Genomic DNA, 576,716 nt, shown 5'->3' on the forward strand with positions numbered 1-576,716 from the left:
GTCATCTGCATATCTGAGGTGATTGATATTTCTCCCGGCAATCTTGATGCCAGCTTGTGCTTCTTCCAGTCCAGCGTTTCTCATGATGTACTCTGCATATAAGTTAAATAAGCAGGGTGACAATATACAGCCTTGACGTATTCCTTTTCCTATTTGGAACCAGTCTGTTGTTCCATGTTCCACAGTTCTAACTGTTGCTTCCTGACCTGCATACAAACTTCTCAAGAGGCAGATCAGGTGGTCTGGTATTCCCATCTTTTCAGAATTTTGCAGAGTTTATTGTGATCCACACAGTCAAAGGCTTTGCCATAGTCAATAAAGCAGAAATAGATGTTTTTCTGGAACTCTCTTGCTTTTTCCATGATCCAGCGGATGTTGGCAATTTCATCTCTGGTTCCTCTGCCCTTTCTAAAACCAGCTTGCACATCAGGAAGTTCATGGTTCACATATTGCTGAAGCCTGGCTTGGAGAATTTTGAGCATTACTTTATTAGCGTGTGAGATGAGTGCAATTGTGTGGTAGTTTGAGCATTCTTTGGCATTGCCTTTCTTTGGGATTGGAATGAAAACTGACCTTTTCCAGTCCTGTGGCCACTGCTGAGTTTTCCAAATGTGCTGGCATATTGAGTGCAGCACTTTCACAGCATCATCTTTCAGGATTTAGAATAGCTCAACTGGAATCCTATCACCTCCACTAGCATTGTTCGTAGTGATGCTTTCTAAGGCCCACTTGACTTCACATTCCAGGATGTCTGGCTCTAGGTGAGTGATCACACCATCGTGATTATCTGGGTCATGAAGATCTTTTTTGTACAGTTTTTCTGTGTATTCATGCCATCTCTTCTTAATATCTTCTGCTTCTGTTAGGTCCATACCATTTCTGTCCTTTATCGAGCCCATCTTTGCATGAAATGTTCCCTTGGTATCTCTGATTTTCTTGAAGAGATCTCTAGTCTTTCCCATTCTGATGTTTTCCTCTATTTCTTTGCATTGATCGCTGAAGAAGGCTTTCTTATCTTTTCTTGCTATTCTTTGGAACTCTGCATTCAGATGCTTGTATCTTTCCTTTGCTCCTTTGCTTTTCGCTTCTCTTCTTTTCACAGCTATTTGTAAGGCCTCCCCAGACAGCCATTTTTCTTTTTTGCATTTCTTTTCCATGGGGATGGTCTTGATCCCTGTCTCCTGTACAATGTCACGAACCTCAGTCCATAGTTCATCAGGCACTCTATCTATCAGATCTAGGCCCTTAAATCTATTTCTCACTTCCACTGTATAATCATAAGGGATTTGATTTAGGTCATACCTGAATGGTCTAGTGGTTTTCCCTACTTTCTTTAATTTAAGTCTGAATTTGGCAATATGGAGTTCATGATCTGAGCCACAGTCAGCTCCTGGTCTTGTTTTTGCTGACTGTATAGAGCTTCTCCATCTTTGATTGCAAAGAATATAATCAATCTGATTTCGGTGTTGACCATCTGGTGATGTCCATGTATAGAGTCTTCTCTTGTGTTGTTGGAAGAGGGTGTTTGTTATGACCAGTGCATTTTCTTGGCAAAACTCTATTAGTGTTTGCCCTGCTTCATTCCGTATTCCAAGGCCAAATTTGCCTGTTACTCCAGGTGTTTCTTGACATCCTACTTTTGCATTCCAGTCCCCTATAATGAAAAGGACATGTTTTTTGGGTGTTAGTTCTAAAAGGTCTTGTAGGTCTTCATAGAACCGTTCAACTTCAGCTTCTTCAGCATTACTGGTTGGGGCATAGACTTGGATTACTGTGATATTGAATGGTTTGCCTTGGAAATGAACAGAGATCATTCTGTCATTTTTGAGATTGCATCCGAGTACTGCATTACGGACTCTTTTGTTGACCATGATGGCTACTGCATTTCTTCAGAGGGATTCCTGCCCACAGTAGTAGATATAATGGTCATCTGAGTTAAATTCACCCATTCCAGTCCATTTCAGTTTGCTGATTCCTAGAATGTCAACATTCACTCTTGCCATCTCTTGTTTGACCACTTCCAATTTGCCTTGATTCATGGACCTGACATTCCAGGTTCCTATGCAATATTGCTCTTTACAGCATTGGACCTTGCTTCTATTACCAGTCACATCCACAGCTGGGTATTCTTTTTGCTTTGGCTCCATCCCTTCATTCTTTCTGGAATTATTTCTCCACTGATCTCCAGTAGCATATTGGGCACCTACTGACCTGGGGAGTTCCTCTTTCAGTATTTTATCATTTTTGCCTTTTCACACTGTTCATGGGGTTCTCAAGGCAAGAATACTGAAGTGGCTTGCCATTCCCTTCTCCAGTGGACCACATTCTGTCAGACCTCTCCACCATGACCCGCCCATCTTGGGTGGCCCCACGGGCATGGCTTAGTTTCATTGAGTTAGGCAAGGCTGTGGTCCTAGTGTGATTAGATTGACTAGTTTTCTGTGAGTATGGTTTCAGTGTGTCTGCCCTCTGATGCCCTCTTGCAACACCTACCATCTTACTTGGGTTTCTGTTACCTTGGGCATGGGGTATGTCTTCACGGCTGCTCCAGTATTAACTATTACTAGCAGTATTAACTACTGCTAGTAATAGTTATTTGTCATGAATAACTAATGATTTTAACATACATTACAATTGATTGCAGCAAAATGGCATCTCAATGCATTACAGTTGAAAAATGTATGTTTTTTAGATCCTTTCAAATCTGATATTCTAGGATTTCAGGAGATAATCATTCAATCTTGCATTTTCAATGTAATCATAACATAAGCAGAAACTGTAATACATGATATTGCACTGTAACTGAAAAGTATTAGGTAGCTTCCATTTTCTGTGTTGAGAGGCCCTGCAGCTTGCTACTCTTAAAATGATTTTAAGAATAGTATTTTAGAAGTAAGCCAGAAAGAAAAACACCAATACAGTATACTAATGCATATATATGGAATTTAGAAAGATGGTAACAATAACCCTGTATACGAGACAGTAAAAGAGACACTGATGTATAGAACAGTATTTTGGACTCTGTGGGAGAGGGAGACGGTGAGACGATTTGGGAGAATGGCATTGAAATATGTAAAATATCATATATGAAACGAGTTGCCAGTCCAGGTTCAATGCACGATACTGGATGCTTGGGGCTGGTGCACTGGGATGACCCAGAGGGATGGTATGGGGAGGGAGGAGGGAGGAGGGTTCAGGATGGGGAACACGTGTATGCCTGTGGCGGATTCATTTCGATATATGGCAGAACCAATACAATGTTGTAAAGTTTAAAAATAAAATTAAAAAAAAAAAGAAAATACTTTAAACTAAAACTTTTTATTATAACTCTGCTATTTAAACTCCAATGAGAATCCACGTCTTTTGCCTAATGTTTAATTAATTATACATTTCTAAGAATGAAAAGTTTTATTTTTTTTCAAATCAGTTTAAGCCCTAATAAGCATGATAATCTTTCCCATAGAAAACTCTGACCTAGAATGTGAGAAATTTGGTTTGAGGGGTGTTGCTTTTTTTTTTTTTGGTTTTGGTTTTTCCTTTGAAAGAAAATGTTAGCCAATCAATACCGTCCAACTCTTTGTGATCCCATGGACTGTAGCCCACCAGGCTCCTCTGTCCGTGGCATTTCCCAGGCAAGAATGCTGGAATGTGTAGGCATTCCCTTCTCCAAGGGATCTTCCTGACCAAGGGATTGAGTGCAGGTCTCCTGCATTGCAGCAGATTCTTCACTGTCTGAGATTTTTTCTATTAGCCTTCCATTTAGACACTTATATTACCAAAGACTGCTGATGAGGCTTTTAGGTTAAAATCGTAATTTTTCAAAGAAGATTGAGAGCAATTTCAGACATAAATAAAGTTTCTGACATTATCTTGAAGTCTGTGAAGTGGATTGTACTATTACTCTTGGTCATGTGACTTGCTCTAGCCAGTTGTTTGTGAGTAGATGTGACACATGCTAACTTTTAAAATTTTTCTTTAATATCTTCTTTCATTAGTCTTGAACTGCCTGCCATGAGCAAAGCATGTTCCAAGTAGTGTCTCAGAATGAGAAAAAATGTAGAGCAGACCTGAAATTGACCTTTACCCTGGAGCAATACTGCAGCTAACTTGCAGCTATAAATGTGAAAGAAGAGTAAAACGTAAATATTTCTTGTTCTAAATTACAGAGATTTTTGAAATTGTTATATAACATAACCTCACAGAGCACCTAAAGTGAATTTTAACCAACAGGTTAGTGGTTCAAAGACTAAATGCACTCTGGAACAATATGTAAACTTCTGTTTAATAAAATGAAATGATAGAGATCTACAAAACAGCCAGATATCTGATAGACATTCAAATAAAATTTATATTAAAAAGAAAGTCTACTTATAAAATCTACAGATTTCCTTGCAAAATATTTGCATATTGATTTTAAGCATTTCTGCTTACTCTTATTTATCTTAAGAAACTATCCCTCCAAAAAAGTTTGGATAATAAACTTTAAGATAAAGCATAGGCTTTGTTTTTGGCAATATTATGGACTAGGTATCTCATTGATTAACTGGCAATAAAGAAATTAGTAGGTCAAAGAAATTAAGTGAAGGCAGAAACTTAGAGAGGTGAGCAGATCCTAAAGCATGCTTTTACCATTTGGACATTGCCAAGCCCAGTTTACATGAGATTTTCTTTATCTAATAAGAGACAAAAGCCATGACCTGTCCTATGGGCACACACATACAGAGAGAGAGAGAAGTGTTCCAAGAATTATTTATTCAGTTTAAAGATGTACTAGAAATAAACTTCCCCCATAATAGCATATACACCCATCCCCAAGTCTACACAGAAAATTTACTGTCTTAAACAGAAACAGATTTAAAACAACTTCAACTACTGAAATTACCAAACACAGACTATAAAATATATAAAGTATATTGTTGCTGTTGTCCAGTAGCTCAGTCGTGTCCGACTCTGCAACCCCATGGACTGCAGCACGCCATGCTTTCCTGTCCTTCACTATCTCCCGCAGCTTGCCCAAGTTCATGTCCATTGAATTGGTGATGCCATCCAGTCATCTCATTCTCTGTCATCCCCTTCTCCTCCTGCTTTCAGTCTTTCCCAGAATTGGGGTCTTTTCCAGTGAGTCAGCTATTTGCATCAGGTGACCAAAGTATTGGAGTTTCAGCCTCAGCGTCAGTCTTTCCAGTGAATATTCAGGACCGATTTCCTTTAGGATTGATTGGTTGGATCTCCTTGCAATCCAAGGGACTCTCAAGAGTCTTCTCCCAACACCACAGTTCAAAAGCATCAATTCTTTGCACTCAGCTTTCTTTATGGTCCAACTCTCAGATCCATATATGACCACTGGGAAAAACCATAGCTTTGACTAGATGGACCTTTGTTGGAAAAGTAATGTCTCTGCTTTTCAATACACTGTCTAGGTTAGTCATAGCTTTTGTTCCAAGGAGCAAGCATCTTTTAATTTCATGGCTGCAGTCACCATCTTCAGTGATTTTGGAGCCCAGAAAAATAGTCTCTCCCTATTTCCATTGTTTTCCCATCTGTTTGCCATGAAGTGATGGGACTGGATGCCATGATTTGTTTTTTGAATATTGAGTTTTAAGCCAGTTTTTTCATTCTCTTCTTTCACCTTCATCAAGAGGCTCTTTAGTTCCTCTTTGCTTTCTGCCTTAAGGGCAGTATCAGCTACATATCTGAGGTTACTGATATTTCTTCTGACAGTCTTGATTCCAGCTTGTCCTTCATCCAGCCCAGCATTTCTCATGATGTACTCTACATATAAAACATGAATAAAAAATAAAAACAAGCTTGAAAATATGTACAGAGAATAAGAAACTATAAAAAAAGACTGCAGATATTTGAAAAAAATTGACAAGTTTAATTGTCAGTGGGCAAGTTTACTAGTCTATTTGACAGAGCAGAAGTATGATCAGGGAACTAGGAGACAGAGATGATGAAGTTATCCCAAATGCAACAGAAAAATATAAAAGAGATGTTAATTGATATGGAAGACATTATGAGAAAATCTAAACTAATTTGAATTATAGCTCCAGAAGAATAGGAAAGAGAAAATTGTGCAGAGGCAATATTTGGCAAGATAATGGATGAGAATTTCCAGAACTGATGAAAGACTCCAACCCACATCCTAAAAAAGTCTCTCAAATCCCAAGTGATTTAAAGAATAATAAATCCATGTTTAGATACATTATAGTGACACTGTAGAACACCAAAAACAGAAAAGAAAGCCATAAAAGTAGCAGAGGAAAAAAAATACAGATTATCCTCAAAAGTGTCTGATAACTGACTTTTCATCAGTAACAATAGAGACCAAAAGGCAGTGGAATAATATCCTCCATGGGCTAAAAGAACATGACTGTCAGTCTACAATTCAATAACCAGTGGAAAGATCTTTCAAGAATGCCACAAGAATAAAGGCATTTTCAGGCAAGCAAGAGCAGAGTTTGCTGATAATAGATTCCCACCAACAGAAAGTCTAAAGAAGAAATATCTTTCTTCAGACAAAAATGAAATGATCCCAAATGGGAGGTCTGAGAGTTGAGACTGAAAGACATTTGAAAGTGGCACATATTTGCATAAATATAAAAACTATTGATTATGCAAAACAGTAAGAACTGTTAAAATTATTTTAATATTTTAAATGAAAAATAATCATCCATATGCCTAACAGCAGGATAAGTCCAATCAAATTCTCACTTTACAGTTACTATTCAATAGACCTCATTGGACCAAGTATGTCACCCATTTGTATTATTATTTCCACCTAGAATATGCCTTAAAAAGCAAAATCACTAAACATTTCCATTTTTTGCTCTTTTCTCACCCATATAGGCAAAATTATATTAATATTTTATTGGCATTCTCATTTTAAATAACTGTACTGGTGCTGCATTTTAAGTGTTTTTCTTCATAATGACATTCTTAGTTCAAATTTGCATAATGTACCAATGAAGATGATTCACTAATAATCAGGCTAAGAAATTAGCATATATTTAGGAGATCATGATTTGGAATAATAAAAAACAGAATTATTACTGTTTTTCACATAACTGAAGCATTAGTGATTCCCACCACAGAAGTCTAAAAATGAAAGTTCATCATAATGAATTATGTAATTACATATTCACAGGTTAATGACAATTAAATCTTGTTGAAAAGCTCTGCCTACTCTTTCCACCCACATTGCCTATTCAAAGTTAGGTGCATGATGTGACTTTTAATACATCTCTGGAAATAGTTAAAAATTTATGCTCAGGTGTTAGGGTTGACTCCTGAGTTTTAATTCAGCTCAGAGGGCACTCTAAGCGCCAAATAAATTTTTAAAAAACGAACCCATCTCTTTCTGATGACTACCCGACTACATATTACAAGTTTTAAATATATTTTTTATTCCAATTTTAGGAGAGTGTATAATAATGTAAAGATGGGAAACATAGGCCACACAATCCGTTAAGGTCCTAAAATTGTGGCAGCTATAATGCAAAGATGGTACAGGAATTATACTTCATTTTTTTCACCAAAACTTTACTCTCTTTCCCTCAGCCCCCATGATATTATTCAAAATATACTTTCTTCTATAATACTTTCTTAATAAAAGTGTAATTTCACTGCAGAATGCTGAAATGACTTTTATTTCTTTGTATCTTTTAACATATAAAAGATTACATATTACTACTATAGATTATTCCAGTTAACTTTGTTCAGCTTGTATGTACATATCTACAAACTTTCTGAGAGGTTACAAGTAATTCAGTTTGTTTAAACCAGAGTACTTTAATTCTTCGATTCAATAAGTTATCAGTTTTACCAGAACTGAGGCCCATTCTCTTTCAAAAAAATATCTATCAAGAATCTATATTACTCCACCTCTTTCCTGAAATGAATGAGAAGAGAGCAAGACGCCTCACCCTATAAACTAACAGTGTTTCAAAACTGTCCTTTCTGCTGTCCGCTGGAATGAAGGTGCCATATTCCAGCATTATCAGGTAGCAGCCATCTACCCACCCTCCCAACAAGGACAGATCCTACTGACCTAGATGACTTCCACCAGATTCTCTAGGTAGGTAGTGTCTCTCCTACCCATCTAGAACACTGGAACCCAGAGGTGACAAAATGGAGAAAAAAAGCACCTACCCTATATTCCAGTAACATCTGTCCGGTGCATTCCTGTCAGGATCATCCCTTTGTTCTAGGTCTTGTTGATACTCCTCTCTACTTGTTTTCAGTCAGCTCCTTTGGGAACTTTACTTTTGTCTAGTGTTCTTACATGCACAGCTAAATGAGGCTCCCAGTCCCATTCCCGCAGTCATTTCCTTTAACCACAAGCCTCGGTAACCCCCGCTTAGAAATGAGCTGGAGTTGACACAGCCCCATTTAAGACTTTGTCTTTGAATGTCAGCTCCTTTCCAGAGATGGCTGAAGACTGCACCCCTAGCGGGCCTTCATTGTTGATTACTTCCCACTGTTTTTTGCTATCAGCCAATAGTCTTGGACCTGACATCATTTGCATTCTAACTCTGCCCTCCTTTCTTATATTGTTACAAAAATAGTACCCTATATAAACACAAGGATCTAATCTAAGAACAGGGAAAATTCTGGGAGATAATGACTTTTATTCACAAATGAAGGCAAGGAAAAGAAAGGCACTGTCACGGGTTAAAAGAGATGCATCAGACACACCAACCAAATGCAACGTATGGACCTCTGAGTCAAACAAATCACTTCCATAAGAAGACATTAATGGGATATTCCCGGGTGGCTCAGTGGTAAAGAATCTGCCTGCCAAGCAGGAGACCAGGGAAGATTCCCCTGGAGGAGGAGATGGCAACCCACTCCAGTATTCTTGCCTGGGAAGTTCCACGGACAGAGGAGCCTGGCGGGCTACAGTCCATGGGGTCACAAAGAGTTGGACATGACTTAGCGACTAAACAAAAACAACAGGGAAATTTTAATACTGACTTCATGTTCACTTCAGTTCAGTTCAGTCACTCAGTCGTATCTGACTCTTTGTGACCCCATGGACTGCCACACACCAGGCTTCCCTGTCCATCAGCAACTCCTGGAGCTTGCTCAAACTCATGTCTATCGAGTTGGTGATGCCATCCAACCATCTCATCCTCTGTCATGACTTGATGATACATGATATTAAAGAATTATGGTTTTAAGTGTGATAATCTATTTTTAAAATATCTCATTTCTTTTTTGTTTATTTATTTGGCTGTACTTGGTCTTAGCTGGAGCACATGAGGTCTTTGTTGCAGCATGTAAAATCTTTAGTGTGGGATCTACTCTTAGCATGTGGGATCTAATTAGCATGTGGGATCTACTTACCCAGCCAGGGATCAAACCTGGTCCCCTACATTGGGAGTATGGAGTTTTAGACACTGGACCACCAGGGAAGTCCCAAAATGTCTCATTTATTAAACATACTCTCAACTATAACTGTGCCCCCTGCTTTAAAAAAAAAAAAAAAAAAACCTTTAAAACATGTAAGCTTCTTTTATCTACCTATAGGTGAGGCTAATGGGAATGTACTCTACAACTATTACTTATTTTCTACCCTTAACAAAATATAATAATTGTTTCCTCTTTATCATGTCTATAATTTTTCTGAGTAAAAGTATTCAAATCAAAAGCAACTCACACTACCTATTATTTGCTCCAAACCTCTGTTAAACTACTGTGAAAAGCCTAACATTATATAACCTGTGGCAAATAGATCTGATTGAGCATGTTAACATCTTTAAATTTATATAAGACAGTCTACAAATAAAGATTACTCTAGAGATGCTAACAAGCAGTTGTACTGATCTCCTTGGCACTCACATGATTTAGCCACAAATAGAATTTGAACAGATTCCAAATGCACAACTGTCAAATTCATAAAAAGTAGCCCAAAATGTCAAGTAAGAGCTTAGGCTTTGCTTTGAATAGCACTGACATCTGAAAAGAAAATCAGAAGTATTCTGTTAATGTTTTATTTCTTTAATGCTAATATTTGACAAGAACTAAGTACTTTTATTTCATGCATAGAAATCCCATTAGGTTACTAGTGATAATTTAGAAACTGTTTTAAGTTAGTATGACTATTAGGTCCCAAAAAATCCCAAAAATCACTTCAATCAATGTTACAAAGTTTATTAATATAAATTTGACTCACCAAAGTAGTGTAGTGTAAAGGAGTTGAGCTCCAACTCTAAAATCAGACAGATCTCTATTCTAATCCTAACCATGTCATTTATAAGCTATGTGACCTCACCAGAGCTCTTTTCCTCATCTGTAAAGTGGATATTTTAAAAGCCTATTTTACAGTGTTGTTATAGGAGTCATAGAACTCAAGAAAAAGAAACTCTTACCATTACAATCTTTTGGAAATACCACAATCTATACAATGTTACTAGCTGTATTTTCACTCAACTCAATTGATGGAAAATAATACAGAGACTAAATACTCCACCAACTTTCCTTTGATACCAAACTTTTGCATCAACTGGCCTAATTCTAAGAATTACAAATGATACATAGATAAGCATAACTTCAGGCCATGGCAGCAGGTTTATTTCAGAATCTGGACAATCCTCATTTCAAATATAAGGATCTCACATGTAACGTAATAATGAAAGACATCTCTTCAGCAACCAGGTGATTGACTCAATTTCAGAGTTGTGTTCTCCGTTCAAGTAAGATTTCCCACCAGCTCTCTTACCATACATGGAGTCAACACTCTAAACCAGTCACCTCTTGCCAAACTCATTTCTTAAGTACAGTGAGTCATAGTAAAACAAAATGTATCCCTAAGCACAATGCATACATCTCTTTATTTTTTTTAATTTTGCCTTCCCATTTGCTTAGCAACCCAGAATATGATTTTTCATAGTTGTAAAACTGACTTTTTGACCTCCTTCTCTAAAAGATATTAAATGTAAAGACTTGATGGGTTCAAGGTTTACATTTTGGAATACTTGTAGATGATGTAGTATATTTTTATATAGTATCTTTCATGATATTTGATGACAATTATTGACACTTAAACTGATAACTGAATTAACGATATGGCAGGCTTATCCTTACTTTATGAACTTGTGACTAAGAAGCAATTTGTATGACATTACTTTGATACTACAGAGATGTCTATTTCCTCTTCAAACATGAAGCTTATCCTTTAACACTCATTTAAAACCCTCATGTGAGCCAATAATTTCAATAACTGTAAAATAATTCTAATTTAATTATTTCTGCCTTATTCTGACATTCCTCAGTAAACTTCATTACTTGGAACACTTTGGTTATCCTGAAATATGGTTCCTATAGGAAAGGAAAAATAATAATTCTTTGCTTTCAGTTACTATTTTCAAAGTAAGGATATTTTGGGGACTAATGAGCAAAACTGAATTGGGGTTTTAGATAAGATGAAAATGTATTGATCTGGAAAGGTGGAGATTTTTAATTTTAAAAAAGTGGCTAAGTTACAAAACTGTACATTAAGTATGATAAAACCACTTCAATTAAAAATACATATTTATATAATATGTCTATGCATGTATAGGGATAAATAAAGATATACAATAAACTGTTAACAGTGGTAAACATCTGGGTAGGGAATATGGTTGTTTTCATTTTCTTGGGTTGGCCAGAAGTTTTGTTAGTTTTTATCCATAAGATGGCTCTAGTAGCACTCAGTCGTTTTTAACTTCATTCAAAACAATTTTGTTAGCTTGTATTGTGACAGCTGTCATATCAGCAGGCATTTTTTAAAAAACATCAAAATTGGTGGCTAAAAAGCACAAAACTACACAAAAGTGTTGTCATTGTTCTTCACTCAGTTGTGTCCAACTCTTTGTGACCCCATGGACTGCAGCATGCCAGGCTTCCCTGTCCTTCACTATCTCCCAGAGCTTGCTCAAACTCATGTCCATTGAATTGGTGATGCCGTCCAACTCAATGACTTTTTGTGTAGCCGTTTTAATATGAAAGATGAAAGAAAAAAAGCAACATTTTCAGCATGGGGAAACAGTGGAAACAGTATCAGACTTTATTTTTGGGGGCTCCAAAATCGCTGTAGATGGTGATTGCAGCCATGAAATTAAAAGATGCTTACTCCTTGGAAGGAAAGTTATGACCAGCCTAGATAGCATATTGAAAAACAGAGGCATTACTTTGCCAACAAAGGTCCGTCTAGTCAAGGCTATGGTTTTTCCTGTGGGCGTGTATGGATGTGAGAGTTGGACTATAAAGAAAGCTGAGTGCCAAAGAATTGATGCTTTTGAACTGTGGTGTTGGAGAAGACTCTTGGGAGTCCCTTGGACTGCAAGGAGATCCAACCAGTCCATCCTAAAGGAGATCAGTCCTGGGTGTTCATTGGAAGAACTGATGCTAAAGCTGAAACTCCAATACTTCGGCCAACTCATGTGACGAATTGACTCATTGGAAAAGACCCTGATGCTGGGAGAGATTGGGGGCAGGAGAACAAGGGGACGGCAGAAGATGGCTGGATGGCATCACCGACTCGATGGACATGAGTTTGAGTGAACTCCGGGAGTTGGTGATGGACAGGGAGGCCTGGCGTGCTGTGATTCATGGGGTCGTAAAGAGTCAGACACGACTGAGTGACTGAACTGAACTGATGCTTTATTATTTCAAGAAAGGTAAAACACAAAAAAAGATTTGTGTGAGGTATGCAGATGGTACTATGACTGATTGAATGTCTCACAAGTGATTTGCAGGGCTTCTGTGATGGCTTGGTGGTAAAGAGTCTGCCTACTAATGCAGGAGACGCGGGTTCGATCCCTGATCTGGGAGGATCCCACATGCTGTACAACAATTGAGCCTGTGTGCCACTGTTACTGAGGCTGTGTCCTGCAGCTCGGGAGCCACAACTACTGAAGACTGCGCGCCCTGGAGCCTGTGTTCCACAAGAGAGAAGCCTGCACACCACAACTAGAGAGTGGCCCCTACTTGGTGCACCTAGAGAAAGGACCCAGCAGAGCCATAAATAAGCAAACAAAATATTTTTTAAAAGTGGTTAGTAAAGTTTCATGCTGGAGTCTTCTCACTGGATGATGCTCCATAGTCAGGTAGACCAGTTGAAGTTAATAGTTGTCAAATCAAGACATTAATTGAGAACAATCAGCATTACACCACATGAGAGAGAGCTGACATGCTCAAAATATCCAAATCAAGTGCTGAAAATCATTTGCACTAGTTTGATTGTGTTCATCACTTTGATGTTTGGGTTCCACATAGGTCAAGTGAAAAAAACTTTCTTGACTATTTCTGCGTGCTATTCTCTACTTAAATGTAACAAAAATGTTCTGTTTTCAAAACAAATTGTGATGAGCAATGAAAGTGAGTAAATACTGTACAGTAATGTGGAATGGAAGCAATCCTGGGGCAAGCAAAATGAACCACCACCAAGCACACTGAAGTCCAGTCTTCATCTGGAAAAGGGGATGTTGTATATATGGTGGGACTGGAGCTCTGTTATAAGCTCCTTCTGGAAAATCAAATGATTACTTCCAACAAGTACTGCTCCCAATTAGAACCACAGAAAGCAGCACTTAGCAGGAAGCATCTGGAATTAGTCAAAAGGGAATGCATGATTTTCCTTCAGGATAGCTCAAGATGACATGTTTCTTTGATGACCAGGCAAAAACCGTTATAGCTTGACTGGGAAGTTCTGATTCATTGGCTGTGTGCACCAGACATTGCACCTTCAGATGTCCATTTATTTCTTTATAAAATTCTCTTAATGGAAAAAATTTCAATTCCCTGGAAGATTGTCAAAGGCACCTGGAACAGTTCTTTGCTTGAAAAGATAAACAGTTTTGGGAAGATGAAAGTTGAAGTTGCCTGAAAAATGGCAGAAGGCAGTGGGACAAAGGGCTTCCCTGTTAGCTCAACTGGTAAAGAATCCACCTGCAACGCAGAAGACCCCAGCTCAATCCCTGGGTTAGGAGGATCTCCTGGAGAAGGGATAGGCTACCCACTGCAGTATTCTTGGGCTTCCCTGGTGGCTCAGATGGTAAAGAATCTGTCTGCAATGCAGGAGACCTGGGTTTGATCCCTGGGTTGGGAAGATCCCCTGGAGGAGGGGATGGCAACCCACTCCAGTATTCATGCCTGGAGAGTGCCCATGGACAGAGGAGCCTGGTGGGCTACAATCCATGGGGTCTCAAAGAGTCAGACATGACTGAGCAACTAGGCACAGCACAGCACAGTGAAACAAAACCGTGAATATGCTGTTCAATAAAGTTCCTGGTAAAAGTGACAAATGTGTCTTTTATTTTTAAATAAAAATTTAAATTTACATTATTTTTAATTAAAAAAAATGAAGGAACTTTTTAGACAGCCCAATAGATCCAACATTCTACTTTGCAGGTACTACCTTTATAATGACAAAAGCTTATTTAAAAAAAAAAATCACTATTTCCTATTGGGCCCACATACAGCTTTTGGACAATCATCAACACAAGTCTGTGCTTTCCAGCTTGGGAGGTTGCCAGGGCACCAGCCCAGCTGGTTATTTCTTCAGAGCCTCTCCTTGCCTGCGGATTTCCTCAGCCTGTGCCTCTTACCTGTGGCTCAGAAGGGCGACATTAGCACCAGGCCAGCACAGACATTTCACCTTAGCAGTCATCACTAATTAACAACTTCTTTGTCTCTTGTTTGCCTTTGGGCAGAAATTCTATTTCTCCCTTTAGATTTGTTAATGTTTGTTTCATTTGTTTAGGTGCTCCCTTACCTGGCTCTTAAAATAGTAATACGGTTCTTTTTGAACTTTAGTGAAGAGTAACTTCCATTTTTATTTCTGCCACCTTCTGTATGTAAGTTGAAAGAGCATTTTATTTAATTAGTGATTTGGGGAGATGAAAATAAAATCCACTGCATTCTTGCCATATTTTTCAAATCTACCTTTCCACAACAGATTATGTTTGGATCAGCTTCTCATTCTCAAACTCGTGTGAATCAAGCCCATGCTTACTTTCTAGATGGAGGTCTGGTGTCTCAGATGGTAAAGAATCTGCCTGCAATGCCAGAGACCTGGGTTTGATCCCTGGGTCAGGAGGACCCCCTGAGAAGGAATTGGTAACACACTCCAGGATTCTTGCCTGGAGAATTTCATGGACAGAGGAGCCTAGTGGGCTACATGGGATCTCAAAGAATCAGACATGACTGAGTGATTAACACTTTCTGAGGCCTACACTTTCTTCTTTCCACTGTTGACCACACTGAGTGTGAAGTGGTGACTCTGCCTGTTAATCTGTCCTGCAAACTGAAAATTTCCGTTGGTATGTCATCTCCCATTTGGACTTAAGGAGGAGTATGGAAAATCTTGGTCATGACTGTACACTGAACTCATATTGTCCAAGCAGCTTTATCAGTAGAAGGTGTATTCTTTTGTTTTGTTTTGTTTTGTTTTTCCCTCTCTCTGGCTCCCTATCAACTGGTTCTGAATTCAGAAGAAAGTTAAGACATGTAAGCACCTATCACTGCCTAACCCCCATTATTGACAGGACAAGTCTATCCAAAAATGGCTGTTTAATAAGAACTTTGGTCTTGGAAAATAAAATCTTACCAGCCTGACAATAAGGGAATAAAGGATCCCAGGAAAGAACAATAGCAATTATCAGAGGATCAGTAAAATAGGAATTTGTTCTTTATTCGTGAATTCCTACTGTGTGTTAAGCAATGTTCTAAGTGGAAGTTTAAAGAGTTAGAATACTTTAAACACAAGTTCCCTGGTACTCTGACTGTTCTGAGTTTTGAATTGTGATAATGATCACCAGCCAAGCAATGTTTTTTATTCAAAGACAATGTGATTCACTCAACATAACAATCATAACATTTGGGTGCTAATTACTTATCAATCAAGAGATTCCCATAAAATATCCAATTGAATCATCAAAACAAATCTGTGAGACAGAACAGAATAGTCTAGGTTACACTTCAGTTGAAAAACAAGTCAGTGGTTTAACTGAACACAGATTTATTTCTTGTTCCAAAAAATTGGCTTTGGCTGCAGACAACTGTTCTCCACATGGTGACATAATAATTCAGGCTCTTTCAACCTTGTGGGATCACCATCTTAACATGAATCTCCTTCTGTGATTGCCCCAGTAGGGGAAGAAAGACTGGGGCTTTCATACAGGCCTTTCATGCCCTCATTCTAAAATAGACACACATCAGTTCCACAATATTTCATTGGCCAGACTGAGTCACATGGCCCCATCCAATTGCAGGATACACAGTCAATCCACTGAGTACCCAGAGGGAAAGAGAACGGAATACTAACTAACACTAGCAATGAATACCATTAATGGTGGTGGTGGTTTAGTCACTAAGTCGGGTCCAACTCTTGCAACCCCATGGCCTGTAGTCTGGGGTTGTAGTCTTGCAACCCTTCTGTCTGTGGGATTCTCCAGGCAAGAATACTGGAGTGGGTTTCCATTTCCTTCTCCAAGGGATCTTCCCAACCCAGGAATCGAACCCTGGTCTCCTGCATTGCAGGCAGATTTCTTTACCAACTGAGCTACAAGGAGAGCCCATTAAGAGCTATTATTAATAGGTTTAATAGCATTGATGGTATTAATAGAGGATACTCTGATTCTAGAGCTTGTGCCTAAACTCTATCCTATATAACCTCCCGATATCACACAGGAAGCCTGGCAGAACCTAGCCAGCACTGTAGTATATTTCATTCAATTCACTTAAATGCAGTTCAATTCGAATCAGCATGCATTTACTGAATGCTATCTTTGTGTCAGGCATTGCAGTTCCATATGGAGAAGGTTTAGATTATTTGACCATATAGATCTATTCCTATAGGTATAAACAAATAGAACAACTGTGATGGTTAATTTTATATGTCAACTTGACTGGGCCACAGTGCCCAGATATTTTATCAAACTTAACTCTGGATGTTTCTGTGAAGATATTTCTGAATGAGATTCACATTTAAACTGGTGGGCTTTAAGGAAAGCAGATTTCCCTCCATAATGTGGGTGGGCCTCATTTGATCAGTTGAGAGCCTTAATAGAGCAAAAACCAACCTCCTCCAAGTGACAAGGAATTCTGCCAGTAGACTACTTTTAGATTTGAACTGCAATTTCTCTCTGAGTCTTCACAATTGCTTGAACCGATTCCTTAAAATAAATCTCTCTCTCTGTATATATATATATATATATATAAAACAAGATCCTATGCAAGCTCTATTTTGATTTCAGATAAAAAAGCAGAATCCTAGAATAACATACAGAAATAAGTCAATATTTATTATATTTTCTTTTTTTATATGTTACCTTTTCTTTTTCTTTTTTTGGCCATGCTGCATGGCTTTTGGGATCTTAGTTCCCTGACTAGGGATTGAACCTGGACCCTGGTAGTGAAAATGTCAAGTCCTAACCATTAGACAACCAGGGAATTTCCTATATTTTCTGTAATACAAGAAATTAAAAAAAAAAAACCACCTCTATTATAAAATACACAGATTTTTGCAAAAATCTTACCAGACTGAAAAAACAGCCAAAACAATCTGCCACATATAGGCCTTAGAATGTGGTTTTATAGTCTGTCTTCTTAGGGGAATGTTCTAATTATCTTCACAAATTCAGTGTTGTGAGAATGTGTGGCTAGGTGTTAACTATCACTTTAGAATAAATTCACTTCTACATTGCTGAGATGCTAACAGTCTACAATTATAATTTGTTCTCTGTACAAGATATTGTTTCTGAAGAATTTAGTTGCCCCCTGCTGGTCACACAAATTTTAGATTTCCTAAAAATATGTATTTCTCAGTAAATTGCATATGATGACAAACTTCTAAAGAGATACATTGAACTTTTCATCTAATGAATTCACCACAGGTTTCCAGTGCTCAATTGAGATAAGTTAACCCTTAGTTCTCTTAAGCATGATCCTCTTCTTTCTTTCATGTCATATTTCATGTCTCTTTAAATCCTTTTTGGAACCAAATGGGAATAACATCAAATTGAGAGGGATTAAAAAGCACTTGTTTCAGAATCTTACAAGCTGTGTTTTTATTCTATCTCTGCTACTGTCTCTCTGGCTAATCTTAGACAAGATACTTTAATTTCTTGATTCTTACTTCATCTGCAATTTGAAGTATAACTGACATGTCGTAAACAACATATATTTAAAGTATAATTCGGTAAGTTTTGACCTATGTGTACAGCCATGACAGCATCATCTTGATCACGATAGAGGGCATATCTGTTGCTCCCCAAAGTGTTTTCACGCCTCTTTCCTTCCTCCTTCCTTCCGCCCCTCCCATCCTTCTCCTGTCCTCAAGGACTGATGTGTTTTCCGTCACTATAGTCTAATGACTGCATTGTTTCCGAGGAAAACAGAAATGTTAGGCTCAATCGTTTAAGTGACTGAAGGGAAATGTGTAAACACTTAAATTCTTTTAAACTTGAGACTTCCTGTTTGAACCCTTAGAGAGAAGTGTGATACAGGGGCTAGGGCCCTTAACTTCAGAGCAAGCAGACATGAGCTTGAGTCTCAGCTCTGTCATTCACTAGCTGTTATGACCTTGGGCAAATTACTCAATATCCTGACGTTCACAGTTTCCCCACATTTAGAGGAAGGCATAATAATACCATCTGTCCTCAAAAAGATGTTGTGAAATTGCATGCACAGCAGTTAGCTCAGTACCGGGCCTGTTCATACAATATACTCAACCAACTAAAGACAGTCACCTACCTTTAGACATTTCAGAGTCCTAACTCACATTTTAGGAAAAGGAAATGAGAACTCTGACCATGCAGACAGGGCAATCTTAAGGCAACAATTTTAGAAGTTTTATGTGAAGATTACGATAATTCACTGTGCTACACATGGTGTCCGTATGACTGTGACTCAAGTCCTTTTGATGAGCACCGCACTGGCTTTTCTTCCTCATAACTCTTTCCCCGAGTGTCATGTGTCCTTCTGTTACCATTATTCTATCCCCAAACATAGGACCTGACGATCACTGATTTGACAAATGACTTGGCCGGAGTAGAGTGAATGGTTGTCGTGTCAGATGACAGGCGCTGAAAACAGAGATAACTGAAGAAAATAAGTTATTTTTTGGTGACAAATGTTCTTTAATAGCTTTCTTCTCTATTTTTAAATACTTCTCTCATTCTTCTTGAGCCATTACACTTTACCAGGCTTACTTGATAAAGCTCTCTCTCTCTACAACAGAAACTATAGTTCCACTTGCTAGCCCAGCCCAGGGTAAGTTCTGGCTTTATGGAGGAAGTATCCTACAAAACTCTTCCATGGTTTCTTTTTTTTTTTCCATTTTAAAAATGTATTTATTTTTGGCTGTGCTGGATCTTCATTGCTGAGTGGGGGCTCCCCTCTAGCTGCAGTGTGCAGGCTTGTCATTGCAGGGGCTCCTCTGGTTGGGGAGCCTGACAGGCTCTAGGGCAGCATGTGGGCTCCGTAGTTGTGGCTCCCAGGCTCTAGAGCACAGGCTCAGTGTAGTCGTGGTACATGGACTTAGTTGCTCTGAGGTATGTGGGATCTCGGACCAGGGATTGAACCTGTGTCTGCTGCATTGGCAGGTGGATTCTTTACCACTGAGCCACCAGGGAAGCCCGTCCCATACTTTCTTTCATGAAGTCTTCAGTTCAGTTCAGTCACTCAGTTGTGTCTGACTCTTTGCAACCCCATGAATCACAGCACACCAGGCCTCACTGTCCATCACCAACTCCTGGAGTTCACTCAAACTCATGTCCATTGAGTCGGTGATGCCATTCAGCCACCTCATCCTCTGTTGTCCCCTTCTCCTCCTGCCCCCAATCCCTCCCAGCATCAGAGTCTTTTCCAATGAGTCAATTCGTTGCATGAGGTGGCCAAAGTACTGGAGTTTCAGCTTCAGCATCAGTCCTTCCAATGAACACCCAGGACTGATCTCCTTTAGGAGGGACTGGTTGGATCTCCTTGCAGTCCAAGGGAGTCTCAAGAGTCTTCTCTAACACCACAGTTCAATAGCATCAATTCTTCCACGCTCAGCTTTCTTCACAGTCCAACTCTCACATCCATTACATGACCACTGAAAAAACCATAGCCTTGACTAGACAGACCTTTGTTGGCAAAATAATGTCTCTGCTTTTCAATATGCTGTCTAGGTTGGTCATAACTTTCCTTCCAAGGAGTGTCTTTTTAATTTCATGGCTGCGATCACTGTCTGCAGTGATTTTGGAGCCCCCCAAAATAAAGTCTGACACTGTTTCCCCATCTATTTCCCATGAAGTGATGGGACCAGATGCCATGATTTTAGTTTTCTGAATGTTGAACTTTAAGCCAGCTTCATGAAACAGTGTCATGAAGTCTTAGCATTGCTTTATTAAAGATAGTCTGGAGAAATTATATGGGGTGGAGGGACGTGTCTCCTGCTTACAGTTCTTCCTATTTTGCAATGTACTACCCGGTGGCTCAGATGGTAAAGCATCTGTCTACAATGTGGGAGACCCAGGTTTGATCCCTGGGTTGGAAAGATCCACTGGAGAAGGAAATGGCAATTCACTCCAGTACTGTTGCCTGGAAAATCCCTTGGACAGAGGAGCCTGGTAGGCTACAGTCCATGGGGTCGCAGAGTCGGATACGACTGAGCAACTTCATTTCATTTATTTTTACCTATATAAGTTTATTCATTCCTTCTTCCTTAACCTGGCTTCCTTCCAAGAATTAGAGTCTATGACTATAACTTATGTGCAGGTAGTTGATTTTGGGCAGAGACCTCAATGAATAAGAGTGAAAAAACTGGAAAACTAAATCATGGAAGGAGGGAAAACCAGTTCAAAACTAGATGACCAATCGAGACATTTCTGCAGGCAATCAGGGTTCAGTTTTCTAGATCTCCAAATAGTACTCTAGAATTCATGTAGAACTGTCTGCCTGAGTGAAGGGGAGGGCAGCATTTATCTACTAGTTTCCAGCTTGCACTGTCCAGTGTGGCAGAGAGACCCTAAGGTCTATTGATCCCTGCCTTCTGGTATTAGTGCCCTTCTTTAAGCTCCTATCCCTGTATGTAGGTGGAGCCTGTGAATTGCTTCCAGCCAATTTTTGTCATTGTTCAGTCACCAAGTCCTGACCAATTCATTTGTGACCCCATGGACTGCAGCAAACCAGGCTTCCCTGTCCCTCACCATCTCCTGGAGTTTGCCCAAGTTCATGTCCACTGAATTGGTGATGTCACCCAGCCATCTCATCCCCTTTCACCCTCTTCTCCTTCTGCCTTAAATCTTTCCCAGCATCAGGGCTTTTCCAATGAGTCAGCTCTTCACATCAAGTGGCCAAAGTACTGGAACTTCAGCTTCAGCACAGTTCTTCCAAAGAGTACTCAGGTTTGATTTCCTTTAAGATTGACTGGTTTGATCTCCCTGTTTGGTTATAGGGTATTAAGTCACTTCACTTCAGTCGTGTCCGACTCTGTACGACCCATAGACGGCAGCCCACCAGACTCCCCCATCCCTGGGATTCTCCAGGCAAGAACACTAGAGTGGGTTGCCATTTCCTTCTCCAATGCATGAAAGTAAAAAGTGAAAGTGAAGTCGCTCAGTCGTGTCTGACTCTTAGCGACCCCATGGACTGCAGCCTACCAGGCTCCTCCATCCATGGGATTTTCCAGGCAAGAGTACTGAAGTGGGGTGCCATTGCCTTCTTCCTCCCACAATTACATTACGTGACAGATGCGATGGGATACATCACTCCCATTATTGTGTTACATTAGGAAAGAATTGATCTCATGGGCAGAATTGCTCTTTCTCACATTGCTGCCACTTTGAAGACACAAGTTGCTATGTTTTGAACTGCGTATGGAGAGAACCGCATGGCAAGGAACCCAGGTGGCCTGTGTAAGTGGTTGACAGCCTCCGGCTGACAGCCAGCAAAACCTCTGAAACGCACAGTCCAGCAACGGCAAGGAAATGAATTCTGCCAACAACCTAGAGTGTGGAAATGGGTTCTTCTTCACTTGGGCTTCCACATGGAAACACAACCTAATCAAATGTTCAACGTGAGACCCCAAAGTGGAGACTCCAAGCAAGCTGTGCCTGAACTCTTGACCCACAGAAACAAGAGATAATATGTGTTGTTTTAAACTGATAAGTTTATGGGGTTCGTTACATAGAAACAGAAAGCGAATACAGATTTTAGTACCTAGTAGTGGGATGCTAATGTAACAAACACCTAAAAATGTGTCTGTGGTTTTGCAACTAAGTGATGAGTGGAAACCGGAAGGATGTTGAAGAGCATGATAGAGAAATTTAATCACCATGACTGGGGTCACCGTGACTATCAGGAGAAATAGGGACACTGAGGGTACTTGTGAAGATCTCCGAGGCAAGTGAGGAGCCTGGGATTGGAAACCAGAGGAAGGAGAACGCTTGCACTGTAGCGACAGAACACTTAGTGAGACTTTCTCCTGCAGTTATGTTGAAAGCGAAACTTGTAAGTGGTGAATTTTGTTATATATAGTTAAGGTGATTTCAAAGCAAAGTCCTAGACGCGACACTGTTTTTGGTGCATACAGCAAAATGCAAAATGTCAGAAAGAGAGAATGTAGCAGAAATATTATTAAATAAAAAAGGATCAGGACTTGATGATTCTGAAAATCTTCATCTACCCCAGGTGGTTAAAAAATATTAATCCTAGGAAGTGGCTTCTGAACGTTGTCAGGAAATCCTGCTCTAGAGAAAGATACCCAGTAAGTAACTCTGCAACCTTTTGTTAAAACTTCAAAGAGACCAAAAGGTCACTGGTTTTCAGTCACACCAAAGACCATTTTAAGAGACAAAGGGTGTCTCAGATCCTCTCTTCCCAGATGGCGCTACTGGTAAAGAACCCACCTGCCAATGCAGGAGATGCAAGAGACGTGGGTTCGATCCCTGGGTCGGGAAGATCCCCTGGAGCAGGTAATGGCAACCCATTCCAGTATTCTTGCCTGGAGAATTCCATGGACACAGGAGCCTGACAGGCTACAGTCCACAGGGCCACAAAGAGTTGAATATGACACCGAAATCAGATTGATTATATTCTTTGCAGCCAAAGATGGAGAAGCTCTATACAGTCAACAAAAACAAGACTGGGAGCTGACTGTGGCTCAGATCATGAACTCCTTACTGCCAAATTCAGACTTAAATTGAAGAAAGTAGGGAAAACCACTAGACCATTCAGGTATGACCTAAATCAAATCCCTTATGATTATACAGTGGAAGTGAGAAATAGATTTAACGGCCTAGATCTGATAGATAGAGTGCCTGATGAACTATGGACGGAGGTTCGTGACATTGTACAGGAGACAGGGATCAAGACCATCCCCATGGAAAAGAAATGCAAAAAAGCAAAATGGCTGTCTGGGGAGGCCTTATAAATAGCTGTGAAAAGAAGAGAAGGGAAAAGCAAAGGAGAAAAGGAAAGATATAAGCATCTGAACGCAGAGTTCCAAAGAATAGCAAGAAGAGATAAGAAAGCCTTCCTCAGCAATCAATGCAAAGAAATAGAGGAAAACATCAGAATGGGAAAGACTAGAGATCTCATCAAGAAAATTAGAGATACCAAGAGAACATTTCATGCAAAGATGGGCTCAATAAAGGACAGAAATGGTATGGACCTAACAGAAGCAGAAGATATTAAGAAGAGGTGGCAAGAATACACAGAAGAACTGTACAAAAAGAGATCTTCATGACCAAGATAATCACGATGGTGTGATCACTCACCTAGAGCCAGACATCCTGGAATGTGAAGTCAAGTGGGCCTTAGAAAGCATCGCTATGAACAAAGCTAGTGGAGGTGATGGAATTCCAGTTGAGCTATTTCAAATCCTAAAAGATGATGCTGTGAAAGTGCTGCACTCAATATGCCAGCACATTTGGAAAACTCAGCAGTGGCCACAGGACTGGAAAAGGTCAGTTTTCATTCCAATCCCAAAGAAAGGCAATGCCAAAGAATGCTCAAACTACCACACAATTGCACTCATCTCACATGCTAGTAAAGTAATGCTCAAAATTCTCCAAGCCAGGCTTCAGCAATACGTGAACCATGAACTTCCAGATGTTCAAGCTGGTTTTCGAAAAGGCAGAGGAACCAGAGACCAAATTGCCAACATCCACTGGATCATCGAAAAAGCAAGAGAGTTCCAGAAAAACATCTATTTCTGCTTTACTGACTATGCCAAAGCCTTTGACTGTGTGGATCACAATAAACTGTGGAACATTCTGAAAGAGATGGGCATACCAGACCACCTGACCTGCCTTTTGAGAAACTTATATGCAGGTCAGGAAGCAACAGTTTGAACTGGACATGGAACAACAGACTGGTTCCAAATAGGAAAAGGAGTACGTCAAGGCTGTATATTGTCACCATGCTTATTTAACTTATATGGAGAGTAATTTATATGGAGAGTACATCATAAGAAACGCTGGGCTGGAAGAAGCACAAGCTGGCATCAAGATTGCCGGGAGAAATATCAATCACCTCAGATATGCAGATGACACCACCCTTATGGCAGAAAGTGAAGAGGAACTAAAAAGCCTCTTGATGAAAGTGAAAGTGGAGAGTGAAAAAGTGGGCTTAAAGCTCAACATTCAGAAAACGAAGATCATGGCATCTGGTCCCATCACTTCATGGAAAATAGATGGGAAAACAGTGGAAACGGTGTCAGACTTTAATTTTTTGAGCTCCAAGATCACTGCAGATGGTGACTGCAGCCATGAAATTAAAAGACGCTTACTCCTTGGAAGAAAAGTTATGACCAACCTAGATAGCATATTGAAAAGCAGAGACATTACTTTACCAACAAAGGTCCATCTAGTCAAGGCTATGGTTTTTCCAGTGGTCATGTATGGATGTGAGAGTTGGACTGTGAAGAAAGCTGAGCACCAAAGAATTGATGCTTTTGAACTGTGGTGTTGGAGAAGACTCTTGAGAGTCCATTGGACTGCAAGGAGATCCAACCAGTCCATTCTGAAGGAGATCATCCCTGGGATTTCTTTGGAAGGAATGATGCTAAAGCTGAAACTCCAGTACTTTGGCCACCTCATGTGAAGAGTTGACTCATTGGAAAAGACTCTGATGCTGGGAGGGATTGGGGGCAGGAGGAGAAGGGGACGACAGAGGATGAGATGGCTGGATGGCATCACTGACTCCTTGGATGTGAGTCTGAGTGAACTCCGGGAGTTGGTGATGGACAGGGAGGCCTGGCGTGCTGCGATTCATGGGGTCGCAAAGAGTCGGACACGACTGAGTGACTGAACTGAACTGAAGCAGCTTAGCATGCACACAGATCCTCTCACTCGAAGAGCCTCTAAGAAGTTCAAAGGTACTGTTCCTCAGCATTAGGCTCTCAGCAGTAGCCACAGGTAGAGACTGAGTTATTCTGAAGCAGTCTATGCATTGTGTGGTTTCTGTCTCAAAGAGTGCACTCCACACCAACTTGGAATGAGAAGGACAAGGAGATAAAAAACAAAAGGATCCTCTAAATTTTACTGACAGGACGTAGACTGATGAATCTGCTCATCCTCATCCATGAACACACGCTCCCTTCCAGGAAGAAGAGAGGATGACTTCGAGGGCTGAACCAAGACCCCAGGGGGTTCCGCCAAGAACCATGAAAGACTATTTTCAAGCCAAAGAACCTAATCAAGGAAACTCCCAACATTCACCTAGCTGTATTTCAAAATTCCAATGGACCAGGGACTCTTTTTAGCCTTTCATTTTTTCCCCTTTATAAACTAGAATGCCTGTCAGTAATATTATTAATACATCTGTCCCAGCATTGAATGTTGGGCTTGTTGGAAGCAGATAACTGATTTCTTTAGTTTCATTCTAAAGTGCACAGAAGAAGAGGAATTGTACTCAGGAACTATCACTTTTTCTGAGTCTACTCAAAACTGGCAGCCTTCCAAGCCACCCAAGTATCACATATGATGGCTCATGGCACCTTTTTCTTAGTGATAAAATGCTTTTCTTCTCCTTCTCCCCTCCAGTGTTCCATTGGCTGAACCTAATCAGAAACCAATTGCTAAGGAATTCTGGGAAATACCATTTAACCTGGGTGTGTCCTGTGATTCAGAGTAGAGCTGGGGAAGGGCTGGGAGTGATAGATCTGAGAGCAAATAGGCTAATGACCATTAAAGAATCTAAACACCTAGAAATTTGCTACAATTCAGCCCTAATTTGGTTTCTCATGAAAGGTTCAGTTCAATTCAGTTTAGTTGCTCAGTCATGTCTGACTCTTTGTGACCCCATGAATTGCAGCACGCCAGGCCTCCCTGTCACCAACTCCCGGAATTCACATTCACTCAGACTCATGTCCATTGAGTCAGTGATGCCACGCAGCCATCTCATCCTCTGTCGTCCCCTTCTCCTCCTGCCCCCAATCCCTCCCAGCATCAGAGTCTTTTCCAATGAGTCAACTCTTCACATGAGGTGGCCAAAGTACTGGAGTTTCAGCTTCAGCATCCTTCCTTCCAAAGAAATCCCAGGGCTGATCTCCTTCAGAATGGACTGGTTGGATCTCCTTGCAGTCCAAGGGACTCTCAAGAGTCTTCTCCAACACCACAGTTCAAAAGCATCAATTCTTCAGTGCTCAGCTTTCTTCACAGTCCAACTCTCACATCCATACATGACCACTGGAAAAACCATAGCCTTGACTAGACGGACCTTTGTTAGCAAATTAATGTCTCTGCTCTCTCCTTTTCATTTCTATCCTGTTTTGTCAGTATCTTTTTACCTCTTAGGTCATTTGCTTTTCCTTTGTTAACTTGTCTGATTGAGAGGACCATTGTCTACCCTCAAGACAAATAATTAGACCATTTTTCTTTTTCATTACAGAATTTACCTATAACAGTAATATAGCCCTCTACTTTTTAATGTCAAACCGTCTCTTCCATTTATGTTTTCCATTTTCCTTGTCCTTCAACTCTCTCACTATACTTTAGTCATGCACAACTCGTTTACGGAACTAAAAACCATTGAATCAATGCACAGATTTTCATTCATCAAGTTGAAGCAGTCCCTAAAATCTAATCCAGCTTATGTCAGGGAAACTCTTACAGTCAGGAGACTAAATTTGGGGCTATTTATGAGCTCTCATTTCTAAAATCTTCTAAACATTATTTGATCTCTTCCTGGGCACCTTCCCTACCACCAAGATCTTAAAACTACAGTTCCTCTCCATTTTCTATATCTATCCCATATTTTACCAGTTTCTGCTCTTCTAAATCAAAATAAGCACACCAGTTCCTTGCATCCTACACTCTCCAGTCCTAATCTAGTGAATGATATAGATTATGAGTTTAGATCACCTGATCACCTAACTATAGTGAACATAGTCATCGTTATGACTATGGTCATGACTATACTCATGGTTTTGTTAACTGGAAAGGATATTGTTAAGAAAAACAAACATATGACCTCAGCACTCAAATCCACACACTGCAACTAGACTGAGGATTCTAGTGCTGTTAAGCCCGTGCTCTAGTCTGTCTTCTAGAGGTTATCTTGGGATGGGGGCATCAGAATTCTAACCACATAAAGCTAAAGTTTAGATCAGACATCAATAAACCAGAGGATGCAATTAATTAATCCTAATTTTGACTCTCAAATTTTCTGCTACTTCAACTCAAGATAGATTTGAACAATTTCTGGATCGAGGAAATATAGCCACTTTCGTAGAGGAGAAACTTTCATTCTGCTTCCCAGTAGACCGAAGAAGGTTGGCCTGCGTGGGGCTGTTGAGGACTGCAGTTCTTACGTGTTTAGTCTCAAAGCCCATTTACGCTTTTAAAAAGTATGGAGAATTCCAAAGGACTTTTGTTTATATGGATGATGTCTGTGGATATTTGCCATATTAAAAATTAAAACTAGTGATTTTTAAAAGGTTATTGATTCCTTTAAAAATTAACAATAAGCCCATTATGTTTTAAGATAAATAACATATATTTCATGAAAATTAACTGTATTTTCCAAAATAATTTAGTGAGAAAAGAAGTACAAGTTTTACATACTTGTAAATCTCTTTAATGTCTGGCTTAGTAGAAGACAGTTCAATTCTTATATATCCACTTCTGTATTCTGTATGTTCTGATAATGGTGTTTTGGTTGCAATAAATGAGCCTCGCACACATATGTAATCAAAAAAGGAAGAGGCATTTGAATAGCTTTTTAAAAAGCTAATTGTGAATATAATTCTTTGCTTTCATACCACCAAAACCTTAACAGTGATAGTTTCCTAGGTTATCAGCAATGTAGAATCTGAAATTGTATGAATGAATGTTTGTATATTGTAACATTAATATATATTTGTGTATTATGGTGTGTCTTGAACTTTGAATGGATCTTTTAGTCCTACATTATTTTGTAATGTCATGCATTGGTCGTTTGGAAAATAGTTGTTCATTGAGTTATGCATATCTTCCAAATGTTGACACATTTCATTTTGAAATATCGAAAACTCACATTCATTAATGATATAACCACTCATCAGGACAATGAGACTCACAGGGATGGATATAAGTTTTCCAAAACTCTGAATTTTTCTTGAAAGCTCAAATTTTATTCATAACAAAAAATGCTGAAAGTTGTTTTCATTGAAGTTATAGACTTACTTTGTTAAATTTTGAGACAATGTCTGCCAAATACCCAAGTCTGAATACTATAGTTTGTCTGTCTCATTCTTTCAAGTAAAAATGATGTTCCATATTAAAAGTGGCTTGTTCAGCTCACAACTTGATTACATAAATCCTTTTCCTTGAGACAACCATTGTTCTTTGGTATGGAGCAGGAATGCTTTATGCATTCTGCCTCACATAACTTTTGAAAGACATGCAATCAAGGATTCAGATTTAACAAAGTTAATAATTTTTACTATTTTATCAAGCATATTCTTAAATTATTTTTTTCTCCTGTGAGTACAGTCATTCCTTGGTATCTGTGGGGGTGGTTCCAGGACGCCCTGCAGCTGCTAAAATTTGAGGGTGCTCGAGTCTCTTATATTAAATGGCATAGTATTTGCATATAACCGATGGAATATCTTCCTGTATATTTTAAATCATCTCTGGATTACTTATAACATCTAACACAGTGTAAATACTATGTAAATGGTTGTTGGAGCAGCAAATTCAAGCTTTGCTTTTTGGAACTTTTCAAAAGAAAAACCTTTAAAAATTTCAGTCCATGGTTGATTGAATCTGTGGGAATACAGAGCGGCTGATGACTGTATATGGCAATGAATAACACAGTAACTACTAACAGCTTGGTATCGCTGCTTTGATTTCTGTTAAGGCACTAAGCCTTTTAGCCAGCACTGCCTTTGTAACATGGTACAAATATCAACATAGTAAGGGGGGCAAATAACGTCTTAGTACTATTGTGAAAATAGTTTTGACGTTGCATAGTCTCCTAGGGACTCCATGGGGTCTGCAGGTCACGTTTTGAGAGCCACCAGTCAAAAACAAATATAAATTCTAAGTGGTAGCAATTCATTTTTTTGCAAATTTTGCCCCTCTGAGTCAAGTCTGTGCTGTTATAAACAATCCTGGCCTAACTGTTCTCTCATTGATCTTTTCTGCTTGCTAATAAGCATGACCCATCATATTCTGTTCTTGGTTCCAACTCAGTTCCCCATTTCTAACCCTCCATTCTTCTTGCCAAAGTAAAGATTTCTTGCCTCCGTTTTTATCTACCTAATCAAATCCCACACTAATATTCTAATGATTTCCATTTCAATTATTTTGATCTTGTTCCAGTAATCAACCTAGCCCTTCCGGGTAGAATTTTATTCATTCATTTATTTCACTTATACATTTATTGATTAATTTATTTAATCAATGAATCAAGTAAGTTCATTCACTTTAAAATGAATTTTCTGAAAACCTACTATTTCATTTGTTAGAGAGATGGCGTTTGGTTTTGTCTTTAAAGGGAGAGATGATTTGAAGAAATGAAAGTTTAGGTTTCTCAAAGTATGTATAAGAAATAATAATAGATTTATGGAGGTAAAAAAAAAAAAACCCTCCTCCTTGTTTGGGGAAAGGCAAGGAGGAGGATGCAGAAAGTAGAGTTATTAAGACAAGGCCAGAAAGTTAGTATATGGCCATCTTGTGAAGGTATTGGATACCTGGAGTTCATCTGGTAAGCAATGGCGAGCTACCAGGGGTGTTTCAATAGAGGCAGAGGTAATGGGTGAAACAGGATCAGTCATTATTTGCCTAAGATTGTTTGGCAGCTATAGATGAATTTAGTGGAGAAAAGAGACTTGAGACAAGAAAAACAGGTTGGAGGCCTGAGCTAGGGTGGTGGCCCTAGAAATGGAGATGAGTGGAGATGGATTTTGAGAAGAATGAGGAAGTAAGTTCAGTAGGTGGTGGGGAGGGAGAAATGGTTTTCAAAAATGACTCGCATTTCAAGCATGGGAGAAGGTGATGCTCTTCAAAGAAATCAGGAAGTCAAAAAAAGAAAGGGTTTGTGTCAGGCAAGATGATAAATTCAGTTCTTTACCTGTGAGGAACTTAATTTTATAGCACTTACAAGAACTGGAACCTGACAAATATTAGAAGATTATGGTTATGCTAGACCGGCTTTATAATCGTCTGTTTGCAATATAAATGTAAAGGGGAAAATGAAAAATGCAGTCAGTACTTTAGTTATCTGTAGTTTCTCATTAGACAAATATAGCAGGAATCTATAGCTTTTCTGTGGTCCATATATCACAAAGATATCACTCATAGAATTATATATATTTATCAAATGATTTGCAAATGCTATTTATTATGCTAAATTGAATGTCAATTAATCCTTGCAACAGCTCTTAGACATTACTATCTGGATTTTCATAAGAAAAGGTACAAAGAGATTAAACAACTTCTCCAAGTTCAAACAGGAAGTGATGGAATGAACTTGAAACCAGGTTCTGTGCAGTTTTCAAGTCCTTGTTTCTTCTCCTCTGTATAGCTAAAGTATTTATGTGCCTTTCCTCCATTTTCCTTTTCACAGAATAAAAAGGGAATTGTGCCTTTTAACATGGACCATTGGTTGCTATGATATGATTGTATCCAGAGATTCCTTAACACCACCTTAGATCTGTGGTAAAGAATCCGCCTGCCAATACAGGAGACACAAGAGACGTGGGTTGAATCCTTGGGTCAGGAAGATCCTCTGGAGGAGGGCAAAGCAACCCACTCCAGTAACCTTGCCTGGAGAATCCCATGGACAGAGGAGTCTGGCAGGCTACAGTCCATAGGATCACAGAGTCAGACACGACTGAGTGTGCGTGTGCAAACACACACGCACACTCACAAGACCTGTCTTAGGAAAATATCCTGCTCAGGGGGCTCTCCCTTTTTATTTTATTTCCAGCTTTATTGAGATATGATTGACATACATCACTGAATAAGTTTAAGGTATACAGCAAATGGTACATATATTGTGGTACAATATATTATACATATTATGGTAATGTTTAGCTAGAATCCATTATCTCATACAGATAAAAGAAAAAAAAAACAAAAAATATTTTTCCTTGTAATAACGTTTAAAATTTACTCTCAACAACTTTCCTATACGTCACACAGCAGTGTTAACTATAGCTATGATGCTGTACCTTACATCCCTAGTACTTATATCTTGTAAGTGGAAGACACCACCCTTACGGCAGAAAGTGAAGAAGAACTGAAGAGCCTCTTGATGAAAGTGAAAGGGGAGAGTGAAAAAATTGGCTTAAAACTCAACATTAAAAAAACTAAGATCATGGCATCTGGTCCCATCAGTTCATGGCAAATAGATGGGGAAACAATGGAAACAGTGACAGACTTTTATTTTTGGGGGGGCTTCAAAATCACTGCAGATGGTGACTGCACCCATGAAATTAAGACGCTTGCTCCTTGGAAGGAAAGTTATGACCAACCTAGACAGCATATTAAAAAGCAGAGACATTACTTTGCAAACAAAGGACCATCTAGTCAAAGCTATGGTTTTTCCAGTAGTCGTGTACCGATGTGAGAGTTGGACTACAAAGAAAGCTGAGTGCAGAAGAATTGATGCTTTTGAACTGTGGTGTTGGAGAAGACTCTTGAGAGTCCCTTGGACTGCAAGGAGATCCAACCAATCAATCCTAAAGGAAATCAGTCCTGAATATTCATTGGAAGGACTGATGCTGAAGCTGAAATTCCATTACTTTGGCCACCTGATGTGAAGAACTGACTCATTGGAAAAGACCCTGATGCTGGGAAGGATTGAAGGCAGGAGGAGAAGTGGATGACAAAGGATAAGATGGTTGGATGGTGTCACTGACTCGATGGACATGAGTTTGAGCAAACTTAGGGAGCTGGTGATGGAGAGGGAAGCCTGGCATGCTACAGTCCATGGGGTCACAAAGAATTGGACTCGACTGAGCGACTGAACTGAATTGAACTGATATGTTACTTCTATATTCCTAATTTATCCTTCCCTTCCATCTTTCCCCTTTGGTTACCATAAGTTCCTTTCCTATGTCTCTGAGTCTCTGTTTTATAAATGAGGTTAATTTGTCACCAGTTTTTTTTTAGATTCCACATATAAGTAATAGCATATGGTATCTGTATTTGCCTGACTTACTTCACTTATGACAATCCCTAGGTCCATCCATGTTGCTGCACATGGCATCATTTCATTCTTTTAGTGGCTGAGAAGTATTCCACTGTATACATATACACCATCTCTTCTTTATCCATTCATCAGTAGATGGACATTTAGGTTGTAGAAATTTGTATCTTTTGACCATCTTCCTCCAATTCTGCCTTCCCTGACACCCTCCCACTTCTGATAACCACAAATCTAATCTCTTTTTCTTCGAGTTTAGTGTTTTGTTTTTCAAGATTCTGCATTTGAGTGAGATCATATAGTATTTGTCTCTCTCTGCCTGAGTTATTTCGCTTAGAATAATGCCCTCAAGGTGGATCCATGTTGTTATAGATGGCAGGCTTCCTTCATTTTTATGGCTGAATGATATTCTATTCTATGTATATACTGAATTTCTTTATCCATGCATTTGTGGACAGACATTTAGGTTTTTCCCATGTCTTGGCTGTTATAAATAATGCTGCTATGAACATGGGGATGCAGATACTCTCTTCAAGTTAGTATTTTTGCTTCCTTTGGATATATTCCTGAAGTGGATTTGGCTGGATCATATAGTAGTTCTATTTTTAAGTTTTGAGGATCCTCTATATTGTCTTCCCTGTGGCTGTACGGTTTACATTCTCACCAATAGTACCCAAGGGCTCCCCTTTCTCCACATCCTCACCGGAATTTTTCCTCTTATCCTTTGGATGAGGCTACTTTAACAGGCATAGGTGATATCACACTGTAGCTTTAATTTGCATTTCCCTAATGATGGGATGTTGAGCCTCTTTTCATGCACCTGTTGGCCTTTCATATATCTTTTCTTGAAAAATGTCTATTCAAGTCTTTTGCCCATCTTGTAACTGGATTACTTGGGTTTTTTCATTTAGGTTTTTTTGTTTTGGGGGAATTTTTTGGCTATTGAGTTGTGTAAGTTCTTCATATATTTTGGGTAATAACCCCTTATCAGATATCTGTTCACAAATATTTTTTTTCCCATTCCATGGTTGTCTTTTTACTTTGCTGATTATTTCTTTTGCTCTGAATAAGTTTTTTAGTTTTATGTAGCCCAACTTGTTTATTTTTGCTTAGGTGACATATCAAAATATTATTGCCAAAACCCATGTCAAGGAATTTTTTTCCCTCTGTTTTCTTCTAGGAGTTCTATGGTTCAGGTCTTACATTTAAGTCATTAATTCATTTTGAGTTAATTTTTGTGAGTGGTGTAAGATAGGAGCCTATTTTCACTATTTTATATGTGAATATCCAACTTTCCCAGCACTATTTATCAAAGAGACTGCCTTTTCTCCATTGAGTGGCTCTCTTTCAATGGCAACTAATTTCCCCTCCAACTACTTTTGACTACTTTAATGGGCAACTACTTTCCCCATTGCAATGATAATTCCTGTCCTTACTTAAGACTGAGACAGCTATTAAGTAACAAAATTAATTTAATTTAAAAAACCACAATATAAGAACAGATATAACAATTTAAAATGTAGCTATGGTAAATACTGTCATTAAAAAATGATAAAGAGCTAGGTAAGTTCCTCTGAAACCACTATTATTTAAAAAAAATTTTATTGGGATATAGTTGATTTATAATGTGTTGGTTTCAAGTGTGCAGCAAAGTAAATCAGTTATATATATATATATATATATATATATATATCCACTTGCTTTAAGATTCTTTTCCCATATGGGTTATTTCAGAGTATTGACTAGAGTTCCCTGTGCCATACAGTAGGTCCCTATTAATTATTTTATATATGCATGTGTGCTAAGTCTCTTCAGTCGTGTCTGACTCTTTGTGACCCTATGGACTGTAGTCCACCAGGCTCCTCTGTCCATGGGATTCTCCAGGCAAGAATACTGGAGTGGGTTGCCATGCCCCCCTCGAGGGGATCTTTCCAACTCAGGGATCAAACTTGTATCTTTTAAGTCTCCTGCATTGGCTTGTGAGTTCTTCACGACTAGAGCCACTGGGGAAGCCCATCTTATACATAGCAGTGTGTGTATGCCGGGCTTCCCCAGTGGCTCTAGTGGTAAAGAACCTGCCAGCCAGTGCAGGAGACTCAAAAGAACATGGGTTTGATCCCTGGGTTGGGAAGGTCCCCTGGAGGACGGCATGGCAACCCACTTCAGTATTCTTGTCTGGAGAATCCCATGGACAGAGTAACGTGGCAGGCTACAGTCCATAGAGTCACAAAGAGTTGGACACAGCTGAAGCAATATAGCACAGATGCATATTCAGTATTGGTATCCAAACTTTTCCATTCCCCCACTTTCCCCCCAGTTGCTATAAGTTTGTTTTTTACATCTGTGACTCTATTTCTGTTCTGTAAATAAGTTCAATTGTACCATTTTTTAAGATTCCACATATAAGCATATATATATATATATATATATATATATATATATGAGGACTGGAAAAGGTCAGTTTTCATTCCAATCCCAAAGAAAGGCAATGCCAAAGAATGCTCAAACTACCACACAATTGCACTCATCTCACACGCTAGTAAAGTAATGCTTAAAATTCTCCAAGCCAGGCTTCAGCAGTACGTGAACTGTGAACTTCCAGATATTCAAGATGGTTTTAGAAAAGGCAGAGGAACCAGAGATCAAATGACCAACATCTGCTGGATCATCGAAAAAGCAAGAGAGTTCCAGAAAAACATCTATTTCTGCCTTATTGACTATGCCAAAGCCTTTGACTGTGTGGATCACAATAAACTGTGGAACATTCTGAAAGAGATGGGAATAACAGACCACCTGACCTGCCTCTTGAGAAACCTGTATGCCCGTCAGGAAGCAACAATTAGAACTGAACATGGAACAACAGACTGGTTCCAAATAGGAAAAGGAGTACGTCAAGGCTGTATATTGTCGCCCTGCTTCTTTAACTTATATGCAGAGTACATCATTAGAAATGCTGGGCTGGAGGAAGCACAAGCTGGAATTGAGATTGCCAGGAGAAATATCAATAACCTCAGATATGCAGATGACACCACCCTTATGGCAGAAAGTGAAGAAGAACTAAAGAGCCTCTTGATAAAAGTGAAAGAGGGGAGTGAAAAAGTTGGCTTAAAGCTCAACATTCAGAAAACTAAGATCATGGCATCCAGTCCCATCACTTCATGGCAAATAGATGGGGAAACAGCGGCTGACTTTATTTTTCTGGGCTCCAAAGTCACTGCAGATGATGATTGCAGCCATGAAATTAAAAGACACTTACTCTTTGGAAGGAAAGTTATGACCAACCTAGACAGCATATTAAAAAGCAGAGACATTACTTTGTCAACAAAGGTCCGTCTAGTCAAGGCTATGGTTTTTCCAGTGGTCATATATGGATGTGAAAGTTGGACTATAAAGAAAGCTGAGCACCGAAGAATTGATGCTTTTGAACTGTGATGTTGGAGAAGACTCTTGAGAGTCCCTTGGACTGCAAGGAGATCAAACCAGTTCATCCTAAAGGAGATCAGTCCTGGGTGTTCATTGGAAGGACTGATGCTAAAGCTGAAACTCCAATATTTTGGCCACCTGATGCGCAGAGTTGACTCATTGGAAAGGACCCTGATGCTGGGAAAGATTGAGGGCAGGAGGAGAAGGGGACGACAGGGGATGAGATGGTTGGATGGCATCACTGACTCGATGGACGTGGGTTTGGGTGAACTCCAGGAGTTGATGATGGACCGGGAGGCCTGGAGTGCTGTGATTCATGGGTCGCAAAGAGTCAGACATGACCAAGCAACTGAACTGAACTGAACATATAAACAACTTCATATGATATTTGTCTGTCTGACTTACTTCAATCATTATGACAATCCATAGGTCCATCCATGTAGCTGCAAATCGTATTATTTCATTTTTTATGACCGAGTAATATTCCATTTTCTATATATGCCACATCTTTTTATCTGTTCCTCTGTCAGTGGACATGTAGGTTGCTTCCATGTATTGGCTATTGTAAATAGTGATGCAATGAACACTGGGGTGCATGTATCTTTTTGAATTATGTGAAACCACTTTAAATTTAGACAAATAACAGAGAATGACCTTAATAGCAAATCAGAGCATTCATGTATGCAGGTCTTCCTCTACATAGGAAAAATAGAGGATGATGAGTCTTGGAAATTAACGTTATGGTTGGATGTTCTCCCAGAGTGTGATGAGCAGAGAACCAAGAAAGGCACACCTATGCTACATCTGTTACACTGAAAATTGTGGCACTTGGTCAGTACTCAGTGAAGGTAGGTCCCTTTCTGCAAAGTATTTCCACGTCTCATTTTTTCACCCTATATATTGAAAAGAAAATCCCAAGGAATAAACTGTTATTGTACTGCTACATAAGAATCTTTACTCACTGAACCTGACTAGATGATTCTGTAGCTTGGTCTCTGCATCCTGAATATTCTGAGTTTGCACTCTCTCTGTGGAAATTGATCACGTATTCCTCTGGCCATTGAGCTGTGATAGGAAAGATTTTCCTGCCTGGAGTCCAAACTGAGCATGCGTCTGGCATAAACAAAGACCCATGACACTTTTTGTTTGTTGGTTGGTTTTGGCCATGCCAAATAGCTTATGGGATCTTAGTTCCCTGATCAGGGATTGAACCCATGCCCCTGTATGGAAGTGCCGAGTCCTAACCACAGGACTGCCAGGGAAGTGCGCCATGACACTGTCTGTGTAATGTCATTGGACTGACACTACTGACTGTTGATCCCTGTGTCCCCAGGGCTCAGTGGTGACATTTTGTACTACAAAGACACATGTGTGTGTGCATGCTAAGTTGCTTCAGTTGTGTCCAGATCTTTGTGACCCCAAGGACTTTGCTTGCCAGGCTCCCCTGTCTGTGGGATTCTTCAGGTAAAAGTACTGAAGTGGGTTGCCTTGCCCTCCTCCAGGGGATCTTCGTAACCCAGGGATCGAACCCAGGTCTCCGACATTGCAGGCAGATTCTTTACCAGCTGAGCCACAGGAAGCCCCAAAATATCTATTCCAGTGCTGAATTTGAGAGAATTTCAAAGAAAGTCTCATGGAAAGTCTCAGCTATGAGGTGTGGTTTCGAGAACCGACCTCTTTGTGTAAGCGAAAAGTGGTTAGAAGGGACATGAAGAAAGCAAAAGCATGACGTAACCATGTCACACAAAGGAGATAGGTCTCCAACAAACAGCATGTTGAGAAAGTGAAAGGAAATAGGGTTAATTAGATCTTCAAAGTTCAGATGACAGAGGATGCTGACCAGAAAGATTATAAATTTTAACTACAAACTATTCAAGAAACATTTGTTTCTTAAGAAGGAAAGAAACTATTGACAAGTAAAACTAATATAACTTTGCCTAAGACATGTTTTTCTGCCTTTACTTCAGGTTCCTTCATTTTGTGAAAAGGGGAGGAAAGCAAAATAAATATTTTTAAAGAACAAAACAAAAGAACCCAAAATAGAATGGCATTCTGGGTAAGCCAGAATACCTGCAACACAAATTTAAATAGATCCAGTATTTAATATCATTCCTAATATCTATATTAGAAATGTTCATTCAATAAACATTTATGAATTCCCTACCATATGCCAGACACTGAGGATACAATATTTACAAGACAGATATGACCTCTAACCTCATGGAACTTGCAGGCATTAAAAACATGATTGCATTTATTTTTACCTTTATAACTTTGTAAAAACTAAACAGATAACTCTTGAGATTTTTTTTGCTGGGTGTTGGAGATACAAAGATTGACATCCACAAGGAAGTGAAAGGTAAATCTACCTGGCTGTGACCATATTACATTAGTAAAACTTTCCCAGTTGTCACCCTTAATATCCAATACTGCTGTCTCCTTTGCCCTTTGAGTTGGAGATCAAATCATCATCTCAATCCACCTGCACCAATTACAAAGTACAGACACTTACCATTGAACACTAACGGAGGAACCTGTGACTTCTCCCACTGAGCGAAATTTCTCTGCCTTATCGAACCTCCGCTGACATGAAACAGGCCTCATCATTTCTGTTTCAGAAAGCAGAGAGCTGCCTTCTCTTTTATCTGTGAGTTTATAGAACCCATAAGATCTGAAAATCCTATTTTAGAATATGGCATGGTGAAGAACTGAACATAAAGTACCTGATCCAATAGCTCTCTGTCTAGGACTTGTCTTTATGTGTTAAGAAGAGATTTATTTTTAAAAATGAGCCCCCTTATGGTTTAAGCTTCTTTAAGGCAATGTAGAGACAAAGGTAAGCTGATCACCCTGCCCTCAGGAAACATCAGAGGGACTGCTGCTTAGTCATCAGACAAACACAAAAGACATTCAGGTAACTAAGATCATAGCATCTGGTCCCATCACTTCGTGGCAAATAAATGGGGAAACAGTGGAAACAGTGACAGACTATTTTTGGGGGCTCCAAAATCACTGCAGATGGTGACTGCAGCCATGCAATTAAAAGATGCTTGTTCCTTGGAAGAAAAGTTATGACCAACCTTGACAGCATATTAAAAAGCAGAGACATTACTTAGCCAACAAAGGTCCGTCTAATCAAAGCTATGGTTTTTCCAGTAGTCATGTGAGAGTTGGACTATAAAGAAAGCTGAGTGCCAAAGAACTGATGCTTTTGAACTGTGGTGTTGGAGAAGACTCTTGAGAGTCCCTTGGACTGCAAGGAGATCCAACCAGTCTATCCTAAAGGAAATCAGCCTTGAATATTCATCGAAAGGATTGATGCTGAAGCTGAAACTCCATTATTTTGGTCACTTGATGGAAAGAGCTGACTCACTGGAAAAGACCCTGATGCTGGGAAAGATTGAAGGCAGGAGAAGAAGGGGATGACAGAGGATGAGATGGTTGGATGGCCTCACTGACTCAATGGACATGGGTTTGAGTAAGCTCTGGGAGTTGGTGATGGACAGCGAGGCCTGGAGTGCTGCAGTCCATGCGGTTGCAAAGAGTCAGACACGACTGAGGGACTGAACTGAACTATCCCTCTCAAGTCCACCCCTCTAGAAATAGATCAGGACATTCTCAAAGCACATGTTCCTCCACTGATGTGTACTGAGAACTTTTCGATTTCTGCCAATTTTGGAGCTATATAATGATTAATTGTACCGATTAGCTGACAATCATCACATCAGGAAATCCAACTGCCAGTATTGGTAATGAGACAGCAAAAATTTGAGATACATTGTTTTTATGTCATTTTGGTCATAAATAACCTAAGAAATTCACTCCGGTCTCCTCCAACTAAAAGTATAAAATTCAAATATTATTTCCTAAAAGATTCCATGGACACCCAAATTTAGAAATGTGTGTTTAAATAAAATAAAAAATTTTAAAACAAATGTTCCATGGATTGCTTTTATTAAAAATTGGTGGAATCAAGAGATAAAAGTGATCCATGCATGATGTGCCTATAAACTGGCTTTCTGAAAGCAAAAACAAAGAGGAAATTCTGATTTGAAGTCTTTGTTGACTTCTTTAGTATAAACACTCCCACCATGGCCAATTTCAAGCTACCAGTCTGAAATCACAGAACATACAGTTGGGGAGAGATGTGCCCAGTCAGCATGCCCAGTCAGCTCTCAAGAGCCTGGATAAGCCAGCTCCAGAAATCAACGGTTGTCACCTGAGGGAAAAAATAAATATTCATGTCTGACTCTTTGCGACCCCATGGACTGGAGCCCACCAGGATCCTCTGTCCATGGGAATCTCAGACAAGAATACTGGAGTGGGTTGCCGTTCCCTCCTCCAGGGGATCTTCATGCCCCAGGGATTAAACCTGGGTCTCTTGCATTGCAGGCAGATTCTTTACCATCTGAGCAATCAGGAAAGCCCCAAATATTAATTTACTTTCTGTCAAACAGCCCAAAGACTACATCGTTTCTGGTGTAGTTCCTAGAATATCCAATTTGGAGAATTATTCTTAATGTTGGTTTTAATACTTTATGAAACTAAACATTCCTTTTATAAATCTTTTCAGTGCTTCACACTTTGATGTGATTTAGGTTTAAATATGGCAACCAATTTTCCATAATGAGAAATATAAAGATGTGAATGTTTATTAGTAAGACAATGACATTAAAAAGATTTGTGCTACTTGTCAGTAAAAACGTTTCTATTCCTTCGGTTGAAGTAAATTTATAGCCCTCTCCGTGACTGTCCACCAGATGGCAGACATTTTGCAGCCACTTTGCAAAAAAGGCATATTTGCATTTCTGCAAGGCCAAACTATACTTTTTGAAGATGTTAAAGGAAATAACGAGCACATTTGATTAAGCAACAACACATGCGGGAGCACATTTGCAATTTGGATTGTTCTCTTAATTTTCCCCTTCCAGTCCACACCTCTCTCTGGGGTTCCAGAGGGTATTATCCAACCAATTGTTCCTGGCATTTTCATTCATGGAAGTATGTGAATTTGAACATGGCTAAACTGAACTTTTGGGAGACTTCCTATTGGTCCCTGGTGGGCCGCTGGCTAAGACTCCACGCTGCCAATGCAGGGGGTCCGGGTTCCACCCGTGGTCAGGGAACTAGACCCCACATGCCTCAGCTGAGTTCACACGCGGCCAGTAAAGACTGTGCATGCCACAACTGAGACTCAGCACTGCTGATAAATTATTTCATTAACATTAGAAAAACCCTGAACTTTTTGATCTTTTCCTCTCTTCCAATTCTGCTTTTCTTTCAGCCTTTTCTTCCAGCTGCTCATCCCAGAAACCTAGAAATTATCCTTGATAATTTCACTCTTGTTACCTTCCACATCTAAGTGTTAGTTGCTCAGTTGTGTCTGACTCTTTGAGACCCCATGGACTGTAGCCCCACAGGTTCCTCTGGCCATGGGATTCTCCAGGCAAGAATACTGCAGTGGGTTGCCATTCCCTTCTCCAGGGGATCTTCCCAACCCAGGTCTCCTGCATTGCAGGCAGGTTCTTTACGGTCTGAGCCACCACAGAAGCCTCTGGCATCAAATCCTCTTGATTCTCATCTATCATCTTTCCTGGAGATGACTGCCACAGCCTCCTAATTCATCTTCCTTCTTATATCCTCCACACAACAGAAGCAGCATTGTTTTAAATATGTAAATCTGAGAACTTGTTATCCTCCTTTTTAAATCCTTCAATGGCTTCTGTCAACTTAAAATTTTTTTCTTTCGCTATTGACTTTTTTCCTTTAAAGTGATTTATTTTTTTACTTACTGTGGTAAAGTCTCAGAAAGGACTAGTAAATGTGAGCAGGTAAAAGTCACAATAATGAATTACAATGTCCCCCTGGATACAGCTACTTGGTTTGGGGCGTACTGCAAGTGATCTCCACAGAAAATAAACTGTTGCTTCACTGTCCTTGGACTCACCATCCACATGCCACGCATTACAGGAAAATTATCTGCTTGTCTACCTCAGGAAAATGAAAGGCAGATCTTAAGATCTCTTGAAAGAAATTGTGATAGGAACTTTGATATGATGGTTAGATCTGAAGACAAGAATATTAAGTGCTTCTGACTAGAAGAGGTTGAGATAGACCTGCTTCAGCCCCGCGGGGAGGGCTCTTCAATGTTTTGGCTATCTGCAGCTGTGTAACACACCGCCTCAGCTGCATAGCGTGGAGCAGTGGTCTGTACCTAATTATTATCTCTTACAGTGTTGGGGCTGACGGGACTTCAACCCCCTAGTCTCTCGGCGGGGTTGAAGTCAGACAGCTGTGGCTGGGGTCATTCTGAGGCTTCCTCATCCACGTGTGTGTGGGAGGATGTGGGCTGTTGGCGGGGACCTTAGCGGGGCTTTTGCCTGGAACACGTACACATGGCCTCTCTATGTGGCCTGGGCTTCCTCAAAACCACTGATGCGAGAACACAAAAGTCCTGCCACTTTGGCCCAACCGACTTGGACAGCTACGGCTTCCTAGGTGATGCTGGTGGTAAAGAACCTGCCTGCCAATGCAGGAGACAGAAGAGACGCGGGTTTGATCCCTGGGTCAGGAAGATCCGTTGGAACGGGGCATGACAACCCACTCCAGGATTCTTGCCTGGAGAATTCCATGGACAGAGGAGCCTGGTGGGCTGTAGTCTATAGGCCGACACAGAGTCAGACACGACTGAAGCGACTTAGTCTGCACACACACGGGGCAGCTATGGAGAGTCATCCTAGCTCCAGAGCTCCCTGGGGCATTGACCAAGGCTGTCATTGAGGCTGAATCACAATTTGACTTCTCCTTCATCCACTCCAGCTTCCTTCCTTCCCCTTCTCTTCCCTTCCATGGGTGTTAATACACAGGCACTCCTTAATAAATGTCATGCACATGTCCTCAGTTTGAGTCAGTTCCTGGGGAACCCAGCTTGCAACAACATGGGGCCGTAAACTCAGGAGGGAAGTCTAGCTAGAGAGAGCTAAATGAGCTGTAACCAATGAGCACAGCCAGTGTTGGTGCCAGAACTTTCAACTGGGTGCCTTGTGAGCAGTGTTCTCTTCTGTGTGTGTATATGTGTTTACATGGGGAGGGGTGGAAGAAACGAATTCACTTTGGGGACTTATTTTGAAGTTGCTTATATACAAGTGTACTACGACTTAGATTGTATATTTATCTTTAGGGTTTATCTGGGAGCTGATGGAGGTGTGGGGATGAGAAGAAAGTTCCCTGCATGCACTTAGACATCCCCTCACCTCAGCTCCTCTTAGGATTGCCATCCGAGGTTGGCTGAAAGAGTTGAGACATTCTCCCGAAAGTCTTGTGAAGAACTGCGGCCCTTGGCATTGGTGCTGGTGTTCTGTGGCCAGAGATGAACAAGAGACTCATCATGGGGCAGATCTAGGGCCTGCTAGAGGCACAGGAATCACTGCATTCCCTGCCTGGACTAGCATCGTCCAGTAGAAGGATTCACTTGATCACTTTAAGAAGTTTGTTGTTCTACAAACAAAATGCTGGAGAGGGTTTGGGAGAAAGGGAACCCTCCTACACTGTTGGTGGGAATGTACATTGGTGTAGCCACTATGGAGAAGAGCTTGGGAATACCTTAAAAAACTAAAAATAGAGCTACCATATGATCCTGCAATCCCATTCTTGGGCATATATCTGGAGAAAATCGTAATTCTAAAGGATACATGCACCCCGACGTTCATCGCAGCATGATTTACAATAGCCAGGACATGGAAGCAACATAAATATCCGTCTACAGAGGAATGAATAGTGAACACGGTGATGGCATATTACTTAGCCATTAAAAGGAGTGAAATATGACATTTGCAGAGACAGGGGTGGACCTAGAACGTTTTGCAAAGCAGAAATAGAGTCACAGATGTGGAAGACAAACTCAGGCTTACCAAGGGGGGAAGGTGGGGCAAGATTAATTGGGAGATTGGGACTGACACAAACACCCTGCTAGGTAACTAGTGAGAAACTATCGTACAGCACAGGGAGCTCCACTCAGCGCTCCGTGGTGCACATATGGAGATACATATGCGTGTATACATGTGCTGCGCTTCGTCTCTCAGTCACGTCCAGCTCTTTGTGACCCCACGGACTGTAGCCTGCCAGGCATTCTCCAGGCAAGAATACTGGAGTGGGTTGCCATGCCCGCCTCCAGGGGATCTTCCCAACCCAGGGATCCAACCCAGGTTTCCCACATTGCAGGCAGATTCTTTACCATCTGAGCCCCTAGGGAAGCCTGTATATATACAAATGTATATGTATAACTGACCACTTTGCTGCGCAACTAACAGAACATTGTAAAGCAACTATAGTCCTATAAAAATTAATAATAATTGTAAAAGAAACTTCTTGGAGACTGGGAATCTACCAAAACTCAGAGCATCAAAACCCATTATCTCCCAAGTATTAGCATGGCTTACTCTTTCTTTTTCTTTTAGGTTATTGCCAAATATCACCTTTCAAAGAGGCTTCCTTGACCATTAATTTTATTTAAACTAGCACCTCTATAATTCTCTCCCTCTATACTGCTTTTATTTTCATCATGTTGCTTCCAACCACCAGACACAATTTTCTGTATTTACTTGTTTATTGACTATCTGTCTCATGAGAATCTAGTTCTAGAAGGGGAACAAATTGGTCTATTTTTTTTTTTTTATTACTGTCTACTGAGAACCATGCAATAGCAACAACTTAACAGATATTTGTTGATTGAAAGATATTTGTTGATCAAAGATTTCAACTGTCTTAAATTCTAGAGAAGGAGTTGTAGATGGTGAATATCTTCTGCCCCGTGGTTTGGAGAACAGATGAAATTGGAGACTTGAAGGGAAAGTGGAGACCCAGGATGGAGAGCCTCTTCTGCTTTCTGCCTGCTGCTGGGGAACCTGGTTCCAGTCAGCTGTCAAGGTCCTGCCACGTCGTTGCCCTTGGGTTCTGTGAGACAGTCTCGTTCCTCATAACACATTCCGTTCTTCCTCCTCTGTTTCAGCTGGGTCTGTATCAACTGCCACCAAAGATTCTAACAAACAAACTTTGAGAAAGTACGTTTTAGCTTTGCCTTTTTCTCTCAAACTGCCCCTGACATTTTTCAGAAAAGCAAAGAGAAAGAGATGTTCTTTCTTCTCTTATAAAGAATTAGGCGCATGTTACTGATAAGCACTTCAGTAACATGAAGGTCAGGGTTAGGGTTTTGTTTGTGTTGGCTTGGTCTCTGCCACTCCACGAGGGCATGCAGGATCTTAGTTCCCAAACTGGGATTGAACCCGTGTCCTCAGCAATGCAAATGTGGCATTCTAACTCCTGGACCACCAGAGAATTCCCAAGGTATTTCTGATAAAGGCTTGAATCTAGGATGTTCACAAAAGTACCAGCCTTACTTTCTTTTCAGTTTGGAGATACCTGTAAAAACATATAATCTTGTGTTGTGTTCTGCTACTATAAAACTGTCTCTGCAAGATATTTATACAAAGGAATCTTTTTTAAATTTATTTTAATTGGAGGCTAATTACAATACTGTAGTGGTTTTGCCATACACTGACACGAATCAGCGATGGATGTACATGTGTTCCCCATCCTGAACCCCCCTCCCACCTCCCTCCCCATCCCATCCTTCTGGATCATCCCAGTGCACCAGCCCTGAGCGCCCTGTCTCATGCATTGAACCTGGACTGGCGATCTATTTCACATATGATAATATACATGTTTCAATGCTATTCTCTCAAATCATCCCACCCTTGCCTTCTCCCACAGATTCCAAAAGACTTCTTTACATCTGTGTCTCTTTTGCTGTCTTGCATATAAGGTCATCGTTACCATCTTTCTAAATTCCATATATATGCATTAGTAAACTGTATTGGTGTTTTTCTTTCTGGCTTACTTCACTCTGTATAATAGGCTCCAGTTTCATCCACCTCATTAGGACTGATTCAAATGCATTCTTTTTCAAAGGAATCTTTTAAAGACAGACAGACTTGCAGAAAGATTGCTTTTGTGTCCTCTGAAGTTTCCCTGCAACCTCCAACAGTCTGCAGTTCTAATTGGTTATCTTAATAATTTGCTTCCCTAGTAATTATTTTAAAACTGATATCTCTACTTTTTAAAAGGCAATGAGATATTTATGAGGTTTCTCTGTCAAGCCAGGAGAAGAGTTTTAGAACGTCCTTTTTCCTCCCTTTGTGCACAAATGAACAGCACATCTGTTACTCTTTTCTCACTCAAACAAAAAGGTGAGTGCTTCTGTCTCATTATCTGGGACTAGTCAGGGCTTCAACTACTTCCAGTTTCAAACTCATTCTTATCACTAACATCCAGTTTATTTTAATGTTGGGAAAAATATTTGAATCCCGTGGGTCTTTATTTCCCAAACAATATTAAAAGATGAGTGTTTTCATTCCTGGAGTATAAAATTACTTCTTATCAGGATCCTAGGGGTCGAGCATGACTGCTACTTAAAGAAAAAAATAATTTGATTTTTGAGGTCTCTTTGGGAAGCAGGAAACACTCTGTAGAATCCGTTTGTGGGGAAAGCAAACTCACTTTTGGTTGCACATCCAAATATCTTACCTGGTGTGCTTGAATGGTGTCTCCTGGGTTTTAAACATCTGCTTGGTTCTAGGTTGTTTGTACAGGCCTGGGCACCAAAAAGCGAGGAAGGAGACTAACACGTTGCTGGTGAATTGCAACCTTGCATCTTTGATGAAATTGGGCCAGGGTCTCCCTTAAACTAAAGATGCCTGCTGCTGCTGCTGCTGCTAAGTCACTTCAGTCGTGTCCAACTCTGTGCAACCCCATAGACGGCAGCCCACCAGGCTCCCCTGTCCCTGGGATTCTCCAGGCAAAGATGCCTAGGATTTCTCAAATGTGTGGGGTTTTTTGCCATGTTTGTGCAAAAAAAAAAAAAGGAGTTTTATAATCTCTGTTTTTTATGCTCTTGGTCAATACTGATTCACCTACCTAATCACATTATGCCAGGCAATTAAGGCACAAAACATTGATATATATTATATATAATATACATATAAACATTGTAATATGTAATATATATACTATATATAAAAACACTGTAATATGTAACATATTACATATGTTATATACATATGGGGAAATATTGGGATATATATTATATCACAAAGGTAATCTGATTCACAGGCTCTGATTTCTTCATTTGCTTCTAATCCTTACAGAGCACTCTCTTCACTTTTCCCAATTTGCTAAGAAGTGATATTTCTTTCCTTAATTGCTTTTCTAAATTAACTTTTGGGTTCTGAATGCAGTTTATTTAATAACAGCTTGTAGTTCAGTTCAGTTCAGTTGCTCAGTTGTGTCTGACTCTTTGTGACCCCATGGACTGCAGCATCCCAGGCCTCCCTGTCTATCACCAACTCCCAGAGCTTACTCAAACTCATGTCCATCATGTCGGTGATGCCATCCAACCATTTCATCCTCTGCTGTCCCCTTCTCCTTCTGCCTTCAATCTTTCCCAGTATCAGGGTCTTTTCAAATGAGTCAGTTCACATCAGGTGGCCAAAATATTGGAGTTTCAGCTTCAGCATCAGTCCTTCCAGTTAATATTCAGGGCTGATTTCCTTTAGGATGGACTGGTTGGATCTCTTTGATGTCCAAGGGACTCTCAAGAGTCTTCTCCAACACCACAGTTCAAAAACATCGGTTCTTCGATGCTCAGCTTTCTTTATAGTCCAACTTTCACATCCATACGTGACTACTGGAAAAACCATAGCTTTGACTAGATGGAATTTTGTCAGCAAAGTAATGTCTCTGCTTTTTAATATGCTGCCTAGGTTTGTCATAGCTTTTCTTCCAAGGAGCAAGCGTCTTTTAATTTCATGGGTGCAGTCACCATCTGCAGTGATTTTGGAGCCCCCCAAAATAAAGTCTGTCTCTGCTTCCACTGTTTCCCCATCTATTTGCCATGAGGTGATGCGAATGGATGCCATTTTCTTAGTTTTCTGAATGTTGAGTTTTAAGCCAACTTTTTCACTCTCCTCTTTCACTTTCATCAAGAGGCTCTTTAGTTCTTCTTTGCTTTCTGCCATAAGGTTGGTGTCATCTGCATATCTGAGGTTATTATTTCTCCCAGCAATCTTGAGTCCAGCTTGTGCTTCTTCTGGTCTGGCATTTCTCGTGACGTACTCTCCATATAAGTTAAATAAGCAGGGTGACAATATACAGCCTTGACATACTCCTTGCCTGATTTGGAACCAGTCTGTTGTTCCATGTCCAGTTCTAACTGTTGCTTCTTGATCTGCATACAGATTTCTCAGGAGGCAGGTCAGGTGGTCTGGTATTCTCATCTCGTGAAGAATTTTTCACAGTTTGTTGTGATCCACACAGTCAAAGGCTTTGGCATAGTCAATAAAGCAGAAGTAGATGTTTTTCTGGAACTCTCCTGGTTTTTCAATGATCCAACAGATGTTGGCAATTTATCTCTGGTTCCTCTGCCTTTTCTAAATCCAGCTGGAACATCTGGAAGTTCACAGCTTATGTATTGTTGAAGCCTGGCTTGGAGAATTTTGAGCATTATTTTTCTAGTTTGTGAGATGAGTGCAATTGTGTGGTAGTTTGAACATTCTTTGGCATTGCCTTTCTTTGGGATTGCAAACTGACCTTTTTCAGTCCTGTGGCCACTACTGAGTTTTCCAAATTTGCTGGCACATTGAGTGCAACATTTTCAGAGCATCATCTTTTGGGATCTGAAATAGCTCAACTGGAATTCCATCACCTCCACTATGTAGTTTGTAGTGATGCTTCCTAAGGCCCACTTGACTTCACATTCCAGGATGTCTGGCTCTAGGTGAGTGATCACACCATTGTGATTATCTGGGTCCTGAAGATCTTTTTTGTATAGCTCTTCTGTGTATTCTTGCCACCTCTACTTAATATCTTCTGCTTCTGTTATGTTCATACCATTTCTGTCCTTTATTGAGCTCATGTTTGCATGAAATGTTTTCTTGGTATCTCTTTTTCTTGAAGAGATCTCTAGTCTTTTTCATTCTATTGTTTTCCTCTATTTCTTTGCATTGATCACTGAGGAAGTCTATCTTATCTCTTCTTGCTATTCTTTGGAACTCTGTGTTCAAATGCATATATCTTTCCTTTTCTCCTTTGCCTTTCACATCTTGTCTTTTCTCAGCTATTTGTAAGCCTTCCTCAGACAGCCATTTTGGTTTTTTGCATTTCTTTCTCTTGGGGATGGTCTTGATCACTGCCTCATGTACAGTGTCACGAACATCCATCCATAGTTCTTCAGGCACTCTGTCTATCAGATTTAATCCCTTGAATCTATTTGTCACTCCCACTGTATAATCGTAAGTGATTTGCTTTAGATCATACCTGAATGGTCCAGTGGTTTTCCCTACTTTCTTCAATTTAAGTCTGAATTTGGCAATTAGGAGTTCATGATATGAGCCACAGGCAGCTCCTGGTCTTGTTTTTGCTGACTGTATAGAGCTTCTCCATCTTTGGCTGCAAAGATTATAATCAATCTGATTTCGGTATTGACCATCTGGTCATGTCCATGTGTAGAGTCTTCTCTTGTGTTGGTGGAAGACAATGTTTGCTATGACCAATGCGTTCTCTTGGCAAGACTCTGTTAGCCTTTGACCTGCTTCATTTTGTATTCCAAGGTCAAATTAGTATTCCAAGGCCAAATGACAGCTTGTAGCTTCCTATATATTTATATGCCATCAGCAGTTAGGTACCCATTTATTGAAGCTTCTCTTAACCAGTGCCTCATTTAGGCATGAAGTCTCTGGACAATTCCCTTGGGGTTTTTTTTTCCCTCCTTTAAAAAAAATGTTTTCCAATTATTGGATTCTCAAGGCCACATAGCTAGTAGATGAGAAAGCCAAAGTTCAAACCAGGCATTCTCTTTCTTGGCCTGGAACCTCAGTCAGTATAGCGTTTTTATAGAAGAGTGGACAGGGAATGAGCATGAGGCAAAACACTGCGGACAGGGCAGAGGCTCCAGTGCGCTTGTTCTCAACACCAGTCCAGGGCTCCTCATGGAGCAGGCGGGGTACTGTTCCCACCGCGTCTAAACTATACTGCTCACTGCAGGACAGGCCAATAACTGAGATATGAGTTCTTGGGGCAAGGAATACCGACTTCATTCCAAAAGCCCAGCTAACCAAGAAGATGGTGGGCTCATGCCCCAAAGAACCATCTTGCCAGCGTCAGAATTCAGACTCCTTTTATACTAAAAGGGGAGGAAGTAAAGTCAAACACTTCCTGGTTCCCATCAGCCTCCAGAGGGGATGTGTTAATTTCTTCCTCCCTACAGTCATTCACGAGTGGGCCTGTTAAAGATGTTTCCTGTGAGCTAAACAAAGGTATTTTAGCTTAATGCTCATTACCTGGGAGGCAGAGTTCCCAGAGATTGGCCATTATGTATAACTTAAGCTTATAGGCAACATCTCTCTAGTGATTAACTTGTAATAGAATACAAAATATTCTTCCCTATTACAGTACCATAGTCACATCAATTTATACCATAGTTAAATCTTCAAACTTTATTTTTGTACACCTTTGGGTCCTCATGAAAATGGAATTTTTGGGTAACATATTTTTCCAAAGTTCCCAAAGTAGTGCATACAGGTTGGTATCCTTCTCCCAAGCTGGGAAACACACCCGTGAGCATGTGCACAAAATCCATATGTTGAAGCCCTGATCCTCAGAATGATGGAGCTGGAGATGGGCCTCTAGGAAGTCATTAGGTTAGATGAGGTCACAAGATGGGGTTCTCATGACTGAATGAGTGTCCTTATAAGAAGGGGCCAGAGAGCAGGCTACTAGCCTCTGCATATGAGGGCACAGCAAGAAGCCAACCAGCTGAAAACCATCAAGGGGGCCCTATCCAGACACCAAATCCACTAGCACCTTGAACTTGAACTTCCTGGTCTCTACAACTGTGAGAAATAAATGTCTGTTATTTAAGCCATCTCACCTATGGTATTTTAACTCCCAGATAGACTGAGACAATAAGAAAATTGAGTATTTAGATTTAGAAATGCATTTTCCCACAGAAAAATGGATTTAAATAGTAATTCACTTCTGAGGGGAGGCCACTAACTGAATTCATAATGGAGTGGAAAGAGCAAGTATTTTTAAATGAAATGACAATGTTTTAAAAAACTGTGGCAATTTTTTTTTTCCAATGAAACAGGAAAAATAGGCATTAGTCTGTGGGTCAGGAGCCGTGGGTTCAGTCTTCTGCTCTTTGTGGTCTGGCTGTGTGAATTTAACCAGGTCATTTTACCCCTCCAGCCTTCAATTTCTTCATTTGTAAAATTAAAGAGTGAAAGAGGTTACAGTAAAAAGCATACTTTAAAAAGTGTCCTTCCCATTCCTATACCCACTTGAAGGAACTGAAGGAAGCTAATTAGAGAAGGAAACTCTACTACACTGTGGCTATGAAAGGCCCTAACCTCATACACAATCTCTGAAGAACATTATCCACAAACAGCATCACTATAAGTCAATTAGCAGAGAAGCCGGGTTCTGATGTTCCTGGAAAAATGCAACCTATGGAGATAAAATGGAGGCACCTCTAATTCTACCCGACTTCCCTGGTTGCTCAGACGGTAAAGTGTCTGCCTACAATGCGGGAGACCCAGGTTCAATCCCTGGGTTGGGAAAGTCTCTTGGAGAAGGAAATGGCAACCCACTCCAGTATTCTTGCCTGGAGAATCCCATGGATGGAGGAACCTGGTAGGCCACAGTCTATGGGGTCGCAAAGAGTCGGACACGACGGAGCGACTTCACTCTCACTTAATTTTACCCAGTTTACAGAAATGAGAGCTTCAGAGGATGAGGTGGGTTTCAGGAAAGAGAGCAAACCTCTTGCTTTGAGTCATTTCCTTACTAAAGGTCTCCAGGAAGTAATGGCATGTCCAGAAATTCTATTTAGGATAGGTTAGAGGCTGCATACTGGTTAGAAGATAAGCCTTAAAACTGATTTTATAAAGCTGCTGCTGCTGCTAAGTTGCTTCAGTCGTGTCCGACTCTGTGCGACCCCAGAGACGGCAGCCCACCAGGCTCCCCCATCCCTGGGATTCTCCAGGCAAGAACACTGGAGTGGGTTGCCATTTCCTTCTCCAATGCACGAACGTGAAAAGTGAAAGTGAAGTCGCTCAGTCATGTCCGACTCTTAGTGACCCCATGGACTGCAGCCTACCAGGCTCCTCGGTCCATGGGATTTTCCAGGCAAGAGTACTGGAGTGGGGTGCCATTGCCTTCTCCGGATTTTATAAAGCACAGTATATCAATCAGACTGAGGAAATGTCAAAGGTCACCATTAAAGAATTTGGGATGAGGACACTGATGAAATTATGGGGTGAGCAATTCCCCAGGTAACCTTCGGCTCTGCCATTGCTGAAAATAATGGGATAGAAGGAGGAATGCTTGAATAAAGGAGACATTTCTTGTTATTTTTTCTTCTAAGAAACTACTTGGAGAATAGTATAGGGAAAGTGCTGAAGACTCAAGCTCAGAGCAGCTGATAGCTATGCCATCCTTCCTGTCTCACTTGGTGTCCCTCGAGTGCCCAGAGTGGGGAATTGGGACCACGGAAGCCTCAAAGTTAATGTACATCATGGTTAATTCCCGTCTAGTGGCTGGACGGAGAGTTTTGCAGGTTTTGGCAGGGCCCAGTAACATAATTCTTACTGGTACACTGAGGCCAGAGTTCCGGCTCTGTCAGGGTTACCCCTTTGGCAACTGGCGTGAGCAACTGCCCAGATACTATTCTCTTTCTGTGGCTGAGCAGTGGATGGAAATTGGTTTAACCTTGTTTCTTGTGAGACCTCTGACAGCTAGCTGAAACTTCGGTGATTCTGACAAAACCACAGCTCTGGCTGAAAACCAAGATGAAAACCCACTGGAGCTATCCAATGAGAACACAACCTACTCTGGGAAAGGGGGGTACAAGGACACCCTCGGGGACACAGGTCTACCTGGAGAGTTATATTGAGCATTGAGCAAAAAACAAATCCTTCTGACAAGAATTGCAGCTGATTAAGAACTACTGGGGAAAAGCAGAGTCTGAACTGAGAACCACCTATACCACCGCCCTGAGATTGTTGGATAACTAATGCCATAGCCAATGCGGCTGATCCAGAGAGTGATCTTTCATCTGAAAATGGAGACTACTTCCATAAGGTGATGACCAAAAACAAACTATAGATGATTCCCAAGGAGCTTCCCAGAAGGCATTAGATATGAACATGGAATCAGATCAGATCAGATCAGTCGCTCAGTCGTGTTCAACTCTTTGCGACCCCATGAATCGCAGCACACCAGGCCTCCCTGTCCATCACCAACTCCCAGAGTTCACTCAAACTCACGTCCATCGAGTCAGTGATGCCATCCAGCCATCTCATCCTCTCTCTAACCCCTTCTCCTCTTGCCCTCAATCCCTCCCAGCATCAGAGTCTTTTCCAATGAGTCAACTCTTCACATGAGGTGGCCAAAGTACTGGAGTTTCAGCTTTAGCATCATTCCTTCCAAAGAACACCCAGGACTGATCTCCTTCAGAATGGACTGGTTGGATCTCCTTGCAGTCCAAGGGACTCTCAACAGTCTTCTCCAACACCACAGTTCAGAAGCATCAATTCTTCGGCGCTCAGCCTTTTTCACAGTCCAACTCTCACATCCATACATGACCACAGGAAAAACCATAGCCTTGACTAGACAAATCTTTGTTGGCAAAGTAATGTCTCTGCTTTTGAATATGCTATCTAGGTTGGTCATAATTTTCCTTCCAAGGAGTAAGTGTCTTTTAATTTCATGGCTGCAGTCACCATCTGCAGTGATTTTGGAGCCCAGAAAAATAAAGTCTGACACTGTTTCCACTGTTTCCCCATCATTTCCCATGAAGTGATGGGACCGGATGCCATGATCTTTGTTTTCTGAATGTTGAGCTTTAAGCCAACTTTTTCACTCTCCACTTTCACTTTCATCAAGAGGCTTTTTAGTTCCTCTTCACTTTCTGCCATAAGGGTGGTATCATCTGCATATCTGAGGTTATTGATATTTCTCCCTGCAATCTTGATTCCAGCTTGTGTTTCTTCCAGTCCAGCGTTTCTCATGATGTACTCTGCATATAAGTTAAAGAAGCAGGGTGACAATATACAGCCTTGACGTATGCCTTTTCCTACTTGGAACTGGTCTGTTGTTCCACGTCCAGTTCTAACTGTTACTTCCTGACCTGCATACAAATTTCTCAAGAGGCAGGTCAGGTGGTCTGGTATTCCCATCTCTTTCAGAATTTTCCACAGTTTATTGTGATCCACACAGTCAAAGGCTTTGGCATAGTCAATAAAGCAGAAATGCAACCTACTCACTCAATCGACCTTGGGATGGCTCTTAGCTCTTCTGTAGTTTACTGTGAAATCCTGAGTAACCCAGAGTTCGCCTGCATACTGGCTGAAACCACTTTTGGTGAAGCCATGATGGAATCTGACGTACTGAATGAAGACTCAGACAAAAACACCCTCATCACACAACAGCTTAGAGACAATCTAACACTATGGACCTCAGACAATGCAGGAGAAGAATGTGAAGTGCAGAGGGGACAGAAAGCTAAATGGATACAGTGTCATCTTTTTTTCCTTCAAGAAAACTTGTTACACATCTCCATTGCTCATTCCACTTGGATTCTCTACAGCAAAGAAACCCATTCAGTATATGGAACTACTGAAATTTTACGATGTATGGACTACACTTCTTAGAGTAAGTATTTTACTTACATGGATCAATCTCATGACCATCTCTTCTTTAGATGTAAATGATATGCATTAAGTGTTGTATGGAATAAAATGGGCATTTTAAAACTAGGAATAAGTGGAATGTAAGACAGACTTTCACTGACTCCCAGAACCACTCCCAGAAGGAGAAATGATTCTGAGTCAGGCAGTTCTCTGCTCTGGTCAACAGGTGGCAGCAGAGTAGCTTGGATGCCAACTGAAACAAAGGGTGGAAATCGATACTCAGGATAAAGGCAGGCTTTGGGTGAATGTGTGGGGAGACAGTGTGACTGGTGGTTTATATTTGAAAACCTCTTAACTCTAAACTGTTCATTGGTTGAAGCGAAGAACATTTCCAGGTACAACTAAAAGTTGGTTTCCTCCCTGTAAAGTGGATATAAAAGTGGTATCTGAGCTTCCCTGGTGGCACAGTGGTAAAGAATCTGCCTGCCAGCGCGGGAGATGTGGGTTCCATCCCTGGTTTGGGAAGATCCCACATGCTGCAGAGCAACTAAGCGCATGCCCCACAACTCCGGAGCCTGTGCTCTAGAGCTGCGGAGCCTCAGCCACCGAAGCTCTCACTTCCTAGCGCCTTTGCTCCACAAGAGAAGCCACCACAGTGAGAAGACCGCTTGCTGAAGCAAAGACCCAGCATAGCCAAAATAAATAAAATTACTTTTGAAAAAGTGATGCCTACTCCATAGCATTGTTGTGAGCAGAGACGAGCTGATCGTGTAAACATAACCATGCAGACGACCGAGTGAATGCTCCATAGATGTCAGTCACTGGGACTGCACAGCCACCGTGCTGCTGCTGCCGCCGCTAAGTCGCTCCAGTCGTGTCCGACTCTGTGCGACCCCATAGACGGCAGCCCACCAGGCTCCCCCGTCCCTGGGATTCTCCAGGCAAGAACACCGGAGTGGGGTGCCATTGCCTTCTCCGCAGTCACCATGAGGCACGTGTAATATCAGCAAGTATTAGTGGATACACAATCGGACAGGGTGCTCACAAGCCCGATACTCCTAACTCAGAGACGAGTGCCAAAATACCCATAGTGCCGTTTGGTAAGGGAATAACCATGTATACTAGTAATGGAACTCTACAAGTGCGTAGCCTCGGGAGTTCATTGAAATGGCATCTCTCTGGGTATCATTAGAGCTCATATGTACGTCGCTGAGTCTTTCCAGAGAGGTGTATAAGTATTACAAACCCAGACAAACTTATCTGGATTTGTTCCTCAGATAAGAATTGTGCAGTCCCTACCGTGTTCAGTTCTGCCCACACACAGGTGTGTGGCTCTATGAACACAATTCTAGCCTCACCCACAATGCCACTTAGAGAAAGGAGCTGGAATTAGTCTTGCTGTTTTAAGCTAGATATTCAGGGGACCAAAGGAGAACTCTGGAGTACTTGCTCAACCATTGAGTTGCAGTTCCCCTTCTTAACTTTGACTCTATGAGTTCAGATCTTAGGAGAGGGCTTCTTCCTGGCTTCCTGACTTTTATAACAATTTTTCCTAAGAATATAACTCAGTCACGGACCCCAGCTATTACCTTAACAATCTGCCTATACATTTCTCCCCTCTTATCTTGATACCCAAACTATGCCACTGCTCCTCAGATGTGAATGAGATTCTGCTTCGAACCCCTGGAACAACTATAGATCCCTCTGGAAAAACTCCCGCTGCCCCTCTGACAAATACCGCCATAGTCAGAAAGTGAAAGTGAAAGTGAAGTTGCTCAGTCGTGTCCAACTCTTTACGACCCCATGGCCTATAGCCTACCAGGCTCCTCTGTCCATGGGATTCTCTAGGCAAGAATACTGGAGTGGGTTGCCATTTCCTTCTCCAATAGTCAGAAAGGTGGTAACAATAGTAACATCCATTCTTTGATGTGGACCCCAGCACGGGTTAACCCTGGATTCCCCACACCACTTCAGACCCTGTTATTGGGACTACTGACAGGCCAGCAAAATCTGGCCAAGCTGCCAGGTTAGCCCTCCCTTTCCTTGCCCATTTCCATCTTCCTTCCCTCTCGGCTCAGAAAGCCTTATTCAATGTGGACAGGAAGAGAAGGTTGGCATGGGGTAAGAGAGAAGCAGACATGATAAAGAAGAGGAGGAATAAGAATACTTTCAGCTCTGAGATGTTAATGCTACAAGTAGGAAATGGGAAAGAAACAAAATGATCTTGAAATTTTAACCTGAGGGGGAAAACGTAATTTCATAGAGGCAGTATGGAAATAAAATGGGATTTAGCTGTGCTTTAGTCCTGCCTCTTCCACCTACAGGTTAAGTGACTTTGTGCAGGCTCTCGAGTCTCAGTTTCCTCATGCATAAATTGGGGTCATAAAAAGTTTATTGTGTAGTGTTGTGAAGATTAAATGAGATAAGCCATGCAAAAATGCTCTGTTTTGGGGTCATTGCTCTACTGCCAATGGTAATTCCTAGATTAGAAGTTGAAAAGTAAGCCCTGTGGGCTGGATTTGGCTTAGAGATGTTTCGTTTAACTTTGTATCGGGAGTCTCCGAGACTACCCCCAAGTTCAATGATTCAGCATATAGTCATACTCATGGCTATGACTTCTCACGGCAAAGGATACAAAGCCAGATCAGCAAGTTTTGAAGGGTCCTCTCCACGGAGTCACACAGGACATGCTCAACTGCCCCAGCAGTAAATGGTGACAACACATGAGAAATGCTGCCAGCCAAGAAGATTCTCCGAGATTTAGCGCCCAAGGTTTTACCGGCGGCTAGTCATGTGGGCAGGCTTTGCCAGGCACATACGAAAATCCCATACTCCCAGAAGGAAGGCAGGTGCTGGGCACAAGCCATATTGTTTGCAAAAACAGTTTAGCCCAGTGAGTCATTATTACCGGTTCTAGGAAAGCTGGGAGCAAAATTCAAGTTCCTAGATGCCAGCCAAGGGTCAGCTATGTAGGTAGGAGGCCTTTCTAAGAAAAAGCAGTCAGGCCTGATACGTTAACTCATTTTTTTCACACAAGCCTGAGCAGTGTTTGCCCATGTAGTACTGTTTCTTTCTCTATTTCTCTCTCGTCCTTCTTCCCTCCCTTCCTTCTTTCCTCTTTCCTTCCTTCCTTCCCTTCATTGCCATCCTTCAGAACTTAAGAAGTTTTACCCAGGATTTCCAACTTCTTGTGAAAAATCAGATATGTGGTAACAATAGATCCATAGGCCCACATGGCAATGATTGATACTCCCCTTTAAATAAGGCTTAAATTAACCCTGGTCTTCACCACTGCCTGTGGTTTTCCCCACAGTTGTGTGCCAATTGCCTCTTAATGTCATGCTTCTGTGACTCTGGCCATGGGCTGCTTAAACCAGGAGTGGCCAGCCGACCAGAGTACAAGTGAAGGAAGCAGTCACGTGGAACATCAGTGAGTCGAGTTCATGAATTCCTGCTGTTGATGTCCTCAGAAATGTCTTAAATCCAGGACTCCTCCCTGGCGCTTCCTATTATAACAATTCCTTATGGGTATTCTTGAATTGACATGACAACACTTTTATTGTTATATACAATAACAATTTTATTGTTCACCCTTTTATGTCAGTTAACTTCAATCAGTTTTTGTTCCTATCCACTTGAAGATTACCAACTAGAATAATGATAATATATCAACAAATAAAACATTATATGTATTCTACTTTATCAATGTTAAGTTATTATCATCCCTGCCAAGACTTGTTAGAGTGAATTAACATATATCAACAGAACGGCAAACCTTGTTCAAAGGAAAGAGATGCAATGAATACTCAAGAAGGTCTACACATGAATGCATCCACTTATTTACTAACTTAACAAATGTTTGCTGAATACCTACCATGTGTACAAGATAATGTTAGGCATAAAAATTTATTTTTACATTCTAGGACCTAGAAAAGTACCTGGTATGGAGTCTGGATTTTAAGAAATATCTCCTGACTTAATAAATAAAGTTCACCTAGGAGATCAAGAAACCCAAGGCTAGAGATAATGAAATTAATTTTGTTCAGTATGAAAAGCGGAAACTGAAAACAGTATTTTTATAGGAGTATGCTGCATACCATCTAACCAGATAAATGTTCTAGAACCTGCTTTTTGAGTTCTAGCTATCACACTGGCACAGAGACTAGCAACAGAGGAGGACCTGAAACTATTCCAAGGTTCCATTTTATTAAAAGCAGAGAATTTGAAAATTTCTTTGCTTATCTCCATGATAATTTCATTCCTTAGAAGACAGAGGTAGCAATTAGGGGGACTAGATATTCTAGATATGACTTTTACTAATAAGGAAAAACTGGTATGTAAAAGCTATAAGAATATCAAGAAAAAATATCAAGAGCTCATATCTTATCAGAGCTGGACACTGGGAGTGGAGTTTGAGTTGTAAGTTTTTAGTTGTAAGTGGTGGGAATCCAATTCCAATTGGCTCAGGCACAGTTGGATCCAGGTTTTCAAATGAAGTCACCAGGAATCAGTATTTCCCTGTTGGTGTTATTTGTTTTCCTGGGTTCTGACTTCATTCTCAAGACAGGGTCACCTCTCGCAGTGGCAAGATGATCTCTAATAACTCTGAGCTTATGTCCTATGAGGCAATCAACCTCATTAGAAAAGAACATCTTTTCCCCAGTAGTTTCCAAGAAGTCTTGAATTTGAGCGTCACTGGAAAAGCTTGTGCTCTGGGCCCATCCCTACATCAATTATGTGACCTGAATGGGGGCTGGGAATAGGTACATCCTAGGAATGTGTTAGGTCTGAAGCTGAGGAGGTAAAGTTGGCACAAATCAAAACTGCAAAGGAATGGTTCCATGAAGGAAAAGTAAGGGTCCCTGCTAAGAATCGAAGGTGTTAGGGATTCATTCATTCATTCATTCAACAAAAATATTTACTGAGTGCCTACTCCGGGAGTTGGTGATGGACAGGGAGGCCTGGCATGCTGCAATCCATGGGGTCGAAAAGAGTTGGAGATGACTGAGCAGTAACTGAACTGGACTGAATGTATGTATGCCTATTTTATATTCAGGTATATATAACAGTGAATAATATAGAAGAAGTTCCTGCTCTATAGGACATTACATTCCAGTTGGGGTGAGGGAGAGAAACAACAAACAGCTGCATTATTAAACTATGTTGCGGGACTTGGTGGCGGTCCAGTGCCTAAGACTCTGAGCCCCCAGTGCAAAGGGCCTGGTTTGAACCCTGGTCAGGGGACTGGGTCACGCATGCTGCAGCTGGGAGTTCACACGCCACAGTTAGAAGGTTCCACATGCCGCAACGAAGACCCGGCACAACCAAGACCCAGCACAACCAATAAATAAGTGTTTAAACAAAAAACCACGCCATAGTCCAGGTGATTATGTGTGCTACGAAGAAAAATAGCACAGTACATGTAAGAGGAACGGAGATTGCTGGCAAGAAGGGTGCTGCAAGTTTATGCAGGGTTATCACTGAGAAGGGGACATGTGAGCCACAGCAGACAAGACAATGAACTCTCTGAATATCTGGGTGAAAGGGAAAGAAAAGAGCAGTGCGTGTGTGAGTGAGCCAGGGGAGAGCAGATGAGGTCAAAGACTGTAAAATGTCTCGTAGGCTACTGATTCTGATTTTACTCTGAGTTGAGAAGCTACTGGAGTGCTTGAGCAGGTTGGTGACATGCTCTAGTTGACATTTTAAAATGTAGATCAAAGGGAGAAAGCAGGAGATGAGGTAAGAGATTAGTGTAATAATCCAGATTAGAGATACTAATGGTTTAGACCAAGATGATAGCAGTGGACCTGGTTAAACGAGATCAGATACTGGGAATATTTTCAAGGCAGTGGATTTGGGGCGGGGTGGGAGGGAAGTGAGGGAAAGTATCAAGGATAACTGAGATTTTTGAGCAGGGTGATTGGAAGCCTGGAGTTGTCATTAACTGAGATGCAGAAAACTGTGGAAGCAACAGGTCTCGGGGAACAGGAGTTCCACTGAAGACATATTAAATGTGAGGCACTTTCAGGATTCAAACTGGAGGTGTTGACAGGCAGTAGAATGTATGAGCATGGGATTCGAGTGAGAGTCCCTGGCTACAGAGTTATTAGTATATAGGTGGTCCCTGTCCTATTCGTCACTCAGTTGTGTCCGATTCTTTGCAACCCCATGGACTGTGGCCCACCAGGCTCCTCTGTCCATGGGATTCTCCAGGCAGTTATGTCCGATTCTTTGCAACCCCATGGACTGTGGCCCACGAGGCTCCTCTGTCCATGGGATTCTCCAGGCAAGAATACTGGAGTGGGTAGCCATTCCCTTCTCCAGGGGATCTTCGCACCCCAGGGATCGAACCTCTCCTGCATTGCAGGCAGATTCTTTACCAGCTGAGCCACCAGGGAAGCTCAAATATGTATTTACTTGGCGGCATTAGATCTTAGTAGCGTCCCACAGGATCTTTTGTTGCAGTGCGGGCTTAGTCGCTCCATAGCATGTGGGACCTTAATTCCCTGACTAGGGATCAAATCTGTGTCCCCTGCATTGCAAAGCGGGTTCTTAACCACTGGGCTACCAGGCAAGTTCCTGTAGGTGGTATTTAATACCATAACACTGGATAAGACCACTGAAGGAGAGTGTGGAAGATCAACAGTTCCAAGAGCGAGGTACTTCAGTGTTTAGACATTAGGGTAATGATAAGAAATTAGCCAAGGAGACTGGAGGCTGAGAAGCAGCAGCCAATCTTGATAAGGGCTGAAGAGAATGAGAAATCCTGGAAGCAAAGGGAATCCAATGCTTCAAGGAGAAAGAGATCACTCTGTCAAATGAAGGGAGGTCAAGTGAAAATGACTGACCTTTGGATTTAACTCTACGGAGGCCTTGACTTGAGCAGTTTAAATGGTGTAAGGTGAAAAAAAAAACAAAACCCTATTGGAGTCTCTTCAAAAGAGAATGAGAAGAAAGGCATTTGGAGACTATAAATGTTAAAAACAATAAATGTTAAAAACAAATACAACACAGTATTTCCACGTGTTTTGCCATAAGAAGGAGCAGAGAAATGGGGTAGTAACTAGAAGAGGGATATCAAGAGAAGCTTTTTTTTTTTTTTTTTAATATTTATTTACTTATTTTGCTGTTTCAAGTCTTAGTTGCAGCATGGAAGACCCTCAGTCTTCACTGGAGCATGCAAACTCCTACCTGTGGCAGGAGTCTATCTAGGACCCTGACCAGGGGTCAAACCCAGGCCCCCTACATTGGAAGCAGAGTCTTAGCCACCAGACCACCAGGGAAATCCCGGTTTCTTGTCTTTTTTATTTATTGATAGAATGATTCAATGGGGAGAGGAAACTGGTGATGTAGTAGGGTGAAGGCAGAATTTATGGAGAAATGTTCTTGAGGAGACTTGCAAAAACAGCAGATGTCCACTACCAAAACATATGGGAGACTTTAGAAAAACAGATTTCTAAAAGCCCAGAGTAAAGATAACTGGTTTTCCGACCAACATCATTTAAAATGGACAGCAGATTAAAAAGAACAAGAACAGCTGAGGGAGGGTGGGAGTCTGATGAGGCGGCATGATTCTGGCTTGAATCTCAGTTTTGATCCCCACTGGCATTCAGATATGCCACATGTGTAGTGTCAGGGCCAGGGGTCTCCTGGCAGAGAATTCATTCTAAACGGGGAGAATGGAGGGCTCTTAAGTTTGGACCAGTAACTGGCCAGATGGGAGGGAAGACCAGGACCACACGGTGTCTGTGTCTCTGAACTAGCCTCTGGTTCATACACCAGAGAGGAAGACAAGAAACGAGAGCTCTGCTTCAATAAATTATGTAAGATACCAGGATCACAAGACAGTCCTATTCTGCTTCTCGTCCTCTGTTGATGCTAACATACCAGGGAGAAAAACTCTGTTCCCGCTTTGGTCCACAAGGCCTCGGAGCTTTCAGAACTCTAAAAACTTCCCCGCCCCCAACTGTAACATTCTATAAGCAGCCCTGATGGCTGAGGCAACAACAGAGGCCTCATCGCTCGGTAACAGTGGGAACCAGCTTTAAGAGCAGGAGAGACTTTAATAGTTGGCAGCTTCAGAAGACAGTATCCTCAAGGTGGATTGCCCCTGCAGGAGGGGCGGTGGTCAGGCACCAGCAAGCCCCTTCATGGGAAGCAGCGGCTTTGGCAGCAAGTGCCACGGATGGGGGCCAGGGTAGGAGAGGATCGTGGCAGACACGGCTGGGAACTGACATGACTTGCTCATAAGCACCGTCTGATCATCCATGAGCTTCCTGAAGGCACCTGGATGAGGCTTTGAGAATAGCTACTACTACTACTACTACTACTACTACCACCACTACTACTACTAAGTCGCTTCAGTCGTGTCCGACTCTGTGTGACCCCACAGTCGGCAGCCCACCAGGCTCCGCTGTCCCTGGGATTCTCCAGGCAAGAACACTGGAGTGGGTTGCCATTTCCTTCTCCAATCCATGAAAGTGAAGTCGCTCAGTTGTGTCTGGCTCTTCGAGACCCCATGGACTGCAGCAGATGTCCCAAATAGAGGTGTGGGTGAAAGTCAGAAACAGTCCTGCTTATTATTGTAATATAGTTTCACTTTTTCCATAGGTTGGTGTGCCTAGGGAAACACAGGTTATAAGAAATCACAATCACAAATAAAGCTGATGAGGAAGAAAATATTTTTAAAAATGCATTGGTCAAACAGAGAGGGCTCTGTTGAGATATATGCTGATGATATAAAGGGGTGTGCCTAACTATCACACATATGAAGGGAAAAGCTCAAGAAGGAAAAAGTATAGAACCATCTGAAGTTGAGGATAATAAAAACAATTCAGTGAAAGAAAAAAACATTATGTTTGGAGCAAGAAAATGATGTAATGCTGACAGATGGCAGAGAAAATCTAACTACTTGATTGCTGCTTTATTTCTTCTTCTTTTTTTTTTTTTCAATAAAGGAACTGGCTCTCAAAGTGGGAGGTGGGCAACATAACTAAGCATGATCTGATTGCATGGAATGACTATGAGAGAGCCACCTCATTATTCCTGCTTTTCTGTATTTTCTGAAAATTTTACAACGAGCATTATTTTTTTTTTTTACTTAATATTGAAGTAAAATATTTACTTAAGTAATTTAAAGTAATTTAAATTACATAATTTGCTTAAGCAATTTAAGTAATTAAAAAAAGATTCTTAACATTTTATTGAAAAACAAGGAAATAAAACAAGGCTTAGGTAAAAGACTTACAGATCAAATCAAAGCTTTAGATAACGCCAGGTCCCCGATTCCTTAGCTCCTGGAAAAGCACAGATGTGATAATAGGGCAAGAGATGCTGGTCCTCAAGCAGTGGTGGAGAACAAACAAAGTTGCCAAAAGATTATATCTACTGACTTTTGGTTTGTAAAGCAGCTGTGTGTGTGTGATTCTACCGCTATGTCAGTTACAGGCCAGGCGTTGAACTAGAGCAGGGCTGGCAAACCATGGCTTGCAGGTCAGTTTCAGCTCACTGCTTGTTTTTGTGCTAAGAATTGCCAATTTAATGGTTTGAAAGAAATCAAAAGAAGTTTTCACATCATGTAAAATTTATGTGAAAATCATTCAGTGTCCATAAATCAAGTTTGATTAGAACACATCCACGCCCATTTGTTTCTATATTGTCTATGGCTGTTTTATGCAACAGTGGCAGGGTCGGGTAGCTGTGACAGAGGCTTACGACCTAGAAAGCCTAAAATAATTATTATTTAGTCTTTTACAAAAAAAAAAAAAAAGAAAATCACCAATTCCTAGGCGAGATGCATACCTGATGTTACCTCTAACCCGTGGTTCTGTGAATGTCTGTATTTCATTTCTCTCCAGATCCTGCCCAGGGAGGGGGGCTGGGTAACCACACTTATCTCCATGATAAAATGGGAGCTTAGAGCAACTGCACAAGTCACTTAAAAGCTACAATCCAGGTCTTCTGGCTTTCAGTGCAGTGTTCAGGACGTAATAAAATAGTTGACGCTTATTACATTCTTAATTTGTGCCAGGAACTGCTCTACATACCTTACCCATATTAACTTATCTGAGTTTCATGATGACGCTGTGAAATATGTTCTATTATTATTACTCCCATTTTACTGATGAGAAAACGGAGGCACAGAGTGATCTAGTCACTTGCTGAAGACCACAGAGTGTACGGGAGGAGGTGGAGCCAGGGTCTAGGCTAGAACAGCTGGTTTTAGAGCCAGAGGGCTGAACCACGACTCTTCATCCTTCTGGGCCATCCGACACTGTCCCATTTTATTACTCTGAACCAACAGCAAACCTGCATGCTGGTGAAAATGCAGTGATACACTGTCTATAGAGGTATATAGAAGTACACTGTTTAACTAAGAGACAAAAGGTTTACAGTATTCTGAGTGGGAGTTCCTCGGAGCAAAGGGATTTGTACTAGAGCCTTAAACTGTTTGTTCCTTTTTTGCCTATTGTCTTATATTGCAGGTTACAAATACAGGAAGTGGATTTACAGGTTGTATTATCTGATTTGAACTAAGTAATCCTCTCAAAATAAGAGGATTGCCTGAAAGAATCCATACAAAGAAACTGTGTAGTGAGCCATTTATACTAATAGAAACATGGGCATATTTTGCAGGTCCATTACGTGTAAAGTGAGAGGGAATCCTTTGTGAGCCAAAGTGAAATAAAGCAGTTGAAAATCCGAGCAGATCTAACACAGGTAGTCTTATTGCTCTCTTTAGAAACATAATTAATAGTATACAAGATGTTTTACAGTCAAAACAGGTGGTGGCCACTAACCCACACACACAAGGTCAAGTTGAACCCTTGGACAGTGACCTGGATCACGGAGTTCAGTAAGCATTGATACTAGGAACATTCAGTTAGGTGTTTGGGCCTGTTCATATGATACATAACAATTTCTATCATACTCTTTGTTTTGCAAGTGTAACAGAACGTGGCCTTTCGGTGTTGGAAGCAACCCCCCAGAAGTTATTTACAATCATTCTAAACCAGTGTTTCATGGAGTATGGCCGGAGGACTAGCACCTTAACATCACCTGGGAACAAGTTAGGAGGGCAGATTCTCAGACCCCACCCCAGATTTACCAAGAGAGAAGCTTTTGTGGGGCCCAACAATCTATGCTTAAACAAGTTGTCCAGATGACTTTGTTTATAACGTGAGAACCATGTATTGTGTATACCTAGGACATTTAAATTAGAAATAGCTGGGAAGTCTTTCTCAATACTCAAAGCTAATGAGAATTGAAGACAGGCCACTTAAAGTGAATCTACTTAAATCACAGTTTTACAGTCCTGGTGTTCAAAGTAAGGTCCAGACACTAACCATATCAGCATTCATGGGAGATTGTTAGAAACGCAGAGTCCGGGGCCCCTTCTCTGATCTAACCAAATCATAATTTGTAATTTAACAAGATTTTCACGTGATCCCTATGCGCAGTAATATTTGTGAAACTGTGTTACAGGAAATAGTTCTTTTTTAACATTTCATTGAGAATTAACTTTTAAAATACTGATATTTTTGGCTTTTCTTTTGGACAAAAATTGAACGACTGTATTATACAACCTTCTTCCCCACTTTACATCTGAAATTTGTGGTAGTATCAAAACTTCTGTAACAAAAATAATTTGAGGGCTTTTTTATTTTCCAAAGGCTTTTTTCAATCTTTGATGATCATTCTCCTTTGAAGGGCTTATCATCATCCTTGCTTATTTTCTCTCAGTACGTGCACATCAATCGAGTCTAACGCCCCCCTTTTCCTTGGTTTTTACGTGACCCAGCAGTTTTCCAACACTATGGTCACTGACTTTATGAAACATACCTTGTTTTTAAAAGCTCCACAGACCACTTTGATTCAGTTTCCATGACGTTTGCGGATGTTTACATCCAACACTCAGGGAAAAGCTGCCTACAAGCTCTTTGACAGGATGGGTGGGGATGGGAGTGAGTGCTGAGGATGTTTGGGTGGGCATGGACTTTATAGGCAGCCAGCTCATTAGCTAACTATATCCATATCATGGTAACTATTGCTATTTTGGGTAACATTGTACCTGGAATGCTGTGACAATGAAAAGTCAAACAACAATGACCCAAGCATATTATCTCTGGGCAGTGAAAGTCCAAGTAATTTTTATATTTCTTTTGTGGTTGTCTATATTTTCTAAACTTTCTGGAATGAATGCATATTATTTTTGTTACCAGAAAAAATCTTGTTATTTAATATTTTAAACTGAGGTATAATTTACATTCAGTAAAATGCACAGAGATCTTAAGCATTCAGTTTGAATTGCTGAGTAAAACTGTATACTCCCATGTAACCACCAATCCAAACAACATAGGTAGGACTTATTTCCATCACCCAAAAGGTTCCTTTGTGCCCTTTTAAACCAGAAATTACCCTAATATATCACTCCTCCTGTAACACACACACCACCCCAAGACAGTCTAACCTCTAGTGTGGTTACAGTGTGGTACCCTGGAACAGCACGCTATGTCCAGATTTTAGTAAATACACATTTTTGTTGGGCTCAAGCATAGAGCTTAAGCATACAGAGGGAGTCACTGCTGCATTCTGCATTTCTTTCCATAAACTCCCCTTTGTGTGTCTCTAATTCATACTTTTAGTAGAAAATGAGAAAAAATGTTTTCCTTCCATAATTTCCTCTCCCACACAGTCATTCTCTTTTCTTTTTTCCTTCCTGCCTTGAAACAGCTATGTAACTGCCCTGCAGAAGATTCCATTAAGATGAAAGCTTCGTCCTTGCCAAGGCAGAATTAAATAAAGCCTGCTTGCCAGCAACTGGGACAGGAAAAGGTGTATCCCCTCCCCTGTCCCCCACATTGGACCCCACCCATACCCACACCTGCCTCTCAAACATCTCTTTCTTATTGCTCTGGTTTATGGTAGCAATAAAAAACAGTAAAAGTAATGCAGATTAAAAGATGATAAGGTTTAAAACACATAAAGGACTTTCATGAAGATTATCTTATTTTGTTCAGTTCTTCTGCAATACCCCTTGAGTTCTGTGGGGAAATACCAGTATTTGTTAATTATTTCCTTTGTTCATTCCCACAACACACGTTTACATATGTAGATACCACGTGCCAGGGGAAATACTAGGAACTAAGGAACAGTGGCAAAAAAGGAAGAGTCTCTCACAATGTTTATTATGCACTGGGGGAAATGGATGAGCACGTAGGCAGTTATGACTCAGGGTGCAACAATCTGTGCAGGAGCATTTTTACCCCAGGTTAATTATAACACTGCAAAGGTGGAAACAACCTGTGTGTGTGTGTAAATATGTGGGTGCACGCATGGGCACGTGTGTACTCAGTTGTGTTCGACTCTTTGCAACCCCACGGACTGTAGCTCACCAGGCTCCTTTCTCCATGCTGTTTTCCAGGCAAGAATACTGGAGTGGGTTGCCATTTCCTACTCCAGGGGACTAAGATGTCAAATTACCGTGCAGCTGCTTAGTGGAATGTTTTGTGGCCATTAAGAGCTATTTTTTGGAAGATATATTTGAGGATATATATTAATAGGCATGTGTTACTTTTATAGGGTTTACCTGGTGGCTCAGATAGTAAAGAATCTGCCTCTAATGCAGGAGACCCAGGTTCAATCCCTGGGTCGGGAAGATCCCCTGGAGAAATGAATGGCAACCCACTCCAGTACTCTTGCCGGGAGAATCCCATGGACAGAGGAAGGAGCCTGGCAGGCTATGGTCCATGTGGTCACAAAGAGTAGGACATGACTGAAGTGGGTAATGCACACACACGTGTTATTTTTATAATCAGACTTTTTACATTGTAAGCTAAAAAACACAAGATTGTTACAAGTATGCTAGCGTACTAGCCAGCACCTAGGGATGGTAATATTTATCTACAACTGTACTTTGTGTCTGCAGCCATGAAATTAAAAGACGCTTACTCCTTGGAAGGAAAGTTATGACCAACCTAGATAGCATATTCAAAAGCAGAGACATTACTTTGTCAATAAAGGTCCGTCTAGTCAAGGCTATGGTTTTTCCAGGGGTCATGTATGGATGTGAGAGAGAAAACTTAGCACTGAAGAACTGATGCTTTTGAACTGTGGTGTTGGAGAAGACTCTTGAGAGTCCCTTGGACTGCAAGGAGATCCAAGCAGTTCCTCTTAAAGGAAATCAGTCCTGAATGTTCATTGAAAGGACAGATGCTGAAGCTAAAACTCCAATACTTTGGCCACCTGATGCAAAGAACTGACTCCTTGGAAAAGACCCTGATGCTGGGAAAGATTGAAGGCGGGAGGAGAAGGGGACGACAGAGGATGAGATGGTTGGATGGCATCACCGACTCAATGGACATGAGTCTGGGTGAACTCCAGGAGTTGGTGATGGACAGGGAGGCCTGGTGTGCTGCGGTCCATGGGGTTGCAAAGAGTTGGACACGATTAAGCAACTGCAGTAATACCTTGATACTCTGAAATAGCAAGATAATACAATTTCCTTTCTTTCTTTCTTTCCTTATTAGCTTTTATACACTGGTTTCTGTTGGGGCCCTCCATTTCCTGGGCTTCTGTCTCCACATGGAAGACTCTGTTCACCTCCCCTGCTGTCTGTCCTGCCTCACGTCCTCCCCAGGGAGAAGTGACACACGTGGCTAGTGAGCAGCCCACCAGAGCCCCGTCCTCTTCCTCCTGGGTGCGCCTACACCTAAGGCACGGCGTATGCAGCTCTGCTTCCCTATCTGTGAATGTATTGGCCAGAGCCTGCCAGTGCTTGAGGCCAGTGATGGAGGGGCTAAGTCTGCCGAACTCATGGGTGAAATATTGGGACACCCACCCTCCAAGCTTCACTCCACCTTCTGTGTGACAGAATCTGTTAATGCCCCTTCCCCCGAGCCCCTGCCACTCTGAGCTCACCTGCTGCGGCTGTGGTGACAACTCCCATCCTGTAGGGACAACTCCTGCATCTCTTCACTTCTCCGTGGGCACTGTTAGTTGAATCACCAGAAGCAAAAGTGCAGAGAGGTTGACACCATCTTCAGCTAGTGGGACAAGCCTTCCTGTTCTCCGATGGGATAATTCAAAGATGGGTTCCACATGGTTGCTCAGAAGGTTCCCCAAGGGAATTGGCACCATTTCTTCCCTGGCTCTTTTCCTTTCTTTCTTTCTTTCCCCTGCATCCTTACTTTACTTTCTAGAAACACTTCCCCACAAACTTCTTGGACCCAAATCTTGTCTCTCAGAAGAGAAGGTGGTATTTCAACCCTCATCTGTCTGACGTTTTGTTTAAATTTTTGTTTATTTGGCTGTGCTGGGTCTTCACTGCTGCACACAGGCTTTTCTCTAGTTGAGGTGAGAGGGGCTCCTCCCTAGTTGGGGTGCAGGAGCCTGTCATTGCGGTGGCTTCTCTTGTGGAGCACATGCTCTGGAGCACAGGCTCAGGAATTGTGGTGAATGGGCTTAGTTGCCCCACAGCACGTAGAATCTTCCCAGACCAGGAATCCAACCCACATCCCCTGCATGGGCAGGCGGATTCTTAACCACTGGACCACCAGGGAAGTCCCATCTGACTCGTGCTTCCATGGCTCAACCTCCAGTTATGAAAGGTAAGGGTTTAATCCTGTCTCCTCACCCTCCCTTCCCCATTCACACATATATGCTTTTCCAGTTCTGTCTCAAATATAGTTCTATAACCTGTGTTACAGTAATTACTCTTTGTTACTAATAATGTAACTAACCTTAGCTAATCACATCATTATGGCCGTAAATAGAAATCTAATCTGTTTCGCATGCATCCCACACAGATTGTGTCAGGAAAACCCCTCTGACACAGTCAGCACAGCTGACAACCTGCCAGTCTCAGTTTTCCTTGGTGGTGCTGCTTCTGCCACCAGCTCCACTCTAGACTAGTTTCTGTCTGACCAGAATTAAATTTCAATTTTCTCCGGTCTGCTAAGTCAATTACCTCTCCAACACATGATTTCTAGCAAGTGAAAGACTTCCTTCCATCCAGTTTTCAGATGGACATTACTCCCGACTATCTCCTTAGTAATGTCATAATGCCTCTGTGGGGTGTGGTGGTTGATAGAATACTTTCACGAATGTCTTCCCATGTAATCCTTCCATCACTTCGGTGAAACAGAGGTCGTTACTTTCATTGTGCAGATTCATTTAACACAGGGTCTGATGAATGCCAAGCCCTGACAAGCCACCTTCACAAATAACTCATTTGTGTGTGCGTGCATGCACATGTCCAGCTCTTTGTGACCTCACGGACTGTAGCCCACCAGGCTCCTCTGTCCATGGAATTCTCCAGGCAAGTATACTGAAGTGGGTTGCCATTCCCTTCTCCAGGGAATCTTCCTGACCCAGGGATCAAACCTGTGTCTCCTGCGTTGGCATGTGGATTCTTTACCACTAGCACCAACTTGAGTCCTCAAAACAACTCTAGATAAGAAGAACGATTACCATCACCATTTCACAGATGGAAAAATTGAGGCACTGGGATTTACTCAAGTTCATTTAACTAGTATAGAGTAGAGCTAGGAATCAATACAATCTGATGATCTTAAAATATTTTATGATGCAGATGAAAATGTTAAATAACAGACTAAAAAAGTAATTTCTAGAGTCAGCTAGTTGACAAAGGTGTCAGAGCAAAGCCTTGATCCCAAGTTTTTTTTTAATTCCATGTCTAAAATGTTCTTCAAATTATGACACAAGGTGGGTGTTACCACTGCAGCTCATAGCAGACCAGGAGCATGAGCTGCGGGGAATCCTGCTCTCTCAGCATGGCTGTGACTGGTGCATTTGTAAGTAAATCTTCAATTCCATCTGCAACTGTTTACTTAGGTTGGATTTTTAGCAGCTATATTTACTGGATTAAAAATATATGAGGTCCATGTTGATATATGGCAGGAACCAACACAATATTGTAAGTATCCTTCAATTAAAAATAAATAAATTAAGAAAAAAGAATATATGAGGAAATAACCTTTTTTAAGAATTTTAAACAGTTTGCTGAATAATTTGCCAGAAAGATTTAAACTCATCTGTGGAATAGGAAACCACACCACTACAACAATTGATGCTCTCTCTCCTTCTCGATTTTAAATCACAGATGGAAAATCAAAGCTTACCTCTCACAAATTTTGAAAAAATTAGATAGAACACTTTTTGACTATTAGCCATTAGTACTTCTTGTTTTAAAAAATATCTTTCAGTTTCTAAAAGTAAGAAATTAAAAGTAAATCAGAACAAATACCAAAATGCTTCCCCGGCTCACAAAAAAGGCTTTCTTCTCCTTTGTGTTTATCTAAAGACCTCTAAGGCTTTGCAAACTGAAGTCAAAATGATGCAGTGAAATATAAAAACACAAAAATCCTCCAATTCAACCAACCTAAGACTTCCCCTTTGTCTTCTAGCAGATTCCAGTGTTTATAGTCTTTATTTCTCTTAAAGAATAAATTCCCACAAAATGTTTCTTACTGTAATAATTACTACAAGTATCCTATATATTTTCTGGACTTCTGACTCCTATTTGGCTATTAGGCAAAGCCCAGTGTTTACTGATGAAAATATTCTTTGGCAAAGCAGCCCCAGGCAGCTTAAACAAAAGGGAGCAAGTGTTTGACTTGAACTAATAAAAATTATCTGAGTAACTTCTGGCAGTTCCATAAGTCGCTATTGTTGAATCGTGAAGTCCTGAGCAGAAGATCAAGAAACAGCTGGAGGCACTAAAAGGATTTTTCTAGAAGGAGGGTCCTTAGGCAGAATGTTGTCCATGGTGAATGCCACTTTTTATAAACGGTGAGCAGTCTGAGTCAGGTTACTAGGATGCCAATCCCCCCTTTCCCCGCCGCAGTGACCCAGCCCGTGGTCTTCCTCCTCTCAGGGATCCACGTGGATGTGCACTGCAGGGGGGTACTAGGTGTCACCAAGACAGAGTCCCAGTTCAGCCCATCACCCCAGCAGCTTCAGCCAGACTCGCAAATGCAGCAGATGTGGCTGCATTTATGAAACCAACCCCCAGGAAAGACTTTTTTTCTTGATAAAAATAACTTTTCTTGCACTAACCAGCACATGGAGGGTGCTAAGGGAATATTAACAGCATTTTCTGAAAGGAATTCAAGACATGGAGAGCTTAAAAAAAAAAAGTAGCTTTGGGGCACATTTTTATAGCTGGATAGAAGGCTTCAATGCAGAGCTATAAACCAAGTATTTCAGCAGTATTTGCCAGTGGCCTGCCTGGCTTATGACCGACAAAGTTCCCTGGTAATTGAAAACAGAGAACTTGAGCTCTGGAATCTGACAGACATGGATTGACTTCCAGTTCCAACACTCTTTGGTAAATTGTTCAATCCCTCTTTTAGTTTGCTCATTCATATCAAATGGGGACCAGAGATATTAATACCTCACAGAGTTTTTGTTAAACAAAACGAGAGAATAAAATGTTTAACATACTGCCTGGCAAGCAGTAGGCTCAGTAAGTATTTGGTGCAGTTATCTTGGCCAAATCCAATTCATTATGTCTATCAGTCTATATCCTTGTATGAAGGTTGCTGTATGGTTACTAAAAAATATAGTCTTTTTAAAAATTGAAGTAGTTGATTTACATCATTGTGTTAGTTTCACATCTACAGCAAAGTGATTCACTTATATAGATGTGCTGTGCTAAGGTGCTTCAGTCGTGTCCCGCTCTTTGCGACCCTGTGGACTGTAGCCCACCAGCCTCCTCTGTCTGTGGGATTTTCTCAGCAAGAATACTGGAATGGGTTGCCATGTCCTTTTCCAGGGGATCTTCCTGACCCAGGGATCGAACTCAGTCTCCTGCACTGAAGGTGGGTTCTTTACCACTAGCACCATCTGGGAAGCCCAGATATATGGATATTTATTATATATTTTCAGGTTGCTTTCCATTATAGGTTATAAAAAAATGTTGGATATAGATTCCTATTGTTGCTGTTTAGTTGCTAAGTCATGTCTGACTCTTTTGATCCCATGGACTGCAGCATATCAGGCTTCCCTATCCTTCATTATTTCCTGGAGTTTGCTCAAATTCATGTCCACTGAGTCAGTGGTGCTATCTAACCATCTCATCTTCTGCCAGCCTCTTCTCCTTTTGCCTTCAATCTTTTCCAGATCAGGATCTTTTCCAATGAGTCGGCTCTTCACATCAGGTGGCCGAAGTACTGGAACTTCAGCTTCAGCATCAGTTCTTCCAATGAATATTCAGGGTTGATTTCCTTTAGGATTGACTGGTTGGATCTCCTTGCAGTCCAAGGGACTCTCAAGAGTCTTCTCCAGCACCACAGTTCAAAAGCATCAATTCCTCTGCACCCAGCCTTCTTTAGGGTCCAACTCTCACATCGGTACATGACTACTGGAAAAAGCATAGCTTTGACTATATGGACCTTTGTAGGCATAGATCCCTGTGCTATACAGTAAATCCTTGTTGCTTATCTATTTTATATACAGTAATGTGTCTCTGTTAATCCCATACTCCCAATTTATCCCTCCACCACCCTCCTTTCCCCATAAGTCAGCCATAAGAAAAGAATGGAATAATGCCATTTGAAGCAATCTGGATGGACCTAGAGATTATCATACTAAGTTAAGTAAGCCAGACAGAGAAAGACAAATATCATATGAATTCACTTATATGTGTAATCTAAAAAATAATACAAATGAATCTGTTTACAAAACAGAAACAGACCCACAGACATAGAAAACTATAGTCTTTTAAATACCAAGAGAGACACGGGCATGACTCAGATGAGCTCCTGAGAGAAATGACAGAAATGAATATTTTTTGCTTGTTTTTTTGAACATAGCAAGTCATAAATCTCAGCTTGTGAATCATCACTCTGTTGTCTGCCAGAGGACAGAGAAACCCAGCTTAGCAAGAATCAAAGTGACAGTCTACAAAGCTCTCCTGAGAGTGGGTGGTTCTTATTTCTTCCCCGGAGTGCATTGCCAGTGTCCAATCATGAAGAAAAAGTCCTCAGAGTTTAAAAATATAATAATATTAATGATTAAAAGAAGTGGGCAACAGCATCAGAAGTGGGTTCTGAGTCAAACTACAGGGATGAATTCCCCAAAATCCTGTTCTGTCATTTCATTATTTGAAAAATTTACCTTTTTGCACTCTTTTCTAGTCTTCCTTGCTGTGCCCCTCAGATGGAGGTGAGAGAACAAGGAATACACGGCAGGAGGGCATATATGCTAATAAAACTTCATACGCTTTGCTGCATCACAAGCTTGTTTTGTTGGTTGTATTTCAATATAATTGGCTTCTTTGTAATCCTATATGTTATGGTTTGTGCATTTAAAAATACTGTTCTCAGAAAGCATTCATAAGCTTCACTGGACCACCAAAGACCATAAAGTGTTTAGAAACTGGCCTAATTCCTCGTTTATGAGTCAGGTCTTCCAACATTAGAAAATAGCTGTTTCCCCGAGCTTTCCCTTTTCTAGACTCACAGTTCCTAGTATCCAGTTTCAGGACAAGTCCTCAGGAAGTTGCAGCCTGGGAGGTGAGAGCCTCCCACTGGAGAGATGGAGCAGGCCGTGTGAGACCAGAGAGCAGAGTCTGCTTCCCGTGCGGGCAGCAGACCATGGGGAGTAGAGAAGGCTGACAGGAAACGGCTGGTATGTCAAGAAAGCATGCCACAGGTCTGGGTGTGTGTGGAGGGTGAAGGTGGCAGTAAACAAAGCTGCGGAGGTGCCCCAGCTAGTGGACATCGCTCAGAGGGGAACGGAAGTGACATTCGTCAAGCATCGTGCTGGCCAGCTTACGGGCATCACTGGCTTTATTTTCACAGCAAGCCAGTATGGTGGACATTAACATGACTGGGGAAAGTCAGTTAGCTGGTGAGCATGTTTTGGGGTACAGTGGGAGGAGTTCAGATGTTTGGGGGTGGGAGTGGGGCTGGCAAGAGCCAAGCAAGACCTTAATTCTAAAGTGACTTGAGGAATTAGGCAAGGTGCCAAGAAGCACGGGAGCACAGCAAACAGCCAGAAACCACTGATCAGAACTGGTACGGCAGCACTGAATTGTATACATTACCACGTGGGAAGCTGCTATATCGCACAGGGAGGTCAGCCCGGGGCTCTGTGACAACCTGGAAGGGGGTTTGGGGGTGGTGGTGGGAGGGATACTCAAGAGGTAGGGGATATACTATACTTGGCTTCCCAGATGGCACTAGTGGTAAAGAACCCACCTGCCAATGCAGGAGACATAAGAGACTCAGGTTCAATCCCTGGGTCAGGAGGACCCTCCGGAAGAGGGCATGGCAATCCACTCCAGTATTCTGGCCTGGAGAATCCCATGGACAGAGGAGACTGGTGGACTACCGTCCATAGGGTCGCAAAGAGTCGGACACAACTGAATCAACATAGCATGTACGCAGGATGTACGACTGATTCACATTAATGTACGGCAGAAACCAACACGACAGTGTACAGCAATTATCCTCCAAATGAAGAAAAAAAAGGAAAAACAGCTGGGCCTCCAAACAGTACTTGGCTTTCCAGAGCAAAGAGAAGCGCACACTGACCCTTACATCTGCGTCTCTGTGCCTTTGCTCACGCTCTTCCTTCCGGCTGATTTCTACCAGACCCTCCTCCACGACACTCAGACTCCAGCCTCTGCATCCTTAAGTAGACCATATCCCTGCCAGCTGATCATCTGTCTTCAGTGACTCATTTGACTTATAACACTCTTCCTTGCCTTTCATTTAGTTATTTTCCCCTCTCAACCTGCTATAACTTAATAAAAAAGTAAAGCATTCTTCTTCAACTGAGATTGTCAATGTACCTTCAAGATCACAGTTAAATGACTAATGAGAGTGCCAATGAGTATATTTCTAAATCAGTTGCTATTCAAGAAAAATGCCATACTGATATTTTAAGTAGTCAATAAAGTTCTGGAAAAGATGAATGTTTTCATCATGTACTTTTCCCTCAAGTATTTTGAAACCCATTTGTGCAAAGCTATTGTTTTAAAAAACTTAATATCGGCTATCCTGTATGCAAAATACTTATTGGATAAACATTAATGAGTCTGAAAGGGTATATAAAAGATAGGATTCATCTTTGGTGTATGGATGCAAACACCAAATAAATAGTGACAATTCATTTCAATTCAAGAAGCATCTACTGAACAAATGCTATTAACAGAAGGTACTCACTAGGGGAGATAAGTCAGGTATGTGCTCTGCCTTTGAAATGCTTTTCATTTAATGGCAGAGACAAGCATGATGCATAATGTCTTGTCCACAGAAATGCTTACGGAAGCTTAGTGTTAAATGGTAATGCCTTCTTTCTAACTAGAAATGTTTTCTCCAAGCCAGGCTTCAACAGTACATGAACCATGAACTTCCAAATGTTCCAGCTGGATTTAGAAAAGGCAGAGGAACCAGAGATCAAATTGCCAACATCTGCTGGATCATTGAAAAAGCAAGAGAGTTCCAGAAAAAGATCTATTTCTGCTTTATTGACTACACCAAAGTCTTTGACTGTGTGGATCACAACAAACTGGAAAATTCTTCAAGAGATGGGAATACCAGACCACCTGACCTGCCTCCTGAGAAATCTGTATGCACGTCAAGAAGTAGCAGTTAGAACTGGACAAGAAACAACAGACTGGTCCCAAATCAGGAAAGGAGTACGTCAAGGCTGTATATTGTCACCCTGCTTATTTAACTTATATACAGAGTACATCATGAGAAACGCTGGGCTGGATGAAGCACAAGCTGGAATCAAGATTGCCAGGAGAAATATCAATAACCTCAGATATACAGATGACACCACATTTATGGCAGAAAGCGAAGAACTAACGAGCCTCTTGATGAAAGTGAAAGTGGAAAGTGAAAATGCTAAGTCACTTCAGTCGTGTCCGACTCTGTGGGACCCCATAGACAGCAGCCCATCAAGCTCCCCCATCCCTGGGATTCTCCAGGCAAGAACACTGGAATGGGTTGCCATTTCCTTCTCCAATGCATGAAAGTGAAAAGTGAAAGTGAAGTTGCTCAGTCGTGTCCGACTCTTAGCGACCCCATGGACTGCAGCCTACCACGTTCCTCCATCCGTGGGATTTTCCAGGCAAGAGTACTGGAGTGGGGTGCCATTGCCTTCTCTGGAAAGTGAAGAAGTTGGGTTAAAACTCAACATTCAGAAAACTAAGATCATGGCATCCGGTCCCATCACTTCATGGCAAATAAATGGGGAAATAGTGGAAACTGTAGCTGATTTTATTTTTTGGGGCTCCAAAATCACTGTAGATGGTGATTGCAGCCATGAAATTAAAAGACACTTACTCCTTGGAAGAAAATTTATGACCAACCTAGGCAGCATATTAAAAAGCAGAGACATTACTTTGCCAACAAAGGTTTGTCTAGTCAAAGCTATGGTTTTTCCAGTAGTCACATATGGTTGTGAGAGTTGGACCATAAAGGAAGTTGAGCACCAAAGAATTGATGCTTTTGAACTGTGGTGTTGGAGAAAACTCTTGAGAATCCCTTGGACTGCAAGGAGATCCAACCAGTTCCTCCTAAAGGAAATCAGTCCTGAATATTCATTGGAAGGGCTGATGCTGAAGCTGAAACTCCAATACTTTGGCCACCTAATGCAAAGAATTGACTCATTTGAAAAGACTCTGATGCTGGGAAAGATCGAAGGCAGGAGGAGAAGGGGACAATGGAGGATGAGATGGTTGGATGCCCTCACAAACTCAATGGACATGAGTTTGAGTAAGCTCCGGGAGTTGGTGATTGGCAGGGAAGCCTGGTGTGCTGCCGTCCATGGGGTCGCAAAGAGTAGGACACAACTGAGCGACTGAGCTGAACTGAACTGAAAACCATTCATGGCATCTAATATAAACATAAACATTTACTATAAAATATTTCTAATACATTTCAGATGGTCATTGCTGAACTCAAATATTTTCCTTAAATTTTCAAGATGGTAGGCCTTGATTAGATACCATATAGTGTATGTCTAATTCTTTTTGTAAATTACTAATTGATTTGTTTATTCAATCTGAAAGGTTTTATTATTAACAATCTCTTGAATTCTACCTTTAGAAACAGTGTGAGCGTTATAAGTCAGGTTGGTTCTCTAAGCGTTAGTTGGATTGTAAATGGTATTCTGGGCCAAATAATGTCCAAGGCGTCTAACAGCTCTAACATTTCTGTACTTCATTGGCACTTATCAAGAGAGGCCCACTCTGCTTATGTAGCCCATCATGCAGGTTCACAATGGTCATTCAGTTCTATAATGGTTGCAATATCCATGTAAGGAAAATGCCATGATGCTTTAGATAGAACCCTACTATAACATGACTTGATGTTTGGAAAAGTATGTGTGTATGTATTTGTCATTGGTTGAACCAAAGTCTGAAAAATGTCCACATATTAATAAGATAAATGTTCTCTAAAGATTGTTAGTTGATTATGCAGGTGTACCAAAAAGACTTTTCTTGAATTAATTAATTCTCCTGCCTATATTAGCATATGAACTTTCAACCACACAAATGAAAATTGCTCATGTGTATTTTTCCACATGAGAGATGGAAAGAGATCCTTAATACTGAGGCAGCCATAGCTTTTATCATCAGCATTTTTTTATTGGATTATAATTGCTTTATGATGTTGTGTTAATTTCTGCCAGAATATTTTAAAATACATTCTTCAAATGTAAGTTATGAATAGTTTGAAAAGTGATGGTTCTTTCTTAAGAAGCAGTTCCTTTGAATTAAAATATTGTGTGCATTGGAATAAAATGGGATTTAAACTGCACACTTGAAGAGATTTCTTGGCAGAGCTTTACAAGTGTGAAACAGTGTGCAATAGCATTAGCTCTTATCGTGACGATTCTGTAAGATAAGAAGACTCTTCAGGATGCTTTCTTTTTTAAAAAATTACAAGCTCATCGCTGTTGATGTCAGCAGTTTCAGTTCAGTGCCTTATGTTTTGGCTTCCCAGGTGGCTCAGTGGTGAAGACTCCGCCTGCCAGTGCAGGAGCTGCTGGAGACATGGGTTCAGTTCCTGAGTTGGAAAGATCCCCTGGAGGAGGAAATGGCAACTCACTCCAGTATTTTTGTTTGGAAAATTCCATGGACGGACAAGCCTCGTGGGCTACAGTCTGTGGGACTGCAAAAGAGTTGGACACTACTGAGTGACTAAGTATGCATGCACACCCTATGCTTTGGTCACACCTTAACCTTTCTTGCAATGAAAGTGAGTCCTAGAGGAACACACAGGCAAAGCCTGGTTAGATGTGTAATAGTGAGTAGGGAGCAAGAAGACTCTGCGAAGCCCACTGGGCAGGAAATGCCAGGGAACTGCAGCCTTCCTCACTGACATCCCAAGTTCACATAAGACTGTATTGCTTCTTATCCAAGACAGTCCTGATCCCTAGGACAAGACACCTACAACTGCCAGGTGCTTAAGGGCGAATGCCTGTGCCTCTTAAAAAGGGGTGTTTGAAGCTGCAAAACATGTAAGTGCAATGATGACAAGAAAGTGTAATTTACTGAGGTGCAAATATGCCCCGGGCTCCCTGGACGGCTCAGAGGGGAAAGAATCTGCCCACGGTGCAGGAGACACAGGAGACACAGGTTCTGTCCCTGGGTCAGAAAGATCCCCTGGAGAAGGAAATGGCAACCCACTCCAGTATTCTTACCTGAAAAATCCCATGGACAGAGGAACCTTGTGGGATATAGTCCGAAGGGTCGAAAAGAGTCAGACACGATTGGGTGATTAAACAGAAATATGCCATAGGCATTATAAAAATCTTAACAAGCTAGAATATCCAACAGAATGATTCTTTATGGCTTGCACATTAAATTTTTTTATTTTACTTTTTAAATTGTTTTGTTATTGTTGCACTGCACAGCATGTGGGATCTCAGTTTTCTGATGAGGAGTCAAACTGAGCTCCCTGCAGTGAAAGCTCAGAGTCTTCACCACTGGACCACCAGGGAAGTCCCCCAAACTTGCACACTTTTGTACCATTTTGCCCTTCATTGTTTTCCCCCAGAAAACACTCACCAGAGGAAAGAACAACAACAAAAAATGAATTTTTGTTCAAATGATATTAACACTCAATCATCATTAGTGGAAACAACAGCTCTAAAATATCAGCATGATATTAGATAGTCCAAAGGTACTTGCAAATGCAGTGTGAATATCAGACTCTCTCAAAATTTGGAGTCCTAGTGATAACTACATTTATTGTCAATTGAAGTAGATAAAAAATAGCCCCAGAAATCCCCCCTTTGTAGGTCAGTGTTCACTGCTGAGTCTGGTGTAATTATGTAGACCAAATGAGCTACAGCTTGAGCTAATAACACCCTACGGAGTACTAGAGAGCTGTAATTATACAACAACATAATGCATGCTTGGCAAGATCTGCAGTACTGGGGAGCCTACTGTCAAAGAGCATCTGGCAAAGTTAAAAGTCCAACTTAGGGGTGAAATTGGTCTAGACTGAACTAATTCATGGCATTGTAGCTCAAGCAGAATAAGTTATATGCCTATTAGACAAACCCTATGATAATGAAAACATCTAGAAACAGTGCAAAGTCATCTAATCACATGACTTTAAAACAGAGCATTTCCAAGACTGAACATTCACTACGTACCATGCACCATGCTGGGTACAGGAGATTTAGAACAAAACAGGAGGAGGGAGAATTCCTGACTGCTAATTGTTCATAGTTAGGACATAGGGAGAACTTGTGTTTTCACAGAGAGATGTACAAAGTATAACGAATTAACAATGTCATTGACAGCTCTGCTGTCTTTAGTGATGACCTACATTAAATCACTACTCTGTTGTTTCATTACGTTTCCTTTGAATCTCATGTTCTTCCTGTAATTTTAATAGAATTACACAGGATAGCCTTCATACAGACCTTTTTGTTATGATTTTCTCCTTCCTTGCTAAGTCATTATATTTTACCTTGAGTCTTGTCTACTGTACAAAGGGCAGCTAGGCTAATCCCATTGTTACAAATTTGTCCTTCCAAATGTCCCATGTAACAGATACAGAGAAGTCTGTTCCCTTTAATACTATTAATCTTAGTGTTTCTTCTGTATGCCTTACCTCTGAAATCCATCTAGCTTACAAAAAGCTTTATGTAGAAATCTATTTGGTGGTATTTAAAGTACATATAGTTGTATATTGCCAAACACCATACTTTTATTCTGATAGAAATTACTCAAGTGATTTCTTGGACTTTTTAGGTGGCAAAGAAATTTTCATTCCAATTGATTTGATCATTTTCAGGAACTTGTTTCTAAAGACATGTAGATTTTTTGTGAATCGTTTGGGAAATTTCCAGGTTCTACAGCCACGTGTTTGCATGGAAACCTTGTCTAACTTTTCTACACTGGACCATAATTTTATTTTGTGCCTATTGTTCAGTTCAGGGAGTGGTGTGTATGTTCTGATGCAACTAATCTCTTGAAGCTCTTATTAAGCAACAAACTTGGATCATCAGGTAAAAGTGATCACTTTTGACTTAGCCGCTTTTGATAGGTCATCATTTAGGAAACTATTCAAGAGATTTTTTTTCTTCTTCTAATTCACGCACTTAAATGTTCTCACTGTGAGTATTAGTGAGACTGTTAAGAGGTTATTAAGTATGACTATTCAAAGGAAACCCCAGAATATTGACTACTGTACTGCTTGCTGAGATAAAGCAGTACAAGTGGTCCTACCCTTCTGTAACATAACACATTCATGAAAGTCATAATTATATGACTAAAAGGACTGAGCATATGAATTAGGAAGCCAACAATAATTGTAGATATTTATTAGGCAGAACTGAATAAGCTGACTGTTGAAATGCAAAGCAGATTTGCCTGTGCCCTTAAACTAGACCAGCCAATTATTATAGTGTGATCCACAAGCATTCTCTTCACTGTTCCTTTTGCTATTGGGAGCTCACTGGATTATTGACTTTTCCCTATCTACTTATATAAAAGAAAGTACACAATTTCTTTTTTATCCTTTTTTCCTTTCTTCCTTCTTCCCTTCCACCTTCCCTTCCCCTTGTTTTTTTCTTTTCTTCAGATAAGAATCCCAACTGAATCAACAGAAAGGTTTAGAACTAATGAGAGAATTCAGCAAAAATGCCAGATACAACAAGATCCACTCACAAAAATCAATAGTATTCTTCAGCATCAGCAATTGTCAGCTAAAAATAGAACAGAGTCTGTGATGTCATTCATAATGGTGATCAACACTATAAACTGAATTTAACCAAATAAACAATGTACAAGATCTTCAAGATGTTTCAAGGGTACAAAAGCCTAAATAAGTGGAGTGCTATATCACGCTCATGGAAAGGATAGCAACAATGTAAGGATGTCAGTTCTCTAAAATTAGTCAGTAAATTCAACCTCAATTAAAATTTTAGTATGACTTTAAAAAGTGAATTCAACATACTTATTCTAACATGTATAAGATGACTAAATATATTATGAATAATTAAAGCAATTTTGAAAAAGGGCAATGAAAGGGGTGACCTCAGAGAAAGAACTGATAAAGTTTTAATAGATTAGGGAAGTGTCATTTTAGGGAAAAAAATAATGCTGGATTCTTAGCCTATAACAGCATTTCTCAACCAGTGTTTTCATTACTGTCCTCCAAATAAAACTTTTTAGGTATATTTTCCCCCTGATTTTCCTCCATTACCAATACAATTTTAATATCATGGATACAGAATATATCTGTTTATGATCCTTGAAGGGCTATGCGTGTGCATGTGTGGTAAGTCACTTCAGTTGTGCACAACTCTTTTCGACCCTATGGACCGTAGCCTGCCAGGATCCTCTGTCCATGGGATTCTCCAGGCAAGGATACTGGAATGGGTTGCCACTCCAGGAAGATCCTCCTTCAAGGATCTTCCCGACCCAGGGATCAAACCTGTGTTTCGTTTGTCTCCTGCATTGACAGGCGAGTTCTTTACTACTAGCGCCACCTGTGAAGGGCTATAAACAATTACAATATCTAAGTTTTTTTTTTTTACCCTCTAAGAACAAACTTCACTTTCTTGGGAGTGCCATTACCCCCATTAAGAATGCATGTTTATGCCATATACAAGGGGGAAATCCAGTTGGATTAAAGTATTAAATGGAAAATCTAAAAAGCTAATGGAAAAGGAAAAAAGAAACATGTATATTATTTTTCTTGCTTTGGAGTGTGGAAGAACTTCTTAAACCAACATTCAAAAACACAAACTCTAAGATAAAAAATAAATGGATGAAAAAGACATTACATTTAAGAACTTCTCTTTATCAAAAAATGTAATAGGTGAAGTTCATATACAGATCACAGATTGGAATTGATATTTGAAACAAGTAGAGGAATGGCCAAGATGCTGGAGTAGGAAAACAATGAGCTCCCCTCTTCTCATGGGCAAACAAAAACTACAACTCTTTACACAGCAACTATTGATTAAAATTACAGATGTTCTTCCCAAAGAGTGAGGGATCTTAGCCCCACACTGGGCTCCCCATTCTGGAGGTCCTGCACCAGGAAGATGAGCTCCCAGAACGTTTGGATTTGAAGGTCAATGGGGCTTCATTTGGGAGAACCAAAGGGCTATTGGCTAGGACTTTCCACTACAATCAGATAAATTAAAGAAATAAAAGGAATTCACATTGCAAAGGAAGCGGTAAAACTATCACTGTTTGCAGATGACATGATACTATACATAGAAAATCTTAAAGAAACCAACCACCAAAATGTACCAGAACTCATCAATGAATTCGGTAAACTTGCAGAATACAAAAGCAATATACAGAAATCTGTTGTGTTTCTATGTATTAACGATTAACTACCAAAAGAGAAATTAAGAAAACAATCTCATTTACAACTGCACCAAAAAGAATAAAATATTTAGAAATAAATCTAACTAAGGAGATAAAGAGCTGCACTCAGAAAACTATAAGGTATTGATGAAAGAAGTTGAAAGGGCACCAACAGAAGGAAAGATGGACTGTGCTCATGGATTGGAAAAATTAATATTTTTAAAATGACTACTCAAGGCAATCTACAGATTCAGTGTAATCCCTATTAAATATCAATGATATTTTTCAAACACAAATGACCCTGAATAACCAAAACAATCTTGAGAAAGGAAAACAAAGTGGAGTATCACATTCCCTGATTTCAAACTTACCTCAAAGCTACAGTAATCAAACCAGTATGGATCCATCACAAAAACAGGCACATATGTCAGTAGAGCAGCACAGAGAGCCCAGAAATGAATCCACTCTTATATGGGCAATTAATCTACAACAGAAGAAGCAAGAATATACAATGGGGAAAATACAACCTCCTCAATGAAGTATGTTGGGAAAACTGGACAGCTACATGCAAAAGAATCAAACTGGCCTACTTTCTTAGACCACGAACAAAGATAAGCCAAGAATGATTTAAAGACTTAAATGTGAGACCTGAAACCACAAAACTTAGAGAAGAAAACATAGGCAGTAAACTCTTTGACATCTGTCTGAGTAATTGTTTTTGATATGTCTCAGGCAACAGAGACAAAAGCAAAATAAACAAATGGGACTACACCAAACTAAAAAGCTTTCATGGAGTGAACTATCAACAAGGCAAGAAGGCCACATACTGAATGGCTGAAGGATGTGTTCTGCTTGGATAGTGGGATGGGCCCCTAAAAAGGGAATAAGGGTGGGAATCAAGGATGAAGGAAGGAGATTAAACAAAACTAAGAAAGGGCCCTTGCTAAGAAATTGATGATGGGAACCTCCCACGAGTATCTAAACTTTCTCCACCATAAATCCAAAATCCCAAACCCAGTATAGATTGTACCACATTCCAGCAAACAACCCGAAATGGTCTGAGACATGTGAACCCTATTTCCAACCAAGTTGTGACCAGCCTTTCCTGAGCCTAATTTCCAACCTGAATTCTGAGTTCTGTATTATTTCACAAAGTCACAGACATATCCTAGGATATGCATTGCTTATATATTCTAATGGGTCTTACGATGGCAAGAGAAATGAAGGTGGACTCAAGGATGAAGAAGAAAAATAAAGCAAAACCCAATGAGAGGGAACCCTTGCCCAGACTGAAGATGGCAGTATGCCATGAGTAAATGAATTCTCTTTACCTTAGGTTCAAAACCAAAAATTATAGATTTGATCATACTCCAGCAAATGACTTGTAGTGGTCTGAGACTTGTGAACTCTGATTTCAACTGCAACTTAAATTGTTTTCATTCTTTTTTTTTTAAATCCTTGAGCTCTGTTGTCTATTTCCTATGCCACCACTTCCCTTAGAACTAGTTATTTTGACTTTCTGTTCTCTCTGAAGGACTTTATATCAAACTTGTCCCTTATTTTCAAAAATGTCTTATTATCTCAGAATAGGATCATCCTAGTCTTTCAGGGACCAACAGCCAGCCCTGATTCAGGGAACTTGGCTAGCACTGTGGCCAGGCTGTTCAGGACCTCCAGGCAGTACCACTTCATGTACAGAAAGCTTCTTGGGTAAGCAGGCGTCTCAGCACTCATCAGGGGTACAAAGTCTCTCCTGGATGTTGTGAGCAACTCGCTGGCTAAGACAGTGGTGGTGGTAGGTGGCGGGCAGCAACTGTAATGTAGGAGATGGAGGGTGAAGGAGCTGGGGGAGAAGGATAAACAGAGAGGAGAGAAGGAGGTGAGTATGAAAGAACCCAAAGTTTGCTTCTCATCACAGTTTATCAGATTCAGCCTTCAATATGTTAATTTCAGAGTACATGTGTGTTGGGGTAGGAAGGAGCCACACTTGAGTGACCTCAGGGCATCAGGACAGGAAATAGAGAATCTGACTAGCTCTCTTGGAGTTAGATATCCATCCAAGTGGTAGGCGTGTGGGCTATAGAATGTTGAGAGGGAAGGTTCTTCCCTCACCTCACAATTACAAACAAAGGAAAAGATTTAAAACACTAGAAATGTATAGTTTATACAAGAGATCCTGCCAATTTCACATACCAGCTACTGACAATATGGTTATTTATTGTTTGATTTTAAGCTTGTTCCTACCATTCTGTGCCAAGAGCTGCAAGATCTGATCAGTAAAAGGAGGAATAAATATTTTTATGTATACCACACAACAACAAAGTGATATCCTCATATGCTCAAAGATTTGAATAATACAGAAATTTATTTCTCTCTCACATAAGAGTTCAGGCATGAGCAGTTCAGAGATATTATGATGACTGTACTGTCAGATCCCAGCTGTCTTTTAGTTGGTTTTTCTACCATATCTAGATAGTGAGCTTTAAGAGAGACGGTTCATAATCATCACCATCTCTCTGATCCAAGAGACAGAGCAAGACACAGGATATGGAGGAAAGAAGGAAGATTCTCTCCTTCCCTTTCCTGGCACAAATTGGGAATCACATCCAACACTTAGCTCACATCCCAGTGGCCAAAACTTTATCACATGATCACACACCTAGCTGCAAGGGAATCTGGGAAATGTAGTTTTTATGGGGTTAATCTAGGCCAACCTAAGATTTTTCTTACTCTCAAAGTAAAGAAAAACACATGTTTAGTGACAACTGCCAGTCTTAGCCATGGTAGAATATTCATAAAAAGTTCGACCTGAGATTTTCTTTTGTCAAGGGGAAGGCAATGACAAGAGCTTACTCTTTCAATGATGAAAACCAGGTAATGCTGGTGGTAAAGGATCTGCCTGCCAATGCAGGGGATGCAGGAGATGTGGGTTTGATCCCTGGGTCAGGAAGATCCCCTTGAGAAGGAAATGGCAACCCACTCCAGTATCCTTGCCAGGAGAATCCCATGGATGGAGGAGCCTGGCAGGCTACAGTTTATAGGGTCGCAAAGAATTGGACATGACTGACGGGGCACACACACACGCAAACACTCACACACATATGAAGAATTCAGTTCAAATAATACAAATGTCTGACATTAAGAATTCAGTTCAAATAATACAAATGTCTGACATTATTAAGGATCCCTGTCCTTGAGGAACTTAGAGCCTCACTCAGGGACATTAGAATACACATCAATCATTTAGATCTAAAATAAAATTTTAAATTAAGTATACCCAAAGTGCCATGGGTAGACAAGCATGGAGAATTTATCCAGATATGAGCTCTTTGAAAGATGCCCACGCTGAATGCCAAAGATGAACCAAGTCTCAAAGGAATAAACATATAAAGAGCTATAGAAATCAAATGTTACAAGAAATTTTCCACAAGAATTGTTTGTAAATGAATAACTGCAGTCTGCTTTCTTCAATGGAGTGATAAGCTCACCAGCTGTCCTGTTATGCTCTGTGCCATGTTCAGCCTCCCAAGGCTGCAGAACATTTCGGTTTTGCTGCTCCTGTATCACAGCCTTTCAGGAGCTGAGCCGGCTAACATGGGTCTCCTCTGCCTTTTACAATCGGAACAGTTGAGTGTGTGTTGGCTCGGCTACTCAACAAGTAAAACCTCAGGCAGGACAAGAATTGACTGCCGCCCTGGTTTCACTGGTGACCACTCTCGCCTGCTAATACAGGATCTCAGTGTTCTGAGATCTGTAAGGGTCCTCCCTGGCCCAAGTACTGACGAAGATCTCCAGGTGTCTCTCCCACCTGTTCCTCAAAACAAGGCTGGTCAGTCAACTAGAGTAAAGGTCATCTTGTTTCCACCCTCTTACCCCAACCCTTCTCCACCAAGTATGTCCATGTCCTTCCCTAAACAGAACTGATCTGCAAGATGCTGTGGTCACTTCTGCTGCTTGGGCCTGCTAGGCATTCCAGTCAGGGAAGGCCTGGCTGTGCCAGAGTGTGGAATTTTGTCTTTCTTCTTTTAAGAGCCTCCCAACACAGTGCCCTTGTCTCGCCGGTTTTCGTGAACGAGCCATTTTCACTGAGTTTCTCTGTGCCGGTCACCCCCAGCCGCTGTGTGGAGTGAGTCTGCGGGGCCTGGGGGATCTGCTAGCAAAGGCACCACGTCCTACTCACCACGTGCCCTTGCCCTCCCACCGCTCTGATGTCTATTCCCTTTCCTCGGGGATTGTTTCTCTCCAGAGGACTCTGTCACTCCTGCAGATTCCTGCAGCCCCGCCCCTAAGGTTCACCTGAGGAGCGCTGAGAGCTGAGTCCCACCGGGCTTCAAGAGCGGGACAGCTTCCAGCAGCACGGTAAGGACAGGTGAGGCCCGTGTTATACTACACGCCTCACTTCCGGACACTACCCCTGAGCCGCAACTCCTCCCCGCAACCCAGCTGTAAATAAAAGTCTCATTAGAAACCCCGAGCCCATCAGCTTGCTGTTTGAGCAGAGAACAGTCACGGAGAAGAGGAACTCTTCTCAGAGCAATACGATGTAAAAAATATTTCCCGATGGGTTCTCCCTTTTCCATAATATGGTTGCCTTCCCCGTAGACAGCCCCTTTGCCATCCCAATCATTCTAATTTGTGTGTGTGTGTGTGTCTGTGTGGTGTGTAAAAGTGATTTGGAAAGAGAGAAGCATGTAATATGTACACAGCTTGTGGAGGCCAACTAAGGGAAATAGAAAGCCTTTCCCGTATCGGGTGAGAAGAAAAGAGGAAGCAAAGATCATACCCGTGAATGGGCGTGTCCAGGCCCAATGAGAAAACAAAGAGCCGGCCTAGAGGAGCCCACGAAGGCTAGGGAGGCAAGAAATAAGCATATTTCAAACTCCTTTTTTCTAAAACACTAATGGGCCTTTTGGGTGAGTGGCACTGACTTAGTCAGCTCTCCACTTCCATGACTACCTGTTGTCCTTGTAGCCAAAGCTGTAGGTATCTGGCTCTTGACAACAGCCTGCCCTTCTATATTTGGTATTAATCGGAACAATGTAGAAATTAGAGTAATCTGCATTGGTTTAACAGTATGAATTCATAACTTTCACCGGTGGCATAGTTCATGCTGGCAAAGAAAAATTACTTGACTCACTTGGGTGATTTGAAAAGTGAGTTATCGGGAAAGCATAAGCACTGACTCCCAAGGGGGGCCCATTAGCATTGTCCCAAATGGCAACAGTTGCCAGAAGTAAATTGCAAACAGTGACTTTGCAATCAGCTGTGAGCTCTCAGAGCCCAGCGTCTGCGGGCATTTAAACAGGAGCACTTCTGCCACATATTCTTTCCAAGGAGATATTCCAGGATTTATTCAGCCAGTCAGGACAAGCACCCTTAGCTATAAAAGAAGTAAATAATGATTTAAACAGTTTGTCTTATTGCTGGTGAGAAAAAAAGCATTGTATTAGTGAATTCAGCATCTGGAGCTAAATACATGATTCCCTTCACGCAAGAGTGTTGACTAAAAATGATGCACGACTTGAGAGTTTCAAGTTAAGTTTTCTTTGGGACAAAATGATGGCTGCAGCCCGGGAGACAGCACCTCAGAAAGCTCTGGGAGACTGCTCCAAAGAGGCACTGGGTGGAGGTGAATATGTAAGGTTTTGGTGAAGGGGGAGTTCAATGCAATCAAGCACTCATTTTACAAAAGGTTTTCTGCTAGTCACAAGGATCTGATGTCATCATGAAGAGATACAGTGCTTTTCTAAATATGAAGAGATGCAAAGATTGAGATCATGAAATCAGTTCCTGAAAACATCTATCTAAAGACCTGTCCCACCAGGTTCCCTGGGGCTCAGAGTGCCTCACTCCACCCTGATCTCCCTCAGGGGGTGCTAAGGTCAACAGCTGCAGCAGAACAGGGGTCACTCTCCGCAGAGGCAGATGGCAAATGCCCTTGGTGGTGGGTCAGTCCCTGGCAAATGCTCTTGTGTGTGTGCTAAGTAGATTTAGTCGTGACTCTTTGCGACCATATGCACTGTAACCCGACAGGCTCCTCTGCCCGTGGGATTGTCCAGGCAAGAATCCTGGAGTGGGTTGCCATGCCCTCCTCCAGGGGATCTTCCTGACCCAGGGATCGAACCCGTATCTCTTCTGTCTCCTGCATTGGCAGGCATGCTCTTTACCACCAGCACACCTGGAAAGCCCCGCAAATGCTCTTGGCGAGTGCCCATTTGTAGTTGGCAAAAGAATAAAAGCAAATTTACCTGTTTTGAAGCTTTGCTTCCCCACCTCCCTCCCTCACGCCTGAGGATTAAGAAGGACTGTACAGGATGCTTTACCAGAATCTGAATCTTTTAAATCAGCACAAGAGATAATGGTCTTTGACTTTCATCAATGATCTATATTCCTCAAATAGAATTAGAATGGCTTCCCATATAGAAAAATGTTGACTGGACGCAAACGTTATTATCTGGGTATTGGATTCAGTGATACCAAGGGCTTTCCTCTGTCGACAAAGGTTCCTTCTTCCCAGGTTAGTGTTTCATCCTTTTACTAACATAAATGTAATTATACAATGCCTCTGAAGCACTGTTGGGTTTTCTGGTGGGTTTGACACTTTAGTCTTTTTCTTGATTTGTTTAAGCCAGTGACCATTTCTTTCGTGGTATCATTTCTTTCACAAACACTTTCCTTTTGTACCCATTAGTAAGCAGAGACTGAGCTTCTCTGGTAGCTCAGTGGTAAAGAACATGCTTGCCAAGGTAGGAGACACGGATTCTATCCCTGGGTCGATTCCCTTGGACTCCTTTTTTTCCCCTTATGTTGAAATGGCTTCTTTCAACACTTTTTCATCACAGTGTAGAAAGTGACTTTGGGCCTCCTAATCACGGGTGAAAACACATCCCTTCGGTAGGATGTGCTCGGGAGACACAACCGCAGCGTTCACTGCACACTCTGCTGCCTTCTGCCTCTTCCCGCCACTCCCCCAGGCAAGTCAGTGCAGAGTCCATCATCCATCCCTGTCTTCGCGTTGATTTTGTGACTGGAGAGCTGGTATAATTCACTCTGATTCGAGTTTGGCTTTGTTTGGAAAACATAATTTTTCCCCAAAGCGCTTGAGCTATTTTGAATTGCTGTAGTGGGGAGGGAAAAAAAGTGCTCCAAAAGAGATTACTAATTAATGTGCATGCTGTGGACAAAACTATACCTGGATCCGCAAAACGTCTGACTTCATGTTCAGCTGCTAATGGATTTCTGATATTCCTTTCACTGTGACTGCTCGAGTCCTGATCATCATACTTGAAATCCGTTTCTTTCACTCGTCTCCTTATCTGTGTTGATTCACCTAAGTGAATAGGCTATTTCCCCCCAGAGTCCTCTTTATGCTCCCTTTCAGGGGTTTCTCAGTTCCCGCCAAAGAGCTTGGATTCCAGTCATTCATGCTTCCCCTGGGCCTTTGTTGGCCCTAGAAACTGAGTTTCCCTACCCGTCTTCTTTCTCCCTCTCCATTCTTTCCTGATTCCTTTTTCCTTTTGGTCTCTCCTGCTCTCCTCTATCTCTGGGAGTTGTAGGCTGTTGCTGCTTCCACGGTCTCTTGTCCCTGCACCTTCACTCGCCTCCAGTTGCACAAGTGAGACCTGGGTAGCATTCTTCTAGCTGAGTGAGACTTCATAGCCAGCACAGGCAGTGAGGCTACAGAGTGCTTGGACCTGAAGACTGTAATTCCTATATGTATATGTATGTGTGTGTGTGTGTACAAATATATATATGTACATATACATATATAATGTTGGGAGACCTGGGTTCAATCCCTGGATCTGGAAGATCCCCTGGAGGAGGGCATGGCAACCCACTCCAGTATTCTTGAGAATCCCCATGGATAGAGGTGCCTGGCGGCTACAGTCCATGGGGTCACAAAGAGTCGGACACGACTGAGCAACTACGCGCAACACAGCATATATATACACCTTTTTGTTTTGCCACACTTGTTGCACATGTGCTCGTAGTTCCATGACCAGGGATGGAACCTGCATAAAAGGAGTCTTAACCACTGGACTGCAAGCCAAGTCTAGCCCTGTGATTCTGAATCTCTTAAGAAATGATAAGGAGTCCAAGCTATGCTCCCCCAAACCAGATCCAATATTTTTGTCAGAAAAAAAAATTCTTCCATCTCTTTAGCTTTCTTGGGCAAAGTATAATTTTCAAAAATTTAAAAATTCATCTTCCATACATAGAATAGACATGTGTCAAAGATTTATTCAAATCATTAACAAAAGAATCACTAAGATGGTAATGCTGATTTAAAGAACATTTGAGTAAATGAGTATTTAAAAACATTAGAGAAAACAATTTTGGAATAAGATTTGTTAGAATAGATATAAAACTGGTTAATAGCCTACAAGGCAATAAAACCATAAATGTGAGATAATCCTTCCTCTAGATGGAAATCGTTTACACCTCTCCTAGAGGGAAAAAAAAAAGCTAAAGGTTTAGATGCAATTTCCCAGAATCTGGGATTTTAATCAATACTAGATGGTGAATCAAAAGTGTATTCCCTTAGAGGCTTAAATAATCCTTGGGTGGCCTGTTAAAGGTTAGCAATGAAAAGACATGCTGCCTTTCCTATGCCTTATTTCTAAGTTTTGGATTTTTTTTTCTTAATGCCTCATTTTAAAAATTTTAAAGTAGCCCAGGTGCAGGGATTAAGCATCCTAGGCTATGTAACTCAACTGCAGATGATAACTAATTTCTTGACACATCTGCTCTAAGGCTGTGACCTACTTCCTAAGAATATAACCTACTTCATAAGAATGCCGGTCGTGGTTAAGGTATCCTTCCAAGTATAGTGGAGCAGTGCCAGAATGACACAGATGTGATCCCAATGGCATATCAACATGTTCCCTTTAAATCTTGTTGGAAAGGAGACACTTGTGGAGATTGTACTCAGCTGGAACAAATGTCACCACTGAGCCCGGCCCCAAGTAAAGATGAGAGCATTTGTTGAGTTTGGAGAAGTTGGGAGAGCCGGATCACCTAGGTCCTTAGTCGCCATAGTAGGGCGTTTGGATTTTGTTCAAAGTGCAGCTGGAAACCGAGGAAAGGTCTGAGGCAGGAGGAGGAGAGTGTAGTTAAGTCTTGAGTTTTTAAAGGCTTGTTCATGTGGTTTTCCTTACGTTCTGCAGCTTATTCATCATAGAATCCCAAATGCAGCCCAGTGTCATGTATGCAAAGGATTACATTAGATTGCTTCAACTGGGAGACTAAGTTAAAGGATAAGGTTAAGCTGTAGGTTCAAACGCCATGGAGGTCAGTTATTTGGGGGCTGTTTCAGGGTCACAGATGGCTACTTTGTAATCATGACAGTTGTAGTAACACCATGTATTTGTTTTGCAAATGCCTTTTACCAGAGTGAAGTCTGGATAATTCTGTTCATAATCCAGTATAAATCTGTCATCACTGCTAGAGATTAATTGCAAAGAAATACGCACTGTGGTTCATCAGTAACATCACTGTTACATAAAAGAAGATAACATATGTTTAGGGAATTTTACTGCCAGTAAGTATGAAGCTTAAAAGATGATCATATTGAGAACTATCAATGGAATATTCTGTTTATATAAAGCAGACCAATCTGGTTTTTTTTTTTTTTTTTGAAAGGAATACTTCCAGGAAATAACTACTCCTCCAGGAAAGTGTGGGCATAGAGTTTTGGTTAAAAACATGACCCTGGAGCCAAAAACACACCTGACTTTTACTCCCAACATTGCCACTCATTAACTGGGCTCTCTTGGGTGAGGTATTTCCTCAATTCTGATTTTTGGAAAATAATACCCATGTCTGTAGCTGTTGTGAGGATCGAATGAAATTCTGTCTTTCCTTGAGTCTTCTCAGCATCGAAACTCTTTCTGTCACAGATGTTCCTGCTTATGAGTTTGGGGCGGGACAAAGATGGCCCTATAAGTGACGGAAGTGCTCAGAACTTGGTACCCTGGGTTTCCTTGCAGCAAGAGCATAAGCATCAACCTTGGGCTTCCTCACTCAGCTGTAGTTCAGGTTTGGTGCTGGAGTGAACGGCATGGGCGGGAAGGGGCTGGGAGATCTCTCTAGAGGCACCGCAGCAGTGGCCGTGGTTGCAGCGGTGGCCACCAAGTCAGGGTTTTGATCCGGCAGTGACTGTGTAGGCACACCGGCTGCAGGAAACCTGGCTCCAGCGTGGAAGTGGCGTCAGTGCAAACCCAACCATCCAGTGCTTTGGCACAGTGACCGCAGTTCCTCATCAGCCCACTTCTGTGGTATGACTCCTAGAAATTTATCCAAAAACCAGATTCTCCAAGTTTTCAGGCAATTCTATGAGCAACTAATAACGCTTGATTAAACTCTTTTGTAGTATAATCCATCCAGAGTTAGCTCCAGTTCCTGGCTACCTAGAACTGTGGTTGGTTTACATTCTACACCTATCCCCACAGCACGGTGACTAGCAGAGAGTACACAGCAGACAGGGCTGTTTGTAGCAGTTAGGGGCTTCCCTGGTGGCTCAGGTGGTAAAGAATCTGCGCATAATGTGGAGACCCGGGTTCAATCCCTGTGTCAGGAAGATCCCCCTGGAGAAAGGAATGGCAACCTGCTCCAGAATTCTCACCTGGAGAATTCCATGGACAGAGGAGCCTGGCAGGCTACAGTTAATGGGGTCACAAAGAGTCGGACACGGCTGAGTAACCCAGTTTCACTTTCTCATCAGCAGTGTGCTATGTTATAATGAAGTTTTAGTGATTTTGCTCCACATTTAAGAGCTGTATTTAATATTGCCTTTATTGGTATATCTTTTTGAAATGGTCTATATTCTGAATTGCATCTTGATGAATCTAACACTCTTTACTAGACTCTAAGCTTCTTGAAGGCAGAGATTGTCTTGTTCAGAACTGGATTATTTTCTGCCACAGTGCTTAACACAGGCAAACTCTCAGTAAATATTTGTGGAGGAGGTACCTCATGAGCTTATCGATAAAACAGAGGTACCATCGCAGGGTTCTCAGGATATTCATCTCAGGGTACTGACGCTGAAGCTGAAACTCCAATACTTCGGCCACCTAATGCGAAGAGATGACTCATTGGAAAAGACCCTGATGCTAGGAAAGACTGAAGGCAGAAGGAGAAGGGGATGACAGAGGATGAGAGGGTTGGATGGCATCACTGACTCAATGGACATGATTTTGAGCAAACTTCAGGAGATGGTGAAGGACAAAGAGGCCTGGCGTGCTGCGGTTCATGGGGCTACAAAGAGTTGAACACAACTGAGCCACTGAACAACAACAACGATCTCACAGATTGGACAGATCTCTAGGTGGCATTATCTCAGTGAGACAGTTTAATTTAGGATTGGTTCTCAACTCCAGGAACTCAAAATTGCACTTAGCTGATATTGATTATGCTCTTGGATGTAGACTCAAACTAAACAAACTCATAAGAGACTGATGTGTAAACCATATTTATTTCCACTAAGAAATAGAACTGAATTTCTGCTCACGTATTCATTTAATGCATTTTAAGCATTTACTGTGTGTCAGGTATCGCTCTATCTTTGTATAAACAGTGAATAAAACAGACAAGAGGGTTTCCCTGGTGGTCTAGTGGTTAAGAATCCACCTGCCAATGCAGGGGACCCAGGTTCAATCTCTGGTCTGTGAGGATCCCACATGCTGTGGAGCAACTAAGCCTGGGAACCACACCTGTTGACACCCAAGCACCCTAGAGCCTGTGCTCTGCAACAAGAGAAGCCACAGCCATGAGAGGCCCGTGACCACAGCCAGAGAGGAGCCCCTGCTCGCTGGAACTAGAGAACGTTCTCAAGCAGCAACCAAGACCCAGCACAGATAAAAACAAATAAAATTTCTTAAAAAAAAAAAATGCCATTCTCCCATATCATCCCACCCTCGCCCTCTCCCACAGAGTCCAAAAGACTGTTCAATACATCTGTGTCTCTTTTGCTGTCTTGCATACAGAGTTATCATTACCTTCTTTCTAACTTGCATATATATGCATTAGTATACTGTATTGGTGTTTTTCTTTCTCTCTGTATAATAGGCTCCAGTTTCATCCACCTCATTAGAACTGAATCAAATGTATTCTTTTTAATGGCTGAGTAATACTCCATTGTGTATATGTACCACAGCTTTCTTATCCATTCATCTGCTGATGGGCATCTAGGTTGCTTCCATGTCCTGGCTATTATAAACAGTGCTGCGATACGAATCGCCAGTCCAGGTTTGGTGCATCATGAGACAGGGTGCTTGGGGCTGGTGCACTGGGATGACCCAGAGGGATGGGATGAGGAGGGAGAGGGGTTCAGGATGGGGAACACATGTACACTCATGGTGGATTCAAGTCAACGTATGGCAAAACCAATACAATACTGTAAAGTAAAATAAATAAATTAAATTAAAAAAACAGACAAGATTATTACTATCATGCAATTTGCACAATTATGTCCACAAATAAATACATAGTTGTGGATAGTGGTAACTGTTATAAAGAAAAACATAGGCTACATGGACGAAAATTGTTAGGAAGGAGTGTATGCTGTTTTAAACTGGATAAAGGGAAGGAGTCCCTCAGGATGGGACATTTCAACAGAAACCTAAATGAGGTGGGGGGAGAAAATGCCAGAAATAGGAGGTATTATATTTAAAGACTCTCAGACAGAGATAATCTTGGGAGTGTGTTAGGCAGCCTCTGAGATGGTTCTCAATGATCTGCAGCTAGTGGTATTCACAGCTTTATGAAATTCCCTGGGCTGAACGTGTAACTAGATTCTAACAAGCAGAATGTCACAGAGGTGATGGAACATCACTGCCAATACTAGATTGCAAGGAACAGCGGTTTTTTCTGGCTCTCGTCGTCTCACTATGCAGAAAAGAATGAATATGAGAGGCCTAAGCCCTGGGACGGGGGAGCCTGGTGGGCTGCTGTCTATGGGGTCGCACAGAGTTGGACACTACTGAAGTGACTTAGCAGCAGCAGCAAGACAACTATCCCTAGAAAGGCCAGCTTGTGAGACTGGCCCTTGGCTGGCATCTGGGCACTTGGCTGGTAAACAGTTCCCCCCGAGGATGTAAATCTTTCCTTAATTGATAAGGGGTGCTCCCTACACCTAGACTGTTTTTGTAAATAAAATGCTTATGCTGAACTGCTGCCTTCCTCCTGGGAGACTGGGATTTTAGTAGACACGGAGAAGGAAATGGCAGCCCACTCCAGTACTCTTGCCTGGAAAATCCCATGGACGGCGGAGCCTGGTAGGCTACCGTCCATGGGGTCGTAAAGAGTCGGACACGACTGAGCGACTTCACTTTGACTTTTACTTTCAAGCAGAAGGTGCTTGTGTGACCAGGCCCGTAAAATCTCTGGGTGCTGGATCTTTAGTGGGCTTCTCCAGAAGCAGAAACATTGCACACACACCCTGCTGCATGGTCTTTGCTGAGAGATGAGGGGAGCCGTGGGGCCCCCTGTGAGAGGGTGAGCGCATCAGGCAGCCTACATATGGATTCCCCAGAGTCTGTGCCTTTTCCCTTTATGACCTGGCTGTGTGTCCTCAGAATCTTGGTGTCAGTGCAACCACAGGCACGCCTCATTTCATTGCACTTTGTCTCATTGTGCTTCACTCCACTGCACTTTGCACATAATGCAGGTTTTAAAAACCAATTGAAGGTTTGTAGCCAACCCGTGTCGAGTGAGTCCACTGGTGCCTTTCTCCCAATAGCACTTGCTCGCCTCGTGTCCCTGTGTCACAGTTTGGTAATCTTGCAACGTTTCAAAACTTTTCATTATCATTATTATGTTTGTTATGGTCATCTGTGATCAGAGGTCTTTGATGTTACTGTTGTAATTGTTTTGGGGATGCCAAAAACCATGCCCATGTAAGATGGCAAATTTAACCAATAAATGCTGTGTATATTCAGACTGCTCCACCAGCCGCTGTTCCTCCGTCTCTCTCCCCGTCTGCAGGCCTCCCTATTCCATGAGACACAACAGTATTGAAATTAGGACAATAATGACTCCACAACAGCCTCTAAATGTTCAAGTGAAAGGAAGTGGTGTACACATCTCTTCACTTTAAATCAAAAGCTAGAAATGATTAAACTTAGTGAGGAAGGCACAGTCAAAGCCAAGATAGGCTGAAAGCTAGGCTTCTTGCACCAAACAGTTAGGCGAGTTGTGAATGCAAAGGAAAAGTTCCTGAAAGAAGTTAAAACTGCTGCTCCAGTGAACTTACAAATGATAAGAAAATGGAACAGTCTTATCGCTGATAGGAAGAAAGCTTTAGTGGTCTGGATAAAAAAAGTCCAAACAGCCACACATCCCCTTAAGCCAAAGCCTACTTCAGAGTAAGGTCCTAACTCTCTTCAGTTCTGTGAAGGCTGAGAGGGGTAAGGAAGCTACAAAAGAAAAGCCTGAAGCCAGTAGAGGTTGATTCTTGAGGTTTGAGGAAAGACACCATCTCCGTAACACAGAAGTACAAGGCAAAGCAAGTGCTTATGTAGAAGCTGCAGCAAGTCCTCCAGAAGATCGAGCTAAGATCATTCATGAAGGTGGTTATACTAAACAATATATTTAAATGTGGACAAAACAGTCTTACACCAGAGGATGATGCCATCTAGGTTCTCACAGGTAGAGAGAAGTCAGTGACTAACACCCCAGCATCAAAGGACAGACTCAGGCTCGTGCAGCCAGAGACTTCAAATTGAAGCCAGTGCTTATTTCAGTTCACTTCAGTTCAGTCGCTCAGTCATGTCTGACTCTTTGCCACTCCATGAATCGCAGCACGCCAGGCCTCCCTGTCCATCACTAACTCCCGGAGTTCACTCAAACTCACGTCCATCAGGTCGGTGATGCCATCCAGCCATCTCATGCTCTGTCGTCCCCTTCTCCTCCTGTCCCCAATCCCTCCCAGCATCAGAGTCTTTTCCAATGAGTCAACTCTTCGCATGAGGTGGCCAAAGTATTGGAGTTTCAGCTTTAGCATCAGTCCTTCCAATGAACACCCAGGATTGATCTCCTTCGGGATGGACTGGTTGGACCTCCTTGCAGTCCAAGGGACGCTCAAGAGTCTTCTCCAACACCACAGTTCAAAAGCATCAATTCTTCGGCGCTCAACTTTCTTCATAGTGCAACTCTCACATCCATACATGGCTACTGGAAAAACCATAGCCTTGACTAGATGGACCTTTGTTAGCAAAGTAATGTCTCTGCTTTTGAATATGCTATCTAGGTTGGTCATAACTTTCTTTCCAAGGAGTAAGCGTCTTTTAATTTCCTGGCAGCAATCACCATCTGCAGTGATTTTGGAGCCCCCAAAAATAAAGTCTGACACTGTTTCCACTGTTTCTCCATCTATTTCCCATGAAGTGATGGGACCAGATATGCCAGCAAATTGGGAAAACTCAGCAGGGGCCACAGGACTGGAAAAGGTCAGTTTTCATTCCAATCCCAAAGAAAGGCAATGCCAAAGAATGCTCAAACTACTGCACAATTGCTCTCATCTCACACACTAGTAAAGTAATGCTCAAAATTCTCCAAGCCAGGCTTCAGCAATACATGAACCATGAGATCAAATTGCCAACATCTGCTGGATCATTGAAAAAACAAGAGAGTTCCAGAAAAACATCTATTTCTGCTTTCTTGACTATGCCAAAGCCTTTGAAACTGTGGAAAATTCTGAAAGAGATGGGAATACCAGACCACCTGACCTGCCTCTTGAGAAACCTATATGCAGGTTAGAACTGGACATGGAACAACAGACTGGTTCCAAATAGCAAAAGGAGTACGTCAAGGCTGTATATTGTCACCCTGCTTCTTTAACTTATATGCAGAGTACATCATGAGAAACGCTGGACTGGAAGAAACACAAGCTGGACTCAAGATTGCAGGGAGAAATATCAAAAACCTCAGATATGCAGATGACACCACCCTTATGGCAGAAAGTGAAGAGGAACTAAAAAGCCTCTTGATGAAAGTGAAAGAGGAGAGTGAAAAAGTTGGCTTAAAGCTCAACATTCAGAAAGTGGTCATTTACCATTCCCCAAATCCTAGGCCCCAAAGAATTATGCTAAGAGCACTGTGCTTGTGCTCTGTAAAGGCAACAACAAAGCTGGATGATAGCATCTGTTTACAACATGATTTACTGAATACTTTAAGTCTACTCTTGAGAGCTAGTGCTCAAAAAAAAAAAGATTCCTTTCAAAATATTATGGCTTATTGACAATGCACACAAGAGCTGCAAAGGAGATAGTGAGATTACTGTTGAAAGTGAAAGTCTCTCAATTCTTTCTGACTGTTTGTGACCCCATGGACTATACAGTCCATGGAATTCTCCAGGCCAGAGTACTGGAGTGAGTAGCCTTTGCCTTCTCCAGGGGATCTTCCCAACCCAAGGATCTCCCGCATTGCAGGTGGATTCTTTACCCTCTGAGCCACCAGGGAACCCCAGACTACAGTATAGCGTAAACATAGCTTTTATATGCACTGGGAAACCAAAAGGTCAGTGTGACTCACTTGATTGTGATATACACTTCATTGTGGTGAGCCAAGTCCACAGCATCTCCGAAGTATGCCTGTAGGTGGTGAGTCTCATGAGTGCTTTGAGCTTATCCCTGAATGTGGTGGTGGTCTTGCGGATCCCCAGCACCCTCACACCAATGAAGAAAGCTGCCACAAGCTGTCCTATGGAGTTCCTTGTGACAAGGAGCTGAGGGAGGCCCCTGGCCTATAGCCAGTGAGGAGGAGCTGAGACTTTTGGTCCTGCAGCCTGTAAGAAACAGAGGTCCACCCGAGTGAGCCTGGAGCAAACCCTCCCTGAGCTGAGCCTTCATTTCCTTGACCAGGGGATCTTCATGACCCAGGGATTGAACCAGCAGCTCCTGCATTGCAGACGAATTCTTTACTGCTGAGCCACCAGGGAAGCATATGAGTCGAGTCTTCAGATGAAAATCCTGTCATGGCCAACACCTTGACTGCAGCCTTGTGAAAGACCTTGAACCAGAGGCACAACCTAAGCTGTATTTGGGTTCCTGGCCTACTGAAACTGTCAGATAATAAATGTTTGTTGGGAATCCCCTGGTGGTCCAGTGGTTAGGATTTGGTGCTTTCAACACTGGGTCCCAGGTTCAATCCTTGGTTGGGGAACTAAGAATTTGCAGGCTGTGCAGAACAGCCACAAAATAAGAAAATTTGCTGTTTTTAGCCTTCAGGTTTTGGGGCTTCCCTGGTGCCTCAGACAGTGAAGAATCTTCCAGCAATGCAGGAAATCCAGGTTCAATCCCTGGGTTGGGAAGATTCCCTGGAAAAAGGAATGGCTACCCACTTCAGTATTCTTGCCTGGACAATTCCATGGACAGAGGAGCCTGGTGGGCTATAGTCCATGGGGTTGCAAAGAGTCATACACAACTGAGCAACTACGCACATGCACATGCACGCATGCAATAGATAACTAGTACATCCAGTACGGCTGGAATACAGGGAGCGGGGAGAGTGTGGTAGGTGATGGCCTCAGAGAAGTAGGGAGGCCTCGGACCACACAGGGCATTCTGGTCCATGGTGAGGATTTAGGGTTTTATTCCATTAGAGGATTTGGAGCAGGGAAATCTGATCAGCACATTGTGTTCTGCCTGCCAGTGCTTTCCCACCTTGGCTGCATTTTGGAATCATCAAGGTGCTTTTCAGAAAAACCTATGCTGAGCCCCTAAAGGAGATCAGTCCTGGGTGTTCACTGGAAGGACTGATGTTGAAGCTGAAGCTCCAGTACTTTGGCCACCTGATGCGAAGAACTGACTCATTTGTAAAGACCCTGATGTTGGGAAAGATTGAGGGCAAGAGGAGAAGGGGATGACAGAGGATGAGATGGCTGGATGGCATCACCGACTCAATGGACATGGGTTTGGATCGACTCAGAAGTTGGTGATGGACAGGGAGGCTTGGTGTGCTGGTGTTCATGGGGTTGCAAAGAATCGGACACGACTGCGTGACTGGACTGAACTGAACTGATGCTGAGCCCCACCCTCAGAGATTCTGGCTCAGTGGGCCTCAGGAGAGCCTCCAGTATCATTATTTTTAAAAGCTCTGGAGGTAATTCTGATGGACAGCTTGTGCTGAGAACCAGGTATGCTTTAGGGCAGCAAACCTATGTGGGAAGCCAGAGAGGATCACTTGCTAAGTAGGGAGTCAGAACAAAGAGAGTGAGTTACACATTTTTTTTTTTAAGTCTTTATTGATTTTGTTACAATATTGCTTCTGTTGTTTATGTTCTGGTTTTTTGGCCAGGAGGCACATGGGACTTAGCTTCCTGACCAGGGATGGAACCTGCACACCCTGCATTGCAAGGGGAAGTCTTCACAGCTGGACTGCCAGGGAATTCTCACCTATTTCTAACGTCTAATTATTGATCCATATTAGGCAGAGCTGGTGTGTCTAGAATAACACTCTCACTGCTCAGTGCTGGAGAAGTGGCCACAATTGCTCAGCCCTTTAATTGTCCCTTCCTATGAGAGCTGTCATCCATCTGTTCTGTTCACACGAAGCACATTATGGATTAGGCTTCAGGTTCAAAGAGACCAATTCAACATAGCAAAAGTAAATTGACACGACAAAGAGTTGTTTTGTCTTTCTGTTGAAGACAAATGAAGACAAAAGAAGACAAATGAAGTTTTCATGCTACCTGGCTCCATTCTAAAAAGAATGGATCTAATAATGGATCTGTATTATATGACTCTATAATTGATGTGTATATAAGAGAACACATTAGGAGACATGTCAAGATGATCCGCTAAACCGTGGCTTCTGAAAACTCATCCCCCATAGTGAGAAGCCCAAACATTAACGTGCCAAGTCAAACAAGACAAAAAATCACTTTCACGGAGCTATAGCAATTTTGGATTTTTATGTTTATTGTAGTTTCTGTCAGTTATCCTTTATATTGGGACTTCCCAGGTGGCGCTAGTGGTAAAGAACCTGCCTGCCAATGCAGGAGACTTGACACATGGGTTCAATCCCTGGGTCAGGAAGATCCCCTGGAGAAGGAAATGGCAACTCACTCCAGTATTCTTGTCTGGGAAATCCCAAGGACAGACAAACCTGGCGGGCTGCAGTCCACAGGGTCACAAAGAGTTGCACACGACTGCAGCAACTCAGCACACATCCTTTATATTCTTGGCTAAAGAATCTTAAGTTCTGATCAGTACAATAACAATCTTGATGAAAATATAATTAAAATTTTAAATGAAATTTTATTTAATTGAAATGTAAAACCTTGATTTATAATGTTTCATAGTAAAAACCTATGGCAAGGATTCCCTGGTAGCTCAATGGTAAAGAATTCGCCCGCCAATGCAGGGGACACTGGTTCGATCCCTGATCCAGGAAGGTCTACATGCCGTGGAGCAACTAAGCCTGCGGGTCACAACTATTGAGCCTGCACTCCAGAGCCTGGGAGCCACAGCTACTGACCCCGTGTTCTTCAACTGAACCCACACGCGTAGCTCCTGGAGTCCACACACCTGAGTCCGGGCTCTGCAACAGGAGAAGCCCAGAAAAGGCCACGCAGCAATGAAGACCTCACACAGCCAACAATAATAAACTCTTAGGCTTTTTGAGGTAGGGATGAAGATAATTATGTTTGCTTCTCTCCCCTGTTTGTTGGGGGCCTGAACAGAAAGGAGGTTCACTTGGGGGAAAGTGCTGACAACGTTTGTAGGACCAGAAAGAATGTTCTTACACACACGTTAAAAAGAAAAAAAGATGACAAGTTCAAAAGCATTAAATCCCAAACCATTTGTTCATTCAGTCAATTCATTCAACATTGAGTGTACTGTATTAATATGCCAGCACTGTTCTTGGTGCTAGGCTATAGCAGTGAAAAGTTCACACAGGGTTCTTCATTACAGACCTTTCTTTGCACGGAGTGTGTGTGTGTGTGTGTATGTGTGATAATAAAAGTCAGGTGGTAATAAATGCCATTATGATAATTAAACAAGATGGTGTGACTGCGAGGTGGGACTGGAAGGGTAGGGGACGGCCACTGTTGGCTGAGTGGCCTGTCAGATATCAGACTTACTCCAGAAAGCAACTGTTTGACCCAGAGAGCCTTAATTTTTTTTTCTTTTTTAACTAATTGCCAAAGAGCAGGGGCCAAAATGTTGTGTGGAATGGATCCAAGGCATTTAGAAATAGCATATATTTATTTATTCTCTTTATGTATTTTATTAAACTTTCCTATTGAATTACTGTGTGACTTCTCCCCTGACTGGACCCAGATGGACACAAAATGAGATGTTGATACCTATGGAAAAAAGATACAAAACTCACTTGCACAACTACAGTGAGAAGATCGATCCCAAACTGGTTAATGGCTGTCATCAATTTAAGAGTATTTAAAATTAGCCATTGTTCAACAAAATGTAAATGCCTTGAGAAGCTTATAGCTCATACATGAAAGAAACTTGATTGAGGTTTTCCCAAATTTGACAGCAGTCGTAAAAATTTATACATATAATTTACAAATTAGTGTATAAATATCACTAATGCTGCTGCTGCTGCTGCTGCTAAGTCGCTTCAGTCGTGTCCGACTCTGTGCGACCCCCATAGACGGCAGCCCACCAGGCTCCCCCGTCCTTGGGATTCTCCAGGCAAGAACACTGGAGTGGGTTGCCATTTCCTTCTCCAATGCATGAAAGTGAAAAGTGAAAGTGAAGTTGCTCAGTCATGTCTGACTCCTAGCAACCCCATGCACTGCACTAATAAAGAATTATAAAACTGAAAGAAACTTTTATTTATTTATTTTTAAATTTTATTTTATTTAACTTTACAATATTGTATTGGTTTTGCCATATTAAATATGAATCTGCCACAGGTATACCTGTGTTCCCCATCCTGAACCCTCCTTCCTCCCCATACCATCCCTCTGGGTCGTCCCAGTGCACCAGCCCCAAGCATCCAGTATCGTGCATCCAATCTGGACTGGCGACTCGTTTCATATATGATATTATACATGTTTCAATGCCATTCTCCCAAATCTTCCCACCCTCTCCCTCTCCCACAGAGTCCAAAAGACTGTTCTATACATCAGTGTCTCTTTTGCTATCTCATATACAGGGTTATTGTTACCATCTTTCTAAATTCCATATATATGCGTTAGTATATGGTATTGGTGTTTTTCTTTCTGGCTTACTTCACTCTGTATAATAGGCTCCAGTTTCATCCACCTCATTAGAACTGATTCAAATGTATTCTTTTTAATGGCTGAGTAATTCTCCATTGTGTATATGTACCACCGCTTTCTTATCCATTCGTCTGCTGATGGACATCTAGGTTGCTTCCATGTCCTGGCTATTATAAACAGTGCTGCGATGAACATTGGGGTACACGTGTCTCTTTCCCTTCTGGTTTCCTCAGTGTGTATGCCCAGCAGTGGGATTGCTGGGTCATAAGGCAGTTCTATTTCCAGTTTTTTAAGGACTCTCCACACTGTTCTCCATAGTGGCTGTACTAGTTTGCATTCCCACCAACAGTGTAAGAGAGTTCCCTTTTCTCCACACCCTCTCCAGCATTTATTATTTGTAGACTTTTGGATCGCAGCCATTCTGACTGGTGTGAAATGGTACCTCATAGTGGTTTTGATTTGCATTTCTCTGATAATGAGTGATGTTGAGCATCTTTTCATGTGTTTGTTAGCCATCTGTATGTCTTCTTTGGAGAACTGTCTATTTAGTTCTTTGGCCCATTTTTTGATTGGGTCATTTATTTTTCTGGAGTTGAGCTGTAGGAGTTGCTTGTATATTTTTGAGATTAGTTGTCTGTCGCTTCATTTGCTATTATTTTCTCCCATTCTGAAGGCTGCCTTTTCACCTTGCTTATAGTTTCCTTTGTTGTGCAGAAGCTTTTAATTTTAATTAGGTCCCATTTGTTTATTTTTGCTTTTATTTCCAATATTCTGGGAGGTGGGTCATAGAGGATCCTGCTGTGGTGTATGAAAGAAACTTTTAAAACTATAATAAAAATAAACTTTGCTCAACTATGTTTGGAGAAAGATCAAATTACTTCTCAATTCTCTCCAATTGAAAAAGTATGAAATATTATATGAAGAGATGATTAAATAGTGTGTAGTCAAAAAAGACAGAATAATAGGTGCATCAAGCAGATAATCAAAATTAGTAAGAATATTATATCCTTTGTATTTTATAATATTTGTAGTATTTTTCAGCTTTCTAAAAGTTTATAATGTGTTGTGGTATCCTTCTCATTGTAAGTAGGTATTTGCTAACATTTTATTCATAATTGTGTATTCTCTTGCTTAAAGAAGACCCCCAGTTGTATAAGGTTGTTCACAAGCCTACACGAGCTCCATCTTGCCCACTGCCCCCGCCGTCTGTGTGCTCAGAGGATGCTTATTCCCACTCCCTTGAGAAATTTTATTGATAAGGTGATTTGCATCTATGAATAAATAGTATGGAACAGAAGGAAAAAGCTGACCTCTAGTCTTGTTTTTTGAGGATAACTGCTTTACAGCGTTGCGTTAGTCTCTGCTAACAACACAGTGAGTCAGCTCTGTGTCCACACGTATGCCCTCCCCCTTGAGCCGCCCGCCCCCGATCCTGCCTATGACCGCTGGTGCTGATGAATTTTAGTTCCCAGATTCTAAGATCCTAAAGACTTCCTCCCTGTGAAAGTGTCCTCACCAAATGTGAAAGAGGAAAGTCAGGTAAATTCTGCCACATGTTGGGCAGTCCAGCTTTTGTGCACAAATGTTAAGCGCAGAAGGGGCTAAGCTGGTGCTGGGCTTTATGTGCAGTGTGATTCCATGCTGGGGTGACTGTACACCTCACACCCCTACAAAGGTCAGAACAAACATTTTCAAAGTATCAGAATCCTGATTTTTCTGATGCCTGAAATTCGAGACATTGAAAGACGTCATCATCAAAGAGACAAAGCTTTTATTTCTGCAATGAAGATTAAAGCAACAGGTAAGAACATGCAGATTACTCTCAGGGAATGTAGCCTATAGTTCGAAAATGACAAATAACTACAACTGTATTCTTTTCTTTACAGCTTTTTAACTTTGCTGAGAAATAAATGCTAAATACAGTAGTGTACATGTAAAGTCTACAGTGTAACGATTTGATGTACATATGCATTGTGGAGCAGTTACCAAGATCAAGGTAAGTAACACATCTGTCACCTCATGTAGTTAAAGTAATTAAGAGTGTGTGTGTGTGTGTGTGTGTGCATGTGTGTGGTGAAATGATTAAAATCTACTCTCAGTAACTTTCAAGTATACAGAACCATATTAAATGACTACAGTCATCATGCAGGACCTTCTTTTCATAACAAAAATTTTTTGAACTGTCACCTCAATTCCTACTCCCTGCAGCCCTGGCAAACACCATCCTAATTCTATGTTTCTATGAAATCAGTTTTTGATTGAGGGGAGAAAAAGGAAGGATCGGGGAGTCTCTTTTCTATGTAAACAGGGGCAGTGAGCACATTGGCGCTGATCCATTTCTTCATCCAAGTTCTGCCTGAAGTCTGGTTGGAGAAGCCTGCTAAAGCACAGGGAACATTTTTAATAAGAAAAGAATGCATATATGTATTCATTATGAATAGAAATAGCCATAAATATGCAAAGGGAGAAAGAAATCCATTAGGAAATACTTATTGCCAATCCTCTAAGGAACATGAGATGGAAAATTCTAATGAGCTTACCATAAAACTTCCCTGGCTCAGAGACGTGACTTTTCTGAGTTCCTTCATATTTCACTGTATCTCTGGTAAAGGTAAGAAGATCTCTTTACTCTTTGTTCCTTATTTCTATTTGCAAGGAAGTAAACTGGTTGCATTTTCTTTTGAGAGATTGCAGTGTTTTGTTTTTTTATTGTCATTCTTGAGAAAAGACATGTAACTTGTCCCTTTTATATTTGACAACTGTTTTCTTGTGGAGAACAGATACTTATGGAGAAAGCGTCTAGTCCTGAGATAGCAAATAAATCTCTCATTTCTGTAATTATGGAAATATTCCACGCTACAATATTCATATCTTCTACTGTCACTGTACTTTCTGAGACAAAGTTTTGTATAAGTAATAAAGACAGAGGGCCAATCCTTCAATAATAAAGTTTTATCTGACTGTGAGTATCATTTTATGGCTGAAAAGCCTTGCAGTAATCATCCAGTTTAAGCTCAGAGATTGAGGACCATGAAAGTCTAAATATTTATCCATTGGTAGCAAAACTGAAACTAGAACTAAATTAATTGATTCCTAGCCCAGGGTTTTTTTTTTTTTTTTTTTCACCACACCAAGTGACTTCATGTATTTGCCTCATTGTTTAAAAGACCATGATTGTTGCTGCTCTTGTTGTTGGGTTGGTAAGTCACGTCCGACTCTTTGTGACCCCATGGACTGTAGGGTGCCAGTCTCCTGAGTCCTCCACTATCTCCCACTTGCTCAGATTCATGTCCATTGAGGTGCTGATCCAATCTAACCATTTCATCCTCTGCTGCCCCTTCTCCTTTTGCCTTCAATTCTTCCCAATCTCAAGGTGTCACAAGGGGCCTGCAGATGGCGACTCATTGCAGGCAGACAGAAGTTTGAGTTTTGTGTCTTGGGTTAGTACAACATAGTCCAAAAAGATGATATTAACTATCCAACGTCCCATTTTCATCTTTTCAGTTCAGTTCAGTTCAGTCGCTCACTCTTGTCCAATTCTTTGTGACCCCATGAATCGCAGCACGCCAGGCCTCCCTGTCCATCACCAACTCCTGGAGTTCACTCAGACTCACGTCCATCGAGTCAGTGATGCCATCCAGCCATCTCGTCCTCTGTCGTCCCCTTCTCCTCTTGCCCCCAATCCCTCCCAGCATCAGAGTCTTTTCCAATGAGTCAACTCTTTGCATGAGGTGGCCAAAGTACTGGAGTTTCAGCTTTAGCATCATTCCTTCCAAAGAAATCCCAGGGCTGATCTCCTTCAGAATGGACTGGTTGGATCTCCTGGCAGTCCAAGGGACTCTCAAGAGTCTTCTCCAACACCACAGTTCAAAAGCATCAATTCTTCGGCACTAAGCTTTCTTCACAGTCCAACTCTCACATCCATACATGATCACAGGAAAAACCATTATAGCCTTGACTAGACAAACCTTTGTTGGCAAAGTAATGTTTCTGCTTTTGAATACGCTATCTAGGTTGGTCATAATTTTCCTTCCAAGGAGTAAGCGTCTTTTAATTTCATGGCTGCAGTCACCATCTGCAGTGATTTTGGAGCCCAGAAAAATAAAGTCTGACACTGTTTCCACTGTTTCCCCATCTATTTCCCATGAAGTGATGGGACCAGATGCCATGATCTTCGTTTTCTGAATGTTGAGCTTTAAGCCAACTTTTTCACTCTCCACTTTCACTTTCATCAAGAGGCTTTTGAGTTCCTCTTCACTTTCTGCCATAAGGGTGGTGTCATCTGCATATCTGAGGTTATTGATATTTCTCCCAGCAATCTTGATTCCAGCTTGTGTTTATTCCAGCCCAGTGTTTCTCATGATGTACTCTGCATATAAGGTAAATAAGCAGGGTGACAATATACAGCCTTGACGTACTCCTTTTCCTATTTGGAACCAGTCTTTTGTTCCATGTCCAGTTCTAACTGTTGCTTCCTGACCTGCATACAGATTTCTCAAGAGGCAGGTCAGGTGGTCTGGTATTCCCATCTCTTTCAGAATTTTCCACAGTTTATTGTGATCCAAACATCAAAGGCTTTGGCATAGTCAATAAAGCAGAAATAGATGTTTTTCTGGAATTCTCTTGCTTTTTCCATGATCCAGCGGATCTTGGCAATTTGATCTCTGGTTCCTCTGCCTTTTCTAAAACCAGCTTGAACATCAGGAAGTTCACGATTCACATATTGCTGAAGCCTGGCTTGGAGAATTTTGAGCATTACTTTACTAGCATGTGAGATGAGTGCAACTGTGCGGTAGTTTGAGCATTCTTTGGCATTGCCTTTCTTTGGGATTGGAATGAAAACTGACCTTTTCCAGTCCTGTGGCCACTGCTGAGTTTTCCCAATTTGCTGGCATATTGAGTGCAGCACTTTCACAGCATCATCTTTTAGGATTTGAAATAGCTCAACTGGAATTCCATCACCTCCACTAGCTTTGTTCGTAGTGATGCTTTCTAAGGCCCACTTGACATCACATTCCAGGATGTCTGGCTCTAGGTCAGTGATCACACCATCATGATTATCTGGGTCGTGAAGATCTTTTTTATACAGTTCTGTGTATTCTTGCCACCTCTTCTTGACATCTTCTGCTTCTGTTAGGTCCATACCATTTCTGTCCTTTATCGAGCCCATCTTTGCATGAAATGTTCCCTTGGTATCTCTAATTTTCTTGAAGAGATCTCTAGTCTTTCCCATTCTGTTGTTTTCCTCTATTTCTTTGCATTGATCGCTGAGGAAGGCTTTCTTATCTCTTCTTGCTATTCTTTGGAACTCTGCATTCAGATGCTTATATCTTTCCTTTTCTCCTTTGCTTTTCAATTCTCTTCTTTTCACAGCTGTTTGGTCCACTGGAGAAGGGAATGGCAAACCACTTCAGTATTCTTGCCTTGAGAACCCCATGAACAGTATGAAAAGGCAAAATGATAGGACACTGAAAGATGAACTCCCCAGGTCAGTAGGTGCCCAATATGCTACTGGAGATCAGTGGAGAAGTAACTCCATAAAGAATAAAGGGATGGAGCCAAAGCAAAAACAATACCCAGCTGTGGATATGACTGGTGATAGAAGCAAGGTCCGATGCTGTAAAGAGCAATATTGCATAGGAACCTGCAATGTCAGGTCCATGAATCAAGGCAAATTGGAAGTGGTCAAACAAGGGATGGCAAGAGTGTATGTCGACATTCTAGGAATCAGCAAACTAAAATGGACTGGAATGGGTGAATTTAACTCAGATGACCATTATATCTACTACTGCAGACAGGAATCCCTCAGAAGAAATGGAGTAGCCATCATGGTCAACAAAAGAGTCCAAAATGCAGTACCTGGATGCAATCTCAAAAACGACAGAATGATCTCTGTTCGTTTCCAAGGCAAACCATTCAATATCACAGTAATCCAAGTCTATGCCCCAACCAGTTATGCTGAAGAAGCTGAAATTGAACGGTTCTATGAAGACCTACAAGACCTTTTAGAACTAACACCCAAAAAAGATGTCCTTTTCATTATAGGGGACTGGAATGCAAAAGTAGGAAGTCAAGAAACACCTGGAGTAACAGGCAAATTTGGCCTTGGAATACGGAATGAAGCAGGGCAAAGACTATTAGAGTTTTGCCAAGAAAATGCACTGGTCATAGCAAACACCCTCTTCTAACAACACAAGAGAAGACTCTATACATGGACATCACCAGATGGTCAACACCAAAATCAGAATGATTACATTTTTTGCAGTCAAAGATGGAGAAGCTCTATACAGTCAGCAAAAACAAGACCAGGAGCTGACTGTGGCTCAGATCATGAACTCCGTATTACCAAATTCAGACTTAAATTGAAGAAAGTAGGGAAAACCACTAGACCATTCAGGTATGACCTAAATCAAATCCCTTATGCTTATACAGTGGAAGTGAGAAATAGATTTAAGGGCCTAGATCTGATAGACAGAGTGCCTGATGAACTATGGACTGAGGTTCGTGACATTGTACAGGAGACAGGGATCAAGACCATCCCCATGGACAAGAAATTTCATCTTTTACTCAACCATTTAATGTGCCAAAAGTATTTTTTGCGGTCTTCATTATCTTCAGTCAACTCCCAGGTTTCCTTTTCATTTGTTTTTCTTTTAGTTTTTAAAATCTTACACCTAGAACTGGAAAGCAGGATTAGCATGGAAGGCAGAGTGTTATAGAAACAATAAAAACTGCAGACCAAAAGCACTGACTTTAGACTGTCTCCAGAGGATGGTTTGTATTTGCATCAACAATGTCCACCTTTTTTTTCTTTTCTTTTTTTTGTTTACTGGGGAGAGGTTGAGTTTTGCAAAGTCCTTCATCTTGAGCATGTTCAGCAACGATTTGATTGACTACAGTAAGTGGCGGTGGAAGATGCTAAAAGGCCTTCTCTCCCACATGCAAGTACCCAGTGGATAAATGTATAGGTTGTGTTCTGCTCAAGGGCATCAGGCCTGGCAGGTTGCAAATGAAAGTGAAAGTGAGAGTCACCAGTTACATCTGTCTCTTTGTGAGCCCATGGACTATTCACTGCACGGAATTATCCAGGCCAGAATATTGGAGTGGGTTGCCTTTCCCTTCTCCATGGGATCTTCCCAACCCAGGGATCGAACCCAGGTCTCCCACATTGCAGGAGGATTCCTTACCAGCTGAGCCACCAGGGAAGCCCTGGCACATGGAGGCCGACACCAAATCTGTGCCCTTGTCATCAAGCTCTATGCCCTGGAGGGACTGCAGTGGCTGAGAGAAGAGACAGCAAAGTTTCTCCAAGGTTCAGTGTTAGACTTCATTTTAGTATCGTCCTGATTCTGTAGGCTCCTGTGTAAAAGTGAATGGTTCCAGGACCAGATTGCCACAGACAAAACATTGAAGAAACCAAGAAACATACTGAATCACATTATGTATCCCCCTGCAAACTTAATCCCCAACCATGTCTCGTTTATATTCACTCTTTTTTTTTTTTTGCCATACCATGTGGCATGCAGAGTCTTAGTTCCCCTACTTGGGATAGAACCCATGCCCCCTGCATTAGGAACATGGAGTCTTAATCACTGGACTACCAAAGAAGCCCCTTTTTATATTCATTATTTATTTGTTTAAATTAAATATCAAAGAGTTAATATAAGGCAATAATCACATTTGTATAATGAGGAAAGATCTTTCAGTCAAAACTTAGGTCTTAATTATGGAAATCATATGAGTAAAATATTATTAATGTAATGAGTGTGGGGAAACCTTTGATTCTGGTTCATATTTTATGTGACACCAAAGAAATCATGCTAAAAAGAAGAGAGAAGAAATGCTCTAAATGTAGTCAGTCCTTCAGCTGCTGGTCAAATATCTTGCATCACCAGAGAACCCATACCCAGTTAATTGTGTAGGTATGCAATAAATACAGAAATATGATAATTTAGTGGAATGAGAGATTGCCCATTTGGATTCAAGATCTTTTAGGAGATTTTTGGATTAGGAAAAATATCCCTAATGCTTTTCTAATTGCATTTTGATTTTACCCAGCAACATACCACTCAGCGGTGATTGGTTGAAACACTGAAGATTTTGTTTTTCCTAATGCCTGTTGCTCTGAAGCATAAACCCTTGCCTTTTCTTATGTTGTTTTCTATGGCTGGAACTCTTTCCCCATCTCTACAACCTAAAATCTCAATTGTCATTTCCTTTAACCAGCTGTCTTTGACTTTCCTAAAATGAGTTAATCAGTGTCTGTAATCCTACCTTCACACTTTATTCATGACTATACTTTAGCTCTTGGCAATGTAAAAATTAACAAACAGAAATCTCAATTATAGTAGATTTCAGAGTGCAGAAGAGGGAGCTCCCATCACCTATGGTGACAGCAGAGCCCAACAGGAGAAGAAACACTTCCTCTTCTTGCCTGGTGAGAGATCAGCCAATGAGAAATGGTCACAACTCAGTCAAGGAAAAGCCACCGCACTTCTAAGTGTAAATTCCTCCAATGGACTGTTTCCTGTAGCTCACCTGACTTCCTGACTTCCTTTTCCTGTTTACAAAGGAGTCCTTCTCTCTGTGCTAGAGGGGATTTGCATACGGCTCACCATGACTGCAGATGCCCAAATTGCAATTGTTTATTGATCCTGAAAAAACTCATTTTTGCTGGAGAAATAAGTGGCAGTCTATTTTGTTTTAGATCAAAGCACTGTAGCAGTTTGTTTATGACTTGCTACCTATGAGATTATGAATTTTCATTGTTGTTGGATGAATAATGCTTTGGCAGTGCTAAGAGAAAATATTTTCATGTAGTTTGATGTTTTCAGAAACGTTGGTAGCTAAAATAAAAAATAAAAGAGTAAATTAGTATATTTTTGGTTGTGCTGATACTATATGAAAACACTATAGAGAAAAATATTAGTGTGGGGAGGGGCAGTCTGTAGGACTGAGCTTTTAACCTGTGAATGATGCCATCTCCAGGTATACAGTGTCAGAACTGAGCTGAATTACAGGACACCAGGCTGATGTTTGAGAATTGCTTGGTGGTGCTGGGAATACCCCAGGCATTGGAATGTGAGGCAGAATCTTTTGTGAAAATCAAAGTTACAACATGTGTTACAACAGGGAAATGTGTGGAAATTAGAGAAGATAAAGGGACATTGTTGAAAACTGAAGCAAAATCTAATGAGATTTTATAAGGATATCATCATTAGGACTTAGTACCTAATATTCTTCATTTTGAACTGTAGTATTCGAAAAGACTCTTGAGAGTCCCTTGGACTGCAAGGAGATCAAACCAGTCAATCGTAAAGACAATCAACCTTGAATACTCATTGGAAGGACTGATGCTGAAACTCCAATACTTCGGCCACCTGATGTGAAGAGCTGACTCATTAGAGAAGACCCTGATGCTGGGAAAGATTGAAGGCAGGAGAAGGGGACAACAGAGGACGAGATGGTTGGATGGCATCACTGACTTGAAGGACATGAGTTTGAGCAGGCTCTGGGAGTTGGTGATAAACAGGGAAGATCTGGTGTGCTGCAGGCCATGGGGTTGCAAACAGTCAGATACAACTGAGCGACTGAACTGAATATTCTTAATTAATATGTAAATTGTCATAGTGAAAATGGCATTACTGTATATTTGCCCACATCAGGGCACACAATTTTAGGGATCAATAAATTAGATAAACTTAACAAGATTAATGGGCTTCCCTGGTGGCTCTGACAGTAAAGAATCCGCCTGCAATGCAGGAGACCGGGGTTTGATCCCTGAGTTGGGAAGATCCTCTAGAGAAGGGAATGGCTACCCACTCCAGTATTCTTGACTGGAGAGCTCCATGGACAGAGGAGCCTGGCAGGCTACAGCCATGGGGTCGCAAAGACTCAGGCATGACTGAGTGATTAACACTTTCAACAAAATTCTAAATGTTTTATCAATTAAGGTTTAAAGGCGACTTTACAACATGAAAGCTTTACAACTTTCTGCAAGATGTAATGCACTATTACAGTACCAAAAAAAAAAAAAAGAAAGTAATGGGACAACATCATCAAAGAAGAACAATTTATTTTAAAAGCTTGAAGAAATAAACATAGCACTTCTCTGTAAGCAAAGTGAATATGAAGGAAAAGTCACATGGTCTATTTGACCTAGATGTAACTTTTACATGAGAAAAAAAGCACAGTTATCTGCAAACTAAACTTCTAGTTTCCTTTTGAGAATAAATTGAGAGAAATCATGTCGTAGATAAGACCAATCGTGACAGGCAGGCTGGCTGGGCATTTAGCTAGACAACATTTCTCAGTCTCTTTTGCACTTAGATGTAGCTGGGTGACTGAGTTCTAGCCGATAACTGAGTTGAGGTGAGGTATACCTCCAGGACTGGCCCATAAGACCTTCTCATGTCCTTTTCCCTTCTTCTGGTTTGATGGAGGTGAACACGGCAGCCTCGGAAGACGTGAGTTGAAGATGAAGGAGCCACAGGATGGGCTAGCAATTAGAGGAGAACCGTCTGTCATCGGGAACACTTATTCTGGACTTCCGTATGCGAGAAATAAATGTCCGTTGTGTTTGAGCTACTGTACATTTTGAGGTTTGCTATGGCAGCTAGTGTTACCTTAGCCACTATAACAGGGGTCTGTAAATTATTTCTTAGTGATGTTGGCACACTTAAACCTAGGTTAACCTAATGCCCCACCCACAAAAACCACTGCCATATGCTGCCTTGATGTTGCCCTCCAATACAATCCATCCCCAGTATGGATACAGGCCTCTGGGAAGAGTGTAACTGAATAGGGTACGTAATACCATGAGCCCTTACACCTCAATTCCTTATCTATTAAATGAGCATCATAAGCCTGACCCTGTGGGCTTCCCAAGTGGCACAGTTGGTAAGGAATCCGCCTGCCAAAGCAGGAGACACAGGGGACACGGGTTCGATCCCTGGGTCAGGAAGATCCTCTGGTGTAGGAAATGGCAACCCATCCCAGTACTCTTGCCTAGGAAATCCCATGGACAGAGGAGCCTGGTGGGCTGCAGTCCACGGGGTTGCAAAGAATTGGATGTGCTGAGCGCATGTGTGCACAACTCACCGGGACGCTGTCCTAGGCAGAGTAAACATTCCACTGGGGACAGAGGCATTCAGACACCAGGAAGTTGATCTCTTCTAGAATCAAGATGCTTCACCAGACATAACCCTTACCTCAGAGACTGTTGTGAAGATTAAGAGGTGGTATATGAGAATTTCTCAGCAGTGTTAATATTTAACGTTAGCTCTTATTAAGATCCTGTGGGGGAAATGTTTTTGTACCTGTGTGTTTTCCCCCTTTTCTTTTTGTATTTCTCCTTTCGGATTCTCCTCTTTTTAGATTCCACAGCAGAGTCTCTGAATTATCTCTCATGGAACTCCATGTGTTAGTGCCAAACACTGGGTGTGTGTGAGTCCATCCTCTCGTGCTAGTCCAAGAGACATCTCCCAAGCTCTCTAGGCCTTCCTCCAATCCCAGCAAAACGAACAGTCTTGATTCAGCTGAAGCACCAAGTTCCACTGGCACTCAGGTCCACAGCTCCAGAAATGAATATGGAATGATTTGGGGCTCAATCCCTGGGTCAGGGAGATCCTGGGAGAAGGGAATGGCAACCTGCTCCAGTGATGTTGCCTAGAGAATTCCATGGACAGAGGAGCCTGGCGGGCTGTAGTCCATGGGGTTGCAAAGAGTCAGATGTAACTGACTGATGAACACTTTCATTTGCAACCTAGTGGTGGTTACTGCGGCTTTGGTAAGTAGGCGGTATAGGATACCAGATTTTGGATGTCTTGCTGTCTCTACCTGGAAGACTACCATTCATAAATATCCAATTTCATCCTCAGTGACCTCAACCTCACGGAGTTAGGCAAATATATTATTTTAGTTAAAAAAAAATAGCTACTACCAACTGAATATTCAGAGAAGGCAATGGCACCCCACTCCGGTACTCTTGCCTAGAAAATCCCATGGATGGAGGAGCCTGGTGGGCTGCAGTCCCTGGGGTCGCTAAGAGTCGGACACGACTGAGCGAATTCACTTTCCCTTTTCACTTTCATGCATTGGAGAAGGAATGGCAACCCACTCCAGTGTTCTTGCCTGGAGAATCCCAGGGATGGGGGAGCCTGGTGGGCTGCCGTCTATGGGATCGCACAGAGTCGGACACGACTGAAGTGACTTAGCACCAACTGAATATTAGCTGTGACCCACATACTGTTATAACAATTTTGAGATTTTCTTTACTGCTTGAGATAAATGGGAGTGTTTCCCAGCATTCTTGGTCTACATCACTGCTATTGATCCAGGTGTTTAGGTCAAAATCCTGAAGGCATCCTAGATTCCTTACTTTTATTATACCTTATATCCATCAGCAAATCCTATAAGCTCTACTTACAAAATATATAATTTCACTGTTTTCTTACTTTTTCATGGTCACCACTCTAGTCTAAGGCTGTGTATATATCTCTTAGCTAAGCTACTGCTGCTGCCAAGTCGCTTCAGTCGTGTCCGACTCTGTGCGACCCCAGGGACTGCAGCCTACCAGGCTTCTCTGTCCCTGGGATTCTCCAGTCAAGAACACTGGAGTGGGTTGTCATTTCCTTCTCCAATGCATGAAAGTGGAAAGTGAAAGTGAAATCACTCAGTCGTGTCCGACTCTTAGCGACCCCATGGACTGCAGCCTACCAGGCTCCTCCATCCATGGGATTTTCTGGGCAACAGTACTGGAGTGGGGTGCCATTGCCTTCTCCTACCTAAGCTACTGCTATAACCCTTAACAGTGCTTCTTCTATTTGCCCCCTAGAGTGCATGTTTACAAATGCACAGGGTAGCACAGGGTTGTTGTTGCTGGGCCTGGGCTTTTTCCAATTGTGGCGAGCAGGCGAGGGTCACTCTTAGCTGTTCTGCACGGGCTCCCCAGTGCAGTGGCTTCTGGTGTCGCAGGACACAGGCTCTGGACACGAGGGCTCAGTAGTTGCAGAAACATAGGTGGGCTTAGGCTCTCAGTGGCATGTGAAATCTTCCCGTGTAGGGACGGAACCCGTGTCCCCTGCATTGGCAGAGGGATTCCTACCCACTGTACCACCAAGGAAGTCCCCCAGTCTCTTTCGAATTAAATAATGAGCGTCTGTTTCCTGTGACTGGTACATTTCTTGGTGTGTGTACAAGCTCAGTCATTATTGACTCTTTGCCACCCTATGGACTGTAGCCCGCCAGGCTCCCCTGTCCTTGGGATTCTCCAGGCAAGAATATTGGAGTGGGTTGCCGTGCCCTCCTTCCCGGCATCTCTTATGTCTCCTGCATTGGCAGGCAGGTTCTTTACCACTGCACCAACCTGGGAAGCCTGGTACACTTCTAATCACACTTAATATCAATCTTAACAAGGTCCTTGTAAAACTTAACAAAGTCCTTAACAAGGCCCACAAGCCTGGATGATCTGAGCTGCTGCGACCTTCGCTGACTCTTCTGAGGTCACACAGCATTTGTGCACTGAGCTCTTCCTTGAACTCACTGAGCTTGCCCCTACGTCTGGCTTTTGTGTCTGCCGTTCTTATTTCCCTAGATCTGTGGCACGGCTCATTCACTTTTATCCATGTCCCTACTCCAATACTGCTTCTTCAGAGAGGTCTTCTCTGACTGCCTACCTAAATTAGTACTCTCTGTCACTCTGATTCCTTTATTTTCCCTTATCTGTCTTCATTATACTTAATATCTATCATTTTAATATACATTTGGTTAAAGCACGTCATTGCAAAATAAACTCTCTGTTTTGTTAATTCTCTATCCTCAGACAGTCAGACATGTCTCAGCACATAGCAGGTGCTTCATATGTACTTTTTCAATGGATCCCCATTTGAAATACAATTTCAGATACAATTTGAAACCTTATTGTCTGTCTCTGGGAGTCACTCTAGCCTGGTGGGATGATTCCAGCTCTGTCGTCAGAGACGTCTGGGCTCAAATACTGAACTTACCTTTTACTGCTCAATCTGATACCTTGTCCATAAAATCAAAACAAACAAACAAAAAAAACCCCACAAAATCTTCCTTGCCAAAGTTAGTGACCATTGGAGATAATACATATAAAGAACCTGGCACAAGTAATAAAACATAACCAAACTACAACCAAACCACCACAGGAAAGCAAGAATCTATCTCTTCCCCATCTTGGACTGCGAGGAGATCAAACCAGTCAATCCTAAAGGAAATCAGCCCTGAATATTCACTGGAAGGACTGATGCTGAAGCTGAAGCTCCAGTACTTTGGCCACCTTATGCACTCAAAACAGCTTTATAAAGATAAGACATTTGTATTTAGACTGAGAAGCTTCACTATTGTCTTCTCTGATAATGAAGGCAAATTAGTCAAAACAGCTTTGTTTTGGGAGCTTACTATTCTGATGCTTTGTGCTAACTTTAGTTAGTGTCTTCCATAAATAATATTGACTTGCTAATACTTGATACTTTCTAGGGTGCAGGGCAATAGGCATTTTATATATACTGATGGAAGTATTAATATAAATGGAAACAATCTTCTTGGGAGCTGCTTGGCTTTAGAGAGTTCTTGAAAAGTTCATATTTTGATTTCAGTAATTCTACTTACAGGAACATATTCAAGGGAAATAATCAAGCTTTGTGTGATTAAGTCTTGTCTGCTGCTGCTGCTAAGTCGCTTCAGTCATGTCCAACTCTGTGTGACCCCATAGACGGCAGCCCATCAGGCTCCCCTGTCCCTGGGATTCTATAGTGATACAAATAACTTCTCTCTGGTCGGCCGAAAACCATATTCTTCCCAACTACCCAACCTCCCCAACCCTCCCATTCCTATCAGTTCAGTTCAGCCTCTCAGTCGTATCCAACTCTTTGTGACCGCATGGACTGCAGCATGCCAGGCTTCCCTGTCCATCACCAACTCCCGGAGCTTACTCAAACTCATGTCCATTCAGTCCGTGATGCCGTCCAACCATCTCGTCCTCTGTCATCCCCTTCTCCTGCCTTCAATCTTTCCCAGCATCAGGTCTTTTTCAAGGAGTCAGTTCTTCGCATCAGGTGGCCAAAGTATTGGAGTTTCAGCTTCAACATCAGTCCTTCCAATGAATATTCAGGGCTGATTTCCTTTAGGACTGACTGGTTTGATCTCCTTGCAGTCCAAGGGTCTCTCAAGAGTCTTCTCCAACACCACAGTTCAAAAGCATCAGTTCTTCAGTGCTCAGCTTTCTTTATAGTCCAACTCTCATATCCACACATGACTACTGGAAAAACCATAGCTTTGATATCCCTATGGATAAAGCAAATTTTGCAGTCTTTTGTTAAATTCACTTCAATATTCTTTTACTTTGTAAAAATTTGTGTTTCTCTGACTTCAAATTGGTTGTAACTTTTTAATAATTTCCTCATTAAAAATATATAATAATCTTTGACATCTCATCACTTTGTATCTATGAGAGTCTTGACTTTACCTTTTTTTTTGAAAATGATTCTTAACTACATAAACTTTTGAAAGATGGAAGTTCTATATTTTCTAGTTTCACTTTCTCACTTTCAAATTATCCATTTAAATCTATCTTCTGCACTGCACCGCAAACCAATATACACATATCTTGCACTCATCAATCCTATATTGAAACCATTCTAAAAAAGATCAATCAGAGTGAATGCTTTTCAGTCTCATCTTGCTGCAATTTGCTGCATCGATAGTGTTAAATCCAAGTGATATTTACTCATGGGACAGACAAAGGCTCTATCTCATGGCCTTATTTATGCAACCCAAATTCTTCCAGCCATATAAGTTCCTGACTATGGTTTCAGTATTTTATGGAATTCTTTCTTTCTTCTCTTTTTAAATCCTGGAGGATAAAGCCAGAATGAAACAGTGCAGATGTCTGTACAACCACAAGGGTCCCTGTTTCTTTGCCTATAAAAGTGCCTTATCCTGCTAGGGAGAACTGCCCCAGCTATGCAGGTATCAACCCTAAAAGCTTTATACTTCTGAAAAATAATGTAGTTTTCCCCCCATAATCTCTTACAATTTTGTAAAAAATTCTGTTAGTTTTAATGCCCTTTTTTTCAGACAAAACAGTGCTTCCCTGGTGGTTCAAATAGTAAAGAATCTGCTCACAATGTGGGAGACCTGGGTTTGATCGGGAAGATCCCCTGGAGAAGGGAATAGCTACCTGCTCCAGTATTCTTGCCTGGTGAATTCCAAGGACAGAGGAGCCTGGCGGTCTATGATCCATGGAGTCACAGAGTCAGACACGATTGAGCAACATTTGTTTTTAGATGAAATATCCCAGAGCTTAGTATTCAGATTTATTCACTATCTATATTCACTCAGTGTAAACAGATAAGGTAGGGGCCCCTGAAGAAAAACAATCAGACATAGATTTCTTGATATAAGAGAAACCATTTTTGGCCTAAACCATTTTGTGATCTAAGCCTGCCACAATGTTTGCCCTTAAACAGATCTCAATAATGATCTTCAGGGAATAAAAGAAAAAAAAAACTACCACATGACAAGTAAGAATAGCAAAGATAAAAAATCAGTTGTAAGCAAGCTCCCAGTTTGGTTTCAGGAGTAAAGATTAGCCTGAAGCACTTTCTTTAGCTGATCTGCAGGAGTTAACCCTTCTCAGGAATTCAACCACCACCCTCAACAGGAACCTAACAGGAACCTGATGAACTTTTCTGACCTTCCTGGCTTCAATCAGCTAAAGCTCTGTTGACCTTTGCCCCAAATTAATGCTGAATTCTTCTCTGCTCAAGCCCCCTCATAAATATGCATGTTCAATTCAGTTCAGTTGCTCAGTCGCTCACTCTTTGTGATCCCATGGACTGCAGTACACCAGGCTTCCCTGTCCATCACCAACTCTTGGAGCCTACTCAAACTCATCTCCATTGAGTTGGTGATGCCATCCAACCATCTAATCCTCTGTTGGCCCCTTCTCCTCTAACCTTAAACCTTTGACAGCATCAGGGTCTTTTCCCTGAAGAAGTCGGTTCTTCGCATCAGGTGGCCAAAGTATTGGAGTTTTAGCTTCAGCATCAGTTCTTCCAATGAATATTCAGGACTGATTTCCTTTAGGATGCACTGGTTGAATCTCCTTGCAGTCGAAGGGACTCTCAAGACTCTTTTCCAACACTACAGTTTAAGAGCATCAATTCTTCAGTGCTCAGCTTTCTTTATAGTCCAACTCTCACATCCATACACAACTACTGGACTAGATGGACCTTTGTTGGCAAAGTAATGTCTCTACTTTTTAATATTCTGTCTAGTTTCATCATGACTCTTTTTCCAAGGAGTGTCTTTTAATTTCATGGCTGCAGTCACTATCTGCACTGATTTTGGAGCCCCAAAATTAAAGTCTGTCACTGTTTCCACTGTTTCCCCATCTATTTCCCACGAAGTGATGGGACCAGATGCCATGATCTTAGTTTTCTGAATGTTGAGTTTTAAGCCAACTTTTTCACTCTCCCTTTTCACTTTCATCAAGAGGCTCTTTAGTTCTTCTTCGCTTTCTGCCATAAGGCTAGTGTCATCTGTATATCTGAGGTTATTAATATTTCTCCCGGCAATCTTGATTCCAGCTTTTGCTTCATCCAGTCCAGCATTTCTCATTGCTCAGGTCAAAACTAGAGTCATCTTCATCTCCACTCTCACACCTTTCTCCTACATTCAACCCATCAGCAAATCTTGTTGGCTCGAACCTCAAAGTGTGTCAAGACTCACACCACACCTCACTACTGCCACTGCCATCACCCTGTTTCAAGCGTCCACTGTCTCTTGCCTCTAGCCAGCTAATCTCTTCACTTTTGTACTTTCCTCCTACATCTATTCTCAACACAGCAGTGAGGACAATCCTTAGTAAAAAAACAAGTCAGATTATGGGATCCCTTTGCTCAAAACCCTGTGAGGACTGTCCATCTCTTTCAGAGTTAAAGTCAGAGCCCTTAGGCTTTCAGGCTGCACGTAATCTGCCCTGATCTCCCAGTAGAATCTGAACCTCCCCTCTCACTTCCTCTTCTGATCTCTCCTGCCTCCTTCTTTGCCACTTACTACAATACTAAGCGTACTCTCACTTAGAAGTGTTTGCACTCCTGATCTCTCTGTCTGGAAGCTCTTGTGTTCAGGCATCTGCCCGGGTTGCTCTCTACCTTCTTTCAGGCCTTTGTTCAGATACCATTTCTCAATGAAACCTTCCTTGACCTTCATTTCTCACTGAAACCGTCCTTGTAATTATGTAAATTACAACTGGCCCCAAGCCCTACTTTCTGGCCTGCTCTGTCTTATCCTTTGCTTTTCATTTCTTCATAGTACTTATTAACATCACCGGACATTCCATGTACTTTACTATTTACTTTCTATCTCCCCAGGGAAGGCTATTTACAACACAAAGTTGGCTATGCTTCTCTCACTGAAAGGCAGCATAACCTTATGTTTATGATTCCAGGTTCTAGAGTCAGACTGCCTAGACTGAGCACTGGTTCTATCACTCAATATTCTGTGCCTCTCCTTGTTGTTATTGCTTTAGTTGTGTCCAGCTCTTTTGTGACCCCCATGGACTGTAGCTTGCCAGACTCCTCTGTCCATGGGGTTTTCCAGGCAAGAATACTGGAGTGGGCTGTCATTTCCTTCTCCAGGAGATCTTCCTGACCCAGGTATAGAACCCATGACTCCTGCATTGCAGGTGGGTTCTTTAGCACTGAGCCACCAGGGAAGCCTCCCCTTGCTCACCTATAAAATGAGGATAGTAAAAGTACTTTTCTCACAGCCTTGTAATAAGGTTGAAATAGGACAATTGCATATAGAGTGCTTAGAACAGTGCCTGGCACAGGGAAAATGTACAAATGATAATTAATAATAAAATTAATGATTCAGTTCAGTTCAGTTGCTCAGTCGTGTCTGACTCTTTGCGACCCCATGAATCGCAGCACGCCAGGCCTCCCTGTCCATCACCAACTCTGGGAGTTCACTTAGACTCACGTCCATCGAGTCAGTGATGCCATCCAGCCATCTCATCCTCTGTCATCCCCTTCTCCTCCTGCCCCCAATCCCTCCCAGCATCAGAGTCTTTTCCAATGAGTCAACTCTTCGCATGAGGTGGCCAAAGTACTGGAGTTTCAGCTTTAGCATCATTCCTTCCAAAGAAATCCCAGGGCTGATCTCCTTCAGAATGGACTGGTTGGATCTCCTTGCAGTCCAAAGGTTAGTGGTAAATAATGATAAACCTTGCCTTGGTTCCAGGGCATGAAGGATAGGGCAGATATTTGGCAGTGTTTCCTTTTTGTTTCCCTTTTTATTCTTTTTAAATGGCTGGTATTAATTTGGTAATTAGGATGGATAAGTGCGTATTGACTCAATAGCTTCACCCACCCGTAATACTTGGTCTAGAGAATATTCAAGTAGAAACTTGGCTTCCCTTGCTCCTCGGGGCAAATGACAGAACACAGCTAACAGCAGCACCTGAGTTTTATACATTCACAATCGAGGCAATGAGAGATGGACTTAACTCTTTGGGGTCTCCAGTTCATTGGCCCATTAGCCCAACACAGGCCAGATGTCCACCCTCAGTCTAATCAATTATTGCGTAGACATGGAGCCTTGAAGCCATAAAGGCATGGAGTCATCATGGGGCAGCTCCTACTGACATAATACGGATGAAGTGGGCAGAAGCAATTTCTGAAATAAAGGAATGAGGAGAAGGAAATGTCACAGGTATCCATGCAATGGTACGATATTATGGTGGAAAATGTTTGAAGTTTTCCAGTGTTTATCAGCTTTCATTCAAAATTGGGAAGATGTACCCATAACAGTTTTGTATATTTCAGCTTCTTCAAAGATACCCCTTATCTTGAGTATTCTAATTTCTTGAATGTTTTGCAGGTCAAATCCTGCTCTTAGAGAAAGATATACAATTGAGTCAATAAGTTGGGTTTTTTGTTTATTTTTTGTCTTTATTCCTTTCTTCTGTATTTAGATTAGACAAAAACTGAAGCTACATCAGTAATTGTATGATTTGGAAGCTGATGTTTCTATATATTTTTGCTAATTAATGAACTTTAAAAATCTGAATTTTTGGTAAATGTAAATTAAGATTTACTATTATCTTTATGAGTCCATGCATTTGGTGTCCAAGCCAGCCGGGCAAGTGTTGCACAAGTATTGCAATTAAACAAAAACAAAACAGTCAAACTACTCTCTCCCCTCTCAGAAATTTTATAGACAATAAGCTATATTATTATATATATTATATATTTCACCTTGCTCAACATGAGCTTGTGTGTTCCTCCATAAAGACTACCAGACTGGGAGTTATCAGTCTCAAGATCTAGAAGCTACACTCTGTGACACTAGACAAGTTCCAATTGCTCTGGCTTCAGAGCTTTGTTTGTAAAATAAATTGATTGGAGTAAGTCTAAGGGTCCTCCTGACTTCAAAAATCTCATTTTGCTAATGGTAGGTCTCAGAGCATGTGGGTAAACACTTATTTACAGGACTAACACTCTAAAAGCAAGAGAGTAAAAATAGGAAAGAATCTTGAACTCTAAGATACAAACTGAACTCAGTTTGTAACTCAGTTACCAAAGCAGAACTCAGTTCATTTGAAGTTGCTGCAGTTGGGAGGACAGTGCCTTAGCAGAATCCAGAGAGAGGCATCAGAGAAAGATTATACAGGATCTGGAAGGTCTGGACGGCTGCCCAGGCGGCTCAGGGGGAAAGAACCCGCCTACCATACCGCAAACACTGAGGAGCGGGTTTAATCTGGGCGTTGGGAAAATCCTTTGGAGGGGAAAATGGCAACCCACTCCAGTATTTTTGCCTGGGAAGTCCCATGGACAGAGGAGCTGCAAATAGACACGACTGAGCATAAGCACGCACGGGGCTCTGGGCTCAAGGGTATTATGGCTGGTGTTTCAAAGTGGGCGGCAGATTGAGACTGGGAAACTTCATGAAATAAAACTTTAGGATTGGTGGGCACAGTGAGGTGAGATGAGTCTTCCTAAATAAACGATGGTTTGATGAGGGAGACTGTTGTCTCAGATAAACTGATTTGCAGTGATTTCCTGCAGCAAACAGTGGAGTTGTTTATTGACTTATGGTTTTATCTTCTCTGAGCAAAGCTTCCTGGAACAAATATCTGTCATGTTGACACAGGTGGTCTTGGTTTTTAGACCTTCCAGTTATATCATACTGATGCAGGTGGCCACAGCTCTCATGAACTTTAAGTTGATGAACAAAGTAGCTGGTAACAGAGAAATGTTTGATGAAAACTCTACTCCTGGCTCTTGAGTTTCATATTCATGTATTCAACTTCCTCCTTGAAAGTTCTTCTTGAATGTATTATATAGTTCTCAAATTCCTATAAAATAAATAAATTGCAAAGAGAACTCTCCTTGATATTCTCCATTTCAAGAAATGGCATCACTACTTACACAGCTAGGTCAAAACCCCAGGAGCCTCTTTTGTTCTCATACCTCCCACATAAGTCTTGTTGGTTGGACTCTGGAACTCCAGAATATGTACCAAATTCAACCACTTAATATCTTCAGTGTTAAAACTCTAATTCAAGCCATCATTATCTCTTGCCCAGGCACAGATTCACTACATAAAATGTCATGCCAGTCCTTCCTTTTACAAGAAATATGCATGTTTTTTCCCGTGTCAGGGCCCTTGTACTCGTCTCTCCTGTGTAGACCACTGTTCCTCCAGATCTTCCCACAGCTCCTTCTCATTGATGAGATCCTTATCGTGAGAGCCTTTATTTCCTTAGAGATGACTTTTCTGAATCACCCTAACTACAGTTGTCCTCTCCCTGCCTGTTCACATTGCCATATTTTAATTATTTATTTTATTTGCCATATCCTTCTCCAGGGGAGCTTCCCGGGATTGAGCCCAGGTCTCCCGCATTGTAGGCAGATGCTTTACCATCTGAGCCACCAGGGAAGTCTATTTTATAGTAGTTAGCAATTCCTGAAACTTTATTTTTCTACATTTTGTTTCCTATTTCTTGTCTGTCTCTATCCACTGAACATAAACTCCATCAGAGTAGAGATCCTACCTCCTAGATCCCAGGCCCTGTATGCCCACTACCTTGAATAGAACTTGGCATATAATAGAGTCTCAAGAAATAATTTTAAAAGATTCAAGAAAACATTTCCAGCAAAAAAACAGATGAATAAATGGAAGTATGTATTAATATATTAATTATTTTAAAAGTGATAATCATTTAGTGATAATATAGTCAAAGATGCTAAGAATGTAATTGCTCTGCATTAATGGTGTAACATATTTTGTTTGTCTCATCACTTAAATTATGTTTATCTCCACCTTTCATTTAGTGAATCCCAATGTTAAGCAATGATATTTGTTTCGTGATAGAACTGAGTACTATCTGATTCATAATTGGTATTTTTACTGGACTACTTAAACAGGCAAGAAAAGGAGAATGGTTAGTGATGAGAGATTCAGAGAACATCTGAATGGCTAACTAAGTAGCTCAGAGCTAAAATCAAAATCACTAGGGAAGCTTGACTTAAAAATTAAAAACCTCCCTGACTTAATAGTACTCATGTGTTTCTTTATGTAGTAGCTAAATGTTAAAACAACTTTCTGGGGTTTTGCAAATATATTTAAAATGGTATTTCTTTATATAATAAATAGCAAAGTTCATTAAAAATAAAATATACTAATTTTTAAATACACTCTACTCATGAAACATAAGGAAAGCTGGTTTTCACTTGATGGAGAGGGGGTAGGTTTAAGGCAATACTCTGGGAAGTAACCCCGGCTATGGTCTAATGTTACTGAGTTACATGAGTCAAGAAACCATTGTATTGTAGTATGAGGAAGCAAATGTTAGTGAAAGCTTAGGAAACAATAATAAAGATGTGTCTGAAAGAGCTGATGGAGGATTCTGGAAACTTGTCTACTTCATAGAAGCTTCCATAGATTGTGAGCATATGTTTTAAGCCACAGAATCAGGCCAGAAACTCCTTAACAAATATGAATTGAGCATCTACTCTCTACCTGGCACTGAGCTGGTGATGAAAACATAAAAATTAAGGGCGTGGTTCAGTTCAGTTGAGGGGAAAGCTATATTCCTTGCCTTTCAAGTTTGTGTGTGTGTGTGTTCAGTCACTAAGTTGTGTCAGACTCTGTGGCCCCATGGACTGCGGCCTGCCAGGCTCCTCTGTCCATGGGATTTCCCAGGAAAGACTACTGGAGCAGACTGCCAAAATTTCCTTCTCCAGGGGATCTTCCCGACCCAAGAATCTATCCCACATCTCCTGCATTGTCCAGTGGGTTCTTTACCACTGAGCCACCTGGGAAGTCCCCTTCAAATTCTTATTAAGTGACCTATAGAGATGAAGATATAAATGGGGTCCAAGTCATAAGGCTCTTGTCCCAACCTCAGAGGTTTGCACTCTATTCTGAAGACAACGAAAAGCTGTTGAAAGATTTAAGTGGCAGAGTGGTACAACTAGCTTTCCATTTTACAAAGAATAATAGATCTGTCAAAATTTTGGAGGATGTTTGTGGTTAGGAGGTTGGTAGTGGAGGTTAGGGAGAGGGCAATGGCAACCCACTCCAGTACACTTCCCTGGAAAATCCCATGGATGGAGGAGCCTGGTAGGCTGCAGTCTACAGGGTCGCTAAGAGTCGGACACGACTAAGCAACTTCACTTTCACTTTTCACTTTCATGCATTGGAGAAGGAAATGGCAACCCACTCCAGTATTCTTGCCTGGAGACTCCCAGGGGCGGGGGAGCCTGGTGGGCTGCTATCTATGGGGTCGCACAGAGTCAGACACGACTGAAGCGACTTAGCAGCAACAGCAGCAGCAGTGGAGGTTAGAGGCAAAGAAATGGAGAAACCCTTTAAAAGGCTGCAGCAGCAAACCAACCAAAGAGTTAAAGGTGGCCAGAACTAAGATAGCTGCACTAGAGATGGAGACACACAGGCCAAAATACTACTAAGGATATGGAATTAATGGTGTTACCCGTCGCCAAAGGGTTGGTGACTTCTCAGTGGGTCCTTTGCCTGGAGTTGCAAACATCAAGTAAAAAAAGCAAAAACCAGTTTCAGAATGGCAGAGCAGAAACTTCATTCCTTTATCAGGGAATGAAGAAGGGAGAGTTCATACTAGAAAAACACTTCTTCCCCAAGATGAGAGGAATAAGGGACTTCTAAGAGATAGTGGGAGGCAGACAAGTTATCAGCGTTCTAGAAAAGGGGCGGAGAGTTCCAGGGGCAGAGGAAGTCCACTGGGGTGCGTGCAGCCTTCCATGCTTCTCTGCACGTGGCAGCATCTGCGCCTAGCGGGGTATACGAATCCTCGCCTTTGGCAGAGATCTTAGCATAGTGATGAAGCAAAGGTAGATTTCAGCACCTTCGGGGCTCATTTGTACAGGTGTTTCTGTGGTCAAGTCAGAACCAGTTCAGGTTAGTTGACCACAGCATATCTCTTAAGGAACAGCTGTGAAACATCTTCGACAACTACCAGGAGCCTTGGAAACACATAAAGAGATAAATCAATCCAGATCCTTTAGCTCTCAAGGGCTGGTATGGATGACAGAGTAACTCAGTGAATGGTTTCATAAAAGAAAGTGCAGAATTACAAAAAGGGAGGAGTCAGGGTTGAGACTGGTTTGACAAAGAGAAAATGAAAAGCTTGTCAAAAATATTTGTTTTATTTTTATTTTTTTGAAGTTTTATATCATGTATGTTTATGTAATCTTTATTCCAAACAAGCATTTTAAAGAAATCTCAATTGTATTCCCCCCCCCGCCAAATTTACTACTGTAAATTGTGTTTGAGATTAGGAGTCAGCAAACAGTGAGAAGGGAACTTTTCTTAATTACAAGCTTCCTTATCATTCTACTTAAGATTTTGGAGTAAATTAATTAACATTTTTACAAAAATACTGGTAAAGCTACCTGTATTTTATGTATATACACCAAGTAAACTCTGTGTGGTTGGCAAATACTTAATTCTCAAATTTAAAAAAAAATAAATTTATTTATTTTAATTGGAGGCTAATTACTTTACAATATTGTATTGGTTTTGCCACACATCAGCATGAATCCACCACGGGTGTACACGTGTTCCCCATCCTGAACCCCCTTCCCACCTCCCTCCCTGTACCATCCCTCTGGGTCATCCCAGTGCACCAGCCCCAAGCACCCTGTATCCTGCATCGAACCTGGAATGGTGATTCATTTCATAAATGATATTATACATGTTTCAATGCCATTCTCCCAAATCATTAACTCTCAAATTTTTAAAAAATGCTCTGAAAAAAAAAAATGCTCTGAATGTGAGTCATAGGTAGTAGTGATGAGGGTATGCACACTGGTTTACACAGACAAACTCTAAATTATTCATATTAGAAATGTTCTATTCATATTAGAAATCTTTTCAAATTATCATATTCTAAGACATGATATGTCTCAGATGACCATTATATCTACTACTGTGGGCAGGAATCCCTTAGGAGAAATGGAGTAGCCATCATGGTCAACAAAACAGTCCAAAATGCAGTATTTGGATGCAATCTCAAAAACGACAGAATGATCTCTGTTCATTTCCAGGGCAAACCATTCAATATCACCGTAATCCAAGCATATGTCCGAACCAGTAACGCTGAAGAAGCTGAAGTTAAACAGTTCTATGAAGACTGGAAGAAACACAAGCTGGAATCAAGATTGCTGGGAGAAATATCAATCACCTCAGATATGCAGATGACACCACCCTTATGGCAGAAAGTGAAGAGGAACTCAAAAGCCTCTTGATGAAAGTGAAAGTGGAGAGTGAAAAAGTTGGCTTAAAGCTCAACATTCAGAAAACGAAGATCATGGCATCCGGTCCCACCACTTCATGGGAAATAGATGGGGAAACAATGGAAACAGTGTCAGACTTTATTTTTCTGGGCTCCAAATCACTCCAGATGGTGACTGCAGCCATGAAATTAAAAGATGCTTACTCCTTGGAAGGAATGTTATGACCAACCTAGATAGCATATTCAAAAGCAGAGACATTACTTTGCCAACAAAGGTTGGTCTAGTCAAGGCTATGGTTTTTCCTGTGGTCTTGTATGGATGTGAGAGTTGGACTGTGAAGAAGGCTGAGCGCTGAAGAATTGATGCTTTTGAACTGTGGTGTTGGAGAAGACTCTTGAGAGTCCCTTGGACTGCAAGGAGATCCAACCAGTCCATTCTGAAGGAGATCAGCCCTGGGTGTTCTTTGGAAGAAATGATGCTAAAGCTGAAACTGCAGTACTTTGCCCACCTCATGTGAAGAGTTGACTTACTGGAAAAGACTCTGATGCTGGGAGGAATTGGGGACAGGAGGAGAAGGGGACAACAGGGGATGAGATGGCTGGATGGCATCACTGACTCCTTGGATGTGAGTCTGAGTGAACTCCGGGAGTTGGTAATGGACAGGGAGGCCTGGCGTGCTGCGATTCATGGGGCCGCAGAGTCGGACACGACTGAGCGACTGATCTGATCTGATCTGATGAAGACCTACAAGACCTTTTAGAACTAACACCCAAAAAAGATGTCTTTTCATTATAGGGGACTGGAATGCAAAAGTAGGAAGTCAAGAAGCACCTGGAGTAACAGGCAAATTTGGCCTTGGAGTATGGAATGAAGCAGGGCAAAGACTAATAGAGTTTTGCCAAGAAAATGCACTGGATATAGCAAACACCCTCCGCCAACAACACAAGAGAAGACTCTACACATGGACATCATCAGATGGTTAACACTGAAATCAGATTGATTATATTCTTTGCAGCCAAAGATGGAGAAGCTCTATACAGTCAGCAAAAACAAGACCGGGAGCTGTGTCCTAATTGCAAAATTCAGACTTAAATTGAAGAAAGTAGGGAAAACCACTAGATCATTCAGGTATGACCTAAATAAAATCCCTTATGATTATACAGTGGAAGTGAGAAATAGATTTAAGGTACTAGATATGATAGATAGAGTGCCTGATGAACTATGGACGGAGGTTCGTGACATTGTACAGGAGACAGGGATCAAGAACATCTCCAAGAAAAAGAAATGCAAAAAAAGCAAAATGGCTGCCTGAGGAGGCCTTACAAATAGCTGTGGAAAGAAGAGAAGTGAAAAGCAAAGGAGAAAAGGAAATATATAAGCATCTGAATGCAGAGTTCCAAAGAATAGCAAGGAGAGATAAGAAAGCCTTCCTCAGCCATCAATGCAAAGAAATAGAGGAAAACAACAGAATGGGAAAGACTAGAGATCTCTTCAAGAAAATTAGAGATACCAAGGGAAAAACATTTCATGCAAAGATGGGCTCGATAAAGGACAGAAATGGTATGGACCTAACACAAGCAGAAGATATTAAGACGAGGTGGCAAGAATACACAGAAGAACTGTACAAAAAGATCTTCACCACCCAGATAATCACGATGGTGTGACCACTCACCCAGAGCCAGACATCCTGGAATGTGAAGTCAAGTGGGCCTTAGAAAGCATCACTACGAACAAAGCTAGTGGAGGTGATGGAATTCCAGTTGAGCTATTTCAAATTCTAAAAGATGATGCTGTGAAAGTGCTGCACTCAATATGCCAGCAAATTTGGAAAACTCAGCAGTGGCCACAGGACTGGAAAAGGTCAGTTTTCATTTCAATCCCAAAGAAAGGCAATGCCAAAGAATGCTCAAACTACCGCACAATTGCACTCATCTCACATGCTAGTAAAGTAATGCTCAAAATCCTCCAAGCCAGCCTTTAGTAATACGTGAACTGTGAACTTCCAGATGTTCAAGCTGGTTTTCGAACAGGCAGAGGAACCAGAGATCAAATTACCAACATCCGCTGGATCATAGAAAAAGCAAGAGAGTTCCAGAAAAGCATCTATTTCTGCTTTATTGACTATGCCAAAGCCTTTGATTGTGTGGATCACAATAAACTGTGGAAAATTCTGAAAGAGATGGGAATACCAGACCACCTCATCTGCCTCTTGAGAAATCTGTATGCAGGTCAGGAAACAACAGTTAGAACTGGACATGGAACAACATACTGGTTCCAAATAGGAAAAGGAGTATGTCAAGGCTGTATATTGTCACCCTGCTTGCTTAACTTATATGCAGAGTACATCATGAGAAATGCTGGGCTGGATGAAGCACAAGCTGGAATCAAGATTGCCGGGAGAAATATCAGTAACCTCAGATATGCAGTTGACACCACCCTTATGGCAGAAAGTGAAGAGGAACTAAAAAGCCTCTTGATGGAAGTGAAAGTGGAGAGTGAAAAAGTTGGCTTAAAGCTCAACATTTCAGAAAACTAAGATCATGGCATCCAGTCCCACCACTTCATGGGAAATAGATGGGGAAACAGTGGAAACAGTGTCAGACTTTATTTTTTTGGGCTCCACAATCACTGCAGATGGTGACTGAAGCCATGAAATTAAAAGATGCTTACTCCTTGGAAGGAACGTTATGACCAACCTAGATAGCATATTCAAAAGCAGAGACATTACTTTGCCAACAAAGGTCCATCTAGTCAAGGCTATGGTTTTTCCAGTGGTCATGTATGGAGGTTAGTTGGACTGTGAAGAGAGCTGAGCACCGAAGAATTGATGCTTCTGAACTGCGGTGTTGGAGAAAACTCTTGAGAGTCCCTTGGACTGCAAGGAGATCCAACCAGTCCATCATCCTAAAGGAGATCAGTCCTGGGTGTTCATTGGAAGGACTGTTGCTAAAGCTGAAACTCCAATACTTTGGCCACCTCATGTAAAGAGCTGACTCATTGGAAAAGACCCTGATGCTGGGAGGGATTGGGGGCAGGAGGAGAAGGGGACGACAGAGGATAAGTTGGCTGGATGGCATTACCGACTCGATGGACATGAATTTGAGTAAACTCTGGGTGTTGGTGATGGACAGGGAGACCTGGCATCCTGTGATTATGGGGTTGCATAGAGTCGGACATGACTGAGTGACTGAACTGAACTGAAGACATGATAACTCAAAATAAACTTGGGGTTGAATCTATTTACATTTTAAGAATATTTTTTAACGTGTGAATTTTGCCAACTGGTATTTTGTAATGCAAGTAATTTAGAAGTCTTTGCTCATTAAAAAGTTTTTTTAAATAAGTGTGCACTGATATAAATGTTCACTATGTTATTAGTGCATAGAAAATACACTGGGTCAGTGCGAGGTGAAGCTCATAAACCTGGAAATAGGGTTTCAGTTAATCATATACTTACAATATCTATAGGAAATGAATGCACTTATGGATATGCAAAATCATAGAAGACAGATTTATTGACTGGGGAATCCTGTTTAGGGTCGAACTGATTGCATCAATATTTTCAAAAGATGGGAATTAATAAACAGACAAAAAGATGACAATAAAGGCAAGCCAGGTCCCAGGACTTAGGTTGCCTCATTCTGTGGCGAGTCAGAGCCTACACACAGCACTCAACTGTGAGCAGCTCCAACTATTTCTCCCGGGAGAAACTTACAGAGGGCAATCCCTCCACTGTGACAAGGTTTCAAGACCAAACTCCATTTGCAAATAAGTACACTGTTGTCACTTCAATTTCACTGTTATTCAAGTTGCTTTGGGGGTTCTGAATCAGACTGAGGGAGGCTGAAAGGCTCTGAAGCCATCTTTAGTACCCCACTGTACAGTTGCGTGTCTCAGGATATCTTGGAAGCCCTGAGGATTTAGAGGAAGATGCCTTTATTTCCAGGACATTTGTATCAGTTATTGGCATAGTGTGTGTGCGTGTGTCCAACTCTGTGCAACCCTATGGACTGTAGCCCGCCAGGCTCCTCTGTCCATGGGATTCTCCAGGCAAGAATACTGGAGAGGGCTGCCACGCTGTCTTCCAAGGGATCTTTCTGACCCAGGGGTCAATCCCAGGTCTCATATTTTGTGCATTGGCACTCAGGTTCTTTACCACTAGTGCCACCTGGGAAGCCCTAATGGCGTGGTACTTTTATAAAATTATTCAATCTTTCTTTACTTTGGTTTGCTTATCTGTAAATGAATATAATAATATCTTGATCTTAGTTTAGTTATTTGGATCAAGATTGAATATGTAAAAATGCCTAGGATACAGCAAGCAATAACTAAAAGCTGGTACAGCTAAATGCATTAAATACGTTAAATCATTTTGTCACCCTCCCTCCTAAATTTCTTTACTACTTTATTAGTTTTCTATGCTGTTATAATAAATTACCACAAATTTACTGAGTTAAAACAACACAAATTTACTATATCACAGTTATGGAGGTCAGAAATCCAAGATAGACCTCACTGGGCTAAAATCAAGGTGTTGACAGAGCTGAATTCCTTCTAAAGCTCTAAGGGAAGATTGGTTTTTTTTTTGCCCCCCAGCTTCTAGATACTATTCTTGGTTTGTGGCCTCCACTAGCAATTATTTCACTTGTACCTTTGCTTCTATCATTATATCTTCTCTGCTGTGATACTTCTTTCTTCCTCTCTCTTTTAAAGACCCTTGTGATTACATTGTGCCTACTGGATAATCCCAGATAATCTTATAATCATCCCATCTTAAGATCCTTCATTTAATCACATGTGCAAACTCCCTTTTGGCATGTATAATAATATATTCACAGGCGTATTAGTAAGAGCCAACAGAAGATATATATCTACATATCTTGGCAACTCCTTATCATAAGGTATATAGCTCTATCTAACTTATATGCAGAGTACATCATGAGAAACACTGGGCTGGAAGAAGCACAAACTGGAATCAAGATTCCCGGGAGAAATATCAATAACCTCAGATATGCAGATGACACCACCCTTATGGCAGAAAGTGAAGAGGAACTCAAAAGCCTCTTGATGAAAGTGAAAGTGGAGAGTGAAAAAGTTGGCTTAAAGCTCAACATTCAGAAAACGAGGATCATGGCATCTGGTCCCAGCACTTCATGGGAAATAGATGGGGAAACAGTGGAAACAGTGTCAGACTTTATTTTTCTGGGCTCCAAAATCACTGCAGATGGTGACTGCAGCCATGAAATTAAAAGACGCTTCCTCCGTGGAAGGAAAAGTTATGACCAACCTAGATAGCATATTCAAAAGCAGAGACATTACTTTGCCAACAAAGGTTCGTCTAGTCAAGGCTATAGTTTTTCCTGTGGTCTTGTATGGATGTGAGAGTTGGACTGTGAAAAAGGCTGAGCGCCGAAGAATTGATGCTTTTGAACTGTGGTGTTGGAGAAGACTCTTGAGAGTCCCTTGGACTGCAAGAAGATCCAACCAGTCCATTCTGAAGGAGATCAGCCCTGGGATTTCTTTGGAAGGAATGATGCTAAAGCTGAAACTCTAGTACTTTGGCCACCTCATGCGAAGAGTTGACTCATTGGAAAAGACTCTGATGCTGGGAGGGATTGGGGGCAAGAGGAGAAGGGGACGACAGAGGACGAGATGGCTGGATGGCATCACTGACTCAATGGACGTGAGTCTCGGTGAACTCCGGGAGTTGGTGTTGGACAGGGAGGCCTGGCGTGCTGCGATTCATGGGGTAGCAAAGAGTCGGACATGACTGAGCGACTGATCTGATCTGATCTGACCTATCTTTCTATCTATGCATCTAGATATGTAGGTATATATCTTCTGTTGGCTCTTACTAATACGCCTGTGAATATATTATTATACATGCCAAAAGGGAGTTTGCACATGTGATTAAATGAAGGGTCTTAAGATGGGATGATTATAAGATTATCTGGGATTATCCAGTAGGCACAATGTAATCACAAGGGTCTTTAAAAGAGAGAGGAAGAAAGAAGTGTCACAGCAGAGAGGATATAATGACAGAAGCAAAGGTACAAGTGATATAATTGCTAGCTGGAGGCCATGTGTCCAAAACATGGACATCACCAGATGGCCAACACCGAAATCAGATTGATCATATTCTTTGCAGCCAAAGATGGAGAAACTCTATACAGTCAGCAAAAACAAGACCAGGAGCTGACTGTGGCTCTGATCATTAACTCCTTATTGCCAAATTCAGACTTAAATTGAAGAAAGTAGGGAAAACCACTAGACCATTCAGGTATGACCTAAATCCAATCCCTTATGATTATACAGTGGAAGTGAGAAATAGATTTAAGGGATTAGATCTGATAGAGTGCCTGATGAACTATGGACAGAGGTTTGTGACATTGTACAGGAGACAGGGATCAAGATCATCTCCGAGAAAAAGAGAAGCAAAAAGGCAAAATGGCTGTCTGAGGAGGCCTTACAAATAGCTGTGAAAAGAAGAGAAGCAAAAAGAAAGGAGAAAGGAAAGATATACCCATTTGAATGGAGAGTTCCAAAGAATAGCAAGGAGAGATAAGAAAGCCTTCTTCAGTGATCAGTGCAAAGAAATAGAGGAAAACAACAGAATGGGAAAGACTAGACATCTCTTCAAGAAAATTAGAGATACTGAGGGAATATTTCATGCAAAGGTGGGATCAATAAAGGACAGAAATGGTATGGACCTGACAGAAGCAGAAGATATTCAGAAGAGGTGGCAAGAATACACAGAAGAACTGTACAAAAAAGATCTTCACAACCCAGATAATCACGATGGTGTGATCACTGACCTAGAGCCAGACATCCTGGAATGTGAAGTCAAGTGGGCCTAAGGAAGCATCACTACGAACAAAGCTAGTGGAGGTGATGGAATTCCAGTTGAGCTATTTCAAATCCTGAAAGATGATGCTGTGAAAGTGCTGCACTCAATATGCCAGCAAATTTGGAAAACTCAGCAATGGCCACAGGACTGGAAAAGGTCAGTTTTCATTCCAATCCCCAAAAAAGGCAATGCCAAAGAATGCTCAATTGCACTCATCTCACATGCTAGTAAATTAATGCTCAAAATTCTCCAAGCCAGTCTTCAACAATATGTGAACCATGAACTTTCAGATGTTCAAGCTGGTTTTAGAAAAGGCAGAGGAACCAGTGGTCAAATTGCCAACACCCGTTGGATCATCAAAAAAGGAAGAGAGTTCCAGAAAAACATCTACTTCTGCTTTATTGACTATGCCAAAGCATTTGACTGTGTGGATCACAACAAACTATGGAAAATTCTGAAAGAGATAGAAATACCAGACCACCTGACCTGCCTCTTGAGAAACCTGTATACAGGTCAAGAAGCAAAAGTTAGAACTGGACATGGAACAACAGACTGGTTCCAGATAAGAAAAGGAGTACGTCAAGGCTGTATATTGTCACCCTGCTTATTTAACGTATATGGAGAGTACATCGTAAGAAACACTGGGCTGGATGAAGCACAAGCTGGAATCAAGACTGCCGGGAGAAATATCAATAATCTCAGATATGGAGATGATACCACCCTTATGGCAGAAAGCAAAGAAGAACTAAAGAGCCTCTTGATGAAAGTGAAAGAGGAGAGTGCAAAAGTTGGCTTAAAGCTCAACATTCAGAAAACTAAGATCATGGCATCCAGTCCCATCACTTCATGGCAAATAGATGGGGAAACAGTGTAAACAGTGGCTGACTTTATTTTTGGAGCCTCCAAAATCACTGCAGATGGTGACTGCAGCCAGGAAATTACAAGACGCTTACTCCTTGGAAGGAAAGCTATGACCAATCTAGATAGCCTATTAAAAAGCAGAGACATTACTTTGCCAACAAAGGTCCATCTAGTCAAGGCTATGGTTTTTCCTGTGGTCATGTATGGATGTGAGAGTTGGACTGTGAAGAAAGCTGAGCACTGAAGAATTGATGCTTTTGAACTGTGGTATTGGAGAAGACTCTTGAGAGTCCCTTGGACTGCAAGGAGATCCAACTAGTCCATCCTAAAGGAGATCAGTCCTGAACATTCATTGGAAGGACTGATGTTAAAGCTGAAACTCCAATACGTTGACTACCTGATGCAAAGAACTGACTCATTTGAAAAGACAGTGATGCTGGGAAAGACTGAAGGTGGGAGGAGAAAGGGACGATAGAGGATGAGATGGTTGAATTGCATCACCGACTCAATGGACATGAGTTTGAGCAAACTCCGGGAGTTGGTAATGGATAGGGAGGCCTGGAGTGCTGTAGTCCATGGGGTTGCAAATAGTCGGACACGACTGAGAGACTGAACTGTACTGAAGAATGTAATCTTTATATTTGCATTGTGTGCATGCATGTCCAACTCTGTGATGCTATGGACTGTAGCCCACCAGGCTCCTCTCTCCATGAGATTCCCCAGGGAAGAATAGTGGAGTTGGTTGCCATGCCCTCCTGCAGGGATCTTCCTGATCCAGGGATCAAACCCATGTCTCTTAAGTCTCATCATTGGCAGGTGGGTTCTTTACCACTAGTGCCACCAGGGAAGGCCTGAGACTGAGTGACGGAGCTGAACTGAAGGAGTTGCCTTACTTATGTATGTTGGCATGTCCAAAATCTGCAGTATGGGCTGACAGGCTCAAGACCCAGGAGAGAGGATGGTGCTCATAAATCTAAAGGCAGTCTGTTGGAGAATTTTCTCTTGTTCAGGGAGGCTAGTCTTTTTGTTCTATTCAGGCCTTCAGCTGATTGGATGAGACCCACCCACATTTGGAAGGCAGTCTGTGTTCATACATGTAAACATTAATCGCATTCAAAAACACTCTCCAATTTGACACATAAAATCAACCATCACAACAGGTTTCAGGGATTAGGATTTGGACATTTTGGTGCATGGCAATTATTCTGCCTACCAGAAGCGTCTCTCTTGATATCCACATTCTGACCTCTGTGCTAACTACTTAATCTCTGAAAACAAGCTATCCCAGTTTCTGCTTATAAGGAACTCACATTTGCAGAAGAGGACACATAAATTGATAAGTACAATACAATAGAGTAGGTGTAATGATACAGCTCTGCACAGTATGTCATGGTAATACAGAAGAGAGGCATGCAGTTCAGCTTGGGGGTGGGAAGCGCAGGTGGAGAAGGTGGGGGTAACAAAGAAAGCTTTCTAAAAGGGACGATGTTTAAGCTGAATTGTTAAAAACATGTGGGAGTTTAAAAAGGGAAAAGGCATTGCAGGCAGAGGAGTCAACCTGAGCACAGAGAAATCACTATTCCACTGATTCTATACTCAACTAGTAACTTTCTCATTTTAATTTATAATAACTTGAAATTTTTTTTTTCTGTAAGGGAAGAACATGTTGGCTGGAGAACTCAAGGCCCCAGTTCTCCTGGAAATAATATTTCTAAGTGTAAATGAATACAATGGCATTTAGTTGTATATACACATCTTTGCGGTATGGTGGGCACCATTGGATCTGGCCTTTGTTTCCTCCCAACAAATCGATTTTAGTTCAGAGATGTGGTGGCAGTATACTCAGGGAAGGTGAGGCCCTCCTTAGTCCCAGGGGACAATTCGTAAGTGTTCTAACTCAGTGGGAATATCCATTCCTTTTTGTTGTGAGGTGGCTCAGACGGTAAAGCGTCTGTCTACAATGCGGGAGACCGCAGTTCGATCCCTGGGTTGAGAAGATCTCCTGGAGAAGGAAATGGCAATCCACTCCAGTACTATTGCCTGGAAAATCCCATGGACAGCGGAGCCTGGTAGGCTACACACTCCATGGGGTGGCAAAGAGTCAGACACGACTGAGCGACTTCATTTTCACTTTCACTTCTGTTGTGATTCGTTTAAGGAAGTCATGTGACACAGTTGTGGCCACTGAGGGACAAAAGAGAAAAGAGAAGTTAGGTGGGGGCACTTCTGGAAAAGATTTTCCTTCCTCACAGAAGGAGATATATATGGGAGAAGCTCTTAGCTCTTCTATCTGGCTTGCTTTTTGACTTTGTTGTTTGAGACTGTGATGTTTGGAGCTGAGGCAGCTATTTTGTTACCATGGAGAACACATTATGACATACCAAACATCCCAACAGAAAGCTGAAGAGAGCCTGGAACCTAAGTGACATCACTGAGCAGCTGGACTAACGGCGCTGGATAGAGGCCAGATAAGACTGCATGCTGGGTGCCTTTTAGACGTTATCTTGCAGGATAATCAAACTGCATTATCTACATTAATGCCTTCTACATTATTTATGAAGGAATATTTGTCTTTTTAGCTTTTCATAGTCTAATGGGCCAGACTCCAGGAGAATGTAAGGAAATGAAGGAGAAGTCCATCCTGAGAGAAGATTTATTTATTTCAAACATTTTCTAAGGCCTTTCTTTAAAAGACTAGGTTTGGTACTTATCAATCAAGAGAAATCACCTCACCTAACATTCTATCTGCCTTTCTCCTCCAATTTTTGGAACTCTCTTGTTCTGATCATTTCTTAGATATTAAGGAAACTTTTGCTTGTAGAATTTTTGTACGTGACCATTATATTAGAAAGATTTCAACTGTATATAAAATTGCTGTTTTTAAAGACATACAGAGATGTTTAAATTTAGAAACAATATGGCTCATTCTTCCTTTTGATCATAAATTTTGATTTATATTTCTTCACAACAAATTACATCTTCTGTGAGATTCTCTAAAAAGTATGCGGTTTATACACACATCTTTACACTCATGAATTTCACTGGTGTGAGTTAACAAATTGACAAATATATAATGAATAAAAGAACTAGAGAATATATTTCGAACTAAAAGGAGTATTCCATTCAGCACCTCTTGTTATTTTTAAACCGTGTTTTACTACCGTTAAAGTACAGTAAGTGGGCTGGGCTGTTGTTGTGCATCCTTGCATTACATATTGGTTTACAGCACATGGAAGTAGCAATTATTCTCACTGCTGTGAAGTGCTTGTGCTCTGCTCACTCAACGTGTAAACATTTCAAATTACAGTACATTAAGATGTCAATGACAAAAGGGAACATTCTAAAAATAAACTGATTTTTAAGCATTTTATAAAATGACTAACTCTTTCTTTGCCAGGGAGCACATACTCTACAATTTCTTCAGATGCTTCTTAGAAACTCCCGTGAAACAAAGAGACACACCTCTAATTAGTCTTTATTGGTGGGTTAGTTTCAAGAAATAACTCCCTGATTCTTTGGCATTCATTATTGTAGAATTAGACTTGCTTTTCAGACAAGGATAAAACTTGGATAACAAGGATAAATGAATGTATACGTTCTTGATTTTCCTGACAACCTTTTCATTTCCATTTCTGGTTAAAGCCAGACATTGATCTTATATCTTTAAGCAGAAACTTAGTGATTCTCAGTTCTCATTCACAGTATAAAGTAAATGTTCAAAAAACCCCACTTCTGTGTGTCCATAGTGCTACTTTCCCATGGCTTTGCCCCCATGATAGCAAATTTTCTCTGAAGTGCCTGTGTATGAGTAAAACATTTCACTACCATTTTTAGAATCTTCTGAAGCCTAATAGATTTGACAAAACACTCCCTTTTCTGGATGGCTTATGAAAATATCGTTTAAGGCAAACCTGATCCCTGGTGAGCTCAATGTTTTGGATTACCTTACTCAGAGAAGAGCTTTAGGAATTTGTTCTTTCAACAAATATTTATTGAGTGTCTGTGATGGGATGGATACTACAGCTACATCAATGACCAAGACTAAGCGGGTTTTCTGCTTTGCATTTCAGCCTGGAGGGGAGGGGATGGGGAAGAGGCATGTGTAAGGGAAAGCAAACGACTTGTGTTAACTAAGGCCTCTCTGTGCCAGCTCATGTACTGATTACTATCCATGTCTGCTCACGCACAGTTTCCTCACGGAAACTCTATGCAGAACGGATTTTTATAATCATCCACATTTCACCGATGACACCCTGGGACTTAGAGGAATTTCTAACTTGCTCAAGACTGGACAGCTTATTTATAAGCAGCAGAGCTAGGAATGCAACCCCAGCTTCCCCGAATTCAAACTCTTCCACTCAAACACTAGGCCAAAATGACTCTCTATAACCTCAAGGTGATATCTGCCAATAAAAGAAAACAGACTTGTTTTTTCTTACTTGAAAATAAGATGTTTCCTTCATATTTGAGTCGAAGTACTTTCTGTATGCACGTGGCAACCTGACTGGATATCTTTGGGCTTAAGTGTTATTCTGTCTCACTGTTAGCAAGTGGGTTGTCATCTTAAAATAAGCCAACCAGAGAGGCCTCTGGTACACAGATTAGATACATGCATATATATAAAATTATACACACACACAGATTTAGTGTGTGTGCCTAACTGGTGGCCTAGATGGTAAAGAATCTGCCTAAAATGTGGGAGACCCAGGTTCAATCCCTGGGTCGGGAAGATCCCCTGGAGAAGGAAATGGCAACCCACTCCAGTATTCTTACCTGGAGAATCCCGTGGACAGAGCAGCCTGGCGGGCTACTGTTCATAGGGTTGCCAAGAGTCAGACACAACTGAGTGCCTAACTGCTGCTGCTGCTGCTGCTGCTAAGTCGCTTCAGTCGTGTCCAACTCTGTGCAACCCCATAGACAGAAGCCCACCAGGCCCCACCGTCCCTGGGATTCTCCAGGCAAGAACACTGGAGTGGGTTGCCATTTCCTCCTCCAATGCATGAAAGTGAAAAGTGAAAGTGAAGTCGCCCAGTCGTGTCCGATTCTTAGCGACCCCATGGACTGCAGCCTATCAGGCTCCTCCATCCATGGGATTTTTCCAGGCAAGAGTACTGGAGTGGGTTGCCATTGCCTTCTCCTAAGTGAAAAAGTTGGCTTAAAGCTCAACATTCAGAAAACGAAGATCATAGCATCCGGTCCCACCACTTCATGGGAAATAGATGGGGAAACAGTGGAAACAGTGTCAGACTTTATTTTTCTGGGCTCCAAAATCACTGCAGATGGTGACTGCAGCCAGGAAATTACAAGACGCTTAGTCCTTGGAAGGAAAGTTATGACCAATCTAGATAGCATATTCAAAAGCAGAGACATTACTTTGCCAACAAAGGTTCGTCAAGTCAAGGCTATGGTTTTTCCTGTGGTCATGTATGGATGTGAGAGTTGGACTGTGAAGAAGGCTGAGCGCCAAAGAATTGATGCTTTTGAACTGTGGTGTTGGAGAAGACTCTTGAGAGTCCCTTGGACTGCAAGGAGATCCAACCAGTCCATTCTGAAGGAGATCAGCCCTGGGATTTCTTTGGAAGGAATGATGCTAAAGCTGAAACTCTAGTACTTTGGCCACCCCATGCGAAGAGTTGACTCATTGGAAAAGACTCTGATGCTGGGAGGGATTGGGGGCAGGAGGAGAAGGGGACGACAGAGGATGAGATGGCTGGATGGCATCACTGACTCGATGGATGTGAGTTTGAGTGAACTCCAGGAGTTGGTGATGGACAGGGAGGCCTGGCGTGCTGTGATTCATGGGGTCGCAAAGAGTCGGACATGACTGAGCGACGGATCTGATCTGATCTGAAGTGCCTAACACACACATACATAATTATATATATAATGGAAAATGTCAACAGTATGTGTAAACAAAAGGAGAAGTTTTGAAAAGATATGAAAACAAACAAAAAATCAAATGAAATGCTAGAAGTGAAAAATCTGATGTAAATTACAAAGAATTTATTTCACAGGCTAAAAGGCAACCTGGACACAGTGGAGAAAATAGTCACTGAACTTGAAGACATTTAGGTCACTAGACATCACTCAAATTAAAACACAAATAGAAAAGAGAGATTAAAATAAAAAAAGATTACAACAACTAAGTCCTTTGAAACAATACCAATTATCTAAAACATATAATTGGAGCCCAAGAAAGAGAGATGAGAGAGTAGAATAATTTCTAATAAATTTTCCAAAAAATTTTAAAGACATCAACTCACAGAACCAAGAAACTCAGTAAACTATAAGCAACATAAATACAAAGAAAACACATATATGAATATTATAGTCTAACTACAGTATCTTTAAAGTGCTTAAAGAGAAAAAGTCACCCAAATGATTTTTTAAAGAGAAATACAAAGTAAAGACATTTTTAGATAGAAGATGAGAGAATTTGCTGACAACTGATCTAAACTACAAGAAATAGTAAAATAAATCTTTGGTCTAATTGGAAATGATATCGGATAAAAGCCAGACCAGCAGGAAAGCTTATTATATTTTTAAAATTTTTTCTTACTTTATATATGTATATATAAAATGTATACTTCATAGATAGATAGACACAAATTATAGTAACTTGCAAAAACTGCCAAGAAAATCTTATGGAAAATAGGGTCCCATTTCCAAGGACAAGAAATAGCCACACAGTAAATTTATAGAATGGGCTTCCCTCGTGGTTCAGTGGTTAAAAAATCCGCCTACCAGTGCAGGAGATCTGTGTTCAATCCTGAGTCAAGAAGATCTTCTGGAGAAGGAAATGGCAGCCCACTCCAGTTTGCCTGGAACCTTGTCTGGAAAATCCATGGATGGAAGAGCGTGGCAGGCTACAGTCCATGAAGTTACAAAAGAGTCAAATGCAACTTAGCGTCTAAACAACAATGACAATTACAGAATGCTTACAGAATGCTAGGAAGAGTGGTATGGAGTCATTACGAATGCAACTTGGGTGTTAGCGGGAGCGCCCTCACCCTAGAATCCTGAATTCCACAAAGGGTTGACTCAAACCCTCCATTTCCATGCCTTACATTCTTCTATTCTCTGCATGTTAGCGTCTGTCTCTTTAGCTCTGCTGTGACAATGACTCAAGCTGGGTCACTGCCCATGCTTCTGTTCCCCTCCCATTCCAAAATTACCTTGTACAAAAGGCCGTATCCAGTAACAGAAATTTTACTCGAGATAGGAGCCTGCATATCCCACTTCAAAAAACTGAAAACTTAGACCATTCCTGCTCTGAAATGCTCCTTGTGTATCGTGCTGCCAAGGTTTTCTCACTGGCTTGCTCACCCAGGTACCACTCAGCCTTCCACCATCACATAAGCTTCTCTCTTTGTCCTGACACCTCTCTCATCCTTTTCTATTTTCTTTTCTGTTCCCTCTCAAGAGCTGAATCAAAATTTTCTCATGTTCTCATGCAGAGAAGCTTAACCACTTTTCTCATTGCTTTGACTCCTGTCCAATCTCACATTCATCCCGGAACAGCTTTGTTGCATAACTGCAGGGGCCTCACTTACTTTGTCGTCCATGTAAATGGGTTTGTGCAGTGCACGGCGGAGCAGCAGTATGTGGCAGCCCGACCTTCACTTTATTAAGGTAGTTTCTTAACCAAAGGCTGTTCTGGTGTCAGCTGTTTCACTAATAATCTCCCACCTACATTACATAAAAGACCTACAAAATTTTTTTAGAAAATTGAACAAGTGGAAAGCTATGCTATACATTGGATGGAAAGTCTAATGTAAAAATGTCCAAGTGTCATGAGCTCTAATTAAGATATCAACAGGTTCTTCCTTTTTTGAAATATGACAATAATGTTTATACCTTGGAATAACTGAACAGGAGAGAATAGCAAAACAATTAATCTTTTGGAAACAATGAGAACAAACATTAGACCCTATAACGATTCACTAACATGTGTAACTGTCATCTGTATAGCCACCAAATTAGCCAGTTTCCCATCTAGATAACTGGTTACTTTTGTGGACATCATAGCTCACTTGGTAAAGAATCTGCCTGCAATGCAGGAGACCCCGGTTCAACGCCTGGGTCAGGAAGTTCCCCTGGAGAAGGAATAGGCTACCCAGTCCAGTATTCTTGGGCTTCCCTTGTGGCTCAGCCGGTAAAGAATCTCGCAATGCGGGGGACCTGGGTTCAATCCCTGGGTTGGGAAGATTCCTCAATCTAGAGAAGGGAAAGTCTACCCACTCCAGTATTCTGGTCTGGAGAATTCCATGGACTGTAGACTACATGGGGTCCCAAAGAGTTGGACACAACTGAGTGACTTTCACTCACTTAACTTTGTGGACATCCAAAGCGTCTCTTTTCCCTTCTTTCAATAATGTCTTCCCCTTCTTCAGCTACCGGTCATCACTGCCCAACTATGTATCCCATATGGTTTTGTGAAGCTGCCAATCATAGGACCCTACTCCCTGGCCTAACGGTGGACACGCAACACAGGCAGGACCAAGCAGAGTATAATATCTTCTTGACCATGATGGTTGGTCCGGGGATAGGTAAGTGAGTCAAGCCACTCGTAATTTTCCCTGGAAATATTCAAAATGAAGCTGAAAAAATATCTTCTCTTTTGGGAACGATAACTGGGATGATACAAGCCCCAAACTGCTGGCAGATGGGTTTTTCTGCCAGTGGAAAATAGCCCATCTGTTATAGCAGAGAATGAAGCCAAGTAGAAGTAAGTAAACATGAGACGGAGTGAACAAGAAAGAAAATCCTGATGGTACTGAGTCCCCGTTTGAATTTTCGAAGCTCCAGAACCTATCTGGTTCCTGAAGGTCTTCTGTCAAATCTCAACATTTTCCTAGTATATTTATAATAATATAGACATAGCTATAGAGATATAACTGTGGGGAATATTTGGCCTTTCTCTGCCCACCTCTCTCCTGGTTACCCTACCCAGTAGAGGAAAGGAAGAGATACCACCCCGATTAGTTAGGACCCCAGACACATTGAGGGTTATGACTTATTATTGGGTGATTTCACTCTTAGTGATGGTGATTATTGTGGGGATGGCATGGTGGTGACAAGAGGGCTCATCTTTGTAATAACAGCACTGCTCCTGGGTGTGCCAAAAGTGCCTGGATGTCCTGAAGTTATCCTAGTTATGATTTTCCTCTGCAGGTGAGGTGGGGCTCAGTGTCTAGGAAAGGAGATGGTAGAGAACTCATAGCTGGTATGGAATAATAGAATCTGAGCAGACAAACTGCACGAGTTATTTTACACAAACTCTAAGGGAGTTTTTACCAAGGGTGGAACTCTCCTTTCCTGGGAACACTGGGACTTCTTATTGGGGGAGAATCTGGGCATTCTATCTTAGCTTTAAGCTGAATTCAATTGCATACTTCTCTGGGTTATCATTGAACTCAGGTGACGTGTGTGTGCTCAGTTGTGCCCAAGTCTTTGTAACCCCAAGGACTGTAGCCCACCAGGCTCCTCTGTCCATGGAATTTTCCAGGCAAGACTATTGGAGTGGGTTGCCATTTCCTACTCTAGGGATCTTCCTGACCCAGAGATCTCTTGCATGCGTCTCCTGCATTGGCAAGCAGATTCTTTCCCACGGCACCATCTGGAAGGCCTGTCTCCTAGGTTATGCAAGGATAAGACCTCCCAAGTATGCCACTCTGTTGACAGCGTGCAAGGTTCCCATTCTAAGTCTTCCTGGCTTTCTGCCAGCCTCGCATGCATGTCACCTGATCTTCCTCCCCTCTCCCTAGGGAGCTTATGCCACTCTCTTGCGAGTCTTTCTTCTGTCTTGGATATTTATTCATTGATTTATCTACTTATTCAAACCTATATTTAATAAGTACCTACTATGTGTCAATTATTGTTCCAGTTCTTCCCAGGTGCTTTTAGGTTGGTAGGAAGACAGACATGGAAACACTTCAATACATAATTGTTAAACCCAGCCCCATTTAGCAAGGCCATGATCTGGCTGGCCTAGCAACCTTGTTTCAGTACCTTAGTGTTTCTTATCTTTTCTTTCCCGTGCTATTTACCAAGTTCCCTCCCAGGGGTGTCATCAGTTCAGTTTAGTCGCTCAGTTGTGTCCGACTCTTTGCGACCCCGTGAACTGCAGCACGCCAGGCCTCCCTGTCCATCACCAACTCCTGGAGTCCACCTAAACCCATGTCCATTGAGTCAGTGATGCCATCCAACCATCTCATCCTCTGTCGTCCCCTTCTCCTCCTGCCTTCAATCTTTCCCAGCATCAGGGTCTTTTCCAATGAGTCAGCTCTTTACATCAGGTGGCCAAAGTACTGGAGTCTCAGCTTCAACATCAGTCCTTCCAATGAACACCCAGGACTGATCTCCTTTAGGATGGACTGGCTGGATCTCCTTGCAGTCCAAGGGACTCTCAAGAGTCTTCTCCAACACCACAGTTCAAAACCATCAATTCTTCGGTGCTCAGCCTTCTTTATAGTCCAACTCTCACCTCCATACATGACTACTGGAAAAACCATAGCCTTGACTAGACAGACCTTTGTTGGCAAAGTAATGTCTCTGCTTTTTAATATGCTATCTAGGTTGGTCATAACTTTCCTTCCAAGGAGTAAGCGTCTTTTAATTTCATGGCTGCAATCACCATCTGCAGTGATTTTGGAGCCCCCCAAAATAAAGTCAGCCACTGTTTTCACTGTTTCCCCATCTATTTTCCATGAAGTGATGGGACCAGATGCCATGATCTTCATTTTCTGAATGTTGAGGTTGAAGCCAACTTTTTCACTCTCCACTTTCACTTTCATCAAGAGGCTCTTTAGTTCTTCTTCGCTTTCTGACACAAGGGTGGTGTCATCTGCATATCTGAGGTTATTGATATTTCTCCCTGCAATCTTGATTCCAGCTTGTGCTTCTTCCAGCCCAGCATTTCTCATGATGTACTCTGCATATAAGTTAAATAAGCAGGGTGACAATGTACATCCTTGACATACTCCTTTCCTGATTTGGGACCAGTCTGTTGTTCCATGTCCAGTTCTAACTGTTGCTTCCTGACCTGCATACAGGTTGCTCAAGAGGCAGGTCAGGTGGTCTGGTATTTCCATGTCTTTCAGAATTTTCCACAGTTTATTGTGATCCACACAGTCAAAGGCTTTGGCATAGTCAATAAAGGGGTGTCATGGGGATACTTAATTCAGTCTTCTAGTCAGAGGCAAATTCTAGTAACTCAAACACTTCTCGTATCTCTGCTTACAAAGCAAAGGAAGAACAACTGTCCCCAGCTATAACATAGTGCCTTCCTCTACAGACACACCAGAACACCAGAACCCCGGCCATAATTCCAGAGAACCTGGCTTTCTCTAGGGCAAGGATAGGAAGTTGGGAGAATTCGGCAATGCTGATCTTGTGTTCACTCTGGTTTTAGAAAAGGCAGAGAAACCAGAGATTAAATTGGCAACATCTGCTGGATCATCGAATAGCAAGAGAGTTCCAGAAAAACATCTATTTCTGCTTTATTGACTATGTCAAAGCCTTTGACTGTGTGGATCACAATAAACTGTGGAAAATTCTGAAAGACATGGGAATACCAGACCATCTGACCTCCCTCTTGAGAAATCTGTATGCAGGTCAAGAAGCAACAGTTAGACCTGGACATGGAACAACAGACTGGTTCCAAATAGGAAGAGGAGTACATCAAGGCTGTATATTGTCACCCTGCTATTTAACTTATATGCAGAGTACATCATGAGAAATGCTGGGCTGGAAGAAGCACAAGCTGGAATCAAGATTGCCAGGAGAAATATCAATAACCTCAGATATGCAGATGACACCACCCTTGTGTCAGAAAGCTAAGAAGAACTAAAGAGCCTCTTGATGAAAGTGAAAGGGGAGAGTGAAAAAGTTGGCTTAAAGCTCAACATTCAGAAAACTAAGATCATGGCATTCAGTACCATCACTTCATGGCAAATAGATGCGGAAACAGAGGAAACAGTGGCTGACTTTATCTTGGGGGGCTCCAAAAGCACGCAGATGGTGATTACAGCCATGAAATTAAAAGATGCTTACTCTTTGGAAGGAAAGTTATGACCAACCTAGATAGCACATTCAAAAGCAGAGACATTACTTTGCCTACAAAGGTCCATCTAGTCGGGGCTATGATTTTTCCAGCAGTCATGTACGGAGGTGAGAGTTGGACTATAAAGAAGGCTGAGCACCGAAGAATTGATGGTTTTGAACTGTGGTGTTGGAGAAGACTCTTGAGAGTCCCTTGGACTGCAAGGAGATCCAACCAGTCCATCCTAAAGGTTGGGTGTTCATTGGAAGGACTGACGTTGAAGCTGAAACTCCAATACTTTGGCCACCTGGTGCAAAGAGCTGACTCATTGGAAAAGACCCTGATGCTGGGAAAGATTGAAGGCAGGAGGAGAAGGGGACGACAGAGGATGAGATGGTTGGATGGCATCACTGACTCAATGGACCTGAGTTTGAGTAAACTCCAGGAGCTGGTGATGGACAGGGAGGCCTTAAATGTTGTGGTCCATGGGGTCGCAAAGAGTCGGACACGACTGAGTGACTGAACTGAATTGAACTGATCTTGCAAAATAATTTTTACTGCCCTATCAGAGATAGCAATAGCAGGGCAATAGGAAGACATGTGACCTTGAAGATAAACGACACCAGTGACTTCACTGCTGGTTGTTGAAAGTATAATTCCATGCGTAAAGTTGCTCTCATAAAATTGAATTCAGCAGTTCATTTATATTAGTACTATTAAATCTTTGGGTTTCCCTGGTGGCTTGGTGGTAGAGAATCCTCCTGCCAATGTAGGAGACATCAGATTAACCCCTGGGTCAGGAAGGTCCCCTGGAGAAGGAAATGGTAACCCATTCCAGTATTATTGCCTGGGAAATCCCATGGACAGAGTAGTTTGGCGGGCTACAGTCTACAGGGTAGCAAAAGAGTAAGACATGACTTAGCAACAAAACACATATAATCTATGTAGATTAAAAAATGCCTAATCTTTAAATTTAAGTTTCATACACTTTTATTTATTTACTTTCCTCTCATACTTAAATTGATTATCATCCTAAAATATCACATGCTCTGACAGTGGCAAAGAGGCATGATTTAATTAGTGTTTAATTTTATAGCACAGTTTAATTGTATTTTCACAGTTTAATCCATTCTTTTATGGATTTTGCAGTAATGAAAAATTGTGGCCGAATTTAAATATATATATTTTATTGTAAAAGTAATATATGCTTGTTGTACAAACAGAAAAAGTCGAGAAATAAAAAGAAATCATCCTATTCTTTGTTCTCCAGTCCCACTTCCCGGAAGTTACACTGTTTGATATGTGTTGTTCCAGGTGTTTAAGCATGTACAGTTGTTCCCCACAAATGAGCTTATGCCTGTACACACATACTCTTATACTTAGCTTTTTCCTAACAATCTGTCCATGTCACACACATATTTCATAGTATGGATGCACTGTAATGCATTTAACTAATAATGTTTATCTACTGAAATACAATTAAAATACAATTTCACTATTACAACCACTGCTACAAGTAACTCTGTAATATATATTCTTGCATACTTATGTATCTATAAGGCTGCTGCTACTGCTAAGTCGCTTCAGTTGTGTCCAACTCTGTGTGACCCCATAGATGGCAGCCCACCAGGCTCCCCCGTCCCTGGGATTCTTCAGGCAAGAACACTGGAGTGGGTTGCCATCTCCTTCTCCAATGCATGAAAGTGAAAAGTGAAAGTGAAGTCGCTCAGTAAGTGTCCGACTCTTCACGACCCCATGGACTGCATCCTACCAGGCTCCTCGGTACCTGGGATTTTCCAGAAGAGAATTCCTGGGTTTATGTAAAAGAAAGTTGAGGGATTAACCATTTTCAAGCATCAGTGAGTTCAGGGCTTACTCTAGAAGGCTATTGGAGAAGGAAATGGCAACTCACTCCAGTATTCTTGCCTGGGAAATCCCATGGACAGAGGAACCTGGTGAGCGACAGTCCATGGGGTTGCAAAGAGTGAGACACGAATAAGCAGCTGTTGCTGCTGCTGCTGCTGCTAAGTTGCTTCAGTCGTGTCCGACTCTATGCGACCCCATAGACAGCAGCCCACCAGGCTCCCCTGTCCCTGGGGTTCTCCAGGCAAGAACACTGGAGTGGGTTGCCATTTCCTTCTCCAATGCAGGAAAGTGAAAAGTGAAATTGAAGTTGCTCAGTCGTGTCCGACTCCTAGCGACCCCGTGGACTGCAGCCTACCAGTCTCCTCTGTCCATGGGATTTTCCAGGCAAGAGTACTGGAGTGGGGTGCCATTGCCTTCTCCAGAATAAGCAGCTAAGCAACAACAACTAGAGGGCTATGCCTTAGCCTCCAATTCTCGGCTGCTGTTCTCTGCTTAGGTTCCTCCTCAGGTGGGCTCTCCCTGAGTATAAAGTAGAAGAGATGACGGCAGCAGTATTGGGCTTTACTAGAAAGCACCTAACAGAGGCCAGGTGACTTCCTAATACTGAGAATATAAAGATGTTTACGATATCATCCCTATTCTTTTATTTCATTCAATAAAAATTTATTATTAAGGTCATTTCCAGAGAATTCACCTTTATCCCCTTTACTTAAACTAATTCATTTTCTTGGAGGATTTTTGTTCTCTACTACATAGAACCATTACAGTACATTCCAGAATATATTTAACTTTTTATGTTTTCACAGAGGCATATTTCCCAGTTTATTTCATTTGCACTTGCCCAAGAATGCATGTTTTCAAGCTGGATTTAGAAAAGGCAGAGGAACCAGAGGTCAAATTGCCAACATCTGTTGGATCATCGAAAAAGAAGAGTTCCAGAAAAACATCTACTTCTGCTTTATGCCAAAGCCTTTGACTGTCTGGATCACAACAAACTGTGGAAAATTCTGAAAGATATGGGAATACCAGACCACCTGACCTGCCTCTTGAGAAATCTGTATGCAGGTCAAGAAGCAACAGTTAGACTTGGACATGGAACAACAGACTGGTTCCAAATAGGAAAAGGAGTACGTCAAGGCTGTATATTGTCACCCTGCTATTTAACTTATATGCAGAGTATACATCATGAGAAATGCTGGGCTGGAAGAAGCATAAGCTGGAATCAAGATTGCCAGGAGAAATATCAATAACCTCAGATATGCAGATGACACCACCCTTATGGCAGAAAGTGAAAAGGAACTAAAAAGCCTCTTGATGAAAGTGAAAGAGGAGAGTGAAAAAGTTGGCTTAAACCTCAACATTCAGAAAACTAAGATCATGGCATCTGCTCCCATCACTTCATGGAAAATAGATGGGGAAACAGTGGAAACAGTGTCAGACTTTATTTTTTGGGGCTCCAAATCACTGGGGTGATTGCAGCCAGGAAATTAAAAGCCACTTACTCCTTGGAAGGAAAGTTATGACCAATCTAGATAGCATATTCAAAAGCAGAGACATTACTTTGCCAACAAAGGTTCGTCTAGTCAAGGCTATGGTTTTTCCTGTGGTCATGTATGGATGTGAGAGTTGGACTGTGAAGAAGGCTGAGCGCCGAAGAATTGATGCTTTTGAACTGTGGTGCTGGAGAAGACTCTTGAGAGTCCCTTGGACTGCAAGGAGATCCAATCGGTCCATTCTAAAGGAGACCAGCCCTGGGATTTCTTTGGAAGGAATGATGCTAAAGCTGAAACTCCAATACTTTGGCCAACATATGTGAAGAGTTGACTCATTGGAAAAGACTCTGATGCTGGGAGGGATTGAGGGCAGGAGGAAAAGGGGACGACAGAGGATGAGATGGCTGGATGGCATCACCGACTCGATGGACATGAGTTTAAGTAAACTTCGGGAGTTGGTGATGGACAGGGAGGCCTGGCGTGCTGCGATTCATGGGGTCGCAAAGAGTCAGACACGACCAAGTGACTGAACTGAACTGAACTGAATCCTAATTGGCTGTTAATTCAATGTGCATTTTTTTCATATTTAAATACTTTTACTTTTTTAGAGCAATTTTAGGTTCACAGCAAAATGAAGGAGAAGGTACAGAGATTTCCCGTAAATCTCCTGTGCTCATACATTATAGCTTCCCTCAATACCACCATCCCTCTTTAGGGTGGTGTACTTCTTACAACTGATGAACCTACATTGACATACATCACCACCCAAAGTCCACAGTTTACATTGCAGTTCATTCTTGGTAGTGTAGTCTATGGGTTTGGACAAATGTTAATGACATGTATGCACTGTGATAGTATCAGAGAGTATTTTCAATGCCGTAAAAATTCTCGGTGCTTTGCCTGTATTTTTCTCACCTGTAGCCATCTCCCAACCCTGAACAACCACTGATCTTCTTATTGTCTCCATAGTTTTGCCTTTTTTAGAATGTCATATAGTTAGAATCTTATAATATGTAGCCTTTTAAAATTAGCTTCTTTCACTTAGTAATATGCATGTAAGTTTCCTTAATGTCTTTTAATGGCTTGTTAGCTCTTTTTAGCACTGAATAGTATTCCATTGTCTGTATGTATATAAGTTTTCCATTTCCTACTGCAGGACATTTTGGTTGCTTCTAAGTTTTGGCAATTATGAATAGTTTCTGTAAACATCCATATGAAGGCTTTTATGCGTAGACATAAATTTTCAACTCCTTTGGATAACTACCAGCAAGCATGATTGCTGGATCTTATGGTAATGGCATGATTCATATTGGAAAAAACTGCCAAACTATTTTCCAAAGTGACTGTACCATTTTGTATTCCCACCAGCAAGGTATGAGAGTGCCTACTCCTCCACATCACCGCTGGCATTAGGTGATGTCAGTGTTCACTATTTTGACCATTCTAATAAGTATGTAGTGAAATCTCATTGTTGTTTTAATTTGCATTTCCCTAATGACATATGAGGCAATGGCACCCCACTCCAGTACTCTTGCTGGAAAATCCCATGGACAGAGGAGCCTGGTAGGCTGCAGTCCATGGGGTCACGAAGTGTTGGACACGACTGAGCAACTTCACTTTCACTTTTCACTTTCATGCATTGGAGAAGGAAATGGCAACCCACTCCAGTGTTCTTGCCTGGAGAATCCCAGGAACAGGGGAGCCTGGTGGGCTGCCGTCTCTGGGGTCGCACAGAGTTGGACACGACTGAAGTGTCTTAGCAGCAGCAGCAGCAATGACATATGATGTGGAGCAGCTTTTCATAAGTATATTTGTCATCTGTATATCTTCTTGGGTAATGTGTCTATTCAGATCTGTGGCCTATTTTTAAATCATGTTATTTGTTTTCTTGTTGAATGTTAAGAGTTCTTTGTTTAATTTGGGTAATAGTCTTTTAACAGATGTGTCTGTTGCAAATATTTTTTCCTAGTCTGATGCTGGTATTCTCATGTTTATGACATTACTTTTCACAGAGCAGAAGTTTTTTAATTTTATTAAGTTTGGTTTATCCATTATTTCTTTAATGTATCATCGTTTGGTGATGTATTTAAAAAGTCATCACCATAAGAAAGGTCATCTAAGTTTTCTCTGTGCTATCTTCTAGAAGTTTTTATAGTTTCCATTTAGATCTGTCATCCATTTTCAGTTAAATTTTGTGAAGACGATAAGGTCTATGTCTAGATTCACTATTATTTTTGTGCACATGGATGTCCAGTTGTTCCAGTACCATTTGTTGAAAACAGTATTTTTGCTCTGTCATAATGCCTTTGCTCATTTGTCAGATAAATCGACTATATACTTCTGGCTCTGTTTCTGGGCTTTCTGTTTTGTTCCATTGATCTACTGGTCTAGCCTTTCACCAATAACATTGTCTTGATGACTATAGCTTTATAGTTAGTCTTAAATTGGGTAGTGTCATTCTTGACCTTTGTACTTTTCTTTCAATGTTGTATTGACTATTTTATCTTTTGTCTCTCCATATATACTTCAGAATCATTTTGTCAACATCCACAAAATAACTGATGCTGAAGCTGAAGCTCCAATACTTTTTTCACCTGATGCAGTAAGTTGATTCATTGGAAAAGATCCTGATGCTGGGAAAGATTGAAGGCAGGAGGAAAGGGGGGTGACAGAGGCCAAGATGGTTGGATGGCATCACTGACTCAACGGACATGAGTTTGAGCAAAGTCTGGGAGATAGTGAAGTCCAAGGAAGCCTGGAGTGTTGCAGTCCATGGGGTGACAAAGAGTCGGATGCAACTTAGCGACTGAATATCAACGCAAATAACTTGCTGGGATTTCAATTGGGATTGCATTGGATTTATATATCAATTTGGGAAAAACAATATTGAGTCTTCCTACCTATGAGCATGAAATCTCTCTCCATTTATTTAGTTCTTTAATTTTGTTCTTCAGAGGGTTGCCGTTTTCCTAACATAGGACTTGCACATATTTGTTGTGTTTATGCCTTGTTATTTCATGCTTGTAAACTGCACTGTGTTTTGAATTTCAAATTCTACTTGTTTCACTGCAGGTATCAGATCAGATCAGATCAGTCACTCAGTCGTGTCCGACTCTTTGCGACCCCATGAATCGCAGCACGCCAGCCTTCCCTGTCCATCACCAACTCCTGGAGTTCACTCAGACTCACGTCCATTGAGTCAGTGATGCCATCCAGCCATCTCATCCTCTGTCGTCCCTTCTCCTCTTGCCCCCAATCCCTCCCAGCATCAGGGTCTTTTCCAATGAATCAACTCTTCGCATGAGGTGGCCAAAGTGCTGGAGTTTCAGCTTTAGCATCATTCCTTCCAAAGAAATCCCAGGGCTGATCTCCTTCAGAACGTACTGGTTGGATCTCCTTGCAGTCCAAGGGACTCTCAAGAGTCTTCTCCAACACCACAATTCAAAAGCATCAATTCTTCGGCACTCAGCCTTCTTCACAGTCCAACTCTCACATCCATACATGACCACAGGAAAAACCATAGCCTTGACTAGACGAACTTTTGTTGGCAAAGTAATGTCTCTGCTTTTGAATATGCTATCTAGGTTGGTCATAACTTTCCTTCCAAGGAGTAAGCGTTTTTTAATTTCATGGCTGCAGTCACCATCTGCAGTGATTTTGGAGCCCAGAAAAATAAAGTCTGACACTGGAAGGCAACTGATTTATGTGTATTAATCTTGTGTCCTGCAATCTTGTTATAATCTGTTATTAGCTCCAGGGGGTTTCTTTTTGTAAAATCTCTGACAATCATGCCATCTGCAAACAAAGACAGTTTAATTTCTTCCTTCCCAAGCTGTACACATTTTAGTCCATTTTCTTGTTCTATGGAATTAGCCAGTATCTCCAATATAGTGTTTCAAAGGAGCAATAAGAGGGAATATCTTTCCCTTATTTCTGATTTTAGTGTGAAAGCTTCTAGTTTCTCACCACTAAGTATGATGTTAGCTATATCATACATTTTTTTAGTTTTTAAAATCAAGTTGAGGAAGTTCTCCCTATATTGCTAATTTACTGAGAGTTTTTATGATGAATGGGTATTGGATTTTGTCAAGTGCCTCTTCTTCATTTATTGATATGATCTTATTTCTCTTTTTTAGCCTTTTGATGTGATGGATTATGTTAATTGATTTCCATTGAATCACCTGAGTGGCTGGGATAATTCCAATTTGGTTGTAGGCCATACTTCTTTTTATATATTGTTGGATTCAATTTGCTAGTATTTTGTTTAGAATTTTGGCATTAGCATTCATGAGAGAAATTGCTCTGAATCCTTCTGTTCTTGTGTTAATAACATCTTTGTCTTATCCTGATATTAGAGGAATGCTAGTGAATTAGCACTAGAATGAATTAGGAAGTATTCTTTCTGCTTCTGTCCTCTAAAAAAGATTGTAGAGAATCAGTGTAATTTTCTCCTTAAATGTTAGGTCAAGGTACACTTTTAAAGTACAGTTTGAAACCCTAAAGACTCCACCAGAAAATTACTAGAGCTAATCAATGAATATAGTAAAGTTGCAGGATATAAAATCAATACACAGAAATCCTTTGCATTCCTATACACTAACAATGAGAAAATAGGAAGAGAAATTAAGGAAACAATTCCATTCACCATTGCAATGAAAAGAATAAAATACTTAGGAATATATCTACCTAAAGAAATGACCTATATATAGAAAAATATAAAACACTGGTGAAAGAAATCAAAGAGGACACAAATAGACGGAGAAATATACCACGTTCATGGATCAGAAGAATCAATATAGTGAAAATGAGTATACTACCCAAAGCAATCTAGATTCAGTGCAATCCTTATCAAGCTGCCAATGGTATTTTTCAGAGAACTAGAACAAATAATTTCACAATTTGTATGGAAATAGAAAAAACCTCAAATAGCCAAAGCAATCTTGAGAAAGAAGAATGGAACTGGAGGAATCAACCTGCCTGACTTTAGGCTCTACTACAAAGACACAGTCATCAAGACAGTATGGTACTGGCACAAAGACAGAAATATAGATCAGTGGAACAAAATAGAAAGCCCAGAGATAAATCCACACACCTATGAACACCTTATCTTTGACAAAGGAGGCAAGAATATACAATGGAGAAAGGACAATCTCTTTAACAAGTGGTGCTGGGAAAACTGGTCAACCATTTGTAAAAGAATGAAACTAGAACACTTTCTAACACCATACACAAAAATAAACTCAAAATGGATTAAAGATCAAAACGTAAGACTAGAAACTATAAAACTCCTAGAGGAAAACATAGGCAAAACACTCTCCAACATAAACCACGGCAGGATCCTTTATGACCTACCTCCCAAAATATTGGAAATAAAAGCGAAAATAAACAAATGGGACCTAATTAAAATTAAAAGCTTCTGCACAACAAAGGAAACTATAAGCAAGGTGAAAAGACAGCCTTCAGAATGGGAGAAAAGAATAGCAAATGAAGCAATGGACAAAGAATTAATCTCAAAAATATACAAGCAACTCCTGCAGCTCAACTCCAGAAAAATAAGTGACCCAGTCAAAAAGTGGGCCAAAGAACTAAACAGACATTTCTCCAAAGAAGACATACAGATGGCTAACAAACACATGAAAAGATGCTCAACATCACTCATTATCAGATAAATGCAAATCAAAACCACAATGAGGTACCATTTCACACTAGTCAGAATGACTGCTATCCAAAAGTCTACAAGCAATAAATGCTGGAGAGGGTGTGGAGAAAAGGGAACTCTCTTACACTGTTGGTGGGAATGCAAACTAGTACAGCCACTATGGAGAACAGTGTGGAGATTCCTTAAAAAACTGGAAATAGAACTGCCACATGACCCAGCAATCCCACTGCTGGGCATACAAACCGAGGAAACTAGAATTGAAAGAGACACGTGTACCCCAATGTTCATCGCAGCACTGTTTTATAATACCCAGGACCTGGAAGCAACCTAGATTTCCATCAGCAGACAAATGGATAAGAAAACTGTGGTACGTATACACAATGTGATATTACTCAGCCATTAAAAAGAATACATTTGAATCAGTTCTAATGAGGTGGATGAAACTGGCGCCTATTATCCAGAGTGAAGTAAGCCAGAATGAAAAACACCAATACAGTATACTAACACATACATATGGAATTTAGAAAGATAGTAATGATAACCTTGTATGTGAGACAGCAAAAGAGACACATATGTATGAACAGTCTTTTGGACTCTGTGGGAGGGTAAGGGGGGGATGATGTGGGAGAATGGCATTGAAACATGTAAATTATCACATGTGAAATGAATTACCAGTCCAGGTTCGATGCATAAGACAGGGTGCTCTCGGCTGGTGCACTGGGATGATCCAGAAGGATGGGATGGGGAGGGAGGTGGGAGGGGGGTTCAGGATGGGGAACACATGTACACCAATGGCGGATTCATGTCAATGTATGGCAAAACCAATACAATATTGTAAAGTTAAAAAAAAAAAAGTACAGTTTGCATTTGGAAATTATGTGGTAGCTTATGGTAAAACAGCTTGAATCCTAAGCATTGTGTCTGGAATTATCACAGTGGGGAAAGGAAATGTTGGATCACATAGAAACCCACCCTTGCTTTGTTTCAGAGCACTCCTTTGATGATTCTATTGATAAAACATTTACTGAAAACCTACTACATGACAGCAAGCATTGCTCTGGGTGCTTGATAATTAATTAGTTAATTACACACGAACATTTATACACATATATACATATACGTCGGAGAAGGCAATGGCAACCCACTCCAGTGTTCTTGCCTGGAGAATCCCAGGAACGGGGGAGCCTGGTGGGCTGCCGTCTATGGGGTCGCACAGAGTTGTACACCACTGAAGAGACTTAGCAGCAGCAGCAGCAGCAGCATACATATATGTGAATAAATAAGTATCCATTTGTTTAAAATTAAAATTCTTTGTTTTGACATAATTTCAGATCTTACCAGATTTGCTGTGGTAAGTGAATACAGAATTGCTGCTGCTGCTGCTGCCGCTGCTAAGTCGCTTCAGTGGTGTACGACTCTGTGCGACCCCATAGACGGCAGCCCACCAGGCTCCCCCGTTTCTGGGATTCTCCAGGCAAGAACACTGGAGTGGGTTGCCATTGCCTTCTCCAATGCATGAAAGTGAAAAGTGAAAGTGAAGTTGCTCAGTTTTGTCTGACCCTCAGCGACCCCATGGACTGCAGCCTTCCAGGCTTTTCCATCCATGGGATTTTCCAGGCAAGAGTCCTGGAGTGGGGTGCCATTGCGTTCTCCGACAGAATTGCTATATATCCTTTACCCAGATTCTTCAAACATTAACATTTTATTATTTTCTCTTTGAGACTTTGTCATAACGTTCCATTATACTTAAATACTTCAGCATAAATTGCCTAAAAACAAGAGCATTCTTTCATATAATCATAAGGCAATGATTAAAATCAGGAAGGTGGATTGATACAAAAGTACTGTCTACTATACAGATCGTATTCAAATTTTGCCAGTTGTTCCAATAGCAACATACGTTGTCTGCTATAGCAACATAAGATTCTGGGTCATATATTGCATTCAATTTTTATTTAACTCAGACTAATTTCGCACTCTTCCTTTGTCCTTCATGACAGTGACATTTTTAAGGAGTACAGGCCATATATTGTAGAATGTCCCTCACTTTGGGTTTGTCAGATGTTTCTGCTTCATGATTAGATTCAGGATATGACTTTTGGTAGGAATATCACAGAAGTGACATTGGCTTCTTCTCAGTGCATCATTTCAGGAGACACATAATACCAATTTATCCCATGTTCCTATTTTTAAAGTACTTAGCATCTAGGACTTGTGACAGCACACAGAGAAATAATTCTGGTATAGTCTGATCATCACAATAAGTCAGATGTACATGTATGTAGACATATTCATTCATTCTTCATATTTTCTTGGCTTACCATTTTGCTCCAGCCATTTATGCTGGAGCCAACTATGGTTGGCCATGGTCTGTGTCAACTGCCTGGGACATCTCTTGCTACTGCTGTAGAAATTCTGTGCCACCGCCACCTGGGATGCCTCCAGAAGCCCACCCAGCTGTTTCAGCACAGGTACAGACTGCGAGGTGGAAGGAGTTGACACTGAACGGTAGAGCCAGAGAATCAACCATCAACTCCTCCATGTCAGACACTGCTGACAATTCTGAGGGACAATTTACACAGCTCTCCAAAGGCTCTCATCAGGACAAAGCTCCAGGTACCCAGAGTGATGACCAGCTCAAAACCTATGCTCGTAGACAACAGAAAGACTTGGAGGCTGGGGGGTGGGGTGGGGGAAGGAGAGGGTTGGACGCACTGAGAGAGTGGCACTTACATATATACAGTACCATGTGCAAAATCACAGGTAGAAAGTCAAGCACTTGTTTATGAACTAAGGATGGCCCTTGAACAGTGTGAAGACAATGGCAGTTATAAGACCTGTAGATTGACTTATTTTTGTTAAGGACTCATGAAGACTTTCTTCCCAGGCGGCACAGTGGTAAAGAATCTGCCTGCCAGTGCAAGAGACTCAAGAGTCATGGGTTTGATCCCTGGGTTGGGAAGGTCCCCTGGAGAAGGAAATGGCAACCAGCTCCAGTATTCCTGCCTGGAAAATTCCATGGACAGAGGAGCCAAGCGGGCTACGTGAGCACACATGCATGGCAGGGCATGAAGACTTAAAGAAAGGATAGACCCATGTTACCAGCACTTAACTCCAGGCAGACTATGAAAATCAGAAAGCCTCTAAGGCAGTACTTAAAGGGATGCTTATTTTTTGTATCCACAAAGCAAACTGTGCTGATAATCAGATCCAGGACTGAGCTGGAAGGTCACAGAGCTACACAGAAGACTGAATATACTGTCTTGACAAGTCTTCTATGCTAAAGGCAGGGCCCTAGAAGGGGAAAAAGCAGAATCCTGACACTTCCAACAGTAGCATTTAGGTGAACAAGCCTGAGAAATTGTCAAAATGTCTTGTGAAGTCTGTGTTGGTACAAGTAGCTTCCTCTGCTTTGCTTAAGAATAGCCTCCCTTTTCTGGAGACCTTACAGTAAACCTGTATGAAGTACCAGACACAGAAACAAAGATCTGTAAGACCTGGTTAATATTTATTTACCTGAAGGAACGGAGGAGTGAATCCTCAAAGTGCCAGACCAGGGAAGGCAAAGAAGGACAGCAGAAAACTCACTGAGGTTGAAAACCATCTGGACGTGGAAGGACGTTTCATGACGTGGCAGGACACATGAGCTAAGTAATATATTGCTAGGATGGCTCCTTAGACCTTGGATAGGGTGAAGACGTACAGGAAATGAAGCACAGACTCTAGAAGTGCCTTGACTGCCTTGAGGAAGGTGTCCGAAGGCTCAGAGAGGTTAGAATGTAAGAAAAATTTATAATATTATACCTAAGAACACACCATCTGACCATGTTCTCTGTAAGAGCCTGGTGGGTGCACCCATCTCCAAGGCAGTAAGAAAGTCGGTGATGAGGGTACCATTGACATCTCCAAGAAGCCCAGTGGCAGTTATCCATTACAGGTGACAGAGAAGAGATGCTGCTATGGGACTGGGTTCCTTAACATTATTTGGATTGATAGGAATCCAAAACAGTGGAGGCCAGATGGTAGCACTTAACCTACAGAAGGAAAGTGGACATAATTGTGATAATGGGCTGCAAGGCCAGAATGACAACCAGAATATTTTCATCCACAGAGCTCAGTAATAATGACTAATAGACCCTGCTGCTGCTGCTGCTGCTAAGTCGCTGCAGTCGTGTCTGACTCTGTGCAACCCCACAGACGGCAGCCCACCAGGCTCCGCTGTCCCTGGGATTCTCCAGGCAAGAACACTGGAGTGGGTTGCCATTTCCTTCTCCAATGCATGAAAGTGAAAAGTGAAAGTGAAGTCGCTAAGTCGTGTCCGACTCTTAGCGACCCCATGGACTGCAGCCTACCAGGTTCCTCCATCCATGGGATTTTCCAGGCAAGAGTACTGGAGTGGGTTGCCATTGCCTTCTCTGTAATAGACCATAGTGAGTCTCAAAGCAAGTTAAATGAACATCCACTAGGGTGTTACTTGATCTGTATGTGTAGTCACAAAAAAAGTCAACAGCTGGTTAACATTTCCTACTGTTGGGGATCTTCCCAGCCCAGGAATGGAACCTGTGTCTCCTGCATTGGCAGGCAGATTCTCTACTGCTGAGCTGCCAAGGAAGCCCATATACTTACTGAGAATTATTTTAATTTTATTTTAACCCAGGATAAACTAGATGACTTCTCAAAGTTCTTTAAAGGTTAAAGTTATTAGTCAAGAACTAGAGTCATCATTTATCATAATCAGGATTTTTCTTTTTTTTCCAACCTGGGCTCCATAGACTATGCTGAGAAAGTCCTGAACTCTCTAATATTTATGCAAAATTGTGTGTATGTATGTTTGGAAATCTGTAGTTCCCACTGTCTTCTCATAATTGACTAATCTAATGGCAAGTATCCCAAAAGTTGAATTTGAGATCAATCTCAGGGGATGAAATTAGGAAAAAAGTCTTGCAATGAATGAGGTAACCAATCGTAGAAAGAACCCAAACTCACCACTAAGGGGTGGAGGTGTCAGGGAACTCTCAGGTTCAGAAATCTGAGAATAGTCTCCAGAACAGCAGTTCCCAATCTTTTTGGTGCCAGGGTCCAGTTTCGTGGAAGACAATTTTTGTACCGACCAGGGTCAGGGGGATGATTCAAACACATGACATTTATTGTGCCCTTTAACTTCTATTATTACATCAGCTCCACCTCAGATCATCAGGCATTAGATTAGAGACTGGGGACCCCTGCTCTAGTACCTAATTATATTAGTGGATTAAAAGCTGAGTGAGGATGGAGGAAAACTTTCAGCTGTGGGGGATTTTTGAAATGTCCAGATGGTCAGTTAAAACTGCACTACAGATTTTCTCCCTTAATACCTGTTTAAAAAAAAAAAAAAGGTCTAGAAAATTCACCAATTTAGCAATCAAAAAATGAAAGTGACATATCCTAAAGTTAAAAAGAAAGAAATAAAAAAAAGACAGGGACACAAAGGAGCATAATACTCTAAAACAAAGCAGAGAAGAATGAGTGAGGTTACTTCTTAACTGTGCCCTTTCATCCACCTACCTAACTCAAGCTACACTGATAAAGACAGCAAATATCTGAGATTCACACTAATTGGCAGAGAAACCAACCTAGTTTGGTTTCGTGTTTCATTTTGTGACTGTTGTACATTACTAGAAATAGCTGCAAGAAAGTCTGGTGAGGTAGAGAAAGTGAACCATGGAGCTGAGGTTTACAGTGAAAGTGAAAGTTCTGGGACTTTAAGATGGGGGGACAATCTGAAGTCTCAGGGCATTTCCTTATGGGAAAGAGATCAGAGATATGAGCTAGAATAAACTTTCAGCAAAGATAACATAACCCAGGTTTTCTCATGCAGGCTGTATCTGCCTCAACAGGGCTTTTGTCTCCACCACCATTTCCTCAAGGAAAGGAAAAGTAAACAGAAGAAGAAATACTCTGTCCTCAAACAGAAACTAAGAGTAGAAATGAAACTGGACTCAGATATGTAGGGAAGAACGTAAACACGACAGAAACAGGATTCAAACCCAGGTGGTCTGACTAGCCTGGGAAATCTGGATAGAAGAACGTTTCCTAAGCAGTATAAATCAGCTGAACCAACTTTAGTTGGTTCTTAGGTATAAATAAGTCAATGAGAGAGGAGCCCCTGGTTGCTGATCTAATATCTTGCAAGCGTGCATGCATGTGTACTAAGTTTCTTCAGTTGTGTCTGACTCTTTAGTGACCGTATGGACTGGAGCCCGCCAGGCTCCTCTGTCCATGGGATTCTCCAGGCAAGAATACTGGAGTGGGTTGCCATGCCCTCCTCCAGGGCATCTTTGCTACCCAGGGATCAAACCTGCCTCTCCTGCAGCTCCTGCACTGCAGGCAGGTTCTTTACCGCTGAGCCACCCTGGCAGCCTGATCTGATACCGTAGGGGACGTAAACTAATCAGGATACATCTGTGCAGTGATGGGACAGGAGCTTGGGGAAGAGGTCAGGGGCAGCACTGCCATGGACCATTATGAAAGCAGCCCGGTCACAGTCTAGGCCTGTAAGTTACCACGCATCCAGACTGTCCTAGTGAAAGTCCTCGTGTGTGTGTGTGTGTGTGTGTGTGTGTGTGTTAGTTGTTCAGTTGCGTCCGATGTTTTGGGACCCCATGGACTGTAGCTCACCAGGCTCCTCTGTCCATGGAATTCCCCAGGCAAGAATACTGGAGTGGGTTGTCATTTCCTTCTCCAAGGGATCTCCCAGATCCAGGGATCAAACTCACATCTCCTGTGTTGCAGGCAGATTCTTTACCATCTGAGCCACCAGGGAAGCCCTCATGTAAGTTTTCTCTTTTAATATCCTCCTGAACAGGAAACCTGGCAGAGGTCCAGCATAGTGAATGAGAGCACTGAGCTAACTGGGACCTGGGACTCTCGATCAGACTGCTTGCATTTGTACCTGGACAAAAGTCTCGAGCAGCAGAATACAGAGAAACCATAAGGGACTAAAATTAACTACGCGTGCAGCTAGGGCAATTGTCAAAAATAAGACACAAACAGGCCATAAACCAACTGCCATTTTGGTGGTGTGGGGAGCAGAGTATTTCGTATCACCCTTACACACAGTACCACCAAGGGGGTGAGCAGACCACCTAAATCCCCTGTCCCCCAGCCCATCCCACCAATCAGCCCAACACTTATTCCATTTAAGAAACCAGCCTGACCTCCTGGGAGAGCAAGCAAGGGCACTTGTTACTTGAATTCACTTCCTCCTGATGTGGGTCCCAATAAAGCTTTGCCTGAAGCCTGGCCTCTTATCAATTTCTATTGATTAAAGGGTCCAAGGACTCTGGTCAGTAACCGCACCTCATCCCCAAGTTAAACACATGTCAAATTCCACATACTCCCTTTAGTTCTCTAATTCGATCTTATCTACACTAATGGGACAAGAGGAAAACTGAATTGTTGTGGCAAGAATTATTTCTGTCCATGTTAAAATGTGTCTGAAAGCAGTTTGGAGCACCAAAAGCAGAACCCTAATTCTGTTTAACTCTGCATAATAAGTGTAGGAATCAGAACCAAAATTCTTGGTTTGGGCCAGGACCAAAACAATGAAAATCAGCTCAGACCAAAATGAGAAAAAGCAACTGTGCAGGGAGAACAGACACTGATAAAACCAGCCACAAAGTTAACAGAGATCCTATTTTTACCCCCAACCATGCAGCGTCTGTAAAATGCCATATTCACCCGGCTCCGAGAGATACTTTTCTCTTGCCAATGATGCCCAGACATACTTTGCTTTTTTCTTTTATTACTAGACTACCCAATTACTGAGCCGCCCTCTCCCACTGACAGCATCCAATCCCGGGTTACCCCTCTTTCCCAAATCCCGCCTCAGAAACAGCGTCCAATCCAGAACCGATCCCGCTCACCCAGACCCTACAGACCTCCTCTGGCGGGAACCTAAACCTCACAGAAGATGCTTTCTCCTACCTTTCTGAGCGGTATCCAAGCTTCCTCTGGAGTGCCCTCCCTCCTGATTACAAATAAATCTGATACTGTCGGATTGCAGGCTTCTTCCTGATTTGGCTTTAACACAAAACAGGTTAGTATCAGGATCCCTACGAAATAATGCTTCTTGCTATATCGTTCTCTGAGCAGTTTAGATTTTCGATTTTTAATAGCTAATAAATACTTTTCTATAACAGTGCCATCAGCACATTTCTAAAACCCAATCCCCGCTACCCACCATGGAGCCCTAATATCCGTTTAAAAATGCCTTTAGTCATTTTCTCTGGTTCGCATTTCAGCGAATTCAGTTTAAATAACTTCAGTTCTGAATTCCTGGATTACATTAAAATGTAGCAGATGGGGACGTGCGGGTTTTGAGGGCGTTCATTTTAAATGTGGTTATTCGTGATTCAAGACCGGTGACGGCAGTTTGGGATCATTTTAAAAAGGCTTCTTCAGGAAGAAATCCCAAGCTTTATCCGTGTTTTCCGGGGTGTCCCCCCCGGAAGCACCCCTGCGGGACGATCTTTTTGAGGGCGGAGGAAGGGGTGCGTCTTTCTTTTTCCAGGAGCGATGCACATCTGGATTCAAGCCTGAGCGTCCCAAAGCTAGTACCTGGAGCGGGGTGATGGCTGCACCCCAGGTCGCTGAGGACGGGTCCCGGGGGTCTCGGATCGGGACAGCGGGATTTGCTGGCGTGGGCTATCCCGACTGCCAGGGCCCCCGAGTCCCGGCTGCGCGGCTCCGGAGCCCTGCCCTCGTGGCTGCGCCGCCTCAAGATTTCCCACGTGAAGGACCGGGTTACCGGCTTGCGGGGCGGCCGAATCCCCCTGGGAGCCAGAGGCTCACAGCTGCAGGAGGCCAGGGCCCGCCCCCGCGCGGCGGCGCCCACGCCCAGAGCCTCAGGCCCGCCGGCCCCGGCGCAGTGCAGCAGAGCGCGCTCTCGCGCGGGCCGGCCCGACACGCGCGCACGCGCGCAGGGACCCGCGCGCTCCTAGGGGGCGGGGGCAGAGGGGGCGGCACGGGGGGAAAGGGAGGAGGAGGCGGCGACCGCGTCGCCTCCGGCGGGGCTCGCGCTCGCCCTCGCGCTCGCCCTCCGCCTCGCCCGAGCCCCGCGAGGGTGAAACGCTTTCTCCCGGCATGCAGCGGGAGGAGGGATTTAACACCAAGATGGCGGACGGCCCGGATGAGTACGAGAGCGAAGCGGGCTGCGTGCCCCTTCTCCATCCAGAGGTGAGGAACGGCTCCGAGCGCAGTCCTCGGCCCACGGTCCCCCCGGCCCTTCGCCCCCGGACGCGCGGCTGGGCCGTGGCCTGCGTGTGTGGGGTAGTGGAGCGTGCCGAAGTTGGGGAGGGCGGGCAGGCAGATCCAGGCCCGAGCGGGCTGTGAGCGGATAACGGAGGAGGAGATAGCGGGGCGGGCCCGGCCGGGGCGTGCTCTGGGACGCCGTCCCTGGCTGTGCCTGGAGGGCAGAGGTGGAGGTGTTGACGGGTCTCCTCTGTCGCTGCGCTGCTTGCCGGTCCGGTGGAGACGGGGGCCTGGTACTGGTTTGGAACCGCAGCTTGAGCTCCCTAGTTCTGCTCAAGCTTCCCCGCGGGGGTGGGGAGAGAAGGAAGCGCGTTTGGTTTTGATTTCTTCAGTTTCCCTTCACCAGAGTGAACGACCGTGTCTATTCTTCCCATTTGGCTCTCTGGAGGTGTGTAGAGTACAAACACAGTTTCTTGGCCAAAGTGATGTCCTTCCTGTTATGCCATAGGCAGCACCTCGGGGCACCTTGTTTTGGATGTCCGTATTTTAGCGTTTATCCTTAAACGATTAAAAAGAGAGGTCGAAACTTTTGGGAATGGACCCACGCTCACAGTAGCTTGTCAAAGTATCTTGTTTTTTCGGGGAGCAGGAGCCAGAAGAGGATAGTGCAACACGTTTTCCCATCACATGAGTATCTTCCCTGTAAGTAAACAGTGCTCCGCTCCAGGATAAGTAGCATTCTGTACGTGTTTATGTCTTAGTTTATAACTGAGGTAGTGCTCATTCAGGCCTGGAAGCGATTCTTGATGCATTCCGGTTTTAAATGATCCACAGTGATGTGCGGAGGGCAGCGGCAAAGCTTCCTGAAAAACTCGTATAGTTTTTATGAGCTTAAGGGATGAAGACAATCTCTGTGTTGTGGTAGGCTGAACAAACATGGAAGCCTCTAACTGGTTATCATGCATTAGAATGATTCTGTTTATTTCTGCAGTTGAGATTATACCCTGTTTATTGTTTGTTGTTTAGCGGTTAAGTCCGGTACAAACTTTTTTGCAACCCCTTGTACTGTAGACCTCCAGGCTCCTCTGATCATGGGATTCTTCAGGCAAGAATACTGGAGTGGGTTGCCATTCCGTTCTCCAGGGGATCTTCCCCTACCCAGAGATCCGACCCACCTCTCCTGCATTGGCAGGTGGATTCTTTATCACTGAGCCAGGAGGGAAGCCCATAGCATGCTTATATTACTTAGTAAAATATAAATACAAGCACTTACCCATGTTATATACTAATACTCATCACCTTCTCATTTGTCACTTTGACTTAATCAAAAACAGTGGGACAGTTCCTTAGGCATATACCTGGGCCACTCAGTGAAAAGGCTATTCTGTTCTAACAAACAGAGATGTACAATAAAACTAAACGTTCTTTTTTTACCAAATGGTAAAAAAAAATTCTCAGAATTGGCATTGGAGACATCTCTCTTTTAGTTCACGCTTCCGGCCCTAAAATTATATCAAGAAATAGACAAAGTTTTCAGAAGATGCGCTGAAAATGTTGCTAAGGAATATTTCTCATCACCTATTCCTGTGAAAGTATTTTTAAATACATAAATACTGATTCTGTGTGTTTTAACATAACTCTTCTCTCTTCATAAACTTTTGCTTTGTGAAGTAGTTCATTGTTTGGTACTTTAGGAATAATTTCAACAGGCGACAAATCCAGAGATTGCTTGGTGTAATGGAATGGCCTGTAGGCTTGAAATTCAGAGACCAGGCTTCAGGTTACCATTTAATTGACTCTTAACTAGAACATCAACTTCCTCATCAGTGAAAGTTGAAATACATGACAGTTACCATTCCTTTTTACTTGGCAAACACGGGGTTCGCTTAGTTTAGGTATTTTGAGTCTCAAGCTCATAACTCTTAATACCAGAGCTATGGTCCTTCTGCATTTTTCCTGTGGTTAGTTTTGCATTCACACCTGGTATGCGAAGAGCCGACACATTGGAAAAGATGCTGATGCTGGGAAAGATTGAAGGCAAAAGAAGAAGGGGGCAACAGAGGATGAGGTGGTTGAATGGCATCACCCACTCAACGGACATGAGTCTGAGCAAACTCCGGGAGATAGTGAAGGACAGGGAAGCTTGGCATGCTGCAGTTCATGGGGTTATAAAGAGTTGGATGTGACTTAAGGACTAAGCAATAGACCTGGGATATTTCTGCGTGTGTTCTTGGGCAAGCTACTTCTCTAAGTTTTAGGTTCATGATTTTTAATAATGGGATGAAGTAATAATTTTAATAAGCTATAATAAGGATTAAGTGAGAGTGTGTCCTTTTTTGTTGGTAAAGTAAGCAGTGTCTTCATTCTTCCTTGGAAAGAAACTGAGCAAACCTTTATTTGCTTTGGTGAGAAATAGGATAATAGTACCTTTAGCTTGCCTAACACAGACTTTTGGCTAGACAAACTTGGGTTCCAATTCTGGATTTGTAGTAATGAGCCAAGTGACCTGAGACAGGTTCTTAACCTCTTAAAGCCTCAGTTTGTTCATCAGAAAATGGAAATGCTGCCTAGTTCATTTGGCCTTAAGGGATCAGGCTTTGTTGAGCTTTGTTGAGCTTTAAGAACTGGCACATTGTAGGTGCTCAGCTAATGTTTCTCCTTTTTCCAACCAGAAGGAGAGTGGTGTTATATATTTATTTGATTTTGATAAATCGTTTAGAAACTTGTTTGGGTTTTAATTTAATGGAATAGGATCTTGCAGGAACAAGTTTATTTTACTTTTTATGTTCAAATTTAGCACTGTGTCACAAAAATTGTTTCTCACTATTTGTTGAATAGATCATTTGTGAGGTAAAGACAGTATTCCTTAAATCTGTTAATATGCAGACTGCTCACTGTTAAAACCTTTCTTAGGGGATTATGTAAGTAGATGAACAATGAACCCTCCTTTTTAGAAGTATTTGCTGTGAGAGAACCTTACTTTTCAGTTAATTAAATAATCCATTCATTTAGTAAGTCATTTAATTATTTGTTTATCTTGAGGCTTCGGGATATTCGTGATAAAGTCAATGTGAAACAGTATAGGATACTGGTTAAAAGCCAAGACTAGTGACAAATGGAAAATCTAGATTCTGCCTCTTACTGTTGTCATGGTCAAATTACATTTTATGCTTTTATGAAATTAGGTTCATAGTACCTACCGCTTAGAGTCCTTGTGAGTGAGAAGTAGAATGATGTTTATAAAGCAGTCATCGCAGATCTAGGCACGTAGACTGCCAACCAAATCTAAAGGGCCTTGGGCCTGGACGTAAAGTGAGTACTGATGCTGTTGACTTTTGTTTTCTGATGAGATAGACTTTTATTTTAATGGAAAAAATTAGAGGCTATTTGGAAAAAGATAAACTGATTATCAGGGGATTAGGGTGCTAATCCCAGCTCTTCTACTTTAGGCTAGTAGACATTTAAATTATATTTTGTTTCTTTGCTTTTAAGATAAAGAGGCTAGACTAGATCCTGTCTTCAGATTTCGTCAAACTTTAATGTTCTGATGTATGTTGTGATTTTTCAAGGTTGATAGGCTTGATCATCTCTCTGCGAGATGCATAGCACTGTGCTAGCTTTTATGGGTGAAAATGTAATGAATAGCTTCTGCTGTCCAGAAGTTAATAACCTAGTTGGGAAGATAGCCGAAACCAACTAACTGCTGAAAGAGGAAGTGTAGCCAGTTAGTAAGTTTGGATTCCCGTTATCTAAACTGGTTAACTTAAGCGGAGAGATGGATACCATACGTTGGTCTGTAGATCCAGCTGACTTGCTGTCTGTCACCAGCCTTCCATTTCACTTGCTAATACGTCCTCAGTAAGCCATCCCTGCTCTCTCATATGATGAGGCCATGATACTCCCTTCAGGCAGAGCATTATCATAAGGGCTCTCTGTTTCAGCAAGAGCTGACTTAGAGCTTTGAACTCGATTGCCTAGATTACGTAGAACTTTCATCTCTTGATTGCTTCCTTTTGTTTTCTTTCTCAATTTCAAAACTTCTGTTACTGCCTTTTCTCTAGTGTCTCGTTGTTTTTAATGCTGAATTTTCTTGCTTCACATTACATTTGTGTATATTCATGTCTCATTTTTTCTTTGTTTAGAGTATTAAACTGAAGTACTGAAAATTGGTTTTCTTTTTCTAATGGGTTACTGGCACATTCTTTCCCTTCAAAACAGGTCTTTCTGTCAGTCTTTAGGATCTGATCCCTTTTTTTATTCAGCAAAAATTCAGCTATAGGCCATATACTTGTAATTTAGATTTAAAAATACTATACCTTAAGCATAGTAACCACTGAGTCAATATACATAAAATGAAAATGCAACTGATCGGTGACCTCATAAACTGTGGCAAAGCCAAAATTGAAAATTACTGATCTGTAGAACAAAAAAATTGCAGTTGATTGTGAGAAGTGCCATCTTACTGTTTTGATCACTGTTTTTATTTAATTTGTGAGACTTATCCCAAAAATTTTTATTAAGAGTGGACTGACTGTTCAGTAGGTAAGTATAGGAGTGTATAGGTTGCAAGTGCTTCAGTTCAAATCCTAGTTTTCCACTTGCTACCCATGTGACTCTGGGCAAGTTCCAGAGTACTGTGTTCCAGTTTCCCAGACTAAAATGGGGACATAATAGCTGCTGTGAAGATTAAATGAGAAAACGTATATAAAGTTCTATGTCTGGCACTTGGTAACACAATGCATGTTAGCTGTTAATGTTGTGATAAGTTAGTAAAGATAAAGAAAATTGGTTGTCTGGGGTTTGAAGAGAGGATGGGCAGGCAGCTTTTTATTATAAACGTTTCTTTGCACTATTTAATTTTCTTAAGGGCTTCCCATTCTCTCATAGTTCAGTTGGTAAAGAATCTGCCTGCAATACAGGGGTCCCGGGTTTGCCTTGAGTTGGGAAGATCCCCTGGAGAAGGAAATAGCAACCCATTCCAATATTCTTGCCTGGAGAATCCCATGGACAGAGGAGCCTGACAGGCTGCAGTCCATGGGCTCAAAAAGAGTTGGACATGACTTAGCAACTAAACCAACACCAAGGGCTTCCCAGGTGGCTCAATAGTAAAGAATCCACCTTCCAAGCAGGAGACATGGGCTTCAATCCCTGGGTTGGGAAGATCCCCTGTAAAAGGAAATGGCAGCCCACTCCAGTATTCTTGGTGGGAAATCCCATGGACAGAGGAGTGTGGTGGGCTATAGTCCATGGGGTCACAAAAGAGCTGGACATGACTTAGTGACAAAACAACAACAATTTTCTTAAAGATGTGTGCTTTGATCTAAGAGGGTTTATTGAAAAGCTAAGTATGGTCTTCATGCTTTGATAGACCACAGAGTAAGTCATTATAAAATAACAAAAGATCAATTGGCGGCCTTCAGGCCCCTCTGGATAGATGAAGGTGCACCTGTGAGTGTGTATTTTGTTAAAATTTTAAATGCATTGTGGACCTCCTTTCCTCTAGAGAGTATCTTGAAGGGTGTCTTAGGGTTGGTTAGTCAGTTAAGGTGTCTTGATGTAGACTTTAACAGATGTAGTCTTTAACAGAACTCCCAACAGGCACGTAATCCTTAAAGATGTTATTTCAATATCAAGGTTATGTGAAATTCTCTTTCAAAGCATCATCTATTTCTAATATTATTTTATAATTAGATTCTGTTACAGATAGATAATTTAAGAATAAAATATCCAATAGTTTAAACTGTGGAATTTAAAAAATTGATTGAAGACAGTATTGTATTTACAAAATTTGCACGTAAAATTCTCACCCAGTGCAATAATTATACATTTGTAGGATGATATCTTCTGTTAAATTCTCCTTAAAATAGAGCTGCTGCTGCTAAGTCGCTTTAGTCGTGTCCGAGTCTGTGCGACCCCACAGACGGCAGCCCACCAGGCTCCCCCGTCCCTGGAATTCTCCAGGCAAGAACACTGGAGTGGGTTGCCATTTCCTTCTCCAATGCATGAAAGTGAAAAGTGAAAGTGAAGTCGCTCAGTTGTGTCCGACTCTTAGCGACCCCATGGACTGCAGCCCTCCAGGCTCCTCCGTCCATAGGATTTTCCAGACAAGAGTACTGGAGTGGGGTGATATTGCCTTCTCCTAAAATAGAGCTATAGGCAGCTAATTTGAAAGTAGAGTGAAACTTGAACTTTCTGTGAGATATTATGAAAAACTTAATTTCCTGAATTATAGAGGGTTAACAAAATATTTTTTGTTTTTGTCTCAGTTGTTGATTTGCCAAATGAATTACTTTGACTTTTTAGGGTTAATACATATTAAATATGATAGAATCTTTCTTTGATAAATCAGAATATTATAGTGTCTTAGGCCCGTTTTTCTGATTATCGACAATTATTATCGAGGAGATGGAAACAGTAGGGCTGAGTATACCTGAAGGGTTTTTTTGTATATATATCAGATAACTTATGTTTTTTTCTCAGTTGTTTTATACTAGGAACAGTCAACTGAGAAATATTAACTAATGTTTGAGAAGTTACTGTACCCTCGTTCAGGTTTTTAGAACAACTTTCTAATTATGAATATCTATTAATTTATGAAAGATTTAATGAAGGATGAACAAAATCAGTGACCAGAACTATTCTCATTCTTGTTAAAATAAATGAATGGATGAATGAATGATTGAATGAACAAACCGTTCTGTGACTGAAGAAGTTGCTTGTCGTGTTAGTTAGAATCCTTGGACTGCAAATGTCACCAGCCTTTTAAAAATCTCCTTGGGCAAAAAACGGAATTTCCTCGTTCACATAGCCCACACTTGGGATGCCAGCAGTGCAGCTGAGCTCAAGGATAACTGGAACCTGAGCCGAGAATGACACCAAGACAGTCTTCTCTCTCATCTCATCCCTGCCTTTCAGCTTCATTTTCTCCTTATGCAGAGTAGGTTCTGTATTCTCTGCAGTGGGGACATGGATGCCAGCATTATATCTAAAATCTCAGCTAACCATTAGAGAGGGACTGCATGTCTTCCTCATTCCACACTGGAAAGTGGAATCAGGTCATCCTGATTTAGTTTATGTGCCCACTCCTATGACCATGGGAGAGAGCGTAAACTTGGCCAAGGTTTCTTGCTTGGAATCAGGGGAGGAACAGTTTCCATAAAGAAGGAATGCTCCAGGGAAACTTTCTGTGCTCTGTACTCTTAATGTGAAGAACTGTTTATTTGCTTTGTTCCAGTCTTCTAGTTTTTTACGTACTTTGGGACTCTGTAATTACACTGCACTCATTGTTAACAGTAAATGTTCTAGTTGAGCTACTGAATAGCATTCTGCATGAATAATCCAGACTACGGTTGGGAAACATTCTCTGTAAAGGCCAGATAGAAAGTATTTTCAAGTTTGTGGACTATGTAGTCTCTGGAGCAGCGACTCAGCTCAGTGGTGATTGTATGGAAGCAGTTGTAGGCAATATGGGATTGAATGACTGTGCTGTGTTTCAATAAAACTTTATATATAAACTTAGGTGCTGGGCCAGATTTGAATTATAGGCTCTATTTGCCAGCCCTAGATCTAGATAATGTGTAAGAACTCCAAGACATTTATGTTAAAATATATATTTCAGTGCATTAAATCCCATTCACTGCTGGTATGCAGTAACTTCATCTCCCATCAGCCTGGGAGATGGGTTGGGTAACATAAGAATGTGTGTGTCTGTGTGTGTGTGTCTCTGTGTGTGTGTGTATTAGAACCTTAGGGAGGACTTTGTTAGAATACACATGCTTCCATATACACTTTTCAAAGTTTCTAATTTAGTATTTGGGTTTGTGGTACGTATGTTTTGAAAAACTTTCAGAGGTGATACTATAAACAGTCCTATACTTTATCCTCCCCTCTCTGACACACACTTGATATGTGGGGAAAGTTTTATTACTTGTTTTTCTTTTTTTGTGCAAGAAGGAAGAAGGATGCTAACTTGAGATTTAAGGTATAAGGCATTGTATTGTGTGCTTTTCATGTTATTTCCTCAGTCTTCTGATAATCACAAGTGTAATTGCTAACAGTTATCAAATTATAACTATGAGCTAGCCACTGCCCTAAGCAGTTTTGCATATATGTTCATTCATTTAATTCCCACACCTTTTTAAATACATCTTTTACAAAGGAGAGGATTGATGCATAGAGAGGGTACTTGCTGGTAAGTAGCAGAACTGAATTTGAATTCAGGGCTTCCCTGGTGGCTCAGAGGTTAAAGTGTCTGCCTGCAATGTGGGAGGCCTGAGTTCTATCCCTGGGTCGGGAAGATCCCCTGGAGAAGGAAATGGCAACTCACTCCAGTATTCTTGCCTGGAGAATCCCATGGACGGAGGAGCCTGGTGGGCTACAGTCCATGGGGTCACAAAGAGTTGGACAGGACTGAGCAACTTCACTTTCACTTTTCACTTTCACTTTCAAGCTGCTTAAATCCAGTTGCCCCTTTAGTTTTGTGCAGCAGCCTGTGATAGTGATGATACAGAATTGATTGAATAGCTGGCTGTGATGGCAAATGTCCTCGATATTATAAAAAATATTTTTAATAGATTGATTTTTAGAATAGTTTGAGGTTCGCAGCAACATTGAGCAGAAAGTACAGAGAATTCCCATATACCAGGTGTCAACAACTTGCACTGGAGGTGGCATGCTTGTTAGCCATGGAACATGCATTGACCCTTCGTTATCATCCAGTCTGTACTTTACTTCCGGTTCTCTTCTGGGTTTTAATACGGGTTTTGACAAATGAATAATGACCTGTATCTACTATTACAGTATCACACAGAATAGTTCCATTGCCCTGAAAATGCTCTGTATTCTGTCTCCTCATCCCTCTCTCTCTGCTAACTCTGGCAACCTCTGATCTTTTTGCTGTCTCCATAGTTATCCCTTTATCATAATGTCATGTACAGTTGACCCTTGAACACATGGGCTTGAACTGTGTGAGTCTACTTCCGCATGGATTTTTTTTTCAGTATTAAATATTACAGTACCATGTGCATCTTGTGTGTGAATCACAAGCTGGAATCAAGATCTCTGGGAGAAATATCAACCTCAGATATGCAGATAATGCTACCCTAATGGCAAAAAGCAAAGAGGGATTAAAGAGCTTCTTGATGAAGGTGGAAGAGAAGAGTGAAAAAGCTGGCTTAAAACTCAACATTCACAGACTTAAGATCATGGCATCGGGTGCCTTCACTTCATGGCAAATACATGGGGAAACAGTGGTAGATATTATTTTCTTGGTCTCCAAAATCACTGCAGATGGTGACCACATCTATGATGTTAAAAGACGCTTGCTCCTTGGAAGAAAAACTATGACAAAACTAGACAGTGTATTAAAAAGCAGAGACATTACTTTGCTGACAAAGGTCCGTCTAGTAAAAACTGTGGTTTTTCCAGTAGTCATATAAGGATGTGAGAGTTGGGCCATAAAGAAGGTTGAGCACCGAAGAATTGATGCTTTTGAACTGTGGTGCTGGAGAAGACTCTTGAGAGTCCCTTGGACAGCAAGGAGATCAAACCAGTCAATCCTAAAGGAAATCAATCCTGAATATTAATTGGAACGACTGATGCTGAAGCTGAAGCTCCAATACTTTGGCCCTCTCATCGAATAGCCAAGCCATTGGAAAAGACCCTGATGCTAGAAAAGATTGAGGGCAGGAGAAGAGGGTTAACAGAATTGAGATGGTTGGATGGCATCGTCAACTCAATGGACATGAGTTTGAGCAAAGTCCAGGAGATGGTGATAGACACGTATGTCCATACTGCTTGGTATGTTGCAGTCCATTGGGTGGCAGAGTCAGACATGATTTAATGACTGAACAACGAACAACAATGTGCATCTTACAGTTAGCAGCATCTTTGATTCTGAGGAATCCTACCTCCAAAGTTTAGAATAGCAGTTGGCACAGAGTTAGCTGTTACTGTTCTACAGTCTTCCCTTTCTTTCTGCTGTTCAAGATTATGAGAGAGAGAATTGTTCAGCGTTGTTGAATCTGTTTCTACCTTGGAGGTTTTATCTCCCTTCACTGTGATTATAAATATGCATTAATCTTCATTCATAATTCTGTAATTTTTATAATCATGAATAAAATGTAGACATTATTTTCTAAGGAAGTTTTGCTTTCGATTTAACACTTGATATGATACTTGTTATTTCCTTACTTGTCTCCTTTTTTCCTGAGGATAATTGAATGTTGTTGTCTAGTTGCTAAGTCCAACTCTGCAACCCCATGGACTGTAGCCCACCCGGCTCCTTTGACTATAGGATTTCCCAGGCAAGAGTACTGAAGTGGGTTGCCGTTTCCTCCTCCGGGGGATCTTCCTGACTCTGTACCCGTGACTCTTACATCTCCTGCATCAGCAGATGGATTCTTTACCACTGTGCTACCTGGGAAACCCTACTGGTATCATACAGTGTTATAAAATTTACACTTTTTCTGAATACACTTTTGCCATAGTTTCATCTTAGCACATAATGATCTTTCCCATTATAAAATGTCTAGATCTGCCTTATCCAGTCTGGTAGCCACCAGTGGCTTGTGGCTATTTAAACTGATTAAAATAAAAATTTGAGTTTGTCAGTTATATTAGTCACATTTTCAGTGTTTTATTAGCCACGTGTGGCTAGTGACCAGTATTATAGATAGCACAGAAATATAGAATATATCAGTAATTGCAGAAAGTTATATGGGACAACACTGGTCTGTATGGTTTTTGTTTTAATTTATATCTTTTAAAGCTATTTTTTTAACCACATAGCTATTTTTATTGAGACATATTGTATTTATAAATTACACATTTTAAATGTTTTAAGTTAATGATTTTCTTTGAATTAAAAAATTTTTATATGGACATAATTACAGATTCACATGTCATTGGAAGAAAAAATGCAGAGAGATTCTGTGTACCATTTTATATAGCTTTTTCAAATGGTAACACCTTGCAAAATTATAATACCACATCCGAGAAATTGATATTGAATCAGTGAAGTTACAGGATATTTTTATCACCAGAAAGATCTTTCATATTGCCTTTGTATACCCATACCAATCTATTCTCCCATGTCTATAATTTTGTAATTTTAAGAATTTTTAAAAATGAAATCACGTGTGTATTCCTGTGAGACTGGCTTTTTTCATTAGATTAACAGTTTGGGGATTCATGCAGGTTTTAGCATGTATCAGTAGTTCATTCCTTCCTGTTACTGGGTGGTATGTGGATATACATCCGCATTGTTTCCAGTTTGGGGTTATTATAAGTAAAGCTGCTTTAAGTATTTGTGTAAAGATCCTGTGTAAACGTTAAGTTTTTCATTTCTCTAGGATAAATACCTAAGAGTACTGTTACTGGGCCATATGATAGTTGTATGTTAAAATTTTTAAAAAACGGTCAGACTGTTTTCTGGAGTGGCTGTACATTCCAACCAACTTAGTGGTGTGTGAGTAATCTGATCTCTCTGCCTCCTTTCCAGCATTTGGTGTGGTCACTTTTTAATTTTAGCCCATTTTAATAGGTATGTGATGGTAAGGCATTATGTTATTAATTTACATTTCCCTAGCAGCTAATGGTGCTGACTTTGTTTTCATGTGCTTATTTGCCATCTATATCTTCCTGGGTTAAATATTTCTTTGTATCTGTGTTAGTTTGCTAGAGCCACCATGATAAAACATCACATATGAAACGTCTTAAATAATGGAAATTTATTTTCTCATTTATTTAGTTCTGGAAACAAGGAATCCAAGAACAAGGTTGGCAGGTGTGGTTTCTTCTGAGGTGTCACTCTGCTTAGCAGATGGCAGCCCTCTTGCTGTGTCCTCAGCGTGTCTGTTTCTGAGTGTGTACCTATCTCTGGTGTTGGCATGTCCACATTTTATCCCTGGAGTAGAAAATACCCATTCCAGTATCCTCCCTGGAGAGTCTCATGGGCAGAGGAGCCTGGCATGCCCATGGGATCATGGACAGAGGAGCCTACAGTCCATGGTGTCACCAAGAGTCGGGTATGACTGAGCGACTGACAGGACGCCAGTCACGCTGGACTAGGGCCCACCTTGATGACGTCATTTTAACTTGACCAGTTAGGGCTTCAGCGGATGGATTTGTGGGGGGACACTGCTGCTGCTAAGTCACTTCAGTCGTGTCCGACTCTGTGCGACCCCATAGACGGCAGCCCACCAGGCTCCCCCGTCCCTGGGATTCTCCAGGCAAGAACACTGGAGTGGGTTGCCATTTCCTTCTCCAATGCATGAAAGTGAAAGTGAAGTCGCTCAGTCGTGTCTGACTCTTATGACCCCATGGACTGCAGCCTTCCAGGCTCCTCCATCCATGGGGTTTTCCAGGCAAGAGTACTGGAGTGGGGTGCCATTTCTCCTATATATATTTAAATTTTGATTAATTTCAGTTTATAAATTTTTCCTTTTATGGATTGTGCTTTTGATGTTAAGTTTAAGTTCTCTTTGCCTAGCAGTAGATCCAAGAGGTTTTTTTGTTGTTGTTGTTCAAACAGTTTATGGTTTTACTTGTAACATTTATGTTTAAGTTCAGGATCAATTTTGAGGTTTTTTTTTTTGTATGAAATGTGAAAATTAAGTTGAACATTCCACCCCCCCCCATAAATGTCCAGCTGCTCTAGCACCATTTGTTGAAAAGCTTATCATCCCTCCATTGAATCAGGAGAGCATATTTGTATGTTTTCATTTCTGGGTTCTGGATTCTGTTTCATTGATCTATGTATCTGTCTCTCACCTAGTACTACACGGTCTTGATTGCTGGAGCTATGTACAAAGTCTTGAACAGACTGCTTCTTTGTACAATTCCTTTTTTTATTTTTGAAATTATTTTAGCTGTTTTAGTTGCCTTTCCATATAAATTTTGTATATGCACTCAGTTGTGTCCGACTCACTGTGACCCCATAGACTGTAGCCCGCCAGGCTCCTCTGTCCATGGGATTTTCCTGGCAAGAATACCAGAGTGGGTTGCCATTTCCTCCTCCAGGGGATCTTCCCAACTCAGAGACTCCTGTGTCTCCACTTTACCACTGAGCCACCTGGGAAGCCCTGCATATGAGTTTTATTAATAGAATAGTGTTATATATACATACAGAACATCTTGCTGGGATTTTGATAGGACTTGCTTTAAGTTTATCTCTCCGTGTGGGGGAAATTGACATCTTAACCGTTTGTAGTCTTCCAGTCCGTAAATATGGTATGTCTGCCTATTTATTTAGATCTTCTTTGATTTCTTTCATCAGTGTTCTGTGTTTTTTAGTATAGAAGTACTGCATATGTTTGTTTATGGTAATTTCTATCCTCTCGTGCCCACTTACGGCATCTCTCCAGCAGTTCTCTATTCATACTTCTACCTCATCAGTTTTTGACTCTACCAGATCATTTCTACTAGCAGTCATTTCTCCCATCCTAAAAAAATCTGAAAACCCAAACTGTGTTTTCCTTTGATTCCTCTTCTTTTCTGCCTACTGCCCTACTTCTTTGCTCTTCCTTGTATCAAAACTCCAAAGATTTGCCTGTGCTTGCTGTTCCTCGTTTCTTTCCTTCCATCTTTTCCTTAATCAGTTGTGGTCTGGTGTGTGCCCCTACCCTGTTAAAGTAACAGGAAATCTATATTGCTACATCCAGTGGTTGACTTGGTGACTTTTCAGCAGGATCGATATTCTAGATAAATTTTTTTCAGTTTGCTTCAGGGAAATGCAGATGAAAACAAGATAAAATTTAGTACCCATCAGATTCCTCCAAAATTAACCTGGTCAGTCTAAGTATAGTATAGTCATATGGTAATTCTATTCTTAATTTTTTGAGGAATCTCCATACTATTTTCCATAAGTGACTGTTTCCGTTTACAGTCCCACCAACAGTGTACGAGGGTCTCCTTTTTTCACATCGTCTTTGACATTTATTATATCTTGTCTTTTTAATAGTAGTCATTCTAAGAGGAAATGTAAAGGGAAGAGTATAAAATATATGAATACTGTGATTACAGACTACCTAAAGATATATAAATATTTGGGCAAATAAAGATTATATAGCACTGTCAAAGGAAATTTACAAAATTAGGTTACATTAAAAGCTAACACATTTTAAAAACACATGAAAGTGAAAGAAAGTGAAAGTTGCTCGGTTGTGTCTGACTCTTTGCAACCCCATGGACTATATAGTCTATGAATTCTCAAGGCCAGAACACTGGAGTGGGTAGCCTTTTCCCCTTCTCCAGGGGATCTTCCCATCCCGGGGATTGAACCCAGGTCTCCCACATTGCAGGCGATTCTTTACCAGCTGAGCCAACAAGGAAAGCCCAAGAATACTGGAGTGGGTAGCATATCCCTTCTCCAGCAGATCTTCTTGACCCAGGAATTGAACCAGGGTCTCCTGCATTGTAGGCGGATTCTTTACCAGCTGAGCTATGAGGAAAGCCCTAAAACAAAACACATACTCGTCAAGGTCATCAAGAATAAGTAAAGTTTGAGAAATTGTCATACCCAAGAACAGCCTAGGGAACTGTGACAACTTTAATGTGACACCCTAGATGGAATCCTGGAACAGAAAAAGGACATTACCTAAAAATTAAGACAATCTGAATACAGTATGAAAAGTGAAAGTGAAGTCGCTCAGTCTTGTCCTACTCTTTGCGACCCCATGGACAGGTTCCTCTGTCCATGAGATTTTCCAGGCAAGAGTGCTGGAGTGGATTGCCATTTCCTTCTCCAGGGGATCTTCCCAACCCAGGGGTCTCCCACATTGCAGGCAGACGCTTTACTGTCTGAGCCACCAGGGAAGCCCTGATATAAATAAAGTATCAGTTCAGTTCACTCAGTCGTGTCTGACTCTTTGCAACGCCATGAATTGCAGCATGCCAGGCCTCCCTGTCCATCACCAACTCCCGGAGTTCACCCAGACTCAAGTCCATCGAGTCAGTGATGCCATCCAGCCATCTCATCCTCTGTCGTCCCTTTCTCCTCCTGCCCCCAATCCCTCCCAGCATCAGAGTCTTTTCCAATGAGTCAACTCTTCACATGAGGTGGCCAAAGTACTGGAGTTTCAGCTTTAGCATCATTCCTTCCAAAGAAATCCCAGGACTGATCTCCTTCAGAATGGACTGGTTGGATCTCCTTGCAGTCCAAAGGACTCTCAAGAGTCTTCTCCAACACCACAGTTCAAAAGCATCAATTCTTGGGCGCTCAGCCTTCTTCACAGTCCAACTCTCACATCCATACATGACCACAGGAAAAGCCATAGCCTTGACTAGACAAATCTTTGTTGGCAAAGTAATGTCTCTGCTTTTGAATATGCTATCTAGGTTGGTCATAACTTTCCTTCCAAGGAGTAAGCGTCTTTTAATTTCATGGCTGCAGTCACCCTCTGCAGTGATTTTGGAGCCCCAAAAAATAAAGTCTGACACTGTTTCCACTGTTTCCCCATCTATTTCCCATGAAGTGATGGGACCGGATGCCATGATGTTCGTTTTCTGAATGTTGAGCTTTAAGCCAACTTTTTCACTCTCCACTTTCACTTTCATCAAGAGGCTTTTTAGTTCCTCTTCACTTTCCTCAGTTAATGGTAATGTTGATTGAATTAAAACAATTGTACCATAGTAATGTTAGATGTTAATAATAGTGGAAACTGGGTGTGTGGAATAAATATGGGGACTCTTCATTGGTTTTGTAAATCTTAAACTATCCTAAATAAAAATCCTAAAAATAAAATTATTTATTTTTTTTAAGAGAGGGAGAAAAATACACATATAGGCATTTGTTTATCAAATGTCTGTGGAAGGGAAAAAATATGCCAGATTTATGTATATTGTTATATACACGTGTATACATATTGATTAATGCTAGAAGGAAATGAAGTGAAAATCAGCTTTTTATAGAAGCTGATAAATATTCTCCTCATGTAAAATCTGTTGGAAGCAAACAAAGTGAGTTTGAGACAGTGGTGGTTCTGCAGCATAAAGAGAACTTATGCCTCAAGTTGGTCTGTTTTCAAAATGAAAGTCGTTTTATCTTAACCGGGCATCTGGGGCCACAGCGGAGCACAGTATGTAAGAGGCCTCTAACTGAAAAATTGATGTGAGATCTTTCCATTGTACTACCAAATCATTTTTGTCCAGTCTTCCCTTAAAGAGGGTACGTCAAATGGATTAGTGAGAAATTCCATCTTGAGTGGCACTGTTAACTAGATATATTTTAAAAAGAAAGTTATTTTATAATTTTGTGGTGGCTATTACTTTTCTTTATCCTTCATTGCTCACTTGTTTGTATGTTTTATGCTTGTGCTGTCCTTTCATTATTTATTCTTTAGAAAAAAATCCTCATGATATTCCTAGAATTTCGTTCATCACTACCTAGGTTCTAAGAAGGTCTCACATTTGGCTCATCAGTTTTGGTTAGGACTTAAAAATAAGTCAATTGTGCATAGAGATGTTCTTTCCTTGCTTCTTCTTGTCAGTAACCCTTGGTATTGTTCTATACATTTTATAGAATTAAATTTGAGCAGCTCAAAATTATATAATTAAGTATAATTAGCTTCTTGGTTCAGAGTTCACCCTGTCACAGTGACACCTGACAGCAGGCGTTTGCGCCGTGTAGCTCGTCAGCGTGCGGTGGCGCCCTGACACGAGCGCGGGGTGGCGCCCTGCTGGTTTTCTAACGCACCCGTGTGTATGAGTTAATGCCCCAAAGGCAGACAGGGAACACACACGTATGCGCTCTAGGAGTTCACTGAATTGATTCTGTGCTCCAGTTCTCTCTCTCTCTCCCTCTTAGTTTGGAAATACATTGATAGTAATTGAGAATTATAGTGTCTTCTCATACCTGTATTTGCCATTGTGTTTTGCCCTCTTTGAATTATCTTCATATTCTTTGCCCATTTTTCAAAGTGTTGTTACTCATGCTTTTCTCAGAGCTTTTTTTTAAACATTAGAACTATTATTACTGATATTCTTATATTTAAAATTTTAATCTGATGGAAGTTATCTAATGTAAGAACTGAGATGGGAATCTTAGAGGAGGAGTCCTTAGGCAGATTGAGGCCTGGTCCTGAGATCTGATTGCCTCTTATCTAGGAATCCTGGAAAGTTGATCTGCAGCTTACCTGGTCTTGCATTGATCACTCAGGAAAGTCCTCGAGCTCTTTTGAACAAGTTATTGCTTGGACCTGGTAAGCAGCAAGCACGTGGTTTTATGTCCAGGATGGGAGCATCCAGAAGGGCACAGAGACGCCCTGAGTACAGGAGGGCACGTGACCTCCTGTTCACTTGGAGAATGCTGTAGCCATCTCCCCGTGTGTTCTCAGGGAATACGTTGCTGACCTTGGAAGCTTCCCCCTGGGAGCATGCTGCTCTGAATTCTGCTTGGTGTGGCACTGCCTTTTCAGACAAGTTTCAGCATCATCTGCCATTAAAGAAACTATATCCTTGGCTGTATTTGTTGGCGTTTTTCTGTCACACACACGACCATTTTGTGTTGGAGCTTGTTGAATTTCTTTTTAAAAAATCCTAAATGGCTGGTTTGTCTGCTTATACCATTTACTCAGTCAGGTATTCTAAGGGATCCCAGGTGGCGCAGTAGTAAAGAATCTGCCTGTCGTTGCAGGAGACACAAGAGACATGGATTTGGTCCCTAGGTTGGGAAGATCCCCTCGAGAAGGAAATAGCAACCCCCTCCAGTATTCTTGCCCAGAAAATTCCATGAACAGAGGAGCCTAATGGGATCACAAAGAGCTGGACATGACTGAGCATGCGTGCACAACCATTTGCTGAATAACATGCCTTTCCCTCTTGATCCCAGTTCTCCTTCTCCTAACTGCCCTGTTACTGCAGCACTCCTAGATTTTCATTGGCTTGCTTTCTATCTCTTGTAATTAATGATAGGACAAGTCCCTGCCCTTACTGTTCTTTCTGAGCATTCCTGAACTTACTCTGTGCATGTTTGTTCTTTCAGATACACTCTGCCATAGAACCAATTCTGGGAGCACCTTTTCTTATAGAGCACTTATAAAAACATCTGTATTTGGTGGGTGATAAAGTACTGTGCCATAGAGGATTCTTTGGTCAGTGCTGCCTCCCTCTTTGTTTTAAATGAATTTAATAGGAGAAGGCAATGGTAAGCCACTCCAGTACTCTTGCCTAGAAAATCCCATGGATGGAGGGCTGCATTCCATGGGGTCGTTACGAGTCGGTCACAACTGAGCGACTTCTCTTTCACTTTTCACTTTCACGCAATGGAGAAGGAAATGGCAACCCACTCCAGTGTTCTTGCCTGGAGAATCCCAGGGACGGCAGAGCCTGGTGGGCTGCTGTCTGTGGGGTCCCATAGAGTCAGACATGACTGAAGCGACTTAGCAGCAGCAGCATTTTTAAAAAATTAACTAGATTGCACACACTTAATTAGTTTGTTAGCTATCCACCCAGGCATGTGGATAAACACATGTTATGGAGTCTGTTGTACAATGTCACGAACCTCCATCCATAGTTCTTCAGGTGTTCTATCAGATCTGATCCCTTGAATCTGTTTGTCACTTCCACTGTATAATCATAAGGGATTTGATTTAGGTCGTATCTGAATGGTCTGGTGGTTTTCCCTACTTTCTTCAATTTAAGTCTGAATTTGGCAATAAGAAGTTCATGATATGAGCCACAGTCAGCTCCTGGTCTTGTTTTTGCTGACTGAATAGAGCTTCTCCATCTTTGGCTGCAAAGAATATAATCAATCTGATTTCGGTGTTGACCATCTGGTGATGTTCATGTGTAGAGTTTTCTCTTGTGTTGTTGGAAGAGGGTGTTTGCTATGACCAGTGCGTTCTCTTGGCAAAGCTCTATTAGCCTTTGCCCTGCTTCATTCTATACTCCAAGGCCAAATTTGCCTGTTACTCCAGGTGTTTCTTGACTTCCTGCTTTTGCCTTCCAGTCCCCTATAATGAAAAGGACATCTTTTTTGGGTGTTACTTCTAGAAGATCTTGTAGGTCTTCATAGAACCATTCAGTTTCAGCTTCTTCAGCATTACTAGTTGGGGCATAGACTTGGATTGCTGTGATATTGAATGGTTTGCCTTGGAAATGAACAGAGATCATTCTGTCATTTTTGAGATTGCATCCAAGTACTGCATTTTGGACTCTTTTGTTGACTGTGAAGAACTGAACATGGAACAACAGACTGGTTCCAGATTGGGAAAGGAGTACATCAAGGCTGTATATTGTCACCATGCTTATTTAACTTATATGCAGAGTACATCATGCAGAATGCCAGGCTGGATGAAGCACAAGCTGGAATCAAGATTGCCAGGAGAAATATCAATAACCTCAGATATGCAGATGACACCACCCTTGTGTCAGAAAGAGAGAGCCTCTTTATGAAAGTGAAAGAGGAGAGTGAAAAAGTTGGCATAAAACTCAACATTCAGAAAACTAAGATCATGGCATCTGGTCCCATCACTTCATGGCAAATCGTGGGGAAACAGTGGAAACAGTGTCAGACATTATTTTTTTGGGCTCCAAAATCACTGCAGATGGTGACTGCAGGCATAGAATTAAAAGATGCTTGCTCCTTGGAAGAAAAGCTGTGACCAACCTAGACAGCATATTAAAAAGCAGAGACATTACTTTGTCAACAAAGGTACATCTAGTCAAAGCTATGGTTTTTCCAGTAGTCATGTATGGAGGTGAGAGTTGGACTATAAAGAAAGCTGAGCACCAAAGAATTGATGCTTTTGAACTGTGATGTTGGAAAATACTCTTGAGAGTCCCTTGGACAGCAAGGAGATCAAACCAGTCAATCCTAAAGGAAAATCAGTCCTGAATATTCATTGGAAGGACTGATGTTGAAGCTGGAACTCCAATACTTTGGCCACCTGATGTGTAGAACTGACTCCTTGGAAAAGACCCTAATCCTGGGAAAGACAGAAGGCAGAAGGAGAAGGGGTGACAGAAGAAGAGATGGTTGGATGGCATCACCGACTCAATGGACATGAGTTTGAGTAAGCTCTGGGAGTTGGTGATGGACAGGGAAGTCTGGCGTGCTGCAGTCCATGGAGTTGCAAAGAGTCGAACATGACTGAGCGACTGAACTAAACTGAACAGATGGAGCCTACTGGGGCTTCCCACGTGGCTCGATGATAAAGAATTCACTTGCCGCTGCAGGATACTCCGGTTCAGTCCCTGGGTCGGGAAGATCCCTTGGAGAAGGAAATGGCAACCCATTCCAGTATTCTTGCCTGGATAATCCCATGGACAGAGAAGCCTGGTGGATTATAATCCATGGGGTTGCAGAGAGTCAGAATCAGCTGAGCATGCACACATGGAGTCCCGTCATCTTGATGTGCAAGCCAGTGTTTGCCTGTGCCTGCATATGAGTTTGGGTTTTATCTTACGGATTTCTCTTAGCAGCAGTGTATGGCAGCTGAGCTCGTCACAGTTCTCATTCCTGTCACCTATTTCAGCAGCAAGTTTTGGAGATGCTTTCTGTCTTGCCAGTTCTGTTCAGCAATCCTAGGACTATAAAAACCTTTGTGTGTTAATTTAAGACTCTTTTTAGTGTCTGTAATTGCCTTATTCCAATATATAAAATAATTTCATTGTGTGTTACCTTAGAAGGGATCTTGGAGGACTTCTGATCTAGTAGTTTTTCAAGTTTTTTTTAAAGCAGCTGAATCTTTTTTTTTTTTTAATTAAAGACATACTATGTAAATTCCCATATATCTAAAAAGAGGCTAAATAATAAAGTGCTTTGTTTAAGAAGGGAGTGAGTTGAGTGGAGCTGAAACCATCATGCTCTTTGGTGCCCTGTTGTGGTCCTTGAGGCACCTCAGAGAAACTCTCAGCTCATCTTACTCGTCTTCCTCTTTCTGCTAATAAGGGACCTGAATCCTGCTGTAGTTATTTGCCTTGCTGGGTTGTAGCCTAGATAAGAGAGTGGCAGACTTTCGATTCAGTACTCTCCCAGTCAAGGACTTTTTATGTTATACTGTGCTGCTTCTAACGGAATAACTGTATTCTTAAAAGTTGTGATGACCTACATATGTATTTTGAAATCAGTATTACTTTCCTTGGCAGAGAAACCAATTAAATTGTCTCTCGGTTTTCATTCAAATCAAGGAAAAATTATAAGATTTTAGTGTTATTAACAATTTGTATGTTGAAAATTTATCAGATGTATAATAGCAAATTTATAATTAAAAATTAATATTATCTATACACTTATAGGTGATATTTGTTTACATTAGCATATTATTTTTATTTTATATTTTTAAAGTTTAAAAATCACAGCTGTTGCTCCTAGACCTAGTGATAGTGGTGTTTATCTTGATAGAGAACGTTGTCATGTCAGATTGGCAGGGTACTAGTTCCAGAAATGAATCAGCTTCCAGTGTGATTTAAAATGAGACAAATAATTTAAATTCTATATTATTACTTTTTTTTTTTTTTTTTAAGTAAAACAGGTTGGAGAGTTGCTTAAACACCATTTCTTCTACCTTTTTAGTGGGAATAACTCGACCTCTTAAGAATTACTCTAGCCGCCGCCGCTGCTGCTAAGTTGCTTCAGTCGTGTCTGACTCTGTGCGACCCCTTAGACGGCAGCCCACGAGGCTCCCCTGTTGCTGGGATTCTCCAGGCAAGAACACTGGAGTGGGTTGCCATTTTGAAAAGTGAAAGTGAAGTTGCTCAGTCATGTCCGACTCCTGGTGACCCCATTGACTGCAGCCTACCAGGCTCCTCTGTCCATGGGATTTTCCAGGCAACAGTACTGGAGTGGGGTGCCATTGCCTTCTCCAAGAATTACTCTAGGGATATATGTAAAACCATCTTTCAAAAAATCTTATTTCCTTTACTGAATAGTAGGAAATTAAAAATCAGATAATTATCATAAAACAAATACTGGTTACAGGTTTAACTTTTAAATGTTACTGGAAAAAAGTCTGATTTCTAGTATATTGGAATATCCCATTTGGCACTGTCAGTAGGATAAAATGGATAGAAGACAAACTGAGAATACAGTTTGCTGCTGCTGCTGCTGCTGCTGCTAAGTCACTTCAGTCGTGTCCGACTCTGTGCGATCCCATAGATGGCGGCCCACCAGGCTTCCCTGTCCCTGGGATTCTCCAGGCAAGAACACTGGAGTGGGTTGCCATTTCCTTCTCCAATGTGTGAAAGTGAAAAGTGAAAGTGAAGTCTCTCAGTTGTGTCTAACTCTTAGCGACCCCATGGACTGCAGCCCACCAGACTCCTCTATCCATGGGATTTTCCAGGCAAGAGTACTGGAGTGGGGTGCCATTGCCTTCTCCAGAGAATACAGTTTAATCATATATAATAGCAGGTCTCTGGGATTTTTATAAAAATGAAATTAAAATCACATGAAAGTATTATAGTAGTAAGCCTTAAAAAGACATTTATTTAATGAATATTTGTTATTTGCCTGTAAAAGAACATGTTTGTCCTTAGTAAGAAAAAGAACAGCAGTTTGCCCTAGCAGATTTTCATGTTGACATAGGTTTTAAAGTTATATTATTACTTTTTGGTCCTTATGTTGTGTTTATTTAGGTTTTAGCTTAGCTCTTGCTTCTAATCTTTGCCTCTGCGTCTTATCTACTTTGTCCTTCCACTTTGGTTTGTAAAGGCCTTGAGAGCAAGAGACCATATTGGGTATTTGCATCTTGGTTTGCAATACTGATCCAAGCCACAGTGGTTTGTTGTTGCTCAGTTGCTAAGTTGTGTCCCACTCTTTGTGACCTTAAGTGACTGTAAGCGACACAACTTAGTGACTGAACAGTGAACTGTATAGCATGCCAGGCTCCTCTGTCCTCCACTACCTCCTGGAGTTTGCTCAGGTTCATGTCCATTCAGTTGGTGATGCTATCTAACCCATCTTATCCACTGCCACCCCCTTTTCCTTTTGCCTTCAATCTTTCCAGCTTCGGGGGCTTTTCCAGTGAGTTGGCTCTCCATATCAAGTGGCCAAAGTATTGGAGCTTCAGCTTCACCAACAGTCCTTCCAATGAGTATTCAGGGTTGATTTCCTTTAGGATTGACTGGTTCTATCTCCTTGCAGTCTAAGTGACTCTCAAAAGTCTTTCCCAGCACCACAGTTTGAAAGCATCAGTTCGGCACTCAGCCTTCTTAGTGGTCCAAGACTCATATCCCTATATGACTCCTGGAAGAACCATAGCTTTGCCTATAGCAACCTCTGTCGGCAAAGTGGTGTCTCTGCTTTTTAATATGCTGTCTAGGTTTGTCATAGCTTTCCTTCCAGGCAGCAGGCGTCTTTTAATTTCATGGCTGCAATCTCCGTGTGCAGTGATTTTGGAGCCCAAGAAAATAAAATGCTACCAGTTTTCCCCTATCTGTTTGCCATGAAATGATGGGAAAGGATGGCTTGATCTTAGATTTTTGCATGTTGAGTTTCAAGCCAGCTTTTTCACACTCTTCTTTCACCCTCATCAGGAGGCTCTTTAGTTCCTCTTTGCTTTCTGACATTAGAGTGGTATCATCTGCATATTTGAGATTGTTGATATTTCTCCTGGCAAGTCTTGATTCCAGCTTGTGATTCATCTAGCTTGTAATGCATCTTGATGTTCTTGGTTCACATACTGCTGAAGTTTAGCTTGAAGGATTTTGAGCATAACCTTGCTAGCCTGTGCAATGACTGCAATTGTATGGTAGTTTGAATGTTCTTTGGCATTTCCCTTCCTTGGAATTGGAATGAAAACTGATCTTTTCCAGTCCTGTGGCCACAGCTGGTTTTTCCAAATTTGGTGACCAATTTGAGCACAGCACTTTAACAGCAGAAGCCCGTGGACAGTGTGAGAGAGCCACAGTGGAGCCTGGTACAGAGGAACAGCAGTGAGCAATACTACTAGTAATGTCTATATTTAAAATTTTGATGTTTGGGTAGTCTTTTTTGGGGAGGGGTTTGATTTTTAAAAGATAATTCATTTTGATTTTTAAGATTTTGATTATGGAATTTTTTGAAACCCACTTAAACTTTGCACTGGCCTTACCCTGTCCTGGCTTGTGGGTCCCAGTACATTGTAGAGGGTTTTGTTTATTGCAGGCTTTCGGTACATGTTTTGTTGAATATATTGTTCTATTCTGCTTGTAAACTATGGCCAGGTTTTACTTTTCTTCAGATGTCTTACAGTCCTGTAGAAAAGTCAGATTCAAAAGTTTAAAAAGTTATTTTCCCTATGGTAGGGGAGAATAATATAAAAATATTTAGAAAAAAGGAAGATCAGTGTTACTGATCTGAGAAGTGTCTTTCTCTTGTGCCACTGAATATAGAGTATTGAGAAGTTGAGAACTGGAATTCAGTGGAGAAATTTAATAGAAAAGTTTTAAAAAAATTAAACTGGGTAAGTCATGTATTGGTTAGCTCCACCAATTATTCAGACTGTTGCTTACACCCAGCATCGTGTACCTGCTTCTGTTCACATTTAACCAATTGTACTTTAATGGAGTCCAAGAACAATCTCTCAAAAAAAAATCAGTTAATAAACTATATGCAGTATGTATGTTGTGGATCTTGGCTTAAGACTGGTGTCTATCTTCTTTCTTCTGCAAATATGTATTTGTGATTGTTATGGTTGTGTTTTAATATTGGCGATAGCATTTTCGTAAGCAACTAAGCTTGCTTTGTTGAAAGGTTATATTAAGCAGAATTTATTTTTGTGAAACTTTTAAATTTTTTGTTGTTGAAAATATTCAGCAGTATTGTTGGTAGTCTTCTAAATGTATGGTCCAGACAAATCAATTTTGGAATTTTTCATAAGTTGAATGGCTAAAGTGAGCTGAAGATAATAGCCTTTTTTCCTCCAGTGAACTACCATTAAATTTGTATCACTAAATTTCAGTGGCCAAGAAAAAATGAATTATTCTAAGGATTTAATTCTTTCCAAATATCTTGTTATACTTTATCTTTTCATTTGCATGTGTGTGTACCTATAAGAGAAAAATATCAGAATCATAGAGATTTGAATGGATGATAGTAGAGCCAAACATGCTCAGTTTTTGTTTTCATGTAGAAGTAATTGGATCTTAGTGCTATATACTGAAGAAATTGACTATGCATGGCGAATTTGGCATTTTAAATGGAAAGTTGCACATAGTATATAAGCTTTAAATGGATATATTGATAATATTCTATAAGGCTGTTTAAATTTTTATTTAAAAATTAGTTTCTTTAAGGGTGTTGACATTTGTAGGATTACTTAAGCGAATTTATAGGTGGTGCAGTGGTAAAGAATCTGCCTGTCAAAGCAGGAGGTGCAGGAGACAAAGGGTTCAATCCCTGGAACAGAAGGATCCCTGGAGTAGGAAATGGCAACCTACTCCAGTATTCTTGCCTGGAAAATCCCATGGAAAGAGGAACCTAATGGTCTACAGTCTATGGGGTCACAAAGAGTCAGACACGACTGAGTAACTAAGCACTCACAGAGTACTCCCATTTTTCTTTATTCACCTAATAGATGCTTAACAAGCTCTCAGTGTGAAGGAATATAAGAAAAGGTGATATCTGAGATTAATAAAATAATGTCCTGGGTTTCTTTTTTAGGACCTTAGTTTTTATTTGGCAGGTGATGAAAGTTTTGATGTAGAACTAGAGGTTGTTCTGGAATAATAGAAAAATTGGTCAGAGAGAATGAGAGTTGATTTGATGAAGTAGAGTTCTGTGGAGCTAAAGATAAATTTCAGTGACTAATTTGTCACTAATTTAAAGTCTTACAGCTGTTTATTTTGAGAGTTTGTGTAAGGGGTATATCTGTTTGAACATGCTTTTTCTCCAGAGGATGGACTTTAGCATAAGGTTAATATTTTAAATAATGAACATTCTTCAAACAGCACAGAAGCAATAGTAAAATACTGAAATATTTTCTGTACTTTTCTCATTTCTTCTGTGTAATTTTTTTTTTCTTTAACAGGAAATCAAACCTCAGAGCCATTATAACCATGGATATGGTGAACCCCTGGGACGGAAAACTCATATTGATGACTATAGCACATGGGACATAGTTAAGGCTACACAGTAAGTTTTTTGTTGGAGTTGTCTTTTTCTTTGACATCTGTTTTTACGTCATCAACTGGGTGAGGTCCAGTTGATAAGCCTTTCAAGTAGACTCTTCCAGGGAACCACCCTAAGTAATGACTCCTCTTTGGGAATGAGGCTTTGAAAGAACTCCTTTCCTGTTCTGCTCACTATGATACCAGTACCAGGAATATAACATTCTTTTCAAGGCTGCTGGGAGCAGAGGATGGGACTGTGGTATTTTTTAAAAGATTTTTGTTTATTTATTATTTCTAGCCTTGGCAGGTCTTTGTTGCTGGGTGAGGGCTTTCTCTAGTTGCGACAGTGGGGGGGTCCTCTCTGGCTGTGACAGTGGGGGGTCCTCTCTGGCTGTGGCAGGTGGGGGTTCCTCTCTGGTTGCGACAGTAGGGGGTCCTCTCTAGCTGTGGCAGGAGGGGGGTTCTCTCTGGTTGCGATAGTGGGGGGTCCTCTCTAGCTGTAACAGGTGGGGGGTCCTCTCTGGCTGTGACAGTAGGGGGTCCTCTCTAGCTGTGGCAGGTGGGGGTCCTCTCTGGCTGTGGCAGTGGGGGGTTCTCCCTAGCTGTGACAGGTGGGGGGTCCTCTCTGGCTGTGAAGTGGGGGGTTCTCTCTGGTTGCAATAGTGGGGGGTCCTCTCTAGCTGTAACAGGTGGGGGGGTCCTCTCTGGCTGTGACAGTGGGGGGTCCTCTCTGGCTGTGGCAGGTGGGGGTCCTCTCTGGTTGCGACAGTAGGGGGTCCTCTCTAGCTGTGGCAGGTGGGGGGTCCTCTCTGGCTGTGGCAGTGGGGGTTTCTCCCTAGCTGTGACAGGTGGGGGGTTCTCCCTAGCTGTGACAGGTGGGGGGGGTCCTCTCTGGCTGTGAAGTGGGGGGTCCTCTCTGGTTGCGACAGTAGGGGGTCCTCTCTAGCTGTGACAGGTGGGGGGTTCTCCCTAGCTGTGACAGGTGGGGGGTCCTCTCTGGCTGTGAAGTGGGGGGTCCTCTCTGGTTGCAATAGTGGGGGGTCCTCTCTGGCTGTGGCAGTGGGGGGTCCTCTCTGGCTGGGGTGCTCCGGCTTCTCATCACAGTGGCTCCTCCTGTTGTGGCGCGTGGGCTCTAGAGCCTGCATGAAGCCTTCAGTAGTCGTGGGCCATGGGCGTCGTTGCCCTGTAGCACGTGGAATCTTCCCAGACCAGGGACTGAACCCATGTCCCCTGCATTGGCAGGCTGTTTCTTACCATTGGACCACTGGGGAAATGTGGGAGTGTGGTATTTTAAAATACCACAAAATCCTCTGTTCTTCCTGAAAGTCTTCCTGTTTTTCTTGACCAAAGATACCTTCGGTAGCTGAAAGTCTTGTTAACTTTTTTCCCCTAGATTCTGAAAAATCTGATGATGTTTAGTTGCTGAGTCGTTTTGGTAGCCCACCAGGCTCCTCTGTCCACAGGATTTTTCAGGCAAAAATACTGAAGTGGGTTGCCATCTCCTTCTCCAGGGGATCTTCCCGACCCAGGGATTGAGCCTGCATCCTCTGCATTGCAGGGGCATTCTTTACCAGTGAGAGGAACTTTTCAGAAAAGCCCAAAAACGTGGATACTGCCGGTTGTTTCATCCTTTCACGGAGGCACCCTTTCTGAAGTTCTTAGTCCACTGGTACCCTGCTTTACGCTGCGCACACAGTCAGAACCAAAGCACACCCTGCCAGCTCTCTTCACCAAGCCAATTGTACTGCTCTACGTGAATTCTTCCTTTTCAAACCTTGCTTCTATTAATATATCCTTTCTCTCCTTTGTCATTAATCTCACTCTCTAATGCATGATTTCCATCAGCAAATATACTCCAGCATCTTTCATCTTAAGAAAAAAAAACACCTTTCTTTATTCCTCAAATACCCTCTAACTATGTCTGCGGTCTATGATTTCTACCTTTTAAAACATTTATTTAAAGTTTGAAATGTTTCAATTCCCCAGGTAAATATAGAGAAGAATATAACTGTCAGATGAAGCAGATGCTAACATTTTGCTGTAATTGGTGCAGGTTGCTCAGCATCCTTTTTCCCTTATCTCCCCAAGGAAACTTCTCTTGAAATTACTATGAATCATCCTCATGAACATTCCTCTGTGCGTGTGTGTGTGTGATTCCTCTGCGCGTGTGTGTCTTCAGTTGCTCAGTCATAGTTTACTTAACTGGGCACATGTAATAAACAGTTTTCCGAAAAAGAACAGAGAACTGAAGGTGCTGCTGTCATCTCTTGTGAATTGTGGAACTCCTGGTCTTTGCTTAGGTTGACTGACTTTGTGCATGCATGCGTGTGTGTGTGTGTGTGTGTGTGTGTGTGTGTGTGTGTGTGTGTACATATGCAGTACGGAGCCAGTGTAGGTATGCATTAAAGCAGTGAAGACTGCTAAACGTTCGTGAAGTGTACTTGCTTCCTCTGTGAACTGTGATGCGCATGTAGCCTCACCGTTTGCTGCGAATGGTCCATTACTGTGTCGCCTCCCCCAGCCTCACCCTGGGGTGTGCCTTGCCCATTTTGGAGGCCATTCTGATTAATATGGTCGAAGCTCATTTAAAGTTGTTTTTGTGTCGCATATTTCCAAGGATCCAGTATTTTGTTTTGGATAAAGTTAATGGTTTTTGAGCCTCCATGATGGATTCTTGGTGATTTGTTGTATTATTCTTTGCATTTTTGCTTATGCATAAAAATGTCCATGTTCTAGCATTTTGAGAAATATATATGCAGCCACACAGTGACCTACACAGAAAGAGAGGAAAAGGTTAAGCTCTGTGCACACATCTTTCTTCTTTATTAAATTAACTTCTTTTCTTGAGCTCTTCAGTAAACTTTCTCTTATGTCTCATTGACTTAAACTCACAAGACCCTTCCTCACCCACCCTACTTCCCACCTCCACACTTCCTTTTTTACTTGCCTTTAGGAATACCAAAGCTAAATTTCTAAATAAAGTATCTTAAAGTTGTAAGACATCCTTTTCTTTTTTTGATGTTGTTCTAAATCAATGATAAACTCTTTGTTATTGCTTGTTTATGACAATATTTTAACATAATTGTATGTGTTTTTAACAAGCTGCCTTGTGTTTTGTGGACTAGTGGTGATACTAGTGAAAACAAACAACTGATAGATATTTTTATTTATAGTGCCCTGCTCTCTCCTACTGGATGAGTTACTGCGTTAGAGAAGAGAAATTTAAAGTTATAAAATGGGTTAGTAAAAGCTGTTGGAATATTGATATTTCTAAAGTAACACTTTATATTGAGAAAGCCTTTTTAGTTTCCAGGTATCAAAATGGAGCATCAGTTTCTTCTAGAAATGTTATTTTCAGCTTTAAATCTCTTGTCAAATAGTAGTAACAATCATGTTTTCCTTCTTTTTAAGATATGGAATATATGAACGCTGCCGAGAATTGGTGGAAGCAGGTTATGATGTAAGGCAACCAGACAAAGAAAATGTTACACTCCTTCATTGGGCTGCCATCAATAACAGAATAGATTTAGTCAAGTAAGTATTCTTTATTTTTAAGTAATTAGTTGTTACTACAAAATTATTGAGAATAATTATAAAATATATAATTTCTAAAATTCATAGCTTTTAAAATGTAATTTCTGTATACTTTTTTTTTTCCCAAGAAAAAATTGTTTTTAATGTATGTTGAATGTTTATGTGATGGATATTTTGCTTAGTGCTTTTCCATGTATATTTTAAATCTTAATTCTTGAAATAACCTATGTGAAAAATAACAATTTTTACTACTGTCCTAATGATTTGGAAACTGATGCATAAAGAGGTTAAATATACTACCAAGTGACATTTGGCTGTTAAAGGTTGGCGTCTGAACTTTTAACTCAGGCAGTCTAACCTGTAGCTCACATTCTAAATATGAATTCTATGGAAAGAGGGAAAGGGAAAACAGGAGTTACAAAGATAGTAAGTAATAACCAAACTTCATATCAGCATAAATGAAGAATACCTTATATACTCAGTATACATTATTTTATTACTTTATTTTTCTGCTTATTCAGTAATAAAAGTTAGATAAGCAGGAGTCAGAATGATAACAAAGTCTTAGTAAATCTGGCTTAATAGTCTCTGGCAATTTGGGCCTAAGATCTTTAGATAGAGACATGAATCTGAAATGAACTACTTGCAGATGTGCCTTTGAAGTACAACATGCAGACTCTAGAGATAAATATGATGTTAATATCAAGTAAAAGAATTTTCCCTTAGAGTACTAAAAAAAGATTAAGCAAGTAATAATTAAAGCATTGAACTCGGTGAATCACTTTCTTCTGGAGAGCATGTTTCCATCTTATTTGTTCTTTTCCCCCTTCTTAAACCTCTAACTTTTCCTCTGCCTGCATGGGGTCTCTTGATGTCTAAATTCTGTTATTGATTGTCAGAAAATGTTTTTATTTCATCTTCATTTGTGAAGGATATTTTCAGATGGCATAGAAATTTAGATTGGCCATTTTTGTTTTATTTTTGTTGTTGACTTATTGAGAGTATCATTCCACTGTTTTCTGGCTTCTGTTACTACTGATAAATCAGTCTAAGTATTATACTTTTAAAGGCTTTGCTTTTTTTTTTCTTTCTTTTTTTCTGACTGCTTGTAAGTTTTTTTCTTTCTGGTTTTCTGCAATTTCATGATGACATTTCTAAGTGTGCATTTCTTTTATTTACTCTGAGATGGCAAGAAAGTCTTGATTCTGTGGATTGATGTCTTCATCAGTTCTGGGAAATCTCAGCCATTATTTCTTCAAATAGGGCTTCCCAGGTGGCACTAGTGGTAAAGAACCCACTTGCAAGTGCAAGAGGCACAAGAGACACGGGTTCAATCCCTGGGTCAGGAAGATCCTCTGGAGGAGGAAATGGCAACCCACTCCAGTATTCTTGCCTGGAGAATTCCATGGACAGAGAAGCCTGGTGGGCTGCAGTCCATATGGTTGCGAGGAGTTGGAACATGACTGATGTGACTTAGCATGTACGCATTTCTTCAGATACTGCTTCTGCCCCGTTCTCTTTTTGGCTCTTTCTGGAACGCCAATTAAATGTATGTCTGGCCTTTTCATCATATACAGTGTCTCTTACCCTGTCTTCTATGTGCACCATCCTTTTTTCTCTGCTTCGTTCTGAAAACTTCTGACTTACCTTCCAGTTCTTTTGTACCCTATGTGTTTTCTGCTGTTAGATCTATTCAGTGAGTTCCTAATTTTGATTTTTAGTTCTAGAATTTCAATTTTCTTTTAGCTTTATTATTTGATTCTTTTGTTGCTGAAATTTTCCATCTTGTCTTACATACTTAAATATATAGTTATTATATAATCTGTCTGAGAAGACAGCATTGGGAGCATGTGGGTCTGTATCTGTTGTATTATTCTTTTGTGTTCCTGTTTTATCTTTGAATGTATACTAGATATTATGTTTGAAAACTTAGTTGTTGAATAGTTTGAGGCCTAAGGTGAGAAGATACCATTTGTTTTTATTAAGCCCAACTTTAAGGCTTTAGCTTTTCTGGAGCACTCAGGTGGCTGACGACTATGCTAGAGCAAGGTTTAATTCTGGTTCTTAACTGCTCCTACAGTTAAGCTTTTGGGGTCCCAGCCCTTCTTTTGCTTTGTCTGCTGAGGTTGCCTCTGGGCCAACTCTCCTGCTTCAGCAAATTGTCTCTAGGGCAGTTTTAACCTTCTCCTGAATCTTAATCTCCTGATGAAGGTGAATGCTCTTAATCTTCTTAAGTTTTATTTTTAGGAAATATTTCTTGTATTTTGTTGAGCTTTTTAAAGTTTTCTTTAATTGAGTTGGTTCAAATTACCTAGCCTTCTGTAGGCTCTGTATTTCTTTTTAATTACTGTTATTTTGATCACAATCAGTTCAGTTCAGTCACTCAGTCGTGTCCGACTCTTTGCAACCCCATGAACTGCAGCACGCCAGGCCTCCCTGTCCATCACCAAGTCCCGGAGTCCACCCAAACCCATGTCCATTGAGTCAGTGATGCCATCCAACCATCTCATCCTCTGTCGCCCCCTTCTCCTCCTGCCCTCAATCTTTCCCAGCATCAGGGTCTTTTCACATGAGTCAGCTCTTTGCATGAGGTGGCCAAAGTATTAGAGTTTTAGCTTCAACATCAGTCCTTCCAATAAACACCCAAGAATGATCTCCTTTAGGATGGACTGGTTGGATCTCCTTGCAGTCCAAGGGACTCTCAAGAGTCTTCTCCAACACCACAATTCAGAAGCATCAATTCTTCAGCTCTCAGCTTTCTTTATAGTCTCACTCTCACATCCATACATGGCTACTGGAAAAACCATAGCCTTGACTAGACGGACCTTTGTTGGCAAAGTAATGTCTCTGCTTTTTAATACGTTGTCTAGGTTGGTCGTAACTTTCTTTCCAAGGAGTAAGCGTGTTTTAATTTCATGGCTGCATCACCATCTACAGGGATTTTGGAGCCCAGAAAAATAAAGTCAGCCACTGTTTCCACTGTTTCCCCATCTTATTTGCCAAGAAGTGATGGGACCGGATGCCATGATCTTAGTTAAGCAATTAAAAAAATTAAATAGTACTTAAAGTCTTACAATGAAAACAGCAGCCCCTCCCTACCTTTTAGTTCTATACCCCCGAGGTAACTATTTTCAATACTTTAGATGTTTCTTTCATTATTGTATTTTATATTTTTATGTTGTTACTTTTATGTAGAAAGTTATCTTCTTTACACAAATGATAGCAAATGCTTTTCAGCTTTCTTCATTTAATTTTTGTTTCTTGAAGATTTTTCATATCAGTACAACTAGAGCTACATCATTCTTTTTAAAAAGCTGCATAATATTCAATTGTATGGACTTTATTTAATGGTTTACCTATTGGTGAACATTTAGATTGATTTTAGTGTTTTTACTATTTCATACAGTGTTGTGATTAATACCCTCTTCACATAGCATTTTCTTATGTTTGTGTATATCTGTAGAATTCTTATGAGAAGGAAACTTGGGAGGATGAATTTTATTAAATATTGCCAAATTTTGTGCTGTTTCTTGGCTTATCAGTTATTTTATTTTGACTTTCTGTTTGGGGATAGCCAGATGTCCTAGAACACCTCACTGCTAATACTTCTTCCTCTATCTGCTGTTACAGTTTTAGTTAAATTACTGTGTAAAGTTTAAACTGTTGTGCATATGTACATTCCCACTGATAAGCCCAGAAGTGTTCAGTGATCCATTTTTGTTCTTGTAGAATTTTTATTTTTGTCTGAAGTAATAGTTGCTTTTTTCCCCTCATTTGTTTAACTTTCTGTATATCATAACTGATTGTTCCATACTGTTAAATAGAACTGTAAAAACCATCTGTGTGTACAAACAGTATCAGATAATTTATTGGTTCCTTTTTTGGTGGAGTGGAGAGGATGAAGTCATTTCTGAATTTCTCCATCTTTCTGTTCTAGCAAAGACTGTTTGCTCTTGAGAGCTGCATACAGCCATCGTCTCAAGACGCACCTTTGCATGCATTCTGCTCTTGAGAGCTGCATACAGCCATTGTCCCGAGATGCACCTTCGCATGCATTCTGCTCTTGAGAGCTGCATACAGCCATTGTCCCGAGATTCACCTTCGCATGCATTCTGCTCTGGAGAGCTGCATACAGCCATTGTCTTGAGACATCTTTGCATGCATTCTGCGAAATCCCTTTGCTCCATTGTTGGTCTCAGTTTCCTGCATCTCACATGCTTCTATCTGTTGGTTTACTCTCTGCTCTTAGTAGATAACTAAACTTTCTGATAACTTTCTGAGAGAAGGAGAGTGCTTGGGAGGAAAATGTTTTGAAGTTACTATCTCTCATGCCCTTAAACCTTATTGGTTGGTTGGCTGAGCATAGACTTCTAGATTGAACTTTTTTCCTCAGAATTTTAAAGCATTTCTTGATTATGTTTTTGCTTCAAGTGTTGCAGTTGAGATATGTTTGATCTTCTGTTGATCAAAAAGTCACATTTGTCTTGTGTAAAAATAGATAAGAAACTCTAAAATGAGAAATGCAGACATAAAGTCTTGATGTTGTCTGGGTTATGGATTGTTCACCACTTATGGACAAGTGAGGTTACAGAATAAAGTCAGTAATTGTAGAGTGGGTTAATAATTATAGTGTCTGTGTATATTATATCTTCAGAGGGGTAAACTTAATTTCTTACAATACATAGTCTAGCAAGTTACTTTCCTAAAATAAACATAATTGTGAGTAAATACCATTTTCAATAGCAAGTAGTATTTATAGCCTCAAGATTTTTACTTTTGAGTGTAGAGATACACCCTACTTTAAAGCTAAAGCATATTACTATTTCATGGATACTAGCAGAAGATACCGGAGAAGGCAGTGGCAACCCACTCCAGTACTCTTGCCTGGAAAATCCCTTGGATGGAGGAGCCTGGAAGGCTGCAGTCCACGGGGTCGCTGAGGGTCGGACACGACTGAGCAACTTCACTTTCACTTTTCACTTTCATGCATTGGAGAAGGAAATGGCAACCCACTCCAGTGTTCTTGCCTTGAGAATCCCAGGGATGGGGGAGCCTGGTGGGCTGCTGTCTATGGGGTCTCACAGAGTCAGACACGACTGAAGTGACTTAGGAGCAGCAGCAGCAGAAGATACATGATTCTGGTAGAGACAAAGGCCTTTGTTATTCAGAGTGCAGCAAATAGCATGACCATCTTATTTACATAGCTCCCTCTTGCTCCCTAGGTTCTATAGGAGCAGCTTGATATGGTCCAGGTGGATGTAGCACACACAGTGGATATTCATTGCCTTTTTTTTTAAAGCAGTATTTAAGATTTATTTTGCTTTATAACAACAAAGTATATTTATTTCTTCTTTACTCAGAAAATAGAAATATGAAACATTGACACTAATTCAAAATTGCATCTCTTTCAGATATTCCAGTTTAATCATTGATCATACATTGACTTTGTAGATCATATATAGATGTAATGTTTTCAGTTTGGAAAGTCTAGGCATGACTACAGGGTCTGTAACAAAACAAATGAAATGCAACTAAATATGACAAAAAAGACAAACATAAGCCAGCTATTAGAAAGCTTGAGTCAGGATATTAGAAAAATATTCTAATAACTTTATTTTTAAGATATAATTGTATTTATTTATTTAAAAGTATTTGTTTTTAATTGAAGGATAATTACAGTATTGTGTTGGTTTCTGCCATGTATCAACATGAATCAGCCATAGGTATACATATGTCCCCTCCCTCTTGAACCTCCATCCCACCTCACACCCCGTCCCACCTGTCTAGATTGTCAGAGTACCACGTTGAGTTCCCCAAGTCATACGGCAAATTCCCACTGGCTCTCTATTTCACATATGGTAGTGTTCATGTTTCTATGCTGCTCTCTTTGTCCCAATCTCTTCCTCCCCTCCTTGTCCCACCCTCTTCCTCCCCTCCTGGGTCCACAAGTCTGTTCTCTCTGTGTGTCCATTGCTGCCCTGCAGATAGGTTCATCAGTACAATATTTCTAGATCCGCTATGTATGCATTAATGTATGATGTTTGTTTTTCTCCTCTGACTGACTTCACTATGTATAATAGACTCTCAGTTCATCCACCTCATTAGCACTGACTCAAATGTGTTCCTTTTATGGCTGAGTAATATTCCATTGTATATGTGTACCACAGCTTCTTTATCCATTCATCTGTCAGTGGACATCTAGGTTGCTTCCATGTCCTAGTTATTGTAAATAGTGCTGCAATGAGCATTGGGGTACATGTGTCTTTTTCAGTTACGGTTTTCTCAGGGTATATGCCCAGTGATGGGATTGTTGGGTCATGTGGTAGTTTTGGAGAAGGAAATGGCAACCCACTGCAGTACTCTTGCCTGGAGAATCCCATGGAAGGAGGAACGTGGTAGGCTACAGTCCATGGGGTCACAAAGAGTCGGACACGACTGAGCGACTTCACTTTCACTTTTCACTTTTCATGGTAGTTTTATTCCTGGTTTTTTTTAAAGAAACATCGTACTGTCCTCCATAGTGGCTATATCAATGTACATTTTCATAGTCAGTGCAAGAAGGTTCCCTTTTCTCCACACTCCCTCCAGCATTTATTGTTTGCAGATTTTTTGATGATGGCCATTCTGATTGATAGGTGATACCTCATTATAGTTTTGATTTTCATTTCTCTAATAATGAGCAGTGTTGTACATCTTTTCATGTGTTTATTAGCCATTTGTATTTCTTCTTTGGAGAAATGTCTGTTTAGGTCTTTTCCCCACTTTTTGATTGGAATGTTTGCTTTTCTGGTATTGAATTGCATGAGCTGCTTGTATATTGTGGAAATTAATCCTTTGTCAGTTGTTTCAGTTGCTATTTTCTCCCATTCTGAGGGTTTTTTTTTTTTTTTCCCACCTTGTTTACACTTTACTTTGCTGTGCAAAAGCTTTTAAGTTTAATTAAACTATACTTGTTTATTTCTGTTTTTATATCCATTACTCTAGGTGGGTCATAGAGGAACTTGTTTTGATTTACGTCATCACGTGTTCTGCCTCTGTTTTCCTCTAAGAGTTCTATAGTTTCTGGCCTTACATTTAGATCTTTAATCCATTTTGAGTTTATCTTTGTGTGTGCTGTTAGGAACTGCTCTGATTTCATTCTTTTACAGGTAGCTGTCCAGTTTTCCGATCGCCACTCACTGAAGATAGTTTTCTCCATTGTATATTCTTGCCTCCTTTGTCAAAGATAAGGTGCCTGTAGTTGCATAGATTATCTCTGGGCTTTCTGTTTTGTTCCATTGGTCTATATTTCTATTTTTGTGCCAGTACCATACTATTTTGTTGACTGTAGCTTTGTAGTGTAGTCTGCAGTCAGAACAGTTGATTCCTCCAGCTCTGTTCTTCTTTTACAAGATGCTCTGGCTATTTGGGGTCTTTTGTGTTTCCATACGAACTGTGAAATTTTTGGTTCTAGTTCTGTGAAAAATGTCTTTAGTAATTTGATAGGGATCTCATTGAATTTGTAGATTGCTTTTGGTAGTATAATCATTTTCACAATATTGATTCTTTCAACCCAGGAACATGGAATATCTCTCCATCTGTTTATGTTGTCTTTGATTTCTTTAATCAGGTAGGTTTATGCATAGGGTTTTTTGTTGTTGTTGTTGTTGCAGTGGTAGATGGGATTGATTCCTTGATTTTTCTTTCTGATTTTTAGTTGTTAATGTATAGGAATGCTAGTGATTTCTGTGTATTGATTTTGTATCATGTGACTGTACTAGAGCAGATTAGCTCTATTAGTTTTCTGATAGTATCTTTAGGGTTTTCTGTGTATAGTATCATGTCATCTGCAAACAGTGAGAGTTCTACTTCTTTTCCAATGGATTCCTTTTATTTCTTTTCTTTTCTGATGGCCATGGCTAGGACTTCCAAAACTATGTTGAATAATAGTGGCAAGAGTGGGCACCCTTTTTGTTCCTTATCTTAGATGAAATGCTTTCAGTTTTTTACCATTGAAAATGTTTGTTGTGGGTTTATCATTTATGTATGGCCTTTATTATGTTGAGGCAGGTTCCCTCTATGGCCGTTTTTTTAAGAGAAAGTTTTTATCATAAATGGGCACTGAATTTTGTCAAAAGCTTTTTCTGCATCTATTGGGATTATCATATGGTTTTTGTCCTTCAGTTTATTGATATGGTGTATCACATTGATTGATTTGTGTATATTGAATCCTTGCATCCCTTGGATAAACCAAGCTTGGTCATGGTGTATGATCTTTTTAATGTGTTGATGGATTCTGTTTGCTAGAATTTCACCGAAGATTTTTACATTTGTGTTCATCAGTGATATTGGCCTGTAATTTTCTTTGTTTGTCATATCTTTATCTGTTTTGGTATCAGGGTGATGGTGGCCTTGTAGAATAAATTTGGAAGTGTTCCTGCCTCTGCAGTTTTTTGGAAGAGCTTGAGAAGTATAGGCATTAGGTTTTCTCTAAATGTTTGATAGAATTTGGCTTTGAAACCATCTGGCCCTAGGTTTTTCCAGAGATTTTTTACCATAGTTTTGATTATGATTTCCTTGTAATTAGCTTGTTCATAGTTTCAGTTCCTTCCTGGTTCAGTCTTGGAAGATTGACCTTTTCTAAGAATCTGTGCATTTCTTCTAGGTTGTCCATTTTATTGGCATATAGTTGCTCTTACGATCTTTTGTATTTCTGCATTGTCTGTTGTAACCTCTCCTTTTTCATTGCTAATTTTGTTGATTTGATTCTTCTCCCTTTTTTTCTTGATGAGTATGGCTAATGGTTTGTCAATTTTGTTTATCTTCTCAAAGAACCAGCTTTCAGTGTTTTTGGTTTTTACTATTGTTTCCTTCACTTCTTACTCATTTATTTCTGCTCTGATTTTTGTGGTTTCTTTCCTTCTGCTACCTTTACGGATTTTTGTTCTTCCTTTTCTAGTTGTTTTAGCTGTAAAATGAGGTTGTCTATTTGGTATTTTTGTTTCCTGAGGTGGGATTGTATTGCTGTGAACTTACCTCTTAGACCTGCTTTTGCTGCGTCCCATAGGTTTTGAGTTGTGTTTTCGTTGTCATTTGTTTCTAGGAATTTTTTGATTGCCCTTTTTATTTCTTCAGTAATCTGTTGGGTATTTAGAAACATATTGTTTAACCTCCATGCGTTTGTGTTTTTTAAAGTTTTTTTCCCTGTCATTGATATTTAGTCACATAGCGTTGTGGTCAGAGAAGATGCTTGGTACAATTCAGTTGTCTTAAATTTACTTAGGTTTGACTTGTGACCCAAGATGTGGTTTATCCTAGAGAATGTTCCACGTTCGCTTGAGAAGAAAGTGGTATTCTTCTGCATTTGGATGGAATGTCCTGAAGATATCAGTAAGGTCTCTCTGGTCTAGTGTGTCATTTAAGAGTTGTGTTTCCTTATTAATTTGCTGTTTTGATGATCTGTCCATTGGTATAAGTGGGTGTTACAGTCTCCAACTATCACTGTATTACTGTCAGTTTCCCCTTTTGTGTCTGTTAGTGTTTGCCTTGCATATTGAGGTGCTCCAGTGCTGTGTGTGTAAATATTTACAATTGTTATGTCTTCTTCTTGGATCCATCCCTTGATCATAATGTAGTGTCCTTCATTGTCTCTTGCTATATTCTTTATTTGTCTATTTTGTCAGATATGAGGATTGCTGCTCTGGCTTTCTTTTGATTTCCATTTGCATGGAATATCTTTTTCTATCCTCTTACTTTCAGCCTGTATTATCTCTGGCTCTGAAGTGGGTCTCTTCAAAGCAGCATATATATGGATCTTGTTTTTGTATCCATTCAGCCAGTCTGTGTCTTTTGGTTCAAGCATTTAATCCATTTACATTCAAAGTAATTATTGATATATATGTCCCTTTTGACCTTTTCTTGTTTTTGATTTGTTTTTGTAGGTCTTTTCCTTCTCTTGTGTTTCCTGCCTACAGAAGTTCCTTTAACATTTGCTGTAAAGCTGGTTTGGTGGTGCTAGATCCTCAGCTCTTGCTTTTGTGTAAAGCCTTTGACTTCTCCATCAGTTTTGAATGAGATCCTTGCCTACAGTAATCAGTTGTAGATTTTTCCATTTCAGTACTTGAAATATATCCTGCCATTCCCTTGACCTGCGGGGTTTCTGCAAAGATCAGCTGTTAATCCTATAAATATGATTAACAGCTTTCCTTTGTGTATTACTTTGTGTATTTCCTTTGTGTGTTACTTTTCCCTTGCCGCTTTTAGATTTCTTTCTTTGTACTTAATCTTTGTTAGATTGATTAGTATGTGTCTTGGCATGTTTCTCTTTGGGTTTATCCTGTTTTGGGAGGACTCTGCTTCTTGGATTTGATCGGCTGTTTTCTTTTCCATGTTAGGGAGGATTTTAACTGTAATCTCTTCAATTTTCTCAGATCCTTTCTTTTTCCCTTTTTCTTCTGGGACACCTATAATTTGAATGTTGGTGTGTTTAATATTATCACACAGGTTTCTGAGACTATCCTCAATTCTTTTCATTCTTTTTTCTTTATTCTGCTTTTCAGTAGTTATTTCCAATATTCTGCCTTCCAGCTCATTTATCTGTTCTTCTGCCTGGTGCTCTGCTGTTGATTCCTTTTAGAATGTTTTTAATTGCATTAATTCTTTTGTTTCTTTCTGTTTATTCTTTATTTCCTCTAGGTCTTTGTTAAATGTGTTAATTGATTCTTGGATTTTCTCCATTCTGTTTTCGAAGTTTTGGACCATCTTGACTATCATTACTCTGAATTCTTTTTCAGGTAGTTTGCCTATTTCCTCTTCGTTGTTTGGTATTGTAAGTTTTTAACTTGTTGCTTCACTTGTGCAATATTTCTCTGTCTTTTAATTTTTTTCTAACTTACTGTGTTTGAGGTCTCCTTTTCTCAGGCTTTAGGGTCGTATTCCTTGTTCTTTTTGGTTTCTGCCCACGGCGGGTTAGGTTGGTCCAGTTGTTTGTGTAGGCTACAGGTTGGGAAGACTTGTCTCTGCGTTCTGGTTGGAGGAGGTGAGCTTTTTTCCCTCTGATGAGCAGGGCTGTGTGAGGAGGTATGTTTTAGGGTGTCTGTGGGAGGCCTGTCTGCTGATGATTGAGTTTGTGTTTTTGTCTTGTTTGTTGTTTGGGTGAGGTGTCTTGTGCAGGGTGCTGCCGGACCTTGGATACGGGTAGAGACTTTTGTGGGAGTTCTCACAAATTAACACTCTTGGGGCTAGGAGTTCTCTGGCAGTCTAGGGTCTTGGACTCAGAGGTCCCATTCCAGAGGCTCAGGCCTGATCTCTGGTTGGGGAACCCAGATTCCACAAGTTGTTTGTTATGGCATGAAAGGGGATTAAAACAAAAGACAAAACAAGAAACAAAGGAAAACCCCCAGACAAATGGGAAATACAAAATCAGACAAATAAAAGCAAAGACAAAGGAACATACACATACACACACATAAAATTAAAACAGCCCAAGGAAAAGGAAGTAGAAGAGAGTAACCCGGTGACAAAAGGAAATAAAAAATGACATCGACCAGTTACAAACAAAACTAAAACACAAGCCAAAAAACAAGACCAAAGCAGAATGCCAACTGGGGAATAAAGCAGTGAAAACAAAGCAGACTAACAAACATGGTGAAATAGAGGAAGGAGGACAAGAAAAAACCCACAGAACCAGGAAAGGCCAATGAGTAGGTTCAGCTCAGTTCAGTTGCTCAGTTGTGTCTGACTCTTTGCAACCCCATGAACTGCAGTACACCAGGCTTCCTGGTCCATCACCAACTCCCAGAGTTTACCCAAGCTCATGTCCATTGAGTCAGTGATGTCATCCAGCCATCTCATCCTCTGTCATCCCTTTCTCCTCCTGCCCCCAATCCATCCCAGCATCAGAGTCTTTTCAGATGAGTTCATTCTTCCCATCAGGTGGGCAAAGTATTGGAATTTCAGCTTCAGCATTAGTCCTTCCAGTGAATATTCAGGACTGATTTCCTTTAGGATGGATTGGTTGGATCTCCTTGCAGTCCAGGGGACCCTCAAGAGTCTTCTCCAGCATCACAGTTCAAAACCATCAATTCTTCAGCACTCAGCCATCTTTATAGTCCAACTCTCACATCCATACATGACCACTGGAAAAACCATAGCTTTGACTAGATGGACCTTTGTTGGCAAAATAATGTCTCTTCTTTTTAATATGCTGTCTAGGTTGGTCATAACTTTTCTTCCAGGGAGCAGACATCTTTTAATTTCATGGCTGCAATCACCATTTGCAGTGATTTTGGAGCCCAAAAAAATAAAGTCTGACACTGTTTCCACTGTTTGCCCATCTTATTTCCCATGAAGTGATGGGACCATATACCACGATCTTAGTTTTCTCAGTGTTGAGTGTTAAGCCAACTTTTTCACTCTCCTCTTTCACTTTCATCAAGAACCTCTTTAGTTCTTCACTTTCTGCCATATGGGTGGTGTCATCTGCATATCTGAGGTTCTTGATATTTCTCCTGGCAATCTTGATTCCAGCTTGTGCTTCATCCAGCCCAATGTTTCTCATGATGTACTCTGCTGCTGCTGCTGCTAAGTTGCTTCAGTTGTGTCCGACTCTGTGCAACCCCATGGACTGCAGCCTACCAGGCTTCTCTGTCCATGGGATTCTCCAGGCAAGAACAGTGGAGTGGGTTGCCATTTCCTTCTCCATTGCATGAAAGTGGAAAGTGAAAGTGAAGTTGCTCAGTCGTGTCTGACTCTTTGCAACCCCATGGACTGCAGCCTTCCAGGCTCCTCCATCCATGGGATTTTCCAGGCAAGAGTACTGGAGTGGGGTGCCATTGCCTTCTCCCGATGTACTCTGCATATAAATTAAATAAGCAGGGTGCCTATATACAGCCTTGATGTACTCCTTTCCCAATTTGGGACCAGTCTGTTGTTCCGTGTCCATTTCTAACTCTTGCTTCCTGACCTGCATAGAGATTTCTCAGGAGGCAGGTCAAGTGGTCTGGTATTCCCATCTCTTGAAGAATTTTCCACACTTTGTGCTGATCCACATAGTCAGAGGTTTTGGCATAATGATGTTTTTCTGGAACTCTCTGTCCAGCGGATATTGGCAATTTGCTCCCTGGTTCCTCTGCCTTTTCTAAATCCAGCTTGATCTGAAAGTTCACAGTTTACATACTGTTGAAGCCTGACTGGAGAATTTTGAGCATTACTTTGCTAGTGTGTGAGATGAGTGCAACTGTGCGGTAGTTTGAGCATTCTTTGGCATTGCCTTTCTTTGGGATTGGAATGAAAACTGACCTTTTCCAGTCCTGTGGCCACTGCTGAGTTTTCCAAATTTGCTGGCATCTTTGTGCAGCACTTTCACAGCATCATCTTTTAGAATTTGAAATAGCTCAACTGGAATTCCATCATCTCCACTAGCTTTGTTCACAGTGATGTTTCCTAAGGCCCATTTGACTTTGCATTCCAGGATGTCTGGCTCTAGGTGAGTGATCACACCATTGTGGTTATCTGGGTTGTGAAGATCTTTTTTGTATAGTTCTTCAGTGTATTCTTGCCACCTCTACTTCTGCTTCTGTTAGGTCCATACCATATCTGTTCTTTATTGAGCCCATCTTTGTATGAAATGTTCCCTTGGTATCTCTAATTTTCCAGAAGAGATCTCTAGTCTTTCCCGTTCTATTCTTTTCCTCTATTTCTTTGCATTGATCACTGAGGAAGGCTATCTCTCCTTGCTGTTCTTTGGAACTCTGCATTCAAATGGGTATATCTTTCCTTTTCTCCTTTGCCTTTTGCTTCTCTTCCTTTCACAGCTTTTGTAAAACCTCCTTGGGCAACCATTTTGCCTTTTTGCATTTCTTTTTCTTGGGGATGGTCTTGATCACTGCCTCCTGTATAGTGTCACAAACCTCTGTCCATAGTTCATCTGATAGGCAGTCTGTCTATCAGATCTAATCCCTTGAATCTATTTGTCCCTTCCAGTGTATCATCGTAAGGGATTTGATTTAGGTCATACCTGAATGGTCTAGTGGTTTTCCCTACTGTCTTCAATTACGTCTGAATTTGGCAATAAGTTCATGATCCGAGGCATAGTATAGGTAGAAGCATATAAAGGAAATAAAAGTAGGATTAAAATAAAAAAGTTCTCAAAAGCTTAAAGAGATTTAATAATAAATCAACAGTCATAGCAACAGAGAAGAAAAATCCAGAACCAACTTCAGAATGCATCAAAATATAAGAATGATAGTGTTTTCTCTCACATCTCAGCTGTCAGCGTTCTTGCCTTGCTGTAAGTCCCACAGTCCACCTCCACCTCCTTAGGTTGGTTTTCAAAACTAGGCTGGTCGCTGTGCCTGCTGTGGGGACAGCTCAGACTCTCATTTGGCCCTACTCCTGCGTGTTTGGCCTCCAGTGTCCGCAGCTGCCAGAGCTAGGTTGTTTTATTTTGTGGGAACTCTCATTATCGTTTTATATGTTCCATAGATGCAGAGTCTGCCTTGTTGATTGTGTGGATTTAATCTGTAGTTTGTACAGCTGGTGGAAATGTTTCTGTTACTCTTCCTTAGCTACACTGCCTCTGGAGTTCAATTGTGCCTTTAGCTCACTTCTGCGTGTGGTCATCCACAGGCGTTTGCTCCTGAGACTGCCCTTTGGGACTTGGGTCTGCCTCAGAGAGGACTGGTGTGGAGGTGGTGCAGCTGCTTGGATTGCAGCGCCAGGCATGCAGGGGAGCTGGCGGCCATGGGCACAGGAGATATGGCACTGTTAGGGATTTTTCTAGCCTCTGGCAGCTCTGCCCCTGTGAGGATTGAGTGTGGAGCTGGTGCAGCTGCTTGGATTGTGGGAACCCTGGCAGTGCCAAGTAGGCAGGGACACTGGTGTCCTCAGGCACAGGAGCGGTGGCACTTTCTGGTGGTGGTGGTGGTGGTAGTGACTCAGTCATGTCTGACTCTTCGTGACCCCCGTGGACTGCAGCCCGCCAGGCTCCTCTGTCCATGGAATTCTCCAGGCAAGAATACTGGAGTGGGTTGCCATGCCCTTCTCTAGGGGATCATCCCAGCCCAGAGACTGAACCCAGGTCTCCTGCACTGCGGGAAGATTCTTTACCATCTGAGTCACCAGGAAGGCCCTAATAATCTTTTTTTGTAGCTTCTGGCAGCTGTTGTTCAAAGAGTTTCACTGGCTCGTCCTTCTCTGTTGCTTGGCACAGCTGGCGCTCAAAAGACCCCCCTAGCTGGGATCCTTCTCTGTTGCTTGGCACAGCTGGTGCTCAAAAGACCCCACCCCCTGGCTGGGATCCTTTTGTTTGCTCCACAGATCAGGCACTCAGAGGTCTACCCGCTCTGGGGGTCTTTCACTATTGGCCAGCTGCCAGCACAGGCGTGTAGGAAAAGAGAGGCTACAATTTTGGCCCCACACCCTGCGCATGACTTAGCAGTATTGCCTTGCCTCCACGGCTGTGATCTCCATCATGCCCCTTCCAGCTGTCTCAGTGCAGTCCACAGCAGACCTCACCCTAGGATTGCTCTCCAGTCCGAACACTTCAGTCTCAGCTGCCACCCATTCCAGGAGACTTGCATCCGTGTCTGGGGTATGCAGGGCTGTGGCAAGGATTGTCTGTGTGGTCCTTACTCCATTCAGTGTCACAGACCAGCTGCTGCACTCTCCCATCAGCCTCAAATGCCTCCCTTCTGTCTGAAACAGTTGGTCTGATGTGGGGAGTCTGCCCCCTGCTTCAGTTCCCCACCCCTTGGATGGAGGTCCAGTCCTGCGCACTCTCCCTTTTTTCCCTTCCTTCCTCCATCTTACTGAATGTGTGTGAAAGGAGTCTATTCCCTCCAGTGGGCAGGGACTCCTGTCTCCTCTCAGCTGGTATTCTGTGAGACCCTGGCATCTGAAGATGTTTTCCTGGTGCACCTGTGGAGAGAGATGCACTCCTGCGTCCGCCTGCTCCTCCACCATCTTCTCTCTCATCCCCCCTTTTTCCCCCTAGTGTTTTTATTTTTAATTTAGAGACTAACACAGAAAGCATGGCTTTGTCAGCAACAGTGTGACTACCAAGAATTTAGATGCTCCCTTTTGGAAACAACTTCAAATACAAATATCATTTTGTTCAAATGTTTGCAGCACATAAGGGACTTGTATCTGGAACACACACAGAATTTTCACAACTCGTGAATAAGAGACAACCCCATTTAAAAATGGGCCAATGATTTTGAAGGTATTTCTCAAAAGAAAATTTATAAAAGGTCAGTAAACTCAGGAAAAGTTATGCAGCATCATTAGTTACCAAAGAAATGTAAAACTAAAACCATGGTGAGTACCACTTCACACCCACTAAGAGGAGTATAATGAAGAAGATGGACAATAAGCCTCAGCAGGAATGTAAAAAAAACTGGAATCTCAAACATGGCTGATGAGAATGTAAAGGGGGCAGTCAGTTAGGAAAAAAAGAACTTTAGAGCAATTATTTTACTTTATATGTATGCAGGAAAACTGAAAAGCTATGTCCACATAAAGTTTTTAAGCAAATGTTCATAACAGTGTTCTCCATAATAGGCAAAAAGTAGAAGCACCGCAAATGTTAATCAGTGAATGGCGGATAAACAGAATGTGTGGTCTGTCCACATGATGGAATATTATTCATCTGTGAGTAAAGCACTGACACATGCTACAATGTGGATAAACCTTGAGAACATGCTCAGTGAAATAAGCCAAACACAAAAGCTCATTAGTGTACGATTCTGTTAATAAAAATCCAGAATAAGCAAATAAAAGAACTGAAAGTGGACTGGTGACTGCCAGGGGCTGGGGATGGGGAGGAGGGTAGAGAGAGATGCTCACGGGTTTCTTTCAAGATGATGGGAATTTTCTGGAACTGAATAGAGCTGATGGTTAAGTACTAAACATCAGTGAACGGATTGTAGAAATAAAAGATGAACTGCTCCTCCCATTAGTCACTGGCTTCTTCATTCATCAGGATTGCAAAGAACGTCAGGATCCACACCGAGCAAGTCAGGAGTCAGTGGGCTGTGCTATGGGGTCACGCCTCAGGCCCGCTGTGGGAGCAGGTCCTAGCAGTTAGGGCAGCTGGGGACACAGCAGGTGAAGCGACTTAGGTGCCATCTCCATGTGATTCAGTGTGAGAACAATAGGTTCCTCCTCAAACTCTCAGGGCAGCAAACTGGCACCAAATTGTACAATCTCTCTTATTTTAACTCTGGGAGATAGTAAAGGACAGGAAAGCCTGGTGCCCTGAAGTCTGTGGCATGGCCAAGACTCAGATACAACTTAGTGACTGAACAAAGAACAACAGTCTCTTAACTTGAGAATCAATCTAAAGCAGTTACAAAAGTGACCTTCTAGAAGTGAGCCAAACTTTGCATGAACTGGCTGAAACAAGCCAGGTGACTCTGGTTTGGATGAAAGGTGATATGCGGTAACAGATTCTGTAGAACCTTCCTCTTCTCTGTCTGTAAAGCTCACCTGAGATGGCTGTGACAGTGATGTGGAAGAACAGGGAGAGACCGCTCCTCACCAGGCTCCTGAGCATATCAGTAATCAGCTGTACGGGAAATATAAGGAAATAAAAGTTGGTATTCTTCTAAATTGTTCGAATAAGTACTTGGGTATGAAGCTGTACAGCATGTACTGGGAGAGTAGCCTGTTGTCTGGGTACTTCTGCAGGATGTCGGCCTCCGCGCTTGGCGGGGGACTGCCGGTGGCCCACGTGAACAGTCCAGCTGTCTACCCAGTGTCCCCCCCCCCCCGCCCCCCACTGCAGCATCTACGCACGAGTGTCCGCACCAGGCTGCAGTCCGTGGCTCCTTGGCTGCGCCCACTTGATCAGTGCCCCCAAGCCTGGCTAGGCGTGCCCCAGTGTGGCCGCGGGCCCCACCTGGTTACGGTCTAGGAGTGCCGGGCGGTGCCTGTGGGGCTGACCGCTCGGCAGCCAGGGCATGCGCACCAGCGTTGGGCTGCTGGCTGGTAATGTGCTGGCCCGTGGATCCCACCACTGCTCTGCTTGCCGCGCGGTCTCCAGTCTGCTCCGCTCCCTCCTCTTGTCATTGCTTTCATAGTATGGAGGAAGCAAGGTTGCTCTTTGTTCCAGAGGGAGACATTACCTCATCCTCAAGGTTGCTTGATGCACGCACAGCTCTGAGAAATGTCTTATGTGAAGAGTGGTTAGGACCTTGCAGTCTTCTCATATACCCAGCAAGACATAGGGGAGCACCAGAGACCTATGGAGAAGTGTCTTATGTTCCGTCAGGATGTGTTAAAGAAACGTACCGCAAGCAAAGTAATTGGGTCACTTTCATGATGATAAGATTAAAGTAAGTATAATTTGGAATGGAGGAGACCTTCACCTAACCTGGATTTCTCATATTTCTAATGTTTTCACGTGGAAGTCTTTGAACTGTTCCTTAAACTTTATCCTGATAGAATGAACTAGAAAGGTATAGTGCAGGTTTTTGGCTTTAGCAGTCTCCTGTTACCTCAAGATTCTTCATTAACAAGAGATGGTAATGCTTGCAGTCTCTGATTTCAGTTTGATTTCAAGTCAAGGTGTTACTAGTGAGTATGGGGCTTTGTTAAAAAAACATGCAGCTTATATTATAAATTCTGTGTGTGTGGCTTACTCTTCTCTGGCAACATGTAAGTTGTTATTCTTTATCCTCCACTTTGTGAAAGTTTACATCATTGTACATTGATATGGTCCTTTTATAGCTGTTGTACTTTGGGGAGATTTTTTAGTTTATCTTCTAATCCTTCTTTTGAATTTCTAATTTTATCTATTGTGTTTTCAATTTGGAGCATTCTTTGTTGATCTCTACCTCTCACCCCACTTTAAAAAAATGTTTTGTTCTTAAGTCATGAGTATTATATATTTTTTTTGGAGGATATTAATTATTTGTTGCTCAGTTGCTCAGTCATGTCCAGCTCTTTGCGACCCCATGGACTGCAGCACAGCATGCTTCCCTATTCTTCACCATCTCCTGGAGCTTGCTCAGATTCATGTCCATCGAGTCAGTGATGCCATCCAATCATTTTGTCCTCTGTGATCCCCTTCTCCTCCTGCCTTCAGTCTTTCCCAGCATCAGTCTCTTTTTTAAGGTTTTCTTCTCTGTATATTATTTATTTGGAGCTTCTGTTATTTTGGTCTCCTTCCATATTTGAAGTTTTCTTCAATTATCTGATCATGTTTGACCATTCATACTTAGGAGAGACATAACAAAAGTGATTAGAAGTTGTGGAACTTACAGAGTTCACAACAGGAACCTCCCAAATGTCCCTTCAGCACGGAAACTTTCATTGCTACATTTTCAGTGTCTCCTGTGTTTCTGTGATGTAATTCCTTGAGTCCCTAAACTTCTCTGGTGAAGATGCACTGAATACACCTTTTGGCAAATACTGAATGGTTGAATGTTAAAATCAGCAGGAGCATGAGAAGTTTAAGGACACTAGAATCAGTCTAATTTTAATAAGAGTTTCAGTTATCACTGTAATATTATTGAAAATTTGAAGTCACATTTTAAGAATACATCGCACAAAGAAAACTAGTATAGTCTTGTTGGCTGCTTGATTGCTTCCATGTCACTAAAATGCCTATGTGTGTGTCTGTGTTAGTTGCTCAGTCGTGTCCCACTCTTTGCAGCTCCGTGGACTGTAGCCTGCCAGGCTCCTCTGTCCATGGAATTCTCTAGACAAGAATACTGGAGTGGGTTGCCATTTCCTCCTCCAGGGGATTTTCCTGACCTAGGGATCAGATCTGGGTCTTTTGCATTGCAGACAGATTCTTTACTGTCTGAGCCACCAGGAAAGCCCAGAATGTCTGCTGCTGCTGCTAAGTTGCTTCAGTCGTGTCTGACTCTGTGCGACCCCATGGACTGCAGCCCACCAGGCTCCTCTGTCCATGGGATTCTCCAGGCTAGAGCACTGAAGTGAAGTGCCATTGCCTTCTCTGCAAAATGCTTGTGGTGATGCTAAATAAATACTTTCAGTGAGAATATAAGTTGGAAAACAATAATTTTTCAGCAACTTATATTGACTTTGAACCACTGTTTCTGTTTACAGTCCAGCTTCTTACCTCTTCCTTTTGTTGTAACTCTTACCTTTAATCCGTTAACCTTTCTAGGGTTTAAAACATATTCTGGCTTGCTTCTCATTGGTGTTTCTGAAGACATTTGGGTTTTAGCTCTTTGCTTTTCCTCTTTCAGATATCTGTTGCTGTCTCTTATTCACTGATACTCTCTTCTCATACGTAGGGATCATTAGTACCTGCAAGTACATAATAACCTTCTTATAGTATTGCAAGGAGGCTTAGGTTTAACAGTAAGAATTATAAGATTTCAGAATTTTGGAGCTTTGAACAAAGATCTTCAAGCTACAAAGAATAACATATTATAAAAATATGATGTTTTTCTTCCAGAAGTTTACACAATGAAAAAGATGATAGAAGTTATTAGCATGCAGAAAAAAAGTTCCCCTATCGTTGTGAAAAAAAAGTTGTACTCTAGAACTTTGGAAATGACTCTTTGCCATAGTCCTAGCATGAATTTGAAGTGTGAGTAAAAATACCTCTCAGGGATACGGCTATATTAGCTATAGAGAAGGCAATAAAATTACTTTTAAAAAACCACTCTAGTTGGAATTTTTAAGAAAATATTTCCTGTCAAAGCAGTTCTTTGGCAGTGCTGTACTTCTTTTTGGGCTCAAAAAAAAAAACAAACCATTTTTAATTATTACATTGAAGTCTGCTGAATATCTCAAGAAAGTTTAGTAGTATTCGAATATTTGTGTTCAGACTGTCTGATATTTTGGACTGAAAATATGTTAGTCTGGAAATACTTTTAAGTTACTTCAAGCTATTCTATAGGATAGAGTGGAATTGGGCACATCATTGCATAATGCCTTAAAAGCACCAACTTAAGTATACAAAGAAGAATATTTCTGAATCAAGCTCATAAGTATGAATGTATTAAATGTGTAGAACTATGAGCATTAAGAGTGAATGCATTAGTGGCCTAGAGCAGTAATTGCTTAGAACAGCTTAAAGAACCTCAGTAATATACATACGTCAAATACTTGCCATCAAATGCCTTGAAATCATTTGTATTCAAGATTCATTGCATTAATCAGTTTGAAAGCAAGCATTATATAAACAGCTAGGTCCTGTTCTTTTCAGAGAATATCAAGATGTTATGACATTTAATTTAGTAAGCAATGAGGTTGCTCTTTTTAAAGCAACATAACTTTAAAAGCATCACACACAAAAAAAAGCATCATGAAAAACCTGTGTTACACTTTACAGTTTAGAAAGCTCCTTCACGTACACTGTTTGATTTAACCCACAGCAGTCTTGTCAGGAAGGTAAAACGGAGCTTTTGCTCGTGGTAGGTTAAGTGTCCGGCCTGCTCTACAGCTGTTCTGATTCCCAGAATTCTACCTGATCCTACCAGGATCCAAATCTTGTGGCTGTCGGACTGCTTTCTTTTTTATATGATGGTAGTTTGGCTTTGCTATTCTTTTTTATAATTAAAAACACTGTTTTCCTTTTACTTCTGGAACAAACAAGACAGATATGTTTCATATAAAATTCTTCTAATATATTTTAAAAACTCACAGAAGACTGTTTATTGTCAGAGGCATAAACTAGCATGAGATCTAAAATAAAGAATTATTTATTTATTTTTTGCATAATTTCTTAAAATTGAACATGGAAATTGTCTTAATTATTTAAAATTTTGTCTTATAGATACTATATTTCGAAAGGTGCTATTGTGGATCAACTTGGAGGAGACCTAAATTCAACTCCATTGCACTGGGCCACAAGGTTTAAATTTACTTCTGGATTTTTTTCCTCTTTTAGCAGTCTATAACTAAGCAACTTTTTAAAAGAATGATATGCTGAAATGAATGGGAGAACTTGTTATGCTGATAGTTAGTGTCAATGATGTACTCATTTACTGCTGTCCAGGGCTACTTGTATTGAAAGCAGTTTATTGTCCGAAGTGTCCTTTAGGAATTAACCATGCTGATATTAATCCAGTTAATTTTAAGATGGGGTTAAACTTTGGCATACTTTTGCAGTTTATATATGTTTACAGTCAAAGAAGTGTCTAGTTCATGGGACAATTAAGGTCATATTGGAATAGGATTAATAGAATATAGTGACTATTTAAAGAAGTTTAAATAGTTTTAAGCTAAAAAGTAAACTAAAAAAGTTTAAATATTTAAAGAAGTTATCAGTATAAATTTTCAGAGACTTTTATACCAGTTAAGACTTAAGAACATAAAATCCTAAATGTGTCTTGACATATTTGTTTTAAAATAACATAAAATAAGGTTTTTCTAATCTTTTCTACCATTACCCTATTTTTTTTTAAAGATCTTTCCAGAGTTTCTTGTTTGAAATAGCTTTATATATTTAAGTGTTTATTCTTTTACGTTTTAGACAAGGCCATCTATCTATGGTTGTGCAACTGATGAAATATGGTGCAGACCCTTCGTTAATTGATGGAGAAGGATGTAGCTGTATTCATTTGGCTGCTCAGTTTGGACATACCTCAATTGTTGCTTATCTCATAGCAAAAGGACAGGTAAAAAAAATCACAGTGGGGTAGATTTTAATCAAACTTTCTTCATGGTTTGAATACCTAAGATCATTGGTGTTAAGAAGTGTAACAGTCTAGTGATGTTAAAATAGTACTTTCTGATGAATGAAGAGAGTAAATAAATGAGCTGTTTATTGTAGTTAACATAAAAATACAAAAAACAGTTATGATCCAGGTAATGATTTGTTAAGTTGGGTTTTTTATTTCCAGTAGTGATAGACATGAATTCCAGAAAGTAAGGGAGACAATTTAGGTTGTCTATTTTCCCCGCTTAATTACACCCTTTGAATATATTATCTGAATTCATTTAAACTGTTCTGAACATATTACTGGTTGTTTTCTATATTAAGTCCCTCTCAAGGGGGATACGTTCCTCACTCATTTTCTGTTTCGGATCTATAAAATACTGCTTCTTACACGTCCGAAGAATTCTCATGATTTAAGTGGTTCTTTCTAGTTACTCCTGAATATGTAGTGACTGTAATCATTTTAAATATTATCAATTTATGTGTACCATGATTTTCTAATAGCAAATGTATTTTGTTAAAAGTTATATCACTTAATTTTTCTTTCATGAGATATTTTTTTAGTTGTACTTAAACATTAGTTTTATAGCTAAGGATCTTATCATAAAAGTAAGATAAGTGATTTTAATTCAGTGTTGTTAAAATATATTTGTTATTTTAATGCAAAACAGTAGATTCAGGATTTGAACGTATTTATTTTATGACTCCTCTGAGGTATTTGCTGTTGACGTGCCAGTCAGTGATGGTTGTGTGTTGTACACTGTTGTTAAGAAAAGGAGGCTGAGGCTGGGTAATTGTTGAAAGGGGGAGTTTTATCATCTGTTGCTGTGTTAAAGACTACCCCCTAAATCTGATGGTTTTAGAACAGCACCCACCATTATATTTCACAGTTCTCTGGGTTAACTGGGCTTGGCTGGGTGGTTCTTCTTGTGATGATGGCAGGGGGGACTTATATAGGGGCTCTGCTGAGCTGGAGAATGGCTCACTTGCATACCTTGTATCTTGATAGGAATGGCCAGAAGGCTGGGCTCACTTGGGATTCCAGACAGCGAGGCCTCTTTCTTTCTCTCCATGCAGTCCCAGAATTTCTCCTGCACAATACCCCTCCATGCGCTCTCTCGAGCAGGGAAACTTGGTGGTGCAGAGCTCCCCAGAGAGCAAAAGCAGAAGCTGTCTGACTTTTTAAAGGTTTTGAACCAGCATGACAACATTTCTGCTCCATTCTGTCAATTAAACCAAGTTACAGGGCCAACCTATGTTCATTGTGGGAACACAGGTTTGCACACCCGAAGAGGAGGTTTATTGGAAGCTGCCTTTGGAGACCAGCTACCAGGAGGGATCACCTTTGTCCTTACAGTTCCTTCTAGACTGGGGATAAAAGCAGTAGATGGCGCTGTTGCACACGCCATTGTCTTTAGTGGCCTTCTCTATTACAGACAAAGTTTACAAGACATGTTCACCTTTTTCCTTCCAGTTTTTAAGTGGGTAGGAATAGTGGAGTAAAGTTTTGACTCTTTTTGTTAATCTATTGATTTTTGAGTTGTAATCATTTTAACTCTGGCATTGTATGAAGGCTATAAAATTCTTAAAGGGTAGAGTTTTTTGTCACAGTGCCTTTTGTGCAGTAAATGCATGATGATGTTAATGAATGTCTGACAGATAATTCGTTTTCTTTTTCATGAGTAATTTTTTTTTTCCTGCTTACAAAAGTAACATACTTACTGTAAAGTATTCAAACATAATAAAAAAGTATGGCTTAAAGAATGAAATCTCACCTTCCTTTACTTCCTCACCCCCATTGAGATCTCTTCCTCTAATGGTTTACTATATATTTTTCCAGAATTTGTCAATGTATATGCTAAAATATTATAGGAAGAAAACCCCTCTAATGCACATTCCATTGTACTTTAAATGGGTTCCAAAGTCCTTCTCTGGCCTGTTGAGCTACGTGTGGTCAGCCCTGGAAGCCTGTGATCCCATCTTTTGTCGTCTCTCCTCACACACTACTTTTACCATACCTGTCTTGCAGTTCGCTGAACAGCTTTGATGAGTTTTGTTATAAGGCCTTTGTGCCTGCTCTTCTTCTGCTTGGTATTTCTTTTCTCAGTCACACAGTTCGCTCTCCTTTTCCCTCTCACTTTAATCAGGTGTTTGCTCAATTTTGGTTAGTTCTGATTAGTTCCCAATTATAAGCAGTAATAAAATTATTGTATTTCTAATTCCTTCTTATTCTTCTCCGTCTAATTTTGTCATTAGTCAGTGATATTGTTTTTCTTAATGTTAACTTTGTTCTGATAAATATAACTTATATTTCTGTTACTTGATTTTTCAGCTCTAAATAATATTCTTTGACTTATAGCTATTGTAGGGTAGACACTCATTATACTTTCTTTTCAGCCTTTTCCCACCCCCACCCCCCCATTTTTTATTAATTGTGCCAAATTTACATTCTTAGAACATATAACATTTCCATTCAGTTTGTCATTCTATTCATCACAATTGTTTCATGTTAGTTATACTGTTAAATATATTCAGTGCTCACTACCAATTCTTTTGAATGATTTTCAGGGGAAAATGCTAAGTAATGGAGCCCTGTTGATCATGGAATTCCCATAACCTTTTGATCTGGGCTTGTTAATTCTTCCTAATAGAGAATACTCATACGTCCAGGCTGAACTTGGAAAAGAAGTACCAAGTTTTAAATCCTGACCCAAAGAGAGAAAAGGTTGATTTTCATTTTTCTTTTAGTACTCTAGAGGTGTGGCATAGTTTTACATTTTTTATTTATTAACATTTTTAATACTGTCACTTTTTAAAAATGATAATGCAGAGACTTAGGACTAAGAAGATACTTAAACATAAGGATTTACATGTTTGTTTTAATTGGACATCAAATTTAGTTGAGCTTTCTTAAAACCAGGGCAGTAAAGGAAGTAAATCAGTGACAGTACTTGACTCTCATGTAAGAAGCAAGGGAGTTTGTCATTTCTTCAGATAAGTTTTTTTTTTTAAGATTTTTATTGGAAAAAAAAAGCCATGTATAATGTAAATATTGAGTGAGGTTACATGAAATATTCCCAGCAACACCTAGAATAAATTTAGAAATGGATTTGTAGTGATAAGGCACAACATTTAACTATAGTTTTCATGAGACAGACTAAAACTAGTGATGTCCAAGGAGGATACGTTATCACTTGTCAAGATAGTGGTTCTCGGCTTTTTTTCTCTTTACCTCAATATATTTGGACATTTGAGACATACTCCCATCAGTAAGAGTGGCTTACAGAGAACGGTACATAGAGTTATGAAGTGTTTCACAGTGCACTCACTGTAGCTGTGCTCTCTCCGCTGGGTGGTAGATTAGATAACATATGTTGGATAACAGCTGCGGGTTTGATGGAGTCCAGGAATGGGAGATGGGGATGGGACGAAGAGGAAACAGTTTTTATTGAATGTCTGTTATGTTCCAGGCTATAGGATTAGATTGGCTTACACGCATCATTCCATTAAATCATCACAGGGATCTTATGAAGCCATTATTTGTATTCACATTTGTGGATGGGGAAGCTGAGGTTCAGAGAATTAAAGTAATTTTGCCAATTTTACAGTTATTAAGTGGTGGAGCTAGGAATTCAAAATCATGTCTGTCTTGTTCTAACGCCCATGCCTTTCCCAAGCTTAGAAGAGTAGATAGGTAAACTTGTCTTTTCATTTAACAGATGGTTTTTGATTATTCTCCGTGCCCAGAAAAGTAGATACAAAGATGACTTTAAAACAATTTTGATCTTTAAAGAAGTCCTGTTCTAGTTAATGAGACAGATGCCTCAGGTACATAGCAGAATCAAGTCAAATTGATTGCTGGAGTGGGTCAAGAGAATTTTAGGGAAATGAAACGAATAGAATCCCTGATACATTAGCATGTCTTGAAAGAAGATTTAGATAACTTGAGAAGAGTTTGGGTTGAATAGGTTGTAGTTTTAATTCTAATTTGCTAAAAAGAAAAAAAGAACTAAGCAAAAGGGAGAAAAAAGAGTGCCAAGGAAAGCAAAAAGCTGGGTAGGAGAGGAAAAGTAATCATGGTTTCTACATAACTTTGTTGGGAATAGTATTCATATGTATTTATAATAATGTAAGTATCAAATATTTATAGAACCTGAATTACTATCTCTTCAGAGGAAGGAATAGGAAAGGTACATGTCTGTGATGGGGCAGTGAGAAGAAAGAGAGAATATGCCATTTTACATATTGAGGTTATGTAAAATATGGATATTGAGGATAATGCCTAAGACTGAAAAATCAAAAGGTGCCAATTCAGGTTTTTTATTTTAAGTATGTGGGAGTAAAAAGCACAACAAATAATGAGTTTTAAAAAAATGAAAATGGTAGGGAGTAAGACAGTGGATTGCTTTATTACCTTGCTTTTTTACCACAGACTTTGTAGAGTTAGTTAATTCTAAAAATATTTATGCATAGTGACATAGTGATAAAAAGCATTTTAAAACAAAGAACAAATTCAATAAATTTTAGTAGATTCAGAACATTTGACTCTTTTAAAATTTATTGAATTTATTCTTTGTTTTAAAATGGCTAGAAATAAACATGGCACCCCACTCCAGTACTCTTGCCTGGAAAACCCCATGGACGGAGGAGCCTGGTAGGCTGCAGTCCATGGGGTCCTTAAGAGTCAGACACGACTGAGCGACTTCACTTTCACTTTTCACTTTCATGCTTTGGAGAAGGAAATAGCAACCCACTCCAATGTTCTTGCCTGGAGAATCCCAGGGACGGTGGAGCCTGATGGGCTGCCGTCTATGGGGTCGCACAGAGTCGGACACGACTGAAGCGACTTAGCAGCAGCAGCAGAAATAAACAGGGTTTTATTATTCTCTCGTATCATGAATTAATATAAATAAGTTTTTCAGAGACATAAGTCATTTATTTAATCTATCCATTGTGGGTGAAAGATCAAGAGTAGGTCAGATCTTTAAAAGGCTGAGTGAAGCATCTTAAAAGAGAAAACTATAATTAGAAGTTAATTAAATATTAAGTATATGTTTATATTTATAAATAAGTAACTTATACAGATATTTATATCCATATTAATTTGAATGTTTAATAATAATAAATATTGAATAGTTTTATTTTAAAGTTAAAGAAAAAGTTTCATAAATCAACCTTGATTGACTGGTGTTATCATGTTGGCTTCTTTTGTGATGTGTAAATTATGTTTTTCTAAGTACATTTGGTAGGGACTTAGAAATTTTTACTGTCTGACTTTTTACTCTATCAGGATGTAGATATGATGGATCAGAATGGGATGACACCTTTAATGTGGGCAGCTTATAGAACACATAGGTATGTAACCATTATAAAATACTTATTCAGATCATCAGCATGATAAAATGTAAAACAAGTGATGAGAAAAAGCAATTAATGTTATACTTATTAATATTTAAAATTCTTACAATGAATACATAGTATATAACACAGATTATCTTTTTGGGTATTTTGAGTCTTTATGTTTACCTTTATGTTGGTAATTGTAGTATCCTTAAGGTAGTCTTAAGCAGTTTCCAAGAATGGAAGATGCTACCTTCTTATTAAAAGTATAACTCATTTTTTATATGACTTGCATATTGGCAAGTTTAACATTAATAAGTTGCCTTAAATCATTTTTGGAACAATCTAGATTTAAATTTAAAATTTTAATTGTTTAAGTATTTAAATATTAATGACATTAACTCCATGATGTAGAATATAAATATCAGGACCAAGTGTGCTCTCTCTTGGGACTAGTTTACGTTCTGTGATGTAGAACATACTTAATTCTTCATGTTAAAAATGTCTCATTACTCATTATAAAGTTGTTGAAAATAGGTTAGAATAGAAGCGTTCCAAGATGGAATATAACCAGTCAGTTTAGTGTTTGTAATGATTTCTATAATTGAAATTAGGGTTGTTGTTGTTGTTGTGTTTTTTTTTCCTTTTCAGTGTGGATCCAACTAGATTGCTTTTAACATTCAATGTTTCAGTTAACCTTGGTGACAAGTATCACAAAAACACTGCTCTGCACTGGGCAGTGCTAGCAGGGAATACCACAGTCATTAGTCTTCTTCTGGAAGCTGGAGCTAATGTTGATGCCCAGAATATCAAGGTAAAAACAGCCTTTATTGATTGTGCTTTGTGAAATGTGATTACCAACATTGGAATTCTTCAATAGAACTTAGGTGTTTTAATAGACTGTCAGAGGTGGAAGAAACTTACTTACCCTTAACCCTTTGCTTCCATGCAAGAATTTGTTTTGAAAAACTAATTTATTTATTTTCGTCTTTTAGTATTGAAGTATTTTTCATACTTTGCTGACCTTTTCATTAGTGAATTCTTACTGACTTTTATCTCTTTATAGCTGAATAGATAGTTTTCTGGTTTCTTTAAGAAGATTATTGCACTAAGATCCCACATGTGGCACCACGCAACCTAAATAAATAAATAAATAATATCATTGCAGAGAATCACAGGTTTTTATCCCAAGTATGCATAATAACTTTCAGTAATTTCTTGACTTGGTTATTAATTGTCTTATTTTTATAAAGGTCAAGACCTTTAAATTTGATAATCACCTTTATGATATTTATAGGAGAATTTCTCTCCCCTAAATGCTGGAGTGATCCAAGAAAAATGAACCCAAAAAGTATACAAAATGTTAACATTTACACTCTGAGCATTTTAGAAATTTATAGACATTTTTATGAATACCTACAAGACAATCTATTGATAATCTTAAATTTTGGTTAACCATTTTCAGTGTTAAAGCTTGTCTTTTAGCAACAGACTTTTTATGTGAAATGACTTCAAAATTTTAAACATCTTTTAATAATGTGCCTTCTTAAATAACTTTGTACTCATTAACAAATGTTGTTTAATTTTGACTATAAGCCATAGTATTTTCTTAGTCATGCCTCTTAAATTTCTGAGGAATATATGCTATTTAAATATGAAAGGAATTTGAACTGCATAATAATCTAAAATGGCAATCAAAAAGTTGGTTATCTCCTGCTGGATCAGGGCATCTTTTTATGTAGCAGTGAACAGTTCTTTCTCTGTTTGATTACTCTGAAAAGATTAAACTACTAAAATAAAATAGCTTAGACTAATTTATTTATGATTACAACCAATTTTTAGAAATGAGTCTCTGAAAGTACTTATTTAAAAGTTAATATCAAATATCTTATTGGAAGCGCTAAGAAATTGAGAAAAGCATGTATTTTCTTTTACCTTTTTTCAATTTCAAGTCTTTTTGTCTCTACCCAAAGTGATCAGAATGGTCTAGTTACCTGCTGGTAAATTTATGGAAGGAGGACAGTCAACTTACCCTCATGTCTGACGTGTGATGAGCACTCTTCTAAGTTTTGTTGACCGAATGAAGATTCTTGTCTTGAGCTTCCCCCCTAGGCTGGTTTTCATGACTGTGCTGGCATACCTCTCTGCCACTTGTGAAATCATAGAGAGAAATTTTTGCTTTTCGAAACATTTTAAAGTAGGAAGTTCTGAAAAGTTCGTAACATCGTAATCAGTAAATTAGGCTGATCTCAAGGCCTGTAGAAAAAGAAAGGAGGAGTTTGACTAAACCTAACCAGTATCCCTATGAGAAAAAATTAACGAGATGACCTTATGTTTTATGATCTGAATTGCTTTAGAGTGTTATTTTTCTTCTCTTAGCTACTGGATAGCCATTCCTAAAGATTTCCAGTATTTAGTGTTATATTTTAACCAGTTTCACTATGGCAAATAGTGTATGTCCATAGACTTTGCCAAGAATCATATAGGTATGTTGAAATTACAGTAGTACCAAAGAGTTATGACAAAGTGACGGCACAGCTTTATAATTTGAAACTAGTAGTATGTATTTTCAGAGTGTTTAAAATTATCTTTTCTTAGCCATATAAAAGTTTAGATAACTTCCCTTCGGTCATGAACTTTTAGTATTTGAGATGTGGTTTGTAAGTTTAATGTCTTTTCATCTTGTACTCAAAATTAACCATTGTATAAACTTTTGATAAGCTTTTGGCTTCCCAGGCAGCTCAGTGATTAAGAATCTGACCGCCAGTGCAGGAGACTGGTGGGCTACCATCCATGGGGTCACAAAGAGTCAGACATGACTGAGTGACTAACACTTTCACTTTCATACAATTCCCAGGTGTAGAACATAATGATTTGACATTTGTACACCTTGCAAAATGACCAACATGTCCAGTAAACATCTATCACCATCACAGCTGCAAATTTCTTTTTTCCTGTGATGTAAACCCCTCAAGATTTGGGCTTCCCAGATGGACATAGTGGTAAAGAACCTGCCTGTCAGTGCAGTGTGCCTAAGAGACACAGGTTTGATCCCTGGATCAAGAAGATCCCTTGGCAGTGAGGGAGGGCTTGGCAACCCACTCCAATATTCTTGCCTAGAGAATCCCATGGACAGAGGAGCCTGGTTTGCTACAGTCCAAAGGGTTGCAAAGAGTCTGGACACAACTAAAGTGACTTAGCACGCAGATGATGCAAACCCTCAAGATATTTACTCTTAGCAACTTCTGAATATGCACTAGGGCATTGTTAACTGTGGGCTTCGCTAGTGGCTCAGTTGTAAACAACCTGCCTACCAATGCAGGAGATGCGACTTCCATCCCTGGGTTGGGAAGATCCCTCTGGAGGAGGAAATGGCAACCCCCCCCAGAATTCTTGCCTGGAAAATCCCACGGACAGAGGAGCCTGGCAAGATGCAGTCCATGCAGCTGCAAAAGAGTTGGACTTGATTTAGCAGCTAAATAACAACAACAATTATTAACTATGGTGTCATGCATTATAGCCTCGTGACTTCTTTTTTTTTTTTTTAGAACTGGCAGTTTATACCTTTGACTCCCTTCGCTAATCTCCCCAACTTCCCACACTGTCTATCTCTGGCATTCAGCAGTCTGTTCTCTGTATCTATGAGCTTGCGTTTTGTTGATGTTTTGTTTTTAGATTCCACATGTAAGTGGTATCATAAGGTATTTGTCTTTTTCTGACTTATTTGAAGTGACACTGTTTTTAAAGGAAATAAAATCTAAGGAGTTGCTTCAGTTGCTCAGGGAGCATTTATACTTTCAGAGTAAAAGCAATCTTTTTAACCACACTGGTGAAAAAGTAGATTTTTGTTTAAAACTGTAATTTTAATGTGATTAAAAGGGTGAAATAAGTATCAAATACTTTTTCTACTAGAATCTGGCATTCCTATTATGTTGAAGTCTAGTCACCTGCTAGTGGAGCGCGTTCATTCATCCAACAAATGTTTGTTCAATGCTGGGCAGTCAGTGCTTAAGATAGACAAAGTCCCTATTCTCTCAGAAAATTACACTGTATTAAGGAAATGGACGATAAGTAAATTAACAGACACACACACAGAGGCAAATGTGGTCATGATGAGGGCTAAGGGGGCTGTGTCAGGTGAGAGTGATTTGTGAATGCCTCTGAGACACGTGATCAGTTAGATATATGAGAAAGTACGTTTCATGTAGAGGAACCTACAAGTGTGAGGCCCAAGGCCAGGAATAAGCTGGTCATGTTAGAGGTGTAGAAATGACAGCTTTGACCAAGCAAGAGTGGCTGAGAGAGATAGGTACCAGGCCATGATAAAGTACTTTAACTGTATTCGCAGTCATGAGAAGTAGTTGGAAAGATTTTTGTAGAATTGTTATGTAATCTTTGTGTTTAAAATATTTCTTAAAGATTATTTTGTTATTTGGAGAATATATTGAAGAATTAAGAAAATGAAAGGGGATGTATTAAGATCAGTTTGGTTCTTGTAATAAATCAGGCAAGTGATAATGTTACTTTTGCCTGAGATTGAAGTGATGGAGAAAAATGAATGGTTTTGGAAATGATAATTTAGAGCAGAAAAGAAAAGGTAGATTAAAAATGAAGGTGAAAGAAAAAACATCAATGATTCAGTTTTGGCTTGAATAACTGAGTGTCCTGTGATACATGTTGAAATTGTGAAAATGGAAGGAAATAAGCTTTTTTTGGGGCAATAGAACTTGGTTCTGCTTTAGTCATATATAATTTGAGATGGTACCTTTTAGCTATGTGGAATGTCACATAGCTATGTGAAAAATTTGTTAAATAAAAAACCAACCTAGATTATTTGTCCTGGAATTTGACAGATTAAGTTGATTTATAGCTGTTTATTTTTCCTTTTTTCATTTTAAGCCTTGAGAAAGTCTGGTTGATAAACATGAATTGTACCAAGATGGAGCCTGTAAATCTGGATATGGTTTTACTAGCTAATAAAGTTACATTCTTCAAAGAATATGAAAAATTATACTTTATGTTATAGTATTTAACTATTGATTGACTCTATTTCTTCTAAAATAGCTATTTCCTAAATAAAATAAAGCATAAGTTTCTTAGGAATCTGTCTTTATATCCTTGTAAATTAGTTATTTCACTGTTTCAGTTCTTTTAATATATAAACAAATGATTCTTTTATCAAAATAATAACTTATTTTGGAGATATTATTAAATGATAGGTAACTTTAAAATGACTAATTTTATCCTTAGAAGGATTAGGAATGACCATCTACCCTCAATTAGAGGTTCTTAATCTGGGGCCCACCAGTGGATTTTGGTTAAGGGGTAGGTCCATGAGCTCTAAAATTGTTAATGAATAAAATATCAGCATTTTTCTGGCGAGGAAGTTGCCAGACTTTCATCAGACATGCCTTAAAAGAGTTTAAAAACCATGTCCCTAATTAATGGTTACAAAGAATAAATCTTCTGAGGTAGTAACAATAGTGGGAGAAAGTGATTTGGGATACTTAAAGAAACATGACCTATGCAGTAATCCCTTTTCATGGTAGCATCTCATTTGTGGATTTAAAAATATGTTTCACCTCCTTACACATGTTTTTGGTTGATAAATTCAGATGAATTGAGTTTGGGGAGGGTAATTAATCTTGAGTGCTGCCTATATATTTATATTTTTTTCTTTCTAAAATTATCAAAGGACATAATTTTTAGCTTGTGCAAAATGTAAAATTCCTGAGCTTTGTTAATTAATCTATTGAAAGACTTTTGTATGGTTTCTTGAAAAGAGCTAAGAAACTATTTTCAGAAAATAGTTTTCATTACCTCTTAGGTACCCGACCTTGATGGTCTCCAAAGGAGAACTTTCCTTAGTTTTAATAATGAAATTCAACCTCACTTAGGCAAAAAGTGATCTTCCACCTTCCATAGTGTTTATCTCACCAAAACCCCTGAAGAATATCTTTTATTACTAGTTAGTTACATACTCTAATACTCCATGATGCTTGTTACTGCTCTTGTTACTATCACTTGCTATTTTGGCTAACACATGGAGTGTTCAAATATAGACTTGACTTGGAACCTTGGTTTTAGTAGAAGTTTTTAAATTAATTGCTTGTTTGTTTTGCCAGCTGAATAAAAGAACTGTACAAAAGTAGTCAGATGACTAGAGGAGTAGTTGAAAGATTTCTTAAAGCTCCCTCCATCTTTTTATCTAGGCAATCCTTAGGTGTCACATGGCCCTCTAGTGGAAGGGGTGCTCAGCTGGACCGAGGCAACTGCAGGATATTCTCTGGGAGTTGTTACCCAAGGGATTGCTTTTATTCAGGTAATCTTTCAGTTTGGATTAATTAGCTGGTTCTGACAACCTAGGTGATAGAATTTTGGAATAGGTAAGGAGACATTTTAAAGTAAATATCCCTGTTTGTGGAAGATTCACCTAAGTTAGCCCATTTCTTATTAAATACTATTGATCTTTTTATTAAAGGATTGGTTAGCCTTTTTGTTTTTATTGTTGTGTTGTTATTGCTGTTGCTCTTGGTGGTAGTGGTGTGTTTATTTTGTTGTTTGATTCTTTATTTTTCAGTGTTTTTTTTTTTAAATTGAATAAACTATATTCCATATTTGATTAATAATTATCCCTCTTAAGTAAGGCACCCAGGCCTCCTTATTTCTTTATTTTCATCCAGTTTTTAAAAATAAAATTTCAGTATTATTTCCCCCATTTTTAAAGCAATTTTGAATATTCATCCTTAATTCTTGAAATTTTGGCAAACAAAATTATTTTTTCTTTTTAAGGAAGTAGATAAAAGTGGAGACTATGAAATAGAATAAAAATGTAGGTATATAACTACCAAAAGGAGAAATATGATTTTTAATTAATAAAGGCCTAAAGAAGCATAAATTTAGAATTGGGGACACTCATTTCTTGTTTCTTACTTCCTTTAAAACATTTTAGTTTTGGTCATTTATACTTCCTGGCGTTCTTTTTCTTGCAATTAAAGGAAGCTGCAAGTCTCTAACATGAGATTAACTTTTTTGTTACTGCCCTAGTTCTCTTTGGAAGTTTCTGGATGGGTGAATGAATTTAACATGATCAAGAATACCAATATAATAGTAGTAGAAGTGGAAGTTTTCTCTTTTTCTTCTCTCTTCTCTTCTTTAGACTTCTTTCATCACTAAAATTAAACAGAGAGATTTCTGGCAGTTTGTTATTACAGCAGGATGGTTTGTAGCAATAACTATTACTAATGAAACCCTTAAAGAATTTAGAATAACTGCATAAACTTAGTGATAGCCTCTGATCCAGCAGGTGCTAAAATACCTACTTTTTGATTACTCTCTAAAATAAGTTAAAATGCAAGCCAGAAATAGTCTATAGAATAGGATGTGTAAATATATTTTCTGACTGTACCTTAAGTGGAAAAACATAAATATATCATTTAGAGTCTTTAGTAATTGACTTTGCCAGATGTAAAAAGAATGTTAATGAATTAATAGTGCTGTCCGTTTATCTTTGTGGAAGTGCTTTAATTTTAGCTAGTAGCTAAAATATTCTACTTTTTCTTTGTTTTCTTTTTTTTTAATGTGAATTTCTTCTGCTTATATCATCAGGGCGAATCAGCACTTGATTTGGCAAAGCAGAGAAAAAATGTGTGGATGATCAACCATTTGCAAGAGGCACGGCAGGCAAAGGGATATGACAATCCATCTTTCCTTAGAAAGCTGAAAGCTGATAAGGTAAATCCATGATTGAAGATTTTCAACAGATAGTCTTTTTAAGTAAAATTCATAAGCATATTTTCTTAGCATGTGTATAGGCTTTAGTTTTGGCATTGGCCAGTGTAGTTTTAAAATATTATTTCACCCAGCTGAATAAAGGTAGACACCGAAGTTTAAGAAGGATGGGTGCACGTGAAATTGTTTAGATGCCTGTTCAGTACTAACAAACTTTAATTCAGCGAGCTTTTGTTAAGTTTTTATAGAGAGATAATAAAACTTTTCCTTTTAAGTGTATTTGTTAGTATAATAATAAATTGTGAAAAATTTTAGTCCTTATATATTTTGAAACTACTTACGTCTCTATAGTTAATTTAAGCTTTCCATTCTTTTGTAGTATGTTGTAACTTTCATTGAGAGAGAGAAACTTACTATTCAGTTCTCTATAGAAAGCTCATTTTAAATCTTCCATAAAATCTTCAGTTTTAAGCTGTTTGATTTTTGCCTTAGTTGCCTAATTGTATGATTTCAAAACTAAGAACATTTTCCCCAAAAGAAGGATCTGTATTCCTTAAAAATTTATTTCCTTATAAGAAAAAATTAGCTGACTGATAGTTTTTTTGGTATATCTAAATAAATGATGAGATATTTGATAACTTGTCAGTAATCACAATTTGAATGGCATGGCACCCCACTCCAGTACTCTTGCCTGGAGAATCCCATGGACAGAGGAGCCTGGTAGGCTGCAGTCCATGGGGTCGTGAAGAGTCGGACATGACTGAGCTACTTCACTTTCACTTTTCACTTTCATGCATTCGAGAAGGAATTGGCAACCCACTCCAGTGTTCTTGCCTGGAGAATCCCAGGGACGGCGGAGCCTGGTGGGCTGCCGTCTGTGGGGTCACACAGAGTCGGACACGACTGAAGCGACTTAACAGCAGCAGCAGCAAGCCTTGGGTATCATATATGTCTTATTCAGGCGGTTCTAATGGTAATACTTTTTATATAAAGTTAACACTGATCTATTTGTTACCAAAACAAAATAAGTTTGGGGTAAAGGGAAACAGATTTGAAAGCATGCCTCATTGATACATAGGATTTAGACTTCCTTGATGTCCTAATGAGCTGAAAAGTCCATTGGTCCATTACTTAGACATCAGAAGAATTAGATTTGTAGTTTATAAACTTGGCCATTTTCAGCCCCATATTTGAGGCCAATGAGCAGTTTTTGCATGTCATACCATCTTTTCATTTTACTATTTAGGTATGATATTAAAATAGTTAATTATTTATTGAGTGGGCTCAAAAGTTTCTTCTGGTTTTTCCATACAGTGTTATAGAAAAACCACAACAAACTTTTTGGCCACCCCAATACTTTGATGTTGCTCTGTCCTCTAGGATTTAGAGCAGTTTTGCTCAACAGGGTAAAAAGTGGCTAATTTCTCATAATAACTAGGCCACTAATAAAAATGTCTTTTGTTACTCTGGAACATCTCATTATGTTTATGCTTTCATTTGCTTAGTTAAGTTTTAGATGTTTATAAAATTATTTATTACAGCAGTAATGAACTATATATCACTGTTACAGAAACTGAATACAGTTTCTTTTAAGAAGAGAGCTGAATACAGTTTCTTTTAAGAAGAAACTGAATACAGTTTCTTTTAAGAAGAGAGCTGCATTAAAAAGTTCTGCACAATTTTATTAACATTTGCATATATTATTGTGATCAGTTCAGAAGTTGTATATTCCTGGTTTTTTTGTTTTAGCTTTTTGCATTAGTAGCTTTAAAAATATTATGTAATCTAAAGCAATCACTAGATAAAAATTCATGATTTCATGAACTGGGGCTTTGTGAAATTAAATATTTGCATTTGTATAGACTATTCTCTTTCCATCTCACATTAGAAAAATTTAAATTATGAACATGACTTGATTTGCTAGTCTGTGAAGTATGTTCTGTATTTAAAACTAAACAAGAAAACGCCCAAGACTCAATAGCTTTTTACTAAAAATAAGTCAGCCCAAAAGGAAAAAAATTATTTTTGGACACTGATAGTAGACAGATATGAAAGGAATCTTGATGAGTTATAAGGAAATCTCTCAATTAGTGTTTCTCAACATTTAAAAACCCAGGATCCCTTCTGTTAGCAGTGAAAATCTCACAAGTATTACTCTCTAATGTTTTTTATTAATTATGTGAAAATAAATCTGGGAAGATGGAGTAGATGTAGTTTTCCCTATTCCTTCCTTCCAAGTACAACTAAAAAACCTGGATATTATGTACAAAACAAATATAGGAAGACTGAGGATGGAGAGAAGAAGCCAGAGAGTTAGGGAGCTAAGGATCCAAAGGGTAACGTGGTGGTGAGTTCCCTCCTTTTTCTTTTTTTGCTTCATATTTTCCAGAAGAGAAACTGACAAAGCCAACAACCCAGGATCATGAATGGGTACAGACAAAAACAGCTCCCCCAAAGGCTTGCCCTTAAGCCAGAGACCACAAAAGAGACAGCGTATTTGGCAAGGTAGAAATTTTTAGAAAATAAATTTCTGCTACAGCCAGAAACAACAGAAAAAGCTGTGGACCCACCCTGACTCATACCAGCAAAGACCCAGCTTTCCAACCTTACCACGCTATAATGATGGGCCCCAGCTTCTCTCCTGGGGTGGTGTCAGGGAAGGTCGAGTAGAGAGCCGGGATTTTTGTCCCCACTGGCTGTCAGTGAGGTCCCATCCCCTGCTGTGTTAGTGGCGATCACATAGGAAACAGGAATGAGGCACTCCCAGCCAGGGAGGGCACCCATGGAGGGGGACCGGGGACTTGGGAGCCCCACCTCTGCCCATAAATACTAAGGAAACCCCTCCTCAGTGTCAGTGAAGGCCCGCTCGGCATCCTGGACTTCACCTCACCTGCCAGTAATGAGAAGGTGTCCCCCTGCCTGCATCAGAGGAATCCACACGAAAGGCTTAAATACGACCCAGTGTCTCATAATACCCCAAACGTCTAGGTTTCAAACAGAAGTTGTTCATCAACACAAGAATCAAGATCTGACTGAATGAAAAGAGAATCATTAGATGCCAATGTAATATCGAAGATGTTAGAATTATGTGACAAAAGATTTTAAAACAATCATCATAAAAAGCCTTCGGTGAATATTTATGAACATACTTGAAACAAGTGAAAAATAGAGGCTTAGTGAAGAAATAGAGATATAGAAATAGACTGTAAATAAGAACCAAATGGAAATTGTAAAACTGAAAATTAAAATAATCAAAAATATTTTAAAAAGTCAGTGGATGAGTTCAACAGCAGAAGAGAAGAGAGAAGAATCAATGACCTTGAAGACAACAAAAGGAGATAAACTGATGAAAACAAACTAAAGAGAACCTTAGGGGCCTGTGTTTATAACAGTATATCTGACACTGATATGATTGGAGTTCCAGAAGAAAAGAGGGTGGGGCTGAAAACGTGCTCAAAGATACAATGGCCAAAAAGTCCCCAAATTTGGCAAAAGACAGACTTGTAGGTTAACAAGTAGAACAAACCCTGAACAGAGTAAACTCAATAAAATCCAAACCAAATGTATCATAGTGAAACTTCTGGAAAGTAAAGACCAAGAAATAAAAATCTTAAACACCCCTTAGCAGTAGGGATAAAACCAGTAACAGTGGATTTCTATTCAGACGCTGTACAGGCAGGAGCAGCTGCTGCACTTTCCAAATGCTGGATGGAAAGAATTATCAATTCAGAATCCTATGTCCAGTGAAAATATGTTTCAGGAGTGAAGGAGAAGAACACATTTTTAGATAAAAGAAAAGTCAGAATTTGTAGACCTCAGTCCTGCCCTGAAAGTGGCTAAGAGACATTCTTTAGAGAGACGGGAAGTGATAAAAGAAAGGCTCTTGGAACATAATATCAAGTAAGCAAAATTACAGGTAAATACAGTAGACTTTCCTTATTCTGCATCTTCCAAACTATGTTTGACAGTTGAAACAAACATCGCATTATTTTGCCGTGGATCTAAATGCATGTAGAGAACTGATTTGAGACAACCTATATTGTAAACGGGTGAGGACAGAGGAATAATAACGGAGGTAAGGTTGCCACACTTCACTTAGATTGGTGAAATGATGACACCAGTATACTGTGATAAGTTATATTTATATTGTACTTAGAATAGCCACTAAAAAAGCTATTCAAAGAGATACAAATTCTGAAAAGCTTTTATAGATAGTTATGAAAAGTTTTTCAGTAACTCACAAGAAGGTAGGAGAAAGAAAATGGAAACAAAAACAGAACAAATAGAAAACAAAACCGGAGAAGGCAATGGCACCCCACTCCAGTACTCTTGCCTGGAAAATCCCATGGGCGGAGGAGCCTGGTGGGCTGCAGTCCATGGGGTCGCTAAGAGTCGGACACAACTGAGCGACTTCACTTTCACTTTTCACTTTCATGCATTGGAGAAGGAAATGGCAACCCACTCCAGTGTTCTTGCCTGGAGAATCCCAGGGACGGGGGAGCTTGTTGGGCTGCCGTCTATGGGGTCGCACAGAGTCGGACACGACTGAAGCGACTTAACAGCAGCAGCATCCTAACATATCAGTAGTTAGAGTAACTGTTTGTTTGCTAAGTTGCTTCAGTCACATCAGGCTGTCTGTGACCCTCTGGACTGTAGCTCTCCTCCGCCCATGGGGTTCTCCGGGCAAGAATCCTGGAGTGGGTTGTCATGTCCTCCTCCAGGAGATATTCCTGACCCAGGGATCGAACCCTTATCTCTTAAGTCTCCTGTATTGGTTCTTTACTCCTAGCGCCACCCGGAAAGCCCAGAATAGCTATACATGGTCTAAATATACCAATTAAAAGATATCAGCAGTGTGGATTATCCATGACTCAACTATATGCTGTCTGTGGAAACTCACTTCACCTACAAGAATATTGGAAAGTTGCTTATATAGGCAAGTAGCAGAATAGAAATGACGTATGATTCCAAAAGCAGGCAAAGACAGTACACAAAGGAAAATTCCAGGCATATCTCATTTTATTGCGTTTCACAGATATTTCTTCTTTTTTTTTTAACAAGTGAAGTTTTGTGGCAAGCTGCATCAAGTAAGTCTTGTTGGTGCCAGTTTCAACAGCATTTGCTTATTTCATGTCACATTTTGGTAATTCTTGCAGTATTTCAAACCCTCCACCAGCAAAAAGATTATGACTTGATGAAGGCTCAGGTGATGGTTAGCACTTTTTAGCAATTTTTTAGCAATATTTTAAAATTAAAAGATATGCTTTTTTTTAGACATAAGGGTATTAATAGACTACAGTATAGTGTAAACATAACTTTTTAAAATTGAAATATAGTTGATGTCCAATATTATGTCAGTTTCAGATGTACTGCATAGTGATTTGACATTTGTATACATTATGAAATGATCACATTAAGTCACATTTATATATATAGGATATATCCTATATATAGGATATATATATAGGATCACATTTGTTCCTATATAAATGTGTTATAATATTATTGACTGTATACTTTATGCTGTGTATTACATCTCATGGCTTATTTATTTTATAACTGGAGATTTGTACCTCTTAATCTCTTTGAGCTGCAGCCCCTTCCCCTCTGGTATCTCTGAGTCTGTTTTTGTTTTGTTTGTATTTTTAGATTCCCCATGTAAGTGAGACCACGTGGTGGTAATATTTGTCTTTCTCTGATTTATTCCACCTAGCATAATACCTCTCAGTCCATCCATGTTATCACAAATAGCAAGACTTCATTCTCTTTAATGGCTGAGTAATATTCCATTATATATGTAGATCACGTCTTCTGTATCCATTCATACATCAATGGGCACTTAAGTTGCTTTTATATCATGGCTACAGTGAATAATACTGCAGTGAACACTGAGGTGTAAATATGTTTTCTGTTTAGTCCTTGGGTTTTCTTTGGGTAGATACCCAGAAGTAATATTTCTGGGATGTGCGGTAGTTCTGGTTTTAACTTTTTGCAGACCCTCCATAGTGCCTGTACCGATTTACAGTTACACCAGTAGTTGGCAAGGATTTCCTTTTCTCCCACTCCTCACCTGCATTTGTGCTTTTCTCGTCTTTTTGATGATACCCACTCTTACAGGTCTGAGGTGGCATCCTGTTTGGGTTTGGTTTGCATCTCTCCGGTGAGTGGCCGGCGTGCCCGTTTCTGTGAGCGCTGCACTGTTGTGGTGGTTGTACCTTCGCAGTATAGTATGAAAGCAAGGAAGGTGATGTTCTGGCTTTGTTCTTCTTTCTCAAGATTGCTTTGGCTATTCAGGTCATTTGTGTTTCCATACAAATTGTAGAATTGCTTGTTTTAGTTCTGTGAAAAGTGCCTTGGTATTTTGATAAGGAACACATTGAAACTGTAAATTGCCTTGGGTAATATGGTCATTTACAATTTTAGTTCTTCCAGTCTGTGAGAATGGTATGTTTCTCCATTTGTTGTGCCATCTTCAGTTTCTTTTATCAATGTCTTAACAGTTTTCAGAGTACAAATCTTTTACCTCTTTGGTTAGATTTATTACTAGGTATTGTATTCTTTTTGATGTACTTGTAGATGGGATTGTTTTCTTAATTTCTCTTTCTCATGGTTTGTTATTAGTATGTAAACCAACAGAGTTTAGTTTTAATTTTATATCTTGTAACTAAATTCACTTATTAGATCTAATAGATTTTTGGTGATGTCTTATATATAGTGTCATGTTATCTGCAAACATTGACAGTTTTACTTCTTCCTTTCCAATCTGGATTCTTTTTTTCTTGTCTCACTGCTGTGGCTAGGACTTCTAATACTGTGTTCAATAAAAGTAGAAGAGTGTGCATCTTTGTGTTCCTGATCTTAGAGGAAATGCTTTCAACTTTTTACTATTGAGTATGATGTTACCTGTGGGTTTGTCATATATAGCCTTTTTTATATTGAGATATGTTTCCTCTATACCCACTTCTGTTGAGATTTTTATCGTAAATGTTGAATTTTGTTAAAAACTTTTTATGTATCTACTGAGATAATCATATGATTTTTATTCTTCAGTTTGTTATTGTAGTGTATCATGCTGATTGGTTGGCTGTTTGGGTGGCCCCAGGTGGTGGTAGGGGCAGTGCTTGGGGTGTGCTGCCCGGATGGAGGGTGGGGCCAGGTTCTGGGGACCAATAGGCTAGAGGGAAGATTCTAAAACGCTGCTTTCCAACCCTAGTGTTAGTGAAAGTGAAAGTTGCTCAGTTGTGTCTGACTCTTTGTGACCTCTTGGACTATACAGTCCATGGAATTCTCCAGGCGAGAATACTATAGTAGGTAGCCTTTCCCTTCTCCAGGGCATCTTCCCAGCCCAGGGATTGAACCCAGGTCTCCCGCATTGCAGGTGGATTCTTTACCAGCTGAGCCACCAGGGAAACCTAGTGTTATTAGGGTAAAAGAAGTTCCCCAAAATAGCTGCCGCCAATTTTTGTATATGTAGGGGTCTTTTATTTGCTTTCTGCCACTCCAGAGGACTCTTCAAGCTCAGCTAGTACATCTGTTCCAGGCTTCTAACGATTGCCTCTTTGTGCTAGTACTTCGGAGCATCTGAATTTTGCCAGTGTCCTTTAAAACAGAATCTCTGTTTCCTGTGGACCTCCAGCTCTCCTGAAATGGATCCTGCTGGTTTTCAAAGCCAGATGTGTGGAAGCTTTTCTTCCTAGTGTAGGAGGGGACCCCTTGGCTGGGGAGCCCCACATAGGGCTTAAACCACTTCTTCCTTGGGGAAGACCTCTAGGATTGTGATTCTCCTTCCATTTGTAAGTCCACTGATCCTGGAGATGTGAGCTCGGATTATACTGTGTTCACCCCTTCCTGCCATCTCATTGTGGTTCCACCTTTATTTCTTTAGTTATGGTAAATCTTTTCTGCTAGTCTTCAGGTTATTTTCCTAGAGAGTTGATCTGTAAATGGTGATAAAGTACTTGTATGCTGAAAAATTTTAAATGCCAATGAAAGAAATCAAGGATGATCTAAGTAAGTGGGGAGACTTATTGTATTCATGAATTGGAAGATTCAATGTAGTAAATATATCAGTTGTTCTCGAATCCTGGCTTTTTTTTTTTTTTTTTTGGTGTAACCAAAACTTACTTGGAAAGGCAGTAGACTTAGAATACCTAAAACAATTCTGAAAAAGAAGAATCACTGCCTGCAGTTTTAACACCTGCTATATAGCTTCAGTTGTCAAGACTCGGTAGTCTTGTTGCTGGAGGAATAAAATAATCAGTGAAACAGAATAGAGAGCCTAGAATTAGAACCATGAACAGTGCCCGCAGATGTTTGACAGATGTGTAAAAACGATTCAGTGGAGGAAATATAGCCTTTATAACAATTCATATTGGAACATCTGGACATGCATAGGCAAAAAAATAAACCTCTACTCAGACCTCATACGGTATTAATAAATTAACTCAAAACTGTTGAAGACTTAAATGTAAAATGTAAAACCTAAAAATCTAGGGCTACACAGAGATTTGACATAAAACATGATCTGTAAAGGTAAAAATTGATCATTCAGATTTGAATCAAAATTAAAACTTATGTTCTGTGAAAGACCTTGTTATTAAAATGAAAATGAAGACTACAGACTGGGATAAAGAATTTACAAGCCACATATCCAGCAAAGGGACTAGTTTCCAAGATATATTAAGAGCTTTCAAAACTCAAAAGTGTAAAATCAAATAATCCAATTAGAACACAGTTTAAAGAAGAGACATTTTTACCAAAAAAGGTATAAAGTGACAGGCACATGAAAAAATATTCCAACATCATTTTAGTCATTTGGGAAATTCAAATGGAAACTGCAGTGACTTACTGTTATGTACCTATCTGAATAACTGCAGTAAAAAGTTACAGCACCACCAGATGCTGCTGAGGATGCTGAGAGACTCAGACATTGCTGGCAGACATGTAAAGCAGTACAGCACCCTGGAGAGCAGGTCAGAACACGCAGTACCATACAACCCAGAAATCACTCTTAAGCGCTTATCCCAGAAAAATGAAAACTGACGTTCACGCAAAGATTTGTATGTGAATGTTCATAGCATTCATACTCATATATTCATAATATTCATTCATATGTTCATAATAGACCCCAAATGGAAACAACCCCAAAGTCCTTCGGTGGGTGAATGATTAAACGAACTAACACATTCATTCTGTGAAATATTCCTCAGCAATAAAAAGGAATGAACTAAATGGTATGTGCAGTAACCCAATGAGTACCCAGAAAATTATGATGAATGAAAAGCCAATCCTGTAATATTACGTACTGTATAATTCCATTTATATAAAATTCTTGAAATGACAAAATTATGGAAATGTAAAACAGATTAGTGATTGGCAGGGGTTTATATGGGGATGAAGGGTAAGGGATGAGGGAAGTTGCTTTAAAGGATGGAAATATTCCTTGTAGTGAGGAAAATATTCTACATCTTAATTCTGTCAGTGTCAGTATCCTGGTTGTGATATTATAATACTGTTTTGCAAGATGGGAACTCTGGATAGTGAATACTTGGGATCTGCCTGCATTTTTTATTAAAACTGCCTGACCCACATCTCACATCATACTTAGTGATGAAAAGCTGAAAGTATTTCTTTTAAGATTGGAATGCCCACTCTTGCCAATTTTAATTCAACATTTTATTCCTGGACACAGCAGTTTAGAGAAGAAAAAGAAATTAAAAGAATCCAAATTGGAAAAGAAGTAAAGCTGCTACTGTTTGTAGGTGACATTATGCTATATGTGGAAAATCCTAAAGAGTCGGGCACGACTGAAGCGACTTAGCAGCAGCAGCAGCTAGTGGAAAACTGCTAGCGCTCATCAGTGAATTTGATAAGGTTACTGGATGCAAATCTAATATATAGAAATCTGTTGCATTTCTATACACTATCAATGAAATATCAAAATGGGAAATTAAGGAAACAATCTCATTTACCATTGCATCAAAAAGAATAAAGTACCTAGGAATAAACCTATCTAAGGAGATAAAACACCTGTACTCTTAAAAAAACTATAAGCTACTAATAAGAGAAATTGAAGATGACCCAAACAGATGGAAAGGTATATGATGTTCTTGAATTGAAAGAATCGGTATTGTTAAAATGACCATACTACCCAAGGCAACCTGCAGATTCAGCACAATCAACTATCAAATTACCAATGGCATTTTTCTTTGACCCAGAATAAAAAATTTTACAGTTTCTTTGGAAACACAAAAGACCTGGAATAGCCAAAACAATCTTGAGAAAGGAAAGGGGGAACTGGGAGAATCATGCTCCCTGACTTCAGACTATACTACAAAGCTATGGTAATCAAAACAGTATAGTACTGTACATGTACAGTCCAGATGTACATGGACCAGTGGAATAGGACAGAAAGCCCAGCAAGAAACCCATGCAGTTAGGGTCAGTTATCTACAACAGAGGAGGCAGAAATATACAACGAAAGAAAGACAGGCCCTTTGAGAAGTGGGTGCTGGGAAAACTAGACAGCTTCATGTGAAAGAATGAAATTAGAACTTTCTCTAACACCATGTATAAAAATAAGCTCAAAATAGATTAAAGACCTAAACGTAGAACTGGATACTGTGACGCTCCTAGAAGAAAACATAAGCAGAACACTCTTTGACATAAATCATGGTAATATTTTTCAGATCCATCTCTAAAGAGTAATGGAAATAAAAACAAAAAGAAACAAATGGGGCCTAATTAAACTTAAAAGTTTTTGCAAAGGAAAGCATAAACAAAACACAACCTGTGGGATGGGAGAAAATATTTGTAAATGATGCAAGGGATTAATTTCTAAAATAAAAAGCTCATAATAAATAGCTTAATATATTAAAAAAAAAACCCAATCAAAAAAATGGGTGAAAGACCTAAATAGACATTCCTCCAAAGAAGACATCCAGGTGGCCGTGAAAAGGTGCTATTTATCACTTATTATTAGAGAAATGCAGATCAAAACTACAGTGAGGTGCCACTTCACACCAGTCAGTATATATTTGCATGTTCCCAGATTGGCAGCAGAGCACCCTGTCGCCTAATCCCACTCCCACCTGTGTTCCTCTTTCTCCTGTGTGCTCAGTCATGTCCGGTTCTTTGTGACCCCATGGAACCTGTAGCCCACCAGGTTCTTCTGTCCATGGAATTTTCCAGGCAAGAATATGAAACAGGTTGCCATTTTCTCCTCCAAGGGATCTTCCCAACCCAGGGATTGAACCCATCTCTCTTACATCTCCTGCATTGGCAGGTGGATTCTTTGCCACCACTAGTCCCACCCGGGAAGCCCACTAATCAGAATGGGCATCATTAAAATGTCTACAAATAATATATGCTGGAGAGGGTGTGGAGAAAAGGGAACTCTCCTATGCTTTTGGTGGGAATGTAAATTGGTACAGTCACTATGGGGAACAGTGTGGAGGTTCCTAAAAAAACTGAAAATAGTTGCCATATGATCCAGCAATCCCACTCCTGGGCATATATCCAGATAAAACTCTATTTCAAAAAGATACATACACCCCAGTTTTCATAGCAGCACTATTTATAATAGCCAAGGCATGGAAGCAGCCTAAATAAGATAAGAACGGTATATATACACAGTAGAATATTACTCAGCCATAAAAAATGAACTAATGCCATTTGCTGCAACATGGATGAACCTAGAAACCACATTAAGTCAGAGAAAGACAAATATACAAGATCACTTATGTGTGGGATCTTAAAAAGTAATATAAATGCACATCTTTACCAAATAGAAATACACTCACAGACATAGAAAAGAAACTTACGTACTGTGACCAGAAAGGATAATAGCGGGTGGGGGGAGGTAAATTAGTTATTATATATATATTATATATAGTTATATAAATACACACTACTCTGTATAAAGTAGATAAACAACAAATGCCTACTCTATAGCACAGGGAAATATGTTCAGTGTCTTGTAATAATCTACAATGGTAAAGAATCTGAAAAAAAATATATATAAATATTCCTTTATATGTGTGACTGAAATTACTTTGCTGTGCCCCTGAAGCTAATGCAACACTGTAAATTAACTGTACATCAGTTTTTAAACCATATTAAAAATTGCAATTATTTAAAAATAAAAAGTGTAATTAAAGAACTGGATTGAATCTGGGTGGTAGAGTCACTTCAAAATCCCTTCAGATTTACTATATAATTGAAAAATTCTGTAATCAAATATAAAATAAAATTTTCTGTAGCTATAAAAGCAGCATATCACTGTTACATCTTTACAGTATTGTAATATGTGTATTAAATGGCAGCTTGAAAAACATCCAGGAATCAAACATGTAGGTTTTTCACCAGGTGAAATGAGCTGATGTTCATGCAAAAGATTATATGTAAATGTTATGATGGCTTCATTTACAGTCAGAAACTGGGGACCAGCATAGTCTCTCAGGTGGGGAGTGGATAGCCAGGCTGTGTTAAAGTCTGTAATGGAATACTGCTCAGCATTCAAAAGGAACTTACTACTGATACACGAAACAAATGGATGAATGTCAGATGCATTACCTAAGTGAAAGAAACCAGACTCAAAAGACTGCATTCAGTATGATCCCTTTTATGTGACATGCGTGCAAAGGAAAAAGTCAAAGGACAGATATCAGACTATGGGTGACCAGGGCTGCGCCTCGTGGCACAAGCTGTTGTGGGGCTTGCTGGGGCTGTGCTGTGTCTCGATATTCATGCTTGTTACGCAACTGTATGTTCATCAAAACTCACAGAAGTAGACACAGAAAAGGCTGAATTTCACTGTATATAAATTGTCTTAATTTTTAATAAGGACAAACATGTGCCCATTGCTGGGGTGAAACAAATGTCTTGACTAAAAACAAACCAGATTAAAGATAGTTTTAGAAAATACTTTTTCAAATGCCACGCGTTCACCTTCTGTCGCACCTTTATGCACCCTTACTCATATACTCTTCCCAATTATATGTTCTCTAATGTCTTGATACAAAATTCACACATAATAGAGATAAAAAAGAAATTGAAAGGATGACATTTCACAACAGCATAAAATTAAACTCTGAAGTTGATATGTTTACTTATTAGTCTAAGTTAAAATTACACAATTAGTTCACTATATGAATTACAGTGACTGAATTGGGGAAAATAGTCATTTATATGAAAAAAGTGTTTATTTCATTGAGGCCAATGGTATGAAAGGGGTGCTAAAAAAATCTTGGCCTTCAGAAAGGTAAATATTCGATGAGGAGAATAATATTTACACTCTGAGCTTTGTTAGATCACAACTGTAGTATCTAATTTTGTCTTCTAACATAACTCACTCATCTCACACGCTAGTAAAGTAATGCTCAAAATTCTCCAAGCCAGGCATCAGCAGTATGTGAACCATGAACTTCCAGATGTTCAAACTGGTTTTATAAAAGGCAGAGGAACCAGAGATCAAATTGCCAATATCCGCTGGATCATGGAAAAAGCAAGAGAGTTCCAGAAAAACATCTATTTCTGCTTTATTGACTATGCCAAAGCCTTTGACTGTGTGGATCACAATAACCTGTGGACAATTCTGAAAGAGATGGGAATACCAGACCACCTGACCTGGCTCTTGAGAAACCTGTATGCAGGTCAGGAAGCAAGAGTTAGAACTGGGCATGGAACAACAGACTGGTTCCAAATAGGAAAAGGAGTACATCAAGGCTGTATATTGTCACCCTGCTTATTTAACTTATATGCAGAGTACATCACGAGAAATGCTGGGCTGGATGAAGCACAAGCTGGAATCAAGATTGCCAGGAGAAATATCAATAACCTCAGATATGCAGATGACACCACCCTTATGGCAGAAAGTGAAGAGGAACTAAAAAGCGTCTTGATGAAAGTGAAAGAGGAGAGTGAAAAAGTTGGCTTAATGCTCAACATTCAGAAAACGAAGATCATGGCTTCTGGGTCCATCACTTCCTGGCAAATAGATGGGGAAACAGTGTCAGACTTTATTTTTCTGGGCTCCAAAATCACTGCAGATGGTGATTGCAGCCTTGAAATTAAAAGATGCTTACTCCTTGGAAGGAAAGTTATGACCAACCTAGACAGCATATTGAAAAGCAGAGATATTACTTTGCCAACAAAGGTCGTCTAGTCAAGGCTATGGTTTTTCCAGTGGTCACGTATGGATGTGAAAGTTGGACTGTCAAGAAAGCTGAGTGCCAAAGAATCGATGCTTTTGAACTGTGGTGTTGGAGAAGACTCTTGAGAGTGCCTTGGATTGCAAGGAGATCCAACCAGTCCCTCCTAAAGGAGATCATTCCTGGGTGTTCATTGGAAGGACTGATGCTGAAGCTGAAACTCCAGTACTTTGGCCACCTCATGGGAAGAGTTGACTCATTTGAAAAGACTCTGATGCTGGGAGTGATTGGGGGCAAAAGGAGAAGTGGACGACAGAAGATGAGATGGCTGGATGACATCACCGACTCGATGGACATGAGTCTGAGTGAATTCCGGGAGTTAGTGATGGACAGGGAGGCCTGGTGTGCTGTGATTCACGGGGTCGCAAAGAGTCGGACACGACCTAGTGACTGAACTGAACTGAACGTAACTCGAAAGACTTAATAGCTGCCTACAAGTCTGTGAAGGGCTGTTACGTAGGAGAGGCAATAGACTGTGTGTTGCTCCAAAGATATGGTTGTAATAGCTGTTAGAAGGAAGCAGACAGGTTTTATACTTACGAGTATTTCTAACAGACCAGTACAAATATAAAATGGTACTACAGCTGAAGTTTTAAGCCCTGTACTTTGATATGTGTTCAGAGGCACATCATCTCCATTCTATGATCTCTGGGACTCTGTAAATAAAATTGATTTTATTCTTTTACTTTGGTATTTTAATATACTATTTACATGTATCATTCAAAGTATCTTCTCCAGGTTAAACATACTGTTTTCCTTATCTGATACAGCTGTTGGACCTTCAGTCATTCTGGTTGCCCTTGTCTCCTTAGATGTCAATGCACTTGTTAAAATCGGGTAGGATTATCATAAACTGTTTTTTAGCCCATCCATGTGTTAGCAGGTGGGTATCTGACTGTATAAACCCACTCTTATAACTTCTGTTCTCATTTTCCACAACTTCAACCAAGTACTTTTAAATTGTTTATTTAATACCTCTTTCTAGAAGACAGACTAGCACCTTGAATACTTTCCGCACATAGTAGGTGTATTTGATAATCTCACCCCTGCTTTGTGTTTTCACAAAGGTGACAGTGATTCACACTGAGGTTACTTGAAACATGAAAAACTTTGTGTTTTTTTTTTGTTTGTTTTCTGTCCAGGAATTTCGGCAGAAAGTAATGCTGGGAACGCCTTTCCTAGTTATTTGGCTGGTTGGGTTTATAGCAGACCTAAATATTGATTCTTGGCTCATTAAAGGGCTAATGTATGGTGGTGTTTGGGCTACAGTACAGTTTCTTTCAAAGTAAGTGTGTTGTTTTTAACTGTATTTTTAACCAGAAAGGTAAAAATCATAATTTGCACCTGGCTATTAATGTTATATTAATAATATAAAATGTATATTTAGAACACTGCCTTCATGTAACATGTTTGATCTTAATGTTAAAGAATTTTTGGCAAATTTATATCTGACATCTTTAACGTTTTTAACATTGTTGTGAAAAATGACTGTAAAGGTACTTTTAGTGACTAAGTCTAACATTTTTAAGGCTAAAGTACAGTTTTAAAACATTTCAGTAGACATGAATGCGAGTTCGCTGAACTCTGCATGTAATATATTGCTTATTTCTGGATAAGTATAATGCCTGAGCTTACCTTTCCATAGAAATTAAATTTTCTTTGGTCATAGGCAGTATGCAAGAAAGAGGTGTAGTTGTAGCACAGGGGACATCTAAGCGTATGAAGAGTCTAAGCCTATGAAGTGGGCTCAGTTATTTTTTAAGATTTTCTCCTTTGTTCTCTAAACATTGTGTTTGTTCTGTTTGCTTCTTTTCCTTAGATCCTATCGCCCTAAAATTGCCCATCCAGCAAACTAGGAAGTTATTTATGATCCAGAATTTCCCACCTAATTTCCATTCCTTTAGTACTTTGTCTTTACCAGAATTTCACAAGAGAGTTCTGAAAATAATTCACAGAGATGAGAGTGAATGGTAGTGCACCAGTGTGGTAACTCTCAGGAAGAAACTTAATCTTATTTTAGTGTTTACTTTCACCAAGAGGTGTAAGTAAGAATTCACCAATTCTGCCTTCTTAGCAAGTACATGGATGGCTGATCCTGCTTAGTGTTTAATAAAATTTATCAGCGTTTATTTTTTCCTGAATTCTAAATGCTGTAAATAATGACCTTTAATTCCTCCAAACTAGCTTGTTCATTCTCTTTGAAAAGATGTGCTGAAAGCTTAGTGGGAATGTGAGGTGAGGAGAAATAATGATGCAGTGAAAAACTCAGGGATTGCTTTGGGCTTCCCTGGTGGCTCAGATGGTAAAGCATCTGCCTACAATGTGAGAACCCAGGTTCCATCCCCGGGTTGGGAACATCCCCTGGAGAAGGAAATGGCAACCCACTGCACTACTCACCCCACTCCAGTACTCTTGCCTGGAAGATCCCATGGACGGAGGAGCGTTGTAGGCTCCTCCATGGGGTTGCAAAGAGTCGGACACAACTGAGCGACTTCACTTCACTTTGCACTCATTTGTTAAAATTATAACATGCCTTTGGTGAGTAGTAAGTTGGATGATAGAGTTGCTATATATGCTAAAGTGGGTTTTTTATTTAAAAGAATAGGAATACAATGAAATTCTAAAGTTGGAAAGTATATAGAATAAAATTCTAATTCTTGATGAATTAAAAGTAGCTTCAGACTTGAGTCATTTAGCTGTGCCTTCATGTGTTACTGATCACCATGGAAAACAGCCTTCGTATTTAAGCATCCTGAATTTCTGGGTTTTGTTAAAAGTTTACTATGCGGAATAGATGTAATTTTCATTTAAATAAATAAATAGTCATTTCTACAATGAAATATAGAGTTCACATTTTATAAAACTTGTGTTTTACAGATCCTTTTTTGATCATTCAATGCATAGTGCATTGCCCCTTGGAATATATTTGGCAACCAAATTTTGGATGTATGTGACGTGGTTCTTCTGGTTTTGGAATGATATCCTTTGGTCATAAAGGTCTTATCTAAAACAATTTTTGTTTGTTATTTAAACAAATGTTTAATAATTTAACATAGCTGAGCTACTCACTATATACTAGAATAAAACAGTTTTATTAGAAAAATAAGTATGAACTAATGTATTTTTAAATGTTTCATATTTAATAAATTGCTTTTCAAAGCTGCTTTTAATAACATCAGTAGTAGTAATAATATCAATAGTAGTGACCATTAATTGAGTTTTTTAAGGGCATTTTCCTAAATACTGTGTGTTCCATTTACTACACATCCTATTACGTTTATATTGTTGTCTCAGTTTTATAGATGAGAAAACTTAGGTTTAAACAGGTTAATCTGTTGTTTTTTCCCAAGATCACACAGCTAGTCTCTAGTAAAGTAGAGTAGAAACACATATTTGTCTGATTCTCTAACACATTCTGCACCTTTGTCCTGAGTTGTGATTTTCATGTTTTAGTGTCATTTTCTCTGCATATTTTCTTACTGTCACACTTATTACTGTTCTGCCATGATAGATAGCAGTTAATTTTCTCTTTTGCTTATGAAAAGCCTTTAGTGGTGTATCTTCAGATGTTTGCTAAATTCAGCAAATTATTTCGATGTACTGTTTTTGTTTGCTTGTTTTTTTTGATGCACTTTTAAAAAATAGTATAATTTGACATTGTACATTTGTACGTGCACGTGTGTACATCTAAGAAATAAGGACAATGTCAGCTTTTGATGTTTTAATAGAAAAAATCAGTAAGACGGCCTGTTTCATTATAATTAGGGTACATGTTTGATGTCTTAAATCATTCTTCAGAACATTACTATCAATATAAAAAGTATATGATATTTTAAATGGTATGCAGTATTCAGTGACTTTTAACTGTTCTGAACAATATTAATTATTACTGATACCTGATTTCACTTCACAGTCTTGCATATTATAATATTGCATTCTTTTTGTTAAGTTGTCCTGTGTATTAGACAAAAACAAAATATGCTTATTTCTTTGTGAAACTGAGCCGCAGAATTATAACTGTGCTTCTAATTCTTAATTTTCACAGCATTATAGGATTACTTTTTAAAATACTTTCTTAGCATAGTGTCTATTGAAATGTTTTCACTTGCAGTTTTTACTAGCTCATTCTGGGCCTGTATTACACTTTGATATAAAAATTGTTCTTCAGAGATTCATTAAGCATTAGAATTATCTTATTGGATTATTTAATGAGTAAAACATAACTGCTCATTTTCAGTACCTCATCTATTTTAAATTTATAAAAAGCACTGACCTCTGAAATGACTACTATTCCAGACATATTTTCTAACTTGGCTTCCTAAATCGGACAGTAAGTTTAATATTCCAAAAAAATAATCCAATTCACATCTCAAAATATTTTAGACTGTTGCTGTACTGTTAATCTGTTTGCATATAAGTAGAGAAAAGCAGGATAATTAGTAAATTACAAATAGTGAAAACTTTATGCCAGAGAGTTTTATATAGTCCATATATCAACTTTTGCTTAGGAACTTCAGATGGCACGTAAGCACTATACTTGGAGACCATTTTAAACAGCAAAATCACCAACAAAAAGCACACAAATGCTAAACAAGAAGGCAAAGTATTGGCCTTGTTTAGCTCAACTGGAAATGTGTGCATAAGGCAACTCATGTTTATTGTTACTTTGCACATATTCACAAATGACTGCAGAAGCATTCTAAATATTGGTTTTGGGTTTACAAATAAATTTTAGTTAGTAGACATGAGGGTCAACTGTATATAAGTTATTTTAGTTTCTCATATGTTACTCATCTTCAGTGTTTTTGTGGTAATAATGAGTCATATTCATATAAACCATTTGTTATAATAAATTCTATTTGATTTATAGTTCTTCAGATATATTATTTTACTTGGTTCTCAGAACAGTTCTTTGAGATTAAAAAAAAAAAACTTACAAATCATAATGCTGTTTTCTAACTGATTGAAAAATTGAGGTTCGTAGAAGTTGTATGCTTTGCTCAAAGTTACATAGCCAGGTAATTATTGAGAGTCTGGTATAGAACCCAGTTCTTTGACCTGATACAGTGTATCTTCAAATGCCCTATATTATACACTGACCATAATTTTTACAAGGAAATAATAAGAGATCAGATCAAAGGTTTATTTACAAAGAAGTTTATCATTGTACCATTTATAGGGAAAAAATGGAAATAACCTGAATAGGAGGATAGATTTATCAGTTACCCGACATGTGGTAGACAATAAAATATCCGTTAAAATGCTTTTCTAAGACTTAGTGATGTGGGCTCATACTTGTAACAAATAAAAAATACAAAATTGTATTTACAGAGAGATTCTAATTTTAGAATGTGTGAATGATAAGAGCTGGAAGTGAGCACATGTAATTTTAGCTGTGGTTATTTCTGGTAGTGAGGTTTGTGATTTTCTTGCACTTTTATTTGAAAATTTTGTTCATACTTCTTCTATAATTATCATACAACTCTAAAATTCATTGTCATAAATAATATAGTCTACTGTTTATTGTGTTGACAAACTTTTGAAATAGGTTATTAGGAATTCTGTATCTAAAAATAAATTACTTTTCAATCAGGTCTTAAGCTTCTTAAATCAGAGGTGGATGTGATCATTGTTCCCATAATGTTTAATGACTCAGAATATTCTGTAGAGTACTTTGGAGAGGCAGGATAGCATATGTAGTAAGAGCCTAGGTTTAAATACCAGCTCCATCTCTAATCCATTCTTTAATCTTAGACTGCTTGATTAACCTTTGCCTCGGTTTTGCCATGGGGATGGCAGCAAGCTTTATCATTGGGTTTTTGTGCAGCCTAAATGGCATGTGGGCTTCCCAGGTGAGTCAGTTAGTAAGGAATCTGCCTGCCAATGCAGGAGACATGGGTTTAATCCCTGTGTTGGGACGGTCCCCTGAAGGAAATGGGAGCCCACTGCAGTATTCTTGCCTGGGAAATCCCATGGACAGAGGAGCCTGGCAGGCTTCAGATCATGGGGTCGCAAAGAGTCAAACATGGCTGAGCGACTGAACAACAAGAATCTGATAGATATATTTATTACATATGTTAGCAGTTTTTGAAACTGTTACAATAAAGATTCTGCACTGAAAAATGCCACCATTCAGCATTCTTGGCACATAACATTTATCCAGCTATATTCTTAGGCTTTATTTATTTTTTTATTTATTTATTTTTTGGCTGTTGAAAGAGCTGGAAATTTGGCTTTCTGTGTATTCTGTGCTGGCTGTTCCCATGGATTTTGGAGAATGAGGATGGTGGAAGGTGGAGGTAAACAGGGGACTGGAGCAAGAAAATCACTTTTATATGTGGCAGCTGGTATTAACTACTCTTTCTTCTTCCTTTTTCTTCCTCCTGTATTTTAAGTGGTTGGGTGGTGTTTTGGTATTTACCAAACAAAGACAGGTTTGTTTCATTCACGAAACTGTTCTTTCTTAACCTGTGCTTCCATGAGAAATGTAGAGAGTGTGTATACATAATAATGTCTAAAAATCTTACAGCATATTTATATGATACTTGTACTACATAAAAAAAATTTTTTTAAACACGAGAAAAGCATACACTTTTTTTCTTTGGTTGCATCCTGCAGTCTGTGGGATCTTAGTTCCCCCACCAGGGATTGAACCCAGGCCTTTGGCAAAGAGAGTGTGGAGTCCTAACCCCTGGACTACCAGGGAATTCCTAGCATACATGTTTTACTAAATCTTTTTTTTTTTTAACATGTACTTAGGGGTCTTCATAAATAATGAAGACCTAACAAATGAGCAGAGTAGGAATCTCCATGCCTTTTAGACCAATAGTACATTTGTGAAGAATAACAAGTCAAAGATCTGGGCTGCGGCAGTCAGTTGGTGGGAGTGTGGCCCGCAGACGTGTGGGAGGATGGGTGGGCGTGAACGGTTAGTGCAGTCAGCATGTGAACAGACGCCTGTCATCAGCGTCCATCCCAGACTTCTGTGAGAGGCCTTTCCTTTCTTTCCTGGTAGAGGGACGGCACCATTCTCACGGGCACTTTCGTGGACAGCTTTTATACCTGTGTTAAATCTTGGAAATGGTGTGTTTTGTGCCTCAAAAATGTGTTGCTCTAGCAACATTGCTTTATTTTTCCCAGTGTTATTGAAAATAGTCTTTGATTCTTCACTTAACATTTATAAATGCCTGGTACATTTATTATGTTTTTATTAGGAAGGAAAATGTAACCAAAGATAGTATTTCTGTTTTAAGCAAGTTTATAAATACTTTTTCTAAAATTAAAGTCAACTTGAATGTGGGAAAAAATGGCAATGAAGAGAATGTAAAAACAATCTTCTAAATATATGGGTATGATATCTAAATGTTTGGTAGATTTTAATGAATATAGATAAAGTGATATGCTAATTACTTTGGACATGAGACGTCCCTCGTTTTTGTCAAAAGAAGTAATGATCATTTAAAAATAATGTATTCACTGACTTTAAAAAAGTGTCAGATAAACTTACCCTACGTGATTTAAAATTTGTAAGCAGTTGACGTTTTTTGCGTTTACTTATGAGCACAATGGAAAATGTATTTGTTGTGATGTAATAGGCTAGCATGTATAGATGGAATTCATTTTGATGTAATAAACCATCTTGTACTTTTTTCTAGGTTTCTTTGTATGTGTGATAAAACCTTACAGATTATAAGTTTACCTATAGTAATAACTAGTTTTCATTGCTTCTTTAGATTCCTTAACTTTAGGCACATCTCAATTTTCTATTTATCCATCTTCCATTCCTTGCCAACAGTATTGCACTTTTCTACAATTTTGGGAAATCTTGGAAATCAGATCCAGGGATTATTAAAGCCACAGAAGAACAAAAGAAAAAGGTAGCAAGATACAACCTAACTAGTTACATGTGTTTTATTGCCAGATTATCAGTATTTTTAGCAGATACGAGAGTACAAAGAAACTGGGAATTTCAAACCAATCTGAGATTATGTATAGAGTTGGTGCTCTTGAGATGCCTGGCCTTACACTTCCATGACATTTTAAAATGGCACTTTAAAATTTCACGTTTCTCTCCTTTCTAAGGATTATGATTGTTTTGAGGGACTAATACAGTATTTTAAACATCTCTGTAAAGCTTCAGCAAATAAATTTGCATTCATTAAATAAATGCTTGTTAAAAGACCATGTAAACTAGAAGGCCAGAAAACTGGTTGATAGTATAGGTAAATTGTTCTAATAGCTAACATATTTGTATATATGATCCAGGGCACCCCTCATCTATGGCCCAGGTACTTAGGAAGCCGAATTTATAATCCAAAGAGGTCGTGTTAAGTAGAGAATTAGACCAGAGGCAGTTAAATTATTTTAAGAGTTGTTTAACCCAGTCCCTGAAAACAGAACAAATCCTGATGAGTTATTCTATCCACAGTTGATGAAAACACTAGCAGTTTCTTACAGTCTACCCCTCTCTATGCTGCATAAAGAACGCTGCTCTTACATTCCGGTATTCTTCAGACATTTACTGCTAATTGATTTGCCAGGTTTTCTTAAGTCATAGTCTAGCTCTGAAGAGTCGAGTCTTTTTTGGATTCAGGTTTACATTTATCTCTTAATCATCAAAACCCATGCAGACTAGTTCTTACATAATTTAGTTTTATTCCCGTTAAGTTTAGGGTTGCTTCATTCATATATCCAATAAAATTTCTGTATTCAAATTATAGTAAAATAACAGAAGTAAGTGAAGAAATTTATTATTTTCAGCTGAAAACCTTGGTTAAAACTAAATGTGTGTTTGTTGATACTCATATAAATATTCTTATTGAGTATAGTTGGTTTTCAGTGTTGTTTTCGTTTTGGGTGTACAGCACAATGATTGAGTTGTGTATAACCGAATCACTGAGTTTTATATATGTAATCTGAGAAATAAAATATTCTTTTTCAGATTCTTTTCCCTTATAGTTTATTACAAAATATGGAGTATACTTCCCTGTGCTGTGCAGTAGGTCCTTGTTGGTTATCTATATTTAGTAGTGTGTATTAATACTCATATTGATGGAACAGTAGTTGATGAATATTCTGTTTTGAATGAAGTTTTTGTGTTTTTTTTTTTTTTTTTAATTCACAGACAATAGTTGAACTTGCAGAGACAGGAAGTCTGGACCTCAGTATATTCTGCAGTACCTGTTTGGTAGTATTTTTTTCTTTTTCTTCCCTCTCTCCTTTTCCCTCAGCAGTGGCATAGCATAGAGAGTTTGGGAAACCAGGACAGTGTCTTTCACTGAGCACATTTCATGATCCCCCAGCCAGAAGGCTTTTAGATCATGGGACAGGAGGAAAGATGGTGAAAAGATACCTTCTTCCCAGTGTTCTTGTTCCCCCTGATGTTATACCTTAACTGCATTTCCGACTCAGTGTTGCCCTTCATTTGTATTCATTCTTTTTTTCTCAGGATGTAATTCAACAAAAAACTAATTAATAAAGTATTTAAATCAAAAGTTGACTGATTCCCTAATATGCTGTTATCCTAGTTTCTTATGTTTAAAGGCCATGATGGGAAATTAGGTAATCTGTAAGACAACATCAGAGCAGTTATCCATCTGTGTTAGAGTCTTTATGCAAATCAGAGCACTCTTTTATCATTGACAGTAAAAGTTATCATATTCAGCCAGGTCATAGGTAATAGTACGGTTTTGTGTTTTGGTGATTTTCTGCTAGATTTTTGTGATTAGTTCCTGTGGAAAATGTATGGACTGCCACAGCGTTTCTGTGGCATATAGTGTGCCTGAGTAAACCATGTTTCTCTGTACGGAGATGGGAATGTCCCCAAATCATTGCTTGAAACTATATGGTCTTTTATACCTGTAAGTTATACACTACAACTGAACTAACATCTTAATAATAATGAAATAATCGACTTAGTTGAGGATTCTGGAATGAGTTTTTGAAACTAAGCTCTAGTTCTAAAGATTCTTTTAAGTTTGACTTAACATTCTTTGACAAACAGTTATGATTTTGGATTTTCACTATACTGCTTTATTTTGGGTAACAACTTTAGAGTACTGATTCTTTTGTATTTTAAAACATGCTTTAAAAAGATTTTTGTTTCTGTGCTTTACAACGGGTGATTTGTAGAATTGTATTCTTAATGTTTAGAACATTTTTATATTCTACTATTCTATGAACATATTATTCTGTTCCACAAAGTCAAGTATACATTGCTGATGTTTTTGCCATATGTCAAACAGATTGTTTTACATAGAGTTGCTCAGTACAGTTTCATTGTTAAGTAAATACCTGATGGCAAGAACAAGACTACTTTTGTCATTATAGCATAAATGTTTTCATTATGTTTTATGTTAAGATAAGCTGTAGTTCTGGATAGATAATTTGGTATTGTAAAATCAAGAGCATGTTGTGTTATAAAATGATTCAAATTGACAGAGGTATTTGTAATTATATGGATATCCTTCACTTTGACAAATAGGTGAGAAGACATACGTAAATCAGAATTTCCTCAAAATGAATTGCTTGTGTCAGTTTTTGTGCAGAATCCCTTCATAACTGTTGCTCAAAGAGGAGACTTAGCTGAGAGCTGCAAGTTAGGGTAGAAGTTGTTTGATCTATCCTACTTCTTTCTGCTGATAGATTTAGTCTCACATCTGTGGTGAAGAATAACTTAGCCTTTTCTTGGGTCCACAGATTATTTTAGTACATGTAAGAGCCACATAATGCACCTATGCCTTTTTCTTAGTGCCCTCAGAATCATGTAGAACCTTATGGAGAGTGCTGGGGAAATGACAGTGCTTTTGTTGAACCACCAGTGAGGGGTATTATGAAATTTGCTTCTAGCAAGTGTTTTTCCTCTAGCTCTTGTCATGTATCCAGCGTTGGGACTAACAGCTCTTTGAAGATCACTAATGAGTTCTTATATTCACTTGACCGCTTTAGAGTAATGGAGAGAAAATCATTTCACAACATTTAAAACAGAAGGCATCATGAAAATGAATTCTTTATTGCCTGTCAGGAGCTGTATAATGTATTTTTTGTTTTTTAGAACAAACAGGGACTGCCTAAACTTCACAAGCATGTTGTATTTTCTTAGATAATGGTCTTGCAGTTCAGCAGGGAAAAATGCTGTACCTTAATCTGAGATCCAAGGAGGCTCTGAAAGATGCGAGCACTTACTGGGTTGTTTGTTTTGTTTTTTTGCTAGATATGTTAACTCTGGGAAGACATTAATGATTTGAATTTTAAGAGCTGCTTTTATTCACTTCTAACGACCTTCCTGTTACTAAGGAACAGTCATTTTATTAAGCAGCAACCAGTATCATTCACTATGATAGATTTTCATTAAGAAGCCAAAATAGTGATATTTGAGGAATTTCAGGGTTTTGAATTAAATATAGTAACATTCACTGCAATAACAGATTGGTATTTGATTCTTATTTTTGTAAATTGATGGTTCTGCCCCACCTTAGGAGTTTGTGTGTGTTTGTTTGACTGTCCACACAGCAGGTTTATATTTTAGTGTAGCCTTTGGCATCTTTGTTGTTGCAGTTGAAATTTTATTAAACAAGAATGATTTTTGATTGGATCTATTCTTTTGGAAACCTTGTCTTTTTCATAATTGTATTCTGAGAAAATGTTCAGCTTTTCTGTCTTAGGTCCAGTGCCTTTTGTAATCTTTTCACATGCCTGTTGACAGATACGGAAACCAGTAAGGTCCAAACACTGTGGTGTGTGCAACCGCTGTATAGCGAAATTCGACCATCATTGCCCATGGGTGGGGAACTGTGTAGGTAAGTTTTACTAGTGATTTCTAAATATATTGTTGATTTATATTGCTCTAGGTAACTAATGGAGTACAATATTAAAGTAGATGTAGAAGCTTCGTTCTTGCACCACACAACACCCCTCGTTCCCCTAATTATTTCCTTGTTGGCGGTACATCAGCTCAGCTGTGAGAGAGGGGAAAGACATCATAAAATCAGTGTCTAGGAAAGACTGATATAATTTCTTTATCAGTTCTCTGTGGTGCCTCCTCTTTCTTGTTTTCTCCATTGGACAACAGTGAAATCGGTCAAGAGGCAGCTTGTGTTGTCTTTTAGTTAAACTAGAGAAAGTTAGACAATTAAAAATTGCTACAAGATTGCTATGTACAGAGGCAAAGAAAAATGACAGATAAGAACTCTGCATACCTCAGTGTTGAGAACGGCACAGTCTAAGGAAGTGGACTAAGTGGCCTGAGAGATGACCATGGAGATTTTATGAGGGACAGTTGGGAGATGTTACAAAGATTGTATGACTCCTGGAGAGAAACCTTTAAAAAGCTGGATTATAAAGTTTATAAAAGTAAAGATAAAATAGGGTTGTTTAAACCTCAAAACACACAGTGGAATCAAAGCTCAATATTGTGATTGTTGGTTCATTAAGACTTTTGACTTCAGAATGCATTTCACTGCAGTCACTACATCTTTGTGTGTAATTGTGAGCATTCTTTTATTTAAAGCCTTTCATTAAAACAACTGTTTTCTCGATGATCATTTTATAAAATAACGTATGTGATTATTGTCCAATGTGTATCCACTTTTCATGGCATTTCCCCACCTCAACCTCATCTCTAAGTATGTGTCTGGTTGTTTCTTCTTAGCTGGAAGAAATTGCTTCTGTTTTGTTCTCTAGGTGCAGGCAACCATAGATACTTTATGGGCTACCTGTTCTTCTTGCTTTTTATGATCTGCTGGATGATTTATGGTTGTATTTCTTGTGAGTACAGTTAGTACCTTTTATCTTCTTAAAGCAAATGTTGCAAACTTATGCTTTACCATATTAATAAAAAATACGATAAAGACAAATGTCTTTTAACTGAGGCAATTCACTACAATGAAAAAATAGTAGAGAACTATCAAACATATTCAGTAGAGTATAAGCAACAGAAGTATCAGTTAATTATCTTTTAATAGGCTTTGAAAAGCTTCTGGGTAAAATACACCAAGATTTTTCACATTGCATGCTTGCTTTACTTTAGTAGTTTGTAAATTTTTTGATTATGCTAATTGCTCTTTCTTATCAAACAGCTGGGAAAATATAGTTGAAGTTCAGTTTTCACAGAACTTGAAATATTTTGAAGAGTAAGGTATAATTATTGTCTATTGGAGAATATTTAAAAGGTTAAAAATAAGTTATCATTCACTGATTATATGGTTTAGTATTTTAGAAGAAATAATAGGCTTTTATTGCACTGAGAACAGAAAGAATTTGAATGAAAATATTACTGTCCTTCAGGGCTTGTTGGTACTTAGCGTGAAGACGTATTAGATACTGACTTGAAAATAAGTCTTGGATGATTTCCTAGTCTTCCTACTCCCACAGATATTAAGAATATTTATTATTAATACCATAATGAAAAAGGAGGCTAGTTCCTCAAATAGAGATGAACAGAGAGAAAGTTTTGATCAGAGATCTTTACCTAATTTCTGGCAGTCCAACACCCCTAAGAAAGAGCATAGTCCAGCAATAACATCAGTTCTTTTTGGCAGCGGCTCTCTGAGTAAATTTTGTTTTGGAAAAAGCTCTCCTTCCCAAGGTGATCTTGTATTATATGCCTTCCCTCCAAAGAAGTCTCACATGTATATATCACCTTATCTTTGTATAAAGGACGTGTTTTTATATATTCTATGTATGCAGTACCAGTCAGATAAAAACTGTTGTTACAGGACAGGCTTGTTTGTTTTTAAGGTTGGCTGCTGCTTTCTGTTCTTTATGTTTTTTCATTAGGGGATAAGGGAATTATTTATGAGTACAAAAATACTTGCATTGAGAGTCATCAGTTAAATTAAATTAAATTTAATTTAATTCTTAGGTCATGTTTTCTAAGTGGTACCTACCACAAAATCACCCACAAGGGGCTTGGATGATTGTCAAGTAAATCTGAGTACCTGTGCTCTGATTTTAGACTGGGGACTGCACTGTGAGACCAGCTACACCAAGGATGGATTTTGGACATACATTACTCAAATTGCCACCTGCTCACCTTGGATGTTCTGGATGTTTCTGAACAGTGTTTTCCATTTCATGTGGGTGGCTGTATTACTCATGTGTCAAATGTATCAGGTATGTGCAAATGAGTTATTCTTTAGTGTGCCGAGAACTCTTAAAAATTCACTCCTTGCTTAAAAGACGATAGTGTATCCTCTTTATAACCACTCCTACTTTTCAATAATTAAAATTCTTTCAAGAGTTAAAATTTTCAGTTTGCTGTTCCTTTCTTCTTCCCTCTGTCTTTCCACCTCTCCTCCATCTCCATTAGGAACTTCTGACTCTCAGTACTACTCTTAACAAAGCTTATTGTTTCTGTCTTTGCTGATTTACATACTGTGAGCTTAGATTAATGGTGCCATTAATTTTGTATGTGTTTTAATAGTAATATTTTATTACCTGCAGATATCAGTATTTATTCAAGAGGTTTTTTTAACTTAATTTTTAAAGTTAATTTAATTAAGACTTTTTTTCTTAATTTAATTAATAAAACTGATACACATGGATTTTCTCTGTGTGTGCTCAGTCATATCTGACTCTTTGCAACCCCATGGACTGTAGCCCACCAGGTTACTTTACCCAATGGAATTTTCCAGGCAAGAGTATTGGAATGGGTAGCCATTTCCTTCTTCAGGGGATCTTCCTGACCAGGGTTCAAACCTGCATCTCTTGCATCTCCTGCATTGGCAGGTGGATTCTTTACCACTGAGCCACCTGGGAAGCCCTTTCCTTTTAATTAGGATTTTTAAAAAATCTCCTGCTTAAAGGAGCTGATGGAGTAGAAGTATGTACATAATGTCCATCTCTCCACATACACAATGCCAGGTAACCTGTTTAAAAATTATTTCTCTATTTAACTAGCTGCTTTTCATAGAGACAGATGATCTCTTGTACATTAGCTTGATGTCTCCTGACGGAAAACCAAAAACAGACTTCATCATTTTTTTTTCCATCCTAATCCTGGGAATTAATTTTCATTTATTTTATATTAAATATTCAGAGACTTAATGGTTTGCTTTCTTTTGCCTCTTAGATATCATGTTTAGGTATTACTACAAATGAAAGAATGAATGCCAGGAGGTACAAGCACTTTAAAGTCACAACAACATCTATTGAAAGTCCATTCAAGTACGTACATTTCTGTGGATTTAATATTTTCTCTTGAAGTTCCTTCAAGAAATTCCTTACTAACTAAACTAAGCAAATATCTAATGAGTACATCAAAGAGAAGTATTTTCTTTTAAAGTGGCAATAAGATAGGAAATAGGGAATATTTCTTTTACTTAGCCATGTATAAAATAGCTTGTAAAACATAAATACAAAGATTTCACCTTTCCCTTTAATTATACAATTCAAACTTCATTGACCTACTAACATTTAGTATTTGTTCTTTAACATTTCCATCAATTTATACATTTTCATTCAAAAATGAATGTATCAAGAAAATTGAAATAAGATTTTTAGAAATACAATTGCTTGAAATTCGTTCTTTAGGGAAATTTCTTAGACTCTCGGGCAGCTCCTTTTTGCTTCAGATTACATATTATTTTTTAATGTTTATTTGTTTATTTGCCTGTACTGGATCCTCAGGATCTTTAGTTGCACCATGTGAACTCTGAGTTGCAGCATGTGGGATCTGGTTCCCTGACCAGGGATCAAACCCAGGCCCCCTGCATTGGGAGCGTGTATTCTTAGCCACTGGACCACCAGGGAAGTCCCAGATTACTTATTTTATTTGCTGTTTGAATGACATAAAAATTTCCACACACCTAATTTTCTTTTTTCTTTTTAACTTTAAGTGTAATTGACATACAACATTATATTGGTTTGAAGTGTACAACATAATGGCTTGATGTTTGTGAACATTGCAAAGTGATCACCATTAAAATCTAGTTAACATCTGTCCCCATAAATAGTTGGAAAACTTTTTCTTGTCATGAGAACTTGTAAGATCTGTTCTCAGCGGTTTTCAAACGTGCAGTAGGACACAGACTGTCGTCAGCATGCTCTACGTTGCACTCCCAGGGCTCCTTATACAGAACTGGGAGTCTGTATGTTCTGAACCTCCTTACACATTTGCCTGCCCCCACTCCCAGTCTCTGGCCTCCACAGTCTGTTCTCTGTATCTCTGAGCTCAGGTTTGTTTATATTCAAAGTGAGTGAGATAATGTCATATTTGCTGACTTCACGTATAGTGCCCTCAGGGTCCATCCATGTCATTGCCAATGGCTGGATTTCCTTTTTCTTTACAGTGGCTGGATTTTGTTTGATTGTGTGTGTGTATCACATTTTTTAAAAAAACCATTCATCCATCGATGGATGCTTAGACTGTTACCATATCTTGACTGTTGTAAATAATGCTGCAGGGAACACGTTGGGTGCATATATATCTTTTCAAGCTAGTGTTTTCATTTTCTTTGGATAAGTACCCAGAAGTGGAATTGCTGAATCGTATGGTGGTCCTGTTTTTAATTCTTGAGGAACCTCCATACTGTTTTCTGTAGTAGCTGCACCGATTTATGTCCCCACCAGCAGTGCACAGGGTTCTCTGTATCCTCCCCGACTCTTGCTTTCCTATCTTTTTGATAATAGCCATTCTAACAAGTATGTGGCAGTATCTGTCTCATGGTGGTTTTGATTTGCATTTCTCTAACAATTAGTGTAACGTTGAATGTCTTCTCATGTCTCTTGGCCATCAGTCTATTCAGATTGTCTGTTTTTAGTTGGATTATTTGCTTTTTTCTTTTGAGTTGTGTGAGTTCTTTATATAATCTGGATATCAGCCTTTTATCAGATATATGATTTGCAGGTGTTTCCTCCCGTTCAGTAGGTTGCCTTTTCATTTTGTTGGTGGTTTTCTTTGCTGGGCGGAACCTTCTTAGTTCAATGTCGTCTCATCTATTTTTGCTTTTGTTACCTTTGCTGTTGGTGTCAGATTCAAAAATTCATCACCAAGACTAACGTCAAGGAGCTTACATCTCTGTTTTCTGTTTTCAGTTCATAAATTCAGGTCTTAACCCATTTGAGTTAATTTCTGTATATAGTGTAAGATAGTGGTTCAGTTTAGTTCTTTTGCATGTGACTGTTCAGTTTCCCCAACACCATTTATTGAAGAGATTGTACTATTCTTTTATTTATATATGTATATATTTTGAAATTTGCATTCGGTTTGGAGTTAAACAGTAGTTTCCTAATAATATGAAATATTTAAAACTTTTTGAGTTTTACTCAAACAAATTGTCTGCTACCTTCAAGCTTTTGTGGTGCTGTTAATTGTTGCATGCTTTTGGAAAGCACGCAGATCTTTAAAAGAAAAAATAATAGAGCCAGTTGAACAGTTTTGAGAATTCTCCCATTGGCATAATAATTACATAATGTGTAAAACTAACTGCTTTTCCAAAGGTATTCTTGAAGTTTCTAAAATTCTTGAATTCTAAAATTCCAGGAACTTCCCTTGACATTTCTTTTTTTAAATTGTTACTCTTAGGTACACTCTCACATTTATGCTATTTTATATTTATTTTGTCTTTTACTTTCTCAGTTTTGGATATAGTTTGTCTCCTTGCCAAAGAACTACCAGTCAAGGAAAGGTTTTATGAAAATTTTTATTTTACATAGGAATGAGAGATGGATGTTTGAATAACTTTAAAATATAATAGCGTAACCCATGTTATAAGCACAAGAGAAAAATCAGTGTTGTCAGAGCTCTGAAGAAACATGAATGTATACATATCTTAGAGTTATAAGCAGATTCTTTCTGACAAAAAATCTGAGTATTTAAGTTTGGAAAAAATATATTTAACATTAAAATTATGTTAAACTCATATTAAGTTACTATACTAATAGACTATTTTTTTCTTTTTCTGTTTTCTGTTTGTTTCTGTGTTTTGTTTTGTTTTGTTGCCGGGGGGTGTTTAGCCATGGATGTGTAAGGAATATTATAGACTTCTTTGAATTTCGATGCTGTGGCCTCTTTCGTCCTGTTATCGTGGACTGGACCAGGCAGTATACAATAGAATATGACCAAATATCAGGATCTGGGTACCAGCTCGTGTAGCAACATCTTTATCCTTTGAAGCATATTGCTGAGTGGTGCCTGAAAATTGTGTCTGTCCGTGTCTCTCTCACACTCGAATCCACATCCTTTGAACAAATAGCATGCTATATGTAGGGCTAACAGTGAACTTTACAGTCTTTTTTTCAACACTTTTATTAACGAAGGTAAACATGGACAGAACACACTGCCACTTCTGGGAAGAATAAAGATCTTAAAAAGAATTTCAATGGTTCTTAATGTGGGAATTCACAACATATACAGCTTTTTGGTTTTGTTCTCATAACATTTTTCATGAGGAAAGAACGAACTTACTCTGTTGACAGACGTGGTTTACTGATCAGAAATGTTCGAGTCTAGCTAAAACTAAATTTATGGTATACAGCTAAATTTTATAATGCAATCTACTATTAGTATTGCATTTAATTCCAAGAGAGTTGTCTTAAATTGATTCAGACTAGTATTATGTACGTGTTAGAATGTACATGTAAATACTGTGATGAAAATCATGTGGTTTTATTAGGGATCTACTGTAATGTGTCTTCAGAGGCACGGGAAAATAATGTTCACCAAAAAAATGTGCTAACAATATTTTATTGCTATCAGCTGTTGAAGTGCTGATATATTTCTAGTTCAGTGAAATAATTTGTAGTAACCTTGCTCTAAGGTTTTATGGTCTGATAATAAAGCACTTGCATGAGTATAGTAAGTCATGTTATTTTGTTCAACTTAAAAGCCCTACTAAGTGCATGATGCACCTCATAGAATGTATACTAGCACACACTATCCAGTAAAGCATAAATTAGAATTTAATTTGATGTGCAAATAGTCCAATTTTTAAGAGTTGAGCTATTTTCAAGTTAATGCAAAATTCTCAGTAATAGAGATAAACGGATATACTGCAAAAATAAATTATAGACAAAATAATGGGAGTCTAGCTAAAGTTGGAGCATGATTTCTGTACATAATAGACGTGAATAAAAGAAAAGCTAATGGTATATTCTGGTTTTTAAAAAATGACCTATCAAAGAATTTATCTCTAAGGTTGTTTCAGTTTTCCCAGCGTTGAATGTTTTGAAATTTGTTAATGCTGTCTGAAACAATTTCAGAAAGATTTTCTAATTGTTAAACATGATGCACTGATCAATTTTTGTTGCAGCATTTCCATACTCTCATGGTGAACTGTTAGTCACTGCTTCCACAAATATTGTTTACACAGTGAGACTTGGTGTAGTCCTCTTTAAGTGCTGTAGCAAACTGTGGTTCAAGCAACCTGTGGGAAACGTGTGAGAGGGGATAGGCCAGGGGAGAGTGGGAAGAGGGTGGCCAGACTGATGGCAGATCCTAGACCAGTGTAAAGCTTGTGTATCTGTATATAAATAATTTATCGAATAGTTTGCTCTTTGTGTCTCTATGTGTTCGTGTATTTAAAGCTGCTCATTTCATTTTATCCAACCAAAAAGAAAAGGGAGATAACTAATGAGCTTCTAGTGATGTTCAATACTGCTGTTAATAGGCATTATACCCTGCAAGTTCACTGCATGTCTGATGCTTGGTAAAATTAGTATTCTCTGTAAAATGCAGATTACAGGTATTAAAGCAATCTAGTGGTAAACCCGCCCCTTGCCTTAGTAAGAGGAGCAGCGAAATGTATATAGTTGACGTTCAGTATTTCCAAGTACCATTTTTATATAGTAGTTTCTTTGACCATAAGTCATACATCAAAAAGATCACTTAGTGTATGTGAGTGTTTTAATATTAGAAAATTGGCATACGTGCTTTATTTTTGAGAAGGGAAGAGATGGGTGTGGGGTGGCAATGGCACCGTGCCGTTTTGTCATAGAGTGCACACAATTGGATAACTTTACAAATGCCTCTGCTAGTTTTGACTACTGATTGGGGGAAATTTTAGATACTTTTTAAATTCAAAGTTATTTATAAAAGGCTAGAATTTGTTTTAATTTTTTGTATTTTGAGCCACTTCACATGAAGACTCAGTTGCAATTTTTATCGAAACATTTTTTATTAACAGTCAAATACAATGGTGGTTTTCTCAGAGTTTGAATGAGAGTGTTGTTACCATGTTCTTTCTTTATGGTACAATATTCTTTTAAGTGTGAAAGAAATGTCTTTCAGTTAAATAGAAAAAAAAACCTGTAGATGTATACATGGAAAATATTAGCAATGTTAATGCTTTAGCACTAAACCATCTCAGCACCAGTGAAATCTATAACTCAGAAATGGTCAGATGGTCAGGAGCCAACTATGCAGCAGCGTACCTTCTGAGGGTTTTATAGGTCCTAACGTTTGGAACCAGTTTAACCCCATTCTAAAGTTGTGTATAAGGGTGACCCTTTGAGGAATAGTTCATATCAGCTTAATTGGATACTTTTAGCAAATAAGAACTTACTTCTCAGCTCTAAACATGAATTACTTCTTTGGAATTTTTTTCCTTATTTCTCTTGTTCCCAGGAATTCATTTGAAATATTAATAGGCATAAAACAGCATCATTATTATACTTAAGCTATGAATATTTTTATTTTATATTCTTTATTTATAACTGTGCCAAGTATTATTTTGCTACTTAACGTGTTATTCTGTGGAAAGAAAAACCTGTAAAGTGTTTAATAAATTAGCTCTCCTTACATAAATTAAAATCTGTCAAAATTTTGTAAAATATTAATCAGAATAAATATTGACTCTTAAGTGTGTGTGTGTTTGTTATTTTGCTCAGTTCACTTCAAAAGATTGATGAACTGCTGATCCTGGTACCTGTGATACGAAAACGTTATTCTGTATGTTTATATCTGGGTCAACTAGGAATCAAGTGGCAAAACTAGAAATTGGCAAAAGTAGAAGGTGGTAGTATTGTTAAGACAAACACAACTTTCATTCTGTGCATGTGTGTATATGTGCGTGTTTGTAATTAATTCTTTTAAAATAAGAGAGTATATTTTTCTTTAAGAATTTTAGATTCCATAGAGTTAACTAGGATTCTCAGGAACTGTATGAATCCCCAAGATTTAAATGTAAGTGTGTCTAAAGACTCTAGTAAAATATGGGAAACCTATGAAACATTGCTCTCAGTTACTTGAGAAACTCTGCATGACAAGGAAAGCTTTATTTGGGAATTTACAAAGCAAAAAATATGGAACAATCCTTTCCTGCTGATCACATGATTGTTTACGGTTTAATTGAGAACCCCATGGTATTAAACAAATAGATTGGCCTAATACTCATTTCATAATTATTTTACTGTATCGAAAGTAATGCCTCCAGAGCTATTAGAACTCACGTAATAATATTTTAAACAAGTACAAATACAAAAGGAAGTTGTACAGTAAGCCCTCCCCTGTCACTCTGGTTAGGTCCTTTTCTCTTTATTATCTTCTTGAGTGGATCCCCTGGTCCTTCCCAGATTGGTAGCTTGCACCTGTGATGTGAATGTCTGGTTCTAAGAGTTTATGGAGATGATTAGAAACAAGTACATACCCGGGCAAGAAACATTAGCTTCAAGTCAGAAAGTAAACCTTAAATTTTATCAAATTTTTGGTATAAGAGTTTTAAATATCTTTATGTGGCTTTTAAAATAGAAAAATCTGTAATTCCAAGTGGAAAATTCATAATGTCCCTTGATCTAGGTCAGCTAAGTCACCAACTCAAGGAAATCATATGTGTCTCTTAGAAAAGGTTTTGCCTTTGAATTGAAGTATGAATGTTTTGCTTAGATAAATTTTACCAGAATATCTCTGTCATCAGATAATAGACTGGTATTGGGAAATACTTTTTTAAAAAATTAATATGTTTATTTTAATTGAAGGCTAATTACTTTACAGTATTGTGGTGGGTTTGCCATACACTGACATGAATCAGCCACGGGTGCACATGTGTCCCCCGTCCTGCACCCCCTCCCACCTCCCTCCACACCCCGTCCCTCTGGGTTGCCCCAGAGCACCAGCTTTGGGTGCCCCGCTTCATGCGTCAACTTGCACTGGTCATCTGTTTCACATATGGTAATATGCGTGTTTCAGTGCTATCCTCTCATTTCATCCTACCCTCGTCTTGGTAAGTGCTTTTTAATACATGGCAGTGTTTCTAGTACTAAAAAAGAGGGACTATTCCATCCAAAGCATTAGGAAGCCTCATTGCTACTAATGCTGTTTCTTGGATCTGTAGTTTTATAGTTTTCATCAACTTTGGAAAATTTTCAGTCATCATTTCAAATATTTTTCTTCCCCCGCATTCAGCAGACTGCAGTTACACATATTTGAGACTGTCCTATGGCTCAGTGATAATTCATTTATTAAAATTCTCTTAAGTTCGCTTAAGTTCTTTTCTGCACTGTCTAGTCTGTCATCAGGACTATTCAGTGTATTTTTTTTATCTGCTACATTATAGTTTTCACCTACAATGCTTTATTTGAACCGTTTTTACATCTTCCGTATTACTACTTAATGCTTTCCAAATAGAATACTGTTACAATTAGCTGTTTTAATATTGTTACCTGCTAATTATCACAGTGTATATCAGGTCTCAGTTGGTTCTGATAGATTTTATTATTCATCATTATGAACTATTTTCCTGCTTCTTTGCATGCTTGGTAAATTTAACTTTTTTAATTATTTTGGAACTTTTATGTTGGAGTATAGCCAATTAACAATGTTGTGATGGTTTCAGGTGGACAGCAAAGGGACTCATCCATACATATACAAGTACCCATTCTCCCCAAACCTCCCCCTCATCCAGGCTGTCACATAACATTGAGCAGAGTTCCCTCTGCTATACTGTACATTAGGCCCTCCTTGCTGGTTATCCATTTTAAATACGGCAGTGTGTACATGGGGATCCTGAACTCCCTAACTAGCCCTTCCTCCCACCCCCAGCAACTATAAGTTCTTTCTCTAAATCTATGAGTCTGTTTCTGTTTTGTAAATTTGAATCATTTCTTTCTAGATTCTGCATATAAGGGATGTCATATGATATTTTTCCTTGTCTGTCTGACTTATTCCACTCAGTATGACAAGCTCTGGATCCATCCATGTTGCTGCAAATGCCTGGTAATTTTTGATTGGATGCCAGACACTAGAAACTGAGTACTGGGTATTTTTTATTGCTGTAGAAATTCCAGAGCATTGCTCTGGGATGCAATTATTTGGAAACTTTGATCCTTTCAAGTTTTGCTGATAAGCAGGGGTTTTTAAGGCAGGGCCAGAGCAGTGTTCAGTTTAGGGTTAATTGTTCCCCATTACTGAAGCAAGACTGTGTGTTCCATCCAGAGTTCCGAGTCACACTTCCCGAGCTCACTGGTGAGAGCAGGCACTATCCCCAGCTCTGTATGAGCACCGTACGCTGTTCTGTCTAAACCTTTGAGATGGCTTTTCCATACTCTTGAGTATTACCTCACACGCAGGTTCAGTCCAGAACGCAGCTGGAGACTTCACGTTGGGGGCTAGGCGGGGCTTTACGAATGCCTGGGGTTCTTGCTCTGTGCAGCTCTCTGCAGCCCCTTCCACTCTAGCTACCTTGGTCCCTCGGACCCTCAGCTCTGCCTCCTCAACTTGGGGTGCCTTTCAGCTCCCTCATTATTCCCCCTCCTTGCACTATAGCCCAGAAGCTGTCAAAAGAGTAATAAGCTTGCTAATCTCAAGGCTGACCTCATTTTCCCCTTAACTATCCTTTGTTGCCTATTGTCAGTTCTCAAAATCGTATTTTTTTTTTCATGTAATTTGTCTTTATTTTTGATTGTTTGAGGTGAGGTGAATCTGGTTCCTGTCAGTCTCAACTTGACCATAAGTCTGAGCTAATGTATTTTTTAAATTTTTTAAAAATTTCCTAATATGCAAAGTAATGACAGATTTAACTGTCATAAACAAAAGCTCTTTGCAGAGGGGTGGGGGTGGGGGGCTCAGTAAATGAAGAATGTAAAGAGGTCCTGGGGTCAGAAAGTTGGAGAACCAGTGGTCCAAGCCATCATTTCCCAGTGTTGTTCCTTGAGATGTTAGTGGTTCCACCAACAGTTAATTCCATGCAAGGCTTTCTTTAAGTTAAAACAGACTTCTCACCTCAAGATCTCAAGACTTCAATATGCCGATGTGCACTGTGAATCTAAAGGAACATAGGTACAGACAGAGATGGCTGTAACGCTCCCTAAACTTGATCATGAAAACTTTTTAGGGATCGCACTCGGGTCTCATGCTTTGCAGGCAGATTCTTTACCATCTGAGCCACCAGGGAAGCCCTTCTGAGCTGGAGTTGTCAGCAGATGTACCAAAGCAGCACAGGGGCCTGAAAATATCCCAAGTGTGTCATTTTTAAAACAAAAAGATTGATATTTACCATGCAACACTTTAATACCACATTTGGATTAATTTGGGACTACCCTATTGCTCTACTTCCAAATGATGAAAGTGATGCCTCTCAGAACAGAGCCTGCTCAAAGCCAAATTTCTGTTTCTACTCCTGGAACCACTGGAACCTTTATAGTTTTGGAGTAGCTGTTTTGCCATGGCTCCCAATTTAAGAATAAGTTTAATTCTGAGTTGGGGGGGGGGGCGGCGTCTAAACTTTAAATTTCAAATTATCAGGTGCCTGACGACTTCATGTATTTTCCTCGTGAATATCTGTTCCCATCTGCAGTACAGATTGGGAAACCTAGTAGCATTGGGAATGTTGGTTCTGTGGTTAAATTCTGATCATCTCTAGCACCGAAACGTTTAGTGGCTTAAAAAGGCACTTTTGTTCACAGATCTGCAATTTAGTCAGAACTCAACAGGAATAACTCACTTTGCACCAGTTGGTATCCACAGGGATGGTTCAAAAAACTGGGCACTGGAACAGTCTGCAGGCTGTTGGTGATACTGTCTGACGAGGGAGATCTTAGCTGAGGTTATGGCTGTAACAGCTACACGTGGCCTCCCTGCCAAGAGTAAGCATCTCAAGAGAAAGAGGCAGGCAGCTGTGTTGTCTTTTCTAGCCTAGTCTGGTCCATTATATATACTGTTAAAAAGGAGTCACTAAAGTTGGGTAATTAATTAGACTCCCATCTTTTGATCCAGCTGTCAAAAGAATTTGTACACATTTGAAACTGCCACAGAATTTCAATTTATTACATAAGTCTTCATAATCCTATATCCTTTATTGTTTCGATTTTTACTTATTTCTTTTTGGCTGTGCTGGGTCTTGTTGCTGTGCAGACTTTCTCTAGTTGTGGCAAGCAGGGACTACTTGTTGCAGAGCACAGGCTCTAGACAAGCAGGCTTTAGCAGTTGAACACGCAGGCTTTTAGAGTACAGGCTCAGTAGTCGTGGTACATGGGCCTAGTTGTCCTGAGGCATGTGGAATTTTCCCAGACCAGGGATCAAACCCATGTTCCCTGCACTGGCGAGCAGGTTCTTAACCACTGGACCACCAGGGAAATCTGTCCCTTATTGTTAATTAACTTCCCCAGCCCGCTGTCCCCTTTCTCACAGTGAAACCTAACTTATGGAACATGCAAAGTGTTCAAGGCTGTGATGTAAATAATCATGAGTTGTTTTCACCTGGTACATCCTCAACTAGCCTTTTCCCAGTAAGTTTCTGACTTTTTCCCTTTTCTTGAGGTTATGTAAGATTAAGATATATTCACACACTAGGCTGGTTCAATTTTATAATTACACATTACAGAACAATTTCACACCCTGCTGCTGAAAAATAAAGGGTTGATTGAGTCTTTGATAATGAACTAAAAGTTTCTGGAGAAATAATGAAAATATACCACATATAGTCTAATATTCGTTTTCTCCTTGAGCCAGCTGAATGTGCCAGGACAATGTAACATTCTTTGCTGATTTTGCAGAACTGAAATTTGCAAGATAATCGCCCATTTCGTGGATTAGTAATTCACCATCTATCAGATGAGAGTGGGGAGTCTTAAAAAAAAGTCACACTAAGCCTCAGATTCTGTAGTTGTCTATAGGTAGCTATTTGTAATTACCTAGATAAATCCAAAGAATTTTTAAGTGTTTTGTTTAACAGTGTGCCCTCGCTGGGTCAGTGTGCCTTTCTGAGAAGCTTGTTCAGAAGGGCTTCTGTGGCCTCACTCCTGGAGGTTCTGCTGCTGTGGGCCCTCGGAACCTGCCTTCTGATACTCTCCGGTGACTGGTGCAGGTTGTCTAGGAGCCATGTTTTAGGAGATTGCATCCAGCAGCAGAAGTGCGCCCCCTGAGCTTGAGGGGGCGGGCAGGCAGGGGTTCTGCACTGCTAAACGCCAGCTCTGAGGCGCGGGCATGGTGGGCCTGTTGCCTAGCAACCCTCACTTCGGGCACACTTGCCGCTTGGAGAGCCATCCTTTCCAACAGCTGTAACGCAGAGATTAACCTGGTGAGTCAGCCACGTAATGGGGTAGGTAGATGCTTGTTAACCAATAAAAATGCAGGTGGGGACCCACTGGTTAGTTTTACACTAGCCAGCATCACAGCAGTCCTCCAAAAGGTTAACTGAAAGACACTGAATACCCAAATCAAGCTGGAGTTTTATTTAAAATGTAAAAGAAATAGTTCTTGAAATACTGATGAATAAAAGCAAAAAGATACAGTGCTGTCTTCCTACTAGTCAGCCAGCCTATCCAAGTACAGGGCAACATACAGTACTTCAGTACTGCAGAATTTCACAGTAGTTTAGTATTAGATTATCTGTGCCTAGATTGTGTAGAGATTCTCAGTGTGTGATCTTTCTTGGTTCTGGGTTTGCACCTCTACTGAGCATGAACAAGGGCCCCTGCTCCTTGGCCGTAGCCAAATCCCTTGGGCCCAAAGTTCTTCGCGTAGCATCCTACAAAAAGAAAAGGGAAGAATTAGTGCAAGTCCATTAAGCTTTGCTGCTGCTGCTAAGTCGCTTCAGTCGTGTCCAACTGTGCGACTCAGGCAAGAACACTGGAGTGGAGAATCCGAGGGACAAGGGAGCCTGGTGGGCTGTTGTCTCTGCTTTGCTAGCACTGCTTAAGACCCATGTATCAACAAACCTCTGTAAATTATAAAAACCTGCTGGCTCTGCCTTACAGTAACTATCTTAAAGCTGCAAATTTAAGTCTGAGTGTTCTAGTTCGCTAGGATTCAGCTCATAGTCGCAACTGAGTTGCAAGTTGGGACCAGACTAGTTATATATTTGTCTATTACCTTCATATATTCATATGTTTTGCTTAAAACATTTAAGTTGAAAGAAGACTGCTGTTTATGTAGAGGCGTTTTTAATGGCCGTGTCCTCAAGAATGTTCTGTGGTTTTCTGTTCTCTGTAAGCATCCCTAGATCTTTTCAAATTCCCAGTGGCACTATGCCCACCTTTTCCCCACTTTTAAAGTATTTCCCCCCTGCTGGTGACATTTCCTTCACTAATAGCCAGTACAGGATATTCATATGGACAGCAGTAACTGAAGTTAAATTATACCTTTACAATAGATTTCACCTTCTTTCTCAGTCAGAGTTGTTGACTCAAGACTCTTCCCGCACTTAGCACATCGGAAACAGTTTTTGTGCCAGGGCTGGAAGAGAAGAATGAGTAAGTTTAGGTGCTGGAAGATCAACCCCACATGGGCTCCTGACTGCTGTGGGTGAGCCCCAGCCAGGCTAAGACCAGACTCTCCACATGCTCGGCTGCCTGCAGAGGTGCTCAGTTCAAACTTCATCCACAGAAGACACGGAGCGGGAGCTGTGCCACAGAAGGGCCATTTCCCTAAGAGCTGTCCGAAGGCTGGCTGCAGGCACAGTGGGCTCCCTGTAAAGACCACCTCCTCCGTGGTTGAGAACACAGCAGCTTAGAGAGGAGATGTGCTCGAGCAACTCTTCCAAACTGCATTAGCATCAGGTGCCCTGATGCTTCCTTTCTTGTTTTTTCCCTTTCACCACACTGAAAAACCTGTGCAGTCCAGGTGTGTTAAAAGTCTTGTTTTATTCGTTAACACCTTCATAAGTGCCCCCCCATAAAAACAAGTTTCTGTTAAACATGGATGTGATCTGTCAAACAAGGGGATCACTTCAAAAAATTAATGATTCAGATGGAAATTTGATTAAGAAAAAGTTTAGTTCAAGGCATTTATTTATAAGGCAGAGTGCCTGAGTGGGCCTTGAAGGGACCTGGGGGAGAGAGGGAGCAGAGAGCGGGCTTACTGACTCTAGACAGCACCTCACCTTTCCAGCTCCAATGATCTTCTCGGCAGCGTATACGGAATCCCCACATCTGGAACACTTCTCAGCACCTCCATATTTCTGAGCAAATTTAGAAGTGTTTGGATTTGTTGTCGGCCTGTGAGGTTGAACACTTGTGGAAGGGGGAAGAAAGGAACTAGGTAAGATTTCCCAAAAGGCTCTCAGAAGCCACAAGGCAGACACAACAGAACTCGAATGTAACTGCTCTACTGTCCTTGGCTGGAGGCCTCCACAGGCCAGGACAGGGCAAGAAGGAAATCCCAGGGGCTAGCCGTCTATTTATAGGCTCATTATCGTTACCAAAAGTCAGACAAGGCTCCAGACGTAAGTATCTGTCCCTCTGAGTCTAAACTCATCAGAATTCATGGAATCCTCAGCACTAAACACTTAAGCTACCTACCATAGCATGTATGTGCACCCCACATTCATATTATTATTATTGTTCATATGACATTGGAATTAACAACTAGCTTCTTCACAAAAAATAGAAAAAAATCAGTGGTAGTTTAAGCAGTCAAGTTTCTGCATATAGGCAGAATTATGAAAATTAAGTATGTTTTATGGATTATTTAATTCCCCAATATATTGGGGGAAAGTATAAATAGCAGATAAGACAATAGTTAGCATTCAGCAAAGGGTAGCTAAGTGTCAGTTTTTCCACGTAGGAAAACAATCTTGTCCTAGTTATATTTTATTAACTTATGTTTATATTTTAAATGAAATGTTTATTGAGAAATACCGCCTTTTCATAAGACAGTTTATTCAAACTTCACATGTATTGTTAATATCTTCATCTCCAAGTTTCCTACATTTCCACCCACCTAAATTGTTTCATCGGAGAAGGCAATGGCACCCCACTCCAGTACTCTTGCCTGGAAAATCCCATGGACAGAGGAGCCTGGTGGGCTGCACTCCATGGGGTCGCTAAGAGTCGGACACGACTGAGCAACTTCACTTTCACTTTTCACTTTCATGCATTGGAGAAGGAAATGGCAACCCACTCCAGTGTTCTTGCCTGGAGAATCCCAGGGATGGGGGAGCCTGGTGGGCTGCTGTCTATGGGGTCGCACAGAGTTGGACACGACTGAAGCGACTTAGCAGCAGCAGCAGCAAATTGTTTCATGCACAGAATTTCTTGAATCATGTTTGATGTGGCCACTGGAAATTTTATTCTAAGCAACAAATACCAATTCACAGTACTAATTCACAGGATTGAACTGTCTGTAAATGGGCATATTTTTAAAACTCCACCACCCACTGTATGTATATATATATATATAGTCAGCCCTCTTTATCCACAAGTTGTGCATCCACAGACTGATGCAGCCTCAGACTGAAAATATTCAAGAAAAAAAATTCCAGGAAGTTCCAAAAAGTAAAACCTGAATTTACCACATAGCAGCAACTATTTACATAGCACTTACATTGTAATAGGTCTTGGGAGTCATCCAGAGGTGACTTAAAGGTACCTGGGAGGATGTGTGGGCGACATGCAAATACTACACCTTTTTGTGTAAAATCTGAGCGTTCTCGGGTCTTGGGATCTGTAAGGGTGCTGGAACCAACCCCCTGCAGATACCAAAGGACACCCCCACCTACTTTGTGATCTTTAAAAGCTATTCACTGTATCCAACACTTGTAGTTACGTGTTCTCCAAGAAAAATTTCCAGATCTGCCAGTCCTACTGAGAAGAACTTGACGTGGATTATCTTCCACCTTCCTTCCAACAACCTCGGAAGGGAAAGTCGCTTAGTCATGTCTGACTCTTTGCAACCCCATGGACTGCGACCCACCTCTGTCCATGGGATTCTCCAGGCAAGAATACTGGACTGGGTTGCCATGCCCTTCTCCAGGGGATCTTCCTGACTCAGGGATCAAACCTGGGTCTCCCACATTGCATGCAGTTTTGGCTTCTTCTTTTACCATCTGAGTCACCAGGGAACTAACAACCTCAGGTATGGTTAATTGTTACCTTGAATGTCAGATGAGGAAACATGGGCTTATGTGTTGAATAACCTGCTGAAGGGCTAGAGTATTAGTAAATTGGTGAGCCTGAACTAAAAAAATCCAGGTCTGCCCAATGAAGATGTCCCTGCCCCAAGTGCTGCCTCGTCAAGAAATTCTCCCGGAGCTGTGTGTGCCCCACACCTGTTGCGCTGACCACATGGGGGCCTTCCAGACCACAGGTGCTCCCAGAGTGCAGTCACTGAGAGAGGCTTCCAGAAAAGGAAAGCCTACACCTAGTCCTGCTGGATGCATGGCACAGGGCCAGGCTAACACAGGGAAGAGGGGAGGGCACAGATCACACAGGCCAGCTTGGAACATTGGCCAGTTACTGGAGGACGTGGGAAGAGCAGACACAGAGGAGGGAGGGGCCACTGGTCCTTGTGGCTTTACCACTATGGCCACAGTCACTGACTCACTCTGGGGTCATGGATGAGCTCTGTTTAGGGGGAAGCTGGACAGATCTGTGCTTGAAATAAAATCTTGGGGAACAAGAATGGATTTTAACAAGTTGGAAAAGAGCAGAACAAGAACAGTGAACATTAACGAAGTCAGAGGTAAGCTGGCCTTCCTGCAAGTGACGGCATGCAGCAGTGAATGAGTCAGTCCTGGTACAGCTGACGCCCAGCAAGGCACCATGGCTCAGAGAGCAGAAGAAACGAGAGAGAGGTGGGCTTCGATGCAGAAAGGAGCACAGGTTTGGGGCCAAGAGGACAAATGTTCAAATCCTGGCTCTGCTACTTATCTGTGTGAACTGAGCCTTAGTGCCCTGTCTATAAAACAGGGACAAAGTATCTAAACTCAGAGTTACTATGAAGATTATACAGAATGAACATACATGTTCAGCAGACATTATTTCAGGCATACCATAATGCCTTGTGCTTAAGAGTATAAGCTTTGGAGTTACACTGTTCCAGGCTCTACAGTTAACTAGCAGTGTGACTGTAGGCAAATCACTTAATTCTGTCTTACTTTGTTCCTAAGATGGGAAGCCCTACTTTATAGGACTGTGAGAAGTATATGAGTTACCATATATTATTGCATCGTGTCCAGTCTAGAGTAAGGGCACAATTAATGGCCTTGTCCAAGGGAAAGGCCATCTTACAGGATTATTACACCACTTTTGGCTTCTTCAGTATAAAAGTGGATGTGAAAAATACGAAGTTCAAATGAGGGAATTATTGGGTCAACAATAGGAATAAGTTTTATGTGAAGAAATTAGTCTCAACATGTATCACTAAAATTTAGCAGATTTATTAGCACTTGGCTTACTTGGGTACTGACACCTTTAATAGCAACTCATCTCATAGAATCAAACACGGGAAATAATTTCCAGTTTTAAGTAAGCTAAAGAAAAGTCACTTCTTGGTGAGGAAGCATTCTGGCATGGAGGGAGTGACTGAGGAATCGTCGCCGACTGCGTAACTGCACAGGAGAAACGCATCTTCTGATTCCGACACTACATCTGACATCTTTGAAGCGCTGTGAAAGTAGCACTTTTGAGAATATCATGACTCCTTGATACAGCTCAGAATGCTATAAACCGGGACTGCACATCACTAGAATAATTAATAAGAGCTTTGCCAGGTCCAAAACTGTCCATTATTTCAAGCTTAAAGAACAGCAGTAAATCTGAGTCATTGTCTTTGATTATTTCAAGCTAAAAACCTGGAAACACCCAGGTTCCGCTGCTCATCAAGCCACATGAATGGCCACTCCTCCTCCCTGCCGGTCAGAGGCCTGACTCACCTCTCGGGCTTGATGCCCAACCTCTCGCCCCGGTCCATGTTGAGGGTGCCTGCGCCCTGGCCGTACCCGTAGCCTTTTGGCCCGTACTTCTTTCCGTAGCAGGATTTGCAGTAGATTTCTTCATCATGAATTGCCACTGTTGTACTATCTAAATTCTTCCTGCAAACCACTGAGGGGGAAAAAGTTAGACTTAAAAAATGTGCCCCAAATGCCTTTTTCCTTAGAACAATGATAGGGCTGACACAAAACTTAGAAAAGGGAAAGGCACAGGCTCTCATTCCTGCTTTATTCTCCGACGGCGTCTGGACTGCTCAGTTATCTGTGAGAACGATCTGCCTTCCTCCACCTATATGATGGTTTGCATTAGAAATACATTAGAATGTTAACATCCTGAAGCCTCAAACTTTGTGGTAGGATCTGCCTCCCAGGCAGGAGGGAGAGAGGTTTCAGAGGTGACTGTGATTCGTGCACAAAAGCACCAGAGCTAGCGCTTTGTGCCTAGGCCTTTGCTCCTAGCCCTCAACACTCAGTCTTTTCATCCCCTTCATCCAAGTATTGTTAAAGAACAAAAGGGCAGGAGTGCCTTGACAGGGGGGAGGGGCTGCCTCTGCAGCTTCTCCTCCCCGAAAAGCACCTCCTGGGATGAAAACAGTTTTAAATCCAGAATTCTAGTTTTCATCACTAGTCTGGAAGGGAAAAAACAGTCTTCTCGCATCTCACCACCAGCTTCTCCAGCAGTGATAAGTAACGTCTGAAAATCGTCAAGTGGTTTCAAGTCTCCCTTCAGTCCCAGAGGGGAACACATTCTTTCTTGATGGATTTCTTAACCACAAGACATTTCCACGTATCCCACTTCATAAAACTGCCAAATGTCATCAAGTTTTATCCAGACATTATTTCACTTTCTAAAACTGCAATTAAGCTGGAGAAAAAAAACAAACTGTGAGAAAGCTCACTGGTAGCACAGCTGGGCAGCAGGAAAGCCCGCCCTAGTGCGATAGAGGAGGGGGTCCCCCCCTTTAAAGAAGAGATGGAAAGAGGAGAGACAGAGGGGCAGGGAGACGTGGCCAGCTGGCTGCTTCAGGGCAGAGCTGGATGGTGAAGTTTCTGTTCTCTTAGACTGAAGTCTTCTCTGGTAGAACAGAATGCTATCATCACCTTTGAACCTTGATGCTGAGGCTCAAGTACTGACATACATATGTCTGCCTAAAGACAGAGTGAACCTAAAATTGTACACTGCTAAAGAACAAACACCCTTCACAGAATACACAGAAAAAAACTTTAAACACGTATGTATGAACCAGAACAAGTTTAAGTATATGAAATTTTTACTGGAGAACCAGCCCCTCCCCCTAAGGCCTCATCTGCATTCTATGCAGTAAAATTCTAGGTCTATAAACTACTCTAAATTATTTCCTTAAAAGGCTTTAGTCAGCAGAGGCAAATATTAGGAAAGAGTAATAAAAATGACCAGTGATGACCTTGACATTTAATAAACACTGGCTTGATTATGGTGCAGACATCATGGCTTAACCTAGAGGAAACTAAGAACAATTTTTCAAGTATTTGCATTTCCTCTTTGTTCTTACACTCTCTTGGTACGAAGCTATGGAAAAATTAGATTCCTTTAAAAGAAAATTAACTTCTAAGAGACGAAATGGTTAAACCAAATCTGAGGAATGCGAGCTGCTATGGAGGCGCACAGAGCACACACTCATATGCTGTTTGTATTCTGTGTAGCTGCAACTCTCTCGTCTGTCTCTGACTGCCTGCAAAGCAGTTGCTGTATAAAAAGGTCCAGATGCCTTCAGTGTTGGTGCCTAGAAGGAAAAGGATGACTAAAATTTGTGAGGGAAGTTCTTTCTGATTATTCCTTATTCCTTAGTGTAACTAATTTTTTTTAAAAAACATACAGAACTCCTAACAGTAGTTTTCACTGCACGGTACTCTAGAGATGGCAGACAAGCTGCACGGATGGGAGGGTTCCTCATGTGACAAATCCTTCATTAAAGAAAATTTGTCATTTGAGTCAAGCTGATTAACGTTGAGTTTTCTGAAGCAGCTACTCTCCCGTTTTAAGACTGAAGACTTGGTGGTCCTCAGAAGGAGTCTGCAGCGTGGCGGGTGGGGGGCTTCTCTCCTATCCTCTTTCTCTCCTTATCAGGTACTGCTCCTCCATGGAGCAGCTGGGCATGTGCTGTTTCATGGGCTACTTCCTGTCTTCATCAGACACTCTGCTCATTCTCCATCCAGAAACAACAGGAATTCCCCACAGATTCTATGGTATTCTCATTTCCTTAGTTCCTTTCCCTCAAATTTAGGACATCATTAACAAGAGAGAACTGTATATATTCACTATCAGAGAAGTCAGGATCTGAGCTTCTAGACATGTGAATTTCAACGACTGACATGCTGAGAAACCCGCCAGTAGGTTTCAAAGAGGAGGAGGTCGGCCAGGACGAGAAAGCCGGAGCGGACAGGGAGTGAGCCGTTCATCCGGGGATTGGAGCCAAGCCCCGGGATGCGCCAGGGACTGTGCTGGACGCCAAACCACAGACACCCGCGCGCTCTGGGTGTGGCAGGGGAGACAGACGTGATAACTGATAACGTGCATGGGAGCCGAGTGGAGGGGAAGTGCTGTGGGGACGCAGGCTGAGTGTCTGGCTCGCTGTCCTTGCTGGGAGGCTGGGCGCATGCACTGTCCAGGAGGACAGACAGGCAGAAACCACTGGGACTGCTGGTGTCAGCTTTGTTAACAGAAGCAGCCTCTTCCTGAAGTAGGTGAATGGAAGCTCCCACACGCGAGTCCGAGCTCAGGGAGACTCACTGCACAGGAAGCAGCAGCGGTGGAAGCTCCGGCCGTCACACTGCACCTCCTCGGCGTGGTACACGGTCCTCCCACAGGCCCCGCACTTGTTGCCACCTCCCCAGACAGGCATCCTGCGGAAGAGAGCATCGTTAGGACGGGCCCCTACCCGACGAGACGCCGCACAGGTTCCCCGGAGGGCTGTTTAGACCCGGGGGACAGCGTTCATTTCTCTATAACCTGCCCCGACCACACCTTTCAAAGACGGGCGGGTCCTCCACATAACCTCATCTTGCCTCCCAAATTATAGCTCTTTCACTAGGAAACGGGGTTGTCACAAACAGGTTTTTTTCCTGCTACAGGACAAAGGACAATACATCAGTGCAGGTCGCCAGGCACAAAACAAACCGCCACCCGCATCCACAGGCTTTAAGAAAGCAGTGTAGGGAGCGGAAAGGCAAACACCCCACCAGCGCAGCCAGCTGTAATGAACTGTTTGAAAACTCAGCTGAAGGGCAGAGCTTTTTGTTACATGTTTACTTCATTGTAACACTGCCAAACTCTTAACCATTTAACATACACAAACTATGACACACTTTCTAGGGAGGAAGCAAGTGCTGAATTTGTGTATCTTCTGTAAAGTTACGGGAGTTCACAGCATAAACAGTTGTTTATCTGACTAGCACAACTGCGTGGGTGGAGCCCGGCTGTAACCACAACAGATCTCCATCCAGATGGCGACCATATAAGCTTCTGTGCCTCACTAATCCAGTGTCCTCCGGTCCAGCCAACAGCTGGCTATCCCTTTCTGATGGGTCTGTCCGTCCATACAAAATATGTTGCCAGTCCCCTTCCTGGTGAAGTGAATTCTCGTTGAGTGTGTCAGAAAAACCTCCTAAGTAGTGTGGCCTGATGGTGCTTCCCAGGCGACTCAGTGGTAAAGAATCCACCTGCCAAAGCAAGAGACTCCGGAGACCTGGGTTCGATCCCTGGGTCAGGAAGATCCCCCGGGGGAGGAAATGGTAACCCACTCCAGTATTCTTGCCTGGGCAGTCCCATGGACAGAGGAGCATGGCAGCGTCGCACAGAGTGAGACACGACTGAGCAACTGAGCACACACGCAGTGTGACTTGTGGCAGAGCAGCTGGAAGCTGAAATCCTTGGCTGTCCCGCTATGATGTAGGGCGGCGTGTTCTCGTCTCTCTCAATGACTTGGTCTGCTTGGACCCAGTTTAAAATGCCTAGTTCTGAATGGCCAACCTGCTCGACTGCCTTTGCCAGTTACAGTTGTCCTGTAAAGACAGCATGTTATGTCAGCCCTGCAGTACCTACAACACAGTATCTAAAAACACAGTACCAGGATCCCTTTGGCTTCCACCGTCATTTCCAGACTTCCCTTCAGTCAGTGGCGTTTGCAGCCCTTGTCTGTTGCGTCCCCTTGGATGAGCGGCTGGCCTCGGTACGAAGTGTTCACAGCTGGCTAAGAAAGCTGGGACATCCTGACTAACTCAAATCTGGCCAGAAAAAGAAGGGACAGGGACAGCTTCTTAAGCAAAACACTGAAGAACCTTCAGTCTTAAGATTAAAAAGGAGGATGGAGAAAATTCCCATCCCACTTACCATCCTACACCATTTAGACCATCCAGAACGCAAGGCTTCCTGAACACTGAGGTGAGGTCTTTCCACAAGAAAGCCTGACAGAATTAATCACCGTGTTGGGCACCCTGCTGGTACCCAGCCTTCTCTGACCCCTCTTCTGGGAATACTTTCCTCAGATTCTCTCCAGGGAAGCAGCCATCTCTTTCTTGGCACATGTGGTTTAAGAGACTTACTAAATGCAGTTTCCTGGAGACAGTCCACGGTGCTTGCTACCAATTCAAGACAACATGCAGGTAAGCATTTAGAAACCTTTCCGCAGTTTTATGCCACAACAATCAAGAGCACGGCCAGTGGACTCATCTTGTTGGACAGAGGACAGACAGTCAGTCTCTATTTGGAAATTAAAGAGAATGGTCCTTTATCACAGACGGTTTGAGAAGCCCTGGGTTAGAGGGGTTTGACTCTACCCTCCACTCCAGGGTTGGACATGCGACTCGTCATACCGGTCAGATCACTGCATCCCCTGTGATGACTGGTTTAGGACCAGGCACAGGACCCCAGGCCAGTTCAATGGAAGTGAAACCTGGTCTTTGGTTTACAACTAACTGGGCGAATGCAGGAGGGGCGTTGCTAGCAGCTGTCTGCAAGAAAACTTAAGAATGAAGCCAGCATAGAGGAAAACAGAGAAACTAGATGCTTTTCAGCTTCACCTTGTTGTATCCCGTGCTCTTCAGTTATATGAGCCAATAAATTCCCTTTGGGAGATAGAGCCCCTGGTCTCAGAAATAAACAGCAGCAGCAACACACAAAGAGACACACCAAGGCCTGACTGATGGGACCAGTTATCACTGTCTGTTGGCCTCAACTTGCAGAAAGCCTATTTCCCTTGTTCAGACAGGAAGAGATTAATTCCTGGGGTCCACACATGTTACCAGGCTCCTGTGAAGGCATCGTATAGGATCGATACCCAGCACCAATGGGATATATCTGCATGCTGTCCTTTGCTGCTAAGTCGCTTCAGTCGTGTCCGACTCTGTGCGACCCCATAGACGGCAGCCCACCAGGCTCCCCCGTCCCTGGGATTCTCCAGGCAAGAACACTGGAGTGGGTTGCCATTTCCTTCTCCAATGCATGAAACTGAAAAGTGAAGTTGCTCAGTCGTGTCCCGTGTCCAACTCTTTGCGACCCCATGGACTGCAGCCTACCAGGCTCCTCTGTCCATGGGAGTTTCCGGGCAAGAGTACTGGAGTGGGGTGCCATTTCCTTCTGTCCTTTAGTAGTTGCATAAATTCTCATTCCCGTCCCTGCAGACAGATGCTCCGTTGTTTAAATCCACAGTGAAACCTGAGCCCGACTGCAGAACTTGACACAGAGCTTGGCTCCAACAGCCCTCCCTGGCTTGAGCTTGGAGCAGAGTTAATGTAATGACCTTGCCCCATGGCTCCAAAGTTACCTGTGTTCTGGAATGCTCACAGATACAACAGACATCTGCTGGAAGTAACCCCATGATTCTGAGGTATCCAAACACCAAAGCCAGACTTGTAGGTAATGATGCTGTAGTGACTTAAAATCGGATCCCAAACATCAACAGCCTAGCTGGCTTTTAAAATACATTATTGGCAAGGCCCTTCTCTGGTACCACCAATGTGTATCATATTTACTTTGGAGCAATCACCTGTCAGGAGCTAGACTTCTATCAAGACTAACACTGTCCTGGGTTTTCTTTGAACAGCATCTAAAAATACATCAAAACTAACTTGTCACTCTATGTTTCTCTCTGCTGTAGAGCAACTCGGGACTTTTAAAAAAGGAAGAATATCCTCCCTTTTCTTATGCAATTCAGGGTTATATAAATTCACTTCTTATAAGTCAAGTCTGATTCCTGCTGTACACACCATGCCAGTCAAAGGTAAGTAGTCATCTTTTGGGGAAATACCTATCCAATAGCTATTCAGCTTAGCATTTTAAGAACTTCTTCCTTTGGGGGTGGGGATCACAGTTCTGTCTTCCCCCCACATCATCTACCAGAGTATTTGGCATATGTTAAAATACATAATTTCTATTGTTTTAAAAGAATCTTTCCGTTTTCAATTTGTTTGTACACTTCCCGATTCGATCTTTTGAAGACAGCGGTAGCACTGCCCTACTTTTCTCCGTCACATTCTTGGATTCTCAGCACAATTTCCAAATCATTAACTTTTTAAAAATTGCACTCAGCTTAAAGGCTTTGCTCAGGGTTTCTGAATAATGCTCCCTGTGGGCCAGGCTAATAGGGCATCCTCAGAGAGAGCCAGCTGGATTTATGTTTATTGGTTAAGCTGGATAGTGGGTAGCTGGGTGTATCTTATGTTATTCTCTGTTTCGTATATCTGAAATATTTTGTAATGGAAGGAAAGAAGGAGGGCAAAGAAGGAAGGGAGAGATGAAGGAAAACATTGATTTAGACAGACCTGGGTTAATTTCACTATTATAATGGTTGTGCAATCTTTGGCTTTCTTATCTGCAAAAGAAGGGGGGAAGGTAACCCTCTACCTCACAGAGATATTGTGAAGATAAAACACAAATACATAAATTTTTTTCTTGGCAGATATCCAGTAACTGGCAGCTTGAGGATGGGGGAGCATCTCATACTGTCCACCCTGCCAGGAGTCTTCCTAGAGGAAACCCCCTGACCAGGACCCATAGGACACAGCTCAGAGCAACAGCCGTAAAGAAAAGTCACCTGATCAGTCACTCATAAACCTTCTGGGACGTTACAATGCACCACAAGTAAATGGCAGTTGGCACTCGTGGGGACTATGAAATTAAGTTTGAATTTACACCTTTGGGTGTACCCCTCTGCACATTTGCTAAATCTGGCAGAGGGAATGGGACCATCTTCCATTCCTGTCACTCTTGGCACTGCTATGCATATATTAAAACACACACAGACGCAAAGCTTCATTTTTCCTACAAGCTCCCGGCTGCACTGCTCCACAACAGCTGACATTAATCACAGCAGACTGGATTTGCACTGAGCAGTCTGCATGCCTTTCCCTGATCCTGTGCATTAATTTACAGAATGGTAAGAAAATCCCACGTTACACACACCTTGCAAAAGAGGCCACACTGGGGCTAATTCCGGTTTTTCATCTTGTTCTTTGGTTCTCATTACCAGAAAGAGTTCCAGCACTAGGATTTATCCACTGTGCTGGATGAAAAAAACTTGATCTTCATCCAAATACCTATGTGCAGTTTCTCTTTGCTGCTTCTCGCTAGTCTAAAGGCACCACACCCAGAACCCATAAGACTTAGCCCAAGAAGAAACTTACTGTCTAAATCTGAGTCACCTTGTGGTAAAGTTAGCTCATTCTCTAGATAGCCAGTGGCCAGAGGCATCATTCTCCCCACCTGTGCTGCGCTAACTGCCTTATTTTAGGATCTGAATGACGCAAACCCATGAATTTCAAGTCTCCATGTCACCACTTGCAATTTAAGTTAATTGCTCTGATGCCGAGTGAATTGTTCATAAACCTAGATTCTAAATGCTTCCAGAAGATCTGCCATTTTACGACTACATGCAGGTCTTTGTTATTATACTAGAATCTTTGTTATCATACTATAATAACTTCCCAAGAGGACAATCTACTATAAACCAGTTTCATTTTGAGCCACATCCAGACAGGGTCACTTGTTAAAGAATATGTAACTGTCCCCAAACACAGTGGTTTTTAAAGAGGCCAGAGTTTGAGAGCTGTAAATAATTGGAAATTAAGCTTCACGAGCATTCATGTATGAATGCCCATTCTAAAATTTTCTTCTTCGACCCAAACTACCTTCTTATTAGTCTACATCCCTTATCTGAGTGAGACTGCATCTGAGTGATGGGCTCCTTCTACCAAGGCCAGATCCTCAAGCTGGGCTTCAGGAGAGCTCAGCCTCAGGGTGAACTAAGAAAATGGATTTTGGAGTCAACAGTCTCACTTCCCTCATGTGCAAAAGGAGGACAGCAGTGCCTTTCATATAGAGTTGTTAAGAGAATCAGATGAGAAAATGTCCTTCTAGTCAGCATCTAATCACTGGTAGCCTTTACCATCGGTATTTAGTCATGTTCAGTCTTTGTTATCAATACTCATCTCCTACCCATCTCAGAGTCCATCCATTCCTTCATTACACCCCTAATCCCTCTAAAACATCAGGAAAACTGACTTCCCTCCCTCATCCAGTTAACTCCTGACTTCATTTCTGAATCTCGAGTAATTCTGGCAGCACAGGAGCAGCTGATAAAGACTAACGCTGCACTGTTTATGCAGCTCTCCTGCAGACCTATTAACTCAGCATCTTACAAGCTGTATCCTGGGTCGGGAGCAGAGGATAGAAGGGTAAAGGGAGAGTGCCAGTTTCTCAGGGAGTTCTACTTTGGTGGTAGAGGTATATAAACAAGTAACAGCAAAATAACATAACCCAAAGCCCAGACACACGCAGAAGGGGTTTGGGAAGTCTGCTGATAGAGGGATGCCAGGATAGTTTCATCTTGTTCACTGATACGGGTTCCTGCAACTATGTTGAAAAAAGATTCCAGAGATCAGTCAAGGTTCTGAATTCAAGATTATTATTTTATGTCGGCCATAGAAATTGCAGTGCACATGCTGCCTCTACGTCATTCCTGGAGGAAGAGAAAGTGTGGGACTCAGAATCAGACACTTGTAAGCCTGAAAGTCGGTGATCAGCTCTGCTATCTTAACCAAGTTCCTGATCCCCTGAGCCTTTATGTCTTCAGCTACAACTTGGAAATGGATGAGCAGTCTCTCGTAGGACGACTGTTAAGGATTTAACAAGATATTAATAACATTAGTAAAGTTCCTGGCAGAGAGCCTGTGCTCCATAAACGTGGGCCTCCTTTTCCTTCAGGAGCACCAGTGGGCCTGAAATATGGTTAGCAGATGTTCTGGGGTTAAGTGACTTGCTCAGATCAGTGACCTCCAAAGATGCAAATCTAGGTTCAACCACTCATGTCTGACTCCAGAACCACAAGCTGTCCCCCAAACTCTAGTGTCTGATTTAAGGATGGAGAACATTCAGATCACTGGAGCGTGAATTGTAACTTACACCCAGGGATGCCTTCCATTCTGCCCAGTGTCTTCATCCAGCCAACTGGCAGTTAAGTGTCCTCTCTGCTAATCTCACACCCAAATGGCTGCTCTCAGCCAAAAAGCACTCTACCACTCCTCAATGCTCTCCCAAGTCCATCCTCCTCCTGAGGGAAACCTCCCTTCTGTCTAAAAGCACTCCTGTGTTCACCTCACCCTCACCATTCATTACTGCTTCTATATCTTGTTGCCACTCATGTCTTCAACTCGGAGGACAGCAAAATCCTTGACACAGATTTGGAGACAAGCTGCCAAATCACCCATTAGAATACAACTACGCTCTCAGCTTGGTCACTCTGACCTCCGTCTGCCAGACCTCCATCTGTCCAGAATCTGTGCAAACGATAAGATATTTAATTACTCAGACAATTTAATGTTTGTGTGGTTTTTACATACAGTCAGACTGAGATTGATCTGCCAAGACTACTGTTTATTTGCCAAAAGATCTTAGGTTGGTTATCTGATCTGCTCATTTTCTCATTTTAAAAATGGAGATACTGCTTATTTACATCATAAGGCAGTTTTGAGATTGGACAATATTTGTAAAGCACTTAGAATAATGTCTGCCATGTGATAAGTAACAATAATTAGAAATAGTTATGTAAAGGTTGGGGCTTCCCAGGTGGTAAAGAACCCGCCTGCCAGAAGATGCAGGAAACACGGGTTCAGTCCCTGGGTGGGGAATATCCCCTGGAAAAGGGAATGGCTACCCACCCCAGTATTCTTGCCTGGAAAATTCCATGGACAGAGGCATCTAGTGGGCTACAGTCCATGGGGTCACAAAGAGTTGTGGATGCGACTAAGAAAAATCAATCAAATGTAAAGCTTACTATACTTATGTTAAGTAGTTTACTTATATTAACTTACTTAATCCTTGTAACAGCTGAGGATTATCATTATCATTATCCTCATTGTATGAGTGGGAAAGCTGAGGTATAGATTATTAAGTGGCTCATAACTGTGAAACCAAAAATTACCAATTCAAGTTAAAAATACCAATGAAATTTAAATAGACTGTATTGAGTTTACTTGACTGATGTTTCACTAAAAGTAAACCACGGCTAGCAACACAAAACAGTAGTGACTGACATGGCCTATTAGCACAAGTTCTTTTTTTTTTTTTTAGATTAATGTATTTTTATTAAAAAAATTTTTTATTGGAGTATACTTGGTTTACAATGTTGTATTACTTTCTGCTGTAGAACAAAGTGAATTAGTCATAGATGTATACAGACAGATGTATCTCCTCCCCCCCCCCACCCCCCACCTCTCTAGGTCATCACAGAGCACCCAGCTGAGCTCCCTGTGCTATAGCGCAGCTTCCCACTAGTTGTTTGATACGTGGTAGCGTATATATGTCAATGCTACACTCTCAACAAGTTCTTTTAAATTGGGTGTTTTCTGTCCTGCTGTGGGAGGGGTGAGGATTTGATTCTGTTTTTCTCTTCTGGAAAAGACGCCACAATGAAACCTTACTGGGAAGACATCCGGCTGAAATGTATTCAATGGTATGTGTCATCTTCTTGTTAGTCGAGGACAATTAGTAGCAGTGTTGGCACAATGAGATGAGTAACAAAGGAACCTGATGTCCTTTGCGAATGGTTTACAATACACAGCTTTTGGTTCTTCCTCTAAGACTTACATTAAAATGTTCAACAATCAGAACTTGTGCCTGGCTCCTCCACAATCCATTTTGAGAAAACTCCCCTAAGTCAAGGTTCTTAACCCGAGGTCCACAGAGTCCCTGAAATTCTGAGGATTGGTGAACTTAGTACCATGTACTTTATGTACTTAAAAAGTTTAAGAAGGGGTCCAGAGACTTCACTAGACTGCCAAACTGTTCCAAGACACAAAGAAGTTAGGTAGTACCATCCTGAGTAATCGAGAACCCAGGTGCAGGGAACCCCATCCAAGAGAACACAAGGGATGCCAGGCAATACCAGCCCAGGAAATGACACAGTTGAGGAAACCTGCAAAAGGGAAGAAAGCTGGCCTCCAAGCAAGGCCTAGGCAATACTGTCCAAGTCAGCACTCTCCCAGAGGAGGCTTTCGCTGATAGCCATTTACCCCTGTGTTCAACAAAGTACAGAATGGTACAAGGAACGGCATGCCTTCTGAGAACCCCTGCAAGGTAAGTGCTACAACACCCATTTTATAAGATGAAGTAACAGACCCAAGAGTAAACTAACTTGCCTAAGGTCATCAAAGCAGTGGGTGCTGAAGCTGGGATGTGCATTTGGGCCCAACTGGTCAGTCCTGTCCTTCTCACCATGCTATGCCTCCTCTCCTGCAGTGGGCGTGCTCATCCTGCTCATCTGATTTCCCTGATTTTTGACAGAGAAGAAAAATTGGAGGCCCAGATCCCCACATTCAGTGGCACTGAGGTTTCTCAAGCTCTTCCTTTATTACTGCCAACTTTTACTCTATGCCATCATTCTTGCTGTTTTAATGTAAAATAGAGTTTCCTCAAGATCCAAGTGAGTTGGCGGTTTCATCAGGACAGACTTCCAAAGAGTATGGCTTTCAGCTCAGGATTTGGCACATACCAGTATTAATCAGTATTTGTGAATACATTTAGAGGAATCCATTAAAAAATTCAAGATAGAAACTGTAGCTCCAAGCTGCTAATACTTACGTGGCTTGAGTCCAATTAAATCTTTGTTCTCTATAATTGCAATCTTACTCAAACTTTCATTCATTCATTCAGCTAACCAGTACTGGTTCTGGTCCAACAGTGTTTAAGATACCCAAGCAAAGTTCTGTGAATTTCAAAGACTCGTGAGATGCAGACCCTGTCTCTACCTAACTTCACTCTGAAAGAGAAAAGGAAACTAGAATTCAGAGTAGAAAGAACCTTGAGAAATACTGGTAAAGTATCAGAGGAAATCAGTTTTAGAGGGCAATGACCAATGAGATAGTGGGGGGAGACCACAGAGGACTTATTAAAATTTGTTCTAGTTTGGTATGCAGTTTTTAAAGTATGTCTTAAATACATACAGTTTTAAAGTATGTCAGTCTGTAACCTTCTGAGACAGTCTGTGGAGTGTGTTTCTCTCTAAATACTCCACTTCTTACCTAATACTTTCTCAGTGAATTCTGAGATGAGGCATCAAGAACCTGAGTTTCATTAAGTCCTGAGACTAGTAACTAAGGCCCTCCCACCCTGGTGGAGATGAAATAATGATGTTGACCGCCCTCCCTCCGCCCCCCCTCCCCGCCCCTCGCCCCTAGCCCCTCGCCCCCAACTTCAATAGACTAAGGCTTGGACTCTGTTGACCTATGTCCCAATTCTATGCTGAATTCTCCTTTGCTCAAGCCCCCTCATGAATATGCATGTGCCCTTAGCTTAAAACTTCCCCAGTTTTGCTTGTTGGGGAGACACTGCTTTAGGAAAGTATTCTCCTTCCTTGCTACAAGTAACAATAAACCTTCTCTCTCTCTCTCTCTCTCTCTCTCTCTCTCTCTCTCTCACACACACACACACACACATACACATAGAGTATGTGAAATTTACCCTTTTAGAATCTATTGCCCAGCTCTTTCCTGAAAATCTGAGTCAAATTATAACCAACTCTGTGGCTGTCCTATTTGAATTCTTGGCATTTTTATAAGTAGAGCTTTAAAACAGGTTAATTAGAAAAGTTAAGAATTATAGAGGCCATTTTTACTGCTCGAGTTAAAAAATTACCCAAAATAAAAAGTATTTATAAAATGAAAATGAAAAACAAGTCTGGTCTCTGGACCGCGAATAAAGCAGCTTAAACATTTTGAGTAACCATTTAAACAGATACCGTTCTACAAAAGTCCAGGCTGGGAGGTGGGGGTGGGGCAGACGTGGGTGTCTCCTGACTCAGAAAAGCCCCCTCCCCCCTCCCCCCTGGGGGCTGCCTACGTGGAGTTCTGGAACCGCGGTTGTGATTTTCAGAACCTGTTGCAGAATTTACAAGCATTCTTGCTTTCCCGGTTTGTACCTGAATTGTAGAAAGTTCCGAAAAAAGCTGGGACAGATCGATATGACGTTTCACTCCCGTTCCTTCAACATTTAAGGTTCGGAGCTCGGTGGGCAGAGGCCACCGAACAACAGGGCTACCAGGAGCTCTGTACCGCAACAGAGGAAGCATTCTGGGTTCAACCGGCTATGGGAGCCCCCTGCTCACCCCCAGGGCTCCGAACCAACCCCTGGGAAGGTCGTCCTCAGCGCACAGCACACTCGGGGCACAGGAGACCCCAGGACTCGGATTCCGCCCTCCTCTTCGCGGAGAGAGAATGCGCCACTGGAGGAGCGGGCCCAAGACTACTAAACGGCGGATTAGCAGCCACGCGAAACTCTCGACCCTACCTCTCTCTCCCGGAAAAACCGGTATGGAGATAACGCACCATTATTTCTCTGCCCAGGGGACCCGGGATCCGAGAGCAGGTCTCGGGCGGCCGCGGGGACCAGGGCAGGTGTGTGGAGGGGTATGGCGGGGATCGGGGCGCAGGAGTGAGGAGGATGAAGGGGGTACCAAATGGGGATCGCGATGGTAACATCAGAGGAGATGGGAGGGGGCGCCCGCAGGGCGGCCTGAGGGTCCCGGGGGGCTAAGGGGGACCTCCATCCCCAGGATCGGCGAAACACCCCCATCGCCTTACTCCGGTTACTCACTCAAATCGGAAGGAGGACCACGCTGAGCGTTCGAGAACAGGTCGCAGAAACCGCGGCGGGAGTCTGGCAACCCGGCGGAGAGCGCGGGTACCTTTTAAAGCCCCCGTGGGCGTGGCCTCTGTGCACCCCGCCCCCACCCCACAGCGCCCTGACGCACCGCGCCGGTACCTCTTAAAGCCCAAAGGGTGTGGCCTGTGTGCACCACCCCCGCCTCGCGGCGCCCCGCCCCGCCCCCCCGGGCGGCCTCCCGGGCACGCTGCTAGGACTGGGGGCGTCTGGCGGGAGGGCTGCGCGTGGCGGGTCCCCGGGGTGAGGCCGGAGAGACAAAGGCAGAATCCCGCCTTTTCCTGCTGCATCCCGCGCGCCCGGTGTCCCCCACCGCACTGGGACCGTTCCCGCCGGTTTCCTCTTCACCCTAGCCCCTGAAGCCCGCGGTTTCCAGAGGCGCTCAGGAGTTGGGAAAGGAGACCGCCTCACCCTGACGCGAGGCCGGACGCCGGGACGGTCCCGTCGGGAAACAGCTCTTGCGACGTGCCGTTCCTACCGCGGGCGCCGGTTCTCCTTCAGGACGGAGCACTCCAAGGTCGAGGGGTTTCCAGCAGTAGAAAATCGGCCAGATCGGGGGTTTCCACCACCCCCTCCCTTGCCTTATCGTTATAAGTAAACTCAAAGTGATCAACTTCCCCAATGGACAAGTATCCTGTGGCCCGATTTCCAGCTTCTGGGAATTCGCGCAGCCTTCCTGTTCTTAAAGAGCAAAATTTCTCATCTAGACTAAATAAATGACGTTACACAAAACGCCTCATTACCCAAGTGTTTTGCTTTTCCCACCACGGTTGCACACACTGCTGCGGGGGTCGGGGGGGCAAACCCAGCCCGCAAATCCGGGCGCCAAAGGACCCTGCTGCGTCGGTGTCGGAAAACCCCAGGGACGGCAGTGACAACCGAGGCGACCTGATACCGGACCTTACAGTCTGCTTTATTGTTTCAGGTGGAAAGAAAAATAAACAATGGCATCTCTACCTTGTTCACAATTCTAGGCTACTAGAGACCTCTGTGCCGGCAGCGATGATCCCTGAGAGTTGGTGTTTGGGAAAGTGGAGAACTCCAAGAGGCAGTGACCAAGGCTTTCCCTCAGGTCACAAATGCAATAGCCTCCTCTAGTGCAAAGCTTCTCCAACTCCACACTGTAGGCATTTGGGATTGCATGATTCGTAGCTGTGGGGGCTTGCTGCACATTGTAGAATGTCTCCACCGACATGTCAATAACACCCTTCCTTACACACTGTAATAATCAAAAAGTCCCCAGACAGTGGTAAGTCAGAGGGCATTAGTTGAGAACGCCACCATGGTATATATCTGCATGTCAAAGTGGCTTATAGTATTATTATTGTTTTATTTTATGTGCTGGGACCAATCCAGGATAAACCCATTAAAACAGCAGCGTTATTCTCTGTCCACCCAGTACTGTGCAAAAACACGTAGTGGTGATTGACATCTCCTGATATTGTCTTGGGAGTCTGGAAGTATTCCTGCCTGCTGTGAGTGTTGCTAAATATGGTCAGCCCCTATTTTCATGACATCATCTAATGTAACAGTGACTTGACTCCTGGGGCCAACATGAAGAATCTGTTTTTCAGATTCTATATACCCTTTAACTCTGCTGCTTACAGTATTTATTTTTTCTTGCACTGGTTTATGTCGTGTTTCTAACTGAATGAAGCCATAAGTGAATTTTGATGCCACACTGGTTTTCAGTAAATTGTTGTCCTTTCTCAGTTCTTTTGGGTTCTTTTTGTTACCTCCAGGCCTGAGCTATTTGCTTTCTGATATGCTCATGTCATCCCTAAACTTGTCAGTTACCTCCTAGCATTTGAAGTTGAGGGCTTCTCTGATAGCTCAGCTGGCAAAGAATCCACCCACAATGCAGGAGACCTGGGCTTGATGTTGGGAAGCTCCCCTGGAGAAGGGAAAGGCTACCCATTCCAGTATTCTGGCCTGGAGAATTCCACAGACTGAAGTCCATGGGGTCGCAAAGAGTTGGACACAACTGAGTGACTTTCACTTTGCTTCTGACCTTAAAAAGTATTTCTGCTATCTGTCTATGTATTTGTCTGAGTGTATTTTACAGTGAGTTTGGGGATAAAGTGCAACATTTGATTTTTAATCTATATTTGTACTGAACTATCCACATTTAAAAAATATTTTATTTCTCTTATATTAAACATTTCCTTAAACTGTTGACTCTTTTCAATATAAATGCTGGGAATTCTTTCCATTAATTTAGACAGAGTGGCACAAAGGAAATAGTGTGAGCTTCAGAAACAGATGTGGTTTCAACATACAGCTCTGACACCTACTAACCCTGTGAGCTTGACCGAATGCTTGTCTTCTCTGTATCTGTTTCTTTACCTGTCAAATGATGATAGTACACGCCTTGTAGCATTGTTGGGAGAGTTACATCAGATGATGTATGTAAAATGCCAAGTATCGCATGTGGCGCCTGGTGAACACTCAGTAAATGATGATAGTTATGTGAAGCAAGGATATCTTGATGTCCTCTTCTGTCTTCAGAAAGAAATAGAAGCCAGGCTTTGCTGATGGTTCATCTTATGTTGCCCACAAAGGGTTTGGTAGTAAGAAAGTATGAAGTATCTTCCAAAACCATTAAGAGACTGCCAGTAGAAAGTAAATTGTCAGCCTGGGAAAGAGCTAGTGGGAGAAATGTGCCCTCACAGAGAAGAATAGGCCTTTCTTAATTTCCATATGGTCCTAGTCTGCTTGACTCCTTCCACCTTATTATAAGAGGCAAAATTGAAGGTTAAATGTATCCAGCAGGGTGTTTCTTTTTCCCAAGAAAGGCAGGTTATACTTGTATAACAGCTCCTTCAGTCTCTGGAACCCATTAACCAATTTTGAATCAAAGACCTTTATCAAGGTCGCTGTCCTAAGGCAAGTTGAACCTAGGCTGCCTTTCTTCATGACCTTGTGCTTCAAGGTCAGATTTTTCAAATATTTTTATTCTTTTTATTTCATGCTACTTTTTCTTAACAAAACTCTGAGCCAGATGAGTGTGTGAATATAAACATAAGGCTTCTTTCTTTTAAGGCAAGGATTCCTTCCCAGAAGCCAGCTAGGTGGAAAGGAATCTTTTAGTATTTGTTAAATGAAGGAAAAAAATATACATTCTCTCATTTTGCTTATCTACATGCTTAATAATAAAAAAGAAGCAGATATTCCCACCTCATTTTGTTGCCAAGATTTAGAAGCCATGGTAAGAATTAAAAATTACCCATACTCAAAAATTACCCCTATACTCTGTGAGGCACTGTCTGGCAGAGACTAAATAATGTAAGTTTTATATGCTTAAAATCTGAAAGGTAGATTAAAATATGATTTTTGACACTTACCATATTTGCTTTTTTTAAAACTTTCTTCAAACTCCCACTTTCTTTAATTTGGTTATTTCTTAACCTTTTCCTTAATGAATACTACAGTATTTCCCTTCACTGCTGTTACCTTCTGTTGCAGCATTATTTAAGTTTTCTTTTCTACAAGAGCATTCTTGCTTTTCTAGCTCTGCTTGTGTGTGTGTGCATGCATGTATGTATGCGCACTCAGTCAGGTCTGACTCTTTGAGACTCCATGGACTGTAGTTCACCAGGCTCCTCTGGTTTAGACTTTCTTACTGCAGCAGAGTTTTTCTAGCTCTTCTAGTATGAAAACTACCATTAAATTTAGCCTTTGAGTCTGTCCATTTCAACCATCTTAACCCCTGAGATGTCCCATTATAGTGTTCTCCTCTTTCAGGGGGTGACATCACCTTCTCCCTCGTTCTAATTCCCATTCACCAGCCAGCACTGCCTGAGCCTTCCTCCACTTTGCCTCGAATCACCATATTTCCCCCCATGTTTATACTTGCTGTCCCTAATCTCAGAAGATCAGGTGCTTCTCCCATCTTATCAAGAATATCCATTCTGCCTGAGCTTTTCATTCTTTGGCATGCTTATATTACTTTGCTCTTCAATTTCTCTATTTCTACTGCTTCCTTCCCTTTCTATCAATAATTACAAAAATGCTCTCTACCCCATTTTTAAAAGTTGACAGAAACTTCCTTGAGTTTTGTAGGAGGTTTTGGTGGCTGTCTCACTAGCATCCATTCCCCTTTTCCCAGAGGCCCAGGTTTCTGTTTGGAGGTCCCTGTGCTTTCAGGGAACAGCCTCCACAGCCCTGACTTGGGGTGGCGCTCTGGAGCCAATCTAAGCCTTCCAACCCCTGGTTTGCATGGCAAGTCACGTGACCTCAGCCCATCCAGTCAGAGGGAGTCTCTGAACTCTGTTGGGATGTTGAGAGGGAGCCATGCTCTTCAGTCTGGCAAGTTCTATGCACACACATGGGGCCTAGAGTTTCTACAGTCATATTTTTCTGGTAGGAAACCAGCCTGAGGATTCAACACAAAGAGAATCAGAGAAATAGAGCCAGAGCTCTGAACAAACGACTCACAGAGTTTGTCTACCTGCAGGGTCTTTTCATTTGGCGAACAAATGAGTTCCCATTGATGTTTGTTTCATTTTGAGGTGGGATTTCTGTAACTTGCAGTTAGGACTCTCAACTGATTGTGGTGGTTTGAAACTATGTCCACACATTCTTTGATTTTTCATTCGGTGGCATTTAATTTCCCCTCTCCTTGAGTGTGTGGTGGTTTTAGTGACTCACTTCTAGAAAATAGCATAAAGTCTATGATTCTCAGCCTACATCCTGAAAGGCATTGTAATTTACTCCTATGTCCTGCCACTCCCGTCCCTCTCTCTCTCTGCATCTCTGTCTCTGTCAGATGGATCACTGCTCTGGGGAAGCCAGCAGCCATGTCAGGAGGACACGCAAGCAGCCCGTGGAGGGCCCACATGGTGCAGAACAGAGGCCTGCAGCCAACAGACTCCGAGGAGTTGAAGCCTTTTGCCAACAAAAACATGAGTGAGCTTGGAAGGAGATTCTACAGTCTGTCAAGCTTGAAATGACTCCAGCCCTTGTTGCAACTTTGACAGCACCCTCTTGAGAGACCCTGGGCCTCTCACTGTGGTCACGGAGAGTCCCCGATTGCCAAACCAGTTACCATCTTTCAGTGCTGACCCTGTTTGACCTCTCAGTTATGAGACAATGTTGAATGAATATGTGATTGTGTGTACACTCACAAAATGGAATTTTCTAAGAAAGGTCACAGTTCTAAAGTTTCACACAAATGTTAACGTCTGTCTTAAGAGCTTGTTTTGGTGAGAAATGGGAATGAATTCTCAAAGCCACAACCACTAGGAAACCTATTTCTTTCCCCCCAAAAGAATTATCTCATGCTTGATAAGAAACACTAGATAATTTCAGGAAAATAAAATGTGTATATATATATATATATATATATATATATTCTAACTTTCATATAAATTTTTCTATTGCTACAGATTGTATAAAAGTAAGTGTATATTTATCCAGTAAATTTCAATAAAAAATTTTAGAATCTGCAGTAGTGCTTATCAAAGTATTTTGATTTTTTTCCCTTCTGTTCAGAAAAAGACTAAGTAGAAGATTAGTCTAGTTTGGGATTTAAGAGTGAGCATTTGGGTATATATTTCATTTCAAATATCATTAAACAAGATTTCCATATGTATTTTTATCGTTGAATAAAGCTTCAGAGAAAGCCTCATAAAAATTTCCAGTTAAAACATTATATATATATATATATATGTAATGCTTCTCTGGGAAATGATGTAAGGAAAGTTAACAGGATTCTGGAAACAATGCACAGCGCTATAATTGACCGGCGCTTAATTACTTACTTACGGCATATGCCTGCTAGGACTTTTGTGTAATCTTCATATATGGGATTAAATGTCATTTGTAAAATGAACCGTTTCTTGCAAAACAAAATAAAAATTGTCATGTTCCTGCAGCTCTCACCTCATAAGAAAAATGTTGAGCTGTAGAAAAAAGGTTAATATCTGAAAACACCCCAACTCCTATAAATTCTATATTTATATGTCTATAGGGAAAACTGACTTACCTTTTACTTTAAATATTATTGACTCACACCGTTCCAAAGACTGTGGGAATACCTAATTTCCATTCCTAATTCTTAAATAATGTCATATGTTCAAAGACTCAAGCTTTGATTTATTTGTCCCTATGTTTACTTAGTGGAAGACTTGTAGGGCTGCAGCAGAAACAAACCCCACTGACCTGTTAATGGCTGTGTATGAGCTCAGATATGAATGTTTATATGGACTCAAGAAACTGTCTAAATCCTTTGTAAAATGGCAGTGGGCTACCCTGGAGTTATCTTACTCTTCTGTTCAAATTCAGCTATAAAATCATAAATAGGGAAGGGCCAACACATACTCCATTGGCTGGTCTTCAGGTTAACAGCATATATTGCAACCCAATAAAAATAACTATTTATTGTGTGTGTCAGTCACTCATTCACGTCCGACTCTTTGTGACCCCTCCAGGCTCCTCTGTCCCTGGGATTTTTCAGGCAAAAATACTGGAGTGGTTTGCCATTTCCTCCTCCAGGGGATCTTCCCAACCCAGGGGTCGAACTGGAGTCTCCTGCATTGGCAGGTGGACTTTTACCACTGAGCCACCTGAGAATGTCCCTTACATGTCAAACATTACAGAAATATTTCTTCTGGTCCAAAGAACAGCCTTGTAAAAGCCATTATCTTTCTTTCCACTTTACAATTAAGTAAAGTGAGAGACTTGTGGAAATTGAATAACTTTTCCCACAGTCACATAGCTAGTAAGTGGCAGAGCTGGGATTCAAATCCAGTCTGGATCCGAAGCTCTTTCCATTACCAAATGGAGCCTTTCGACAATGGTTCTTTGCTGTCATAAGAGAAGAGCAAAAAGAACTGTCCCTCTTTGATGGCATTACAGACTGCTAGCTCCCTGGGAGCAAGTCTTCATTCATACAAACCAAACAGAAACCTCTGTCGCCTGAGGAGATGCTCCACCCCATAGCCAACTGGAGTGAAGGCTACAGTGTTTGGTCATGGCACCATGACTAAGTCAGCAGGTCTTCACCCAGGGGAGCATCTCTGGGGATGGGCCTGCTCTGGGGGATGGAAGTGGATGGAAAGAAGAGGCAACACATTAAAAAGACATCACACTGTGGCTCTTTCTTGGGCTAAAGCCTCCCAGATGATGGATGAGTGTGTTATGCAACCATGAAGTTTAACTTGGAGCACTGCCATTTTTGTCCATCTTCTCATTGGGATGCAAGCGTGGAGTAAATTCCTTATATGGAGTGGGGATAAGGAGATTGACATGTGGTCTTGCCTCCACTGCTCTCCATCTGGGGAAACGAGTGAGTTATTTAACTTCTTTGAGCATATTTTCCCAAGTCTAATTGATTGCTCGGTTCCCACTGAGCTCTAGAATTCTCTGATTCTACTAGTAGCAATTATATAATATTTCTTGACTTGTATTTTTTGACATGAAAAGGCCTTCACAGGTATTAATTAGGGTTCTTAGTTGCAGACCACAGAATTTCTGAGAGGAGCAGGGTTGCAAGTGTTGCCAACAGAACCCAGAACAATAGCTGAGCCCAGCACAGTGTGAAAGGAGACGCCATGTCTGCCCATGCTCGCCTCTCAATGGCTATCATCCTAGAGACTGAGAGTAGATCTGCCATCCCTGAGCATGATCATCACTTCATGTCACTCACTTGCCTTCCAAATCTGGCTCAGGGAATGTATCTTCCATCTGGGTTTGGTGGAAACTCAGTTATTTGTGGAAGCCAGGCTGCAAGGGGGTCTTGGAAATGTTTGGCTTTCTAGCCTTTGGGCTTCTCAGGTGGTGCAGGGGTAGAGAATCTGCCTGCAATGTGGGAGACCCAGGTTTGATCCTTGGGTAGAGATCACTCCAGTATCCTTGCCTGGAGAATCCCATGGGCAGAGGAGCCTGGCGGGCTGCAGTCCATGGCGTCACAAATAGTCGGACACGACTGAGTGACTAACAGTACTACTACCAGTAGTCTCTGGAGGATGGAAGGCTGGGTTAGAACTTGAGTGGGTGTCGAGTGAGCCTGTGTGGAGTGCCTGGCTCGGCCTGTTCCATGACTGAGTGCAAAAAGAGGAGAAAAAAGCATGCACATACCATGAGCCCGTTAAATATCTATGTTAAAAATACCATACCAAAAAAGTCTGAAGCGGTATGCACTAAAATTTTGGTAGTATTTTGCTTTAATCAGAAATATTGCTGTGTTTTTACTGCCTTTTCATTTCTCTCTGTTGGCTGATACTTCTAGCAAGAATGAGTATTTCTTGTGTTTTTTCTTAAAAGAATGATGCTTATTGTTTATGGTCTTTTGATTCTATGTGACATAGAGGTGGTATCCTTTTTGTGTCCTGTAGATATGGGTCTTCAGGATACTGGCCACGGAATTACACCTGGGAAATGACTTTGAAAGGCGTGTAAATCATTATTCAAATTTAGGTCATGTCAAATTCCTAGCTACTTGAACATATGTTAATAAAGACTCAAAGACAACATAGTAATGATAGGGAAGCAAAAGTGGGATCTCAAGAAGGATTATCATTTGGAGTATTTTTTTTTTTGTCCTCATCACACTGTCATTGCCATTTTTCATTGCCATGTATCATATCTTTCATTGCCATTCTTCAAATGATAATTTTTCTTATGAAGCGATATCTTCATAAGAACATTATCACTTTATAAGAACACTGCATTGTTGTAGAACATTGTATAGTTGTTATCTGTGCATTAACAACAACACAGTGTTGTTAACAAGCAAAGATAAGTATGAACCACTAATCTTTTGCATGAAGATCCCACAGCTGTATGTATAGGAATGGTGGCAAGAGTATGGAAGATAAAATTGAGAAAGGCAGTGGAGGTTAGACCATGTGGGTTTCTGAATGCTGTGTTAAGCAACACAGAGAATTTCCTCGTGGTCCAGTGGTTAGGACTCTGAGCTTCCACTGCAGGGAGTTCAGGGTTAGATCCCTGGTCAGGGAATTAAGATCCCACAAGCCATATGGTACAGCCAAAAAAAAAAAAAAAATACAGACTCAATTCAGATCTTATCCCCTCTATTTCCCTCAGTGGATGCTGAGTTTTTTCAATCAGGAAATGTTAAAATATACTCAACATAAAACACAAAGCCGAACTCTGACCTTGAAACAATAATTATAAGATTTTCAAATCAATAACTGTGATTCATAAAAACTTGCTTAAGTTATTCCATTGATTAAATGCCACAGAGAATGCTGTGAACTATTTAGGTGTTAGATATCTACAGTGCTTGTCTTCTAAAAATACTCAATTTGATTAATGTAGTTAATCTAGTTTTTTAAAAACACTTTCTGTATGCAAGATACTTTGTTAGCCTCTGGGAAATACAGTATTTAAAGCTTTCTGTTCTCAAACAGTTTTGCAGGTTACAAGAGCCAAGGCAGTCACAAAACCTCCCACTAAAGAGCATAATGTGAGACACGTTACATACAGCAACACAGGGGCCCCGATGGGGAGCAGCTACTTCTCCAGCCTTCTGGCCCGCCAAGCAAGGGCACACAGCAGCGTTCCCCAGGTTTGGAGAAGGCTGCCAACTAAAGACACACTGCTACTAGCAGTCGGAAATCCACTTGTCAACACTGGAGGTAAAACACGAGGTGTGTGGGTAAGGACCACCAGCATCTTCTAGGAGGTTAATTCTGAGGGTGGGGGGATGCAGGAGTCTTGCTACCTGAGGGGGGATGTGGTGCTTCAGCTGAGCCTTAAAGAGGTAGGGCATCTACAGATGTGGGCAGGGAAGAGTTAGAGCACAAACCTAGACAAGGCAAAGTTCAGGATACTTTAATAACTCACTGGTATAACTCTATCCTATTTGTTTTCCCCCTCTGACACTATTTCTTATTTTTATTACTGCCTAGAATTTCACTGTGTTAACTCTTTGCTTCACCCAATTCTCTAAATACCTAAGTTGTTTTCAAGCTTTATTATAAGGGATACTCATTTTATCAATTAAAGTATATTCCACAAATACAGTGATGGATCAAATATCTTCCCTTACAGAGTTGACATTTTAGTGAGGGAGCCTGTAGGAACACAACAGTGGTGGATCAGTCAGGCTGCAGTAATTCACACGTCCTCCACCCTTGAGGTCCCTGCAGGCAGGGCACTGGTTTCTTTATACTTAAAACTCCTATAACTATCATACCACCTAGTCCTTAATAAATACTGGTAACATTGGTGAAGTTAATGGAGAAAAGCCCTAAGTAGAGTATGAAAGGGGTAAGAAGAACACGAATTTAAGTTCTTATAAAAGAACCATTGTGATTAGCAGCATTTTTTTCCCTCTACAACTTTATGTCCTGAGGCATGAAATTTATTTCTCAGGCTTCTGTAAAGTCTTTAGCATAGGATGAAACATATTCCATTTCCTTAAGATATAGTCAGCTAAGGTCATATCTCCTTTACTGACATTATAATATACAAAATAAAATTCCTCTTTAAATTCTAGAAGCCAACTTCATGTCTTCACCTCCTGCGGCTTCACAGAAACACCTGCCCAGGCTTTTTGGCTTTCTCTGGAGTTATATTCCGGTCAGCAATGGCTTGTGTAACATTTTATCTTGCTAGGTTTTGTCTCTCACTAAAGCGATTCATGAATCATTCTTGTTGGTTTCCGAGTAGGTTACAGTATGAGCTTATTTGCATACAGAGCTAAGTCCCCGACAAATTTAGGAGATGGCCTTTAAAATTTATCCCCAAACTTCTATTTCATTGCTAAGATGCCGTTTTTAATATCACTTCCAACACTACCAATTCCTTTTTTTTTTCTCTTCCACCAAAACTTTGACTTTTTTTTTTCCAGGGTCATTTTCACAAAGCAAACAAATTTTTATTACTACAAAAGCTACTGAGTGATGAGCAGCAAAGCAAATTAGGGTGTGGATTATGGGCAGTGGTTTGGGTTCATTCATTAGCTGAGTGACTCACTTCCTGGGAATGGACACTTACTCCAGCAGAACCACAAATTATTACAGCAATGAAATATCTTCTGAGAAATAGCTAACATTAATAATAAACTTACAAAAGCCAAGGGTCTGCTCCAGTATTTCCCAAACTAGCTTCCAAGGAGCAATAAAGTTTCTCAAGTTACTAATAGATGTTTTAAAAAATAAATGGCTCTGTGGTCAAATCAGTTTGGAAAACACTTCTTATTTTTATCTTCCCCTTGGAAGAGTCATAAAATACATTAACATGTTATAGGTCCGTCCCTTGGACTGCAAGGAGATCCAACCAGTCCATTCTGAAGGAGATCAGCCCTGGGATTTCTTTGGAAGGAATGATGCTAAAGCTGAAACTCCAGTACTTTGGCCACCTCATGCGAAGAGTTGACTCATTGGAAAAGACTCTGATGCTGGGAGGGATTGGGGGCAGGAGGAGAAGGGGACGACAGAGGATGAGATGGCTGGATGGCATCACTGACTCGATGGATGTGAGTCTGAGTGAACTCCGGGAGTTGGTGATGGACAGGGAGGCCTGGCGTGCTGCAATTCATGGGGTGGAAAAGAGTTGGACACGACTGAGCAACTGATCTGATCTGATCTGAACCTTATTTGACTATAAACATCTTTCACACACCACCTATTAACAGCTCAAATGATGAATGACAAATGTTTGTGTGCTCAGTTGTGTCTGACTCTTTGTGACCCCATAGACTGTAGCCCGCTGCGCTCCTCTGTCCATGAGATTTCCCAGGCAAGAATACCAGACTGGGTTGCCATTTTCTTCTCCAAGAAATCTTCCCAACCCAGGGATCAAACCCCTGTCTCTTTTGTCTCCTGCATTGGCAGGCAGATTCTTCACCACTGTACCACCTGAGTACTAATGGTCTAAGAAATATCACTTGGGAAAGATTCACCTACATGGTTTCTATGGAGTTTATTACCTGGATTTACCAGATAAAAGGGCACAAACAGGTTTGTAGTTCTTGTACATGTCTTCCAATGGATTCAAACAACACTATATAAGGACCTTGACTGCATTTCTGTGACTGACAGGTTTTGTCTTGATTATCGGTGTGATTAACATTGTATTGCTGATTTGTAGATGAACATCATCTGGGATTTAGTTGAATAGTATAACACAGCTGTTCTCAAAGTGTGATCCCTGAACCAATATTTCAGGATTATTGGAGAATTTGTTAGAGATGCGGATTCTCAGGTCCCATACCTACTGACCTAGGAGCTCTAGGGGAGGGTCCAACAACCTGTGTTTTAACGTGTGTTTTAATGTGCTCGATTGCTCAGTCATGTCCGACTCTTTGTGACCCTAATGGACTGTAGCCCGCCAGGCTCCTCTGTCATAGGAATTCCCCAGGCAAGAATACCAGAGTGGTTTGCCATTCCTTTCTTCAGGGGATCTTCCCCACCAAGGGATCAAACCCATGTCTCTCATGTCTCTGCATTGGCATATGGATGCTTTACCACTGTGCCCTGTGTTTTAATAAGCCTACCAGTTAACGCTTGCATACAAAAGTTTGAGAATCACTTTTTCACACAGTTTAAAACTTTCGCTTTCAGCATATAACATGGAACAGGGACCAGATTTATCTATCCTCTTACCTGAAAAAAAAAAAGGAAATACTGGACAAAATGTATGAAACAATGGTTTTCAGACATTGGACATCAGGCAGCTCAGGACGTCATCCTGAGAAGTGGAAAACAAATAAAATGATCCCTACAACTGTTCCAGCTTAGCATGTAGAGAGAGATTCTAGATGAAAGGAAGAGGAGGACCCCAGAAAGGGCCTGCTTCTCTCACTGAGTAACGGAGATGGAGTTGAGAGTCCAGGGAGACCAAGGTGCCTAGATTTTCCTAGTAGAACAGCAGATAAAACTACACAGAAAGAAAAGTCTAGAGAACTGCAGATGCTCCTCCTGAAATCTTCAGCTGAATATTGACAAAAGCAAGAGCGTGAGGAAAAAAATTAGTAGATCATTGGTGAGCTTCAGGACAACCTTGAGTGATCAAATACACTGATCAGGGACTGATCAAGTCCCTGAAAGAGAAGGGCAGAAAGAATATTTTAAAATATTGACCAGAAATTTTCCAAATTTCATGAAAACCATGAATCTATAAATCCAAGAAATTCAACAAACTCTAAGAATAAGAAACATGAAAGCCATACCAAGGCATATTGTAATCAAAATATTTAAAATTAATGATAATGAAAAACATCTTAAAAGCAGTCAGAGGGGAAACATCACAATCTATGCAGAGGGGAAACAAAAGGAAGAATGATCACAGATTTCTTATGGAAAGCAATGCAAGCCACAAGATGGTGGGTCAACATCTTTAAAGTACTGAAAGGAAAAAAAATCTGCCAAGCTAGAATTCAAAAACAAACAAACAAAAAATCTTTCAAAAAGGAAAGTTAAATAAAGTTACTTTCAGGCATATAAAAGCTGAAAGAATTCATCACAGAAGACTTGAACCAAAAGAAATGTTAAAAAACATTTTTGTTAAAATGTTAAAAAAATGTTAAAATGTTTAAAAATGTTTTAAAAATGTTAAAAAAAAAAAAAAAAAAAACATGTTCAAACAGAAGGAAAATGATACTAGAAGGAAATCTGGAGCTACTTAAAGGAATGAAGAGCTCTAGAAACAGTACATAGGTAAGTAGAAAAGACCATTTTTTTCCTTATTTTGAAAATCTGTCTAAAAGATAATCAGTTGCTTAACAAGAAAATAGTGCAATGTATATGATGTATTATAGGGCTTATAATGTAAGTAGAAGTAACATGCATGACAATAGCATACACAGAGGTAGGAAAAGGAGTGTCCTATTGTAAGGTTTTTATACTCTGATCAGATCAGATCAGTTGCTCAGTCGTGTCCGACTCTTTGCAACCCCATGAATCGCAGCACGCCAGGCCTCCCTGTCCATCACCAACTCCTGGAGTTCACTGAGACTCACTTCCATCGAGTCAGTGATGCCATCCAGCCATCTCATCCTCTGTCTTCCCCTTCTCCTCCTGCCCCCAGTCCCTCCCAGCATCAGAGTCTTTTCCAATGAGTCAACTCTTCGCATGAGGTGGCCAAAGCTTAGCATCATTCCTTCCAGAGAAATCCCAGGGCTGATCTCCTTCAGAATGGACTGGTTGGATCTCCTTGCAGTCCAAGGGACTCTCAAGAGTCTTCTCCAACACCACAGTTCAAAAGCATCAATTCTTCGGCGCTCAGCTTTCTTCACAGTCCAACTCTCACATCCATACATGACCACAGGAAAAACCATAGCCTTGACTAGACGGACCTCTGTTGGTTTATACTCTGAAGTGGTACATTATTTCTTGAAAGTTGACTGTAATAGACATATACTGTAAACCCTAAAGTAACAAAAGGAAATAACCTTAACAAGCTACCAAAGGAAATAAAATGGAACCATAAAAACACTCAACTCAAAAGAAAGTAGAAAAATATTTTTTAAAAAAGGAACAAAGAATAGATAAGTCAACTAGAAAACAAATTGCAAGATGGCAGATTTAAACCCATCCATATCTGTAAACACTTGGGCAAATAAACCAGGTTTTTTGCCCCCCTGTACTCTTCAGCAAATAAACAAGTTAACTTTTTATCCCCTATTAGCATTAAATTTCTCTCCAAAAGCAGGGCAGTGAAAGATTAGAAACTTGAACTAATCATAACAGCAAAATGATTTTGGCAGTGATTCCTCTTCTGACTTAGCGTATCACAGAAAGATGACTAACAAGTTCAGCCAAGAGACACTGAGCTGAAGGCACTTTTCATTTCTTTCTTCTCAGAGCGCTTACATAACTCAGATCGCTATAGCATAGCAACCCAGGCACAGAGTATTCAAAAAGGGATTTCTTTCTTTCAAGCCTGGGGCTTAGCAACACTATTAAAAGTACTCTCCTTTGTCTGCCTGGGACTGAAGGACACTCTGCAGACCTTTCGGGCCACTCTCCTGTTGGGTCCTTGGTGTTGCTCCTTTGCTGTCCACTGTTTGGGGATTACCTGGATATGGCCCTTGGCCTTATCCCGCGTCCTGCTTCCTCATCTGAACACTCTTGCTGCTTTTCGGTTCTACCTTCCCCAGGCTTATCCTGTCCAACGATGTGTCTCCTTTGCAGAACACTGTCTCACCTGCTGAACTCATTCACTTAGTTCATTCGTGTTCATTCTTTAGATCTTAATCCATAAGTCCGCCAATGTGTCCTCTACCTGCTTTCCAGATTCTTGTCACAGTTTGAAATTATGTACTGTGGAATGTGATTGTTTGGATGGCAGAGACAGAAGAAAAGACATTAAAAGTGCTCATATTCTTCGCTTCTTCAGCTGAAAATAGTCCAATCTTTCATAACTAATGGGTTCATCCCTTCCCCCCATCCCCCACTGTGTAATGGTATTCTGACCTTTATTATGCAGATGAGGGTGATACGTGGAGAGAAAACTTGAGAAACAGGTAAGCCTGGAAGATCTAGGCTGGGGGGTGGAAAATACTAGAGGAGAGGGGAAAGTGGATCCCAGACAAAGCGAGCTGAGGCTGGAAAACTGAGGGATAGGCTGCAGGGGCATGAGTTCGGGTTGAGAGGACTTTGGGGAGGAGCTGGAGAGCAGGGTTGCCGAGAGGCAGTGGGGTGATGTTGGATATGAGAGACAGGGAGAGGGAAGGGAAAAGGGATCGTCAGGGTGTGCGTCAGGACTGCGAATCGAATCACACTAGGCAAGCTTTGAGAGGCATCAGTAAATGGCAACCCACTCCAGTGTTCTTGCCTGGAGAATCCCAGGGACGGCGGAGCCTAGTGGGCTGCCGTCTATGGGGTCGCACAGAGTCGGACACGACTGAAGCGACTTAGCAGCAGCAGCAGTAAGGATAGAAATCGCTTTTGGTGGAATTTTGGCTGCTGTGTTTGTCCCCAGGAGTAGGACAGCACATGGAGACTGGACTGGACGGGAAACTGCCGTGGAGCGTGGCTAGAGGGCTTTGGCCGCCAGTGTCCAGACTCCCTGGGGTAAGGCAGCCCCTCTTTCCTCTGGGGCCTGACCTGCCTCCCCTCTCTCACTGCGCAGGCGTCTCCGGGAAGCTGCCTAGCCCCACCGCTAAGGCCTCACGTGTGACGCTGGCCCCGCCCACCAGGCACCCATGTGCCCTGACCAGGAGCCGCTTAGGGAAGGTGGCCTGGTGAGCTTCGTGCCCAGGGTATTTGTTGCAAGAAGAGAAACACTCTTCTTTTACTAATGGATTTCAGTGTGAGGATGAAACCAAACACAGGTAAAAGCAGGGCTGAAATAAGGGGAGGTACCAGGTACCAGTCTTATTTTTTGAGCCCCTATACCAATCCCCCGGAGAAGGCAATGGCACCCCACTCCAGTACTCCTGCCTGGAAAATCCCATGGATGGAGGAGCCTGGTAGGCTGCAGTCCATGGGGTCGCTAAGAGTCAGGCACGACTGAGCAACTTCACTTTCACTTTCCACTTTCATGCAATGGAGAAGGAAATGGCAACCCACTCCAGCGTTCTTGCCTGGAGAATCCCAGGGATGGGGAAGCCTGGTGGGCTGCCGTCTATGGGGTCGCACAGAGTCGGACACGACTGAAGCGACTTAGCTTAGCTTAGCTTATACCAATCCCCACCTCAACTAGCCTTTGGCTTGTATATTACATGAATCAATAAACACCCTTTTTTTGCTTACGCCAGTGTAAGTTGGGTTTTTGGCTACTTGGAGTTGAAAGGGTTCTAAATTATATAATATTCGACTTGTATCTGTATTACATCTGATTCAGGCCTATCTCCTTGACTGAAGTTCATAGGGACAGTGTTTGTGTCTTTTTGGTTGTTGTTATCTGTTCTATTCCTACCACCTTGTACAGTGTCTGGAATGTTTGTGGCATAAACCATTCTTTTAAGTGCATCCTGTATAAACACATTGTTTTGTGACTGGTTATTGTCTGTTTCCCTGCTAAATTGTAAACTCTCTGAGGACCAGGAATTGTGTTTGTTTCACTTGTCTTGAGCTCCCAGCCTAATGCACAAGGCTTGGAATATATTAGGTACCTCATGAATATTGGCAGAGTGAATGAACAAAATATGGGAAAAAATATGAAGTCAAACCAGAGTAAGGCCCATCATGAAAAGGCCGATTTACTCGGGTTTTAGAAATTGGTTTCCCAGATATAAGTATTGAATGCCTATGAAGTGAAACCTTGATACTTTATGACAGATTTGGAAAACTGAGAATGAATCAATCTAACTAATATTCTTTCTTCTCCCCTATTTTATATCATCAGAAGAAATGATGACTTTTGTCTCGCTAAACCATTATGCTTCTGTGACCTAAGAAGGCCTAAGCAGATGTATGACTTAAAAAACAAAAGAGTGGTTAATATATGATTATCATGTAGTTTAAAAAAAAAAAGTATCTGGAGGAAAACAACTGGTCACTATGGTAGTTACAATATCAGACATTAAGGCAAAAATTCAAGCTTCATGAGCTCTCCTAGATCATTTGAAATTCTAAATAATAAAAGACAAAGCCATAAGTATTCACTAAAGACCCTAGAAAGCCCACAAGGGATTCTAATCCCCACACATGGACCCATAGAAGCAATCAGTCTATTCTGAGAAGAGGAAGAAAACTTTTTCATCATTTCCTCTCCCTGTGTAAGTGTATGATTCAACAAAGAAAATGGAGTTTTCTGGAAAGAAACCTGGGTGGTGTGAGTTCCCTAAACTGTCGTTAGTGATGGGGAGGAAAGGCTGCGATTCCAGGAAAATAGGGTTTTGGCCCGGGTATCTTTTTGTCGGGGCAGTGATGGTGAACAAGCTCCTGATACGTATGTCCTTTCACCAGCAAGACCAAACCAAACCAAACCCAAACCTCTGAACCAGAGAACAGTAGAGGACAAAATTTCACAAGTTTGTGATAGTTTTCTCTCATCTGTTTTTCCCCCTTGTTAGATGAAATGGCCCATTAAGTTCATAAAGTTGAGCACACCATGCACAAAATCTCAGATTTCTTAGGTTGATTTTATCAACTAATTAATGCAGAATGTTCTTAGAGATCACAGGAGTCAACCTGCATTCTAATGCGCTCTAGAGAATAAAAAAAAATTTAAAACAAGAACTTCAGTTTTAATGAACTCATGATTAGAAACAGGTTTGAAAGAAACAATTAATATTCATTGTGGGGCTTCCTTGGTGGCTCAGTGGTAAAGAATCTGCCTGCCAATGCAGGGAACACAGATTTAATCCCTGATCTGGAAAGATCCTTCATGTCACGGAGCGACTAAGTCCGTGCTCTGCAACCATTGAGCCTGTGTTCTAGACCCCGGGAGCTGAAACTCCTGAGCAACAAAGACCCAGCACAGCCATAAATAAATAAGTGAAATCATAAAAAAAAAATTCACTGTGGTGAATTAATAGGGAAAAAGGACTGAACTCAGAAAGAAAGCGCGTTTCCTTCTTTATGTTGACTTTTAAAGTGAGGATTTGAGAATTCACATGACATGGGAAGAAGTCAGTGCTGCTTGACATCCGGACAAAAGAAATGAGTGGCGTTTAGCTACCATCCAGCTTGATTCTGCCCTCCACAGGAATCAGTTATGAACCTGTAAAGTCACTCTTTTGGCTAAGCAACAGGAAAAGTGTGTTGAGATTAGATCAATAATGCAGTGATGTAGTGGATAGTCTACTATAGTATCATAGTATAAATACCTGCTACAGAGTATACTTCTTCATAATGGTATTTACTATAATAGGATTTTATTTGTACTATTAAACTGATAAGAGTATCGATTATTTTAATATTACTTTATTTCCTAAATAGCTAGTATGACATGAATACATAGTATTTGAACCAGATATATCATAGGTGTTCATTAAGAATTGAAATAAAAGGGTAAAATGCTGATTCATTATAGCAAGTATTTTTTCTTTATTTTTTCCTTTCTTTATATATTGAAGTATAGTTGATTTACAATGTCATGTTAGTTTCAGGTATATAGCACAGTGATTCAGTTATACACATATATATTCTTTTTCAGATTCTTTTCCCGTATAGATTATTACAAAATATTGAGTAGAGTTCCCTGTGCTATATATCAGGCCCTTGTTGATTATCTGTTTTGTATCTACTAATGTGTATATCTGTTAATCCCAACCTCCTAATTTATCCCTCTCCCCCTTTCTCTTTGGTAATCATAAATTTGTTTTCTCTGTCTCTGGGTCTGTTTCTGTTTTGTATCTTTTTTTTTTAGATTCCACATATAAGTGATATTATATTTTCTTTGTCTTTCTGCCTTACTTCACTTAGTATGCTAATTTCTAGGTCCATCCATGTGGCTGCAAATGGCAATATTTCATTCTTTTCATGCTGCAGTCCATGGGGTTGCAAAGAGTTGGACATGACTGAGTGAACTGAACTGAATGGCTAAGTAAAATTCCATTTTATATATATTCCATATATATATATATATTTCCATATATATATATATATACACACACATATACAGGCTTCCCAGATGGCACTAGTGGTAAAGAGCCTGCCTGCCAATTCAGGAGACTTAAGAGATGCAGGTTCGATCCCTGGGTTGGGAAGATCCCCTGGAGGAGGGCACAGCAGCCCTCTCCAGTATTCTTGCCTGGAGAATCCCATGGACAGAGGAGCCTGGTGAGCTACGGTCCATAGGGTCACAAAGAGTTGGACACGACTGAAGTGACTTAGCATGCACCACATCATCTTTATCTTTTCCTTTGTTAGTAGACATTTCATGTCTTGGGCTATTGTAAATAGTTGTTTTACCAAGTACTAATTATTTCTCTAAATTCTTATCTGGCTTTTTAGGTAAGAGTAATCTGATTTATTTAATGTGTTTATCTTTTCACAGTGATGTACATGGAGATCCCAAAGATGTCTGGAACCCATTTAAGAGCTTTCTTAAATTAACTTACTTTATAATTTTAATAGCCATGGATGACGAATTTAGCTCATGATTCTTCCCATGTTTCATACATAGGAAAGATTATTTCTCTATGTGTCACTTTCTCAAGGTGAGTTTTGCAAATTAAAGACAAAAAAAAATCTGATCAAGTCATTTTATCATCAGTTAATACTCTTAATGGAGAAGGAAATGGCAATCCACTTTTATTCTTGCCAGGAAAATCCTATGGAGCCTGGCAGGCTACAGTCCATAGGGTCACAAAGATTCAGTCATAACTGAAGCGACTTAGCACATAAGTAACAATACTCTTAAGTGTGGATGCATAAGATAAATATAGGGAACAGTAGACTAGTTGGTTATCCAATTATTGGAATTCTTTTTTTTACCAGAATGAATCTTTGAGTTGCATTTTTTAGAGAGCCTTGAGAGTGATAGCACTTTTCCTCTTAAACTTACAGTGATCCTGCAAGTTTGGTATCCCTGATTTTAATCACATGAGTGAGTGGTGTAAGACACTTGAGACCTGTGGCAGATTGCATTCTCCAAAGATGCTCGCCACAATCCACCCCTTACAATGGGATGCTGATGCTCCTCCTGTTAAGAAATGGCATCTCTGTTTCTTCTTGAATCTGATGGGCCTGTAACTATGAAGGAAGTGACCCTATGTGACTTGTGAGGCTACCTCATAAAAGGCTATGATACAGCTTCCACCACCTTGTTCAAAGAAGGCAGGCCACACAGAGAGGCTGTGTGTTGGTGCTCCAGACCACAGCTTTGGCTGACATCCTAGCCAACGGCCATCAGCAACGGGCCATGTGAATGAAGAAAGATAAAAGGTGACTCCAGTACCCAAAATTGTCAGGCTGCATGAAAAACAAGCTCCAAGAGGGAACTTGCCCCTTGAGTTGAGTAAACCTTGAGAATTATGAGAGTTAATAATAGTAAAATGATTGCTGTTCTCCTAAGGTACTAAGCTTTAGGAAGACACATAGTGTGACAATAGATAACTGGAAGCAGACAGAATGAAGTTCTCTTCAGTTCCCTAGGTTAGCTTTTGTGGTGTAAGATTTCACAGCATTCTCTGTGGGAGGTTTCTTCCCAATCACAGACCATCAAATCTTATAAAGAGGAGTCAAGACTGAACGAGTGAACTGCTAATTACATAATTAGCAATCCATGATCATCCTGTCTCAGGGTGATCAAGACTGTTGGGAAAACTACAAAAGCCTGACAAAATTAGAGGAATAGTTTAAAGAAAAAAACAAGCATATCAAAAAAGTGAGTTACAAACAATTTGAAAAATATAGTATCGTTTTTGGTATAATTTTTTTTCCCTGTACATAACTGAGCTCATTGAGGGAATAAATTTTTGTGTTTATTTTTTTTCCATAATATACACTTAAAGGTCCATATGGACCTTTCCATATGGTTTTTCGAGTAGTCATGTATGGATGAGAGTTGGATCATAAAGAAGGCTGAACACCGAAGAACTGATGCTTTCAATTGTGGTGTTGGAGAAGACTCTTAGAGTCCCTTGGACTGCAAGGAGATCAAACCAGTCAATCCTAAGGGAAATCAACCCTGAATACTCATTGGAAGGACTGCTGCTGAAGCTCCAATACTTTGGCCGCCTGATGTGAAGAGCTGACTCACTGGAAAAGACGCTGATGAAAGATTGAAGGCAAAAGGAAAAGAGGGCAGCAGAGGGTGAGATGGCTGGATGGCATCACTGACTCTATGGACATGAATTTGGGCAAACTCCAGGAGATGGTGATGGACAGGGAGGCCTGGCGTGCTGCAGTCCATGTGGTTGCAGAGTTGGACAAGACGCAGCGACTGAACAACAACAAAACCTAGAATAGTGCGTGGCACCAAGGCTCAATAAAAATGTGTTGAATGAATAAATGAATGTAAACATATCTGGCAGAATGAAAACCAGACTGTACTTCTGACAGAATTCTGTGTGGTTTTTCTTTTTTGTTTCTTCTTTGTTTTTCCAAAATTCACTACCACAATTACGGATTGCATGTAAAAGATCATAATGTTCTATTTTAGAAATAATAAAAGCTTTCAAATACCTACATATAAGCATACCGTCAAATATTTAAGCAAAATATCCTCTTAGGAAAGAAAAAAAATTCATCATCAGAAAAATCTCAAGAGAAGGCTTTGCATTGTGTGGGCAGGGCCAGTTATAAATACAGACTTCTTTAGTTACTATTTGAGTGCTCCACAAAGTATCATAGAAAGAGACTTCTGTCAAGGATTGAATAAATTATTCCATTTATTTACTGTCATATTATGATCTCTTTATTTAGGCCAGCTGGGACTCCTTTTGTCTGCCAATGTAAAAACATCAGATCAGCAAGTTATACCAAAAAAGGCCCCGAGAGAAAGTCTCTTTCCACTACGTTTGTTCAGTTTTAGTATGGAAAACAGATTTCAGTTTGCTTGCCAAGTCTGATTGACTGTACTGGTGATTACCTATTATGCTGTGTGGAGAAAGATCCTGAGGGTGTGCTTAGCAACATCTGCCGTGGATCAGGTATAGAGGAGAAGGGGCCTGATTGTCCTGTCAGCAAGACGACTTGGTCGGTTACTGTTATGGAACCCATCTTGCACCAGGACCTACTTCTTTATAAACTCTTGGGCCTAATTAACTCCTCAGGATGAGTTCAAAATGGGACAGGCAGAACAGTGCTCCCCAAAGAGGTCTACCTCCTACCCCGAGAGCTGGGGTAACAGTCATGTTTGACTGAACGGAGCGAGAAAATGATTGCTGATGGCAACCTATCTGGCAGTCCAGTTGGACATCTCTTCCCATCAGATCAGATCAGTCGCTCAGTTGTGTCCGACTCTTTGCAACCCCATGAATCGCAGCACACCAGGCCTCCCTGTCCATCACCATCTCCCGGAGTTCACTCAGACTCACGTCCATCGAGTCAGTGATGCCATCCAGCCATCTCACCCTCTGTCGTCCCCTTCTCCTCCTGCCCTAATCCCTCCCAGCATCAGAGTGTTTTCCAATGAGTCAACTCTTCGCATGAGGTGGCCAAAGTACTGGAGTTTCAGCTTTAACATTCCTTCCAGAGAAATCCCAGGGCTGATGTCCTTCAGAATGGACTGGTTGGATCTCCTTGCACTCCAAGGGACTCTCAAGAGTCTTCTCCAGCACCACAGTTCAAAAGCATCAATTCTTCGGTGCTCAGCCTTCTTCACAGTCCAACTCTCACATCCATACATGACCACAGGAAAAACCATAGCCTTGACTGGACGGACCTTTGTTGGCAAAGTCATGTCTCTGCTTTTGAACATGCTATCTAGGTTGGTCATAACTTTCCTTCCAGGGAGGAAGCGTCTTAATCTCACGGCTGCAGTCACCACCTGCAGTGCACTGCTACGTGAATGTTATGTTACGTGGCAAAGGGGCAGATGGAGTAAATCACTAATCAGCTAGCCTTCAAATAGGGAATGGACTGTGAATTATATCCAGGTGGGCCCATTCTAATCACAAGCGTCCTTCAAAGCTTGTGAGAGACAGAGGAGACAAAGAGGGAGCTGCGGCTCTGGAGATGAGAATCAGAGAATCGGCAGCATGGCGAAGGACCCTGCTTCACCTTGTCAGCTTTGAAAAAGCAGAAAGGGAGCCAAGAGCGAAGGAAAGCGGACTCAAGAAACTGGAAAAAACAAGGCAAAGGAGGCCCCTCTTGAGTTCCCAGAAAGTAATGCGCCTGCCAGCATCTCGCTCTTAAACAGGTGGGATCCATGTCCTATTTCTAACTGTAGAGAAGAAAAAATAATTTTTCTTCTAACTTTCTGAGACCTGTATTAAAAGACATTAACAGGAGAAAAACAAGCAGAAGTTTATTAACATGTATACCTCAGGAGATGGGCTTCCCAGTTGGCACTAGTGGTAAAATGTATGTTTAAAATAGTGACAAAATTATAAAAAGAAATTTACAAACCTATAATCATAGTGGATGACATTAACATCCCTCTCTCAGCAATTTATAAAGTATATTGGTAGTAAGAATATCAAGAATTTAAAGGTAGTAAGAATATCAAGAATTTAAACAAAATGATGATGAAACTGGGTCTAATGGAAATATACATGTCCATCCAGTCAGTGATGCCATCCAACCACCTCATCCTCTGTCATCCCCTTCTCCTCCCACCTTCAATCTTTCCCAGCATCAGGGTCTTTTCCAATGAGTTAGCGCTTTGCATCAGGTGGCCAAAGTATCGGAGTTTCAGCTTCAGCATCAGTCCTTCCAATGAACATTCAGGACTGATTTCCTTTAGGATTGACTGGTTTGATCTCCTTGCAGTCCAAGGACTCTCGAGAGTCTTCTCCAACACCACAGTTCAAAAGCATCAATTCTTCGGTGCTCAGCTTTTCTTTTCTAGTCCACCTCTCACATCCATACATGGCTACTGGAAAAACCATAGCTTTGATGTGATAGACCTTTGTTGGCAAAGTAATGTCTCTGCTTTTTAATTTGCTGTCTAGGTTGGTCATAGCTTTTCTTCCAAGGAGCAAGCATCTTTTAACTTCATGGCTGCAGTCACCATCTACAGTGATTTTGGAACCCCCCACAATAAAATCTCTCATTGTTTCACCATCTATTTGCCATGAAGTGATGGGACTGGATGTGATGATCTTAGTTTTCTGAATGTTGAGCTTTAAGTCAACTTTTTCGCTCTCCTCTTTCACTTTCATCAAGAAGCTCTTTAGTTCTTCACTTTCTGCCATAAGGGCGGTGTCATCTGTGTATCTGAGGTTATTGATATTTCTCCTGGCAATCTTGATTTCAGTTTGTGCTTCATCCAGCCTGGCATTTTGCATGATATACTCTGCATGTAAGTTGAATAAGCAGGGTGACAATATACAGCCTTGACGTACTCCTTTCCTGATTTGAAACCAGTCTTGTTCCATGTCCAGTTCTAACTGTTGCTTCTTGACCTGCATACAGATTTCTCAGGAGGCAGGAAATGAACTGATTTAGCATGCACATATCTCAGAAGATAGCCAGGAAAATGAGTAATTAAAAGAGGCAGCTTTATGATTCAGGATCAAATACCATTTTAATAGGGAAAGGGGAGGTGGGGTGTATACCTCTTAGGGGAGAGCAAAGAATTCTTATGAACCATAAATAGGCCCTTGGGAGTACAGATGGGAGACAGGACATTTTGTGACAAAGTCTGTCTGAGTATGACGTCAGCCACTAGTCTCCTCCCCGGCTAAGGAAACTCCTGGGGAGGGGAATTTGTAACAGTTGAGTTCCTTTTGGAGGTTCTGTCCTTAAGCAGATAAGAAAAAAGGGGAGATCAGAAAAAAGCCTCTCCCTGCCTTTGCTGTTTTGCAAGTACCTACAGCTCAAAATAATAAGTACGCCAAAGTAGCATATTTGGGGGAGGCATATTCTGTTACCTTTCATAACATCCAGAACGGTGAGATGAATTTGTGTTGTATAAGAGACCAAGTTTCTGGTAATTTGTTACAGCTGCAGCAAAAAAGTCATATACAAAATACGGGTTAGTCTGCCTTTGAAAAGGAAAATGCATATCCACAGTCTCTCTCCCCAACTCGTGACTCACTGGTTGTCTGGACACCACCTTACAACTCATGGCCAGTTTCCTTGAAGAACTTTAGGGTCAAGTCTCTCAACTTAATCTGTTGTATTCAATTGTGTGAGAAGCACACAGGTTTTATCATTGCTGTTAAATGATCAGTTTAATTTCCCTTTCTTGCAAATAAGTCTTGTCTATCCGGTAAGACCACATTCATTGAACAGTTGTAGAGCAATACAAAGTCATTTGAGATTGCTGTGCTTTGTAATGTAAGGGGGGAGAGATTAAAACTAGCTAGAATTATTGGCAATGGCTTTGGAAACAACTAAAATCACTAATATTGAATTTTTAAAAAATAGTTACTATTTATTAAGAACCAAATATTACTTCACATACATGATCTCATTTACCTTTAGAACAACCTTCAAAAGGAGGAACTGCTGTTTCCATTTTACAAATGGGGATAGCAAGCCTCAGTTCAGGAATTAACTTGTCAGAGTTTTGGTAGGGCTGTGGAAATTCTCTTATTGGTCAGATAGTTCCTTTGGGGTAAAACGATTTGCCCTGAGGCCGGCTATTCTCTCAAATCCTGAGCTTAGTGACATATTGCACCTTTTTGGAGGAGTTGCCTCTCCCTTCAGGTTTGGGAATATGCAGATGATTTTAATTTCAACAAATAGGACTGGCTTTATGAAGCAGCAGCACTAAGATTTAATTATAACCAAAGCAACGGCTACAGCGGCGCTTCTAAAATTTTCTCACATTTTAGAAGCACCTGGGAAACTTTAAAATCCCAATGTCCAGGCCACAGTGCACGCCAGTTAAATCCTAAACTGTTGGAGTGGAGTTAGACTTTTTTTTCCTTTAAAACATCCAAGGTGATTCCAAGTTTAGGAGCTCCTGATCTACAACCAGGGACTTCATTTGTGGTACTGATAGCCCCACCACATAACTGGTTTACAATATGCAATATTCAGTTACATAAGCACACCCTTAAAAAAAAAACTATAGTTTATTATGCTCTATCACTATAAAATGAGGTCCTCCAAGTTAGAAGCTTAATAAAATCAGGTTCTCTTATCTACAGATTCATTTGAATGGACCTCTGAGTTTGGTGAAATTTGCTAACTTTTTTCTTAGTATATATATTTTCCATTCACAATTCTAATGCCTTTGTTCTATTTACACAAAGCAAAGGCATTCTGTATTTGCATCACTGAAATATGTTTAAATAAATTCTGTCTTCCCTAGTCTTTTACTATTAAGGTGGTCATATTATATTGACATTAAGACAAAAACTCAGAAGCAGGAAAACCTTTTAAAATGTAGTGTAAACAAAGGAAATCCAAACAAAGACACTATCCGCCTCATGGTCTGGGGTAAAAAATTCAGGAGTCAACGGGGCCAGGCAGGAAATCTAAATAAATAAGATGGACTCAGGTTTTTAATGAGAGAACAGGAGAGACAGTGAGAGACAGCAAGGAGAGGGGAGAGAAAGTGGGGTAGAGACTTTCCCCAGCACAGAAAAGGGGAGAGAAGAGGGAGGACAGGAGAGGAGAGGGAAGGAAGGAGGGGTGGAGAACAGAACCCTGGATGTCCATTGTTGCCACACGTTTCAATTTTTTGAGAAACTAGAAATCAGGCCTTTTGAAGTGTGTGTGTGTGTGTGTGTGTGTGTGTGTATATAATTTAGTGTCTGGTCAAGAAAATTTAAACTCTGTGTTGCAGGACAGGTTGTAAGAGCGAGCGAAGGGGTGAGAACCCAGGGAAAAAACCAAGTTCGTTATCTATTTGAGGAAAACTGGTGAAATTATTTACTTAGGAGGTTTTGAAGAGAGCGGACATTTTAATAAATACTTCTGCCTCTTGCTTTATTCTAGTCCTTGTCAAACTCAAAACAGACATTCCTTTTTTCCCCTTTTATTATTTGATAAGCACATGCAGACCAAATTGACTTTCTTTGACCTACCGCCCCCCCCCCCCGCCGCCCCCGCCCCCGCCCCCGCCCCCGCAGCCTGCCCCAACCCCTCTTCCATTCTCCTTCTTTTGTGTCAGATGCTTTCAATTGCTTGTGATAATAGACTGGCTACAGCTGACTAGCTCTGAGGAGCACAGAGATGAGGCCTCACCTGTGATCCACAGTGCCTAGAAGCATGAAGACTTTTTTTTTTTTTTAATTCACTGGCCATTGACTTTGAAAAAACGCCGATTTCTCAGCGAACACGCTGCCTTTTCCTTTTAGCTCCACCCTCTGTTCATTTCCCTGGAGTTAGTGGTGAGCTCTTAACTCCGTAAAATAAGTGACAGTCAAACAGACCAGTTTATTTCAGCCCCTTCTGTTGCAAAGATGGCTACCAAGGGTGAAAAAACAGTGGCCATAGTAGCTATCATTTCTAACATCTCGGAATTGGATAGCTGGTGGCCATAAGAACACAGCGGGACACGCACTTTTTGCTCCGCAGGCGGATGGCTCCGCCCAGGCCCGGAGCTGCCGTGGGAGGCGGGCCGCCTCCACCCCCCGCCCCACCCCCGGGCCGCCTACCCCCCTCCCCCCCCCCCCCCACCCGCCCGTGTTCTGGTCCTCCCACCGAAGCTCCTCCCAGGGACACTCCTCACAGCTTTCCGGGCCTTTCCAAATTTGCTCCTCTGAACAGTATGGTGCAATAGGCGGGGTAGAGATTATGATTCCATTTTATAAATTATTAATCTAGGTGGCCATAAGGGTGGTGTCATCTGCATATCTGCTGCTGCTAAGTCGCTTCAGTCGTGTCCGACTCTGTGCGACCCCAGAGACCGCAGCCCACCAGGCTCCCCCGTCCCTGGGATTCTCCAGGCAAGAACACTGGAGTGGGTTACCATTTCCTTCTCCAATGCATGAAAGTGAAAAGTGAAAGTAAAGTCGCTCAGTCATGTCCGACTCTTAGCGACCCCATGGACTGCAGCCTACCAGGCTCCTCCATCCATGGGATTTTCCAGGCAAGAGTACTGGAGTGGGTTGCCATTGCCTTCTCCTCTGCATATCTGAGGTTATTGATATTTCTCCTGGCAATCTTGATTCCAGCTTGTGCTTCTTCCATCCCAGCGTTTCTCATGATGTACTCTGCATAGAAGTTAAATAAGCAGGGTGATAATATACAGCCTTGATGTACTCCTTTTCCTATTTGGAACCAGTCTGTTGTTCCATGTCCAGTTTGAACTGTTACTTCCTGACCTGCATATAGGTTTCTAAAGAGGCAGGTCAGGTGGTCTGGTATTCCCATCTCTTTCAGAATTTTCCACAGTTTATTGTGGTCCACACGGTCAAAGGCTTTGGCATAGTCAATAAAGCAGAAATAGATGTTTTTCTGGAAATCTCTTGCTTTTTCCATGATCCAGTGGATGTTGGCAATTTGATCTCTGGTTCCTCTGCCTTTTGGAAAACCAGCTTTAACATCAGGAAGTTCGTGGTTCACGTACTGCTGAAGCCTGGCTTGGAGAATTTTGAGCATTACTTTACTAGTGTGTGAGATGAGTGCAATTGTGGCAGAAAGTGAAGAGGAACTCAAAAGCCTCTTGATGAAAGTGAGAGAGGAGAGTGAAAAAGTTGGCTTAAAGTTCAACATTCAGAAAATGAAGATCATGGCATCTGGTCCCATCACTTTATGGGAAATAGATGGGGAAACAGTGGAAACAGTGTCAGACTTTATTTGTTTGGGCTCCAAAATCACTGCAGATGGTGATTGCAGCCATGAAATTAAAAGATGCTTACTCCTTGGAAGGAAAGTTATGACCAACCTAGATAGCATGTTGAAAAGCAGAGACATTACTTTGCCAACAAAGGTCCGTCTAGTCAAGGCTATGGTTTTTTCAGTGGTCATGTATGGATGTGAGAGTTGGACTGTGAAGAAAGCTGAGCACTGAAGAATTGATGCTTTTGAACTGTGATGTTGGAGAAGACTCTTGAGAGTCCTTGGACTGCAAGGAGATCCAACCAGTCCATTCTGAAGGAGATCAGCCCTGGGATTTCTTTGGAAGGAATGATGCTAAAGCTGAAACTCCAGTACTTTGGCCACCTCATGCGAAGAGTTGACTCATTGGAAAAGACTATGATGCTGGGAGGGATTAGGGCAGGAGGAGAAGGGGACGACAGAGGGTGAGATGGCTGGATGGCATCACCGACTCGATGGACATGAGTCTGAGTAAACTCCGGGAGATGGTGATGGACAGGGAGGCCTGGTGTGCTGCAATTCATGGGATCGCAAAGAGTCGGACAAGACTGAGCGACTGAACTGAACTGGATCTCTGTGGCCAAAGTTTCAAAATATATTCAAGGTCAAGTAGCTAGAAGCTAGAATTTTCCATCTTGTTCAGGACCTTTTTGAGGTAGAGAGTGCACAAGGCAGTTCCATTTCTTGGGACTCCCAATATCTTTAAAAATGGAGAAATGTCCAAACCAGATCACATTTAATTTTAAACGTTTACAGTTAGCAAGCCATTTTTAACATGATTCCCCACCCCCAAAGGTGACTGTAAGTATAAGCTAACTTGGAGGTAGTGGCTAATGTCTACACTTCAGACTTAGCCCTCTCTCTCTCCTGAATAGTTTAAACTTTTTTTATGTTGCGGGCGTTGGGCTCTGGAACAGAGTAGGACCCAGAAAATCCTACTCAAGTGGAGCTTAGAGTCTTAATAGGGAGAAGGAGCAACAAACAGAGAATTAAGATAATCTGAGATAAATAGTGATATGATGAGTATGAAGACTGAGCAAGGAATTTGCAGCAACAAGGAGGGACCTAGAGATTGTCATACTAAGTGAAGTAAGTCAGACCAAGACGGAGAAATAGCATATGACATCTCTTATATGTGGAATGTACAGAGACTCACAGACTTCAGAAAGGGGACTTTGGGAAGGTCATGCACATTGCTATATTTGAAATGGATAACCAACAGACTTATTGTATAGCATATGAAACTCTGTTCAATGTTATGCGCCAGCCTGGATGGGAGGGGGCTTTGGGGGAGAATGGATACATGTATATGTATGGCTGAGTCCCTCCACTGTTCACCTGAAATGATCACAATATTGTTAGTTGGCTGTACCCCAGTACAAAATCATTTTGGTGTTTAAAAAAATTTTAAAAAAACAGGGCAATAAGAAAGAGGAATTCAGTTCAGTTCAGTTGCTCAGTAGTGTCTGACTCTTTGTGACCCCATGAATCGCAGCATGCCAGGCCTCTCTGTCCATCACCAACTCCCGGAGTTCACCCAAACTCATGTCCATCGAGTCAGTGATGCCATCCAGCCATCTCATCCTCTCTTGTCCCCTTCTCCTCTGCCCCCAATCCCTCCCAGCATCAGGGTCTTTCCAATGAGTCAACTCTTCGCATGAGGTGGCCAAAGTACTGGAGTTTCAGCTTCAGCATCAGTCCTTCCAATGAACACCCAGGATTACCAGTAGGTAAAGCCAGTTTTTCACTCTAATAAAGCATTGGCTTGAGGGTCAAATTTTTATGAGCTGTTTCAGGTCATCTAGCAGTCTCAAGGATATTAAAGAATGCCAGTTGCCACTGATCGACACAAGCTCGCAAATGCAGATCTGCACACCTGAGGGTACAGACGTGGATGTGGGCAGTGTCACTGTGATGTAACATGACCGATTAACAGTAGAACAAAACAGGAATTTGTTGGATCTCTCCAAGGAAGTTATCTGTACAGCTATAGGTGTGCTTAGTCACTTAGTCGTGTCAGACTCTTACAACCCCATAGACTGTAGCCTGCCAGGCTCCTCTGTCCATGGAATTCTCCAGGCAAAAACACTGGAGTGGGTTGCCATTTCCTTCTCAAAATTATACAAATATTAACATTGAAGTTGCCATTGCTAAAGCAGTTTGAACATTGACTTTTGTGATAACCTATGATTGAAGCCTGTGGCCCCTACTATTGAATAATCCCCAATGAAAGCAAGATGTCAGTCTTTAAGGACAGATTTTATTTTTGGCAGGAGCCAAATCTCTTTCAGGGTGGGGTGGGCAATTCTGGATAATACTATTTTGGTTTACAAATAAAATTTGAAGCAGATCTAAAAGTGTTTCGAACAGTGAAAAAGGGGAGGTGTCTGTTTTGAAAAAAGTGTGGTTATTTTGAGGGCAACAACACTTTGTTTAAATATATTCAGATATATTTTTCATAAGTCTTTCGTGTATGCAATATGATGCTTTTTTATAGTGGCTTTTAAAAAAATACATAGGATTTTAGAAATTGAAGTATAGTTAATTTACAATGTTGTGTTAATTTCAGGTGTACTGCAAATGATTCAGTTACGTGTATATAGTCTTCAGATTATTTTCCATTAAAGGTTATCACAAGATTTTGAATATAGTTTCCTGTGCTATAGAGTAAGTCCTTGTTGTTTATCTGTTTTATATATAGTAGTGTGTATCTGTTAATCCCAATCTCCTAATTTTTCCCTCTCTTCCCCTGCAACATAACACTTATTAATTTTTGACTAGACAGAGATTTCTGGTAACCAGGAGCTGGTTGCTAACAGGTTAATACTCATTAATTTTAGTTCTTTTTTGTGTTATTTCTAACAAAGCCCACTAATGAGGATTCTGTCCCTTTATTATTCATTATAGCCTTAAATGAAGGATTTTTTTAGGTTTTCCCCTGCTCACCACCTCTGACTTTTTCCAGACAAGATTCCAGAATCTTAGATCATAATGAATCGTAATGAAAACTGGAAGAAATAATGTCTCCCTGTAAACACCTCATTGTTTTCAAGACATTTTCACACTCAGTTTTTTTAAAGCACCATGCAGTGGGCAGAGGAGAGGTTATTATCCTATTTTACAAATGCTTAAATGGAATTTTTCAAAATATAGAAATATATACAAGGCTACATAACTGTGTCCCAGAAACAAAGCCTGCACAGTTCCACTTAGGTTCTACAGATTCTCTAGAAAGAAACTTTGCTATAAAGATTGAAGAGATGGCTTGGGAAAATTCATATCTGATTTGAAAATTCAGGATATTTTTGTCATGTTTATCAGAATTTACCCAAATAACTTGAAGAATTTTGTGTGTTTGTATTTTAGTGTTTTCGAAATCATGCAGCTATTTTTAAACAATTTGGTATTTATTTTGGATTCTAATCCAGAGTGTGTTCACCACTGCAGTTTTCCATTGGTCAGCTACTTCTGTGTTAGCTGTTTATCATGACTGTGCTCAGTTTAGGAGAGATTTGAGAAGGACATCTCAGTAATTACTGGTATTTTTGCTATTCAGCATTTGACAGATACTTTTTAAAGAATGCTTCAGGAGATAATACTACTGATGATCACTCCACTGAAATTATAGCCTTTGTTAAATCACAGGAAAACCATTCTCTCTTTCTCTTTTTTAACATAAAGCAGCTCTTCTAGGTGCTGGAATGTATAATTTAAGGCTCTGACTACTTGTTATTTTTCCAAAGCCCTTTCACATATGTTATCTCTATATAATCCTGTGAGTGGGAAGACTATCTAAGCTACAATTCCTCCAGTTTTCAGATTAGGAAAAAAAGAGGCTACATTTCCCTGTGTCAAGTAGACAATTAGTGGCAGACCAAGGACCTTAAGTCCCACTTGGCCTATCAACAGTGCTTTCTGTATGTTGACCTAAGGGAAGAGTGATGATTATGGCCAACCATATAGCATTTTAATATTTGAGGAAAAGAACAGTCGATACTGCTTCCTTCTCTGCCCGCTACCAGCTCCTTTCCATCTTGATCCGTAAGAAAAATTCCTTGAATCTTAGATCTTAGGAACTCCTCTTTGATTTAAACCATTGGCTCCTTTCTCATCAGAGTCCTTGTTGTCTATAGTATATATTTGCCTCTTGGTTTATATTTAATTTAGCTCTCAAGTAAGACTTTTCATCTGGTTTTGTTTTATGTATTTAACTCGTGTTGCCAGTTAACAAGGTATTTATAGGTAGGGACTGTATTTTTCCATGTGCATTCTTGAATTCAACCATTAGTTCTATTTCTTTTTCAAGGTATTGAGTTTGACTTTGTAAGATGTATGTTTAAAGAAAGACTTTTTCTTTCCTTCATCTTTCTCATCAGTTAGTCATCTTCTCCTACCAGAAGGATGGGCAGCAAGGACCACTGCCAGACGCTGGATTCCGTTCACATGCCACACTTACTTTTCTTCATAGTGAAAGGATCTCCTTTTGTTTCCAATTAATGTCCAGATTCAAATGGTGAAGTTTCAAATGACTATTAGCAGGACCAGCTGCATTATTTGTAGAGTCCAGTGCTGAATGAAAATGTGGGTCTCTCTGTTCAAAAAGGAGGGGCAGTGCCATTAAAGGTACTAAAATATGAAGTTTTCTTTAAAAAGATTTTATTATTATAAAGCATAATAATGATAAATGATGTATAAGTAACAACATAAACTTATAAATTGCAAAAAGTATTTTTTGGTGTCAAATTTTGCATATTAAAACAGTACATTATTTTTTTCAGATTTTTCAAAATCTATTTATTTTTACCACATTTACTTCAGATTGTTGAAATAAATAGAAAATTGCAAGTAACATGGCAGCTCCTTTTGTATCTCTTTCCAGTAATTCCCTTCCATCTCAGATGTGAACATTATCCTGAGTTTGGTGTTTGTTGTCATCATGTTTTTATGTTGTCTTTATAAACTTAGAAGGTTGTGAATAACTTTTTGTAGGTGTTCATAATTCAAATTAACTGGTTATTACATTTTAAAAAATGTAGTCTTCGTTTGAAATTTCTAACTGTGATGGTGTGTTTTTTTAATTTCTGTTTTTCTTTGAGTTTTTGTTTTATGCCCTTTGAAGCTTTGTCATCAGTGCACGTTATTATGTTTTCTGAGGGACTTGATTCTCTTTTATTATGATGCAGTGATCCTATTTTTCTTTCTAGTACTTCTTGTTTCAAAGTCTGCCTTGTCTGATGTTAATATAATCAGTTCTGTTTTATCTTAGTATTTTCATGTTTTGTTTTCCTTCATCCTTTTATCTTTAACCTATCTGTGTCTTTATACATAAAGTAGGTTTCCCACAGCAATCATATAGTAGGATCTTGTTTTTTCTGCAGTGTGACAGTCTTTGTCTTTTAATTGGAATATTTAGCACCATTTACATGCAATTATTGAAATGAAACTGAAAGCGTTAGTTGCTAAGTCATGTCCAGCTCTTTGAGACCCCATGGACTGTAGCCCACCAGGCTAGTGTGTCCATGGATTCTCCATGCAAGAATACTGGAGTGGGTTGCCATTTCCTTCTCCAGGGACCTTCCTGATTCAGGGATCGAACCCACGTCTCCTGCATTGCAGGTGGATTCTTTAGCATTGAGCCACCAAACAGTCGTTATTGATACTTATATCTTATATTTATATTATATATATAAATTATATGTTTTTAAAAACTTTATATAAAGTAAAAAGATATTTATATCTTGCTATTTGGTTTCTATTTTTTACATTTGTTAAAACCGTACTTTATTAATGTGATATCTTGATTGCTCATACAATTTTTCTGGCTCAGTTCAGTTCAGTTCAGTCACTCAGTTGTGTCCGACTATTTATGACTCCATGAATTGCAGCATGCCAGGCCTCCCTGTCCATCACCAACTCCCGGAGTTCACTCAGACTCACATTCATCGAGTCAGTGATGCCATCCAGCCATCTCATCCTCTGTCGTCCCCTTCTCCTCCTGCCCCCAATCCCTCCCAGCATCAGAGTCTTTTCCAATGAGTCAACTCTTTGCATGAGGTGGCCAAAGTTTCTGGCTCAGTGTTCTGCAAATTCAGTGGATTACCAAAATTTAGACTGTTAGAAGTCATTTGTGGCAGATAATTTTGTTTGTAATACTGTGAAGGATCTTTCTGCTGATAAAACAGTTACTGGAACTGTTAAAAGTATTTTCTAGAAAGTGACAACAGAGCGATGAGTTTCTGATAAATTACCCTGATATAAATTTTAGTACACCTGCAGCTGATGCACTAATTTTTCTGAAAAAAAAAACTTTAGAATAATTTATCAAAAAAATAAACTTCATACAAATAAGTTTTATGTAAGTCTGAATTTAGTTTTAAATGTAAATTTAAATGGCATTTTAATTTTTTCTCTGGGATTTCTTATAACTTGTAGAGGTCATCCAATAAACCAAAAGGGATTTTATGATTATGTATCATTGAAAATATTCATTTATTAATTCTGTGATATATCTTTGATTACAAGATGAAAAATAATTTAAAAATTGTTTTCCTTTTCCTTGTTAATATTTGGTTCAGCAAAAGCTTCATAGAAAAATAGTGATTTTTCTCATTGAATGTGACAATTTTTGAGTTTTATGTCCATTTCTAAGCCTGTAGATATTTGCTTTGCAGTATTGCAGAGTTTTCAAACCAGAGTTTCGAAACTCTTTAAATTCTAATAATTCCCTGCTGAGCTCTAGTTCCCTGTCCATGTGTATACTTTTTAATTTTGTAATAATTTACCCACAAAGTTTAACACCTGAGTGTGGGCAAGTATGCTCTCAGTGCCTCAGGGAGAGTTACATGGCAAAGGGGCAGATGGAATAAATCACCAATCAGCTAGCCTTCAAATAGGGAGAGTTAGTACTTGTGCAGGTGGGGCAAGGATGGGCTCTGGACAGACAGACAAGCGGGCTTCCACTGCAGGACCTGGTGCTGCCTCTATCCGTTACTGACCTGGGTTCTTGGCCTCCTTAATCAATAGACATTGATAAGATGCTAGGCAGGAAATTCAAGCCAAGTTTTATTGGGGCTCCAGCTGTAGCGGGGTGGGGGCGGGGGGCAAGAACGAGAAACAAGTCCCTTTTGTTGCTTGCTCCCTGACTGGGGGTGGGCAGCTGGTTCCGCACATGAGGTGAGGGGCGGTCGGGCCCGAAGAGTGACTTAGGGGGTTGTCCACCCCTTTCATGGTGTTGTATTGGGGGAGCAGGGGGTGCATGAGCAGTACCCTGTTTTTGTTCCCGACTCTTCAGAAGTGGCAGTTGGGCTTTTGGTCTTTTCATATCTTGTTGTCCATTGATTTGCCTCAACTTGCAAGCATGCAGTTATTTTTAGTCCCTTATAGTTTCTTTGTCTTTTGTTGCTGGAGGAGACGTGTGTCCAGGTACAAGCAGTGCTGCAAAGGGTCCTGGGTCCCAGCCTGTCTCACATCCAAAGCCGCTTCTTTCTCCTGTGGCTGTTGCAGTGTCAGTCTGGGCCAGGTGCCAGCCCAATCCCCTCCTTGGGCCCGGTGGCTCCCCAACACTGCTCTGTGTGCCTGCTGCCAGCCATGCCCATGCATCTGAGCCCTTTTATGTGGGGGCTGCTGCTGGACCATAACTGCTTGCAGGCTTTACTCTGCTCACACGCCACTGTTCCATCAGACTTTTCGATAGAACACAAGTGCAAAAAGAAAATAATAAGAATTTTAAGACAGCAGAACAGAACATTAAACCAAATGCAGGCCTGTGTAGGGCTTTCCTTGTAGCTCAGTTGGTAAAGAATCTGTGTGCAATGAAGGAGACTGGGGTTCGATCCCCGGGTTGGAAAGATCCCTAGGAGAAGGAAATGGCAACCCACTCCAGTATTCCTGCCTGGAGAATCCCATGAACAGAGGAGCCTGGCAGGCCACAGTCCATGGGGTCGCAAGAGTTGGACACGACTTAGTGAGTACACCACCACCACAGGCCTGTGTAAATGGACAGATGATATGCCCATCAGTCCAGGTGGACAGTTAGGTCTTTCCAGGCAATTGCTCTAACCCTAAAATCAGAGATTATGAAGTTAGAAATCGTCAGTGTCCACTGCTCTGCCTGGCTTTGTGACCCTGTCCTACATCAACCCCACCCACTCTCTTCTCCAGGCCTGCCCCTAGAAAGCTCAGTCTTGGACACCACCTCCCCTTGCCTATCTGCTAGCACTGCTGGCTTTGAGGCTATCAACCCAGTTTATCAGTTAATCCCGTGTATTGACTTTCCTCTGTTGCCATTTCATGAACTCTTATTTATTTCACTGTTTTTTTGCCCTTCATTCCTGATGCCTGACATCACTTGGCAAATAAAATATCTGTATGCTTGGCTTTGCCTCAGGCTCTGCTTTCAAGAGAACCCAGATTCTAACAATCAGAACACTGCAGCTTAGAGATGGGATTTTTGGTTAGGCTAATTTTACTCACCTGATGGTTAACTAGACCTCTAACCATGCTGGTAGCCCCGTTTTCAGACACCAATATTCATTCATTCAACAAATACTCATTGAGCACTTTGTGCGAGGCATAGAATAGTAGGAAACAAAACACACCAGTTTCTGCCTTTTGTGTTGCTCATATGAAAAGTGTTATGGAGAGCAAAAAGTAGGGGAGGAAGCTGTGAATACAGGAGAAGGTTTATAATTTAAATAGGTCATCAGGAACAACCTCACTTGAACAGACTTGAAGTTTAGAGGGAGCCGTGTAGAAACTTGAGAGAAGAGGATTCCAATCAGAGCCTAGGACAAATGCAAAGCCTTGGGGTGATAAAGAACTGAGTCTGGTTTGGAAGCAACTCAGAACCAGCCCAGCTGGAGGGCAGCGGTCAAGGACAGATTGATAGGAGATGAGATAGAGAAGCAAGGCCAAATGGAGTAGGACCTTGGTGTTTACAAGTGAAACACTGACAGATTTTCTGCAAAAGAATGACTTGATCTGCTTGATTTCCAGAGGCAACAGAATCTCGCCTATAGAAAGCTGTCCAACTGGACTGAGTGGAAAGGTTTTGATCTGGAAGACTTGAATACATGCAAAATCATTTTCTTCCCTTAGCAAATTAAAGTTAGCAGTAGCATATACAACTGGGTACCACAAACTTAAACAGTTTTCCTAGTTCTTTCTCCTGGCTCTCAAAAAATTTTTAATAAAACTTTCTAATTTTTTTGATTTGATAAGCTGTTCAAACTTTACTACTAACATTGGTATGATACTCTTTGATTTCTTGTTTAAAAACGCCTCCTGAAATATATTTTTATTCAGCAATAAATATAAATTACATACACTATTGTCTTTATTCAAAAGAGGTCTTTTGTTTACTGGTAGAAATACTTTACATCAATCACTGCCTACATTCTTTGATGACTGGCTTATGATGTCGTACACATAATCATTCTCATTGTTTGAAAATGCATAGTTTCCACCCATTTGAATCTGTATTTTGACTTTCTTTCCTTTGTTTTGCAATCAAAAATCATTTTCTTGTTAGTGAAGTATGCAAGTAGCTAAGAGGTAGGGCATGAATATAGCATGAAATTTTATATAAAATCAGTTATTCTTTGCCATAATGAAGTCAGGGTGGCATTAAAATAGCTTTCCAGTCAATAGTGGTTTCCTTCAAAGTGTTGAAGATCATTTGAAACAAAGTCACTGAATCATTCAGAGAAGACATCTTTCCCAAACCAGTAAATAAGTGCTGACCACAAGCAATGGACAGATATTTGTGCCCTGGAAGGCACAGTTCAACTTGTATGAAGATGCTTTCCCAAACTGCCCCACTCCCACCTACTCCTTCCCAACTTTCTCTTCGTCCTTCCTTCTTCTGTTACATTCTGCTCCCTTCCTCCAAACCACCCACCCTTAAAAGACTGCCAGGTTGTATCTGGGCAGAGAACAAGGTCTAGATGACAGGCTAGACAAGTCATTTTAGTTGCCTATGTCGTTTCACCGTAAGCCTTGTCTAAATGCTAGTGACACATTCCCCAGTGTCCAGAGAATGTTTCTACAAGAACAAAATGTTCTCCTTGCTTGGCCAGGTTAATGGCCTGTGAAATCTGCAGTGCAAAATCCTTTAAAAAGGATATAAAATTAACTCATGCTCTCGCACAATTATATTTCAGTGTAGCAGTCAAAAATGTATTTTCCTCTTAGGCTTACTACTGTCAACTCCATGAGGGCAGGGATAAAAGTCTTTGTTTGCTCTTCTTTCCCTGGCAATAAATGAGATGCAGAGTCAGCACTCAATAATTAATTCTTTTTTATTATTTATTTTAACTGGAGGATAATGGCTTTATAATATTGTGATGGTTTTTGCCATACATCAACATAAATCAGCCACAGGTCCTGATCCCCGCTTCTGCCTCTCTCCCCACCCTACCCCTCCAGGCCAGAGCACTCAATAAATAAGTCTTAAATAAGCGAAGAACAAACTTTATAGAGCACTGGAGTAATTTTAAGATACTCGGTTTATTAAAAAGGAACCTGAAAGGAACCAAGTGATTTAGACATGGATGTTAAGAAGTGGTTGAATCTGTTGGCTAATATCTGTCAAAAAGAACAAATTCGTACCATGCCATGCTCAGTCACTCAGCTGTGCCCAAACCTTTGCAACCCCATGGACTGTAGCCTGCCAGGCTCCTCTGTTCATGGGATTCTCCAGGCAAGAATACTGGAGTGGGTTGCCATTTCCTCCTCCAGGGGATCTTCCCAACCCAGGGATCCATCCCAGGTCTTTTGCATGGGTAGGCAGATTCTTTACCACTAAAAGTGAAGTCGCTCAGTCGTGTCTGACTCTTTGCCACCCCATGGACTGTAGCCTACCAGGCTCCTCCCTCCATGGGATTCTCCAGGCAAGAGTACTGGAGTGGGTTGCCATTGCCTTCTCCAGGGGATCTTCCCGACCCAGGGATCGAACCTGGGTCTCCCGCATTCCAAGCAGTCTCTTTAACCTCTGAGCCACCAGGGAAGCCCCTCTTTACCACTAAACCACCTGGGAAACCCAATGTGCACAAACCTGAATAGTCAGTTTTGGCAAATGGCCTGTAGTATTCAGGTACATTGAATAATACTGAATCATTAAATGCAACAGATTGCATTTTTGTTACATGGAGGAATATTTGACAATCAACTCATCTTGGTGAGCTCATAGGGTGGGAGTCCCATTTAAAATACAACATGAAGTCGTGATGTAGTTCATCGTGTTATTTTTTTGCCCTAGCACAGCCATTCACCATGCCTCTCTAACTGCACTTGAGTGTGTTTAACATGCTACTCATCATGCCTACTTCAGCAGAGAGATGTGATTCCAGCTTAGCCTACTAGAGGAGCTTGTTACCTGGGCTATAGTTTACTAGATTAGGGATAGGCTCCTGAGCCAATCAGAGACAATAAAATATAATGATACATCTACTGAGACCCTGGAAAGGCGATCCTTCCCCTTTCCCTCCAGAACATTGTTATCAGGGTACTGGCTCTAGCTGCGCTGCCGTATGAGGGAAGAGTCTGACGATAATGAAACTAACGTGGAGGAGAGGGGAACTGAGAGACTCAGAGAAACAAGGTTGAATTTGGGCCATGGTAATGTAACTTCTCAGGTGGCTCAGTGGTAAAGCATCTGCCTGCCAGTGCAGGAGATGCAGGAGACATGGGTTCCATCCCTGGGTTGGTAAGATACCTGGAGAAGGAAATGGCAACCCGCTCCAGTGTTCTTGCGTGGAGGATCCCATGCAAGATCCATTGGAAATCCTGGAGGGATCTCCAGTCCCATGGTTGGAGAAGCCTGGCAAGACCGCAGTCCATGCGGCTGCAAAGAGTTGGACATGACTGAGTGACTGAGTAATATAACTTTTACTCTTGAGGAGTCTCTACGAGCCATGCCTCTCTTTGGACTTTACCATGACATGAACCAATAAACTCAATACTTATTAGAGTCAGTTTATATTGGGTTTTTGATCATTTATAACCAAAAGTGTTAAAACTAATACATATGGTTGGGGGGGGGGGAAGTCTACTGAATCCTTTTTTAAATTCCTAATATACTTGTGCCTTTTTTTTTTGTCCCCTGATCAAAGTTGCCAGGATTTTTTTATTTCTGTTTTCTTAGCTCTTCAAAAATTACTGGCTTTTGGGTTTGTGTGTGTGATTTGCTGGTATTCTTTGTTTCCTATTTTAATTATATTCTTATTTTTATTTCCTTTCTTGTACTTCTCTGGTCTTTCTTTTGGTCAAAACTTCTTTTTTGTGCCTTTTTTCCATTTGCTGTGTTGACAGCATTAATTTTCAGTCATTTGTCTTTTTCCAGTCCATGCATTTAACTGTGCAGATAACTAAGTACTTTAACTGCATCACATATGTTTTAATATATGATATTTTCATGTTATACAGTTTTAAAATGTTTTATAATTTCTATTTGACTTATACTTCTTGATCCACAGATATTTTACCATTATATTTTACATTTCCAAATGCGGGTATTTTGGGAAGTTATATTTTTGTTCAGTTCAGTTCAGTCACTCAGATCAGATCAGATCAGTTGCTCAGTCGTGTCCTACTCTTTGTGACCCCATGAAGCGCAGCACACCAGGCCTCCCTGTCCATCACCAACTCCCGGAGTTCACCTATACTCACGTCCATCGAGTCAGTGATGCCATCCAGCCATCTCATCCTCTGTCGTCCCCTTCTCCTCCTGCCCCAAATCCCTCCCAGCATCAGAGTCTTTTCCAATGAGTCAGCTCTTCGCATGAGGTGGCCAAAGCACTGGAGTTTCAGCTTTAGCATCATTCCTTCCAAAGAAATCCCAGGGCTGATCTCCTTCAGAATGGACTGGTTGGATCTCCTTGCAGTCCAAGGGACTCTCAAGAGTCTTCTCCAACACCACAGTTCAAAAGCATCAATTCTTCGGTGCTCAGCCTTCTTCACAGTCCAACTCTCACATCCATACATGACCACTGGAAAAACCATAGCCTTGACTAGACGAACCTTTGTTGGCAAAGTAATGTCTCTGCTTTTCAACATGCTATCTAGGTTGGTCATAACTTTCCTTCCAAGGAGTAAGCGTCTTTTAATTTCATGGCTGCAGTCACCATCTGCAGTGATTTTGGAGCCCCCCCAAAAATAAAGTCTGACACTGTTTCCACTGTTTCCCCATCTATTTCCCATGAAGTGGTGGGACCGGATGCCATGATCTTCGTTTTCTGAATGTTGAGCTTTAAGCCCACTTTTTCACTCTCCACTTTCACTTTCATCAAGAGGCTTTTGAGTTCCTCTTCACTTTCTGCCATAAGGGTGGTGTCATCTGCATATCTGAGGTTATTGATATTTCTCCTGGCAATCTTGATTCCAGCTTGTGCTTCTTCCAGTCCAGAGTTTCTCATGATGTACTCTGCATAGAAGTTAAATAAGCAGGGTGACAATATACAGCCTTGACGTACTCCTTTTCCTATTTGGAACCAGTCTGTTGTTCATGTCCAGTTCTAACTGTTGCTTCCTGACCTGCATACAGATTTCTCAAGAGGCAGGTCAGGTGGTCTGGTATTCCCATCTTTTTCAGAATTTTCCACAGTTTATTGTGATCCACACAGTGAAAGGCTTTGTCATAGTCAGTAAAGCAGAAATAGATGTTTTTCTGGAACTCTCTTGCTTTTTCCATGATCCAGTGGATGTTGGCAATTTGATCTCTGGTTCCTCTGCCTTTTCTAAAACCAGCCTGAACATCTGGAAGTTCGTGGTTCACGTATTGCTGAAGCCTGGCTTGGAGAATTTTGAGCATTGCTTTACGAGCGTGTGAGATGAGTGCAATTGTGTGGTAGTTTGAGCATTCTTTGGCATTGCCTTTCTTTGGGATTGGAATGAAAACTGACCTTTTCCAGTCCTGTGGCCACTGCTGAGTTTTCCAAATTTGCTGGCATATTGAGTGCAGCACTTTCACAGCATCGTCTTTCAGGATTTGAAATAGCTCAACTGGAATTCCATCACTTCCACAAGCTTTGTTTGTAGTGATGCTTTCTAAGGCCCACTTGACTTCACATTCCAGGATGTCTGGCTCTAGGTGAGTGATCATACCATTGTGATTATCTGGGTCATGAAGATCTTTTTTGTACAGTTCTTCTGTGTATTCCTGCCACCTCTTCTTAATATCTTCTGCTTCTGTTAGGGCCATACCATTTCTGTCCTTTATCGAGCCCATCTTTGCATGAAATGTTCCCTTCGTATCTCTAATTTTCTTGAAGAGATCACTAGTCTTTCCCATTCTGTTAGTATGTTCTATTTTTAATAACTTGTGAATAGGCTATCTGAGTATTATGCTGATTTTTGGAGTAGTATTGAGATTTGCTTTGTGACTTAGTATAAGGTCAGATTTTATAAATATTTTATAGGTTTGGAAAATTGTGCTCAAGATTCATATGTGTATTTCCATTAGACCAAGTTTCATCATCATTTTGTTTAAATTCTTGATATTCTTACTACCAATATACTTTATAAATTGCTGAGAGAGGGATGTTAATGTCATCCACTATGATTATAGGTTTGTAAATTTCTTTTTATAATTTTGTCACTATTTTAAACATATATTTTAGCTGTGTTGCTAACTAACAACATGTTCAGGATTGTTATATTTTTAGGTGAATTGTTTATTTGTCATTATGTAATATTTTGTCTTAAAATCATATTTATATGATGTAGCTACACTAGGTATTTCCTGGTTAGTATGTATTTCTTAATATCTTTTTCTAATTTCCTTTCTCTGAATTTTTCTGTGTCCTTTGCATTTAAATATTTTCTTTTGTCAATAACATATGCTTAAAAACAATTAAAAGTTTTATCCATTAATGGTCTAATCACTAGAGGAAAGAGCAAAGAATATATAACTGAAAAACTAACATAGGATAGAAATGGAATAATGAAAATACTTGATTAATTCAAGACAAGTGAGGAATAAAGAAACAAAGAACAAATAGGACAAATGGAAAACAGTATGATAAAAAATTTGAACCCAAATAATCAGTAATTTTAATAACTTGTAATTCACATTCCAAGTAAAAGAGAAAGACTGTCAGAGTGAATTTAGAAAAACCCAACTGTATTTTCTGGATTCTTTCTTTTTATCAAGTGAGATCACCAGGGAGCTCAATTTGGACTGTCTCACTCTAGTCTATAAAATGCTTGCTTTCTGCAGAGCTATAATATTATGCTGTCTGCTTGCAATGTTGGTTGGTATAAGAGATGACCATATAAGGAATTTTTCTGTATTATCTGTAGACCCCCTGATTAAAGACCTGACATGCTATGTGGTTCAATGTCTCATATAAGATTTCAGGTAATAAATCCCTCCTAGAAAATGTATGGTTTCTTGACAAACCACAAACTTTCTCTTACTGGAGTTATATAAAATATTTTCCTGTCTCATGTGTGGTAACTTAAGGGTAAATCTTATGATTGTTTTTAGTGATGATCCTTAGTGTCGACTTTGGATAAAATTGCTTACTCCTTCTAGTTAACAAGCACAAATGGAATGAGGACTAAGCCTGTTTGGAGAGAAAGGAAACTAATGGTACAAAGATTTTAAAAAATGGTAATGGCAGATATATAAACAAAATAGTCACATGATAACGGGGTCAGCGTTGTGACAGAGGTGTGGGTAAAGTCTTAGGGGACTCAGGTGGAAATCACTAATTTTCCCTGGACTGGGGGACCTGTGAAGACTTCACAGAGGAGGTGACATCTGAAGTAGGACTTTAAGCAAAAAGAAGATTTTATCTGAAGGAGAAAAACATAGAAGAGTGCAGTGCTGTCCAGTAGAAAGCAGTGCAACCACATAGAAAATTCAAATGTTCTGGTAGCCACATTAAGAAAGTAAAAAGAAACAGATAAAGTTAATTTTGATTATATGTCTTATTTAATCCAAGGTATCCTCTAAATTATTACTTTCCACTATAGTATCAACATGTAATAACTTTTAATAAAACATTATGAATGAGAGATTTGCCATTACCTTTTGGTATAAAATACTTGAAATTCAGTATGCATTTTACATGTATGCTGCTGCTGCTGCTAAGTCGCTTCAGTCTCGTCCGACTCTGTGCGACCCCATAGATGGCAGGCCACCAGGCTCCCCCGCCCCTGGGATTCTCCAGGCAAGAACACTGGAGTGGGTTGCCATTTCCTTCTCCAATGCATGAAAGTGAAAAGTGAAAGTGAAGTTGCTCAGCCGTGTCTGACTCTTAGTGACCCCATGGACTGCAGCCTACTCGGCTCCTCTGTCCATGGGATTTTCCAGGCAAGAGTACTGGAGTGGGGTGCCATTGCCTTCTCCTTTTACATGTATCAGATCAGATCAGTCGCTCTCTTTGCGACCCCATGAATCGCAGCACTCCAGGCCTCCCTGTCCATTACCAACTCCCGGAGTTCATTCAGACTCACGTCCATCGAGTCAGTGATGCCATCCAGCCATCTCATCCTCTGTCGTCCCCTTTTCCTCTTGCCCCCAATCCCTCCCAGCATCAGAGTCTTTTCCAATGAGTCAACTCTTCACATGAGGTGGCCAAAGTACTGGAGTTTCAGCTTTAGCATCATTCCTTCCAAAGAAATCCCAGGGTTGATCTCCTTCAGAATGGACTGGTTGGATCTCCTTGCAGTCCAAGGGACTCTCAAGAGTCTTCTCCAACACCACAGTTCAAAAGCATCAATTCTTCGGTGCTCAGCCTTCTTCACAGTCCAACTCTCACATCCATACATGACCACAGGAAAAACCATAGCCTTGACTAGATGAACCTTTGTTGGCAAAGTAATGTCTCTGCTTTTCAACATGCTATCTAGGTTGGTCATAACTTTCCTTCCAAGGAGTAAGCGTCTTTTAATTTCATGGCTGCAGTCACCATCTGCAGTGATTTTGGAGCCCAGAAAAACAAAGTCTGACACTGTTTCCACTGTTTCCCCATCTATTTCCCATGAAGTGGTGGGACCAGATGCCATGATCTTCGTTTTCTGAAGGTTGAGCTTTAAGCCCACTTTTTCACTCTCCACTTTCACTTTCATCAAGAGGCTTTTGAGTTCCTCTTCACTTTCTGCCATAAGGGTGGTGTCATCTGCATATCTGAGGTTATTGATATTTCTCCTGGCAATCTTGATTCCAGCTTGTGTTTCTTCCAGTCCAGTGTTTCTCATGATGTACTCTGCATAGAAGTTAAATAAGCAGGGTGACAATATACAGCCTTGACGTACTCCTTTTCCTATTTGGAACCAGTCTGTTGTTCCGTGTCCAGTTCTAACTGTTGTTTCCTGACCTGCATACAAATTTCTCAAGAGGCAGGTCAGGTGGTCTGGTATTCCCATCTCTTTCAGAATTTTCCACCGTTTATTGTGATCCACACAGTCAAAGGCTTTGTCATAGTCAATAAAGCAGAAATAGATGTTTTTCTGGAACTCTCTTGCTTTTTCCATGATCCAGTGGATGTTGGCAACTTGATCTCTGGTTCCTCTGCCTTTTCTAAAACCAGCCTGAACATCTGGAAGTTCGTGGTTCACGTATTGCTGAAGCCTGGCTTGGAGAATTTTGAGCATTACTTTACTAGCGTGTGAGATGAGTGCAATTGTTTGGTAGTTTGAGCATTCTTTGGCATTGCCTTTCTTTGGGATTGGAATGAAAACTGACCTTTTCCAGTCCTGTGGCCACTGCTGAGTTTTCCAAATTTGCTGGCATATTGAGTGCAGCACTTTCACAGCATCATCCTTTAGGATTTGAAATAGCTCAACTGGAATTCCATCACTTCCACTAGCTTTGTTTGTAGTGATGCTTTCTAAGGCCCACTTGACTTCACATTCCAGGATATCTGGCTCTAGGTCAGTGATCACACCATCGTGATTGGCAGGTCAAATGTCACCTCTTCTTTGATTATTTTCACTGCTGCATAGTGTATATTTGTTGTTGTTCAGTTGCTCAGTCATGCCCGACTCTTAGCGACCCCATGGACTGCAGCACACCAGGCTCCTCAGTCCATGGGATTTCCCAGGCAAGAGTACTGGAGTGGGGTGCCATTGCCTTCTCCTTTTACATGTATAGTATGTCTTAATTTTGACTAAGCATTTTTCATGTGCTTTCTAGCCACATGTTGCTAGTGGGTACCACACTGGATAGTGCAAGACTAAAACATTTTCAAAGACAGGAAGCAGATGTCTGAGGAACAAATAAGCCGAAGTGGTTAGAGTGTGGTGTGTGTGTGTATGTATACATGCACACATGAGTGTGTTTTGGGAGGGAGTGGTGAATTGAAGAAAAAGGAACCAGAAAGGTAAATTGGAGCAAGAATATGAAATATGTTTGACTTGATGACATTGGAACCATTGCCAGTTTTCTGCAAAAGAATGACATTTTCACATCTGTATTGTAAAACTCTAATTCTGGAGGCAGTGTGAGAAACAGATTTAAGAAGGGATGGAGACTGGAGGCCAATTAAGGGACATAAATGATGTTCATTCAAGAGACAATAGAACTTAGTTCTGCAGTTTTCAGATGGTTGAGGAAAGGATTGGAAAGATGTTTTCCAGTTAGTGTGAACAAGACTTGGTTATCATTGGACATGGGAAATGAGACTGAGTGAAAATGATGTTAGGTTTAAGTGTGTGCAATAGTGTGAATACTATTAAGTGAGAGAATTAAAAGCAAAAGCAAATTTGTGCAAGGGCAGTAATTAGTTTGACCCATTTTGTGCATACTGAGTTAAGATTTGCAGTAGGCATTTGAATACCCAGAGCAGTACACTGTTCAGTGGGAAACTGACATCTAAATTTAGTACAGTGTTCATCATAAGTGCAAGTGTTTTGAACTGACCAAATTATTTTAATTATCTCATGTGGAAAAATGAACATGTTAAAATTTCCAAGAAAATATTGAAAGAATAGAGGAATATTGAAGAATAAGTGTAGGAGAATATTTTGGCCAGCTAATAAGATAGGTATGCATTAAAATATATTTAAACTGCCATAATCTAACTGGATAAAATAGGCACAAGAAAAGACGCTGTCTAAAAACATAAGGAACACTCAAAAGATAACAAACCCAGAATTTAGAAGTGTCTATTTATACAGGTGTATGCCAGGAAAGGGGATCAACAGGGAGGTTGAGGTACTTTGGTGACAAAGCAAGAAAGGGTGGGGAAGAAATAAGCTAACCTCTTTCTCTTTCTGAGCTTTGACCTTCTACCAGTGCCCCATCCAGGTCAAAGCTGACTTAAAATCAGGAAGTAAGGGGACTGGGTGATGTGGATCCTAGGGGTCAGCTTCCTAGGTTGCAGTGTTGGGCAGAGAAGAATCTGGGGGAGTAAATAAGGCTCTCTAGCACACATGGAAAATTAATATATGATATCTGGGATTTCAGTTCATTGGAAGTAGGGGAAGATTGTAACCATTGGAAGAGAATGATTGGATTGCATAATTAAACAAATAAATTTAGTTAGATTAAAGATCTAAATGTTAAAAACAGCATTTTATAAATCTGGTTGGGGGAGGCCTTCCTAAGCAGGAGGGGAAACAATTTTTTATAAAAGGGATTATTTGCATATATATACATTATATACGTACTTATATACATATATATAACAAGTTTATGTATATGTGAATTTCATATTTATGTATATAAGTTCTAGATGCAAAAGTTATTATAGGCAGGTCAAATGTCACCTCTTCTTTGATTATTTTCACTGCTGCATAGCGTATATTTGTTGTTGTTCAGTTGCTCAGTCGTGTCCGACTCTTTGCAACCCCATGGACTGCAGCACACCAGGCTTCCCTGTCTTTCAGATTTCCTGGATCTTGCTCAAACTCATGTCCATTGAATTGGTGATTCCATCCGACCATCTTTTCCTCTTTCATCTCCTTCTCCTCCTACCCTCAGTCTTTCCCAACATCAGGGTCTTTTCTGATGAGTCAGCTCTTTTCATCAGGTGGCCAAAGTATTGGAGTTTCAGCTCCAGCATCAGTCCTTCCAATGAATATTCAGGATTGATTTTCCTTAGGATTGACTGGTTTGATCTCTTTGCAGCCCAAGGGGTCTCAAGAGTTTTCCCCAGTCCCACAGTTCAGCACTCAGCCTTCTTTATAGTCCAACTCTCACATCTATACGTGAATGTTGGAAAAACCATAGCTTTGACTATACAGACCTTTGTTGGCAAAATAATGTCTCTGCTTTTCAACATGCTATCTAGGTTGGTCATAACTTTCCTTCCAAGGAGTAAGAGTCTTTTAATTTCATGGCTGCAGTCACCATCTGCAGTGATTTTGGAGCCCAAGAAAATAAAGTCTACCACTGTTTTCCATTTTTTCCCCATATATTTGTCATGAAGTGATGGGACTGGATGCCATGATCTTAGTTTTTTGACTGTTGAGTTTTAAGCCAGCTGTATATACCTTTGGTTAATATTAATTGCACATAATTATAACTATTTGTGTAGCAAGCTCTCCAGCATAAGATTTTTCTGTTCATTCTTGGGAGTCAGACTGTCCGATGATCCTATGGGATGGGCAGATCTTCCAGATATGTGTTTATATAAGGGACAGAGGACCATTCTGGGGGAAAACTCAACTTAAGGAAGGAAAGCCAAGAATAACAAATTGTGCTACATAATATTCTTGGTTCTTACAAAGCAGGTCATCTTGACCTGATGTCTGTATGCTGATTCTTCCTCTTCCTCCTCACCTCCAGACCCATGTTCTGTATTGAATTCTGGGGCTGGGATTCTACTCTGCCAGTAGAAAGCACTAGAGGGAGATAGGGATGTGAAAGGAGAGAAGAGGGGTTGCTCCAGTTTGCCCCCTGTTCTGTGGTCTAACTACTAACATCTCACCCAAGCACAACATCTGAGTACCAGTCTCTCTCAGAGGTGCCAGAAGCAGTAGGGTGACACCCCTCCTCAAAGTTCGAAGGGTCTCTGAGGGTCTCTCTGCTCTGAGGGTCTCCTCCAAGCTCCTAGGCTATGAGAATCCCACACTTCCTGTTTCCCCAGGGCACGGCTGATGGCAGCTTTCTGCAGCTACTGCGCTGTTCCCTTGGTGTCCTTTTTCGCTGTTTGGTTCTCCAGTACCTGTTTAACCAATTCCCTATTATAAATTCTGTTAAGATCACTAATAATGGCTGCTGTTTTCCTACTGGAGTCTGACTGATCCACACTGCCCCTCAGTTCTCCATGAACCTACACATGAATCTGAGAGGATGGAAGTGACAAATGGAAAGATAGTTTTCTGCAAGAACAGTAGTGTTTTGTATCCCTCCTAGAGAGACTGGCACAAGAATGTTCTCTGCTTTTGACCACAGCATCTTCCCCAGAGTCTCCTGCAGGAGAATTCTCTGTGAGACTATGTGGAATCACTATGATTGTTTAGAGTTTAATATAGCAGTAATCAGTGGAGAAGGTCAGGGCTGGAGGAGACAAAAATCTGGCTGATATCTGGCAGGTAGAGGCTAAAGTAGGTTTGGTCAGTGAAACAAGAGAGGTGGGGCTTTGGTAAACTGAAGAACCATCACCTTGTCAATAAGGGACAACTACTGCTCAGTTCCAGCCTATCACTGCCACTTAGGAGCGCAGGGTCTGGATCGCCAACATTTTCAGGAAGGCTCAAAGTCGATACTTTCAGGTAAAATTAGTTAACATGTGTGCTAAGTCGCTTCAGTTGTGTCCATCTCTTTGTGGATGGCCTATGGATTGTAGCCTGCCAGGCTCCTCTGTCCATGGGGATTCTCCAGGCAAGAATGGAATGGGTTGCCGTGCTCTCCTCCAAGGGACCTTCCCAGTCCAGGATTCAAACCCGTGTCTCTTATGTCTCCTGCACTCGCAGGTGGGTTTTTTACCGCTAGAGCCACCTGGGAAGCCCGCATCAGTTAGCAACTAATCTAGATTTTAAAAAGGTAACTGCGCAGGTCAAATATTACACATGTCAAGCAGTATCTTTATGTCCTTATAGACTATTGGTCACTATTTCTAAAATCTTTAGGAGCTGATAAGATTTATTCATGAGACTTGTGGGGGCCTTAGGGATACTTAACGATTTGCGGAGATGTCTTTTGCAAGACACTTGATTCTTAAAATTGTACGTGGGTAAGAACCAGTGACGCACAATTTATATTTAATCACGAAACTTCTTTCTTATATGGTGAGCTCCCTGGGGGGGCAAGGATTATGTCTGATTCATCCTTGTATTTCTAGTCCTTGGCATAATTCCTGGAATATAGTAGGTGTTCAATAAATTTTGATGAATGGATGAGTGAGCTAGTTACAAAAAAACTAATGTAATGGAAAAACACCAGTTGGAAATTAGACTAAAGTTCTATTCCTGGGGTTGCCATTAGCTGTGTGACTTTGAGAAACCACTTAACTCATCCAAAATTAATTGTCATCCATAGAGTGGAGATACTAATACCTAACCTTCCAAGGTTTTCTTTTTTTTATATATATATATAATTTGTTAAAAAGCTCTTTTCCAAGATATTTTATTGTGTATTTTCAATTTAATAAGATAATAAATGTGAAAGTGCTTTGTGGCGGTGTTAACTAAGAAAGCAGATTGGGGAGGGGTCCACATGTTTTGTCCTCCTTCAGTAGCTGTAAATCTATAGTACAACTGGGACTAAAACCTTGAGACAAAAAGCCCTGGTTCAATGATAGCTTGCCTGTCAGTGCTGACAGTAAATAATATATTGTAAGAAAATTCTCTTACTAAATTATACTGTATTTTCCCCAGAATGACTCTGCCCTGGTGAACATTTACATGCCATTCAATGAGGAAAACCTTCCATGTTACCACATTTGCACAGCTCAAATCTTTTAAAGTGTTTTTAAAAGGATATATTTTTTATTAAATTTCCTTTTCTGGAATATCTAACCTTATGATTTGAGAAAATAGCCCTCTTATGAAATGTGCTTTTTGGACTCCTTCCCAGAAGCCACTTACTTTTCCTATCCTCATATTATTTGAAGTAATGGAACCAGTGCTTTCATGGAATGCCAGGACTTAATGTGCTCGAGGTGTTTATGTGATGGAACGGGCTCTGGATGCTACCAGAGAGAAAGCCGCTTCCTCCTCATTCCTTCACTGCTAACTTTCTGTTGCCCCTGCTCAAGGCCCCCACGGCGTCTCCAGTCACTATTAGAGCCCCGAGGCCCCTCTGCCTTTTATTTCTCCCTTGTGCCTGCACTTGGCTGTCACTCTTCAGCCAAATGTGAGTTCCATCCAGTGACAGGGGAGCGAAGGTTAATTCACTACAGAGTGTACAGATTCCAGGAAAACAAGCTTCATAGAGTTAGACTGATTATAAGTACATATGTTTGCCATCCAATTAATTCACTTTGACCTAACTAGGCATAACCATTAGGCTTTTAAAGAAAACTTCTGTTGTACTTCGATAGATTTTGCACTTGTCAAGTCTCCACAACTGTGGGAGTTAATTCCATAAAATAAATATATCTGTATCTATAAATTAGATATGTACAGATTATAGTTATAGAGATATACATGTACAGATGTTGATATATAGATACATATAGAACCAACTGTCGGAGAAGGCAATGGCACCCCACTCCAGTACTCTTGCCTGGAGAATCCCATGGACAACAGAGCCTGGTGGGCTGCAGGCCATGGGGTCACTAAGAGTCGGACATGACTGAGCGACTTCACTTTCACTTTTCACTTTCATGCATTGGAGAAGGAAATGTCAACCCACTCCAGTGTTCTTGCCTGGAGAATCCCAGGGATGGGGGAGCCTGGTGGGCTGCCATCTACGGGGTCGCACAGAGTCGGGCATGACTGAAGTGACTTAGCAGAACAAACTATATATATAGAATTATATATGTAAGCCAACTATATATATATATAATTATCAAGACACATCCTATTTGTTCTATATATCTGTATGTATGTATCTCCGTCTCTACACACACACGTATATCACACTGGCTGTATTTTTCTGGAGAATCCTAATACAAAATCATAAAAGAAAAATATATAATTAAATTTCATCAAGATGAAAATTTTTACTCTTTGAAAGATACCATGAAGAAAATGAAAGTCATGATACAGAATGGCTTATGTCACACACACAAATATATATACACACACACATAAAATGACAACCGACTCCAATATTCTTGCCTAGAAAATCCTATGGACAATAAAGCCTGGTGGGCTACATTCCATAGGCTCACAAAGAGTTGGACAAGACTAAGAACACATGCATGAGTATACATTAAGGGGACCCGTATTCAGAATATATGAAGAATCTTAAAACGCAATAATAAGGCAATAATAAGGCAATAATAAATGACCAAGATCTGAACAAGCACTTCACAAAGGACCCGTATGAATGACCAATAAGCACATCAAAAGATAGTCAATATTAACAAGAAAAAGAGGAGAAAACAGATAATGTAATTAGCATCAAAGATAGAGCCAGACACTAGTGAAAGCGGTGGGGACAGATTTTACCAGGCAATGCTATTGCAGTGGGAAAGAATCCAGTGTGAAGTGAAGTCAGCACTGACTTGTGCAGAGGTGTTGGGCATTTTAAAGGGAGTGTGAGGGAGCAGGGAGGGGGAGCAGTATGGGCTTGAGCAGGTCACAGAGGGAGGAATTTATGAAGAGCAGAAAGAGGGGTTAGTTGACAGGACCAGGCTATCTGACTTGGTTAGTCAGCCCTTACCCAGAGGAGAGATGGACCTGTCGTATCTTTACCGCAGGAGGCGGTGGTGTTGATGAGAGTCAGGACCCAGTGAAGCTGGGCCCAGTCCTCCCGCGGGGACTGGGAGCAAGATACGAGTTGTCTCCTTACATGTTTGTCTGTCAAAGAAATGGCTTTTGGGTCCTAGAGAAAACAGTTTTAGGTGGTAGATTTATATCCCAAAGCATAGAGGAAGCATTTGTTGTTGAAAAGTTTCTAAAGAAACTTCTCTAAGAGATGATTCAGAGGCCTGTCTGCCCATCTCCATGTTAAGGGGGTGTGGTCGTCCTAGGGACGGGACGTTGGAAACTAGGCTGGCGTTCATTCAGGGGTCTTAGTGTGGGGTGGGCAAGGTTGCTTGTGCGAGGAGTCTGCTGCGTTTTAGGGCAAAGATGAGTGTTCAGAGAAGCTGACCAGAGTGTGTTCAAGGAGACAGTCTTTACTGTTAGTCGTTAGGAAAATGTGAACTAGCGCCGTCGATGAGATAGCATCGCATGTCTAGAATTGCTTTTAAAAAAATATGACAATAGCAAGTGTTAAGGATGTGGGGCAAGGGTTGCCATGGGGAATAAGAAGTGGTACAAATTCTTTGGAAAACAGTTGGATAGTTTCTTGTAAAGTTAAGCATATAGTTACCATATTACTGAGAAATTTTGATTCTGTATATTTACCCAAGAAAAATGCCCATCAGAAAATAAACGGTAAATGAACTGCATGTATCCATGCAGTGGACTCCTACTCAACATTAAATGGAGCAAACTACAAATACCACAGAAAGATGAATCTCAAAATCATATTACCTGAAACAGCCAGCTGAAAAAAATGATGTACTATGATTTTATTTATATGAAACTTTACAACATGCATTGGGCTTCCCTGGCGTCTCACATGGTAAAGAAGCCACCTGCAGTCAGGAGACCCAGGTTCAATCCCTGTATTAGGAAGATCCTCTGGAGAAGGGAATGGCAACCTACTCCAGTATCCTTGCCTGGAGAATTCTAAGAACAGAGGAGCCTGGCAAGCTATGGTCCAAGTAGTTACAAAGAGTCGGACACAACTGAGCGATTAACTCTTTCTTACACAAAGTGCAAACCAACCTATGATAACAGAAAGGACTGCCTGGGGAAAGGAGTGGAGGGAGGGATAAATTTCAGAGAAGCAAGAAGAAGCTTTTGGAGGTGATAGAAATATTTAGTATCTTGATTGGGATGATAGTTTCCTTTGAAAACTCATAAAATCATATATTTTAAATATATGCAGTTTATTGCATGTAAAGTATTAGAAAATAAAAGGCTAAATAGCCATTGATGGAAATATATATTTAGCACCTTTATTAAACTGAGGGACAAGAAAGAATTTTGCCTGTAATTGTGGTATATAGATCACAAATTGCAAACATTTTCTATAAAGAGGGAGGTAGCATATATTTAAGGCAGACCACATGCCACTTCTGTAGCAATTTTTTTCTTTCTTTGCCTCTTTTCTTTCTTCTTCATCCTTTCCTTCTTTCCTTTCAACACTTTGAAAATGTGAAAACCATTCATAGCTTTCAGACCACACAAAACAAGCTGTAGACAAGATTTATTTCAGCCCAAGAGGGCCAATACAATCATCATTTATTCATAATTCATTTAATTTTAATATTGAATTTTAAAAATGGACTCACCTTTAAGGTCTCTTTGGGTAAGTGACAATACATTTGGAAGGCTGATGAGGCAGACGGGCCTCGTCTTACTGCTAGGCGGAATCTCACTTCTGGGGAGCTGAAGTGAATTTCCACACAGTAAGCCAGGGCCACCAGACTTTAACTGTCACGTTCCACTTTAAGGAAGATATAATAAATTGGGAAGGAAGAATAAATAGCAACCCACTCCAATATTCTTGCCTGGAAATTTCCACGGACAGAGGAGCCAGGTGGGCTACTGTTCAGTTCAGTTCAGTCACTCAGTCGTGTCTGACTCTTTGCGACCCCATGAACTGCAGCACGCCAGGCCTCTCTGTCCATGACCAGCTACTGTTCAAGGGATCACAAAGAGTCGGACACGACTGAGTAACTAAACATGATGTTAATATACCACCTTTCTGGTGAAGAAGGATGGTCATTTTTCATCATGTTTGTATTTCTCCTAAGGAGTCTGTAAATTTTGTTGGGCAGGAAATAATCAACATTTTAGAGATTTTATAGCTGACCAAACCAAATTTACTTATTTTATCTTCACAGTGAACTCTAGCCTTAGAATGCTTAAAATCTGATTGTCACCCCAGAACCTTCTTATTTGGCTTTCCTCTTGGCTCAGACAGTAATGTATCTACCTGCCTGCAATGTGGGAGACCTGGGATCGATCCTTTAAATAATCTGAACTTTCTTCACAGTGAAATGCATTTTTAATCATTAAATGAGTTTGTAGACAAGCAACATTTATAGATATTTTATATTAAATCCTGAACTACAGGTATTTGAACTACAGGAAGTAGGTCTGTAGCACTCTTTTGCACTGTCTCTGTCACCAGAAAGATTTTCAGTATGAAATTCTGTAGCACATGTATGGCACATGCAGTGTACTTTATTGACAAACATGGTATAATACTTTATGCTCACCTTTTCCCTCATGATTTCTTTATTTATTTTCATTTGGAGTATAATTGCTTTACAGTGTGTTAGTTTCTTATGCTCACCTTATTTTTAATAAAAGAAGAAAACAATCATGCAAAATATCTTTAATTTTCCCTATAAAAGTTCAGATACCATCTTTAATATATCTTAAACCAATTCTTTAAAATTAGTAAACAATGGAATCAGAATTCATTTTCTTTAATTTGAAAATTAAAGAAAACGAAAATGCGTAAAAGGCAATTTTTCATCCTAGAAAATTTGTGTTCATAGATAATGAACAGAATGTTTAGAACGTTACACAAGAAGTTACATATCCTCAGTAGAATAAATTACTAGATATATTTATATGAAAACCCAGTGTAGCTTTGTGTTGTTCTATGGCAGAAACCAACACAACATTGCAAAGCAATTTTCCTACAATTAAAAAGGTAAATGAAGAAAAGAAAACCAGTGTTCTTATCTACCATCTCCCTTCGATTAAAATATGAAAATCAAAATCACGTGTTGGAAGAGTGAGTTACATTGTTGGCTGTTTTCTTGATGTAATTTCTTGGGCATGTACAAAAGCTAGGGATAATTTATCTAGTTTATGCATAATAGTGTTTTCCCAAGTAAGTTCACGCAGTTTCAGCAGGAATTCATTTTGGGCTAACTGCAGTGGTTAATAAATCATTAGAGAGAATTCACGTTGTGATAGGTGTAATTAATAATCAGACTTTCAGACTCATTCTGTAAAGTCTTTTAAATTACTCACATTTCTAAAGCAATAGGAATCAAATTAGCAGTAATCAAATTACTCACATTTCTAAAGCATATATATATTTGCAGGAAATATAAATTGTATTGAGGAGAAATATCTTGGAAGCTAATGGTACCTTTTAAAATGGTTTTGCACTTTTCTCTGACTTGCAGGGTAATTTGCTGCAGAAATTGGGTTAAGCTATTGGAAATGTGTGTGTGTGCATGTGTGTGTGTGTATGTGTGCTTGGTGATTTAATTCAGAAGAGAACAAAATAGGAAAAATGGCAAATACTGAAAAAATTTGAAAGAAGTTTCTGAGTTTAAATCTTATTAGGAAAGAACGAAAGGAAAAATGCATTGCAAGATATTTATTGGGGCATGCTTTGAAGAATCTTATGGTTTTATAATCCTTTCTTCCAAAATATACATTTTAGAGCCTCCTAGGAAAGCTGATTCTTCAAAATGCATTAATAGATCCATCCCACCTTATGGAAAATTGGTGTAGAGCTGGTAAAGGGTACCTTTCTTGATAAGGGTTGATTCATCTCTCTCAGAACTTGGTTGGTCCATGAAAATTTATAAGGAAGACATTCTGGTGAGAATTCTGATATCTCTTGTGTGTTAAGCTAAAGACAAAAAGGCTGCCTAGTAAAATCAGATGGGTTTCCCTGGTAGCTCAGATGGTAAGGAATCTACCTGCAATGCAGGAGAACCAGGTTTGATCCATGGGCTGGGAAGATCCCCTGGAGAAGGAAATGGCTACCCACTCCAGTATCCTTGCCTGGAAAATCTGTGGACAGAGGAGCCTGGCGGGCTACAGTCCTTGGATCACAGAGAGTTGGACATGGCTGAACGACTAAGCACAAAAATCAATGATAAATGTAGAAACCACATTGTATAAAAGTACACATGCATAAATGGGAAATCCTAGCATTTCAGATCTGTTATCACCCTCTGTGCTCTGGATGGTCTGAGACCCACTTCTGGTGGCTTTGTCCAGGGCTGGTGGCAGCATGTCAGATTTCCAGGCAGCATAGCACGGCATGTGACATGCTGCTGAATTTGCTTCTTGATGTAAAGACACCAAGGGCAGTCACTGGCATCCAGGAAAACTCTGTTCTTGCAGGCAGTGTCTTCCCATGGCTTGGGGCCTCCGGGAAACAGGCAGCCAGTATCACTGGTACTGTTTCAAGATACTCAGATGTCAAGTTATCTTAGAGTACACATACACGCACACATTCACATTTCGTGCAAATTAAAGAGAGAAACTTTCCCATCACCTCATCATGATGGAAATTTTATACATTATAAACAAATAATAGATAATGAAGGAAGACTTGATTATTTACCATAGTTTTTAATTAGGCCAGAGAAGAAATAGTTGTTGATTCAAATTTTAATGCAAGCATTATGTCTGTAAGTTTAACAAAACAAAAACAACACAGAACCTTGAACTAGATATCCTCATGCTCAGATGACAACTGAACAACATGAGAGCTAATTTCAGCACGTGCATTAGTAATCCAGAACCATAAGTAGGCATAAAAATGTCGACATCATGATTCCCTCATGCAGAACAAAATCTTACAGACAATGGACCCTAAGAGCCATCTGTGGGAAGCTTGGAACCTTGGCATTCAAGGTCTTCAGACTGCCTAGAAGGGAGAGTGCCACCAACATATTTGTCCTTTTGACTCAAATATCTTGTTTCTTTATTTGCAATTTTAAATATACTGTGGTATTTCATATCCATCCACACAAATGTCAAGGCTTCTAAACTTTTAAAAATCATACTCCAAAGGAAAGAATAATGATAGGAAGTAAATTGTAAGACAGCTTTGAGAAAGACAAGGAATAAATCACCCCGCCCCTGGTACATATTTTCCAGTACATGACTGGTAATTTTTTTTAATAACACAAGAAATAATACAGGCATTGGCAATTTTGACAAATGACTTCAGAGTCTGCCATGGAGTCGACTGGATAAAGGTGTGTATGTGGGGAGTTTCCATGTAGTTTTCTTAAGATCAGAGATATTTCCTTGTCTCTATTCATTCATCCAATTTAAAGTATGACTCAACTTTGCTTAAGGTGTAACACATTTAATACATATAATCACACAGAGCTAAACTAAGTGCTGTTACACTGAGTATAAAATTTGTTGTTGTTGTTCTTTAGTTACTAAGTCATGTCCAACTCTATTGCGACCATATGGACTGGAGCCCACCAGACTCTTCTGGCCATGGGATTTCCCAGGCAAGAATCCTGGAGTGGGTTGCCAATTTCTTTCTCCAGAGTATCTTTCCTACCCAGGGCTTGAACCCATGTGTCCCGCATTGCTGGTAGATTCTTTATCACCGAGCCACCTAGGAAGCTGAGTATAAAATTTAAGAACACTAAAAAACCTCTTATTGCTTCCTATTGTATTTTAGAATGAGTTTAAAAAGAAAACCTCAGCAACTCAGGAGCCTGGCCGACAAGGTCCCACATGATCTGCCGTGTTCACCTCACCTTCTGCACCTCCTTCCCTGTGCTACAGTGACACTGATTGCCTGTCAACAGAACGTACGAAGCTTGTTCTCACCTCAGGGCTCTTGTTCTTGCTGTTGCTCCTTTCCTGTAATCTTTATGTGATTGGCTGGCTTTCATCATCTAGTTCTCAGCTCAGAAACTGCTTCCCAGAGAGGCTTTCTTGCCACCGTAGCTGAAGCAGCTATCCCCACTGTCAGCTCCATCCAATCAACCCAGTTTTATCTCCTACGTAGCACTTTCCATGATCTGAAATGATTTACCCTTTAGACACTTATTAATGTCTAGCTCCAGCCTGCCTACCTGAACTTCTTCAGTATAAGCCTCATGAAGGCAAGGGCTTTTCTATTTCATCACATTGACCCCAGGACCTAAATAAATGGCCTGGTGCAGAGTGGAAATAGGATAGTTGAGTGAGTTGAGACTAAATGAGTTAGGACAGCTTCTAAAGCATTAAATGGTTTCAGAGTTACTTTTATCACTCATTCATCAGACTACACAGTCTTTCTCTAGGCCCTAACCCTAAGTAACTTGTCAGCCTGCATTAGTCAGAATGAGAGTTTAACTTACCCTTATAAGAGTAACAGATCTCTAACAGTTACAGGAGAGAACCTCTATAAGCTCGGTGGCTCACAGCATGAGTTTCTTTCTTGCTCTCACCACACTGCAGTGTATATTTCTGGCTGATTTGCATTCATGTACTCAGCTGGGGACCTGGGGTGCTTCCATCTTGGGGCTCTACCTACCTCTAGAAATCCTGTCTTCATTCAGTTCATAGGTGGGGATTCAGATTGGAGAGAAGATGGACATTCATCTCAACAATTGCATTCACAAAGTGCTACCTGTCACCTTACTCTTGTTCCATTGGCCACGTTCCACCATATAGATCACATGCAACTGCCAGAGACACCAGGGAAAGGAGTGGAGCTGTAAGCCAGGAGAAAAGGAAATAGAATTTGATGAATGCTGTTAAAACTAAGTCAACAAGGAGTCTATTGGACTGAGGTGGCTCTCATGGCCCTCAAAGGCAACAGAAATCTAAGCCTGTAAATGCCCCAAGGTTATGAAATCAAACACAAAGGACAACCACTCCCAAACAGCCAACTCAGCTTTAGCTACAGTCAATCAAATCATTTCCTGTCTTTGCTTCCACATTGTCTTTGTTGAAGGTTTCCCCTTGATCCTGTCTGTGGAGCTGTCCTAACCACTTGCGGTTTGGCATTGAGATTCTAGTCAATTTTTGTTTAATATACTCTAAAAAAATTTAATATGCCTTAGTTTATCCTTTAAAACACACACAGCATAATCCTTAAGGAAAGATTATCCTCTTGCCTGCATCTTTAGTTATGGTCCAAACTCTTCTTAAAGAACCAGAGCCTTCCTTTTGGGTTCACCTCTGGTTGTAGGTACTGATTCAATCAGTTGGTGCTCCTCAGATGAACCCCCTATGTTCCTGAAATCTTGTTTGCTTTTATTTTCTGTTACCAGGTAATGTTCTTGATGTACTTATTAAACTTTTATTTTTCTGCCTGTGAGCATCTGATACTGGTTTTCTTAGTCTTGGCCCACTTCCCCTTGGTCATAGATTCCTCTAATAGCTTGTGCCTTCCATCTGTATTTTTCATACCCCTGACTCCTCACATCATGTCTGCATTAGCTTTGTACAGCTCTATCACCCCTCTAAAGCTCAACATTCAGAAAATGAAGATCATGGTATCTGGTCCCATCACTTCATGGCAAACAGATGGGGAAACAGTGGAAACAGTGTCAGACTTTGTTTTTTGGGCTCCAAAATCACTTCAGATGGTGACTGCAGCCATGAAATTAAAAGATGCTTACTTCTTGGAAGGAAAGTTATGACCAACCTAGATAGCATGTTGAAAAGCAGAGACATTACTTTGCCAACAAAGGTCCATCTAGTCAAGGCTATGGTTTTTCCTGTGGTCATGTATGGATGTGAGAGTTGGACTGTGAAGAAAGCTGAGCACCGAAGAATTGATGCTTTTGAACTGTGGTGTTGGAGAAGACTCTTGAGAGTCCCTTGGACTGCAAGGAGATCCAACCAGTCCATTCTGAAGGAGATCAGCCCTGGGATTTCTCTGGAAGGAATGATGCTAAAGCTGAAACTCCAGTACTTTGGCCACCTCATGCGAAGAGTTGACTCATTGAAAAAGACTCTGATTCTGGGAGGGATTGGGGGCAGGAGGAGAAGGGGACGACAGGATGAGATGGCTGGATGGCATCACTGACTCGATGGATGTGAGTCTGAGTGAACTCCGGGAGTTGGTGATGGACAGGGAGGCCTGGCGTGCTGCGACTCATGGGGTCACAAAGAGTCGGACATGACTAAGCAACTGAACTGAACTGATCACCCCTCTCATCCTCTGCGTTGGATCATTTGCATTCAGTTCACTCCTCTTTGCAGTCTTTCCACTGGGAAAACTTTCCATACACTTCATGTTAACTGCATCGCCTTTCCCCCTAAGAAGTCTAGACAGTACTTTAAAACTCCCTTTTATGTTGTAGCATCATCTTTATGACAACTGATTGTCACATTCTGGGTAGTTTCCCATAGCCATTTATCAAAGCTTGCTTTTATAATAGCTTTGTTGTGGTAAAGGGGCTTGAGTAATTCAATGAAGCTATGAGCCATACTATGCAGGGCCATCCAAGATGGATGGATCACGGTGAAGAGTTCTGACAAAATGTGATCTTCTGGAGGAGGAAATGGCAACCCACTCCAGTATGCTTGCTGTGAGAACCCCATGAACAGCATGGAAAAGCAAAAAGATATGACACCAGAAGATAAGCCCTGCCAGTCAGAAAGTGTCCAAAAAGCCACTGGGGAAGAGTGAAGGTCAATTACTAACAGCTCCAGAAATAGTTAAGAGGCTGGGACAAAGCAGAAGCCATGTTCATTTGTAGATGTGTCTGGTGGTGAAAATAAAGTCTAATGCTGTAAAGAACAATATTGCATAGGAAACTGGAATGCCAGGCCTGTAAATCAAGGCAAGTTAGATGTGGTCAAGTAGGAGATGGCAAGAGTGAACATCTACATCTTAGGAATCAGTGAACTAAAATGGATGGGAATGGATGAATTTGATTCAGACGACCATTGCATCTACTACTATGGGCAAGAATTCCTTAGAGGAAATGGAGCAGCTCTCATAGTCAACAAAAGAGTCTAAAATGCAGTACTTGGGTGCAATCTCAAAAATAACAGAAATATCTCAGTTCATTTCCAAGGCAAACCATTCAATATCACAGTAAACCAAGTGATATGCCCCAACCAATGATGCAAACAAGGCTAAGGTTGACTGGTTCTGTGAACAACTACAAGACCTTCTAGAACTAACACCCCCAAAATATGTCATTTTCATCATAGGGGACTGGAATGCAAAAGTAGGAAGTCAAGAGATACCTGTAGTGACAGGCAAGTTTGGCCCTGGACTGCAAAATGAAGCAGGGCAAAGGCTAAGAGAGTTTTGTCAAGAGAACACGCTGATCATAGCAAACACCCTTTTCCCATAACTCAGGAGATGGCTCTACACATGGACATCACCAGAAGATCAATACTGAAATTAGACTGATTATGTTCTTTGAGCCAAAGATGGAGAAGCTCTATAGAGTCAGCAAAAACAAGACCTGGAGCCAATTGTGGCTCAGATCATGAACTCCTTATTGTAAAATTCAGACTTAAATAGAAGAAAGTAGGGAAAACCACTACTTCCTACTTTTGCATTCCAGTCCCCTATGATGACCTAAATCACACCTGCTATGATTCATGGGGTCACAAAAAGTCAGACATGACTGAGCAACTGAACTGAACTGATGATTATACAGTGGAGGTGGCAAATAGATTCAAGGGATTAAGACTGGTAGACACAGTGACTGAAGAATTATGGACAGAGATTCATAACATTGTACAGGAAGCAGAGACCAAAACCATCCTGAAAGAAAAGGAATGCAAGAAGGCCAAGTGATTGTCTGAGAAGACTTTACAAATAGCTGAGAAAAAAGAGAAGAAAAAGGCAAGGGAGAGAAGGATAGATAATACCCAGCCAAATACAGAATTCCAGAGTATAGCAAGGAGAGATAAGAATGCCTTCGTAAATGAACAATACAAAGAAATAGAGGAAAACAATAGAATGAGAAAGACTAGAGATCTCTTCAAGAAAATTAGAGATACCAAGGGAACATTTCATGCAAAGATGGGCTCAATAAAGGACAGAAATGGTATGGACCTAACAGAAGCGGAAGATATTAAGAAGTGGTAAGAATGCACAGAAGAACTGCACAAGAAAGGCCTTAAAGACCTGGATAACCACAGTGGTGTGGTCATTCACCTAGAGCTGGACATCCTGGAGTGTAAAGTCAAATGGGCCTTAGGAATCATTACTATGAACAAAGCTAGGGCAGGTGAGGGAATTGTAGCAGAATTATTTAAAGTCCTAAAAGATGATGCTGTTCAAGTGTTGCCCTCCATATGTCAGCAAATTTGGAAAACTCAACAGTGGCCACAGGACTGGAAAAGGCCAGTTTTCATTCCAATCCCAAAGAAAGGCAATGCCAAAGAATGTTCAAACTACCATATAATTGTGCTCATTTCACATTCAAGCAAAGTTATGCTCAAAATCCTTCATGCTAGGCTTCAGCAGTATGTGAACTGAGAACTTCCAGATGTACAAGATGGGTTTTGAAGAGGCAGAGGAACCAGAAATCAAATTGCTAACATTTTTTGGATCATGAAGAAAACAAGGCAGTTTCAGAAAAACATCTACTTCTTTTTCATTGACTACACTAAAGTCTTTGAGTGTGTGGATCATAACAAACTGTGGAAAATTCTTAAGGAGATGGGAGTACCAGACTACTTTATCTGTCTCCTGAGAAACCTGTATGCAGATCAAGAACCAACATTTAGAACCAGACATGGAACAACAGATTGGTTCCAAATTGGGAAAGTAGTATGTCAAGGCTGTATATTGTCACCCTGCTTATTTAACTTATATGTAGAGTACATCATGTGAAATGCTGGGCTGGATGAATCACAAGCTGGAATCAAGATTGCCCAAAAAATATCAACAGCTTCAGATATGCAGATGGTATCACTCTAATGGCAGAAAGTGAAAAGGAACTAAAGAGCCTCTTAATGAAGGTGAAAGACAAGAGTGAAAAAATTGGCTTAAAACTCAACATTCAGAAAATGAAGATCATGGCATCCAGTCACATCACCTCATGGCAAATGGGCAGGGAAAATGTGGAAAGAGTAACAGACTTTATTTTCTTGGGCTCCAAAATCACTGCAGATGGTGACTGCGGCCATGAAATTAAAAGATGCTTGCTCCTTGGAAGAAAAGCTATGACAAACCCAGATAGCATATTAAAAAGCAGAGACATTACTTTGCTGACAGAGGTGCATATAGTCAAAGTTATGGTTTTCCCAGTAGTCATATACGGATGTGAGAGTTGGACCATAAAGAAGGCTGAGGACTGAAGAATTGATGCTTTCAAATTGTGGTGTTGGAGAAGACTCTTGAGAGTCCCTTGGACTGCAAGGAGATCCAGCCAGTCCATCCTAAAGGTGATCAGTCCTGGGTGTTCTTGGAAGGACTGATGCTGAAGCTGAAGCTCCAGTACTTTGGTCACTTAATGTGAAGATCCTGCTTGTTGGAAAAGCCCCTGATGCTGGGAAATATTGAAGAAGGGGAAGGAGACAGCAGAGGATGAGATGGTTGGATAGCATCACCAGCCCAATGGAGATGAATTTGAGCAAATTTGGGGAGATAGCGGAGAAAAGAGGAGCCTAGAAGGCTGTAGTACACAAGGTCACAAAAAGTTGGACACAACTTAGCAACTGAACAACAACAACAGCAAAAATTATGAAGGGGGAATACTGTGTGTGTTTGGAGTTAAATAGATCTGGATTTAAATTCATATTCTAATTTAAGTGAATCATCCCATGGAGATGGTGTTGATGTTATCATACGAATTTATTTTGAGGATTAATTAAAATAAGAGTGCTTAGTATATAGTAGTTTCTCAATAAATATTAGTGGGTAAATCTGCTGCCCTCATGTATTATTTCATAGATGGGAAATGGGATCAGTAACATAAGGCCTGGCAAAATGGAGCAGATGACTAATTTGACATTATGATGGCGTGTAGTCTCTGAAGGAAAGTTTTGCTTTGCAAATGAGTAGTCAAGACTTAGGAGCTGGTTTGGTTCCTGAAGTCTGCAATCTGACAGTAGCAGACTAGGTGCTGCAAGAAGACCCAGGCCCCCAAGCACAGGTCTGCACAGGCTGTGCACAGCCCAACTCGGGGGGTGCCGTTCCCACAGCCAGTGATGTGAACGATACTTCTGGAAGCTGTCCAGTGAAACAGTCCTGGGCAACTTGGATTTGCTTGAATTAATTTTCATGATATCCTCCATAACAATTCAGTGAGATAGATTTAGGGTATGCCTTAAATTACTCAAACTCTGCTTAATTATATTTGCTTATTTTAGAAATATAAAACATGATGGTAACAGAGAATCAATCATAAATGTTATTTAATTAAATTTAATTATTTTTCAAATGTAGAGCAGGCTGTCAAGTTAATACAAACTCATTGATCAAGTGGAAGAGAGAATTAGAGCATTTTTGTTCTTGATAATTCTTATTTGATAGTCTTTGAAAACAAGACATAGAATGGCAGATTTGCATCAGTCTGGTTCTACAAATGAAAGGTATTTTTCTCCTCTTGTTTGTTTTTTCTAACTTACTCCCCAGTTGAGGCTCCCCTATAACATAGACATGATTTCCCAGACCTGCTTAGACAAACACCATAAGCGAATATGTTTCAGATTTACAGATATTAGTAAACTGAAATATCATGGAAAAAGTGAGAGAGTCAGTTCCTAGGCAGGTTGATAAGAAGTCTGGGGGTCCTCAAGGAGAGAGGGGTCTGGAATTCTCAAGGAGGAGGAGAGGACAAACTTTTTTTTTCCTCTGCATTCCTTAGTCTTAGTCACATAAAACTTTTTTATTTTTGTCTTTAGGCCTCTAACTGATGGTTACACAACAAGCAACTCAGTTTAAACTCTGTACTAAGGATTATATAACAACAATGTATCCTGCTTGAAGACAGTTTCTCCTTCCTGAAGACCTTCTGGCTAATCCCGTTATCTTAAAAATGTAAATTATGGGAGTTGGTCTAGTAAGGTCTTTACAACCTCCAGACATTCTTTTGATTCATTGTAATAACTAATTAAAAAGTATATAACTCCATTGCTAATACTAGTGAGGGGGCACTCTTTCTGCCCCCTTCTGATGTCTATGTCAGAAGCTTTCTCTATGTCTTTTATACTTTAATAAACTCTGGCCCCAGATTGAATTCTCCTTCGGAGGCCAAGAATCCTGGCGTCTTTCATGGTTTAGCAGCAACCTTTCATCTTGGAGGCTCAGCCGGGATTCTTCAGGAGAAGATAAGGATGCTCGGAGCTCTAGTTCTTTGTTCCCCTCAGTTCAGTTCACTCACTCAGTCGTGTCCAACTCTTTGCGACCCCATGAATCGCAGCACGCCAGGCCTCCCTGTCCATCACCAACTCCCGGAGTTCACTCAGACTCATGTCCATCGAGTCAGTGACGCCATCCAGCCATCTCATCCTCTGTCGTCCCCTTCTCCTCCTGCCCCCAATCCCTCCCAGCATCATAGTCTTTTCCAATGAGTCAACTCTTCGCATGAGGTGGCCAAAGTACTGGAGTTTCAGCTTTAGCATCATTCCTTCCAAAGAAATCCCAGGGCTGATCTCCTTTAGAATGGACTGGTTGGATCACCTTGCAGTCCAAGGGACTCTCAAGAGTCTTCTCCAACACCACAGTTGGAAAAGCATCAATTCTTTGGTGCCCAGCTCTCTTCACAGTCCAACTCTCACATCCATACATGACCACAGGAAAAACCATTGACTAGACGGACTTTTGTTGGCAAAGTAATGCCTCTGCTTTTTAATATGCTATCTAGGTTGATCATAACTGTCCTTCCAAGGAGTAAGCGTCTTTTAATTTCATGGACACATTTTCTGCTGTATTTTACTAACTCTACGGTGTGCTTCTGTGAATGAATGACACGCCCTGTGCTAAGCAATTGAGGAGCCCTGCTCTGCGGTTCCGTGGTGATGTCATACGGCTTACGGCAGAAACCTGTTGGGGTTTGTACTGGCCTGCCAATGCCAAGAGGCACCCAATGTCTCCTTCGGGGACCAAACAGAAATGGGCAAAGCGTGAGGCCCAAACTCTCCTTTCTCAGTCAAACTTTCTGGTCTCTTTGACCATTTCATAACTTCTTGGGAATTAGAACTACTAACCTGTCGAATCATAGACTTTCAAGGGACTTGTGACCTATGTTGTTACTATGTACTGTTACTTAGGTCCCAAACTTGGATTGGTAGTCAGGTAGCCTAGCCTCGCTAGGAGTCGAAGGTTCATAAGCTAGATGGAGCTCTAGCTCCAAGAGCATCTCTGAGGTTAAAGGTTGGTGCTAAGTCGCTTCAGTCGTGTCCGCCTCTGCACGACCCCATAGACGGCAGCCCACCAGGCTCCCCCGTCCCTGGGATTCTCCAGGCAAGAACACGGGAGTGGGTTGCCATTGCTTTCTCCAATGCATGAAAGTGAAAAGTGAAAGTGAAGTCGCTCAGTCGTGTCCGACTCTTAGCGACCCCATGGACTGCAGCCCACCAGGCTCCTCCATCCATGGGATTTTCCAGGCAAGAGTACTGGAGTGGGGTGCCAGAGGTTGAAGGTTACTCAGATTGGAAGTACAATGAGTTTCTTCCTTTGGTGATGCTAGTTCTTAGTGGACCAGAGGAAACTTTCCAGTGGCTTTTGTCCCAACTCCGTAGATACTCTTTCTGTGGAATCTGTGGGAATGAAATGGAAGGACTGGCCCTAATAACTCAAGGACAAAAATAACTTTTTCCTCACTGGCCAGCCCTTCACCATCTCTTTTGCTGTTGCTTATACTGGTGTGTTGACGCTTGGAAGGAACATCTCGGTTTTATGTTTGTACCAGTCTTACTGTGGTCAGGAATATACTCAGGGTCCTGCACAGGCACTCAGGTGATGAATGTTTCCCCTAGTGATCTTAGCTTGGGAGGCATTCCAGAAGGGTTACTCTGACTGCACCCTGGGTGGCATCAGAGGCAAGCAAGGTTTTAATGGAGAGGAACTGGACATCAGTCTGGGATGCCATCACGTCTGCCCCTGGTGCATCCCACCCCATCTCGGTAGTAGAACCAGGAGGGATGAGTACAGTGCCTGCGTCAGTGAGGGACAGACTAAGTCGGACCAGGGAAGGAAAGCTTCAGTGTCAAGTCTGTCTACACCTCCATCTAGAGCAGGGAGGGACGCCTCCGGCAGAAAGATGGTGCTGGTCACTTTTTTTCTCTTACAGATGGGAGCTAACAATTCCAGCCTCACTCCTTCGAACTGTATCCTGAAAAACTGGGATAGATTTGATCCCCAGAGCTTAAAGAAGACATGCCTGATCTTCCTATGTGATACCGCATGGCCATGGTATCCATTGGAGGATGGCGAACAGTGGCTGGTTGCAGGGTCTCTTAATTATAATACTGTTTTACAATTAGACCAGTTCTGTAGAAAATAAGGGAAATGGGTAGAAGCAGCATATATATTGCCCCTTTTCTCTCTGCAAGATATGCCAGACTTATGCCCTAAAAAGGGTACAGATTTGGGTGTGAAATCTTCAGCTCTCCCCGTCCTAGTTTGCCCCTGTACCAGGGGCTCCAAACTGAGCAAACTGGAAGTCAGAGAACCCCCCACAAGAAGGGTTGCCTTGGTGTCAGTGAAAATGCAAACTGAGATTCAAACAGCACAAGTAGAGGTCCAAACAACCCCATCTCAGTACGACCTCGGACTACTCTGGTTTCAATAGAAACTCAGACCATTGAAATAAGAGAAGCTCAGACAGCAAAAACTAAGGGTGAAATATAGGATGAGATGGAGGACAGGAAACAGAGAGATAAAGAAAAGCAGGTTTCTCCAATCTATCCCTGGAATCATATGTGCAGAACAGCCAGAGAGGCTGAGAGCCGCACAAGCTGTTGCCTCTTCATGAAGCACCCACCAGGAGAAATAATCAGTCTATGAGAGTTAATAAGCCCTTTTCTTATCACGAAATACAAAGAATCAAGGAGGATCTGGGAGACTATTTAGAGGATCCAGAAAAATATATTAGAGCTTTTAAAGGTGTTACTCTGCTTTATGACCTTACTTGGAAGGATGTGATGTATATCTTGGGACAAACGCTGACTCCTGACTTAAAAACTCGAGTTTTGGGGAAAGCTGTTGCTTACGGAGATGAATGGCTTGGTAATGAATCAGTAGGGAACAGAGAGGATGAGATAGCTGCCCTCCCCAATGGGAATCAGGCGGTCCCAACTATTGAACCAGACTGGGACTAGAACACAGCTAAAGGAAGATGGGATCAGAGTCATTTTGTCAGATGTATTCTGAAGGACTCAGGCGAGCAGGTGCTAAGACTTTAAACTATGCCAAATTGGCGAACATAGAACAGGAGAAGGAAGCTCCTGGTAAATTCCTAGATAGACTGAGAGAAGCCCTTCACAGATTGGCTGAGATTGATCCCAAAAGTGAAGAGGGAAGAGTCATCTTAAAAGATAGATTTCTCACTCAGCTCCAGATATCCACTGTAAGCTATTAAAACAGGCATATGGACCAAATCAGTCTTTAGATAATCTGTTACAACTGGCTCAGACAGTCTATTATGGTAGGGAATATGAGGGAAAGAAAGAAAGGCAGAAAAAGACAAAGGAACAGGCAGAAGCCCTCGCAATGGCTATGAGAACTTCTTAAACAGCCTGAGAAAAATGCCCAGAGGGACCTGGGTGAAAAGGGATGGGCTTGCTATTACTGTGGAAAGGAGGGGCACCTCAAGTGGGATTGCCCTCAGGCATCTAAGCCGCCCCCGGCTCCATGTCCGGTCTGAATGGAGGAGAGACTGGACCCAGAGGCATAGGTTTCGGGGGTCAGACTCTCAAGACAACCAGGACTGAAGGTGCCTGAGGGTCCCCACACAAGCTCCCATCCTAATTACACCTGAGGAACCCCGGGTATTAATAACTGGGGGGGGGGGGCAATCCATCCCCCTTCTGATGTCTATGTCAGAAGCTTTCTCTATCTCTTTTATACTTTAATACAACTTTATTACACAAAAGCTCTGAGCGATTAGGCCTCATCTCTGGCCCCGGATTGAGTTCTCCTCTGGAGGCCAAGAATCCCAGCGTCTTGTGTGGTTTAGCAGCAACCTTTCCAAAGGCAGCCTGTTATTTGAAATGATAAGTTCTCAGCAGAGTAACTGGTATGGACTTACATAGTTACTGTCCCTGCCACCATGTGGTTATGAATGTTTTACAAATTTTTTATTTAATCCAAAGAAAACAAATTACGACAGTTCCCTCCTGCATAGTCAATTAGAGGAGCAGATGTAACTGCTCAGAGGCAAGATCTTTAGGGAGCCATTGCCTCTGTTACCAAAATGAAAACGGGACTGGGTTCTTGGGGCTTCCTACTTAAGTCCTCTAATTACATTTACCAAAGAAAAAAAATTTTTTTAATATGCTGCTTTATTGGCAAAGGTTTAGAAGAAACTATCTAACAGTCTATTAAAGATGAAGGCAAAATGATTAGATGTCATTTAATATGATTCTTTTACTTCTTTCGCTGTCAGGGTTTGTTTGTTTTCTTTCTTGGCATGGGGGATGGGTTCCTATTTTAATTTTCTCAGTCTAAAAAAAATGAACATGCTGCTACTAAAGCCGGCTTTGCTATTTGTCCCAGCCTTCAGTGTTTTTACAACCCCCGGGTATCTGACTCTGTCTTACAGATTCAATTTAACCAGAGAAGAAATAACTTGAAGATGGCCTTGTTAATCTCTTATGTTATCAAATTAATAAAAGGTCTCATCCATGTGTGCAGCCCCTCTATTGTACACATTTTTATTAGGAACGAAAATTTCTTTTCTCTAGCTTGGATTTGCTTGTGTTCTGGCCTTAACCAAGAGTTTTCTAAATAGGAACTTCATGCGCATGAAATTAATGACAGATCTGATTAAGGTGATTTGCATAAATTAGACATTTTTATTAATTTTTGAGGGCTTATCTCTACAAAAGAGGACCTATAAATTTGGATGCTAATTAATCCAGGATTACCTTTGTTAATGAACATAAGCACATATTAAGCTTTCTAATGAAGCAGAGGGTGCACACTTCTGGGTGAACACACTATACTATAGGTGCTGACAGAAATAAAAATTGTGATAGTTCACAACAGAAGATGGCTCATTTATATTAAGAATATTTTTGTCAGGCTAATTTTTTTTTTGATCAATTAAAGCAAAAGAACAGGTGACATCTTTCCTTTGAAGAAAGAGAGATTTGAAAGGAAAAGAATGTCTCCTGTTGCTGAAATAAAAGTAATATGAATAGCTCATCCCAAGGAGAAACCACTCTGCATTTTTAATTGGCTCCTGATTACAGTGGTCTTGCTCTTCAATTGGCCTTAATTTAGATTTATTTTCCTCTGTATTTCTTCAGCCCCTGTAATGGGTTCTTATTATATTTGGTTGTCTGCATTTTTTTTAAGATTTGTTTTTCATTGGAGACTATTTTTAAATGTTTTTATTGAATTGCTTACAATATTGCTTCTGTTTTATGTTTTTTTTTTTTTCTTTTTTGCTACCTGGCATATAGCTCCCTGACCAGAGACTGAACCCTCACCCTTTGCGTTGGAAGACAAAGTCTTAACTATTGGACCATCAGGGATTTTCTTGTCTGTATTTTTGTGTATTGATACGTTTCCCTTTTAAACACTTTTTATTTTATTTTGGAGCATAGTTGATTAACCGTGCTGTGTTAGTTTCAGGTGTACAGGAAAGTGATTCCTCCACATGTTATATATCCACACGTGTCTATTCTTTTTCAAATTCTTCCCCATTTAGGTTATTAGGGAAGATTGAGCAGCACTCCCTGCACTATACTGTAAGTCCTTCTTGGTTATCTGTTTTAAATATAGCGGTGTGTACATGTCAATCCCAAACTCTCATTCTATCCCTCCCTGCCCCACCCTAGCTCTCTGCAAATTATTGATGCTAAAGACAGATGTGGAAAACTTGAAGCAGGTCAAAACAAAGTCATTCAAGAAAATTACAAGGTCTAAAAAGAGAGTGCATGGCCAGCCTGAATAGGATTCTGAAGAAAGTAAAATTTTTCTCGGGATTCAATCTTCTCTCTCTGTAGGACTTTTCTTTTTCTTCTTTTGCTTTTCCCACATGCCCATGTTTCATCTTCTATTTTTCTTTTACATTCTTCCTAAGGCATCTCCTGTTTATCCTCCCTCAATTCTCAGGGTGGGCCTGCTCTAACTAGGAATGCCCTATGCTCTGAACAATCCCCCATCTCTTTCCCTCCATCACACCTACTTGTTCTGTGGTCCAGGGTTAGCTCAGGACCAGACTCTGTTGATGCGAAGAACAGAGTCAGAGGAAATATTGGCTAGAATGAAATTGAGAGAGTTTCTTTCCTTAAAGCAGAAGCATGTTGCTTTAGTCTCATGTTCAAGTTCTGCCTATAACCCTTTCCAGATATTGAGTGGAGTCATTTCAATTTCCATGACCTCAGTTTCTGTCTCCATAAAATGGGGCTAACTGAGAAATTCGAAGAAGACGATGTAAGAGCAAATATTTGAGGGTGTACTACATCTGTCAGTATATGAGTGTGCTATATAAGTTAATGCAGCATCTCATGGACCACAGTGCACGTTACTATGCTAGTTAATAGATGGGGAAGAAGACACGTAGAGATGTTGATTAATATAAGCCATCATCTCTCGTGTCTGGAATATAGCAATGGATTGACTGACCTCCCTTTCTTTCCCCCTTCTTTCTGCTCAGTCTATTCTAGAACACCACAGGCAAAGTGATCCTGTTAAAACTTGATTTAGATCTGGTCCTTCCTCTGCTCAGAATCTTCTGGTGGCTTCCCATCTTACCGAGAGCAAAAGCCCAAATCCAGCCTGTATGTGAGGTCCTGGTGACTGGCTTGCCTCTCTTTACCTTGCTTATTCCCATCAGTTACAGTGCTTCCTTGCACCCTCTCATCCTCCCACCTTAGGAGCCATCCTGCTGGCTCCTTCCTCTGCCTGAACATTTCTCTGCCAATTATCACCATGGGCCCCTTCACATTCTTTTCTCAAAAACCACCTTCTCCTCATTCTGCTTATCTAAAATGACAGGTTTGTACCCTCAAGACTTTTTATCTCCCTTCTCTGCTTATACTTTCCCATTTAGCACCTATCATAGTCTAAAATTCTTGTGGTTACTTATTTGTTCATTCTCTCTCCCCCCGCATTAGCTCATGAGTTCCCTGAGATAAGGAGGGACTTCTGCTATGTTTGTTGCTTTATCTTTAGCTGGCAAATTATGGCTCAATAAATATTGGCTGAATGAATGTACTAACTTTCACCCCTGTGTCATACAACCAGTAAGAGATAAGACTTGATCTCAGGCTGATTTCAAAGCCTTAACCATGAAACTTTATTGCTTTTCAAACTGTAAAATACTAAGTAAATGATAATTCTCATGGGTCACTTAGGAGATAATGGTGGAGTATGGGAAGAACTCATGTTCCACTTGCCTAAGCTGAGAGTCTGGGTGGATTTGATTGCCTGAATAAATAGCTCAGTGGTAAAGAATCTGCCTGCCCATGTAGGAGCTATAGTAGATGCAGGTTTCGATCCTTGGGTCAGGAAGCTCCCCTGGAGGAGGAAATGGCAGCACACTCCAGAATTCTTGCCCGGAGAATCCCACGGACAGAGGAGCCTGGTGAGCTACAGTCCATAGAGGTGCAAAAAAGTCAGACAGAACTGAGTGAGTGAGTATGCATGCTATTACCAAAGCACTGGTTGGGAGTGTAGGGCTCACAAAAGGGTAGGCTGAGGTTCCCTCCAACCACTGTTTTTCTTTCATATCTCTCCTGTCCAGTCACATATGGAGTGGCTTAGGTAAAGTCTAGTCTGGGAGAAGACCAGACTTTGAGTCATAGTTGCTATGACAAGATCAGGGCAGTTATAGCTGCCACTCCCTGCTGTGCGTGTTTCTAATCCATTGTTCTTTCTCTCCCTTCCCTGCCTTTTACTTTCCCTTTCATCCAGTTTTCCCAGTTCTACAACTATTCCATAACCTGAGGATGGCACTCCTGGTTTTTGCCTTGCTGTGTTGGTAGCATCCAAATGAGGAGACTGTTGATCCAGTCTGGACCAGATCAAGCCTCCCTAAATACTTCCCAGCTCTGAAATTATGTATCTGAAATCTAAAGTACTTGTACATTAATAAAATGCTGTGTTCACACTATGTCCCAAACTCAGAGACTGAAACCAAGGGAGAAAAGAAAATTGAAAGGCCAGGCATTGGTCTAGAGGTGGAACAGATTAAAGGTTGTATAAGGCCAGTTGTGTCTTTTTCCACCATCGGGTGGTCTGCTCCCTACTAGTCTTATTTGGAACCCAGAAGCACTCAGTCAATAGCCTGTTCTTATTCTCAGGGATTTCCTACTGCAAAATTGCTTTGGGTCTCATAGTCCACTCACAAAGCATTTTCTCTCATGCTTGAGTTATCTTATTAGGGCTCTTTTCCCAGCCTGGTACAGATGGAGCCACACACCTGACTTTAGCTGTTCACCCTCGTGGGTCTCTGCTTGCTTAGTAGACATTTTTGGTCTAGCTCTAGCTATTCAACAGTTTGTAAACCATTAACCGCAACTATATTAAAGTTCTGGAGAAGGCAATGGCACCCCACTCCAGTACTCTTGCCTGGAAAATCCCATGGATGGAGGAGCCTGGTAGGCTGCAGTCCATGGGGTTGCTAAGTTGGATACGACTGAGCGACTTCACTTTCACTTTTCACTTTCATGCATTGGAGAAGGAAATGGCAACCCACTCCAGTGTTCTTGCCTGGAGAATCCCAGGGATGGGGGAGCCTGGTGGGCTGCTGTCTATGGGGTCACACAGAGTTGGACACGACTGAAGTGACTCAGCAGCAGCAGCATATTAAAGTTCTAAGGATCAATTCCTAGGATTCCAACAAAGGGTTTCTTTATAACTGCTACAAGAATAGTCATTTTTGGAGGGAGGAGAAACTGTAGACATTTTAGGAAATCCAGATTAGAAATTTTTAGGGAAATGTTTCAGGTGTAACAGCAGGCAAAAAAATTATGGCATGTCCATATGCTTTTCTAAACCTTGAGTTCACTCAGTGTATTTTTAACATCAAGGAATAAATGATCTGATCTCATCTTTCTTAAAGAGTGGGGAGCCCCTTCTTTTGTGACCTTCTGGTTTTTTGCTTTTTTTTTTTTCCATAAAAACTCCCATTATGGCCACAGAAGACTGGTGGCTTTGACATTCCAGAAGCCTTGCTCCATATGAGAGTGGTGCGAATGGTGTGAAGTGAAGCCTTGAAGTGAAGTTCTGCTGATCTTGGTGTTGGTCCAGGATCACTCATATTGCAGACTGTTCTTCTGATATTACTTTTTTCCATTGCTTGTAGGCACCTCTGATTCCTTTCCTGACTTCTTAGAAACTAGTTTTCTTTAAGAACAGAAGAAGAATACAATGATACATTCTCACTTGCAGTTGAGTAGTGACTAGAACCAGGAAAGAGAGAGACTGTGGTGAAAGCAATAGTTAACAGTTTTAAAACTTACGACACCACAGGCACCACAGCAAAGTACTTCTGCGTTATCTTACGTTGTTATTGTTGTTCAGTCACTAAGTCGTGTCTGATTCTTTGTGACCCCCTGAACTGCAGCACACCAGGTTCCTCTGTCCTCCGTTATCTCCCTGAGTTTGCTCAAACTCATGTCCATTGAGTTGGTGATGCCATCCAAGCATCTCATCCCCTGCCGCCTCCTCCTTGCTTTGCCTTCAATCTTTCCCAGTATCAAGGTCTTTTCCAATGAGTCAGTTCTTTGCATCAGGTGGCCAAAGTGTTGGAACTTCAGCTTCAGTGTCAGTCCGTCCAAAGAATACTCAGGGTTGATTTCCTTTAGAATTGACTGGTTTGATCTTGCAGTCCAAGGGACTCTCAAGAGTCTTCTCCAACACCACAGTTCAAAAGCATCAATTCTTCAGCGATGAGCTTTCAAGATAGTCCAACTTTCACATCCGTACATGACTACTGGTAAAACCATGGCTTTGACTAGATGGACCTTTGTTGGCAAAGTAATGTCTCTGCTTTTTAATATGCTGTCTGGGTTTGTCATAGCTTTTCTTCCAAGAAGCAAGTGTCTTTTAATTTCATGGCTATAGTCACCATCCACAGTGATTTTGGAGCCCAAGTAAAGCAAATCTATCACTGCTTCCACTTTTTCCCTTTCTATTTGCCATGAACTGATGGGACCAGAGGCCATGATCTTAGTTTTTTTAATGTTGAGTTTTAAGCCAGCTTTTTCACTCTCCTCTTTCACCTTCATCAAGAGGTTCTTGAGTTCCTCTTCACTTTCTGCCATCAGCGTGGTATCATGTGCACATCTGAGGCTATTGATATTTCTCCCAGAAATCTTGATTTCAGCTTGTGTTTCATCCAGCCGGGCATTTTGCCTGATCTACATTGCATATAAGTAGAATAAGCAGGGTGATAATATACAGCCTTGACATACTCTTTTCCCAATTTGGAACCAGTCTATTGTTCGGTATAATGTTCTAACTGTTGCTTCTTGACCTGCATTCAGGTTTCTCAGGAGACAGGTAAGGTGGTCTGGTATTCCCATATCTTTAAGAATTTTCCACAGTCTGTTGTGATTCACTCGGTCAAAGGCTTTAGTGTAGTCAGTGAAGTAGAAGTAGATGTTTTTCTGGAATTCCCTTGCTTTCCCTATGATCCAGTAAATTTTGGCAATTTGATCTCTTGTTTCTCTGTCTTTTCTAAACCCAACTTGTACATCCGGAAGTTCTTGGTTCATGTAATCTAGTTTGAAGGATTTTAAGCATAATCTTACTAGCATGCAAAATGAACACAATTGTCTGGTAGTTGAACATTCTTTGGCATTGCCCTTTTTTGGGACTAGAATGAAAACTGACATTTTCCAGTCCTGTGGCCACTGCGGAGTTTTCCAAATTTGCTGACATATTGAGTGGGCTTACAGATGAGAAACTTGTCTTACAGATGAGAAAACTGAGAGCCAGAGATTTTTGTTTTGGTTTTTAAAATACAATTGATTTATAATATTTCAGGCAAAATGATTCTTTATGCATAAAAATACACACACACACACACACACACATATATACTTTTCAAATTCTTTTCCATTATAGGCTATCCCGAGATATTCAGTACAGTTCCCTATGCTATACAGTCGGTTCTTGTTGTTTATCTGTTTTATGTGTAACAGTTTTTCTGTTAATCCTCAATCTCCAATTCATTCTCCCCCTTCCCTCTTTGGTAACCAGACATTTGTTTTCTGTATCTGTGAGTCTATTTCTGCTTTATAAATAAGCTCATAGGTATCATTTTTTAGATTCCACATATAAGTGATATCACATGCTCTTTGGTTTTCTCTGTCTGACTTACTTCACTTAGTATGACAATCTCTGGGTCCATCCATGTTTCCGCAAATGAGCCAGAGATGTTAAGTACATCCTCTAAGGTCACCCAGATAGTTAGCGATGTGGCTTCCTTTCACCTAACAAAAAACCGTGTGTGTGTGTGTGTGTGTTCCCTTCCTGTATTGAGCAACAAACCTTCCGTTTGGCTTCTGGTTATCTATTATGGAATTTCAGGGAAATTCCTGTCTAAGGAATTTTTTCTCTCAGCCTTGTTTGTATCTTCCTTCTTCCTATTTTTCTCCACTCTTCCCCTTCCTCCCCTACAGGCCACAACCCCATAGTACAGTAGAAACAGAAAGGATTTTGGAAACGGGCAAACATTCAATCTCCACTATGCAACTTTTCAAAGATAAGACTTGAGGCAAAAACTTCAGTCCTGTGAGCTCTAATTCCTCATATTTAAAAAAAAAAAAAACAAAACCAAACAAGCTCTTTCATAGAGTAGTTGTAACGATTAAATATGATAATGCATGTGAAACTTGAATATTCTGGCCCTTAGTAAGTCACCTAAAGTTTCTACTTTGTGTAGTGTCCCATTTAATAGGAGATACATCCATTTCCAAAAGCCCTAAGAAATAGCACAAATCATTGTGTGTGTCTAAAAAAGAAAGGTGCAGTCTCCTTATTCAACATCTATCAAAACTTCCTAAAAATTCTCTTCTCCCCTGAGTACCAGTTCACAGTGTAGCCACCCCAATTTTGGCCAAAATTATTAGTTCTTCCTCATTTCTCTCTCTTCCTAATGTCCCAGCCCCCGTCCAGCAGGTTGACTGTTCCGTTATCTGAAGTTTGATTGAAGCATTGTCTCAAACTATTTCTAAAGCAGGTTTGCTGGGACAAATACACGCAAAAGCAAAAATCTTCCCTTTTTTCTCTTCCTCCTCATTTCCCCCCCATTCATCTCTTCCTACTCTGTTATCTCTAATAGCTTTTTTTTTTTCTTTTAGTCTTATATTTTATGATCTGTGTCTAATATTCAGATAGACTATGAGCATTGATTTAGTTAGGAATGCTTTAGGCTGCAAGAGGCAGAAAATTTGACTCTGAGTGGCTTAAAAAGAAGTTGTTTTCTTACAAACAGAATGTCAAGATAAAAGAAACCAGCTGTTGGCGTTGGTTTAGCAGCTGATCCTTTTGCAGAGCCAAAGTCTCTGCTCAGCTAAGTCTTTCATCTCATCAAGAAACTTTCCTAGAATTTGAGCAAACATTTTTGTATATGTTATTAAACTATATCAAATGGCAACACCAAGCTTCTGGAAGCCTGGGAGTTGAGAAACTTCATAGGAGAGGGGAATCCAAAGAAAGCGGGTTGGGATCAGGTCTCATGTCTGCCATGCTCCTTAAAGATAGAAAAAATCCTGTTCAATCCTTCTTTGCTTTGCCTAGTGCCACTTCTGGAACATAGAAAGTGAACGTGTCAGTCACTCAATTGTGTCCGACTCTTTGTGACCCCATGGACTGTAGCCCATCAGGCTCCTCTGTCTGTGGAATTCTCCAGGCAAAAATACTGAAGTGGGTTGCCATTCCCTTCAGGTGATTTTTCCGACCCAGGGATTGAACTTTGGTCTGTTGCATTGCAGGCAGATTCTTTACCATCTGAGCCACCTGGAAAGCCCTGGAATATAGAAAGTGCTCAATAAATATCTGTTAAGTTGATGAATTTATGAATAAATAAAAAACGAATGGATGAATGACTTTTCAGCTGCCAAAAGCATGTGAGGCTTTAGGAAGCATCCTTTAAAAAAAAAAAAACAACCTGAAGTATATTTGATTTACAATGTGTCAGTTTCTGGTATACAGAAAAATGATTCAGATTCTTTTCCATTACAGTTTATTACAAGATAGAGTATAGTTTCCTGGGCTATGTAGTAAGATCTTGTTTCTTATATATTGGTAGTTTGTATCTGCTAATCGCAAACTCCTAATTTATCCCCTCCCCCTAAAACTTTGGTAACTATGTTTATTTTTCATGTCTATGAGTCTGTTTCTTTTTTTAATAAGTTCATTTGTATCATATTTTAGATTCCACATAAAGTGATATCATTTGGTATTTGTCTTTCTCTTTGACTTCATTTAGTATGATCATTTGTAGGTCCATTTATGTTGCTGGAAATGGCTTTATTTCATTCTTTTTTATGACTGAGTAGTATTCCATTATACATATTGTATTTCCTTTATCCATTTATCATTTGATGGACATTTGGGTTGCTTTCATATCTTGGGTATTGTATATAGTGCTGCTAAGAACATTGGGAGGTGTATCTTTTTGAATTAGAGTTTTCTCTGAATATGTGCACAAGACTGGGATTGCTGAATCACATGGTAACTCTATTTTTAATTTTTTAAGGAACCTCTATGCTATCTCCCATTGTGGCTACACTAATTTACATCCCCACCAGCCATGTAGGAGGGTTTAGAGAGTACTCTTTACAAGACTGGCTGGAGTTAGACTGCAGTGTAAAAAATGTTCCATGCTGAAATCAGGAGAAAATGGTTTAAATAGTCTAGACTCTGATTTTTAGAAATTCTTCAGAAGGTTTAGAAAGTGTTGAACTAAAACAGATATTTCTCCAACAAAGATAGGTACATTCAGCATCAGCAGAAAATTACAACTCAGGGTCTATAACTATGGAGAGCCAGTTGCAAGGGAAAGAGGCCACTTACATAGAAGGGACAAGGAAGTTGGAAGGGCTATCATAAGCAAAACGTCCATGAATTCTTATTGGCTGAGTCCTTGTCGGAAGAGAAGAGGAGTCTGTCTTCTTCCCATTGGGCTCTGCTGTCTTCCTGGGGCATGAGAGCTCCCCGTTCTGGTCTCAGGATTCTATCTGATTGAACTTCCATGGACAGAGGAGCCTGGCGGGCTACAGTCCATGGGATCGCAAAGAGTTGGCCATGACTGAGCAACTAACACTCATGTCTGTTAAGTTTTTACAAAAGGCTCAAAGGGCATCCTATGAGTTTTGTTTGTTGTATGACCTTTGTATAGTTATACTGCTGCAGGATAATATATTTCTAGAAAAATTTGGAGGAATTGATGATGATCAGAACTGGATACAATTATGGCTTTCTTTTGTGTGCTTCATCTAAAGACTTATTTGTTTTTTAACCTAAAAGTTTTAAAGTCATAGAACTGATGATAGGCTGGGAGAAATTTACCGCACAGTGAAGACCCAAGTAGTAATGTCCACATGAAGTCAGTCCCATTTGGCTTTATTCAGTGATATCCTTGAATCTTAGAAAAGTCTCTTTATGCATGAGGATTGCCCTTTTTAGAAGCATACAGGCATACTTTTCATGAACTAGCCTCATTCCCAGCTCTGTTCTATGTCTTCTTTGCTTTCTCTTTGTTTCTTTTTTCTCTCACTTTGTTATATGTATCTTTAGGAGCTTTCTTACACCCATCTTGAGTAAGGCAGGATATAAACCACGAGTTAGTGACCATGGATAGTACTATTTTTTATGACCATTTCTGAAATGAAGAGCTGTAATGATTTGTATTTTTAATTAAGCCTATTCAGAACAGGAACAAAACTTAATAGAACTGACATCAAAGGGAATTCAAAGTGTTAAAGATTGCACTCAAAAATATATCTGGGCTTCTTTGAAATGTGACATATTGTGAGTTCAATGGTGGTTTGTAACATAATGCCAAGCTGTGAGTTTAGGCACCTCATATGGTGTTCATATTTATGACAGGCAAATCTGTTGTTTTCATGATTGCCAAACCACCCTCCCCCATCACTCACCCTAATGTTCCTTGGGTGATTAAAAATGTATGATTATTTCATTTGAATTTTTGCCTTCAATTATGTATATAGGAAAATAAGAATACTTTTCATAGGATTGATTGGAGTCTATGAAACAGATGTGAAATAAACCCTGCTTTTAATTACTGTTTGTTAGATAAGAAATTAATCTAGCCATGCCTTATTTTAAAAGAGTTAGTCTGGGGAGAAATTCTGTACTTAGTGTAAATTCTCAGTCCGCATTGTGAAGTGAGTAGTACTGAAAACTTAACAGGTGGCTTAGTGATCGATGCGCAAAGGAAGAGAATTATTACAACACCTTAACTGCTTGCAGATGTCCTGGATGTTGGAATACACGCTGCCTGTGTCTCTTACTACCGCCTAGGCTTTTAATTTGTAATGATTTTTTTTTTTATGCTTGACAGGACTGTCTGTAAATAAATCCAACTGACTTTTTAATTTATGACAGAGAATTTCAACTGGAGGGATGGAAATCTGTCCAAAACGGGAATTGACACAAAAAGAATAAATTGTTTTTTAATTTTTATTTAGTGGATCTAAGGGAGTAGGGTTGAAAAGTTAAGTGGAGAGGAAGTAAAATCAGAATTCTCTTTTTCATCATAGAATTGCTCTGGAAACTGCATTTAAATCTAGCTTCAATTTAAGCATCAGTCTTTGAGTATCATAATCTTGCTGTCAAATGAGATTTACCAGTGTCATTTTTCAAAGGACGCTTGTAAAGCTTTATTTCAGAGTAGTTGGTGAAGCTGTTGGGACTTCTCTTCTTTACTCTGTTGACTCTAGCCCCATAGTGTTAGCAATTGTATGACAGTACAAAATACTCTGCCCCACATCACAGAGGAATATGAATTCTATAAACCATTAAAATACTGACAAAAACCCCTAATGGAGTAATAACTCTAGGTAATCACCTTCAATGGTTAACACCACAGAGGGGCAATAGAAAATTATGTGACTCCTATTGGGAGTTTATAATATCACCCATGATGTATTTTTTGGTCAAAAAATCAGTTTCATTAGATCAAGCTTTAGGTCTAACTAACAGTTTATAGTGAATAAAGGGGATAAAGAGATGTATAAAAAGACACCACAGGAATTTATTCACCAAAATCCAGAATGTGAAAAAATCTATGAGACAATCTTATTTCTCTGACAAACAAATTGCCAAGAAAAAAAAAGAGAAGGAAGCTACAGATGAAAAGAGACTTACTGTGAATATCATACAAAAACATTATGAACCTCCTTGTTTGGAATCTGGTTTGAAAACACCAACTGTGTTTTTTTTAAATGGATATAATTGAAGAACTCTGAATGCTGACTGATTATTTAATAACATTAAAGAAATATCAGTGATTTTAACATGCATTAAGATTGAATGCTATAAGTCCTTACCTTTTAATGTATAGTGGTAGCGGTCGTTTAGTTGCTAAGTTATGTCTGACTCTTACGACTCCATGGACTGTAGCCCACCAGGCTCCTCTGTCCATAGGATTTCCCAGGCAAAAGTACTGGAGTGAGTTGCCATTCCTTTCTCCAAGGGATCTTCCCGACCCAAGGATTGAACCCAAGTCTCCTGCTTTACAAGTGGATTCTTGATCAACTGAGCCACTAGGGAAGACTTTAATGTCTAGAATTTGCTTCAACATAATTTGGGCAGGGGGAGACAGGTGGTTTAAATGAAAGAAGACTGGCCGTGAGCTGATAATTAGTGCAACTTAGTGATGCACTCGGTACGGGGGATTCGTGGTATTCTTCTTCTGCATTTGTGTTGGAATTTTCCATAACCAAAAGGAAACAACCTAAAGTTAAAAGTCCCTGCAGCACACACACACACACAAATACACACACCTTGCAAGATCTCAGATTCTATTCTGACAATTTCAAGCCTTGACATGGAGTACTCTTTACCTCAAAGCCTTTCTTAATGTCCTCTCCAAAGCTGACTGTATTATCTGGCCTTGGTTTGTATCCCTGTAGTCGTCTTTGCCAACTCCTCCTGTTGTTGTCATCAAGTTGTAATTGCTTAGTCACCTGGGGAGTGGAATGATCTGTACATGTTTTAGTAATTGTATTTATTTTTGACTGTGCTGAGTCTTCGTTGCTGTGTTGGCTGCTGTTTAGTTGAGGTGCACAGGTTTCTTAGGCAGGGCCTTCTCTGGGGGCAGGGCACGGACTCTAGGGCTTCGGTAGTTGCAGCACACAGGCTTGGTAGTCCTGACTCCCTGGCCCTAGAGCACAGGCTTGGTAGTTGTGGTATACAGACTTAGTTGCTCTGTGGCACGTGGGATCTTCCCAGATCAGGGGGTCGAACCCGAGTCTCCTGCATTGGCAAGGGAGCCACCAGGGCAGCCCCTGGAATAATACTTTTGAATAAGCTTTCTGTGTCCCATCTGTATTCTTACCCCTTGGCCTTTACTTTACTCAGCCAGCTTAAGTATCTTTTGTTCATGGCCTCAGGGAAGGGGTGGTAGAGGAGACACAGAGACAAAAAAGAAGTGATGGTTGACCTTTGAGTTTCAAAGCCTGGGCATCACAGAGATAGGAAGGACCCGTGGAGACATAATAGATAAAGATGCGATGAGTTCGAGAAGAACTAACTCGTAGCTAGAATTCCCTTGCTGGAATATGGGATGAGATGCAGGGAACAGAGCCTAGTGGGAGTAGAGACTGATGGGATCCAGGATGATATGCCAGGTCTGGAGGGTTCCCAGACAAGCCTGGAGTCTGTCTCCAGAGAGAGCTTGCCCACATCTGACCATCCTCTAGAGTGAGCGCTATTTGGCACCAGCACCAGGGAGCTGTGTGAGAAGGCCCAGTCTCATGCCAGTGCAGATTGTACATCACTTGCGCTATCCTCCTCTTCAGTGCTGGGTCCCCTCGTATGGGGGACAGGATGGAGATCAGTTCAGTCGCTCAGTCATGTCCGACTCTTTGCAACCCCATGGACTGCAGCACACCAGGCCTCCCTGTCCATCACCAACTCCTGGAGTTCACTCAAACTCACGTCCAGTGAGTCGGTGATGCCATCCAACCACCTCATCCTCTGTCGTCCCCTTCTCCTGACTTCATTCTTTGCCAGCATCAAGGTCTTTTCTGATGGGTCAGCTCTTATCAGGTGGCTAAAGTACTGGAGCTTCAGCTTCAGCATCAGTCCTTCCAATGGATATTCAGTACTGATCTCTTTTAGGATTGATTGGTTTGATCTCCTTGCAGTCCAAGGGACTCTCAAGAGTCTTCTCCAACACCACAGTTCAAAAGCATCAATTCTTCGGTGCTCAGCTTTCTTTATAGTCCAACCCTCACGTCCATACATGACTACTGGAAAAACCTTAGCATTGACTAGACGGACCTTTGTTGACAAAGTAATATCTCTGCTTTTTAATATGCTGCCTAGGTTGTTCATAACTTCCCTTCCAAGGAGTAAGTGTCTTTTAATTTCATGGCTGCAGTCACCATCTGCAGTGATTTTGGATGTCAAAAAAATAAAGTCAGCCTTGTTTCCACTGTTTCCCCATCTATTTGCCATGAAGTGGTGGAACTGGATGCCAAGATCTTAGTTTTCTGAGGGTTGAGCTTTAAGCCAACATTTTCATTCTTCTTTCACTTTCATCAAGAGGCTCTTTAGTTCTTCTTCACTTTCTGCCATAAGGGTGGTGTCATAACAGCTTGGTTAAAGTCCAGTCTCTCTTATTATTGACCAATCCTAGGTTGAAGATGTAGAATATGTGTTATAGAAACCCAGATGAGGGGGATGTACCTTCTCTCTTCGCTGGCAGTGCTGGAGGAAGGGCAGGCTCTTGCTCTGGGAGATGAGGGGTGTCCCGTGAGGTTATTGGAGGCTCCCACTGCTCATCTTGGTAAGCAGGTTTGCCCTCGAGAGGAAAAAGGGAGATGGTATGAGCATGCCCCGTATGTTCTTCCCAAATTTATCAGAAACAGAAATGCCTATATTTACCTTTCCTACAAAATTGGGCTGGAGAGCCAGCAGAGTTAATGTTAGTTGTGCTGCTCTTGACAGTAAAGGAAAATCAGAGATGAGGAAGAGGCTGTCCCCTCTCACAGTCAGCAATCAGCACACCACCTAGTGATTATCTGACAGAAGATAGCCATCTGCACAAAACTTTGCTCAGTACCCAATCAACTGGTCCAAGAGGGCTAACCAGCATCTCCCAAATCCCAGGACCCTTGGAAATGCTACAGTGGAGATTGTGAACATCACCACCCAAGGGGTCAGTGGTGGCTGTAGCTGGAAAGTTGAACTCTCAGTTACCCTTGAAAGTGGTAAAATTCATTTCCATCTTTGTGTGTATATGTATGTGTCTGTGTGTGTGCCTTCACCAAAAGTGTATAATATTTTTGAGGGCAAGGATTAGACTTTATTTAAAATTGTATTAGTGTCTATAATGTAAAGTAGGGACCCAATAAATATTTACTAAATTCCCTTATAGTGATATTTTATTAATGTTATTTTTACCAATTAAACAAATATCTTGGTTACTGAGAGCAAATCCACTTGTCTTCTGGATTAACCCCACGATTATGGCCCCGTGTACACTCACTTCTAGATTGCCATCTATTATTAATTTCATAAGTTAACCTTTGAAACAGTTACTGTCTTGTAGTGTTAAGGATGACTTCATTCTCTTCAGTAATTGAAATATTATTTCTAAATTTATAAATTAAATTTATAGTATTCAGTTAATGGATGCTATACATTTATCAGTACTTTTTCCCTTTCATGCCCACGATCTATGGGAATTGAATTGTGTTCTCAGCATGTTTCTAAATCAACAGTATCAGCCAATAAATCATAACTATTCATGTCACTTCTTGAATTGATAAAGAATTTTATCAAGTTAGAAAAATACTGTGCTCAACTACCTAATTTTATAGGTGATCTCTGCTTTCTAAAATTAAGTTTCCTTTTCAAGTTGTACAAAATCTCATGTATTATTTCATCTTGCAGTGACACTTATCAGTTATTGGCCACTCAGCACCAATACCTCTTCCCACTTACACGCTGATTGTATTTAGGGAAATTAATTCATTTCATCGTGTTTTGGACTGGTGCTAAATGCAGATATTTGCTATGCCATTATGGACTCTGAGGTGGTTTCTGGAGGCACCTTCTATTGAATCCTTTTTCCTTATCGTTCAGGAACTACCTAGTAGATGTAGGCCTATGATGGTATCAGAGTTTCATGCAGCTTTAAGTCTTGAGTAGAATTATACCAGGTTGGTGGAGATTGTTGGAGCTGTTATATGCCAATGATAAAATCTGGGCACAGTTGACAGCAGTTTCAACTGCAAAGACCTTCTGGAGTCACTTGGGTTTATTCACTTCAAGACTGTTTTATCATCTCTTTCTTCCAGTTTGTGGTTCCCCCATATCCTTTTAATTAATCCTTCCCTTTGTGTTTATGTTTGCCAAGATAGTTTCTGTTGCTCGCTACCATAGAAGCTTAACTAACTTAGCTTAGACGAAAGCAGGACAAAGTGGAAGGAACACTGAGTTAAGGGTCATGGGTTAAGGGTCATGAGTTAAGGGTCATGGGTTAAGGGTCATGGGTTAAGGGTCATAAGTTAAGGGACATGAGCTATAGTCTTGGCTTTGCAACTCACTTGCTTTGAGACTTAGGAGGAAAAGCCACTTACCCTCTTTAGACTTCAGTTTCCTCATCTGTGAAGATAATAGGCTAATATTGAGGTTCCGTTTTTAAAAATATAGGTTCACAAATCACATTGTTACTGGTTAGGGACCACTATCAGGAAATAACAACACAACATTCTAATTAAGTAAGAACTTTTTTTTTTGAATTTTACTTTTTTTAAAAATAGCTTTACTTTTTTAAAAATAAACTGTATTTTCTAATTACAAAAGGAAATAATTTAATACATACTTGTGGTAAGTTTAGAAGACACAGAAAACTATGAAAGTATAATGAGAAATCACCTAATGCCATAGTAAAAATGAAGCCCTCATCTCAAGTAACAAATTTTTATCAAGTGAAAAGATTTTAATTGATTTTCTCTCACTACAAAATTAGGACATTGGTATTAATATTTAACTATATTTATAGAACTTATAATGAAATACTAAATCAACAAACAATGTATAAGATAGGTTGCTAGTGGGAACCTGCTCCCTAAAATAAAAAATTTTATAGAAGTTTCACTTGATGTTGCAACATACAAGGTGCTATGAATATGTCACATACATTAATCCTTGACTGAGCATTTAGTCTGTAGCTCATCTCTTGGGTGGGGTGACCAAATATTAGAACAGATTTCTACAACAGAGAGTAAAGAGTAAAGGGGCATGTAACTGCAGGTTCTTGGAAAATATTACCTCAGTTCACTGGGGGTATTTATGACACAGCCAGCCTCAAAGATGATTGATAGTGTTGGTTTTAGGTCCAGAGAGTGGGAAATGCTGACACATTACATTAAAAATAAAATAAAGCCCATTCAGCAGATGTTGGCTGTGGGGAATGAATCCTTCTTTCAGAGGGCTTGATCCGTTGTAAATTTGAGATATGAATATACAATCTCTGGTTTGGGAGTGGTTGTCACTGAGAGCTTCCTGTTATTTCTAGGCTCCTCCTCATCTCTGGTTTCATCAGATTTGGGTTAGCACTCTCAGTGACCTGGGGATGGCACAAATACTGACTTCCAGTTACTTCAGATCGCAGATTCAGACTTTGCGGTTGTTATACTTGACCGTATAGTTCAATGCTGTAGAAACACAGCATCTAAGGACATTTGACAGTTTTCCAGACACTTCAAATGATTTCTACAATCAACTCGGATGCTATTAGATCCTTGCAAAATCTACTTCGAGGTCATAATATACAATCTGTGTGTCGCTTGCTTGACTACCGAGATCAAAGCACATCCAGTTCATTTGGCCTCATATAGATAACTTAGTCTCTTAGAACTGATGGACCACTTGGTTCAGAGTCTTTTCTGAGACATTTACTTCAACCAAGCTGATGATTTTTCACTTCTCAGATTCTTGCAATGGTTTTCCCTCTCATTCAGATGAAAACGTTGTAGAATAGCCTGTAAGACCTCCCACGATCTGGTCCTGTTTTTCCCTTTCTTCACCTCCTTCTGTCTTCCTGGGTTCACTTCATTCTAGGCACATCAGTTATCTTGTTCTTTGAACTCTTGACTGTCTCAGGGACCTTGCCCTGCCTGAGGAAAGAGGCCTCTAGCACCCTCCAAATTCTGTGAAGGAGTTCTTCTCTACTACTAGAGTCCACCACCAAGCCACACCAACAGATACTGCATCCTACTGCTATGAGAACCAGAGGGTCTGGTCTGATGGTGGGTGGTAGGCTGCATGGTTGCCGGAGCGTTGGTTACAGGATCTTTGTGCCAAAGTTGACTATTATTCATCCAGCCAGCCTCGCACCAGTTTGCTGTGCTGGAGCTGGTCCACCATGTGTACTGGTACCATCCCAATAGGGTAAAGTACAGCATTGCTGCCCACAAATGGTAGTGACTAATATTCGCTGAGCACTTACTATGTGCTAAGAACTTTGTTCACTTAATACTCATAACAGCTCTGTGAGGTGGGCACTATATTATCCACATTTTATAGGTGGTCAGGACTGAGTATTTGAAAGGGTGAACTTGTTTATACAGGTAACAAATATAGAGACTGGATTTTAACCAAGCTGATATGACACCACCCTTATGGCAGAAAGCAAAGAAGAACTAAAGAGCCTCTTGATGAAAGTGAAAGAAGAGTGAAAATGTTGGCTTAAAGCTCAACACTCAGAAAACTAAGATCTTGGCTACCTGATGCGAAGAGCTGACTCATTTGACAACACCCTGATGCTGGGAAAGATTGAGGGCAGGAGGACAAGGGGACGACAGAGGATGAGATGGCTGGATGGCATCACCGACTCAATGGACATGGGTTTGGGTGGACTCTGGGAGTTGGTGATGGACAGGGAGGCCTGGCGTGCTGCGGTTCATGGGGTCACAAGAGTCGGACATGACTGAGCTACTGAACCAAACTGAAATGAACATGATTCCAGAAGTCATTAAATTAATGGCTCCAGAATCAACTCATGATGTTGGGTTCAAGTGGGAAAGAGCTCTTTCTCCCACCGTTTTGTCACTTTAAGCCCAATGTATTCATATCATTTTCAGTTTTAAAAATAGAACGATAATTTCTTCAGTTATCACTTACTAAATTGGGATGCATATGTCAGGCTCTGGGCTAAAATCAGCATCAGAACTAACCAGGTAATGATTAGAATTGATGTCACATGTAGCAAAATGCAAAAAAGGTTGCCTGCCTGTATGATCTAAATGAAAAAAAAGATGACGATTCATTAAGAAATGATTCATGGTTAGAATAGGAACAAATGTGAAATCAGCTCCCTAGGCCCTCCCTCTTAGCAACATTCCCCCTGCTGCTGCTGCTAAGTCACTTCAGTCGTGTCCGACTCTGTGCAACCCCATAGACGGCAGCCCACCAGGCTCCCCCGTCCCTGGGATTCTCCAGGCAAGAACACGGAGTGGGTTGCCATTTCCTTCTCCAATGCATGAAAGTGAAAAGTGAAAGTGAAGTCGCTCAGTCGTGTCCGACTCTCAGCGACCCCATGGACTGCAGCCCACCAGGCTCCTCCGTCCATGGGATTTTCCAGGCAAGAGTACTGGAGTGGGGTGCCATTGCCTTCTCCGAACACTCCCCCTAGCCCCTGCCAAAGTATAGTTAAAACACCTTTTAGTTCAGTTCAGTCATTCAGTCATGTCCGACTCTTTGTGACCCCATGACCACAGCATGCCAGGCCTCCCTGTCCATCACCAACTCCTTGAGTTCACCCAAACTCATGTCCAGTGAGTCGGTGATGCCATCCAACCATCTCATCCTCTGTGGTCCCCTTCTCCTCCTGCCCTCAATCCTTCCCAGCACCAGGGTCTTTTCAAATGAGTCAGCTCTTCACCTCAGGTGGCCAAAATATGGGAGTTTCAGCTTCAGCATCAGTCCTTCCAAGAACACCCAGGACTAATCACCTTTAGGACGGACTGGCTGGATCTCCTTGCAGTCCAAGGGCCTCTCAAGAGTCTTCTCCAACACCACAGTTTAAAAGCATCAATTCTTCAGTGCTCAGCTTTCTTTATGGTCCAACTCTCACATCCATACATGACCACAGGAAAAACCATAGCCTTGACTAAATGGACCTTTGATCGCCAAGTAATAACTCTGCTTTTTAATATGCTGTCTTTCCTTCCAAGGAGTAAGCATCTTTTAATTTCAAGGCTGCAATCACCATTTGCAGTGATTTTGGAGCCCCCAAATATAAAGTCAGCCACTGTTTCCACTGTTTCCCAGTCTATTTGCCATGAAGTGATGGGACCGGATGCCATGATCTTTGTTTTCTGAATGTTGAGCTTTAAGCTACTTTTTCATTCTCCTCTTTCCCTTTCATCAAGAGGCTCTTTAGTTCTTCTTCACTTTCTGCCATAAGCGTGGTGTCATCTGCATATCTGAGGTTATTGATATTTCTCCCTGCAATCTTGATTCCAGCTTGTGCTTCGTTTCTCATGATGTACTCTGCATAGAAGTTAAATAAGCAGGGTGACAATATACAGCCTTGACGTACTCCTTTTCCTATTTGGAACCAGTCTGTTTTTCCATGTCCAGTTCTAACTGTTGCTTCCTGACCTGCATATAGGTTTCTCAAGAGGCAGGTCAGGTGGTCTGGTATTCCCATCTCTTACAGACTTTTCCACAGTTTATTGTGATCCACACAGTCAAAGGCTTTGTCATAGTCAATAAAGCAGAAATAGATGTTTTTCTGGAACTCTCTTGCTTTTTCCATGATCCAGTGGATGTTGGCAATTTGATCTCTGGTTCCTCTGCCTTTTCTAAAACCAGCTTGAACATCTGGAAGTTCGTGGTTCACGTATTGCTGAAGCCTGGCTTGGAGAATTTTGAGCATTACTTTACTAGCGTGTGAGATGAGTGCAATTGTGCAGCAGTTTGAGCATTTTTTGGCATTGCCTTTCTTTGGGATTGGAATGAAAACTGACCTTTTCCAGTCCTGTGGCCACTGCTGAGTTTTCCAAATTTGCTGGCATATTGAGTGCAGCACTTTCATAGCATCATCCTTTAGGATTTGAAATAGCTCAACTGGAATTCCATCACCTCCACTAGCTTTGTTCGTAGTGATGCTTCCTAAGGCCCACTTGACTTCACATTCCAGGATGTCTGGCTCTAGGTCAGTGATCACACCATCGTGATTATCTGGGTTGTGAAGATCTTTTTTATACAGTTCTTCTGTGTATTCTTCCCACCTCTTCTTAATATCTTCTGCTTCTGTTAGGTCCATACCTTTTCTGTCCTTTATTGAGCCCATCTTTGCATGAAATGTTCCATTAGTATCTCTAATTTTCTTGAAGAGATCTTTAGTCTTTTCCATTCTGTTGTTTTCTTCTGTTTTTTTGCATTGATTGCCTAGGAAGGCTTTCTTATCTCTCCTTGCTGTTCTTTGGAACTCTGCATTCAGATGCTTACATCTTTCCTTTTCTCCTTTTCTTTTCGCTTCCCTTCTTTTCACAGCTATTTGTAAAGCCTCTTCTGACAGCCATTTTGCCTTTTTGTATTCTTTTTCTTGAGGATGGTCTTCATCCCTGTCTCCTGTACAATGTCACGAACCTCCATCCACAGTTCATGAGGCACTCTGTCTATCAGATCTAGTCCCTTAAATCTATTTCTCACTTTAGGTCTGAGTGGTCTAGTGGTTTTCTCCACTTTCTTCAATTTAATTCTGAATTTGACAATAAGGAGTTCATGATCTGAGCCACAGTCAGCTCCTGGTCTTGTTTTTGCTAACTGATAGAGCTTCTCTATCTTTGGCTGAAAAGAATATAATCAATCTGATTTCAGTTTTGGCCGCCTGGTGATGTCCATGTGTAGAGTCTTCTCTTGTGTCATTGGAAGAGGGTGTTTGCTACAACAAGTGTGTTCTCTTGGCAAAACTCTCTCAGCCTTTGTCCTGCTTCATTCTGGACTCCAAGGCCCAATTTGCCTGTTACTCCAGGTGTTTCTTGACTTCCTACTTTTGCATTCCAGTCCCCTGTGATGAAAAGGACATCTTTTTTGGGTGTTATAGAAGGTCTGTAGTCTTCATAGAACTGTTTGAAGAAAACACCTTGACTTTTGTCATTTTGTTTGTTTTTCATTTTGGACTCCCTGGTGTGATTTCTTTTGAAGAAAGGGTTCTGGTACTCAAAAAAAAAAAAAAAAAAAAGATGAAAATCCAAAATCCAGAGAGCTATTATTAATATTCCTTCCTTTTCCCTTTGTGGGTTGGGTGTGCTGAGGGCCAGTGAAGAATAAATCAGTCTCTGGCCTCATGGGGATTCTGCCAACAGGAAAGTATGTTTTGACAAGGATGAACACAGAGGCCTGGTTCCCTCCGCCTTCTGGACAGAGGTGAACTTTCTGGCAAGGCTGCCTTTGAAATGGTTTTTTTCAGGTTCCTCTTTTAAAGTACTGGAATAAACAAAACCCTCCTTTAAATTCTTTCTATTGTCTTTCATTGTTTCTATTTTCTCTGTGGATAAAAATAAAGATGATAAACAAATCCTAGCTCTTGCTATTAGAAAGAACTAGTTTAAAAACCTCAAGTTACCTTCACATAGAGCAGTGGTGTGCTTTATTGTGGCCACATGAAATTCTGATTTGCCAAAGGGGTTGTGACTCAGTCTGAAGCTCCCTTAGGCCTTGTAGATTTCAGGTGGTACAGTGGGTGAGGAATTCTGTTGCAACAGCTGCTGTGCTTTCAAAACTGTGAGAGCAATATTTCCTTAGGATTCCCATAAGCCTTCTCTCCCATCCCCATATTAGCAGTAAAAATTATACTTAAAGAGGAAGAAATTATATGCAGATATAAAATGAAAGTGAAATGATTTTATTACCTGGCTCAGTACTTCTCCAACTGAGTGATTTATGAGTCCAGAATAAAAGGTAGTGACGCAAGTATGTGTAAATACTTATTTACATTTTTAGATAATGAGTTCAACAGGTGCCTTGTGAGCGGTGAGTAAAATGTTGACATTAGAAGAAAGAACTCTCAGCATATTTCAGAGCATAAACCACTGGGAAGAGTTTGCTCACCCTTCATTTGTTAGAGGAGTAACAGAAAAATGATTTCATAATAGTGTATTCTGTTCCCATGGTTGGATTGTCTTGCATAGGTTAGTTACTGAAATGATCTTTTTATGGTTCCAAGCTGATACCCAGTAATTATCAGGCCAACTGTTTCTTTCTTTTTTTTAAACACTATCTTTCTATTCAGTAGCCTGTTTTTCCTTCAAAGAGGTAGAAAATGAATTTCTCAGTGCCCGGATCTGTAACAACTCACAGTAAACTCTAGAAGTGTTTGCTGAATAAATAAATGAATGGAGGCATTTCACAGTACTGTGAAAATGAGCAGGTGGGAGCATTTATTTGAAGTCCATTGCTTCATTACTTTTGAAATAGAATTCTATTTTCTGAGTTTGGTGACCTTTCAAAACTCTGGATAAATACAGAAATTCTCACACTTTATTCCCACTGATTGTTAAATTTATGGAAGGAACAAGTTATTTAGACAGGAACCATAAACCTCCTGAGGTTTAAACTTAGAGATAAAACTAAAGTAGGTCAGGGCAAATGTGCAAGGTCTAACTTGCTATATAAGTTTTTACGTTTGTCCAATTTGAAGTGTGTTTATTTTTGATTTAGGTTAACCCTTGAAGGGCCCTAAGGTGCCCCCAGAGGAGGCTGAACTCTTCTCCCTACTTTCTGTAAAAACGACCACTTTGAAATAGGAGCCCAGCTGGAGAATTTATCCCTCCCTGCAGACGTCTATTTCTGGAACACAGCTCTTAAAAAGATTATGTCTCTAAGAGGGGACCAGACTGCTGATAATATTTCTGACTTCAAAATATGTCAATGATAAAAATAGGGTTCAACAGATGGAGTTGAGGTTTGTTGAGCAGTCATGCAATACTTTCATAGAGAGCGATCCATACTGCCATACCAACATGAAATATAGATTATGATATATTGACTTGACATACTGTAAACAGATAATTTATCAGAGTTAGAACATTAACCTCAGAAAGGATCTCAGAAATCTGGTTGTGCAGGAATTCTTGGAATCTATATCCCAACTTCTCCCTAAATTATTGCATGCTATAACTTTATCCCCTTATGAAATGCCATATCTAAATTTAGAACTAGCTGTAAAAGTTGAATAGTTCTTTCTTACAAGGAGTTGAAAGTCCTTTCTCTATGTTTTTCTGGATACTACTTCGCATAGACACTTTTTGTAGGAATCAAAGGGGTGGGGCTAGGACTGGAGGGTAGAATTTACAGAGAGACTGATTTTTTATTACTGTCAAGAAGAATTTTCTGCTGGTCAGAATGGTCTTGGCATGGAGTGGGCTGCTTCATGGTCACAGGGAGAACAAATTACCCATTGTGGAAAGCCTTGAGTTAGACTGTACAATCGATGGATAGGAATATTATAGAGAGATTCAAGGATCTGATAGGTGTATGGGGTAGATAATACTTAAATGTTAGTCGCTCAGTCATGTCTGACTCTTTGCAACCCCATGGACTATAGCGCACCAGGCTCCTCTGTCCATGGGATTCTCCAGGCAAGAATATTGGAGTGGGTTGCCATTCCCTTCTCCAGGGGATCTTCCTGATCCAAGGATCGAACCCAGTTCTCGTGCATGGCAAGCATATTCTTTACTGTCTGAGTCACTAGAAAAGATAATACTTAAAGGGCCCATCTAATCCCGAGATAGTATGATTCATTTTATGATACATGTCTTTAGATATCTCTTCTGGACTTCATGCAACACATATCAAATGGCCTACTTGACATCTTCACTCTGATGTCTCAAATTCAACACACCTGACGGCAAACCCTCGATTTCTTCTTTCACTCCTGCTCATCCAATGATCTTTTCTTCTTTTTCAATAATCTTTACATCAGTTGATGGCCCCTCTAGAGCGCAGTCAGTAATTCTTTGAGAACTCTTGTACAGCTTCTCATCGTACCTTGTGTTTCCTTTGCCTGGAATGTTACTCTTCATACATGGGCATGGCTCGCTTCTCTTGTTCTTGGCCTCTGCTCAATGTCACTTCTTCAGAGAGGCTCACCTTGACCGTCACCCCTGAATGTTATTTTCTATCCCCTTACCCACTCTATCTTTCCATGAGAAACTAGTATCACCACATATTTATTTACCCATTTAATGATTATTGTCTGTCTCTCCAACTAGAATTTAAGCTTCTTTAGAAAAGAGAATTTGTTATATTGACTGCTATTTTTTCAGTGCTTGAAACCATTTCTAACCTATAGTAGGTTTTCAATAATATAGGATGAATGATAATAGAGATTTAATCCAAGTGGGAAAATAAAGAGTGAAAATGTTGCATAAACCATGTATAAACAGGGCAAAGAGAGAGGAGAGGTACTTATGACTTTTTCATAGTAAAGGAAAATAAATTAAGGGCTCTCATGCCTCTTTACAAAATTATTCTCCCAAAGCAGCAGTCTTCCTATGAACTGTACATACTCTTTAGTACACATGTTCACTCTTGGCCTTTGCAAGCCTCACCAGCCTTGACTGTGCCGTTTCCATAGACAGTATGGGTCTCCAGACACACCAGATACCAGGGCTGGTAGACACTGAAGAAGAGATGTCCAGAGGGGAGGAGCAATCACTGAGTTTACCTCTCAGTCAGTCATATAAATGGAAGACAGATCTATCTTTCACATCTAGAGGGCAAATAAAGTCTTCCTATTTCTTCTCCCCTCAAGTAAGCTCTTCCTCATTTCAAATGCTGGGACTAGTCTTTCTTACATGTATGAATTATTAAATTTCAGAGTCTTTGTTTAAGCACAGCAAAACTCCTTCCTCAAACATGAATGGGATGACAGGATCACTGTAAGTTTTGTCACTAAAAGTGGTAATTTCTTCCCTATTCTTTAATAAAATAGTTTTTGTCCTGAATAATAATGACTGGTGATTTGCATGTTTTTCTAAAATTAATGACTATATTTTACATTCATTTTTCAGCTGCTTTAATAACAGAAAAATGGATAGTCTCAGAGTGAATATATTTCAAATCTTTTCTATAATACACAACAAGAGTTTTAAATGCTGGTGGGGAAAGCAACTCATTTTATTTTGTTTTTTGAAACCTGAATATATCATCTTACAGCTGTCATAAAATTAAAACGTACTGAGAACAAATTTAATGGTAATTATTTATTTTAGTTTTAAGAGGCACTCATATTTTAATGAGAAATGCCTTAGAGAAAATAAAGAAAATGTCTCTAGATTCCTCAAGGAATAAAGCTGCTTTTTTTAAAAAAAGTCACACTTAGGCTTATGCATTGAATGGAAGGAAGGATGCGATAAATCCATGGTGCCTTCTGGAATGCAGTTTAGCAACTCATAAAAATCAGACTCTGACTCAGTATTCCCATTTGTAGGCTTTTGCCCTGAGGACATATAAGAATAGAAAGATGTAGGCACGTGAATGTTTCTTATAAATCTGTTTTTAATATATAATATTTGGAAACATCCTGGACATCTATCAATAGGGGTCTGATTAAGTAAATTATTGCACATAAATGCAATACTATTCTTAAGTCATTAAACTTGATTTACTATTTATTGACATGGAGAGATGTTTGTGACATAGTGTTGAGTGAAAAAAGGTGAAAACTGCTCTAAGCATGACTCCATTAATATAAAATTATCTCCTCATTAGAAAGATATTCACTGAAATGTTATAAATGGTTATTTATAGATAGTGGGATTTTGGTGCATTTTTTTCCAGGTATTTTTTGGTTTTTAAGTTTATATTGTATGTGTGTATAATTTTAATAAAAACAAAACAAATTCACAGATGAATTTCTTATAGTAAAATTTAATTAAAATATACTACTTAGAGCTACCTAACTGGAGTCAATTTGGCATCTGTTTGTTTAATAGAAAGAAATTTAAAATAATATATAATTTATTCATGAAAATAAAAATTTAAAAAGCATTTAAAAAAATGGTCTTCCAAGGTTCCATATCTGAGGACTGTGTAGGACTGTAGTACATATCTGTTGAAGAAAATCTGCATGTAAGGGGGAAAAAATATGATCTAAACAGCATGACATGGTATGTCATTTAAACCCAATCTGGAAGAAGATATAGTCACAAAGTAATATTCCTAGAATTATAAAGATATTTTCACTTCCACTACCTTCTCATGAATATAATCTGTCATATGGATGTTTTAGAGGGGGCTCTTTCAATGCTAGCAATGAACTGGGGAGACCCTGGAAGCATATTCTGGTAGTAGAACTGAAGACAACCCCCGGCACTCAAAACCTTTCTTGTGGTGAGCAGTGCTCAGCTGAATGATAAATTTACTCCTCTGATTGCCACTGATTGCTATACATACTGCTACATACATATATGACGTGAAGTGAAGTGAAGTTGCTCAGTCGTGCCCGACTCTTTGAGACCCCATGGTTAGTAGCCTGCACCAAGCTCCTCTGTCCATGGGATTTTCAAGGCAAGAGTACTGGAGTGGGTTGCCATTTCCTTCTCCAAGGAATCTTCCCAACCCAGGGATTGAACCCAGGTCTCTCACATTGTAGACAGACGCTTTACCATTTGAGCCACCAGGGAAGTCCATTTGGAAGCTCTTAAACATATTTGGAAGCTCTTAAACTGTACAGCTTTTTTTTAAAGTTTTTTTTTCTTTTATAAGCTGTAAACTTATACAAATTTGTGAATTTATTTTTAATTGAAGGATAATTGCTTTACAGTATTGTGTTGGTTTCTACCAAACATCAACATAATAAAGTTTGTTTATTTTTAATTGAAGGATAATTGCATTACAATATCGTGTTGGTTTCTGCCATACATCAACATGCATCAGCCAAGCATATAGTTTTAAATATAAAGAAATGGACAATCATTTTATTGATTGCTTGCTATAGATAAGGATTGAAATAGTTGCCATTATACTTTTAACACAAGCTTCTAGGAACTAAGTTTGAGAAACATAAGCTGAGAAAAACTGGTAGTAAAGAACCTGCCCTACAATGCAGCAGATGCGGGCTCGACCCCTGGGTCGAGAAGATCCCCTGGAGGAGGAAATGGCAACCTACTCCAGTATTGTTGCTAGGAAAATGTCATGGACAGAGGAGCCTGGTGGACTACTGTCCATGGGGTCACAAGGAGTTGGACATGACTAAATATGCATGCAATCAACACACAATCCAACTACTATGAGGATGACCATGAAAGACATGTACATTCTACAAGGAGGATTCCATGATACATTCAGAACTATATTCTTAGAGCACTTAGAAAAAGCTGAAGCCATAAAAATCCTAGAAGAAAGAATATGCAGTAAACTCTTTGGTGATGATTTTTTCGTATCTGACAGTCAAAGCAAGAAAAGCAGGGATACACAAGCGGGGCTATATTAAACTGAAAAGCTTCTGCACAGCAAAGCAAGCTTCAAAATAAGGAAAGGCGACCTACTGAATGAAAGAAAATATTTGCAAATCATATATCTGATAAGGGGTTAATATCCAAAGAACGTATACTATTCAAAAGCAAAAACACAATCTAATTTAAAAATTTCAGAAGATCTGAACAGACATTTTTCCAAAGAAGACATACAGATGGCCAACAGGTACATGAAAAGATGCTAAATAACATTAGTTAGCAGGGAAATGCAAATCTAAACCACAATAAGATATCACCTCATATATGTTGGAATAGCTACTATCAAAAAGACAAGGAATAGTAGGTGTTAGCAAAGATGTAGAGAAAAGGGAAACTCTAGTGCACTGTTGATGAGAATGTAAATTGACAGCTATTACAGAAGACCATGTGGAGGTTCCTCAAAAAACTAAAAAAGAACCACTATGGGATTCATTAATTTTACCTCTGGTATTTGTCCCAAGAAAATGAAAACACTAACTTGGAAAGATGCCTGCATCCTCATATTCACTGGAGCATTATTTATAATAGCCAAGATATGGAAGCAACCTAAATACCCACTGATAGATGAATAGATCAAGATGTGGTATATATATGTGTGTGTGTGTGTGTGTGAGAGTATGTATACACAGTTTGTGTGTGTGCGTGTATATATATATATACACGCACACACAATGAAATATTATTCAGTCAAAAAAATGAATGAAATCTTGTCATTTGCAACAACATGGATGAAGCTTGAGGGCCTTATGCTAAGAGGAAAAATCAGACAAAAATGCCATATGAGCTTTCATATATGTGTATTCTTAAAAAAAAAAAAAAAACAAACCCAAACTCATAGACACAGAAGAGATTGGTTGTTGCCAGAGTTGGAGGATGAAAGGTGAGAGAAATACGTAAAGGAGATTTTAAAAAGATAGACGATTGTTATCAAAGCTACTTATTTACTTCACACATAGAACAAAGTATGTTTCTATATTTTTGTTGTTGTTCAATCACTAAGTTGTGTCCGACTCTTGGTGACCCCATGGACTGTAGCACGCCAAGCATCTCTGTCCTTCATCATCTCCCAGAGTTTGCTCAAACTTGTGTCCACTGAGTCGATCCAGCCATCTCTGTCATCTGCTTCTCCTCATGCCCTCAATCTTTCCCAGCATCAGGATCTTCTCCAGCGAGGCTCTTTGCATCAGGTGTCAAGTATTGGAGCTTCAGCATCAGTCCTTTCAATGATATACAGGGTTGCTTTCCTTTAGAGTTGACTGGTTTGGTCTCCTTGCAGTCCAAGGGACTCTCAAGACTCTTCTCCCCCACTACAATCCGAAAGCATCCATTCTTTGGTGTTCAGCCTTCTTTATGGTCCAACTCTCACATCCGTACATGACTACTGGAAAAACCATAGCTTTGACTATATGGAGCTTTGTCGGCAAAGTAATGTCTCTGCTTTTTAATACTCTGTCTAGGTTTGTCATAGATTTTCTTCCAAAGAGCAAGTGTCTTTTAATTTCATGGCTGTGGCCACCATCTGCAGTGATTTTGGAACCCAAGAAAATAAAATCTGTCAATTTTTCCCCATCTACTTGCCATGAAGGGATGGGACAGGATGCTGTGATTTTATTTTTTTGAATATTGAGTTTTAAGCCAGCTTCTTCACTCCCCTCTTTCACGTACATCAAGAGGCCCTTTAGTTCCTCTTCATTTTCTGCTGTTAGAGTGGTATCATCTGCATATCTGAGGTTGTTGATGTTTCTCCTGGAAAACTTGATTCTAGCTTGTGTTTCATTCAGCCTGGCATTTTTCATAATGTACTCTGCATAGAACTTAAATAAGCAAAGTGACAGTATACAGCCTTGACATCCTCCTTTCCCAGTTTGGAACCAGTCTGTTGTTCCATGTCTGGTTCTAACTGTTACTTCTTGACCTGCATACAGGCTTCTCAGGAGACAGTGAGGTGCTTTGGGATTTCCATCTTTTTAAGAATTTTCCACAGTGTGTTGTGATCCACACAGCCAAAGTCTTTAGTGTAGTCAAGGAAGCAGAAGTAGATGTTTTCCTGGAATTTCCTTGCTTTTTCTATGATCCAGCAGATGTTGGCAATTTGATCTCTAGTTTCACTACCTTTTCTAAACCCAGCTTGTATATCTGGAAGTTCTCAGTTCATGTACTGTTGAAGTCTAGTGTGAAGGATTTTGAGCATAACTTTGCTGGCATGTGGAATGGGTGCAATTGTGTGGTAGTTTGAACATTGCCTTTCTGTGGGATTAGAATGAAAACTGACCTTTTCCAATCCTGTGGCCACTGCTGAGTTTTCCAAATTTGCTGGCATATTGAGTGCAACACTTTAGTAACATCATCTTTTAGGACTGGAAATAGCTCAACTGGAATTCTACAGTTTATAGTTCATTATTTTTTCACTATTTGATTTTAAGTAGAAATCCTATAAAATATAACATTTTTGTGATTTAAAAAAATCAGCAAAACCGCTTTCACTGACTGCTTGATTGATTCATTTATTCGTGCATTTTGCAGGTGAGGCTCCAGCAAGTGCAGTGGGGCTCCAGAACCCTGGGTTGCAGCAGCACTTCCCTAGATCACAGCTGAGATGTGTTCCTCTGGCCCCAGCTGCAATAGCAGTCTTGATTTATCAACTTCCTGACTGTGGCTGAGGGCTCCTTTCCCTCTAGGTCCTTCCCACAGGGAACCATTCTTGAATGCCTAGTAGACTGGCTGTCCTCTCATTCTAATGATGGAGTAAACACCTGAATCACTGCATTAGATACCTTTCTGGATTAAGCATCTGTATCTCACTCAACCTATGTGTTTTTTTTTGGGGGGGGGTGTTTTTTGAGGGGTCATAAGGGCTTTCCGGTGACTCAGATGGTAAAGAATCTGCCTGCAGTGCAGGAGACCTGGGTTCAGTCCCTGAGTAGGGGAAATCCTCTGGAGAAAGGAATGGTAATCCACTCCAGTATTCTTGCCTAGAGAATTCCATGAACGGAGGAGCCTGGTGGGCTACAGCCCATGGGGTTGCAAAGAGCTGGACATGACTAAGCGACTGACTAGTGCAAGGCTGCTGGTAATTATGTAGGAAATGTTTTCTCTAACTGTTTCCCACATATCTTGACAGTGACATTGCCATTGTTTGCATGGGTACCCTCATATTCTTTTAGTTTTCTGTGTCCCCTCCCCAGCTTTAATATGCTTCTCCTTTCAACCTTCTCACTGCCAGTCTTCTTCAGAGGACTGTCCTCAGGCCACTGCAGCACCTTTGCCCACAGACACAGAACTGGAAGGGCCTGGGAGTTTATGATTCCCTAAGGGGATGCTCAGCTGATGGATGATCACATCCAGAGATGAGAATTCAGCCCCTAGCCGTAAGGCACAACATATCTGTGGCTGTAATTTATACTCCAGAAACATCAGGTGGACTCAGGCTGAAACTGCTTTCCTGGGAATTCTCTGAAATTAAAGTCTTCTTGATTTATTTTCCTCTTTGTTGTACTTCTCTCTCTTCCTTAACATTTTCTTCAGGGAGTACTTCCTTGCACACAAATCCTCACCTCAGGGTCTGCTTCTGGGGACTCCAACTAAGATCACAGGTCAAACATTGCTTTCCAAAGACTCTTAATGGTTTTCTAGCACTGAAGTCAACAGCATAATATCCTTATCTTCTGCATTAGACTAAAAGCTCTTTGTTCTTTGAAGGCAAGCAGGAATCATATCTTATTCAGATACCTTACCTTATTCTTTATTGAACCTGGAGATAAGGTTTATACCAAATGAGCTAAATTAGTGAATAAACGGAGGACAGAGGGTCAGTCATCTTCTTTGGGATTGCATCTAGTCATGTTAAGTGAAAATTCTGCATCTCCCAATTATAACTCCTGTGGATAAATTAGTCTGATATTCCTAGACAAAAAAATGTTTTACTTATATAAACCACTATTGAAGTCTGGATGACAATGATGCATTCTACCTTGAACTTTTTAAAAAGTTCAAAGAATCAGGTGAATAAGACAGTACCACCTCCTCACTCAATTATGACAAATTGCCTTTGCTATTTTCTATTGTGTCAGCAAGAGGACTGACTATTCTTTTTGTTGCTTTTTAGTTTAGCTCATTTGCATAGCTCTTGAAACCAGAGGACATGCGTGTTGTACAAGTCAAGCTTGTAATCAATGTGATGTGATGATATGTCATCTAATTGAGGCCTATTTAGCCTTTCTTTGCTACATAATGGAGGCATAGTAAGTAATATGGAATATTAGGTTAACTGGAGATATTTTACCGTTCAAGCTGAGCTGGAAATCAATTTCCCATTGATTTGATTTAGTTCTGTACATCAGGAAGTGGATAACTAAAGAAAGGAATTACAGTATGAATTCAATACAGTTTCTTTCCCTAGTCATTCATCCTTAGAAACCAGTAAATATTTATTCCTTAGAAACCAATAAATATTTACTTTTCGAACAATGAAGTCCTCTCATCAGATAAAGCATTTCATTTCCATAAGGAATTTTCATACCTCCAGTATGTATTTGCTGTTGAAGAAGGAACTGGTCAGAACTATGGAGTACAATCTGTCTAATGATTTTACTGTAAATGGAAATATAATTTAGATTTTCATTCTTGTTCACTTCATTTTTTCCATTCACATTTACTTTTCACAAATTGATATTGTCAAAAAAAAAATAGGATCTATGTTGAAAGAGTTCTTTTCTTTCTTCTTTAAGCTTCAGTGAATTAGCATGTTATCGTTCAGTCCAAGTCTTTGCGACTCCATGGACTGCAGCATGACAGGCTTCCCCATCCTCACCATCTCCTGGAGTTTGTTCAAACTCATGTCCAGTGAGTCTGTGATGCTGAAACTTGTCTCTATTGACTGAAAGTAGAGAGTGTTTTATTCTGTGGGAGGGTTTAAGACTCTAAGCATCTCAATACCCCTGAGAGACTGCTCTCTGGGGTTTGGAGTCCTAAACATTCCCACTGAATAAAACACTCTCTACATTCAGGTTGTGACTAATTTTTCAGTCGACATCTCCATCTGCAAGAAGGGATTTCTTGCAGATGAAGTACATCTTCTCTAAAGGTCAATCCCTGAGATTGAGTTCTGCCAAGTAACATGGAGAGGGTGACCAAATTTCTCCAAAAGACTGGGGTACACAAGACATTTTCTTTTTTCAAGTACTCTTGGACTGTATGTCCTTCTGGAGATGCCCTAGTTTTGGTAACACCATAATTACACTAATTAGATGAACTGATTTAACAAATATAAAGCACTTCGAATAGCTCCTAGTAAATACCAATTACGTTATAGGACAGTAATTCCTTGTTTGAAATGCTTGGCATCAGATGTATTTTGGAATTCAAAATTTTTTAGATTTTAAAATAGAAATAAGAGAGACACACTGTATCTTGCATGATTTCTCCAGTCCCCCAAATATGTTAGTATTTCTGTAGTGAAATACACGAATATTCATACAAAGTGTATTCATAAACAGTCTCATGTTAATTCAGGTCAGGTTGTGCCCCAGAAAAATTTTTTTTAAACTTTTGGTTTTTAGAGATTTTTTGATTTTGTGGATAAGGGATTATGAACCTATATCATCATCATTAGTTTAAAAAAGCAGACTTCATTATTTAGAGCAGTTTTAGATTCACAGAAAAATTGAAGGGAAGGTACAAAGATTTATCATATACTTTCTGTCCCCATACATGAACAGTTTCACCATTGTAAACATCCCTCATCAGATTGGAATGTTTATTATAATTAATTAGCCTGCATTGACAAGTTATTATCACCCAAAGCCCATAGTTTACTTTATGATTCATTCTTGTATATTCTATAGGTTTGGACAATTATATTCCAATCTTCCTTGACTTTCAATGGGGTTATATCCAGAAAAACCCATTGTAAGCTGGAAATATTCTAAATTAAAAATACTTTTAATACACCTACTGAACATCATGTTCTAGTCCACCTTAAACACACTCAGAACACTGACATTAGCCTACTGTTGGGCAAAGTCATATAACACCAAGCCTGTTTTACAATAAAGGGTTGAATATTTCATGTAACTGAAAGGGAGAAACTGAATGATTGTATGTGTACAGAAATGTCGTAAGTGTACCAGCTGTTCGCCTTCTCAATCATATGGCTAAATGGGAGCTGTGGTCACTGCTGCTGCCCAGCATCAGAGACAAGATCAAAATTCAAAATTTGGTACAATTTCTACTGAGTGTGTATTGCTTTACATCATCATAAAGTTGAAAAATTATTAGGTTGAACTGTGGTAAGTCAGGGATCATTTATAATCACGTGGATCCACCATCAGACAGAGTGTTTTCACTGCCCTAAAATTCTATTTGCTCCACCTCTTCATATCACCGCCTTTTCCAACTCTTGGCAACCACTGATCTTTTTACTATCTCTATCAGTTCAGTTCAGTTGCTCAGTCGTGTCTGACTCTTTGCGACCCCATGAATCGCAGCATGCCAGGCTTCCCTGTCCATCACCAACTCCCGGAGTTCACTCAGACTCACGTCCATCGAGTCAGTGATGCCATCCAGCCATCTCATCCTCTGTCGTCCCCTTCTCCTCCTGCCCACAATCCCTCCCAGCATCAGGGTCTTTTCCAATGAGTCAACTCTTTGCATGGGGTGGCCAAAGTACTGGAGTTTCAGCTTTAGCATCATTCCAAAGAAATCCCAGGGCTGATCTCCTTCAGAATGGACTGGTTGGATCTCCTCGCAGTCCAAGGGACTCTCAAGAGTCTTCTCCAACACCACAGTTCAAAAGCATCAATTCTTCAGCACTCAGCTTTCTTCACAGTCCAACTCTTACATCCATACACGGCCACTGGAAAAACTATAGCCTTGACTAGATGGACCTTTGTTGGCAAAGTAATGTCTCTGCTTTTCAATATGCTATCTAGGTTGGTCATAACTTTTCTTCCAAGGAGTAAGCGTCTTTTAATTTCATGGCTGCAGTCACCATCTGCAGTGATTTTGGAGCCCAAAAAAATAAAGTCTGACACTGTTTCCACTGTTTCCCCATCTATTTCCCATGAAGTGATGGGACCAGATGCCATGATCTTCGTTTTTTGAATGTTGAGTTTTAAGCCAACTTTTTCACTCTCCTCTTTCACTTTCATCAAGAGGCTTTTTAGTTCCTCTTCACTTTCTGCCATAAGGGTGGTGTCATCTGCATATCTGAGGTGATTGATATTTCTCCTGGCAATCTTGATTCCAGCTTGTGTTTCTTCCAGTCCAGTGTTTTTCATGATGTACTCTGCATATAAGTTAAATAAGCAGGGTGACAATATACAGCCTTGATGTACTCCTTTTCCTATTTGGAACCAGTCTGTTTTTCCATGTCCTGTTCTAACTGTTGCTTCCTGACCTGCATATAGGTTTCTTAAGAGGCAGGTCAGGTGGTCTGGCATTCCCATGTCTTTCAGAATTTTCCACAGTTATTGTGATCCACACAGTCAAAGGCTTTGGCATAGTCATTAAAGCAGAAATAGATGTTTTTCTGGAACTCTCTTGCTTTTTCTTTTGCCTTTTCAGAATGTCATATATTTGGAATCATACAACATGTAGCTTTTCAGATTGGTTTCTTTCACTTAGTAGTATGTATTTAAGTTTCCTCTGTGTCCTTTAACGGCTTGACAGCCCATTTACTTTAGAGCTGAATAACATTCTGCTGTTATGATGTGCCACAGTTTGTTTACTCATTCATCTACTGAAGGAAATCTTTGTTGTTTCTAAATTTTGGCAATTACAAATAAAACTGCTTTAAACATCCATGTGCAGGTTTTTGTATGAACATAAGTTTGCAGCTCCTTTGGGTAACTATCAAGGAGCATGACTGCTGGATCATGTGGTATCTTTGTGACCCCATGGACTATAGCCCACCAGGCTCCTCCGTCCATGGGATTCTCCAGGCAAGAATACTGGAGTGGGTTGCCATTTCCTTCTCCAGGGGGTCTTCCTGACCCAGGGATTGAACCCAGGTCTCCCTCATTGCAGGCAGACGCTTTAACCTCTGAGCCACCAGGGAAGCCTTAAGAGTATATTTAAGGTTGTAAAAAAACTGCCAAACTGCCTTCCAAAGAAACTACACCATTTTACCTTTTCATTAGCAATAAATGAGAGTTCTTACTGTGCCACACCCTCACGAGTATTTGATGTCTCCATTTTCATTAAGTTCAAAACATTGGATTGGCAAGTTTCATTTGGGATTTTCCTGAAGGAACCTTTTGGCCAACCCAATATTTTAAAATTTCCCTTGAGACTTCTTTGCCCTATATGTTATTTAGAAGTGTATTGTTTGATTTCCAAGTATTTGGGGATTTTCCAACTATCTTTTTGTTAGTGATTTTTAGTTTAATTCCATTGTGGACTGAGAGTATCATCAACTTATATATATTCATATAATTTTTATTATAAATCATATAATTTTTATTATTTTAAATTTGTTCAGGTGTGTTTAATGGCACAGAATGTGGTTTATCTTGGTGAGTGTTCTACATGTGAATGTGTCAAGAATGTGTATTCCACTGTTGTTTGGATGAAGTCATCTGTAGATGTCTGTTCTATCCACTTGATTAATGTTTTTGCATTCGACTATGTCCTTACTTACCTTCTGCCTACTAGATCTGTCTGTGATAATGGGGTATTGAAGTCCCCAGCAATTGTAGCAGGGTTCCAGGAGGTAAAACCCAGATAAGTGTAGGAGCCTCCTGGGGACTAGGTCCCCGCAAAGTTTATTTCTCTCAGGTAAAAACCACACTGAACCTTTAGCAACTCATCAATAGTACTTCACACTTCCCTGCCCCAGCACAGGGATTGAGGATGAGTGTGAGCAAACCAAAGCTGAAGCATTTCATTACACGAAGGAGTGTTTTTTTAACGGGCTTTCCAGGTGACACTAGTAGTAAAGAACCCGCCTGCCAATGCAGGAGACATGAGAGGTATGGGGTTCAACCCCTGGGTTGGGGAGATCCCCTGGAGGAGGCCATAGCAACCCACTCCAGTGTTCTTGTGTAGAGAATCCCATGGACAGAGAAGCCTGGCCGGCCACAGTCCATAGGGTTGCAAAAAGTCATACATGACTGAAGCGATTTAGCACACACGCACAAGGAGTTTTTTCTCAGGATGATTTCATCTTCAAGTGATGGTAAACTGTTATTAAAGCTGGCTAAAATATTAGTAAATGTATTATATAATGAGAAGTCCAGGTGCAGAGTAGGCTCCAGGTGCATTATCAGTGCATTTTGGCTCTTCCTCTCCATCTCTGTAACCTCTGGGCTCTGCCTGATTTTCTTAGCTTAAACTTCAGAATTTCACGGCTTGGCAATATCTAGAAGAATGGGAAACTTCTCATCCAGTTCTGTTTTTTAAGGAGTAGATAAACCTTTACCAGAGATCCTCCCTGCCATTCCCCAGTGCAAATATTTACTCACCTCTCATTGGCTAGTGGAGAAGGCAATGGCACCCCACTCCAGTACTCTTGCCTGGAAAATCCCACGGACGGAGGAGCCTGGTGGGCTGCAGCCGATGGGGTCACGAAGAGTCGGACATGACTGAGTGACTTCACTTTCACTTTTCACTTTCATGCATTGGAGAAGGAAATGGCAACCCACTCCAGTGTTCTTGCCTGGAGAATCCCAGGGACGGGGCAGCCTGGTGGGCTGCCGTCTATGGGGTCTCACAGAGTTGGACACGACTGAAGCGACTTAGCAGCAGCAGCAGCAGCAGCAAGTGATAAATGGAATAGCTTGTGTATTTTGATGTTTTCAAGCTCTTCCAAAAATTCTACAACATACTAGCATAAGGGTCAAACTTTGAGGGGCATTAGTTACTTTTGAACATTTATCCATAAATCTTAATATAAACAATGTTCTGAAATAACATTGAGCTGGCTGTTTTTCCAACTTTATAAATATCAAATAGTCTCCTCAGTCAGAAACACAAGGGTAGAATTAACGCAAGAGCAGCAGCTTCCAGTAAAATCACCTGGATCACAGCTATAAAATTTTTTTTAAAAAAGATGAGATATAAACTAAAAATCTTGAGTTAATCACAAAGTATTAAATATGCTTTGACTTAGAGGTGCTGCCTGGCCAGAGTTTAGTTAGGTTAAGTTTGTGTGAGGGCATGCTCAGTTGTGTTCGATGGTTAAGCTTAAGCAGGAAATGCTTACACATAATACACTGGGTACTTAGAATATTTCAGGCATTGTTCTAAGAATTTTCTGTGTAGTAATTTAAGCCTTAAAAGAACCCTATGAAGTAGGTGCTTTAATCCCCATTTTATTGATAGAAGAACTGAGTGAGATACAGCAAGATTTAGTAAAGGGTCACAGGACTGATAATGGATGGGCCAAGATTTGAACCCAGGCAGTTTGACAGAAGTGGTCACGTCCTCAAATGCTGTATACTTCACCCTGGGTGTGTTGGGATAGCTGTGGGAGAGAACAGTCCCTGCTACACTGGAACCTTCAGTGACGCAGCTGATGCAAGACTGCTTGGAGTTTGAGGATGAGAACATGGAGCCAGGCCCCTGCCACTTTAGTAGCCAGGCGACTGTGAGCAGGCTACTTCTGTCTATGCTTCTGAGCTGTAGAACTGGGCTAAAAATTGTATCTAGCTACAATCCAAATTTAGCATGCATAAGATCCCTAGAAGGTTGTGATGCGGTAAAACTGGCACAGGTCCCAGGATCTGTATTTTAAATAAGCACTTCTAGTACTTCTGATACAATGCAATTTGCTTTGGGAAATACTGACCTCTGTCTCATAGAAGAGGGGAGAAGATGAACCCGTGAAACTCTGGACACAGGCCTGGCACATGACTGGTGGGCAGAAAGGGCAGGTTTTATCAGTTCCCTGTTGCAGAGATGGACCTGGGTCAGGACAGTGAGAGGAGCCTCAGATCTCAGATGCTATTGCAGATGCAGGGATACAGCCTGTTGGGTCATGACGATGAAGACAAAGGTGATGATGATGACCAATATTCTGGTACCCTGAGTTTTGGAATAGGTATCATGAGGAGTACTTCCCCTGATTGCTGAGTGGTAAAGAATCCACCTACCAGTGCAGGACAGTGGGTTTGATACCTGGGTGGGGAAGATCCCATGGAGAAGGAAATGGCAGTCTACTCCAGTACTCTTGCCTGGGAAATCCTGTGGACAGAGGGGCCGGGTGGGCTAGAGTCCGTGGGGTTGCAAAGAGTTGGACATGACTTAGTGACTGAACACACACGCATATAAGCATCATGAGGAGGAGAAGAATGAGAAAGTTACCAATTCCTCTTATTTTCATCCCCAAATCTTAAAAGGAGTTAATTAAGTTTGCCTTTGGGTTTAACAAAAGAGATCTACTCTATTTTAAATGTTCCTTTGCTCATTCTCTCTTCTAATTTCCTTATGTTCTTGCACGTTACCAGCTTCGTTTACCAGCAACACTCTACAATTTAACGTGAAAAACAGAATGCAAATGTCAAGATGAGGTAATGTTTAGTTTGAATATGTTTCAGCGAATTGTCATTAGTCAGCAGGTTAACCAATATGCATACCACTTAGTAAATTCTTTCTTGTTTTGATAGAGTGAAGTAGTAAAGAAACCTAGAGCTCTTATCATAATTAAAACAAAGGAAGGAAATCCAGGAGGATGAATAAGTCTCAGAAAGAGTACTGAAGATGTTGTTCAGTCATTAAGTTGTGTCCGACTCTTTGCGGCCCCATGGACTGCAACACGCCAGGCTTCCTTGTCCTTCATTATCTCCCAAAGTTTGCTCGAACTTATGTCCACTGAGTCAGTGATGTCATCCAACCATCTCATCCTGTTGTCCCCTTCTCCTCATGCTCTCAGTCTTTCCCAGCATCAGGGTCTTTTCCAGTCAGTCAGCTCTTTGCATCAGGTGGCCAAAGTATTGGAGCTTCAGCATCTGTCCTTCCAATAACTATTCAGTGTGGATTTCCTTTAGGATTGCCTGGTTTGACCTCCTTGCAGTCCAAGGGACTCTCAAGAGTCTTCTCCATCACCACAGTTCAAAAAGATGAGAATGGCATACTATTAATTACTAAAACCAGTATCTAGGTCTAGTTGACTGTGTTTTTCCCATTGGGACAATGCCCTTTGGAGCCCATAGAAGGGTAATTTTTCACACAGCTGCAAACACAGCCAACTCTTTTGCATAATTTATAAATTTATAAATTTGTCTGAAACTCAACTTTTTTTCAGAGGATATTCTAACAGAGGCAGCATTATGTTAATACTGTGGTGTAATATCAGGGCCACAGAATGTAGCTGAAAACTAGATCTACCACCTACTTATCGTAAATAAATGTGAGTGTATTCTAAGAGTAACATAATAAACTTTCACTAATATATCTTAAAGGCGAACATTTATAAAATTTCTTTCATTTCTTTCATGTACGTTAAAAATGACAGGGCACAAACATACATTGGAAGTCCTCAGGGACTGGTATTTTTGTACTTTTGCAGCATGATAAGAGTCAATGGAGAAGGAAATGGCAACCCACTCCAGGTTTTTGCCTGGAGAATCCCAGGGACGGGGGAGCCTGGTGGGCTGCTGTCTATGGGGTCACACAGAGTCGGACACGACTGAAGCGACTTAGCAGCAGCAAGAATCAATTTACCATTTTATCTTTAGTTTTTCCCCTATTTAGATTTATGTTTAGGTCTCCTTCTATTTAGAAGAGAAAAAATAAAACATGGTTTAAAAGCATTCTGACATCTTAGTGATAAAAATACACTATTAAGATTCTTACATTTGGCCAATTTGCTTTAAAGTCATTGGATTAAACACATGCAATCTACTGCTACTGCTAAGTCACTTCAGTCGTGTCCGACTCTGTGCGACCCCATAGACGGCAGCCCACCAGGCTCCGCCGTCTCTGGGATTCTCCAGGCAAGAACACTGGAGTGGGTTGCCATTTCCTTCTCCAATGCATGAAAGTGAAAAGTGAAGTCGCTCAGTCATGTCTGACTCTTAGCGACCCCATGGACTGCAGCCTACCAGGCTCCTCCATCCATGGGATTTTCCAGGCAAGAGTACTGGAGTGGGGCATGCAATCTAAATGTCAGCTATAAACCTTCCAACCCCAATACCCAAGTAAAACTGGTTTAAACCCCAATACTAAATATCACAGTTTGTGCAAGGATAAAACCCAGCCCAGTTCCCATGAATTCCACATGGCCTTTTGTTCCCAATTTGACCTTGGGTCTCCTCCTTTCCTGTGTATTTTATGTGTTATGCACCTTTTTGATCCAAGAGAGAAATTTAAACCTTTGCTAGTTTACACAAAATTTCATTTACAAAATATTAATCAAGGGAATAGGTTTTATTATGATAATACAATACTGCAAGCAACTTTGAACAATAGGTACTTGTAATTCTTAAATGGTCCTCTGTCCACTCAAGTTCCATGAGGTTTAATGACCTTAGTCTCTACTTAGTCTCAGCCATACTGCATCTTGTCAGCTGAGTCATCTGTTCTCTAGAGCAGGGAGCAAATTCTCCTTATCTCACCCAAAAGGGTTGCGTGCATGTGTGCTAAGTTACTTCAGTCATGTCTGACTCTTTGTGACCCTATGGACTGTTACCCACCAGGTTCCTCTGTCCATGGGATTTTCCAGACAAGAATACCGGAGAGGGTTACCATGCTCTTCTCCAGGGGTTCTTCCTGACCCAGGTATTGAACACACATCTCTTATGTCTTCTTCATTGCAAGGGTAATAGAAGGATTGAGTCTTTATTAATTGACAGGAATATATTTATCTGTAAGAAAAGAAATAAAACTACAGTGATATAAACAAATAAAGGTTTACTGTTCTGATAAAACAAAGTTTACTACAGAGGGAAGTGGTCTGGGGCTAATATAATTTACTCAATGACTGCATAAGTGTCCCAGGCTCTGCCAGTCTTTCTGTTCCACTCTTATGAGACATTATCATTTGTTCTCACATGTACAGCCTCCTGGTTACAAAATGCCTACTGCATTTTTAAGTATCAGGTTATTTTCTAAGTGATTTTAAGGCTCAAAATCAGAAAACTGTTAACTATAGTATTCACTATATATGTTTAACTACTGGGAACTATGCTGCTGCTGCTGCTGCTGCTGCTGCTGCTGTTTAACAGCTAAGTCATATCCAACTCTGCAACTCCATAGAGTAGCTCACCAGGCTCCTCTGTCCATGGACTTTCCTAGGAAGAATACTGGAGTGGGTTGCCATTTCCTTCTCCAGGGAATCTTCCCGACCCAGGGATTGAACCTGCATCTCCTGCATTGGCAGGTGGATTCTTTGCCACTGAGCCACCTGGGAAGACCATAGATTTTTAATATATAATTGCCTAAGCACATGCTAGTTGATGTTCTGATACAGAGATAAATTAATAAAAATTGTTAAAATTATAATAAGGGCTGCTACATCTTAAATGTCTCTATGTCATTTACTTGATAGACATTTTACATGCATCAGTTCAGTTTAGTCGCTCAGTTGTGTCCGACTCTTTGTGACCCCATGAATTGCAGCACGCCAGGCCTCTCTGTCCATCACCAACTTCCGGAGTTCACTCAGACTCACGTTCATCGAGTCAGTGATGCCATCCAGCCATCTCATCCTCTGTCGTCCCCTTCTCCTCTTGCCCCCAATCCCTCCCAGCATCAGGGTCTTTTCCAATGAGTCAGCTCGTTGCATGAGGTGGCCAAAGTATTGGAGTTTCAGCTTCAACATCAGTCCTTCCAATGAACACCCAGGACTGATCTCCTTTAGAATGGACTGGTTGGATCTCCTTGCAGTCCAAGGGACTCTCAAGAGTCTTCTCCAACACCACACTTCAAAAGCATCAATTCTTTGGCACTCAGCTTTCTTCACAGTCCAACTCTCACATCCATACATGACCACTGGAACAACCATAGCCTTGACTAGACGGACCTTGTTGGCAAGGTAATATCTCTGCTTTTTAATAATGCTATCTGGGTTGGTCATAACTTTCCTTCCAAGAAGTAAGCGTCTTTTAATTTCATGGCTGCAGTCACCATCTGTAGTGATTTTGGAGCCTCAAAAAATAAAGTCTGACACTGTTTCCCCATCTATTTGCCATGAAGGGATGGGACCAGATGCCACGATCTTCGTTTTCTGAATGTTGAGCTTTAAGCCAACTTTTTCACTCTCCTCTTTCACTTTCATCAAGAGGCTTTTGAGTTCCTCTTCCCTTTCTGCCATAAGGGTGGTGTCATCTGCATATATGAGATTATTGATATTTCTCCTGGCAATCTTGATTCCAGCTTGTGCTTCATTCAGCCTAGCGTTCCTCATGATTTACATGCATAATTTTATTTAATTCTCATGATTGATTATTTTACAGAAAAAAAGACTGAGGCTTGTACTTCCAGGGCCATGGGGCCTGCCTTCTTTTACCCACCAAACTCCAAAGGCACCCAAGGCTCTGGATTTATGTTATATTTTATCTACACTTTATCTCACAGAACCTCCATTTCTTCCATTTGGAGAACTTGAAAAGGTAAAGCTGCATTTTCTAGACTCTCTAGCTGCTAGGGTTCTGAAGGTGAATTTGATTCTGCTAATTCATGTTCCAAGAGAGATCTGAAAGAAACCCTCTTCCTGTGGTTCTTGGCCATTCCTGGTGGCATGTAAGTTTTTGAAAGTGTGAACCTTTCTCATAGCAGCATACCTGAGTCCATTCTCCAGCTTTCTGGTTGTTTAGGGGCAGATGTAACTTTAGTGAACATTATCCCTGTTTGTGAGGATGGTGTCCTACTGCAGATGTGGGCCCCTGTGACCACTCACATTCTGTGACTCTGCCCACTTCTCGCCATAGATGACAAGAGACCAGTGCGTATGCTTAGTCAGGCCTATCGATCTTTCTCTCCTGTGATTTAGAATTAGCACACAGATTCTAGTTCTATGGACCTCAAATTTCAGGTGCATAAGGATCATGAAGAGCTCGTGAGAAAGGAAGAGTCCAGTGCTCCACTTATGGTGGGTCCCAGAAACGTTCATATTCAGCATGCACCTTCATGAGATTCTGATGTAGATCACACTTCGAAACTTGGCTCTAGCTGGTTGCTGGCCACACAGAGCTAGACTGTAGCAACTATTGTCTGCAGGGAAAAGTGTGTCTGTTACTCTAGATGAGTTGGCATGAGGGAGAAGAAGAGACAGGAAGCAGAGGAAGGAAGAGAAAGGATGGGGAGGCAGAGAGGAAAAGAAGAGAGAAGATGCTTTGGTTCCTGATAATCCCAGTTCTAAGACCCTTCTGAATCTTGGTGACACTGCCTAACCTTGGATGTCATAGTCTTACCTGGTTTTAGCACTTCCCCTTTTAGTTTAAACTAACAGGACAGTCTTCTGCTTTTCTTGTCTTTCTAAGAAAGAGAATTTCTTATACATCAATTTTTATGAATCTTAAGAATTCTTATGACTCTGAAGACATTTGGTCATATTGCATATTCTTGAGTATTAAAAGTTATTTTTAAAGGTCAGTTTTGTATGTATCTCAATTGTGGAGACATCAGTGCCCCGAGATGCTCCAGAAATAGAAGAATAAACATTGGAATTACTTTATTTTGAAGTTTTGCATTTCCACATTGACAATAATAATATACCAGAAGCGGCAATCTGTTTGGCGTATATTGTTACCATCCTTCTGATTTCTTTTTGATAGGTGAGGCTAGTTGGGCTCAGAGAGATGAATCTCTTACCCAAGATCACACAGCTAGAAGACGCTAGTTCCAAAATTTGAGCCCAGGCCACTATCCCTGTGTCCCTATGTTCCTGCTTCATAAACACAAACATAGGAGATACATGAGTGAACAAAACAGGACAAAGTCCCTGAACCTGCAGAGCTTCTAGTCTAGCAGAGGGAGATGAGAGTAAATGAATATACGTGTTAGGAAGAGTCGTCAGGATGAAGAGGCTACAAAGAGACTGAGCAAAGATGTGTGTGTGTGTGCTTATGCATGTGTGCGTGTGTGTGTGTGTTTTATAGAAGGTGGCAAGAGAAGGCGTCTTTGATAAAGTGTCACTTGAGAAGAGACCTGAAGGAAATGAGGGCGTAAGCCATGTGGTTGTTGAAACAAGAGTGCTCAAACTAGAGGGGAAGAAAATGTTCAATATGTGGGTCTGAGAACTGACAGAAGAAAGAATCTTTTTCCATTTGCTAAGGCAAAAAACATGAACATTATGAGAACGTATACTTTTTTAGTTTGATTTCACCCCCTTAATTTGATAATTCTTTCCCCCTAACTTTCTTATCTATACTCCAACCCAGTCCTAGATTACATAGTTGAAAAAACATTTTAAGTCATCTTTCAGTTCAGTTCCATTCAGTCACTCAGTCGTGTCCAGCTGTTTGCGATCCCATGAATCGCAACACGCCAGGCCTCCCTGTCCATCACCAACTCCCAGAGTTACTCAAACTCATGTCCCTCAAGTCGGTGATGCCATCCAGCCATCTCATCCTCTGTTGTCCCCTTCTTCTCCTGCCCCCAATCCCTCTGAAAGGGTAACAGAAAGGAAGGCCAGGGGTCTCCAGATGGAGGAAATAGCCTGCAAGTATCCGACATTTTTCTCTCTCTTAAGAGGCAGGAGGGAACAAACTAGCGATATTTTTTCCTTCTCTATACAAATTTAAAAGGAGGTTTCTCTTAAAATACTGGGTTGCCATAATGACCTCTGGTTTCACCTGAAGTTAACTATTCTCAAACCTTGAGTTAACCAATGCCTTTCTCTTATGGAAATGTTTGTCTTAAGCTATGCTAATGTGCTATGCATTTATCCCAAACTCTGTCTTCAAGTCGGTTCTGCCTAATGGCTCAGAACCTACTTGACAAACCAGTATGTTATACTCAGATATATCGTTTCCCCTAATCTATGTAAACAAAACTATTTGTATGGTAATCTGCCCTTCTACAAGATTCAAGTTAATCATTTTATGGCCTGGGATGAATCGTCTGGTGTCAAGATTATCCCCAAATGCATTTTATGGGTGAGAGGCCTGGTGCCATTCTGAGTTTTAAGACATTCCTTTCTTTCATTAACAGACTGTTAGTGACTATATAACATCCAGCTGAAGACTAGCAGGGGGGTACTCTTTCTGCCCCCTTCTGATGCCTATGTCAGAAGCTTTCTCTATCTCCTTTATACTTTAATAAAACTTCATTACACAAAAGCTCTGAGCGATCAAGCCTTGTCTCTGGCCCTGGATTGAATTCTTCTCCTCTGGAGGCCAAGAATCCTGGCGTCTTTTCGTTCAGCAACAACGTTTCACCTCCCAGCATCAGGGTCTTTTCCAATGAGTCAACTCTTCGCATGAGGTGGCCAAAGTATTGGAGCTTCAGCCTCAGCATCAGTCCTTTTGATGAGCCCCCTGGACTGGTCTCCTTTAGGATGGACTGGTTGAATCTCCTTGCAGTCCAAGGGACTCTCAGGAGTCTTCTCCAACACCACAGTTCAAAAGCATCAATTCTTTGGCACTCAGCTTCACAGTCCAACTCTCACATCCATACATGACCACTGGAAAAACCATAGCCTTGACTAGACGGACCTTTGTTGGCAAAGTAATATCTTGGCTTTTCAATATGCTGTCTAGGTTGGTCATAACTTTCCTTCCAAGGAGTAAGTGTCTTTTAATTTCATGGCTGCAATCACCATCTGCAGTGATTTTGGAGCCCCCCAAAATAAAGTCTGACACTGTTTCCACTGTTTCCCCATCTATTTCCTATGAAGTGATGGGACGAGATGCCATGATCCTAGTTTTCTGAATGTTGAGCTTTAAGCCAACTTTTTCCACTCTCCTCTTTCATTTTCATCAAGAGGCTTTTTAGTTCCTCTTCACTTTCTGTTCACTTTCTGCCGTAAGGGTGGTGTCATCTGCACATTTAAAAAATTTTCGGTGCATCAGTGCACTGCAATTTCATTAGCTGCTTGGTCATCCTTTCATGGTGTAGAGAAAAGTAGTCAAAGGGCTGTACAGCTAAAACCCGAATCGTTTAGTTTACAGCTGAACTTTATTAGTTTCCTAGGGCTGCTGTAACAAATAGCTGTCAACAAGGTGGCTTAAAAACAACAGAAATTTGTTCTCTCACACTTCCTGAGGCCAAAAAGGTGAAATCAAGGTGTCAGCAGGGCCATCCTCCCTCGGGAAGGTTCTAGGAAAGAATTATTTCTTGCCTCTTCCTGTTTCTGGCGCCTCAGGCAATCCTTAGCATTCTTTGGCTATAGTAGCATCACTTCAATCTTCGCCTCTGTTGGCACATAGCCTTCTTTTATGGGATCTCCAAGCTTCTGTCTCCTTATGGGGACCACAGCCATTGAACCTAGGGCCCATCCAAGTCCAATATGGCCTCATCTTAACTTGATTACATCTGCAAAGACCCTGTTTCCAAGTAAGGTCACTTCCACAGGTTCCAGATAGACATGAATTTTGTGGGGGAGGGGACAGTATTCAAGCCTGTACAGAGGAGAAATCCTGAGTATAAATTGCCTGTCAATCATGTGGAATTCATCACTTCCATCTTAGCCTCAACCTCACAGATACAAACTGATTAAGTCTTTCATCTATAGAAGTCAGCAAACTTTTCCTATAAAGGATCAGATAATGAAAACCAAAAGGCAAAGGAGAAAAAGAAAGACACACCCATTTGAATGCAGAGTTCCCAAGAATAGCAAGGAGAGATAAGAAAGCCTCCCTCAGTGATCAGTGCAAAGAAATAGAGGGAAACAATAGAATGGGAAAGACTAGAGATCTCTACAAGAAAATTAGAGATACCAAGGGAACATTTCATGCAAAGATGGGCTCAATAAAGGACAGAAATTGTATGGACCTAACAGAAGCAGAAGATATTAAGAAGAAATGACAAGAATACACGGAAGAACTCTACAAAAAAGATCTTCATGACCCAGATAACCACGATGGTGTGATCACTCACCTAGAGCCAGACATCCTGGAATGTAAAGTCAAGTAGGCCTTACTTAGGAAAGCATCACTACGAACAAAGCTAGTGGAAGTGATGGAATTCCAGCTGAGCTATTTCAAATCTTAAAAGATGATGCTGTGAAAATGCTGCACTCAATATGCCAGCAAATTTGGAAAACTCAGCAGTGGCCACAGAACTGGAAAAGGTCAGTTTTCATTCCAATCCCAAAGAAAGGCAATGCCAAAGATGCTCAAACTACCACACAATTGCACTCATCTCACATGCTAGTAAAGTAATGCTCAAAATTTTCCAAGCCAAGCTTCAATAGTATGTGAACTTCCTCCAGATGTTCAAGCTGAATTTAGAAAAGACAGAAGAACCAGAGACCAAATTGCCAACATCCGCTGGATCATAGAAAATGCAATAGAATTCCAGAAAAACATCTACTTCTGCTTTATTGATTACATCAAAGCCTTTGACTGTGTGGATCGCAACAAACTGGAAAATTCTTCAAGAGATGGGAATACCAGACCACCTTACCTGCCTCTTGAGAAATTTGTAGGCAGGTCAGGAAGCAACAGTTAGAACTGGACATGGAACAACAGACTGGTTCCAAATTGGGAAAGGAGCATGTCAAGGCTGTATATTGCAACTTTCCTTATTTAACTTATACGCAGAGTACGTCATACAAAATGCCAGGCTGTATGAAATACAAGCTGGAATCAAGATTGCCGGGAGAAATATCAATAACCTCAGATACGCAGATGACCCCACTCTTATGGCAGAAAGCGAAGAATAAAGAGCCTCTTGATGAAAGTGAAAGAGGAGAGTGAAAAAGTTGGCTTAAAACTCAACATTCAGAAAACTAAGATTATGGCATCTGGTCCCATCACTTCATGGCAAATAGTTGGGGAAACAGTGGAAACAGTGAGAGACTTTATTTTCTTGGGCTCCAAAATCACCTGATGGTGATTGCAGCCATGAAATTAAAAGACGTTTGCTCCTGGGTAGAAAAGCTATGACCAACTTAGACAGCATATTAGAAAGCAGGGACATTACCCGCTGACAAAGGTCCATCTAGTCAAGGCTATGGTTTTTCCAGTAGTCATACATGGATGTGAGAGTTGGACTATAAAGAAAGCTGAGTGCCGAAGAATTGATGCTTTTGAACTGTGGTATTGGAGAAGACTTTTGAAAGTCTCTTGGACTGCAAGGAGATCAAACCAGTCAATCCTAAAGGAGATCAATCCTGAATATTCATTGGAAGGATTGATGCTGAAGCTGAAATTCCAATACTTTGGCCACCTGATGCAAATAATTGACTCATTGAAAAGACCCTGATGCTGGGAAAGATTGAAGGCAGGAGGAGGGGACAACAGAGGATGAGATGGTTGGATGGTATCACCGACTCGACGGACATGAGTTTGAGCAAGCTCTAGGAGTTGGTGATGGATAGGGAAGCCTGGTGTGCTACAGCTCATGGGGTCACAAAGAGTTGGACACGGCTGAGCAACTGAACTGAACTGAATGAACACCAGTCTTTGTGGGCCATCTACTCTTCTGCTATAGTGTGAGAATATCACAGACAATACATAACAAGTGATCATGGCTGTGTTTCCATAAAACTTTATTGACAAAAACAGTCTGCAGGCTGGATTTGCTCAGGCTTATATAGCTTGTCAACTTCTGAGCTATAGCACTGAGGAATCGCTTAAAAAGAGAGGGAGAGAAAGAAAAAACATATATATTTATATATATATATCTGCTTAAATCCCTACAAACCTTGGTAGAGATTCCAGTAACTTTGGTTGAATTGTGGTTCAGAAAAAAATAGCATTTTCCAAAGAACTATATCCACTTCTCTGAATAACTCCTACTTGCCCATTTTCCTCAGATACAGAAGAACAGGAGAAAAGCTGGAAAAAGTTTAGGTGTGCCAGGCATACTGGACTTAAAATACTAGCTGAATATTACTGTGAAGCAATGTGGTTTGTAATATTTTGCAATAGAGTAAACGTTATTCCAGGAAATACTGTAAGGGTCATACAGCTGTAGCCAAGTAGCACCAATTCAGCCAAATAAATGAGGACACACTAGAGTGCAATTTATTGTGTTATGGAAGATTTTCATGAACTTGGCTGTCTGGTTATGAGTGTGGTGACTGGACCCAAGAGACACCAAAGGGATTTTACTAGAAACGAAAATATACACTATGAGCAAGATTGCCTTAGGAATCATCAGCACTTCTATTTGTGGTATCTAGTCCATTATAAGAAATATTAAGACACAATTAGAAAATCTTGAGCAACATTAGATGGCAAGGGGGAGCCTTGGAGGAGAATTTTACCTCTGGAGAATGACATACAACTGAACACTCGAAGAGTTGTAGCACTACTGGGATTTAAGGGGTTGGGGGAAGGCAATGCAAAAGGGATAAAGAAATGATCTCACCCTCCCGGCCTGCCACGCAGATTGCTGAGCAGCTTCTCTGCCCCAAGATTCTGGCAGAAAGTGAAATTTAGACATAGGATGGTCTCCTAGACACAGGGACATGCTCCTCATGGCATGTCAGTGAAGGGACACCTGCCCCTTTGAGGCTCTCTCTCTGGTGGTTGGGTGGATGTCAAGATTCTCATCTCATCAGGATAATGAGGGAAGATGGTAACTGTGTGTCTTTCTTCACGTGACGCAAGGCCACGTGGCGTCATTGCCTCCGCTGACGTAGAAGATTGAATGGAGTCATTTTCCATGATGGTTGCTACTTGTCAGTTGTAAGTGGATCTGAGAGTTCTTTTCACTCTATGGAGTGCCCAGGCTGGCCTGTGAAGACATCCTTCCTTTATCTGAGTTTCCACCTACTGGTGAATGGGCCACATGAGCCTAGAATTGAATATTTGTGATTAGCTTGCAGGGCTAGTGACACTAATCCAGTACGGGAGGAAGCAGTAGTCAAGTATGGATATGAGAGTTGGACTTCTCAAATAACAAAGGCTAAACACCCAAGAATTGATGCGTTTGAACTGTGATGCTGGAGAAAACTCTTGAGAGTCCCTTGGACTGCAAGGAGACCAAACAAGTCAATCCTAAAGGAAATCAACCCTGAATATTCATTGGAAGGACTGATGCTGAAGCTGAAACGCTAATACTTTGGCCACCTGATGCAAAGAACTGACTCACTGGAAAAGACCCTTATGCTGAGAAAGACTGAGGGCAGGAAGAGAAGGGGATGACAGAGGATGAGATGGTTGCAAGACATCACTGACTCAATGGACATGAGTTTGAGCAAACTCTGCGAGATAGTGAAGGACAGGGAAGCTTGGTGTGCTGCAGTCCATGGGATCTCAAAGAATGTGACACGACTTAGGGACTGAACAACAATAAACGGAAAAACCTGAACAAACTTTCCGGCCAATCTAATACAATGGCTTGAGCATAATAAAAGTTTCTTTCTCACTCACCACCCAAAGCAAGGTTGGTAAGTGACTCCCCTCCATGAGAGGAATTAGCAATCCACATTCCTGTTTTCTTGTGTCCCAACAACTCCCTAGAGCCTTCTTTTCATCTGTAAAAAGCTGTCACAAAGAGAAGAGGAAGAGCACGGAGGTTTTGAATCAGACACAGTGGAGCACAAATATCAGCTCTGCTATTTGCAAGCTGTAGCCTAAGCATGAAACTCCCAAGCCTCAATTCCTCATCTGAGATTTAAATGAGGTGTTGTACTTTTAGTGCAGTGCTCAGCACAATGATTGTTGGCCACTTATTATTATGTACCCAGCAACCCTCCCTAAAAGCCACTCCGGACATTAATATCATTCCCATTTTACAGAGGAGGAAGCTGAAGTCAAATAGCAATGAATGGCAGAGCTGGAACTGGAGTGTCAAACCCATGCTCCCAGCCATGGGACAACACCATCTCCTAAATTAAGTGAGAGAATTATTGGCCTCTGGCATAAGAGCACTGAATTCCTTACACTCTATTTAAATGTTTTCAATATTAACTAGATTTAAAATGTAACTATCAAGTCACTCTCCTTTTTTCATCTACTGTAGATCTAAAGAAGGGCAGTCTGCCTTGAGCAAGTCGTACAGTACAATAGCCTGCTGGCAAATAGCACGTGGAAATACTTGCTGACACACACTAAAAGTGCACTTGAATAACTTTTTCATTTCTAAAAGAGACCTTTTAAAATACTTTCTTTTAGAGAGTAACCACAAGACAAGGTTACACTTTGAGAAAACAAGTTTGGGTGGAGAAGATTAGAGTTGAAAAAAAAATATTATTCTACTTTTTACAAGTCAGAAACCATACGGAATTTTCACTCTCATGTAACTCATAAATGACTTTGCCTGGTTTTCTTGAAACTTGACCCTCCAGACTCCAAACTCAGCAAAATCGGAAGATGAGTTGGTGTCTAGAACTAATACTCTACAGGCGAGCCTGTTACACAAGACCAATTGTTCAGGAAGGAGGGGAGACTTACAGACTGAAAGGAATGAGATATCTTTTTCAGCCATCAGTTTTTGACCTGATCTTACCTCTCAAAGCCCTAGCAACTTTTCTATTTCTGAACTAAAAAAGTATTCTTTTCATTCACTTTTGACGTTTTCCAAGGAAATGAGGATGGTGAGTACATGACCCTATTAACATCTTAATGCCTTGATTTATACATAAAGCAGACAAGGTTGAATTAAAACATTGAGACCTCTTGAACACCTAATTATTTGAGGCTCTTAGGATTAATTTTTTAAGATTTTTTTTTTTTGGCATTTATTTATTGAAGTATAGTTGTGATGGAGAGGAGAAATTTTTGTTTTTTTCACTTAATGATATTTTATACTTTGGCAGAAGCAGGAGAAATATGCATTTTGTTAGTTACCTAAGGAAACTGGAAACTAGAGGTAGTTGGCATAAATTTTCAATATATTCCTATAATGTTTGGGTGAATCTTTATGGATTCCTGGGCTATACTGATCCTCAAGAAAGTTCTGAAGCAAGATTTCCCTTGTATCAGTTAGCATTTGCTGAGTAACAAATCATCACAAAATGTAATGGCTTAAGACAACCGTTGTTATGTTAATACCTGAGTCTACTTGGCAGGTCTGCTGACCTGAGCCAGGGTTGACTGATGTTGTCTGGGTTCTTCATGTGTTTCCTGTTAGCTGGTGGGTTGGTTGAGATCTGGCTAGTTTAGGAAGGTCTCTGTTGGCACAGATAATCTCTACACCGGTCTCTCATTTTCCAGCTGGCTAGACTAAAATGTTCCTTAATTTGGAGGCAGAAGTTCAAAGTTGGGAAAGCTGGACCACATGAAGTCTTTTACAGTCTGGCTTCAAATTGGCATGCCATCGTTTCTGCTTCATTTTATTAGCCAGAGCAAGTCACTAGGCCAGTAGGATTTAAGATGTGGGAAAATGGACTCTACCAATCCATAGGAGGAACTGTAAAGTTGCATTGCAGTGAGCAATGAACAAATGAGGGTGAGTGGAGAATTGAGGCCATATTTACAATGTCTATCATCGGCCTGTCGCAGTGAGTTCATGAAGTGAACGAAGTCAGTCCTTAGTAACACCATGCTCCCTTTCTTATACCCTATGTTAGTTGAAAGTTTAATGGATTCAAAGTGCAAAGACCAGGTTCAAGTCCCAGCTGTGCTATTTCTTCTGGCAAGTCATTCTGCTCTCTGAGCATTAACATGCTAATCTTCAAAATGTTGTGCTGCCTTCTGAGTGTGTTTTTTTTTTTTTTTTGCTATATAAACTCTTATGCATTTAATAAATAAGGTTGATAGACCCTCTGTCTGAGATGTTCAAAGGCTTTATGTTGGTTCTTGGCTATTGAAGCTCCTCCTACCCTTCCTTGCCCCATGCAACTATCTTCTGCTCCACTTAGGTTTGTCTTTCAAAACCCCTCCTCATTCCCCAGTCTGGACCTTCCCCAATTCTCATGGTGGCCCCCATCAAAAGTCAATTCTCCTAATTTTTTCTTGCCTTGAAATTATTTAGCTAATTTGATAAATGACTTCAGCCTAAAATGATGTTGATTCTATATAAAACTGGCATTTTAACCTCAGGCTTCTGAGGATATCAGAATTGTTCCTACATTTCTGTTAAGTTTCTATGGGTTCTGAAAGTGCTTTGCATGCACCTCTTCAATAATTACCACCATTTCTTGTTCTTACAACTGATAAGAACTTGACTAGATATCCAAAGCCCTGGTCCCGGCAGGGATTGGTGTGGGATTTGGGGCATATCACCTGAGTTTATACTTTTTCTTACCTCTGAACTGAGGATATTTGTCAAATTGACCTTCAGAGGCCCTTCCAACTCTGAGAATGTATGCTATTCTAGAATATTTACAAAGTGAAACACGGAGAATTCAGGATTGTTTTGAATATTTCTTTATTTTGCAACTTAGTAGGTCAAGCATTTCAAAACCAATGAAAACTTAGAAAAGAGGAAATCATAATCATAATGAAAATAGCTAATATTTATTGAGAAGATTTAAATGCCTGCTTGACAAAATGTTGTTTCTTATAAAAGGGTTTGAATGTGAATCGAAGAATTATCACACTGTAAACAATGGTTATGTCTTATACGAGAAAGATTTTCTATGTAGATGAATGGATAATAGAAAGAGAAAGACAAAAAGCAGGAAAGAAGAGAAGGAGACAAGAAAGCAGCACTGACTAAACTCTTACTCTGTGTGGTGAGAAACGGTCATAGAAACATGATCCCTTGGCAGAGGCAGAGACGTCCTCACACTCGAGGCCCCTGTCCTCTCGGGCCCTCAGTCAGGTTACACCCCCGGTCTCTGGATGGTTGCATCTAGGTGCCCGAGTGCCAGCGAATGGAACGTGAGTAGAGATGAGGTGTTCCCTCTCTGGTGACTTTAAAAAGCCTCCTAAACTTGCTTCTCTGATGCTTTCTCCCACATCTAGCTTACCTGGATGGCGCTGATGTCCCAGATGTTGCTGAAAGTCACTTATTGAAGGTAGCACCAGGGCTAGCAACCTGCTGCCTTGAAGGAGAGGTTTGAGGCCAAAGAGGCATGCTTGCCTAGAAATACCGTGTACTGTTTGAACTGTGATACATTTGGGAGTCCTTGGGTTGCAACAGTTGAACACATCCTGATGAACATACAACATTAATTTTCAAATCATCTCTATACAATAGATGCTCTTTTTTTTTTTTTAAATAGAGGAAAAACTGAGGCTCAAAGTGAGGAGGTGACTTTCTTACTTTCTCAGATTATACAAGTGAGAAAGCAAAGATTAAACTTGGGTCAGTGTAACTCTGCTTGCCCAGGGACTGAGAACATTTGTTCATGTATAGAGGAGAGCCTACTAGAGTTTTACTATAGAAATTCTCAACATACTTTTTTAGATGTTGGAAAAAACTCCACCTTTTTATGAATTAATAAGCTAAGATAGTAATTCCTGCCACATTCTGAAGCTAATATGAGCAAGAGGCAGTATGTACCGTAATGGTGTTCAAGTCATAATCTAAATCTGTCATTTGATGGCTCTATGACTTAGGCAAATCATTTAACTTCTATGGGTCTGTTTTCCAAGCTGAAAAATTAAAGTAAAAAAAAAAAAAAAAAAGTCGATTTGCCTAAGAATGATTGGTGGATGTTACCTGTCAAAGTCTCCTATTCCCTCTTCCCTTTTGGCAATAGTCCTTTCTCAAAAACAAGAAATGAAGAAAATTGCACTCAACTGTATCTTATACTGTTACTCTGTCTAGTGTTGTAAAAACCTTAAAAAAATAGGGTTGAGTATGAAAAGAAGTAATATTTTGAAAATTAAAAGCAATAGTAAATGGGAAGCACTTAGCACAGTACCCAGCCTGTGCTAGGTAGCCTGTGACAGGTAATGATATCCTGATTTTTTAAAGTAAGGCAAAGTAAACCCGTACTGGCACAGTGTTGGGTAGTATGTTCAGAGTTGTTCAAACATTCTGGGTTTCTTTTTCCTCCATTTATTGATTGAGATGTGATTTGCTTTACTATTAGCATAAGTCATAAGCCTCCTGCTCTGTTTTTCAGGAAAAGGAGGTAATTTGGGCGGCAGCCATGTTCTCATTAGAGAAAATGAGGGCAGTTATTGGTTAGTATTCAAAAACAAGGAAGCTCTTTTAGTTGCTTAGTAACTGAAGCTGGGGGGTGGCCAGAGACTGTGTAAACAGTGAAGAAGAGAAAAGCAGAGAGGAGTGTTAAAAACTAATTTAATGCCCAGGGCATTAGGTGGGTGAAAAGAGATTTACATAGCTCTGGTATTTATAACCATAGCTTATTTGCTTCATGAGTGAAAATTTAATGAAATATTTTACAATGCAGCAGTGGGAAGTCACAGTGGACATTTTACTGTTCTAATGCAATATGTAAACTATTTAATATGTTAATTGCAAATGAAATATGGGAATGATTTAGAAGTCCTCTAGATTCGGAAATCCATCCTTCTGCACAGACACTGCTGCCACCGTGTGGACAATGCTGGGAGCCTAACAGGCTGGAGGGGGAGGATATATATAGATCAGATCAGATCAGATCAGTCGCTCGGTCGTGTCCGACTCTTTGCGACCCCATGAATAGCAGCACGCCAGGCCTCCCTGTCCATCACCAACTCCCGGAGTGCACTGAGACTCACGTCCATCGAGTCAGTGATGCCATCCAGCCATCTCATCCTCTGTCATATATATCTTTTGTATAAGTATACAATGTTATATTTAAATTCTAATTTACATACTTATTTTTGTTACAGAGGAATATATATAACATTATATATAACAAAATATTTATGTGACTAGCGGCTTTAGTTATCTGCATTTTCTACCTTTACAATTGATTAAAAATTTAAGTGTTGATTAATAATTATTAAAAATTAAAAAGCAGTGTTTTATTTGGAAATATCCATCATAGATATATAGGGATTAAAAAATTAATTCAATTATCTATGATAAATATTCATTGCTAGAAAGAGAGGTCAGTGTCCATATATTCATATTCTCTATATTTATCATTTTTTCTAGCTTTAAGCCTCAACAAACTTTCATTCACAGGAAGTAATAGGATTGGAAGAACTTTTATTAACTCAATGTAACTCAATTATTTGAATGGTTTCTAAATCACTTGCTAGATATAACCTAGTACTCTTTCAAGATACATATTTTTAATGATCAGTGGGCACCTGTCTTAGTTTTGCTTTAGAACTATTAAGAGCAAAACAATTGAAAGCTACCTGACCTGCAAAAGGGTTAGAAATCCAGTCATTAGAATCATTTACTTTCTCAGCGCAGATGTCAATATTTAAAATTGTCCCTGTGATGGACGTCCCATAGATATTTGTATCCCAAACAGTGTACCTCTGTAATCTTCAGTTATGTAGGCATTCAGTTCTTTTTTTGGGGAAATCTGTTGCGGCTCATGGGCTCCTAGTTCCCCAACCAGTGCTTGAACCTGGGCCACAGCAGTGAATGCACCGAGTCCTAACCACTAGGCCCAGGGAGTGCCCCAAGCTCTTCTTTTTCTTTTTTTAAATTAACTGATTTATTTTAATTGGAGGCTAATTACTTTATAATTTTGTGCTCTTCTTTTTTTAACGAGAGAAAGGGGAGACAGACACAGAGTACTCTGACAATACAGTGCAATACAACATGACCTAACCCCACAGTTACAGCAGCACTGCAGCTGAGCGGGGGTGACCCAGGCCATCACGTTTCTCAGTTTTATAAATCACCAAGATTATCAGCTTAGGCAGTAAATACAAATGGAATTCGAAGGTAAAAGGGGAGTATATTCTCTTTAAATTATTTGAGTGTATACCTGTCCCTTGCAAAGTCTTTGTGCATATCAGGTTGAAATCACTGGTTTATTCCAAAAGCCAGACTATGATGAAGCTTCCCCTCTGGTACTAAATAGGACCATGGCAGTAGGGGCTGAGGGGAGCATAGTTAAATTTTCCAAATGTTAAATTTAAATAACTCTTCCTCTTTTTTTTTTGTTTTTTTTTTGGATTGTCTTCTGAATTGGAAAAAAAAAAAAAGATGATGCTAGGAGATGTTAGTGATTTTGAAAGCCTATACTATGTTGGTGCCTCACTTAAGGTGCTTTTAAATCGTGCCAGTTAGGATAGCCTGAATTAGGCTGAGGTAATAAGTCCAAATCTCAGTGATGAGAACAAGCTTCACTTCTGCTCATGCTCTGTGTTCATTGCAGGTTGGATATGCTTCTGCTCCTTGCTTAAGACCATGACAGAGCAGTGCCTCTCTGGGACAGCTGGATTGTTGGCAGAGGGAAAAACAGGCATAGAAAACCACGTGCCTTCTCTTAAAACTCTGGCTTCTGGGGACATGTGTCACTTCTGTCTACATGTCTTCAGAAAAAGTAAGTTCATGGCCTCTGCTGAGTTTGACATGGTGAGGAAGTACAAACTTCCTCTAGGAAGAAATAGCGGATATTCTGACCCATAGTACAACCTCATACCCATAAAACCCCAGTTCAAGGAACCGCTGATTTATAGTCAACACACGGTAATTGTTTTCTATTATTATTAAAGTACCTGTTTTAATTTTAAAATTATAAAATATTTCCAGCATACAGAAAAGTACAGAGATTAATATAAGAAAGACATGACTACTTATATCCTAGAATTACCAGCTGTTAACATTTGCCATATTGACCTCAGATCCCTTTGTTAAAAAAGAAAGAAAACATTATAGATGCAGCTCTAGCCACTCCACTAATCCTATCTCATTTCCTTTATAAACCCCTACCTTTTGAGAAAACCCTATTATGATGCTAATGTATAATAACATTTCTTTGTGTCTATTCTTTCATGTATTTATTACAAAGTGCTTTAAAATATGTTTTTATATATATTTTATATATTTTTCTACAACGTTTTCCACTCAACCTTATGTTTTAGATGTCTCTATGTCGATGCAAATGGATCTGGTTATTTAAAGTATTCAATAGTAGCATGGGATACAAATAGATCACTCTTTATCCATGTTGTTGCAGCTTTGGTTCATTTATAGCTTTTTACTGTTACAAATAGTGGAATGATGAAAACACTTTTATATGTATCTTTACCTTTAAGACAAGAGTTTCTCTAAGATTTATGCCTTCTAAATGATTGAAAAGCTAATTACTTTTGCACACTAAGTTGAAGCTTTACAAATGGTAGCTCCAGAGGTTCAGACTCAACAAAAAATGACCCTGTGACCCAGCCTTAGCTGAAACTATCTTGGCAGAGCGAACCAGAGACAGCTTCACAAGACTCTCCTAAGCCCCTAAATGGTGCTCGAGGCAGATGAAAGATCATCATCCTAGGAGACTAGTGGCTTTCCTAGAGGCTGTGAGTGATGTGGTGAACGTGGGACTGAGAACCAGCAGACTTAGAGATGAGGTTAGATGAGAAAGACTCAGCAGGGAAGGCCAGTGGGTTGGACTTAGACCCAAGGAAGGCACAGCGGATGTCAAAAGGGCAATAGGGACCAAAGACTGGAAGGGAAAGTCTACACCTGGGCTGATGTCAGTTTGAACAAATAAGGACCGAGAACCCATATGTCCTTCCTGACGCCCTGGTGCCATGTGACTGCAGGGAGAGGAGGTGGGGCTGTAGTGAAATTGCTGTTGCCAGCCAGCATCTATTTCCTGCTTTTCCCATTCCAGTAGAACCCAATTTGTTCAAGTGTCAACTCCTCCCCTATAGAGCCCATAGCTTTCAGTTCCAAAGATAGGACTAAACGGAATAAAGGTAATCCTCTATCCCTCACCAGTAATTGGTCAAGAAATGGGCTTGTAATGCAACTGGAACCAATATGAATCGAAGAGAGATTTTTATGAAGAAACTCTGAGAAAGCCCTTTTTTATTCCTTTGGAAGAATTTCCAACAAGTTGTTTTTTCTCTTTCTTTTTTTTTTTTCCTAATTTTATTTTATTTTTAAACTTTACATAATTGTATTAGTTTTGCCAAATATCAAAATGAATCCACCACAGGTATACATGTGTTCCCCATCCTGAACCCTCCTCCCTCCTCCCTCCCCATACCATCCCTCTGGGTCGTCCCAGTGCTCTAGCCCCAAGCATCCAGTATCGTGCATCGAACCTGGACTGGTAACTCGTTTCTTACATGATATTTTACATGTTTCAATGCCATTCTCCCAAATCCTCCCACCCTCTCCCTCTCCCACAGAGTCCATAAGACTGTTCTATACATCAGTGTCTCTTTTGCTGTCTCGTACACCGGGTTATTGTTACCATCTTTCTAAATTCCATATATATGCGTTAGTATACTGTATTTATGTTTTTCCTTCTGGCTTACTTCACTCTGTATAATAGGCTCCAGTTTCATCCACCTCATTAGAACTGATTCAAATGTATTCTTTTTAATGGCTGAGTAATACTCCATTGTGTATATGTACCACAGCTTTCTTATCCATTCATCTGCTGATGGACATCTAGGTTGCTTCCATGCCCTGGCTATTATAAACAGTGCTGCGATGAACATTGGGGTACACGTGTCTCTTTCCCTTCTGGTTTCCTCAGTGTGTATGCCCAGCAGTGGGATTGCTGGATCATAAGGCAGTTCTATTTCCAGTTTTTTAAGGAATCTCCACACTGTTCTCCATAGTGGCTGTACTAGTTTGCATTCCCACCAACAGTGTAAGAGGGTTCCCTTTTCTCCACACCCTCTTCAGCATTTATTATTTGTACACTTTTGGATCGCAGCCATTCTGACTGGTGTGAAATGGTACCTCATAGTGGTTTTGATTTGCATTTCTCTGATAATGAGTGATGTTGAGCATCTTTTCATGTGTTTGTTAGCCATCTGTATGTCTTCTTTGGAGAAATGTCTATTTAGTTCTTTGGCCCATTTTTTGATTGGGTCGTTTATTTTTCTGGAGTTGAGCTGTAGGAGTTGCTTGTATATTTTTGAGATTAGTTGTTTGTTGGTTGCTTCATTTGCTATTATTTTCTCCCATTCTGAAGGCTGTCTTTTCACCTTGCTAATAGTTTCCTTTGACGTGCAGAAGCTTTTAAGGTTTGAATTTGTCTTGAGTGGAAATGTAATTGCTGCCACCCGTGGATTAAACTAACATATGGAGTAGGGAGTAAGGCAGAACCTAAGGAACCGAAGGGAAAATGAGCTTGGCTCATGGTCCTACCTCTGTGCTTTTAGTGATGTAAGCAAACCAGACCTTTATTGTTTAAGCCTGTTCAAATTATGTTTTTAAATACATGTCACTACAAATACTGCTTCTAGAGTGTGGCAGGAAATGTATGCTGGGGTCAGGAAGAGTGTTCTGAATCGACCGGTATTATTCTGAATTGACCGAGATTAATTTCTGCCATAGGTAGAATGAAAGATTAAAATAGAAATTAATTTTTTGTTAGAGTATAGTTGATTTACAATGTCATGTTAATCTCTGCTGTACAGCAGAATGTGATTCAGTTTATATATATATACACATATATATATATGTATATACATGTGTTCTTTTGTATATTATTTTCCATTATGGTTTATCACAAGATTTGAATATAGCTCCGTGTGCCGTACAGTAGGGCTTGTTGTTTGTCCATCTTATGTATAACAGTTTGCATCTGCTAACCCCAAACTCCCAGGCCATCCCTCTAGGACTCCCCGCTCAACAACCCCAAGTCTGTTCTGTGAGTAAGTTTTGTAGATAGTTTCATTTGATAGTTTAGATTCCACATGTAAGTGATCGCATATGGTGTTTGTCTTTCTCGTTCTTAGTGTGATAGTCTCTAGACGCATCCATGTTGCTGCAGATGGCATTATTTCCCTTTTTTTTAACAGCTGAGTAGTATTCCATTGTATATATGCACCACATCTTCTTTATCTATTCATCTGTTGATGGACATTTAGATCATTTCCATGTCTTGGATATTGTGAATACTGCTGCTGTGAACATAGGAGTTCATGTATTTTTTTGAATTAGTTTTGCCCAGATGTATGCCTAGGAATGCGATTGCTGGATCGTATGGTAATTCTACTTTTAGTTTTTTGAGGAACTTCCATACTGGTTTCCATAGTGGCTGCACCGACTTACATTCCTCCCACTGGTGTAGGACAGTCCCTTTTCTCCACATCCTCTCCAGCACTTGTTATTTGTAGAATTTTATAAGGACCATTTTGACTGGTGTGAGGTGGTATTCATTGCAGTTTTGAGGCGTATTTTTGGTATTTCATTGTAGATTTGCATTTCTCTGATAATTAGTGATGTTGAGTGTATTTTCATGTGCTGTTGGCCATCTGTATGTCTTCTTTGGAGAAATGTCTATTTAGATCTTCTGCGCATTTTTTGGTTGGGTTGTTTGGTTTTCTTGTTGAGTTGTACGAGCTGTTTGTATATTTTGGAAATTAAGCCTTTGTCATTTGCATCGTTTGCAAATATTTTCTCCCATTCTGTAGGTTGTCCTTTTGTTTATGATTTCCCTTGCTGTGCAAAAGTTTGTAAGTTTGATTCAGCCCCATTTGTTTATTTTTGTTCTTATTTTTATTGCCATGGGTGACTGGCCTAAGAAAAATACTGGTATAATTTATGTCAGAGAATGTTTTGCCTGTGATACCTTCTAGGAGTTTTATGGCATCATGTCATTTGTTTAAGTCTTTAAGCCATAAAACAGAAATTAATTTAAATCACAGAATATAAATACAAACAGTTCTGGTATGCAGACATGGCAGTTATCATGGTTTAGTTATATAACTCCAGTCCCCTGATAACATGGTTCAAATATCAATTACTCTGATGTGATATATTAGGTGTGAGTAATTGCATTAAAGTATCAGTTTCACTGTTATCAATTTCAGTCTACAAATCACTACATAAATAACAGATCCTACCATGACCAATGACTAATCACACCACTTCTTTCAAGCATTCATGCACAAAGTCTGCTCATGCAGACAGAAAAACATGTAGTCATGTTTCGTCTATATTTCCCAATGATGTACACACATGACATTTTAATAAAGTCAGTACTGGAAAGAAAGAATTGGCCAACAAAGATGAAAGTGAAGCAAATTAAAAAAGGAACGCAGAAATGGTGGAGATGAAATTTGAGCTGAACATAAGTACAGTTAGGAAGAAATAATTGATTGTGGGATCCTGGCCCTGCCACCATTTGAGAGACTATAGATACGCAGTTAAAAGAGCATAATGAAGGTGAATTTATCACTGTAAGTGAGGAAAGTGATTGTGATGAAAAAGATAAAGATGCCTCCAGAGAGAGTGATGCCTGCGAAAACATCTTATTAAATGACCTCACAGAGATATTTCATGAAGTTGAAAGTGCAGAGGATGAAATTTGGAAGCTGATCCAAACTTAGAAAGGAGTATAATAATCCATCAAGACATAGAAAAATGACGAGTATTCACTGTAATTTATGGGATAAGAAGTTAAGCACTGTTCAAACTATTCTTGATAAGTTTTTATTGTAAAGAAATAAAACACTTTAGCTCTCAATGTTTCTAAAGTTTTAAAGAACATACTGAATCAGTATTGGTTTTACTTTTTCATTTCCTTAAATATTTATAGTCAACAGTAAGAAAGTTTTAAATATTTTGATAACAATTTTTAAAGGTCACAGAACAATTGTAAGTATGTCTCCATGCCTTTCTGCCAGCCATTTTGCTACCTCAAATGCCCTCTTCCCACCTCTGTTTCTCTACCTGTCTATGTCAGATACATTTCTCAAAACGCAGGTCAGATGCTAAGATTGCTTTGCACAGTTTCAGCTTGTTGTATAAAGAGAGGGCTGCTTGGGGAATAAAGTCATAACTTTCTTCTCACCCAAGTTTGGTGGGTCTGTAAAGTTCATGCATCCTGAAAACTGGATAGGTTTGTATGGACTCCTTTAACACTTTGTGAAAAGATTTTGCCTTCACTTGCTAAGTGGCATGGCAAGAACAAGGCTGCTGGACTGGGTTACTGGGTGACTGGGAGCCTTGCATTCAGCTTTGTGGTTAAGTAGCGTGTAACCCAGGCTGAGTCCCTTAGGCCCCTTCTATTTCCTCTCTGTAAAGTAGAGTGAATGTGAAAACTTTCAGGGTACTTGTGAACTTGACATTTCTATAATTCTTTACCATTATTAAAGAGAGATAAGGAGAGGGAGGAGAAGGAAAAATGCCACCTCCTCCCTCCAAAGACTATTGCTGTTTGCAATAGCCACAGTAAATGCTTATTAAGTGAATAAATGATGAGCATGATTTTGGTGGGATAGGTAGAGCTATCAAATGTTGATTCTGGTGAGAAGCTGCTGTTTATTGCACTCACTATTTTCTTGTTAAACTTGCATATTAAGATATAATAACCTTGAAAAGTTAGGGTACCCTGTTATGTATCCTTCAGTTTGGTTGACTGAAGGATACATAAGGATTTATTCACATATTCATTGGGCATAGTGCTAGGCACTAGGTGGGAAAAACTCAGGTTGCAAGATGCATGGGATACAGCCTGATAGAGAAAAGAGGTTGGGAGGAGGCTATTTTAAGAAGAGACTGTGTCTGGCGCAAAGGCCTAGATGCAGAGAAGGATACGAAGAGTATGAGCCCTCAGCGTGGCGTGATTGACAAACGATGGGTGGAGGGCGATGGGAGGAGTGCCAGAGATAAGACTGCTGTGTTTTATGTGGAAATTAGAAAATACTCTAGGTATTTCTAGTAGGAAGGTTTTAAAAGAGGGAATTGAGTGCTTACAAAATTGCTAGAAGCAAAGGAAATGAAGACTGGGGTTGTTGTGAAGTGCCTAGATCATGCCACCATAGCCGCCACCCAGGGGTTGGGGGATGCTGTTTCCTCATGATGGCTGGGACAGCATGAAACCAGTGCCAACGTTATTGCTGGCACATAGTCTTTGACTTAACAGTAGAATGAATGATGGGTGGTACAAAACAGTCTGCTGCAGTCTGTTCGTGAGCTGCTCTAGTGTAAGAAGAGGAACAACCTCAGCTTCTTTTCTCTCTACCTAATCCTGCTTGTGCTTAGTCACTGTCGTGTCTGACTCTCTGTAAACCCATGGACTGTAGCCTGCCAGGCTCCTCTGTCCATGGGACTGTCCAGGCAAGAATACTGGAGTGGGTTGCCATGCCCTCCTCCAAGGGATCTTTCCAACCCAGAGACTGAATGTAGGTCTCCTGCATTGCAGGTGGATTCTTTACCAGCTGAGCTACCAGGGAAGTCCAGTCCTGCATGAGTGTATTTAATCGACAGAATCACATCTAGAACCTGATAGCTTGGGGATCTGGAAAATGTAGTTCCCAGACCCTGTGATAAAGAACACAGGAGTTCATTGAATGCTGAAGGTCAGTGAACAATAGCTAGCATAGCTTGGGAGTCAAGTTGGGACCAGGCTGTAAGGGGACTGGAAAGGGATGCTGAGAGTAAAAAAAATGTTGCATAGAATGCCACTAATAGTTAAAAGCAAAATTGTCAGTGGTCAGTTTTCTAAGCACTGATGGCACTGTAGATACCAGAAGACTGACTACACTGTGACAATCTTGCTTTTGGCATCATAGATGCCATTCTTCTCAACTGAAAAAACCCAAGCTGTAGAACACAGTGATTTATGAAATAATGATCGTGTATATACAACCATGCAACTAAGGTTTTTCTTTTTTTTTCTTTTTTATTTTTTTTAAATTTTATTTTATTTTTAAACTTTACAATATTGTATTAGTTTTGCCAAATATCGAAATGAATCCGCCACAGGTATACCCGAGTTCCCCATCCTGAACCCTCCTCCCTCCTCCCTCCCCACCCTCCCTCTGGGTCGTCCCAGTGCACCAGCCCCAAGCATCCAGTACCGTGCATCGAACCTAAAATATGGAATGCTTCACGAATTTGCGTGTCATCCTTGCGCAGGGGCCATGCTAATGTTCTCTGTATCGTTCCAATTTTAGTATATGTGCTGCCGAAGCGAGCACAGGTTTTTCAAAAATTATGTATCATTGACTGTTAAACGACATGGTTTGAACTTATCACATATTTTTTTTTCAATAGTACTACTGCAGTGGTACTATTTCAGGTAGCATTACTACATGATATGGGGTTGGTTGAATTGGTGGATGCAGAACAAGGATACGAAAGAACCTCAAACATGGAGTCTGTGAGGAGCAGACTCTAAGTTATATGGAGGTTTTCAGCTGCATACAGGGTCAGCGTGCTTAACGCCCGTATTATTCAAGGGTCAACTGTTTTTGTGCTAACTCATCACCCAGTATTCTTCCCCCATTTTTATTAGGTGCACAATTTGTGGCAGGCATTGTGAATACAGATATAAAGCACCTATAGTCTCTGATTTTAGAAACTAATGTCCTTTTTCTATTCAGTGAAGACTAAGTTTTAGAGGGTTATTTGGTAGATTAATTCATTGTTTCTCAAAGTAACTTCCACTGAACCTAATACTTGTAAAATGCTCTAAGGAAAAAAAATGATCCTGCTATCAAACCAGGTTTAAACAATTTGCATATATATTTCCTCTTGCAAATTTTGGTCTCTAATAAATCCTGTAGTTAAAAAATTAGATATTTAATGTTTTACCAAAGTTACCCACTTTTGACTCCTAATATCTATCAGCAGTTGAGTTCTTCAGGGCACAGTTGGGGAATGACTGACTGCTTATATAAAAGAGCCAATCAAACTGAATGCTACCATTGTGTTATTTACAAACAAGGATTTAGATATGAGAGAGTTAAAAGAAAACTATTGTAGCTTCAGGTATGATTTCTTTATTTGAGTAGCGTTTTCAGGACAGAAAACATCAAACTCATCAAACTGATCATAATACTAAAAAATTAACAGCGATCAAAAATTAATTTCTTAAAGATGAGATATTAAATTCTCTAACATTTAGCTAGGAAAATGTAAATCTTGGACAATGGAAGATTATAACTGTTTTAACAGGATGTTAAATGGTGAGCTTGGATGCAGCAGCAAGTTAGAGTTGTGTTCTGTAAATCCAGTAAAGGAGGTTTTGCAAACCAGTTACACACTATGAGACCTTGGACCCACCAGATCTTGAAAGAGCCTTGAAAGTGCTGAGTGGAAATAGAAATGGATTTTGTGGAGAGTTATGCTGTGGTTCCTGGCCTCTGCCTCCCAGGAGCCACTAAGGGCAAGGGCAGGGTGCTGCTCACTTCAGCTCTTGCCTGCAGTTGAGCAGGGTGCTGGTTCATGATTCTGGCCTGGGGGATCGGTGTGGGCTTGACGCTACAGTGGGGAGGGAGAGGCCACGTGAGTTGGGTTGAGCCTTCTCGCCAAGAATCAGGCACTGGATGTGGGCTAGTGGCAGACTGGAAGATAGACTGTTCTAAATCCTGCCCAGTAGGCTCTGTGGAGTATATGTTGGAAAACCAGCGACTGAAAGAGAATAGCAGCTGGAGGAAGATAGTTTCTTCTGGCAAGTGTTCCCAAGCAGAGGCTTCTGAGCAGTTGTTCACGTAAAACAGCTCCAACACGTACCAGGCCCACCATATGAGAGGCCTGATCACCTCTGCTTACCTGCCACCTTCACCTGGGTGTTCACTGGTGGGACTGATGTTGAAGCTGAAACTCCAATACTCTGGCCACCTGATGCGAAGAGCTGACTCATTGGAAAAGACCCTGATGCTGGGAAAGATTGAGGGCAGGAGGAGAAGGGAATGGCAGAGGATGAGATGGTTGGATGGCATCACCGACTTGATGGACATGGGTTTGGGTGGACTCCAGGAGTTGGTGATGGACAGGGAGGCCTGGCGTGCTGCAGTTCATGGGGCCGCAAAGAGTTGGACATGACTGAGCGACTAAACTGATAATCACCTCTCGCACCACCCCTGCTTTGATCTTCCTGGGCATAGAAATCTAGGCCAGCTCACTGGAAAAGGAGAGACATCCAGCAGAGAAGAGACAAAGGATTGTCATTGGTGACCAGGCTACAGAGAGCCCAGGCAGCGGAAATTTTAAATGCTCATTCTGCATCATGAACCGAGAATGTCTTAACTTAAAATTATAGAACTTCTACTATTTACAGTAACAGGGAGGCCTCAGCACCTGACTTTACCTTCATACAAGTGTATGTGTCTTACCCCCATTGACCAGGCCTAAAGGGACACTGGCAGACAAAATCAAGTTGCTTCCACGATCATCCCATGAGTTCTGCTTGTTCAATATACCCTTTACATTGTTAGACAGCAAGGATGGGCACATGCAAGATATTGGTGGATGCCTGCAGTACTGTTATAACATAACATGCCACTAAATAGATGCTAGTAAAATCCTAATGGGCTTCCCAGGTGTCTCAGTGGTAAAGAATCTGCCTGCCAGTACAGGAGACACGGGCTTGACCCATGGGTTGGGAAGATCCCCTGGAATAGGAAATGGCAACCCATAAGGACTGAGGAGCCTGGCGGGCTACGGTCCATAGGTTCCCAAAGTATTGGACATGATTGAGCACTCACGCAAAATCCTAATCCTGACTGTGTGCAGAAGCAGATCTGTCCGGGTTATTTTAGATACCTCTGTAAGACGAAGGCTAAGGACTGGCACAAGTGATTTGTTGGAAGGAAGAGGTCTCAGGCACAAGCTGAATCTACCTGAAGGCTTGGAAGGGACAAGCCCTGTTGTGGCAGGTCCTGTGGTTCCTCTGTTCACCGTTTAGGGGCTTCTTCAGAGCCCTATGGAGAAGGCAATGGCACCCCACTCCAGTACTCTTGCCTGGAAAATCCCATGGATGGAGGAGCCTGGTAGGCTGCAGTCCATGGGGTCTCGAAGAGTTGGGCACGACTGAGCGACTTCACTTTCACTTTTCACTTTCATGCATTGGAGAAGGAAATGGCAACCCACTCCACTGTTCTTGCCTGGAGAATCCCAGGGACGGGGGAGCCTAGTGGGCTGCCGTCTTTGGGGTCGCACAGAGTCGGACACGACTGAAGCGACTTCACTTTCAGAGCCCTAAGGGCTGGGTCTGAGGTTGGAGTTTCTAAGCTGTCTTTCTCAGCGCCTGACAATCTAGCAGAGGAGACCGACAGCAATGGAATCTCCAGTTGGCTCTGGAGATAATACAAGCTAAGGAAAGTCACAGTAAGTCTCTTGGAGGTTCATTTAAAAGCTAGGGGTAACCATGGAATCTGGCTTTGAACAATGGGTTAGCATTTGCTAGACTAAGAACCATTTAACCTAAGAGAGATTATGAGAAGCCAGGGAGGTGATCTCACTGGTGATTCTTATATTGGTTAAGCCTCACATCATCTGGAAACTTCAAACCCACAGTGATTCTACCTCTGGTAGAAATGAAAACCTCAACAGCAGAGTCCCTCAACCTGCCCAAGCTTCCACATGATTCTGCTACTCTAAGTTTTGGCATTTGGGAACCACCAGCAGGGCTCAGGAAAAAGAGCTGACTTGGGTTTATGAAGGTCTGGTTGGCTATTTTGTAATAGTGAATGGTTTTACCATGAAATCAGTATCTACAGAAAGCTCACCAACAAATACAACCAACACCTCTTGTTAAAATGAATTAATTTTTATTGATATTTTATAAAGCTTAATACTTTGCTAAAAGAAAAAACTAAAATAAAAAATTATATAGATAATATAGCTATTAGAAGAAAGAGCAGAGCTACGTAATACAAAAAAAAAAAAGCAGTAAGCAGCAATAAAATAGCTACACAAAACTAGCAGTGCAATAAAATAAAGCAGAAAGCAGCTTTACACTGGGAAAAAAAAAGTTATTTAAATACAGAAATAGCACCTTACAAAAAGGAATTGAGAAATGTAAACTTGGTAGGTAGATTCAAGTATAAAAGTTATACCCCCAACTCTCGTACCAGAATGAAAGGGTTTCACAAACCCTGGACAGTGTAGGGCACACACACCTCCCTCAGTGCTGACTCAAAGCTGCATTTCCTTAGCAGGATCACGGACAGTCATTTTTTTTTTTTTTTTTTTCTTTTACGAAATTATACAATGATAGACTCAAGATTGCCACCATGGCTTCTTCACCACCCCTAATATCCAAGTCTAGCTCAGCCGCTCCACTACCGTCAGCTGCTCTGGAACAAACAGATTCATATTCTGAGAGAATGATCACTGCATTATTATTTCTACACATCATGGAGCTGCATGAAGAAGTGGGTACTGCATACAAAAGGAACCTGCTCTTGGTTTTTCTATCGCTAAGTATGGTCACAGCATCATAATCTCATTTATGGGTTTGTCTGTTAACACTCCTCAAGAACCGTAAATCTTCTGAGGTTTATAGAACAGAATTAAAAAAGGATTAAGAAGTTAAAGTGGCAGGTATCCAAGAACAGTGGGGAAAATCAGTCTGTATTTTCATCTAAATGTAGCCCTCTCTAGTGAAAATACTTTGTGGACGGTCTGAAACATGATATATTTAAAATGTATGTATCCTGTGTGGATTTATATGCCGTGTGTCTTACAATCTACTTGAAAGAGGCATATTTTTGTTTCGATAGGAAATCTATCATATTTCTTTAGGGTAATCATTACCATACAATTAGACTAGAAGAAGATGAGAACCGGACTTTTGATCTGTTTAACTCTAGAGAAGTCTGTGAAAAGGGGGGGAAAAAACCATCTTGTAAACTTTAAAAGTTTAGTGTTGATAAAAATTTTAATTAATAGCAAAGTTATTTAATCTGGCTACCTACCTCAAGTTTTCAATGCTCTCGTGGGGGCGATAAGGATAAAGCTACTCTATCAGACTCCCAGAGTCTCTTAAATTAATATTTTTATTCTTTCATATAACATTTTGGGTCCAAAAATAAAAATAAAATTCTACACCAAGATTCCAAATTTTAAAAGTTTAAAGAAGGAGAAAGGAAAAAAGAAGGAGGGAAGGAAGGAAAGGAGGGGAAAATGAAGGGGGAGAGGGAGGCAGGGTTGTGGGGTGGGGAGGAAGCCATCTGTTCTGAAGAGACCTTGAGGTAAATATCAACACATCTAGGCACGCAGAGATCTAGTTCAGCTACTTAATGAAACCCTCAAGGAACACAGTTCAACAAAGAGATGATGATTAAGTCTCTAGAATTGCATTTGTGCTAGAACAACGATCCCTTGCACTCTCTGTTCTCATTTTGCAGAACTTCTATGAAAAAATCACTCTGGTTTGAATACTTTGGGATTCTAAACATAATGTGTCTATTTTCCCTCTTACTGGTCCCATCATGAAGAAAAAAAAGTAAAAAAAAAAAAATATCACCCATTGTCCTATGTCAACCTTTACATTGTCATTCTTCAGAATTCTACTAAAACATCCCAACTAGGTCTCAATTTTCTGTAGAATTGCTTTCTACCATCCTGATGTATTCGATAAAAAGCAATAGCTAGAAGACATCCCGTACCTGATACTCTACAGTTAACATTTAAATAAAAAACCACAAGGGCATGTAGTGAAGGGAACTGAACATGGTAGGTTTTTTTGTTTTTGTTTTTTAACAAATGATCAGTAAAACCTCACTGTTCACATAGTTATCGAGCAGCACCTATCTGGCTGCTAGAGTTCATCTTAATCCTCACGCCCAGGTTGGGTTAGCACAGTTCATCATAGCGAGGTGTGTCATTCACAGTTATTTTGGTCTTGACATTCCGTCATGTATATATATTTATCCACATTATTACTAGGTTGTTAAGTAAGTGCAGGGCAAATTCTAGGAAAAAAGTACAAACATTCAAGTCGTCATACCCTGAAAAATATGTGTTTTGCTGTCGTTGTAAACTTTTTTGCACTAAATCCCACTTCACGAACAAAATAAATAATACCATAGGATTCACAACTGAAGCTGGCTTCCTGATGAAGCCGAAGGAAGCAGTAGCTTTTTTAAACTGCAGAAAGGAAGTTTCTCTCACCACAGATCTACTCGGGGTGAGTGAATACACGTCAAGAACATTCACCCCACTTAAGTGCTAGACGCGCCCCTCCCCTTTAGGAAAACCACAAGGTTCCAGGAGGCTATTCAGATTTCCTTCCAGCAATAAGGTGATTCCTAAATGAAAATGACAGAAGTCAGCTGATGCTTCTACCGTGATACCACGTAGAGTTGGACACTAACTGGTATAAAATGCACAATTAGGAACATGACTTACAGGAATACAGACGCTTCACGAGGATGGACAGTTAACATTAGAACCAGGGGATGCAGGGGAGAGGAAGCATGCATGCTGAAGACCAGATGGTTTGCATGCTGGTTTCGGTTCAGCATTAGGACACGACAAAGAGAAATTCAGGCGCCTGGATCCTCACCTCTGCTTGGCAAAGCATCAGGCTAGTCAGTGCCCCCGCTGGAGATTTCCAGTCTCCTCTGTGCTGAGCTGGAGCTTCGTGACTGATTCCTTTCTTTTCTCCTGAGGACAGGGTCCCCGAGGCTGCCAGGCGTCTTGAAAAACGTCTCTTGGTGTGTGCACCGGATGCTCTTGGGGGTCACTGGAACTGGAGACTGAAATAGGAAAAAGAAAAGTGAATAAAAACAGAAGTGACCTTACATTGCCTCGAGTCTCTGAACCGAAGCCCCTCCTGGCCCGTGTGGCTGTGATCCCCGCGCAGGCGCTCCATCCCCTTGGCTTTTCTGTCATTCACCCAACGTGTCTCCTTCACAACACTCGTCACAGCTGGAAATTAGCGGATTTACTTTGTGTGCAGGAAGGTGGCCTAGCGAAGCGGTCACAAGCAGCTGGAGCCAGGGTCTGGGCTCTGCCATAACTAGCTGTGTGACCTTGGGCAAATTACTTAGCTGGTCTGTCCCTCAGTTTTCTCATCCAACCAAAGACGGGGATGACCAAAGTACCGAATTAACAGGACTGTGAGACTTAACTGAGAGAATATTATTAAGGTGCTTTAGACCATCCCTCGGAGAAGGCAATGGCACCCCACTCCAGTACTCTTGCCTGGAAAATCCCATGGATGGAGGAGCCTGGTGGTCTGCAGTCCATGGGGTTGCTAAGAGTCGGGCATGACTGAGCGACTTCACTTTCACTTTCCACTTTCGTGCATTGGAGAAGGAAATGGCAACCCACTCCAGTGTTCTTGGCTGGAGAATCCCCGGGATGGGGGAGCCTGGTGGGCTGCTGTCTATGGGGTCGCACAGAGTCAGACACGACTGAAGTGACTTAGCAGCAGCAGCGGCAGACCATCCCTGGCGAGTAGTACATGTATATGTCTTTGCTCTTTTTGTTTACTTGCTAATATTTATCTTCTCATGTTAAACATTTACCCCTTTAACATGCCCGAAAAGGGCAGGAACCATTATCTTGTTTACCAGTATCTTTACTGCCTAGGTCAGTGCCTAACACATAACCGATCATCAAAATGCATATGGTATGTTATAATCACCTTGTTTAAAAACACGTTTACTTCAATGTCTAGCAAACTTTTGAGATTCGGATTAATTGTCTAAAAATAGTTGTAGCCATAGCATAACCCTTTCTCTGGGAGAGAAGGTAATTATTCTGAACAATGCCTAATGCATAATAGTAATTCAACAAATGCTTATTGACTGAACTACGGATAGAGTTGGGGGAGTGAATAAAGTACTGATTAATTTATACTGATTACAGACATTTACATATGTACATCTGTGTATATTTTGTGAGTATGTGGGTGTGTGGGGGTGTGTGTGTGTGTGTATATACACACACATACTCCCACACACACATCATGGTAACAATCAGATCAGATCAGATCAGTCGCTCAGTCATGTCCGACTCTTTGCGACCCCATGAATCACAACACGCCAGGCCTCCCTGTCCATCACCAACTCCCGGAGTTCACTCAGACTCACGTCCTTCGAGTCAGTGATGCCATCCAGCCATCTCATCCTCTGTCGTCCCCTTCTCCTCTTGCCCCCAATCCCTCCCAGCATCAGAGTCTTTTCCAATGAGTCAACTCTTTGCATGAGGTGGCCAAAGTACTAGAGTTTCAGCTTTAGCATCATTCGTTCCAAAGAAATCCCAGGGCTGATCTCCTTCAGAATGGACTGGTTGGATCTCCTTGCAGTCCAAGGGACTCTCAAGAGTCTTCTCCAACACCACAGTTCAAAAGCATCAATTCTTCGGTGCTCAGCCTTCTTCACAGTCCAACTTTCACATCCATACATGACCACAGGCAAAACCATAGCCTTGACTAGATGAACCTTTGTTGGCAAAGTAATGTCTCTGCTTTTGAATATGGTATCTAGGTTGGTCATAACTTTCCTTCCAAGGAGTAAGCGTCTTTTAATTTCATGGCTGCAGTCACCATCTGCAGTGATTTTGGAGCCCAGAAAAATAAAGTCTGACACTGTTTCCACTGTTTCCCCATCTATTCCCCATGAAATGATGGGATCGGATGCCATGATCTTCGTTTCCTGAATGTTGAGCTTTAAGCCAACTTTTTCACTCTCCACTTTCACCTTCATCAAGAGGCTTTTGAGTTCCTCTTCACTTTCTGCTATAAGGGTGGTGTCATCTGCATATCTGAGGTGATTGATATTTCTCCGGGCAATCTTGATTCCAGCTTGTGTTTCTTCCAGTCCAGCGTTTCTCATGATGTACTCTGCATATAAGTTAAATAAACAGGGTGACAATATACAGCCTTGACGTGCTCCTTTTCCTATTTGGAACCAGTCTCTTGTTCCATGTCCAGTTCTAACTGTTGCTTCCTGACCTGCATACAAATTTCTCAAGAGGCAGGCAGATCAGGTGGTCTGGTATTCCCATCTCTTTCAGAATTTCCCACAGTTTATTGTGATCCACACAGTCAAAGGCTTTGGCATAGTCAATAAAGCAGAAATAGATGTTTTTCTGGAACTCTCTTGCTTTTTCCATGATCCAGTGGATGTTGGCAATTTGATCTCTGGTTCCTCTGCCTTTTCTAAAACCAGCTTGAACATCAGGAAGTTCACGGTTCACATATTGCTGAAGCCTGGCTTGGAGAATTTTGAGCATTGCTTTACTAGCGTGTGAGATGAGTGCAATTGTGCGGTAGTTTGAGCATTCTTTGGCATTGCCTTTCTTTGGGATTGGAATGAAAACTGACCTTTTCCAGTCCTGTGGCCACTGCTGAGTTTTCCAAATGTGCTGGCATGTTGAGTGCAGCACTTTCACAGCATCATCCTTTAGGATTTGAAATAGCTCAACTGGAATCCCATCACCTCCACTAGCTTTGTTCGTAGTGATGCTTCCTAAGGCCCACTTGACTTCACATTCCAGGATGTCTGGCTCTAGGTCAGTGATCACACCATTGTGATTATCTGGGTCATAAAGATCTTTTTTGTACAGTTCTTCTGTGTATTCTTGCCATCTCTTCTTAACATCTTCTGTTTCTGTTAGGTCCATACCATTTCTGTCCTTTATCGAGCCCATCTTTGCATGAAATATTCCTTTGGTATCTCTGATTTTCTTGAAGAGAGCTCTAGTCTTTCCCATATGTATTAATATATCCACTGCCTCCTAAACAATGCATTTTAAGAAATGATAGATGCTAACAATCTTTGAGCTAGTATTAAGACTTTCATTTCCCTTGACTATTTCTTTAGCTGCACAACTAAAATTCAGGATGGTCTCCTTGATTGACCTAATGAAATGAAAAATAAGCTTGGAAAAATCATCTGTATAGTCAGCATGCATCAAAAATCCCCCTGAACGATGAAGTCCCTCCTGATTCTAAAACTATTTTTGCTTTCAAAGCACAGGATCTCTTGAGTCTCACTACTTAATGAAATGAGCAGATGCCTCCGGGTCTAGAGTGGACACTAGCTAGAATCTGGTGTTGGATCCCCGTTGGAAAGTGGTTTGACTGAAGTCTGATTGTGTTTGTGCTAAGTGGCTTCAGTCGTGTCTGACTCTTTGCGACCACGTGGACTGTAGCCTGGCAGGCTCCTCCGTCCATGGAATTTCCCAGGCAAGAATACTGGAGCAGGTTGCCATTTCTTCCTCCAGGGGATCTTCCCCACCCAGGGACTGAACCTGTGCCTCTCACATCTCCTGTACTGACAGGTGGCTTCTTACCTACTAGCACCTCCTGGGAAGCCTGATTCGATGCAGGCAAACCCCATCACGGCTCGATGCGCTGTCCACGTGCCAGGCCAACGGGAACCCTTAGGACTCACCTGTTGTAGTTTTACCGTGGCGGCTGGGAGACTTCCATAAGCAGGGGATCCAGGCTGGACGCTGCCATGGGACCTTGACATCACCGGACTCAGGTGAAGTGAGCATGGACCCTGAAGCTGAGGGTCTGTGGAGGGGAGTGTGGACGACTTTGGATTAACCATGGCGGCAGGGCCGATGAGAAGATGAGCTGTTGATCCGAGGCCAGGCAAGCCAAAATTCACAGGTCCCACGTTTGGGAGAGGGCTGGGAGCAGAGGACACTGGCCCGGGCATTGTGGGGGAGCAGAGAACAGGAAAACCACTGAGAGCTGGCGAGGGCAAGACCATGTACTGAATGCTGAGTGAGGGCAGCGGGCCCACAGGCAGTCCCACAGCATGAGGGCTCTGACTGCTAGGTAGGAGCACACTGAGACCATTTAATCCTGCAACACAAGCAGAGCAAGGTGGAAGTCAGTGCAAAGCGAAGATGCCATCCAAGCACCCACGTTCAGGGCCTTTTAAAATGGGAGCCCACAGTAAATTAATTATCCACCTCCAGACCAGGCCACCCACTCTGTGCTCTTCCAGCACCCCCTCACTTCCTTGCCACCTTTACTCGTGTGAAAATTTGGTGGATGCTCACGTCTCCCAGGAGAGTTTTGTTAGCATGAGCTCCACTGAACCCAAACTGAGGAGAAAAGTGAACTTGGATGAGGAAAATAATATCTTTCTTTTGATCAACTTCTAACTGAAATTTATATTTCCCTCAATTAAGATCACAGGCAACAAATCACAGCCAAATGAACAGTACCTTGACACTGTCACTAGTAAAAAGCACAGGTGAATTCATATAATCTTACCTTGATGGTGGGTTTCTTGAGTCTAAAGCTCCCCACAAGTTATGAGAGGCTTGGCAGATCTTATTACTATAATTTAAAATGATTCTCCTAGCTGGATTTCGACGTAATTTGCCTCCTTTGTAATCCTATGTATTTAATTTTCTGCATTTGTAAACAACCTAAGGAGGAGTCCACAGGCTTCTGCATAGTGTCCAAGGACCCATGGCCCAGAAAAAGCTGCTGGACTGACATTTTCATTCTGAAGAAGCTAGGTCTGTTTTTTGTTTATTAAGGTATCAGTAACACTATCATGCTTACGTGAAGCTCTCACAAAATATTGGCTAAAGGAATAAAGAATGTGTTCTAGATCATGAATAATAATGGATACCCACCTAACCTGTGACAGGAACAAGAAACTGAAGAAAAACTTTAAGTCTCTTTGTATCAAGAGCAGCTTCATGTACACAGTGCATATTTAAAAAATTAGGTAACTGTTATATTTCAGCTTTATTTCAAAAGAGAGTATTTACTGAGTCTTCTAAGTGTCAGGCACTATTATTCTAAGTGCTCCAGATGTATTAGCTTATTAAATTTAATCTTGTTTTCATAGCACCCCCAAGAAGCAGGTGCTCTTATTATTGCTGTTTTACCAATTCAGGAGGGCTAGATACTTAAGTTCGCACAGGTCAGAAGTGGTCTTAATGTCCAGCCCCCTCACTGCAGTCCTGGCACTCGACCACAAGGGCACGCCAGCACTTCGGGATATGTAAGTGGCCGGCACGTGAGCCACACGTGGTGGCCAAGGGGTTCATACTGCGAAACTGAACCGATGCCAGACTCAGCTGAATGATAAAAACAGAAATGTCATTTGAATATTTGTGCTTTTTTTTTTTTTTTTTTTTACCAAGGAAAGTTGAATGCATTAAAAATAAATTACCTGCCCTAATTACTTTCTTATTATCTGAGAGGCTGGTGAAAGTGCAAGCAGGCTCCATCTTCATTTCATTGATGGAGAAAGCCAGGGGCTGGAGTGAAATAACTCAGAGACTGCTCCTCAAGACATCAGTGTGGTCACATGATGTAAAGAAAAATGCAAACGTGCAATGTATAATCCGAGCACCCAAAGGACTGGAAGGCGTGACACCTCTTACCTGCTGGAGGCTGCACATAGAGATACTGCAGTGGAGACGGCCCTTTGGTGCTTTCGTTTTCCTCCGAAGGCTTTTCTATCTCTGTATTACTACAAGGGTTTCCCCACTCGGAAGAGACGAAGCCGTTCGTGGTAGCCTTTCCCGAAACTGCTTTTGCAGCAGAAAGTTGCCCGTTCATGTGAGTGTCTTCATGGGGTGCAGATGCCCTGTTTTCTGAGGTCTTGGGAGAGGCGATGTCTGCAGAGTCTGAAGGTTTCTAAGCACAACCCAACCAGGAATAGAAAAGCAAATCAAATTCCCAGCAGTGAATCATAACAACAGTTTTCTCCAAATAGCTAACCCATAAAATGAAAAGGTCAGGCACCACTGTGTGCCCCGTGATTTGTGTATGTCTGTCATTTCTGGTGTAATTAGAGGAATGGTCTGAAGGTCAATGTCATGACATGGGCTTCTGTAGGCTTAAGATTTCTGAAGCATAGAAATGATGGGAGATTTTAATGATGAGTAAGGGAGCACGGTGTTTAGAAGGTGAAATAAATTACTGAGTTGGGATACACAAAGGGTGTTGATGCAGTAGGCTTTAGGGGCTGGGTAAGAATTGCAGGGCTGACCCAAAGCCATCCTGTTTATCTGAGAAACACATATATACACATACCAGTCAGTCTTTCCCTGCTGTTCTGCAGCCACAGGCTATACACAAAACTAGGAAAATTCATTCTGGCAAGAGGAATGCATAGAGGAGGAAGGGTCTTAAATAAGGGACTGATGTCCATGAAGTGTGCTTCGCTGACTTCCTACAAATGGCTGCGATGACAGTGCTTCTGCTCTCTGAGAGTTTTACTGGTCATATCGCATTAGCCTCCAAAAGGCCACTAAGCAGGGGATGCAGACAGCTCAGAGTTTTGTTCTTTTATTCTAGAAAGATGGGCTCTCTGAGCAGTGGCATGCGCACTGATGCAGACACAGAGCCAGTGGCACCCCGTTCCTGACCTGGACCTCAGGGGCACCCTGGAGTAGAGATTATTTCATTGACATGTTAAAAAAAATAAGGCAAAACAGACTGGGAAAGGATATACAAACGTGTTAACAGTGAATGCCTCTTTTTTGTTTTTATTTAATACTTTTTAGCATTTTATGCTAAGTGTGATTTTTCTAAAAATTACTTTTATTACAGGACTACTTTATGGCCAGGGCTTCCCTGATAGCTCAGTTGGTAAAGAATCCGCCCACAATGCAGGAGACTCTGGTTTGATTTCTGGGTTGGGAAGATCCGCTGGAGAAAGGATAGGCTACCCACTCCAGTATTCTTGGATATCCCTTGTGGCTCAGCTGGTAAAGAATCTAACTGCAATGCGGGAGACTATTTCTGGGGGCTCCAAAATCATGCAGGTGATGACTGCAGTCATGAAATTAAAAGATGCTTGCTCTTTGGATGAAAAGCTATGACCAACCTGGATGCTGCTAAGTCACGTCAGTCGTGTCCGACCCTGTGCAACCCCATAGATGGCAGCCCACCAGGCTCCTCCGTCCCTGAGATTCTCCAGGCAAGAACACTGGAGTGGGTTGCCATTTCCTTCTCCAATGCATGAAAGTGGAAAGTGAAAGGGAAGTCGCTCAGTCGTGTCCGACTCTTAGCGACCCCATGGACTACAGCCTATCAGGCTCCTCCGTCCATGGATTTTCCAGGCAAGAGTACTGGAGTGGGATGCCATTGCCTTCTCTGGACCAACCTAGATAGCATATTAAAAAGCAGAGACATTACTTTGCTGACAGAGGTTTTTCCAGTAGTCATGTATGGATGTGAGAGTTGGACTATAAAGAAAGCTGAGCACTGAAGAATTGATGCTTTTGAACTGTGGTGTTGGAGAAGACTCTTGAGAGTCCCTTGGACTGCAGGGAGATCAAACCAGTCCATCCTAAAGGAGATCAGCCCTGAATATTCATTGGAAAGACTGATGCTGAAGCTGAAACTCCAATACCTTGGCCACCTGATGCGAAGAACTGACTCATTTGAAAAGACCCTGATGCTGGGAAAGATCGAAGGCGGGAGAAGGGGACAACAGAGGATGAGACGGTTGGATAGCATCACCAACTCAATGGATATGAACAAGCTCTGGGAGTTGGTGATGGTCAGGGAAGCCTGGGGTGCTGCAGTCCATGGGGTCACAAAGAGTCAGACACGACCGAGCAACTGAACTGAACTTTATGGAAAGGTTACTTGGAAGAGGCAGGCCTGGGCTTAATTATAAAACTGATACAGGCACCACCTCCTATTGCAGACTCAGTAGCTTGTGTCTATTTGCGCATCTCAGTTAGGAAGAAACCGGGTCAACAGGCCGTCAGTCGGCACACGCGCTGCCCACTCACCTTGGGCATGACAAGGGAGAGGGGACCGTCCTCGTGGTCCCTGCACTGTCTCTTGGTGGCTGGCTCCTCCTCCTCCTCCTGCAGCCTCCTCTCCTTGCTCAGGCGCTTCTGACCTGAGGGCATGGGGGGCTGCTCTGCTGCGGTGACCTCGGAGCCTCCGCCGACGCTCCCTGATCCTGAGCCCGACCCTGGAGACAGTCCCTCCTGCAGGCCCCCGCACAGCATGAACAGAGGGGCGGGAGGCACGTATAGCAGGGGCTGGGCAGCCGCCAAGGGCTGCGGCTGGTGCTCCACATCCAGCGCCATGGAGGCCAGGGAAACGCCTCCTTGGCCGTTCAGACCGTTCTGGGCAGGCAAGGCCTTCAAGTCTGTTTGGGCCGCAGAGAGGGCTTGGTGGCACAAGGGGCTAACACGGTATTCTGAGTCAACGGATGGGCTGGGGAGAGGAGCTGCAGGGTCCAGGCTGCTCGGCAGAGGCATCATGTTCTGACTGGCAAAAGCTACCGTCCTGTAACAAAAGGAACAGAGTGGGGCCATGCAGTCACCACAGTCTACTGACCTCCAGCTCTGCTTTCCTAGAGAGATGAGCCAAAGCAGGACTGAGGGAACACTGCTCACTCCTGCTACTTAAAAAATTTTTTTTATTAATTTGGCTGCATTGGATCTTAGTTGTGGTCTCTCCAGGCTGTGGTTTGCAGGTTTAGTTGCTCCCCGACATGTAAGATCTTAGTAGGATCTTACTTCCCCGAGTAGGGATTGAACCCTCGTACTCTGCAATGCAAGGCAGACTCTCAACCACTAGACCACCAGGGAAGTCCCCCACGCCCACTATTAAAGTGGGCTCCCTGAGATCATGAGCTAACCCCAGAAGCAGACAACCACGTATTATACCTGGATGGATGCTTTGCAACAGGATAGGGGCTTTCAGAGGCTCCCCTCCACCTCTCCCACAGCCAGTAGTCATTGGCTGGCCAGCAAGTACCCCTTCCCAGGCACACAGATGCTATAATGACCAGCAGAATATGGTAACAATTTTACATCATCATTCTTTAACAGGAGCTACTCTTAGCCCCCTCTCCGACCATGAGGGAGGAACACTTGAGCCCAGAGGCTCATCCAATTACGGAAGGCCACCCAGTGGGGTCTGCACATGGAGTCCCTGAGAGATGCCGGGCAGATAACAGAGACGAGGCCAGATGCTGATTTAAAGGGCACATCTTGTTTACCTCACGTTCACTGTGAGATAAATGAAGTAATCAGCGAGCGGGGAAGTAAATGTATTTACAGAATTATTCTCTGTCATTCTCGTCCCATTCCACTCTGTATTACTACAGAATTTTCAAACAGCACACATTCACATTGGGCTTCCTGGTGAGCTCAGCTGCTAAAGAATCTGCCTGCAATGCAGGACATGCCATTCGATTCCTGGGTTGGCAAGCTCTCCTGGAGAAGGGACAGCCTACCCACTCAAGTGTTCTTGGGCTTCCCTGGTGGCTCAGATGGTAAGGAATCTGCAGTTCAGGAGACATGGGTTCGATCCCTGGGTTGGGAAGATCTCCTGGAGGAGGGCATGGCAACCCACTCCAGTATTCTTGCCTGGAGAATCCCCATGGACAGAGGAGTCTGACGGGCTGCAGTCCATGGGGTCACAAAGAGTCAGATATGACTGAGTGACTAAGCACAGCACAGCACACGTTCAAATTAAGTTGTGCTGACTCACTGTCTTATACTGATTTGCATTTCTTTCCATCGCCAGCTGACACGGCTTGGACTGGCACCACAGCAGAGCAGAAAGACTGGGAATGCTCTATTCTGCGATGTCCTAATCTGCAGTCCTTCTCTAATTCCAACCCTACCTGCTCAAAGCAGCCTGAATGGTCTCCAGTGAATCTACAGGAACCCTTTACTGTCCATTTGATAAATCTAAACTCTACGCCTTGGCTTTCAGAGCATTCTGCCAACTTGACCTACTCACCTCCAATACCCCAAGCTCTTCTTGTATCTTATTTGGACAAATCACTATGGCTTACTTCCCATCCACTCCCTGACTCTGGCTCAACAGTTTTTTTTCCTCCCTTGTCTGTCATTATAAATCTTTTCTGTTCTCTCTTCAGCATTTCCTCTGTTTCCTCTGATAATATGTGATTTCCTTCAAAATCAAACCCCAAATCTGATTCAGATAGTGTAGGTTCTTTCACTTATTAACTCTGTGACTTTGGGCGAGTTACTTAATCTCTCAGGATGTCAGCTGCCTCCCTGTAAATTAGGATAATAGCACCAACATCAAAAGGTTGTTGTTGTAATTACATAAGATAATATACATAAAACTTTAAGAATAGTACCCGGTAGTTCATAAATGACATTAGTTAGGATAATGACAAAGTGATTCATGGGACTATGATATGTCATTTCTCTGTCACATTAGTAGTGACTTGTCTTTTTATTTTTCCTTGTAAGCTTTCATAGCCTAGGGGATACATTTTTCATAAAAATTTTCAATTTTGGGTCCCAGATGCCAAATCCTGCACAGTGTTGGGCACAAGGGGGAAACTTACAAAATCCTTAATAAACAAATGGCTGATTTTTGAGCAGGACTGCTACACTTTACCTTTCGATGGGTGGCATTTGAATTCAGTCACAGTTAAAACTAGGACAGAAACTACTTACTCTGAGTTGTCTTCCATTTTCTGTCTGGAGACAGCTGCCAGACTTCCAATTTCCAAGGAGTAGACTCCTAATCCGAAAAAGGAAAACAAAGTTCTACCAAATACAGCAAGGGACTTATAACAGCAGTTATATACAGCAGGGTTCATTATTCACAGCTCAAGGATTATAAGACTATCTCAAATCCATCCTGGTTTTGATTCAGAGAGAGACATGTCCAGAAGCTAGCTCTAAGTGGTGAATGTAGGTCTCATTAAAAATTAGTAAGAAAACAAAACAAAGCTAGTATTGCTTTATAAATCTGGTGAATTGCTGAGATGCATCAAACAGGTCAACCATGGCAAACCAAGTAATCTTCAATCTTCAAGGCCAACGAGAATCAATTTCAGGCTGAGGGCCATGTGTATACCCTGTGAACTCACCATCTCATGCAGAGCCTACAGTCAGCTCACTAAAACGTCACTGCACGGGCAGGGCTACCATTACATGGTGACTGATAGACGCTGTGGGTAAGTAAAGGCAGATACCTTGTTTTTGTCTGTAAGGGCTGCTGGGTTCTGAGTTCACTTTCCTCTGTGTCCTCTCGGAAGCCTGCTCTGAGTTAAAAGAGCTGTGTCGAGCAAGCTTCTGTTTTGCACAGAACTGAACGTGGCCATATATTTCTTTTTTCAATTCTGGTAGGACAGGTGTAGAAACATCCACGAGATCATCATCTAAATAAATAAGACAACTGGTAGTGTTGTTATACAGCTATAATTCAGGGTAATTTCAGCCTTTTTAAGATATGGCTTTGAGAACCTCTCAAAATGGAGCTACCTATAAATTAAAAATGAAAACAAAGGAATTTCATGAACCCTGTCTCAAACCCCAATTTCTTTCAGTGTACTAATCTTTTAAATAAGTTAGTGACTTTAAAGACTGAATCCATATATATTCTAAAATTATCTAAACTGCAATAAAAGTAGAGCAGGATGTTCTGTAACCCAAATTAGAATGCACCTGACATTTCAGATGCTTTCTTTGGGCAGAGATATCGAAGGAAAACCCAATCGTACTCAGCCCAACATGAATATTTAGAGATTTTAACATTAATTGAGATTGGCCTCTTATGCCACAGTCCCAGGGCAATGAGTATAAGAATCTCTATTTCCTATTATTATGCTTTATTATTTCTTTCCTATGCAGCAGGAAGCTCAGTTACTAAGTGACCAAAGGCATAAGGTCAGCAGACACCTCATGGTTGAAATGCTGCAGAACAGTGAGGGTATTAGAAGACTGGGCCTTGAGGCCAATTTTATGCTTAAATAAGCCTCTGTGAAATCAGGACAGAAATCTCTATATAGAACCAGGTCTATGTTCTATAAAGAAATACTTACCATTGTTCAGATAGTCATGCCTACCCTGCTCATCTGTGCTATCTTTTTTAAGTTCAAGGGATGCACATTTTAATTGTAAGACGGATTTAATAAACTGAAAGGCCCAGCTAGACTTCCATTTTTCTAAAATACGCAAATATTGAAAAAGAAAACCACCTACGGTTTTCTTTTTCTTGTAATAAAACCCCAACAAATTCTCTCTTTAGAAAATCAGAAGTTATAGAATCAACTAGAAGAAAGTGGGTCAAGACAGTATTATTTACCCTCCTTCCTGAAAGAAATAAAATACTGAACTAAGTATATAAAACAATGGTTCTCAAGATGCTGGACACTAGGCCACGAAGGATGGTGATCCATTAGAGACAGGGCCTGAAAAGAGGCTCTGATTAGCCCAGCTTATTGCCTGGGCAACACTTCCAGGCTAAGGGGCAGAGAAGGAGCTCTAGGCAGAGCCTGCAGGTCTGGGGATGCAGCTGGGGGACCTGGAAAGTCAAGGCAGCTAGCACTGGTGGGGCAGGGTACTGAAGAGCACAGCCAAGCAGAAGGAATGCTGGAGGTCTCAGAGGGTCCTCCTTGGTAGAGCTGCCCTTCAGCAGTCACAGGAGATCGGTTTCCAGTCCCCACATGGATAGTTGAGCATCTCACCTAAGATGCTCAAGACTCCTACATAAAATGGCATAGATTTAATCCTGTGTAGATACTGAGTAAACTTTTGTAGGCACTATATACTAAATCATCTCTAGACTACTGTAGTACCTAATACAATGTAAATGCTATCTCAGTAGCTGCCAGTGTGCAGCAAATTTTGAGTTCTGATTTCTGGAACTTTCTGTATTTTTAAAAAAATACTTTCGATCCATCATTGGTTGACTCTACAGATATGGAACCTACAGAGAGTCAAAGGGCTGACTGTATTCAGTGGAGTACTCATGCATGGGCGGAAACTCCCCAAGGCCAAGGAAAGAGCCCTCAAAAGGAGTAGACAGAACAGTGTCTGCACTCAGACAGGGCTGAGAACAGTGCTGACTGCCAATAGATGCAGTGGGAAAAAAATCTCATACTTCATGGTCTTTGGTTAGAATGCTAAAGAGGGTGTTGCCTCAGTAGTGGGGACAGTGTACTCAAGACTAATTGCTGATAGGGTGGGTTCTGCCTGCTGCTGCTGCTAAGTAGCTTCAGCTGTGTCCGACTGTGCAACCCCAGAGACGGCAGCCCACCAGGCTCCCCCGTCCTTGGGATTCTCCAGGCAAGAGTACTGGAGTGGGTTGCCATTTCCTTCTGCAATGCATGAAAGTGAAAAGTGAAAGTGAAGTCGCTCAGTCGTGTCTGACTCTTAGCGACCCCATGGACTGCAACCCACCAGGCTCCTCCATCCATGGGATTTTCCAGGCAAGAGTACTGGAGTGGGGTGCCATTCTGCCTAACAAAGGTTAAAAGCAAGAGCCGAAAGGATAACTGTTTCCAAGTAACTTTGCTGTATCAGAGAACAAAGCTCAAGAACATTTTTAGGAAGAGAGAATTATTTAGCACATAACAATTTATAATTCTCAGTGTACATATAATGGCATACAATTGGGCTTCCCAGGTGGCTTGAGGGTAACGAACCAACCTGCCAATGCAGGAGGCATAGAAGATGCATGTTCCATCCTGGGGTTGGGAAGGTCCCCTGGAGGAGGGCATGTACTCTTGCCTAGAGAATCCCATGGACAGAGGAGCCCAGTGGGTGCAGTCCACAGGGTTTCGCAGAGTTGGGACACGACTGAAGTAACTTAGCACACACGCATGGCATACAGTCAAAAATTACATTATACACAAAGAAGCAGGGAATTATAACCCACAATGAGCAGAAAAATTAGTTGAAATGGACCTCAAAGTGACATAGATGATAGAATTAGTAGACAAGCACATTAAAATAGATATTATGATTGTATTCCGTGAACTCAAGAAATTGAACATGTTAAGTGGAGACATCAAAACTACAAAGGCCCAGGATTCCCTGGTGGTCCAGTGGTTAAAATCCCACCTTGCAATGCTAGAGACACTGGTTAGAGCCCTGAAGATCCCACAGGCCACAGAGCAACTGAGCCTATGTGCCACAACTACCGAGCCTGCGTACCCTAGAGCCCACGTTCTGGAACAAGAAGCCGTTGCAGTGAGAAGCCTGTGCTCTGCAGTGAAGACCCAGCACAGCCACAAAACAGAACATTTAAAATAATTTATACAGGTCCAAGTCAAACTTCTAGCAATTAAAACTACAATGCTGAAGGTGGAAAAACACCATGGGTGGAATGCATGGCAGTTTAGAAAAAAATTCATGCATGCAGAAAAAAACTGTGAACTTAAAGAGCAATAAACACTATCCGAAGTGACAGAAAAGAGACAAAGAAATGAACAAAACATCAATGAACTGTCGGACCACTTCAAACAGCCAAACATGAGTGTAACTAGAGTTGCCAAAGGACAGAAGGGGAAAGGAGAAATAATGACCAAAAATTCACCAAACTTGATGAAAAGTTTAAATCCAGAGATCCAATGAAGCGCAACAAATCGAAGTAAGAGACACCGAGAAAACTGTAACAACCCACGCATGATCAAATTGTTTAAAACCAGTCATAAAGAAATATGAAAAGTAACCGAGAAAAAAGAAGACACATTACATGTGGAAGAACAGGATGATGGGAGAGTTCCTGTCACAAACAATGCAAGCTTGAAGACAGTGGAACCAGTTCTTTAAAGTACCAAAAGGAAAAAACCTCCAACCTAGAATCCTTACCCAAGGGAAATATTTTTCAAAAACACAGGTGAGATAAAGACGTTCTTAGACATACAACAACTGGAAGATTTCACCACTGGCTGACCTGCACTCTAAGAAGTGTTAAAGAAAGCCCATCAAAAGAAGACAAATGATACCAAGATGGTTGGATTGAACGGCACCGGGGGGAAACACGAAGTAAAACAAGTGATGCCTCTACACACCCATTGGAACAGCTAGAACCAAGGCTGACCTAGAGCTCTCATATACCACTGGTGGGAACGTAAAATGTTACAGCTACTTTGGAAAACAGCTTGGGAGTTTCTTAAAACCTTAAACATCCACCTATCGTGTGATGCACCTATTCTCCTAGATATGAATCAAGAGAAATGAAAGCATATTTGCATATAAAGACATGTACATGAATAGCCACTGCAGCTTTGTTTGCTGTTGTTCAGTCACTCAGTCGTGTCTGACTCTGCCACCCACGAACTGCAGCACGCCAGGCTTCCCTGTCCTTGACTGTCTCCTGGGGTTTGCTCAAACTCATGTCCACCGAGTCACTGATGTCATCCAACCATCTCCTCCTCTGTCACCCCCTTCTCCTCCTACCCGCCAGCCTTCCCAGCATCAGGGTCTTTTCCAACGAGTCAGCTGTTTGTAATAGCTCTAGATTGAAAATAATTCAAAAGTCCACTTTTAAGTGCATGAATAAAGAATAGTATATCCATTAAAAAATAAAATATAAAAAAAATAAAAAAAAAGAGAATAGTATATCCATACAGTGAATACTCCTCAGCAATAAAAAGGAATACACCATTGATACACACTACCATGCAATTAATCTCAAAATAATTATGCTGAATCAAAGAAGTCTGATAAAAAGAGTACTCACACTACAGCTGATTGTCATTATTTGTGGTAAAGCTCGATAAAGTCACCGTGAACACTGAAATTAGTCAATACTGAACCATCACTCCCAAAGGAAATACAGGGTTAGTTTTCTGCAAGTCTCTGGTCAAAACATTTTATAAACTGATTAGTACATAACCCTGTTTCATGAGTCTGTTTAAGACACATTTAGAACATCTTGTTGATCCATTAGCGCTGCACTCAGTCAAAATCACTGGAACTCATGCCGGAACCAAGTTCCTCTGCTAAGTTGCTTCAGTCGTGTCCGACTCTGTGCGACCCCATAGACGGCAGCCCACCAGGCTCCCCCGTCCCTGGGATTCTCCAGGCAAGAACACTGGAGTGGGTTGCCATTTCCTCAATGCATGAAAATGAAAAGTGCAAGTGAAGCCGCTCAGTCGTGTCCGACCCTCAGCGACCCCATGGACTGCAGCCTTCCAGGCTCCTCCGTCCATAGGATTTTCCAGGCAAGAGTACTGGAGTGGGGTGCCATTGCCTTCTCCAAAGTTCCTCTAACGCGTGTATTTTCTCTGTAAGACACAGCACAGCCTTCATGCACTTAGAAACACTAGACGGCATTTCAGTATGACACTTGTGGACAATTTCAAACAGCAAGATCACCAACACAAACCACAAAAACGTGAAAACGCAGCACTAAAAAGACCATGAAAAGGATGCTTGTTTACAGTGTGAGTCAAAAGAAACAAGTGTGGGAAACAACAAGGTTGCCTTGTCTGACCTCAGCTGGGAGCACACGCCATGGCAAATGAAAGCTTTTGCCACTCTGCAATCTGTGAATGACTCAGAAAATGCTGTGGGTATTGATTCTGGAGTTTCAAATAAATTTTCATGAGTTGGTAAATTCGCAAATACGGAATCTGCCAATAATAAGCACTGACTGTGTTTGATTCACTTATTAGACATTTCAGAAGATACACGTCTCGAGTGAAGGAAAGCAGATCACTGGTTGCTGGGAGTGGGGAAAGGGAGGGAGGTATTCAAAGGAACAGAAGGAGGCTTTGGAGGGTGATGGGTTAACTACCTTGGTTGCAGTGATTATTCACTGAGGCTTATGATGGCAGAACTTATCAAACTATAACTTTAACCACTGTGCTGTTTATTGAATTTCATGATACTGCACTAAAGCTGTTAAAAGGAAGGAAAGGTCCTTATGGTGGGGAAGGAAAAGAGTAAAGAGGTGGATTGCTAATTGAGGAGTGAAGGGGAGTGAATTAAGAAATCAAAGGTAACTTGATGTTCCAAGTTTAATTGTTGGGCTCGTGACAATTGTGCTGTCAGTAATGGAAATAGGGAATATAGAAGGAGGACCAGGTTTCTGAAGGATAGAGGAAGAAAGTGCAATTTGAGGTTCCTGACCTAGTGCCAAGTCCCCTCTCCCATGACACATCAGAGCGCTCCCAGGGGCCGACCCACTGGTTACATAAATCCACAAACTCCTCGACTTCTCAACACCAGCTCACTTCTCTGGCTATCTTGTTTTCCTCAGTGACACCACCAACTTTGAATCCCTCCTCTCTTTCAATCTCTTTATCTAAAGACCCCTTGTCACTTCTGCCCACTAGTACCGATTTCTTGGCTAACTTTTGAGGCCTTCCAAAATGTGGTCCCAAATGATCACACTTTACTTCTCATTATTCCTATCCTAGGTCCTCCACTTAAGTCAGGATGCCTGAGTTCTCTGACACAAGCCAGATCTGTTCTTAGGTATCTGTTCCTTCAACTGAAAAAAAAAGCTCTCCATCCGTCCAAAACCTAACAGTCCATCAGAACTTAATCCATATCATCTCTGAATTCCTACAGAGCCAGTATTATCATATGCAGTGCTTAAGAGTTCTCTGATTTTCAAAGGTATATTAATTATACACCTTCAGTAGAAGCTCATTAACCAACTGAAGTAGATAAGGCACTGGTCTGGATGCTAGAGTTTAATTAAAGGCGAATAAAAACTGTGTCTGCCTCAAATGTGTACAGCAGGGACAATACCATGATATCATCCCCAGGTATAATGGCAAGATACTAAATTACAATCCTTCCGATGAGATACTTCTTGCTCGGGGTGACTGGGGAAAACTTCATGCAAGAGCTGACATGTGAGCCAGACTGAAGGCTGAGTAGAATATTTTATGTTGAAACGGGGAAGAGAGCTTCACTGGTGAAAACCCAAGGATAAGCCAAAAACAGGAGTAGAAAGTGGCAAAGTTGTACATTTCATACTGGCAGGGACTCTATCATAAATGTCTCTTTGGGTTTTCCTCGGTGTTACTAAAGGCAACCCTCAGAGATATTGTGGGTTTGGTTCTAGGCCACTGCAATAAAATGAGTCACATGAATTTTTTTGTTTTCCAGTGCATATAAAAGGTAGGTTTATGCTATACTGTGTTGTGCAATAGCGTCATATCTAAATAATGTACACACCTAAGTTAAAAGACACATCATTGCTAAAAAATACTAAGCATCACCTGATAACACACAGTTGCCACAAATGTTCAATTTGTGAAAAATGCATCACCTGCTCAGTGCAATAGAATGAACTGCCTGCATAGTTCACATGCAGTAAGGACTTGCTGAGTTAATCATACTTGGTTCTAAGTGGCTTCATCTAGTTTCTAAGTGAATAATGTGTTACGAAGTGAGGTAGAGAGCTATATCTTTTATAAGCCTGGGCTAAGTGTGAGAATTTATACTACTAAGACTAAAATTGGAAGGGCAATTTAAAAATAACTTTAATGGCTTTTTTCCTGGCAGTATGGCTATACATATGTAGCTGGTACAGAAAGATCCAGTCCCCAGTTGCACAAATACTACCTGTAAAATAAGTAGAAGATAATACCCTCTTTTGCTCTAATTTAGTAAAATTATGACATTTGTGACTTTTTAAATAAATTACAGAAAAGGTGTTCATTACATCCATCCTATGTTTAAGTGTCATCTTACCACCTATGAGTTTTGTGACAGTAACTGATATAATTTTTACATTATCTGGAATTTCAAAGAAAAACAATGTTTTATTCTGCTAATGCAGAACAACCAGAGATCATAAAAAGTGTCATTAAAAAAAAAAAAAAAACTTGTTAAAATGAAGCATTATTTTTAATCCTTAGGCCCAAACTTCCAGGAACTTTGGAATGAAATTAAAAAAAACCCAACGAGCTGTAATTTAATAGCTTCAGAAACTGCCAGGTTCTAAGCTCTCTGTGTGTGAGCCGCCAGCACAACCACTTGTAGGCTAAGGCTCACTGTTCCCAGACTGGCGGCACGAGTCTAATTTTGAATGTGACGTGGGTGATGGGAGATGAAGGGGAAGATTAATCTCGCAGTGTGGTAGGTGTACGCTTTGAAAAAGCAACTGGGGGTTATACATCAGATGGTCCCGAGCAACAGCGCCTTACCTGTGGAGCTGAAATCCACAGGGCCGATCCACTTGAAGGCAGGTTTCCGGCCTCGATCTTCCGTGACGTGCACTTTCTTTATCAGCATCAAGCTGGTCAGCACATTGGCTATGTCATAGAGGCGTCGTACCTTTGCTTGAAGACATAAAAAACAACTGTGGTCACACCATACCTCGGTCCGGGACGTCACGACCTTTTAGTTTGTGTGATGGGTCACTTTCTCAGCCACCAAAGAAGCCTCCAGCAGAGAGCAGTGGGGGAGCATGAGAGGCCAGTGACTCCCGCATGAAATCACTAAGGATTTCAGTGTCTGATCATCTCACTCAGCGAAGGTCAGTGTGTCCTTCTGCTTTCACAGCTTCATGCTTCGTACCAGAGGCACCTGGTGACAAGCTGGGATCACTGTGATTGCAAAAACACCGAGGGAGGCAAACGGGCTGTAATTAAAGGTGTAGGAAATGTCATTCTGATCCACGGCTTGTCAGAAGCTTGCCTGGAGTCTCTCCCTGCAAGACACGGTGGCACATGCTCTCCCAGGCAGCTGGGCTGTGACAGTGACAGGGGTTCCCTGGAGCTTCCGGCGAGGCTGCATTGCCGGGCACACAGACTGTCCAGGGCTCGAGGTCACGAGGTATGACTGCTGAAGACAGTCAGCGCCTCGGCTCTAACCCTGGTGGACACCCAGTGGGGGAGGGCTGGGTGGGCATTCCGTGAGTCTGAGAGGTCCAGGGAGAGACATTTGAAAACACATGCACTGGAGGAGAAATTCAGAGGGGTGGGCGGTAACACATTAGGTGGGCAGGACGATGCCCACAAAGTAAGCTCTATCCAAGAAGTCAACTTACAGGGAGGAAAGCCACTTGAATTCAGGGCTAGGATAAGCCAAGGGCTCTGATTATGGGCCTGAATCATCAAGCTTTCACTCCAGATGCAATATTTCCCAATCCTGATAGAACTGGATTTTATCTAGCCATTTCTCCCACAGGGTGGCTATACTTCCAGCTGGAAACAAACAAAAGCTAGCAAATGCTGAATTCAGGGTTTCCAGGGCTTGAATGAGCTACCAGCAGCCAGGGCCTCTGGCTCAGGACCCAGGCTTGACGGAAGAGGAAGATGTTCTGGGTGTGAAACTCGAAACACTCTCTTGTCCAGCATCCACGTCCCACCGCGCCCCCCTCCCCTCCCCTGCTGTTCTTCTGGTTCTTACCTGTAGACAACTTTCATGTCCACATCAGAAGAGTATGCGGGGGGTGAGGAGAAAAGGGAGAGAAAACTCAGACATTCCATCTGGGATGCAGCGATACCAAAGAGAAATTCAAAGCCTCTCACACCCTCCCTGACCTGCATGTGTGGGATGCCATTCTGCCTCCAGCAACCACTCTGCCGAGGAAAAGGCATCAGGCAGAACTTTCACAGGAATTCTAGTATGTGATCAGCTTACCTCTTACAGCACCAAGAAGCTTAAAAGGCAAGAAGGAGTGCACATCTCAACAAAATAATTTAAAAAAAAATTATCTCCAAGGCTGCAAACATCATGTGAAACCCCACCCTTTCTGTGCTGCTAAGTGGATTTAAGTGAAGATGCTTACTTTTAAATTTACTATGGTCTGGTATATCTTGGCTTTCCTCTATCAGTATTTTGGCAGCCACATCAAGAGTAACAATCTTGGTTTTGGAGACCAGGAACAGCATGACAAACTTCTGGCTCATAATTTTCAGAGACTTGTCTTTCCGACTGTTTGCAGATGCTACAAAGGGAATGAAACGAAAGCATCAAAACATATAATCTACCACAAGAAAGACTGTACTTGTACTTTGCCAGTCCTATCTAACTCTATCAGCAGATGGAAAGATCACTTTTGATCACCACTTGGCCACACATCACAAAAAGATGGTTCATAAAGAAATAAGATAGATTTTTTGGGGGGTCCTAAAATTATTCTATAGTTGGTATAAATTCTGCAATGCTTTACACTCACACTCCACTGAATAGAATCTATGAAGCAATTTTGGAAAAGATTAAAGTAGAAGAGTGAAAGGATAGAGTGGGGATCTGGAACTGTTTTCAGAACATCAGCTCTTCCCTCAAAGGCAAGGACTCCACTTGTATTTCTCTGAGCCCACAAGAACTAGAATACACCATCCACATAGGAGGTGCTCACCTCTTCCACTGCATTTTGGAAATAAGTAAAGAAATAAACAATAAGTAAGTAAGAGACACTGCTTAGATGTGTGTTGCCATAGATGACAGGCAAATCATCCCCGATAGATGGCTGTCTCCTCTGGTTATTCGGATAAAGACTGGTTCAGAGGGTGAAATTAAAGGCATGAGGTAGTGAATGGAATGAAAGTCAGGCCCACCCGTCCATATCTATTTCTTATATTTGCAAGTGAAACATAAGGAATATTTGCACTTTATCATCTTAGCAAGGAGGATTAGGGTGAGAATAAAGATCAAAGAGGGACAGCATACATAGGAGCTAGGAAAGGGAAGAACAATGCAATACAATATAAGTAAAAAAAAATTCAGTATCAAACGAAAGGCTATCTGTCTTCCTAATCAGCATTTTCTGCAAATTGGGTTCTTTTCTAAGTCATCCACTCCAATATACAATTGAACAAATAGAATCTTTTGAAGACAGAAATTCTTTCCAAGTAAATTTTCCTTAAAGGCTCACAAAGAGGAAGCAGCGTGGGACTGTCAGTCTGAAACTGGAAGGCCATTCGCCACCTATGATCCAAACACACCAGATACCAAGTGAGACCGCCGCTACACAGGTTTCCCATGAGGTGGAGTGGGCAGCCCAGGTGGGAGCCATCTGTCTGCCCATCTTCATGAGGGAGACCGGGAGGCCACATGCCTCCAGGGTGGCCCATCTGGCCCTCCCCATCTTCAGAAGAGACCGGTGTGGGCCCAGGGGACTCACAGGAGGGACAGTCTGGTTCAGGGAAATCCAGTAACTGTGGATCTTGGGAATCGGGACAACCATCTCTTCTGCGTTCTCCGGATTTATGATCTATCGGGTTGAGCTCTTTCTGCTGGAGGTGTGCCATCTGCTCCTCGTATTTCTGCTTTTCTCCTAATCTCTGGAGGTTCCTTAGGGTTTTCGGCAGGCTGTGCCTACCATGCCAGCTGTACTGATTCTTGGCCACCCGGCTGACCAGATGCAGTGACTCCAGCACGTTTACAATGTCATAGATGCGTCTCCTTTCAACGCCTGTTTGAAAAATAGAAGCCGACCATTGTCATGCTGAAGAACATTTTTCTAATTTTTTTTTTTTTGGTAGCACTGCATGGCAGGCTGAACTTCCCCGATCTGGGATCAAACCTGGGCCCCCTGCAGTGGAAGGGCAGAATCTTAACCACTGGACCACCAGGGAAGCCCCGAAGAACACTTAAGAGTATAAAGTCCATGAAGGCTTGGGCCTTGTCTGTGAACTATTCTGTGTGATGCTTTGCCCAGCAAATATAATTGCTCAACAAATTCATCCTATGAGAATGCAAGCAACAGAAATTATTTTTCTTTTTTCCTCTTGGGATCCAACTCTTGATAAGATCTAGGGTGAACATCCACCTTGAGATGGATGATAGTTCCATCTGTATTACATAAATAGTAGAGCAACTTTTCTTTGAACCTGTTAGGCAAACCACATGAACATTTCAACATGTTAAAACTGGTGGGATTGAGCAATCTGCATCACAGTAATAAAGGCTTGATGAAGATTGGACGGTTGATTTTGACTTGTAGCTAGTCCTAAGTATACAGACTATAAAGCTGTGTCCAATAACTGTAACCTCATTATCGGACCATACTCTCCTTCCCGGAGTTTGAACGATGTGAAAAAATTGTCCTGTTAATTCTTGTAATGGCCAGTAGGGAAAACAGATGGTAAATATTCTTTCCTATTTTGGGCTGGAAACTTAGGAGTCAAGAGCTTGGGCACCCTTCTCAGGTTGCAGGAGGAAGCGAGGGCCAGGGCTGGAGCACACAGACCTCCGTGTGCTCGTCACAGCCACGGACAATTCTCCCTGTGCTCTCACGCACCATGTCCTGCCACACAGCCCGTCAGTAAAGCACAGGAAGTCCTGCACAGGCTGACCGTCCAGTTCATAGATTCCCTGCCCACTTATGCCACACTCCCTAAAGAGCCAGGATTATGAGCAGTCTATTGAATTTACTAAAAATATTTTCATGGGTTAAGTGTGGGGTCTTCAGGGTCAGACTGCCTGGACTGGAATCCCTGCACTATCCCTTACTAGTTGGGTGAGTCTGGGTAGTTACTTACTCTTTCTGTGCCTGGGTATTTATCTCATAAAATGAGGAGGATTCAGTGCAACAATAAACTTAAAGGGATTCTGATAGGTGTGAATTTATCTGCTCTTTGTATATGATTTTGTAAGTACTTTCTGTGTGGTGTGGGAGATACCTAAAATTCCTGCTGGCATTCAAGGTGACAGTAGAAACAGATTTTTTAAACCTCGCATCTGTGTCTCATCCTGTTATGCAATAGACACTTAGGCTTTTGGGACTCACTGGCCCTTCTTGCTCTCGCCTAAGTATCCGTAACAAACGCTGCCAGGCATCTCCAAGCAAAAGGGCCCAGCAACAAAAATGCCTTCTTCCCCTTCGCTTGCCAACAGCTGTTGTATAATCAGAGCAGACTCAGTGTATGCAGCTCTTGGCTTTCCAAAGACTTAACACGAGACATAGACCAGATTACAAGAATACTGTGGAGCTGAGAGGAAGTGCTATCCCCGCTTGAAGAGGCATTTCACAGTCAATCAGAACATTTAGGCTCATGACCCAGAAAGGCTCTTCACTCTCCAGAAGCTCTGGCTCTGCTGCCAGATGCCTGCTGGAAGGTGCTGGCAGGAGCAGTCAGCAGCCCCTTGTCCAGATCTGCCTGGGCCCTGGTTCCAGTCTGTTTCCATATATTAACACATCTCGTTTAGAGCATAACTCGCCATAAACCTTCCCATTAGAAATGTCATGTGAATGCAACTGAGATATCCCAGGGCCAGCCATATGCCCGACTGTTTTGTTATTTTGTATTAGATAGGAGCCGTTAAGTCTCCATCTAGTGGCTAGACATCCCAAGAAATAAAGGAAGAAATAAGAATTAAAAGGACGATTCGGACCACTTAAGACAATAAGATGCCGCTTGGCATGCACAATAATAGGTGTGCTGCCTGACTGCTCACTCACTTTTGCAACCTGGATTGAGTTTAACTGTCCACTGGCTGGGCACATCTAAAAGTCCCATTTCACAGGCCTCAAGTCCTGCAGGTTGCTCTGTCAGGAAGATTCTCTGACCTTCTTTTTCTTCTGTCTTCAAGGCGATCCTATTCATCCTAGTCATGGTGTTGGTTATGCCCTTGAGCATTTACTCATTGTTACCACGCTTCCCTTAGGCCCCACAGAGCTCATCAAGAGCATCTCGGCCCAGTAAATTTTCCTAGGCTGTGTAATTTTCCATTTACTAAAGTCATTCCCAGTTCTTTAACTTCTTACCTGTAATATCAGTATCAAATCTACATGAGACCAGAAACTGGGAAACAATGCAATTTGAATGCTCTGCAGATCCTTGGTTAAAATCTGGTCTTACAGCTTGTGACCTGGGATAGAGCCAGGAGTTTAGATTCAATCAAGGAGATGGTTACCCTGGACATAGCTTCTAGGAAGGGACCCCGTCTTATCTCACATGAAGAGATGGAAAGTTCATTTGGCAGGCCTGGGAAATCATGACACAGTAGGAAGTTTTTGCAAAAGCCTTGGCATTCTGCTCTAGATGGTTATACAGGAGACCTACAGCCCTGTCCTCCCTGGGACCTGTAAGGCAGCCTTCCAACATCTAATCTTTTTTCTTCTGCTTTGATATCAGCAAGATCTCTTGATAAAGGATGGGTGTATAGAGGAACCCCAATGAGAAAGACATTGTATGATCTGTTCTTTTACCCTCAGCCTCTTCGGACTAGTTTCTAGGACCCAGTGCCTCAGCTATGTCTACACCAAGCTTCTGTCCAGCTGGCTCACATCTCATTTCATTGCTACCAAAGCCAGAATACTGTATGCTATTCCTGGGTTCTAAAACAGCTTCCCTGTCAAAGCCCTCTGCTTCCTCTTCCTGGCTGTACAGGTTGACAGGACAGCTTGAGAATTATGGAAGTGGGCAAGGGGAACCTCTCATAACAGCTGAGTAGAAACAGTTCCATGGAGCAATAAGTTACTAAGCCAGGCCCTGAGCTGGGCATGTTACTGACATGATCTGTAACTTTTCTAAGCTTCTGTAAGGGAGGTGCTATGGTTTCTATGCTATGACTGAGAAAAGATTAATTAACATTTTAAATCTCTCTCAGCCTATACATTAGAAACCTGGGCTTCAAATCCAGTTCTGTCTTACCCAAAGTCCAGCCCATGGTCTTCTAATCACAACCACTGGCTCCTCATTACTTCAATTTCCAGCAAATCTTTTTAACCATCCGTTTGAATAATTTAGATTGGCAAGGATCAACTGAGTCACATTCTTTGGGCTATGGGAAGATACAGAACTAATAAACCAACTAAAAATATAATCTATCATAAAGCCTTGCATGCATGCATGTTAGGTTGCTTCAGTTGTGTCTGACTCTTTGTGACCTGAAGGACCTCCCAGGCTCCTCTGTCCATGGGATTCTCCAGGCAAGAATCCTGCAGTGGGTGGCCATGCCCTCCTCCAGGCTCATAAAGCCTACTGGGTTGACTTCTTTGAGACTTTTTTTCCTTTTCCTATATGTAAATTGTCCTAATTTGTTAAGGTGACACTCTGACATCTTTAAATCATTGTGATTTCTACTTATTCACTGTCAACAGTATGTTCCTTGTGAAACTAACTGCAATCCATGTCCACTAGGAGTCTCTACTCGGACCAGTTGCCTGCATATTTATAGCCCAGACGCCACTGTACATGACATACGGTCACGCCATGTGAACGGATATATTCCTCTTTGTTACAAGGCTTAGCTGTTTGAATTATATCCAGATGTGCTTTTTCTAGTTGGGCAGACTTGCTGTGAAGGTCACAGTACAGGGCTTCAAACCTAACTCTCTTGCTTTCAAATTTGGCTTTGTAACAGAAATAACAGCAGTTCTGAACTCTTAGAAGCATTAAAAAAAAATAAACAGCAGGATATTTCTAAAAATCTTTTGAGTCTGTCTGAAATAAGATAGAATTAAGGTATTAGCTATTAATTTGTAACGTGAGTCTTTTGCAAACACAGTTTTTGAGGTTAAAGAAACCAAATATTTGTTTGACCCTCAGGCCTGGAAAGCCCCCTGGAATTCTATGCGTAATGATTATGACACAAGAAAAGCTCTACCTGCTCCTCTGTCCTCACTCTTTTGGAGGGCCTGCTCTGCACTTAGTAGAGGAGGTGATCTGAAGCCTTTGGCTCACCCGAGGAATCGATTTCCCACCGTGACTGGAGACAGGTGACCCCATGATACATACCGAGACTGACAGCAACTTCATCCAGGGAGATGGTAGTTTTCTCAGTTGACAGAGGGTAACTTGGGTAGCGAGCGAGAAACTTCTGGCACAGGAGTCCTAAGCTTTTCTGCTTTCTGCTTGGCCTTTGCTTTTCAAACTCATCCACAGCACTGTCATCCACAGCATCAAGCTACAGAGGGCAGACAGGGGAGGCGGGAGATGTCACGGCTAACGTCCTGAAGGAGAGACTGCGTGGGTGGCATGGTGAGTTGAGGGCAGCATCCTCATCCTTACCACCCCAGATTCTAGTTAGAATACTCTTCCTAACCTTTTTTCTCAGCCTTTTACCTACTGCTTTTCTGAACTGAACTCTTCCTCCTTTGTGACTTGAGGCTGAGTCTCTGTGTGTGTGTTGGTTGCTCCGTCGTGTCTGACTCTGCAACCCCATGGACTGCAGCCCACCAGGCTACTCTGTCTGTGGAATTCTCCAGGCAAGAACACTGGAGTGGGTTCCCATTCCCGTCTTCAGAGGATCTTCCCGACCCAGGGATCAAACCCAGGTCTCCTGTATTGCAGGTAGATTCTTTACCATCTGAGCCCCCAGGGAAGCCCTGAGGCCGAGTCTACTGATGAAATTGAAGAATGAACAATGCGATAATTTACAGGCTGCTACACCCTTGCTACTGATGTGCTCATCAGGCTGTAGGTCTGCATCAGCAGGAGCCTGTTAAGAGCTGTAGAAACCCCAGGCCTCCCCTCAGACCTGATGTATCAGAATCTATCTTTCCCTAAGCCCCCCGTAATCCCTGTTAACATGAAAATCTGCGACAGACTTGCCTACATTGTGTCACCAAGCTCTTCTGTTTCACAATTTACCAAGAGCTGGCAGACTGGAGCTGCTAAGGACAGCTAAATCTTACTCGTCCTAACTCATTCTTATTTTAAGCATATTAAACGAGTGCCCTTGTCTTATCAACCACATTTGAAAAAGGCTCAATTTAAGTCCCAAGAAAGACTTTTTAAAAAAAGTATGCATATGCTGCTTGCTCAAGAGCTCTGGTTCCCACAGGACAGGTAATTTAAAGATGACTTAATGTTAAAGCACTAAACCAGTGAACTAAACATACATGGGAGAATGACAAAATTTCCCAAATCACAAATATTTAGATTATTATTAAATCAGAGTGAAAATTATAATTCATGGCAGCATTAAAAAACCCGAATTTCTTCATTAAATCAAAATTATTAAAATTTAAATAATAAATTAATATCATTGTTATTAATAACTAAAATAATTAAAACAATAATTTTAATTATCATAAAATTAATATCATGGCTTAAAAATTATCATTAAAAAACACATACTGGTAAAGAGAGAAAAAAAAAACTGAAGAAAACAAAAACGTTCATTATGAAAAATGAGACAGAGAATGAGAGTCCCACTTCAGCTGTAAATAAATAAAAGGAGTAAGTGGAATGGTGTTTTCAACTCAATAACAACCAAAAAGTTGACAGTTCTGTGACATTTTAATAATTAAGTTAAAAATTTTCCATTCTATGAAAGCCCTTAGGAGCACAGCCTGTATACCTGCAGAGAGTCTGTAAACACATCATCCTTGTTCTCAATGGGCCTGAACAGTTCTTTTTTCTTCTCTCGGTCTCTTATGTCTGGGCTGGCAGCGCTAATGAGGATCTTGAGGTTAGCGGTGGGCGTCCATGGTTCCACCTGCTGTCTGTCAACAAGCTTAACCGGAGTGATGGGATTTCTTTCTGGAGTGAAGATTTTTTGCTTCGATAAGTCAATTGGCTCATTTTTTATTGGCGTCTTTGGGGCCATCCTTGAGAGATCAACAAATATATTTTCCTAGTTAAAAAAAAAAAAAGACCTTTTAGCAAAAATGAGAAAGGGCAGGTATCAGGTAAGAGTGCAACTTGTTCCCATTATTCACTAAGACAATAAACTGCAAACAGACCATACGTTCAGGGCTGAAAAATATCAGGATAGGATAAAAGAAAATAAACAGAAGGATCTATGGGAATCAAAAGGCAGCTCCAATGAGAAACTGATTATAACTGGCTACTCCTTTTAAACTTTTTTTTTTATAGTTTATCAGTTTTTATTTATTTTTTAAAATTAATTAATTAATTTTACTTTACAACATTGTATTGGTTTTGCCATACATTGACTTGAATCCGCCACGAGTGTACATGTGTTCCTCATCCTGAACCCCCCTCCCACCTCCCGCCCCATCCCATCCCTCTGGGTCATCCCAGTGCACCAGCCCTGAGCATCCAGTATCATGCATCAAACCTGGACTGGCGATTTTTCATGGCATCTCTGTGAAAGAAGGCATGAGTGTATCTATCACTGGTGGATGTTTGTGATAGTCGGGGGTGATAATAACAGCCAATGTGGGTTGAATCCATACTGCTTCTAAGTGACATATTTTTTAAACACTATTCACAAGTTTGCACTAACTAGTGAAGAGTGATTATGTTTTTGTTCAATGTTCACCAGTGCTAACACAGCAGTTAATGGAAGGGCATCCACAGAAGGCCACATTTCAAACCACCCAGCAATGTATGGTCCCTCCCCTAGAGTGGTGCTTCTCAAACTACCCTTGCTGAAGGACCAGTGCCTTTCACTTCCAAACTCCCGCAGCCTGATACGTGGTCTTCCTTCATAGGACCCACATGCAACTCCCATCACGTGACTCTCCCCTTGAGTTTGCCACTCAACCCAATTTATAGCTTGTCCAACAAGAAGAGACCACTGGTCACAGGCTTAGATGTTATAGGGGCAAGATCCAATTACTATAGAGGTTTCTAAATGCTAAACTCTCAAGTTCTGGTATTGATTTTTTGCAGCTTAAGAGAAGTTTGTGGACTAGCACCTTCCCCCAGACCATACTTTAAATAAAATGTCTTAGCTAATTATAAGAAAAGATTAACGATGGGTCCATTAATCCATTAAGAAAAAGGACTGAGTACACAGAACTCACATTTGAAACTACAAGTTAGTTTCTGAAACAAATTTCTTTCCTGCAGAATAAGATTTGCCATTCAAAACCTTTCAGAAAAGATTCTGCTCTTCCCATAGCTGAATTCACCTCCAGGCAATTGTGCCTGACGTAATTAGCAAGGTGGGTGAGTTGCATATTTGATATTCCTGCACACAGTATCACTCTATAGCTTATTGGATGCTTGGATCTTGGCTGAGAAGTGGTTTTAAAAAAGCGTTTTCCTATAAATGAGCAACACGTGAAAAGGGAAAACAGAATTGTTTGGGAGAAACTGGAATTCGTGGTAGCAGGCCATCTCTTGTTCCTTGGATCAGTGGAAGCTGCCAGCTAGCCATGGTGAGTGAGTTCTGTCCTAGGAAGGGAGTGGAGATGGGGGTGACAATTTCTCATACCACTGCAGCAGTAAGCGTCCAGCCTGTATCTCCTCAGATCTCTTAACAAGTCCCTACTAGTGTGCAATTCTGATGAATTCTCTACAGGGGAACTCTCAAGCGAAAGTACTGAGTGCATATTATGTGCTACAGACAATACCTGTTCCGTGCACGTTTTTTTTCTGGCTGCGCTGTCTCTTTGTTCTTATGCACGGGCTTTCTCTAGTTGCAGCGAGTGGGCTTCGCAGTGCAGTGGCCTCTCCTGCAGTAGAACACAGGCTCTAAGCAGGTGGCCTTGGCAGCGTGGTGCACAGGTTCATCTGCCCTGTGGCCTGTGGAATCGTCCCGGACCAGGGATCGAACCCACGTCCCTGGCATTGGCAGGTGCATTCGTAACCACTGGACCACCAGGGAAGTCCTGTTTCATGCGCTTTACACCACTAACTCCTCATCTAATCCTCTAACCTGGGTACTATTATTTTTCAAGCCGACAGATGAAGAAACTGAGGCACACAGAGGGTACCTTGCCTGAGGTCACATACAAACTCACTCAGTATAAAAGTCACGGGTAGGGCAAGAAATAGCTGATAGCATTTTCCGAATTTCTGTGTCCCAGTTTCCGAAATTCTACGTCTAGAAATAAGCTTGTCTGGAGTATGAATTGGGATGGAGTTATCTTTTTCGCAGCTCCAGGGTACCCAGCAGGCCACTGATCCCCACAAGCATCTATGGAGAGGTGGCATGGGGAGCAGTTCTGCATGCAGGCTGGTAGGGCCAGCTCATCAGCAGGGTGAGTGCAGGCAACTTCCTTCTCCTCACTGTATTTTAATTCTCTCAACTGAAAACGAAGTTCATAAAAATACTGATCTCCAGTTATGACAATAGTTCCTGGCATATACTGAGCACTCAATACAAATTAGCTATTCTCTCCCCCTACTTTCCCGTTCTTTATTACTATCCATCCTTAAGCTCAGAGCTAATAGAACAAAGCACATCGTATTGCTATTTAACTTCCTGGGCCTATGTCTTGTCTCATTAATGAGACTGTGCACCTCTGGAGGTCAGGGAGCTACTTCCACATGTCTCATTCTTCACTATTTTTGGCACAATGCCTTGCCCCTCGTAGGTGCAAAAGGAACAACGGGCTTTGATTATTGAGTTATTTCCAAAGGTCTCCCCATGGTGGAGGTGTGGCCCAGGCTTGCAGAGGTGCAGAGATTCTTCCTTCTCCACTGCCTCCGTGGTAGCTGTCTTCCGAGGAACATTGAGCTCCTCCTACTTTTCCCTACTGAGGAGCAATTCAGATCAATTATTTCCTCTAGCACTTTGATGTATTTTCACTACAGTTTAAGTAATACTTGGGGCTTCCCTGGTGGCTCAGATGGTAAAGAATCTGCCTGCAATGCTGGAGACCCAAGTTCAATCCCTGGGTAAGTAGGAGGGGAGTCAGGTCACGTGGTAGGTTACGATCCTTACCATACCTCTACATCAACAGAAAATAAAACAGAAAATTGTTTTGCGGTTTCAGGTGGGCAGAAAGTCAGCTGTAACCTAATCCACCGTGTTCCATCCGTCTGTCTATCCCCAAATCCTGACACTGTGGAAGGTGGAGGAAGGGACTGGATTGAGAAACCTGGTTTTGGACTCCACTTTATTTTTTGATACTGGACAAAGTGTTGGTTTTGTCTGGACTCAAGTTTCCAGATCTATAATATAAAGGGTTCAGATCAAAGTACCTATCTCCAAGGCTTTCCAGCAAGGCTGCCCAGCCATGTGGTAGATACTGGGGTGTACCCAGCTCTCTTGAAGAATGAATGCCTCATCTCCCCAGCTGCTGGACTAATGCCAGCAGTAAGCATCTTCATGCTTTGGCTGAAGTGGACTGACTCGTCCAGGACATGCCCCTTCCTGAGAGACCAGTACTATCCTCAGGGGCTGGGATAGGCCACACTGACATGGAGAAGCCGGGTCCTCTTGCCCAGACTCAGAACCACTCCGGGGGAGGCGGGTCATCCCAGAGCTTCCCTCAGGGTGAACCCGACTTCCGCTGAGACTGATCAACTGCTCCACTTCACCCGCTGTCTCATTTTGCTGCTTTTTTGTCCCTTAAATGGGCACTGTCCCCAGGGCACTCCCTGATACACCACCTGACCGCTAATCTCCATGTCAGATCTGCTTGCCAGGAAGAAGCTGCCACATCCTGGAAATGGCCTCTTCAGTGAGAGCGGTCCTGAAGAGAGCACCCGGGAAACAGATTCTTCAGTTCTTGTGTGCAATGCAGGTGAGGCACCTTGGCTTACCTGCCATGCAGTTGCTGTGAGGATCAGGCCAGATACTGAGGGCGCAAGTGCTTTGTAATCTGTCAAGTGCTGTACAAATGTTTATCGTCATTATTATTTACTACACCAGCATTATGACTGAGCTGCCATAGAAAGGACCTGGTCATCAGGAGATCTGGGTTCTAATCTTGCTTCTCTCTCAGATGCAGCCTTGATCACGTTACTTTAAAGAGGACGTCGGCAGCAGCCCGTTCAAGGCCCCTAGTGATACTGTGCCAACCTCTTTTCCAGTCCCACTTCATGCATGTCCCACATTTTGCCCAAACAGTTCCCCCGTGTTTCTTCAAACCTGCCCTGCATCTTATCACACCTGAGCCGCTGCGCACACCGTCACGCTGAAACCCACCCTACTCTTTCATCCTCATCTTTCACCCTACTCATCGCAAATATGACAGGCACATCCGCAGGTGTCTCTTAGTCATCGACACTCTCCTCCCCTTCAGAGCACACTTTCCAGAATGAGTAATCCACAGCCAGGACTTCCCCCTGCCCGTCTCCTGGGGGTTCCTCAAACCACCAGTCTGCTCTGATCTACTGCTCTCACGTAGATCACATCTTAGTTGACAAGTCAATGGCAAAACACCACATTTGAGCTCACTGCTGCGGTTAAGACTGTTGACTATCTGCTTTATAAAACTCTCAGTCTTTCTGAGCTAGCACTTTTTCTCTCTTGGTTCTCTTTCTGTTTGTGACTGTTCCTTATCAGCCTCCTTCATAGGCTCCTCATTTTCTGCTCTTAGAAACCTCAGCTCTCCACACTTCCCTGTTTGCTCTCCGGAGCAGCTCACCCACTCATAGCTTTAAAACCAACATGCATTTGATAATTCCCAAGTTTGTATCTGGCTAGAACCTTCCATGAATTCCCAAATCAGGCAACCAACTGCCTCTTGCACATATTTATTTATTTACCTATAAGCACACGGGTATAAATAAATGCTTCGAGTCGAACTCGCCTTCTTTCTTTAACCACTCCCAAAAGACGTGAGCTTGATCCCTGGGTTGGGAAGATCCCCTAGAGGAGGGCATGGTAACCCACTGCAGTATTCTTGCCTGGAAAATCCCATGGCGAGAGAAGCCCAGTGGGCTATAGTTCATAGGGTTGCAAAGAGTTGGATACAGTTGAAGCAACTTAGCATGCAAAAGATGAATGACCTTCAAAGAAAACCCATGCCCACTAAGTCTAGGTGAGGTTCCCAAATTTACTATGTTAGCTTCCACTTCTTTATGAGTATCCTTCCTTTCCACTTGCCTAAGTCTTACCATTCATTCCTTCAAGACCTAGCTCGAGTGTTATCTCCTTCACATAGCCCTCCCGAAGCTCAATCTTTACTGTCCACTCTTTCATCCCAAATCATCCTTTTTCTACTTTTGTCATTCCTAAATGCAGTACAGACAACTGAAAAGGAGAGTCTTGTTTATAATCTCACGACTTGGGCACAGTAAACTTTACATTTTAAAGAAAAGTTTTTCCGTGAGTGGTAAGAAATATGCATGCCTAATAGAGTACTATAGACCTTGACTGATGAAGATCAGACAGTCAAGAAAGATAAGTCCTCTACATGCTGACTGACCCACAGGACACTGTTCCAGGCACCCACCAGAGGGTTTCAGGAAGTACCACTAGCTTCTGGCCACTCTGGAAATTTTGAACATTTCTTGAATGTCCACACCACATAGACTCATATGATTCTTCTGCCTACAAAGTCCATCTTATTCCTCTTGTTCCCTTACAAGCTGAAGTCCTCAGCCCAAGTATTAGCTCCCCCGTGAAGCTTTCCAACTTTCTCTAGACTCCCCATGAATTTCTTTCTTACTCTTCTGTTCTGCTGGGGCAATTGGTTCCCACTCCTATAGCACTTAACAAATCACAGGCTAGTTGGTGAGTTAATATCTGAGCCCTCGAAACATCTCTCAGATAATTGAGGGCCAGGCCTGCATCATATTTATCTTTGGGCTGTCAGTTCAATTGAGTAAGGGTGAACAGTATGGGTTGTTGGGTTATAGACATCCTGAGGAGAGAGTCTACTTACTAATTCCAATTCATAAAATAAAAAATAGGCTTAGGGAAGCTAGGAGATTTATTAAAACACTGTATCCCCAGCAACTGGAACATAAATATTTGTCGAAAAACTGAATAAATAAATTTATTCAAGCTTACGGAGCTAACAAATGGTAGAACAGGAACTCAAATCCAGATCTGACTCCAAATCCCACATCCTCAGCATCCCCAGAAATCCTCTTTCCTTTACTTTACAGCAAGGTGAAAAGAGAGATGAAAGCCCCTTCGAGCATCTCCTGGATGCTCATCTCTTCCTTTGCCATCTCTTTGACAGGTGAAATAAGCCCTGCATTCTATTTCAAATATTTTAGTCACTTTCCTAAATCTCTGTGGAGTCATTTGGAGTTTTCTCTATACCCACTAAAATATGAAAGCTCAGCCAGGCACAGTACTTACTGGGCTAGAATAGGAGAAGCATGCTTGTTGAAAGCACTTAATAAAAAGTCATCCACTTGGGAGGAAAGAAGTGGATACCAGGTTTGCCTTTTCTTGCCCCTTGGCTCTGTCTCTATGTAAAGGTATACACACGGCTTCACTGGTGGCTCAGACGTGAAGAATCTGCCTGCAGTGCAGGCGACCCAGGTTTGTTCCCTGGGTCAGGAAGCGCTCCTGGAGAAGGGAATGGCAACCCATTCCAGTATTCTTGCCTGGAGAATCCCACAGAGGAGCCTGGCGGGCTACAGTCCATCGGGTTGCAAAGAGTCAGACACAACTGAGTGATTAACACTTACTTACTTACTTAAAGGTATACACATTCTTTCAAGGCTGTTCCATCCAAATTAGGAAGGAAAACAAAAAGTTTTGCTCTGAAACTTGCAAAACCAAAACTCTGAATATATAAAGTCTGGGCATTGCCACTCTCATATGGCAAATGGAATTTTTTTAAAGTCCTCTTTAAAAACACTAATGTTTTGGTATACTTCTTTTCCCAACAAAAATAAATCAAATCCTGGGGTGGGGGGTGGTGGTGGAAATCATACGTGAAAAAGCATATAATTTCACATGTATCCAAAATTAATGGTTGTCAAGTATTCTTCAAAGGCCCATATAACAGGTGCTTTGCAGGCAGGCAGTTTCAGGATGCACGCTAAGCCTAAAATTAAGCTCAGGGACTGAGAGAAGTTCAATGCCTGAGGATGTGGCTGTGCTCAAATTGATATTTAAAATTTCTAAACCTGGCTATGTCATATCTACTTGCCTCTGCCTAAAAATGCTTAGGTGTTCATTACTAACAAGCTCTTCCACCTTTTCAGTAGGGCACCGGCTGGCAAGGGCATTGTGATGACGCGAGTCCTATTTAGACACTGCTATGGTTGGTTACTTCGTCATGTTTCTTGAACACAGCGCCACTGATTCACAAATTACAAGGCATGCAAAACCACAAGGGAGGCCTCAGTGCAAAACCAGCAGGGGCACTGCAAAATATTCAGTCTTGGGGAACTCAGTCACTTTATCGGGAGGCACTGCTCATGCTCTTGGGAAGATGGAACAGCCTCTAGGAGCTGGCTCGTCAGTATGAAGAACATCTCTCTATACTTTAATAATCTAGCACATAGAGTTTTCCTGGGAACTGAGACTTAACATTTCTGACCAGCATTAGCTAATTCTACTTTTTTTTTAAATTTTGTATTGGGGTATAGCTGATTAACAATGCTGTGATAGTTTTCAGATGAACAGCAAAGGGACTCAGCCATACATACACATGTATCCATTTTCCCCCAAACTCCTCTCCCAGCCAGGCTGCCACATAACATTGAGCAGAGTCCCCTGTACTACACAGTAGGTCCTTGTTGCTTATCTGTTTTAAATATAACACTATGTACACGTCCATCCCAAACTCCCTAAACACTTCCTTCTCCCTACACCCCCAACCATAAGCTCCTATTGGAAGTCTGTAGGCCTGTTTTGTGAGTTCATTTGCATTAATTCTACTCTTGATAACTGTAGACACTACAATCTTTTGACTGCAGTGTCTAGCATATCTTTGATTCATATAAATTTACTTCAGCATTACATGTAACCTAGCTTCTTTCCACTACTCAATGACTGAGAAACTGAAGGATAATGGTTGGATGTCTCCTCCATTAGAAAAAAAGCATAGTTCTAAAATGTTCACCAAGATTATTATAAGACAAACACAAGTGGGATGCTGGAATCCTTAACTGAATTAGACATTACCATCCTAAATATGATAGAGTTTAAGGTATTTAAGTTCACTTACCTTTTGTGCATTTTCCCCATCTTCAATTGCAAAATCTAGTCTGGGCGGCCTGCTGATCAGGTCTTTTAGTGTTAGACAGTTTACCTCCATCTGTAACATACAGTTACATTAGAAAATGACTTTACAGTTGGATATTCTTTCCGTCAACAGAAATATCTATTACTTGCTCATGAACATGAACTTCCCCTCCCTAAACTCATCCTGGGAATTTCCGGGGTGGTGGCTACCCCAAGTCTGTAAAACGCACATGAATGAACACAAACACTCAAAGTTGTGCTTAGCAATGACTGAAATTGGTAAGAAGAAAAAAAAAAACACGATAAAAATAGTCATTTTTAATGAAAAGTAACAAGACAAAATGAAGTTTCAAGTCAAGAGGGTGTAGGGGAAATCTGTCAGAAAGTACAGGGTCTCCTAGGTCAGTTAATTTTGGCGCAAAGAACTGGGAGGAATTCGGCTTTGACGGGGGTTTGAATGGGGGGAAGGAAACCTGATCGCTAGACCAAACCCACTCAGTGCCTAGCGCAGTCCCTTCCCAGGCCTCCGAGCAGACCCCAAAGATAAACTCTTGCAACGAAACCCCCAGCTCGTGAGGTAGGGCAGGTCCTCTTTTACCGCCCGACCGGAGGGCGAGCTGGAGCCCAGACACCCCACGCTCGCCTGGTCCAGAGGCAGCGATGCCTCGATTCCCCGCCAGTCGGGGAGGGGAGGGGTGGCAGACTGGTAGCCGGAGCCGGAGGGCCCCCTTTCCCCCCAATTCCCGCCTCCCTGCCAGCGCTACTTACTCCCACTCTGCGAAGGAGCCTTCCTGCCTCTCCCGGGACCTCCGCAGCCCCACAGTGGAGCGGGATCAGCTGGGGGACTCGATCAGCAACCGGACGGCGACATCGGGCGGGCAAAGCTAGGCGAGCAGCTCCCCGCTCCGAGCACCCTTCGCTAGCGGGGACCCCGTGGCGTCCGCGGAGCGCCAGCGTCCCAGCCCGCCGAGCGCGACTCCAGCTCCGGACCGCGGTCCCGGCTAAAACACCTCCTCTGGCGCCTAGAGACCGAATTCGAGCATCCGCCAATCAGCGGCGGCCGGCGGGCCGGCCCCGGCCAATCGCGCGGCGGCACGGCCCGGGCTCGCCGCCCTCCGCGTCTTGGCGCTCCTGGGCGCGCGTTTCGGCCTCACCCGCCCAATTGTGGCCGCATCGCCCCCTCCCCTTCCGGGTACCTGGAAACCTCGGGCCCGGGAGCTGATTCCTCCCGGGCACGCGCGCCCGGGAGGCCGCGGGAAGCGAGGGCGGGGGCGGCGTGGGGAGGAGGACGAACGTTCTTTTGTTGTGCCCAAAATACCCGCCCGTCCCTCGGCTGGCCGCGCGGGCAGACCGCGGGCACAGCCCGGGGACGAGGGAGCAGATGGAGTTTGGGAAAACGATACACACACTCTGGATGCTGCTGCCGCCGCCACCCCCTCCTCCGGCAACCTGCGTGGCCGCGAAATTGTCCAGGCTTGTTGAGGCCGACTTCTAACGCGATCGCTGGAGTGACACGTGAACCATGTTACCACGCTCTGCTGCGGCGAGCAGATGGCACGCCAGTTAGCCCTGGAAACTCGACTGCCAGCAGGACCAGCTGCTTTTTCTTTCTCCTTTGCAAGTCCAGGAAAGTTTATTGGTGTTGTTCCCTTTTCAGAATATCGCCAATAATTAGCCTTATTAAAGAACTCACTAATATTCTGGGAAACAATCGAGGAAATTTCCTCAACATTGCTGATTTGTATGAAATATTTCACTTCCTTCAACCTTAGTTTCTTACTTAAAATACGAATGTTGATAGAGCTGTGTGTGTGCGTGTGTGCGTGTGTGTGTGTGTGTGTGTGTGTGTATTAATAGGCGTGACTGTTAAGAGCAGCTTTAAATTTACAGAAACATTGAGAAGATAGTACAGGGAATTCCCATACGGGGGGCACCCGGTTTCATCTATTGGTTAACATCTTAAAATTTGTATAGCACGTTTGTTAAGTTAATGAACCAATATTGCTATATTATTCTTAACTAAAGCAATCATTCAGTTTTCCATAATTTTTATCCAATGTCCTTTTTTTCTGTTCCAGGATACAGCGTTACATTTAGTCTTCATGTCTCCATAGGTGCCTCCTGGCTTTGACAATTTCTCATACTTTGCTCATTTTAGATGACCTTGACAGTGTTGAGGGTTACTGTCATTTTGTAGAACGTTCCACTGTTGGAAATTTGCCAGGCTTTAAACCATGTCTACAGACATTTTCCTACAAACAATATACTTTCTAGCACAGATATCATTCTCATTATTATCCTTTATGTACCAAGTATATATATGTATGTATATATATATACACACACATACACACACACACACACACACACATATATATATATATGTATGTATTGCTGTTCAGTTGCTCAGTTGTGTCCGACTCTTTGCAACCTCATCGACTGTAGCCTTCCAGGCTCCTCTGTCCATGGTTTTTTTTCCCAGGCAAGAATACTGGAGCCGGTCGCCGTTTCCTACTCCAGGGGATCTTTCCAACTCTGGGATAGAACCATCTCTCCTGCAAGTCTCCTGCACTGTGGGTGGATTCTTTACCACTGAGAACTGGAAGCCGCCTATATGTGTGTATGTGTGTGTATGTGTATATATATATATATATATATATATATACCTGTGTGTGTATATATATATGTTTTAAACAAACTATCTGCAGAGTTCAGAATGCTCAATCAGTGCTTACCTTTGTACACCAGGGGGACATCCCTGGTGGTCCAGTGGTTAAGACTTCACCTTTCAGTGCAGAGGGTGTGAGTTGGATCCCTGGTTGGGGAGCTAAGATCCCACATGCATTGTCTTTGAAAAACCAAAACAGAAGTGTTATAGTAACAAATTCAATAAAGACTTAAATGGTCCACATTAAAAAACAAATCTTAAAAAAAAGATTGCTGGTAAATACAGAGTGAAAATCACTGCTAGATCATACATTAAAAAGACAAAAAAAAATGCATGGGAAACATTAAACATAAACGAAAATAATAATGTAATAAACATTTGACACTTTTATAATAGAAATGGTATTTTAAACTGAAGTCTGTCTTGTAGGTAGAAGCATAAGGACAAACACAAAGAATAAAATTGCAGTTTATTAAATTTTGCCATTGTAGTGGAAGCAGAAAGTTAGATGAATAAATGTTGTTTTACAACTATATTAGTTTCCTGTAGCTATTGTAACTAATTACTGCACCCTGGGTGGTAAACCACAGATTTATTTTCTCACAATTCTGGAGGCCAGAATTCTGAAATCTAGTTGTTGACAGGGCCACACTCCCTCTGATACTGTAGTGGAGAATCTCTTCCTCCCCTCTTCCAGTTTCTGGTGGCCATAAGCAATCCTGACTAACGTATGGCTTTCTTGCTCAGATCTCTGCCTCAGTGGTCACAGTGCCTCCTCCTTGTCCGTCTTTAATCTCTCCTATGTGCCCCTTATAAGGATACTTGTCACTGGATTTAGGTCCTATCTGTATCATCTGGAATGACTTCATCTTAAGAGCCTTACTAATGTCTGCAAAGACCTTTCCAAATAAGGCAATATTCACGGATTGCAGGGATTAGTGGTGTAGCGTTAAAAAATGCCTGCAGTGCAGGAGATGCAAGAGACATGGGTTCAATTCTTGGGTTGGGAAGATCCCCTGGAGGAGGAAATGGCACCCCACTCCAGCACTCTTGCCTGGAAAATCCCATGGGCGGAGGAGCCTGGTAGGCTGCAGTCCATGGGGTCGCTAAGAGTCAGACACAACTGAGAGAGTTCACTTTCAGTTTTCACTTTCACGCATTGGAGAAGGAAATGGCAACCCACTCCAGTGTTCTTGCCTGGAGAATCCCGGGGATGGGGGAGCCTGGTAGGCTGCCGTTTATGGGGTCGCACAGTGTAGGACACGACTGAGGTGACTTAGCAGCAAGCATGCATGCATGCCTTTTTTGGGGGGACCCCCATTCAGCCTTCTAGATCACCATTCCAATGGTTATAGTTTATTCATTTCTCTGATATTTCAAAATAATACTGTATTGTCTCTTTGAAGTTAGGCAGCTTTATGTTGTAGACCTTCTCGTAGCATTTTCTGAATATTTTATCCACCTATTTCAATTAAAGTGAAAAGTGAAAGTGAAAGTGAAATCGCTCAGTCCTGTCCAACTCTTTGCAACCCCATGGACTGTGGCCTACTAGACTCCTCCCTCCATGGGATTCTCTAGGCAAGAGTACTGGAGTGGGTTGCCATTTCCTTCTCCAAGGGGATCTTCCCGACCCAGGGATCGAGCCCGGGTCTCCCACATTCCAGGCAGACGCTTTAACCTCTGAGCCACCAGGGATGTAATCTCTATTCAAAACATGAAAAACTCAGTATGTGGCTTCAAACACTTGTAATTTCATTAATTGCTTAAACAAGAGTGATTTAGAGGAAAACTAGAAAATGAATGTTTGATGAGCAACTTCAGAGACAGTTTTCCAACACATTTATTTATATTGATGTTTTCACTTCCCAGAATTCATAAGTAATCTGCCACTCAGTTACTCAGCTGAAGCTGATAGTGGCTGGGCCCTCAGGCAGGGCATCGAGAATATGTGACTTCTCCGTGGGGCTTGATCTTCCTCACAGCATGGTGATTCAAGCTAGCTAGACTTACATGGTGGCTTGGGGCTCCACAATGCCTCTCCCAGCTGACAAAGTGGAAACTGTGCTCTGTGCACTTTTGTGGCCACAGGCCTCGGGGTCCTGTATTGTGTTAAGCCTGTGGTTCTCAATCCTGTCTGTGCTTTAAAATCACCTGGAGAGATTTTTTTAAAAAGAACTTATACCTTTTTCCAGGCCCTCACTTTCAGTCTGTATGTGTTCCTAGGTTTGAGGTCGGTCTCTTGTCAGACTTTTGGACTCAGTGTGAGAAAGAGAAGGTGTTATGATTTGAGAGAATAGCGTTGAAACATACATACATATTACCATATGTAAAATAAGATGTCCAGTGAGAGTTTGATGCGTGAAGCAGGGCACCCAAAACTGATGCTCTGGGACAACCTAGAGGGATAGGGTGGGGAGGGAGGTGGGAGGGAATTCAGGATGGGGGGACACTGGATACCTGTGGCCGATTCATGTTGATGTATGGCAAAAACCATTACAATATTGTAGTTATCCTCCAATCAAAAAAAAAAACAACAACAAAAAAAACCCAAAAACCTATATCTGAACCACACACTCAAGAGATTTCTAGTTTACTTGATCTGGAATTGGACCTGGGTATTACATGTTTTTTCAGTTCCTAGTGTCATGTTCTTTGTATATGCTAATTGTATGGTTATTCATTGACTCCTTTGGATGCTTCTGACTCAGTGATTTCAGAAATGGATCCTCAGGCTCCATCAGTGAAGGCAGAAAGAAGTCACATATTCTTGATGCCCTAGTTGAGTTCCCAGCCACTGTTAGCTTCAACTGAGTAACTGAGTGACTGACAGATTATTTATAAATTCTGGGACTTGAAAGCATCAGTATAAGTAAGTGTGTTGGAGTACTGTCTCTGAAGAGTATGGCTATGTCATCACTGGTTTTCAGAAGGAGTTGAGGTTGTAAATGAGAAATCTGATGGGCGGGTGGAAATTAATAGACGAATGAGCAGCAGGGGCTGTGATCGGAAGATAACACAGCAGATGACTGACATTCTTCCGTATATAAGATACTGCGTGATTTTTCAAACTTGCAGATGGTCTTTTGCCCTTTTGGGGTTCCCAATCTCAATTGGTCACACTTTGCAGGGAAAATATACTGTGGTGAGATACAATACATGTCATTTAGTATGAATTGTCCAGTTAATATGTCAGCTTCCTCTGATATTTTCCTTTCCTTCCACTACTGCAAGCACAGTCATCTTGTAACATCCGTTTGCAAACGTTCAGTCACAGAAGGGAATTAAAAACTGATTTTTCACCACATGGATAACAGAGGGACCTTGACTTCACATCCTGGCAATTCTGAGGTGTCTGAGTGGATCGGTTTAATGGTTCTTCTTAAACTGAGGGCTACCATTTAAAATGTGCTTTGTCTTTATATATTCCTGGGTCTGGGAATGTGTTACATTTGCTTCTCTAACTGCTTGTGGTTCAGAGAAGGCAGAAAATTTACTCTTGGCTGACCATAAGCAATGTCAGAAGGAGAATCAGTTCATGATTGGTTCCTGCTCATGACCTTAGTAGCAATTTTTTTAAAAAGATCATATTAATACCAAAGGGCAATTATGGCTCCCATCTCACGACATCCAGATGTCCAGCTATCCAAAGAGAGGTGCCTAAACTGTGCTTACATGTTCCACAGGGAACAGAGGAAATTAATTCTTTATCTTTACAGAGTCCTTGTCATCCTTCGCACTATTGAGCAGTCAGTTTGCTTAAAGATTGTGTGACTTGCATCCTCATGTAATTAAAATTTAACACATTGTGTGTGTGTGTGTTTGTTTGCACTTGTGTATGTTTTAGGCAAGGATTGTGCATGGGTTGTGCTATAACAAACATTTCAGCCCACAACATATAGGATGGATTTTGAGCTGAGCTGGGTGAGTCTGGGAATACCGTGGTCCTGGAGAGTGTATAGTAGGTCACCTCTTTATGCAATGCTACTTTTATGCTCCAGGTTTGGGTGTGGTTGTTTGGGGGGAACCACAGTGTTTGCTGGGTAAGAGTGGGGATTGACCACTAGCCTGGAAACCAGATTCTGAATGAAATGGGGGTAGGTGTCCTGTTAATCTCCAGAGCCTTAGCTAGAAGGGAAAGAACACACTTTGAGTTGTGGAGGAGCATAGGTTCCAGATTAAGCTTGGCCATGAAACAAAAGATATTGCCTACCTAGCCTTAATTTTCTCTTTAAAATTGCCAGTCTGATTTGGAGGGTCTTTGAGAGTCGTCCATTCCTGTCATTCTAGGTATTTATTGGATGCTGAGGATATTCTCTTAAAACTGTTGCCACTGACACCTAATCACTTAGTGTGGATATGTAAGAATGTTTGCTGAAGTCACTTTTTAGTTTCCATATTTGGTGATAGTGGGCACATTTCTCTACTTGTTATATTACATTATGTACATATATACACTAATAATGAGAATGTTAAAAAATATCAGGCCAAGGACTGATGTTCGTTGTCATTTTTCTAAGCTTAAATTGGCTAAATGTAATGTTGTGATTCATGGGGTTGCAAAGAGTCGGACACGACTGAGCGACTGAACTGAACTGAACTGAACTTTATATACAAGTTAAAATAAGATTATTTTATATAAGTTTATTTCTATAAATATATATTTTATAATTTATATTTATAATATACTTTATAAATCATACTTATAAAATTACATAATTTAATAAATATATAATACCAGATCAGATCAGATCAGATCAGTCGCTCAGTCGTGTCCGACTCTTTGCGACCCCATGAATCGCAGCATGCCAGGCCTCCCTGTCCAACACCATCTCCTGGAGTTCACTCAGACTCACGTCCATCAAGTCAGTGATGGCATCCAGCCATCTCATCCTCAGTCGTCCCCTTCTCCTCCTGCCCCCAATCCCTCGCAGCATCAGAGTCTTTTCCAATGAGTCAATTCGCATGAGGTGGCCAAAGTACTGGAGTTTCAGCTTTAGCATCATTCCTTCCAAAGAACACTCAGGACTGATCTCCTTCAGAATGGACTGGTTGGATCTCCTTGCAGTCCAAGGGACTCTCAAGAGTCTTCTCCAGCACCACAGTTCAAAAGCATCAATTCTTTGGCGCTCAGCCTTCTTCACAGTCCAACTCTCACATCCATACATGACCACAGGCAAAACCATAGCCTTGACTAGACGAACCTTTGTTGGCAAAGTAATGTCTCTGCTTTTGAATATGGTATCTAGGTTGGTCATAACTTTCCTTTCCAAGGAGTAAGCGTCTTTTAATTTCATGGCTGCAGTCACCATCTGCAGTGATTTTGGAGCCCAGAAAAATAAAGTCTGACACTGTTTCCACTGTTTCCCCATCTATTTCCCATGAAGTGATGGGACCGGATGCCATGATCTTCGTTTTCTGAATGTTGAGCTTTAAGCCAACTTTTTCACTCTCCACTTTCACTTTCATCAAGAGGCTTTTGAGTTCCTCTTCACTTTCTGCCATAAGGGTGGTGTCATCTGCATATCTGAGGTTATTGATATTTCTCCTGGCAATCTTGATTCCAGCTTGTGTTTCTTCCAGTCCAGCGTTTCTCATGATGTACTCTGCATATAAGTTAAATAAACAGGGTGACAATATACAGCCTTGACGAACTCCTTTTCCTATTTGGAACCAGTCTGTTGTTCCATGTCCAGTTCTAACTGTTGCTTCCTGACCTGCATACAAATTTCTCAAGAGGCAGATCAGGTGGTCTGGTATTCCCATCTCTTTCAGAATTTTCCACAGTTTATATAGAATATAATAAATATATTATGCTCCCTAATAGCATAATTCTAATAGTACTTTTTCATTAATAATACTCTGTAGGACCAAATGAAAATGTTTTCATTATGAAGTAGAAAGAAGAGTTTGGGGTGAGGGGCTCAGGAACTGGAAACTTGAAATACTTAAAATATCAGCTTTCCCTAACCTAACCACCTCATCCTATGCAGGAACCTTCAGCCTTAGAACAAACTTGACGAGTAGATTATTGAGCCTAAGTGGAGGTACATTAGCCCATGAGTCCCGTTAACAACTGGGGGAAGTGTGGGTATACAAATATTAAGGTTTTGTCTACAAGAAATCCCTCTTGAAATGCAAACTGTTCCTGGAAAGAGTAATCACTTAACTAACATCACTTGTGTATCATGTTAAGACATTTATCCTCAGATCATACCTGGGGGTAAAAATCATGTTAACCTTAAAGTACAAAATGTTGTTTCTCTATAATACCTTCTATAAAACACTAAACCTTCTAGCCTTGTTCTGAGACTCACTTTTGCCTCCCCATTGAATTCGGGGCGCCTCGTCACACATACTCTCAAGTCCTTCCCACCTCCCTGACACCCAGGGCCTCTACTGCCATATGTTGATTTCTTTCTACCCCCACTGGGGTTGTGTGATGCCAGATATCTCCATGTAGCTTGGCTACTCTGGCTAATGAAGCTGTTGGTACCCATGAAGTCAAGGATGCTCTATGATGCCACCATGTCCTCTGTCAAAGGCGCCAGCTACTGCTGCTGCCACCAGCAAGTAAAACCAGATATGGATCTTTGCTGGTGCTGTTGCCACAGAGGATGGGAGATGGGTTTGGCCCCCTTCTCGTACCCTCTTCTCACCAACCCCCCAAGCAAAGTTCATTTCTGTGCCAAGATAGGGAGTCAGAGAACAATCTCTCCTGGTGGTTACTTTTCACTTCTTATCCTTATTCCTAAGCATTGTCTTGGGGCCTGGGCTGGGGCCCTGATCTGGGAAGTAGATCTATAAAAGCACTTTGTTATATATAGTTGCTTGCCCCCTCCAATGGCTGAGATGCTGTGACTGGGTCAAATTTTGGTCTCTTTGGTTGAATAATTTCCCAAATGCTCATCTTTCCTCCTCTAGTCACAGATTATGAGGGTCAGTTCTTGGGTGTGTATTCATGGCCTCATTACACTCAGAGAAATTGATCAGAGTGTCTGTGTACAGTAAGACTTGTACACAGTAAGGAGGGAGAACTCAGGACAGGCATAGTTGAGAGGGACAGATATGAGTGGAATCAGGTAAGAGTGGGGACAGGAGTTGTCCCTTCCTCCAAGGAAGAAAGCTTGAATGGAGGTGACTCTACATTCCTAACGGGGTAGGAAGAGGAAGAGCCTCCTGATGAAGGGAGAAGGTTTCAGAAAGGAGTGTGAGAAAACAGAGGCTTGTATGACCAACTTCATAGAATTATTCGGGATCCCTGGATTATTATTCTTGTCGAAGATTTAAAATATATGAATAAAATCTGTAGTGGGTGAAATCTCTAGAAAGAGCATGCCTATCAAATAAACAGCTGTTTCTGTGATGGTAGAACAGACTTTTGTTTTGTTCTTATATTTGGCTGCACCCATTATAGAGAATGATACCATCTAGCACAGGAACCCAGAAGGTCCTGCAAATTAGCACATATTCTTTTGGTCTACATTTTAATGATGCCATAATTGCCTTAATTAAGTTCTCTTTCTCTCCTCTCTACATGTTGTTTGTTATAAAAGTCCCATCAAAAGCGATTGTGTTTTGAGCAAAGGAGTGCTAAATCATTGTTTCTTTTGTTTAATGTCAGTTTTTTAAAGTTGTAGGTCCTTATTTGTAAGAAAGCATAGTTTTCTTATTTTATCTTACACTTTATGTAGTTTAAGTAAAATGAGAATGTATTCTTATTCATCATGTGGTTTTTTTTTTTTGAAATAATGTCTACTGTTTTGTTGCATTTATTTCTCCCCTGATGGACATGAGTTTGAGCAAACTCTGAGAGGTGGTAAAGGACAGGGAAGCTTGGTGTGCTGTAGTCCATGGAGTCACAGAGAGTCAGACATGACTTAGCGACTGAACAGTAATGGAGGCCTTACACTTGTTTAGTAAACTGGTCTCTTAATTATAATCCTGCCTATCCTTTTGACTCAAGGGAGACTCCTACCTGTTTCCAATACCCAGTTTACTGGATTTCTTACTGTTTAAATGTTCCCATGTGGCCACTTCTATTATTTTCTCAAGCTTTTGAAATTTACTATGGATTTTTTTTTTCCATTTTACCGATTTCTTGTCTCATGGTTAAACGTTTTATTGATGTTTGCAATTACAGTGACACAATATACAGTATCCTCAGGGCAATTTGTGTTTGCTCTTTCCCTAAATCTTTTCTAATCTTGTGATGTTCTTTTAAATTACAAATTTTAAGAAATTTCTGCCTTAGTGTCAACCTAAACCAGGTGAAGTTGCTAATTGAAGAACAATACAGCTATGTAAAAGGATTACCTTTTTTCCAGTGACACTTCTAAAGGAGTAAAAAATGACAAACTCAGCTGAGGCTTAACTGAGAACATATTATAGAGAGAGGAAAGCAGAGAATATTGCTAGTGAGGAAGACCACATGTATAATGATGGAAATTATATAGGTTTTAAAAGGAAAAGATATGGATTAAAATGTGTACAATAGTAATAAAAATTAATTTTGCTCTCATCATTAGAAGTAAGAGAGGGTAATAACCCTCCATACAGTCCGTGAGTAAAGCTTCACTGAATTTCATGGCTATCAGACTGATGTCTTGATAGTTTTCCTGTTTCAAGTAGCTTGCCATGTTTGTTTGTCTCATAACAATCATAGCTGGCTGTTGGAAAGAACCCCAAGCAATCTTGTCTCTCAGGTTGATGACAGTTTCATAGTTTATATTAATGATGGCACTGAGGGTGAATATATTTTAATAGCATTAAATCCCAATGAAAAGTTTTTAATGGGCTGAGTAGCTCAGAAAGCATTCCTAAGAACTCCGGTTAGTTTTGTTGGTTTTTTACACATCAATTATTAATACCTGTAATGAAACAATAATGTGGTTATGCATTGGAAGAGCCCTTTTCACTACAGAGGACACCAAGTACTTGATGAGCTGCCAAGAGCCAATTTCTGCTCTCCATGCATATATAGTTGTCTGGCATGAGCCAGCCGGAAGCATAAATATCATTTATGCCTCAATTTCAGACAAGGAGCGTTTGGCATTACCTTAAACACATACTCAGAATCCAAACACTGCTTCCCACCTCCGCTACCACTTCCTGATTCCTAACCAACTTCACCTCCTCCCTCAATCATTTTAATGGATCTCTCTATTTGTTGTCCCTCTGGACTTTTTTCCTAAGCACCCACTATAGTGATCCAGGCTGAAATGTCAGGGCATGCCTTCCTCATTGACTCTGAACACGTCAGTGGCTCCCCAACGCATTCAGGGTAAAAGCCAAAGTCCTTACAATGGCCGACAAGGTCCTGAGGATCTGGCTTCTCTTTATGGCTCTGATCTTATCACCTTCCCCTTATTGCTTGTCTTTGGCCACACTTTGCTCCTGGTTGATCCCTGGACACACTTCTTCTGTTGCCCAAGGGCTGTGCATTGACTGCTCCCTCTGCCTGGAATGCTCTTTGCCCAGAGAGCTGCTTACATCTCTCCTTCACTTCTATCAGGAGCATGTTAATTAGGGTTCTGTTTGCAACTATAGCAAAGAAACCTTCAATTTACAGTGCCTTTACCAAAGCACAAGTCTACCTCCCATTCCTGAAACAGCTGAAAATGGTGCCTGGATGGCAGGTGACTTTCCTGTAAGTGGCAACTCTGGGGCGTAGGCTCCTTCCCTGTGTGACTCTACAGTGTCTTTGGTCAGGCCCCTGAGGCCTCTGTTTCTCCATAGTAGAAGGAAGATCAGACAGTGGACATGGCAAGCATCACTGGTACTCAGCTTCTCTTGGGAGAACAGTTAGTGACAGGGCCACACTGGATTCAAGGCGAGCTGTGATGATAATCACTGGCTCTGTAGCATGTCCCAGCAAGAATCTAATGCAGTGAACATGGAGTAAGGACTCCTGGGGCAGCTAGATGTTTCTGCCACAGACCGCCCTCCAGCCACCAAAGATCTGCGTAACCTCCTCTCTATTTGAGCCCCACTGGGCTCAAAAACAGACCTCCCAGGCAATGGCACCCCACTCCAGTACTCTTGCCTGGAAAATCCCATGCATGGATAAAGGAGTCTGGCAGGCTGCAGTCCATAGGATTGCAAAGAGTTGGATGCAACTGAGCACACACGCATGCACATGTAGGCTCAAAAATGCATTCTTGAAATGAATTTTACCCATTTATAATAGCAATAATCACATCTTGGATAAACTTGCTTGGCTATGATACTGCCACTACACAAAGCTAAAATACATATGTTGTGTAAGAAAGTGAAAGAAACTGAAGTCACTCAGTCGTGTCCGACTCTTTGTGACCCCCTGGACAGTAGCCTACCAGGATCCTCTGTCCATGGGATTCTCCAGGCAAGAATACTGGAGTGGGTTGCCATTCTCTTCTCCAGGGGATCTTCCCGAACCAGGAATCGAACTCAGGTCTCCCGCACTGCAGGCAGATGCTTTACCCTCTGAGCTACCAGGGAAAGGAATAATATGTATATTAGTGTAACTACTAGAAAATTTAAAATAACATATATGTCTCATATTCTATTTCTCTTGGACAGCCCTGTTCTAAAGCTTTAGATTCTTGTGTATCAGTTGGCAGGGAGGGAAAGAGACAGTGGAGGAGCCACTTCAGATTCATAAAATCTCAGCTTAGAGGTAAGAGAAAGCTCATCTCCTCAAATTCCATTGATGAGAATTAGTTACATGGCTGTGTCCGGTTGTGAGAGGACCTGGAAAATGTCATCCTGGCTCAGAGGTCACCTCGTACAACAGTTTTGCTCTAATACAGAGAATGCAAATGCTTGTGGACAGCCAGCCCTCTGTGACACAGGGTTGTTGCTCAGACATCGCCTCCTTGATGAAGTCTTCCCTGACCACGACAACCACCTACATGCCACCCCCAGCATTCCCTATCTTTCTTCCCTGTTTTATTTTTCTCTGGAACATTCCACATATTGACATGTCATGTATTTTGTTTCTTTTTCATTTTCTTCCTTTCTCACAGTGTGTCAGCTTCCTGAAATAATTAAAAAACTTTGATGTGGCAAAATACACACAACATAAAAATGATTATCTTAACCATTTTCAGTAAACCCATTCAGTCATTATTAAGAACATTCATATTTTTATGCTACCATTGCCACCACCTGTATCCAGAACTCTAAATCTTGCAAAACTGAAATTCTATACCCATTAAATGATAGCTTCCCATTCCCCTCTTCTTTTGTCTCTTAACAACCACTGTTCTACTTTCTGTCTCTATGGTTTTGACTACTGTAAGTATCTCATATAAGTGGAATCATACAACATTTGTCTTTTTGTGATTGGCATATTTTATGGAGCATAATGTCCTTAAGGTTCATCCATATTGAGGCATGTGTCAGAATTTTCTATGTTTTTAAGGCTAAATAATATTCCAATACATGCATGTATCACATTTTTCTTATTCAGTTATCTATGGTCTGAATGACTTTTAATTTTCAGTTTAGTTCACTTCAGTCACTCAGTCGCCTTTGACTCTTTGAGACCCCATGAATTGCAGCACGCCAGGCCTCCCTGTGCATCACCAACTCCCAGAGTTCACCCAAACTCACGTCCATCGAGTCAGTGATGCCATCCAGCCATCTCATCCTCTGTTGGCCCCTTCTCCTCCTGCCCCCAACCCCTCCTAGCATCAGAGTCTTTTCCAATGAGTCAACTCCTCGCATGAGGTGGTCAAAGTATTGGAGTTTCAGCTTTTAGCATCAGTCCTTCCAAAGAACACCCAGGACTGATCTCCTTCAGAATGGACTGGTTGGATCTCCTTGCAGTCCAAGGGACTCTCAAGAGTCTTCTCCAACACCACAGTTCAAAAGCATCAATTCTTCGGCGCTCAGCTTTCTTCATAGTCCAACTCTCGTATGCATACATGACCACTGGAAAAACCATAGCCTTGACTAGACAGACCTTTGTTGGCAAAGTAATGTCTTTGTTTTTGAATATGCTATCTAGGTTGGTCAGAACTTTCTTTCCAAGGAGTAAGCGTCATTTAATTTCATGGCTACAATCACCATCTGCAGTGATTTTGGAGCCCAGAAAAATAAAGTCTGACACTGTTTCCAGTGTTTCCCCATCTATTTCCCATGAAGTGATGGGATCAGATGCTTTTGACTAAGCATCATAAACTAAGATGATCGTAAACTAAGATGATCTTAGTTTTCTGAATGTTGAGCTTTAAGCCAACTTTTTCACTCTCCTCTTTTACTTTCATCAAGAGGCTTTTTAGTTCCTCTTCACTTTCTTCCATAAGGGTGTTGTCATCTGCATATCTGAGGTTATTGGTATTTCTCCTGGCAATCTTGATTCCCACTTGTGCTTCTTCCAGCCCGGCATTTTAATTTTAGCTATTGTGAATAATGCTTCTATGACTATTAGTATACATATATCCCCGAGGTCCTAAATAACACATGGAGATGCTGATTTCAATCCATTTAAATATGTACCCCGAAGTGGAATTGCTCTATTATATAGTTCTATTTTGAACTTTTTTTAAAATTAAAAAAAATATTTTTTACATTCCTTTTTTAAAAAAAATTATTTATTTTAATTGGAGGCTACTTACTTTACAATATTGTATTGGTTTTGCCACACATCAACATGAATCCGCCACAGGTGTACATGTGTTCCCCATCCTGAACCCCTCTCCCTCCTCCCTCCCTGTACCCTCCCTCTGGGTCATCCCAGTGCACCAGCCCCAAGCATCCTGTATCCTGCATCAAACCTGGACTGGCGATTTGTTTCTTATATGATATTATACATGTTTCAATGCCATTCTCCCAAATCATCCCACCCTCTCCCTCTCCCACAGAGTCCAAAAGACTATTCTGTATACCTGTGTCTCTTTTGCTGTCTCTCATACAGGGTTATTGTTACCATCTTTCTAAATTCCATATATATGCATTAGTATACTGTATTGGTGTTTTTCTTTCTGGTTTACTTCACTCTGTATAATCGGCTCCAGTTTCATTCACCTCATTAGAACTGATTCAAATGTATTTTTTTAATGGCTGAGTAATACTCCATTGTGTGTATGTACCACAGATTTCTTATCCATTCATCTGCTGATGGACATCTAGGTGGCTTCCATGTCCTGGCTATTATAAACAGTGCTGTGATGAACATTGGGGTACATGTGTCTCTTTCAATTCTGGTTTCCTCAGTGTGTATGCCCAGCAGTAGGATTGCTGGGTCATAAGGCAGTTCTATTTCCAGTTTTTTAAGCAATCTCCACACTATTCTCATAGTGGCTGTACTAGTTTGCATTCCCACCAAAAGTGTAAGAGGCTTCCCCTTTCTCCACACCCTCTCCAGCATTTATTGCTTGTAGACTTTTGGTTCACAGCCATTTTGACTGGCATGAAATGGTACCTCATTGTGGTTTTGATTTGCATTTCTCTGATGAAGAGTGATGTTGAGCATCTTTTCATGTGTTTGTTAGCCATCTGTATGTCTTCTTTGGAGAAATGTTTATTTAGTTCTTTGGCCCATTTTTTGATTGGGTCGTTTATTTTTCTGGAATTGAGCTGTAGGAGTTGCTTGTATATTTTTGAGATTAGTTGTTTGTCAGTTGCTTCATTTGCTATTATTTTCTCCCATTCTGAAGGCTGTCTTTTCACCTTGCTTATAGTTTCCTTTGTTGTGCAGAAGCTCTTTTAAGGTTAGTTAGGTCCCATTTGTTTATTTTTGCTTTTATTTACAATATTCTGGGAGGTGGGTCATAGAGGATCCTGCTGTGATTTATGTCGGAGAGTGTTTTGCCTATGTTTTCCTCTAGGAGTTTTATAGTTTCTGGTCTTACGTTTAGATCTTTAATCCATTTTAAGTTTATTTTTGTGTATGGTGTTAGAAAGTGTTCTAGTTTCATTCTTTTACCAGTAGTTGACCAGTTTTCCCAGCACCACTTGTTAAAGAGATTGTCTTTTTTCCATTGTATATTCTTGCCTCCTTTGTCAAAGAGGAGGTGTCCATAGGTGTGTGGATTTATCCTGGGCTTTCTATTTTGTTCCATTGATCTATATTTCTGTCTTTGTGCCAGTACCATACTCTCTTGATGACTGTGGCTTTGTAGTAGAGCCTGAAGTCAGGTAGGTTGATTCCTCCAGTTCCATTCTTCTTTCTCAAGATTGCTTTGGCTATTCGAGGTTTTTTGTATTTCCATACAAATTGTGAAATTATTTGTTCTAGCTCTGTGAAAAATACCGTTGGTAGCTTGATAGGGATTGCATTGAATCTACAGATGGCTTTGGGTAGCATACTCATTTTCACTATATTGATTCTGCCGATCCATGAACATGGTATATTTCTCCATCTATTAGTGTCCTCTGATTTATTTCACCAGTGTTTTATAGTTTTCTCTGTATAGGTCTTTAGTTTCTTTAGGTAGATATATTCCTAAGTATTTTATTCTTTTCGTTGCAATGGTGGATGGAATTGTTTCCTTAATTTCTCTTTCTATTTTCTCATTATTAGTGTATAGAAATGCAAGGGATTTCTGTGTGTTGATTTTATATCCTCCAACTTTACCATATTCGTTGATTAGCCCTAGTAATTTTCTGGTGGAGTTTTTAGGGTTTCCTATGTAGAGGATCATGTCATCTGCAAACAGTGAGAATTTTACTTCTTCTTTTCCAATTTGGATTCCTTTTATTTCTTTTTCTGCTCTGATTGCTGTGGCCAAAACTTCCAAAACTATGTTGAATAGTAGTGGTGAAAGTGGGCACCCTTGTCTTGTTCCTGACTTTAGAGGAAATGCTTTCAATTTTTCACCATTGAGGATAATGTTTGCTGTGGGTTTGTCATATATAGGTTTTATTATGTTGAGGTATGTTCCTTCTATTCCTGCTTTCTGGAGAGTTTTTATCATAAATGGAGGTTGAATTTTGTCAAAGGCTTTCTCTGCATCTATTGAGATAATCATATGGCTTTTATTTTTCAATTTGTTAATGTGGTGTCTTACATTGATTGATCTGCGGATATTGAAGAATCCTTCCATCCCTGGGATAAAGCCCACTTGGTCATGGTGTATGATCTTTTTAATGTGTTGTTGGATTCTGATTGCTAGAATTTCGTTAAGGAGTTTTGCATCTATGTTCATCAGTGATATTGTCCTGTAGTTTTCTTTTTTTGTGGCATCTTTTTCAGGTTTTGATATTAGGGTGATGGTGGCCTCATAAAATGAGTTTGGAAGTTTACCTTCCTCTGCAATTTTCTGGAAGAGTTTGAGTAGGATAGGTGTTAGCTCTTCTCTAAATTTTTGGTAGAATTCAGCTGTGAAGCCGTCTGGACCTGGGCTTTTGTTTGCTGGAAGATTTCTGATTACAGTTTCAATTTCCGTGCTTGTGATAGGTCTGTTAAGATTTTCTATTTCTTCTGGTTCAGTTTTGGAAAGTTGTACTTTTCTAAGAATTTGTCCATTTCTTCCAAGTTGTCCATTTTATTGGCATATAGTTGCTGATAGTAGTCTCTTATGATCCTTTGTATTTCTGTGTTGTCTGTTGTGATCTCTCCATTTTCATTTCTAATTTTATTGATTTGATTTTTCTCCCTTTGTTTCTTGATGAGTCTGGCTAATGGTTTGTCAGTTTTATTTATCCTTTCAAAGAACCAGCTTTTGGCTTTGTTGATTTTTGCTATGGTTTCTTTTGTTTCTTTTGCATTTATTTCTGCCCTACTTTTAATTATTTCTTTCCTTCTACTAACCCTGGGGTTCTTCATTTCTTCCTTTTCTAGTTGCGTTAGGTGTAGAGTTAGGTTATTTATTTGACTTTTTTCTTGTTTCTTGAGGTATGCCTGTATTGCTATGAACTTTCCCCTTAGCAATGCTTTTACAGTGTCCCACATGTTTTGGGTTGTTGTGTTTTCATTTTCATTCGTTTCTATGCATATTTTGATTTCCTTTTTATTTTCTTCTGTGATTTGTTGGTTATTCAGCAGCGTGTTGTTCAGCCTTCATATGTTGGAATTTTTAATAGTTTTTCTCCTGTAATTGAGATCTAATATTACTGCATTGTGGTCAGAAAAGATGCTTTGAATGATTTCTATTTTTTGAATTTACCAAGGCTAGCTTTATGGCCCAGGATGTGATCTATCCTGGAGAAGGTTCCATGTGCGCTTGAGAAAAAGGTGAAATTCATTGTTTTGGGATGAAATGTCCTATAGATATCAATTAGGTCTAACTGGTCTATTGTATCATTTAAAGTTTGTGTTTCCTTGTTAATTTTCTGTTTAGTTGATCTATCCATAGGTGTGAGTGGGGTATTAAAGTCTCCCACTATTGTGTTATTGTTAATTTCCCCTTTCATACTTGTTAGCATTTGTCTTACATATTGTGGTGCTCCTATGTTGGGTGCATATATATTTATAATTGTTATATCTTCTTCTTGGATTGATCCTTTGATCATTATGTAGTGTCCTTCTTTGTCTCTTTTCACAGCCTTTATTTTAAAATCTATTTTATCTGATATGAGTATTGCTACTCCTGCTTTTTTTTGGCCTCTATTTGCGTGGAATATCGTTTTCCAGCCCTTCACTTTCAGTCTGTATGTATTCCCTGTTTTAAGGTGGGTCTCTTGTAGACAACATATATAGGGGCCTTGTTTTTGTATCCATTCAGCCAGTCTTTGTCTTTTGGTTGGGGCATTCAACTCATTTATGTTTAAGGTAATTATTGATAAGTATGATCCCGTTGCCATTTACTTTATTGTTTTGGGTTCAAGTTTATACACCCTTTTTGTGTTTCCTGTCTAGAGAATCTCCTTTAACATTTGTTGAAGAGCTGGTTTGCTGTTGCTGATTTCTCTCGGCTTTTGCTTGTCTGTAAAGCTTTTGATTTCTCCTTCATATTGACAACCCACTCCAGTACTCTTGTCTGGAAAATCCCATGGACGGAGGAGCCTGGTAGGCCTCAGTCCATGGGGTCGCTAAGAGTCGGACACGACTGAGCGACTTGACTTTCACTTTTCACTTTCATGCATTGGAGAAGGAAATGGCAACCCACTCCTGTGTTCTTGCCTGGAGAATCCCAGGGACGGGGGAGCCTGGTGGGCTTCCATCTATGGTGTCGCACAGAGTCGGACACGACTGAAGTGACTTAGCAGTAGCAGTCATATTTGAATGAGATCCTTGTTGGGTACAATAATCTGGGTTGTAGGTTATTTTCTTTCATCACTTTAAGTATGTCTTGCCATTCCCTCCTGGCTTGAAGAGTTTCTATTGAAAGATCAGCTGTTATCCTTATGGGAATCACCTTGTATGTTATTTGTTGTTTTTCCCTTGCTGCTTTTAATATTTGTTCTTTGTGTTTGATCTTTGTTAATTTGATTAATATGTGTCTTGGGGTGTTTTGCCTTGGGTTAATCCTGTTTGGGACTCTCTGGGTTTCTTGGACTTGGGTGATTATTTCCTTCCCCATTTTAGGAAAGTTTTCAACTATTATCTCCTCAAGTATTTTCTCATGGTCTTTCTTTTTGTCTTCTTCTTCTGGGGCTCCTATGATCCGAATGTTGTAGCGTTTAGTATTGTCCTGGAGGTCTCTGAGATTGTCCTCATTTCTTTTGTTTTTCTTTTTTCCTCCCTGATTCATTTATTTCTACCATTCTATCTTCTACTTCACTAATCCTATCTTCTGCCTCCGTTATTCTACTATTTGTTGTCTCCAGAGTGTTTTTGATCTCATTTATTGCATTATTCATTATATATTGACTCTTTTATTTCTTCTAAGTCCTTGTTAAACCTTTCTTGCATCTTCTCAATTCTTGTCTCCAGGCTATTTATCTGTGATTCCACTTTTATTTCAAGATTTTGGATCATTTTCACTATCATTATTCGGAATTCTTTATCAGATTCCCTATCTCTTCCTCTTTTCTTTGGTTTGGTGGGCATTTATCCTGTTCCTTTACCTGCTGGGTATTCCTCTATCTCTTCATCTTGTTTATATTGCTGAGTTTGGGGTGGCCTTTTTGTATTCTGGCAGTTTGTGGAGTTCTCTTTTTGTGGAGTTTCCTCGCTGTGGGTGGGGTTGTATGGGTGGCTTGTCAAGGTTTCCTGGTTAGGGAAGCTTGTGTCGGTGTTCTGGTGGGTGGAGCTGGATTTCTTCTCTCTGGAGGGCAATGAAGTGTCCAGTAATGAGTTATGGGATGTCAGTGGTTTTGGAGTAACTTTGGGCAGCCTGTATATTGAAGCTCAGGGCTGTGTTCCTGTGTTGCTGGAGAATTTGCATGGTATGTCTTGCTCTGGAACTTGTTGGCCCTTGGGTGGTGCTTGGTTTCAGTGTAGGTATGGAGGCATTTGATGGGCTCCTGTCGATTAATGTTCCCTGGAGTCAGGAGTTCTCTGGTGTTCTCAGGATTTGGACTTAAGCCTCCTGCTTCTGGTTTGCAGTCTTATTTTTACAGTAGTCTCAAGGCTTCTCCATCTATACAGCACCATTGATAAAACATCTAGGTTAAAGATGAAAAGTTTTTCCACAGTGAGGGACAACCAGAGAGGTTCACAGAGTTACGTGGAGAAGAGAAGGGGGAGGAGGGAGTAACAGGTGACCAGGATGAGATGAGGTGGAATCAAAAGAGGAGAGAACAAGCTAGCCAGTAATCACTTCATTATATGTGCCCCACAGTCTGGACCGCTTAGAGATGTTCATGGAGTTATACAGAGAAGAGAAGAGGGAGGAAGGAGACAGAGGTAGTCAGGAGGATAAAGGGGGGAATCAAAAGGAGAGCCACAGATCCAGCCAGTAATCAGTTCCCTAAGTGTTCTCCACCATCTGGAACACACAAAGAGATTCACAGAGTTGGGTAAGAAAAGAAGGGGGATGGAGGAGATAGAGGTGACCTGGTGGAGAGAAAGGAAAGTCCAAATGGGGAGAGAAAAGTCAAGCCAGTAATCTCACTCCCAAGTAAAAATGGGTACTAAAGATTGGATTCTTAAAGGTACAAAATTGATAACAAATACCAAAAAGCAAAGATTAAAAATCTAGAGTAGAGGTTGGATTTTCAAAAATACAATATTAAAGAAAAGAAAAAAATAAGTCACAAAAATTATAAGAATATAATTATATATAAAGTTTGCTTTAAAAAATAGGGTCTTTGTTTTTTTTTGCAAAGTAATAGTAGGTTATAAAAATGAAAATTAAAGGAGTAATAGAGGACTTAAAAATTAATAAAAAGATTGATCATAAAAATAGTAAAAATATATCTAGGACTTTCTATGGTGGTGTTGTGGGCAGTGTGGGGTCAGTTCATTTTCAGATAGTTCCTCGGTCCGGCTTATTGCACCTGTCATTTCCAAGGTGGTTCCCTCTGTTTTAGCTTCTTCTGTTTGCTGGTCTCTTCAGTGTCTGATTTCCTCCCTAACACAAGTGGGGAGGTGGTGGACACTTTTTTGGGCTCACTTGTTCAGTCATGCTGTAGGGAGGGAGGGACGGACGCTGCAAACAAATGACACTGGCATGTGCTCGCAGTGCCTCAGCCACACTGGGCCTGCCCCCGCTCACGGCGCATGTGCCCTCCCTGCCCACACTGCTGAGGCTCTAGGTTGCTCCTCCGGGAACCATTCGAGGCTGGCCCTGGGCTGCATGCACCTCCCAGGTCCAAGCCGCTCAGGTTCAGGCACTCAGGAAGTCCTCAGAGGCACAGACTTGGTTGGGCCTGCATTTTGTGCTCAGTTTTCTGGATGTACAACTGGCGCACCTTCTCAGGTGGGTGTTGACTGTCCAGAACCCCAGGAAGTCTTAGATAGCAAAGAAGCCTGCTTGCAGTTTGGTAGATAATGTCTCTCTGGGGCTGCGATTGCCCCCTTCCGGCTCTGGCTGCCTGTCACCAGAGGGGGATGGTCTGCAGCCGGCTAGCTCTGCTCAGTCCTTTGTTCTGTGAGCAGGCCTGGCGGTGTCTTAGGTTAGGGCTTTTCGTGTGGTAGCTATCCCACAGTCTGGTTTGCTAGCCTGTTAGTTCCCTCAGATTGCCCTCGGGGCATTCAGGCCTGGTCCTTACTCTAAGCAATGCAGCCCGCGCCTCCCTGCCCAGCCCCCACTTTCTAGTGGCAGGTGCCGGTGTCTGCGCTACTTCTACGGTGGGGGAGTTGCCATTGGGCACGTAATCTGTGGGTTTTAATTATTTTTCCTCCCAGTTATGTTGCCCTCTGTGGTCCCAAGGCTCGCCACAGACTCGACAGTGAAAGCGTTTCCTGGTGTTTGGAAACTTCTCTCTTTTTAAGACTCCCTTCCCAGGACGGAGCTCCATCCGTACCTCTTTTGTCTCTTTTTTTTTTGTCTTTTATATTTTTTCTTACCTCCTTTTGAAGACAATGGGCTGCTTTTCTGGGTGCCTGATGGCTTCTGCTGGCATTCAGAAGTTGTTTTGTGGAATTTACTCAGCGTTTAAGTATTCTTTTGATGAATTTGTAGGGGAGAAAGTGGTCTCCCAGTCCTATTCCTCCGCCATCTTAGGACCGCCCTATTTTGCACTTTTTGAGGAACGTCCATACTGTTTTTCACAGTGCACCATTTTACATTCTCAGCAATGCCTAGGGGTCCATTTTTCCACCTCCTAGACAACACTTGTTATTCCTCTTTTTATTTTTAATTTTATATTAGCCATCCTAATGTGTGTGAGGTCGCATCTCACTGTGATTTTGATTTGCATTTCTCTAATGTTTAGTTACATTGAACATCTTTTCATGTGTTTTTGGCCATTTGTATGTCTTCTTTGGAAAAATGTTTACTAACGTCTGGAGACATTCATTTTCTTTTGTGGATTCAGTGCTATATTACTAGTGCCTGGAACTGTGCTGTCCTATTCCAGATACCGAATGGTTGTATGCTGACCAAATTAATGATTGAACCTTACTGGCCTGCTAGGCCATAGGTAACAATCTGGGTACTTGAGATGACATAGTTCAGAACCCATTAGTACTCTCAAGATAAATGATATATTCTGTTTGTAGATATGATCAAACTAGTGTTAGACATAGTGGCAATATCAACCTAACATCAGAGATTTTTAACTTGAGCAGAAATTTGTGTCCTGGTGTTTTGTTTTCTCAGCATCTATTGATATTTTTTGTTAATTTTTATTTTTTATTAGTGGCTAAAAAAATCTATATACATTTATAATTTTTTTAAATTAAGATTTTATTTCTTTTTCTGTTTTTTAAGTCATATACCCTACTTGTACTCTTTATTTAACTTGTATCATATCAGCATACCAGTAATAGTAACTATAATGATGAAAATACATAATTTATGGGGTTAAAAAGAAGACAAATTAATTCTGGATAACAAATCTATGTAAGCCAGGAGGGAGGTTATCAGTTAAGTTTCTAAACCTGTTGAATTATTTGGCGGGGGTTAAAATAGTAACTATATACTTTGTTAATTATTATGAATGCAAAATATTATTTTAAAGATAATTAGTAAAGAGTAGACAGAGAATCCGTAATCTTCAACCAGCAGAAGGAAAAAAATCAAATTAGAAAGCAAATCACAATTCCACATCTTGATGTACACCAAAAATAGTTGAAAGCCAAGACTTGAGCAGATATTTGCACACGAATTTTTACTGCATAGTTATTTAGAATATACAAAAGGCAGAAACAACCTAAATGTTCTTCAACAAGTGGATAGATAAGCAAATTATGATACATACATACAATGGAATATTATTCAACCGTAAAAGGAATGAAGTTCCACTATGTGTTACAACTTGAATGAATCTTGGCATTTTTACACTATGTGAAATAAGCCAGACACAAAAGGACAAGGATTATATGAGTGCATTTGTGTGAAATATCAAGAATAGGTAAATTCATAGAGACAGAAGTAGATTAATGTTACCAGGGGTTGGGGAATGCGAAGAATGAGCGATTTATTGCTTAATTGTTACAGAATTTGTTTGGGCTGATGAAAAAGTTTTGGAAATAGATAGTGGTATTGGTTGTACCGGGGCTTCTCTGGCAGCTCAGCCGATAAACAGTTTGCTTTCAATGCAGGAGACTCTGGTTTGATTCCTGGGTCGGGAAGTTCCCCTGGAGAAGGGATAGGCAACCCATTCCCAGTATTCTTGGGCTTCCCTGGTGGCTCGGATGGTAAAGAATCTGCCTGCAATGTGGGAGACCTGGGTTTGATCCTTGGGGTGGGAAGATCCCCTGGAGGAGGGCATGGCAACCCTCTCCAGTATTCTTGCCTGGAGAATCCCCACGGACAGGGGAGCCTGGCTGGCTACAGTCCACGGGGTCACAAAGAGTCGGACGTGACTGAGCGACTTTCACTTTCAATTAATGATCTAAAAAAATCCCTGGGAAACTAAAAATAAAACACTTCTTCATTCTAATAAAGGGAGTCTGAAGAACCTGCAACTAATATCATATTTAGTAGTGAAATACTGGATATCTTTCCTATAAGATTAGGAACAGGCAGGAGTACATGCTTTCACTGCTTTTATTCAACATTTTTCCTGGAGATCATAGCTGTTGCAACAGGCAAGAAAAACAAATAACAGGTATATAGATTGGAAGGAAAGATGTAAAGCTTTTTATTTGTAGAAGATATGATAGTACATGTAAAAAACCCCAAAGAATCTGTGAAAAAACTGCTAGAACTAGTAAGTGAATTTAGCCAGATAACATAAGTTCAATATGCAAAACTTTATTGAAGCTTTTAATACTAACAACAAACAATTGGAAAATCAAAATAAAACACATACTATTTTATAGCATAAAAATAAAATACCTTAAAGTAAATTTAGCAAAATATATCAAATAGCTGCATATAGAACATTACCATATATTGCTGAGGAAAGTTAAAACAGATCTAAATAAATAGAAATGTACATATTAGATTCATGGATTGAAGGCATCAATGCTATTAAAATTTCATAATTCCTTGACTTGCTCTATTGAGTTAGCATAATATCCCTTGTGCTCAGTTGTGTCCAACCTCAACCCCATTGACTGTAGCCCGCCAGGCTCCTCTGTCCATGGGATTTTCCAGGCATGTTTACTGGAGTGGGTTGCCATATTCTACTCCAGAGAATCTTCCTGACCCAGGGATTGAACTCCTACCTCCTGTGTTTTCTGCATTGGCAGGTGGATTCTTTACCACTGAGCCACCTGGAAAGCCACTGATTTTACACAGTCTCAGTCAGAATTCCTATAGCCTTTCTTTCATAGATCTTGGCAAATTTATATGGAAATACAGAAGATCAAGAATATTTAATACAATTTGAAAAATAAGAATCAAGTTAGAAAACTTATTCTATCTAATTTCAAGGTGTCATAAAGTCACAGGAGTTAAGGTAATGAATTTTAGCATAAGTGTAGACATACAGATCGATGGAATAGAATAGTGAGTCCAGAAAAAAAAGTACACATTAATTGATTTTTGATAAGATTTCAAGGTAATTCAGTGAATCAAAAAGTAATATTCTTAACAAACTATGTTGAGATAATTGGATATCCACCTGGAAAAAATGACTCTTGGCATGTACTTCATACTCTACACAAAGATCATCTTGAAACAGATCACAGACCTAAATGCAAAAGCCAAAACTGTAAGACTTTAGAGCAAAGTCTAAGGGACAATCTATGTACCTTTGGAGTAGACTACAGTTTTTTAGATAAAACAAATTTAAAATCTTTACAAAGGATAAATTAGACTTCATCAAAATTAAAACCTTTTGTTTTTTAAAATGAGAGGAAAATAAAGTGAGAGGTGTGCCACAGACTAAAAGCAATTATTCTCCTTACATATATATGAAAAAGTGCTTTCATATTTTTTTCTGAAATTTTTTTGGCATCCAGAATACATAAAGAATTCTCACAACGCAAAAATCGGAAAATAATCAACCCAATAATAAATGAGCAAAATATTTGAACAGATACTTGGCAAAAAAAGAAATAGAAAGGGCCAATAAACACATAAAAAGATGCTCAGCATTATTAGCTAGCATAATAATGCAGACTGAAACAGTGATACACCACTAGTGACCCCCTAGAATGCTTAAAAAAATGAAAAAGTTTAATAATATCAAGTGTGGGCAAAGATGTTGAGCATCTGTAACTCATACCTTGCTGGAAGGAGTACAAAATGGTACACATACTATGGAAAAGTGTTGTAGTTTATGCAGTTATATTATCCAGCAGTTCCACGTGTGAACATTACCTGAGATAAATGAAAATATGTCAACACAAAGCCTTAATCATGAGCTCAAAGCAACTTTTTTTCATAATAGCAGCTACTGGAAATAACTCCAAGGTCCATCAAGAAGTGAATGAATACACAAACTGCAGGAGAGCCGGAAGCAAAATATTGCTCAGTGATAGAGAGAAAGGAACACAGCATGGAAGAATCTCAGAAATGCTCTATGCAGGAAAGAAGCCAAAGAAGAGGACATTCTGTGTGATTCTGTTTACTTGATATTCTAGAAAATGTAAAATGTATTCCCTGGTGGTTCAGTGGTTAAGACAACACACTTCCAGTGCAGGGGCCTGGGCTCCATCCGTGGTCAGGGAACTAAGATCCTATATGCCCCGTGTTGCAGCCAAAAAAGTAACCTACTGCGACAGAAAGCAAATAAGTGTTTCCCTAGGACTGGGAGTGAGATGGGGTTGACCATAAAGAACCACAACAATTTTGGGTGAGGAACTGTTCTATATCTGGATTATGGTGGTGGTTACAAATTGTGGTAGTTATAAATTGTCAAAACTTTTAACGGAAGTACTTAAAATAAATGTAGGTTTATCATGTGTAAATTATGCTTCAATAAACTTGATTAAAAAGATAGATAGCAAATAAATCAATGTCAGATCTCATCTTAGTTTAACATGGCTGTTCTGCACCACCGGTGGAGTATATTTCTGGAAACAGCTTCTAATTTGGGTGCTACAGACAGGAAGGTTTTGAAATTACTGGCAGAGCTGCTCTGTTCCAGAAATTTCTCTGATTGCTCTTTTTATTGACATCTGTTCTTGTTTCAGTGAGTGTAATAGCTCCCAAATTATCTGATGACATTAATTGGAATTTTATAGTAGTTCTCTCCAGCCTCTGATTTACCTCTATTTCCTCTGTGGCCATAAAGTCAAGTAAAAAAAGTAGAACACTAACTGGTAAAATTTTTGTTTTCCTTTTTTCCCACTATCCTGCTATCTAAGACCTGGTTTGAGATTAATGGTGAAGGATTTCCATATTGTCTTAGATAATATCTTGACTTGGGATGCAATAATTGTTTCTAGAGTCAAATTATAAACCAAATATAGTTTTAGAAGAACTAGAGGACACTAGAAAGCTAGAAAAGCAACTGTCCCATCACTGCATTATCATCTTTTAGAATTAATGATGATTTTTACATGTTTATATGAGCTGCTCTGGTTCTGACTTTTTCTTTTATTCTCCATCATTTCACAAATCATGTCTTTCTAGAAGGGGCTTCCTTGGTGGCTCAGACAGTAAAGAATCTACCTGCAATTCAGGATACCCAGATTTGATCCCTGGGTTGGGAAGATCCGCTGGAGAAGGAAATGACAACCCATTCCAGTATCCTTGCCTGGAGAATTCCATTGACAGAGGAGCCTACAGGGCTATGGTCCACAGGGTTGCAAAGAGTTGGACATGACTGAAAGGTCCTGCCAAAATTAATCATGAGATTATTTTCTTCCATTTAAGTTTATTTACATTCTGTTAAATAGGGGAACATTTTTAGTTTTTGCATTTCATTTCAGTTCTGCTGAGAATTTTCAAGTCCCTGCTATTTGCAGTGTGCTGATCCTGGAACTGGGAAAATAAAAGTGATAACTGGACCCGTCCTTACAGTGAGAGAGACACGCACAGAAGTAGTTTGATAAAATGCGGTTCCCTGTCATAGAAGTGCATTTAAAAGGCTGGGAGAACCAGTGGAAAGAACAATTGATTCTGCCTTTTGAGACAGTATTAGACAGAGCAAGTTGCTGTCAAAGGTTGAATTATCTAGATGTAAAAGCGAAAGAAGCACTGTTTAGAGGAAAGTGGTGTAAGAAAAGAACCAGGGTGTTTCTTCTCCCATTGTTGGGGAAAGTGGAATCAAGGAATAAGTTATTCTGATGAACTTTCTGTGATATTTCAAATTGCTGTCTAACTTTTCACAAATATTTCAAAGATATTCCAGCAAATTAAATCCTCCAAATTGACTACACTGAAGAATGGAGGCAAGAGGATTACATAGCCAGTGGGGTGGGCTTTCCGAACCTCTGAGATAAACACGTGTAGATGTGTCACGCGTGTGACTGTCAGTCATCATGGACACATTCATGGGAAAAATGTAGAGTCCTGGCTTTTGAACATCTAGACAGTCGGAGAAGGCAATGGCACCCCACTCCAGTACTCTTGCCTGGAAAATCCCATGGACGGGGGAGCCTGGTGGGCTACGGTCCATGGGGTCGCTAGGAGTCGGACACGACTGAGCGACTTCACTTTCACTTTTTGCTTTCATGCATTGGAGAAGGAAATGGCAACCCACTCCAGTGTTCTTGCCTGGAGAGTCCCAGGGACGGCGGAGCTGGGTGGGCTGCTGTCTCTGGGGTCGCACAGAGTCGGACACAACTGAAGTGACTTAGCAGACAGTAATTTAAAGCACTGCACATTTTATCTTATAGGGAAAGGGAAAAAAGTACACACAAGATGAATGTTAATAGACACAGTATAAATAACATCCCTGGTATTCAGTTTACTCTTTTCTTCAATACTCAGTGAACCTCTGCACTCTTCCTTCTCAAAGAAGAAGAAATTCATGGTCCTTTGTGAAGGATGATTTACATTCAGAATGCTGATGTATATTAGTATAAGGGTTGTATACTGTACTACTCAGTATAAGGGTAGCAGCAGCCTGGGCAAGCCGCTCCGTACCTGACTATATACCTACAAGGACAAGCCACATCCTAATGTAGTATCTTAGAACCACAGCAGTTTATTATTTCTTAGCGTTGGTTTGCGGTCAGGCTGGGCACACCTGCACTTTTCCTCTGCTTCCTTTGAACATATTTGGGGTAATTCATGTGACTGAATTCAGCTAGGAGCTCAACTCGAGGAGAAGGCCTTTTGTCTCAGGGCCACTTTCCAGCATGTTCAGTGTGTAGCTTGGACCTCCTTACATCACAGTGGCTGGTTCATCTTTCCATCCAACCTCTGTTTCATCCCCCAGCCACTCCCTAAACTGTAAAGACACATTTTTCATGAGACACGCTCGGTCTTAAGTTCTCTCTTGCCCCTCTGTGAACCTTCTACTTTTTGAAGTCCCTCCCATCCTATAATGTCCAAGTCTACTACCACTTTTGTGATGAAACCCATATGACAATTTTCTTTTCCACTTGCTGTATCCATACCTTCTTTTTTTTTTTTAAATAATTTTATTTATATATTTTTGTCTATGCTGGGTCTTTGTTGCTGCAAGGGCTTTTCTTTAGTTGTGGCGAGTGGGGGCTACTCTCTAGTTGCAACGCGTGGGCTGATCGTTCCAGTGGCTTCTCTTGTTGCAGAGCATGGGCTCTAGGGTGCTTGGACTTCAGTAGTCACGGTATGTGGGCTTAGTAGCTGTAGATCCCAGGCTCAGTAGTTGTGGCACATGGGCTTAGCTGCCTGTGGCATGTGGGCTCTCCCCAGATCAGGGATTGAAACCATGTCCCTGGCATTGGCAGGTGGATTCTTTACCACTGAGCCACCAGGGAAGCCCTCCATACCTTCTGATGACATCACACCGGCTGTTTCCAAGTTCTCACAGAATGCTGTCTGTTGTTCTTTCTTGTGTTTTGTTCAGCTGTTCAGTTGATCTGAGAAAAGCTTGTCCAGTCCATGGGAACTTATTCCATGGACCTACCTTTGTAAGGTCCTGAGGACTCCTCTCTTCAGACATGTGTCCTAGTTAGATGGCTCAGCTATCATAAGAGCATATTAACTCTCTCCATTTTGACTGACCAATGAAACATATGAAATTGAGCATTGTAGAATAATCTGTACTCCAAGTTCTTGTCAGAAGCTTTAACCTAGAAATATCTGCTGCCCAGTACCTATCAAAAGCTCAGCTGTGAAAATTAATATATATGGAGAATTGCCTGAAGGATATGTAGTCCATCTGTTCTCTAGACACACTCAATTTTCTTCCTGGGTTAACCAAACCAAGAGAGAGCTGTAGATTAGAATACTGTTGATTTAGTTCTCCAGAGAATTGCTTGTAGGCAATTGCCCTTGGCATTATGCCATTGGCTTTCATTTTGATGGACATTAGAAGGAAAATCCTTTTCAATTTTTGGCAATACATTGGTGAATCTAGATGAAATAAGTGACTTTATAATACAAATATAAATTATCAAAATTGACTCAAGCAGAGTTCAGAAAATCCATATAGACTGATGACCATGGACAGAGTTGGAAAGGTTGCCAAAGATTTATTGCCCAAAAGTTCAGTTCAGGTCAGTCACTCAGTCATGTCCAACTCTTTGCAATCCCACAGACTGCAGAATACCAGGCTTCCCTGTCCATCACCAACTCCTGAAGCTTGCTCAAACTCATGTCCATCAGTTGGTGATGCCATCCAACCATCTCATCCTCTGTTGTCCCCTTCTCCTCCTGCCTTCAATCTTTCCCAGCATCAGGGTCTTTTCCAATGAGTCAGTTCTTCATATCAGGTGGACAAAATATTTCCCAGAAAGCTGAGGCCATTTTTTTTTTTTTTTGCGGGGGGTGTAGGGGGGTTGTGTATCTACTGTGTTTATTTGCCTAAGAATTCTGTCTTGTTATCTTTCTCTCTCTTTTTTCTTTTATCAATCAGTAACACTCCTTCCTTCAGGGGGATTGCTCCTCTGTCACCTCAGTTATATGATATTCTGATAGTGAGATATTGTGGTACACTGATTGCTGGCCACAGAAGTAAACAAATTATGCTGGACCCATATTTGAGTATGAGCATGTGTGTGTACTCAATTGCTTCAATTCTGCCCAACTCTTTGTGACCCCATGGACTTAGCCCACCAGGCTCCTCTGTCCATGGGATTCTCCAGGCAAGAATACTGGGGTGGGGGGGGGGTTTGCCATGCCCTCCCTCCAGGGGATGTTTCCTACTCAGGGACTGAACCCATGTCTCCTGTATCTCCTGCATTGCAGGTGGGTTCTTTACTGCTGAGCCACTGCAGAAGCCCGTATTTGCGTGTATCCTTGTATAAAAGTACCCAAGGTGGGCACATGACCCAGATAGAGTTAATCACAGGCTCTCCCGCTAGTTTTGTATTCACATCTGTGGAGAAAGTTCTCTTCTTCCTGGTTGCTAAATGGTGATGATGTAAGCCTATAACTGCCTGGGGTTGCAGCAACTCCCTCCCATATATATTAAGCCCATCTGCAGTGAAAGGTAAGAAAGAGAGGGAGAGAAAGGGATCAGTGGCAGGGCCAAGGTGACCCAGGACAGACAGAAACCCAGTCAAAATCTCTTTGACTGAGAGATGAAGCCTGGGAGAGACAGGCATACATGCAGACATAGAACTCAGATGCAGACACGGAAATAAAAGAGAAAGAAAAGAGAAAGCTTTCAGCGTTGAGTCCCTGGCGCTACTCCTGACCTTCCTATATATGAAGCAACACATTTCTTTCTTTCTCTCTCTCTGCCTTCTTTCGTTTTTTTTTTTTTTTCTTTTCTTTGTAGTTTAATTGAGGAATCTTTCACTTGTGAGTGGAATACTTCTGATCAAAATGATTTTAGACTAAAAGGTGAACTTAAAAAATTAATTAAGGCACAGATCATCCTTTTGTTTCTTTTCTTCTTCAAAAGCTTAGAGAAAATGAACTCACAATATTTGTCTGCCCATTTTTTAAAACTAGCATAACTCTGAGATATGAAAAATTTTAGCACAAAATGGAAATAATGAATATACGTGAGTACAGATGTACGTATCCTGAATGTATCCCAGAAAGCTTTTACCTCCGCGTCCTCACAGGATGACTCTGGCCCTGCACCTTTCAGTGTGAGCTCACCCTTTTTCTGGGTTTTCTCCAGTCACATTGTACCTGTCAGGGTCCTCAAGGTTTTGCTGTGGTAACAAAAGACCCCAAATCCTTAGTGGTTTAAAACAATGAAAGCTTATTCTTGCTTACTCAACTCAGGGTCAGCTGATTTCCTCACACAGGGATACAGGCTTACAGAATGTCAATCATTTGGAAAATTATTTAGTGGGCAATCATATTCTCGGCTCTTCATGCATTGTTCCAAAGATGATATATATAATTTCTGCTCATATATCTTTGGCGAAGCCAAGTTAAAAGTTGCCTCTAACTTTTAAAGGTCAAGACGAATCCTACCTTCATCTTGGAAGTGGAAAGGACTGGAATATTAACTGACAGTCCTAATAATTACCAGAGAACTCCTTCCTGGTCACCGAGTATTTGGTTCATGCTCCTTTTCACATTCACAGTACAGTTGTCCCCTCTCCAAAGGACACTATGCAAAATTTCTATACTCTAACAAACCAGACTTAAAGTCCAGGATCGCTGGATGATGTGTGATGGTCTGTTTATCACAAGGAGATGATGGTAATAAATAGTCTCTATCAAGCCTGGGTATGGCTTCTTTTGATCTGAAGACTTATGAACTAAAATTTTATCTGCCCCTCATACACTCAATATGCACACAGATTAGGTAATGTGAAAAGAGCCCCTTTGCTGGAAGTGAGTATTAACCTTTGACCAAGTCCTAACTTGGCTCCTTTAACATCTATTATTCATTGCTCCTAGATTCTACTTCTCAGAGATTCTTCCTTTTCCACTATTCTCTTTGGTCATATCTGAAGTAGGCATCAGGGACTATGTTCTTCGTTGGGGAAGGCAGGTTTAATGGTCCACTTTTTGTTCAACAGAAGATTGGGGCCCATGGTTGTCTTAAGTCCAGGATCATTTTTAATCATTGAAGTTAAATAGCTGTTAGTCCAAGTTGATAGAATTTTGCAGTAAAAATCACTCAAAAACATTTGTGACTACTTCCCTATCTGATTTCAGTCAGTTCCATATACCAATAGGTGCAACCATAATTCTTTTCTGGACATAATTTCCATTTTTCTATATGCCTTTGTTGTCTCTACCTTGTACCAAATGATTTCTTACTGTATAAAATAGATTTTCATCTATTTGTGTTCAAACAATATTTTCTTCACTGTCTACTTCCCACTGCTTAATCCAGTGCTAACAAATATTTTAGTGTTTTTTTTTTTTTTAAACGCTCCACTAGAAGCTATCGGTTTCCATATCAGTTAGACTGGATTACGTTATAGTAACGATCTAAAAATTTCAGTGGTCCAAGTTGACAAAAACTTGTATCCTACCCTCACTGTGTCTGTCACAGGTTGACTGTGGGTTCTGTTGTATATAGTCCTTATTCAGGGACATAGGAGAAGGCAATGGCACCCCACTCCAGTACTCTTGCCTGGAAAATCCCATGAACGGAGAAGCCTGGTGGGCTGCAGTCCATGGGGTCGCTGGAGTTGGACACGACTGAGTGACTTCACTTTCACTTTTCACTTTCATGCATTGGAGAAGGAAATGGCAACCCACTCCAGTGTTCTTGCCTGGAGAATCCCAGGGGCGGGGGAGCCTGGTGGGCTGCCGTCTATGGGGTTGCACAGAGTCGGACACGACTGAAGCAACTTAGCAGCAGCATTCAGGGACATGGGCTGTCAGAGATTCAAGAAACATTGAAACAAGAACATTAAGGGAAAAAGGGAATGAGGAAAACCATGGCACCAAAAGCTTTCTGTCTGGAAACGATCCATGCCAATTCCTCTCACATTAATTGGTCAGTGCAAGTCACAACTAATTTTAAGAGGTTAAAAAATTAGCTTGTACCACATGTCTGGAAGAACAGAGGAATATAATATCTGTGAACCCGTTTAATAAATAAGACACACACACTGCAAGTTTAATGATCTTTGTGGACTTTACAAAAAATTGTGGGGGCCAGAGAAAGAATTATATCACATGATATTTAGAATCTTTCAGAAAACTCTCTGTCTGAAATCTCTCTTTCTCATTCTTTTTTCATGGTGTCAGTAATGTCTTATTTTTCTCTCCATTCCTCATGCAGTACTCAACATCACAGGCTCCACTCTACCCCTGTCATTGTTCTCTGTTTTGGACATAAAATTCCATACTCCTTCATTATGGAGGGAAAATTCCATTATCCTTGTTGTTTTCACATTCCCTCAAGGACTTATATCCTATCTTATGAGGCTTATGACGCATTTCATCTCAGCAAATATGGTGCTTTCTCTAAGATTCCTGGTGAATGCAATTTTCTCCATCTTACTACATTAATAATATATTAGCAAGTCAAATCTAGCATTACCAAGTAGATGTTGTTCCAGAAATAAAAGGTGGTTTAATATCAGTATATCTAGTATTTCAATATCTTATATTAATAGATTACAAGAGAATACCTATATGACCATCTGAATGTGCTCTGTCCAACGTGGTAGACCCTAGTCATGCATAGCTATTCCAATAGAAGTTTGAATAATTGAAGTTAAATTATTAAAACTTCCGTTCCTTATTCCCACTGGACATATTTCAAGTGCTCAATAGTCACATATGGCTTGTGGCTATGGAATTAACACAGATAATGAACATTTCCATCATTGTGGAAACTTCTGTTGGGCAGTGTTGATCTAACTAAAGAGTCATTTGACAAGCATATTAGACATTTCTGATTTCAAATTTTTTGTAAATTACAGTTAAAAGGAAACTTTCCTAAATTGAGAAACAGTGTATATAAGAAGCCAATGGCAAACATCATACTAAGTAGTATTTTTCATTATGTTCAGGGAAAAGGGTGACTGTCACTATAACAACTGTGTCTGTTAAGATTACTTTTTTTTGTTTTTTTTTTAACATGTAATTTATTTTTCATTGATGTATAATACTACATAAATTATAGGTGTACAAAATAGTGATTCACAATTTTTAAAGGTTTTACTCCTCATTTGCTGTATTCCCCCTATTTTATGATATATTCTTGTAGTTTATTTTAAACTGAGTAGTTTGTGCCTCTTTCTTTTTTTATTAATTAATTAATTTTTAAATTGAAGGATAATTGCTTTACAGAATTTTGTTTTTCGTCAAGCCTCAATATGAATCAGCCATAGGTGTACACTGCCCCTCCCTCCCATCTCCCTTCCCATCCCAACCCTCTAGGTTGATACAGAGCCCTTGTTTGGGTTTCCTGAGACATACAGCAAATTCCTGTTGGCTATCTGTTTTACATATGGTAAGTTTCCATGTTACACTCTCCATACATCTCACCCTCTCCTCCCCTCTCCCCATGGCCATAAGTATATTCTCTATGTCTGTTTCTCTATTGCTGCCCTGAAAATAAATTCTTCAGTACCATTTTTCTAGATTCTGTATAAATGCATTCAGTTCAGTTCAGTTCAGTCACTCAGTCGTGTCCGACTCTTTGCAACCCCATGAATTGCAGCACACCAGGCCTCCCTGTCCATCACCAACTCCCAGAGTTCGCTGAGACTCACGTCCATCGAGTCAGTGATGCCATCCAGCCATCTCATCCTCTGTTGTCCCCTTCTCCTCTTGCCCCCAATCCCTCCTAGCATCAGAGTCTTTTCTAATGAGTCAACTCTTCGCATGAGGTGGCCAAAGTACTGCAGTTTCACCTTTAGCATCATTCCTTCCAAAGAACACCCAGGACTGATCTCCTTCAGAATGGACTGGTTGGATCTCCTTGCAGTCCAAGGGACTCTCAAGAGTCTTCTCCAACACCACAGTTCAAAAGCATCAATTCTTCGGTGCTCAGCCTTCTTCACAGTCCGACTCTCACATCCATACATGACCACAGGAAAAACCATAGCCTTGACTAGACAGACCTTTGTTGGTAAAGTAATGTCTCTGCTTTTGAATATGCTATCTAGGTTGGACATAACTTTCCTTCCAAGGAGTAAGCGTCTTTTAATTTTATGGCTGCAGTCACCATCTGCAGTGATTTTGGAGCCCCAAAAATAAAGTCTGACACTGTTTCCACTGTTTCCCCATCTATTTCCCACAAAGTAATGGGACCGGATGCCATGATCTTCGTTTTCTGAATGTTGAGTTTTAAGCCAACTTTTTCACTCTCTTCTTTCACCTTCATCAAGAGTTCCTCTTCACTTTCTGCCATAAGGGTGGTGTCATCTGCGTATCTGAGGTGATTGATATTTCTCCCAGCAATCTTGATTCCAGCTTGTGCTTCTTCCAGTCCAGCGTTTCTCATGATGTACTCTGCATGTAAGTTAAATAAGCAGGGTGACAATATACAGCCTTGACGAACTCCTTTTCCTATTTGGAACCAGTCTGTTGTTCCATGTCCAGTTCTAACTGTTGCTTCCTGACCTGCATACAAATTTCTCAAGAGGCAGATCAGGTGTTCTGATATTCCCATCTCTTTCAGAATTTTCCACAGTTTATTGTGATCCACACAGTCAAAGGCTTTGGCATAGTCAAGAAAGCAGAAATAGATGTTTTTCTGGAACTCTCTTGCTTTTTCCATGATCCAGTGGATGTTGGCAATTTGATCTCTGGTTCCTCTGTCTTTTCTAAAACCAGCTTGAACATCAGGAAGTTCACGGTTCACGTATTGCTGAAGCCTGGCTTGGAGAATTTTGAGCATTGCTTTACTAGCGTGTGAGATGAGTGCAATTGTGTGGTAGTTTGAGCATTCTTTGGCATTGCCTTTCTTTAGGATTGGAATGAAAACTGACCTTTTCCAGTCCTGTGGCCACTGCTCAGTTTTCCAAATGTGCTGGCATATTGAGTGTAGCACTTTCACAGCATCATCTTTCAGGATTTGGAATAGCTCAACTGGAATTCCATCACCTCCACTAGCTTTGTTCGTAGTGATGCTTCCTAAGGCCCACTTGACTTCACATTCCAGGATGTCTGGCTCTAGGTCAGTGATCACACCATCGTGATTAGAATATGACATTTATCTTTCTCTTTTGGTTTACTTCATGTATAATAGATTCTAGGTTCATCCACCTCATCAGAACTGACTCAAATATGTTCCTTTCTTTGGCTGAGTAATATTCCATTGTGTATATGTACCAACACTTCTTTATCCATTCATCTATCGATGGACATCTAGGCTGCTTCCATGGGTCTAACTAATGTAAATAGTACTGCCACAAACAATGGGATATATGTGTCTTTTTCGATTTTGATTTCCTCAGGGTATATGCCTAGGAGTGGGATTGCTGGGTCATATGGTGGTTTTATTCCTAGTTTTTTAAGGAATCTCCATACTGTCTTCCATAGTGACTATATCAGTTTACATTTCCACTAACAGTACAAGAGGGTTCCCGTTTCTCCATACCCTCTCCAGCATTTTGTTTGTAGACTTTTTGATGATGGCCATTCTGACTGGTGTGAGGTGATATCTCATTGAAGTTTTGATTTGCATTTCTCTAATAATGAGTGATGTTGCACATCTTTTCATGTGCTTGTTAGCCATCTATATGTCTTCTTTGGAGAAATTTCTGTTTAGGTCTTTCTCCCACTTTTTGATTGGGTTGTTTGTCAAAGGCTTTTTCTGCACCTATTGAGATGATCATTTTGTTTTTATCTTTCAATTTGTTAATATGGTGTATCACATTGATTGATTTGTGTATACTGAAGAATTAGTGCATCCCTGGAATAAACCCAACTTGATCATGGTGTATGAGCTTTCTGATGTGTTGCTGAATTCTGTTTGCTAAAATTTTGTTGCAGATTTTTGCATCTATGTTCATCAGTGATATTGGCATGTAGTTTTCTTTTTTTGTGTTGTCTTTGTCTTGTTTTGGTATCAGGGTGATGGTGGCCTTGTAGAATGAGTTTGGAAGTGTTCCTTCCTCTGCACGTTTTTGAAAGTTTTAGAGTGATGAGCATTAACTCTTCTCAAATGTTTGATAGAATTTTCCTGTGAAGCCATCTGGTCCTGGGCTTTTGTTTTTTGGGAGATTTTTGATCACAGCTTCAATTTCAGTGCTTGTAATTGGGTTGTTCATAATTTCTATTTCTTCCTGGTTTAGTCTTGGAAGATTGAACTTTTCTAAGAATCTGTCAATTTTTTCTAGGTTATATATTTTATTGCCATATATTTCTTCATAATAGTCTCTTATAGTCCTTTGTATTTGCATTGTCTGTTGTAACCTCTCCCTTTTCATTTCTAATTTTGTTGATTTGATTCTTCTCTCTTTTTTCCTTGAGTCTGGCTAAAGGTTTGTCAATTTGGTTTATCTTCTCAAAGAACCAGGTTTTAGTTTTATTAATCTTTACTATTGTTTCTTTCATTTCTTTTCCATTTATTTCTGTTTGGATCTTTATGATTTGTTTCCTTCTGCTAATCTTGGGGTTTTTTTGTTCTTCTTTTTCCAGTTGTTTTAGGTGTAATGTTAGGTTGTCTATTCGATGTTGTTTTTTGTTTCTTGACATAGGATTGTTTTGCTATAAACTTTCCTCTTAGAACTTTTGTTGGGATGCTTTTGTTGCATCCCATAAGTTTTGAATTGTCATGTTTTCATTGTCATTTCTTTCTAGAAATTTTTTGACTTCCCTTTTGGTTTCTTCAGTAACCTGTTGGTTATTTAGAAACATATTGTTTAATCTCCATGTGTTTGTGCTTTTTACAGTTTTTTCCTTGTAATTGATATCTAGTCTCATACTGGTCAGAAAAGATGCTTGATATGATTTCAATTTTCTTAAATTTACTAATGTTTGATTTGTGACCCAAGATGTGGTCTGCTTTGGAGAATGTGCACTTGAGAAGAAGGTGTATTCTTCTGCATTTGAATGGAATGTCCTGAAGATATCAATGAGATCCATCTCATCTAATGTATTATTTAAGACCTGAATTTCCTTGTTAATTTTCTGTTTTTGTAATCTGTACATTGGTGTAAGTGGGGTGTTAAAGTCTCCTACTATTATTGTGTTACTGTCAGTTTCTCATTTTATGTCTGTTAGTGTTTCTCTTATGTATTGAGGTGCTCCTATGTTGGCTACATAGATATTTACAATTATTATGTCTTTCTCTTGGATTGATCCCTTGATCATTATATAGTGTCCTTCCTTATCTCTTGTAATATTCTTTATTTTAAGGTATATTTTGTCTGATATGAGGACTGCTACTCCAGCTTTCTTTTGCTTCCCATTTGCATGGAATATATTTTTACATCATCTCACTTTTGTTCTGTATGTGTGTTTAGATCTGAAGTGAATTTCTTGCAGACAGCATATTTATAGGTCTTATTTTTGTATCTATTCAGCCAGTCTGTGTCTTTTGGTTGGAGCATTTAATCCATTTACATTTAAAGTAATTATTGATATGTATGTTCCTATTGAGGGCTTCCCTCATATCTAAGTCAGTAAAGAATCTGCCTGCAATGCAGGAGACTGAAGTTCAATTCCTGGGTCGGGAAGATCCTCTGGAGAAGGAAATGGCAACCCACTCCAGTATTCTTGCCTGGAGAATCCCATGGACAGAGGAGCCTGGCAGGCTACAGTCCATGGGGTTGCAAAAGTCGGACACAACTTAGTGTCTAAACCACCACCACCATGTTCCTATTACCATTTTCTTAATTGTTTGGGGTTTGATTTTGTAGATCTTTTTCTTCTCTTGTATTTCTTGACTATATAAGTCCCTTTAACATTTGTTGTAAAGCAGGTTTGGTGGCACTTAATTCTTTTAACTTGGTTGTCTGAAAAGTTTTTGATTTCTCCATGAATTTTTAATGAGATCCTTGCCAGATACAATAATCCTGGTTGTAGATTTTTCCCTTTCAGTACTTGAAATATATCCTGCCATTCCCTTCTGGCCTTCAGAGTTTCTGCTGAAAGATCAGCTATTAAACATATGGGGTTTCCCTTGTATGTTACTCATTGGTTTTCCCTTGCTGCTTTTAATATTTTTTCTTTGTGTTTAGTCATTGTTAGTTTGATTAGTATGTGTCTTGGCTTGTTTCTCCTTGGGTTTATCCTGTATGGGACTCTTTGTGCCTCTTGGACTTGACTGACTATTTCCTTTCCATGTTGGGGAAGTTCTCAACTATAATCTCTTCAAAAATCTTCTCATCAGGTTTCTTTTTCTCTTCTTCTTCTGGGACCCTTATAATTTGAATGTTGGTTTATTTGATATTGTCCCAAAGGTCTCTGAGACCGTCCTCAGTTCTTTTCATTCTTTTCACTTTGTCCTGCTCTTCAGAAGTTATTTCCACCATTTTATCTTCCAGTTCACCGATTTGTTCTTCTGCTGCAGATATTCTGCCATTGATTACTTCTAGAGTATTTTTAATTTCAGTAATTGTGTTGTTTGTCTCTGTATGTTTATTCTTTAATTCTTCTAGGTCTTTATTAATTGATTTTTGTATTTTCTCCATTCTATTTTCAAGATTTTTAATTATCTTTACTATCATTATTCTGAATTCTTTTTCAGGTACTTTGCCTATTTCCTCTTTATTTGGACTTCTGTGTTTCTAGTTTGTTCCTCCATTTGTGTAGTATTTCTTTGCCTTTTCATTATCATTATTACTTTTTAATTTATTGTGTTTGAGTTCTCCTTTTCCCAGGCTTCAAGGTTAAATTCTTTCTTCCTTTTGGTTTCTGCCCTCCTAAGGTTGGTCCAGTGGTTTGTGTAAGCTTTGTATAGGGTGAGATTTGTGCTGAGTTTTTTTGTTTTGTTTTCGTTTTTTTCTTATGGGCAAGGCTGAGTGATGTGATAATCCTGTCTGCTGATGATTAGGTTTCTATTTTTGTTTTGTTTGTTGTTTAGATGAGGCGTCCTGCACAGGGTGCTACTGGTGGTTGGGTGATGCGGGGTCTTGTATCCAAGTGGTTTCCTTTGTGTGAGTTCTCACTATTTGATACTCCCTAGGGTTAGTTCTCTTAGTCTAGGGTCTTGGAGTGAGTGCATCCACTCCAAAGGCTCAGGGCTTGATCTCTGGTCAGAAATGAGATTCCACAAGTGGTTTGTTATGGCATTGCTGCTGCTGCTGCTGCTGCTAAGTCGCTTCAGTTGTGTCCGACTCTGTGCGACCCCATAGACGGCAGCCCACCAGGCTCCCCTGTCCCTGGGATTCTCCAGGCAAGAACACAGGAGTGGGTTGCCATTTCCTTCTCCAATGTATGAAAGTGAAAAGTGAAAGTGAAGTCGCTCAGTTGTGTTCGACACTTTGCGACCCCAAGGACTTTAGCCTACCAGACTCCTCCCTCCATGGGATTCTCCAGGCAAGAGTACTAGAGTGGGTTGCAATTTCCTTCTCCATGTTATGGCATTAAGTGAGATTAAAACAAATCCCCCAAAATGAGAAACCAGAGATGAACTCCAGACCAATGACAGTTACAAAATCAGGCAAATAATAATTAAAATAATAGAATATGCACATATACCTATACACCCGTAAGCAAAATCAAAACAGTCCAACAAAAATAAAATACAATAGATTGACCCAGAGAACAAAGGAAACCAAAAATTAGATCTACCAGTTAAGAATAAGACTAACTAAAGCACAAACTGGAAAACAAAACTAAGCAAGGTGCCAAGTGGGGAATAAAACGATGAAAACAAAACTAACAAATATATTGAGAGGAAAGAAAAGAAAGATAAGCAAAGTTAAATAGAGGTAAATAAAGAAACTTTATATACATTAAAGATTAACTGCAAGGGGAAAAGAGCAGTAGGAAAAGCAAACAAAGGAATAAATGTAGAAAAAATAATAATAGGTTTAAAAAAATTAAAAATTAAAATTAAAAAAAGGAAAGGAAAAAAGGAAGAAGAAAGAAAAAAAAATGAAGAAGCAAGGAAAAAAAAAAAAAAAAAGGAAAACTCCACACAACTGCAAAAGCCCAATTAGAGCCAGTTTATAAAAACAAACAAACCAAAAAATGTGACTGAAAAAAACACAAACAACTCAAAAGCTTAATTAGATTTCATAGTGCCAATAAAATCAACAAATCCAACGGTGGGGAGGGGGGGATGGGGGGGCAGAGAAAAAGGAAAAAGAAAAAAAAATCCAAAAGAATCTACAGAACAAGTCAAAACATAAGAATAATAAATGTTTTTCTTGAGTCACTGCTGTCAGAGACCTTTCCGTCACTGGGAGTCACAGTCCACCTCGCCTCCCTAGGATGCTCTCCAACACTGTGCTGGTCTCTGGACCTGCTGTTAGGGAAGCTCAGATTCTAATCTGGTCATATTCCTGTTTGTTCTTGCCTCCAATGTCCACAGCTATCAGAACTAGTGCGTTTTCTTTTGTGGGAGCTCTCAATGTCCTTTATATATTCCATAGACACAGAGTCTGCCTAGTTGATCATGTGGATTTAATCTGTAGCTTGTACAGCTGGTGGGAAGGTTTTGGGTCTTCCTTAGCCACACTGCCTCTGGGTTTCGATTGTGGTCTTATTTCCCCCTCTGCATGTGGGGGTCGTCCACTGGGGTTTGCTCCTGAGGCTGGCCGGGAGGGCTTGGATTTGCCCCTGTGAGGGCCAGGTGTGGAGGTGGTGCAGCTGCTTGGGTCACAGGGGCTGTGGCAGCACGAGGTACTCAGGGGAGTTGGCGGCTAGGGCAGCAGGAAATACAGTGCTCTAGAAGGGTATGGCAACCAGTATTGGCCAATACGCTCCAGTATTCTTGCCTGAAGAAGCCCCCTGACAGAGAAGCCCCTGGCAGGCCACAGTCCACAAGATTACAAAGAGTTGGACACGACCGAAGTGACCCTGTGTGACTGATTTGCCAAAATACAGAGTAGGACAACACTCAACTCAACACACAAACGCAAGACTTTTTTTTTTTTTTTGCCTGTGGCAGCTCTGCCCTAGTGAGGGTTGAGTGTGAAGTTGGTGCAGCTGCTTCAGGTGTGGTGACCCTGGCGGCACCAGGTGTGCAGGGACGTGGACTGCCTCCGCCGCAGGAGTTATGGCCCTATCAGAGTCCTTTCCGGAGCCTCTTGTAGCTGGCGACCAGAAGGCCTCTTTGGCCAGTCTTTCTCAGTAGCTCCGCCCACTCAGGCACTTAGAGGGCTCCCTGGCCTGGGGTCCTTCTGCATTGTTTGGCGACTCAGGCACATAACGGGGCCCCCCTGGCTGGGGTCCTACTCTGTAGATTGGCCTGTCAGGCACTTAAAAGAGCACGTTGAGTGTTGTCCTACTCTGTATTTTGGCAAATCAGTCACTTAATGGAAACCCTAGGTGGAGTTCTACTCTGTAGTTCAGTGTGTTAGGCACTAGATGGGCCAGTCTCTCTATTGTTCAGCTGCTGATGTTGGTGTGTGGAGTAAGAGAGGCTATGGCGATGGCGCCACCCCCTACACGTGACTCAGCAGTATCACCTTGCTTCCATGGCTGCCTGGCTTTCCTCCACAGGCATTCCCCACCAGTCTCCTCCCTCACATCCCCTCGATCTGTCTCTCCACAGTCAACAGCAGCCCTCACCCTGGGATTGCTCCACAATCCCTAAACTCCAGCTCCCAGCTGCTGTGCCTTCTAGGGGACCTGCTTCCCTGTCTGGGGTATGCATGGCTGCGGCAAGGACTGTCGATTCTCATTCCATTTAGGCTGCCACAGATTAGCTGTTTCACTCTCAGCCTTAAATGTTCCTCCTCTGACTCAGACAATTGCCCTGATGTGGGGATCGGACCCCTGCTTCAGTTCCCTCACCCACCAAGGGCAGGTCCAATCCTACTAACACTCCTGTTTTTTCCTCTAGCTCCTTTGTCCTATCGAGTTTTGTGTGGCTTTATATGTACTTTTCCAATGGTCAGGTACTCCTTTCGGCTCTCAGCTGGTGTTCCACATGCACTTCTCTGTATCTGTGGAGAGTACTCCACATCCACCTACTCCTCTGCCCTTTTGTTCTCTCCTAGGTTTTATTTCTCTCCTTCTGTTTAAGAAAACTGGAGAAAGACAGTTAAGGGTGTTAAAGTGTCCTCTTCAGGTACCCATATTCATTCTATCACTCCTGGTACCTTAGGATACCAAGTATGAAAACAAAAAAATCCCGTCAGGTGTGATCTTCATTCTCATATTTTAAGATGACAACTCAAGTTCCAGGTATCATGTCTGTATTTAAGGCAGAAGGATGAAGAAAAGGACAATGGGTAAAGAAGAACGGAGACCAGTGTAGCACCTGCTGTTTCTTAAGAATACTCACGGAAGTTGCCGCAAGATACTTCTGCTGATATTGGCCAGTTGGTGGTCACATGGCTTCACTTTGGTGTAAAGGATGCTGGAAACTGTAGCCTTTATTCTGAGGAGGCTTGTGCTGTTCTAAAAATTAGGGTTTCCTGTGGATGAAGAAGAGAGTAGATACTGGGAGACAATGAATACTTCTGCCTTAACAGCTATTTAATATTGTTCTAAAGGTTTTAATCATAGCAATAAAAAGGGAAGACAAAGAAGCACTAAGCAAGCATAATTTTCACTTCAGAAGATATAATTAAATGCCTCAAAATTCAATTAAGTCAACTGAAAATCTTTTACAAGTTACTAGGAGAAGGCAATGGCACCCCACTCCAGTACTCTTGCCTGGAAAGTCCATGGACGGAGGAGCCTGGTAGGCTGCAGTCCATGGGGTCGCTAAGAGTCGGACACGACTGAGCGACTTCACTTTCACTTTTCACTTTCATGCATTGGAGAAGGAAATGGCAACCCACTCCGTGTTCTTGCCTGGAGAATCCCAGGGATGGTGGAGCCTGGTGGGCTGCCATCCATGGGGTTGCACAGAGTCGAACATGACTGAAGCGACTTAGCAGCAGCAGCATGAGAGTTTAGTATGGTATGGGGAACATATAAAAAATCAAGAACTTTCTGATTGATCTTTTAACCTGTGAGTGATGGAAAATTAATGGAAAAAGCAAGGAAACATATAACGCCCACATATAAATTTAGCCAGAAATGTATGAAACTTTTTTTGAAGAAAACCACAACATTATATTGAAGAACAAACACACTGTAAAAGAAGATCCAGATAAATGAAGAACCTTGGCATGTTCCTGGATGGGATGACTCAGTATTATAAAGACATTAGTTTCCCCAAAGTTGTAAATTTCATACAATTCTACTCAAAATACATTTTTTAACTTGTCAAGTTAATGGTGAAATTTCCGTTAAAGATTGAAAATAGCAAGAAAGCATTAAAAGAGCAATGAGGGGCAGGTTCCCCAGGAGACACCAAAATATATGTAAAGTTACAGTAATTAAAAGTATGATAATACTCATTCGAACATTGTTGTTCAGTCACTCAGTTGTGTCTAACTCTTTGCAACCCCATGGACTGCAGCACACCAGCCTCTAGTGGAATATTACTCAGCCATAAAAAGGAAAGGATTTGAGTTCGTTGTGAGGTGGATGAACCTAGAGCCTGTTATACAGAGTGAAGTAAGTCAGAAAAGGAAAAACAAATATCATATATTAACACATATATATGGAATCTAGAAATAGAGTATTGATGAGCCAGTTTACAGAGAACAAATGGAGGTGCAGTCATAGAGAATGGATTGGTGGATGCAGTGGAGGAAGGAGAGGGTAGGACAAGTTGAGAAAGTACCGTGGACATATGCACACTATCACGTGTAAGGTAACTATCGGAAGCTGCTGTGTAACAGGGAGCCCAGCCCAACACTCTGTGGTGATGCAGAGGGGTGGAAGGCGGGTGGAAAGGGGGCTCAGGAAAGGATGTACATATGATTATGATTGATTCACGTTGATGTAGGGCAGAGGCCATGACAATATTGTAAAGCCATTATCCTCCAATAAAAAAATAATGATAAAAATAGTGAGAATTAAAGTTTAACTAACATTCGTCAATCAAAAAAGAAAAAGAAATTGAAAAAAAAGTATGATACCTGCTGAAGGTTTGATAATGGGCTAGAGCAGAGTTCAGAATTAGGTGTATATAACAGATGAGAGCAGTATAGCATGTGACCTTGGGCAAATTCTTAAATCCTCTGTCTTTCAAATTTCTCATCTATAAAGGGGGATAAAGTAGTTCATACTGCATAGAGTTATTGTAAAGATATTATATGTAAAGTATTTAAAACAATGACTGGCTTGTTGTAAGCACTGTAAAAGTATAAACTATTATTAATGCCAGGATTTAATATAAGGCAAAAGTGCCATTCAAATCAATGGGGAAAAAGAGTATATTATTTAATGCATGGTGTTGGAGTAATTGGCTTACGTTTGGAAAGAGAGAAAGGAGGGAAAGAAGAAAGATAATTGGAACTCTAGCTTGCATTCATTCTAAATTAAATAGCATAGATTAAATGTTCAATTATAAAAATCCCCATAAAAGTTTTAGGAAAAAGAGGAAGAATTTCAAAAGTATTCTTGGAGTGTGGATGGTCTTTTAATGTATTATTCTTATTTTTAATATGATACCAATGCAGTAGACTATACAGGTATACACTGTCAGATTATACTGCCAATCCGAAAGGAAACTGAGCTAAAGTGGTGGGTGGGATGGTAGTGGTGTGAGAGAGAGTAATGGGGCAAGCGAGGGATCAGAAAAAGTTTATTTAATACAATAAAGAGTTTTACGTCTCATTTCTTTTGTTAACTGTGTTCATATATGGTTCAGGTTTCCGTTTTGTAGTGCTGACCTTTGGTAGCAGAAAATATCAATGAGCTTTTACTTTTAATTTTTCAGGAATATTTGTTTTAAGCAAGTCTGTTTTAAATTATCGCTTTTACTTTGAACCATGTATTCAATAGATGCTTATGGTTTCAAAAATTAGATGATGATGGGGAAAACATAATGACTGCAAATAAGATGTATAAGGTAGCAATATTAGAGCAATTTGACTGTTCCAGATTCTAAATTGGAAGTGGGTGTTTTGGTGAAAAGAAGACAGTGACATTTTTTAATATCATAATTGTTTTATAATATACATTTGAGCTGATGGAAATAACCATTGCAACAGTCCTTTTTTAAGCTTTATAGAAAATTACTCATTTAGAAAATAACATAAATATAAAAAATTAAAGCAAATAGGGTAAGCTTGATACTGCACTGAACGTACACTATTATGAGGAAGAGAGCTATAAAAATGTAGAATTCTAGAGGGTATAGTTTTTATGCAAAAATTTGATGTAGCAGATTGGAAATTTAGTTGGCAAATAGCAACTGACTTTTTAATTCAGAGATATTAGGATTTATTGTATAAATCTGGCTGCTACCTAACTTACTGCACCATATTCAAAGCTCTGAGTTAAAATCTTTAAGATGTAAGTGTGATAGCATACAATACAGAATGATCTTCACAGAAAAATCTGATCACTTGCATTCTCTCACCCCTTGCTCAAATGCCTAGGTTTGAATCCCATGTGAACCATCTATGGACTTCTATATTTCACTTAAAAACGCTCTCTGAGAATTATTAGTACATCAAAGTGACTATAGCTACTAACAGGTATTTTCTTTAACAGTACAACATGAAACAAACTGTTTTTTAAAATAAAATTATGAGCAAGACAATCATGTATATTTGATTCCTTTGATTTGTGAAAAGACATGAACAAGCCCAGGTTTTCTTTTCCCCGAGTGGTAGTAGAGCTCCTCACCCAGTTCACTCCCATGAGTTCTAAAGGGAAGAGTTGGGTTCCCTGTGTCTCTAATTAGAACTGTTCATTTACTAGTGCCTTAAAATCATTGCTTCCCCCACCCCCACTCTAACAAATTAGACACTCACTGGGTGATGTGGTCCCCCTCTGTCTCTTTCCTCTTCCAAATAAATATAAGTTTCCTAGCATGGGTCACGTCATGGTAAACCAGTGTGTTGGGAGAAAGTTTCCATTCATCAACATTTCAGATCTACTTTCCTGACTTGACATCCCTAAACTGTAGGTATTCATTTGGAGGCTTGTGTGTGTTGTGGTCGTCTCTACATTTTCAAAGAAGCAGGAGATGGATGGAAATGAACTTTTCCCTTCTAACCCCCATCTCTAACCTTCCTCCAAATACACATCAGAGTGGCAGTTAACCTCTCACCTCCTTGCCCTAACTGAAGTTCAGCTTTCCTCCAGCTGGGTCCCTCCTCACTGCAGACATCACACATAGATACAGTGTAAAATGTTGCCTCCTATCACAGGCATATCTCATAGGCTCTGAGGCAGCACTGGACTATCCCCCAAATTGCCATTACCTCCTGCAAACCACCTCTCTTCCATCTTTAATCAAAACCTCCTTCCATTTTGGACTCTGCCTTCTGACCATATCACCATCTAACTTTGTTCTGGCCATTATCCTATTGAGGTCTCTCCTCCTCATTTGTTGAGGGTTTTGGCATCTGGTGGCTTAGACCGGAAAGCGCCTGCCTGCAATGTGGGAGACCTTGGTTCAATCCCTGGGTTGGGAAGATCTCCTGGAGAAGGAAATGGCAACCCACTCCAGTATTCTTGCCTGGATAATCCCATGGACAGAGAGCCTGGTAGGCTACAGTCCACGGGGTCACAAAGAGTCAGACACGACTGAGCGACTTCACTTTCATTTTCACTTTGGCATCTGGATCACAGTAACCCAACTCAAACCATGATCCTGGGTCACTTTACCATCTACATAGATGATGAATTCAATACTTCAGTTTCAAAACATCTTGACCTTCTCATGCTCCAACTATCCACATGGCTACTAGCTAGATCCAGTCAGCACCACCTCTGAAATCTTTAACTCAGTCTTTGCCGGTAACCTTCAGTCACCCAAAACTTGATCCACTGCTTCTTATTGCTCTTTCCTGTGCTTTTGTTCTACTCTTTCAATTAGTTCTTCCTTGTAGTTTTAACATGTTCAAATCTCTTCAATACATTAATGAAATGCAACTTCATCCTTGATCACAAATTAACCTCTGTCTCTTAATATCTCCTGTTTCCTTCTGAGTCAGATGCCTCACAAAAATTATCTTTATTTTCTGCCTTGATGCATTCTCTGGGAATTAGGCAAAGAAACAAAATCTCCAGGTCAATAAAATTTCTATTTCTGTTCATCGTCACCTGATCACCAAATCCAATGGCCATTTGTAGACTTGATTTTCATTGATCTGTCTGCAGCATTTGACCCACAGTCTATTTTCCTTCCTTGGCTTCCATGCCACAGTTCTCTCAGGATCATCTCATGAATTCTTTCTGGTCTCTTTTACCAGTTCTTCCCGTTGTCTCCATCCTGAAATGTGAATGATCCATTTTCTTCTTTTTTGTGCACGTGCTCACTAGACATCTCACCCTCTGCTGTGACTTTCATCTATAGGCTGAGGTTTCATGATCTCTAACGGACCATGAATGAATGAGTAATTACTTTATAAATAATACACCTTGTCTCAGGAATGATTTTTAAAACTGCTGCTGCTGTTGCTGCTAAGTTGCTTCAGTCGTGTCCGACTCTGTGTGATCCCATAGACGGCAGCCCACCAGGCTCCCCCGTCCCTGGGATTCTCCAGGCAAGAACACTGGAGTGGGTTGCTGTTTCCTTCTTCAATGCATGAAAGTGAAAATTGAAAGTGAAATTGCTCATTCGTGTCTGACTTTGTGCGACCCCATGGACTGCCACCTACCAGGCTCCTCCGTCCATGGGATTTTCCAGGCAAGAGTACTGGAGTGGGGTGCCATTGCCTTCTCCTTAAAACTGCTAGTAAGGGTATAAAAAAGAAATCCAGCTGAGTAGCACAAAATAAGTATGAGGCAAAAGGAATGAAGAAAAGTAAGGGAGAAACCATATCACCCAGGAGCAGCTAGGCTAAATATGTTCTAAGTCTCAAATTTCGTTCAAAGCTTTTGAGAAAACAGATGAGAGTGAAGTCTCATAATGGTTGCACAATGCAAGAAACACAAACCAGCTGTTTAGAAATGCAACCATTGCTGCTACTGGAAGGAACAAGAATTTCTCTCATAATGGGGTGAGGAAGCCTCCAAAAGATAAGGGTCAGATCCTCAAAATCACTGCAGAAGATGTGTTCATGAGTTCCCAGGGTCTGTATCTTCTAAACACCTTCTGTTTAGACATTGTCATCAGAACAAGATTCAATTTAGTTAAAGGAATTCTGTGACAATATGAAGCCAAAACAATATGGTTCATGTTCCTAAAGAAATGTTTTAGAGTATCTTGAAGTGAAGATAATTGTGTTCTTGCAAGCAATTCTCATTAAATATGTTTTTTAAAAAGTGTTTGATTCCTTTTGAGGACATCAAGCATGAGACTCTAGTTTGAGGTGAGTATTCAACCTCACAAACTTATATTTCTAGCTCTAGTCTAAATACTTTACAGCTATCGGTATCTTGAGATCCCAGATCCCATAGGTATCTCAGTTTCCAAAACTGGACTCATTTCTTCCCTCCAAACCAGTTTCTCCTGGCCCTCTGACCCGGGAGTGACCATATTGTTAGCTCAGTCTCATCAAGAAGTCTTGGAGTCATCCCAGGGTTTCATGGCTTTTCCCCTTATTCCCCCCACACAATACAGTAAGTCCCCTAGATGCAAACTTTCAAGTTGCGAATTTTCAAAGATACAAACATGCCCCTCTATGCCAGTTATTGTACTAATGTACTTTTCAAGGTACTGTCCTGTAAGGTTAAAAATGTCTTCTGTGCATTTGTTTGTATTTTATGTATTATTTGTGTGAAAAATATCATAAACCTATTACACTACAGTACTGTATAGCTGATTGTGTTAGTTGGGTATAGAGCCTAACTTTGTTGGATTTACAAATTGGACTTATGAAAGTGCTCTTGGAACAGTACCCATTTGTACATAGGGGACTTACTGTAAATACATCCTTCTGAGACACCCTTCTTATATCTCATGTCTTTGACTCTGCTTCCTAGTTTCACTGGCACCATTTGGGTTCACTCTGGACCTTGTCATTTCTCTCCTGAACTGCCATATTGTTTTAATTGGCTTCCTTCCTCCTCTAGTCCAGTTTCTTTCTGATTCACCTTTGTATCTCTGGCATTTACCAAGGTGGTTAACACGTGGCAGGCAAGTAAGGTGTTTATTGGATGGATTTGTATACGGATCAATGTGCACTCATGTGGGGCTTACGAGGGGCTCTATCATCGTGCTGCTTTTTCACAGCAGAAGAATTATGTCTATATGCATTCATGTGCTGTCAGGACTTAGGCAAAGAGTTGTGCCGAGTGGTAAGTAACAGAATGTGTCCTAGATTCGGGGGCCTTCTTTCATCTTTCCTGCGGGCAGGCACTTGAGGAAGGGACCAGAGAACTCCCTTCTCACATATTGTTGGAAGAAACTCTGAGAGAGGACTAAAGATAAAACGGGGAGATGAGCAGCTTCCCAGCGGCTGTGCATCCACCAACAGCCTGGAGACGAGAGATAAGAATTGACTCAGAAAAGCAGTCGAGAGTTAACTAAAGACCCAGGCATGTGAGGAGAAAAAGGAGGGAGAAAACTCACCTGTAACTGGGTGGTATTTGTTGGGAAAGGATGAAGGGTAGGCGTTTACATGAAGGTTTAAAATATATGGGGATATGTAAGGGAGCGCACAGGGAAAATTTTATAAGTGCTTGAAACAGTGATTGGTTGAGGGTGTAAAGCAGTATAATGAGAGGCTCTTGATGGGAATAGTTGCATTAAAGCAGTTGTTAGCTCTAGCCTACTCTCTGCTCAAAGTAGGATGCCTGCCGTGCTGACATCCACATAAAACAGTGCCATAGCTCGCTAATCAAAGAGTGTTAGAAATCCATGCAAACCCCATTTGGGGCTCATCACTACTCAGTCTGTGTGTGAGAGAAGGGAATGAGCCAGAGTAAGTCATTTCAATAAGCATCACTTTATTTATGATGCTGGTCTTGGAAGTCACAGGGAGCCATCTGGGTCCTTCAGTCCTGGTCTGTCCAAAGGAAAATACGTTTCATACTGGGTGCCAACTCTTATTAAATAGCCAGATTGTAACTTAGCGAACAGGCTATGTCCTGCAGGAACTGTGCCCTGATTGGTAGAGAAGATCTTCTGGAGGAGGAAGGGCACTTATATAAATATCCTAAGTCATGGAGACACCACTTTCTACTTACAGGCATATTGTGTCTCTTAATTCCTTTCGGCCAGGAAAGAAGAGAAAATAAAAAGAAGAAGGGAGGGTTACTAGCGTTTTAAATATCTAATGACAGAATCACATTAAGAGCTAGTGTGCATAAAGGGCTCACTATGTTTAGGGCACTGGTCTCAGGGCTTTGTTGTTGTTCGGTCTGTAACTCATGTGTGACTCTTTGTGCTCCCCTGGACTGCAGCACGTTAGGCTTTCCTGTCCTGCACCATCTCCCGGAGCTTGCTCAAACTCAAGTCCTTTGAGTTGGTGATGCCATCCAGCCATCTCAACCTCTGTTTTTCTCCTCCTCCCCTCAATCTTTCCCAGCATCAGGGTCTTTTCCAATGAGTTTTCTCTTCACATCAGGTGGCCAAAGTATTGGAGCTTCAGCTTTAGCATCAGTCCTTCCAATGAATACTCAGGGTTGATTTCCTTTGAGATTGACTGGTTTAATCTTGCTACCCAAGGGACTCTCAAGAGTCTTCTCAGCACTACAATTCAAGAGCATCATTCTTTGGTGCTCAGCCTTCTTTATGGTCCAACTCTCACATCCATAGGTGACTACAGGAAAAACCATAGCTTTGACTAGACAGACATTTGTTGGCAAAATGATATCTCTGCTTTTTAATATGCTGTCTAGGTTTGTCATAGCTTTTCTTCCAAGGAGAAAGCATCTCTTAATTTCATGTGCATTAGTTGTATTATTTTATTTATTTAATCCTTGCAAGAACTATGGGTTAGGGTATAATTTTCTGTGGCAAGGACACCCCTCCCTAGAAGGCAGTAGTGGATAATAATGATGGGAAGATAGGACTCCAACTGGTCATGATGCTGCTGAGGCTCTTCAGGTGATCTAGAGAAGACTCGATGCTCAAAGCCCTGGTGTGCTCACCTATAAACTGCAGATAGAATGGATATCTTAAAGAGGTATATTGAGGACTATGGGTGTGTGCTTAGTCATTCAGTCATGTCTGACTGATTGCAATCCCATGGACTGTAGCCCGCCAGGCTCATCTATAAAAGGTCTAATATAATGGCTAGCACAGAGAGAGTGCACAATAAAAGGAAATTTATGTCAGGTTCTCTCTGATTAAACTCTTTGAGTTTAAAGACAGAATACAATTAATTATCATCATTCCCTCCTTCCAGGCTTAATTTTTTTTTTTTTTTTGAGTCTCAGAAAAGGGAAAGTCAATAGACTAGCTCATAATGAGAATGAGATGTTCTTGGCTCTGGGTAATGGTTTTTAGCCATTCTGTTCTATAATGGACACATTTTGAGCTCAAAGAGTTAACCAGGTGTTCCTAGTTTTTCACAAGTCCATGCCTGTATGTCTACTGCTGCTGCTGCCAAGTCGCTTCAGTCGTGTCTGACTCTGCGAGACCCCATAGACGGCAGCCCACCAGGCTCCCCCATCCCTGGGGTTCTCTAGGCAAGAACACTGGAGTGGGTTGCCATTTCCTTCTCCAATGCATGAAAGTGAAAAGTGAAAGTGAAGTCGCTCAGTCGTGTCCAACTCTTAGCGACCCCATGGACTGCAGCCTGCCAGGCTCCCCCGTCCATGGGATTTTCCAGGCAGGAGTACTGGAGTGGGGTGCCATTGAGGCCAAATCAGAAAGAAAAGTTCCAAGCATCCAGAACTGATGATTTTAAGCAGTTATTTGGCCTTCCAAGTAAAGTAAAGTAAAGTAAATGTCGCTCAGTCGTGTCCGACTCTTAGTGACCCCGTGGACTGCAGCCTGCCAGGCTCCCCCGTCCATGGGATTTTCCAGGCAGGAGTACTGGAGTGGGGTGCCATTGAGGCCAAATCAGAAAGAAAAGTTCCAAGCATCCAGAACTGATGATTTTAAGCAGTTATTTGGCCTTCCAAGTAAAGTAAAGTAAAGTAAATGTCGCTCAGTCGTGTCCGACTCTTAGTGACCCCATGGACTGTAGCCTACCAGGTTCCTCCATCCATGGGATTTTCCAGGCAAGAATACCGGAGTGGGTTGCCATTTCCTTCTCCAGGAGATCTTCCCAACCCAGGGATCGAACCCAGGTCTCCCGCGTGGTAGGCAGACGCTTTACCTCTGAGCCACCAAAGCACAAATAAGACAGTGGCAAGCCTCAGTCAGCCTTGATTACGTAGTTCTCCAAAGGAGACTCAGGTAATCTTAGTAAAACGAAGTGTAGATTGGTTTTTGATAATTTTGGATGGTCAAAGGGTATGTAAGTGTTTTCAGGAAAACAAAAGAAGTGACAAACAGCGCCGTACTATGGGAATGGTTCATGCAGAAACTAGTAACACTCCCAGTTCCTACCATCAGCATTCTGGGGAAGTTGCAGAATTATTGAGGGGCTTGGTCTTAATTACTTTCTAAGGAAGATTTGATTTCATTTGCTGTTTGTAATCTCTCAACCTTACTTTTCTTTCCATACACATCCTTTGTTTTTAATTTCATGTTGTTAAGATGTTCCATGCTTAACATTCTCGGTGAAGCCGCTGAGCTCTTTAGGGGAAAGAACGTCAGTCTCACCAGTAATATAACTAGTTATGAGTAATATAACCAGTTATTGCTGCTGGTCATATGTTTATGTTACCTCTACTTAATAAAAGGAGTTAAGGAGGGGTTCAGAGAGAGGCCATGTGATGTCCATTCCTATGTTCATCTGCTGCTCTCTCAATTTCTTCTAGCTTTTTAAAAAAAATATCTCTTAGGCTTTTTTGTATTTTTAAAATTAATTTATTGTGTCAAAGTACTACACTCACATTGTTTACGGAGTGAACAGGCTTGTTATGAAAAAAATCTGCTCCTCCAATTCTGCTTCCCCACGTTTCACATTCCTCTTTAATTTCATGGATATCACATGGCCTGTCTCTGAACCCCTCCTTAAGTCCTTTTATTAAGTAGAGGTAACATAAAAATATGACCAGCAGCAGTAACTGGTTATATTACTCATAATAACCATGAGGCAAACACTTTCACATGTTGTTGGATGTTTTGTTGTGGTTATTCTACATATGGCCACCCTGTCCACCCAAACCACACACATGCACTTCCCATCCACTCACTCTTCCATTTTCTCAGTAAAGAAAAGGGATTTATAGGATTCAAAAATCTCAAGCATTCCATATACAGCATTTAAACAACTGTAACTATATGAATGTTTGCTACACTTGAGTAATGCAGTATACTGTAATTATTTTTTCTTTGCTTGTGCATTTTATTTTCCCTAGAATTAACAAGTACCTTTCTTTTGCTGATGGTAATTCTTTTTAGGTACTTGTCACAAATTCTCATCTTGTTGTTTAAATCTCTTATTAACACATTGGATATTCTATCAATTTCATTTTTTGGAGATAACTTTCTTTCCCAGGGACTTCTTTTCTTTTCCCACCCCCCCAGGGACTTCTAACCCACTAAAATTTAGATAGTGTCTTTTAAAATCTGCTGTCCTTCTAGGATTGCATCTTGGGATTTCCTTCATCTCTTTTTTGTGTTGAAGCCTCTGTTTCTTTAGTTATGAGACTTTTTCTTTATTTCCTCTCTCATATTAGTGGATCATGTCCTTCAGTAGTTTCCTGAGAAAGAAAGGATGGGTGGTCAATTTTTTGAGACTTGCATACTCTAAAATGTATTTATTCCACCTCCACACTTAATTAACAGTTTGGATTGGTAGTTTGCTGGATACAAATTCAGATGGCAAATAATTTTCCCTTATAATTTAAAGATGTTGCTCTGTTGTCGCATAGTTTGTACTGTTGTTAATGAAAAAACAAAATATCATCATTATTTTTGATGGTTTGTGTGTAAACTTGTTCTCTCTGATTGATTTTTTATATCTGCTCTTCCCAGTGTCCTGATACTTTTTGAGAATGCACCATTAATATGAGTCTATTTTCATTTGTTGTTAGGCATTCATCTGGAAACATGTTTTTCAGTTCTGCTGACAGTTTCTGAGGTTAATTTTGAATTTTACTTTCTACATTCTCATATGGAACACACCTATCACAATGAAATTGGGTCTCTTGTATTAATGCCCTCATTTTCTTATCAGTCTTCTACTTTAGAACACCAATGCACTAATGTTATTTTTCTACTTTCTGAGGGGTAACTAATATTTATTTTAGGATTTATTTTGTGTTTTGAATTTCAACAATCAACTTTAAATTTTTAAGCATCAACTTTCCCACCGTATAATTTATGTATAACATAAGACACTAAGTATACAGTTTGTCAGATTTTGACAATGTGTGTTCAATTAATACATGAGCCGTTTCAATTATATCAAAACATTCTCTCATGCTCCTTTGCAGTGTTTCATGGCACATGACTTTTATCCTTTTATTTTCAACTATTTTTATATTTAAAGTGCCTTTTGTATATTAGCATATAGTTGTGTCTTTCCCCCATACAGATTGATAATCTATGCCTTTTAATTGGAGTGTTTAGACAGTTTTCATCCAATGTAATTATCTAACTGATTGAATTTAGGTTTACCACTATACTCTTGGTTTCCTTTTTGTCCTATTTAATCATAGTTCATTTTTCACATTTTTCTGCTTTCTTTTGGAACCAATAAATCTTTTTAGTAGTCTATTTTTTCACTGTTGTCTTATTCACTATAACTCTACTACCACCTTTCATTTTTTTCAAGAACTCCTTTTTGATTTCCAGATATCCTTTTATATCATCCTATTGTTTCATGGATATGTGTATTTGTTTCTTCATCTCTGTGAATGTATTCATATATTTTTGAGGTTTTCTTCCCCCTGCATTGCCTCTCTGGTTTTCTTTCCTTTACCTGTCTATTGTGCCCCTGTCTTTCATACCAGAGACTTCCCTCAAATGTTTTGTAACACACCACAGGGGAATGTCACTTTGGATAGTGCCCTACCAACCATATTGGATCCTGTCTTTTGGGGAATTTTTAAGGTGATATAGCAAAAGGGCTTCCCTGGTGACTCAGACAGTAAAGAATCCACCTGCAATGCGGGAGACCTGGGTTCCATCCCTGGGCTGGGAAGATCTCTTGGAGGAGGGCATGGCAACCCACTCCAGTATTCTTGCCTGGAGAATCCCCATGGACAAAGGAGCCTGGCAGGCTACAGTCCATGGGGTCACAAAGCGTTGGACGTGGCTGAGCAACTCAGCACACAGCATAGCAAAACTAGTAGTAGAGGGAAAACAAAATTGAATATATGCTGAGATGGGAAACCAAACCACAAAAATGAGTCAACAGCCAATGACTATTTCAGGGCGTGACAAGAGGGATACCATTGGGTCTCCAGACTTGCTGCTATTTTCTGAAAGGGGATAAATGACATACCAGACTTTTGAGATCTGACCTGTGGCTTTTATAAAGGGCCTCACTCTCTGACCCTTTAGAGAACCATCTGTTCTTCCCTGGTTCTGGATTGGAAGTGAGAGGAGGACTGGACATTCTATATGCATTAAGGACTTTGAATATCATTGAGATCACTAGTTCTCAACCTTTACTTCTGTCAACTGTTGTGAAGGATAACTTTCTGGTAAACAACACACTCCCGTGAATGTAGCCAGATTTTGTGAAATTCATAACATATCAGTTACATCTTTATTCTTTTCTCTCTCACTCCAACATGCAACTAGAAATGTTAGTTATAGTGACATTATTAATTGGATACCTTTAATCTGCTGTAATTTATGGAAAATTTATGAACTGCATTACATTATGAGGCATAACAAATTACTTTTCACTTTATAATTGACCAAGATACTTCAGTGAATTTTAAAGCTTTTTTTTCTTTTTAAAAAAATGTCTTAACACTGGAATTCTTTTTAGTCAGGACCTGTATCTGAGAAGCCCATCATGTAAAACAAATCAAGAGGGAATCTCACCGGTTGGATTAAGGGCCCAGAACTCTGTTCCCTCAGTGGTCTTTGACTCCTAGGCCCCTCCATAAAATCCTTAGGGCTTTGAACAGCACAGTTTGAAAACCCATTGCCATTGATTACATTTTAAGCTGCAAACAATGATCCATAAAATTGAACTACAGTGAGAATTCGTTCAGTATGAAGCATCTAGGAAACTGTTTTATTTATTTTTAAAATATTTATTATATTTATTATTTATTTTGCTGTGCTGGGTCTTAGGGCAAACAGGATCTTTAGTTGTGGCATACAAACTCTTAATTGCAGCATGTAGGATCTAGTTCCCTGATCAGAGATTGAACCTAGGCCCCTGGCTTTGGGAGTGTGGAGTCTGGGCCACTGGACCACCAGGGAAGTCCCTAGGAAAGTGTTTTAGAAGGACACTGTGGAACTGTGACAGCAAAGTACCATTTGGGATGTAGGAACTCAACTCCCAATGTGCTGTTCCCCGCCATCATCCCCATGTCCCTCCAGGAAATTTGGTAATTTTCTGACTCTTCTTTTTGTAGGTCATAATTATCACCCAGAAAGCAAAGATGCCTGAACTACTGTCTTCTTCCAGACTCTCAGTGCCATCTCATTGCCATCCAGCTCTGTGTCACCCTACCTGCCTCTTGTCTTGCTGATGGCTCATCTGTCCACTCTGCCGCGCCCTCTGGAACCCCGATTCTGTTGTCAGAGCAACTCCCCATGCTCTCGACACCAAGCTGTTCTCTCTCTCCTGTGTGCCTTCATCTGGGTTCATGGCTCCACCAGCCTCTTCTTTCTGAAGTGTCATCTCTGATTATTCCCTCTCCCATACCCTCCACTTCATAGTAGTCACCAATTCCTATTGATTCTAAGTTTAAAATGTCTTTCAAATCTGAAACCATCCTAGCCTCAGGGTATTAAAATAACTTCTTGCACAGAGCTTTGAATGTGGTCTGTACTCAAAAACGTTTGCTGAATGCAACACATTAGTTTTAATCTTTTCCCAATGTCTGCACCATCTTTCTCACTTTCCCCCTGTTTGTGTATATTCTTCCTGGCTCCAGTCTCTTATTTGGATAAAGATAGTTAAGATTATTTTTCTATTCATTATTTGTGGTGGGCTGTCTTTTGGAAGACTAATAGTTGTAAACTTAAGGTGGGATTTGGATAGGGTATATAGCAAACTTTAGCAATTTCAGAATGTAGAGCAGCAGTTTCCAACCTTGACTTTGCTTTGATCAAATATTTCAGAAATCAGTGGGAGAGCAAGATGTGAAATAATAGCATGTTTGGAATTGCTCATGACACAAAGCCATTTTTATGTAGTGGTCAAACAAAGATCAGCGTGTGCCTGTGGAAATGTGACATGTTTGATGTTGTCATCTAATGTGTGTAACTTATATTCTGCAAGTCTCAGTGTCTTCATCTAAGAAGTGGGTGTCTTAATGTTTTCCAGATCAGTGGTACTCTGATCATAGGGAGGCACATTCATAAATATAATTAATGCAAAATTCCTAGCATGGGGTACTGCTTAATGTTATCCCTCAATAATTAGGAAGGATTACTATCAATCCAGACAGGAGAGTTTAAAAAAGCGACAGTTTACAGGCCTCCTTTGACCCCAAATGGTTTTAGTTTGGCTTGCACAAAGTTTTTGATTCTTTTTAAATGAATTGGTTTCCAACATTTAAACATTTGGGAGATATTATATAAAATCCATGTAAAATACACTTTATTATATAAAATACACTTCTTTTGAAAACTTGGAAGCAGTGGTCAAAAATTCTATCAGGTTTGTCTTGTCACCATTATCCTTTATTATTTTATACCAAGGGCTTCCCTGATGGCTCAGATGGTAAAGAACCTGCCTGCAATGCAGGAGACCTGGGTTCTATCCCTGGATCGAGAAGACCCCCTGGAGGAGGGCATGGCAACCCTCTCCAATATGCTTGCCTAGAGAATCCCATGGACAGAGGAGCCTGGAGGGCTCCAGTCCATGGAGTCGCAAAGAGCCGGACACGACTGAGCAACACAGCACAGCACAGCGCATTTTACGCTGAAGTGCATCATTCTTTCACTCCTGGACTAGAGAGTTTTGGTGGACCTGTCTTATTTTAGGGAATTAAAAAGTAGATTTATGTGGCACTAACTTTTGTGACTGACAGTGTTTTCTCCTCAAAGTGTGATCAGAAGTCCCACTTCTGATAGCCTTTCTCGCGTATTAAAAATCCCAAGATTGTTAGCCCTCACTAAACACTACTGTGTGAGAAGCTGGCACAAGCCCTCCTTGGGAAAACCCCGTTCTCACCTTCATGGAGTTCACCATCTTGCAGAAATGAAAAGACAAGGAAATACATAACCACACATCAAGGAACAAAGAGGTTGGGTTAATCCAAACAGAAAGGTGGGCCCACAGGAAAAAAAAAAGAAAGTGAAAGTGAAGTCGCTCAGTCGTGTCCGACTCTTTGGACCCCATGGACTGTAGCCTACCAGGCTCCTCTGTCCATGGAATTTTCCAGGCAATAGTACTGGAGTGGATTGCCATTTCCTTCTCCAGGGGATCTTCCCAACCCAGGAAATGAACCCAGGTCTCCCGCATTGTAGACAGACGCTTTACCGTCTGAGCCACCAGGGAAGTCCCTGGAAAAAAAAGAAAAAGAGATTGAATAGGTTCTGGGGGAGAATAGTGCAGGTTTCATAGAGAGGTTTATTCATTCAGCAAATATATTCGTGGACAGTGAGTAGAAGAATTGGTGGTGGGTGCTGGGCACACACAAACTGTATGATAAAGATTTCTGGTGACATGTATGAGGCCTGGGAGGAGACGTGTGTGGGGCATTTAACCCGACTTGAGACTGATGAGCCTTAATGATCGAAGATTTTGGTGAGCAGTCCCTAGAGCTTGCCATAACCCTAGCTTCTGTTTTAGAATGAAAGTATTATAAGAACAGAGAGGAAAACTATGCAAATAAATGTTGTGCAGGGCATGCTGCAGACTGATATTTTGACTGCTGTTGCTGATGAACCTTGCTTGTAGTGAGGAGGTGGAGCAGTGGCCGGGGAGAAATTGGTGTGGGGATATTGCTCCCTGTTACAGCTATTATCTGATCTGTGAAAAGATTACATAATTTCTTCCCCTCACCAGCTCCCCCTCTAGCAACCAATATCTGTAACAAAATAGAAGCTGTTGTGGAAGAAAATTTAATAAAAATATTAGCTAGGGGTTGGTTCATACTAACAGTACTTGACATTTTACAGGTTCTAACTTGTTTAATCCTTATAAGAATGCTGTGTGGTAGATTTTTTTAAAAATGTTTTTTAGAGTTGAATTAACCAAGACTCTGATAGATTAAGTGACTCATGCAAGGTCACATAATGAGAAAGTGGCAGAACCAAGATCAAATCCAGGAGTATCCAGACTCAAAGCCCACCCTCCCTCTGACAAATAAGCAACATGCTATTAATATTTTGCAGTTTTGTATTATTTGAGGAAATGTTTTCCTTCTCTTAGGAAGTATGATTGTTCGTATGGCCCCCAAGTTGATATCATATATTACAAATCTGGACAGTAAGGAAAGAAGCAAATTCAAAAAATCCACACCAATGAGCACATTCTTTTATGCTTTCGTTTATGTAAGTTTAACTTTTACACACTGAAAAGCCTGCTGTCACAAAATTAGCGAGCCATGAGTGTAAGTGACACTTTGTTCCTTTTCCTGTCTGGTTGCCAGAGTTGATCTCAGTTAAGATTAGACAATATTTTGTTAATCACCTCTCGGAGGAACATAAAAAAATTACATTGATAAATGTATGCACCACTGTGAATTCTTTATGACTGGGTTGTCAGTCGCCTCCGTCAGGCAATGAGCTAATGTTTATTAAGTAGCTACAATGGGCAGAGAGTTTTTGCAAGGCTGGGGGGAAAGGCCCAAAGGAAATAAGCGTAGATGTGACTTCCCTCCCAAGAGGGCTATGATTTAACGAAGAAGATGGACATGATGTATAAGAATAAGGGAGAACAGGAGTTCATGTATAATAAGAGATTATATATGCACCACTGTGAAACAGTGATTATGAAAGGGATAGATACACATCTGGAGACTATAAGAGTTGTCAGAACTAAGCGGGAACGTTCCTCATAGACTGAATATGGAAAAGTAATCAATTCTGAGAAGAGTTCTGAAGAAATTCTATAAAGTTGGAAATCAAAGAAGTCTGTTGAATTAAAATGCTTATTAGACATTGTTATGACTTCATGCAAGCATTATGGCTTTTATTTTTTCCAACTTGTACAGTCTGTGATTAATAAGTGATATAAAATAGAAAACCTTCAAACCAATTTGCCATGCAATCTTTGACATTTCTGGTAAAACTTATAAAATTCATTTTTTCAGGATTTCTCAAATTTAAACACAAAGAGATAACTAGAAGACTAGTAGGTACAAATGAACCACAGTACCCGAGTCATCAGAACAAATATTTATGATATTATGATGAAAGCTGCTTATATTAACTCCTCATTAGAACTTTCATTATTTCGAATTCAGCAGTAAAATAAGGCATGATGTTGATGTTATGCATCAGTGAAACATACAGTAAAGTGGCAAATATTCTTTTGGAGTTTGGAAATAGTTCTGAATAATTACTGATTAAGAATTAACAGTCATATTCAAATAGCTGAATCTATAGTACTGATAATATACGGTTCACATTAGTCATAGAATGCAGCAGCTTTGGAATTAGCATTTTGGATTCTGAAAGTCTTTAGTTTTTGCAGTTTCATTCCATGTATTATGAGAAAAGCAATGCTTTATATCCTTTAGGAAAAGTATGATGCAGTGGCTCCAGTGCTAGATGAAAATGGAGAGTATTATGATTCTATTTCTGGCTCAGACAATTATTTAACTCTTACCTTTAATAAATACTGTCTAGTTTCAAGCCTTGATGTCTTCTTTTGTCCTTTGATTCATTTAACAAAATTTTTATGAGGGCCTAAAATGTGTGAGGGGTTTCCAAGGTGGCTCAGTGGTAAAGAATCTACCTGCCAATGCAGGAGATGCAAATTCAATCCTTAGGTTAGGAAGATCCCCTGGAGAAGAAAATGGCAACCCATACCAGTATTCTTGCCTGGAAAATCCCATGGACAGAGGAGCCTGGCAGGCTACAGTCCATGGGGCCTCAAAGAGTCAGACACGACTGAATGATTAAACAACAATGTGTTAGACATGGTTATAAAGTGATGAAATCAGAAACAGTCTTTGCCTTATTAGAATTTATATGATGGGGGAGAAAGAAGTAAATGAAAATGTATCAGATTGCAGAAGATTTTTGGAGGAAAATAACTCCATGGACAGAGAAGCCTGACCAGCCACAGTCTTCCCTGGTGGCTCAGACAGTAAAGACTTCACTTGCAATGGGGGAGACCTGTGTTCAATCCCTGGGTGGGGAAGATCCCTTGGAGAGGGGAACAGCTACCTACTCCAGTATTCTTGCCTGGAGAATTCCATGGACGGAGGATCCTGGCAGGTTACAATCCATGGAGTCACAAACAGTTGTACAGGACTGAGTGACTTTGACTTTCAAGCCACGCTCCATGGGGTCACAAAAGAGTCAGACACAGCTGAGTGACTAAACAGAAACAGCAGGCAACAGGATGCTGTGAGGGAGAACCAGGGGGCTGATGGCAAAGCAATCTCAACTTGGCTGGTTAGAAAAGTCTCTCTGGGGAAGTGACATCTGAGCAGAGCTTTGAAGGCTGAATAGGAGATGACCAATTTCAAGAGAAGAAAGGGGAAAGGCTGTGCCAGGACAAGGACCCAACATCTCTAGAGGCCCCTGTGGGAGAGGATGTGGCATGTTTGAGGAACCTAGAGGAAGGTGATGTGGTTGTAGCTTAAGAAACAAGTGGAGCATGGTCATAGACTGTCTTAGGTTTGAGAAGCTTAGGTCAGTTTGGGGCCTCTCAAACCTCAGTCATGCTCAGGGGATTGGATTTTATTGTAAATGACATGGGCAGTCACTGAGTTTTAGATGAGGAGGGAGACTGAGCCTTCTGGCTGCTGTGTGGAGAATGGATTGCAGGGAGACAAGAGGAAACAGGCAGACCAATTAACACACTTAATATCATTGACAACAATGATAGCGAACTTCCGTTTAGAGTTGACAGTGTAAATGGAGAGAAGGGGAAAGACCTAGGATATATTATAAAGACAGAATGGACACAACTCATCAATAAATTGAATGTAGGGATGAAGAAAAAGGAGATGTCAAGGATGATTCCCAGGTTTCTGGTTTAAGTAACTGGTGGACTGAAGTGCCATTATTGAGACAGAGAAGGCTGGGAGTGATGATCATGATTATTCCCCTGTGTTGCTTTGAGACTGCATCTGGAAAGGTCTAGATATTTCCTGGGGTCAGTTAGTACATAAACAAGAACTATTTATGGAAATTATATTCTGGTTTAGCATGATAACATATACATCAAGGACATTGCTGCTAGTGCATGTAATGGTAATGGCAAACTTCTTTAAAACTTCAGATAATGGATTTCTTTTTTTTCACTAGGAAGTAATATCTTAGAAAAAAGATTTGAATATTACATAATAATGCTACTGGATTATGAAGGGAATCATAAATTTAAAGAAAAAAACTTTCACTGGTATATAGCAGACACTGAAAGAATGTGATATACATAAACTGAGATTTTATATGAACAAATTCCTTTGAAAGAGAGCATCAGCATTAGAGAGAATTTTGGGAAAAATGCTTCCCTGGTGACTCAGATGGTCAGGAGACCTGGGTTCTATCCCTGGGTCAGGAAGATCCCCTGGAGAAGAAAATGGCAACCCACTCCAGTATTCTTTCCTGGGAAATCCCATGGACAGAGGAGCCTGATGGGCTGCAGTCCATAAGGTCACAAAGAGTTGGACACGACAGAGTCACCAACACATACGTGAAGAGCTGATTATTCTGAGTCAGCAAGGACTTGATCACACATTGAATTCTAAGAATGTCAGTTTATCTTAAAATTTGTATGTAGTCTCAAAAGACCTCGAATAGTCAAAATAATCTTGGAAAAGAAAGTTGGAAGTCTCACACTTCCTGGTCTCAAAACTTAGTGCATAACTCAGGTAAAATTCTGAAAGAGATGGGAATACCAGACCACCTGACCTGCCTCTGAGAAATTTGTATGCAGGTCAGGAAGCAACAGTTCGAACTGGACAGGGAACAACAGACTGGTTCCAAATAGGAAAAGGAGTATGTGAAGGCTGTATATTGTCACCCTGCTTATTTAACTTATATGCAGAGTACATCATGAGAAACGCTGGGCTGGAAGAAGCACAAGCTGGAATCAAGATTGCTGGGAGAAATATCAATCACCTCAGATATGCAGATGACACCACCCTTATGACAGAAAGTGAAGAGGAACTAAAAAGCCTCTTGATGAAGGTTAAAGAGGAGAGTGAAAATGTTGGCTTAAAGCTCAACATTCAGAAAACGAAGATCATGGCATCTAGTCCCCTCACTTCATGGGAAGTAGATGGGGAAACAGTGGAAACAGTGTCAGACTTTATTTTGGGGGGCTCCAAAATCACTGCAGATGGTGACTGCAGCCATGAAATTAAAAGACGCTTACTCCTTGGAAGGAAAGTTATGACCAATCTAGGTCATATTGAAAAGCAGAGACATTCCTTTGCCAACAAAGGTCCATCTAATCAAGGCTATGGTCTTTCCTGTGGTCATGTATGGATGTGAGAGTTGGACTGTGAAGAAGGCTGAGTGCTGAAGAATTGATGCTTTTGAACTGTGGTGTTGGAGAAGACTCTTGAGAGTCCCTTGGACTGCAAGGAGATCCAACCAGTCCATTCTGAAGGAGATCAGCCCTGGGATTTCTTTGGAAGGAATGATGCTAAAGCTGAAACTCCAGTACTTTGGCCACCTCATGCGAAGAGTTGACTCATTGGAAAAGACTCTGATGCTGGGAGGGATTGGGGGCAGGAGGAGAAGGGGACGACAGAGGATGAGATGGCTGGATGGCGTCACTGACTCGATGGATGTGAGTCTGAGTGAACTCCGGGAGTTGGTGTTGGACAGGGAGGCCTGGCGTGCTGCAATTCACGGGGTTGCAAAGAGTCGGACAGGACTGAGCGACTGCACTGAACTGAAGGTAAAAATAGTGTGATACTAGCATAGTGATGTGCAGTGGAAGTGTTAGTCTCTCATTCATGTCCAATTCTGAGACCCCGTGGACTACAGCCTGCTAGGCTCCTCTGTTCATGGAATTCTCCAGGGAAGATGGAGTGGGTTGCCATTCCCATCTCCGGGGGATCTTCCCAAACCAGGAATTGAACCCAAGTCTCCTGAATTTCAGGCAGATTACCATCTGAGCCAATGGGAAAGAATAGAGCCAGAAATAAACTCTTGCTTAAATGCTCAAGTAATTTTTGATAAGGGTGCCAAGACTATTCAATGGAGAAAGGACAGTGTTTTCAACAAATGGTATTGGGAAAAGTGGATACCTACCTGCAAAAGAATGAAGTTAGACCTTATACCATAAACATTAACAAAAAAATGAATCAAAGACCCATAAGACCCAAAACTTTAAAAGACTTAGAAGAAGGCATAGAAGAAAAGCTTCATGACATTGGATTTGTCAATAATTTCGTAAAAATGACACCAAAAAGCAAAGGCAACAAAAGACAAAATAAATAAATTTGATTTCATCAAAAGTAAAGGCTTTCTTTCTGGCTTACTTCACTCTGTATAATAGGCTCCAGTTTCATCCACCTCATTAGAACTGATTCAAATGTATTCTTTTTAATGGCTGAGTAATACTCCATTGTGCATATGTACCACAGCTTTCTTATCCATTCATCTGCTGATGGGCATCTAGGTTGCTTCCATGTCCTGGCTATTATAAACAGTGCTGCGATGAACATTGGGGTACACGTGTCTCTTTCCCTTCTGGTTTCCTCAGTGTGTATGCCCAGCAGTGGGATTGCTGGATCATAAGGCAGTTCTATTTCCAGTTTTTAAAGGAATCTCCACACTGTTCTCCATAGTGGCTGTACTAGTTTGCATTCCCACCAACAGTGTAAGAGGCTTCCCTTTTCTCCACACCCTCTCCAGCATTTATTGCTTGTAGACTTTTGGATCGCAGCCATTCTGACTGGCATGAAATGGTACCTCATTGTGGTTTTGATTTGCATTTCTCTGATAATGAGTGATGTTGAGCATCTTTTCATGTGTTTATTAGCCATCTGTATGTCTTCTTTGGAGAAATGTCTATTTAGTTCTTTGGCCCATTTTTTGATTGGGTCATTTATTTTTCTGGAGTTGAGCTGTAGGAGTTGCTTGTATATTTTTGAGATTAGTTGTTTGTCAGTTGCTTCATTTGCTATTATTTTCTCCCATTCTGAAGGCTGCTTTTTCACTTTGCTAATAGTTTCCTTATGGAATTTAGAAAGATGGTAACAATAACCCTGTGTACGAGACAGCAAAAGAGAAACTGATGTATAGATCAGTCTTATGGACTCTGTGGGAGAGGGAGAGGGTGGTGAGATTTGGGAGAATGGCATTGAAACATGTATAATATCATGTATGAAATGAGTTGCCAGTCCAGGTTCGATGCACGATACTGGATGCTTGGGGCTGGTGCACTGGGACGACCAGAGGGAGGGTATGGGGAGGGAGGAGGGAGGAGGGTTCAGGATGGGGAACACAGGTATACCTGTGGTGGATTCATTTCGATATTTGGCAAAACTAATACAATATTGTAAAGTTTAAAAATAAAATAAAATTAAAAAAAAAAAAGTAAAGGCTTTTGTACCTCAAAGGACTATATCAACAGAGTGAAAATGCAACCCACAGAATGGGAAAAATGTACTTGCAAGTCATATATCTGATTAAGGTATTAATATTCAGAATATATGAAAAACCACTACAACTCAGCAACAGAAAGCAAACAGCCCAATTAAGAAACAGACGAATAACTTGAGTAGGCATTTCTCCAAATAAGAGTTACAAATAACCTATACACACATGGAAGATGCTCGACATCACTAATAATTAGAGGAATGCAAATGAAAATCACAGTAAGATGCCTCTTCACACCCATTGGATCGCTCATTATAAAAAATCCAGAACAAAACATGTGTCAGTGGGGATATGGAGAAATTGGAACCCTTGTGTGTTGCTGTTGGGAACATAAAATATTGCAGCCGCTGTGGAAAAGAGTATGGCAGTTTCTCAAAATATTAAAAATAAAATGACTATACGATCCAGCAATTTCACTTCTTGGTATTTACCCCAAAGAATTGAAAGCAAGGACTTAAACGGATATTTGTACACCCATGCTCATAGCAGTTAGCAGTGTTGTTCATCATAGCAAAAAAGCTGGAAGAAATCTAAGTGTCCACTGACAGATGAATAGATTTTCAGACTGTGGCATAAACAACAGAAATTTACTGTATGATGCAGGGAGCTCAAAGCCAGTGCTCAGTGATAACCTAGAGCAGTGGTGTGGGGTGGGAGGTGGGAGGGGACATATGTATACCTATGGCTGATCCATGTTGATATATGCCAGAAACAAACACAGTATTGTAAAACAATCATCTGCAATTCAAAATAAATAAATGCTAACTAATTAAAATTAAGTGAAATTAAACATTCAGTTCCTCAAAATATGTAACATATACATACAGAAAAATGTTGTTTAGCCTTACAAAGGGAGCGAATTTTGACATATGCTACAACAAAAAAGAATCTTGAGGACATCATGCTAAGTGAAATAGGCCAGTCACAGAAGGGCAAGTGGTGTATGATTTCACTTACATGAAATACCTGAAGTGGTCAGATTCATAGGGACAGGAAATAAAATGGTTACAGGGAGAGGGGGGACGGGAGAATGAGGCCTTACTGTTTAATGGGTATGAAGTTTCATTTTGGGAAAATGAAGGAATTCTGGAATGCATAATGTGGTGGTGACACAACAATGTGAATGCACCTAATGCCACTGAACTGTACACTTAAAGTGGTTAAAATGGGGATTTCCCTGGTGGTCCAGGGGGTCCCTGGGTGGCTTAGACAGTAAAGAATCTGCTTGCAATGCCGAAGACCTGGGTTCGATCCCTGGGTCGGGAAGAACCCCTGGGTAAGGAAATGGCAATCTAGTATTCTTGTCTGGGAAATCCCATGAACAGAGATGCCTGGCGGGCTACAGTCCATGGGGTCTTGATGAGTTGGGCACGACTGAGGGACTGACACTTGCCCGTGGATAAGAATCCACCTGCTGATGCAGAGGATGCAGGTTCCATCCCTGGTCAGGGAACTAAGATCCCATATACCACAGGGCAACTAATCCTGTATGCTTCAACTAGAAAGCCCACATACCACAACTAGAGAAAAGCCTGCATGCTGCAACGGAGAGCCCCAAAAAAGAGCCACAAGGAAAAATCCTGCATGACGCAACTAAGCCTGGGTGCAGCCAAAAAATAAAATAAATAAGTAATACTAATTTAAAAAAACTATCCTGATCATTTCCTACTACCTCCTGTGGCTTCATGACTCCTCGATCCATATTTTTAAAAAATGGTTAAAAATGGTAAGCTTTATGTTGTATTTATTTTACCTCAATAAAAATAAGAAAAATAGGCAGTGGTCTGGATTTGCCCACAGGCCATAGTCTGTGGACTCCTGATCTATGTGAACTCTTAAATTTACTAGCAGCGTGTCTTTGTGAAAATTAGCTAATTGAATTGTGGTTTTCCTATGGAAATAGTACCTTCCTTATAGAGTTATGGCTTTCTAGTGGCTCAGACAGTGCAAAATCTACCTACAATGCAGGAGACCCAGGTTCAATTCCTGGGTTGGTAAGATCCCCTTGGAGAAGGGAATAGCTACCCACTCCAGTATTCTTGCCTGGAGAATTCCATGGACAGAGGAGTCTGGTGAGCTACAGTCCATGGGGTTGCAAAGAGTCTGACACAACTGAATGACTTTCATTTTCAAGATTAAATAAGATCATGCAGTATTTACCAAAATCCCTAATGATAAAAATCCCTAGAAGTCCTTGCTAAAGATACGTTTGTTTCCAGCTTCAGCACAGACCTGGTGAATCAGAATCTCCAAGATTAAGACTCTGAGAAGCTAAAGCAACACTAGAAAAATTTGTAAAATACTGAAAAAAGAAAAAAATGCACGTTAAAACACTTAGTATGCCGCCTTGCCATAGTCAGTGGTCAGTAAACAAATGTACCTTATTTTTTTTCTTAAATCCCTAACTCCTTTGACCAACTTTCCATATTACACCCTTTTTCTATTTTTCTCCCTTCCATTTTTGTATTCCTAATGTCTAAAGTATAGTCTGAATCTTCACAAGGGAAGTGCATTCTGTGATCTGTTGGACAATGAGCCTCATGCTCCAGGAGAGATTCTCTAAGACATATTGTTGAAGGTGTCATTTAAAAGAGTAAGAAAATTTGCCTCCCTACGTTGAAGGTTGCAGATTAGAATGCCGGCTGGGGCCAGATAGCAACTTCCATGAGTGAGGCAGGCCCTGCTGGTATTGTAGAGTTCTATATAGTGCCTTGCATTTCCGAAAGGAAACCTCTATGTCTATTGTATTCCACTGCATAGAATGCATTTTATGCATTCCACTCAGAGTCTGCCTTTGACTGCTGTGTATAGCTTTCCAAGAGAAGATAGAAACCTGAACTTTTAAAATGTATTTAGCATATTTTGATTATTTTTCTTAGCCCTTCGACCCCAAGGTGCCTGTTGTTGTTGTTGTTCAGTCGCTAAGTCGTGTCCGACTCTGTGACCCCATGGACTACAGCGCACCAGGCTTCCCTGTCCTTCATTATCTCTTGGAGTTTGCTCAGATTCATGTCTATTGAGTCAGTGACGCTATCTAACCATCTTATCCTCTGCCACCCTATTCTCCTTTGCCTTCAGTCTTTCCCAGGATCAGGGTTTTTTCCAGTGAATTGGCTCTTTGCAGCAGTTGGCCAAAGTATTAGAGCTTCAACTTCAGCATCAGTCCTTCCAATGAGTATTCAGTGTAGATTTCCTTTAGGATTGACTGGTTTGATCTCTTTGCAATTCAAGGGACTCTCAAGAGTCTTCTCTGGCCCCACAATTTGGAGATATCAATTCCTCAGCACTCAGCCTTGCTTACAGTCCAATTCTCACAAAAACCAAAGCTTTGACTATGAGAAAACCTTTGTCAGCAAAGTGATGCCTTTGCTTTTCAATATGCTGTCTGGGTTTGTTATAGCTTTCCTTCCAAGGAGCAAGTGTCTCAAGGTTCCTACCATGGACCAATTCATTCAGTGATGGTTAAGTTTCCAATTTCTCTGAGTCTTAGGCGTAAATGACCAGTAAAATAGAAGTCTTTGCTAGGGACCAGAAGGAAGAGGGACCAATGAAGATCAGGCCTGGCTCTGACAGGAATTCAAGCCGGGATGGTGATAGTGGTGGGTGAAGAAGGGAGTGGTAATCCTATAGAAAGACCCTTCCTCAGTTAGAAGGCGAGGCTGCTCTGTCAGGCACAGTCTTGGTTGTTTAGTTCAGTTCAGTTGCTCAGGCGTGCCCGACTCTTTGTGACCCCATGAACCGCAGCACACCAGGCCTCCCTGTCCATCACCAACTCCTGGAGTCCACCCAAACCCATGTCCATTGAGTCCGTGATGCCATCCAACCATCTCATCCTCTGTCATCCCCTTCTCCTCCCGCCCTCAATCTTTCCCAGCATCAGGGTCTTTTCACATCACGTGGCCAAAGTATTGGAGTTTTAGCTTCAACATCAGTCCTTCCAATGAACACCCAGGACTGATCTCCTTTAGGATGGACTGGTTGGATTTCCTTGCAGTCCAAGGGACTCTCAAGAGTCTTCTCCAACACCACGGTTCAAAAGCATCAATTCTTCTGTGTTTGGCTTTCTTTACAGTCCAACTCTCACATACGTACATGACTACTGGAAAAACCATAGCCTTGACTAGATGGACCTTTGTTGATAAAAGTAATGTCTCTGCTTTTTAATATCCTGTCTAGGTTGGCCATAACTTTCCTTCCAAGGAGTAAGCATCTTTTAATTTCATGGCTGCAATCACCGTCTGCAGTGATTTTGGAGCCCAGAAAAACAAAGTCAGCCACTGTTTCCACTGTTTCCCCATCTATTTCCCATGAAGTGATGGGACCAGATGCCATGATCTTCGTTTTCTGAATGTTGAGCTTTAAGCCAACTCTTTCACTCTCCTCTTTCACTTTCATCAAGAGTCTCTTTAGTTCTTTTTCACTTTTTGCCATAAGGGTGGTGCCATCTGCATATCTGAGGTTATTGATGTTTTTCCCGGCAGTCTTGATTCAGGCAATCTTCTTGGTTGAGAGATGTCCTAATACCTACCCATCCCCATTTGCTTTTCTGGGATGGGGCCCTTGGCAGGAATCCACTACAAGCACATCCTAGCCTGGGGGGTGCACTAACATCCCTAGGCTGGGGGAATGCCTAAACTGTGAGGCCGCCTGAGGGCCAGCTGGAGGTGAAGGTCTGGAACAAGGAGGTGGGTAGTTATTGCGACTTTCTTCATTATTCACAACACTAAAAATTAGGACTCCTAAACATCTTTAGTTTCCAGCATTGATTGGGCAATTCACGGGTACCTGTACCTGAGTTAAAGACTTTAAATGGCCTGTGTTTAATTCTTCTGGCCAGTTCAGAAGGCACTTTGCAACCACTGGAAATCAGCATATTTTACAAATCAATTAATGAAGGTATCTGGTTCCGTACTTCTTCCTCCCTCCCTCTCTCCCTCCTTGCCTCCCTCTCTTTCTTCCGTCCTTTTTTTTTTTTTTTAGAAAGTTATTGGTCTGATTGATCAGGATAACTCAGTGGTTAGTGTCTGACTTTTAGGCAGACATTTGGGAAGTTTCCTCATAATAATCTTTCAGAGAAGAGTAGAAATACACCTTGTACAATAGGACAAGCAGCTTTTTAATTAGAGACTTGGGTGGAAAAAACCTAAGAAATGCTTATCAAATTTGTGGATAAACCTTGACATGATAACTAACATATTAGGCAATGGTATTGAGATCAAAGGTTTCTATGGAATAAGTCTTGAGCTTAAAAGAATGGACTCCAGTCACACTGAGAACATGCAACTTCATGAAGGGCCCATGCAGATTGCTCTACTGGGAATACCCTTGATCACTTCCCCTCAGGGATTTCCTTGGCTACCGTCTTGTTCTTTGAGACCCAGCTTGAGAATTGCAATCTCTTGGGAACACTTCTCCACCTCTCCCCGACCCGGGCTGACTGAGGATGATAGGCTGACACCAGTAACACTCTAGTTCCTCCTTCTTTGTAAACGTTCATCACACTCTAAGAAAATCAGGTTGTTTTGCTTGTCTTCCCTCCCAATGCCCCTCAGCTCTGACCTTTTTGAAAATGGAGCCTGTTGATTTCTATAACCTTAGGACTAATGAAAATGCTAGACTAAATAGATATTTAAGGCATTTGATATCTTTGAATGTATGAATGACTTATCTCTTGGTTAAAAAAAAGAAAGTAATACAAAGAAACAAACAACACCCAATTGCACAGTTAAAGGAAAAGGGAAATATGGCTTAGAAGTAGCATGTAAAATTTCACTTTATAAGTCATGATTGGATGTCAAGGAGATTCATGTAAACTTGTCTGTGCTAGAAAGAAGCACTGTGTTTAGAATAACTGGAGAATAAGCTTGCTCTATGGTGGGAATATTCCACTTAGAGTCACTATATAATCCATCTCTGGTCCTCACGTCTCAAATGAGACATAGACCAATTGTAGTGTATTCAGCAACTTGGAGAAAGAAGATTTGGGCAATTTGATGACTGATTTCAAATATTTGAGTGACATTGTAAGAAAAGGCAATGGAGTTACACTTTAGAAATCAAGGGGAAGACTGGACCCAGCTAGAACATTTTGCTGGGAAATGAACTATGGATCCCATGACTTCACTATGATACACTCTGCCCGATTGTCCAGTCTGCAACAGCTCAGCCACTGAGAGACTGGTTGTGGCAAACAAAGCAATTTCATGATGGAGTTAGTGATGCGTGCTAAGTCACCTCAGTCGTGTCTGACTCTGAGACCCTGTGGACTGTAGTCCACCAGGCTCCTCTGTCCATGGGATTCTCCAGACAAGAATACTGAAGTGGGTTGCCATGCCCTCCTCCAGGGGATCTTCCCGACTCAGGGACCGAACCTGTGTCTCCTGCAGCTCCCGCATTGGCAGGCAGGTTCTTTACCACTGGCACCACCTGGGAACCACCATCAGAAGTGGTGGTTCTTTTGTAAACCTATGGGTAATGAAATTGTACTACTTTTAGATTTTGGATTTTTAAGGACTATTTTACATGACATTTTATGAAAGAACTGGGATGGCTTTTAGAGATGTTGCTGAGACAGTGATCAGGTTTTTCTTGTGGTCAAAGGGCAAAGGAAAGTAAAACAAAATTCAAGGTGGTAGTGACATGAAATTAACTACCCCCTTGTTGTGACAGAAAATCCAAACACCAAATCCACTATTTACGTTCCTAAATTAATTCTATTTCTATTTATTTAAAAATTTTTATTCATTTATTTTACTTTTGCCTGTGGCGAGTCTTTGTGATGCACAAGAGCTCTCTCTAGTTATGATGACCAGGACTTCTCTCTGGTTGTGGGGTGTGGGAGTCTCACTGTGGTGGCTTCTCTTGTTTGGAGCACAGGTTCTAGGCTGTGTGGGCTCGGTAGTTGAAGCATGCAGTCTCTAGAGCTCAGGCTCAGTAGTTGTGGCACATGGGTTTAGTTTCCCAGCAGTACCTGGAATCTTCCCAGAGCAGGGGTTGAACCCATGTCTCCTGCATTAGCAGGCAGATTCTTAACTACTGGACCACCAGGGAAGTCCCCTAAATTCATTCTAAATAGCTGCTGTTCTATAATATCAAGGACATTTACTTACAACAGAGAGTGCTCTGATTTAGTACTGGAAAATGCACTGTTTGGAGGCAAATGCTCAGCCTGCTGTATATTGAATATGGGGCTTTGGGCAAGTTCCTTGACATCACTGAATCTGTGTCTTCATTTGTAAATAGGAGCCATAGTACCTATCACAAGAGTACCCTTAAAGGTCTTATGATATTTTCTCAGTTTAAATGTCTGTGATTAGGCCTAGAACTCAATAAATATTTATTAAATCAGAATCATGGAATTGCTGCTTTAAAATAGCAACTATTGTATGTCTATGAGTAATGAAATCATACTACCAAGAGATGTAGACTTTGTATTTTTGACATTTTATGCAACATCTTATGAAAATTCTTAGGTGTGCTTTCTTTTCTTTTTGCAAGGTTTTTATTCTGAAATAATTGCTGATCCACGTATAGTGGTAAGAAATAATACAGAGCAGTTTTGTATACCTTTGACCCCATTTCTCCTAATGGTAATAACTTACATAGCTATAGTACAGTATCACAACTGGGAGACTGTCATTGATAAAATGAATCAATCTTATTTATATTTTGTTACCGGTTTTTCATGCACTCATTTCTATTTTTGTATACTATTTCATTCTGTGCAATTTCGTCATATGTGTTCTTGTTCAGTTGCTCAGTTGTGTCCGACTCTTTGCAACCCCATGGGCTGCAGCACGCCAGGCTTCCCTGTCCTTCACCACCTCCCAGAGCTTGCTCAAACTCTTGTACTTTGAGTCAATGGGGCCATCCAACCATCTCATCCTCTGTTGTCCCCGTCTCCTCCTGCCTTCAATCTTTCCCAGCATCAGGGTCTTTTCCAATGAGTTGGCTCTTTGCATCAGATGGCCAAAGTATTGGAGCTTCAGCTTCAGCATCAGTCCTTCCAATGAGTATTCAGAATTGATTTCCTTTAGGATTGACTGGTTTGATCTTCTTGCAATCCAAGGGGCTCGCAAGAGTCTTCTCCAACATCACAGTTCAAAAGCATCAATTCTTTGGCATTCAGCTTTCTTAGTGGTCCAACTCTCACATCCATACATGACTACTGGAAAGACCACAGCTTTAACTAGATGGACCTTTGTTGTCATATGTGTAGATTCATATGAAAACATCAGTGTGTTCTGTCTCAAGGATTTCTTGGGCTACCTATTTATAGCCAGATGCACTTATTCCTTCCTTCAACCTCTGGCTACTACTCATTAGTTCTCCTCCTCTATCATTTTTTCATTTCAAGAATGCATACATAAATGAAATTATATAGTATATAATCTTTTGAGATTGATTGTTTTTCACTTAACACAATTCCCTTGAGAATCATCCAAGTTGTGGCATGTATCAATAATTCATTCCTTTTTGAACCCTCTTATACTGTTGGTGGGAATGTAAATTGGTACAGCTACTATGGAGAATATTATGGAGATTCCTTAAAAAACTAAAAATAGAGCTACCATATGACTTAGCAATTCCACTCCTGCATATGTCCAGAAAAGCTGAAAACTCTAATCTGAAAAGATACAGTACCCCCAGTGTTCATAATAGAACTATGTACAATAGCCAAAACATGAGAGCAACCTAAGTGTTCATCTACAGATAAATGGATAAAGAAGATGTGCTTTATACACACACACACACAAAAATGCACAATGGAATATTACTCAGCCATAAAAAAGAATGAAATAACACCAATTGCAGCAACATGGATGGACCTAGAGATACTAAGTGAAGTAAGTCAGACAGAGGAAGACAAATATATGACATCACTTACATGTGGAATCAAAAAGACATGATACAAATGAACTTATTTACAAAACAGAGATAGACTCACAGGCATAGTAAACAAACTTATAGTTACCAAAGGGGAAATACTGGGGAGGATGGATAAATGAGGAATTTAGAATTAACATATACACGCTACTATACATAAAATAGAAAAACAAGAACCTACTGTATCTATATAGCTCTAGGAATTATATTCAATGTCTTGTAATAACCTATAATGGAAAAGAGTCTGAAAAAGAATATATATATGTGTGTGTGTGTGTATGTGTATGCATGCATGCATGCTAATTCACTCTAAGTCACTTCAGTCATGTCCAACTCTTTGTAACCCTATAGACAGGCTCCTCTGTCTATGGGGATTCTCCAGGCAAGAATACTGGAGTGGGTTGCTGTGGTCTCCTCTAGGGGATTTTCCTGAGCCAGGGATCAAACCCGAATCTCTTACATCTCCTGCATTGGAAGACAGGTTCTTCACAACTAGTGCCACCTGGGAAGCCCATATATATATGTGTGTGTGTGTGCATGGGTGTTCAGTCGTGTCTGACTCTTGGTGACCCCACTGACTGCAGTCCTCCAGGCTCCTCTGTCCATGAGGATTCTCCAGGCAAGAATACTGAAGTGAGTTGCCATGCCCTCCCTTTGTGTGTGTGTGTGTGTATGTATGTGTGTGTGTGTGTGTGTATAATGAAATCACTTTGCTGTATACCTGAAACATTGAGAATCAACAATGCTTCAATAATGTAAAAATTCACTACTTTCTCTTGCCAACTAGCATTTAATAATATTACGTATCATAGTTTGTTTGCCTTTTCAATCATTGAGGGACATTTCAATTGTTTCCAGGTTTGGGCTATAGAGAGTAATGAAACATCTATGAATATTTGTGTACAGATTTGTGTGTGTGTGTGTATGTTTTCACTTGCACTTCATTTTTTAATTTTTTAATTAATTTGTTTGAGGTACTTAGTATTTTTAGCTAATGAATAAAGTTAATAAATTATCAGTGACTAGAGAGTCTGTCTTTGTTTGAGGTATTCCTCTTGTTCAAAATAGGAATATTTTTTATATTTATGTCAGTGGAATAATTAAATAACAGTACCTGATACACAGGTATATTGTATACACACAGGTATATTGTATATTGGTGTATATATATATATATATATATATATAATGTACTAACATCATATAACTATGCCAGCTACTGTTTAGATTGTGTGGCTGTATTTATATAGAAAAGTTGTCTATATGCTGAGAAAACACATTTGTTTATAGACTATCTCCCAAGCAACACTCTCTTCCCATTGCAACATGTGCTAAAATTTAATGCTTTATCACAAATAAGTACAAACATTTGCACAATTTCCTCCATGTACCCCCTTCTCCAATTCAGAATGCACAGAAGTGTTAAAAAAATAAAATCCTTGGCACGTGCCCAGGCCACATCAATTCTTACTCATCTAGTATCACTAAATGAGAAACTGCATGAGCAATCATTGGTAAAGTTACAGCAGCTAAACAGTTGTTAAATACTATTAGTGAATCACATACAGTGCTGCTTACTATATGCCAATCACTGTTCTATGCCAGTGCTGCTTATTTATGTGAACCAATCTCCACTAAAACTCTATGGTGTGTCCACTATCAATACCCTCATTTTATTTCTGGGAACACTGAGGCACAGGTCATGATTAACTTTTCCAAAGTCTCAAAGCTGGTGTTAATAATTGGCAGGCCTGAGATGAACCCAGTCTGGCTGTACAGTAGACCTTTTGACTCCTACACTCCTTGTAAGACTGCTGCTGCTGCTGTACTAAGTCGCTTCAGTCATGTCCGACTCTATGTGACCCCATAGACAGCAGCCCACCAGGCTCCCCCATCCCTGGGACTCTCCAGGCAAGAACACTGGAGTGGGTTGCCATTTCCTTCTCCAATGCATGAAAGTGAAAATGAAAGTGAAGTTGCTCAGTTGTGTCCGACTCTTCGCAACCCCATGGACTACAGCCTACCAGGCTCCTCTGTCCATGGGGTTTTCCAGGCAAGAGTACTGGAGTGGGGTGCCATCGCCTTCTCCGCCTTGTAAGACTAGAATCAGTAAATCTGAAGAAGCTAACACCTCAAAATATTTTCATTAAAATTGGTGTTCTGGAATCTTCACTTGTTAGAATGGAATAAAAACATCCAACTTTCCTTCAACTTAACTAAATTTTTTCAGAACTGTGGTGTAGGCACTCCCAGCAAAAGCTAAAGTGCTGCTCACCTTAATTAGCCCCATCAGGGCAAGTTCACTCAGGGTGTGTCTGGAAGAAGGTCTGATAAAACTTGATAGTGAGATTAGTCCAAGAGAAGAGAGAATTAACAACAAGCTTGGTAATTCAAAGTGAGGACCAATTTTGAATACAACATACTGTTTGCTACTGAGATTTGCTTTTCAGCACAATGCCCATGAATGAACCTCTAGGAGACTGAGGGCTGAAGATAAAACAGAAAAACTCATTTTTACAAAATACTTGGTCAGGCATTAAGAGCAGTAAGCACCATTGCATAGGTGTCCATTAACAAAGAGCATGGTTCAACCAATGGAGAGATGGATACTGTGGGTGCAGGGTATATGGAACTTTGGTATATTTAGGGTATTGACATGTTAATAATACTGGTGTCTTCAGCTAAACACTGCTTCTAGTACCCTGGGAATACTCAAGATCTTTCATAACAGTATCTGGCAATATCCCGTGTCTGAGTCTAGGGCTATGATGTCTGAGGTCAATGGAGTCTTTGGTAACGTGAGAGAGTGCTTTGTGTCATTAGGGTACCGTGCCTTGGTGCAAAAATTAGCACCATGGACAGCGGGTGCTGGTGGTGTGCTGGGGCACCACCCTCAGGGGCTGCACTCAGTGGGAGATTTAGCATTAGATACTCTAAAGCGTGCTGAAGAAGTGTGCAGGAAAAATGGTGGGCACCGGGTGGAAGCAGAGAGAATGTGTTTATTCTCAGAAAAATTTGGGGATGGGAAGGGGAAATTTAGAGAATAGAGGCTCTCTTAAAGAAGGTAGGGCTACAGCTGGACAGATACTGTTTATTACTATTGATTTATCTATGGACATGGAATTCAGACGAGGCATAGCCAGATGATTTCTGTAATAGATTTCCATCAGAGAAACAGACAGGCAATGGCACCCCACTCCAGTACTCTTGCCTGGAAAATCCCATGGACGAGGAGCCTGGTAGGCTGCAGTCCATGGGGTTTCGAAGAGTCGGAAATGACTGAGCGACTTCACTTTCACTTTTCACTTTCATGCATTGGAGAAGGAAATGGCAACCCACTCCAGTGTTCTTGCCTGGAGAACCCCAGGGATGGGGGAGCCTGGTGGGCTGCCATCTATGGGGTCGAATAGAGTTGGACACGACTGAAGCGACTTAGCAGCAGCAGCAGCAGCAGCAGCAGGGAAACCTCAGTTCTTAAAGCCTTTTGATTGATTGGATTTGGCTAACCCAAATTGTTCAGGATAATCTTCTTCTTCTTCTTCTTTTTTTTTTTTTTTACATAAAGCCACCTGTAGATGTTAATCATATCTTACCTTCACAACAGTACCTACGTTAATGTTTGACTAAATTAGCAGGCACTGTAGCCTAGCCAAGTTTGGCATATAAAGCTGACCATCACTGCTTGTCTCTGCTCCACAATGTTCAGGAATTTAGCCAGAAAAACTCAAATGGTTGGGGTGATGTTGAGTGGTGTTCTGACAGGGCAACTGTCACAAATCTTCTCTATTTATGAGACTGGTACCTGACTTAAAGGCTGGGTTCAGCAGTTTCTGTCGTCTGGAGCCCCTACCCATGGCCTCTCCATCTCGCTTTGTCTTCTCACAGCCTGGGAGCAGAGTTCTGAGAGAAACTGAAAAGGAAGTGCACTGACGGGCAAAGCGTCAAGAGAACTAGGCAGAAGCTGTGTGGCCTTTTCTGATCTAGCCCTACAAATCAGGCAAGATTTATAATATTATGACATTTATAATGTAATTATAATTAAATACTATAACATTTCTAATAATAATAAATATTATTACTTTTTGGAAGAGCAAATTGATTATGTTGACCAATGAGAAACTAAAGCCATGTGACTTCCTTGCCAGTCCAGTGGTTGGGACATTGCCTTCCAAAGCAGCAGGTGGTGTAGGTTCAATCCCTGTTGGGGGAGCTAAGATCTAACATGCCTAGCAACCAAAAAGACCAAAATATGAAACAGAAGCAATATTATAACAAAATCAATACAGACTTTAAAAATGGTCTGCATAAAAAATCTTTAAAACAAACAAAGAAAAGAACCAACTAAAGTGACAAAAAGTATGGAAAATAAACAATAACCATTGAGTTCTGCTGTAATTCTATTTTTCTTTCTTTTACTTTAAGCCAAAAGGATAAAACTGTAGACTGTTGGTGAGTTAATTATTTTAAATTTCTTCAACAAAAACTATATAGTTCAGCAGTTGCCCAGCATTAAATATACACATTTTTGCAAAACCCTGTAAGTTTTAATTTTTCTGTTGACCTGAGACTAATGAAATCTTTACATTAGTCAAATTCAGAGTTTCTTTTCCCTTTTCTGCCACCATGATATTTGGCTAATTCTGCTTGTAATACTTACACTTTAGATCTTTCATTCTAATGCAGCATGAAGTGAAGTTAACTCATCTCAATCCTTTGTGACTCATCAATTGGCTGAAGAACTTCTGCTTTATCATTCCCCTTTCTGCATGTGTGCTTTCTCAGTTGTGCCTGACCCTTTGAGACCCCATTGCCTATAACCAATGACTTTTCTCTGTCCATGGGGTTTTCCAGGCAAAAGTAGTGGAGTGGGTTGCCATTCCCATTTCCAGGGGATCTTTTCGACCCAGAGATCAAACCCATGTCTCCTGCATTGGCAGGTTGATTCTTTACCACTGTGTCACCTGGGAAGTCCCCTTCACCTTCCTGAGGCATGTTCAATAGTTGTGCATTTGGCCTTTATTTCTTTCCTTTGGCCTTTATTTATTTCCCCTTGAGTGATGACATTTTTCAGTTACTGGATTTCAGCATCTTTCCTTTAAGTTCCAACTGAAGTCTCAATTCTTTTGTCTTTTAGAACTACGTCCTAATTGTGTTTACGATTGCAAACATCAGAAAGCTGGCCCAGACTCAAGAGGAGGGAATTGGATTCTATCTTTGATGAAGGAGTTGTATTGCATGAGAGTAGGTAGGATGGAGGATATTGTTGCAGTCATCTTTGAGAAGCACACTCTGCTATAGAAGATAAAAATGAACATCTCTGCCAATTGGAATAAGAGAAATATTTTGGAGTTCACCAACTGTTTACTAACTTGCCTCAAACACTTAAAAAAGGCAGAATTTAATAGCATTAGACATTGATCTCTGTAAATATACGGATATTTCCTCACATTCAAAAGCACATCAAGAGAGAAATTTATTATTAAAAATGTGACAACTTGGGATGGGTCTGGACTAACCCACTTAGCTTCAGTGATCTTTGGGGGTTGGGTAGACAGTGGAAACTACGTTAATGATCTATGATTGTGTAACAAATTATCACAAACTCAGTGACTTACCATGACACACACACACTGTCCCACAGTTTCTGTGAGTCAGGAATCTAGGTATGGCTTAGCTGGGTCTCCTGTTTTAGAGTCTCTCACAAGGCTGCAATCAAGGCTGTTGACAGGCACGCGGTCTCATCCAAGGCTTGACTGAGGAAGGAGCCTCTTCCAGGTTCATGTGATTAAAGCTAGAAATGGAAACCAAGGTGTGGAAACCGAGTGGCAGGGGTGATTAAGGCCATTGTAGTGTTGGCCTCTCACAGGAACGTTAGACACAATCGCTGGAGTTTGGGAGGTGTCCTGTCTTCCTGATCACAGTCTCGGTGTCAGAAAGCATTTGATATTAAGATGGGAGTGGGAGCCCAATCCAAGGTGATAAGCAAATCCCAACTGGTAGGTGAACAAGCAACAGGACATGCACAACTCATCTGGAGTTCTAGGTGGCCAGGCAGATAGATAGGCATAAAGTCAGACTAATAGGAAAGTAGCCGACTTCAGAGAAATATTTCAGTAACACATGATAAGGGAGGAAGGGGCAGATTCTGGTTCCCTGAGGGATTCTGACAAAAGTAAGCCAGAGAAGCCACATATTTATAGGAAGTAGAAACTTCCTATAAATTTACTGAAGTAAAAACTTGTATTTAGGGGAACAAAGCAAAAGCCCATTTATCAAAATTGCAGAGGAAGAGACTTTTAAATACCTGAGTTCCCACGTAGGCTTGGAATTCTGTGAGACAAGGGTGAATGTGTCCTTGGATATGTCAATAAATATGCTAAATATTAATTGAGGAGGTGACAGAGTGGGAAGACTGCTCCTCTCTAGGAGAGAAAGCATGTATGGGCTCTCTGCTTATTGCCATTGGCCGAGGCCACCTGTCTATGTCTGCCCAAGTAACTAGTGCTATGCCTGTGTGAGCAAGCATGGTGGTCAGATGTGGCAATGACTGGCCGCTGAACTCTGTAACTTCTGCAACAGGTAGCCAGAAGGTGGATGACGATTCCTGCATCTCCCTGTATGTCACTTCCTCTATTTTTCTTGGACCACAAGCTGAAGGTGCTAATTTGGACACCATTTTTACTAACTGGTCTAATGTTCATAGTTAATCTGGTCCTTAGTTTTTAAAGATAAAGATCTTTCAACGTAATTTTTTTCCTTACCCCACCCCACCTCCCCAAGACTAGACTGAAAGATATTGAAATATTTTCTTGCAATTTGATAGGCACAGACTGTCTTATGCAGGTCCACTTTGCATCAGAACATAAAGACAAAAAGCCTGAAAAGTCTTTAGGTACTCATATACAGTGAAAATAATTACCTGTTGTAAGGTCTGGTAAAGGCCTTCCAGAAGCCCAAGTCCAAAGCATTCGCCAGACTCTAAAACAAATGAAATTGGATAGTAACTCCTAGGTGATGTCAGTGGAAAAAATAACTTAGAACTATTTTTGATTTTGGCTTTCTTTGAAAAGTAAAGTATATTTTATGGAAAGAAAAACTTTCTGATCATGTCTAAATAAAGTTTCTGCATGAGTTATTTCTGATGGTAAATAATATGTGTGTGTCAGACACTTCCCTGTGGTTGGTAGTTCTCTAGTAATTTAGTGGTAATAGCAGTTAAAGCACAGATGCTGAGAAACCCAGTTCCAAAACTGTTTATTTCTCTAAAATATAGCTTTATATTTATATCTTTTTCAATTGTACATAATACTATTTTATATTTAGATATAGATGCCCTATTTTCTTTTTTATAAAGAATATTTTTATGGAAGTATAACATCTATACCATACTTTGCACAAATTGTAGATGTACAGCTTGACAAATTATGAAGTGAATACTTTTAGGTAAGCAACATTAGATCAAGAATTAGAATATTACCAGGATCCAACTGTTTTACATTCCTTTCTCTGCAGAGAAAACTATTATCTGGACTTTTAACATTATGCATTTGTTTTGTGTCTGTGTATTTATATAAATGAAGTCTTATCTACTCTTTTATGTCTGGCACTTTTCATACTAAGTTTGTTTAGAAAATTCATTCATGTTGCTGTGTATAGCAGTAGTTCATTTTTATTGTTGTGTACTATTCGACTGTGTAACTATAATACAGATTATTCATTAATTCTGCTGTTTGATGGAAATAGTCTTCCCTGGTGGCTCAGACAGTAAAGCGTCTGTCTACAATGTGGTTCGAGCCCTGGGTTGGGAAGATCCCCTGGAGAAGGAAGTGGCAATCCACTCCAGTACTATTGCCTGGAAAATCCCATGGACAGAGGAGCCTGGTAGGCTACAGCCTGTGGGGTCGCAAAGAGTCGGACACAACTGAGCAACTTCACTTTCACTTTCAGTTTGGGGCTATTATCAATAATACTGCTATGTAAATTCTTCTGCATGGCTTCTGATATACATTTATGTGGAGTAAAAATCTAAGAGTAGAATTGCTTGTTATAGGGCGTGAGAAGTTAACTTTAGTAGACACTCTCAAACATTTTTTGAAAGGGTTGTATAATGTATATGCCCACCACAAAAGGCTTTGATAGGAAAAACTAGGCTCACCTCTCCATATTTTCCTTCTCTCTTGGATATTTGTCACCACAATCCTCACTGCTTTGGAACCTCTCATATGTCTTTAATAAAATCTTTAAGAATATTTTTTTCTAGGGCTTCCTGGTGGCTCAGTGGTAAAGAATCCATCTACCAATGCAGGTGACATGGGTTTGATCCCTGATCCGGGAAGATCCTACATGCTGTGGAGCACCTAAGCCCATATACCACAACTACTGAGGCACTGCTATACAGCCTGTGCTCCACAACTAGAGAAAGGTCCATATAGCAGCAAAGACCCAGTGCAGCCAAAACTTAAGCACATACATTTCGTCTAGCTTTTTTGGTTCTTGCCTGCCCTAGCAGGAGGTGGTTGTGCAGTAGTCTAACCGACTATTACTGAAATTGGAAATCTATTACGGATGTCCTTTGAACCTCAGAAACAGTAAAAGCTAACTTTTACTTTATTCTTAAAGAAGAAGTGAATGAGTAAAAGTTAGACAGGTGAATGAGATACACAGAGAAAGAGAGAATAGCATACATGAAGAAAAGAGTATGAGGTGTACAAGGAATTGTAAGAAATGTAATGTTGTTAGATCATAAATTGTGAGACAATAAAAGAAAAATTATAGAAGCTATGTTATAAAAGACCTTAATGCCAATCTGAGGGCTTCCAAGGTAGCTCAGTGGTAAAGAGCCCATCTGCCAGTTCAGGAGACACAGGTTTGATCCCTGGGACAGGAAGATCCCTTGGAGAAGGAAATGGCAACCTACTCAAGTATTCTTGCCTGGGAAAACCCATGGACAGAGGTGCCTGGTGGACTACAGTCCATGGGGTTGCCAAAGAATCAGACACAACTTAGCAACTACAGAACAACAATAATGCCAAACTAAAGAGTTTCGATTTTTATCTGAAAACTCTGGGGAATCATTGTTCATTTTAGCACAGGAAGTAATGAGATCAAATTTCAACTTTCCAAAATTTATGTTGAAATCAGTATGGGAATGTATATGAAGGACTGAGACTAGATTCCAGAAAATTAGTCTCTTAAAAAAATATAAAGTGGGGGTGGCCCTAAGCTGGTGGAGGAGTAGGATGGGGAGACCACTTTCTTCCCCACAAATTCATCAAAAGATCATTTGAATGCTGAGCAACTTCCACAAAACAACTTCTGAATGCTGGCAGAGGACACTGGACACCCAGAAAGGCAGCCCATTCTCTTCGAAAGGAGGTAGGACAAAATATAAAAGACAAAAAGAGAGACAAAAGAGTTAGGGACAGAGACCCATCCTGGGGAGGGAGTTGCGAAGGAGATTTTCAAATACCAGGAAACCCTCTCACCAGCGGGTCTGTGGGGAGTTTCGGAATCTCAGAAGGCAACATAACCAGCAGGAAAAAAAAAAAAAAAAAAAACCCATAGAATACACGTCTAACCACAACTACCAGTGGAAAAGTAGCCCAGATGCTTGTGTCCACCACCAGCAAGTGGAGGCTGAACAGGGAGGAGCCAGTTACATGCTTAAGGTAAGGACCGGGCCTGAATGCCCTCAGGGCAATCTGAGGGCACTAACATGAGATAGCAACTCAAACTGTAGGATAGCCAGAGAGAGAAAAAAGAAAAAAAGAGAGAGAACTTTCCCTTGAAAAGTTCTAACCTAAGGCACAGCCTAGCCTGCTCACAGAACAAAGGACTGAGTGAATACCAGAGGAGAGCTAGCCAGCTGTGGACTGGCCCATCCCCCGCCAAAGGCAGAGAGGCAGGTGGGCGACAGCCAGAGCCAGAAGGCAAGGGGCAATCTCAGCCCCAGAGACAGCATCCTCCACCAAACTGTGAACAGGCTCCCAGTTGCTAACCAAGTCTTCCTGGGATCCTGGATGGTTGACATCTGCCAGGAGGGTTGCAGCCAGAGATCAGCTCCCCAGAGGAGACACATGGCCCACCTGAGACAGTGCTCTCATGGTGCACCCAAGAAACCAAGTGGCTGGGACTGGGGAGGTGATTAAGATGCACAGACCACCTGGGACAGTGTGTTCGACAAACACCTGCTTGCCTGAGCTGCTCAGACCTGGGAAGGACAAAAAACGCATGCCCAACTGAGTCTGTGCCTTTGTGGAGTACCCAAGGACCTGAACCTGAGCAGCTTAGACCTGGGAAGTGCATGAAACCCAGGGCCCTCTTTGGACAGTTCCCCTGCAGAGCAACCTGGAGACTGAGCAGTGTAGAATGGGAAAGCACATGTGCCATGAGATGGTGCAAACCCAGTGTGGTCCATACACTGCAAGCACTCCCCACACATGCCAATGATATTTGTTTGCAGTGTTCCTCCCTCCCCACAGCACAACTGAACAAGTGAGCCTAAATAAGTGACCACCTTTGCCCCCTGGTGTCAGGGCAGAAATTAGACACTGAAGAGAGTTGCAAACAGAGGAAGCCAAAATAAACAAAGAAGAGGGAACTGCTCTGGAAGTGACAGGTGCAATGGATTAAAACCCTGTAGTTAGCATTGACTAAGCATTGGAAAGGGCCTATAGACCTTGATAACAAGTATAAGCTGGAACAAGGAACTATCTGAAACTGAACTGACCCCACACTGCCCTCAACAGCTCCAGAGAAATTCCTAGATACATTTTACTATTATCATTTTTTAATTTAAGAAAACTATTTTACATTATTTATTACTCCTTTAATTTTCATTTTTATAACCTACTATTACCTTGCAAAAAAGACCATATTTTTAAAGCAAAGTTAATATATATTTTTAATATAATTTTTGTGATTGATTTTGTTTCGTATTTTTAATATTGTATTTTTGACAGTCTAACCTCTACACTTGATTTTTAATCTTTGTTTTTTGGTATTTGTTATCAATTTTTTACCTTTATGAATTGAATCTTCAGTATCCGTTTTTACTTAGGGGTGTGATTACTGGCTTGATTGCTGTCTCCCCCTTTGACTCTCCTTTTTCTCCCCCAGGACACCTCTATCTCCTCCCTCCCCTTCTCTTCTCTACTTAACTATGTGAATCTCTATGGGTGTTCTGGGCTGTGGAGAACACTTAGGGAACTGATTACTGGCTAGAGTGGCCTCTCCCCTTTTGACTCCCTGCCTTCTCTTCCTGGTCACCTCTATCTCCCTCCTCCCTCTTCTCTTCTCCATGTAACTCTGTGAACCTCTCTGGGTGTCCCTCACTGTGCAGAATATTTTCACCATTAATCTAGATGTTTTATTTGTGCTGTATGAATGGATAAGTCTTGAGGCTACTCTAAGAATAAAACTGAAATCCAGAGGCAAGAGGATTAAATCCAAAACTTGAGAACACCAGAAAACTTTTGACTCCAGGGAACAATAATAGACAAGAGATCATCCAAAAGCCTCCATACCTACACTGAAACCAAGCTGCACCCAAGAGCCAATAAGTTCCAGAGCAAGACAAACCACACGAATTCTCCAGCAACACAGGAATATAACCCTGAGCATTAAAATACAGGTTGCCAAAAGTCACACCAAATCCATATACACCTCAAAACTCACTACTGGACACTTCATTGCACTCTGAGATCCAGCTCCACCCACCAGAACATCAACGCAAGCTTCCCTAACCAGGAAACCTTGACAAGCTACTCATCCAGCCCTACCCATAGGGAGTAACCTCCACAACAAAGAGGAACCACAAACTTCCAGCATACAGAGAGGCCACCCCAAACAGCAATATAAACAAAATGAAAAGGCAAAGAAATATTCAGGAGGTAAAGAAACATGATAAATGCCCACCAAACCAAACAAAAGAGGAGATAGGGAGTCTACCTGAAAAAGTATTCAGAATAATGATAGTAAAGATGATCCAAAATCTTGAAAACAAAATGGAGTTACAGATAAATAGACTGGAGACAAGGATTGAGAAGATGCAAAAAATGTTTAACAAGGACCTAGAAGAAATAAAGAAGAGTCAATCAATAACGAATAATGCAATAACTGAGATCAAAAGCACTCAGAGGGAACCGACAGTGGACTAACTAAGGCAGAAGAGAGGATAAGTGAGGTGGAATATAGAATGGTGGAAATAAATGGAGCAGAGAGGAAAAAAGAAAAAAGAATTAAAAGAAATGAGGACAACCTCAGAGACCTCTGGGACAATGTCAAGTGTCCCAACATTCTAATCATAGGAGTCCCAGACGAAGAAGACAAAAAGAAAGGGCATGAGAAAATACTTGAGGAGATAATAGTTGTAAACTTCCCTAAAATAGGGAAGGAAATAGCCACCCAAGTCCAAGAAACCCAGAGAGTCCCAAACAGGATAAACCCAAGGCCTAACACCCCAAGACACATATTAATCAAATTAATGAAGATCAAGCACAAACAGCAAATATTAAAAGCAGCAACAGAAAAGCAATGAATAACACACAAGGGGATTCCCATAAGGATAACAGCTGATCTTTCAATAGAAACTTTTCATGCTGGAAGAGAATGCCAGGACATACTTAAAGTGATGAAAGAGAAAAATCTACAACTCAGGTTACTATACCCAGCAAGGATCTCATTCAAATATGAAGGAAAAATCAAAAGCTTCACAGACAAGCAAAAGCTGAGAGAATTCAGCAACACCAAACCAGCTCTTCAACAAATGCTAAAGGATCTTCTCTAGACAGGAAATGCAGAAAAGGTTTATAAACTCAAACCCCAAACAACAAAGTAAATGACAATGGGGTTATGCTTATCAATAATTACCTTAAATGTAAATAGGTTGAATGCCCCAACCAAAAGACAAAGACTGGCTGAATGGATAAAAAACAAGACCCCTATATATGCTGTCTACAAGAGACCCACCTCAAAACAGGGGACACACACACACTGAAAGTGAAGGGCTGGAAAAAGATAATTCATGCAAATGGAGACCAAAAGAAAGCAGGAGTAGTGATACTCATATCAGATAAAATAGACTTTGAAATAAAGGCCGTGAAAAGAGACAATGAAGGACACTACATAATGATCAAAGTATCAATCCAAGAAGAAGAAATGACAATTATAAATATATGTGCACCCAACATAGGAGACTGCAATATGTAAGGAAAATGCTAACAAGTATGAAAGGGGAAATTAACAGTAACACAATAACGGTGGGAGACTTTAATACCCCACTCACACCCTTAGATAGATCAAATAAACAGAAAATTAGCAAGGAAACACAAACTTTAAATGATGCAATGGACCAGTTAGACCTAATTGATATCTATAGGACATTTCACCCCAAAACAATGAATTTCAACTTTTTGTCAAGTGCACACAGAACGTTCTCCAGGATAGATCACATCCTGGACCCTAAATCTAGCCTTGGTAAGTTCAAAAAAACTGAAATAATTTCAAGCATCTTTTTTTTTTTTTATCACAATGCAGTAAGATTAGATATCAATTAAAGGAAAAAACCTACTAAAAGTACAAACATATGGAAGCTAAACAACATGCTTCTGAATAACCAACAAACCACAGAAGAAATCAAGAAATAAGTCAAAATATGCATAGAAATGAATGAAAATGAAAACACAACAGCCCCAAACCTATGGGATTCAGTAAAAGCAGTGCTAAGGGAAAGGTTCATAGAAATACAAGCTTACCTCAAGAAACAAGAGGAAAAATAAATAACCTAACTCTACACCTAAAGCAACTAGAAAAAGAAGAAATGAAGAACATCAGGGTTAGAGGAAGGAAAGAAATAATAAAAATTAGGGCAGAAATAAATGAAAAAGAAACAAAGGAGACTATAGCAAAAATCAACAAAGATAAAAGCTGGTTCTTTAAGAAGATAAGTAAGATAGACAAACCATTAGCCAGACTTACCAAGAAAAAAAGGAAGAAGAATCAAATCAACAAAATTAGAAATGAAAATGGAGAAATCACGACAAACAACACAGAAATACAAAGGATCATAAGAGACTACTACCAGCAAATATATGCCAATAAAATAAACAACTTGGAAGAAATGGATGGATTCTTAGAAAACTGAACCAGGAAGAAATAGAAAATCTTAACCGACCTATCACAAGCATGGAAATTGAAACTGTAATAAAAAATCTTCCAAGAAACAAAAGCCCAGGACCGGACGGCTTCACAGGTGAATTCTACCAAAAATTTAGAGAAGAGTTAATATCTATCCTACTCAAACTCTTCCAGAAAATTGCCAAGAGGAAGGTAAACTGCCAAACTCATTCTGTGAGGCCACCATCACCCTAATACCAAAATCAGACAAAGATGCCACACAAAAAAGAAAACTACAGGCCAATATCACTGATGAACATAGATGAAAAAATCATCAACAAAATTCTAGCAAACAGAATCCAACAACATATTAAAAAGATCATACATCATGACCAAGTGGGCTTTATCCCAGGGAAGCAAGGATTCTTCAATATTTGCAAATCAATCAATGTGATACACCACATCAACAAATTGAAAGATAAAAACCATATGATTATCTCAATAGATGCAGAGAAAGCCTTTGACAAAATGCAACATCCATTTATGATAAAAACCCTCCAGAAAGTAGGCATAGAAGGAACACACCTCAACATAATAAAAGCCATATATGATAAACCCACACCAAAAATTATCCTCAATGGTTAAAAATTTAAAGCATTTCCCCTAGTGTCAGGAACAAGGCAAGTGTGTCCACTCTCACCACTACTATTCAACATAGTATTGGAAGTTTTAGCCACAGCAATCAGAAAAAAAAGAAATAAAAGGAATCCAGATTGGAAAAGAAGAAGTAAAACTCACTGTTTGCAGATGACATAATCCTCTACATAGAAAACCCTAAAGACTCCACCAGAAAATTACTGCTGCTGCTGCTAAGTCGCTTCAGTCGTGTCTGACTCTGTGCGACCCCATAGATGGCAGCCCACAAGGCTCCCCCGTCCCTGGGATTCTCCAGGCAAGAACACTGGAGTGGGTTGCCATTTCCTTCTCCAATGCATGAAAGTGAAAAGTGAAAAGTGAAAGTGAAGTCGCTCAGTCGTGTCCGACTCTTAGCGACTCCATGGACTGTAGAGCTAATCAATGAATATAGTAAAGTTGCAGGATATAAAATTAATACACAGAAACCCCTTGCATTCTTATACACTAACATGGGAAGATAGAAAGAGAAATTAAGGAAACAATTCCATTCACCATTGCAATGAAAAGAATAAAATACTTAGGAATAAATCTACCTAAAGAAACAAAAGACCTATATATAGAAAACTATAAAACACTGATGAAAGAAATCAAAGATGATACAAATAGATGGATAAATATACCATGTTCATGGTTTGGAAGAATCAATATAGTGAAAATGAGTATACTACCCAAAGCAATCTATAGATTCAATGCAATCCCTATCAAGCTACCAACGGTATTTTTCACAGAACTAGAAGAAATAATTTCACAATTTGTATGGAAATACAAAACAAACAAACAAAAAAACCCCAAATAGCCAAAGCAATCTTGAGAAAGAATAATGGAACTGGAGGAATCAACCTGACTGACTTCATACTATATTACAAAGCTACAGTCTTCAAGACAGTATGGTACTGGCACAAAGACAGAAATATAGATCAATGAAGCAAAATAGAAAGCCCAGAGATAAATCCATGTACCTATGGACACCTCCTCTTTGACAAAGGAGGCAATATACAGTGGAGAAAAGACAATCTCTAACAACTGATGCTGGGAAAACTGGTCAACCACTTGTAAAAGAATGAAACTAGAACACTTTCTAACACCATACACAAAAATAAACTCAAAATGGATTAAAGATCTAAATGTAAGACCAGAAACTATAAAACTTCTAGAGGAAAACATAGTCAAAACACTCTCTGACATAAATCACAGCAGGATTCTCTATGACCCATCTCCCAGAGTAATGGAAATAAAAGCAAAAATAAACAAATGGGACCTAATTAAACTTAAAGGTTTTTGCACAATGAAGGAAATTATAAGCAAGGTGAAAAGAGAGCCTTCAGAATGGGAGAAAATAATAGCAAACGAAGCAACTGACAAAGAATTAATCTCAAAAATACACAAGCAGCTCATGCAGCTCAATACCAGAAAAATAAACGACCCAATCAAAAAATGGGCCAAAGACCTAAACAGACATTTCTTCAAAGAAGACATACAGATGGCTAGCAAACACATGAAAAGATGCTCAACATCACTCATTATCAGAGAAATGCAAATCAAAACCACAATGAAGTACCATCTCACACTGGTCAGAATGGCTGCTATCCAAAAGTCTACAAACAATAAATGCTAGAGAGGATGCAGAGAAAAGGGAACCCTCTTACACTGTTGGTGGAAATGCAAACTAGTACAGCCACTATGGAAAACAGTGTGGAGATTCCTTAAAGAACTGGAAATAGAACTGCCATATGACTCAGCAATCCCACTGCTGGGCATACATACTGAGGAAACCAGAATTGAAAGAGACACGTGTACCCCAATGTTCATAACAGCACTATTTACAATAGCCAGGACATGGAAGCAACCTAGATGTCCATCAGCAGATGAATGGATAAGAAAGCTGTGGTACATATACACAATGGAATATTACTCAGCTATTAAAAATAATACATTTGCATCAGTTCTAATGAGTGGATGAAACTGGAGCCTATTATACAGAGTGAAATAAGTCAGAAAGAAAAACACCAATACAGTATGTTAATGCATATATATGGAATTTAGAAAGATGATAATGATGACCTTATATGCTGCTGCTGCTGCTGCTAAGTTGCTTCAGTCGTGTCCAACTCTGTGGGACCCCATAGACAGCAGCCAACCAGGCTCCCCCGTCCCTGGGATTCTCCAGGCAAGAACACTGGAGTGGGTTGCCATTTCCTTCTCCAATGCATGAAAGTGAAAAGTGAAAGTCAAGTTGCTCAGTTGTGTCCGACTCTTTGAGACCCCACGGACTGCAGCCTACCAGGCTCCTCCGGCCATGGGATTTTCAGGCCAGAATACTGGAGTGGGGTGCCATTGCCTTCTCCATGACCTTATATGCGAGACAGCAAAAGAGACACAGATGTAAAGAACAGACTTTTGGACTCTGGGAGAAGGCAAGGGTGGGATGATTTGAGAGAATAGCATTGAAACATGTATATTACCATATGTGAAATAGATTGCCAGTCCAGGTTTGATGCATGAGACAGGATGCTCAGGGCCAGTGCACTGGGATGACCCTGAGGGATGGGATGGGGAGGGAGGTGGGAGGGGGGTTAAGGATGGGGAACACATGTACACCCATGGCTGATTCATGTCAAAATATGGCATAAACCACTACAATATTGTAAAGTAATTAGCCTCCAATTAAAATTAATTAATTAAAAAATAGGTATAAAGGGAACATGAAAATCCCATGGATGGAGGAACCTGGTAGGCTGCAGTCCATGGGGTCGCTAAGAGTCGGACACAACTGAGCGACTTCACTTTCACTTTTCACTTTCATGCATTGAAGAAGGAAATGGCAACCCACTCCAGTGTTCTTGCCTGGAGAATCCCAGAGATGGGGGAGCCTGGTGGGCTGCCGTCTGTGGGGTCGCACAGAGTCGGACATGACTGAAGTGACTTAGCATTAGCATAGCATGGTCTATATTAGAAAAAGGGTACAGATTCATGATATGCTTGGATGGCTAGGTCTATATAAAGAATAAAGAAGAATAAAAAGTAGAAAATGACCACCCAGTTCCTTGCTTGGGTGATTGGGTGGGGGACGCTATCAATATCTGACATGAAATAAAACAGAAGGAGATCTCTGGGCTTGGAAAAAGATGAGGCAAAGAAGAATATACTCTAGGCAATGCTGATTTCAAGGTGCCTTGGGAAACACAGGTACGTGTATGAGTATGGACAGACAGCTTAGTCACTCAGTCATGTCCAACTCTTTGCAACCCCATGGATTGTAGCCTTCCAGGCTTCTCTATTCTTAGGGATTCTCCAGGCTAGAATGCTGGAGTGGGTTGCCATGCCCTCCTCCATGGGGGATCTTCCCAACCCAGGGATCGAACCTAGGTCTCCTACATTGCAGGCAGATTCTTTACCATCTGAGCCACCAGGGAAGTCCAAGAATACTGGAGTGGGTAGCCTATCCCTTCTCCAGGGGAACTTCCTGACTCAGGAATTGAACCTGGGTTTCTTGCATTGCAGGCAGATTCTTTACCAGCTGAGCTACCTGGGAAGCCTGGGGTTAAAAGCTGGAGATGAAAAAGATTTGGGAGTTACCACTTATCAATTAGACAACTCAGATGAGACCACTCACATAGATTGAGAAGGAAAATGAACCAGAGACAAAACACCAACATAGGAAGGACAAGCAGAGGAGAAAGGAATAATAAAAGAGATCAAGAAAATATTGTCAGAGAAGCAGGAAGAGAACCAGGACAGAGAAATGTAGACCAGTGGGATATGTATTGGGTTGGCCAAAAAGTCTTTTTGGGTTTTCTTAGCATCTTACAGAAAAATCTGAACAAACTGCTATGGCCAACCATGAGCAGTATTAAAGTTGAAGAGAAGATTTCTGAGATACCAAATATATTTGCTGTATTTGGACATTAGAACCTCATGGCTTCAGTTGAATAAAAGGGAAAGAAATGAAATCAAACTAATCTGAGGAACAAATATAACTTACTCTTGAGATGTTTAAATGAGAAGAAAAAGAGAGAAAAATTGTAGGTCTAAGAAATGGAAGGGTCAAAGAGCATTTTTTTTAAATTATGGGGGATATTTAACAGCATGTGGACACGAAGGAAGAGCTGTAATGTAAAAGAAGCAACTGGGTTGATTTTGAGACTTCAGAAGAGGGTTAATAGATTGGGAAAATCTGAAGCTATCGTTACAGATTTTTACAAGAGTAGCAATTTTGAGTAACTGCAGGATTCTTGGCTTTCTATGTGATGCTTTTCTGAAAAATTTGAATTTTTGTGGTAGTATGCATTATTCTTATAATTGGAAAAAGCAGTGAAGATTAAAATAAAGATGTGATGAAGCACTAGATTTTCTGTAAAGATTTTTAAAGATCAAAGGGAGAAAAGTCCTCAAAATGTGAAATTAGATCATTGAGCATTATTCTCCCTGTGCATTTGTTATTTAAATGAAAACACTCTTTGAAAACCAAGAATTTGTACTATTTGTGTGAGACTGTATTCTGATTTTTTGTAAGCCAGTAAAGGAGCATTCCTCTGGAGGGAAAATAGTTTCCTAAATATCTAAATTACATAATTCATTAGAAAATACTATCCTAGGAAGAACACATGGAGACATTTAATCGTCTATTATTTTCTGTCTCTGCATAGTATTTGTGATATTATTTGTAGCATAATTTCCCTGATTCAGTACTATATTTAATAATTCCGAAAATAACCAATTGATTCCAGCAAAATTTTGACAAGGAAAAGCATTTGGCAGGGAGAAACGTTATACTTCATAAATTAGGTCCTTGTATCAATCAATCATTTATTTCTCCCTTAGACTGTCCATTTTGGTTTAACTCAGCTAGAAAATAAAAATGACAAACTATTATGTCTCAGTCACAGAAAAAGCAAGATGCTTGAGTGAAGTCACAGAATATTATAAATTCATGCAAAATTCTGAAAACTCCTTCACTTTCCTCTTCTTTTCTCCTTCCTGCGCTGGGTGGCATCTGGGAAGAATATCCAACATCTTACTGAGCATCTGTGCTAAGAAGACTGTGCTAAGCCGGTGGTAGTCAGGTACCAGATAATCTGGCTCAGTCTTTGCTTTTCTGAGACTGGCAGTGTGATTCCTCCCTGCATCCAGGGAGGAAAATAGCCTTCATTTTGACTGCATCTCTGGTCAGTTGGTCCTGGCCTCTTGGGGCACTTCAATGAATGGGCTGGAGACAGAGCACTGTGACTAGTGGGCACAACCTGCAGTGGGCAGGTGGTGTAACGTGACCTGGAAACTGAAAAGTGAAAATGACAGAGCCTCTGCCATTGGAACGGCACACAGTGGAGACCCTGTTCACTGGACCAGCCCAACACATCATGGGCGATACCTGAGAGGCTTAGGGTTCGGCAGTTCAGGTAGGAAGGATAAGAGGAGCTTAGTGGGTGGGAAAGCACATGGTGGAAAATTCCCTGGATCTGGGTTTAGCTGTGTGATTTGGGTCATTCATTTATTTTTATCAGCAGTAAAGAATGAGATTCATAATAATTTTCTTGTCTTTTGTATTGTTGCTGTTTAGTTGCTAAGTCATGTTGTATTAACAAATGATTAAAAGGATTAGATTTTCCTTAATTCAGTTCAGTTCAGTCGCTCAGTTGTGCCCTGCTCTATGCAACACCATGAACGGCAGCATGCCAGGCCTCCCTGTCCATCACCAACTCCAGGAGTTTTCCCAAACTCATGTCCATTGAGTCGGTGATGCCATCCAGCCATCTCATCCTCTGTCGTCCCCTTCTCCTCCTGCCCCAATCCCTCCCAGCATCAGAGTTTTTTCAAATGAGTCAGCTTTTCACATCAGGTGGCCAAAGTATTGGAGTTTCAGCTTCAACATCAGTCCTTCCAATGAACATTCAGAACTGATTTCCTTTAGGATGGACTGGTTGGATCTCCTTGCAGTCCAAGGGATTCTCAAGAGGCTTCTCCAAAACCACTATCCTATGCATAGATTTTAAAAAATGGCTTTGTAAGCTCTCCAGCAATATTGCAGTGAAAAAAGTTGTTAGTAACGCCATAGTTATGACATGTTCACAAACAGTGTTTATTGCTATTAAATTATAGCAATTATTAATAATCTAATTTGTTTGCATTATAGTGTTGTAAGGGTAATATATCAAGTGCTTTGAAAGTATAGATAAAGAGAAATCATTTTCTACTGGGAGACTGAGGAAAGCTTCATGTGAAAGCAGAGTTTCAGATGGGCCTTGAAGGGTACATAGGAATTTGGTCCTTGGAGATGAGAAGATTCTTCCAGGAAGAGAAACCTGGGTGAGCCAATGCCCAAAGTGAAGAAAAGAATAAATAAGACCTTAGGTTTTCACATTGCCTCATGATTTACAATATGTTCACTGAGCAATTTGACAGTAGCACAGGGTATGCTGTTGGGGCGGGAAAGAGAGAAGGTTGGAGATCCAGGTTAAGGCAGTATTTTGGAGGAGTCTGAACTCTTTTTTAAGGAATTTTCATAGAAATGAACAATCTAGGTAGAGAAAAATATCATGAATAGGGATTCTAATTCTCCATTGTCACTTTAGAGCATGTAATATATACTTTCTGTGTTAATCTCTTTTCAAGGGCACTTTTCTTACAACTGTCTGCTTTGCAAGGCTTTAGTGATGTCCTTTGTAACTGTTTTTCTCTGATTCTTAATACCTCACCTGTGAAGTTTTGCCACTTCCCTGGACACAGTGCTTCCAGTTTCTTCACTCCTTAGTCCATGCTGTCAACGGCTACCAGATTCATCATACTGCTCTGAACAGACTGCTTCCCTGTTCAGAAGCCCGTGATGACTCACCATTACTTTCTGAGTGAGGTGGGCCCCTTAGCACGACATTCAACTTAGCTGGCTGCAAATCACCTTTCCAGCCCTATCTCCTATTATTCTCTGGTACATAGCCTGTATTTATATCTATGCTTCTAAACACAGTTTGAGCATTCATGCCACTTTGAACTTGTCCCCACCCTCCCATCCTGTATATTCAAGTTGTCTCTGTAATTGAAATGCAAACTCAAACCCAAGTTCCTGTACAAAGTTTTCCCTCACAGTCCAAGGTGATTCCTCCTGCCTTTAAGTCACAACACTTAACACTGACACACAGCTTATCGTGTGCTAGGCACTCTCCTCAAGCTTTCCCATATATTAACTAATTTCATCCTTGAAACATCTCCTGTAAGGCAGGCATAATATTGTTCCTGTTTTACAGATAAGAAAACAGGAATATCTTTATCTCATCCAAGGTCACACAGCAAATAACTATCATACTTGAGATTTGAGCCTAGGTTCTCTGATATAAGCATCTGTGCTGTTACCTGTTCTATTGTCTCTTGTTCAGTTTCATATTATTTTCATATTATTTTCCTAGTGGGACTTAGTACTTTTAATTTGATTGTTTGTAGATTTACCCTACTTGTCTGCTCTGCTTTTACCCCTGGTGAATCCACCTATTGTAACTGGAAATGAACCCAAGAAGGGAGAATTTGGGGTACCCTGTTTCTTACAATGGCCAACATCCTTTTCAATTTTGTCTAGTCTAGACATATTAGTATATGTCTAATACATATCTTGTTTCTTAGTTCTTGCTCCATTACCGCATTAACCTTACCTTTGTCTTCATTTCATGTATTGGCCTTTGTGCTTGCTTCTTGTACCTGATGACAAATTTAACTTCTCATATTGTTACTTTATTTTTTTTCCTTGCACATATTTTAGCACATGTTTCTGTCCTCCTTGAGTTGCTACTGTGCCTGGCTTTCACTTCCCAAAACCTAGGTTGACATGACCCACCCTGACTGGCCCTTTTCCTCCAACTTTTCTTGGAAGAAAGTGTCAGATACTATAAGATAATAAATTCTTAAAGGCAGATACTGTGTCAGACTTGTATCTCACAGAATAAGTATTATGTCTTAGACATGGGAACTCAATACTATTTTATCGAATAAAAGGATGAGCAAATAAGTGGCCACCATCAGTTTGGTTGTCCTTGATAGCCCATTCTGCCTTTTCTGATGACTTTTACTTTTAACCTGTTCCCCACACTAGCCTTTCTACTGAATTCAGATTCAGCCTCAGCTCTCCAAATCTGATGGTGCCTACTGTGACACAGCTGAGTTAAAACAGCAGGTGCTTATTGAATGCCATTACCAGAAGGGCATTGAGAGGGTATAATGGAAGATGCAGATACTGATTTTAAAACAATTTCATTATTAGTGTCTAATTGAAACTAAAATAGATAAAAGTTATTATGCTAAAATGCTAAATTAACAGTTTCAGACAAAAGTACTTGTTCCAAGTAGGCACATGACTAAGCAACAAGTAAGAGGACAAACCGTAATTTTGGGGAA

The 576,716-nt window shown here is 40.8% G+C and overlaps 4 protein-coding genes and 2 non-coding genes across 9 annotated transcripts; 1 reads left to right on the forward strand and 5 right to left on the reverse strand.

Annotated features, from left to right (window-relative positions):
• Nucleotides 1-4,735: 4,735 nt before the first annotated feature.
• Nucleotides 4,736-169,486, reverse strand: LOC132345377 (uncharacterized). Its single transcript, XM_059887244.1, has 4 exons — nucleotides 169,445-169,486; nucleotides 168,960-169,338; nucleotides 168,327-168,422; nucleotides 4,736-5,772 (listed from the first exon to the last, which is right to left on the reverse strand). Exons 1-4 carry the CDS (start codon nucleotides 169,484-169,486, stop codon nucleotides 5,426-5,428), a joined length of 864 nt encoding a protein of 287 aa, XP_059743227.1. The 3' UTR covers nucleotides 4,736-5,425.
• Nucleotides 38,074-38,132, reverse strand: LOC112446854 (U7 small nuclear RNA). The gene has a single exon (XR_003034940.1). It is a non-coding gene; the product is annotated as a U7 small nuclear RNA (small nuclear RNA).
• On the forward strand, nucleotides 169,377-269,854 carry ZDHHC17 (zinc finger DHHC-type palmitoyltransferase 17). 2 transcript variants are annotated; one of them, NM_001206069.1, is made up of 17 exons: nucleotides 169,485-169,577; nucleotides 195,539-195,642; nucleotides 199,032-199,154; nucleotides 220,891-220,968; nucleotides 221,590-221,734; nucleotides 227,066-227,130; nucleotides 227,767-227,929; nucleotides 234,724-234,849; nucleotides 250,199-250,341; nucleotides 251,934-252,034; nucleotides 256,809-256,933; nucleotides 258,181-258,243; nucleotides 260,761-260,854; nucleotides 261,738-261,821; nucleotides 263,011-263,168; nucleotides 264,127-264,221; nucleotides 267,012-267,811. In NM_001206069.1, the coding sequence occupies exons 1-17, from the start codon at nucleotides 169,485-169,487 to the stop codon at nucleotides 267,148-267,150; spliced, it is 1,899 nt and encodes a 632-aa protein (NP_001192998.1). In that variant the 3' UTR covers nucleotides 267,151-267,811. The 2 variants fall into 2 exon arrangements, with proteins under 2 accessions (XP_010803034.1, NP_001192998.1); XM_010804732.4 differs by lacking the exon at nucleotides 261,738-261,821 and having other exon boundaries at nucleotides 169,377-169,577; nucleotides 267,012-269,854.
• Nucleotides 269,855-275,647: 5,793 nt separating this feature from the next.
• Nucleotides 275,648-295,327, reverse strand: CSRP2 (cysteine and glycine rich protein 2). Its single transcript, NM_001038183.1, is given in 6 exon segments — nucleotides 275,648-275,956; nucleotides 276,570-276,663; nucleotides 277,310-277,439; nucleotides 281,081-281,249; nucleotides 283,908-284,020; nucleotides 295,260-295,327. Coding segments are annotated over 5 exon segments (582 nt in total). The 5' UTR covers nucleotide 284,020; nucleotides 295,260-295,327; the 3' UTR covers nucleotides 275,648-275,879.
• A 137,622-nt stretch (nucleotides 295,328-432,949) lies between these two features.
• Nucleotides 432,950-433,056, reverse strand: LOC112446899 (U6 spliceosomal RNA). Its single transcript, XR_003034977.1, has one exon. It is a non-coding gene; the product is annotated as a U6 spliceosomal RNA (small nuclear RNA).
• A 3,563-nt stretch (nucleotides 433,057-436,619) lies between these two features.
• E2F7 (E2F transcription factor 7) lies at nucleotides 436,620-477,011 on the reverse strand. Of its 3 annotated transcripts, none has more exons than XM_059886819.1 (13): nucleotides 476,145-476,231; nucleotides 469,686-469,787; nucleotides 467,720-467,995; nucleotides 466,153-466,321; nucleotides 461,592-461,882; nucleotides 460,254-460,412; nucleotides 458,665-458,799; nucleotides 450,742-450,927; nucleotides 450,218-450,284; nucleotides 447,551-448,058; nucleotides 445,184-445,439; nucleotides 443,215-443,636; nucleotides 436,620-439,566 (listed from the first exon to the last, which is right to left on the reverse strand). In XM_059886819.1, the coding sequence occupies exons 3-13, from the start codon at nucleotides 467,966-467,968 to the stop codon at nucleotides 439,396-439,398; spliced, it is 2,613 nt and encodes an 870-aa protein (XP_059742802.1). In that variant the 5' UTR covers nucleotides 467,969-467,995; nucleotides 469,686-469,787; nucleotides 476,145-476,231; the 3' UTR covers nucleotides 436,620-439,395. The 3 variants fall into 3 exon arrangements, with proteins under 3 accessions (XP_059742802.1, XP_010803049.1, XP_010803050.1); XM_010804747.4 differs by lacking the exon at nucleotides 469,686-469,787 and adding an exon at nucleotides 476,930-477,011 and having other exon boundaries at nucleotides 436,621-439,566; nucleotides 476,145-476,234; XM_010804748.4 differs by lacking the exons at nucleotides 450,742-450,927; nucleotides 469,686-469,787 and adding an exon at nucleotides 476,930-477,011 and having other exon boundaries at nucleotides 436,621-439,566; nucleotides 476,145-476,234.
• Nucleotides 477,012-576,716: the final 99,705 nt, after the last annotated feature.

This window comes from Bos taurus, chromosome 5 (assembly GCF_002263795.3).
Source record: "Bos taurus isolate L1 Dominette 01449 registration number 42190680 breed Hereford chromosome 5, ARS-UCD2.0, whole genome shotgun sequence".
NCBI lineage: Eukaryota > Metazoa > Chordata > Mammalia > Artiodactyla > Bovidae > Bos > Bos taurus.

Excerpts from the sequence above, each read along its gene's own strand:
- E2F7 (XM_010804747.4), bottom strand. The coding sequence starts at position 476,234 with ATGGAGGTAAACTGTCTAACACTAAAAGACCTGATCAGCAGGCCGCCC. Across the intron at positions 461,883-466,152 it reads TGAAGTTGCTGTCAGTCTCG|GCGTTGAAAGGAGACGCATC; the intron begins GTATGTATCATG and ends TTTTTCAAACAG. Across the intron at positions 458,800-460,253 it reads AGACCATAGTAAATTTAAAA|CAAAGGTACGACGCCTCTAT; the intron begins GTAAGCATCTTC and ends TATGTCTTCAAG.
- LOC132345377 (XM_059887244.1), bottom strand. The coding sequence starts at position 169,486 with ATGCCGGGAGAAAGCGTTTCACCCTCGCGGGGCTCGGGCGAG. Across the intron at positions 168,423-168,959 it reads CAGCCATCACCCCGCTCCAG|CCAAATCAGGAAGAAGCCTG; the intron begins GTACTAGCTTTG and ends TTTGTGTTAAAG. Across the intron at positions 5,773-168,326 it reads CTTGGATACCGCTCAGAAAG|AGTACATCATGAGAAATGCT; the intron begins GTAGGAGAAAGC and ends TTTTATATGTAG.
- ZDHHC17 (NM_001206069.1), top strand. The coding sequence starts at position 169,485 with ATGCAGCGGGAGGAGGGATTTAACACCAAGATGGCGGACGGCCCGGAT. Across the intron at positions 169,578-195,538 it reads TGCCCCTTCTCCATCCAGAG|GAAATCAAACCTCAGAGCCA; the intron begins GTGAGGAACGGC and ends TTTCTTTAACAG. Across the intron at positions 195,643-199,031 it reads GACATAGTTAAGGCTACACA|ATATGGAATATATGAACGCT; the intron begins GTAAGTTTTTTG and ends CTTCTTTTTAAG.